The 450,535-nt window shown below is 40.0% G+C and overlaps 3 protein-coding genes across 18 annotated transcripts; 2 read left to right on the forward strand and 1 right to left on the reverse strand.

Moving 5' to 3' along the window:
* Nucleotides 1-19,858: 19,858 nt before the first annotated feature.
* Nucleotides 19,859-25,839, reverse strand: PLK2 (polo like kinase 2). The gene is made up of 14 exons (XM_032472543.1): nucleotides 25,434-25,839; nucleotides 24,751-24,858; nucleotides 24,487-24,603; nucleotides 24,169-24,298; nucleotides 23,843-23,930; nucleotides 23,271-23,366; nucleotides 22,965-23,163; nucleotides 22,728-22,875; nucleotides 22,277-22,374; nucleotides 21,842-21,971; nucleotides 21,374-21,614; nucleotides 21,118-21,247; nucleotides 20,770-20,880; nucleotides 19,859-20,638 (listed from the first exon to the last, which is right to left on the reverse strand). The coding sequence occupies exons 1-14, from the start codon at nucleotides 25,701-25,703 to the stop codon at nucleotides 20,447-20,449; spliced, it is 2,058 nt and encodes a 685-aa protein (XP_032328434.1). The 5' UTR covers nucleotides 25,704-25,839; the 3' UTR covers nucleotides 19,859-20,446.
* An 82-nt stretch (nucleotides 25,840-25,921) lies between these two features.
* Nucleotides 25,922-56,494, forward strand: GAPT (GRB2 binding adaptor protein, transmembrane). Of its 15 annotated transcripts, none has more exons than XM_032472551.1 (6): nucleotides 25,964-26,140; nucleotides 37,824-37,966; nucleotides 38,974-39,102; nucleotides 40,321-40,449; nucleotides 54,223-54,290; nucleotides 54,763-56,494. In XM_032472551.1, the coding sequence occupies exon 6, from the start codon at nucleotides 54,774-54,776 to the stop codon at nucleotides 55,593-55,595; it is 822 nt and encodes a 273-aa protein (XP_032328442.1). In that variant the 5' UTR covers nucleotides 25,964-26,140; nucleotides 37,824-37,966; nucleotides 38,974-39,102; nucleotides 40,321-40,449; nucleotides 54,223-54,290; nucleotides 54,763-54,773; the 3' UTR covers nucleotides 55,596-56,494. The 15 variants fall into 15 exon arrangements, 14 of the variants coding, with proteins under 14 accessions (XP_032328442.1, XP_032328461.1, XP_032328493.1 ...); XM_032472570.1 differs by having other exon boundaries at nucleotides 54,766-56,494; XM_032472602.1 differs by having other exon boundaries at nucleotides 54,999-56,494.
* Nucleotides 56,495-106,738: 50,244 nt separating this feature from the next.
* RAB3C (RAB3C, member RAS oncogene family) lies at nucleotides 106,739-362,383 on the forward strand. Of its 2 annotated transcripts, none has more exons than XM_014555580.2 (5): nucleotides 106,739-107,072; nucleotides 127,339-127,566; nucleotides 220,564-220,682; nucleotides 308,936-309,060; nucleotides 354,419-362,383. In XM_014555580.2, the coding sequence occupies exons 1-5, from the start codon at nucleotides 107,055-107,057 to the stop codon at nucleotides 354,604-354,606; spliced, it is 678 nt and encodes a 225-aa protein (XP_014411066.1). In that variant the 5' UTR covers nucleotides 106,739-107,054; the 3' UTR covers nucleotides 354,607-362,383. The 2 variants fall into 2 exon arrangements, with proteins under 2 accessions (XP_014411066.1, XP_006180420.1); XM_006180358.3 differs by lacking the exon at nucleotides 106,739-107,072 and adding an exon at nucleotides 107,699-107,889.
* Nucleotides 362,384-450,535: the final 88,152 nt, after the last annotated feature.

Consider the following 450,535-nt stretch of genomic DNA (forward strand, 5'->3'; position numbering starts at 1 on the left):
ACCCATATCCCTGTATTAAATCCTTGCCTACCTAAACTTCCTGCAGGCGGCACACTAGCTGAACCAATCTCAGTCAGGAGGATTGGGTACGGGGGGGCAGAGTGGGAGGTGATCTGGAGCCAGGATTGTCTAGTGATCAGCATGAGCACAGGTACATCATCTTATCATCACTAGCATCACCATCATTATTGCCAGTATTTATAGATGTTTACTATGTGCCAGGTACAGTTCTAGGCACATGTCAACTCAATCCTTAAAATGAGTAACATTGGTGCTCTTACAGTAAAAATGAGAAAATGAGCATCAAGAGGGGTTAATTAAACTTGCACAAAGTCACAGAACTACCAGGTAGTGAAACCAGAATTCATCATGTTTGGACACTGAAAAATGGAAGATATGGCCAGGACTGAGCTGACACATCAATGAGTTGCCTTAAACATCATAAATGTATAGTTTTTTTTTAAACTTTTTATTTAAAAATATTAACCAACTTACAGGAACTTGCAAAAAGAAAAAAAGCAATAGAGAGATTCTGTATATCCTTCCCCCAGTTTCCCTCAAATGATTACATCTTACATAATTATAGTACAATGTCAAAAGCAGGAAATTGACATTAGTACGATGGTATTAACTAGGCTATAGATCTTACTCAGATTTCACCAGTTTGTACATTTACTTGCATGTACGTGTATATGTGTGTTGTTTATAGTGTGATAGAATAAGTTACTGTTTTTAAGCTCAAAAACTTAACTCTATAATTTAAATATGTCTTAACATATTTTCAAGAAGAAAAAGCTATACTTGGTGTAAACTCAGTATAAGTGAATAATACAGCATGGTGGTTGAAAACGGTCTCAGGCTGCCTTGATAGAAACATGGTGCCCAGCCCCTCAGTAATAAAAGGTCAACTGCAGTACACACTGCTTAGACCCCAGCTGGCACCCACCCAGTTGTGTTCACCTAGACCAGGAGAGGCAAGACAAACTGGAGGACTCTCAGAGAAAGGCAAATGAATATTGACGGGTGACAGTCAAGGGTCTGAAATCCCTGCCACACAAAGAAGAGTTAAGAGAATAGCCACTGCTGATTCATAAGAAGAGATGATCTAAGTGGTGTGATGTCAAGTTGCTCATCTAACCCCATGGCTCACTTTTACATATGACAGTTAAGCCAAGCACACACTAATGCATGACCATCCGTATTTTCTCACTTGGAAAGCCCTATTTTCAGAAGACATTCATGATTCTTATTAGTCCTTTCTTGGAAAAAAAATTCATTTACCAAATGCCCCACATAATTTAGCCTAGTGATTCTCAAAGTGTGAGCCAGGATCAGCAGCCCCTCAGTAACCCGTGGGGATTTGTTAGACATGTAAATTCTTGAACCCCACCTCAGACTTATTGAATCAGAAACTCTGGGGGTGAAATCTGTATTATAACATGTCATCAGATAAGCTAATATATGAAACAGTCTTTTTAAAAATATGTGTAGACATACAACTATGTTAAAAAATAAAGACGACACATAGAAAAAAATAGGAAACACATACTGAAACTGTTTTGAGCTCTGAATTTTGTGATTACTGGTGATTTCTATTTTTCCTTTGTACTTCTCTGCATTTTCCAAACTGTTTATAGCAAACTTATATTCTCTTTGTACCATAAAAAATATTAGAAATAATCTAGGGCAGACTCTACAATGAAAGTGAAAAGCATTCATATAAAGCAATCATGAAAAACTGTATTGAGCCAAAATACATTTATTAAGCATCTCCTATACGGATACTAAAATTCCTAGAACTGTAGTCTGTAGATCTTCCACTTATCACCTATGTAATGTTGGACGAATTACTATCTCCGTGCCTCAGTTTATTCATCTGGAAAGCAATTCAACTGTATCCTTTGGTCATTGTGAGAATTAAATTAATTTATGCATATTAAGTGCTTAGAGCAGAACTTAACACTTGATAGCTCCCAAATGTTATTACTGTTAGTCTCTAAAGAATTATTAACTCCCCCACTTGTGAGTCACCAGACTCTGCCAGAATATGATCAGAGACCAGGATCTCATTAGTTCTTAAGATAGCCTTTCAGATTTTTGAACAGCTCTACTTACTGAAAAGCTCTGCTGTATGCTAAGCTGAAATATGCTTTCCTGGAATTTCCATCCACTAGGCATGCTTATTTCCATTATAGCGCTATATAAAACGGTCGCCTCTCTTCTACGCAAAATTCCTTTGTATATGCAGATGACTGCCATGTCTTCTCTCAGGCTTCTCTTTCTGCTTGGTGAACAGTTCCTCAAATGATATAACAAGAGCAGTAACACCTGCCTTCTGTTTTAAAGAACTCTACCACATATCTTATGTGAGCATCTCGGCACGTAGAATAAATACTACCCCCGCCACCATTTTATAGGTCAATAAATTCAGGCTTGGAGAAGTAACTGACTCATGCAAGATCACAACTAGAAGGTGGTGATGTTGAGAATGAAACACAGGATGTCTCTTAAACACAAGATGTCCAAGCCACTCCTCTATACCACGTCTATTTTAAAACGTCGTGATTTAATACTTGCACACTGAAGGATTCTCCCTTGCCTCAATTGCCTCTTTTTATTACTGTAACATGAGTTTGTTATCAGTCAGAATTCAGCCAGGAAAAAAGAAACCACCCTACAACTTCCAACATGGGGAACTACAATAGGAGGAATTGGTTTCACAAGTGATGGAAGAGTTGAGAAGCCAGAGAGTATGGGGGCATCCAAGAGATTAGCCAAAGCAGGAAGCCATTACCACCCCTAAAAATGGAGTCCAGAGCCAGGTCTGCACAACAGAAGCTGGGAATTAAGACCTAGTGTGGTCTGCAGGATCGAGAGCCACAAGACACAGGGAATGGGGGAAAAGAAATTCTTTTGTTCCTCTCTTCTCATCCTCCATTTGTCAGTCAGAGTCTGGCATCGGCTAAACATAACCAGAAACCAGGGTCCAGGGGAGCCTGGGAAATACAGATCCAGAATTACAGATCAGACGTGGGGAAGGGCAAGGAGTGGGTCCGAGAACAATCTGGCTATTAGAGGCACACATCACACTTCTAATTCATTTTAAGCATACTGTTAAGATAGAACCAGGTCATTTTTTACATGAACTGTTAGTAAATTAGTTCTTTTTTTGTTTGTTTGTTTGTATTTGGCAATTGGCTTTTTGAATGTAAGTAAGATCTTTCCTCTTACCTTGCTTAATCTCATTTTTTTGACTTTCAGTCATCCTTTTCCATGCTGTAAACCTCTCTTATCCCCTCTAGCCTTGTGTTATTTAGAAATCAGTCAATATGCTTTATATACCTATATTCAAATTATCATGAAATATTTTGAATGTGGCAGGGCTAAAGCTTGAGATCACAACCACAAAGGGGCCAGGGTGGGGCAGGTGAACTACCCACCTCAGGCACAAAATTGAGGGGATGTCAAAAAACTCAGTGATCAAGAGAAACAATATTTTAATGCAGTATTTTTAAAAATCAGAATTAATGCAAAGTTCCAGGGTAAACCAAATATTAAAATTTTAAATAAAGTCAGAATCCACAGTGATTAACATTCATCAATTTCTCAGCCAGCTGTAAATTCTCCTTTTTATGCTCTAACCTACCCCACACTTTTCACCTATTACCAAAGGGTAAAATACTTTGTCAAGTATCTTTCAAAGAGATTGACACATTATGTTCTAAAATCTAAAACACTAATTCACTAAGTGTAGAGAAAGAGAAAGTAGTCAAGATCAGGTCTGAAGCTTATATAAATTGGTAGAATATCACCCTCTAAAACCATTTTATACTAAATGTATTTCCAATTCGACATGACTTTGTACCAAAACCCCCAAATGTGGCCACACCAACACTACCTGACAAGAGGGAGAATACGAAAAGTGGAAGAGGAAAGAGACCATGGTCTTAACTGATTGTGGTTAAAATATTTTCCAAACTTTACAAAATGCATGTTCTTATGAACACACTGTGCTGCTTCCAAGGCTGTGAAAGGGGTCCCTGCAGCAAAGTTTTATTAATTTTTTAAGAAGAATTTAGACAAAACTTTCAGTAAAATTTCACTCATGGAAAATAAATCCCAGTAGCCACTCCAATTGCACATTACTAAACGGATCTGATTTCTTCCTAGATCAAATCACATCTTCTAAACAAAATCTCTTCTCTATGGATGAGTAGATTGGAGCATATGGTTTCGAAGGTGCCGTCTAATTTGAAATACACACTCCATTTTGTAAAACAAAAGCCAGCTATTTCAGAAATAGTCCAGAACAAAGGTGACAGTCAGTTTCCCCAGCATAGGGTTCATAAAAGGAAATCTGAGTACAAAGTACCTTTCTTTTATGAAATGCCTCATTTACAAAATTATTGTCTCAATTAGAAAGAAGAGCAGTAAGTTTAAAAAAAAAAAAAAAAAGACAAATATCCTGGTGTTGTTTAATCAAGAAACCAGCCATAAAAGAGAAAAGTCACTCAGCATTAAATCTCCAAAAGGTGGCCTAACCTTTGGTAGTTGCGAAAGAGAAGCTTGTCTAAAACTAAGCCCAAGTGTCCAGATGAGATTGGAGATTTTAAAGAAATGATTCAAAAATGCTAATGCATGAATGCTACAACTCAAATAGTTTAAAATCAATTGCCTTCTGGAAATAGCATCATTGCTTTTCAAACAGGTTGTGCACAGAAAATGGCAAATCCCCACAATGAGCATCCTAGTCATTGTGTTAAGAGATATGGTAGAGTGGTAAGAAAATCTGAATAAAATGATTGATGTGTAAGAGATATTTTAGGCCTTTAATCTTGGTGATGGTAAATACCCATTTTAGAACAAGAGGCACAGGCTGACTCAGCTAATCTAAGTACATTTTTTAATCACTCTGTTAAAACCAGCCCACAAACAAGAGACAGCTCTTCTTTGCTCTCATCATAATAACTTCTCAAATCTCTTTGCGTTTGTAAAACTGCCAGTTGACTGTAATAACATGCAATCAGCATGATTCTCTATGACTTGATATTTAAATGCTGAATTTGATTATTTAATTCATGCTGATTTTTGAACTTCGATCTTTAGAAGACCATATGAAGTATTAAGACTTGATCGTTTAGAAGCAAGGACTGCATCTAAAACCTATAGAAAAAAATAAAATAATATAAAACCAATGTATTATCAAGAGTGTAGTGTTATTTTGACAATGATCTAATTTTTTTCTGTAGCTTATAAACAATATTTCCTTAGTTGTTATTTATTCTAATAAATGTTATCTATTTTTAGATACCTTGTACAATTCTTGGCTTGGTAGTAGTATGTCCATTATTCAATCTTCTTAATTGTTTACAAAAACATCTCTTAATCTTATCAAAGTAAGTATAAATAAAATAGTTCTTCTCCATAGAACTATATCATCCAACCAGTAAATATCAGTGATTGTTTTATAGCTAATGACTTCATATCTTAAAATCTTAGAATCACCACTGTAGCAAAAGATGAGAAAGATAAAAAAAAATAATATGTTTGGGCATTAGCAAATAATATCCAATGGCTTGAGCTGACCCAAATGAAGGGAAAATGGACATTGTACAAATTTATTTGTAGCAACTTGATTCCATGTGGTCTTTTTTATGCAAAAGAGGTCAAGAAAACCCTTCATAACCCTCACAGTTCAGCTTTCACATTGTGATAATGAACCAGTTCTTGTCTGTAAGATATCCAATTATTTGTGGATAGAACAAAATTTATATTAGCATATTCATCATTATACTTTGAAATAAGTTTTGGCACTCATTACTCATGAATAAAAGAATGTCAATGCAATGAAATCCTCTGGGGCAATTATCATAGCACACAGTTTATTCCTTCAACCAAAACCTTCCACCACTAAGGCCCTTCTTGGAAATTGAACTTAATGCTTCAAAGTACCTATGTGAAAAGAAGATGAAATTTAATTTTTGAAGCTTGATTTTTTTGTTGTTTTGTAGGTTTCCCCTAGAGAAGATATAGCAGATGCAATTCAAAAATTACAAAATAACTCTGCTTTTTTTATTTTGATAAAAATGTCTAGATTCTCATTCTGACCACAATTCATATTTTCTCCTGTGTACATGAAGAAAGATCAGGAGTCCAACCTAAATTCAACATATGGTAATTTGCCATCTCCTATGATGTTAATTTAATAGAAATCCTTGGTTTTAGGGATAAAACAGGGTCCTCAATGTTGTACCTACAATGTGTCATTATTGTTTACAAAGCACTTTGCATTTCAGTGCATTTTGATGAGTTTTACTAGTCATTTCTCATGGTATTCCTTACAGTTGCATGATTACTCTCATTTGACACATAAAGAAAATCACAAATAGAAACATTAAAACTATGGTTTACACTGTGCCAAAAATATCCATTTCATTCCATCAGCGCAGCTAATCCAGTCATGGAGGAAAGAATAGCAGCTCAATCAAGATATTTGGTGCTCTCTGGACAATAAAGAAAATCAAACAAAAATAATTACACACATTTGTAGAGATGTCCTAAATGAAACGGTCACCCAAGATACAAGTTTGTTACATAACTCCAGACATAGTTCCTACCCACTGTATGAATTAACTCATGGGGATGAGAGAAGATGAGAAGGCTACTCTTTTCCTTCTGAAGATATAAAATATTTCTACCCTACCCATACAAAAAGCTCTTATAAAATAAATTTTCCCTATGTTTATCTGAAATTAGTTTAATCTCATGTTTTTCACATTAAGAATTAGATTTCCCCAAACTGTGAGTATTTTGGAAAAAAGTGATAGCTGATATCTATTGAGTCTGTGCCAGCCACTATCATGGATTATTTTAACAATCCTCTGAAGGTTCTGACTCCTTTGACATGGATTTTATGCCTAATTTACAATGGATGTGATAAAAGTCCAGAGAAGTCAAGGAACTTGCCCAAAGTCACAAAACTAGTTTTGCACAGAGCTGGGACTTGGAGTTAGGTCTGACCTTAGGACCTACATGATTTGCCACTTCATCAGATGAAAGAAAAAAATCCAGAGTTCCGCATGACATCATGTCACTAAGATTTGGCCTCACCCTTTTGTTTTTTTAATTGAAGTATAGTTGGTTTACAATGTTGTGTTAATTTCAAGTGTACAGCCTAGGTGATTCAGTTATGCATATACATATACAGTATATATATTCCTTTCATATTCTTTTTCATTATTATAAGTATTACAAGATATTGAATATCACTCTCTGTGCTATACAGTAGGACCTTGTAATTCATCTATTTCGTCTATAGTCATTAGTATCTACAAATTCCAGACTCCCAATTTATCTCTGCCCCCATCTCCCCCAGGTAACTATAAGTTTATTTTCTATGTCTATGAATCTATCTCTGTTTTTTAAATGTTTATTTGAATCCTTTTTTGAAGATTCCACATATAAGTGATATTATATGGTATTTTTCTTTCTCTTTCTGGCTCACTTCACTTAGTCAGAATGGCCATCATTAGAAAATCCACAAACAATAAATGCTGGAGAGGATGTGGAGAAAAAGGAACCTTCCTACACTGTTAGTTTGGTGCAGCCGTTACGGAAAACAGTATGGAGATTCCTTAAAAAACTAGACTTACCATATGATCCAGCAACCCCACTCCTGGGCATGTATCCGAAGGGAACTCTAATTTGAATAGACATGCATCCCCATGTTCATGGCAGCACCATTTACAATAGCCAAGATGTGGAAACAACCTAAATTGTCCTCACTTGACTCCATAACCTATGACTTGTTCCCAGGTAGAGAGAGCACTGTGAGTGCAACCTGAAGTCTTTGTTTTCACTAAAACCTCACAAAACAGCAAGACTTAGATATTCACATGGCAGAGTGCCACACAGAATGGGGGCGGGTGGAAGTTTCTTCCCGCTTCTGCACACACATGCCATGTGCTCCATGTATCCAACCACTGAGGTTTCTGGATTCCACACTTTCATTTTGGCATCTGGAAGGTTTCAGGGCAAGAGCAGAACATTGCTAATAGCGGTACCTCAGAGCACTGGGTGGATGGGCCTGTGGAAGCCTCTGGATTTTTCACAGGGGTTAGAAGAGCAGAAGAAACAAAATGGCCAGTGGCTAAAGCAGCTCGAAGAACCCACAGGAGAAGGCCAGTGGCATAGCGCCTGCAGACTCCATAAATAGTGGGAGAGAAGCGTTTTACTGGAAGTTGAAGGTTCTGCAGTAACAAGGGGGAGTGAGATTCCAAAAAGCCAACATCATAACTGCTCATCTCATTCCATTTTTTCCCACCACCCCCACCCAAAGGCTGGGGCAGCCTAAGAAAATACATATGGTGAATTTAGTCCTGTGACAATGTCCTTTGTACACTTACTCTCTGGTAAATAGTCTTAAATATGTCTTGCTACACTTTTGATTCTTCGATTCTCATGTTTTCATTACAGGTGGGCTCACTGCCCATGATCGGTAGTATGTCACACTGTGATTAGCAAGGCTTGAGTTTATCTCCTTCATGCAGCATGTAATTGTCTTTGGCTGAAAAAGTAAATTGACATTGTAATTATATTCAAAGTTAATACATAGGTTTAGGAAGTGATCCAAAGAAAACAAATCAACACAATAGCAGCCACATAGGTGCCAGAACAGGGCTCCACAAGGCTGTTACCCAAGCCTACTCATTGGCTTTTGTTTGTTTGCTTTGTTTCATGCTTCTAACATTTTTAAGGACCTAGAGATGAGTGACCTTTATTGTTGCTTTTCATGGCTATGACCATTTCCCAAAGATTCTTAATAGAGAGAAGAAAATACAGTTATGGTCTAAAAGATTTTATATTCAAGGCCAAAAAAGGAGGTAGATAGTGGCAGGACATTTTGAAGGAAAAGATTACAGCATACACGCACACGCATGTGACTGTATGAGTCTGCAGGGTGTTGGTTCCAGGATCTCCTCAGATACCAAAATCCACAGATGCTCAAGTCTCATAAAATGGCGATCAATGGTTGGTTGAATCCACGGATGCGGAACCTGCAGACACAAAGGACCAACTGTATATGTCTCTTAGAAGAGGGACAGGCAGCTCGGTGCCGGCAATATCAAGAGTGGCATGCTGGTCATGGTAGGCAGCTGAAACAAAGAAATCAAAAAGAATAAAAAAAGAAGAGAGCCTTCTGAGTTTCCAGGAAAGGCTAGGTTAAAACCTGAAGATCAGGAGTCTCCTAACAAGTGGAAAGTCAGAATCTGGGATTCACTTTAGATGCCACACAAGTGCTTCCCTTGAATTTGGCGTGGGCAATTAAGAGTGGCCCAGCCTCGCTTTGCCCCTAACAGAAGCAGGAACTCTGGGTCCCTCATAGCTCCAAATAGATGTTCTCACAATATTCTTCTTGGGTCCCTCCATAGCAGAGCTTCTACCTATCATGGCTTTGCTTATGGTACCCATAATAATGATTAGTAATAATACCTCATTTTGGTAGAGTACTTTGCATCCTACTTTTGTACATTTCAAACCTGTTACTCGGTGTGATTCTCACAATAGCTCTGATGTAGGGTTAAGGTGGTGTTAGCCTTGATTTGCAGTTGAAGACAGACTCAGAGAAGGACATGGTCTAGGTCCAACAGCTTGTGACGGGCAAAGCCAGCGCTGTTGACTTCAGGCTATTTCCCTTGCCCCAGCCCCGAACCACCACTCCAGCTGTGCCCAAGCTTCAAACGAAGTGAACCTCAAAACTTCTGGGAAGATTCATCTTTAAGTTTTGCTTCTCCCAATGGATTCAGGGGCAGTATGGCCTCTTTACAATGTTGGATTAAGTGAACAAAGAGATGAACTTTTATTTTATTTGTGCTCTTTGCTTTCAGGTTCTATTTACCACTGACGCTGCAACAGTGAACCAGTCAACTTCTCTGACAATTGATTTCTCTGTCTTTAAAATGGCAAAGGTAGTATCTGCTAGAATTAAGGAACCAGTGCCTCCCTCTAAAATACTATGAAAGAGATGATTTCAAAGAGATGGTCTAGAAATAGAAATGTGAGATTTCTATTCAATACATTTAAATGTGTTTTTTAAATGGAAATTAAGTTTTCACCGAAGGTCCTGGCCACATTGAACTCATCATAATTTGTGTTGTTGTTGTCATCATTATTACTACAGTTTCTTTCTTTTTCACTTTAAATGCCTCAGCAGTAAATGGGCTTTTCAGTTTTACAGATTCTGCCATTTTCTGGCCCAGTGCTGAAGGCCGAAATTGCATTATCTTGTACACTCCACCTGAGACTTCATTTTGCTTGGCTTGTACCAGCTAAGGATATAAACATTGCCCTTTTTGCTGTACACAAGTAATCATGTGTTCTTTAAGCACTGGCTCAAAATAAAAAGCATAAGATGATGAATCAGGCTTTACTTCAATACTGAAAGTGCCGCTTTGCACCATAATCTAGCAATGACACAATAGTGTTGCTGGCCCTGGTCGCATCATGGTGACAGCCTTCATTAGTCAGGCTGGCATGCCTCCCACTCTGGGGAGATATAGGATGTGTAATCTCTCCAAAGAGAGCTGAGGTATAGCAATCAGACAGCTGAAGTCTTCTTAATGAATGGCTGTAACAGTCCAGAGTTCCTAGGGATAAAACTGTTAAGCCAGAGAGACATCAGTGGCTTGCACATTTGATCTGGTATGTTTATTCTTGGGAAGCCATTTTTAGATAAGAAGTGCAAACTTTCACACTGGTTTGGGTTGTTGAAAGCACCTGAACCAACAAAATGTTTTCCATAAACGTGCTATGGGTTGTCAAAGTTGACCTTGAAATGATACAGAAGCATTTTTCTGAAAGAACCTGAAATTCACAAATCAGGATTGTCATGAATGACATTGTACATTATCAACTATTTTATAGGAACTAATTGCTTTTTCTGAATAGGGCTAGTGTCATTTAGCTTTTCTGTCTTTTTCTTGTTTTCAGCAAGACAGTGAGTTAATATACTGCTCAAAGTCTTCTAAGAAATAGTTAAATACCTGTCTTTTAAAGACCTGTCTTTTAAACATCTAAGTGCTTCACTTTGTCCTAATGAGTAGGGTCTACCACCAAGAAAGCAAAAGGAAAGCAAACAAAACAAGCTAACAAAATGGTTCGTTTCTCAAAAGGTTTTATTTTATTTTCTTAACTACAGGGAATCCTAGCTCAAAGTGCTCAAAAATGTTCATCTCTCTCATGACATCTGCCTTATATTTTGGAGACTTTTGTTAGGCTTGTGCTTTTTGTGTTGGTTTGCTTTATTTTCTAAAGTGAACAATGATCTTCCATTAGCTTGTCAGGAAGCTGGCCTTTCATTCATCTCACACCCACTTAAAACAAGCACTCAGTGTTTGGAAAACAATCCACAGTAACTTCAACAGTGTCGGTAGATTGGAATATGACCAAATGTTGAGATTCTGTCTACTTTATTGATCTAAAATTCCTTCGAGTTGACAAGATACTTGCCCCTGCAGATGCTTGTCATGTAACTTCAGACTGATACTGTGGCAATGGCGCTGGGTAAATAACATCAATATGCCTCCTACGTTTTCTGAAAAGCTCATAGTGCTTCACTGAGGAAAAGTCATCAAAACACATAGAGAAATTAAGACCATGTCTGTGGAACTGAAATAAATGATAGTTTGGTCATTTTGATGCTGCACTAACAGAGTGGAAGAACAAGAGCCCACACTGACTTTCTTTACAAGAATTTGGAGTATTGTGATAGGATCTGTAATACCCCTATTTTTTAAAACACAGAGTTTTAGGTTTTCAATAAAAGCACTCATATAGTTCAAAGATTTTTCAAAAATACAGTTTCTTTTGAGTATTAATTCTCGACATCTTTAAATACGTGTAATGAAAGTCTCATTTTTGTTGTTGTCATGACTCCCAATCTTAATTCCTGTTACTGTTCTTTCCATTAAAATAAAAAAAAAAAATCATGGTGTCACTCTGACACCATGAATACTAAGAGAAAAGTCAGTTAGAATCTGGGTAGCCATAATGAAATATTTTAATTGCTACGCAGTCCATTTCCAGTGTAGTATCTACGTCACTAAAGCAAACCAGCTGTTATATGCCTGATATGAAGTGCATTCTCAGTTTTAATTCTTAGATAAGACCATAAAATGTACCAATGCAATTCGCAATGCTAAATGAGTCAGGCAATTAACAATGTTACTAAGTTCAAGGTGAAATTCTTTTGATGTATCTAGGAACTCAGAAGAATATTATTTTATAACTTCCTTTCCTAAATAAATAATTATGACATCTTGGTATGTTTAGTTAGTATCGGCATTTCAGTTAATATTCACCAAAGAAGCTAGTGTGTCTTTACTTAAATTCTTATTTCCTTAAGAGTGTCACTAAACGCCACAGAATATTTTAAATCTTTTTAAATCAGTGAGATCTCTTATTCTCACAGTACATTCCAAATTCATTCAGTTTTCCTGTCAGTATTTTTCCATTCGTATCCACCTGAAGTGAAGGAAATCACTTTTATTTGAAACAAGGACTCCATATTTCTATTTCAGTCCTTCCTCTTTAAAGCCAGGATGAAATCACATCACTGTTTGATATAACCATATATTTCCAAGTTGAAATGACAAATAATTTATTATGAGTCAGAATCTGTAAAATACTAGTGATTAGAAAAACCATTTCTTTCCCTAATATGTTTTTTTCCATTCTCATTTACCAGATGGGACCTGTGTCATTGACTGTCCATCATTGTCATAGTGGTCTTAACAAGCAGATAAAGTTAAAAAGTCTACACTGTGTAATAGGATCCAAATAAGTTTGTGTATCCTAGATTCATTTTTATGCTGCTCTGTTTAATGAAACAGAAAAATAAGATTGCAGACACTAACAGTACTGAAAAATTCTAGCCTAACTTTCATAGAAGGAATGGAAATCAAAGGTGCAGTAACATGGGAGTGGGTTGTGCTAGATACATCTTAGCTACATTAAACTCATGTGGGATAGCAATGAATATTTCATAGAGTAACCATATAATTCATCTTCCAAATCCAGACACACATTTGACTGGGTCAAGGCATGGGTAAGACTTTCCCAGGTAAACTGAGATCTGAGATGTGTGGTCACCCTCCACATACATGCATCATATCTTTGGCAGTGCCTGGCTATTCAATACTAATGAGAAAAAAACCAAATTGGACAATTAATCAGTAGCTAGCACAACATGTTCCAAACTGTGTGGTGGACATTGAAGAATCTTCTTCAATTGGACTGGAACAATAAAATTATGTTTCAGGAACATGTGTGAGATTTATTCAATTCAGTTTGCCTAACTTTTTTTTTTTAACTGAACTGAGTTTCTATATCCCTTCTGAATACATAACTCCTTTCCTCTTCATGCCATTAAAATAAGTCAATTAAAGCTTGCCCTACTACAATAATTTCACAATTAAAAAGTTTAAGTAATACATCTTGGGCTAATATATTCAGTATGGTGGGTCCACATGCTTTGTTAGGTAGATTCTTCTCAGGAGGAGGAGGCTTTTACACCTTTTCCAACTTTACATCTTTTACAATTTTACTGTTCAGTGTAAAGAACTCCTAACACGCTATCTTCCAAACCCAAAATGTCTTTCTCAAACCATAATGAAGATGACTAAAATTTATCTTAAAGCATCTCAATGATATTATTATAAAGAAATAGAAATGTGCAAGTCAACTGAAGGTCACTCATTATCTAAGGATGGAATGTCTGCATTGCAAAGTAAAATTAGTCACCTGGCCATCCAGTTGATTTCTGGGCCATAAATTCCTCCCTCTAGAGGGAAAATGTTCTTAACTGACGAAGACCGTGGATAAGACACCCAGGGGCTGTGGAACTGTGATGTCAGAGGCAGCACTAAATGCCCTGTCACCTAGATAGCGTCCTACCACCATAAAGGTCTGGGCTCCCAGCCCAATCCATCTGACAGGTTCAAGACTTTTTAAAAGTAAATGTAGGTTATAAAAGATGATGACTGCATCCATTGGCAAACTACATTCCGTAGAACACTGCCTGCAATCTTAAAAGCTCATCCGAGGAAAATAGTGAACTGGGGAAAATAAGATTGGAGATGCCTTCACGCTCTCTTCCTCCCTTGGAGATTCACAAATCAGGATAGAGCCTATTCAAGCTCCTGTGGAGTTCTGACTTAAAAAAAAAAAGTTTACATTTATTCAGCCCATATTTCCCAAAATATTGCATGAATATGTTTTTCAAGGAATAATTTATGGTATCAAAGAAATCTGGTACTTCTTACAACACAGGAGGGGAAAGTTTTTGGAAGAGAGCTGAGAAAAGGACTTCAACAAGAAAAAACCAAAAAGGAGGACTCACGTGTGGCAAATGTCTGTGGGACTGGCTTTCAGTTTTGTCAGTTATAAGAAAGTAAATTGCTCTCACTTCAGGGCTTTCCTTACTTGACCTTCACGAGCATGGTGAATGAAGCAATTAATATTTGGAAGTCTCTAGTAATATTTAATTAAGCACAAGACATCCTTTTTGCTGAAGTGCATGTCACATATTATATTGTGATTTACCCTCAGTTACTCTTATTTACTCTGCAGGAGATATTCTTTACTGAAGAGTTGTCACAATTTAATACAACAGAGAATATAGATAACAACTGATGTCAATGTAAAACAAAAGGAAATGTGAATAAATACAATACTAAAATGGGGGAGAAAACGTAACATTTTTTTATTTCCTCTCTTTGTTATTTTTTTAAATGAAAAGAAATGGCTTTGTGGTAGGTCAAAATGGTCAAATATTGTCAGTGTCACATGATTCAACCTAACAGATTCCAACACAATTTTTATTATTATCCTTATTTTACAGCAGAAAAAAATGATAATTGAGCAATGTCACATTCATGACACTCAGCATGCCATTGGCCCAGTTGTGTCAAGCTTGATGAATCTGATTAAAACTCCAAGCTTTTCCTACTAGAGCATATGTATTTTTCTAATTGTTTTATGTTTGGTTCTGTTTGAGCCACAAATGTTTCTTATTTGGGGGACTGATTTTTTTGCCACAAGTTGTTTACTTTAAACAAAAAATATAACTTGCATATTTTCTTTGAGATTAATGTTTTACACAGTAGGGCTTTAAATGGTATTAATGTACACACATACTTCCTTTCCATTTGGTTCTCACCGCCACTTATGAATGCATTTGTCAAAGTCCACTTGCGAAGATATTTTTAAATTCAGTTTAAAAATTCTTTTGGTATGTTCGACATGATCCCAACTTTAAAGGTCATTCTGCTGCCACTGATTCCAAAGCAGTGCCAAAGAAAGGCATTACTGATTTTATTTCATTTAAATGGTCCTGCTGTCTGGATTCTAACTAATTTGTTATGGGCCTTAAAAAAGAGAAGTTGTTCTAACTTGCATGGTTGAGTTAAAATGTCTAATCATTTAGTATTTCACTGCAGAGGTATCTCAGTACATTTATTATTTTTATCTTGGAAGTGAAGATATTGCACCTCATTCATTAAAATCAATTTTTTTTACATATAATTATATTATAAAGCTAATCCCAGGAGCAAAATCCATACACTCTATTCAATTGAATTCCAAACATTGATGAACCATGATATTAAATTCCAACACTGCATATGGGAGTTTAACTTTTTAGTTTGAATTCACTAACATAATTAAATCGTGGCAATTCAAACAGAGATACTTTCCATTACTAAAGTTAATAAGGCATAAAGAAGTGTTAGAACAAAGCATGAATCTAAGCATATGTAGACTAGAATCTCTGACAAGTCAAAGAAAAACAAAATGTAATCTCCAGGTTTCTGTTTATAGAAGAGTTTACTCCAAGCCTTAGAAATATACTGACTCTCCCCTGCATGGAATTTGTTATAAAATACCAACATTGATTTCTCTATGAACCTTATGAAAATGTGCCTTACTCATTTTTAGTTGCACCTATTTTCATTAGAGTAAAGTCACTGCAGTGTAAAAAAGTCTGATGATGTTTCAAATCACAGAGGCCCTGGAGCAAGAATGACTCCAGTCTTAATGGTCCTCAGTCTGCCTTGTCCCTCCTCTAACCCTCCACTGCCTGGCATTCTCCTGCCTAGTGAACTAGAGCTCTGAGCACTTGTGTCACTTTGGGATTCAAGAGGAAGAGAAGACAGAGGTGGTACAAAACTGATGGAAGAAAAAAGTTAAGGAAGAAGGAAGGTACTTGCCAGTTAAAGCTCAGATCCATCCCTGCCCTTCTCCTTCTTCGTTCTATAAGATTGACTCCTGCAACTACATTCCTTGGTTTTCTTTCCCACTGGCTTCCAATCCACTTGGTCAATGGGAGACTGACTGTAGGGCAAAAGGAAGAAAGAGTCCAGATGATTTCATCTCCTTTTTTTCTCAACCGGTTATGTACTAGGGTCATCTCAAGCAGTAACTACATTTGCTCCGTAATTTCAAACTCTTGATAGGCAGTGACCACCATAATCCTACTTTCTGGTACAGAACCCCTGTTCTGGAGTATTTCCACTTTCTCTCTGGGTCTCTCCAACCAAAGGGGCAGTAGTGGCTTCCTGCTGCTGCTAACTTCTTGGTTGTCTCACCGTCTTCTGTTTGACTTCTGAGCTCTTCCATCATCTGTACAACCAATAGCCTCCAAGAAATTCCTTCTCTCTGAAAGTCCTAAAGTGACTTTTGTATTCCTGACTGGACCATGACTAGAGAGGGGAGAATGAGTCATTTTTTAATTTATTTTTTCTGGGTAACCAGGGTTACTGCCATCATGGGTGTGGAAGGAGACAGGGGAAACAGAACAAGAAAAGGAGCAAATATTTGTTGAGCACCTTTGGTGTACACGTGCTTTATTATCATTTAATCTTCACAGATGAGGGAACTGGACCTTAGAGAGGTTAGGTATTTACTGAGATCATATTGGTAATACATGATTGAACAGGAATTTGAACTCAGGATGGATTCCAAAGCTTTTCCACTGGAGGATGTTTCCTCTCTAGCAAACATAAGGTTACATTAAATTCAAGAATAGTTCTTGAAGGGTTGAAGGGACTTTATCTGTAATACTCTTTTTTACTACTTTTAAAAATAGTAAATGTCAAATAACCCAAGGTCTGAGTTACTGCCATGGTCACAGCAGATTTAGATGTGGTTAGCAGTTACTGTGCACCAAAACTAAAGTTTTACGTCTTTAAAGATTGCCTTGTGTCTCAACCTACAGACTGCCAGGCTTTGGGATGGCTGAGAAACATTCTTGAAGACCAAAGGTGTTCATTGTGCACATCTGTTATCTTGGAGTTGTTTTTATGGAATTCGGGGGCCTTGGTTTGGAAAAATAGAATTTATTCAGGACTTTTTAATGCTCCTTCAAAGGTTTATCAACACTTATGTTTTACATAGATGTCCCCAGTACCAAAAAAAATGCTGCTGGGTAGAAAGGATGACAGGGATTCATTTTTCTGTGCTCTCATCCACTTACACGATGGTACCCAAAATGTGTTTACTCCCAAATCTTCCTCGCTTTTGAGATATAGACATGTATATCCTACTGTTTTCTGGATCTATTTGAATATCCTCATCCAAGTTTGATTCAACATGTCCTAAACTCACTGTATTTCCCTGAATATCAGGCTCTCCCTTCTATATTCCTGATTTATTTCAGTACACAGCCACCTGTCCCCAACTGACTGCCCCAGCCAATCATCCTAAGCCCCACCTCCTTCCTCAGGCTCCACATCCAATCAGGTGCCAAATCCTATTAAAATCAACTTTCTAAGTCTCTCCCAAATCTATTGTTATTTATTCATTTATTCAATATTTGATTGCCAGATGCCACAGTACTGGGGATACTGAAATGAACCAGACGGGCCAAAGGAGACGCTACCTGTCTAACTCTTTATATGTTCCTTTTCATAAAGGCCTTTCTCACTTGGATCACAACAGTAATCTCTTTACTGTTTGGGTCATCTTTCTCCATCTTGTTCCCCACCCATCTTTACTACACCCCCCCCCCCCAGAATTAATTTTATAAAACTGAAATACTAGGTCACCTGCTTCCTTAAAATCTTTCAGTAACTACACATAGCCTTCAATGCAGCCTAAATGCCTTGTGAGGGCATATGGGGCACATCACGTCTGGTTCTTCCAGCCTTTACCGATGATGCTTCAGACTTACACACCCACTTCTCCCATGAACTCTTTCACCCTCCAGCATCTATGTAAGTTATTCTCACTGCTTATCATACCCTTCCCCATCTCATACCTTTATTTAAACTCACTCATCTTTCAAAACCCAATAAAGAAGAAATTCCTTCTCTGGAATCTGTTCTCTGAGTCCAACCCATGGCTCCTTCCTCGTGATTCCTGTTCTCAGTTCCCACAACACCCAGCACATACTTTTATCATAGTATCACAGCACTTATCAGACTACTAGGTAAATGCACTGTCTCTTCCACTCTGCTCTGACTTCCCTGAGGGCAGGGAGAGGCTTGGGTTCACTCTGCATTTCCCATGCCAGGCCCTAGATTTGGCACACAGTAGACCCTCAGTACACACAAGAATGGAAAAGTATGTATTGTGCAACTGTGAAGTAATACACAATCTAACATCGTGACTCTCAAAATGAAAGCACATTTTTTACTATTTGCAAACTCCTATTTTTACTTCTCCATTCATAAGGATAAAAATAGATTCTGCTTTTGCACACCCAGCTATTAGTGAGATTATCCCGTTTTCTTCAGCTCGTACTATTTTCTTCAGCTATGTCTATAAACCACGTGACAAAGACTGAAGTTTTGCACATGGCCAGAGGACTCCAGTCAGCAGGAGTTAATCTAGTGACTGAGATCTCCAAAAGCAATTCTCCAGATTTGACTTTTATGAATAAAATATATCAAGTGTGGTCTGTAATACTTTTACAAAACTGTAGACGTACAACCACCATCTCTACACTACACTGTACAGGACCCCAGTGCAAACAGAGACTTAATTGATGAAAGGGTCCTGCTTTTCTCAGAATAGGGTTTTCCTTACAGTAGGATTACAATTGAACAAAAAAAGTATTTGCATTTTATACAGGTCACTGGAAGTTCAGAGTTAACGAATGAGCAACTCTGTACACCTGTCAAAGAGGAGATCCCACTGAAGGAGACAAACTTCTTGGATTTGCCTCTTGGATAATTTGATAGTTTAAAGCTGGGCTTAAAACCACAGCTTGGGAACCATACCATTCATCTTCCATGCACCAGGATGAAAATAAAGCAATTTGTTCACAAAGTACTTCTTACTGCTGGAATTCTGTGTTAGTCCCGCTAGCAGCACTGGAAGCATTTAGGCAGCTTTAAGCTGAGAAATACATTGAGGTGGTGCAAATATTATAAAGCCTAGAGTTTTGCCCATACTAAGATAAATTTCCTGTTATCTATTGACATGTAATAACAGAAGTTGCTTACACGGGATCACTCTAGCTTGCAGCTCCAAGCTAAATGAGTTTTGGGGAAATACTTCAGAGACATTGGTTTGGGATTTCGTAGGAGGCCTCTATTCCAGTGGTGATAAGAGTGGTATTTTTGGCATACTCTTCTCCAGCTAGATCTGCCCAGAGGGTATTAAATACTCAGGGTATTTTAATACCTAAAAGTATTAAAGACTGACTCCCTAGAAACTCTTATTAGAAAAATTAAAGACCTAACTTTCTAGTACGCTTCTATGCTCAGTGTCATGTCAAAGAGTGCCAAGAGTGCATGACCACCATGCACTGCCGGGCTGCAGTGCTGGTGTCATACCAGAAACAGGAGACCGCTGCTTCTGCTTTTTCAGACTCTTTATTGCCAACAGTTTAAAGTGGTCAACATAAAAAAAATTGATAATAAATACTGCTCTTTGGGCTGTAATAAATAAAAAGTTTATTAACAAGGAATGCACTTCTCCAGCCACAAGTGTCTTCAAAAATTAACAAAAAAAAATTATATATGGCCATAGTTCACAGTTAAGCAGCCAAAAGCTGCTCTGATTACAGCCTTTAAACAACATGGGAGTGTCCTCCCTTCTCCCTCCCCTTCAGGAAGTATATTCACAGCTCCAAGTCCTCTGTCTGAAAAACTCTCAACAGAGAGAAGTTAAGAGTCAATGCACCTTTCTGTGAAATTATCTGAAAACCTTTTAAAACAGGTACGTCAAGGAAAACTGAATTCGGGTTCACTCTCAGATTGTCCGAAGTCAAGAACTGTAGGCCTCGGCCTGCTCTGGTCCCACCAAGTCCAGCAGGCCACAGAGGGACTGTTTTCGTACCACCACCTGTCCGTCTGCTTCAACGTGCTGTAGATCATTCTACTGGCTTCCCTGTAGATCTCACAGTGGAAAAGAGGAGTCCCATAGGGTCCATTCAAATAGTCTTTCAGTTACATCTCTGTAAGAGCATGTTCAGAGCATATTCCATTCGATTTTTTAATTCTGATGAACAGCCAGACATCAACAGAGTTGTCAGTCTGAACGTTGTAGATATTCTGTCTTCATTGATGTAAGTGAGAAGGTATTCTTCATTTTGGCTACAGATGATGATTTTCGTATGATCGTGGTAGAAATTCACCTTTAAAAAGGAGACATAGATATTAGATCCCTCTAAATAGTCAAGAATTAGAAGAGTTTTGTCGATAATTAAATTGGCTAGGTAAAAATCGTTTTTTAGGACCATATGCTTTTCCTAAAGGGTTCATTTACCTGAAACGTGCCATCATTGAAGAGCATCATTAAGGCCTTATCAGACTTTAGCCACTGAAGGAGGTAGAGCCGAGGTCTTCGAATATCAGTAACACTAGGCAGATCGCCACCCTAGAAGAGATTGGGAGAGTTAGCGCCTATAACCACTCTGTGGCGTGCACTCAGTTCTTCTAAGCAAGCACCAGCATGGCCTAGAGATTCCTGGCCCAACTGCCCAGAGATTCTGATTCGGTAGATCAAGGGTAGGACATGAGAGGCTGCACTTGTAACAAGCTTCGAGGCTACCCAGATGCTACTGGTCTGTGGACTACACTTCAAACATCACTGCTTAAGATTCATGGTACTTACATCCATGAGGTTCTCCTCCATGTAATGAGAGAAGTATTTCAGCACCGTCACTTGACTAATGAATTGTTCAGGGGCATCTGTTGCCGAGAAAACAGAGCATTGGCCAAGCTCCGCGTAGTAGTGAACTGTTCTAAAAAACAAAAACAGTAGGGAGAGAAGAAAAAAAAAAAAAGCAGTTAGTCACTGTTTTCAGATTTCCTTAGGGCAAGACTAAAGAACTGATGGGGCTGGGGCTTCCTTAATTGAATACACTTACTTTTTGTCTGGAAGGAGGCTCATGTGAGCACCGTTGTTGAACAGGACACCTACGGTGTGGTCTGAGAGCTGGTACCCAAAGCCGTATTTGTTAGAGTAATCGACCCATTTGGTGACCCACTGAAAGGAGGTGCTCAGCTGCTCTCTGGGAATGCAGTCAGCTTCTGGCATGTTTTCTAGACATCCTCGAAGGACTCTTGCCACTGTGTCCGCGACACTTCCCATGGTACTGTCCTCAAGGCCTGAAAAGTCAGATAAAGTTATTAAATAATTAACAACAAAACCTTAGGCTATAGTAGATGCTAAGTCTCCTTCCACCACTTTTAAGGACACAGGACTTAAAGTTACTCTGATTGTCTAATTTTGCTTCTATTAAGTTAGGCCACAAAACAAACTGACTTCGGTTACCTAGTATTGAGCACTGGCATTTAGAGTGTCATTATTTAAAATGCGATTGACAGCAACTTACATTCACTGCTACTGCTGCAGCTGCCAAGAGTTCCTCTGACTATCATCCGAATAGCATCTCCAATCTGCTGCTTGTTTTCTACTGCGGGTGTTCCAGACCTGGCAACTGTAGTGGTAGGTGGCTGGGGTTCCTAGAAAACAGAAGAGCCAGGCAATAGTTAAGCATTAACGTAATAGTTAACAGTTACGCATGAGGTTGAGAATTCTAGTTTAAGATGAGATTCTGGCTATTACTAGGAAAGCTTATGACACATGCCAGGTAAAAGATATTTTGGTAACTCAACTGCATGTGTGGTTAAACTAAGAGATAAAAACCTTTTCCTTTTCAAGGGTTGGAAGAAAAGCTTTAAGTAAATACTTCATGATCTGAGTGATAATTAACAAAGAATGGAAATGATATAAAGTGTTTATAACTATTTTCTTTTTTCCAGCATACCTCATCTGTCCTGTGTTTGCTGGGTTGCTGAGTTATTGAAGTCTTTTTCAGATCATGCCTGAGCTTGTAAATGTCTTCATCTTCTTTAGACACTCTATCTGTAAATCAAGGAGAGAATTATGAGCATTTTTCTATCCTAACAAGGTAGGAACAGAGCTAGCCATATTTCCTCCTTTTGCATTAATAACTAACTTAAGAGCATCCAAAGCAAAATGAGCATTTTTATCTTTGCCATCAGCTGCAATTATGCAAGAAGCACACACTTTAATGTATGGAAAGCAAAAAGCTATCAACCATGATTTGCAGTGTGGGTTTATCACACTATAAAAAGCTTAATAGCATACAAACATACAGGGCAAATTATATTACTTTGAAAGCCTCTTTTAACTAACGTATCCACTTTACATATAGTATTAGATAAAGAAGAGCAGACAAAGTCTTAACAACTTACTATGTGTGTCAATATATCTTGCTTTGTCTTTTTTGCCACCAAAAAGAGCAGCAGCCGCTTTCTTAAAGAAATTCTTAGCTGGACTTGACAAGTGGAAATCTGGAACCGTATGACAACAGCTAGAAGAGAGTCTGTCTGGAGTGAAGCCCTGTGAAGTATAAGAAAAGACTTTCAGCAACCTGCTGAGTAATTGGGATCAAGAGCATGTAATAAAAAGATGCAAAAAATTGTACCAACCTGCAAAAAAAATTCATGTCGAATGATGTCATCCAAACTGGGACGATCCTCTGGATTTTTGGACAACATGCTGGCTATTAAGTGCTTAGCAGGAGCCACCAATGAGGAGGGCATTGTATACCTTGCTTCTCTTATGCACCTGTACGTTTCCTTCAGATTTGTAGTTTCAAATGGTGGTCTTCCTAGTAACATTGTATACCTGTGTGCAAGGAATTGCTTCTTTAGTAATTGGTCAGAAAGCAACCCTTTCTGAGTGTTAAAATCTACATCCAAATTTGCTTTTAATATTTTGGTGCATTTACTTACATTACACAGCCTAAGGCCCAAATGTCTGATTCACAGCCGTGTCCTTGTTTGTTGAGGACTTCCGGAGAAAGATAATTTGGGGTACCACATATCGTTCTGGAAAAACAAAATATGAAGATCTCATTAGGAATTATTCTACTGCTTAAACTTAGCTCTCTGGATAAACCCTTAAAGGCACTATGTTGAATTTCTCTTTGAAAGCATTTGACTTTTGATTTTGGGCATGTGAACAACTGGCTTTTGACCAAATGACTTGGTAATTTTTTTTAATGCACGTACAGTTTTTTTTTCAGCCACATGACAAAGTGTTTTAAGCCAACTGAGACCAGGTACAGCATGAAATTTTTATACATTTCAGGCAAATGTAAGACAGATCTGTTTCATAATCAACTTACAGGCATAAGGGACTCTGCTTGGTCCACAGTGGCACTGAATAAGTGTTTCCTTAAATTAATACTGTAGCAGTTCATAGATTTTAGTGTCAACTGATCTCTGAAACATTAATTGGGAAATAAAAAAGGCATATTTGAGCTCCACTAAACCCTAGTGGAGTGTATCTTTCTGACTCTTACCTCCTTCTGTGTTCCAGGGGTTCCAGCCGAGCTGCCAAACCAAAGTCCCCGACTTTTAGTTCCATGGCTTCATTAATGAAGAAGTTCCCTAGTGGTAAGCAAAACAAAATCTGAGTTCCCTCGAAAAGGTACTCTAACCAAGTACACACACATCCACTCAAGAGGCAGGGATTCAGTCACTTAATATGAAAGCCACTCATTCCAAAGCAAGGTTGCATTGGCTAGATCCCAATTAAGAACATCAAATACTTAAAAAAGGGAGAGAGAGAGAAGACAAGAACATCCCTCTCTGACACAAAAGCCAGGGTTTGGAATAAAAGGCTTACCTAGTTTGAGATCTCTGTGCAAGATTTCTTGTTCATGAAGGTACTTCAGTCCAGACACAATCTGCCTGAGGTAGTATCGGACTTCTGGTTCTGTCAACACCTTCCTCGCTTTCAAGATATGAGCCATGGACTGGGAAGAGGAGGAGGAAAAAAGAGAATCTGTCAAACAAAGTTACCAAAATCAGTGGTTTCCTTGTCATGAAAGTTAATGCTGCGCTATAATCATTACCTCCGAACTCAATCCCCAGATAAAGTGCAATCTGAATGCCATGTCAGTCTAGGGGAAGTAAGCTCACTCAAATAGGAGTTAACACTTACCCTTCTACTGCAGTATTCCAAGAGAATGTAAATGTTTTCTTTGTCCTCAAAGTAGTGGTAAAACTGCACTACGTGCTTATGATGCAGAATTCTGTGAAGCTCGATTTCTTTGTCAATCTAAGAGAAAAAGCAAGCAAGATCAGTCTTATTAGCCTCCCTCACCTCTGAAAAGCCAGTTGCTTACACATGCAGAAGACATTTTCCTAACAGGGAAGGGCCATCCCTGCACACAAAGGAAATACTTTACTCAACAGTCATACACACCTTTTCCCTTTGATGAGGTTTAGCTACTCTGCTGTGAGGAATAATTTTTGCAGCATAGACTTTGTTGTTCGTCAAATCTGTCATCTCGTAACATTTTGCAAAGCCACCCTGAAAGGAAACAAAGCCGAGGTGGAATTGAGTATGGCAAGAACATGGACGGCAGATTTTTTTTTAATGTGAAAGAAAAGCAAAACTATGGGAGAGGAAGGGTGGACGGAAGGATGCGGTCTACTTTTTAAAAGCTCCTTCACGAAGGGAAAAACATTCCTGAAAACAGTAGGTTGTAACAGTGCCCCTTCTCTCTTTACAAAGGGGAGCTTTCTGGAGGGGGTCGGGAGTGGGGAGATGAGAAATAAGGTCCGAAGAGACTTGTCAAGAAAATTCTCCGGGGGGAGGCAGACAGCCAGGTCTGGTGTAGAAAGCCCTCGCTTCTGGCTTCAAGATCAATGTCTTTGCGCTGCGGGAGGCAGGCAGAGCCGCGGTTAAGGATGTGAAGCCGATCCCGGCGCTGTCAGCGCACAAAAGCCAGAGGAGGGCAGGTGAGCAGCCCACGTCGGGCGGCGGGATCGGATCCCCGAGAAACCGAGAAGCAGCGGGCCCGGGGACTCGGGGTCCGGCCCGGCCCGGGGGACGCCCGGGCAGACCTCCCTCCCGCCTGGCAACCGGCGCCCGCCGCTCGTCACCTTTCCCAGCACTTTGCCGCGGCAGTAGCGCTTCCCCGTCGTGGGGTCGACGATAATCCGCGAGATCTCGGTCCCCGAGTGCGAGTGGTGGTGATGGTGGTGCGGGGCCGCCGGCTGCACCTGCCCCTGGGGCTGCGGCGGCTGCGGCTCCTCGAGGGGCGGCTGTGGCCGCTTCTTCTTCGAGTCCCCGCCGCAACCCTTGCCCAGCGCCTGCTCGCACATCTTGGTGCCGGCGGCCGGCTGGTAGGTGATAGTCCGCAAGAGCTCCATGGTCTCCTCGCCGCCCGGCACCGCCAGCTGCCACCTCCGAGACGCGGACACACGTCCGAGCCGGCCCTTGCCTTTGAGTCCCCGCCGCCGCCAACCTCCCGCTCCCGACGCCTTCGTCCACTTGTGCGAGTGCGAAGGCCAGCCCAAGTCTTATATACGGGCTGGGAGCGGGCGGAGAATCCGAACGGGATACGACGTCACGGCGACGCCCCGCCCCCCGGCCGCCCGAGCGCGGGGCCCAGTGGGAGGTCGCGTTAGGCGTTCGGCGTCCCGTCTCCGAGCGGCGCGCTGACGGGGGCGGCTGAGTCCGCGCGCCGGCTGTGGGGAGCGCTCACCGCGACCGCAGTCTTCGAACCCTCAGAGCTTCTGGGTTTAAAATAGAAACTCGAGGGCCCGCGCCGGGCGCCTCCCCAGCCGCCCGGTGGCCGGGCGCTTCGGTAATCGCAGGTCCCCTCCCCCGCACCGCCCTGCGCGACCGCCCACCACCTGACGCCTCGGGTGTCAGGGTGTGAGTGTGCCCGGAGTCCGCGGCACTGGCTCCTGAAGCCTCCGATCCCAGGGCCTCTGGAGGGCTTGCGTGCTGCCCCCGCGCTCTTACCGCGCTAGCTCTCGTCTGGAGCGGGCACCGCGAGGAGGCCGTGCGGGTAAAAGGCAGGGTTTGCAGAGCAGGGTGTTCGAACTCACCGCCGCTTTCCAGTGAGGCGGACTGTAGCCACGGCCGAGCGGCCGGCGGTGGCTGAGTCCCACTGAGGCCCGGGTAACCTCTGCCCATCACCGTAGAGCGGGCCTTTGTCGGAGGCAGGCCCTTAACCTTGGAGAGGGAGGCCGGTGCCCTGCGAAGGCTTAGCCTTCGGGTTGCCTGGAAACTGGGAGGCAAAGGCGCCATCTCTTGGAATGTTCTGGAAGCGCAAGTAGCCGTCCTAGTGGGCAGCGGTTAAGGACTAGATGGGCTTTCTTTGACAGTAAGTGGTGTTAAAAGCGCTCCTGGTGCTTATTATGGTTTTACACTCAGAGTCATCTATCACTTTGCTGGTCAGTCCTTTGAAGTGGAGGTTATTGGTAGCACTAGGGAGGAGCATAGCCAAGTAAGCTGAAACATGGCTTTGTTTCCTATTTCCACATTTTACAATTAAGATTTATTAACCTAGAAATACTATTTTTTTTTACTCCAATGACAATAGTGCACTTGTGTGCGCAGCACCATTTTGAAATACCTTATTTTATTCTACATCAGTTCTGAGTGGGAAATAGTTATTCTCATTCTACAGATGAGGAAACTGGGGTTGAAAGAATGTAATACTTAGTAGATCGTCCAGGTTATGTTAATTAGCAATAGACAGATTTTTTAATCTAAGATGTGGTAAACAGTTTTTTGATGCTAATTTCCAACGCCATTTAAAATACCAGATTAATAATCTTCTCGAAGGTACTTAGAAAAAGGGTTGACTCCAGTCCGCCATTAAGTTTAGATATGCATAGTTTCAATTACATATTTTCAAAGACATTCTGTCTCAAATAATTCCAAGGCAATGTAGTAGGGAGTTTTGTTGTCATTACAAAGTGAAAAGGGAAAGTCTTCTGTGTCTCTTCCTTTTTGATTCTGTAAACAGTTCAGGGCAAGCCCAGGCATGCTTCTCGTAAGTGAAAATAGAGTTTACCCCAGGCTTATCAGGGCTGGAATAAAGGATGGGCCTAGGGGTGGAAATGAAGAATTACCTAATCCTACTCTTCATAAACCTAGGAGTGACCTTTGCTCCCCAGATTTATGCAAACTTATTTACTAGCCTATAGTAGACTTGCTGGTTAAGAAAATATCTAAATTTCCAGAGCTAATTTTGCACCATGTCTTAGTTGATAGTGAACTTTTAAAACTACATTTGTTAATGACTTTCTGAGATAAAAGGGCCATGAATAGTCATGGTATTTTTCATTATTTCCATTCTTTATCATTATTATTGTACATCTCTTTACTGCAGCATTTGATAGACTGTTGAACATGCCATGGGAAATTCAGGTCTATCCTCCAAAACATTTGAGCATTTGGTAAAACATTAACATGTATATGTGTTACAGGGTCTTCTGTCCAACTGTGAGAATCTGATTTTTTGGATTTTGGTGCCATCATGTGGACGATAACCAAAATTATTGTTCCTAGAACAAAAAAAAGGCAACAGATGTACTTTCCAATGGGGATAAATATTTAATTACAAAATATTTGTTTGTAGTTCTGTAGATTTAATGGAATTACAAGTCCCAATAGGATTTTTAGTGAAACTTGACAAGCTGGTTGTAAAGTTTATACGAAAGTGTAAGTGATCGAACATAACAAAGTCACTTTCAAGAAGAATTAGGAAGTCTTTCTCTACTAGCTACCATGACTTGTAAGGAAGGTATAGCAATTAGGAAAGTTGGGTCCTCTCACAGGGATGGAATGACCAATGGAATAGAATAAAGAGCATAGGAATAGATCCTCATATGTAGGGAACTTTGACATATGGCAGAGGAAGGGGGTGATAGATCAGTGAGGAAAGGAAGAGACTTAAGTAAGTGGAACTAGAAACAAATGGTTTTACCATATTAAAAAATGAAATTTATATCTCTCACTGTTAGTTTTCTAGGGCTGCTCTAACAGAATACTATAGATCGGGACTTAAACAACAGAAATTAATTTTCTCACAGTTGCGGACGCTGGAAGTCGAGGACCAAGGTTGGGCAGGCTTGGTTTCTCCTGCGACATCTGTCTTTGACTTGCAGATCATGGGAGGACACAGAAGATGGTGTTCCTTCCCTCTGTGAGAGAGCAGCCCTGGTGTCCCCTTGTATGGCCAAATCTCCTATTATAAGGACAGCAGTTAGATTGGCCTGGAACTCACCCAAATGACTGCATTTAACCTCTTTAAAGGCCTTGTCTCTAAATACAGTCACATGCTGAAGTACTGGGGCTAGGGCTTAAAGATACGAATTTTGAGGGGAAACAATTCGGTCCATAGCACACACCATGTACATAAAATCTACTTCAGATGAAATAAGGACTTAAAGAATAATAACAAGACAACATATCAGTAGGAAATATAGGCAACCAATGTTCTGAGCATAGGCTAGGGAAAGATTTTTTTTATTGCAATAGAGTTGACATATAACATTGTATTAGTTTTACAGGTACAGTATAATGATTTGATATTCACATATATCATGGAATGGCTAACACAGTTTACATTACCACACATAGTTGTGAATTTTTTCTGGTGATAAGAAATTTTAAGGTCTGCTTGCTCAGCAATATTCAGATATAAATATTGTATTTTTAACTAGAGTCATTATGCTGTACGTTACATCCCTAGAACTCACTTATCTTACAATAGGAAGTTTGTACCTTTTGACCCCCTTTACCCATTTTGCCTACCTCCCCTCACTTCTGTCAACCGCCAGTCTGTTCTCTGTATCTATGAGTTCTTTTTTTTTTCAGATTCCACATACAAATGGGAATATATAGTATTTGTCTTTTTCTGTCTGACTTACTTCACTTAACATAATTGCCTCAAGGTCCATCCATGTTGTTTGGAATGGCAGAATTTCCTTCTGTTTTATGGATGAATTATATTCCACTGTGTACATGTGTATATGTATATATATGTACATACACACACACATAGATATATGTATGTATGTATGTATGTATGTATATCACATTTTCTTTATCCATTCCTCTGTTGGTGGACTGTTAGGTTGTTTGCATACCTTGGCTGTCATGAATAATGCTTCCATGAACGTGAGAATACAAATAGCTCTTCAAGATTATGAGTTTATTTCCTTTGGATATATACCCAGAAGTGGAATTACTGGATCATTTGGTAGTTCTATTTTTAATTTTTGGAGGAACCTTCATTCTGTTTTCCATAGTGATTGTGAAAATTTATATTCCCGCCAACAGTGCATAAAGTTTCCCTTTTCCCCACATCCTCGCTAACACTTGTTTGTCTTTTTGATAATAGCCATTCTAAACAGATGTGAGACGATAACTCACTGTGGTTTGGGTTTGACTTTCCCTAGTGATTAGTGATGTTGAGCATCTTTTCATGTACCTATTGTTCATTTGTATGTCTTCTGTGGGAGATGTCTATTCAAGTATTCTGCTCATTTTTAATTGGATTGTCTCTTTACTGTTGAGTTGTATGAGTTCTTTATATATTTTGCACACTAATCTCTTTTTAGATATATGATTTGAAAATATTATCTCTCATTCTGTAGGTTGCCTTTTCATTTTGCTGATGATTTCCTTTATTGTGCAGAAGCTTTTTAGTTTGGTGTGGTCCCACTTGTTTATTTTTGCTTTTGTTGACTTTGCTTCTGTTGTCAAATCCAAAAAAATCACTGCCTAGACCAACATCAGGGAGCTTATTCCCATGTTTTATTCTAGGATTTTTATGGTTTCTGATCTTACATTAATTAACTGTCTATCTTTAATCGGTTTTGAGTTGATTTTTGTATATGGTATAAGTGTATCGTGTATTGTGTATGGTCCAGTTTAATTGTTTTGCATGTGGTTGTTCAGTTTTCCAGCAGCATTTATTGGAGAGACCATCCTTTATACATATCCAAAAATATATTCTGGGGAAAGGATAGTCTCTTTAAAAAAAGAACAGATTTCTTAACATGGGAAACCCATTAACTCTATAAAAAGATTGATAAATTTTGCTAAATTAAAATTAAGAAATTTTATTCATCAGAAGACACTTTAAAGTAAAAAGACAGGTTATAAATTGTTAGAGATATTTGCATACTTATGACCAACAACGAATTAGCACAAGAATATATAGAGCTCTTACAAATTGGTAAGAAAAATGACCCCACAGAAAAATGAGTGAAAGACATAAATAAGCATTTCATAGAAAAGGAAATACTGATAGTCAATAAATAAGATGAGAGTCTCATTAATGATCAGGGAAATACAAATCAAGGCCATGTAAATTCATTCAATAGGTAAAAATTAGGAAGCCTAAAACTATTAAGTGATGGGAAGGATTTCAATCAACAACTTGCTCAGACAGTTTTGCTGGGAGAGGAAGTTGATCGTTTGTACACCTTGCAACCTAGCAAGAGACGTGCTTGCACGTATGCACCAGGAGACATAAACAAGCATAGCCATGGCAGCACTTGTAGTGATAGCGAAAAAAACTGAACACAAAACAAATCCCCATAAGATAGAAGGATGGATAAGCAAATCGTGGTACATACACGTGATGGATGTTATGTGAAAATCAGTGAATTACGAATATCCACATCAGTATGAATAAATTTTAATGTTGAGTTTTTAAAAAGGCAAATTAAAGGTTACTCTTTTTATAAAATTCAAGAACTAAATATCTTGTTTACAGATAATTATGTATTGGTTTAAAATACTATTTTTTAAAAAACTTGGAAACGTTAAACACAACATTTAAGATAATTGTTACCTTGTATGAGTGAGGTGAGGGATATAAGAGAGGGAAGGAATATGCAGGTCTAGAAAAGTTATTGTTAATGACTCAGTTTTTAAATTGGATTGTGGGAACACTCAAAGGGGCATGCATGCCTGGGGAAACCAATGAGAATTGTGTCATGAGCCAAGGTGTATGGTTAGTCCAATCATGAGTACCTTAAATCCAGGTTAAAAAAAATAAACTTTTCTGACCAGCGTGATGACTTAGACTTCATAATGAAGTGAGACAATGAGAAGAACATTTTGATACCTGAGTACATTGCCAAGAGTCTGCAGGGCTAGGCTGGGCATGTTAAGTCTGCAGTGAAGTATCCTGGGCATCTAAGGTTTCAGTCTAAGAAGGTGAAAAGAACCCCAACCTCATTTTATATTCATCACAACATATTTAATTGGATATTTAAATTTAATATCTAACTTTTTGAAAAACAACTTAATGAACATAAAAGAAAAAGTTATATTAGGATTTAAATCTAAATATTAAGTATGTTAAATATCTTTTACGTTACTTTCATTTTGACATACTGGCATTTTGTAAGTGGACAAAACTGTGGCAAATCGTGCCAGTAATCTTTGATGAAGGTTAACATTGTACATTTATCAAAATATTTTACCAAAACTTTTATTTATTTGCCTATCGACTTACCTACCTACCTATCCATCTATCTATTTTCTGGATATGGTGATAACAGTATTTGAGAGCAACTCTCCTTCCCCCTCCATTTACTGTTGCACAAATCAAAACGACTGATTGATTCCAGTGGACTTACATCTCCCTCTACTGGTACAAGATGATAATGCTAATCAGTGTTAACAAAGTTTTTAAGGTTGTTTGAAAGCTGTTCCTGTAAGTTATACCCACCATGTCATTGCGTTGTGTAGGAGCAACATAAGAAGTAATTTCACTTTTGAATCTATCTTAAATGGAACAATTATTTTCTAAAGTCAGTTTATTTAAAATTTTATAAGTAAAAAACAAGTTACTATGTGAGTATAACACAAAAGCAAGCAAAAGATGTTTTAGCTTTTCCTCATTCTTGGAAGTGAAAACCTTTTGTCTCATTGACATCTTGAAAATAATTTTTTTAAAGAACATCTTTCTCTCTTCCCTTTTTGAATTCTTACAGTTTGTTTATCTTCTACACATATACTTCTGAATTTCTTGCTCATTTAAAACATTTTTTTCTTCTGGTTCTGTTGCGATATCATTGACATATAGTACTGTATAGGTTTAAGGTGTGCAGTGTGATGATTTCACTTACATGCATCATGAAATGATTATTTCAGTAAGTTTAGTGAATATCCATCATCTTATACAGATACAAAATTAAAGAAATAGAAAAAAATATTTTTCCTTGTGATGAGAACTCTTGGGACTTACTCTTTAACAACTTTCAATATAACTTACAGCAGTGTTAATTATATATATTATGTTGTGCATTACATCCCTACTAATTTATCTCATTACTGGAAGTTTGAACCTTTTGACTGCCTTTGTGCAATTCCCTTCGCCCCACGTGCTACCTCTGGTAACCACAAATCTGATCACTTTTTCTGAGTTTGTTTGCATATTTGTTTTATTTTTGAAGTAAAATTAACTCACAACACTATATTAGTTCTTATTATACAACATAGTGTTTACACACCTGTTACACAACATATTTCCTTACATTTCAAAATGATCGCCACCATAATCTAGTTACAATCTGTCACCATACAAAGATATTACCTAGTGATTGACTATATTTTCCACACGGTACATTTTGTACCCATAATTCATTTACTTTGCAAATGAAAGTTTGTACTTCTTAAGCTCAATCATCTATTTCTTTCTGACCCTCATCCCCAGTCTGGCAACCATGTGTTTGTTCTCTGTATCTATAACTCTGTTTCTGTTTAGTTACGTTTGTTCATTTGTTTTGTTGTTTAGATTCCACATAGAAGTGAAATCATACAGTATTTGTCTTTCTCTGTCTGACTTCTTTCACTTAGCATAACACCTTCTAGGTGCATCCATGTTGTGACAAATGGCAAGATTTCATTCTTTTTTATTCCATTGAGTATATATGTATATGTCTCTATATATGTATATCAATGTAGTGTATATCTGTATGTATATGTATACAGACATGCACACACACCCCACATCTTTCTTTATCCATTCATCTATTGATGGGCACTTAGGTTGCTTCCATATCTTGGCTAATGTAAACAATGCTGCAGTGACATAGGGGTGCATAAATCTTTTCTAGTTGGTGTTTTCATTTTCTTTGGATAAGTACCTAGGAGTGGAATTGCTCGATTGTATGGTAGTTCTATCTTTAATTTTTTGAGGAACCTCCATACTGTTTTCCATCATGACTGCATCAGTTTACATTCCCAACAGTGCAAGAAGGTTCCCTTTTCTCCATATCCTTGCCAACATTTGTTACTTTTCTTTTTGATCTGGCAGATGTGAAGTGGCATCTCATTGTGGTTTTGATTTGCATTTCCCTGATGATTAGTAATGTTGAGCATCTTTTCATGTGCCTGTTGGCCATCTGTTTGTCTTTGGGAAAATGTCTGTTCAGATCTGTCCATTTTTTAATCGTTGTTTTTTTTTTTTTTTTGATGTTGAGTTGTGTGAGTTCTTTGTATATTTTGGATATTAACTCCTTATCAAATACTTTATTGCAAATATCTTCTCTCATTCAGTAATTGATCTTTTTGTTTTGTCAATAGTTTCCTTCTCTGTGCAAAAGTTTTTAGTTTCATGTATTTCTGTTTATTTTGCTTTTTTTCCCTTGCCTGAAGAGACATATCCAAAAAATATTACTAAGACCAATGTCAGAGAGCATACTGCCTTTGTTTTCTTCTGGAAGTTTAATGGTTCCAGGTCTTAAATTTAAGTCTTTAACCCAGCTTGAGTTTATTTTTGTGCATGTTGTGAGAGTGGTCCAGTTTTATTCTTTTGTATGTGGCAGTCCAGTTTTCCCAAAACCATTTATGGAAGAAGCTGTCTTTTCCCCATTGTATATTCTTGCCTCCTCTGTCATAGATTAATTGTCCATATAAGCATGGGTCAATTTCTGGGCTCTCTATTCTGTTCCATTGATATATGTGTGTGTGTTTGTGCCAGTACCATCCTGTTCTGATGACTGTAGCTTTGTAGTGTAGCTTGAAATTAAGGAGTATAATACCTCCAGCTTTGTTCCTCTTTCTCAAGGTTGTTTTGTCTATTCGAGGCCTTTGTGTTCCTATACAAATTTTAGAGTTATTTATTCTAGTTCCATGGAAAAATGCGCTTGGTATTTTGATAGAGATTGCATTGAATCTGTATATTGCCTTGGGGAGTATGGTCATTCTAACAATATTAATTCTTCCAGTCCATGAACACAGTATATCTTTCCATCTGTTTGTGTCTTCTTCATTTTCTTTCATCAATGTCTTATAGTTTTCGGAGTACAGGTCTTTTACCTCCATAGGTAGATTTATTCCTAGGTATTTTATTCTTTTTGATGCAATTGTAAATGGAATTGTTTTCTTAATTTCTCTTTCTGATAGTTCATTTTTAGTGTATAGAAATGCAGCATACTTCTGTATATTAATTTTGTATCCTGCAACTTTACCAAATTCATTGATGACTTCTAGTAGTTTTTTGGTGGTGTCTTTAGGAGATTTTCTATATATGGTATCACATTGTCTGCAATGATCCATCATTGGACAGATTATCCAGGCAGAAAGTCAATAAGGAAACACTGGCCTTAAATGACATGCTAGACCAAATATACTTAATAGATATATAGAATATTCCATCCAAAAGGAGAATACACATTATTTTCAAATACACATGGAACCTTCTCCATGATAGACTGCATGCTAGGCCATAAAATAAGTCAATAAGTTTAAGAAAATTGAAATCACACGAAGCATCTTTTGCGCCCGTGATACTATAAGACCAGAACTCAACTACCAAAAAAAAAACCTTCAAAAAACCCCCACAAACCCATGGAGGCTAAACAGTATGCTACTAAACAACCAATGGATTAGTGAAGTGATCAAAGAAGATATCAAAAAAATACCTGGATGAAAATGAAAACACAGTTATCCAAAATCCATGGGACACAGCAAAAGCAGTCCTAAGAGAGAAGTTTATAATGATACAATTCCTCAGGAAACAAGAAAAATCTTGAATAAACTATCTAATCTTACACCTAAAGGAATTAGACTCCTAACTCAGTGAATCTGCAAGAGTCACTACTTCTTTTGGTTTTTCCAAGAGACCAGGCTGATGTCTTGTAAAATGTCTGTTTTCTGAACTTGTTTTATTTTGTACTGGTGGTTTCATTTGATTTATTCCTTTGTCTGAATTTCCTTTAAACTTGAAGTTAGAGATGCAGACTGATTTAGATTGGTGTTGAGCATGTTTTAGTAAGAATACATCCTAGAGAACACTGTATACCCACTACTGCGTCCCATTAGGAGACACGCAGCGTCCCACTATTCCTAATTGTCACTTTCCTCTCTGGTTAGGGTGGTGGCAGCTAGATCTTACCGTTATAAAGATACAGGGAATCTGCAGGCAATATTGGAAAATTTGTCCATCAGCCATTTTCCTAATGAATTGATCCCACTTTGATGATTCTTGATAGGACCAGTTATATCATTTTTAGTTGCAGAATGGCAATTTTCTGGTACTGTCCATTCTTTCTACATTTATTCATTGATATTCTATACAAAAATTTTTTTTGCTTGTCACCAGAGGTGCAGGGATGGAGACAGGGGGAATTGGATGAAGGTGTTCAAAAGGTACAAACTTCCAGTGATAAGATAAATAAGTAGGGATGTAATATACAACATGATAACTATAGTTAACCCTGCTGCATGATATACAGGAAAGTTAAGAGAGTAGATCCTAAGAATTCACATCTCAAGGAAATTTTTTTTCTCTTGTATCCATATGAGGTGATGAATATTAATTTAACTTATTGTGGTAATCATTTCACAATATATATAAATCAGAGCATTATGCTGTGCACCTTAAGCAAGCTTGCACTGTGCTGTATGTCAGTTACATTCCAATAAAACTGTAAAAAAAAAACTTATTAACTGGGGTCATATTGTTATTCTCAACTACAAGAAGAATAAATTAATGCATCCACTCTTACTATCAATTTTCAGAATAAGGATTTGGTGTAATAGTCACCTCCAGTGTGGGCAGGAAAGTTTCTGTTTCTATGTTTACTTTTTTTAAAATATTGTAGTCTTGTGAATTTTTATATGTTTCAAGTGTATTAATCAATTATATTCACTTTCTTTTAATGCTGGCCCATTCAGAAAACAGAGGTAGGAAATAACATTTTAAAATCAGGAGTTTAAATTGGCATTTGTCAATTCAAGTTTGGATTATTTGGACTATCGAGTTTTATTTAATTTTTTTTTATTTTATACTCATCTCTTAAAATGAAAATTTTATAGTGACATAACTGTTTATTTGTTTCAGGTGTATAATACACATAAAATGACTTCCAAATAATATCAATGTTACCATTAATAATAAAACCACTGAATTTGAAGCTCTTTTTGACCTTAGAATATAACCTTCCAAAGGTTTTCAGCAAGAATATGATATTCTAGAATGATCTAAAGTAATTCTTTTCACTGTCTGATTATGTTAAGTTTTAATAGATAGTATCTTTCCTTTTAAAATATTTTCAATTTTAGGGCTACTTTTTTTTGAACGTGTAAAACATTTACATGATTCAAAAATCAAAATTACATAAAAGTAAGCTCCAAAAATCCATACTTTCATTTCTGTTCACTTAATACTGTTTATGCCACAGCCCCCATCCCTACCTGGTTGGTATTTTCATTAGAGTCGGGTTTACCTTCCAGAATTTCCTTCTGAAAATATAAGCAGATATGTTTGTCTATCTGTATCTACCTACCTACTTATCTATCTGTATGCACACATGTTATATTCAAAAGTAAATACTTCTGTCTCTTCCTCTTTCTCACACAGAATGTAACATATGCAGTCATCACTCTGAATCTGCACGAGGTTCATTGAATCACCAGAGGTTGGGCAGACAGAAGAGCCTACTAGAAGATTCTGGTTTTGCCTTTCTTTTTATCTCAGGCTGAAACTAGTTGAAGAAATACCTACACACAAAAAATTTATAGATTTTATTGTCATGCTGACTGTGAAGTGAAAATTTCTAGTTAGATGTGAGATCTTCCTGTTGAGACATCTGCTTGGTGAAAACACTAAAAGAGGTGAACAGGTTTCTGAGTCATCCACCTGGATGTGATAATTGGATTTGTGAGAATGTGTCAGTTCTTCAAGAAAAAATATAGAGAAAGTAACCAGTAACTTATTTTGTAGACTACTCAATTCAAACGAGGTTATGCACATACTGGAATGTTTCAAAGGGTACTGAGGAGACATTGATAGTTTCAAGGAAATCAGTTTATAAGTTCCCAGCTGCTACGTGGACTCTTCCCTAGAACATCTGTCTGCGAATACCCACCCCGTTGCTTCTCCTCTCCCAGCTTCTCTTTCAGAACTGCCCTTCTCCTGTTCACAGTAGGAGGCATGCCTCTCATCTGTGCATCTGGACTTCTATCCATCTAGCCAGAATTTTACTCTTGGGCATTTCTTCCAGGTGTAAATGTTACTGAACCACATTCGTTTGCCTGACGTGCAGTGACCCAAGTGCGGAGACACCAAGATTTGAAGCCGGAAAGTATTCATGAGGCTGCCAAGTGAGAAGACAGGAGAACGAGTCTGAGGTCCTCCTCCCCAAAGGTGAGAGGCTTGGGATAATTATAGGATAGAGAAGCAGAGTGGTCTTGGGCATGGAGAAATGTGATTGGAGGTAGGGAAAAGGTGAGGTAATGAGTGTTCTGTGCCAGCGTATCTGAGTTACGTGCTGCTTCTTGGAACTCATGATCAGAAAATGGTGGTGTTAGCATGATCTGAGGGTGGAGTTTTTGGCCCTCTAACAGCAAAAGATTATTTATGGGACACTCGTGCAGGTCCAGTTGGAGGGTTGGTGGGCCCAACCAGCCTTAACCCGTTAGATCTCGAACTGGACCAGAGCTGACTCCAAGTTCCTGAAAAACATTTTAAGCAATCATTACCACAGTGATCCATGCATCAGAGGTGTTATCCATGAAGAGCTGTTAAAGGAGTCTTGTGATATATTGTCTGTATTGTCTACGTGAAGCTCGGAGGATATGCGATTTGCAGGAACGATTAAAGTGAGCTTCATCAGTGAAAGCAGGTTTATTAAGCAAGTTATAGTCTAAGGGATGTAATTGATGACTGCCCTCAGTTTCATTAAACACCTCTGGAACCCCTGAAACAAAGGGGAAATCTGAGGCTGCAGAGCTTCTGCAGGAAGCTTCCTCCCAGAGGCAAAGCTGCAGCAAGGCTTCATTCTTCATCATTTCTCTTCTGTTCTTTCCCTTTTTTCTTTGTTTCTTTTTTCTCTCCCAAGACTTAGAATTTACAAACGAGATGATTGTCACAGAACAGTTATTAACACACTTATTTGAGTTTGAACGCAAAGTCAGTTTTCTGATTGATTGGTTTGGCAGTGAAGACTGTTTGGCAATTAAATTACATAGTGAAGTTTTCCACAAACTGAAGGTGTAGCTCCATAGTTTTGGCAAAAATGTATTTAAGCTGCACATATAATATTCACTGTTGTAGATATTTTATTCCTTGTGACCCTTAATCTTATGAAAAATTTACATATCAACTTAAAAATGTGTGAGGTGGTACATAATTTTCAGAATTCTTTTATTAAGGACTACATGGATCAAAACATCTGAAGTGCTGGGAGTTAGAGGACCTGAAGAGACAGAAAAAGACCACAGAAAATCAGGAGCTAAGGAGGAGAACCAAAAGAGAAGATTGAGGAGACTCCAATCCAGGAGGTAAGTATGATGGCAAAAAAAGAGGGGTAATGAGAAGTGCCAGACGTCGCAGAAAAATCAAGGAGAATAATAATGAGAGATGAGTCTTTGTGAGGGCAGTTTCTACAGATGGGCAGAGTTAACAGTCTGTTTAGATCATTCAAAAAGTTGGGCAGTGATGATGAGGAAAATGGGATATTATTTATAATACTATTTGCCAGATCATTTGGGTTAATACAGCTTTTGTAACTGAAAGAGCAATTTAGGATGTTGGATGGTGAAGCCTGTTTGAAGGAATATAACGCAGGGCGCAGGGGGCACAGGGGAAGGAACTTGGTTTCAGGACAAAGAAGACAGCTCTTCCTCTGAAACTAGCAGGAACGAGTGGAGAGCTCTGGAGACAGCTAGGGAGGAGGTCAGAGCCTCCACCTCCAGGCAATGGTCTCAGTAAAGTAGGAAGTGAAGACCTGTGCTGAAAGTAGCTGTCTGGGTGGAGAGCAGAGGAGTCAAAAGATTGCTTGCAAGATATGCCAAGAAATCCGTGATAGAGGAGGAGGAGAGAGGTCCATTTTAGGGTTGTTGCCCACTGTATTTTTCTTACGAGTTTTTAACATGTAATTTTATCAATACTGCCCCCTTTAAGGTTTCTTTATTTTTCAAATTTCCTACAATGAACAAACAGTAAATATTTGTTTTTCAAAATAAAATATTAAAAATTAAAGATCAAGGAAGGTGCAGATAAACAGTGTCATCTTATATCAAACTAGAAAGCTTCTCTGCACAGCAAAGGAAATCATAAACAAAATAAGGGAACATATGGAAACGAAGATAATATTTGCCCACCATTTGTCTAATAAGGCATTGATATCCAAAATATACAAGGAACTCATATAACTCAATAGCAAATAATAATAACCCAATTAAAAATGGCAAAGTGCTTGAATAGATGTTTTTTCCAGAGACAACATACAGATGGCCAACGGGTACATGAAAAGGTGCTAAACATCATCTGATCATCAGGGAAATCCAAATCACAACCACAGTGAGATATCACCTCACACCTATTAGGATGTCTGTTGTAAGAAAGACAAGAGATACCAAATGCTGGGAAAGATGTGGAGAAAAAGGAATCCTTGTATACTCTTGGTGGGAATGTCTGGTACAGTCACTATGGAAAACAGTATAGAGGTTCCTCAAGAAATTAAAAATAGAACTTTTTTTTTTTACCTTACAATCCAGCAATCCCACTTCAGGGCGTATATCCAAAGGAAACACAATCAGAATCTCGAAGTGATATGTGTATTCCTATGTTCATTGCAACATTATTCATAACAGGCAAGATATGGAAACCACCTGTGTCCATCAATGATAAGTGAAGGAAATGTGATACATGTAGGCAATGGAATATTATTCAAATGTCTTAAAATAAGAAGGAAATCCTGTTATTTTCGACAACATGGATGAACCTGAAGGGCATTATGCTAATTTAAATGTCAGACAAAGACAAATACTGCTTGGTATCACTTATATGTGAAATCTAACAAGAACGACAAACTCATGGAATAAAATGTTGGTTACCAGGGGATAGGGGGTGGTGGAGGAAATGCAGACAGGTTGGTAGAAGGGTACAAACTTTAGGATATGTGATGAATAAGGTCTGAGGGTCTAGTGTATAGTATGGTGACTATAGTTGACAGTACTGTATTATATACTTGAAATTTTGTAAGAGAGTAGATCTTGTGTTCTCACCAATAGAAAAAGTAAATATGTGAGCAGATGAGTATGTTAACTCAATTGGAGAATCCTTTCACAATGTATCCATACATCAAATCTTTACATTGTATACTTTAAATATATTACAAGTTGTCAGTTACACCTTAATAAAGCTAAAAAATTTTTTAAACAATGTCGTCAGCAAATTCTCTTGGTACTATAATGAAAAGGATGAATTATTGAATTTATGTGAAGTAGCTCAGTGTTTCTGAGTTTGTCAAGCTGAAGTCGGCTTATAAAGACGCCTTCTGAAATTGTCAGTGAGCACTTTCAAGCTGTCTCCCCACAGCTGGGCCGACTGGCTGAAATAGTCACACATACTACCTGCTCCAGTTTTGCTGGCCCTGAGTATGGTGGTCTCTAATGATCAGTTGCAAAGAAGTCATATTTATAACAAAGATGATGATGATAACTTGGCATACATAAAAGAATTGGGGGTGGTTAAGTGGAAAAAAATGTTCATTGCCAAATCCAGATTTTCAGCCAGTAGAGGGCAGTGTTTTTTTGGTTTTTGATTCTACAGCTTTTGCTCCGGGAACATACTGGCTCTTAACCTCTGGTACTTTTTCACTAGGGGTGATACAGGGACCAAGGATAGATAAAGCCAGACACCCGGTAAAGTGATAGGACTGATTATAATCAGTAATCTACTGCAGTAGGGAAAGGAGTTCAGCATGAACTGAACTCAACTTCAGTTTATACAGAGGTGACTGGGTGTTTTAGAGGGAGAGTGAGAACAGGAGTGTTGGTGAGGGAGGCTCAGCAGAGTCAGTAAGGCAAAAGCTTACAAAAAGCAAGAAGAGGTAGGGAGCTGATCCTTGTGACATCCATCTGGGCTTGCTGACTGGCCCTTATCAAAGTTGGGTACCTATCCTCCCACAGAGACTGGGAGATGGGCTCTATCTCCAAGCATTGGCTGAAACAAACAGTAAATTCTTTTGGCAGGAAGGAGTTTTCTCAGACAGGTACTTTCAGGGGGTGTGAGAGTCATCCTAGGGGTGCAGTCTTGAGCTGCTAGAAACTATGTTGGTGTCTGTTCAAGTCTTTATAGGCCAAGGTTGAGGCCTACATGAGAAAGGGCTTGAGAGGAGCCTAGCTAGAGTTCAGTCAAGGAGAGAACCTTTGCCATAGATACTCTGACAAAATACTAGTCTTATTGACAAAAATATAATTCTATTACCTCCTTCTGCCAATGGGACAATGTTGGTTCTTCTTGACTTATTGGCAATAATTCTGCTTTGGAACTGCCTTAGGAGCTCAAAGGAATTTGGGAGACAACTCGAGAAATAACTGTCTCTGTCCTGAGAGAACTGTTGTCTTGTCCCTGTCCTTTTTCATTTAAAGAATCTTTAAGAAAAGAAACACTCACTTGTGTTTCTCCTGCCCCTCATCCATCCCCCTTCTTCTAGTCAAAACTCCGCAATATCGTTTTGTAAACTGCATCAGCAAAGGAAGAGAAGTGGTTAGCCTCCTCCATCAGCTCAAGGAGGACACACGAGCCTGGCTTCACATCAGAGCCCATCAGAGCATCATACACCCTAAGCCAAGCAGTTTGTCCAAGAATTGGCTTGAAATCTGACTCAGGCCAGTGGTCAGTTCTGGGACCTCTGGAATTATTGAGAAGTCAAGCACCCTTGCCACTATACTGCCCACTGTAAATATAGCAAGCCTGGAGCTGCAGGGAATTCCAGCTTTAGAGGGCCTGCAGAGGAAAGGGAGCCAGCCCAGAGAAGGAGGGTCCAGGGCTGATGACATTTCTTGAGCTACTGGATCCAACTACTTCTTGTTTGTTTATTTCATTTTGTTGTAATTTATTTTGAGGTATTTCAGATATTCAGGAGGGTATAAAATTATTATAATAGGCATCCATGTACCCATTAGGCAGTTTGAGAAATAAAAGATTACCAGTGAAATTGAACTCATAGACTTTCCTGTTATATAGCTCCGTAAATCTGCTTTGTGTAAGCATTTGAGTTGTGATTGTGTCCCTTACAACAGAATAGTTCCAACATGTATCCAATAAAACATGTCGTAAGATCATCTAAAAACATAAGGCAAAAACAAATATAAAAAATATAAATTTACAGTGCATCAGTCACAGTTTTAGTTGAAAGTAATAGATCCTATTGAAGCTGATATTTTACCTTTTTAAAAAGTTAAGGTTCTTTATTTTTTAGAACAGTTTAAGGTTCATAGCAAAATTGAGGAGAAGATACAGAGATTTCCAGTATACTCCCTACCCCAATACATGCAGGGCCTCCTCAATTACCAACATCCCACACCAGACTGGTACATTTGTTACAGCTGACCTACATATAGACATCATAATCACCCAAAGTGCATGGTTTTCATTACAGTTCAGTCTTGGTGTTGTACCATTTATGAGTTGGACAAATGTATAATGTCATCATTAGGGTATCATGCAGAGTATTTTCACTGCCCTAAAAATCCTTTGTGCTCTGCCTATTTGTATCTTCCCCCTTTCCCAACCACAAACAACAACTGATCTTTCTACTGCCTCCATAATTTTGCTTCTCCAGAATGTTGTATAGTTGGAATCATACAGTATGTAGTCTTACCAGATTGGCTTCTTTCACTAAGTTATATGCATGAAAGTTTCCTTCATGTCTTTCCATGGCTTGATAGCTCATTTCTTTTTCACCCTGGATAATATTCCATTGTCTAGATATTTATTTATCTCTTCAGCTAGTAAAAGACATCTTGGTTGCATCTAAGTTTTGGCAATTAAGAATAAAGCTGCTGTAAACATCCCTGTGCAGGTTTTTGTGTAAACATAAGTTTTTAACTCCTTTGGGTAAATACTAAGGAATGTGATAGTGTGGTAATCATATGTTGAAGGTATGTTTAGTTTTATAAGAAACTACAAGATTTTGCACCCTTTTAAGCCGAAGGACAGAAGGTCCCAGTGGGCCTGGCGCTGAGACTTTCCTGCACTTGGCTTGCCTTGACGGTATGCTGCCAGGGTACTTGAAGCCCCTTTGACTCACAGAAATGCTCTTCTCTGACCTACCCCTAAAAGCCATACTCAGAAGCAGAAAATACAAAGCACCCTCTCTCTCCTGACTTTGCCTCCACTGGACATCCATGTCTGGTCCATGCTAGAGCCCTACCAGCTGCCTGGCAACAAGCTGTATGTTCACATGTCACTTTCTGGGCCGGTCCCACTGACACCCCAGCCCACCAGAAGGGGCTTTATAGGCACTTAGGGAGGCTGCCACAGCCGGTGGTCTTGTGGCTCAGCGTGGCTTCTCTCCCCCTGGAGCCTATCTGTAGTGGAGGTCTTGCCGTGCCTACATTAGCTGAGTCTGTGCTTGCTCTCTAGTTTTCCAGACTATTTAGAGATATATACAGAGGTTGTAAAACTATAAAGAAAAGCAAGGAATGATTAACAGAAAAACCTGGATGGTTGTTACTTTGGAGATGAGGGAAGATAATGTCATGGTGTGGGGTAAATTGGGGGTCCCAAAGCAGTGGTGATTTTCAGTTTCTTTACCTGAGTATTGATGCACAGGTGTAACATCATGCTGAAGGGAACAGCTAACACAGGGCCTAAAGGCAGGAACGAACTGCGTGCATTGGAGAATTAGAGATGGCAGAAGTGCCTGGATCTAATGAGAGAGGGAGGAGGCAGGGGCCAGATCATGAAAATCCTTGTCAGTAAGGGTTGGGGTTTAATTCCAAGACTCTAGGAAGCCACTCAGGGGTCTTAAGTATGAGGCAGACGTGGACTAATTGATGTTTGAGAGATATCACTCTTGTCAGCTTAAAGCACACAGTATGGTAGGATGCCCAGGGCAGGATAAAGAAGACCAGTAAGAGGCTATTGCATTTGTTCAGGCAAGAGATGATGTGGACTGGAGTAAGGGCACGTCCCTGTACATGCAGAGAAGTGGGAAGACTCTTATTTGGAGCAGCTCACTGACCCCAGTGGGAGCTGAGCCTGCGGTCATCCCCATCATCCTCCATGGTAGTAACAAGGGCCACCAGACTCAGGCCCCATTTTGAACATGTCACTCTTCTGTGAATTGTATAGAAGAAAGATTCTTAATCATGTGCTTCATCTTACACCTCAGTCTCTTATTTTTATACCTCCTTTATCACTTACTTACTGAAACCCCTCAGACTTCATCAAAACCCAGGCAACAGCTTTGCTTCAGCCAGTCAAACCCACCAAACCTCCTACAGTCAGGGTCACCATCTCTGGCTCAGGTCAGGTGTTCTGAAACAAATAGAGGTTCAACTCTACACCATTTGGGATAAAGCAGATTTTAATCTGGGACATCATAAGCATTTGGTCGCACCAAAAGTAAGAGGACAGTCTGTAAATACTGTATAGGTTAAAAGCATTTGCTCTAGACTCAAGTCGCATGGTGTGAGTGTGAGTTCAAGGTCCGGAAAGAGCTATCTGACCTTCAGAGGGTAATTCGGTCTCTCCATATCTCAGTTTTTTCATGTTCAAACTAGTAAATAATACCCATCCCTATCCTTATAGTAATAAAAGGGAAAATCCACGTAAAGGAATCAGAGAATGGTCTGACACATGATCAAGTATGCAGTCAATGTGAACTGTTAGTGTCATTTTAGCGAGCATGTACATTCCTGAGAATTTTTAATAACGTATTTCTGGGATGAACTTTGAGCACTTTGCAGATTTTTTTTACAACACTGTATTTCAAGTTCTCTTTTCGTAGTGAAGAAAACTGAAGTGAGGAGTTAAGTGGTTCTCAAGATCAGACAGCACAGAGTCACGGAATATTAGTTCAAAAGAGGCCTGACTGTTCAATACTGGCTCGCTGAGGACTTCATAAACACCTGAGGAGCTTTTAGAAACTAGTAATTCTTGAATTTCACCCTCGGGGATTTTGCTTTAATTTTTGTGGACTGGAACCCAAGCATCAGTATTTTTAAATGTTCCTTAAGGAGAGTCCAGTGAACAGCTAGGGTTAAGAACCATTAACCCACTAAAATTCATTGTAGATAAGAAATTGAGGTTCTCTGTGACTGCGTGTCTGGCTCCAGCTAGTTAATGTTAAAGATAGGATAGATTCTGAAAAGGGAGGTGGTCTGAAAATTCTGATAAGTTAACTAATAAAAGGAACATTTCATGGTGAGATATGTCTCTTAAGAAAGAACATGACTTAGCCTGGTCTTCAAAAGAGAAGCCAGTGGTCTACAAGGAAGCCTGAATGTGGGATTCAGAGAAGCTGGCTTAGCCGGGGCATAACACTGCCCTATCTGAGACCTTTAACAATGTATGCCTCACGCACTAAATGCCCTCCTGTTCTGGGTAAATATCCACCAATGTTTACCTGATGATGATTCCCACATGAGAGAAAGAGGGCCTCATTATCAGGACCCTTTTAGACAGGTCCCCTGCCTCACCCACTCTGTTAGTGTTTGTTGTTTTCTTCACCCTCTACTCCTCCTGCACCACCTCAGTTTGGGAAAAAAAGTGACTCTAAAATAGATACTGGTCTCTACCCCTCCCTAATTTCCTGCTCAGAATCAGTGTACAAATAAGATCATTCAAGGTCTTCAAACAGAGTGCTCTGAAGACTCATTCCTCTGACAAGTGATCACCCCTGAGGACCCCCTCCCTGCCAGGTGTGAAATGGTGATAGTAATCAACACTGTCTGTGGGAGAAAGGTGTCTACTACCCAATAGTTCTCACATCCAGCCTCACTACAGTGTAAAGTTTCAAAATACGTCCAGTTATTTTAAAAGAATGCTATGCAATGCCTTGCAACGTTTGCTGAAGAAGTTGGCAGAATCAAACAGTGACGGACCTGGTGTCTATTATTAATCCTAGTTTACAGGACTCTCCTTCTCAAATGAACAAAAGAAAAATCTGTTGGACTTGTTTACTAATTATCTGACTTGTACAGTTATATACACAGTCTAAGATGAATGGTGTTTCTGATATAGGACTGCTAAATTATGCAGCTTTCAGTTTTTTCATGACAAAGTAAAATATTTTCAATTTTTTCATATTGAATGATTATTCAGCTTTCTAATGTCCATGTATTTTAATCTGAAGCAATAATAGGGGAAAGGATGGGGGAAGGAGAAAGAAGTGTTGTTCAACTGAAGTTGAAGCAAGTTTCAAGACATGTTATCTGATCTGTGTTAACAATTAGGAAAGACTTATGATGAAAAAGGGGAGTTGGAGTAAAAGGAAGTGTATACCAAGCATGAAAACCACTTTTAAACATCCTGTTCTGAATGTCAGGACCATTTTTATGATGTTCATTTCTACCTAGTAGAATTTGAAGGAACCTTGGGGATTATTGAATCCATTGTTGTTTTATGGATGAAGAAAGCAAGATGGGGAAGTTGTGTTTCTTGCCCAAGATCCCAGAATTATTCTTTTTTAGGTAAAATTGCTTTCAACCTGTGTTTTCAGATTGGATATAATTTTTCAGCAACACATCCCTCAAGTAAGTCAAGGTGTGCCAATGAAAGACCATATTCATAATCTCAGAAAGTAGAAATTTCCTGCTTTGACTTGGTGGAAGTTCAAGATTCATTAATAACTCCCATCAACCTTTGCCAACTTCCAGACTCAGGAAGCTTCAGATAAAGTTATAATTCATCCAGCTCAAAGTGTACCTGCAATTTAACAAAATTTTCCCCTACTCATATTAGTAGACCAGCTTACCAAAAAAGACAGTAATCTGAATGAATAGAAAACATATATCTAGTTATCTCAATTTTTCATGACATTTGAAAGAGCTGTCTTACTATTTATTACCAATTTCTTTTTTTAAATTACTATACAATTTACATAATATGGTGCACAAATATTAAGTGGACAGCTTGATGAATAGTTATATATATATACATCTTTTAGCCACCACAAAGATCAAGATATAGAACTTTTCTAGCATCTGAGAAGGCTAACTTATGTACCTCCCAGTCTATAGTAATTACCACTCTTCTGACCTCTGTCATTATATGTTCATAGGTAAGCTGTACATGATTTCAGGAATGGAATCAGACATATGTCTTCTTTTGTGTATAGCTTCTTTAATTCTATCTTAAGTTTGAGATTGATCCATGTTGTTGTGCATATCAGTACCTTGGTTTTTTCATTGTTGTGCTGTACTCCGTTGTGTGGATTTACCATGATCCATTACCCATTGTATTGTTGATGGACATCTGAAATGTTTCTAGAGCTTTGGGATATCATGAAGGAAGTGGTCATAAACACAGATGGCTTTCATTTCTATTGAGTATATACCTAGGAGTGGAATTCTTGGGTCTTTTTACTTTGTTTTTCTTTGTGTCTTCTTTTTTAGCCCTTGACCATAACCTCACCTTTCTTAGTTGTCACATGAGTCATAACCATGTACCTCTCTTTAGTCATGACAGGTATTTCAGGTGGCAGATTTCACAACTTAAAGTGGCTCACCAGCAGAGTAACATCTTTCATGGTTCACTACCTGTGGCATCCCTGACGGGTCTTTCTCGTTTTCTTGTCTCTAACTTCCTGTCATATATATTCTGACAGACATCTAGGAACTGACTTTGTATCTACTCCTCATGGAGATAGTGTGGTATATTAGAAAAGTACTGGGTCAGAGTCAGGAGACTGTTTTGATATCTGGGCTAGATTTCTGCTTTCTAGGCTGGAGGCTATGGAGTAAATCACATCACTTCTCTCACCCTCACAGGGTTCATTTGTATCAATAGTTTCCAACCCTGGCCATAAGTCAAAACCATCTGGGTGATTTCAGTGTTCATTTTTGTTATAAAAGTGATACATGTTAATGAAAAAAGATAAAATAATGTTAAAGAGTGTAAAATCAAAAGTAAAATTCCTCCCCCCACAGTTTGTACAATCACTTATTCCTCTAACTTAGAAATTCCTTGGAATTGTTCTTAACTTTCAAAATAAAGATCCCTGAGCCCTAGACATAATGAAGCAGAATCCCCAGAGTCCTAGGAATTTGCATTTTTTAAAAAGCTTCATAATTGATCTAGATAGAATTTCAGGTTTGGGAATGAATTCCTTGTCTAAATAATGCCTCAGATCTCTTCCAGTAAAATCCATTCCCACCTCCTCAGAATTGTATGATTTAAGTTTGCCAGCTGCTGACTGGATTGGCCCAAAGCATAACTGCAGTGGTTTCATTTTGACCCCTTCTTATTCATGCCTTCTCTCCTCACTTTCAACTGCTCAACGTCCTCACTTTAAAATTTTCTTAACTCTTTGGCCCTCACAGTGAAACTTTAGTAGTTGGAAGGCAGTGACTTATTCCATTAAAGCTCTAGTTGATTTTTGGTTAATCTCATAAACCAATCAGTATTAATGAATTTGCTAGCTAGTAAGTGTATTACCTTTCCCAGGCGACATAATGCCTTATGCTAAAATGTACATTTCCGTAAAGTCTTTCACCAGTAGCATGGAGTTTGGGGGCTCCTTACAGAATATCCAGGGAGTTGTTTTTAATCAGGCAAGCTTTCAAATAAAATCCATATACATAAACGTTTGTCCATGTCTATCATCACTAATATTACTCTGCTCAAGTATCTGAAAAAGCACATGGTTAAAATCTATAGATATTAACTGACACAAAAGAAATTGCTAGGAATTTAAATCACAGTTAAGTAAAGTGGTTGCTAGCCATTAGTTAGTAGGAGAAAAAGGTCTATTTGGATAAACTGTCCAGTCCAAATTACACTATAGAACAACTGACCTCCCAGGCCTTCTGCTACCCAAACCACATGATGGAAGGAACAGCAGGAGAAGAAACCCTAGATATAAGCACTGTGATTAAAAAGGAAACTGTGAGAAGTCAATAAAAATGTGTCTTGCTAGTCCAAAGACAGAGAAGTAGGAAAACATAGAACTCAAGTCATAGTACCTGATCCCTCAAATAATGAGTACACAATAATTCTATTTTGAGTGTATATATAGAGCATTTCTTCTGTAAAGTCAAAGAATGGTTATATCTTATATCTGTTACTCAAAAATAAATCCTATCTAGAGAAAAGGGCCATATCCCTTCATTTTATTTGTCTTTGAAAAACTAAAATGATAAAGGGTTAAATACTTTTTCTAAGTTTAAACGGCAAAATCTGGATGAATATCCAACTGTCCTGAGTTCTAAAGTAGACCGTGTGATTTACATAAATATTGTATTTATTACATTATTTGTGGATTGTGTGCCCATGTGAGTGTGTATTACTTGGAGGGGTGGCTAGTATTGCAGTGAAATATACTGGTGGGCCTGGAGAGCACGTACACATTCGTAGGTTCACAACTTCATAATCTCCTTCACTTGGGGATCCTTGCCTTGAACACTCCTGTTCTGCCTTGATTATCTCCATCTTATTCTGTGAGGCTTTGCTCAGGTCTTCCTTTTCCTGACAACTCTGAGCTGGATATCTCTTTTCCTTTCTCCCACGGTTCCCTGTGCATAATGGGCTCCTTTCTGGGCTCCTACCACCTTGATCTGAAATGATCTGTGGTTACAGCAGCCTCTTGACTAGGCTTTAGGTGGTGCAGGGAGTTTGTTCACTGTTGCACCCCTGTTGCGTAGCACAATGCCTGGCACAGTGGCGACGTCCAGTCAGTACTGACAGTACTGTTCTTTGAATGTCCCATTGGTATCCCAGTAACTAAATCTTCATTTAAACCACCCATATACAAAGTTCATGCTCTGTGGTTGAAAAAGTTCCAGTACAACTTAAGTTAGCAAAATTTCCATTACTTTATCATCTCATCTAATTCAGCATTTCCCATTTTGGCATTCCACGGAGTTGTTTTCTGAGAGATGCTATTAAGTAAGAGTTCTGTGTTGGAAACGTGTCTTTCAGCCTAGAGAGACAGCTAGGTTAGTGGCAGTAGCACACAGGTGCCAGAGGCCAGCTGCCAGCCCCACGGGGGGTGATTATCTCACCACTCTGTTTTCATCCCCTCTTCCTCCGTTAGAGAGGATGCATAGAGTCCTCTCTCATCAGGTTGCTGTCGGGATTTACTTAGTAGTAAGTACACAAAGGGTTTAGAATACATAGGAAGTGCTCAGAAAATGGTGGCTACTATTATTAAATGAAGTTACATAATTTTTCTTTCTTTTTTTTTTTTTTTTGTTTGCTGTAGGACAGCTCATGGCCTTTAATATGATAAATGTCATTAATATGCTTACCTGAATCTCCAGATAAGCAATATTTCCCTAATTTATTTGAAAGACCTACTAGAAAATCCCAGAAGTAATTCACCTTGGAATATACTTTAGGAAATTCCTATTTTATCAATTTAAATTCATAATAACACCTTCTGAACCAAAATTGGGATACAGGTTTGACAAGTGTAAGATGTAGCCTGGGGCATTGGGACATAGTATTTGGAACAAGGACTGTTCTAGCAGACAAGCAGACAAGTAAATAAGACCTATGTATTACTGCATTTAAAAGTATTTCTTTTTAAAAACTTTGAAGTGCAAATTAAATGACTTTTATTGATTCTAAAGTGAGGACTGCAAATATTGTTCAAATAAAAAACCAACCAGGCTTCATGCATCACTTTTGAATATAGTTGGAGAATATTACTGGATTATGACAAAGAGCTGGACTTCCTTATTCAAAAACTCATACAATTTATCTTACTTGTGAGGCATCTGATAAGAACTTCCTCTAGGGCCAGGAAACTTTTCAAGTATGAAATATTTGAAAGGCGGGGTTAAAGAAGGAAGTAACTGACTTACACAAAAAAGAGGAACGAGTTCTAAGCCAGAGCGAGTTTAAAACATAACCAAAAGAGCAAAACGGTGCTTGGCATTCAAATCTCAAGGTGAGTAAGAACCTGATTTAAGCTGTTTGGGTAATAAAAACTGTATTTTAAAAAAAAAAACCTAGCTCATTTTAAATAATTAATGACTTTATTTTATCAAACAGTGTAGAAAAATTGCCATAGGTGGCCATTGGGTGAAAAACCAATTTACAAACTGAGAGTGACATTCCTGTTTCTTTACCAGTATGTAGGCTCACAAGTATAAGATTATGCTTCATTGTTGCCTTGTTTTCCAAACAGAAGGGCAATATCTGATTTGAAAATTTCAGAAGTTTGTCAACAATTTGTGATTTTAAGACAAATGAATAATTGTCAGATAACCTGTTGGAATTATTTTCCAAAACAAAAGCAAATAGTCTTCTTTCAAATTGGGCAAAGTGAAACTTGTAAGTTATATTTGTCGGACTCTTGTTTAACATATGTCTTCATTCTAGTAGGTCTTTGCTTATTTCCCGCAGGTTTTTTCCTAATAAGTTATTCTGAAGAAAGGGAAAGGATGCATTTATTTTCCTGTATAACGTCTCCTTGTCTTTATCTCAGTGAACACTTTTTTTTGACAATTTTAATATTGAGAATGTACTAGAATGTCTACTCTACATAGAACAACACTGATTATAAAAATTAATCCTCCTCTTAGAAAACCAGAGAACAATTTATTACCTTATCCTTAGGAGATTATAGTTAGCTTTCCCCACTTCTGTTGTAGTCCCAGCACCTTTTAAAAAGCTGATTAGTTTTGATCAATATTTGAATTAGTTCATATATGTTGGCAAATATTTGCTTAACTGAGTAATCATTTATACTGTAAAATATCTTACATATGGTCAGTTCTCATCTGTTACAAAAAGGAATTGGGGTCCTCATGGTTAAAGTCACTTGCCAAACCTTTGCCCTTGAACACAAGCAGTGTCTGGCCTTAGAGAAGGAGGGAACCTACAGACCTTCCAAAGAGGTTAAAAGATGTCACGATCTGGGATGTCTGTCCTATAGTTTCATCAAATACATTTTACAAGTTAATTACATGTCATATTTCATTTGTATTTCCTTTGAAATGCCAAGTTGAAAAGTTGTACATGTGATGTATTCCAACCTTGAACAAATTCAGAAAAGTTCACTGTTGTACATGAATATTCACTGGGAGTAAGGCACAATTTCCTGTATTCTCTTTTTTCCTATTATCATTACGGTTGTTATCTTAATGCAGGTTGCTCTATTCATTAACAAATATTTAATAAATTAGCTATTCTGTGTCTAGTACTGCTGCTAGTAATATAGATAAATAAGATGTGCTTCCCAGCCCTCGAGAACCTCAGAGCTAATCAAGCTATAAAAATTTAGTGATGGATGTGCTTGATAAACATTTATAAAAACTTAGGTAAGAATAATATTGGGGGGAAAGTTTTATTTGAGTCCAGAATTAATCACTTCTTAGTTGTTAAAGAAGTTATTTAACTTTTTTAATCCTCTCTTCTCATACATAAAATAGGTTTAACAGTAGTATGTATTTCACATGACAGCTGTGCATGGTAGGGTTAAATGAGATAATGCATGTGTAAGTGTTTAGAAGATGACCCCAAATACCTAAATATTATTGATGTTGACATTCAATAGATGATGCTAATCACCCCATATGCACTATTAACAATAGTGGATGACTATAGTTAACAATACTTATTGTATACTAAAAGTTGCTAAGAGCATAGATCATAAAAGTTCTCATCACAAGAAAAAAATTATAACTGTGAGTAATGGATGTTAATTAAATTTAGTGTGATAATCAATTCACAATATATACATATATCAAATCATCATGTTTTATACCTTAAACAGATACAATGTTTTATGTCAATTATATCAATAAAACTGGAAGTGGACATTGAGATTTGCAGATACTACTACTATATATAAAATAAATAAACAACAAGTTTATACTGGACAGCACAGGGAACTATATTCAATATCATGTAGTAACATATAATGAAAAGGAATATGAAAATAAATATATGTATGTATATGTATGACTGAAACTTTGTGCTGTACACCAGAAATTGACACAACACTGTAAACTGACTATACTTCAATAAAAAAAGAAAAATAAATTAAAAAAATAGAAAGCTAAAAAACTGGAAGAAAACAACGACAAGAACAATACTGGATGTAACTATTTCTGTGTCTAGGCTAAAATGATACAGTAATAATGTTTTGATAAAAATCATAATAGAACACTTGGTCTTGTTGAACACTGCCAGTTCCTCTCCTCTTTGCCATTTTAAAACATCGACAGATAACACTCTAAAATTATCTTAATTGAATGAAAGTTAAATGCTGAAAGTTGTGAGAAGACTAGTGACAGGAAGGCTTTCCAATTTTGTTTTAAATATTTTGGTTTCAGGTATTTTGTGTTACATCAAAGAGCTCTTTTCTTCTAAGTACATACTATACCTTTTATGTCTTGAATTTTAAACTATCAACTTAAACTAATGACTCCAAATCTCAGCATCTAAGTTTATTTAATCATTCATTCAATAAATATTGATTGTCTCTTCTGTAGTAGGTGTCATGCTGTTCTCTAGGAGTGTACAGAGGAAAAGACCCGATCTCTGTCCACAATTTAACCAGGTAGGGAGACACACAATTTCCTATAATTGAGGTTGTCATGCTGTAACAGAGAATTGACTCATTAATATGGGAATACAGAGTAAGGCATGATTAAGGAAAAGACATGGTGCCTGACCATACAAAGAGGGACAGGCAAGGCTTCACAGGAGGGGATGATGGTGATGGAAATGACTGCACATGTATACTCTGGTCCCTTTCCTCCCATTGCATTCAAAGCATTATCTTTCTCTTGAAATTATCAGCCTTATTGTCAAAAACTATGTTGCAATCTAAGTGATAAAACTACTCAGGCTGCTGCAGGGACAGGCTCTTAATTTTAACTCTTTTTCCCTCCTCACAACAGCTAGTGCTGTATTCTATACTGAAGGAAGAACTCACTAAATGTTTATACTTAATGTAGTAATAGAAATTGGTGGATCTTTTTATTATGCTAGTGTAATAAATATGGAATTAAAATGTTTTCAATTTATAGCAGGCAGCTGGATGGCAAATCGTTCAACCTTCCCCTTCTTGAGTTTTCTACTCTGCTGTTATCTTCTGCCCATTTGTGCTTCATTGATAGAAAAGGAAGTGAAGCTGAACAAAATTCCCCCTGACACAGTGCAGTTATACAATAATAATTATATAATCATCAGATACAAGAACTATCTTCTCTCCTCTGATGACATCAGGACTTCATCAAATGATTTTCTTTCATATCTGAAACAGAAATGCCTAAGCGAGCTTCCGGCTCTTTTGAACCATACCCTGCAAAGAGTTACATCGGTCTGCACCTGTGAATTCAGTAAGGGCTACACCATACTATCAAACGACACCATTAGTGCGAAAATGCTGGAAAGCTGTGGAAATGCTTCCGTGGCCATTCCTATAGGAATTTCCCTCCTTTTACTGTTGGTGATCTGTGGAATTGGGTGTGTTTGGCACTGGAAACACCATAATACAATGCAAGGTTTCTTACCGAGGTTTTTGCAGAGGAGAAAAAGCAGGAGAAAAGACTATTCTAAAACACTCCCTTTGAGTCCCCAGGTTATCAGCTCAAGGTATAAAATCTCAGTTCAAACTCAAGACCACAGCTCTGCTGGGGTGGACGCTAACATAGATGACGACTATGAAAATGTGGAAAGGGGTCCTCCTAAATCAAAAGAAGACACCAATAAGGAACTATATGAAAACACTTGGCAGACCAATTTCGAGGAGCATATCTATGGAAATGAGACACCATGTGCCTATTATAACTTCCAGAAGCCTAGCACTTCTGAAGCCCCACAAGAAGAAGACGTATATATTCTTCCAGATTCATATTAAATTTTCCACATGGGGGTTTAGTTATTAGAGGATAAATATTCACTGGGACTTGTGCTGATATCATTATTAGTCAAGTTCTTCTGATGGAATTTAATCTCCACCCTTCTGAGTCTTCTCTGTGTATCACCGGGGATTAATTCCAGAGATCTTCTCCGCCCTCCTTGCCCTGGATCAATTCCACATTATGTTACATTGATTCTTTCTTCTAAATGTGACTTGTTATCTTTCTCTTCTTTTTCTGTCTCCACAGTCTTTGTCTGTCACAGTCTGCCAACTAGCCTTTCTGGCTCAAGTTTCTACACACTCAGTAATGCTGCTCCAGCCCCAGGATGCTGCCAGATTTATCTTCAGAAAATATTCCCAATGACCACATCACTCCTTTGTTCCAAACCTCTTAATGTCTCCTCTTTGTAAAAGATAGAACACTCATAATTCTAACTCCAGAATTCATGATTTTCCACAGTTGGTTCAAATTTACTTTTCCAATGACTTCTACTAATCCCTCAAATTCTCTGCTCTCATCAGAATCATCTCAAAACCTGCCAAATGCATCCCTCCTCCACAGCTTTGCGTAGGCCTGCCTTGGCCATAACTTCTTACACAAGTCTTCTGAATCATTCCAGACCTGAATTTACCTTTTTCTGATGTCCTATAGATTTTGTTGCCTGTGCATTTCTTTGGGAAACATGAATGTTTGCAATGACATTTTATTACTTAATGTCATATGAGAATGTCCTAAATTATCTCCTTAAATAGTAAGAAACTGCCTAATCACATTTTGGCCCCAATGCCTAGACCATCTTATGAGGCACTCAATACTGTTCATTTGACAAGAATTGGATTGTACGTTTTGCTAAGTTGTTTTGAAAAAAAATGAATAAATTCATCCATCCAAGGAATATTTATTGAGTACCTTCTATTTTCTTCTTACTGTGCTCTGCATCTGGAGGCGTAAAATAATAAAAAGAAAGACATGGGTCCCGAACATGTACTGTCAAATAGGAAAGAAAAGACAATAAATAAATACTATACCATTTATTAAGCTATGATACATCCTCTCTAAACCCACCCTTGCATGTGCTGCTGTAAATTGCTCAGACTGGAACTCTGCAAGCTATATTTTCTCTTTGCCGGGTGGATCTGTGTTAAGGTCTGTCAATAGGAGGCAGTAAGGAAGACTGGTAGGCAGTAGGAAGCAAAAGGGGCTTGGTCCTTCTTGTTCTCCTTTTGTCCTGAGACGTTACTGTTGTCACTTAATTTACTCCAGCATCACTGGTTGGTTGCAGTTTCTAGTTCCTTCTAGCACTCCCAGAACCAGCTCCTTTGCACCTTGTCAGAGATGCCAGCACCAGCCAGGCAGCACCCTTTCCTGGTATCTGAGAATCAGCTCTCCAGGCCCTCCTCCAAGCTCCCAAGGGACTGGCAGGAAACAAACAAGCTCTGGGTCCCATCCCTGTAGGGCACCTCCTCCTAATTTCTGATAATCCCTGGTCTAGGTAGGGTGGCTGTTTCCTGCACCTCTGGGGTACCTCAGTGTCCTCTTTTTGTCTTGTCAGTCTACCAATATTTTTTAGCTAATGCTTTATATTCAGTTCTCTCTTTTAAAACAAACTCGTATGGTTTGTTTTCCCAAGTTGACCCTGAATAATACAAATAAAAATGGCATAGTAGGTGTTGTGAAGGAAAAAAAAAGCTTTCTGGTTTTGAGAACAATGGAGTGGGGGAAGGGAGAGGATTTGGATTTTAATAAGATGGCTCAAAGGGGCCTCTTTAAGGACACACTTAAGCTGAGGCCTCAGGGTAAAGGGGTTATCCGAGTAAACGTGGCAGGGGACAGGGATGGGACCAGCATGTGAAAAGAATCTGAGGCATGGGGGAGTTTATGGTACTCTGGGAACTCAAAGGAAGCCATGATGGCTGGAGCTTAGTTGAGGGTGCACTGAAATGACACCTGCTACGTTGGTAAAGGAGGGAATCATAGACGATGCATTTCCTTTGGGTCTTGGTCAGTGGCTTAGACTCAAATATGGGTGCAAATGGAATCTAGTAAACGTTTTAAGCAGAGGAGTGATGTGATAACATTTACTTTACTTTGTAAAGAGCTACTGGGTTGAGAAATGACTCGAAAGGGTCCAGGTGGAAGTGGGTAGGACAGTGAAGAATATTGTTCTCTTGACCTCTAGATTGGTCCTGGAGCAGATGGTCATTTTTGAAGTCTCAAAGAGGAAATTTTTTGCTAGAATAATCAATATTCATGCCTACCTAGTGCTCAATCATAGGAGCTGTAAATAGCCTGACAGAAAGACCACCAGAGCATATCTATGTCTTGGTAGGACCCTGGGGATCAGGCAGGAATGAGTGGGGCAGGTAATCCAGAACAGCTGAAGTGCTGTTATTTTAAGGGAGGTGTGAGCCGCAGCACTGAGGTGACAAGCCACAGGTGGGTGCTGGAGAAGCCACCTTAAGTGTCTGGTCTAAGCAGTAACTGGGAGGCGGTAAAGCAAGGTTTTCAATGGGTTAAGCGAAAGCCCATTTGCCATGGAGGTCACTAATAGACTGGGATAGATTACTCTACCCCAGTATTGGCGTATATTAATATTACCTTTATGTTGAATTGTAAGTCAGATTGAAGTGAAATGTTGCAGGTTGCAGCCTGAAAGCAAGGTCAAGAAGCCAGGTGCGTGCTGTTGCTGGATGCTGGCCATGAAGTTTAACAGAGACTAACTGCAAGTCACAGGATGTGAACGCGCCTGCGTTTCTGTGAGTACCTACCAAAGCCACCATCATTATACCGATGCTACTGTGTCCCCTACCCCCAACATCCTTCCTCTTTTAATTGTGGTACATGCGGTTTGTTTTGCTAATAATATAACACAAATTGCTGCTCTCAACTGACGTAGACAAACCTTGTTCTCTTTAGTTCTCGAGGACAATTTTCACTTTTGAGATTTTTAAGAAAACAGAGGAATATTGTAACAAAGGCTGCAGACAGTGGGTAGAAAGTTGAAAGGGGAGGTGGGGAAGGAGAAGAAGGAAGAGGAGGCAGAGAGGGGAAATGAAAGAAGGAGGGAGAGAAGAGAAAATGGGAAGTAGGAGAGGGGATGGGGAACAGAGAGTGTGTAGTAAAGAGGGAAGGTGAGTGTCCTCGTACTTTACTCCCTCCCTTGTCCTGTCACCCCCAAGAATTGCTAGGAAGGTAAGTAGACATAGAAAGAAGGCAGAAGTTGCCTGCCTTTACTACCTGATTACCTTGTTGGGTGTAGATGATAACTGGCTACTAGCAAACACAGGGGTAATTGACATATCTTTGTGGGGGGAAGTTTACTTATATGCTCACTAGCCTTCTTGCCTGTCCTCAAAGTTGTCTGAATTTAGGGACCTTACATTCTCTCCACCTTGAATGCTCTTCCCTCAGACATTCACATTGGGACCTCCTCATTTCTTTTGTTTCTTTGGTCCAAAGACAGCTACTCAGAGCTGATAACCCAACCTGAAATGACCCCCTACCATTTATCTCAGACCCTTTACCTTGTTTTAGTGTCCTTCACAGCACTTACCACCACCTGGCACGTGTTTGTATGTGTTTATAATCCTTTGTCTTTCCCTAGAATGTAAGCTCCCTGAAGGCAGAAACATTTTCTGTCTTACTTCCTGCTTGATTGCCAGGACTTTGCTTATAGGAAATTCTCAGTTATGTTTGCTAATCAAATCACTAAGGTTTGTTCCTTGAAGACTAACATTTTTAGTGAAATTGCTGAAGTATTTTGGAAAACAGTATAATAGGAAGAGTTGTGTATGTTATTTTGAACATCACTAATATGCAAGGCTCTATTAAGCCAGGTTTGTATATAAATTCAGTGCCATACAACTTCTTTGCCATTTCAGTCCACAGGAGCTTTGTTCCTGAGACCCCAGTCAGTGGGGCCAGGTGGTGCCACGTCTGGCAGCACGGGGGCAGAGCTCATCAGGCACTTAGCCAGTGGGGAGATTGGACATGGGGCTCTGAGGAGAAGAGGGAAAGGAAAGAAACCAAGAAGGGGGAAGACGATGCCTGTTTCCATGTGTTTAACTGCTCTTCTAAGCCACAATAACCAGTTTTTACAATTTAGGGAGTGGTCAGTCAGTCCAGCATTCCCTTTTGAGTGCTTATGTGATGTGAGCGTGTGCAGCCTGGTATGTATTCTTGCTCCCTCTTTCCCTTTCTCAGCTTCTTCACAAGTTCGGTTTCTCTTGTGGACACATTCAGTGCAGGGTTCTTTAATGAGGCTTCCCTTGGCTTCTGGCTCCTTCTCCTCATACTCCTTCCCTAGGAGACTTAAATATTTATGCACAAACTCTCCTGCCCCATTGTCCTTTTGAAGCATTTCACCCACATAGCTCACCTTCTGATGCTTATTTCCCTATGTCCTTCAGACATCTGAAATTCAGCATGGGCCAAACTGATGGCTAGGGATGAAGGTTTGGATGTCACTCAGAAATCGAGATAGAATTAGTGATGGAATCAGAGAAGGCTGGGAGATGAAGGGAAGGTATCCATTGTACAGGTTGCTTGCTAGTGATTTCAAAAGCTAACAGTTGAGAATGTCCCAGTGTCAAAAACAATGGTCTCAAAATATCATGGTATCAGTGTACCACGTACTGAGTAGCTACATCTTCAACATCCATGCCTGGCTCAAACAAACAAGGTTTGTCCTGTGATTCTCAGTCACTGAATTCAGGTGGTGTCACATATGGAAAACTGTGTATCTTTCTGCTCTTCCCCTGACTTCTGAGTGATGAGCTCTGAAACATAACACTGTGTGTTTAGTAGCAAGAAGGGACCCAGGGCTTGCTGGCGTCAGGCTAGGGGGCTTGTCAGATCACTACAAGTGAACGGCTCAGTAGTAATACTTACTTCATTTATTTCAACATTTTTGTTTGTTACTTATTTATTTTTAAATCTTTTTAGGATCACTACATTGAGCTGGACCTAAAACTCAATGGTTAATGGACTAAATCAAAAAAGCACAGACTGGGGATTTTAGAATTTGTCCACTTTGAATGAATGGATATCTACCGATATCCCTGCAATGGATAGGAAGATTGCAGATAGATCTTGAATAAAAGCACCTTCTGGTTGATGCTTATAGTTGGGTAGACAGGAAGTTGCAGAACATCAATATCATGAAATTGTAACAAGTGATTCTAATGATCTAGTCATAAATACTTATCAAGTGACTGAAAGAACACTGGAAATTCAGCAGAGGGGTTTGTGGTTAGGTGTGGGGCAGACCCTGTTTCTGCATTCAGTGGGCATATGCATACTAAGGAGTTCTGATGCTTACACAGGCTTCTAGAATGTATTAGGATAATGGTGTGATAGGGAAACACCTGGTGTATTGGACAACTAACTAGGCTTGGGGTTAAGAAACAGACCTGGAGGACAGTTAGGAGCTAGCCAGACAAAGAGGCTGAGGGAATGATGTTTCAAAAAAAAGGGACAACTTATGTGAGGACCCAGAGTAAAGAGTGTGTTCAAGAGTCAAAGGAAGATAAATACCACTTAAGTGTAGAGGGTTGGTGGAAAAGGGCAAGAGGAGGGTAGTACCTATAAGTAAAGGTCAGCCAATACAGGACAAGTTGAGAAGTTTGGGCTTTATCCTGACCAAGCTGAGATATGCAGCTATGATAGCAGAATATGGCCATGGAGGGCACAAATGACATTGATTTTTCCAAAAACCATAGGGTATTACAAGTGAAGAATTTCCAGGCTACAACAGAATATGAGAAGCAAGAGTCTGAGGTTCAGGATATAGGAATTAATTTCAAGAAGCACATGTCTATGATACATGATATATGCTACAATAAGCAGTGCTCTCCAGTGTTTTTTTTAAGGCTCTCATAGCTTTTAATTTAAATTCAGCTCCTGTAGTTTTGCATTTTGTAATTCTCCCAATTGAGATGGGAATTAAGCAAATGAGAGAGGCTCAAACAAAAGGAAGCACAGAAGATGGTAAATTGCCAGATGCAATCAAGGCTGGTGAAGGTGTGACGGCAGCTATTGACCTATGCTGTTGCCATGGAAACAAGCGCTCTGTGGTTCTGGAGTGCTTTCCTTTTTAAGGACAGATTGGCTGGAGTGAATGGTTAAGACTACAAATTATGGGAGTCGGATCATCCACTGCCACATGTAGTCTAAATTCTTGTCAGTGACAGAGACAATATCTAGCTGAGTCTGAGGTGAACTCCCCAGAAGTCCAGAAGCTGTCAAAGGCACAAGCTCAATGCTCAGCAAAAAGCAGAGTTTAGCTGTTGCCTCAGGCTCAATTCCCTGGCCCCACTCTATACTAGACCGACATATTAACTGTGATACTCAGAATTTAGGAAGGAGAATATAATTAACTAGGCTTTATCTATTGGCATATGATTTTGTAAATATCAAATCAGGAGATCTAGAACTTATCTACCTACAAATGTACATTTTATTTTTCTTCTGAGGTGTTTCTGAGAAGTACAGTCTAGTATCAGTGTGGCTTCTGAGCACCAAGTACCAGGATAAGGCTTTAAGTGAATTACCTTTCTTCATTCACCAACAACCTTACTGCATAGGCACTGCTGTTATCCCCACTTAACAGATGAGAAGATTGAGACTTAGGGAAGTTAAAATCTGCCCAAAGATCTTGGTGTCAATAAAAAAAAAGTGGTGGCAGGATTTGGACCCAGTAATTCTGATGCCAGAGACTTGATTAGGTTGTTTTGTTGCACTGTTGTTAGTAGATGATATCTTCTATCTTAGCATCATGGAATTTTAGATCTAGAAAATAACTTGGAAATTGTCTAAACTGACTTGCTCATTTGGAAAAATGAGAACAGTGAACCCCAGAAAGTAAATGTGAATTCCCTAAGGTAACAGTGATGCATGACTAACCTGGAACAGAACTCAGGGCTTTTCAACATATCTTGCTGCCTCTTTTATTGACCCAAAATAGAAAGTTTTTGTTGGTTTGCTTTTTAATCCCAGTACTTTTCATAGCATCCTTTCGAGTCTCATTTCCTAAGGTCTTTGCTTTTCTCTATTCTGTTTTAGCTGGGCCTTCTCTTCTCTGCATCTAGAAATGATGCTGATTTTTCTAAATGTTAAGCAGAGATAGTCCTAAGAGAGGAGAGGATACAGATTTCTTAATGCATGTGGCTCTTATGTGGCCGGAGCTGAGTAATGAAGGCAATCAATCAGGAGCAGAGTAGTGCACAACGCGTCCTCTTCTGGTCATTATTTCTTAAAATGTACTGTTTTGTCATCTTGTCTCATCTGGCAGAATTTGTCTAGACTATATACACTTTTAACTCAATTATCTGAAAAGAGAAACCTACAACCAACAGAAGAGGAACATTCAGGGGAAGGGGGAGGACATGGGGAAATGTCTGTGACAACTGCACTGCAGTGAGAGGGCTGGTGAGCACATTTGAAGGAACAGCTAATGACAAAGTAAATATCCTCTCTGGGCTCGTGTGGCAAGGACTAGAGGCTATTTTCAGTCTGTTTGTTCCAGGAGAAGATCAAGGAGAATATTATGACGCACCTGAGCAAGGGAGCGTCTCCTTTTAAAATCAAAAGATGGAAAAGCAAAAGCAAAGCAAGAATTATTTTGAATTTGCTAGATCAACTAATTCAATATAAGAGCAAAAGTTTGGGAGAGGAAACATTTTTAAAAAAGGAGGAATGACAGGATGCACAATAAAGGAATCCTTGATAGAGTTGTACAACCCCCTTGATGGTAATCAAAAGACAAAGTTCTATTGAGAGTTGAAAACTCAGACATCTACAAGGGCTAGGCAGGGACATAAAGTTATGAATTAGGCTGCTGAAAGGCAGTGTAGGTGCTAAGAGTCTTGTATGTTGAGCAAGTAAAACCACTGCCTGGGTTGTATTGCCTTTCCTGACACTGCAGAACAAACAACAAACAAACGTGTCCCTTAGCTCTAAATCAAAACGCAGTTGTACATTTCTATTTCTAGTGCATCATGCAGATCTGCATACCTGATTTAATTTTCCCTTTTGATGAAAATCCTTTCTAATAAGACATTTTATAGTTCAAGGATAGATAGTGGTAGAGGAAACCAGAGGGGAAGTGGGACTCTCTTCATTTAAGAATGATTTTCATTTCCTCTTTTAAATTAGCTGTGTTGCTTAATATAACAATACCTTCTTCACCCACATGTGTTGAAAAAAAAGCTGTGAGGCTTAATTTAGGCTGCATCTCCTCAATTGCACTTGATGAAAAAAAAAGCTATAATAAAGAGCATATATATTTTTAACATGTGGCTTGGCATGTTGAACATCTTGCCCTCTTTTCAAAGCCCAGATTAAATCCTAGGTCATGTCATATAATCCTAGGTCATGTCATGAAGCCTTCAGTCCAAATGCCAGCAGTCCAAAATGATCTGGCTACATGCTGATTTCCTTCCTCTGTCCATCCACCCATCCATCTAGCCATACTCATCCAACAAATCCTTATTGAGGGTCTATTGGCTGTTAGGCATTGTGATAGGAACTCAGTGGTGAGTGAAAAAATACAATACCAGCAGTCTAGATGAAATACCAAAGGAAAAAACCCCTACAAACAAAACAATAATTAGAAATATAAATAAATGCTATGAAGGAAAGAAACATGTTGATGTTAAAACTTATCATAGAAGATCCTGAGCTTGACTTATTCAAGCAGTCAGAGCAGGCTACTTACACTGGATTACTAATGTACTAATTATATAAGCAGAATTTACTTAGAAAGAAAACAAGAATTAATGACTGCCATTCTACAAAAGAGGCCCATTATTATAGAACATTATCATTGTGTTGGCTGTTTTTTTTTTTAAAGAAAGGGCAAAATCTCCAGTTGCTTTGAAGGGCTTGTAAACTGCTATTAAAAATAATTAGAAAGAAACACGAAAATATTGGTTGAGAAAATTTCATACAGATTAGCTTTCTACACAGGTCTGGCATGAATGTAAATATTTCTAGGCAGTGTAACAGAGTAGAAAAATAAGTGCTAAAACATGTAGTAGACCTGTATTAATATCACAGTTCTAGTGAATGTTAGCTGTGTGGCCTTGCCAAAGTTATTTATCCTCTCTGAGCCAGAAGATCCACAGCTGAGAAGAAGTTCTAATAAGGATCCTGTAAGGTTATTTGTGAAAGTTGAATAAGATAATATGGGAAGATGCCTCAGACATTAAGATTATTCAATGTGTGAGATGCTTGTAAAATATTAATCTGTTGTATTACTTGTCTTAGTTACAATATCTACATGTTACTGGACTTTTCATCACTAAGGACTACTTTTTATGATTTTCTTTTTCAAAGACTATGCTTTGAAATATTTTGTGAAATAAAATAAACTTAATTTATTATATGATGATTCATTTTGAAATTTTCAACAATCATGCATTTGTAACTACCAGTCAGAACTTCTGATCAGCATGATCACAACTGAATTTATAGATTTTCAAATTAAAATAAATTCTTACACCATTTCCACTATCTTATTAAATTCAAAATAGCTACTTCTCGGGTGAATAGTTAAGCCTCTCTTGTCTAAATTCCTTTCCAGGAAAAACAAGGAACAAGAATGTTAAGCCAAGAGCAAGGTTAAGGGAGGCTGGACTGGAAATAGACAAGGTCTCTCCTCCTGCCACCAGCTCTGAGGGTGTTGGTTAGACTCTGATACACTAGAAAGATCTGGCTGAATCTCTAATTTCAATATGTGTTAATTAAAATTTGTATTGATTCTAGTGTTAAGTCATTGACTCAAATGTTTGGTATGATTTTATTGTTCCAGTGAGATCTCATCTTCTGAAAGTTGTCACACCTGTTTTTTTGGTGATTTCTAAACCAAAGTGTATTAAAATATGTCCAGTTCAGTCCACATTTCTGCCCAAACTCATCAGCTTTTTGTGTCCCTTACTGCCTCTCTTTGGCTGCTACATTTTACACGCTGCCCTCCTTGGAGCATTATGGAGTGCCTTGAGAAATTCTCATGATGGATGGAGAAGTATTACCTAAAGAGAAAATGTTCAGAAAAATTATACTCACCCCCATTTGAGCCATGCCCTGATGACATGAGGCACCTTCTTTTCAATTACCAAGATTGTTGATACACCCTGGAATTATTTCCCCCATGTTGACTGCTAATTGAGTGTGTGCACTTGCCTATTAGTAAGGATGGTGTAGGACATTGTTGTTCGGGTCAGGGTAATCTAAGGATGTCCACTTACACTCCCTCCTGCCAGTCACGGAGTTTGAAACTCACACTGATATACAGTTCTCCCCTGCTCCACAAAGTCTCTAGAGTTACCTTGTCTAGATATGCAGAGATGTACAAAAATGTATAAAACCCTTACAGGATGAGTTCTTAAACCATTGCCTACTACTTAATACCTTCAAGAGTTAATGTTTCAGATCAGTGACAGGGATCTGGACAAGACCCACCATATATCTGAACAACAAATTGACTGCTTTCTTCTAAGACAAGTGAACTCAGTGCAGAGGTTCTGGGAGTCTGAGCTGGCTTCAGCAGGACAATACCATGGAGGTTCAGATGGTTTTCAGTAAAAAGATGCTATTGAGGGAATAAGCAAAATTGTCCTCATATTGCTTCTGTGTTCCTGCCTCCTGGTCCTCAATGGTCCTTTTTAATTCATGACTTCCAGGGCCATGTCTGCTTAATTCCCAGCGTCTCTTACAGTCCTCCAGGCATTAGCCCATGTAACACCTCGGCACAACATTGAAGTGAGGATACAGGTATGTGAAAGGTTAGTCTCGACCCTTGAAGAGTTTATAGTCTGCTTAAACTTATGACCATTTTTCCCCTCAAATCATGGACTAATATTGCCACTCACTTGTTAATTTGCATTATTAGGTCTGCAAACCTTTGGACTTCAGTCATTCTAGATGCAACATGCATTGCTTTATTCTTTAAAAAAAAAAATGTGTCCATATGCCAGGACTACTGTAGACTGTGACACAGGGATCATATCAAATAACTCTTAGGCTATTAGTGAAAGCCATAGAAATAAACCAACAATTTTGGTACAACGTAGTAAGTTCTGTCTTTAGTAGAAGAGCAGGTTCTTAGCTATGTGAGCAGAGATGAGGAATTCTAATTCTATCTGAGAGGGTAGCGTGTGTCTTCAGAAAGAAGTGGTAAGCTAAGACTGGGAGGCAGTACAAGTTTTCATTACTTTGGAAGTCCCTCCTGGAAATATGAGATACAAGGTAATACGAGTTGGTATGAGAGGTCATCTGAACATGGTCGCTATGGGGACCCAGTAGAATCATCACGGGAAAACCAGAAGCGTCAGGATAAATTCTGGGCAGCTGGAGGTCACAGAAAACACTGAAAGTAGGAGAGAGACTAAAGAAGGAGAGATGGAAACCTTGTAAAATAAGTATAAGTTTTCTCATTATTTTGTAGAAAATGTGTGTGTGAGTATGTATAGGCATTTCAAATAGAGGGGATCTGATAAAGGAATTGGTTGCAAAGGTGTTGCAGGACTGTGAGAACAAAAAGAAGTAGGTGATTTTACTCAAAAGACCAGTAACTACAGGAATCCATACCCTCCCCTACCTCGGGAAAAGCTAAAGCAAAAGGGAACAGGCTAGAGGCCAGTTTCTGCGCCCCTGAGACTGTTGCTTGGGGATCAGGCTGTGTGAGCAGAAACCCAGGAAGCAGTGCTCATCAGCCACTCTTACTGCTGCCCTCACTGCAGGAAGCACCACCAGAAGGCAGAACTAAGAGCTTCTCCCTTCATCCCACCTTCTAATCCAACAAAAAGCCAACTGACAAGGGAGTTTGGGAGTTTGAGAAATAGAGGCGCAGGTTCCCATCTGCAGTGGTATAGAGGAGACCATAGAAAAATGATGGTGGAGTCGAGAGAGGAGACACTATCTAGCAACTGCATGTCCTGACTGTAGAATCTATTGCCTTTACCTCCACCTTCCTCCCTACCCTCCATTCTCCATCAACAAAGAACAACATGGGGGACACTCATGTGCTTCTTTTCCTTTTCTTCACCAATACTCATATACATGGTCATGTCTACTCTGAGGAAATAGGAAATTATTCCAACTATGCACTGGTAATACATGAGGGAAAGTTGCAACAAATAGGAGAGAGCCTTTAAAATAACAAGCAGAGAAGATTAGTAGTAATTGTCTAGAAAAGCAATAGTCTCCTCTAGTCCCAATCTATTCTTTACCAGCACAAAGAAAAAAAATATCTATTTATTTTATAAATTTATTTTTCCTTTTGATTTTTTGAAGTCACTATATCTGCTTCACTCCCACTATTGAAGATTTAAGTAGAAAATAACCTGTATTTTTCCCAACCCAGCAGTTTCTAATAATGAAATATGATAAAGCTAACTCTATTAAGCAGCTATTCAGGTTGTTCAAATATGCTGTATTGTACATATTTGGATAAGAAAATAAGATGTATCTCTTTCAAAAGGAGATTAAATAGCTAAAGATTAGAGAACAATGATAACTGGAAAACTCAATTGGGGAACAAAAATAGATACAGAGCCAAAGAGAGAAGCTTAGGTTTTTCAATTTAATTTATGGAAGAGTTCTGTTTTTAATAAAGAATAATTGCATTTGCTGATCTTTAAAAGATTAATATAAAAATTGAAATGAAGTTAAAGTAAAATCAGTAAAAAAATATTTTATGCTTTAGCTTTTACTTTTTTAGTTCCTTTGTATAACATTTACATTTTAAAGGAAATGCACACTAGTGACCCATGAATATACAATATTCTTTAGGGTATATTTAAAATGGTAGTCTGTGTCACTTGATTGAAAATTTAGGCTGAGAAATCAGGAGATGTCAGAACTTATGATTATAAAGCAAAATTCTGATCCTTCAATCAATTTGCAAGGTTACAAAAGCATCCTGTAACCACAGTTTGGGGAGCAATTTGCATGGCATTGGCTCTTAATAGATATATTGATGGAGCAGTAAGAATTTCACCATAATCTCATCTCCAAGGTGATTTCACACACTCAAGAATAGGATCCTTCAGACCATATCCTAGCTGTTTCCTCCTCCTCCTCCTCCTAGAATGCTCTTCCCCTAGATACCTATCTAGACAATTTTATCACTTTCTTCAACGCCCATTGCCAGAAGTGCCTCATTCACTCTTTAATAGTAGCTAACACTTTCCTAACACAGCAAGCATTGTAAGATGTCGATTAACCAGAAAGGGCAACTTCAACAGATTGTTTTAAATGTAATGGTAATATATTTACATGGTTCAAAATTTTAAAAATAGAAGAGGCTATACAGTGAAGTTTTCCTTCTAGCCCCATTCTATACTTCCCACTCTCACCTCTTGATGCCAGCGAGAGCAGTGAGATCTAGGGGTATAACCTGGACATGAGTGATGGATCACGCCACAGGATGAAGCTCACAGGTTGTTTCTCTGTTAATAAAAATACGGGGAGTTTATACTCTTATAGGACACGTGTCCCTGAGACATGTTACACAATTTAATGAGCTATGATATTTCATCTTCTATCTCATGTGGATAATTACTTTAAAGAAACTGGAGCACCAAGATATTTTGTTGTGATGTGGAGTAAGTGTTACTCTTTGGAGAGCAGTGATCAGTCTTTAACCGTCTGCGGGGAACACCTCATGGAGAAGAACATCCATGACCATTTGTATTTTGTTTAATGGCAATTTTAGTCACGATTATCCAGAGGAACAGAACCAATAGGATATGTCATCTAATATCTGGAGACCCAGGAAACCAGGTGGTGTGGTTCAATCCTGAGAGCCAGGGACCTGATGGTATAGATTCCAGTCTGGGTGTGAAGACTTGAGAACCAGGAGTGCTAAGGGACATTCATGTTCAGGTCAAGTAGTGAGCCAGTGAGAACAGGAATCCAACCTACTTCTGCCCGTTGTTCCATTCATGCCCTTAAGGGCTTGGATGATGCCCACCCATGCTGGGGAGGGCCATCTGCTTTAACCAGTCTACCAATTCAAATAATAATAATATTTTCTGGAAACATCTTCACAGACACATGCAGAAAAATTTTTAACCAGCCATATGGGCATCCTGTGTTTCAGTCAAATTGACACATAAAATTAACCATCACATTGATCAATTTATTAAATTTATTAAATGTGTATATTTAATAAATAAAATTTTGAAAGTAATTTTCATAAATATTTAAATATAAGTAACACATGAATAATTATACATCCTTTCAATTTAAATGGGAAATACAAACTTACTCTGACTGATTCTTTTGAATACCCCAAACCCCCTAAAAAGACAAAAGTTAAACACATACAAACTCAGCAAATTTATTATTCTACTAACTCAATGCTATTCTACACTTCCAATACCATGGGTTTAATTCATTCCTTTGTTGTTTCCCACTTGGTGTTAATACCTTCTTAGGGGGGATAGCTATACTAATTTTGGCATATACCTAGAGCTGTAGTAATATTATTTTGATAACCTTTGGGGGTTGGAGTAATCTTACCAGATGCAGTAGTAAAATAATACCTTCTCACCCCAGCCAAGGATTTTTATTATCAACAGATGGGACAAAGAATCTGGCTACTATTCCCAAAGTGAACTTTCTTTTAGGGGGCACATTTTATTTGTCATTTCAGTAACTCTAAGTCCTTACTTTTTATGTGGATATTATTAATGTCTTTTTTTTTTTTTTTTGGCTTCTGGTGTCTTCCCTCAAATATAATGTGCTTTTAAATAATCACTTAGCGAGCATTTCATAACCCACTGTCTTGTCATTATGATATATTGACCTAGTCTGTTAACATTGTTACAAATTGATATAGTCCTTGTTAGAATTTTATTATTATCAATAATGCTATATAGGAGCTTCACCCTCTAGACAATAAGGGATAAACTCTAGGTAGTTAGCTCTCCTCACTAAGGACATTGGTTTATTATTTATTATTCTGGAACAATGTTGATTTCCTTCTCTACTTGGGTTTGTCTGTGGCCATTGACACTGACTACCTGTTGAATGCTGATTTTTATATTGGGTCACCTGTTAAATCTCATACCTTCCAAGTTTTGGTATAGATTCCATGTTTTTTTCTAGAACTTCTTGGCTTTCTCTAGGCGTCTATCTTTATTCTTCCCACTCTACACAGATGGAAGCAACAGCATGTCTATTCTTTATTAACAGACATATAGCAGAGATATAAAGATATAAGAAACTGAACACTTTTATATATTGTAGTAACTTTCCTGTATTTGTTAAAATCATTATAAATTTAAACATATTGTATTCACCTTTCCTTTGTGGTATATTTTTAAAATAAGGTTTATACTAACTGTCCTCTTTGGAATGGCTTTAGGAACTCATTGAATTTCATGGCAAACCTTATGTCAAATTAACACAACAACAGCTATTATTATTATTGTGGTGGTGGTGGTTTAAGTTCAAATTATCAACACTTGACCAATGAAACCCTTTTGTGCAGGTTCTTTGTCCTCTCAGCACTGCCCATTTGTTGGTAAGAATTAGACATATTCTGATATTTCTCTTCCTTAAGATATGGAATCCATTACTTTCCTGTAACACTCCTTTCCTCTTAGTTGGGAACAGTATTAAAATAGAATATCTGGGTACTAGGATTGCACAAGAGGGTTGGTGGTGACCAAAAATGTTTCTTGTGCATTTGATCCATTTTCATTAGTAACAGAGGTAAAATATATGTGTACGTATGTATGTGTGTGTAAATATGTATGTGTGTGTATATATGTACATTTTTACATATACATGTGTATTTCTTTTTATTGAAACATAATTGACGTACAATATTATGTTAGTTTCAGGTGTACTACATAGTGATTTGACACTTGCGTAATTATGAAATGATCGTCACAAGTCTAGTAACCATCTATCCCATACAAAGTTATTACCATATTATTGAATATACGTATTTCTTTTTAAGGCATAAGTTCACACAGATTTTTCTAGGTTAAACATATGAAGTTTCGTCTACTAAGACTTCCTTCTACATGAACAGAGAGGACATTTTGATGTTCCCTCCCTGACAGATACTACATTACTAGAGAATAAAATGCTTAGCTAGTGATAACATTCAGTATTTTACACTATCTCTGCTAAAATGATTATCTGACATTAATCCTGACTGCAGTTTCATTTTTGAAGCTGAGGACTTCATTTGCAGAAGGCATCTTACCAGAGTCTTAATCCCATCACCAGATGCTGCATGGGTGTAGCACCCCTGCAGTCACACAGGGCCTCAGGCTTAGAAGGGCCCCATACTTGGTTTAACACTCTGCCTTTGCTGCCTTAAAATTCTCAATCATTTTTGACCCAGAGTGTCTGCGTTTTCATTTTGCCCTAGACCCTGCAAATGATATCCCCAGTCCCGCCCATAATGTTTGAGCTGCTAGATTAGAATTCAATGTCCTGGTTCCTTTGCCCTTTCATTCATACAAAGTAAGGAGCAAATTTTTAGCGTGTGCCCTTCCAATGAATAACATATTAAATCCAAGAGACTCATCATTTCCTACATGCAATTCAAACCCTATATGAAAAGTCTTATCACAGACAGAGGAAAATCAGGCTAAATGTTCGACTGATCACTAAAAGATCCAGGAGACTTTAAACACAGATTTCTGGGAAGCTCTGCAAACTGAATCCAAACCTTATGGAAAGGAAGAGAGAAATCTGCATTTTTATAAATCTCTAGGCTTCTTTTTTAACTGGTTGGGAGTGAGGTATGAAAGCCAGAGGCTTCGTTCCATTAGGTTGTTGAAATTCACGAGGCTTCTGTTACCAAACTCAGTTCCGGTAGGGTATTCATCTGAGATGGTTTCTGCCTGTTTCCAGCCCCCCAGCAGGCACCCACCGGGAGGGAACTAACAGCCACTACTCACAACCACTGGGGACATGAGAGCTCTTAGCTCTTATAATCATGCTCAGCTAACGCTTCCAGGAAAACATAGGCAGAGTAAGTCTGTTCTAATTTCTAATTTTATCACCCCTCTCCCCACTTTTCCTTTCCCATGGTAACTATATGGGCTCATTTCATTATAACTTATTCCCCCTCCTCTTTCCTGAGTCTGATCTTAATTACAGCTGTTACTTTCTTCTGCTCAGCCTTGCCCCTTTGTGGGAAGGAGAGAGAAGAAGACAGGAGCAAAGCAGAAGCTAAAGTACCATCTTAACTTAGACACCTGGGGAGTTAGTTACTGGTGCTACCCTGACGTTTGTTCTGCATAATCCTCACCCAGGGGGTGGATTCTTTTCTCCTACACACTTTTCTTAAGGTACACAGAATAGGGCACATGAGCTCTTAAAGGAACCAGGACCTTAGACAAACAACCAAAAAAGAAGTATTGACTCTAAAGTTCACAAATAAAACTGCCAAATCGAAATGAATCATTACTGACTAAATGTATATTACATTTACTTAATTGTTACTATTAATAATCACAAAAATTTCATTATACTTGAAAATAATTTGCAAGTTAGCTCTTCCTCGCTTTACAAGAACTCCTGAGTATATATGATAATTGCTGAGAATTATAGCCAAGTGTTAATGAAATGCATTACCCATAACCAAATAATTTCATAAACAAAATTGTAAAATTCATTTCAATTTTTTAAATTAAAAAGTTATGTCTAGGGACACAGGAGCAAACTTAAAGAACACCAAGTGGCCAAAACTTGGAACGATTTGAATAATAAAATAAATGAATATTATTCAATTATTATCTAAAGTGTAAAATAAGCATCTGTGAATTCATACGGACATAAGTAATTGAATTTAAAATTTTTAATATATTTAATGTGGAGTGTAGGTAATTTTTAAATGTTTAAAATACTATAGGGAAACCATCAAACTTAAGGATGTCAAAAGTCCTCTAAGGTCTTAAGACACCCCCAATAGAGTAAACTGCCATTGGGTTCATATCAGTGTTTTAATAATAGTTTGGAAAATCAGATCATAGTTGACCTAGCAAACAGTTACCACAACCTGCTATGTTGTAGTGCTAATTTCAAATGTTTTGCTAAAGCAAAATCTTTTGTAGTAACCTAATATTAAAAATATATAAATAGAGGGACAGGCAGACAGATAGACAGCAAAACTATTCTGCCCCTTCACCACCTCAGTAGCCCCAGGCAACTCTGCATAATTCTGATTATTTGTAGAACTCAGTTTGTTAAATTTTTTTATACCATGGTAGAAGCTGAGTCTTTGAAGGTAAGCCACAGAGTTGGAGAAAATAATTGGAATGTACCTGTCTTATGTTGGGCATGTATCCAGAATATATAAAGAACTCTTAGAACTCAATAAGAAGATGATAAAAATCCCACAAATAAAAATGACAAAAAAATGAAAAGAAACACTTTAGTAGAGAAAATATATGAATGACTAATAAGCATATAAAGGTTTCTCAACATTATTAGTCACTGGGGAAACACAAATTAAAACAACAAGGTACCACTACATGCCTACTAGAATGTATACAATATAAGAACTCCATAGCAAGTACTGAGAAGCTGTGGAGCAACTGAAACACTCACACATCACAAGGATGCAGAATGGTACAGCTCCTGTTGAAAATAGTTTGGCAGTTTCTTATAATGTTAAACATCTATTTACTGTAAGACTCACCACTCTCCCTCCTAAGTGTTTGCTTAAGATAGCAGAAAGCATATGTCCATACAAAGACCTGTATGTGAGTGTCTATAGCAGCTTTATTAACATCTGCATATTTATTTACTTCCTGAGGAGAATGTGAATTCAAAAGTAAACAGAAATTCTCACAAGTTCTCTTTGCTATAGTTAGTGATTCACAAATCTCAATTACTACAGGATGTTGTTTAAAAGTCAAATACTTCATTCAGAACAAAATATCATAGGATAACATTTTAACACACAACATAGGCTTTAAAAATGTGTTTATTGAAGTATAGTCAGTTTCCAATGTGTCAATTTCTGGTGTACAGCATAATAGTTCAGTCATACATATACATGCATATATTCATTTTCATATTCTTTTTCATTATAGGTTACAGCAAGAAATTGAATATAGTTCCCTGGGCTTTACAGCAGGACTCGTTTTTTATCTATTTTATATACAGTAGTTATTATTATCTTCAAATCTCAAACTCCCAATTTATCCATTCCCAAATCGTGGACTGGTGACCATAAGTTTGTGTTCTATGTCTATGAGTCTGTTTCTGTTTTGGAAATAAGTCCATTTGTCTTTTTTTTTTTTTTTTTCAGATTCCACATATAAGTAATATCATATGGTATTTTTGTTTCTCTTTCTGGCTTACTTCTCTTAGAATGACAATCTCCAGGTCCATCCATGTTGCTGCAAATGGCATTATTTTATTATTTTTAATGACTGAGTAGTATTCCATTGTGTAAATATACCACAGCTTCTTTATCCAGTCCTCTATCTTGGCTGTATGAACATTGGGGTGCATGTATCTTTTTGAATTAAAGTTCCCTCTGGATATATGCAGGAGTGGGATTGCTGGTTCATATGGTAAATCTGTTTTTAGTCTTTTGAGGAATCTCCATACTGTTTTCCATAATGGCTGCACCAAAGTGCATTCCCACCAACAGTGTAGGAGGGTTCCCTTTTCTCTACAACATAGGCTTTTAAACATCACAAACTCATTATTTAATGTGTCCAGAGTAGGGTGTGTAGTGCCAGCTGATTCAATGCATGCTTTCTTAAAAACAGATGCTGTAACTTATTAATAGTATTCTTCCACTTAACTTTAACATTTAGCTATGGGTTCATCACCAGTTGTGGGTTCTGGCCAGCAGAAGTCCCACCAAGACGGAATGAATTACTCAAGACTCTGTGGAAAAGTCAAGAGAGCGAGAGGGAGTCGGGAGCCAACTCCACGAACCTCTCAAATGCCCCCATATTTATTGTGTACAATCAAAGGAGAAATCACTGACAGTTGTGTGATGGAATGCAGGAATTTAGAGAAAGACAGGGTGGGATCGAGATTGTAGAGTCTGGCTCAAGGTCAGAAGACCCTTTATCTTTTGGTAAGTCATGTTCGTGTTGACATCAGCGAGCCTTACAGCTTATCAGGGCAGAACGTCTGAGAAGAAGCTGCTTACCATTCTTCTTGGACTCAGGTGGCTGTGCCTGTCTTAGGTTGCCCCACTCTGGGGGTCTCGCCCGTCATTGGCTAACCAGCTTTCTCACCTCTGAGTCTGCAGCTTTTTATAACTTGTTTACCATTCCAGCACAAGACTCGTTCCTTTGGGGGCCTACCTTTAGGGAAGTCATGGGAAGAGGGGAGCAAGATACATCCTTATAGATATGTTAAAGCAGACCACCAGCCCAGCCAGTTCCTTGCTTTGGGGATAGAAGACTATTTAACAGCAGGCACGCCCAGCGCTTATAGGCAAGGGCCTGGGTCATTGCTTTGCAAGGAGCAGAGTGCTATCTGAAACCTCAACTATGCAAGCAAGGCAGTCACTAAGCACATTTGCTCTTCTTTAAGGAGACAAGCAGCTGGGGTCTGTTACAATTTGTTAACCCAATCATGGGCTCCCACACTTAGCCAAAGTTACAGTGTTCCTCTTTTACAAGTTCTGATCACTAGTTTTAGATTAGCACATTGATGTGGATATCACAATGTGAGCTGACACGTTAAGTGATCAGGGGTTTTTTACCTTCCACAATTCAGAATATTTTCTCTTACACTTCAGACACCAAGAAAGAAATGATAGTACAAAGTCCTCAGGAGGAAGTTTTTTAAAAGGAATTTTAAAAATCTTCACTGATAGAGATGCTCTATTAGCATCTTCTCTGAATGAAATGGTTAAATCATATCTTAAGCACCCGTTTTTTCTGCTTTCTGTGTCCTCCGCTGGAACTAGGATTTTTCCACAGTTCCTTAGAGACAGATTCTCAAAATTCTCTGCATTTATTTTTAAGTGAGATAGTGGCATCATTTAACTATGAAAGTTGTCTAATTTTCCTCTGGGAGTCCTAATTCACCCACCATATATCTTAGAAATGCTGCAGCCCAGGGTTTGCTGCACCTTCCTTCCTTGCTGTGTTCTCCCTGCTAACTTTGTTCTGATTAATATTTCTTATTTCCTACCTTAAAAGTTACCCACAGTAGCTTTAAGAGTTGAAAACAGGAAGTGTGCTATTTTATCACCATGGTCAAATATCTTAGGCAAAATTATGAAATGAAGCAGGCAATTTTATATTCCCATTCACAGGGCTTGCCTCTCTCCTCCCCTCTCCCTGCCTTTGTGCCTTTTCCCACAGCTTTTCTACCTCTAACTCCTAGACCCCCCTAGGCCAAACATCTTCTGTGTTAATTACTGTGTTTGCTTGCCACCAAGAGACAGAATTTGTATTCAAGAGCAACTCCAACAACCAATTGTGGAACTGGAACATCTCTAGCAAGTTGATAGGGAGCTAATTGGGAAAGGAAGTAAAGGAGTGGAAAAGGGAAAAGGAGTTTTGGTTTTCTTGCCCCAGTTAAAATGTAGAGATTATTAACTACATCAATGCATTAGACTGAGTCTAAACCTTGCCAGAATCTTTGGAGAATGGATTGAGATCATGACTGTAATGAAAATGTGGTTAGAACTCACCATTTAGATATCTAATGTAAAAGCCCACAATTGAATGTATATAATGTAAAAAAAAAAAAATCCCTGCAACTGTATAGCACAGGGAAATATATACAAGATCTTGTGGTAGCTCACAGAGAAAAAAAAGTGACAATGAATATATGTATGTTCATGTATAACTGAAAAATTGTGCTCTACACTGGAATTTGACACAACATTGTAAAATGGCTATAACTCAATAAAAAAAAGTTAAAAAAAATACTTTGGTTAAATAGATATAGTATGCTAATGCTACAATAAAACACTTCCTGTATTTTATTTGTCCTTTAATAAACCCTCAAACACACACACACACACACACACACACACACACACACACACACCCCTGCAAAAAGTTGATGAGGCTGTTTTATTTTTCTGATTAGTTTCTGGTGTTTGTTTCAAGTTTCCAAAGAAATCAAAATTCAGTGTTTCTCCTCTCCACCTGCATTTGGTTAGTCCCTCTTCCGCATTTACTACAGGGTCCCATCAGGAGGGCAGGGCTTGTGTCTTCTGCCACTGCCTGTTCTAATCCACCTTGCTTTTTAAAATCATATCATCCACTAATAAAAAAAATCACACGAACAAACCCCTCTTGGTATAATGAGAGAAAATAATTTTAGTAGTTAAAAGCATGAGCTTTGAAGTCAAACAGGCCCGAATTTAAGTGCTAGCCCTGCTCTTTCTTGATTGTTTAATCTTGCTTAGCCTCCACTTTCTTATCTCTATATAGTAGGGTTAGTAATACTGTCTCCTCACAGGGCTGTCAACGGTGCTATAAACGTTCTCTAACAATTTCAAGACAGTTCCAAATCATTAGGAAAATCTCCAAAATCTATCTAAAAACCTAAAGTGATGCAGGACTAAACGTTGTTGGTGATAAGAGATACCCTTTATACTGTCCTTCAAATTTCTTAACGCCCTTTCATTCTATGGTGTAAGCCTCCTGAGGGCAGGGAGCATTGTCTTTTTGGTTCAGCCAGTTTCTAGTCATGTCCAAATCACCAGACTCATCCTTCTCAACTTTCTGACTTCTCTATTTTCTGTCAGTGGTTCTGGAGGTCACAGAGAGGCAAGGGGGTGGGGTAGGGGGGTGAGCAGTGTGATGGCAGGGAGGGTGGGGTCAAACAGTGGTTTAAATGAGACTGGCCATTTGTTTAAATCATTTTAATTGTGGAAGCTGAGTGATGGGTTCATGGATTTCATTTTACTATTTTCTCTTCTTTTATACAGACTTGAAGTTTTCCATTATACAGAAAATATGTGTGTATATATGCATACACGTATATAGGCGTGCATCTGTGTGTGTGTATATGTATGTGTAGATGTGTGTGTGTGTGTGTGTGTGTGTGTGTGTGTGTGTATATGAAGGACGGAAAGAAGAGTGTGTGTACATGTCCACAACAAAGGCAGGGGAGGAATAGGAAAAACTGGGTGACCTCTTACTATGTAATTAACTAGACTAGTAGCTCTGATTGTATCTTTAGTGTAGCACAGATGCTAATCTTACTGCTGTGCCCTGTGCACACTTGGTGAGAGATCCTTGTTGGGTTTTAAGGGGACCCAATAAATGTCAATCCCTTTCCATGTCCAAGTTTCATATTGATTAAGAAAGTCAGAAGACTAAGGAAGAAGGGGAGCAAAGTCCATCCTTTATGACTGATACTGGTCAGTTTGGAGATGTGGTTTTGGATCTACTAGCCAAGTGGGCTTGCTAATGCTGCACCCATAAACTGGAAGATTTATACACCCAGTCACCAGCATACCTGAATATTTATATCCCTTCCTTGTGGGAGTTTGTCCCTAAAAAACAATGGGCTTGGAGCAAATAAAATGTGTGGGTCTCTGTGGGTAACTGGATCTTAAAGGAAGAAATAGAAGAAAATGTCTAATTCATGCCTAGTTCTTCTTTCCTGGCTTACCAATATCCCTGAAAGAGTGAGAGGGTAGTATGGGAGAGCTAAGGAATGTCCATCGCACATAAGGGAATATTGTGAGTGGGGTATGAGTGCCTTTTAAAATGACCAATGGAAGCTTTTACTTGGGAAGTCAATCAAAGAGCTGCTACAACAGTTCTCGCCATCAGCCTTGTCAATGTTAGATTTGATACTCTGTTTATTATGACTCTATTTGAAGACTTTTCTGTTGACTCCATTAAAGGTACCTTGAGTCTTAAGGTTTTGCTTAACACCATGACTCTACCTCTGTGGAATATGGAAGCTCTATGGTCTTAAAAGAGAAAATATCCCAGAAGTATATATATTTTTCTTGGCCTGGTTAAAAGCTGGATTTAATTATTGGCTCAGGCAGTCTCATTTGAAGCTTCAGAGGAGGATTGTTCTATTATATGGATAGAAGAGTGTTTAATATTCTAATAGGTATTTTGGGCATGGGGACTTTGCTGTCTATCATTATTTGAGCATACATTTTCAAAATGATTGATCATTTTGATATTTGCCTTGAAAATGCCCCCAAATAGCCTGCAGTTATGAATAAGAATTGAGGACTACACTCTTTTTCACAGAAATACTTGGCCATTATATGGCTATCTTGACCTGTGATGGCTCTTTGACTTTTAGTATTCACCATTGTCACATCAACATATTATCTTTCTTCGAACTCCTGGGCATTCTACTTGTCCCTTTTGTGATATTTATTCCATGGCTTACCTTGTGCTTCCTGAGGACTGTTCTTACCAGTCTTGCAAAATGATACGTTCCTAAAGGGCTGGGACCATAGCTAGGTCATTTCTTTATTATCACAGTGCCTGGCACAGAGTAAGTATTACTAAATGTTTCCTGAATGCATGAATAATCACATGGCAAAAAATTGGAATTTCGTATCTTTTATTATCCAGATTATTTGCTGTGTTTTTCTCTTATTATTATTCTTTCCTACACAAATTTTTCTGCTGCCAAAGGTCCTCTGCCTTTGCGTATTTTTCTGATATAACTTTTATTGACTTATATGTGATCCTGTTCCATTTACTTCTATATCCCCTAATCTCCAGATTTTCTAGGCTTAAAATATATAAATATGGATGCCCAGTCAGCCATCTTTAATGACATGTTAGAGATATATTTTATTTTATTATTACTATTTTATATATATTTTTTTCTTGAAGTATAGTCAGTTTACAATGTTTTGTCAATTTCTGGTGTACAGCATAATGCTTCATAATGCTACATGAACTTACACATATTTGTTTTCATATTCTTTTTCAACATAAGTTAGTACAAGATATTGAGTACGCTGTGCTATATAGTATGAAGTTGTTGTTTATCTATTTTGTATATATTAGTTAGTATCTGCAAAAGAGAACCCCTCGGTTTACTTCAGCTCATTTTGACACACTGTGGTTTTAATTAGTTAACCTCACTTTATTTTGAAGTATAAAGTATGACATGAAAAGAGGACTATTTAACTGTAAAGGCATTTGTCCTGAGTTTGTAAATAGTAAGACATGTAGAGGCCCCTCCCTCATGTCTTCTGGGTCTCAGGAAGCCCTTTCATACTGGCTTCACACCATATTCAGTCTCCTTTCGATTATTGTCGTACTCCCAAGAATATGTAATTTGGGGGATTTTGGTAATATGCACATTTTTATTGCTAATCAGCTTTCCTCCTCTTCCCTCCCACAGCCCTGTGTTGACTCTTGCCCTGGTGATATGGGCTAGACAATAAAAAACTTTCTGGGAGCACCATCTCATGCAGCCTAGAAGAGATCCAGCCCTAAGAAATTCACCTGATACTTAAAAAGTTTTTTTAATTGGGAAAAGAGTGTTTGAGATCTTTTCTATGTGTGATCCGTAGGGGATAAGAGTGGAGAACAGGATGATGTGGTTCTGCTCATTGTGCAGCTTCGCTCTGTAGGATTCTTGGTAGTCCAGGCCCATGAGTTCTCAGCAGAATGCATTTCCAGGCCCTCTGACTATGCTGAAGGGAAAAAGGAGTCAGGGAGAGTCACACAGAGCGAGCCTTGGATGCACTTTGCTGCTCCTACTAAAGGCTGTGCTACTTCATTCTCATCTGTTTCCTTTGGGGCTCTCTGAGCAGGGGAGTGGGTCAGGGAGGGGCTTGATGAGAGAGAAGAAAAGTGTGCAGCCAGATGTACTCAAAAGCTTTTTTTACACCTGCTCCACATTTTAAGCTGGACAAGAGAGGACAGTGGAATGACATTTCTGAGTGAAGTATCCATTGAGTATCTCTTGTTTCTATCAGGGAACAGCTTGTGGGACTCACTCACTAACACATACAAACAAAATAAAAAATTACCAGTGTCTCTGTTTCTCTCTTATGGACTCCACCCACCTTTTAGTCACTCCCAAACTCCCTAACTGTCACAAAAAGAGGGCAGCCTTAGAACTGTCACATTTTAAATTCTGGGCATAAAACACTTTAGATGACAGAGCAGTTGTGCTTTTTTTTTTCCCCTAATGAGGCTGACAGCCACTAGAGGCCCTCCAAGCCCAGGGCTCCACCGTGGAACTGGAATGCCCAACAGCTCTCAGGGCAGTGCCAGCCCAGAGCTAACCGTGGGGGCAACATGTCCACAGGCATGTCCACAACAGGCACATCAAACACCTGCAGTCTGTTACGTAGCCTAGTTAGGTTTCTGTGCTGAAGAGTCCTATCTAAAACCAACCATCATTTCTGGGTTCAACCATTTGCTTTGTATTCCTTTCCAGAAAAATTTTTTCTTAACAGTCTTCGGCTTCAAAACAAATTCTCAATGCTTGCCATCTCTTGTGAGAGAGTTTACAAACTGGCAAAGATGATTCTGCTTTCCCAGTGCTGAAAATGCTCGTCGTTATTCAGCAGAGGGCCCACAGAAGATGCTTCCTTTTATCCCATGAAGAGTGGTGCTGAGACTTTGATTCACTGAGTCGGATAGGCAAATGGGGTTGAGTGGCCTATCTTACACTTACACAGTTCATCTTGCCCTTGCTGGTATCTGGATACCGAGAGGCTTGGTTATGGGGTAGTCCAGGCAGAACTTAATGGTTTGTCTTTTTCTCCACACAGGCTCCAATTGCAGAAGGAGATAGTGTTGCATACACTTGATCCTTTCAGGGTTAGAAGCCAAACAACTGGATGAGGGTGCCAATGCTTCATAGCTGTGAACCAGAGGAACACCTTGAACCCAGATCTTTCAGGCCAGGAATAAGGAGGGCTAAGGACCTCCCTACTATCTACCACCTCAACCCTGAGTATCTGTAATGACAATTCACTCTTTTCTAAAATCCATCCCAGCTCCAGAATGGCCCAGAGCAGGCATATCTCTCAGCTGGTAGTCAACTCCCCTTTCAACCTATCTTCATCATGACACCATATTAACCTCCTTAAATATTTATTACATCACTCCTCTGCCATGTCCCCCACCAGTACTTGGATGACTCTGCATTACCATTTGGATAAGTCCAATCTCCTTTGTCCTCTGACTAAAGGTTCCCCATTGTTTTATCTTCTAGTGTATTTTCCATGTCTCTTCTTTTTATGACCTTTTTATCCACATGCTCATCTCTGCTGATGGCTCACCTGCTTGAAATTCTCTGATAGGTTTCTGCAACAAAGGCTCAAGTCAGTTACAGGAAGTCCAGTGTTAACCAAGTCCTATGCTTGGGAATGAGCCTGAACCATAAAAGGAAATTTCTGGTCTTTGGGAAGGGAAAAAAATCTTAATCTCCTTCCCTAGGGAAGCTCTAAGAGCCCCAGAACATGGAAAATACACTTGCCTTCTAGGGACTGGGCTGCCATATTTAGTTAAGGTTATTTGTCCTTTGAAGATATCTTAGAGTTTTAATGAGTCTGGAAATGTTCCATCTTGTCTGCCACAGTGGGAATGAAGAGTATAGCACATAAATTTTAGTGTTGAGAAATTCCATGTTTAGCAGTTTATTTTACCTTCCCCCAAAACAGTGTATAATTTTATGTATCTCAAGAAAGAAGAACATGATAGATAAATAACTCTTCTTTGTCATTAATTAGAGATATTGATTCCACAGTTAAATGTGTTGTTCATGTTGTGTTTCAGATTTGTCCAACTGTCTAAGTCACTTGAAAGAATAATCTGTTCAGAACTCTTCAAGAGAAGAGAATTTTAGACTTTTTAATTATTTTAGTCTGGTTCATAAAAAAAATACTATAATATCAAGATTCTGATCTCAACCAAATGATCTCTTTACTTCATCCTAGGGAGAGAATATGGAAGTACCTAGTTCAGCATCTTTTCTTAAACCTTCTTCTTCTGGAATGATGCTTTCTCAGCATCCAGGGGAATCATTTGTTTTCAGGATTTTGATCTTGATTTGTGTAGAATCAATCTAGTCTCTTTGCCTTCCCAAATCTTAAAGAAAGGGTCTTTCACATTAACTTTGACACACTGCTCCTATAATTGGTTCTTTGTACCTTGCTCCAATGGACCACTTGCTTCCTAAACATCTTTATTTTTGACGACTTGCTTTCTGAGAATCTTTATTTTTATTGTAGAAGTCAAGGACTAAAATGAGCCATTGTCTACCACATTCAGACATTGTGATCCTAACAGAATGTCGTAGTTTGTATTGTCACAAACCTTGATGCTGCATATTGAAGAAAAGCAGAATATGCCACCCCAAAATGTGCCTCTTTGACATAAGGATTGTTTTGAGAAGCTATACACACAGGGGAAGCTCTGAAAACAGAGTAGAGATTATCCTTTTGTCAGGGGAATCTATATTTATAATGGAAATTTACATTAGAAAGGGGGCCTGCCCCAGGAAGGGAGCTATTACTAAAGATGATTTTTACCTGAGAGATTTATCTGTATGTCAGGGCAACCTTTATCAAACATTTCCTCCTCTCTCCTTCCCTGTGAATTACCCACCCCCATTTCCCAACATCTTTTTTTTGTCTTTACCTGAAGATGGTATTTAAGGTGGAGGCTTGGGACATTTCAGGGAGTTACTCATTTTTCCTATGTATCTTTCATGTATACGTGAGGTAGACATGTTAATAGGTTTATTTCTCACTTCTTGTTAATCTGTCTTTTATTACAGGGGGGTCTCAGCCAAGAACTAAGAAGTGTAGAGGCAAAATTCTTTTTCCTCCTCTGTAATATTTAATAACCACTGAAAAAAAATTCTAAACAAAATTTATAATGATTAACACTAGCTGCTGCTTTTGTGAAGTGGTAGATGCTGTTGCTGGGAAACTGGAAAGAAACTAGAGAAAAACAAAGCTTTTAGATAGGCAGATTTAGCATATGTGGAGGTGAGAATTGTTTCAAGAGTTCAACTTTTTTTAGCTTGATATAATTTCATTGGTTGTGAGATAAGTTATCTGCATACTCACTTTTAATAATTGTAGAAACATTTAGTGATAATTTAGGTGATGATTTATATTAGAAGTTCATAATCTGAGGAATTATTTAAATGTCTAGTCTCAGGAAAAGCACACATTTGTGTACACACATACACACACACACACTCAAACACACACACACAGGGTGTGAGATCTAAAATGTGTAGCATTTGCCCGAAAACAGGGCTATAACTCAGTAAAATGTGAGCTTCAAACATTGGCTGCCCAGCATCAAAGGGCCTCATTACTGAATCTGGGATACACTGATAAATCAAAAGAAGCCCTGAGGTAGACAAGTAATTTATGTAAAAATTTTGCCTTTGCCTCCCTAAGTGATTGCTCATTCACTACTTCTTTAGCCTCAATAACTCAAATGTTTTATTATTTAGTGAGAGTCACCATGAATTTATCAGATGATTAGCTAAAAATCACAGATGTTGTCAATTAACTTACATTTAAGGGTAAGCTGCATTGTATCAGAAGCTTCTAATTTGCCCAATATGTAGACCTTCCCCTGTCTCCTTATCTAGAACACATTGAGAGTCTAGATGAACATCACCTGGAAATTGCACATTTAAAAATGGTTAAAATTGTAATTTTGTATTACATGTATTTTAGCACAGCAATAAGGAAGTCATTTTAAAACATACTTGGAAAGCATTAAAACAAACAGAAGAGAAACAAAACCTCAGCCCCACATTTTAAAACATACTTGGAAAGCATTAAAACAAACAGAAGAGAAACAAAACCCCAGCCCAACACCCAGTCATTGGGCTATAGTTGTTTCTGTGTATAGGGGCATAGGTGTTTATTACACCCCACACAGATGATGCTGATTTGCCTCTGGGGTTCCTAACCTCTGATCCAGGTGATTCCTTTCCCCTCCAGCCTCTTTCCTGGGAGGTTATCCTGCACACTGATGTCGTATCAGTGCCCCAAACACTGTTTCACCACATCCCTCCTCTGTTCCAGTTCCTCACTTGCTCCCCAGTGCTGGAACATTTTCAACTGTTTAGACTGTAACTTCTTCAAATGGGAAAGGCTCCATTGTGCATAGTGGTCAACACTTAGTATTTTTTTTTATTGAGTTATAGTCAGTTTACAATGTTGTGTCAATTTCTGGTGTACAGCACAATTTTTCAGTCACACATAAATATACATATATTCATTTTCATATTCTTTTTCACCATGAGCTACTACAAGATTTTGAATATATTTTCCTGTGCTATACAGTATAAGCCTGTCTATCCATTCTATATATACCTGTCAGTATCTATAAATCTCAAATTCCTAGTCTGTCACTTCTCACCCCCCTCCCCCCTGACAACCACAAGTTTGTATTCTATTTCTGTGAGCTTGTTTCTGTTTTATATTTAAGTTCATTTGTCTTCCTTTTTTTCCCCTTAGATTCCACATATGAGTGATATCATGTGGTGTTTTTCTTTCTCTTTCTGGCTAACTTCACTTAGAATGACATTCTCCAGGGACATCGATGTTGCTGCAACTGGCATTATGTTGTCGCTTTTTTATGGCTGAATAGCTTCTTTATCCAGTCATCTGTCAATGGACATTTAGGTTGCTTCCATGTCTTGGCTATTGTAAATAGTGCTGCTATGAACATTGGGGTGCAGGTGTCTTTTTGAGGTAGGGTTCCTTCTGGATGTATGCCCAGGAGTGGGATTGCTGGGTCATATGGTAAGTCTATTTTTAGTCTTTTGAGGAATCTCCATACTGTTTTCCACAATGGCTGCTCCAAACTGCATTCCCACCAACAGCATAGGGGGGTTCCCTTTTCTCCACAGCCTCTCCAGCATTTATCATTTGTGGACTTTCAAATGATGGCCATTCTGGCTGTTGTGATGTGATACCTCCTTGTAGTTTTGATTTGCATTTCTCTGATAATTAGTGATAATGAGCATTTTCTCATGTGTCTATTGGTCATTTGTATTTCTTCTTTGGAGAATTGCTTGTTTAGGTCTTCTGCCCATTTTTGGATTGGGTTGTTTGCTTTTTTCCTATTAAGTCATATGAGCTGTTTATATATTCTCAAGATTCAACACTTAGTATTAATTTTAATGCTGGGGAATTATTTTAAACCTTAAAAGACGATAGTATGATATAGGAGTCTGTAGTTCCAGGGTCAGAACTAGGTATCTCATTTATAAAATATGTGGTTACCCATTGGGATGAAAAATTTCTTGCTCAGTGGAGAAAACTCTAGCATTAGGGCTTCATTTTTGTGGGCTAAAGAAGTGGATCATTTAAAAATGCAAATACTTATAAGAAGGAGGCTTGACATGGGATTGTTCCTTTCTAATGGGACCACTAACTGAAAAGAAGATTTGATGGGGAATTGGTAGAGACACCCTGAGAACACCAGGCATCTCCAGAGACTCCAGGAATGAGAAGAAGCTTATGTAAGGGAAAGAATGAGAACAGTGAAAATCAACTGTCTTTACTTCACCATTTTCCTATAATAGTTCTACTATAAGGTGTGTGTGTGTGCGTGCACAAATGAGAGAGTGCGTGCACTTGTGAAATATGCATAATAAATTGGGGAAATGTCATTTAAATCACAACCGTCTTCTAAGATTAGACAGTGTCGTTAGTATAGCACCAAGCCTTTACTTCAAATTTTTAAAAATGAGTGATGAGGAACAACTTGCTCAATTAAATATTTAAAAAGTACTATAAAGTAACAAAAACTAAACTGTCCTGAGATACTTTAGCATCAGAATATACAGAAAGATAAAAGAATGAAGAAAAAGTCAGTAAAGAGACACACCTATACATGCATGTACATGCTCATATTACTTAGTGCATGATAGAGATGGCATAAATTCATGAAGCTATTAAAACAATAAATAATGTACATTAAATAAAGTAATGTATAAATGTACTTATTGGCATCGAAGGAAAGTATGAGGCTCTTGTTTTATACATAGATAAGGTAGATTGATAATGCTGGAAAAACTCCATTAAAAAAAAGAGGTTCTCTCGAGGTGGTGATACTTTGAGTAATTTTTATTGTCTCCTTTTTATCTGAATTTTTAAAATCTGTTATGCTCATACAACTTGTATAAAAATACGTTATCATTTAAGAAGGGCTAAAACTGAACCAAGGTTTTCTTTTTATATCAGAAGCTTATAACTCTGTGATAATTTATTCTGATACCATTTTATAATTACTGCAGGGTTTGCAGGAGCTTAGATTGCTTATAAAAATAGAAGCCCAAGAAATATAGAGCCACATCTGAAAAAAAAAGTGGGTCCCTAAAATCCCAGTGGAAGATCATATAAATGAAGTAAATACCAGGTTTATTGAATAATATGAACAGAGGAATTATCCTCTAGCAGAGCAGACACAGAAGGTGAAAGTCACAAACCTTTTACTGAGGCATGGGAACTATGAACTAGATTGGAAGAGCTCATTGTATCAATATTTCAAGGTGAAAGAAGTAAGAATAAAGGGAAAATGAAATTATTTTTTGCCTGTAGTTCTTTCTTTGCCCTTTTCCAGGGACAAGCCAGCAAAGAATGAGAATGTGCACAGAATAACATAGAGGGTGGCAGCAGGATATCCACAGGGGTGACATGACCCATGAGCCTGCACAAGGATTGAGGCAGCAGTATTTCCAAGCAGCCTGTGCTTCTATTGCTAAGGGAACTGTGTAAATCAGATAAATGCCAAACTAGTAATTCACCCAGACACAGCGTTTATGCCAGCTCAGTCAATCTCAGTGCAGGGACAATGGGAAGAGTGCGTGAAGATGTGTTAGGCAGCTTTCTGCTGGCAAAAAGAGGTAAAGAAATGCAGAAATGCCCATAGGTAGCCTTCATAACGTAGAGCTGAACAGAGAGCTTCAAGCTCCCCTCCGTCAGCCCAAACTCACCTTCCCAAAGACATGGGTCCACTCTCCTTTAGAGCGAAAGTAAACTTTTCATTAACTTTTGTCCATGCTGCATCTTTACTCAAAATAAACACCCTTTCATATCTTGAAATGGCTCTACTCCCATATTGTCCCTCCCCCATTTCCTCTCCCCACTGGTAACCACTAGTTTGTTCTCTATATCTATGAGTCTGTGTCTTTTTTGTTATAGTCATAAGTTTGTTGTATTTTTTAGCTTCCATATCTAAGTGATATCATACAGTATTTGTCTTTCTCTGTCTGACTTATTTCCCTTAGCATAATGCCCTCCAAGTCCATCAATGTTGCAAGTGGCAAAATTTTATTCTTTTTTTGGCTGAGTAGTATTCCTAAACATATATGTATATACACATATATCTCACATCTTCTTTATCCATTTATCTGTTGATGGACACTTAAGTTGCTTCCATATCTTGACAATTGTAAATAATGCTTTCAAAGGTAACAAAAAAATCCGAACAGATTTTAATAAATATGAAACATAAATAACATAATAATGCTGATGTACTTAGTACAAAGTGGAACACCTTGGATGTACCCCAGGGGTGCCCTTACTGAACAAAAGTGTTTATGTATCCATTCATTTCACAAATATTTATTGAGTTCTTACCTTATATTAGATGTTGAGGTGTGATGGTTAGTTTTATCAACTTGGCTAGGAGCCCAAGTTGTTCAAACAAGCACTAATCTAGGTGTTGCTATGAAGGTATTTTGTAGGCGTGATTGAAGTCCATTATTAGTTGACTTTAAGTAAAGGAGATTATCTTCAATAATCTGGGTGAGCTGGGCCTGATTTCGATCAGCTGAAAGGCTTTACTAGCAGAGCTGAGGCTTCCCTGAAGACAAAATTCTACGTGTAGTCAACAGCTTCAGCTTATTACTAAGAGTTCCAGCCTGTCCTAACCTGCTGACAAGCCCTACAGATTTCAGACGTCTGTCCAGCTCCCACAATCACAAAGGCCAATTCCTTGCAAAAAAATCTCTTGATATAGCTCTCCTACCAATTCTGTGATGCTGGTTGAATTCTGGCATACTCAAGGAGAGAGGGATATAAAAGATAGACACAGATCTGGTCCTTACCAATTGTGTGGTTTAGTGGAGATAACAAGGGAGTAATCTGGTGATTACAATATAAATTTTGATGGTAGAAGCACAGGGAATATATTGGGTGATAGCCTAGACTTCAGGGTGGAGTGGGTAAAGAACGTTTCCTCAATGATGGAAAGTTTAATTTGAGAGTTAAAAAATTGGCTATGAATTAAGAAAGTAAAGTGTGTGTGTGTGTGTGTGTGTGTGTGTGTGTGCATGTGTGTTTTACAAGGAAGATGGTGACAAGGCCTTCCAAGCAGAAGACCTAGCCTGTGCTAAAGACTGGAGGTAAGAGGGAGCACAGCACAATGGAACAGTGGAAGAGACTCAATAAAGCTGGTGTGTAGAGTGTGGAGGTGATAAAGGAAGGCTGTGGGAACAAGCAGAAGCTAGATGATGAAGGTCTTGTGAGTTATGTTAAGTTTCTGGGCACAGAGAAGCCATTAGGGAGTTTCAAGCATAGAGAACACTTGACCAATTTTGGATTTCAGAAAGATCATTCAGGACATGATATGGAGAATAGATTGGGAGAAAATGGAGGTTGGGGACTAGAATAAAAAATTCAAATAACTGATGGAGGTGACCTAGTCAGAAGGGAAGCAGTGGAAATGGAGAGAGGGATTTAATTGGAGAGATTTAGATAATACAAAGGACAATATTTGGTGACTGATTGGATTTGAAGAATGATGAAGATTGAAAAGTCAGTATCAAGCCAAGGCTTCTGACCTGAGCAACAAACTAGGTGGTCAGTGGAACCACTTGCAAAGATGGGGAACACAGAGAAAGGTACGAATGTGAAGCGAGGAAGGACTCTTGGACCTGCCATGGCTGAGCTACCCATGGACATACAGGTGGAGAGACCCAGAAGGCAATTGGCTGTACCAGCCTAAAGAGCAGAAGATCTGGGCTCAAAATATGGCTCTAGGAGCATCATTATATCAATGAAATCGGAAGCTGTGCGTGTGGCTGAGCTTGTCTAGGAAGATGGTCGAGGGAAAGCAGGAGAGAGACCAAGTCATAATCTGGAACAACACTCACATATCCAACAGGGGGAGAGAAGGAGAGCCTTCAGAATAGCAGACACTGGATTTTAAATCAGGTTAAAAACATGACATAGCATGACCTTCCATAGGATTTTTTTTTACCTCAATTCATATGTGGTTGCCAAAAGCAGTTGGGATCCAGAGATATCAAAATGTCTTTCAGTTGTAGGTGTGCTCCTTTTCTATACTAACGTGGTTTGGCTAGCACATGCTTTGTAATTTAAAAAGCATTTTCACAGGCATACCTCCTATCATTTAATCCTGGGGGAAAAAAAAGGCCTCTAGCAATAATCCTATTTTACAGACCAGGACACTGAAGCTCAGTTCAATAACTGGTCCAAGCGCACCCGTGTCCATCCTGGTGCCTCTGATGCCAGCCCCATCAGCATAGCTCTTCATGGTGGACATAGTCAAAAACTGAGCTTATATTACAGATAGGAAAATAAAGGCTCACAGAAGCCAGGAAGCTAGTCAATGTTTCTTACTGTGAAGATGGAGTAGCTGAACTTGCATTCAGATATTTTGATACTATAAAATCAGCTTTTAATACCTGCCAACTCATCTAGTAAACAGCAACTTAGAAAAACTTTATGGTTCATAACTTCAGTGAAGTTTCTGTTTCTTTATATTGGTTTGTCTGAGTATGAAATTGAGCCTCTAACTATACATAGCAAGCATCATGATTTTTCTAGAAACTCACTAAGATTTAGCTAGAAGGTATATAGTTCTTTTCTGAAAACAAAGTAATAAATGATTGTGAACCCTAGTGATTACTTTTCTGTTTTAGTTTCAGACTCTCCTGGTGCCATAAAGTAAAATTAAAATATGGGATATTATTTTGTAACCTTTAAGTTTCTACAAACACCAAATTTTGTCATCAGGATTATAACCATCAGTTATAAGGGAATTAATGAGAAACAGCAATATAAGTCAGTGGTTAATACAACAATACTGAAAGGCACTTGCAATTTCTTCAGTATAAGTTTATGAATCATTATAGGAAGGATCATCTATAAATGTTTCCATAGTCTATCCTCAACCATAGAAATATATAACATGATTAAAAACAGCATATCTTTCACCGACGTAATTGTCTTGAGAATCTATAACTTACCCAATATGAAAGTGATTTGTAAATGACAGATACCCCATGAAAATGGGGGTGTTCTTATTTTATTAATGATAGCAATCAGAGATCTATTTCAGTTCAATAGAGCCATCTTACCACAAATTAAATCACCCTGCTTAAAAATCCTTGCATGAATAATATTTTCTTTTTCAACTAGATGAATTCAAACACTCCAGAAGAATCCAACATCAACAAAAAAAATATGCAGTTTTAGAATTGGATATAGAAGGCTGATGTTACTGGGTAAAGAGCCTAAGGGCCTTGGTGAGTGTGGTTATGTGAGTGACTCTCTTTTTTAATTGAAGTTTAGTTGATTTTCAGTGTTGTGTCAGTTTCTGGTATACAGCATAGTGATTCAGTTATATATATATTCTTTTATTTTTTTTCATTATAGGTTATTACAAGATATTGAATGTAGTTCTCTGTGCTATACAGTAGGACCTTGTTGTTTATCTGTTTTATATATAGTAGTTTGTATCTGTTAATTCCAAACTCCTAATTTATCTCTCCCTCCCTTTCCCCTTTAGTAACTTTCCCCTTAAGTTTGCTTTCTATGTCAGTGAGTATCTTTCGGTTTTGTAAATAAGTTCATTTGCATTCCACATATAAGTGATATCGTGTGATACTTGTTTTTCTCTGTCTGACTTACTTCACTTAGTATGATCATTTCTAGGTCCATCCATGTTGCTGTAAATGGTATTATTTCATTCTTTTTCATGGCTGCGTAGTACATGTATGTATATGTGTGTGTATATATATATATATACCACAACTTCTTTAATCTAGTCATCTGTTAATAGATATTTAGTTTGCTTCCATGACTTGGCTATTGTAAAGAGTGCTGATATGAACAATGGGGTGTGTGTATATCTTTTCTAATTAGTTTCCTCTGGATATGTAACCTGGAGTAGGATTACTGGATCATATGGTAAATCTATTTTTAGTCTTTTGAGGAATCTCCATAGTTTTCCATAATGGCTGCACCAAAGTACATTTCCCACCAACAGTGTAGGAGGGTTCCCTTTTCTCTACACTTCTCCAGCATTTATCATTTGTGGACTTTTTAATGTTGGCCATTTTGTCTGATGTGAGGTGATGCCTCATTGTAGTTTTGGTTGGCATTTCTCTGATAATTAGTGATATTGAGCATTTTTTCATGTGCCTATTGGCCATTTGTGTATCTTCATTGGAGAAATGTTTGTTTAGGTCTTTTGCTCATTTTTTTTTAATTGGGTTATTTGTTTTTATTGTTATTGAGTTGTATGAGCTGTTTGTATATTCTGGAAATTAAGCCCTTGTTAGTTGCATCAAGTGCAAATATTTTCTCCCAGTCTGTAGATTGTCTTTTCATTTTGTTTATGGCTTCCTTTGCTATGCAAAAGCTTAGAAGCCACCATTATTTATGTTTGATTAGGTTCCATTTGTTTATTTTTACTTTTATTTCTATTGCTTTGGGAGACTGAACTAGGAAAACATTGCTATGATTTATGATGAGTGACTCCTTTTTTAATGGTACATTTATTTCTACAAGGATCTAACTGCTCGGTTCCCATAGCAACTCAACTGCTGGAGTGACGACCCGGGGAATGACCTTGTACTTTCTGGGGTAGCTATAAGCCCCAGGATAAATCATCGCTTCTTTTGCAAAACTGCTTTCCAATCTAGGGTCTTCCATTTGCTTGACATTCATTCTAAGTAATTCACTCTACCTTCAGTTTTGTTTCCTCATCTATAAAATGAGAATCATAATAATAATGCTTATATCATAGTTGATACAAAGATATAAGAAATTGTTACTTTATAAATTTACTTTTTCTTCTAAAGTTTTATGATACCATAATTTCACTTTGAAAGGACTTCAATCAATGTTACAGAATTATAAAATGGAAGGTATTTTATTTGTACATAAAAAACATAATGTAAAAAATGAACATCTGCATTCTGCATATAATACTATGGGCCTAATAAATCTCAGAAAATATTAACTTTTTAAATAAATAAATGCATGTTTTCCTCCTTTAAAATTCATATCCAACATTATATTTCTATTATCATTATCTTTTTCATTGATAATTTTCTTAATCCAAAATTTGTGCTGTGGAAGTTAGGAAGAAGATTCTCAGACAGGAAAATTTGGCAAGACTCAGTTTCTGAATATGCACCTAAAGGGACAACTCGCAATTTGTGTGGTAGTTTGGGAGTAATTATTTTTTTAAATCAAGGAGCTTAAATTCTGTAGTTACAAAACCAAATACCAAAGCTATCTCTTTGATTTTATAGACAATGACTCAAGAACTCCAGACACTATCCTGTGGAACATTTCTCGCTGGACAGGGACGGGGCTCCTCCTTCACTCATGTGAAAGACCCGTGGCAGAGTGGAGGTGCATGGAGCTCTAGGGCCATACCACCAGCACTGGAAGCCCTTACATTTTTGCTTACAAAAAAGCAAGCTTCTTAAATTTCCCATTAGGCAAGGATCATCACAATATCTACCTTGTGGGCTTTATGTGAGGAGAAAATGATAAAATGGCATGTGTGAAAAGCTTAGTAAACTCTCTTGAAAAGCCAGCTATTAAATGTACTAGCAGATTTTTGCCTCAGAGGAATACTTTGGTTACCTTTGATTTGTGCCCGCGAGCCATAAGAACAAGACAGCAAATAGGCCAGTAGTTGCGGCCACCATCATTCACCAGCATATAAAACATAAAACTCACAGGGAAAAAAGCTTTTTCTTATGTGTTCATATTCCTGACATTGCAAAAAAATCATTTAAGTTGCATGAGTTAAACTTACCATTCCGTGGATTCCAAGTTAAAGAAAGTGCTAAGAAGCGGCCACTCTCCCGGTTTCGAGTGTTAGGCTGGAGAGCACTTTCCGCCACTGTAGTGTGCTCCATCCACCTCACTTCCTGAAAAAGAAAAATAGTTCCTCCAAACCTTGTATAATTTTTATCCTTGTCCTCGCACCCACTCATCCCTTTCTCTTCAGGCAAAGGCAAGGAACCCAATAAAGATATAATGGAGTGAATGGAACTGAAATTCGATTCACTGGGTTTACATTCCAATAGTGCTGAAGTGCTTGGGTGTGAATGTTATGTTCCAATCCAGTGTCTCCTCTGAGGGATGAAAGCAATTTCTCCCTCAAGTAGCTTCTGAGAGTTAAAGACAACAAACCAACAACCACAAAAACACTTCCTATGAATCCATCTGTAATGAAGCATCTGAAGGAAAACTTCCTCCTTGGAAGTCCTGACAGTTACATCAGGAGGCTTACCTGGGGACCTGGACAGAACCAATGACTGTGGAGTGCTAATAGCAACATAATGGAAGAGCCTAAAAATTCTCAGCCTCAACTAGCTACTCTTCACAGGGTAAGTGCTTTTCTACTAAGACATAATGTTCCATTAGCTAAGAGATGAAAAAGCGAGATCAGAAATTACGTTTTAGCACTAACATAACCTTAACTAGAGTTCACAGACTTAGCACAGTTTATAAAAGAAGCTTATTATTATTTGTTTTTCATTTCCCAGTCGGGTGGGACCAACTTACCTCAGTTTGCCTGGGACTTTTGGAGATTTTTAGCACTGAAAATCCAATATCCCAACAAAGCCTTCAGTCCTGGGAAAACCTAAATGGTTGATCACCCTATATTTCAAACCAAGTTAGCCCTTCTTCTAGCCACATCACAGGGTAATTTTCAGGGTTCCAAAAATGCCTTCACCAAGAAAAGCGTCTTCATCAGCTTGAACTACAGCATTTGAGAAAAGATAAGTAGAATCATATTCATAAAATAGCTTAAAATCCTCCCCATGGCTTATTGGTAACACAGTCATTCATACGTTACATGGCAACAGGAAGACAGTCTCAGACCTCCTGCCACTTGCTGCGCAGAAGTAGGCCATAATACAAGCCACTTCAATACACCCCTGAAAGTGCTACGGTGGCCAAAGCTCTGGCCTCTGTAGGAGCACAGGGTAAATATACCTGCAGCCCCCAAGAATGGAGGAAATCTTCCCAAAGTGTGATAGCTGAGATCTTTTTTCCCTTTAACATTTTTACACAATTTTTAAAGGTTACTTTGCATTTACAGTTACTACAGAATATTGGCTATATTCCTTATGTTGCATGACACATCCTTGAGCTTCTCATACACCCAGGAGTTTGTGCCTCCCTCTCCCTGACCCCTCTACTGACTCTCTCCCCTCCCCACTGATAACCACTAGTTTGTTCTCTATATCTGTGAGTCTGCTTCTTTTTTGTTTTATTCACTAATTTGTTGTATTTTTTGGATTCCACATATAATTGATATCATACAGGATTTTTCTTTCTCTGTCTCACTTATTTTACATAGTATAATGCCTTTCAAGTCCATCCATCTTGCTGCAAATGGCAAAAGTTCATTTTTTCATGGCTGAGTAGTATTTCATTGCATACATGAACCACATCGTCTTTATCCATTTATCTGTTGATGGACACTTAGTTTTCGTCCATATCTTGGCAATTGTAAATAATGCTTCTGTGAACATTGGGGTGCATGTATCTTTTCAAATTAGTTTTTTGTTTTTTTGTGGATATACACCCAGGAGTGGAATTGCTGGGTCATATGGCAGTTCTGTTTTTGGTTTTTTGAGAAACTTCCAACTGTTTTCCACAGTGGCTGCACCATTTTGTATTCCCACCAACAGTGCATGAGGGTTCCCTTTTTCTCCACATCCTCGCTAACTTTTGTTATTTGTGTTCTTTTTGATAATGGCCATTCTGACTGGTCTGGGGTGATATCATTGTGGTTCTGATTTTCATCTCCCTGATGATTAGTGATGTTGAGCATCTTTTCATGTGCCTACTGGCCATCTGTACTTCCTCTTTGGAAAAATGTCTGTTTAGCAATTCTGCCCATTTTTTAACCAAGATGTTTGTTTTTTCAGTGTTGAATTGTATGAGCTGTTTATATATGTTGGATATTAATCTCTGATCGATCATCTCATTTGTAAATATTTTTTCCTATTTAGTATGTTGTTTTTTTCATTTTGTCAATGGTTTCCTTTGCTATGCAAAAGGTTTAAACTTAATTTGGTCCCATTTGCTTATTTTTGCTTTTATTTCCTTTAAGAGACATCAAAAAAAATATTGCTGCAATTTATGTCAAAGAGTGTTCTGTCTCTTGTTTTCCTCTAGGAAGTTTTATAGTATCTGGTGTTACATTTAACTCTTTAATCAATTTTGAGTTTATTCTTGTATATGGTATTAGAGAATGTTCTAATTTTATTCCTTTACATGTAGCTGTCCAGGGTTCCAGGTACTTTTCTCCATTGTATATTCTTGCCTCCTTTGTCATAGATTAAATGACTGTAAGTACATGGGTTTATTTCTGGGCTTTCTATACTATTCTATTGATCTGTGTGTCTGTTTCTGTGACAAAACTTTAATTTAGTGCTTGAAATCACTAAACAAAGCCTAATGCTAAGAAGGGAAGCTAGATAAGCAGGTTTTCCTGAACATCATGCAATCTAAAACAGCCAACATTGTTGGGGAAATGAGATGTTCCAGAGTGGAAGGAGGGTAGGAAATGAGGACGAGGAAGATCCGTGAAGGCACCAGAAAGGGGAGAGTGGGTTCCTTCAGAGCATACTTCTTCCTTTTAGTATGTTTGCCTTCATTTTCTGTAGGAAAAACCTGTGGGAGTCTGGAACCCACAAAAACCTAGTTCTCTGAACCATTTCCCCTCTCAAGAACCCAAACGTCTTTCACATTTGTATCTATTAAACCTTGTTCATCTTTTCAAGTTCCTCTGAACATCCCCATTTTCAACAAAGCTTCCTCGGTCTTCAGTCATCCTCCCCGAACTTCATCCTCCCAAGCCTCCTAACCCTTTACTACGTGTGCCACACAGTAATGAGCTTCATTATATTTGATTTCCAGTATTTTACATTTTCTGTTGTTCATTAATTCATCAAAATTTGTTCAGCAGGTACTGTGTGCCAGATACTCTTTCAGGTATTGATCAAAAAGTAGTGAACAAGTTAAACAGGACCTCTGGTCTCCTGGAGCACATATCACTTTTTTATTTTAAGCAAGATTATAAGCACTGAAAAGTATGAACCATGTCAGATACATCAGTTGTACCCTTTACATTGTCAAAAACAAATACGGTGTGTAGTGGGCAACTCATAAATATTTGTTGACTTGAGTAATTTAAAAATTCACTAGTGGAATTATTCATATTAAGAAACAGTAATCAAAGCAGCTGAAAGAGAGATAGTACATAGAGATTACTCCAGGGTCAAGGTGAAATGTGTTGATACATGTATACATTTGACTGCAGTTCTGGGGATGTTAAGGATGTGACAGTTAAATGAGGAAAATGGATGGAATTTTGGAAAAACTCTCTATGATGAAATTATAAATTATTTTTCTCTTAACCAAGCTCAATAGTATAGTTAGTACATATAATGAATGCAAAGAGAACTAGAACAATCTGAGTTTAAATTTTGTTTGGCCTCTGTGACCTACAAAAGTTATTATTTTCTTTGAATCTCAATTTGCTCATCTTTACAATGGGACAGTGTGCTAGTATCTCCTATTTGCCCTCCTTCTCTTCGCTGCTCTACCATTCTCCTCCCTGCTCTGTGTCTTAGGAGGCTGAATAAAGGGACTGCATCAACAGATTCCACAGCTCAGGATTCTGATTGGGTTCAACAGGGAGCTGGTGGTTGGTTATTTTCTTCCACTGCAGGCTCCGTCTTCCACAGCAAGTTCTCTTCTCTTCAAATGCTCCCTTTCTGGCCCTTGGCCATCCAACTGTAACTTCTCCCCTGTGCTCTGTTGCTGCTAGTCCTCGAGTATGCTACTCTCCCTTGTTGGGTTCCATTAACACTGCCCACGGCTCTGTAAATAGCCCCTTTATTAAATTTTCCACCAATTACCCAGTTAGACTGTGCCATCTTTTCCTGTTTATACAGACAACAATCATATTTGCCTCTTGCTAGTGTAAACATTAAGTTAAACTATGTGAAATGTCTAGCACAATCCCTAGTATAAAGTAAGTCTTAGTAAATCCGACCCTCTCACCCTCCTTCTCCTTCCTATAGAATACTCTGGCCATCTTAAAGACAAGGTACTAATCTATGCTCATACGGAATCTGTGCTTAATCTGATTTTAATTGTTTAATAAGCTTCTCCTTCAAGAGGTCTTTGTTATTACAAAGCAAAACTATTGTTTATATCAGGGCCATGCAAATAAAATCAAGAAAATGCATCATTCAGGGAGTCATGGCTATGTAAAGAAAAGTGTACTTCAACTATAATCGCTTCAATGGGAGCTAAATGCATGCTTTGTAACGATGTAATATTCCTCCTTTCAGGAACACATGCGTACTCAGACTATGGAAGAGCTAATGGATCAGATAGAAGAAAAAGATTTATTTGACATAGATAACACCTTTGGGGACAAAATGTTGCTCATAAAAATTTGTCTTAGAGATGATTGATAATATTTCTAGCTCAAGTTTCCTATAGACTTTGTGGCAGGGAGAGTAAATGAGAATTAAATGTGACCAAATAGCTGTTGAGAAATGACTGAGTCACCTTTTTCTCTATAGAATGATCACAGATGAAAGGTGTTTCTTCCCTTGCAGTAGGGGTGACGGGGCTTGTGAGTTCTTCTGTCTAGGAACCTTGACCTTCCTTACCTCCTGGAGTTAACAGTCAGAATAAGAATTAGTCAGCTGTTGAAGGGGTACTGGAAGGCATTTTTTGGAACACATCTTTGTTACTAAAGGTTTGGGTCCATGTAAGTAATTCAACTGGATTACTCAAAGAGAAAATTAATCAGCAGAAGTACTGTGATTGAGGACAGAAGAGGGGCCCTGTGAGGCTGGCAGAGCCCCTGAAACCAGGAAGGTGGTGGGAGTTCGGGTGCCAAGAGCAGCGGGGAGCCAGGCACTCCCAGAAATGCAGAGCCTTTGAGGTGGCAGAGCCTTGATGCGATGCTGGTCTGTGTGTAGCAGATTGTAGCAGTGGCCACATTTTCCACACCTTCCTGTATCTGAGTCCTTTTGAAATGTGATTGTGCAGCTCCTGTCACCAAGAAGTAGAGTTTATTTCTCCATCTCTTCAATCTGAGCTGAACTGTGACACCTTCTGGTCAAAACACTGCAGTGGAAGGGATGCTATGCCAGTTGCAGATCTAGGTGTTAAGAGGTTTGTGTGTTTCTGCTCTTCCTCTTAGAACCCTGAAAACCATCACGGGTCCAGATTGGAGTTAGCCTACTCTATAAGAGACACATAGTCCCTCTCCCATTCCCCATGCAATAGCCAAACAACCCCAAGAAGCCACTTTGCTGACTTGTAGCCAACCACAGAGGTATGTGTGAACTCAGATGAGACAGAAAGAACCACTCAACAAAGCCCACACCTAATTGGCAACTCATACAGTGTCATGAACTAGGAATGTTTATATCACTGAGTTTTGAGGTTGTTACACAACCCCTAACTCATACCCTATGTACCTGTGACTTTGGGATTTTGATCAGGATCTCTGTGGCCTAGCTTGCCATGGGGAGAATGGTGCTATCTACCTACAAATGGGCCATGTTGACCTGAAAAAAAAGCCACATCAGTGACCATGGAAGATGTCCAGCATCTACCATTTTGCTATCCTGCCCATTCTCTAGAGTTCTTGTGCAATCCAAGGAGGAAGTAAGGAGGGAGAAACCTTTATCCCTATTTCTGTCAGATCAGTTGATACTAAACTTTATAACCATCTTAATATGTGGGGATGTGGGTCACACTTAATTTTTAATTAGAAAAATACTAAAACTTTGGATCTGTAGCTTATGTCACATTTGAAAAATAACAGAATTTATAATGTTTAATAAGCCCTTATTTGAAAAAGACAGTATAATACTTCAACTCTCCTCAGACCTTATACCCAGTTTCTCAACCAGCAGAGGAGAGCTAACCATCAGATCACACATCTTTCTGGAGGAGGTGTTTCAGTTCTGATTTAATGTGTGGTAACATCATGACTCTTGAGCAAAAGTTTGGTTAAGTTATGAGATAGCAAATAAGTGTTCAAGTCCAAAGTAATGATTGTTGAACTGTTGTATATTTACAAAAACTCTGGTCTTGATGTCATGTAAAATGCTTATTAGTCCCGGCTCTGTTATTAATTAGTGTGAAGCTAGGTGAGTCATGACTCATATTTGAGCCTGATTTCTTTATCTGCAAATTCAGAAAAAAGACCTAAATCATCTTTAAGTTCCTTGGAAGTTCTCTTAGTCTTTGTCTCTCCTTCTACATTTACAATTGGATGACCTTCTTATCCAGAGTCATAATTTAACTTCTCTGTAGAATATCCTTGAACTAATTACTCTTTCCTATAAATCTTTAAAGCAGTTACTACTGATAACAATGGGCAGACAGCTGATCAGGCCCTGCTTTGTGTTATCCCTGTCACTGATGTCCTGTTATCTGTTACCTATATCTGGTCTTCTAAACTAGTTTGGAGCCCCTTTGAGGATGAGGATAGTGTCTTTTCCTTTTTTAACTCTCCATTTTAAATTATAATATGTATACCTAAAAATAACTCAAAGAAAATGATTGATACACACAAAATTGATTATATTATTAAATTGTAACATACTTTCAAAATAGCCTCTTTTCCCCTAATATTTGTTGGATCACATTCAACAGCATAGGTTGACCTGTAGGGCTTTAGACAGGTTATTTCTCTTTTCTGGGATATAATTTGTAACCCATAAAATGGGGGGATTGAGCCAGATTATCTATGAGATCCCTTCTTTGTGTACCAGTCTGTCATTTTTTAAATGCTATAGAAGTCCAGGAATAGATGTTTGTTGTGAGCCTCATTTTTCTTCTTAGCTGGACTTAGCTCTGTGATGTAAGCTCAGCTCAGAGCTACGAGAGAATAACTCTAGACACCCAGCTTTGAAGGCACATAGGCTGATTGTCACAGGTACTCTGGCTGAATGCCACAGCATGCTCTTCCATCTCCCTGCCCCCAACTTCCACCCTCACCCTGGAAACACACACACACACACACACACACACACACACACACACACACACACACACACACTCCACACTGTTGCAAGTCTCCTAAGAGATTCTGCTTAGGGCCCTGCTCTGTTCTCAGAGTCAGTTTGTTAGATTGGCTCTTCTTTTGCCTGGACAGAAGCCTAGAGGTAGAAAGCTTAGTCTCTAAACTACACATAGTTAAGTTGGGTCTTGATTATAAAATTGGTTTCAAATTTTGTAATAGCTTTACCAGGTAATGATTTTTTAAAAAAAGATAATAGTATCTATCTCTTTGGAAGTACACCATAGCTTCCTAAAGATGTAGGTCAGATAACCATGACTCAAGATTACCAATCTGAAACCTGTATAATTACTTTGAATGAATTGTGGGGATTGTTGCTAAGAATTCCTCTTTCTCCTAATTTGCATAACTATAATCTGTTTATTCTAAAACTGCCTTTTAAGAGCTTAAAATATATAACCTATACGCTTCACCAAAAGATCTGACAATGATGCAAAGCCCCTTAATATTTCTAGTGCATCAGATGAATCAGTACCTGAAAGTGTTGACAGTTTTCAAATTAAAAAGTGTTGTATGGAAAGATATCAGTAACCCAGTCATTCCATGAGAGGACTGTACGTAGTACCATCGTTCCAGGTAAGGTCAACAACAACAACAAAGTCTAGTAAAGCTTCTTTGTAAGACATTTTAAACATTATTTTGGAGCAACATTACCTTTTGTGAGAAAAACTATGGGCAGGAGTCTGGGCTTTTCAATTAGATAACCCTGAGCTTTAAGTCCTGGCCCAACATCTTGGTAGCTAGGTGTTAATCTTTCTACTACTATTCTTCTTTGTAAAATAAGGTTAATAATACTGTCTTGCAATATTATTGAGGATTAAATGGAATCATGTAGACAAAGTACCTACCAGAGAGTAGATATTGAAGAAAGGGGATCTATCACTAGTAGTATCATATCACATTATAGAAAGAAAGCATCATTTTCTTTTCATTCAGTTGCAGTGTATTTCTCTATTTTTACAAAGCACCTTACTCATATTGATTAACTGTGGGTTCAAAACATCATGAGCAAGAATGAGTTAAGATGATTTTTTCCTTTTAATTAAAAAGAAATCAATAACATCATGGGGATATTTAATTTCTTCCAAAGGGAACATGAGACAATCAATAGCATTTATTGCTACAGATGTTGCACAAAGTTGAAATCAAAGCCAGCCCTAACACAGAGAGTCAGACAAAGGTAACAGGGCTCAGTCCAGAAAAGCCTCCTGCTTGTTTGGGAAATCCTTCTGGAAACATCTAGGATTAGACACCCAGCCATATCCTTGCACTGTGGATTTGAATAAGGCTTGCATGAGGGAGTAAGTGAATTCTCACAGTCACACTAATCTCTTATTCCAACCCTCAGTCACTTTATTTTTCAGTGTTAAGTCCTAACAGAGCGATGGTACCAACGGTGGAAACAAAATATCTATTGCTAATTTTTATTTAACCAACATCATCATTACTAATTAATACTTAATTAGTTATCCTTGCTCTTGGCTCTGTTTTAGCCAAATACAGTATCCCCTTTCAACCCTACCTGATAGAATTTTATTGTTTAAAGAGCTGATACAGACAGGGGCTGATAACAGCAAAGTGAATAATAGATAAACTAGATAGATACAAAAAGCAGAGTGAATGCTAGTCAATATCAGATAAACATGGAACAGCAAAAAGCCAGTCGATAATGAATAGTCATATTGGACAAGAAAAAGAAAACTGAACCCAGAGACAAAGATTTAAGAGTTTTTATCCCAGCTATTCCTCCAATAATCCATGAGACCCTGGGTAAGTCACCCTCTCTGGACTTCAGGACCTTACAGCCTGCTCTACTTTCTAACATGGGAAGTGCACATCTTACATACTTGGTGACATTCACTGGTAGCCTCTTTGCATATTAATTCTATTTTGCCTTTAAAAAAATTTTAATATCAACTCACCCAAGATTCATAAATAAGTGGAGGCTTCCCACTTTCACTGTTTCCTCAACAAGAGCCAGGCTGTTCTAATTTGGGGGTAATTCCTGGATTTTAAGGCTTTGATTGCTGTTAAATTACAGCGATCCCCAGGAATGGGTAAGCTTTAATATAATTAGACATTTACATTTCAGTAAAATTGCAAAGGGAAAAAAGCAGCAAACTTTATCTTATAGTCCCCCTTATGCTCCATAGTGGAGACCACTAGCTGTCTCCCAGTACCCATTCTTCCCTTCTTTTGTAACAGAATTCCTGATTTTCAGCTGGGTGCATGTTCACCCAGAATAGGGACTATACCTCCCAGCCTCCCTTGCAAGTAGGTATGACCATAAGATTAAGTTCTAGGCACTGTAATATATGTGCACTAGTGTACTTAAGGGGATGTGGGAATGCCCTTCATCATTTCTTCCTTCTTGCCAGCTGGTATGTGGATGTAAGAGCTGACACTCCTGCGGTCATTTGGTAACCTTGGGAATGACACCCATAGACAGTGGCCTAATTTCAAGCAAAGGTAACATGGTCTTCTGTCTTTAGAGAGATAATCAGTTCCAGTCCACTTTTATTTGTTTAGTTGACCCCTGGCTAGTTTTATTTTGTTTTGTTTTTGTACTCCCTCTACCCTGTAAATATCTAAGGCAGGAGAAACAGGACAGAACTAATTTCCCCCAAACCTTTTGCAACTCTAGTTTTTTTTTTTCACAACTCTATTTTCATAGGTTCTTCCAAATAAGAGACATACTAGAAAACTGAGGAAGTATATCACTGTAGTAAAATCTGTAGTAAGATTTTAACAAGGAGTAAACTTAAATAACAGTAAATCCATAACAATTCAATATTTGTAATATTTCAACATGTTCTGTGGTATCAGACTCTGATTTCTGAGAATTTCAGAAGGTGATGATAGTACAAAAATCATAGGAAATTATTCTGAAGAAAGTCATGCTGTAAGTAACTGTGCAAATTTTTATTATTAACTGCCAATAACTATATACATCTAAGTGTCGATATTATTTTGTTGGTACTTCTCTTGGAAAAAAATTACAAAGTAGTGCACCTTTACATAGATCTAAAAAAATTGCAGAAGTCTTACTTTAATGTGCTACCATGAAACATATTGATATTGGATTCCTTTTTACCTTTCAGTTTTATTTGTTATTAGCTAATTTAAATGAAATTGCTCTAACCATCACATAACCTCACCTATGAGGGGATCATTTTAAAATATGTTTTCTGAGTAATTATGAAAATGATTTACCTAGATGATACTGCATTATGTTCTCAGTGATTGCAAGCTTAGAAGATAGATCTTAGATTTCTTAAAAAAAAAAAACAACAACAAAACAGCAACAACAAAAGCAAAACCAAAAATACAACCTAAAATTAATGGGATATTTTGAGTATGGTAGGTTCCCAATACATTGTTGTTGCAATACTGAGTCAACCTGTGAAAATTTTGAGGTTTGTATCTTTGAAAAATTCTTACATATAAATTTTTTTGAGGATGTGTACTTTTTTTTAGTGATTCTTTTTAATTTTTTTAATTGAAGTATAATCATTTTACAATGTGTCAATTTCTGGCTAGAGCATAATGTTTCAGTCATATATATACACACACATACATACATACATACATACCTGTATTCCTTGTCATATTCTTTTTCATTATAGGTTACTACAAGATATTGAATATAGTTCCCAGTGCTATAAAGTATAAACTTGTTGCTTATCTATTTTATATACAACAGTTAGTATGTGCAAATCTCAAACTCCCAATTTATCCCTTCCCACCCCCTTTTCCCCTTGGTAACCGTAAGTTTGTTTTCTATGTCTATGAGTCTGTCTCTGTTTTGTAAATAAGTTCATTTTTGTTATTTATTTAGATTCCACATATAAAGAATATCATATGGTGTTTTTCTTTCTGTTTCTGGCTTACTTAGAATGACAAACTCCAGCCCATCCATGTTGCTGCAAATGACATTATTTTAGTCTTTTTTAAGGCTGAGTAGTATTCCAGTGTGTGTGTGTGTGTGTGTGTGTGTGTGTGTATGTCACAACTTCTTTATCCATTCATCTGTGGATGGACATTTAGGTTGTTTCCATATCTTGGCTATTGTAAATAGTGCTGCTATGAACATTGGGGTGCATGTGTCTTTTTGAATTAGAGCTTCCTCTTAATATTACATATAAAAAATTTTAAGGCAGGGTTTCTCAAATTATGGAAAAGGACCACTTGCATCAGAATTGCTGGAGTGTTTGTTTAAATGCTAATTCCCAGACACCTCATCACATCTAGTGAATCAGAATTTCTACATATGCCTGACAATATGAATTTTAACACCCTCAATAGATTTTCAAGCACATTTAAGAACCTTCGTTCTACTGCTTTGTCTAATACAATGAAATTTCAAGCTGATTTAAATGATTACTTCCATGTCTCTGTCAGTATCAAGTTCATTCCTTTTCCATTCTGCCTCCAATAATCATTTTGACCACATGTGAGAGGCAGGGATCATTACTGGATTGATTAACGTTTATTCATAAGGGGAGAAGGGTGTTTTTATCGGTACAGAGAACATGGATAGTCACACATATTAGTCAACTAAGGGGAGAAGATAAGTGTAATAAAAGTACAGTTTCGAGATTTCAAAAACATTTTTGAGCTAGTCTGAGAGGAGTACGATTGTAATGTAAGGAATGACTCTGTGTTAAAGGACCGGGTAACTTAATAGAGGTCTCCTATATTATTCTGTGATTGTGCTTCTGGGCTCTGGTGATGAATGTGTTCATTTCATGTGACTTGCTTTGGGTAAATAACCAAGTACCCTATCAGCTCTCCAACCCGCAGCGCAGCGGCTGTGTGTGCGCACTAATGTCGGTGGAAGGTGCCTGGGGGAGGGCCTGGGGAGGGGCTGCCCAGCGCGCTCGCGCCCCAGGCACTTCCTAAGAGACTCAGCTCTTTCTCTGCAGCTGCTACTTGAAGACTCCACGCGTTCCCTCCAGAGGAAAGAAACCATCTATCTAAATCAGCTGTGCTCTCCACGTCCCTCGTTTCTTCCTCCGCCAGCCGCCACCCCCACCCCTTCCATTGTGTTGTGCGTTGAGCTCCGCTTCCTGCGTAAGACCCTAACCTCATTTGTAGCAGGAGGGATAACTGAGACTTTTGGAACCTCGAGTTGCAATGGAGCTGTACGGAAAGGTAAGCAGAAGGGAGTTCCTCTGCATGCTTTGCGCGAAATCTCGCTTTGACCGACTTTGGGGTGTGTGTGTGTGTGTGTGTGTGTGTGTTTTCGCGCGTAGGAGCGCCTTCTCAGTGCAATTGTGCGAGTAAACCACCGTCTTTATGTGTGTGCCATTTGTCGTCGTTCTCCCCCGCGTTTGTTGAATGAGATTGCAAAACTACCCTACTTTGCCTATGTAATTGTATAAACTTTCCTGATTCGGGATGGAGAGGTGTAGGGCGGAGAGTCCCAGAACGCAGCGCAGGTTTCGTTCGTTTTGGGAATTAGCACAAGGTAGTACATTTCCTAACCAGAAAAACCACAGTCTAGCTTCAGAAGGCGATAGGTAGCAAAGAAAAATCTCCAGCTGAAATGAGCTGGGGTCGCTTTCGCCTGCACCTTGTGAGGAAATAGTCTAGGAGACAGCCGTCACAACCAGAAGCGAGTCCAAGGCTGGAGAAGGGAGGCTCCGTGGCGGAGGCAAGCTGGAGGAGCAGCCTGTTTCGTGCTGGCTTGCCGGGAACTGTAGTTTATGGCTCACCGGTTTACGGGAAAGCTCAGCTGGACCAGACTACAACTCCCAGAAGCGCCTGGGGCTCCCAGCCAGTGCGCGTGTGCGGCGCCAGGAAGGGATAGCTCCGGTCCTGATGTTGGAGCCGGTTAGCGAACCCCGGGAGTGCAGTGTGGAGCGTGAAGCGCGGGCTGTGCACGCTTGACCCGGCGCCCGGGCCAGCGCTGTCTTAGCCAGGGAGAAAGGACACTTTGCGAACAATGAGACACGAAGCTCCCATGCAGGTGGGTCTATACAAAAAGTGTGGCCTCGGGAGGAAATGAGAGAGTGCTTTCTCCCTCGCTCCATGCACAAATTGTGCCCAACCTAAAGGCAGGTCTAGGCGGCCACCCGCGGGGATGCGGCTGACTTGGTCCTGGGCACAGAACTGGGGTCTTCTGCGCTCCTCAGGACTATGATTGGGGCTGTTTTGATAAGGGATAGGAATGTACATTATCTTCCCAGGATTTTCAAGGAAGATGAGTGTCTAAAACGTAAACCTGAGCAAACAAAAGTCAGAGGAACAGGCAGTCTTGTACTGACATTGATTGCCCCTCCAGGCTTCCTTGGTTTGTGATCGCGGTTTAAACGCACGAACTTAAGGCCGGGTTGGGGGTTGCGAGCTCTCTACTGGAGTCCGAACAGAGAGCATACCAATTGGCTAAGTGCGCGTTAAGAGAGGAGAAGCCAATGTTAGGGTCCGCAAAGTTCCCTTTCTTCAATTAGCGTCCTATTAGCATCAGCAGAAAATAGCAAACACGTTGGGGCTTGACTCATCCCAGTAAGATGCAAGCCCTTTATTGCTGTAAACCACACAACTGGTTTACTCCTGCGTTTCGGAGACTCTCTGAGCTTTCCTGGGTGATGTGCCCATTTGTTGTACGTTCCCTGTTCCCTATTTCAGTCACATTATTATGTTTGCTTCCTTTGACTCTGGTGCAACGGTGCCTCTGCTTAAGCATCTTGCTTAAGGTTTGTTTTTAAGTAAGGATGAGTGATGCTTTCTTGTTTGTGTGTACAACCAGTTAACGCTAAAAATCAGCTTGTGTTCATTACCAAGCAGAGTGCTCCCATTGCATAACAGAAAGGCACTTTATGAATGAGATTGAGAGGAGAGTGGAACACACCATTTGGAAGGTGTTGTCTCTCTTGAGAATCCACCTGTGCTGCCCAATCCAACAATATAAATGTTTGACTTTAATTCGTGCTTAAATGTTTCAAACTATTTTTCCTCAAAAATTGGGCTTTAAACCTATGCTTCAGTTTACTTCTCGCTTATAGTATGGGCTGTGTATGTTAAGATATATACTGACTGGACTGTTCAGTGAAAAAAAATCTGTCGAATTTAATTGTTTGTTGAAGGATTATATAATGGAAGCCCTCAAATTACTATATCAGTTATTGAAAATTTAATTTGTACCAGAGAACAGTGGCCCCATTGTGTATCTTCTGATATACCTCTATTTGTGACTTAGTTTTTCATTATAGACTTGATGTGAAAAGAATCTGGATAGACAATAAAGGTACAGGCTGTTGCAATTAAGATATATTGGCTTATGATAATTTCCCATTACTGGAGGTACTGCCAGAAGCCAACTGGCTAAATTCATCATATTTGATTATAAGTAAACATTGACAGTAGACTTTAAAAGTAGATTGTTAGCATTTAATGTCAACCCCTTATATGCACTGAAGTCTTTATGTCAAAATAATTTACTAAAAAATCAACCACACTGCATCTTGATTTTTATTTTCTTACGATAATTGCTTAGGATGTTCAGAAAGGTCATTAAAATGTTACAAAACTGTATGAAATTCCTGCCTTAAGAAATATTTTAAATATTTCTTACTAACTTTGCTGTTGTAAGCATTGTAATTCCGTATTTTAGTCAGAAGTTTAATGCATAATTAATATAAAAATAGGTAACAAAACTAATTTGCTTGTAGATGGAGTTTATGATGTATTTTATTCACTGAACTTGATTTTTGAAGTTTAAAAATTAAAATGTCCAAATGCTATCGTGAAAAAATATGTACATATAAAAAACTCAAAGACTGTTTTCTGTAGTATGTTTTGTTAAAGCACATTTATTGATTTAATTTAACAAGTATTTGTTGTTAAGGTGACCCTTTCTCAATTACTGTTTTTCAAACATACATAATAACAGGAAGAATGCAAACTATAAACATACTTTATATATATTTTTAAGTGGCCAGTAATGTCTCAGCACCCATGCTTCTGAATCATAATCACATTTCAGATGACTTTAATATATGAAAATGCAAACAAATAGTTGTTTCTCCCCCCCTTCCCCGATTTAAAGACTGAACCACATCATCATTTTAAATATATGCTTCTAAGTTTTTACTTAGGTTTCTGGAAATGAGTCACAAGCAAAACCTCATTCTGTAGTTTCATTATCCTAAAAGATTCTTTTCCCCATTTAAAAATAGTTCATTGATTCATATGAAACAAAATGAACTCTTTAATTCTTGATTTCCTAATTTACTTATTTTTTCTTAAATCAAAGATGCCTTTAAAAGTTATTTAATGTCCTTTAAAAAGTATTTCATGTGCCTATATAAGTAGCTTGGTGTTCTGTTCAAGATAGTTGTCTTTGATATGTGCAAATTTTCTCAAGAGTATTTCTCTCTGAGTTGATATAAAATGAGGGATAATAATTGTTGTTTTATAGTGGCTATTAAAGTAAAAACAGTAATAGTCTTTGCTGTCTATATTTCCTTTGCAATTAAATAACCAGAATAGCATTTGGTGAGTGTTGCAAGTCATGGGCTAGAATTTTAATGCCCGAGATGGTCATTTTGTGTTTTCTCATTCAGTGCATCCATAAATACTGAGGGCCAAATGAAATGGGGATTAGCAATGCTCATGACTTCAGGGCAGGACTCTCATGAACAAATTGCCATTTGATTCAGGAGTCAGATTGAGCAAATTCCAGTTTATCTAGTGCTTTGTCTGTGCCAAGCACTGTGTCTTGCGTTCAGATCTCAGTGTGTGTATTAAATATAAAACAGTCCTAGAGATCATCATTACCCTAAATACAGGCAGATGACCAGACCTTATTGAGATTAAATAACTTTCCCAACACGGTAAATTCAAAATTTTCCAGATTTCTAGAAAGCCTGTGTTCTTTCCTTTATTATTTTTGGTTCCTCTAGAAGACACAAAATGGTGATGTAAAGAATAGGGGCACTATTGATATAATTTGATTCATTCATTTAGTTCAGAAGAAAAAAATTGACTCTTCTGTTTATAAAAATATCTTATGTAAGCCAAACCACATATTTGAGAAGGGCGAATATTTTAAAAATGGCTTGCTTTCTGCCTACTGGATTTGAATTTCTTGCAGATTTACTTACTCTCTTGTAGGACCAAAGTGGAATTCATTGTCTTTTTAAATGCTTCAACTTCAGTTTTGTCATCCACAAGCTTTCTAGGGTCATCTCATAAATGCAGAACCTTCTAACTAGGAAGGGTCTTCAAAGAAAAACAACTACCCAAAGCACAGAGCAGAGTGCCAAAAAAAAAGTTATTTGGCTAAAAATGAGGAGACTGAAGAAAGAATATAGGTGTAGGCTGAAAATGAAGTTGAGGTGAAAACCACGATACATACTAAATACAGCTATGCTGTATAACAAAAACAACTTACAAAGAGTCAAAGTCTAAATATCATTCTTTCATTTGGCGATGGAGGGTCCATGGCATTCTTGCCTTTTATTGTTGAATTTCTAACCACATCCAGCCTCCATGATGATCCCTTTATCTTTATAAGAAATGGAAGTTTAGTCCTCATCACTTAAAGAAACAGAAAATTTCCATTGACATTGGAGAAAAAAGAACAACTTTCTTACTCCATTTGAGCAAATTTTCGAAGTATCCACTTTTCTGTAAAGGAAAATGGAGGATAGGGAGGGTAATTATAGTAAAAAATAAATTTCTGCAGTGTAGAAATGATTTTCCATTTTCACTTTTTCAGTCCAAGAAGTTGTGGATTTATTACTGGACATAACCACAATTTTCCTCTGCCATTCTGAGCTTATATTGGAACTGTAGACTCCTTTCCTGACCATCATATTCCAAGAAGGAAATATATTTTTATGCTAAGGATTAGATTTTCCTGAGATTATTCTTATACCAAGGACACTCAGTTTACTAAGCATAAACAGTTGTGACACCTGAAAAAAAATGCTGTGTAGGTTAAAGGTTGTCCAATCATTTCCCCCATTTTTCACTTATTGATCGTGCCCAGGGGTTCTGGAGGAACCCTCTTAATAGGTCATAGTTTATTAACTTATGTACTATGATCTGTGAAGATTACATCTTTTAGATTTACTTGGAATTATATAGATTTATTTTTAGCATTTTCATTTGTTTATTTACAGTTTTGGAGCTATTTCTATACATTGAAATGTATAAATCTTAAGTGAACAATTGGACGAATTTTGTTAAGTAGATACAGCTGTGTAACACATACCACTGTAAAGATATAGAACATTTCCAATCAGCCTCCAAAATTCCTTCATTCCTTTCTTTTTCCAGTTAATCTACCAACACAGTAAAGTCTTGACTTTTTAATTATAAATTAGTCCTGTTTATTCTAGAACTCCATATAGTTCTGTGTAACTTACAATATGAACATATTGCAGAACATACAGTATGTACTATTGAGTCTGGCTTATTTTGCTCAGTTTAATGTGTACAGGATTCATTCATGTTGCATATATCAGTAATTCACTTTGTTTTATTGATGCATATGCTACTGTGGTGCCAATCTACTACAATTTGAAATCCATCCTCCTGTTGATGGACTTTGAAGTTTTTTCATTTGGGTCCACTAGTAACGAAGGCTATAAACATTATCATATTGGTCTTTTCATAATAGTATGTTTTCGTTTCTCTTGGGTAAATACCTAGAAGTAGAATTGCTTGGGAAAAGCTAAGTGTATGTTTAACTTTATAAGATATAGTCAAATCTTTAGCCAAAATGGTAGTACCATTTCACATTCTCACCAGCCATGAATGAACATTGTAGTGGCTTCACATCTTCAACAGTGTATGGTGTTAGTGGCCTTTTAAATTCCTACCCCTTTAATGGGTGTTTATGGTATCTCATGATTGAATTTGCATTTTTCTGATGATCGTGCTGTTTAGCATGTTTTAATCTGTTTACTGGCCATTTGTTTATCTTCCTTTTATTGTCTCTTTAGCTTTTTGTCCATTATTGGGGAGGGGGGAGGTTGTCTTTTTATCATTTACTGCAGGAGATCTTTATGTAGTTTTGAAACTGGTTCTTTAAATATACTAAAAATATTTTCTGCCAGTCTGTGCCTTGAATTCTCGTATCGTAATAGTGTCTTTTGATGAGAATTTTTATTTTGATGAAATCTAGGTTATCATTACAGGTGGGATCTATATCTGGACTCTATACTTAACGACCTGTGTGTCTTAACTGTGTCCAGAGACCTTACTACATTTATTTCTTATTTCTTATTCTTTTTCTTTTTTTAGATTCCTTAAGGATTTTTACATAAATATTTGTATCATCTGCTAATAGAGGCAGTTTACATCTTTCTTTCCAATGACCTCTTTTTTTTTTTCTTTCCTGTGTCTTATTCTGCAGGCTAGGACAGCTAGTACAATGTTGAGTAGAAGTGATGGCAGACATTCTTATCTTATTCTCAATCTTGGGGGGAAAGCCTTCCATCTTTCACCATTAGTTATGAGGTTAGCTGTAATTGTTTTGTTGTTGTTGTTGTTGTTTTTGGTATAGATACCCTCATCCTATAGAGGAAATTTCTTCTGATTCTTAGTTTGCTGAGAGTATTTGTTTTTAACATAAATGGGTGCTGACTTGTATCAGATACCTTTTCTGCAGTTACTGGGGTGATCACATGGTTTATTTCCTTATTCTGTTGTATTATACTGGTTGATTCTTTAAGTTAATCTGACATCCCTTAGATAAATCCCAGTTGCTCATGATGTATTGCCTTATATGCGTTGCTAGATTCAGTTTGATTATATTTTGTTGAAGACTTTTGCATTTAAATTCATAATGAATATTGGTATATGATTTTTTAATGTCTTTATGGGATTATCATATTGGAATTATGCAACTTTATAAAACAAGTGAGAAGTGTTCATTTCCCTTCTGTTTTCTGAATGATTTCGGTGTATAAGATCAATATATTTTGGTCCTTAAAGTGTTTGAGAAGAGTTTATCAGTGAAGCCATTGGAACCTGGAGTTTCTTTGTGGAAATTATTTTAAAACAAATTCAACTTTTTTGATATACAAATATCTCTATCATCCATCTATTCTATCCATCTGTCTATGTATCTTTCCATCTATCTGTTTATCTATTTATCACCTATCCATCTCCCTTTAATATATTGTGTTAAGCAGAATAGCTTCCCCCTACCACCTGCAGAGATGTCTGTGGCTTAATCCCTGGAACATATGAATAAATTATATTGCATAGAAAAAGGGCCTTTGCAGATGTAACTGATGTTATGGACTTTAAAATAAGATTAATCTGGACTCTCAGGTGGGCCCAGTTAATCACCATGAGCCATTAAAAGCAGAGAATTTTCCCTTGCTGGAGTCAAAGAGACTGACAGAAAGGGAAATAAAAAATTTGAAGCATGAGGATTGTTGGCATAAAGATGAAGAAGGCTACATGTCAAGGAAATAGAGACTTCAGTCCTATAACCACAAGCAACTAAATTCTACCAACAACTTGAAAGAGCTTTGAAGTAGAATCTTCTCTAGAACCTCCAGGTAGGAATCCAGCCCAGCTGACACATTGATTTTGGCCTTGTAAGTCCTAAGCAGTGTGAGCAGAAGACCAAGTTGAGTCATACTGTGTCCAGACTTCTGGCTCAGTGAATAATGATTGGGTATTGTTTTAAACATCCATTATGACAGCAATAGAAAATTAATTGTATCTATATAAAATTTTCTATTTCATCTTGGGTCAGTTTTGGTAAATTATGTTTTTCACCTGATTTTTCAAATTTATTGCCATAAAATTGTTTAAAGTATTTTTCTTTACATTTCTCTAAGATCTGTAAAGATATCCTCTTTTTCATTCCTATTACTGATAATATGAATCCTCCCTCTCTCACCAGTCTTACTAGATATTTATCAATATTATCAATGTCCTCAAATAACCAACTTTTGCCTTTGTTAACTTTTCTGTTGTATATTTTATATTTTACTGACTTGGGCTTTTAAAAGCAACTGTGTTCCTTGTAGTTAGTAGAAGCTTTTTGTTTATCAAGCTTCTAAGAGAAATTTAATCACTGAGTTTAAATATTTCTTTTTAAAATATAAATATAACATTTACAATGATAAATCTCTAAGTACTACTTTAGTTGACTCCCACAAATTTCTGAGTGTAGTCTATGTTAATCCAGATACTCTTGCTTTCTTAATAGTGTTCTCATGCACATATATAAAATAAGTATATATTCATATTTTCATTTTCAGCTTATGTGTGTCTTTATGTTTAAAGTGTGAATCTTGTGGTCAGAATATAGCTGGGTCTTGCATATCATCCAGTCTGGAAAATCTCTGCCTTTTAATTGGAATTTTTATCCATTTTTGTATGTTGCAGTTATCAATATGGTTGGATTGAAAGCTACCTTGTTGCTATTTGTTTTATTAACCTGTTTTTTTTTTGTTATTGTTGTTGTTCCTCTGTTTCTTCTTTCCTGCCTTCTTTTGCTTAAATACTTTTAAATATTTTATTTTAATTCTTCTATTGGCTATTCAACTATACATTTTTGCATTTTTTAGTGTTTATTCTAAGGGTTATAATATGCCTCTTCAGCTTGCTATATAATCTACTTAGTATTGTATTACTTTCCAATAATATAATTTTATTTACCTCGTTCTTTGTGAAATTGTTGTCACATATATTACATCTGCATTTGTTATAAACCCCAATACAGTTTTATTTTAGTTTTAAACATTGATGTATATATTATAATCCTTAGAATAAATGTAGAATAAAATTTTTATTTTGCCTTTATTTTTGAATAATTTTGCTGCATGTAAAATTTTTGGTTGATCTTTTTTTTTCTTTCAGTACTTTAGGTTGTTTCAGTGTCTCCTGCCCTCCAGCAGATAATGTGAATATCTGTTCTTCGTATTACTGTAACCTGTATATAATACATCACCTTTCCTCTGTTTCCAAGATTTAATGTTTAACTTTGAATTTGAACAGTTGACTATGATGTGCCCAGAGGTAATTTTCTCCATATTTAGTCAACGTAGGGCTTTGAATTAGCTTCTGATATGTAAATTTATGCTTTTCACCAAATTTGAAGACTATTTAGCCATTATGTCTTTAACTATTTTTCAATCCCATTCCATTCTTTTTTCTTCTGAGACTCCAATTACACATATGTTAGATTTCAGATATTGTTCCACAAATCACTGTGGCTCTATTCCTTTTTCTTTCTTTTTTTCTTCCTTTTTGTCAGTTGTATAATTTCTGTTGATTTATCTTCAAGTTCATTGACCCTCTCTTCTGCCATCTGCAGCCTTTTTTAAACCTATTGAGGAATTATTCATTTCAGATATTGTACTTTTGCTTTTAGGCTCAATGTTGGCTTTCTTTACCCTAGAAGCATGTTATGTTGCTGAGAGAAAGATAAATACACTCTCTTGAGATGAGATATTTGAGTACTAGAAGAGTCTATAATAGGATTCATTTACAGAATTGTGCAGAACCAAGAAAGCACAGTGACTTCTTATAGAAAAGCTGATGTTGAAATGTAAATAATCATATTAGTACTTTGATTATTCCTTATAGGTTTCTGGGGTAAATATTTATGTTCCCATTACAATTTCTATCATTTAATGTTTCTGTGATCATTGTTTTTGTGATGCTATATTTTTTCTTTGTGTTTTTCAAATAAAATTGTGGGCTTCATGACACTTTCAAAACTTTGGACAAGGTTCAAAATTGTAAAAATAAAATTATTTAAACAACTGCTTTATTTTGCCAATTAATATATTCCTTAACAGCTTCAACTCTGCGGAAACAAAATGCCTTTTCCAGCGGCAACATGTTTCAGATTGGTTTGAAAAGTTATGTCCCTTTTGTTGAGGTCATGAAATATTCTTCTGTCCACTAAACAGTGAAGCCATCAGGGTGAATGTTCTGGGCCTTCAGTTGCCTAATGACTGGTAAAAAGACAAGTTCTGTGGGTCCCTGATAAACTTTTCTGTAAGCTGATTGGATTGGATCTAGCATTAGGAATTTAGCTCATACAAGCCTAAAAGAGTTTCATTTTGTGCCTACTCGGGCTCCTAACTGAGAAAACCCTGGAACCATAGTCATTTTACTCCTGCACACTCAGCTTTTCATGGTCTGGGAACCCAAATCATAATGTAACTTTAAGAGGTGAAGCACTGAGCCTCTCATCATTAGTCTACCTGCTTTCAGTTGAATTATTTGTTAGTTTTCCAGAGTGACTCAGATGCATGTCTGAGTCTCATCAACTAAAGAATCTTGCTTGTCAACATGGAAGAACAATTTCTGCTAAAACGACCATAGCTTTAGGAGCCTTAAAGAGCTTTAGGAAAGCACATGTTAAGTATCACTTAGCAAGCCATAACACCCACGTGACACACATCTGTGGTGTTTGTAATAAAAGATGGTTTTTCTTTTGAATGTTTGATTCACTGAACACCTGTCTGAGTAGTAGGACTGATGAAAAGGGACAATGGAAACCCAGCACACCTGTGCATGTGAACGCTGTTTTGTAAGTGTGCTTGGGCTAGCTTGTTCTTTGTATAAATAATAGTAGCAGTAGCTTTTGAATGAAAAGCAGGGATGATTATAACTAGAAAAGTGGCACTGTAGATCATTTCAATTGCACAGTCTGGATACTACACAACTAAGTAGACTGCTAACCCACCAGGTTCCTCCAGAATGGTCCAGGTTGCCCCTTTGTCTCATAAATGCGTGGACCACGTGGTGTTTGCTCCTATATCTGACCTACCTGGATGAATGGAATAAGGGAAGAGAAATGTTGAGATTTAGAAGTAATCCATAGCAAATCCCTGGAGGCATTTTTCAAGGACTTAAATGTTTAAAACTAACATTAAACTATTTTAAAATGTTTAATCATGAAATTTTGACGGGAAACACATATTAAAATTAAAATTTAGTTTTTTTGTCCCCCAGTGGGGATTGTTAGAGTATTTTAGTATGTGTTTTTAAGAGAGGTTTCCCCTTATACCACTGGGCATTCTTTCTTCTCAAGAAGAGGTATTCTTGCAAGAGATTTTCTTCATTTTGTGGTTTCAGTTTGGACACTGGCCTCCTGTCGCTGACGGGTACTTTCTTATGCAGTGGAGGGAAGTAAAGTCTTACTGTTGTTACCTGTAAAAATGACTGATGAGGAAAGTCAAGGCTACGTTCCACAGAGCTGAGCAGAGCAGAGCTGCATGTGCTCTAAGAACAGGATTACTACCTCCTATGAGGCTGTGCCTCCGCAGAGCCTGGCAGGGAGCTCACAGTCAGTTGTATCACTGGCCCTCAGAATGTTCTGGCTCCTACCAGGGCAGAGATAATTAACACATTTCTCAGAATTCAGCTTGTTGGGGCAGGCTGGGCATTCTAGGGTAGAGACCCTCTCTGCAGAGTCAACATTATGGGGAGAATGCTAGGATCCTGTTTCTACATCCCATGGATCTGGACCTACCTGTCGGGTTCCTCACTCTCCTCTTACATACATCACTGAGGACATGACAGTGGACACCTGCCCTCGCTTCCATGTGGGCACTGGTCAGTCCAAATCTGACTGACTAAAAGAATCACATGGGGTGATTTAAAAAATTAGATACCTGGTCCCACCTTAAATATTTTAATTTTGCATGTCCCAGGTTTAGAAGTCTTGAATCTAGTGAAGATTTAATTTTGTGTTCTTGAATAGAAATATATCCTACTCTAGAGAGCAGGTATTTGAGAACACAATGTCTGGTATTTCTTGTTACCAAGAAATGATGAGAAAGTGCATATATATTTTATCCATATCCAGGAGGAAAGTTTTAAAGGAGTCTTTACATCTTGCTAAGAGGGAGGCCCTTTCATTTTTATAAATTGGCATCTGCACATAGGATGTATGAATGTCCAGAATGTTTGATGACTTTTTTATTTTTAAACTTCATTTTGTTCTAAAGAAATTGTATGTGGGAAAGATGGCTGCTTGGCTCTGCAAGGTCAAGGAGAGATGCAGGGCCTTGGATTTTCAACCAGTCTTCCTGTTTATATGCCCTTGACACACCTGGTATGACCAGCCATCGCAGCTTGCTGGTCTTAACACTGAAAGTTCTGCTGGGTACCACGAAACCCCTCAGTCCCGGCAGATCAGGAGAGCCACACCCTACGATCAAGACACATGTTGTCTCCAGTCCTAAGGCCATTCCAGACTCTGCAGGGTGTGGCTCTTGGGGAACTTCGCTAGCAGGCCTAGGGTTTCTTTCTCTCTAGTCTTGCTCTTCCAAATCCCAAGCTTTTGTTGACCTTACTTCTCTTTGCATGGAATTTTACTTTTGTGAATACCTTTGGCCATTATTTTAGAGAGGTTTTGACAAATGATGGAATAACCATCATGTATGCAAGATACAATTGATTGATTGTGGACTTAAAATTTTTTTTTATTTCTATTAAGATAGAATTGACATATTACTTTGTGTAAGTCTAAAGTGTACAGCATTTTGATTTGATACATTTTTATATTATAATATGGTCACCACCGTCATTTTATGTTAGCTAACATCTCTGTCACTTCACATAATTATCATTTCTTTTACATGGTGGGAGCAGTTAAGATCTAGTCTCTTAGAGACGTTGAAGTTTATAATATGGTATTGTTGTCTATGATGATACCGTGGACTTGGATGATTTACCAAATTCCATATTAGGAATTAGGTTAAACTTCACCTAAAACCAACTCCAAGGCCCCATAAGAGGACAATTTCCCCATAGTTACTGTGAGTCAGTTCCTGGAACTCCCTTTCTTGTGATTTTTTTTTTAAAGCCATTTATTACTTGGATTTTGTCCCCTTATTAGCCCTCTCCCAATTTGCACGAAAGTCCAGTCACACCCAAAGCTTTCATGAGTTTACTAAACTGGGTGGCAGGCAGTGTCATAGGACAGGTCACATCACAGGGTATATGACTGTTGGCCACATTCCCCTCCCCACAGCCTCTCCGGATCACAAAAGACTTCTGTCTGCACACCAGTCTCTCAGGGTCTCAGGTTCTGTCCCGAGAGGTGTTTTGATGAATGCTCTTTGCTCCGTATCATAATTTTTGAAATGAGAGAGTAAATATAAAGTGCTTATTTTGGTAATTGTGAAACTGCAGAGTGGAAGTATTGGGTATCAAAACCCCTTGCCCTTTAAAGTGAGGGAATGAGAGGGAGCGTGTCCTGTAAGATCAATCACTTCTGTTTCAGAGAGTCGCGCCTGCGGGAGTGGGGAGGAAAGTGGGTGGCTTGTGCATCACTGCAGTGCGGCGAGAGGGATAGCAAAGGTGCTGATGGATGCTTTATTCAAGGGCTTAACGCGTGCCAGGCGATTTTACTTTCATGACCTCACTATTGTTCCTATTTTCTAGATGAGAAAGTTGAGGCTTAGACTAGTTAAAAACAAAACAAAAACCTTGCCCAAGTTTACACAACTGGTAGACTTAGGATTCCTTCTCAGCCTGCCTGGCCACAGATCATGTGCTCTTTACCTGTATTCGCATCACACCAAGAATGTGAAATGCTCTTTTGCACAGATATGTCTGCTGCACATAATTTCAGAGCTGGTAGAAAAGAAGTGGAGGGTGTTTCCCTACCTCTTTTCACGCTGTGGTTGTAAAACCTGGATTACCAGCAGCTCGGTGCTCACCACCACCCCAGGATGGCACTCGCGACCCTCTGGTGTCAGCATCCACAAGGATGTGCAGAGCTGTTGGGCAGGGCTCTGCTTCACTGCAGCTGTCAGGATCACATCCCTGGAGTTTGGCGAGCTCTGTGGTCTGCTTCATGGCAGACCTTGCTCACACTCGTCTCTCTGTGGTCTGGGTGGCCCCTTCCCCACAGCCCTGTATAGGCCCTCCCTTGCTGGGAACCCTCTGTAACCACACCAGGAGTGAACTATAGTGTGGGCTGAGAACACTGGTTTGATACTAATAGGAACCATTTTTACATCATTTAATAAACTTTATTTCCTTCTTCTTGACACTGGTAACAAACATCTGTAGATTTCAAAGGAGATGCAAAAATGATTATAATGAATTTTAAAATATATCAAATTTAGGTCATGCCTCTCTTCAACAAAGGAATGGATTTTTTCCTAGAAGCAAAGAGAAGAAGGACACTTTCCTCGTCCACTATTCTCTGTGATTGAAGGCTGAGGCTTGCTAGTTTGGTGAAGGCAAGAATGAATTAGCTGGGCCTTCGTGTCTGTCATTCTTGAAGAATCCATTTGGTCCAGGTCACAAGGGTATAGTCAGTACCCAGACTGAGGGAAGTCAGGATAAACTGTTGAAAATTAAGGACCCCTCTAACTTTAGCTTCCTCTCAGATATCTTAATTTCATCTTTAAAATGGGGATAATGGCTTTGTGTTTCCTGTGCAGTATGGAGGGAGCTTGGAAGTGGTCACTCCCATCCTCACACAAGAAAAAAGCTGAGCAGACTGAAAATTAACAACTCTTTTTAGATTCATCAGAGAATCGAGGCCATGGGGAAGACTACTGCCCCCTAAATTGGAGAGACAGGCAGGTGGATACAGAGAATCACACTTTACTGGCATAGAAAGCTCCAGGGAGATCAGTACTAGGGAGATCAGTACTAGGGTAGGAAAAGCTAAATGTAATTGATGAAGAAAATCTAGACTGAAACTGATGAATCGCTGGAGGCTCAGTGTGGACAAGTCTAAGAGCTAAAAACTCCAGGCGGTCCAGTTTTAGAGTGGGGGGGGGTCTCAGAGTTTTATGAATTTTACCTTCAGGAGCTGATCAAGTTCTCGCAGTGAAGGTTAGAGAAGAATCCCCTCATGCTTCTGGTCAGGGGAGGAGGATGGGGGATGGGAAAGTAGGGGTGGGGAGGGGGAGACAGCCATTTAGGAAATGCACTCAGAGCATTCTGTTCCTCTAACCTGGGGTGGGGCTAATAGTTAGATACTGATTTCTGGGGACAAGGAAAGGATGCAGCGCGGTGATGTATGTAAAAGCACAGGGGACAGCGCCGGCAAGAGCTGTTGGTGCAGTTATTTTACAGTCTCCCTGTACATCGTCTGAGCATTATCCACATGCACTGAAGAAGCTGTGCGTACAGTGGGGTCCAGCGGCAGACTGCAAGGAGTTCTGTGAAACTGAGCTGGAGGAAAACCTTAAAACCTAGAGCAACTAGCATCTTGGAAGTATTACCGTAATTTGGCATACCATCACACACATTCTCTGGCGAGTCCCATGAAATAGTAATTCTTTCCCTGCTAACATGAAAAAAAAAAAAAGAGAGAGAGAGAGAGACAAAGATGATTTCCAAATGCTGCCCTACTTTCCCAGGTCTTTCCTCCAGAAGCCAGGTTTAAGTTTTCTAGTGCCCTGACTGCTTCCACTTCCCTGGACAGCATCCTTTCAGCTCAATGGTGATGTGTCCACAGTGACACAAGTGGTATTTATTGCTTCTTGGCTGGCTCTTGCCAGAACAAATGGTAGCAGACATGCAGAGTAATTGCTAGCTGGAGCCCACAAAGAGCATCACAATGCCAGTCCATTCTGAGAGACAAAAAGGGGAGGCAGGTGAACTGCACAGATGAAACCTTCACCAGGAGAAACCACTGGGGGCCAGATGACAGGTGTTTGGAATTCCTATGTTTTAATATTGTCTTTCTTGTCATTAAAATTTAGTCTTTACTTTGGAGCTCTCAGGAATAATTCTTATTACCATTTTCTTTTCTTTTCCCCTAGGTATCAACAATTGAGATTTGAAACTACTTTATGTATTTCCACACTTCCCATATGTATGCCCCATCCTTACTTTTACCCTTCCAATTTCAAAGAATTGCATTTTGTTTTCTGGATAATTTACCCTCGTTCTTCTTCCCACTGTCCCTCGGGCAATAGTTATCTAGTAGTAGATGGAACACAGTACATTTAAAATGACTTTGTTTTTCTCATCAGATCCACAGAATGGCTCAGTATAGTGCAGATTCTCAAGTGCCTAAGGGAATTCCTGAAAATAATTTGCTTTTCCCATTTATTTTGAAAAACTAACATCAAAAATTCTGAAGTAGGCTGTGGTTGCATGTGTTAGTCAAAGGTAATCAACTTGGCCCCTGGTCAGTAAGACTTCTGGGGAAACTAGAATTGAAATTAAAAATGACACATCAATTAAATCTATGATCTGTTCACCTACTAACCAGGGCACCCCTAGAGGGACAACATCATGTCTTCACAAAGCACCAACTCCCAGGGTTAAGGATTTGCTTCAAACTTGTCGAATTCCTTAATGACATATTGTAGAGGTTTCATATGTAGATTTATATATTCAGCAGTGGAAAAAGTTCTCTGTTATCTGTCTACAAATGCTTAGCATTTTGATCAGTATCTCAAATGAGTATGTAAAATGCATACTGATCAAATTTAGGAGTGACACAAATCTGGAAGGGATAACTGTTATTTTTGATGGAAGGACAAAATGATCAGAACAGTCCGGAATTGTAAATCACAACAAACAAAAGGAAATGTAGTAAGGTACATATGAAGGCCGACACTTCCATTAAAAAAATAAATTGCCCAAGCATAGGATCGGGAGAGGGGAGACCTATGTTTATAACAGCAAATGTGAAAAACGTGCTGAGCATTTGAGGAGACTTTCTTGTTGCGCTGAGTGTGATAAGAGTCTCATTTTACTCTGTGTTGGCCAGATAAAAATCTGGAGTATTGTGACCAATTGTGGGAGCCACACATGGGACTTGGGCATCTGGAGAGATGTCCGTTTCAGTCTAGAAGGTGTGTAGGGGTTTTTGGATGGGTCTGGGGTGCAGAGAGGGGTTAAAGTAGTTGAGATCACCCAAGCAGGAGGAGAGAAAGCTTATGGTGCTGTGATTGGTTCCTTCAGACACAGGAAGTTCTTTCAGATGGAGAGGAATCAACTCTCAATTCATAAGGCAGAATCTACGTCACCATGGCAGAAGCCACAGGGAGGTAGATTTTAACTCAGATCTAGGGAAGAAATATAACAACTGCAGTTGTTCAGCCATGAATTAGGTGCTTCACAGCCTAGCTCTCTCACTCAGGTGAAGGGCCAGGCAAGAATACCACCCTGATTCTGAGGTGCTGGCAAGGGGACACGTAGGATAAGTGGGAAGCTGGGCTACACTGAAGGGTCTTTCCAACCCTCTGCTTCTTTTTTAATTAAATCAAGATTAATGTAATTTAAAGAGAGATCTTTTATATATCTTACAAAATCCAATTTGTTCTCTGAGAAGTGCCTTCATGCTTACTTCTGTTTTTATATTTTCCTATGAAAATTTTGGAAATGGTCACATGACTTAGAATTTAGAAGTGTTATTAAATTTACACTGTGACTATCTCTATGACCCTTTGACATTCATATGCTGTCAGATTGCTTCACTTCTGTTTTCAGTGAGATTAGGGCAGTCAGCTTCTCCATTCTGTGAGCCAGGATTTATTTCATTATTCCAAAGTTTAATGATATGTGTACACATTCTTAATGCACATCTTTGGGGCTCTCTGTGAATCTTATTGGAGGTATAAATCAGGAAATAGTAAAAATAAAAGCAAAAACAACCACACACACCATCTTTAAGGACAGCAAGTTAGTAAACTGTTCTAATGAATCCTTTGGAGAACCTGGCCACATACAGCCACCTGTCTCATCCTCCCTCATCCTACACACCCTCTGGGCTTCCACCACCGTTGCTGCCAATGCAGCTGGTATAATCCATCCTTAAAATAGAACATCTTCTATTTCTCACGCTGGACAAAAACCCAGTATGGTTTCCTCTACCTAAATCTCTGCAATTCCATTTAAAAAGTCTATTTTAGTGACAATGTCTATATTTCTGCAGGTTTCAGAATCAGTCTAATTCTGAAATAAGACTTAGGGTTGATAGCAGCTGTCTTTATCACATTTTCTTTCAGGGCAGCCTAGAAATCCACAGGCCTCAGTTGGAATCCCACCTCAGGGTCATGGGAGGCCATCAGGCTGAGAAAACGAGCAACTCTAGGAAATTTATAGTCTGTTTTCTGACTGTGGTTTAACAGAACATGCATAATCCAGACCCTACTATCTGGGCTGGTTCATACAAAAGATGGTAAAAAGATCATCTTCACAAAGGCCATTTGCAGGCCTGGTTGAACTTAGCACCTCCATAAGGGGGAGGTGTTCATATATGCTTATGTCTGCAGGAGTAACAAACGAAAACAGTGACCTGGCTCTAAGGGGCGTCAGGAGTCATCAGAGCAAGACATCATTGTTCAAACTGAGAGTCAAGAATCAGCATCCTCTTTTTGTCCTTGGTGGGCTGCTTGTGTTGGGGGAAGTTCACCTTAATGTGTGGACTCCTGGGTCAGAAAGGAAAATGATGTATCTGCCTGTTTTATTGGCTGAGTTTTGCCCACTGGCAAACCATCATTCCGAGTTGTATTAAGTGAAGACAGCAATGTGGTTACGTGGGCTTAAAAAGAGAAATGCTGAGGCTTATATTTACTGAGCAAGTATGAAATGCAATCAGAATTTGTATTGCTTCTAAATTTCATAATATATGCAAGTTTTCTTTTTGTCTTTATTCTTGTTCATATAATTGTGTTCTCCTGCTGGCAGTAAGCATTTGTAGAAAGGGAATATGTTATCGCACTATCTCCGTTTTTCCTTTTCCCTCAGTTGTCTTACACACACACACACACACACACACACACACACACACTCACACACATACCTGACTTGAGCAACCAATGTTGTCTTAGATGAGACTGAATACTGTAGACTGTTTCTAGCATCCCACTGTCTTCTGGGGCTTTTCTCTTTGCCACATCCCCAAGAGAAAGATGTAATTATTAATCAGATTTTATGGGAAGTGAAAAAAGACCATCTAGCCTAGCGCTGAGCAGTAGAACTTCCTGCATTTATGACAGTGCCCTGAACCAGTGTGGTCCAGTGCAGTAGCCACTGGCCCCATGTGGGTGTTGTGTACTTGAAACGTGGCTAGTTTGACTGAGGAACTGAATTTCAAATTTTTATTAAATTTAAGTATAAACAGGCATATGTGACTAGTTGGCTACTGTACTGGACAGCACAGCAATTGTTGAAGAATTCATAGCATCAGAAAGGGTGATGGGAGGAGTAGGGGTAACTAGTGGTAGAGCACATGCTTAACATGCACGAGGTCCTGGGTTCAGTCCCCAGTGCCTCCGTTATAAAAAAGAAAAAGAAGAAGTGATAGAGTAAATGCACTAATCAGTGGGAGTCATCATTCTAACTGCCTCTTTTCAATATGGAGCCAAATGGTACTTAGAGTAATGCAGCAGTGTTTTTGATAGATGTTAAAATGATCACCAAAAATATGAGAAAAAATCCCCTAGAGCATTCATATTTAATAATAAGGATTATTCTCTTTTCTATGCTAGGTGCTTTACATAATCCTGTACAGATATATCATCTATTATTTTCACAAGTGTTCTGAGTTAGATAATGACTTTTTTCCATTTTATGGAGGAGAGGAAACCAAGGTCCACCAGTTTAAAATAATGAACCCAAGGTCATACAGGCAGCAAGTGGTAGAGCCGAGGTTTGAACCCAGGTAGGGTTCTGCATTGATGGATCTCACAATGAATATTTCCCACACTGTCTTTAGAGCACTTGTATTTATCACCCTGGTCCTCACTGGGAAATGGGTTGAGGGGGTGGGTACATTAAGGAATGAGCCCTGGCACGACACCGCCAGATTTGAATCCTGCCTCTGCTACTTACCAAGTGTGTGAAATTGAGCAAATTTCTTAGTACCTGGGAGCCTCAATTTTCTCCTTTGATATGGAAATGATAAAGGTACCCACCTCATAGGGTTGTGGTGAGGGTTAAGTTAACAGTTCCTGGCACCTTGTTTGAACCATATGTATTTGTCATCACCATTATTTTCAATTTGAAAGACTGTCACATGTGTTAGAATGTGGATTTAATGTGGTGTTAATAGATGGACTAGAGCTATGCTTTGGGTGCCCTTCCCCAGAAAATAAGAGACTCTAATAATTCAGATAATTCAGGGAGAAACACCCTGCTGTGCAGCCACTTTGATGTTCCCATCACTGGAATTACAAAGTTTCAGAGTGCACACGCCGCGGCTAGCTCCTCATATCTTTGCTTTTCATGTCTGTCTCCCTTGGTGTCTTTGATTCGTTCTGAATGCTGAGCAGTGACAAACACCAACACAGCTGGAAAGAGCTGTAAGATTTGCTCTTCTGTCTTCCAGCGGGGAATTATTGCCATGGATACCAGCATCAGAGGAGGACTGGGGAGCTCTCTCAACGTGTCTCCTGAGCGGTCTGACATCTGTTTCTGGCAAGGCCAATAATGAGCATGCCGCTAGCTTCGTATCAAATGGGAGACTGATCCACACCTCTTTTGTTTTTCACCACAGATGGCCTCCGCCCAGGATGCCAGGTATGGCCAGAAGGACTCCTCTGATCAGAACTTTGACTACATGTTCAAACTGCTCATCATTGGCAATAGCAGTGTGGGGAAAACATCTTTCCTCTTCCGTTACGCCGATGACTCCTTTACATCTGCATTCGTCAGCACCGTTGGGATCGATTTCAAAGTGAAAACTGTATTCAAAAATGAAAAGAGAATCAAGCTTCAGATTTGGGTAAGTGACTTTGAACTGACTGTTCTTCAGTCTAGGCCGCTGAACATGTAAATGTGAAGGGTAACATTTTCTTCCTTATTCTGCCCCATGGGATCCGTAAGCCTCTGTTTCCAGATTCTTTGACACAGAACATTCTGTTTCAAAGGCTGTGGAGGGATGCCTCTTTGAGGTATGGAGATTGAATTAGGCCTTGTCATTTGATGCCCCTAAGAGTCTTCAGAAGGAAGAAAATCCAAATATCTGTTTGTCGTGGTAGAAAGAACACTCAACAGAAAGTCTGGCTCTTCTATGGTTGATGTGACCTGGAACATGTCTCTGAGTCCTTCTCTGACATTTCTAATCCACAAAATAGGCAAAGTGAATCTAGCCTTTTTTTAAGTCCCAGGAAGCAGCCTGCCCCGGGCATTTTTAAAAAGAAGGTAAACCACCAAATATAGAGAAACCTTAGGTTTTATCCCTTCATAAGGCCCCAGATAAAATTTGAAAAGGGTCTATTTAATCTTCACTTTGTGATTTCAGTTCTGCAAGTTATGTTTATCCACACAGTCAAATAAAAGGAAACAAATGAAATAAAATACTGATTTTAAACAGGATTTTCCCCTAAGCAGAAGGCTCTTTAATAAGTTTTGAGACCATGTGGCTAGCTTTCTGCCTCTCCCCACCCTCTGCAGGAGATCAGAGATTCCTTAAACGGTTGGGGTAAATTTAGGAGACTAGCAAGTGAAAAACAGAGGGAAAAATGTGTGTGGGTAGCAGGTTCAAGGTGATATAAGAGATGAAGTAACCAAAAAATTGGTTATACCAGGAGAGAATTATGTAATTTGCATTTTTTTGTACATCGTACAGTGAGTGGGTATAATGGTAGAAGTTTTTACAGTTGGTTTGGCCCCCTTTTCCTGTTCATTTGTACCTCTGCCACTCAAGTTGATTTAAGCTATAAACAGGCATTTGCCAAGAGGTGAGGTTTTACCTTCTGAGATGATTCTGATACCTACTGCCACGTGGTGCCGGCGCCAGGGTTGATCTGTAAGACTGATGATAAGCCTACCTCCTCAAATATGGAAAGCTGAAAGACAGACAACTCTCAGAGTAAAGCATTTAACCTTTCTTTTTTTTTTTAAATAAAAGAGCCCTTTATCAAGATATCCATATAAATATACCAGATGCCCTTTAAATATCTTCAAGCTCCTAGGTGTAAAATTTAAAGATACAGGTTATATACACAAATAGGTATCCTCTTAGGTAACTTGCCATAGATTATTACTGATTCTTCAGCCTTCCAAGTCTAATGAGAGCTCAAGGTAAGAACTTGGAAAAGTAGGGCCATTCCCCTTCACTGTTCTGCTGGTCCCCGAAGCCGTTTTTGTTGGGAGGGAACCTCTTTAGAAACACACAGCCCTGTTTTTAGAAAGAGCTGTGTTTATTGTTCATTTTCTCCCAATTGTCATATTGGGATAACTTTCGTATTCAGGCTTAAGAAAGGTCCCTTAACTCTCAGGGGCTTTGACAAATTGAAAATTAAATTAACTTGGTAACTATACATCTCTTAACTCAGTGACCGTGGTCTTTCTGCTAATTTCAAAGAACTGTCATTCCTCTGGCTGACAGCTCCTGGTTTCTGCCCCTCCCTGCTTTATGGGATGTTTAAAGGGATGTTTAAAGATGGTTGTTGTGATCATTTAGGTAAACAACCAACATTGTGCATAAATTCAATCCTATAATCTCTGGCAGTTTCTCAATCTAGGTTTTTGAAATGCTTTATAGAGGTACACAATCATCTGTCCTTAATATAAAACAGCTATAGTTCAAATAATATCCTTTTTTTGAGAATTCTATTCTCATACTTGGAAAAACATTTTCTCAAAACACTCAGTGCTAGTACCAGGCCAGAGCTAACTCCTGAACTTTTCTTGGACACTGAAGTCAAGCTACTTCTGTCCAGGTCTTATTTCTGCATGAAAGTTTCTCTTCTCTGAGCCAAACAAAGCCCAACTCAGATCTCTGAGCTGCTTCTATTCTAATACCTCCTCATGCTTCTCAGTTTCTGTAACTTCCCTCAGAAGCCTCTGACATACAAATCTGTTCAAATTTGTCTCTAATCTTCCATGACCCACCATTTCCCCAAAACCTCCAACTCCTTTCATGCCCCAGTCCAGCCCGGGGCCTCATTCCAGGGCTTTCATTCTGCCATTGTGGGAACACCCACATTCCCTTCAGGGGCCAGCCACTCAGGACCCCTTCACCTAGCCCTCTCCTGAGTCACAGCGGCAGTCTGATGGCCACTGTTCTCTTTGCCAGCAAAACAATCTTATTTCTTCCTCTCAGAGACATTGGGAACTCCTAATGCACCTATGATTCTAGGAGTGTGAAAATGGATTTTTCACTACCATATCCCAACTGGTCTTCTAGAGTGTGAACCATTCAGAAGCAGTGCTATACAAAGATTTGGTGCTCACTGGACTTGTGATATAGTTGGAAAAATAAATGAATACTCATGGGTAACTATGTACTTCTATAAGCAAATACCAGGTTGTATAAATATTATCCGTAGCTAGCGTTTATTGAGCATAAACCTGTGCCAGGCATGATCTGTGCTTTATCGCTAATTCCCACAGCAACCCAACTTCGTATTTGTTATTATTCCTATTTTACCAAAGAAACCTGAAGATGGGACAAATGAAATTACTTGTCCAGGATTATACATGGTGAGAGGCTGGTTCCAGGCCAGGTCTATCAGATTTTAGTACGTTGGCTTGTTCTCTGTCACCATGCTGCCCTAATTAACAAGTCTTCTTGAATGGGGTGCTGGTTTTGTGAAAATGACTATCTTAGACAACGTATCCTGGGATGCTGAAGAGGATGGTTTTGAAAGAGTCTGACCATCTCAATGAATTGAGTCATGCAGGGAAGGGCAGATATGGTAAGGAGTAACAGGGCGCATGCCTGAGGCTAGGCATTCCTGCAGTAATTCTAGGGATGCTTGCTTTTTGCTATCGTGTAAGTATACTGGAAAATATTTAGTTGTGTACAGCTTTTATTGGTTATGAATTAAACAAATTATTTATGACTATATCTGGCCCTGATGTTTTGCCAGCTCATATTTTAATAATCAAATAGCAGTTTTGTTTCAGCTTATAGTATTTTTATGCACTTATATTAATGTGTAATGAATCATTAAGGTGCCCACAATGATCTTAGTCTATACTACACTCTGTTTCTACTTAACACTTCTGACACCAAAGGTGGATTCCCAGATCAGCAATTTTTCATTTCTCTGCAGATACCAACTGGGTGTCCTATAATTTAGTTCCATTCTGATACTAACTATCCAGAGTTAGCACATATCCAACAGGGAAAGGGCTCGGGTCCACAAGCCTACCCCTTCCTCCCCACTCACTTCAGACACCAGTCACAAATCTGGGCCATCTGTACTCCTGACCTACAGGCTATACATTGGCAGGTCCCGCAATCGTATATTTCAGGGTTGACAAGCTGTTAGAACAGCTCACAGAACTCGGGAAAACAGTTGGCTTACTATTCCTAGTTTATTAGAAAGGCTACAACTCAGGAACAGCCAGATAGAAGAGATACATGGGGCACATTTTTGTAGAGAAGGATGGCCACAGCTTTCATGTACTCTCTGATGTGTCGTCATCCTGCCCAGCACCTTGATGTGTTCACCAACCCAGAGGCTCTCCAAACCTCATCCTTTAGGGTTTTTATGGAGCTCCGATTACATAGGCATGATTGGCCATTGGTGTTGAACTCGATCTTCAGCCTGTCTCCCCTCTGGAGGTCCCTGGGGGGTGGGACTGAAGGGTCTCACCTTTTGATCACATGGTTTGTTCTTCTGACAACCAGCCCCCATTCTGAAGCCATCTAGGTGCCCACCAAGAGTCACCTCATTAGCATAAGCTCTGGTACAGGTGAAAGGGGCTTATTACGACTGAAAAAAGATGCTCCTTTTGCCCCATCACTCAAGAAATTCCAGGGGTTTTAGGGGCTCTGTGTCAGGGACCTGGAGGAAGACCAAATATATGTTTTTCATTCTATCACAATATCACAACCTATTGTATATTTCAGAGGAAGAGAAGCCAAGTTCTTCCATTGTAATGAAAACCATCATGGATTAGTCCAATGCATTATTACCAAGACAGGCTACAGATATTTTAAATTGCCCATAAATAGAACTGTTTCCAGGGTAGGAGATGAAGATACATAGAGAAGTTAAGTGATTTGACCTTACCTTACAGTTAGTGCCAGAGCAGAGTTTAAAGCCCAGGTCTCATGCTAGTTGAGCCAACCTGATTGCTCCTACACCAAGTTCTCTCTCAAGGTTAGTGTGGTGTTAGGACAATTGTGATAATTCTCATACCTGGTTGCCAGTGTTGCCATCAGGCATAGGAACCATCCAACTTGAGGCCAGATTTCAAGTAGTAGTATTTCTGAAATGTCAAGAGGGAAGAGCCTGGGTGGGAAGACTTCCCTGTTTTTCCACTTGATGAATTGCTTTTTGCATGTGCTGTGTAGCGGTTTTATGAGACTACAAACTGGAGTACTGGATTTTCAACAGTCCACTTTCAAAGAGAGCATTTTAACAACTAGTAGAAATATTGACATTTCTTCCTTGACGTGTTACACCACCTCTCTGTGGAAGTTCGTTGTTGCCTTGGAATAAACTTGTTTAGAGAAATATCATCGTTTGTTTGTACTTAGGTACAAACTCTGTATTTGTTTAGTATGTTTATGAATCTTTCTATTCTTTACTATGTTAATATTTCTTATTGCACTTTTATTATCATTTTTGTGATTTTCAAGTCAAAATTTTTCAAAATTTTTGAGATTTCAAGTATTAGAGCTGGTTCTTTGATTTTATATGTCTATTTAATCCTATTAAGAATATATTGGAGAAAAATGTAATGTAGTTTTTCACTTTAATTATAGAAAAATATTTCACAACTGGGGTCTATCTTACTTTACTTCTAATTTAGAAGTAGTTTAGCCTTGGGAAGGACTCTGTAGAGTGGGTATCTTCCCAGTGATTGGACTGAAAAATGACTGTGACGCCCGCTGCTAAGAACACCTCCGTGTTCACTCCCGGTGGCTAGGCTACCACTATGAGAGCTTTGAGGTCTGCAGCAACCTGCAAAGCAAGGAGTGCTGGCAATTATTAAAACTAGACTGTGTAGAGAGCCAGGTTGGTCAGTGCGGTTCCCTTGAATAAATGACAACTTCCTTTGCTTCAAGAAAGCACATGGCTCTCCTTTTTCAGTTGGGTCTACGTTGTTCAAGTCCAAAAATCAAGGTTGACTTTAACTAATGAAAGACTTAGCTTGAAAAATCCATAGCTTAATTAGAGATTAAAGGTTTAAAATGGCAGGGGACAGGTAGGCAGAGGGGATTACTTAAGATTTAGAACAAGCATTTTAGCATTTTTGCATTCTCTTTTCCCCCACCTTCACCGCTCTTTGTCTTGCCTCTCCCTCCTTCCCTTTTCCTCCTCCTCTTCCCTTTTTCACTTCTGAGCTCTTTCCAGGCTGAGTTAATAGGAAACTCACCCCCATCGTGTTCAGAGATCAGGGCTGCTACATTCAGAGGCACATGTTGTGCACTGGACAAGGACACCAGCCAGGGGTCAAGTGGGGCCACTCTCCAGCCAGAGCACCACTTACTGAGCTGTGCTTGGCTCCAGGAAGGGATGCCTTTTCCTTTCCACAAAGGTGCCACCTGCTTATCAAGCATGTGCTACTGGTCCACATGCAGCCAAAGGGGATTCTGATTCCTGTACAGCAGCCAGACACTCAGGCAGTAGCTACATCGGAGTCTGATGCAGGAGATGGATGAACAAACTGAGAGAGTTCAAGCCCTGCTTCCCCGGCTGAGTCCTGGAGGAAGAAGGCATTTTTAAATATATGTTTTATTGTTATTTGGGTGTGGCAAGGTTAACAGATCGGAAGGTAACTGCCATTGAAATGGTAGTTTGTTATGCTCGCAGATTTGAAGAGAAGGACACATGGGCTTGGGGTGGTGGGCACCCTGGGAATGAGGGGAACCCCTGGGTGGGCCAGGAGGTAGAGGGGGATCTGTGACCAGAGCTTCTATGGTGGTTTCTCAGTAAGGACTGGGCCAGGCAGGGTAAGCAGGTTTGGAATTAGCTAGTTTGAATAACTTCATCTGGCCTTGGGGTGGACAGGCTTCCCTAAGTTGTCCGGTGCCTGGCCCTGGGCTGATGAGGGCAGGGGCTAGTGGCCCAGAGCGTGAGAGCACCAGAAGGGGAGCTCGGGATCGGTTGGTTTGCCCTTGAAAAGTAAGCTCCGTGTGTTGTTTACTTTCTGGGAGAATTGACTCACTGTAGGCGGGTCCATCCCTCCAGGGTCACCAAAGTCATGGATGTCAAAGTGTCTGAATAGGGAAGTAAAAGATATGCTTAATACAGAAGGCAGATTCTGGGAACCCCAGGGGTAGCTTCTGTCCCTGATTCCACTCTGACAGTTGTTCATGATCTCAGCCACTCTCACCGCAGGCTCAGTGCGTTTTTGGGTCTCAGTATTTAGAGACCCTGAACACTGGGGTCAGGAAAAGATCTTTCAGATTTTCTGGTCCAAGCCTTCATCTGATGATAACACTGAGGAGAGCATCACTTACTGAACCCAGTGTTGACCCTTAAGTAAGCACTTTATGTTTATATGCATTTTAGAATTAATTTTTCTGCCACAATCTCATGAAAGAAGGTTGTGTTATTCACCCCATTTTATAGATGAGGAAACAGAGAATCAGAAAGATAAAGGGATTTGCCCAAAGTCACAGCTGGGAGGTTATGGACATTGCCCAAGTTCAGAAGCAGGATTCCAACCAGCACATGGACTCCAAAGCCAGTGCACTTGACATTGTGTATAAATGAGGGCCAGGAAGGCCAAGTGATTTGTTGGATGTCTGCAGGGAATCCGATCTGCAATCCTACCTATTTTAATCCCTAGCAACTACTTTTTCCACAGCATGTAATTGCCCAGTATCTTTCTATAATTCTCTCATTACCTGTTTCAAGAAATTATTTATAGTTACAGAAAGGAATCATTTATTTTGCTTGATACTTGTATCTGCCAGCATGAGCGGATTGTGTATCATCTGTCTTGTGTTTAAAACACATAGAAATGCACAGTAGGAGGGACTGGAACACCGTCGGCTCACTTCTTGCACGTAGTGGGGGCTGCCTGTCTCCGCTGTCGGGAAGCTTGCATATGAAGAAGAGTGTGTGGAGGGAAGCACTTGAATGCAGGGATGCGTACCTGCGGGAACGCCTGTAATCTGTGCATTTGGTGCTCACTTAGCCTAGTCACCCTGCCCACTGATTTGAGGATGGTGTTCATTTCCTCTAGTCTGTGAATAAGGCGCCATCATTTTCTGTGCAGGCGAGTTCCTTAAGAGAACCACCAAAGCTGGTGACAGCTGCCAAGACCAGTCCTGGTGCCGTCATTTGCATGCTCTTTTCCCTCCATCACAGTTCTTCTAACTTAGCATCTGCTTCTCCGTAGAGATTGAGAAAGGCAAGATTTATTTTCCCTCCTGAGAGGAAGCTGGTACTGTCTATGAAATGTCAAGATGCATGAAAACATTCACTCTGTCAGACAGCCACAAGCATCAGGTCCCACATCCCGCTGTGTTCAAACCACTCTTCACAGCATTGACAAAAGCAAAGGATGGTACCGCCCTTGTTCCTGGCCCAGTAGGGCTTACCAGCCCTGTGGGAAGACAGGAAAACAAACATGGGAGAAAAGATCACCCTGTGGTTCAGTTAAGTGTGGGCCATCCAGGGGCAGGTTGGGTGACCCAGTGTCAGGGACAGGAACCCTGGAGTCTGGCCATCGGGATTCAAATACTGACCCTGGTCTCACTAGCTGTGTGTCCTCAAGCCCTAACTTCCCTGAGCCTCCATTGACTTCTTTGTGAAACGAGACAAAATGACACCTACCCCTTGCTGCTAAGTATTTGCTAGAATAAATACTATACCTAGTTCAATGCTAGGTGTAAAACTAACAATAAACGTTAGTTTTCTTCTTTTCTGAAGAGTGCACCAACTTGCAAACTTTTGTACTCAATCAAGTGATTTAATTGAACCAAGTATTTGTTGGGTGCCTACTACGTGCCAGGCACTGTGCTGGGTGCTGGGGATACAGTTGTGGAGCAGGCACAGGGTTGGCCATTGGGAGCCAACCATCGAATGGAGGGGTGGATGAGAGAAGTCGTAATTCATCTTCTGTGTTGAATGCCCAGAAGCCAGAGCACAGGACACCTGGGGAAGATGCCTAACTCGGTCCTGAGGACTCTGGGAAGGCTTCCTGAGAGCAGCTGTATCTGAGCCAAGAACTGACAAATGAAAAGAAATTATTCATTCATTCACTTCATCAACATCTATTGAGTTTTTACTATGTACCAGACATAGTGAATGAATTTGGGATTGAAAGTAAATAGCACCAAAAACAGAAATTGTGTTAGTGCTGGGGAGAAATAATCAGAACGATCTGATAAATGAAAAACAATATCGGAAGAGGGAAAGGGTACCTTCGTTAGATGATCAAGGCAGGTTTATATGAGATAATTGAGCTGAGACATGGAAGATAAGGAGCCAGCTATTTGAAGAACAGGGTGAGCTTTTCTCTCACTGTCTCTCTGCCTCTGTCTCTCAAAAAGACAGGTTTTCAAAAGTGAGAGTGTATGTTTTCTGATATTCTTCCACCATAGGTTCACAGAGAGCATTTATTGCCTACTGTTTATTTACCAAATCCTGACTCTCCTCCCACTTTACCCTCCATTTGAGCAAGAGTGGATCTAGATTATTAGGCCCTGAGGCTTTTACAGTTTGATGATCCTCTTTAAGGAACAAGATAGAAAAATACCTAACTTTTGCAAAAGTAGCAAAGATCAGAGGAACGCATTGCTGGGGCCCCTTGGAAGAAGCCTAAAATTTAATCTTCCATCAGCTTCGTGGCCATTCATCTCTGCACTTGCAGAAAGTTTACCTGCTTGTCTGTAGGGACTGAAGGACACATGGCTGAAGAGAAGCTGTTACAACTGGTGTAAAAGAGGAATGTACGGTGGGCGCGTGCAGGCGAAGGTGTGCTGGGACAGTGGGAGAGAGAAGAGGGGCGTTGGGGCAGGAGCCTGGATTCCTGCGGCAAATGTCTTAACCTTTCTTTCAATGCATCACTTATCTGATCTTGAAAAGGAAAGACATGGACCCCACTAAAACAGAAACAGAATCGACATTCCACGATCCCTAATGTGCCAGGTACTGTTGTATGTGCTTATAGGTGTCAAGTCGTCTACTCCTCACAAAACCTGTGAGATAGATGTTCTCATCTTCAGTTCCCAGAGAAGGAAACTGAGGTGCAGAGAATGTGAATAACTTGCCCAGGGTCACGTAGCTGATGAGTAGTTAGCAGATTTGAGTGTGAGCCATGCAGCTTTGGAGCCTTTTCTCTTAATGCCCTTTCTCTAGAAATGCCACTTTTGAGTAATTGCTCCGGACCAGCCACTGTGCATATTTTATTTTTAATACTTACTACAGCCTTGAAGTATTGGTATTAATATAGCTCTTTTTAAAGGTGTGAGGAAGCCAAGACTCAGGGAGGTTAAATAATTTTCTCCTACTCACATAGCTCTTTCTACTGCTTTTAGAGTAACTTTGAACTTTGTAAGTCTGCGGTTAAAGAAAAAATCAGAAAGTAGCCAACAATCAATGGAATAAATATTTTTTCAGAAATATATCGTGACATATATTTCATCCAGACTGATATCTTTCATGGTCCTCTTGTCATCCTAGTAGTTCCAGAAGTAGTTCCTACTTGTAGCCCGAGAGTGCTGCTCTCAAATCTTCTGAATAAGGGACTACCACCTTTGGAAGCAGAGAATGGGAATTCTGCACAAGTGAAGTTCCAGATAACTGAACACTTAAATTGCCAAAACTTTAAACAAACTAAATATTTTAATGAAAATCTTTCTAATGTGGGTTGCCTGTTTACTTCCCTTAGGAGGACACGAAACTAAGAACATGAAAGATGAGTGAACTTGTCTTGGACTCTCAGGGTTCTCAGTACGAGTCCGTTGGGGATGATGGCTTCACTCTGTAGTCACCAAATGATATTTTCTGTAGTCTTAGATCTATTTATATATTTCTTCTCTTTCTTTGATATCACCCTACCCCCCGCCCCCTTCATGTTTCTGGCTGTTTTCCTCTCCCATTCTCATTTTTCACTTCCATTGTATTGCTTTGTAAATCAAGTTCTCTGTCCTTAGCCAAATTGAGAGCAAAGTAACTCAGGGTGAGAGTAAGAGGGTTTTTTTTTAATTACTATGCATGAGCTTTGGTGTATGGATGCTGGAAAGTCTAATTTGACTTCACAGAAGCCTCCCTTTGTTATTGTATTGTTATCTTTACAAATTTATCAATAAAAATGTTAAATCTGCTGGAACACATCGGTGTTCTTTTGACATTAGGCCTCTTCTAGACTTCTTTGGATTTAAATTCCCCTAAGATGTCAATATCACATAGTGGTTTTTGTGCTTGAAAATGGAACTCAAAGCAATGCTGTCTGGGTTTAAATCTTAGTTCTAAGGCTTATGGCTGTGTGACCTTGGGCCAATTAATTAACTTCTCTGTGCCTTAGGTTTTCCTTCTGTAAACTGGGGATAATAATAATAACACTTTGCTTATACTTTTTGTAAAGACTAAATAAAATGCTATTTATAAAGTTTCTAGCATAGTGTCTGACACATAGTAAGTGCTCAATAAATAAATCATTTTTGTTTCTCAGTCTCCTGCATTTTGCCAATATTGACCTCACCTACCTAACTCCATACTTTCTGGGACCGTACATATACTTTTGGGGTCATAAATTGCCAGCTCTAATGTAGGCAGACATTTATATGAGGAATTTCCTTTTGGTGTCCTGGCATGGTAGTGAAATATACAGGCATATTGACAAGGTGGAATAGCTTCTGGATACCTGGATTCCTCTCAGTGGCCAATGGTAAATTTTAATCTGCCCAAGTGCAGTCAGCTGTGTTGTTGAGATGTTTCTTGGTGTTTTGGAGCCATCTGTGCATTTAGATAGAGCCATCAGCTGCACAGGGAAGGCAGACCCATAAGCCTATTTATTAAATGCTCATAAAAGTGATGTCCTGCCCTGTAACAAAACAATTATCCATCATTAGTTCCATGGAGAGCTGCTATTAAAATACTGGGATATAATTTCCTCAGGATATTGCTGAGTGATACTGGCAGCTTCTGATCTAAGATGTGGGCTGTGTCTGTCACCAAGTCACTCATTATTATTTCTCTATTAAGTTGTTTAAAGTGATACTGAACTGACTGCTTGTTCTGACATTATATAAACACAGCTTACATCTGGGTACAAATGAAGCATTTTATTACTTCATATTTGTTTCTTCAGTCAGATTTAAGGAGAAAGCACAGCATTTCCAAGCTAGATAGTACTTATTTTCGGTGTTATGAATATTTTCCCCTTCCTGTCTTTGCTCTCAGAACACTGATTTTGCTAGCCCTGAACATTGCCACTGTGACAACTCGACCACGCTAGGTAATGGCAAAAGCAAGAGTGAGCATCATTGACAGAAATCACATGACCCAACCCACTGATGTATAAAAAGAAATGGAAGGCAAAGTTTCCACCTTCAAGAAGTTTATAGTCTTTGAAAACAACTTAATCAATCCTAGAATGTCTATAAAGTATCATATGCAAAACAATGGAGTATCAACTGAAAGTTCAAGGGAGACAGAAAATTACAAAGAATTGAAGTGGGTGAAAGTATTAACAGAGTCTGCGGAAGAAACACACCAGGTGATTTAGGAGAGTTTAATGGTGTTACAGAGGTGTGTGCAGGGTTTAGGGAAGCAGTAAGGGATGGTGCAGACCCCAGAGCCATTCCACCCCTTGGAATGAAAGAAACAGGGACCAGGAGAGAGCTGCTGCCCGTCATTGGCTCCACAGGGAAGGGGCCAGGGAAAGAAATGCCCAGGTGTGTCATTCCTCCTGCCCCCTGACCTTTCACCTGTTCCTCTCACTGGCCAAGCCCCCCTGCCAGGGAGCTGCCAGCAAGGGAGCTCTGTTGGAGCAATTCACAGGAGTCAGCCCCCTGGGGCACAGAGCTGGTTGGAATTGGGTACAGGGGATCAAAAGGCGCAGGCACACATCCGGCACAATGAAGAAGGTAGGATCAGATTTATATTTTCTATATAAAACTTCAGTTATCAGGTAAGAAGGCATACAGCCCAAATACACATTTTGGAGAATCTGGATCATAGATATTATATGGCTTGCTCTTCATATATTCATACCCCTGATAGTTTGAATAATATGATACATTTTACAACTTTTGTCTTGTTTTACTTTGGCTTACCACAGGGTCCTCCCTAACTGTTTCAAGGGGACATTCACTGGATAATTCTGTCAGGGGCTAATGAGTTGGCCCTTTGAACACATACCTACCTGGCTATTAATGTTTTGCTTCAGAAGAATTTTCACTCAAATCTGGGGGAATATCTGCATAGAAAAAAAAAATACTAGTGCACCCAGGTCTTCTATCTCATCCTCTCTTAAGTGCTCCAGCATCCTCAGAAAAGGGAAAACAAATGGTCTGAGAACTTTGGCAACAACAGCCAGTGAGGGGTGGGGTTTAGTCATGGAGAACTCAGGAAAGCCAGGCACTACAGGGGTGCAGAAGGTCAGAAGGCCCTGCTCTGCCCAGGATCGCGCCCTGCTGCCAGCCCCCCACAAGTGTGTCCCCAGAGGAAGAGCAAGGCAATGCATTTCTTCATAAGACTAAGTTTTTATTTCAATTTAAAGCATTTAACATTAAAATAATAGTATTTAATTAATTTCTTCCCAGTCTTTTGGTAATCTGGTGGATCTAGTTTTTTTTTTTTTTTTAAATCTTTCTTGGGAAAAAACATGGCCGTTCTGTCAATGACCCATTTGTATGTGTGTATTATATCGACCTAAGTAAAGAGGCAAACTGAGGCAAACTCTACATCATGCAAGGTGAGTTTATTCAGGAATAACAGAGGAGTTGTGCTTCAGGACTAGTAAACTGTAGCAAGCTCCTTTGAGGCTTTGGAGTCAGCTGTCTTTATGGGCAGAGATGGCCAAGAGGGGAGGGTTCAGTTAGAGTCTGTTAAAATAAAACACAAATGAAGAGCAGCTTTGAAAATCCCCTGAGCAGACAAAATCAGTCGTCATACAGCCAAAGCTCACATTAGTTTATTTTGCAAGACCAACCCAACTTGGGTCATTTCTTGTCCATGCCTCTGGAAACCATAAGCAGAACTTCCCAGGGTTGCTATCAGGCAGCTCCTGGACCAATTTTTTTTTTTTTATCATTTAACAAATTCCAGTATTATTGGTTTTCTGTGAATCAGGCATTTACCAGAAATTGGTCTCTCAGTGCTTAAGTTAGTTTTCCTGAGGACACATGCATATGATTTTTCCATTTTATATCCTTTGGTTCCATTTCAAGTTGAAATTATTTTCTCAAAATTATTACTATTATTTTGGTCTTGGGAGCCCAGAAGTGTGGGAATCAGTGATGCCGGTGGGTGTGGTACAACTCTCTGGGCTGTCACTGTGTTTTAGTCAGACAGACCCCAGCATGGCTTTGTCTAAAGGACCAGACATTTATGAGTGATCGCTCTGTGCCGTACAAAGTGCTAGACTCTGGAAGCAAGGGAACCAAGGGTTTTGAAGCTTCCTGTCTTCTGGCGACTCACAGGATAATGGCACAGAAACAAGTGTGGAAATAAATGAAGAACAATCAAAGGAGAGAAGCAAAGGCTCCTTATGCTGAGCTTGGCAGAGCAAGGGCGTCAGCCACCATCACATGTATTTTGGCAGAGAGTGAAGGGCAGGCAGAGGAGTGGAAAGCTTTCTAGAGGAGAAAAGGGAAGGCTCTAGGTAATGTCCTGAGTGATTGGATGCTGCTGGCAGGGGAGGTTGTAGGCAGGGCAATTAGAAGTGTACATCCTTTATGATTAGTTAGGGGTGCGTAGTTGGCTTTCTCTGATTGGTCCTGAGTCGGAAGTGGGGACAACAATTAGAAGAAGCTGTCAGTTATTAAGGACGTCCAGACCCTTTGGGTCCAGTTGTTTACAGATCTTATTATTTAGCTTCTTGAATTGCCACTAGAGATAGCAGTCTGATATCTCTCCGTGCAAGTCTGATACAGGAGGCTGGAGTCCTGGGTTGTTTATTGGAGATAAGGGGGTTGGTTTCCCAGGCAGGTTGCTGCAGGTTGTGGATCAAAGTTTTATTTCTATGTATGGTCTGCTCATTGTCCATTTGTATATTCAGTCTCACAAGTAAGCCAAACACAAGGCTAGCCTTAATAAGAGCAGCAAGAGAGATAGCACAAGGAGAAATAATGAGTTTTGGTGTCTGGTGATTTGATTCTGAGCAAATTATGTAACCGTTATGTCTTAAAAGAATATTTGCCTTATAGGGTGTGAAGAATACCGTAATGTGTAATGTGCCTCATATGGTGTTCTTGCATCTTTTGGGCCCATTTGTACTGTTAAAATTTATTGAGGACTCCAGTGTGTATGTGGGTTATATCTGTTGATACTCACTGTGTTAGAAATTAAAACTGAACAAAATTTACTAATTCATGTAAAATAGCAACAGTCAATACATTGCACATAAACATGAATTCCACACTTTTAATGAAAAGAAGTACATTTTGAAAAACAAAAAATAGTGAGAAAAGTGATAAGGTTTTATGTTTTTGCAAATCTCTTTAATGTCTGGCATCATGCAGGACAGCTGGATTCTTCTATCTGCTTTATCGTGCAATCTGTTGCTGCATCACATGTCATGTAACCTGTAACTTCTGGAAAGCTCTGCTGTACACTGTGAGAGAATGAAAAAGGCAAATGACAGCATAGTATTATTTTAAAGTAATTTTGACCTCAGAGACCTTCTGAAAGGGTTTGGGGGCCCCCAACCCATATTTTGAGTACAACTGCTGTAGCTCTCAAATAAATTATTAATAACATTAGCAGAAGATTATAGCACTGTTGACACATATCTGAAAGGGCACATTTTCTGGAGAGGTACTGCCAGCTTTAATAAGAGCAGCAAGCAGCAACTCCCATATACTGGTAGATGAAAGAAAGAGATCTTCTGTCAGGTGGCTTTCCTAGAAGCCAGGTCTGAGGCTCAGAGCAAAGAGTGCGAGTTTTTGCAAATAGAGGCTGAACCAGAAGGAAGTTTTTGTTTTTCAGTAGCATCTGAATGAGAATGAGTAAATGAAAGCATGTACCCGTGCCTTTTATACCCAGCTGTCATACACAATATGGCAACAGGAAGTCCACAGGATGGAAAGTAGGTCCTACTCGAATCAGGCTCACTGGAGCAAGAGTCTCTCCCCATTCTGGGAAGGGAGGCAGGTGACAAGTGTGGTGAATCCTCTCCCAGCCCCTACTTAGCTTACAAACTGGGCAACTGAGTAGAGAATCCATCTGATCTCCTGGACTATTTCTCAGAGAGAGCACTGTTGGTGAAAGCAACCTCCCGGATTCTGGAATCCTAATATTTCAAGTTTATCAGAAGCTAAATGTTAATTTACATGAAGTTCTGCATGACTGATAGACTAACATCTCAAATATCCTAAGGGTAGTAGCTTTTTAACCAAAGGAATGAAGGAGCTTCCAGCAGTGAGTTCATGGTGGGGCCACCTTCCTGGACTCATCAGCTTAGACCACCTGTGTGAAAGGCTGAGCCAGACTCTTAAGGTATATTGTTAACCCTTTATGATAACTGAGGTTGAATAATGTGCTGATATAAATCATTTAGTTTTATTTTAGCCAGTAAAAAGATCCATCCTCCTCTTGTAAGAAAAAAGTACAGTAGAGATTTTTTTCCCCCTTAAAATTTTGCAAAGCAATTAACCTCTGGGCTAAGACAAACTCAGATTTTATCTCTCCTGTTTAATTCTTCACAAATTTATAATCAGTTGGAAATAAGAGAGTGAGAATTGGAAGTGTTTTTCTACCTTGCTCTATGGCTCGCTTCTGTGAACGTGGTAACGAAGTCTCTAGGTCTGATTTTGAGAGTAAAATTCTAAACTGAGTTGTGTAGGAACATTGCTACCAAGGACTGAGAGCAGAGATGGGTGGGCAGAGGCCCCTCACTTGAGGACTTGTGAACACGTAGACCTACTGAGACCAGCCTTGTTGACGACGCTACTCAAACAGCATTAAGGCGATTCTCTAGTTGGGAGGCTCTCAAGTTCACAGTTGGGCTAATCTCAGAATGTGAGAGAAGAGCACGTATGAAAGTCAGCACAGAGGCCGAATGAGGCCGGGGCCGGGTGTCTGTCAGCATCATTGCTTCCAAGAGGGGTGTCTAGTCAATGATTTTAGCTCAGAACATGGTCTTTCCAGAGAGGTAGTCCTCCAAGTGTGGTCCTAGAGGCAGGCCTTTGTCAGAATCATTTGGAGAATTTGTTAAAAAGCTCGATCCCAAGACCACTGAATCCAAATCTCTCTGTAGGCAGAACCAGGGAGTCCGGATTTCTAACAGGTTTCCCAGGTGTCTGATGCTGTAAAGTTTGATAACTGCTGTTCTAGGGAACAGGTTCCAAGTGGACTAACGTACTCCTGTCACATGGTGTCCGCTCACGTCGAGTGGAGGTAAGGCTACTGTCGCTGTTAAGGTCAAGGGTAGATGTGGGGAAGGGCAGACTTGGGTACTCTTCTCAGATCTGATTTCCTCCTGATTTCCTGTGTCAGAGAACAGTCCTAGATTGACCCAAATGTGGCTTCTGGCTGGAGGGTGTATGTGCTTGGGAGAACAGCTTGGGAGTACAGCGTGGAAGTTTCAGGGCCTCCAGCGGGCCCACCATCCTCTTCCTCCCCTTCTCTCTCCCTGCCTGCCCAAATCCTCTCTCTTAGACCAAATGCAGTCCCACTCCCCACTGGTGGCCGACTTTGCTCCTGACTCCTCCCTTTCCCTGCTGTTCTTAGATACGAAGATCTGCACATATTCTCTCCCCAGTCCCCGTCAGCTCGGTTTTCTATTCTTTGTCTCGGAATATGTCATGATTAAAATGGGAAGATTCCAGTACTCTCTGGGTCTCAAGCAAAGAGAGTTTTCGTACCTCAAACTTGTTAACTTTTGCCACAGTAATGTTCAAATATTTTTAAAGCTATAAAGTTGTATCTTCAAAGGCAGGTATATGCAAAGTCCCAATGACTAGAGGAAACTGACCTGTTTTAAGCGAGTGGGGAGCCCAGAGTCCATTCCTTCAACTTCCTAACCCACTACTGGGATGAGGGCAGGGAGAGCTCAGTGTGGAAAATCACTGCTCTATAATATCATTTAGAATGTGTGCCTGGGGAACACACAGACATGTCTCTCACTAGCTCTGTCCATGAGGCATGCCCCCGGGAGATGGGAGCTCTTACAGAGAGAGCCCAGGGGCCCCTAGAACCAGGCAATGGGAAGGAAACTGGAGGGGAGGGCAAGGCTTCGGACATCTCACCTTCAGGGGTACCTACCAGGACTCTAATCTTTTAATTTGTGTATTTGTGATGAAGATTCAGCAGTGCGAGGAAAAACGTTTTGATAGACATTCTTTCCAGATAGAGAAAAGGAACAAATTAAGATGAGCGTGAGAGATAAAACTTGCCATATCTGATTAAAAGTCGTATTATTGACTGATAGTTACATGAACAATCTGTCATTTAGTTTTTGACTTCCTTTTTCTTCCACTAAATTTTAAGCTTCTACGGAGGAGTCATGGACTACATTATTCAACTTGTAAGTCTCAGCACTGGTGATGACTGGCCCACAGGAGACATCAGCACATACTTTGTGCCTCAATGAGTGTGTTTTTGTCTAAAAGAGATCTAATCATGCTCCTTTACTCAATAGATACTTGGTTGTCAAGTCTATTTGATTGTACTCCTAAATTTTACCCACGTATTTTCAGTTCTCATAGTCATCACCATTCTTCGTTCCTATTATTTCAGTTGTCCAGGTTGAGGGGTATTTATTCACACCTTTTAAAAGTTGGAGGAAATATTACCCAGGGAAAGCAGATTCCCTGGAAAAGTCCATGCTTCACAGGAGCCAGTACAGCATCCTGGTTAGGGACGCAGCCCTGGTGTCAGACTGCCTTCCTGAATCATGCCTTCCTGACCTCTCTCAGCCGCAGTGACTTCATCTGTAAAATGGGCACTATTAGAGCATCTCCCTCACGATATGCTGATGAGTACTAAGAAGCGTGTACATCACTTAACATAGCGCCTGGTAGACAGTAAGACAGTCAAGGTTAGTTCTCACCACTCTGTGGCTTGGACGCAGTAAAAAGCTCCACATCCAATCTCAGAAAGTTGTGCTTTGTCATTTTGAGATTTTTGTCCTGTTAATATAAGAAAACCAATACAAAATGCCTCGCCATCACCACTGAGGGACATACCTCGGTGACCCCCTATCTGAGAGATTCTGTACATTCTGTAAGGTGCTAGGGGATCACAAATTGTATGAACCTCAGGCCTCACAAAACCTGGGTTCACCCATGTTTAGACTTCTTTCCGGAGCAGTGGGAAGAAACTCAAAGGTAGTAACAATGTGTCAGAGATTGCTGATCCTCACTGCAGAAGGGAAAGTCATTTAAGAACAACACTTGTAGTTGGACTAAAATATCAGTGATAGAGATAGGAAAGGAGAGCATGTATGCAAAAGGGCAGCACATTTTGGTAAAAGTGCATTGTCAAATTGAATTCAGTTCAATTTGGGTGCCTGTAGTAGAGGGGGAGGTACTTGATGTAAGAACATTCCAAGAGGTGGCAAGGAACTCTGTTGTCCCTGTGTTTATGCATTGAATGGATGAGACATCCTGGAGACACAATGCTGGAATACTGATGTGTATGTAAACTCTTCTCTAGTTTCCTCGAGGACAAAGTAGGAAAAGTGGTACTAAAATGGCCAAATGAAAAGCTTATGGTCAAACGCAGGAGGAAGAATATCGTGTTTCATCAAACATGGACTCTGTTACATGTATTTGTTTGCAGTCCATCCTTAACAGAAGCTTTCTAAATGATTACATCTTAATCTGGGTGCAGTAGTATAAAGAAAGTGAGTACTGAATTGATGAATTAGAAGGGCTGCTCCTGCCTCTAAGATTTTTTTTTTTAAAGTTGTGTCATTTGGTGTGCAGAGTAGATCTCTGCATTTACAGGAATGGTTTCACAGAGTTGGATATTTTTTCAGCCAGACTCAGAATTGTCATCCTAGGAATCAAAATTAAACTAATTGTGTGTGGACCCAGAAAGCCCTGCTGGTACATGTACGTGTCAGGACCAGGGTTTGTCCATCTTCAGATTCTCTCTGACTTCCTCCCACAGCCCCTGAGGCTGCAGGCTAGAGCACACTGTACCTCTTGAATGACTGTCTCTTAGCTTTTGCTACCTATCCTGACACAGAAAGGAAAATGAACTAACCTTTCTGTTACAGTTTCAGGAGGTGGTCCGTGATCACAGCAGAGCTAACAGGGAGCTCCGGGGAGTGCAGTTCACTAGCTGGTGGGTGGCACCTGGGGCTTGATAATGGGAACAGCAGGAAGTAATAGGAAGGGGCATGTGTTACATCTACGTTAACATGTTATTTAATTCTGGTTATGTAGTTTATCATTATGTTTGGGGAATCGATTATAAGAAGACACTGGAAGTCTTTGAGTATATGAAACAGAAAATCTAAAAAAAAGGAAAGTTAGAGAGAGGACCACAGAGAATAGGGCATTATGTTAATTATCTGCTAGACTTATTGCTCCTGGAGCTGTCAAACCTGCAGACTTGGGACAGCTGAAATAATTACTTATTATTTTGCCTCCACCCTTACTCTGAGACCAATCCTTCTTGGATGAAGGGACTGTATAAAATCCAAACATACTTGTTCACCTGCTTAGTTTCAAGTAGATCATCTACCTGGTCTTCCTGGGATCCCCATTTCCTAGAGATTGAAAATTTCTGGGCACCTCTAGCCTCCATTCCAGTTGCTCTTGTAGGTGGATTCCTGCCTAGACCTCCTTCCCTAACATCACAGTACTCCTGCCCCTGAACGCTGGTGTCTGTACAGATTCTGGGCAAGTGAACTTTGAGTCCTGTCTTTGGACATGCGTCCTGTGTGCGTGCCGCTTAGTCAACCATCACTTTGCTTTTGTGCTCTTGTTCCTTTCTTTACTTCTGCTTCACCTTATTGATCTGCCTGCACTCATGCTCTTGGGTTTTATGATTTGACCCCCTGTATCCCAGCCCATTATTTGGACTTGACATTCAGCAAATGCTTCCTCCAGCCTATTTTCAATTAAGATCATTTTCTCAGCTGTCTCTAATGAGGCAAGATAAAACAAAGAGGGAAAAAATGTGCCAGACCAGGATGACGAATGATTCACCCACAAGTGGTGAAATATAATCCTTGGAGTTGTCTCCTTTGCAATCCTCAGGGGAGCAATGTTGCCATGAGAAGGTAGTGACGGATCACCAAAAAGAAAGGGCAAATAATAAAAAAAAATTAAAAATAAACATGCATACATATGAAATTTTTTAAAAGGGCATATGAGAATTTCAACTTTCTTATTTTTGATTATATCAAAACGTTTTACATGCTTTTCTTAATTTTATACTTTTGCATAACTTTTGTATATTTAATACACCACCTTAGAATGTTGTAAAAACTGCTAAGGGGCATATGGGAATCAGAAATAGGATTAGGAAAGAAACTTTGGGTAAGGCATCAGGTTGCTTTTCCTGTCAGATTTACAGTTATTGGACAGTACTCATGGAAGGGACCCGGACATGGGGAGAAAGCATTATCCTTTAATTTCTTTTATTCACAAAATATTCTTTTCCATTTTCACTTTTTAGTTTGAGTTGATTTAAAAGCTTTTCTTCCAGTTCCCCAGTCCTGCTGTTTGCTTATGCATAGGAGTATCATATTTGGGAAACCAACATGTTGAATAATCTTTTAATGGTCTTTCTGATTTGTATGACTCAAGGAAGAAAACCAAACCAAATCATTTTCTGTAATTCTGTACCTACTCCTCTGTCTCTTCATTTGGACTTCTTTCTTCCTCTTCTTCTTTCTCTCCTGCTCTCATCCTCTCTTGACATGACTAGATAATTCATTGTCCTTTTATATTCTGGTGCTAGAACTGTAAAAAAAAAAAAAAAAATCCAGTATCTCTATCCCTGATGCCTTCAAATTCTTTCTGGAATTTTCCTGTAAAAAGACTTAACTGAAGAAAAATAGATGTAGATTTAGAGTAATTTTAAATTTTGGATGTACTGTATTTTCCTTTAGAAGATAAAAACTTCTAAAAGAAAAGGAGGGGAGACAGAAAAAGCAGTTGGAGCCACCCACTCAAAGCTTAGTCATAATTAATTTTAACACTGAAGTAGATTTTTTTGAAAAACAATTAGTTTTGCTTGGTCTTTTAAAAGTATATGTGGGCATTGTAAAAAAAAAAATATGTAAATATAGAAAAGTAGAAAGGAAATCATAAGAAATGTTACTACCCAAAGATAGCTATTAATAGTTTGGTGTATGGCTTTCCAGTTTGTTCTATATGTATAGTCCATATTTAAAAAACAAAGTACATGCTATATCACCAACTGTTTTCACTTCTCTGTTATGAACCTTTTCTAAAATGTTTAAATACATTTTGAAAGCCTGATTTTAAGTACCAACATAAGAAAAATGTATTTATTGCTTATCGTTAGTTTTCTTTTTTCTTCTGAGTTTTCTTTTTGCCATTGTAAATAATAGGAATTTGCACTGATACCTCCTTACCGAATTTACCTCTTTGTGTGATTGGATAAATCCTAGGAAATATAATTTTTCTGTTTTTAAATTTATGTTGCCGAGTTGATGGAACAGAGGTACTCCGAGACTCTACACGCCAAAAAACAGGACACAGAGGCCCATTTGGTTGGACCCTGCAATAGACAGCGTGATTGTTCTTTTGATTGCCAATTTTACATTGAAGTTTTGATCTTCATCCCTTGGAGTGTCTTTTCCAAATATTTATTTGCCATTTACATTTTCTTCTTACCTAAGTTACTAGCTTTTCTGCTATTCATCTTTAATCTTATTGACTTGTGACACTTTTTTTTTCCTGCAAATAAACTTTTTTTTCTTTTTTTGCAAATAAGTTTTTTTCTAATTGTTTGCCTTTAATTTTGTTGATAGCATGTTTTGGGCAAACCTTTTTTTTTTTTTTCCTTTCATTTTTATGGAGTCATATCTATCAATTATTTCCTTTAAAATGAGTGTTTCAAAAGATAAGCCATACTATTGTCAAAACAATTCTGAAATAATAATCCACTTCTTCTGAAATTATAATTCACTTTACAACTCAGACAGATGTGTTAGGTGTCAAGTATAATGTAAACTTCAGCAAAGACTAAAAACCTGTAGAGGAGACACATCAGAACAGACACAAAGTTCAGAATTGAAAATAGCAGGAAACATATTCTATGTCACCTGGGGCATTAGATGTGGACACACCTTTAAAAAGAAGAATAGGGAACACTGTTAGCAGCTCTCCATGCAATTGACATCATCACTCTAAAATGATCTTTCCTTATTCAGTGGATGTGATTAGCAGATGCTCTTAAACGCCCGCCCTTTCCTTGGCTTGCTTCTGATTTTCACCTGCAGTGGACAAACCTGTGCACACTTAGTGTCCGCCTCAAGCATATCGCTCTCAGCTTTCTGTGTTCTGCCCTGGGGCTTTCTCTTGCAGCACAGCTCACTAGGTCCAGGCTTGCAAGCACAGCCAGCAAGTGCAAAGCCGAGACTCATCCCCCAACCGCACAACAACCCTCAGTTAATAAGAGGACCAGAGCCAGGCGATGAATCCTCCAGCCTATTGTCTTTTAGATGGACAACTCTGAAAAGCTTTCTGTATGCTATTCAGAAGATTATAGCAGTATTGACAGCCCATTATCAATCCCAGTGACCCCAATAATCTATCTTTACTTTCATCTTTTCTTCCCAGTCTGTTTCTCCCTGTCCCCTTCTCTCTCTTACTTCACTCCTGTTTCCCAGGATCACCTCCCAAATACACCACCTGCTCCAAGTTCTCTCAGGCTCTGCTTTTAGAGAAACTCAAATTCGAATATCTTCTTTAAAACATCCAGTGAATTGCACTTGGGTAAAATAAAATATTTTCTCAAAGATCTCCTTTATAATTATAAAGCTGTTTTCTCTTCCTTTCCCAACAATGTTTGACCATCAGGGATCCCAAACCTTTCCAATCTCTGTGTCCCCAGACTCTGTCAAATAATCAGTAATTTTTGAAGGTACTAGAGAAGTTCACTACATAAGTGGAATCTACTGTATACACAGGTGCAGTGTAAAAATCCACTTGTGCTTATCATTCTTTTTGCAAAGACACATTCTATTCTTGGTGTCTTTGTAACATATGGTTGATTTCTCTCTCACCCCCTTTCTAGCTAATAGTGACTCCAGAGGAGGGAAGGGAGAGAAACCTGTCCTAATTCCTTTCCTGGAGTCAAGCCCTTTCCTGGCTCTTGGAAAGAATTGAGCTTCCTTCTGCTGGCAGTAAATTTGTCTGCCTGCCCAGGAACTGTTTTGCACCGACCTACATCTCTGCCAGGAAGACGATTACCAGGAGTCAGTGTATGGACTTCACAACTCCCAAAGTAGGATAACCATCACCTTCCACCCCTCAAACGCTATGCATTTAAGGTAACCTCTAGGGAGACTGAGGGAAGGGAACATTCAGTCTGACTATGAAATTACTCGACCACATTATTTCTATTTGGATAAACATTTATCTCACAAATGCCAGGAAGGTTGGCAATCACTACTGCGGAAAGAGCTCCATTAAAATTTATGAGCCAACCTACCGCGAGGAAGTGATTAAAAATAGTAATTACTGTGATGCTCAGTGCTGTTGTTATTTGGAGCTGCCCTGCTTCAGGTGGTATATAAGATGCGGCTGAAATGTATGGCTCTAGAAATACTCTCATTAGCATGGTCTAAGAACTCCTGAGATGGAAGAGCAGAATAAAATACCAGGTGTCTTTCAGGGATGGTGTTGTCAGGGAGGGTGCCTCTTCCAGTAGGATGCTAGCTGCACTTACATTATAAAATGGGAATGGCAGTTCTTTTGTTATAAACTAGGAATCAGGTGCAATATTGTAGGTATACTAACTTTTCAGTCATGTAACAGGGAGACTTCCAGAAATTAATTTTAATTGAGTTATGTTGCTCATATTTTGCTCTAAGGCTTTAAGAACAAGGAAGTAAATCTGTTCATCAGATCTTTCCGTGGATTGTGGTTTATCCTATCAGACCAAGCATCCTGGAGTCATGTGAGTGAATAAATTGCTTCTGCTGCTTTTGATCTCCCTTGAAGGCTGGCTGTCAACACTTGTAATCAACTTCATCTAAGAGGATCAAGTGTGCTTTGTCAATTTTTCTCAGAGCAAGATTAATTGTATGAGCAGAACATGCCTTGATTCTCAAGCAAATGAAGGAGGGGATTGTGCTGCTGGAGTAGCTGTGCTCAGTGGTCAGTGGGACTTAGAGCTGGAGGGCTGCTTCTGCCCTGTCCTATGCATTAAACTCGCTCCTGTCGTCACTCTCTCACCTGAGAAAGTGTCAGAATGAGCCCTCCAATTATAGTGCAAGTAAGCCCAAGGCGGGGAAAGTCATTAAGAGAAACAGGAATCCGTCTGGAAATAACAAGAGAAGAGATTATGGAATTGTGTCCTGATTGATCACCCCCTCATTATAAGCATCTGTTATTCTCGGCACCCCAGGTAGACTAGAACCACCAGTAGCCTCATTGTGTTATATTCCAAACATTTCAAAACAAGTCCCAGACATTTATCTTATATACAATCTCTATCTTAAACATGTGCAGACCTCCAGATATTAATTGTTACATCAGCATTTGGAATTTAGGACAAATTTCTTATTTTAAAATGTTACAGAAACGGTTAGTTTCCTGGTTGAGCTACAAAGTGTATATAATTCCTAAGGTAGCCAAAAAAAAAAAAAGCCTGTCATAAAGCATTCTTGAGAACTATGTCAAAGGACAAACTTTGGACTTGACTGCATACAAAAAGATTAGAAGCCTCTTTAGGTTTTGAGGAAATTATACTACTCTCTCTATATATACGTATACATATATATGTATAAAATCAGGACCCTGGCAAAAATAAGTCTGTGACTTTTTTTTTTTTAAAAACAAGCCTTGATACTAATAGAAAGTAGGTTGCAAAGACTATGGGTTTCCCCAGGAGGGCATCCTGCCTGGTGCCAACATCAGATGAGACTGTGGAGTTAACAAGCACAAAGAGGCCCCTAGGGTGTGGAGCTGGGGCTCGTGAATCGTGAGGCAAGGCTGCTTCCGGAGTCCTGGAAGAAGACACACCTGCTTACTAAAAATACTGGCTTCAAATCCATATATATTTTCAACCTACATTCCTTTGACAAGAATTAGCTAAATGGAGGCACGTAACCATGAGAGGCTGGGAAACAGAGACTAGCTGTACACTTAGCAGGAAACAAGGCAGATGTCAGTGAACAGTTAATAGACTGGCCATGCCCACCCATCACCCTCTCCGCTCATTTCCCTCCCAAGCTAACTGCCCTTGCTTCCTTCTCCCCTCCCCTGCCAGCCTTCTTGAAACTGCCCACCATTCTGTCCCCTCTTCCTGGGGTGCATTCATTCTTCCTGTCTGTTCAGTTTGGCTTCCATCCCCAGAGGTCAGTGAAGTTGTTCACACTAAGGCTGGAAATTAGATCCTAAGTATCAACTACAAAGACCTGTTTCCAGGTCACATCCTCTTTATACTCAACTACTTTTTCTTTGGATCTGCCTTGGGGTCCATGCTCTCAGCCTTTCCTAGTTCTTTCAGCTCTCTGACCATTTCTTCCAGCTGTCTTTATTAGTTTTTCCTCTCTGCTCATCCCATAAATGTTGGCACTTCCTGGATTTTTCCTTTGACCTTTTCCTTTTTCACCTCTACTTAGTCTTCCTAGACAATCCGTTTGACCTGTTTATATCTCCAAAATGTAATTATCTGTTCTTGACCCCTGTACCATGCATGAGACCCACTGGACACTCAAGATTAATAATCTAAAACGGGAACTAAGTTTCCTTAAAAACTGAGATCTCCCAGCTCCTTGGTGTCCTCTGATGTCATAATGAGGACTAATGTTTAGGGACTGTCTTCCACCTGTCATGCCAGCACTGGGTGAGGCATCTGACATGAAATGACTATGAAATCTTCACTCTGTAAAGTCAGTATCACTATTCCCGTAAGGGATGATTGAGGCTCAGAGGAGTTAAGTGATTCCCTTACAGTCATCAGCTAGGTAGTGGCAGAGCTAGGTTTTGAATCCACTTCACAGATCTCATACTCTTATCAATTAGGCTACTGTCTGGCTCAATTTCTCATAAAATTATTAATAAAATCTTTTTTGCCTATATATTCTACATATATTACTTCATAAAAGCCAGTAATTTGTAGAAAAGAAAAACAGCATTGCTTTGTCAATTTAGACACGCTTTGATAGAGATGAAAATTGATGCTCATTGTCTTAATTTCATAATCTGCATCCAGTTGGCTCTATGACTTGGTAACATTGTGGCCAACTTAACTTGGATTCCAATTTCCATAAATAATGAAATAGAAGGATAATTCCTGAAGATAGGTAGAAAGAGTAACAAAAAAGTTATTCTTTACTTGGTTTCTAAAAATAGCCACAGGCGTCACCAGTAGCAGAATAATTGAACATACCTAAAAATAATCTGGCTAATTGTTATTGATCCATTGTGTCATTTATCCTATATTGACCAAAAAGGATTATTCCATATTGGAACTAATATTGAAATTTTAAAGGAACTAATATTGAAACTTTTAGCTGTTATGACTGAAATTATCTGCTAGTGTACCTGACCACCTGTCCTGTACTTGAGGATTCTAAGGTTCCCACATGACAGGTATCAGATTCTCAGTGGGATATAATTGAGAATTAGCTCTTCAGACAGATTATTGGCAAATATGCCACATTTTCATTTTGGAAATTTAGGCAAACTGCACTCAGTTGAAAACATACATTAAAACGCCTGATCTAGCATCCACGTCAATACAAGATTGAAAGTAATCATTTTCTACCTTTCAGGCCATCCTATGTGACCTTTTAAATGTCCTGTTGTAAATTGCCTGTTTCTGAAATCGTGTCTTTGTGAGGCCACATCCAATTAATTGCAACACCACCCCTGAGAAGGTTTCCTGCCTCAATCTCCATAAAATAGTTCATTAGCTTCGCAGAGGTTTTATTTCAATACTATATTTAGTTTGCACTCCCTGGGATGTTGCAAACAGCAGAGTGAGTTCCATAACGGGGGAAGCAGTGGGGTTAGAGAAACAATCAAGAAGGAAATATCTGGCTTTAAAAATGATCTGGGTTTTAAAGAACAAAGCAGTACAAGGATGCGAGTAAATCAAGAACACTGCTTTTGTAATGGGCTTTCTTGTACATGGATTATCCTGGGCAAGTCAGGCTTGAGCTTTCCCTAACAGAGGCTCAGGGAGCAATATCTGTTCTTGTGGTTGTTATTGTAATGCTCAAAACTTTATTGAGGCCTGGTACTATGTTCTCTTAGGTGCAATGTAGTTGGTGACTAGATTTCACAACTGCATTAAATGGGCAAGTAGAGTGAATGTGACGAGTGCAGGTAACAGAAATCACAATTGTGAGACAAGCCGCTAAGGGAGAGGGAGAATCAGTGGGCCAGGTGTCCAGACAGGCCTGGGACCTGCCATGTGCAACCTTGGGTGAGTTACTTCAGATCTCTGGGCCTCTGTCTCATCTTCCACTGAGCTCAGGCCTAAAGGTAAGATTTCTCGGATCCCTTTTGGTTCTAGTAGTCTATGATTTAGTAATGGTTCAAGCCAAACAGTTCACCATGTATAGAATCGATGTTAAGTCAACAGCCAAGGTATCCCCATCAGGCAAATGGCATGGCTTAATGATAACAGAAATAGCTCATAGAAGCATGTGTTAGGCTAGACCGGGTGGCGTGTACTCACAGTAACACTATGAGTGGGCATTATTATTGCCCCCATTTGTAAAGGGGAAACTGAGGTACAGAGGTGTTATGTGCACAAGGACTTAGAGCTCACAGCTGATAAACGGCAGAGCTGGGAGATGAACCTAGGAAGCCTGTGTTCTTAATTCTTAATTACCACACTCTGCAAACCAACCATTGGTCAGATATTTTCCAAACATAAACGGTTGGCTGAATTTTGAGGGGAAAATGAGAAAAAAGGATAAAATAGTTAACAGATAGAGGTAATTTTAAAAAATCACTTTTATTATATACAAGGCAGATATTGGAGACCATGGCTTAGGAGTGAAGGTCCCAGAGTTAGACTTACCTGCCAGTCATAGAAGGTAATGGTCCACTTAGACCCCTCCCTGAGGAACAGAGCAGAGAGAGAACCTGCTTTAAGAAGCTTTTTCATTTGTTGGCTTTTGTTTTCCCCAAACCCACTAATCAGGTAAGTCACTGGGCCGAGGTGAGTGAGGGAAAGAGAGGCCAGGCATGTTCCACTCGCTGATGCTCCCTGGGTGAAAGGATACAGGACGAAGGGAGAAGAAATGTTTCCATCCTGACCATCTCTCCTGCTTCATTTACAATTGAGTTCCTCATTTTCCTACTATTTCTAAAGTTAACATTATTTAAAATATTTGATCAGAATGAGAAGACATTGTTACCATCAACACTAGCCGAGCTCCCACTGCTGCAGGCTCTCATCACGTTGGAAAGTGGGCCGCAGGAGGGCTGGGAAAATCAGACCGGAGAGCACGGTGATGCAAGGCTGTGCCTCAGCGTCACATTTACAGATGAAGGGCGGACTTGGCTATTTGTTGGTTAATAACCAAATTGAGTGGTTCAAGAATCAAGTAATGGTAACAAGAGAGTGATTGATGATCAAAAGCAATTGTCACTTGGGGGACGTTATTCCCAAGACAGTGTCAAAGGGAAAAGAGATGTGATTGGGAGGGAGGCTCTTGAACATGGCTGCAAGGCCCTCAGTAGACGTCCTAGGATCACTCAGGCTCCAGGAGACCGAGCGGGCCTCCCTCTGAAACGTTTATTAGGCTTTAGCACGTCAGCGAGCGCCACCGGCTGATTAAAAACGCCACAGAATACAAATTGAGAGATCACTGGCTTCTAATTTTCTCTTGTTGCTCTCCTAAATGAATGTGCAGAGTGTGTATTTCCATGACCAATCATGTGTCTCGCTTCTAATAGGAAAAATATGCTTCAGATTTACACAGATGCCTGAAGTACAGCTAGCTGGAGGAGGAAATGCGGCTCACATTACTCTGAGGGGGTGGCTGAGGGAGTCCTGGGGGTCCTTTAAAGGCAACACAGAAGTAAGGGCACAACATTCTTCCTTTCATGCACGCACCCACCCATCAGTGGTGTTGGGAACACCCGCTGTCTGCCAGGTGCTGTGTGTGGATCTGTCTTCTTCAAGCAGACAAGAGTGAAAATATAAGACAGGGTCATTAGTGTGGCTTGTGACAGACTAGAAGTAACTGAGAAGTGGGTCTCACGGGAGCATGGAAAATGAGAATCTCACATTTACGGGAGAGATGTGGGAATGTTTTCTGGAATAAGAAGCAGTAACTTCTCTGATCCCTGAGAGCAGAGAGGAATGGTTTGGGGAGGGGGGTTCCAGGCAGAGGGAACAGAATGGGGCCGAGGCGGGCCTGGGGCTGCAGGCGGCAGACGCCATGGACCTCGCTGGTCGGGCAGGGCCTGAGGTAAGGAACGGTCTTCTCTCCTCCCGGGGAGTGGCTCCAGACAGGGACGTCAGGTGCCTTTGCTTTGCCTGTTGTGATCTGGGCAGGACAGGAGCTGGTCTCCGGAGGCTGAAGGACACTCTGCCGGCACAGAGTCTCATGAGGAACCCTTTGTACAGGTGAAGCCTGATGGCTTGTTCCCCTGGTGGCAGGCTGGATGACTTGTTTGGCTGTTTTCTTTGAGGTATAGGTGGCCTCTGGAGCAGCACCCATGCCCATCCCAAGGTGGAGTCAGGGACTGTCTCTGTTCTAGCACCTTCTGTCCCTGCACCTAGTGTGTCATGTGGTAACTGATACTGAAAAAACAGCTTCTGTCTCCATTTCTTGAAGGGCAGTGGACAATGCATTTATTTAGTAATTTTGTATCCTGAACACCCGGCAGTCCCTGACACATACTAGCTCTCCATAAAGCTTCTTTAAAAGAATGAAGTTGTGTACACATGAGTTGGCTCTTCTGATGAGTTTTTAAGGTTACCTGTTATACATGAGATTTCCTGGGAAAAAGCCCTGCCAACGGGACAAGCTTCACACCAGAAAGCCATCCAGCAAAGCCGAGGCAACGTTCTCTTGTGGGTGACTGGCGGACTTCCAGGCCTGCTGTGGGTTTATAGGGAGAGGAAAGAGCAAACCTTTTTTGGTGGGGAGGGGGAGGGTATTTATTTTACTAGAGGTACTGGGGATGGACCGGGGAACCTTGTGCATGCTAAACGCCGCACTCTGCCACCGAGCTATGCCCTCCCCCTTCAAGAGCAGACCTTTTCCTGATGGACACCAGGCTCATTCAGCTGGATGGGGAGCTCTGTGAGTGGGGAACAGAGCATGCAGTGGGAATAGAAGGCAGCAAAGTCAATTTTGCCTGCATCTCAGTTTTGCCTCCAGCCCTCCGAGGTCTCCCTTACCACTGGCACGGACAGGGAAAGCCAGCCCCATGCCTCCCTAGCCTGGGTTTTAGTGCGTCCATTAAACAGTGAGTCCAGCGATCACTCACTGCTGACGTGTTCAATTAGGAGCCACACAAATAATTTTCCTCAAGCTGCCCCTTGGCACCTTCTGCTCTATCGTTTCCAAGTGTGCTGAATCAGCCACAGAGAACAATGATCACCTCTGTTGCTCACCTCCTCTTGCAGGCAGAGATTACTGGCTCTCTAGATCCACCCAGAAGAACCCCGATGTGAAAGAGGAGCCGGCTATACTTGATTTGGTGTTCCTCTTTAGAAGCTGGATTGCAAATCAAATCCAGATCCTCTATTTTGAGGAGCTAGTAGATAAGGCACTGAAGCCAATTAAAAGAAAAGTCCATACTCAGGATGATAAAAAAATCCCTACAGTCAGCTTTTTAGCTAATAAGATACTTCAGCTCTTTCCTGATGAACTGAATAATAGCTTCCTTACCCCTAAACTTTGAGTTATTCATTTAGCTGATAATTTATGTCTCATAAGACTGAGAGTCGATGGTATTTTGATGAGTCCAGGAGAAATAAGTACTATAGGATTTTTTTTTTAATGATACACTGACGTTAAAGATAATCCCAATCCTTAGGTTTCATGCTGCACACAGTCTCATGTGGACCCGAGTTGACCAAATAGGTCTAGAGGTGGACAGGTCGCCACATCTTTGATACTGAGCGCAATACAACAGCTCTTTGATACTGCCTCATGGTCTCTTCACAGGAACTGTGTGAGGTGAAATGAATGTTATCTATGTTTTACAGATGAAAAACAACTGAGAGTCAAAAACAATAGGTGCCACAGTAAGGGAAAATACTACTACTCTTGGGTTATGAAAGTCAGAGTTTTCATCCAAGTTTTGATACAAAATAGTTCTCTGGGTATGAGCTGATCACTCCTTCCCGGGGCCACACAGCTCTCTCGCTGGAATTGAGAAGCTAAAACTGAAAAGTCACCATAGTCTTTCAAAGAAATAAAGACTAGTGGTTCCTGGGGAATTCTGCATCATACAGGTAATTAGCAGAAGACCCCAGGTTGGTCTGCATAGCTGCCTTCTAATTTACTTTTCCTGAGCACATGGCTTTTCTAGTAGCAATGAGTTCATTCATTCATTCAAAAACACTCATTGGGTGAGCTCTGTAGGCCCCTGCTGTGAGTACAGAGCCGAACAAGACTTTTCCCTGAGCATCTCGCCTTAGAGAAATCAGTTCACTGTGTGATTGTGTGGGTTTATGTGCTTTTCAGTGTAAAATGGGAATCCCTCATAGTTTTCTGTAACAGAAAGAGAAATCATACTCCAAAATATAAGAAAAACAGAAAATAACAAACCTCTCGTTTCTTGGAAGGATGTTACCACAAGATCCAGAAACTTATCTTTCTAATTGTTACCTAAAAGTCTTTGTAGAATGTTCCACAGCCTCTCAAGGAGGAAAAGTTAACTGAGAAAGTTGCTCGTATTTATCACTGTGAAATGAATGCATTAAAATGCTGAAGTATTTTTATGCCATGTTTTGTTCAGAGTTAACTAATTGCTATAAAAATCCTAAAACCTGAGTAGGTTTATAGAATAAAACTTAACTTTCCCAGTCATGCAGAGTTCAATTCTGGTTTTCCCTTTGGGCAGTTCTCTTGAAAAGGCCTCCTTCAAGAAGTGACTTCAGGATCCAGGGGGCTTCCATCTTACAGCACCATCTTCCTATAGCTTCAAGATCTCCCTGTCATCATTGGGAAAATGATCTTACTCCCAATGCTTAATCACCTTGACTGTGAACCAAACATCACTTTCCTTCATATTCCTCTGGCAAGTACTAGTCATATGGTCCCACCTTGCTGAAAAGGGAGCCCAGAAATGCTCTGGCTAGACAGTCACTTCCTCGCCTATGTCTTAGCTGCTTGCCTGGATTTCTCCAGTAAATACATAGCTTCAGTCTCAAGTTCCCAAGTGCTCTACCACCAGCTGGTCTCCTGGGAGCCCCTGAACCTCCCTATAGTCCAGCAACTAAAGGATTTATACCCAAAGGGCATTGGGCTCCAGGAAGCATTCCACTGCTTTCCCTGGCATCTCTTCTGATTGGTGGTGCCCATTTGGTAAATATTTTGTGGATCACACGTGCAATCCAAGTCTCTTTTCAGGCTCCATTTTCTAAATTCACTGGCTCTGACTTGCTCATTGTAGTCACTGACCTCTAATTTCAGATTTCATCCTCCCTTTTGGAGCTTCTTTGGACTTGATGACTGGTACCTTCCTAGAAGTCTCCATCTTCACTTCCACTTTGACTTAACAGCCATAGCCCATCCCCAACTTAATCCATGGCACTCCCCTCCCGAGCGTCCTAACCACCCAAGTGGGGAGTCTGACATTCCAGGGCACACAGAGTCTTCATAACCCCCTGGGCTTTCTGGTTCCATCTCTGTCACTAGCTATACTACACGTCACACAGACTCCTGGCCTCTCCTTCCTGTCTCTCAACCTCCCTCCAAAAAAGAGATATTTCCATCCCTCCTCATCAAAATCCGGCTGGCCAATATTACTTTTCTTGGGAACTCTGAATTCTATTAGCTGAAGTAATGAACACATCTCTGCTAAAATGTTTTAATGATCTGCCTATCCCAGACAGCACATTTGCCTGCCACCTGGAGACAGCTGAAGATAAAACCTTAGCTCAAAAAGCAGCACTTTCTTGTTCTTTCAGGCACTACAGCAGCATCAAAGTATACTCTCCTCCTCTGTCTATGACAGCCCTTGATTTATTCCTTCTTTCCAGCATTCCCGACCCCTTGCCTTTCTGTTTATAATTTACAATTTATATGCAAAGAATTTTCAGCATCTGACCATTAGAAACTGAAAAAAGTTGCATAATCTCATTCTTGGAACCCTGATTACATGCATTGAAAGCCTCAACTCATGTAACTAGAGACATTTGAAAAGTGAACAAGTATAAAATGCTGGCTTTGCACCAGTTCACGTTTTTTTATATGTGACATGAGGATTTCTAACTCTGGTCTCCATTCAGATCTAAGTTGCAAGATAGATCTTGTGCTAGTGATTTAGAAAAAGGATAATTCTTATTACATCTTTAGTAATATCAGGTAAGGGGGCAGAGATCAGAGTCTAGGAAGACAGAAAGGAAACAAAATGAGGGGAATATAGTGGGAGGACAAGAGAGAGGAAGTGGGGAGAGAAGTCTGGTACAGCTAGACAGCAGAATAGCAGTCAGAACAAGTTAAGAGAAGCAAATGTAAAACTCCGGGTTTTGAATGAAGGATGAGGAATAATGAAGGATGGATTTAGCAAGTAATATAGTAACTCTAGTTACATCAGAAGAAACCCTGGGAGTTTCTGGAACGTGTGATAATTGGCATAAGGATGCTAAACAGCATCAACTCTGTATTCACATATGATGAAGCCTTTCATACCTCAGTTTATCAACTTTCGTAATTAGGGTTGTAAATTAGAACTCGGGATGCTACTCCTGGAAAAAGAAATATGGTCACATTTGTTAAGCTTCCGTTTATCATCTCTGAATTTCTTGTAGCTGTGTTTCTGCAGATGGTTTGAGTATAGACGTTAACGACTGTGATTCCCCTATGAATTCCTGTGAATGGCTAGGAAATCCCTGAGACCCATTTTGAAAATAGCTGCCACAGAATTCTTGTACCTTCTAGTCTAGAAAAGACTAATATCCAAGACAAAGAAAAAGGGAAAACTCAGAGCTAAAATTGAGAACAGCTTTGAATGTTTGGATTAAGCTGGATTACTCATGATCCGGAGGGATCACTTTTTCTGAGCCTAAATGAAATTGGGCATTTGGTGCCACCAGAGCTGAGTAATGTCTTTGCATTGTAGCTTGCATCAACGCAAAGTCACTGACATGGGGATGTGGAACTTAGGCAAATCAAAGCCTCCTTAAACCAGGCTGTTTCCTGTGACCGTGTAATCTACAGGATCTGCCATAGTAGCAGCGATTCCAATGCACTGGCAGGAACTATGTCACCTCATAGAGTTTTGAGACTCAAATTTTGGTTCCTACTAGCTTTGGTCTCAGTACCATTGACCAATTGCTTCATTATGACTGACCTGGACTGTGTTTTTCTAGATTCCTGTTTATCTTGTGTGCTTTCTGTCACTATTAAATGAGTCAGTATATGAGACTGTTAGTAATTCTTTAGGTCAGTGGTCCTCAGAGTGACAGTGGTGATGGGAGATGGTAGAGGTGATATTCATTCCAGGGGTTGTACAAGATAATACATTAGCAGTAAATATTAGAAAATATATTTATGCCTTTAAAATGTAGTGTATATATGTTTCCATATGCATAATGCACAGGTACAATAGTACACATGCATGTAATTTACTATATGCATTTGTATGTGTGTGAAACAAAAAATTATGCATTATGAAGAATCTTGATTTTAATCACAGTGCTTTTATTTAATTATTCATGATTTTCGTGAACAGTTTTTAGCATGTGCCCTGCACTAAGGACACAGTTACAAACAAACATAAGCCTTCCATTCAAAGCTACAGTCTACTTGGAATAGTAATTTTTAATATGATGAATGCAGTGTAATCTTATAATGGAGGAGCTTGGCTTAGTCTTGGGGTGGGAGTGATCAAGAAAGCCTTTTGACTTATTCTTTTATAGTTTTCCTTTGAAATTGAAGTCTATTTTATAGTATTCTAATGAATTCTAATTCTAATGAATTGTGCCATAAAGTATAGCTTCCTCAGTCAGTTTATATTCCCTAAAAAGTGGGAAAGTGATTTTTTTCTCATAAAACTTAATTTTATATGTTTTCTTTTCTCTGTATTCTACTGTAGAGGTGAAATCATTATGATATGAGCTGCTGAGCTGGAAGTAGTATCATCTCTAGTCTCTAGTATCATACCTGAGGTTAGAGCATGACCCAGAGCTGCCCTCGTTCCACTGGGAAATAACAGGAAAGATGCAGTTAATGATACCTTGTGACTTGCATTTCCAAACCTCTTGACCCGGTGAGTGCACATACATACCCCTACAGAGCTATATATATAGAAGAATTAAGGGGTTTTTTTTCCTTGCTAAAGAAGAAAAACAAAGAGAAAAGATGAGATAAGTTTGCTGAAATTTATATGAGCTTTTGAATATTAAACATCTAAGTCAGATTAAAAAAATAATTAAAATTTTAAATGAGAACAACTTTTAATAAAATACATGCCCTTCAAAAATCAAGTGATAGTTTAAAATTACTATAATAAAAGGATTATTAATCATGATTCTGTGCTTAAAATACGGTTCCTTATATTTCTTTTCATCAGTCACAAACAGATAAAGTGAGTCAGAAATATCTTAAATGATTATTCTATTTGAATGGCAAACCAGAGGATGAACTGAGAATGAAATATAATAAATAAAGAATAAATAATGAACTTTTTTCTGAATACCAATTTGCAGTTTCTCTCTTCATTTATATGTAAATTATATTCTCTTTTAAAAATATGAAATAATAGCTTTTTATTTTTCTTTTGCAGTACACTCTTGGCAGTTTTACTGTGTTTACTATTCCATATAAATTTTATTTTGCTTAAAATAACTTTATTATTTTATAATTATTATAAATGTTTATTGTAAGTAGTTGAAACAAATGCAAGAGGAATAAATTAGCAAAAATCTTACCCCCCACCTGTGAGAATATAATTATTATTTTGTAGCATATTCTTCTAGACCTCTCTCTGTACATTCACAGATTTGTAGGAACAGATAGACAGTCTTATGTGAATGGCATGATGTTATACATTACTCTTTAATCTGCCATTGTACTCATTAATATTTTATATGTAGAAAACCTATTTCATATACAAAAGGATTTTAATTTTTTGTCATATGTCCTGCAATTTTTTTCCCCAGTATCTCCTTTATCATTTAATTTTCTACAAATAATTAATATGTTTAGAAAGTACTAAATTCCTATGCTTCCTTTTAGTGATTTTATTTTTGCTTTGTATATTTAAATCTTTGATTCGTATAGTATCTATTCTGGGAAAGAATATAGGGATCCAGGTTTAGTTTTCTTCAAAGTTACTAACTTGTCCATTTGACTGAATAATCATTTTTCCCCTGTTGTTTTGGAATGCTGTCTTTACTTTTCCTTCATATATTTGGCTAGATTTCTGCACACTGCTTACATTGATCTGTTTAAGCCTGTGCCAGTACATTGGTTTTAATTACTCCAGCTTTATAATATGTTTTAATATCTGGAAAAATACTTTTTCTCTTTATTCTTTATGGTTAGAAATTTTCCTTTATTATGCTACCAGAAAAATTCTGATAACTTATAAAATAAAATACTATTGGGGTTTTATTTCGATCACATTGAATTTATAGACTGATTTAGGGAAAATTGATCATTTAACAATATTGAGTTCTTATAGAAAGAAAAAAATGTTGATTCTTCATTTATTCAGTTTTTACATTGGACTCTTCAGTAGTGTTACATGATATTCCCTACAGAATATCTTCACATTTCTCATCAAATTCATTCCGAGATATTTCAAAATTTTTATTGTTAGAGTAAATTGGAACTTTTTATTTCTAAATTTGTTTCTTTAGAAAAGTTGATTTTTATTGGTTTTTCTAAGGATCTTCTTTTTTGCTGTTGTCATTTAAAATTGATACAGGTGAGCTTTTACTATAAATCTGGAAGAAAAATTGCAGAGCATTATTTAGGCATTGTAAGTGTTCTTAATATATTCATAAAATAAGTATGCTTAACTAACAAATGTATGAAACCAAACAGAGTTTCTCTAAAAAGTAAATTAAGTTTTAAGTATATATAAAATTATACAACCCCCAAATGCAAAAATAATATTACATATATTTACAATTTTAATGATATGAGGAAATATTTCTTGTTAACAAATGAACATCCTTCCAAGAAGCATGATCTTCAGCAGCCTGAAGGGATGAAGGGAAAATGCAGGGATGTGATTTGGGGAGGTGGTGTGAGGCCAGATTGTGAAGGATGGTCAGAAGTTCTGCCTTTGAAGGTAGAAACAACAGGTTCTGGTGATTGATTAAAGCGAAAATGAGAGTTGGAAAGGAAAACTGTTAGAGTTTTGCTTGGGGAGCCTGGTGGATGATAGTGGCGTGGGACGAGATAAATAAAACAGGAGATAACTGAGTTTTGTTTGTGTTGCTTTAACATGGTGGTCATTGATGAGGTGGTGATAGGACATTTACTTGGTGATGACCATTGGAACACTTGACAGAGGTGGGAATTGGTGACAGGGATTTGGACATCATTCGCCTTTAGATGGTAGTTGAAGTCATGGAAAGATAAACTGTATCCTAATTGAAAGAAAAGTTATGGTAGAATTTTGCGTATATCAAGTCCACAGTCTTCCATTTACATGTAATCTATTTAGGGCGCCCATTATTCATATCATGCCAGCAGCCTGAAGAATAGACAAAGCATTTTAGATGAAATGACCTGAAAGTGAAACTCAAACTATAAAAATTCATATTTTCTGACTTTCTAATTTAATGTTTTCTGCATTTGCTTCTCCCTCGTTTTCTGACCTGATTTCTTCTGCTTGTTAGATGAGCTGGCTTAGTTTAAGCATTTGATTTTAAAGCTTAGGGCAATTTAAGGGTTTCCAAAGCATTCTTAGATCCACTACCGGACTATTACAGGTCATGTAGGTAATGAAGTATTGCTTGGAGAATGCAGTTTACCCGAAGGAAATCATTTTTAACAGCAGATAATAAAAGGGCTTTTCATGGTCAAGGATTTATGGGTTCTTTCTGGGGAGCTCAGCAAGCTGTATATTTTTTAAATTGAGAAATAAGAAGAGTCCCCAGAAGAGTTCAATTTACCCTTACAAGATTCAAATCCAACTTTTCAAATAGGTTTTATGACAGACTATATATGACTGACTATACTGTTCGTAGTTATAATTTAACTGATTTAAGTCATAGAAACAAGTTCTGCTCCAGAGAGAGTACTTACATAATTAATTAGTTAATGCTCTAAATTCCAAATAAAATCTTCAAACTTAAATGAGAGAGTATTTTCGGAAATTCCTACTGAGATGAAAAACGTTAAAAGGCAAACTGCATAAAGCAAGCCATAGAGAAACCCTTCATGTCATGTTGCCTCTGTCTCTCTCTCTCTGATGTCTTTCAAAATGGCATTAAAAAACAATCTCTGAACTAAGTGTCTTTCCAAGAATGCATAAATTTGTTTTATAATAATGATTAAGAAGCATGTCTTCATTTATTCTTCCATTCTACAAATACTTATTGAGTGTCTACTGTGTCCCAAGTGCCATCCCAGGTCAGGGTGGGAGGAATATGAAACAAAAATACCTCAGAAAGCTTATCTGCTTGTAGGTGAGGCAAATAATAATAAGTAATCAAATATGTAAATATAGAAATATACACATAATTTCAGGGAGCGATCAGCAAATCACATATAAATGCCCACAAAATATATATAACATAAGTATAAATTATTTTGATATTATGTATAATATACATTCATATGATATGTTATATAAATATATCATGTAAATGTATATTATATAAATATATGTAACACAAATATAACAAATTTATATTATATATAATTTCTTGAATGATAGGTGTTATATGTGTAATAAGCCTAGTTTGTGAAAAAACCCATGGGAAAAAAAAGTCTTCAGCAAGGGAGAGTCCACTAGACTGAAAGTTAGTTAACTTTATCTCAGAGTAATAGTTCCAGAATAGTGAGTGACAGAAGGGGATACTGGATATCACGAGTCACCCGAAAATAGAAAGAAAAAGAAAGTTTGGGAAGAATAAGAACTGTTTTATGTGCATCTGTTATGTTGCAGGTATAATAATGGACAATTTACCCGTGTCAGTTTATTTAATCCTCCCAACAAAACTCTTCATAGCACTATCTCCATCTTAATGTAGGACAAACTGAAACCTGAGAGGCCAAGTGACTTCCCCAAGGCTTACTTAGTAAATAAGTGTGAATTTGAGATTTAAACTCCAGGCTGCTTCTGCATTCACCAAGGTGAGCCCCTGGAGGAAAGGAGGATTGTGGTTCAGGAATGAGAATCTTACTTTTAAAAATAAGTAGGATGTTATTTAGCAACCTGCTGAAACTTACCCCACAGGTAATGCGAAGATTAAAAGGTCCTTTATTGGTTGTGTCACTTACCTCTTGCTGCCTAGCAAACCATGCTGAAGTGTAACGGCCCAAAATGACAGACATTTGTTTATTTAACCTACTGGTCTGTGAGTCAGCAATCTGACTCAGGTGGGTGGCTCCTCTGAGAGTTGAGTTGGGATCAGGTTTTCTCAGGCATCTGTGGTCAGGAGCAGAGTGGCTCTACTTCTGAGAGTTGATTGGCCGTTTGCTGGGCAGTGGGGCGATGGGGTTATTGGGCCCTGTATCTCTTCAGCCAGCAGGCTAGTCTGGGTTTGCTCACTTGTTAACAAGAGAGGGAGGAAGCATGCCAGACCTCTTGAGACCTAGACTCGGAACTGGCATATCATTGCTTCAGTCGTATCTATTGGCCAAAGCAAGTAGAAGGCCAGCCCAAATTCAAAGGGGAGGAAAAGTTGCTGCTGTATTTTGATGGGAGAAGCTGCAAAGTAACATCATAAAAAGGGCCTGCAGATGGGTAGGTTTGAAGAATTGTGGCTCTTTAATCGATCTACTCACTTTCCTCTAGAGTGAGTTAATCACATAGGAAAAGAATTTTCAGTATTGCTTTTTTAAGTACATGTATTTATATGACTACATGTGAATGCATAATGCACATACAGATATTACATGTTATAGTTCCAGATAATATATTTTTACTTCAAATGAATATAGATATACTGAATTGAAAGTATGTCTCTTCCTTTGGAAGGGGTGATGTGGTCACTATTTATATTTTCTTTGGTCTCTTTTGAGAATTAATGCCTCTCCCATAGTCACCTTTCAAAGATATTGAGTAAATAATCCTTTGCAAATTTTATGTAATCTTTTCATTCTTTAGTCTCAGAGAGAAAGAAGCAATCACCTATTCTTATATCACTCATGTTTGCCAGTGAGGGAGATGACATGGCTTTTTTCCTAGATAACAGGTAGATTACCCATCAGAGTCTATGGTAAGCAGGCACATTTAGTCATACCATGGGTGCTCGTAGTGGAAAACAATCCGTCTACTATTTACTCGGCCAGAACCAAGCCTCATTTCCCCAGCTGGCTTTTTTATTGGAGAAAAAAAAAAAAAAAGACTTTTAAAACTTGCCAATATTAGACTTTCAAATTAAACTAATAAAATTAATTCTTTCTCAAGCAGCTGAAAATGGGTTCTAATTCACTGGCCACTGATTTCATGACAATTCCCTCTGTCGTTAAGGTCTTAAAAATTTTTTTTTTTTGTATTGAAGTATAGTCAGTTACAGTGTGTCAGTTCCTGGTGTACAGCATAATATCCCAGTCATGTATGTGTATCTATATCTATATATATGTATATCTCCACACACATATATTCATTTTCATATTCTTTTCCATTAAAGTTTACTACAAGATATTGAACATAGTTCCCTGTGTTATACAGAAGAAATTTGTTTTTTATCTATTTTTATATATAGTGGTTAACACTTGCAAATCTCAAACTCCCAAATTTATCCCTCTTTAAGTTCTTAATATAGTAATTGCCTTGGGATGCAAAAAACAAAAGGAAACAAATAAAAAATATAATATTCTGTCTCTATCTATGCAAGGTAGATTAAGTGTGAAACATAAGGTTTCCTTAAACCCATAAGATTTTAGTAGTCCATTATGGAAATTCTAATTGTTGTGCCTTGCCTGGGATTTGAAAAGTAAGAGATGATGTAGTCCCTGAGACTGACTGTTACTAAGGGTATATCTATCCCTCCTCCCACCCACGTCCACCCCATCCCATACAGAAACAACAATAAAATAAGGAAGTAAATGGATCTGCAAAGACATCTGCCTGTGTCTTCCTGAAGTTGAATCTGTGAATACCAACCCCATTTCATCACATAAATCAGATATGGGAAGGAAACTATGTTAGCCAGGGTAATTAGTAACACTAGAGACCAACCATCATATCTTAGTGACAGTGTAACACTTAGTGACACTTTTTTTCTTGTGGTTATTTCTTTCTTATGTCATGGTCTGAAGCAGATTGGGCAGCTCTTCTGTGTGGCCCTCCCTGAAGCACAAAGCCTAGACTTCTTCCATCTTTTCAGTCTGTCGTCTTGGATTCCTTTGTGTTTAACACTAAGGCAAGGAAAGAGTGTGTGGAGAAGCCACTCACACTCTTACCTGCCATGCATAGGACTCACTTCCCTAAAGTTCCTCTGGTAGGACTGAATCATAGTTCCTATCTAGAATGGATGTTGGGGTTAGGGAGGTGTAGAGGTACAACCACAACCTCTGACACTGAGAGGTATTCAGAGAAACTTGATTAACACGATTATCAAAATTAAAACAGGATAATGTTCATGCCCCCTAAAATTCACCTCTTATTTCAACGTCCCATTAAAGTCTTGATTGTGAGTATTTCATTTTTCTTATGAAATGAACGATAGGATATTTGTTAGCATGTGAAAGAACAGAAGCTAAAGCATACCTTAAAAGAAAGTCATTTCTCAAGGGGTTTTCATTAGAATTTTGCTACCTGTAGCAAATATCATTATATATCCAGAGAAATAAGCAAGTTCAATAATTGTAAACGAATGCATCCAAATATCATTTGGAATTCTGTGTCCATCTTACTGTTCTTTTTCCTGCCATGTTATTTCTAATACACACATTCGTGTTAATTAGACATGCACTTTCCGTCCACAGCAAACCGGTTTGTATCAACTCCCAGGAATTATTAATTTCTTGGGACCAAACACTGTCTGCTTAAAACCAATTTTGTACACTCTTTTTCTTACTTACCATAGCACACCTGACTAAGACACTCTAATAATTCAAGTGTTAAAGACCCATCTGAGTAAATGGGGCGGCAGCTGACTTATTGGAGAAGCCCTGGATGAGACAGGTCTAACTTTTTCTTTAAACTGATGGATGAAGTTTTATTTGGATATATTCAGTATAATTTTTTTTAATGAAGTAGAGTTGATTTATAATGTTGTGTTAGTTTCAGGTATACAGCAAGGTGATTCAGTTATATATATATATATAATTATATATATATATATAATTCAGTTATATAATATATATATATTCTTTTTTTTAAGGTTCTTTTCCATTATAGGTTATTGAATATATAGTTCCCTATGCTATATGGTAGGTCCTTGTTGTTTATCTGTTTTATATATAGCAATATGTAGAGACAGATGTAACTTTGATCAAATGCGTAAGAGTTGTCTTTGGTTGGTGACCTGACTATACCCAGCGGGTGGCAATGCTTGAGCAGCCAGGGGCAGTGCCAAAAGGGAGGTTTTTTAGGAGGTTAAGGAATGCTAGTTAAATCCATTAACCCTATTCTTGACAGTTGTTAATTGCCAGAACTATCATACCTCCTGTCACCCCAGCTTCCTCTGAATGAATGTTCATATTATAATATCATGGATGCACCACAGAGGAAGAGATGTGCAAAAGAGTAAGGGAACAAAATGGGATGAAGAGTGGTGAAAGCAAAAAGAAACTAGAGTATCAATCATTTTCTAGGGTGAGCAGGAAGAGATTTGGAGGTGGGCAATCAGGGAGGAAATACTGAGCTCTCCTGCTGCTCTTCCTCTCCCCATCCCAGTTCCCCACTTGATAGAACCAGGGATGATGAGATCTTTGTTAGGAGGAGGGACAGGCTCTTGTGTTTCGTCTTTTACATTGGCCCTTTATGAGAAGATCCCTGGAGGCCATTGGTTCATCTCCCTCGTTCTATCTTTTTCTGGGTGGAGAGGGAAAAGTACATTGTGCTCTTTTCTTGGAAGTCATTTGACTCTGGAAGGAGCAGAATGCAGCCCAGGGCAGAGAAGACAGAGCTGTTTGCTGCCAATTTGCTTAAGGCCAAAAGTGACACGGAAGAAGAAGGCAGAAATTTAGGGGAGTGTCTTTGTCTAATAATCAAAGTTATGATCACAGAGTTCTCTTTGTGCTGGTTTCTCTCATAGGACGTGTTGAACTTGAACATGAGCTGCTTATGGCAGCTTCAGAATTATTCTCTTCTTCCTTTAGTAGGAGGAAAAATATACAGTGATATAAATTATATTTATATCCATACTGATATAATTATTGAGCACCAAGCCAGGCACCTTGATATTAATTCTCACAACAACTCCATCAGAAAGGTATAAATAAGACTATTTCTCAGCTGAGAAAACAGAAGTTAAGTAATTGGTCCAATTGTCATATAGCTCATAAAAAGAGCTGGGAATCAAATCCAATAACTGGATGAATCTCAAAAACATTATGCAGAGCAAACAAAGCCAGATACAAAAGGGAACATACTGCATAGATCCATTTCAATGAAATCCTAGAACAGATGAAAACTAAGCTGTGATAGAAATCAGATGCGGGGTTGCCTGGGGGAGGGGCAGGAGTGGACTGACTTTAGAGCAGGCACGAGAGAACTTTCTTGGGTTGTTGGAGATGCTCTATTTCTTGATTGTGACCATCATTAAAGAAGCATATGTTTGTCAAAACTCATTGGACTTTATGCAAAAATGGATGTATTTTAATGTATGTAAATTTTTACCTGATAAAGTTGATTTTTTTTTTTTTAAAGGCAGTGATCCTGCAAATATAGCACACTCTTCCCTCAAGGAAACACTGCCACAAAGAAAAAAAATCTGTATGTGTCTACATAAAAACAGGATGGAGAATATAACCACAGAATTGCTTGCTCTTAAAGAAAGAGCTGTTTCTGTTTCTTTTGTCTGAATCATCCAAATAGTACTTCTGCATTTTTCTAGTTAACAACTGAATGTTTCATTGTGTTTAATTAATAGACACTTATTAAAGTTATGTCTAAACATGCATACTATGCTGAGTATAGCATCTAGACATTTTGGTTAATTATTTGCCTTCTTCAGATTAAAAAGACAGCACATTTGGGGGAATTAAAATACTCAAATGATTGCTTTAATTTGTACTTATATCTGTAGACACTGTTATGCAAAATAAGACACTGTTGATTAATGCCTGGCTTGACCTCAATAGGAAATGTGGGCTATAAAATTAATATTAGTTCAGATCAAAGGGACAGTATTAGTAGACCCACCCTTAGCACAGATATTATGCCTTGTAAATATATTTTACTAAGAGGTTTGAATAAAATCTCATTCTTGTTCATTAGAAAATTAATTTTTCAGAGAAATTAGTCATCTTTTCCCTAAGAACTTTAAGTTTCAAATATTAAAATGTAACTCAGTTTACTTGGGTGAAATACAAAGGGGAAGATGAACCCAGAAGTGACTGTTACCTGAAGGTAAATGTTACTTGGGCAAAAAAAAGATCTGAACAGATATTTTGTCAAAGAAGATGTTCAGATGGCCAATAAGAATAAAAGGTGGTTCACATCATTAGTCATTAGGGCAGTTCACACTAAAACCACAATGGGATACCACTATATACTTATTAGAATGCTAAAGTGAAAAACGAAAATTAAAAAAAAAAAACCAGCAAGAAACTGACAGTGCCAAGTGCTGACAGGGTTGCTGAGCAATGGAAGCTGCCCTGCCATGATGGTGGGCTATAAAACGGTACAGCCCTCTGGAAAACAGCTTAATAGTTTCTTATAAAACTAAACATAAGACCCAGCAACAGCATTTCTGAGCATTTTTACCCAAGGAACAAAAATGTATGTTCACACAGAAAACTGTGCATGAATGTTCATAAAACTGGAAACAACCCAGATGTCCTCCAGTGGGTAATGGCTAAACAAAGTGTCATTCACCCCTACCAAGGGGTACTTACGGGTTCTGGCCGGCAGAAGTCCCACCAAGACGGAATGAATCACTCTCTGTGGAAAAGGTCAAGAGAGTGAGAGGGAGTTGGGAGCCAACTCCAGGAGCCTCTAAAATGCTCCCGTATTTATTGTGTATGGTCGAAGGAGGAATGCAGAAATTTAGGGAAAGGACAGGGTGGGATCACATTGAGTACAAAGGCTTTGCTTATTGTTGGTGTTTGGCTCAAGGTCAGAAGACCCTTTTTGGTAAATCATATTCGTGTTGAGCCTTTCAGCTTATCAGGGCAGAACATATGAGAATCAGCTGTTTAACAACATTTTTCTTGGACTCAGGTGGCTGTGCCTGTCTTAGGTCGCCCCCCTCAGGTGATCTTACCGGTCATTGGCTAACCAGCCTTCTCATCTCTGAGTCTGCAGCTTTTTATAACTTGTTTACCATTCCAGCCCAAGGCTGTTTTGGGGATAGAAGACTATCTAACAGCAGGCACACCCAGCGTTTATAGCCGAGGGCCTGGGTCCTTGCTAAAACCTCAACTATGCAAGCAAGGTGGTTACTAAGCACATTTGCTCTTCTTTAAAGAGATAAGTGGCTGGGGTCTGTTACAATTTGTTAACCCAATCATGGGCTCCCACAGGTACTGCTCTGCAGTAAGGAGGAGTGAACTATTGATACGCATACCAACCTGGGTGAATCTCCAGGGACTTATGCTGAGTGAAAAGTCTATCCCAAAAGGTCATATCCTGTATGATTCCACTCATATAACACTCTTACAATGACAAAATTATAGAAATGGAGAACAGATTAGTGGTTGCTAGTGGTCAGGGACAGAGGAGGGGGTTGGGAACTGGACATGAATTTAAAAGGGCAACAGGGGGCATCCTTGAAGTGGTGGAAATGTTCTGTGACTTGTGATGTTTTATGCCAGTTCTTTAAATGACATTTGATTATGCAGATGAGCAAATCTCTGCGATAGTTCATCCTGTTCCGTGGAAATAACACTTGCCCCAACAGAACCTGTCTGACCTTGTGGTAGTTCCATATTGAGATCAAGGCCAGCTTCACCTGCCATTTCTTGAAGCAGCATGTTCGCTTGGTTTTGCGGGGTTGTGAGGGTTGTAGTGCTACTCGTTGTATCTTCTATGTGTTGTGTTTGAACATCCAGCATTTCAAATTGCTGTTCAAATTTGCCCATCAGGGAAGAAATCTTTTCAAGGTTCATACTCCTCAATATAGTATCTGTAGACTTAACTACCCCTGCCAGGGACTTGGGTACCTTGCCCATTGGTACTACCATTGGACTCTGGCTGCCACAGCATCACTTTAGCACTCATTGTCAAGAAATTAATTGCTCAGTTCTTTGGGCAGATTGCATATTCAGCATGATGTTGTTCATCACATTTTCAGCAAGTTTTTGTAAGATGTTACCAAGACACTGGATAAAGGTGTTTTTATATTATTTCTTATAGCTGCATGTGAATCTACAATTACTCAAAATTAAAAGTTTGATTTTCAAAAAGTACATCAAATCATATTACTCCTCTCCAAAATCATTCATTACCTTCCCATCACATTCAAAATCCAAAAATGCCTCAGAATTACCCAATGGGATTTGCAGGATCTGGCCTCTGGCACTCCCTCCCAACTCATTTCTTACCCTTATTCCTCTAGCTGACTTTGCACCTGACCACACTTGACTTATTTCCATTTCTCAAATACTCTAAGGCCCTTCCACCTCAGGACCTTTGCACATCAGCCCTGAATACTCTTCTCCCAGATTTAAGCATGGCTTACTTCCTCCCTTAATACACTTGCTCATACATCATGCCCGTAATCTCGCTTGCTCACTTAATGTCATTTGGTAAAATATCACCTCCTGAAAGAGGACTTTTCTGACTGCTGTCTCTACAATAAGACACATCCCTTCTCCACCTCATTCTCTGTTCTCTGATGCTGCCTACTTTCCGTTTTGGTTATTTGTTCTTACCTGACACTCCAGGGTCATTTTTCACCTCTTTCTGATGATAAAATATACATAACATAAAATTGACCATTATGGTGTCACCTTTATTTATTTATTTACCATAATGCATAGTAGTTAAGTCCCAAGGGAGGGGCCACATCTTCTTTACTCACTACTAAATCCCCTGGACCTAGAACTAATATTTATTAAATAAATAGTTACTAAATTCATGAATGAGTGAGTGAACAAAAGCAGGCTGGGAAAGTATACATACCTCTCTGAGAGCATTTGTGGGTAAAATTTGACACAAAATCGTGGTATATTATTTAGTCCTGCCAGGCTGGTAATGGATATTGCTGATAAGGGTGTGGACACCACATCGTGAGTGAGAGAAGAGAGAAACAGGCCCTTATGGGCATTACTGTTTGGCAGAAGATATGGGAATAGGACCTAAGGAAAAATCTTTGTGTACAAACTTGGTAGCAACACTTTTCAGTTGCAATAGTTTTTCTAGTTACTCCTTTTAAAAATTACTGGTCTTCTTGAGGAACTAGCTGCTATGGGCCTGTCTTTGTTAGAATACACCAAGGCTTAGGCTCTGCCAGGAAGCAATAGGCAGTTTATGATCACCAAGGAAGAGTACCAGGGATTTCAAGTTGGAGCAGTATAATAGTTGGTCATCCAAATGCTGTTTAGTCTTTGGGTACTCATTTCATTGTTGTCATTTGATTAATTCCTTGATGGACTCTCATTCTGGAAAAATCATCTTCTCGATTCAAATCCTGGGACTGCTTCTCCTTAAGGTTATTCAAACTCTGAATGACCCATTTTCTGTCTCCCTGGTATTGCCAGGGTGCCTTGCATGCTACGGGCTTTCTAGAAATGTCTATTCGAATAGAGAAATGAATAAGCAAAGGACATTTGATTCTATTTCACAGGTTTAGGAATAGGGACCTTTGGTGGGCTTATTTCCTCTGCAACCCCATGAAGTCACAGAATGCTAACTTCTAGGAACTCTTAAGTGAAGTTGATGAGGAATCTACACGTCCACTGAGGACTGTGGAGGCCAACACCCCTCACTAAATTCCTGAGGGACACACAAAACCCTTTTTGTTGCCTGCTTTGCAGACTCATCTGGGTTTGCAGCATTAGAATTTTATGAATAGATAATGGGCTGTACTCTATTTTAATTCAGTGCTTCTGGCAGGTTCCAACACACACGTGTGAGAGAGTGAACCACGAAGTAGGCAGCTATGTTTACTCGGTTAGAGATTGCACAGGGCGACATTCATTGTCCTTCGGGAAATCAGCACAGCCTAGTATAATTGGACCACGTTTTATTATGTTTGCAATGTTCATGTTTCCCCAAGCCAGCTATGCTCTATCTGACTATAATTAAACCAAAAATATTCAAGGCATTTTCTCCTTGTAAATGGTGGCTGACAGAGAAGGCGAATACGCTAGGGCTCTGTCTGAGAGGGTAGCCTGAAGTGTCAGCAGCTCTACCGCTGCTGAGGGTTTAGGTTATGAGGTGCTGAAACCTGCCAGGAGGACAAGGACAGTGGTTCTCAAACTTAAGCATGAATAAGAATTTATATGGAGAGTTTGTTAAAAGCACCAGGTTCCTGGACCAATTATACCTTAATAAAGCTGAAAAAAAAGAAGATTCCTTTGCCCTACACCCAGAGATTCTGATGCCAGAGATCCCAGGAGGGCACAAAAAAATTGCATTTCTTACAAGCTCCAGGTGATGCTGGTCTGCACACCACACACTTTGGAGCGCCCCGCCGAGCCAGCCAGGTTGAGCCGTGTACCTAGAACTAGAGACGGGGCTGCTGGTGACCCACTTGGCTGCAATTCAGTTGCGAATCAGCCAGAGGCCTCAGCTGAGATAGGAGCAGAAAGGCCAGTGTCTTCCCCAGGAAGAAACGGCAGTATTTCTGAAGACAGATGATGAAAGTGAAGCTAATTACATGGGAGCTGACTCACAGGATAGTGGAGGTGATTCATGAAAAGTGCTGATGCAAAGCTGACCGAAGACATGGAAACAACAGTGCAGTGGTGACGTGTGTGGGACGTCAGACCAAAGCCAGAGATTTCTTTTGTTGCTTCTGAACCTTTGGGCATTTTGTCCTAAGGAGACAGCCAATTGCCATAGAATTGGAAAACAAATTTATGTGATGCCCTTAGATAGATTCTGTGGTGTGTCAGTGCGTCGTGATAATAGCTCTGTCAGACCCTTCTGGTTGCTCTCCCAGTATCTTTTCACACCTCTTCCATGCCAGCAGCACCAGAGTATAGTGTTAACTGGGGACAAATGGGATTGGTTTTATACACTATTGATGGTCCTCAGAATAGGAGCAGATTTTATCGAGTGTTGCAATGTGTCTAGTTATAAAATTCGATTTCTCAGCCTCCTTTACAGCCATGTGGTTCCACGTAACTGAGTTCTAGCAAGAGGGATATGACCAGAAGTCTTCTAGGCCAGCTTCCTATTGTTTTCCTGATTTAAAGAAAAGGACAGACATGGTGGCAACAGTGCTCTCTGCTGTTTCTTCTCCCTCTTTTCTGAGAATGTGGTTGTGAGGCTTGGAGGTGTAGGGGCCATCTTTGCATGCCTTAGGGCAAAAGCCGAATGGCCAGATGAAAGGACCTGGGACCTCGATGGCATCCTGGAACTTCCATACCAGCGCTGGGCTGTCTACCCCAGGTTTCTGTTGCCTAAGGAAAGTGTACTCATTTGGTTAAGCAGCTGCTTTTATGTACCTGTTACGTGGAGCCAAACAAAATCCCTAACAGATGAAATGGGTATTATTCATGGAGCGTTTGCTATATTTATGTGCCAGTTACTTTTCTAAGAATTGTATATGTATTGTATTTTTTAACCTTCATGGCAGCCCCATGAGGTAAGTTGTTCCATTTTACCAGAAGCTTCTAAGGAGAATCAATAGCATTAAGAAAAACGCATCTTTAATAATGCCAGTGTAAATCTACTTGGGTAAATTTGAGTTTTATTTATTTTAACTTGGCTTAACTCCTAAAATAATCTCTTGATACCTATTTTATTGTGGTACAGTCCTATGCATATTATATTGACGTGTAATTATCAATGTCTACCTCCCACCGGGCTCAAGTCAGGGTTTCTCGTGAGTGAAACCGTTTGGATTCTTGTAACATGGACACAGACTATGGAGAGACGTTGGCTTGAGTAGAAATAACTCGATTGCAGGTGCTGCCAGCATGTAACTTACATTACCCATGCACATCCTGAAATTGATATGATATCCCTGTGGTACAGACAGTTCATTAATTTTTTTTTATTACAGTTGCCTACCTTAAAAGCCTGTCTGTGCTAGTGCTAAGTCATATTCCTTCCTTTCCTCTTTAGAGAAACGTGATTAGAACACGAAGTGGAGCAAATTGACCTGAACCTCAGAGATAAAGGGAGAAATTAGCTTGCAAAAAAATGGTTCGCACTATCTAGAATTTATTTGCAGCTTGGATGTGGGGGTGGGAGGTTGGGAGCCTGGGAGACAAATTGAGAATCTAGTTTTAAATTAGATTTTAATATCAGCCTGGAATTCTAGTTAACCTCAAAAATGACTGAAATTTCCTTGGCACTTGAAACATTTCACAAAGTCATTATTAAAACTCAACTAATAGTTTTAATGACTCCCACAGCCTAGTCTCCTCTGTGGAGAAGATCACACTAGTTTACAAAATCATTTCTTCTGAATCTACATGAAGTATAAGTTATGACACATAATCAGGATCAAATCATAGAATCATCCAATCTTAAAGACCTCAGGGCATCTAGTTTAATATACCAGTTCATAAATAAGAACACTGTAGCTGAGAGGTGGAAGTCATTCCTGCTTAAGCTTACAGTTAAAAAATTATATACATCTACTGAGACTTAGAATGTGAAAAAATTCTAGGGGAACATTTCATGGGAGACCATGGGGGACTAGAAATGATCTTAAACTGAGAATTAGGAGCCTCTAATTCTCATCGTGCTTTAGACACTAGCAGGAATGACTTCTGTCATTCCAAATGTGGCCACACACGGTATCATTTCCCCTTGTCAGAAATAGAGAAAATCCTACTCTTGAGATGCAACCCCCTGTTTCAAGAGCTTGCTCCCCAAGTCACAGCAGACCACACCCAGAGACTGCTAGAGCATGGAGGGGAGTTGGCTCAGGGCGGTGGGCTCAGCTCACATCCAGCCTCCTTCCTGACAGCCTCCCTCGGCCACAAATCCGACGCACAGCTAACTGTGATGGTATAAATCCAGGTTCCTGGGTTGGCTGGGGCCTCCCTGGAGGCAGGAAGACCTACATGTTAGATGCACTGGCTCAGGAGTCCGAATGCCTGGGGTCCAGGCCAGCTCCGCAGATAACTGGTTTTCTTTTTGTTCTTTTTAAAAAATTAATTCTTATCTTTTTTGAGGTGTGGTCAACTTACAATGTTAATTTCAGGTGTACAGCAAAGTAATTTGGTTATATATATACATACATGTATATATATATTCTTTTTTTCAGATTCTTTTCCATTACAGTTCATTACAAGTAATTGAATATAGTTCCCTGTGCTATACAGTAGGTCCTATATATAGATAATTGGTTCTTAGATCTTGAGCAAGTCACTTGTCCTCTCTGTGCTTTGATTTCTCACCTACAAAATGGACCTAACAGTATTAACTCCACCATGTTAAAAAGATCAGATGAATGAATTGTGTGTGATCCTTGCTTGATACTAGCACTGGAGTCTGTCAACGATCCTAAATGTTGCTCACACAGGCCAGACCAAGGTGAGAGTCAACCAAAACCTGGTCCTTCAGTTCTCATAAAGAACTCTTCACATTTCCTTTCATAACCAACATTTTTTTCCATGGGATGATTTAGAGATTTCTGAAATGGTTTAATCTTTTTTTGCCCTCATCCTCTTTTGTTTTGAAAATTTGGAGAAAAGGCAACATGCAGCCATTTATACCGTCTGTTGAATATCCCGTTAATGTACGTATCCACTGATCATTTTTCTATCTGCCTTGGTATTCTCAGGACTGGTTTATTATTTGAGGGGTGAGGGGAGGAATCATAAAGGCTTTTGAGAATCTAATGGAAGCTATTATCCTCTCTTCTTCCTCCAGCACTCTATCACAGGCTCATCCAAACAATTAACATACAATTTCAGAGCCAGGACACCCCCTGGTGCCTATTCATTGCCCTTTGGGAAGGCCAGTGATACAGCCCTCTATTCTAAGCCTACGGACACTCTTTAAAGTAAAAATGTTTCCAAAGGATGGGTTTAAAAAATTCTTTTTAAAAAACTTTGGCTCAGATATAACTTGAGGAAAAAAATTGCTAAACAACAGAAGTGATTTGTTCTCAGAATCTATGGAAAAGACACATTTCTCTTCTACTATCTTTCCCTTTTTGGTGATTTTGGACTTGTTGGGCTATGCTGAATGTGATAATGTTCTCAGCCAAATTTCTCTTAAGGATCTGCCAAATTTCAAAGCAAAGTTATGTAATTATGCATTTGCAACATAAAAAAAGTTAAGGTGCACATAAAAACATGCCCCAAAATGTGGAAATGTTATCAAAGACAAATCATGTATTTATCACCTTAAAATCTATATATTATAGAATTGCAGTTCTTATTTGTTTTAACTATATGCCTGATATGTAACTATGTGAAAGTAAGTTAAGCAGAAGCCTTATGCCTGCTTGGTTTGACAGCTGGGGCATTTTTTATTTTACTGACTACATGAAGAACCTCGCCAACTTCATGGTCAAAGTCAGATCCTGGTCTCATTTCCACTACTGACTTGGCCCGGCTTTGCCCTGGTGAGGCACAGTGTGCACTCCGAGTGCCATATCTGGTCGATATAGAATGACATCTATGAAATCAAACTCATGCAGAAGCATCTGGCCAGCTTTCAGGTGGACTTCTGAGCAGGGGCGAGCTGGACTCTTATTTGTTTCAGCAAGCCACAACCTCACCAGGCCCCCATTTCTTCTACCAAGTGACAGGTTGCATCACTTACCCCTAAGGTCCTGTTCAGTGATCCTCCTCCTCTTCCTCGTGATTGGTCACCGTGGACTGCTGCTGATTGTGTGCTGTTTCCTTTCCTGAAGATAATAATAATAATAATCACAAAAAGCCTGACACTTACTCATGCCAGGCACTGTTCCAAAAGCTTAATAAAAGAATTTAATTCTCACAACCACCTTATGTTGTAGGTACTCCTATTATCTCCAATTGAAAGCTGAATAAACTACATATTGGGAAAGTTAACTTGCTCAAGGTCACATAGTTAGCAAGAGACAGAGCACAGGCTGTCTGTTTCCAGAACCAGCATGTGTGACGACTCCACTGTTGAAGTAAAGCAACAGAGTATTTCTAGTTAGAATTCCTAGAGCATGTTGCTTATTTTCCAGTATATTTTCCTGGATTTTAGACATTTAACCAAAATTTACATAGTTTGGAATTGGAACCATTTAAAAAAATGTACCCCTAAAACGGCTGATATAATTTATTCTCTTCTTGAGCACGTGCTTTTAATTAAGTCCTTCTCATCTCGTCATATCAGCTCTCTGATTATGAACTTAAGAGACTACCAGCTGGATAGAATTTCAAAATAAAATGTGACTTACCCTGAAGAGTTTTGGTTGTAGTCTATGTGACTCAAATTTAATTGAGGTTTCACTTTTCATCTGCTTTTGCTCCGTGTGTGCTGATGTCCAAAATAAACTTTGCAAGCTTATTTCCATAAGGAGTAGGCTACTGGTGAACTACAACTGTTATTCAGAAATACTGAGAATATACCACCTGCACCAGGAGATTGGCTGAGGAATTAACTGAAATTAAAATACACTTAAAAATGGCATGATACAAATAAGAAAGGTCCTAGAAATAACTTTTATGTTAAGTAAGGATTATTTACATGCTTGCCCTTTACTCATCCTTTCCGCTTGGTAGATGATGAACTAGCTGCGATAATGCCAGAACTTTACAGTAATGATACTTTTAATATGTATTACTATGGAACTTTCAAGTGGGGCTACAAATGAAAGCAAAATGTATTAAAAGTACAATGTCCCAGTGTTTCTGCGATAATGAGATAGAGTAAAAACAGCATTTGGGTTGGAGTCAGGGGTTCTGTGTTCTCTAAGCGCACCTGTAATTTGCCAAGTTGCTCCTTGAGTCTCAGTTTTCTCACCTGTAAAACAGGAGATTGGAATGGATGGTTCTTGAAGGTCATGTCCTTCTCCAACATTCCATGGTCTTGAGACTGAAAATGTGTAAGGAATCAACCTCTGGGAAATTTGATCCTCCAGTGTATCATTCTTCCTTCTTCTTGGGGAACTTCTTTTTGGGCCAGCAGTTCTCTTGTAAGTCGATGGATACTCTGAGAAAACACAATCCACTTTAGTTTCTGGTACAGCCTGCGGTTCTTCTGTCCCTCACTGGCCACATCCGATTATCCAATTGTTCCAGTCTTTGCTATTCTAAGTAATATCTCTCAGGATTTTCCAGGACTGTATTATTTTAGTATTTCATTTTAGTAAGCATATTAGGTTCTTGGTGCGAGGACAAGTTGGAGGTGGGCAGTATGATATATTAAAATAGAAAACTTTTAAAAGTGTTTTCTTGTATTCTAGGCATTAGGCGAGGTGCTTTGCATTGAGAAATCTATTTAGTGAATAGGCTGGACTCACAGAACCCACAACCCTTAAAACATGTTCTATTAATGAATCTTTTCCATGGATGTTTTGTCAGCTCCCACAAATTCTGATTAGTTTTAGGTATTAGAGTAATATCACTTTCAGATATTAAAAAGTCCAACCTGATTCAAAACAAAATGTTCATCTGAAGTCCAACTCAGAGTTTCTCCTCCCGTCAAGCCTGATCCAATTTGGAAAATTGTACTGGGGAAGTGAGTTTGGTTCCTGTCTTCTCAACAAACCAATTGCATATAAATTATCTCCAGTCTTCTTGACAATCCCACAAAGTAGGCCTATTTCCATTTTATAGAGACTAAAACTCAAAACACATTTCATAGGATTTGACTCAGGGATGCCTCATCTGAAAGCAGATTCTTTCCACTGCCCTATGCTGCTTCTCAAAATCTCAGTTACCCGCGTAGTTGGGGTGTGTGTCAGTAGGGAGGGGGCTTTGGATTTGGATTTGATTCTTACATTATGTTTCCAAACCAAGGGGATCAACATTTTCAGTTATGTTCAGATACTTTTTGTTTATCTGCATCTGTTTGGTAAGGTACAAGGGTTCCACAAGCTGATCGTATCTGTAATAACTCAGAGGCATTCAGAGTAACTGCAATGAGGGGTCATGATTCCTACCATAAAACCTACATACTTTCTCCAGCCCTGGCAAACACACACAGGAAATATTTAATCAGAGAAAGATATACTATCTATAGAAATTATTCCATAGACATAAATGACATCAATCAGTGAATTATTAAAATGTATTTAGTGGATTAACGAACAGGTCACTGATCGTACAGGCAAATTACAGACTAGTTAATAGATTAGTAATTTTGAGAAGGTGCAGAGTGTTCGCATTTTTCAGAATAAAATCTCACTCAATAAATATTTGAGGAATCTAGACAGGGAATTTAGAAATGGTCCCTCAGGATCAGAATTGAGGTGATTTCATGTGATGCGATATATGTTATTGATAAGAACAATGAGAATATATAATTCTATGTGAATCATCCCCATGTGTTTAGACCTCAGGACGTAATTTCTCTCATTCTTCAGAAAACATCTTTAGAGGCTGAATTGTTGCTTTGTCTCTTTAAAATGAGCAATAATGTGTTTTTCAGTAAATCTGGTGAATCCTAGGTTTTTAGTTGAATGCTCTTTAAGGAATGCGGTTGAATATAAACCAACCAGTATCTGATGGATACTACTTGGAAAGTTTTTTTCTTTCTCCTACACAAGAGAAAACAGTGGGAAATGGTACCTAATGCCAGAAAATCATGTTTTCTGCTCAATCCACATGAAAATTTTGTGGATGACAGTCAAAAAGATCTGCCAAACTACCAGTGGAGATGGTACAGGAGCTTGTGCGATCAGTGCAATACAATAATGAAATACTTAACACTGCAGATCTGTTTGCAATAGCATGAAGTTCAACATGCATGTGAAGACGCTTTACATTGAATCTCATAGTGTATTTAAAATGCACAGATCTTTTCAATAGGTTACAATATATTGGAAGATGTGAAAGTATGCTGAAAACCTAAGACCCAAAGACGGTAAAGATATAAAGTATAAGACTTCTTTTATTTGTCTTTAGAAATTTGAATTCTCTTTGAAGTTAGGACAGGTTGAGATGAAACATCTGCATACAAATATAAACTTTTCCAAATCTGAAGTCTAGCTCACTCCTGAATCACATGATAAACAACCAAAGCACCATGGCTTTATGAACCTACATTTACTTAACTAGGGCTCAGAGACCCCTGAGTAAATTTCTCAGACCTCTTGGTGAATCTAACACCTTCAGCATCATATTGAGCCCTTTGAGTTGAGCCTCAAAACCCTACCAGCTATTCCTCATGCATGTCTCTCATTTGGAGTAACTTCTTCCTATTCACCTCAATCAGGGTTTACTTCTACTGCAAACTTGTCTCAGTCTCAGTATATACCTTTCTACAGACTTCTCCATGAGAATGGTTACCAAAGGGGAAAGGTGGGGAGAGGGATAAATTAGGGGTTTGGGATCAGCAGATACAAACTATTGTATGCAGAATAAACAACATGGTCCTACCATATAGCACAGGGAACTTTATTCAATACCCAACAATGGCCTATAATGAATATGAAAAGGAATATATACGTATGTATGTATATGTCTAGCTGAAACACTATGCTGTACACCAGAAACTAACACAACATTGTAAATCAGCTATACTTCAGTTAAAAAAATGGCTTTGTGTCCATTCAGTACCCCATTAATTTCAGCTCTTTGAGACTATATTTCAGATGACATTAAATAGCTCTTAAAAAGAGAAGCTGTTTTTTTTCCCAAACCTAATTTTCTTCATTTCTATCCTACCTCCTTGGCTATACTCTGACTGGCTTCCTATCTCTGTAATAACCATTTTCATTAAATGCTTTTAAGATTCTTTTGTGAAGATACAATTTAAACTTTCCCCATATCGTAATTTCAGCTTTCTGTGTCTTTCTCCCATCTGCTGTTTAAATTTTCTTCTCAGCAGAAAACCTTGCCGTTGCTTCATTTCCACACATGGCAGGCGTTCAAGCATAGCAAATTGGAGTCACAGCTACACTGAGATGGGAAGGAAATGTGCTTCCCAACACCCCGTCAGCATCTCCCACCAGAGGCCATTTGTCTTTTCTGCCTTTTTTTTTTTTTTTTTTTGGCCTTTCAAGCAAATAACTGCCAAAAGAAAGTATCAAAACCCAAATCAGTGGCGCCTACAACCAGTGTTACACAAATCACTGGATTTGATCATGTCAAGTTTAGGATTCCTGTTAAGAATATTCCTCATGGTGATCTGAGATGAACATATCTTCTGAGCTCTCATGGACCCTTCCTCAGCCTTCCAGTTTCCTGCTTTGGCAATCCCTCTACTGGCATCAACTTTCTCCTTCAGGTGTCCTCTTGGGCTGGGTGCCTTCCCATGCAGCTTAAGCCTTGCTCTTTTTGCAGGTCCCCAATCTGGCCCAAGGGATTGCCCCTATATCCTCCCCCTGTGGGGCTGTGAAAGGACACCCTTTCCTGACACAGCTTGGCTCTTGGCTCTGCTAGGAAGCTGGCTCCCATCCACCATTTACCTTTAGGGTCATTTCAAAGAAAAAGTCCCAGTGTTCCCCCAACCCCAGGAGACCAACGTTGCTCTTTCTCAGGTGTCCTCTGAGGCCTTCCTCATTCCAGCTCTGTTAAGGACCAAGGAAATTCCATAGCACTCTGACGCCCTTCTCTCTAACCTCCGAAGAAACCATGGCCACTCTGAATTCTCTCTCATTCTTTACTTTTATTGACTGTTGGTGGGGGATGGGCTTATCTTGGGAGCCCCTTTGATCACCCCCTTTTCAGGTCCTGCACTGATAACCCAGAACCTGATTAGTATGTGAGGATACTTGCTATTTATTCTCCTCTGTTTGGGTCCCTCACTTGAAATTCCAAAACAGGAGCTTTTTGTTTTATATTCTGCTTTGTTTTGTTTTCCTTCACCATACAGATTTAAAAAAAAATTTCTATTTAAACTTATCAATGATTTTTATGGCTTCTAGTTTTTATATTTGCTTAGAATGGCTTTTCCCACTCTGTATTAGTTTATTAGGAGTGACATAATCAATTTCCACAAACTAGGTGGTTTGAACAACAGAAATGTATTTTGTTTCACAGTTCTGGAGGCCAGAAGTCCAAAACTAAGGTGTCCTCAGGCCCACACACCCTCTGAGGCTCCAGGGAAGGGTCTGTTGCAGGCCTATCTCCTAGGTTCTCGTAGTTCCTTGCACTGTAGCAGCATCTCCAGTCTACATGTGGTGTTCTCCTTGTGTGCATTCTATTTCTAAGTTTCCCCTTCTTAGAAGGATGCCGGTCATACAGGATTGGGGCCAGTCCTACTGGTATGACCTCATCCTAGCTTAATGAATTATATGTGCAATGACCTTATTTCCAAATAAGGTCATAGTCTGAGGTGCTGGGGGTTAGGATGTCAACATATGAATTTGGAAAGGGGCGTAATTCAACCCATAACATGTTCCAAAATTTATTAAAACTATGTTAAAACTTATCTTTCCTATAGAGCTTTCAGATGGCCAGCAAGCCAGATTGATAGTTTTTATTAATTTTTTTGTTTTATTTTTGCTTTTTTTTACCCTATTTGTGGTCCTCAAGTTTATTTTGCTATAAAGAGTAAGACATGGGTAGGGACACACCTTGATATTTTACTGAAGAGTTAGTGCTAATGTGTCGTATCCATTAGATTAATCCTCTCTAGAACCTAGCAAAGCTTTGGAATCATAACCAGGTTCTCAGTGTCTTTTAAATTGAATCAAATCATGGGCCAGAGAACTGAATTGTTAACTTTCTAACTGGATGATACCTTATCTAACTGTTCAGCCTCAGAGTGTGAAGAAGCCCTAGAGAGACGACAAAGCCCACAGCGGTGGTCCAAAGGATACTGAGTTAAAGAAATACTAACATTTTCTACTTATTTAAGGAAGTAAACAGTGTTTCTGTGAGATACCTTTTACACTAGCTTAGTGGAGAGGGTAATGAGCTAGAATTGAAGACTGATTTGTAAAACAGATGTCCTCTACTTTTACTGGTTTACTGAAAAATAGCTAGATTATTATGTGTCTATCTGTGCTTGTGTGTGTGTGTTCAGTGTACATATGTGGGGGGTGGGCATCGAGGAAAGAGGGAGCCATGTAAGCTCTTGAAAATAATTATAAGCAACTTTTTAGAGAAATGATAAAAATGATTATTAATCCATTCCAAATTTTAAAGCTTAGAGAATCGTAATTTATGGTGCTAAATTCGTAACTATTTATTTTTCATGTAAGACGAAAGTTATGGAGACTATTCCATAGTTTCAGCTGCTAAATTCATAACTATTTATTTTTCATGTAAGACGAAAGTTATGGAGACTATTCCATAGTTTCAGCTACTTAATTCAAACTAACTTTTGATGACTAGTAATGAGACTTATATGATATTTGATAACAAAAAGATACATACTCAGAACATTATACTGCAAATAGCTGAAACTGATACAGTATAATGTGTATTCATGTTCAAAGTGATTACAGTTACTAATTTGTAATTTGAGGAGGATACATGGAGTCAACCAGACTTTTTAAAGTAAAGAAGCTTCATGTTATGACTATGTAAGTCACTGACTTTGGGAAAATGGTTAGGAAAAAATTATTGTCAAGAGGTCATCTCTCAGCAAAGCAGCCTTTTGTTTTGTTTTGCTTGTTTGTTTGTTTTTTGTATTTTAACAGTCTTCCATGCATGTCTCAGAAAAGAGCATTAATGTGTTAACTCTTAGAAACAAATATTTCTTATGTTACTAACAATTTTTTTCTAACTCTGCCTGAGAGATTTATTTTAAACTGAGTAAAAATCTAAATGCAACGATTCTGTTTTAACAATAATCAAACTGTAAGTCATTCCAATTCCAATTTAATCATGATTTTTTAAAAACTTAGAATAATGTAAATAATGCTATAAGCTCCTTTATTGTTGACTCAAAAGGATTATTCTGATTTTTAAAAATCTCCTTTTATTGTCTTGGTTGGATGTGGGTATAAATAGAAAAACCCTGTGCTACCGGGAAGAGGCCTTATGTATCCAAAGAAGACTTTCTTTTTCTGCTTAAGGAATATTATCATTTTAGATTCTGGCTAATATGTGCTTCCTAACCGGATGGACTCCAAGCTGGTTACATGTGGCCCCTGTCATACTCTGCTACTGCAATCATCTAGGCCAGAACAAGGAGACAAAGTGCTGGCTGCTGTGAGCAAGGCAGGACAGTATAGGATGAGTGAAGGAGAGGCCACAGTGTGGGGTGGGTGCTACAATTAAGGGAAGACAGTGAGGGATGCTGTCAGTGCCATGGTCTAGGACTTGGGACATGGCTCACTTTCTTTGTGGCTTTCATTGGGTTCAGTGATCGCTCTGAGTCTCACCTGCACAGTTTGAACTAGATACTCTCTATAGCCCCTTTCATCTCTCAGATGCTAGGTTTCTCTTACTCTTAACAGGGTCTTCCATGAAAGGGGAATCTGTCCTGATTGAGGACATGACATTTGGCGCATTTAAATCTTAATATTGGGGGGCAGACAACTCTGTTACACATTGAGCTTGTGGTCTTATCTAGACACGTTAGTTATCCGGTTAAAGCCTTTCATCTGATGGTTTTTCCACATGGAAGGACATATTCTGTTCTTGACAGTCTCATAGCCTTCTGTTTCTCTGACCAAAGGCAACTTTTCCAGTTAACATTTTCAGTAGCTGTCTTCTGAAAAGAATGCCTTCAGGTGATCTTTACTTTATTTGAATGCTGTTAACCTCAGATTAAGCTATTCACTGCTGCTCCCTGGCTCAAAAACCAGAATCAGAACCAGCAAATCCAAATTAGCCAGTAAACTCATGCAGCCATTTCTTTGCACAGTGAAATAAGCAGAGGCAATGTTTTCTTCTGAGTCCGTGGGTGGCAAACATACCCTTTAGGTAACGGAATGTTTGTTTTTCAATAAGAAATGTGTGCTGAGCTCAGGCTTTCAGAGATTCAGTTTGTCAGCAGATTTTCGTGTCATTCAAATTTTTGCTTATTTCTTTTGGAATATAAAAATTCCTTCAACTGCGTATTTTAAATGACTGATGGCCATAATCTTATAAACTGAAATAAACAGGGAACTTGGCTTTGTTTACAAGGGATAGTCAGGGAAATGTGGCTCAAAATTCTAGAACCTTAAAAAAAAAAAAGTAATTTTTCCAGGCTGTCTAACCAAAGAGAAAAACTTACAATGCCCAGAAACCAGATGAAGAATGATTCAGAAAGATCTTATGTTTTGAATGCAGCATTATTGAAGTGAACTGTGAGAAGAAAATGACCCATAAGCTTGTATGTTGTACACACAGACACATATGTAAACACATATACACACACAATGCCAAGCAACTATTTAGGAAAAAAAATATCAGAATATTACTCTGCATTCGTTTCCTGTTGCCTCTGTAACAAATTTCCACAGACTTACGCTTCTCCTTGCCTGGAGACATGGTTTATCTACCTTGCTGGCCTCTCATTTCCCTGACCTTTGTATCTCCATGACCTTCACCTTTCATTCCAGGTCATTTGACTACCTTTAGGGTCACATCCTGGGCATCTCTTTTTAGTTCTTGAAGTCTGACCTCCCTCTCTGACTAAAACCACTTATTCACCCAGTTTTCTCACACAGGAGCTGCACTACACAGATAATTTGTTTAACAGTAGGGAACACAGAAAGGTATAGGAAAGGAGACTTCTGGATAAACAGAGATGCTTGAACACAGATATTTCCCTCTGCCCTCTAAACTCCCCATAAAATGACAGAGATAAAGAGGGCAGGAGAGGGGGGCGTGAAGGCTGTTCACAATTTTGGAACAGGGAAAGCCACTGGAGAGGGGAACTGACTTATCCATGGTAGGAGATTCATCCTGCTGAACCTCGTCAAATCTCAGAACTTGGAAACATCAGGCACCACCAAAAGTGGAAATGGAGGAGACAATCTGATAGATTATCTGATGTGTTTGACCAGATGATAGTAGTAGTAAGAGACTCATGGAGCTATTGGGAAGAATCACACATCCATAGACTATGAAGCAAATGAAACACAAGGTAATTATTAACTTCCCAAAAGTCTGAAAGATGAACAAGAGAGAGACAGTACTTCTCTCAACAGTGAAGAACAGTCGCAGGGTTATAAAGTAGACCATTTGATGAACTGAGACCTTGTGCTCCTTTTCTGTGATTTCATTGAGAGTTTGGAGGGAAAGGAGATTGGGGTAAGGGTATCACTGAGCTCAACGCTCCTCTATTATAATAGGAAGGCAATGAGTAATGTCTAAAATTGACCAATACGAAAAAGCAGGAAAAACATACTATTGAGAAATATGAGCACCAGGATTAAGGTTACATGGAATGTTGGGGCCTTGGACTGCTGCTTTTCATAATATTCTTAAATGATGTGTACATGTTAGTATGATTAAAATTAACATTTATTAAGGCTCAAAGAAAGCAGAGGTTTGAGAGGATCAGAGGAGAGAACACAGAGCAGAGGAAGTACAGATGTCTAAAGGACATTACATTCTATTTGCTTACACTTTATTTGTATATGAAAGCATAGATTCACCATTAAGATCTCTTGAAGCAATTATTAACCCTACCCATCACTAACTTCCTCTCAGTAATAGCAAGTTGAAGAAATTTATCTTGGTTATTTACTGTCTTATCCATTAGGTCAACCATGTAACTGAGCAAACAGTAACATAATGGGCCAACCTAATACCAGGGAGGAGTTGAGTTTACACCCCTAGGAGCAGAACACCCTCCAGACCCCCAGCCCATTGCAGGGAGAGACCAGAGAGTGCAGGCTAAGAGGGAATTAGAGGCTGGCCTGGGACCTCATGAAATTCTTGGTAGTGCTGAGGCTACAAATGTCTAATTTTCAGTTTTTGCACTGACGTATCACAGTGCCTCTCTGGACTAAAAGAATCAACGCTTTATGATAGGAGAAGGAAGGGGAGTGGTAATTTGTGGAAAGAAATGTCAGGAAAGAAAGAAGAAAAGAGCTTGAAGGAGTTACATAAACAATGGAGCAAGAAGAGGAGTGAATGCAGTGTTCATAGCAGCACTGTTTACAACAGCCAAGATGTGGAAACAGCCTAAATATCTATTGACAGATGACTGGATAAAGAAGATATGGTGTATATACACAATGAATATTACTCAGCCATAAAAAATGAAGCAATGCCATTTGCAGCAACACAGATGGACCTGGAGAGTATGATGTTAAGTGAAGTAAGTCAGACAGAGAAAGAAAAATACCATATGATATCCTGGTATGTGGAATTTAAAAAAAAAAGGACACAAATGAACTTACTTACAAAACAGACTGACTCACAGATGTAAAAAACAAACTTATGGTTACCAGGGGGGAAAGGGGTAGGGAGGGATAAGTTGGGAGTTTGGGATTTGCAGATACGAACTACTATATATAAAATAGATAACAACAAGGTCCTACTGTATATAGCACAGGGAACTCTATTCAATGCTTTGTAATGGTCTATAATGAAAAATAATATGAAAAGGAATGTGTGTGTAAATAAATCACTATACTGTATACCAGAAATTAACACAACATTGTAAGTCAACTACACTTCAATTAAAAGAAAAAAAGGTGTGAATTAGGGTGGTGGGAAAGCTTGATCAGCATCTTCGTTAATTTTTATTATATAATCAATAAAAATTTTCTCATAAAACCATGCACAAGGTCCTAATTGAACTTGCTTATATCCAATGGATTTGGTTCGTTTTTGACACTGAAGTTAAATGTTCTTCAGGCAGATGGGGAAGAGGAAACTTAATGAAATGAATACTGAAAAAAGTGAAACGTTTTTTAAAAAAGTTTAAAAAGTGCTTATGAGGACAAGGACAGGGAAGAAGATGGAATCAGCTTCTACCAAATTTCTGTCAGATAATTTGATTCCCTGTCTCATTCAGGGAATTGGTCCAGCTCTCCCTGTAGCCCCTCATCTATGAATTCCATCAAGGCAGGGGTGTATTGTATGCATCTCTCTATCCTCTGGACTTAACGAGGTGCTTGACAAGTTGTAGGTTATCAATGAATGTTGCTTGAACAGAATTAAATGTCATTTCTTCCTTCACTCTAAAGTTGGGTACTACACTAGGTTATTTCTGCTTAAAGGAATTAATCTTAACTACTTATTCACTAGGATTTTTATCTAGATGTGAAAGATATAGGGGAAACTGAGCCAATCATTTGTATAATTAAAACTGAAAAAATTAAATTGCCCAAATCCTCTAATTTTTCTATCTATTCTATGTAAATTACATGTATATTGTATACACAATATCCAAGACAAACACTCAAACAACAGTATAGTAATCACCTACAGCTGTCCCTAAATGTCTTCCTTTTTAAGTCCAATTAACAAAAATATCAACAATTAATCCTATTATGACCTGGGAGTTCTATCACAGTTGGTGTTCCTCTTTTCTTTGTTCTACATGTCTCTGATTCTCTCTCTCACACACACGCCTACACACATGTGCGCACACATAAATACAAATTTCTTAGGACCAGCGTTCCTATTCAAATGGGAGAGGAGAGGATAGACTCTTATCAGTGCTTTTCATCTTGAAATAAATGTGTAAATAACAGGGTCAACTCTTGACCCATCCAGTTGTCCAATCTGGGTACCTAGTCCTAAAAGAGTCAATTGGAGGACAGTAGAAGCTTTAACCTATTAAACAAGATCTTCCAACTTGATTTAAGCCCAATAACTCTTAGAGTTAAAAAAAAAATCCTTAAGTTTTAAATCTGCAAGTGATTTCAACAAGTGCCCTTTTTTCAGTCGCTAACAACCTCAACCACCCAGCTCCCCAGTGAATAATAATGACAACATAGACATCTTTGTTTTTGTTCATGGTTTATTGGGAACAGGATAATTCTGTCAACCTTCAGGAGCTGAAGCCCCTCTGGAAATGACTGCGGTTCATTTTGTCCACCCACTCAATCCCCAAATAACCTGCTGTCTTCGCAAAATGTGCAGTCACTCACCAAATCATATTTTATGCTAGTTAGAAGAGAGGGAACCATGCCAGAATTCATTTTAAAATCAAGTTCTGTTTTCTATTTCTAGTGCTGGTGTATGGTAGACAGCTGGAGGGTAGTTTCATTTAAGTTGATTTCTTCCTTGACACTTTCTTTTCAGATATGAATTAGCTAGAGTCCTACTAAAAGTGAAGTTAACTAACTCAGTACTAAAACAACAGCAACAACAAAAGTAATTGCAAGTAAATAAAACTCAGTAAACATTTCAGTAATAATATGCTTGGTGAAGCAGTTAACAGTTTTTTCCTGCATTTAGGAAATATTAAGTATGTGAATGTTAGGAAACTCTACCTGCATTTAGGAAATATTAATTATGTGAATGTTAGGAAACTCTGCCTAATAACTCCTGGTCTCTATGAATGTGCTGTAAATTGAGATATAGGGCAAAAAATAAGAAGACCTAATCTAGCTAGAGACAATAAGGCACGTATTATGCTTAGTATAATGACTCTAATCCAAATGTTAATGCAGCTAAATTAAGGTAAATTCAAAATATACTTAAGAAAGAACATGGCAGGGCATTTAGATGTACTGGTATACATTCTAGTCACTAATTTATTGTTTTATATTCTTGAGTTGATGAAATCTTAGACTTTTACTATTGAAAACATTTCTAATCTAAGATTCTGGATGGAATTGCTAAGGTTCTGTTTGGCTGAAATCTCTGTTTATTTCACCTTTCCTCACCTATCAACTGTCTTTGACACTTTGATTGAATATGCTATTCCCAACATATCAACTATTTTAATTAATTCTTGCAAATGTTTTGCAAAGGCCAGAGTGTTTGTTTCTATAGCAATGCCCCCAATCCTTTTTTCTTGGTGCCAAGAACTATGGATTTTTAATAACCCGTTTGCTCTCTGGTAGAAGCTGGAATTTTCTTTGACTCTGGAGCCGTGCATTCTCATAGTCTCTGCAGAGCTCCTGTAAGGAAGGAATCCCATTTAAAAATGTTAACAATTTTGTTGACACTTCCTCATTTACTTCCTCTTTTAAACTTAACATGCCCCTTATAGCTTTGAGCCTGGCCAGCTGAAGGTTTTTACCCACCAGCATATTTTTTTATGGCAGCCATGCGTACCATGAAACAACCCTACCTCCCCTGCCTTTCTCTTTAAGGTAAATAGAAGGATTTCCAATACCCAGAATAGGTCAAGGACAACTCTAAATTGCAGGCGTCAATATTTGGCAGTGTGTTTACATCTATCAAGTCTATAGGCATGGTCTTATTTGATTGTATTCAGAATGTAGTCTATTCCATTTTTAAAGGCAACCTTTTTATGCCACTAAATTATAAAGCCCCTAACTAATGTACTGCTCTACACGAAAGAGTTAGCTTCTCAACTCTCATAAGAACATGTCAATTCTACTGTCTTCCCAGGCCAAAAGTTCAATAGGGAGATAAGGAAATCTTCTTCTTCTTCGTCTTCTTCTTTTTAAAATCATTTTGCAATCCATTTTAATTTCCATGAGTGTTTTATTGATATTTCTTTGACCTTTGATTCTGTGGACAGGAATTGATTATAGATGGAGCTCTCTGAACATCTTGTGCATCTTTGGTTGTTAATGAGGATAACTTCATACCACTCAGAAAATTGGTAAAAGTGGTCTCTCAATGAATCCAGTAGTGATTTCAGTGAAGTCAAACATATATTTGATTTGGTTTCATCTCCTTTTAATTTTTATGTTAATAGTTTGTTAGTCCTCCTTTTAAGCTGGATACATGTCCTCCACCATAGGGAATAGAGACAGCTGACTTTTACTGACCTTTTTCTGTATGCCAGGCATTATGCTAAGCATTCTATGTAGTTTATTGTCATTTAATCTCCACAGAAGCTGAGTGGCACTGAGGCTACTTTTGGTCCTATTTTTACAAATAAGAAAACTGAAGCTCAGAAATATTGATGTAATGTGTCCAAGGTAACATGGCTACTATGAGGTTAGAACAGAATTCAAGTTAGAAAGTCTGCCTCCAGAACCTGAATTCCCAATCATTACTATATACTACCTCTCATATGAAGATAATAGCATTTTCTGAACACAGATTTGATATGAACAACTTATCCTGCTCCCCAGTGCCAAAATAATATTCCACAACAGACATCTAAAACTAAATGTAGTTTTGGTAATCAGTTCCTACCGTTTAACCAGCTTTGGGTTGAGATCCTTTAGCAGCTTACATCTTTCAGTTACATAGGTGTCTGTTTCATAACCAGTTAATTTAGAGGGAACTCCACGAAGTAATGCTGCTCAAGATATTTTCAGAGATGTTTTATTAAAGAAAAAATATTTTATGGCTCAGGTGACTTTCTGATTATGTGGTTATAGCTGATCTACAATTTGTGTTGTGTGAGCAGATAAAATCAATGTAGCTATGTAGCCTCATGGTGAAAGATAAAACTTTGATCACCCGTTTATCTGTGATGCAGCAGATGCAAAATTATTCCTTAAGGAGAATGGTGCTCCTGTCTCCTTGTATTCCCTTGGCACACTTTAAGTGGCTACCACAGCTGATATGTTTGTGGAGAGTAGACTGGCATGTTCAAAATAATTGGTGAAGTGTTTGGGACACAGGTTACCAAGTGAAATGATGATAAATTTTTACTTTTTATTTTATAAAGTAACTGTAATCTTTATACTGTTCAAAGCCAATAGAACTATGAGTTAGGGCTTAATATTTACGTGCCTTATTCTTTTACTTTTCACAGATGTATCACATTTCATTTCTTACAGTTGTATTTATCCTTCCCTGACACTACCCCAGGAAACTGGATAGTCACGCAGCCCCATCCATATCCTCTCCCCTTCCCTGCCCTATGCTGTTGACTCTGAGTGGATTTTTCTACAGTTTCTGTAGCTCCAGCAGGAGGTTCCAGCTCATTCATTCAATCATTTACAAGTATTTCCTGAGCACCTTCTATGTGCCAGGCTCTCTTCTGTGTATGAAAAGGGGAGATAGTGGTTCACAGGACAAACAGAGTACCTGCTTTCATTAAATTTGCCCTCTAGCAGAGAGACAGATCATTCCTCGGAAGTAAATAAATATACCAATTCAGATAGTACTATGAATCAGGGCACCACGATAGTGTGGGCTCAGGGAGGGAATGGGAGTTCGCTTTAGACAGGTTATCTTTGAGGAGGGGTATAAGGTGGAATCTAAACTGTGAGAAGGAACCAGCCTGTGAGGTTCTAGAAGAAGAGAGTGTCAGGCGTACAAAACCGAAAGAGCTGACCTGGAGCTCTGCTCAAGACAAGGCTGGGTTGTTCAAGGAGAGAGAAGAAAGTCAATGCGGCAGGAGTGAAGGAGGGAGGGGAAGGACAGAAGGAAGGGTAGATAAGAAACAGTTTACATAGGTTCTTACAGGTCATGCTAGAGAGTCTGGGTTGTATGTCAAGTGCAGTGGGAAGGCGCTGGAGAGCTTTACATTTTAGAAGATGGCTGTGGGTGAGTGTGCAGTGGGATAGGGTCTACGTTTTTTCATAAATGCACTGAGGTTTCTTCATAAATGCACTGAGGTTTCTTCCTCCAAACAGAGAAGAGTTTCAACAATAAGAGAGTATTAGGGACACATAGATGAGGCGTCTGCTTGATGAGTACTGGCAAAGTCCACAGGATGTGGGAAGCCGAGGAAAGAAGCAAAGAAGAGAGGAAGGGATGTTTGTGTTTGTTCGCTGTCTGCAGAAGCTCCGCATTGACGTAGGTGTAGGGGCGAAACTGGCCAAAACACTTCTGCAGTCTGTAAATGCACTGATTAAAAGGTCGAGCTGGAGGGGGAAATTAGGGATAATTACCAGACAGAATGGACTGTCTAAGAGATCTTGACTGGCATTCAGGAGGAGCTGTCTTGGTACAAAATGTCTTCTCAGAGAAATGAAAGCTTCTTCATATACGAGGATCATGGCTTATGCTTCCTTCATTGTTCATTGGGCCTAGACACACACACCCAGACACTCAGTGAACACTAAGTGGGTGTTTGATTTTTTTAAAAATGTATATATACATATATTTTGCATAATGTAGTTTTAGATGAGATTTTATCTATTGTCTGCTTACCTATGATGTCACTGAAAAAAATACATCAGATAAATCCCATTTACACCATGATTTGATTAGTGTGTGGAACTGGTCTCCTTGTTCTTTAAGCATAAATGAATCATTCCACTCTTCTTTTCACAAAATGTGATTGTGTTCTGAAGATTGATGGATCCAGGCACATTTTGGACTAGGGGAATCACAGTCTAGACTTCAGCTAAAGTAATAAAGTGATGCTTTTTCTTCAAGGTCAGAACACTCAAGGACAACTAGGCCTGCAGCACAATGACCATGTATTTTGACTCATGTGTTGCATCTGGCGTCACAATAGTTCCACATGGTTGGATACTTAGAAACTCAAAGTATGTGTAATATAGAAATGAGAGAACAAGATTGTATATATAATTTGAATACATCCCACAATAAAGATTATTTGCCTCTTTATTGCAAAGTTTTATAAACTCAAAGTTTAGCTAGGAGAATATTCAATGGGTGTTTAAATGTTTTAGATAATGCATTCTTCAAAAAATGATGAATTGATGTATCATTTACCAGAAATAAAAATATATATATTTGCTCATAAGAAAATAATATTCAAGGATGAAAAAGACTAGGCTGATCTCATATTTGTAAATGAATAGTAAGCCCCAGTAATGATACCTTTTGCTAGTAGCTGAGATTTCATTTTGATGTTAAGTATAAAGATTAGTCAACTGCCAGGGAGATTCATGAAACTGAAGCAGGGAAACAGAACACGTTACATTTGTTCTTGAGTTTTGATGCACATGTGTCATTTTTATCGTAAACAGCGAGGTGACAGTGTCATTCTATTCAGACGTAAGTAAGCATAAACAACCCCCCCATAGGCCATCCTCTGATTTTCACCATGTGTTTGATGAGGCGCTCCTTGGACCAACTTTTCTGCATTACTTTTCCATTTCTACTCCTTTTTCAACTACTTTCCCCCAAATAAAGTACTCAGACAATGGTTGTGATTACTTAAATCACCTGTCCTTTTATAGCCCCTTTAAACTCAAAATATAATTTCTTAAAATCATGCAGTCTACCTGGGCCAGGAGTTAAAATTTTGATGTCAATTGGGAATGAACATTTTTGGTTTCAAACTGAGAGAGAGTGGAGAGTACATCTTGCTTAATATAGGCCATCAAGTTTTTCTCCTTTTTACTCAAATTTACTAAAAGCCCACCATATTGTGTTCACTGTTTTTGATTAAAATAGATGTTAATTCAGCTAAACAGTGGGACTAAGAAATTGAGAGGGGAATCCTGAAAACTGCTACTTAGCAAAAGCTAGTCTACACGATCTACCATTAAGTGCTCCAGGAATTCCTCCATTAGATGCTAAGCCCTGGAGTGTGGGGTCCTGTCATACATGTCCCTGTAACAGTGCCAACCCAGTGACCCAACATGGAGGGCTCAGTAAATGTTTGCCTGATGACATGGCCGCTCCAAGTGATACACAGGTCAGGGCTTCTTGATGAGAAGCTGGGGTCACAGGCATCTGGAGGCTTTCCTGAATGTGATCAACACCCCATCTCCCCAACTACACCATAAGCTCCTTGAAAGAAGGGCCTCTTCTGTTCATCTTTGTTTTTATCCCTTGAGTCAACACAGTGCATAGACATGTTTTATCAATATCTTTTTTTAATTAATGGATATACTTTGGAAGACAACAGCAGTGACTTTACATATATTTCATATAATTTGGTTTTCTAAAACTTCCAATATTAAAATCCAAAAGATTCCAATTTTCTACATTTTTATCTTCTGTGATATGGAGGATGGAGGGAAGCAAAATAATGCATTTGTGTGTGTGTCTGTGTGTGAGAGAAGTTAATTCTATGAATGGAATGTAATCTATTCAGAGGACTTTGGGAACAGAGAATTAACTTGGTGGTCCACTGGGTAACCTTGAGAATGTCCCCCCAACTCTCTGAGCCCCAACTTGCTTATCTGCAAAGCAGGCTTGGCATTTATTGTGCATCCCTTCACAAAGTTGGTCTAAGATGAAGTAAGATGATGTATATAATTACAAGGTGCTTTACATTTTGCTAGGCTCACCAAACTAAGTTCTCTTAACCTTTCCTCAGTGGCATGATTTTGAAATATTTTGCTATATCAAGTTGATTTCCTAGCCAACTGGAACAGATAAGAATGTCTGTAGATATATATTTCTGTATTATATAATATATTTTTATATAAAATAATGTTATATTACATTATGTGTAATTATATAATATTTACGTGTAAACTAATCATATTAAAAATTTTACAAAAGAGTAATGATGATGTGTAGCAAAGTATGAAGCACTGTCGTTATCCTGCATGGGGTACTCATGACTTTCCAGGTCTCAGGAGTAGCTTCAAAACTTTTCTGACCACAGTCCACAGTGAAAAATGCATTTTGCATCATGATTCCGTTTACATGGATCATGATGTAAAAGATTATGCACTAAGACATTTATTGTGTATGATGTTCAGATGTTTACTGTTATATTCTATGAATTTTTAAAATGCTGTCCATGACCCACCGCACTGACTTTCTGGCCCACTAGTGGGTAGCGAGCCACAGTTTGAATGTCACTTCCACATAGACCGTGTGCTGTGTTCATGCAAACCATTTGTAGATCCCAGTCAGGTCATTTCCTCCCATAATCCTATGCACTTGAGGCCATCCATCTTCCTTCAAAGCTTATGTATCATTATCTGTTGACATACTTGGCTCAAAGCATTAACTCCTTTAGGAAGCCTTCCTTGATTTCCTCCAAGCAGTTAGGTGACCACACCTATTACAACTATACACCTGTGTGTTCCAGACTCCCATCTTGTCTCTCTTACTGCACTTGCCAGGTTGTGTCTCTCTTTTTCTCAATCTCAGCCTCCCCCTCCCTCCCCCTCTCTGTTTCTTCCTCCTACACACATGTACCATCTCCTCTACTCTTCACTTCCTCATTCTTCTCTTTCTTCCATCTCCCTCCTTCCCTCCCTCCTTCTTCCTTTTTTTCCTTTCTTTGTTTCTTTCTAAAGAAAGATTATAAAACATATAATAGCCTTTGTAAGAAAATTTAAGAAAGTTTACAGTACAGAAGGCTACACAGAAAATAACCACTAATATTTATACATTTTCAATGAATCTTTTTTTAGTATCTACATCTATATGCTTTATTAAACAAAACTAGGATACTACTATAGAATTGTGTAACCTGCTAAGAATAGACTTGGCTTTGACCTGGATAGTAAGTGTGGGTTTGAATCAGAACTTTTTGACAGAAAAATCCAGGGCAAACTATATGTTGAGTTAGCTAATACTCAGGGTATATAGTAATTAAAAGTGACTTCCATGAGGAAGAGAAATGTAAAGAACTTTTAATAAAAGAAGAAAAGGATGATTCAGAAATTGCATGTGGCAGCCAAATCTGAATTTCCCTGATGAATAACATCAAATTTATTCTTTTACAATCCTATTTCTGAGGGCAAAAGAAGTTTTTATTTGGAATGATTGTGCATTACATTCCTTTAAAAAGGGTTAACCATAAGAGTCCTTAGGATTGAAAGAGACCTTAAAAACTATGTAATTCAATCACATCCCTACACAAATAAGGAAGCTCAAAAGGTGAAGTGACCTTCCCAAAATCTCAGAGCCAGTTTGTGAAATAGAATGACTGAACCTGTTACCCAGAAACAACATCTGACTCCAAGTCCAAAGCCCTTCCCTTCTTCAGGCTGGAGTGTGCTTTTTTACAGCTGCTGGATTATTTATTTCGAGCCACTGTTTCATCACAGTAAATGCTATTTTAGACCTTGCTTATTTACTTTCTAATGACAAATCCTGAAACCAATTTCTTTATAAAAACACATTTTGGTGTTTAAAGAGAAACATGGCCTGGCTTTAATGTAATTATGAAAACTGCAGAGCCATGAAATCTCCTTTGTTAACTGCAAACTGCTGGAGTTTGCATGTAATTTGTGGTCCATGATTCTTCTGTTTGCCTGCTGGTGTACTGTGATAAGAAGAGGCAGCGAGAGCTCCAAATTAAAGGACTCTGAGAGAATAAACTGCATAGATATCTCTATTTCCAGAAAAGGAAAAATCCTCCTTATTTAGTGAGGCAAAAAGTAATCTAAACAGCTGAATATAATCTCAAACACAGAATTCTAGAAAGCACTGAGAATCTTATAAGATACACAAAAACAGTTCTGTCTAGATACTGTATGATAACTCTTACATGTGGAATCTAAAACAGCCAAACTCATAAAAATGGAATGAAGTAGTGGTTACTGGGGGCTGGGGGAAAGGGGTGGATATGAGAGAAGTTGTTTAAGGGTGTAAACTTGAAACTAGTAAATAAATAAGTCCTGGAAATCTAATGCACAGTACAGTGATTATAGACAACAATATTTGTTAAAAGCATTAAACTTGCTAACAGACTAGATAAAAAAAAAACAAAAACAAAACAAATGAAAATGCTATATAAATGAACTGTGCTGAATGTTTCTGATGCTGAAATTCGATTGCATTCCAGAACTGTAGTTAAAAAAAAAAAAGGACATAATGAATAGATAAAATGGCTTTTATTTTGTCTGAGTTATTTTGTTTGTTGTATTTTCAGAAGTCTAAAGGGGAGCTAGCCCTTCCTCTTTTTCATTGCTGTAACCTTCAGTCACTCTCTAGTTGGGCATTTAGCTCCAGTTTGAATTCAGACTAGTGGTCCCCTTGCTCATAAAACTCTTGCTTAGTACCAGAAAGGTTGGTCTGTTGGACACCACTGTGCTCACCATTAATTAAAACCATAAGAAGCCCATGTTACCAAATTAGAGAGAATTCCAGGCAAGTAGCTAACAGTATGCATTTCTTTTTGCTCTGTTTCATGGATGGTAGGTCCAAAGCTAGTGACAGTGCAATGTTATATTCAGAACCAATTTCATCCATGCAAAGGAGAACATAATTTATTATTTTTGACAGTCACTGTGATCCTTTGCTTTTTTCCCCTCCATTTTTAATCATCTTTTCTAACCATCTGGTTATTTATGACAACATGTTATATGTTAGAAAGATATTCCTTCAGGAAATCTCTACTCTCAAAGTACTTTTAGATAAATAACTAACCAATGAAATAACTGTACATCACATAGGGTATTTTTTCAGTTCTCATTTTGTAAATAGGCAAAGCAACCTTGACCTTCAGAAAGAAAATAGCTTCTCAAAAGTGAATTCTATTTTTTTAAAAATGAATTTTATTTCAGCACTTGGAGATAAGTATCTGGTCCAAATGTGAACTTGATTTTTCTGTCTTATGATCAGGAGTTTTGCAGTATCATGTTAGATGGAGTTACTGGAAATCTACAAAGAGATGGCTTTCTTTTATAAACTCTTGAAAAATTTGAATGATGAGTTTGACATTGTAACATTTGGATTTGTTATTTATTAGGAAAGGAAACAAGAGGTAGTTGAATTCAGAATCCAAGATAAAACAAATTTGTGTTCCAGTGAATATTATAAAGTTAAAGAGAAGTCTTGTTTTGGAGGGAGTATAAGTCTCTTGGAACTGGATTTGTGGAGTAGAGCTAGATGACACCCAAACTTACTATTGAAAAGACCCCTTGAATAAAATAACTTGTTCCCAAGCACTTTTGTCCCCCTCTCCCCACTTGCCCTGATTCTGTCTTTCCATCCTCCCTCTCTTCCTCTCTCTTTGGAAAGAGGCCCTCTGGTTCTTAACCTAATTTAACCTGTTTCTGGAAATGGAGCAAATTAAATCTTACATATTAATGTGCTTATGCCTGAAGTATCCATCTTCCTAAGATCAGGAGATTAGGCTGCATTTGGTTTTTCATTGGCTAGTCCACCTCCTCCTATTTTCACATTGCTCATAGTCACCTTGTAGTTCATGTAATCACAGGAGATGCTGGATAGTACATTGTTGGAATATAAAATTATGATTTTTTTTTATCTCTTACAATGTCTCTCTGATGGTTTGGGGAAATAGTTGGGACACTTTTTAAAAAGTACAAATTAATCTAGTGCCAGCAACCACTGAGTGATCTAGTAATGAGGAAATACCAAGAATAGAAACTTTTTTTTTTTTTTTTTTTTTTTTGCTTAAGAAGTAGCTTATTGTGCCCACATTGAATGATAAGCCTTACTCTCTCACTCACTAAGAAGAGAGATCAGTCAGTTCCAGCTACAAGTTGTGGGACAGTGGTCTCGGAAGAAGAGAGTTTGAGCACCTTATAAACATAAACATATTTTTTACCTTTTGCTTTGGGCATCTATCCCAAGTTTTTACCTTTAATTACGGATAAGGGGCTCATCTCCCTTATTGAATCACTGAAACTTGTATGATAAGAAAAGCAGAGAATCAATCATCAAAAAGAGTTATTAGAAGAAAAAGTAGATTTGTAACATAATAGGGACATACCTACTTATAGATTGTTTGGTTTTAGAGCATCTCTGCTTAGGAGTTTCTATCAAAAGCTAAAATAAAGTATGTTCAACATCTGAGCTCCTGTCTTTCCACAGATATTTAGAAGCTTCTCTACTTTGTAGTTACCAAAAACATGAAACATCTGATACCCAATTGTCACAACGTTGACAGATTCTATAGTTTTCCTTTTGGAATCTTGTGGTTGGGTAGTCTGGCGCCTTAGAGAGTGCAGAACTCTCTTCTATAGCATCCTTAACATTGCTGTCCAGTGCTCACCAGTTCATGAGGCAACGCATTTCTTTATTCATAAGTTTCTCTATTTTGATCAAAACCTATAACATCTCCAATCAGTTTTACCACTGAGGTCAAGGGTATTCACACCTTTGCAAAAACCAGCTTGGATAAAGGCCCAGTGTGACATTTCAGTCATTATTTGTTTGCTTTTCTTTCTGTGGCAGTCTCCAATTTTTATTTGCTTGTCTCTGTTTGGTTTTTAATGGCCTTGGACACTTCATATTGAAATAGATCTTCAAAGCTCAGAGATTTTTACTTGTTCACTTCAAACAAATTGGAAGACTGTAGTAATTACATTTCCATTTGAGAAAAAATCATATTTTAGCAAAGAATGACAATGTATAAGACATATTTACTCGTTGGCCACTCACTATTTCATTTAAATAAGAATGATTAACAGTGGTTTGTAGTCACATATTTGAAAAAAATTACATCCAAAATTAGATCTGTCACACTAATAATATATATGTATATAATATTATCCACATAATATATGGCATATACGTTATTTATATTCTACAATGACTTAAGAAACCAAAACTATAAACATGAAACATAGCAATATATAAGAATTGCACATAAGGAAGACAATTTAAAAATTGGAAGAGCCTCTGGGGGTTATAATAGCTGACATGTATTGCTCTCTTCCTAGTCTGAGCTCCTGTGCTAAACAGAGTGCCTGTGTTAACTCATTTAATCTTCATAACAACCTTGAGAGAGAATCTATCATGATCCCCATTTTATAACTGAGGAAACTGAGGTATAGAGAGATTAGTTGATTTTTCTAAGGTCACACAACTAGTAAGTGATGGATCCACAATGAGAGCACGTCACCTAACCCCAGAGTCCCTGCTCCTCAATCATTCAGCGTTTGTCAAACCACCAGCATCAGAATGAGCAAAGGTGCTAGGAGAGCACCCAGCCCACTGCCAGATCTACTAATGCAGAACTTCTGAGGGTGTGGCACTGTGTTAAATGACCAAATGTAATTTCTAAATAAGCCAAAGAGAAGGAATAATTCTCCTGAAACTTCCCTGAAGATGAGAGATAATGCTCCACTGTTATTGGTCCTCCCGCTCCAACCCTGGGCTACATCAGGATTTTTGCTATTCGCTCTAAAAGGGGAGAAACTCTGACCCATGTGGTCAAGTTCTGCAGCAGCAGCTTATAGTTGTCTTTGGGTAGATATAAAGAATCATCCATTGGCCTTTTAATGTAGGATGATGGATCTGTGCAAGTCCAGTCTTATACCCTTGCCTACCCGCCTGCCTGCCTGCCTCTCACATTTGTGAAATAACTTGCCGGGTTGTGCATGTAGTCGGGCAGAATGAAGAACACACTGGGATCAGACCCTGACCTTATTAGCACAGCGTGATCCTCAGGTCTGGCATACTCCAGCTGGGTGGTACCCAGCTGGAGAAGTTTCTTTCTTTCCTGTAGGAGAAGGACGGGTAGATGTCAGTGCTTCTGCTCTCTGACTCTGTCAAACTATTCAAGCAGTAGAATCTGTTGACATGGTAAGAAAAATATATTTTTCTGGCACACAAGCCATAAAGGAACTTTTTGCATTGGACGTAGAAATGTGAATTATGGTTGGAACAGGATGCCCTTTTAGGCTTCTCTTGCCAGCAGCCATCTTGTCCGTGAAATTTAAATGTGGGAAAAATGTTTTTATGGGTTGCCAGATTGTTTGGCATATGATTTAGGTCTATTTGGTCTATTTGTAATGCAGTGATTTTGGTAACTTTTTACTATGAAAAATAAAAAACTCAGTGTTGCTTTATGCATGGGTTTTATTTCCCATCAATAGATGATTTTCTTCAGCCTAGCTCATCTTGCTTCCTAAATTTAAAATGCTAATGTTTGAATGTTTTATATACTACGTAGTGTGAATCTGCCTCTCAGCGTCCTCTTTCACACAGTTCAATACAGGTTCTTTTTTATTTGATCTGGAAATAATGTGGCTGATTTGTGTGTAATGACTCCTGGAAATTTGCTTTTTCTGACTTTGTAGAAGATTTAGCCCCTCGATAGAATTCAGGTTGAATAAATTCTATAGATGTTATTCTAGGCTTAGGGTGTATCATGTTTTAGTGCAAATTTGGCCTCTCTTTTGGATTTTGTTTTCTTCTCATTCTATGGTCAGGTTTTCTCTCTTTGAAAAGCAGCGTCTGTAATAATAATGTTAAAGGGGCCTCAGTCCCCAAGAGGCTCTTCCCCTCCTGGCTCTGGCCCCACTGCCTCCCCAGAGGAGAGACTACAGCTCACACAGCCCAGCCCTCAAAACAGGACGTCTGCTTTTCTAGCTTCCCCAATCCTTGCAGCCAATGTCCAGGCCCCATTTACCCCGATAAGTTTAGTCCTGTCTTGAATGAAGATTCATACAAAGAAAAGAATTACTTACCATGCTCCACCAGAAAGACGTTTAAATACTTAAGGTTCATAGGAAGTCACTCTTCAGACTTCTGAGGCTTAATAAAGCCTCCTTGAATTGTTTCCCACAGGCACATCTCTCATTAACCCCATAATCATCTTTGTAGGCTGACCTCTGACCTTTGCCTCCAATTTCAGTTCTTCCAATTATGAAGCCGAGCACCAGACTCAGCTCTACATGGGTGTTGGATCAGAACTGAACAGAAAAGAGAGAATTGCTTAAATAGGGATTGAAGCCATCTTTTGATGGTTTCAACATAATCCAAAATGTAGGCAAAAAGCCAGGGTTTGTCATCTACTTAGCTATGTGATCTAGCTCGCAGGCTTATGTAGAATTACCATTGATCTTAGGAGGCCCTGGATGGCTTTGTGCCTTATGCAGTTTGATACCAGATAATCTCGTACAGAAATGTGAGGTCACAAAGACAACACGTGAAAGTGCCCCATGCTGGGCGAGGCCTGAACCTGAGTGGCCCTGTTTCCCAAATGCTTGGCAATGGGCTTGATATTGTCTGCGGACTTCACAACTCATACAATAGTACTCAACAATTCAGAGTTGCCTTTGATGTTTAGGTATTTCATTCTGATGTAATATCTTCTCGCTGTATTTTTTTAATTATTTAAGATGAAGGTTATTTATAAAGAAACACATAAATGTATCAGACCCACTACTGATAGTTGTACAATTTCTGACCAAGTCAAGAAGTGTTTCCAGAGTAAACTCCTCTTCTCCCTGGGCTTCCCAGGGCCCCTCCCAGAGCCAATCATTTTATCCTCTCTTTGCCCAGTCTGCTGCACAACCAGCCGCCTGCTGTGAGCTTCCTCTGTCTCCATTTGGAGCACCTAGTGAGATGATTCGGTGACTCCTGTTTCTCTAGCATCTATTTTCCACATTTTCATTCCCCTTTGCCTCTCCATATATATTCAAGACTTCATTCATTGGACGTAATACTTACCATTCAGTGATTCTTCTCCCCTACAGGGAGCAGTAGTTGAGATGTGGGGATGGCTCCTTTAACCGTGAAACACCCTTGTTATTCATTAGGCCTCTCGTCTCAGTGAGGGTCCAAACAATCACAAAAATAAGAATGTGCAGAGGACCTTAAAGAAATCCATAAGCATAATCAAGCCATCATCCTGGTAAGGATTTAATTGTGTATTTCATCTTTGAATTCTGTTCCCTTTGTATGTCAGGGGGCATAGAGAGAGAAAATGAGGATATGTAGATTCCAGGTGATTCTGAAGGACAAATACCTTTATTTTTTTCTCCTCTCTGGCGGATGGGAGAAATAAGGAACAGCATTCTACTGAGGAATCCAGTTGTATTTTAACGGACACTTTCTATTGGGATTTGACATGCTAGCTTCAATTCTTTACTCACTTTAATACAATAATAATGATGTTACCTATAGCATTTTCTAGCTTACATAGAACTTTTATCACTTGCAGCTTACAGTTCAACTCAGTATTAGGTATTGATTTCATTTTGGAAATCAGGAAGCTGATGCTCAGAGAGGTTAGGTGATATTTCTAAAGCCATTCAGCATGTGAGTCTCAGAGCCAGAGTACAAACCCAGCTGTTCTAACACGAAGTCCTTGTTCTTTCCTCCACACATTGCTGCTGGGATTGGGGGGGAGTTGGGGGGAGAGGAAGTTCCCATTTATTGAGCACCTAGTATGTACAAGAAGCCTTTCAGTATGTTCATTTATTTAATCCTTATAACATACCTTGAGAAGATAATATTTTTCTATTTTAGCTAGAAAGTGAAAATTCAGAGAGGTTTAATTACTTGACCCAGCTAGTACTGGGTCATAGATTACATTTTCTCTCTTTCATTTCAGATTATGGATTCTGCTCTAGAAGAAATAGAATCAGTTCTTAGTTCTTACCCCCAGATACTGTGTTTTAAAGGGAAGTAGGGAATTAAACTATTTGAAGAGCCTGGTGAATTTTCAGATGCTCAACAAGAGCCTCTGTAATACCTAGAGATAAACATTATTTCAGGCCCTGCAGGAGGGTCAAGGCAGGTAAATACAAAGGATAAACATCAGTGCCAGTCTCTTCACTCCCTGACTCACTTCCGTTGTCTTTCCCATGATCCTGATTGTGGTTATGTCTACTAACCACCTCCCCTCTGACCTTCAAAACTGGCTCGTCCCTGGGGGCCTGCCTTGCCTTTCCTGGAGCTGTTTCCGGCTCCCTTCAATCAGCCCCCTTCGTTGATTCCTCTAGCACTTACTGCACACATTATAAAATACGGCTTTGTGTGCTTTATTTTGCCAGTTTGTAAGAGAAGTAAATTCTTTGATTTAGAGATTACATCTCCTAGATGCTTATTTTGTGTTTTTCTCAGTACCCAGCACAATGTTAGGAATAGAGATTTCCAATGTTTGATTAGTTTTTAACCAGAAGTTAAACCCAGACAGAATATTGACTTGTTAAAGACAGCCTGACATTTCCTTGTCTAAATTTTGACCCCCAAATGTAAATTTCACTTAAACACTAAATTGCTTAGGCTAAGTTAAGGACTAGTTTTATTCTTTGGTTAAGACAGTCCAGAAGAATAAGAAGAAAAGCCATTTGATAGAACATATGTTTTTGAAGATATGCTTGGGTTCTACTGAGCGAGATAACACAAGACCAAGAGGATGAGTGTGGAGACCCGTAGGCACCAACACACATGAAGAAGACACGGAAATCAGAGAACGTAGGGAGGGGCCGAGAAACACGGTCCGATTCTGATACAAAGCGATCAAAAATGAGAATAAACACATATTATAAATACAAATGTAAAGAAAGGGATGAGAAAGGAATGTTGGGGCCAAATGACAAAGAGCCTGAGGAACTGGGACTTTATCCTCAGGCTGATAGGACAAAGGATGGTTCTGAACAGAGAATAAATAGAAGTACTCGTGGTGGTAGTGGTGGGGGGTGATCTCCAAAGCAGGACCTTAGGGGACAGGCAACAACAGAAAGGAGAGAAGGTCAGTTGAGGGTGTGAAAGAGGCAGCTGCTACCCAGCCTCAGCCCTGGGTGGCCATACAGCAATACAGACACCATCTGTAACCATCTCTTAAATTTTTGAAAAGAAATTGGAAATCTGGGCTCTAGTGTAACTATCTCCACATTCTTAAATGTTGACTTAAAAATGTTTAATAAATTTGTTAATCAAATGAAACACTTCTGTGAGTCAGATGCCAGCCTGTGATTTTGACCTGCAGTGAATGATACAGTCACTTTTCAGTGTGACTTTTTATTTCACAATCACTTTTTTAGAAGAAAGCCAACAAGAGAGAAAAATGAGCTGGAGTGGTTAACGTGATGATGTAACAGGGCAGAGACCCCACAAGGCACAGAAACACTCCTCTTCTAGGGGCAAACTCTTGCCACAGCCATATATTTTACACTCAGTTCTGCTTCCATTTTAAAACTAACAAGTTTTACAGTGTGTGACTCAGCTGATCTTTAGAACTTTTCCAAACCTTTTTGCAAACTTTAGAACTCACAGAATCCATGTCAGAAACTATGAACTTATTTCATAGATCTAGACCTGATTTCAAATATGAATTAAATTGAAAAAGTGCCAGGAAACTTTTGAGTCCATAAATTGATTAAGTAAGGGTTCATTGATCTACCACAGGGCATAACCTGGGACATCCCTGGGCAACCCAGGCTGTGTGGTCACCCTGCTTTCCTGATACCTAATTGTAATCCAAAATAAAGGGGGAAAAATAAGAGAAAAGAAATTTGACTAGATAGTGACTAGATTTTTTTTCTAGAAGTGAGAGACAAGAATCTTCAAAATAGAGAATCAGAACAATAAGTTCATACTGTACAGCACAGGGAAATATATTCCATATCTTGCGGTAACTTGTAGTGAAAGAGAGTGTGAGGACAAATCTCTGTATGTTCATGTATGACTGAAGCATTGTGTTGTACACCAGAAATTAACACAGCATTGTAAACGACTATATACTTCAATTTTATGTGCACACACACACACTAGGGAATCACAGTGAGCCCCAAGCAACACAAATAAAAGAATTTTAAGTATAGCCACATTATGGAAAAACTAAAGACTACCAAAGATGAAGAGAAACTCTTAGCAGTAGCTTCAGGGAAAAGCGTTTACCTAAAATAGGACAATATTAGAAGGACAGCATGTTTTTGAATGTATCAACTGAAGCCTACAAACCAGGGCATGTAGCTGTAAAGAACAGATAGGATAGAACTAGAACTTAAAACCAGGTGAACATTGTTCGGGAATAATGGTGGCATAAACATCTGAAGAATGCACTTCAGAAATAGGGGAGGGTAGTTTAAGATGTAAGAAGCTATGAGCAGGGAAACTGGAAAATGTAAGGATAAATATCAATGAATAATGTGTGTGTAAACAAATAATAATGTCTAATATAGTGGGTAACAAGTTAAGACATTATTAAAATATGGAACATTGTATAACATTATTATATAGAATAGGAAGGAGGGCCTGGCAGATTATTCTAAGTATTTTCACTTGGGGAAGTAAAAATAAAGATATAATTAAATTTTATTTTAAACATAAATTTTGAAATTATAATAATTACTTTATATATATGAGGTATAACTTCCAAACTAATAAAGAGAAGAATTCAACCAAAGAGAAAGCAACCCACTATCATAAAATAAGATAGGAAAGGTATATGCAAAGATAGGGGTGATTAGGGTAAATATTAATGGACCAATTTCACCAGTAAAAAGATTCTGATGCACTAGATCAAAAATCCTATGAGGGAGGAAAATGTATTTAAAGGCATTCCGTGAATGTAGAGCTGAAACAGATTTGGAAAATTTACTTTCTCACTTACAAATGAGGAAATCAAAACCCACTGAGGCAAGTGAAATAACCAAGTTCACACAGCTAAAAAGTGCCAGATATTCAGCCAGAACCTGATTCTCAGTGTGATACTCTGTTAAATTACACTTTCTTCTTCTTTTTGACAAAAATATATGTAATCTTTACAGACTAAATTCTGTAGGGAAAATTTGTAAATTTGATGATGTGATTAAAGGATTTAAAATGCTAGTGACACAATAAGTGTAAGAGAATTGCACTGATTTGAGTTATCTGTGTGAGTTAAATTTGAGACATCTGTGTTACGATGATGGCAATGTGGTCTGGAACACAGGAATGTGGTCAGGGTTTCCTAGGAAGGTGGAGCTATTTTTAGATCACTTTTGAAACTGTGAAGATTGTGTGATACAGGAGGATGAGAGAGGATGACGATCAGAAGCCTGTGCAAAGCCTTTGAGAGGTGGGCAGAGAAGAAGGAGCTTGCAGAGGTGGGCTGAGGAATCAGGAGAGAACCATACCCTGGAGGATTGGATTTAAAGAAATCAGGGCTTGTCATCTGTACCAGATGTCTCAGAAAGGACAACTAGGATGAGGACCAAAAATTAACCCATTGGATTTGGTGGTCAGGATGGCACTGATGATGTTAGCATGAACGCTTTCAATAGAGTTTTGGGACTAGACCCAGCACAGTTGCTTGAAGAATGAATGGAGTTTGAGAAAGTGAAATTGACAAATGCTAAATTGCCAAATGATAGCATCCAACATAGACCTAGAGTGAAAAAATACACCCTAAATTCTTCAATATTCAGCAAAATCTTTAGAAAGAGAACTGGACTTTGTGTGAGGAAAGCTGGGTTTCAGTATGACCTGTCATTTTTCACTGCTTTGAACCTCGAACAGGTGCCTAACCTCTTTATTTCTCAGTTCCATCATCTATAAAATGATCTACTCCAAGAGAATAATTCAGTGGAATGATATATGTGAATATGCTTTAAAATATGTAAAGCCTTGCTTAAGTCTAAATTCTTCATGTTGTTGTTATATTTCATTGGTAGGTAGTTTGGTGAAGAGTCTAAACCCACTGGTGTAAAAATGCCATGCCTTGGTATTGCTTTTATCCAAACCTGTTTTCATTCATACCCTGCCCAATGCCCTGTGCTTACCCCTAGACCACAACTTGAACGGATCCTATTTCCAGTCGTTGTTCTTTTATTTGAAAAAAGAAGCATCAGCAGAGCACAGATTTTTTTAGGGCAGTGAAACTACTCTTTATGTTTCTATAATGGTGGATACATGTCATTGTAAAACTGTCCAAACCCAGAGACTGTACACCACCAAGAGTGAACCCTAACGTAAACTATGGACGGTAAGTGGTAATGATGTGTCAATGTAGGTTCATCTACTGCAACAAATGTACCTCTCTGGTGAGGGTGCTAATAACAGGGGAGGCTACACATGTGTGGGGCAGAGGGTATATGGGAATTCTCCGTGCCTTCTGTTCAGTTTTGCTGTGAACCTAAAACTCCTCTGAAAAATACATAAAGTCTATTAAAAAAAAAACAACAAAACTCAGCATTGTTGAATCTAGTTTAAAATGCCCTTGTCATATCCAATTTAACACTCGTATTCTTCCCTCCAATCTGGCCATATTCCCAGAGATCGGTAGTTACCAGGAAGAGGAGTTTGAGCCACCCTTTCACCTTTTCTGTTCCTCCTTTTACTAGTTCTTACTCTTCAGAGACAAAAATAGTTCTGGGAGACAAAGAGTTAGGCAGATGACTCTACCTAAACTGGTCCTGAATTACAGTTCTCTCCTGGCTTCTCCTGCGAAGCCTGTCTAACCTCTTGTGTGGCTCATATCTGAATGCTGATTCCCTTGTGTGGGATGTTCAGGGCATCCCGCAGGGATCTCCCACTGCTTGGTGCCCTGACAAGGAAGATTTGTTCAAGTTCCTTCCCTTTCTGCATTCCTTCAGATCGCCCGAGTCCCTTTGGTATTCCTCACCGCCTCCCACACCTCCTCCTGGAGCAGCCCTCTGAGAGGTGGGTTAATGGCAAAATGTCTCAAGAGCAGCTGCCTGCTGTGCTGTTTATTGATGCGTGGGAAACTCACATAACATCGCCATGCTAACCTGTGGGCAGTCAGGCTTCTCTACCGCCTCCCACTCCTCAACCCTGCCATCTCTCTCCAGGTCTTAGATAGCCCTATAAGCTCAGCTCAGCAATTCCATTGCCTAAGCAGACATCCATCCAGCCAACCAGCTGGCATGTGGCTGTGTGAGTGAGAGCTCCATCCCTTTGTAAGGCGCCTGGTTTGAGTGTTAGTTGCCAATTTTAGGGCCACAATAATGGTCCCACTCAAAAGCCTATTAAACTTTAAAACATAGAACGTTTGATTTGATGCAAGCATTTTCAGTTGCATTCTGTAAAGAAAAACAATCACCAATTTTGACTAAAATCTCTGAGCTGCCTGCATTTAAATATTTATGGCCAACGTTTTGACAAAGTTGAGCATAATCAAAATCCCACTGGGGAGAAGGATGTCAAAAAGATTAATTAGAAAGCAAAAAGGGCGTCCTTTCTCTGCCTTTGTGTTAATCGTTCTTCGATAACAAGCTCTTAAAATGAATGAAGATGCCTTTGCATGGTTTTGATTGTAAATTTTATTAAGATCTTGGAAAGGGTTTCTTTAAGCTTGAAATAGCATTTACTAAAAAGTGTCTCCAACTTCCATAAGTAGAAACATACAATTGGTAGATGTGTTAGGGTCTCGCTGACAGTAGAGTCTAAGGCCTCCTGTAAAAAGAGCTATATACGACTGCTCCTCTCTTCCAGGAAAGACGAATTTCCATGGTAACACTGCCAAGAAATAATAGGTCAAGTTTTATCCTTCTGCCTCAGGCTTATTTTATTCGGCTTTACTTGGAAGTAGATACTGCTGTAAAATGAAGGTTTGAGTATTTCAAAGCTAAACATCATGCCAAGAAAATCTGATCAATAAAATCTGCATGGGGGAAGAGGATGAATAAAGGACAATAGGTGGGAAGAACACCTAAATTGATTGAACCATTATTTATAAAGGCTAGTGTATTAGAACCTCTTCTAAAATGTGGGCTTGATTTACAGGTGCTTGTATAACTAAGTATGTGTAAATGAATTCAAACTGAGTGCACAAGATCAGTAGGGAAAAGTGGTTTGTAAATTTCACTTTAATGGAAGATTAACTACAGTAAGGGAAAAAGTTCTTATTTCATTCCAAAAATAAATGTGCAACAAGAGAGCATAAAATACTTAAGCTTCCTGTTTTGCTTACCATTTTTGTAAGACTATATTCAGTACTGCTTTATGCCTGCTTATTTATGGAAATGAAAAAATAAATACAGCTTGGGGCAAAGTAACATCATACAAAAGAAGTGATGTATGATAACATTTAGATATTTCTTTTGTTTTGGAGGATTGTGTCTCAGTGTATGTTATGACTTTGGATTTTTCTGTAACAACATCTCAGTCATATGGGGATGAAATTCTGACACAAGGCAATATGTAATTGTATCTCTCTTCAAGCAATGGTGTTCTGTCCTTCTAATAACCATGTATGTATGTATATGTGTGTGTGTGTGTATACTTTTTTAAAGCAGTAAGATATACCAACTCACCTTTTTGTATAGAATTAATTTTGCATAAATGAAATATAGTTATGCATTTTAGCATAACATCTTGATGAGACCACTTTAGGCTTCTCCATAAGACTACCATTAATCTTCTGTATTTTCTCTTCGGTAAAGTAGTAAAGGGGTATGAGGATAGCTGTGGAATTTATATTGCTTTTGCCCTGATCATGAAGATTGCAAACTGGGGTCAGTGACTGTGTTAGTTTCCTGGGGCTGCTGTAATGAAGTTCGACAACCTGGTGGCTTAAAACAGCAGAAATTTATTGTCTCACGGTCCTGGAGGCTAGAAGTCCTAAATTAAGGTATCAGCAGGGCCATGCTCTCTTTCAGGCTCTAGGGGGAGAATTCATTTCATGCCTCTCTCCTAGCTTCCAGTGGTTGCCGCCAGTCTTGACATTCCATGGCTTGTTGATATATCACTCCGATCTCTGCTTCTGCCTTCATGTGGCCCTCTCTGTGTCTCTCTTTTCTCTTTTTTAAAGGACACTAGTCGTAGGATGAAAGTCTACCATAATCTAGTATGAACTCATCTTAACTTGATTATATCTGCCAAGACACTATTTCCAAATAAGGTCACATTCACAGGGGTTAGGAATTCACACATCTTTTGGGGGGAACACAATACAGCCTATAACTGTGACTGTGAACTGGAGAACCTCATCGCTGAACAGGAGGTCTCAATTACAATTTTAAATTGCTATGCTGTCTGGGTTTTTAGAAATGATATTACATGTCTAATATTTTGCAGACATATAAGGAATATGATATTCTGATTAATGAAATGCTTTTATTATGTAGAATTTTTAAATATACAAAAATATATCTAGAATAGGTAAAATAAATTTAATAAATACCTCTCACAGTCCCTAACTGGTACTAGGTTTTCACTTACGGTTTATTGAATGAATGAATGAATGAATGAATGAATCAGCATTAACACTAAGTTACATTGAGCATAACTAAAGCTTTCTCTGATGATTCAAATTAACTTCTCCAGGCAAAAGGCAGCAAGGTGCAAATTAAGCAATGACTACTTGTTTGAATGCTAAATGAGTGTTTATTCCGCTTCACATCTTTGTGTCTGTTTGGAAATTCACTAGCTAAAGTGTGTCTTCTATTTTATGTTGCAGTGTTCTCATCCTCCATTTCTGTTGATTTCTTTCCTGAGTTATTACGTATTATTTCCTTTAACTTAAGTTACTTTTGTTGATCAGTTAACATCAATGTGTTCTGGTTTGGTTTTTCCAGCTACTTTATCATATGTCAGGATTGTCTGTCCTTCAATCTATTTTTCTCTGTCTGGACTTTCAATAAATGTATTTTGATGGTGGCGATATTATTTGAGTTATGTTTCTTTACAAATGGTTACTTCCATTTTCCCTTTGATCCAATACAGAGAGAAGTAACCACCAAAACAAACAAAAAACCAAATTACAGTATAACCCAGATCTTACAGATGAAAGCTATTTCCTCAATCCTAAAACTGCACATTATCTCTGTGTGACCTCAGAAGGGTTTGAGAATGCACTACATCCAGTTAAAAAAAATAAGATGTTTCACCAGAGAAAGAAGATGTAAGGCAAAAACAGACAAAAATGCCAAAATTCAAACTGAATATGTTCCTTGCTGCTGCTTATCATGCTGCTAATGTTTTCCATTTTACAGCTCTTTTCTTGACAGATATTCAAGTATTTGCTAATCAAACCTATCATTAAAGCCAAAAATTCCTCCTAAAAACCTGACTGAGAAATCAAAATATTTAAATCAACTAAAATGATTTTATTTTTTTCTTAAAAGAGAAAAATGAAAGCTGACTCTTACAGAAGAAAGTTTCCATTTTTTAATCATATTTTTATCCCTCTTTTTTTCTGGGAGAGATTTCCATTTGTGTTTTTCAATCACCAGAAGCCTACGTTTATAGAAAACCAGCAGGTATCTCCAGTCATTAGAATCAACTGAGCAGAGGAACAAGGCAACACCAGGGTCTGGAGCAAGTTGAGAAGAGGTACCATTTTAGTCAGTTACCTTTTGAAACTCTCACATTTAATTACATTAGTAGCACTTGACATTATAAATGTTCTTTTCTTTCCAATGTAACCTTTTATCATCATTAGTAAATGTCCAATGTAATGAAGTGTTTTTTTTTTTTTCCCCTGGCTTGTTTTTCTTCCTAATATAATGGGAGAGAAAATGCTTATGAGTTTATAATCCTGAAATTGTTTTCAATACTCAAAACCAATGCAGAGCCATCTTAGTTGTACTCTTTGTTATTTTCTTCGCATTTTGAAAGGAAGTTTCCTCTTTGTATTTCTTACTGCACTTCCCCCGCTTGGTGCAATTTCTTATTTTCCCTGAGAGCTTTTAGGTGACGACTACCTCCAATTAGGTTGTGTTTCTGGCTTCCAGTCAGAGTACGATGGGGGATCCTGCCCCTTGCTGTGACTTAAATGCTGTCTGAAAGCTTCTCTGTTTTTTCTCTCTCTTCAAAGATGCTTTTGTCCCTCTCTCTCTCTTTTTAAATTTTGATACATAATGGCTCTCCAACCCTGTGGTTTCCTATAACATCTCCATGTAACAGGGCCTTGATTTCTGTTCTTTCACTCACAGTGTGAAATTGATGTGTTTTATAACACTAGACCTCGTTTCTTTACTGTCAGAATAAAATTAACATCTTAGGAAAAGGGAAGCCATCACTGGAAGAGGTCGAGAAGAAAGAGATAATGTCTTAGTTTTCCAGCACAACATTATTCAGTGTCTGTGTTGTGGACATGCTTGACAGGGAGGGTCTGGGTCACCTTTTAGCAGTGCCTCGGGCATATTGGCTGTTTTCTCCTATTGTGTAGAGAAGGCAGCAGCATTGTGTTCCCAACCTGTAAGAAGGCTCCTTAATCAATGCCAAAAAGATACTTCATGAAGAGATAAAGCTATTTAAAGTTACTTCACAAAAGGCAAAAAGGTAATTTTGTAGATAATGTATTCTGAAAAATACGAACCCAAGACAAAAGTGCCTAAGTTTTAAAAGAGAATGACTAGTTATAAGGGGTTCTGTCCCCCAGAGAGCCAAAGTATGTTACACCATCTCCGGTTGTACCTTGCTTTTTCAGTACAGGTCTTTGGGAAGTTGGTTCTCTTTCTTCTGATTTCACAGTTGGATAGACTGTTACTTGAATTCGATCCAGTGAATATCCAAGAATATCCAAATAAGCTCAAGACTGGCTTCTTTCCGTCTAATAAATTTGTAAATTTGTCCCAATTACATGCAGTTTTTGATACCCTTGTTTCTCTCTAACATCTACACTTTCATATTTATAAAGTACTAAGCAAAATACAATAAAACATTCCAATATTCTTTGATTATATATCATTTCAATTTATGTATAGCATTTCCCCCCTATATTCAAAGAATTGTCAACTTTTCATGTGGTGAAATCTAGACTTTTCTTTTTGTTTTCTGCCAATTAATGGTATGTTCTGAAAGACCTTCCCCACTTGTTTTGCTTCACTTTTGCTATTTGGGGTCCCATACTCTCTTTTCACCTTACCTTTGGAAACTTATTTCAATAGTATTACCTAATAAACACCTCTAATCAGGCCGGCCTTATCCCTGCTCCTAAAGTAGAACGTAATTATTGCTGGCTTCATGGAAAGTCACACCCTTGGCTAATTTTCCAGTGTTCTTTCACACCCCCACATTCTCCTGGAGTCATTCACTGATTCCCTCAGCCTTCTTTGGTCACCCTTCTCTGAACTTTCAGGAGCCAAACAGAATAAACCTCACAAACTAGGAGGAGATTATGAGCTGTCTTCAGCTTCTGACCGTTAGTCCAGGGTGGCGTGGAAGCATCTTAGAAGGAAGACACCTATGGATGAGGAACAGCATATCCAGCACGAGTCCCATCCAGCAGGGAGATGTTTGCTTCACTCTGATGCTAAAGGGAACCTCTTTTTGTGTCACCCAACACATTAGCTTTCCCTCCAAGACCTATTAATATTAAGTCTTAGGGGGAGCTGGGAGGCACTGGGTGTACAACGGAGGCATCTCTGAGAGAAGGGGAGAAAGAGGATCCAGACTGAAGTCAGAAAGAAAGGAACATTTCTGTCCAAAATGCTATGCACCTAGAATACTAGGACAGAGAAATCAAAGCCCAATCTCTATGGAAAGAGGCAGAGAGGGAAACCAAGGGGCTCTGGGTTGTAAGTGATAACCCCAGATCCTGAGACAACAAAGGGGCAAACGTTAGTTGAATTGAGGAATCATTTCTTCAGCTGCACTATGCAGTATACGTGATATACAGGGATCATTTCAGTGATGGAGCTGCCTCTGACTCTCAGATTTCACTACTGCATGTGGCTCTTTTGGAGGCCCTGAACTTGCATTTGTGAGATGCAGTCTTCCATCTTGTGTTAGCCTTGCCTCCCCAAATTTCAGGAATAACAGCCAATTCTTCCCGTTTATTGCACATTTTTCATGTGCTGAGCTCTGTGAAGCACTTTCCATGCGTTATTTCGTGTCACCCTAACAAGCATGCTGGACTTTAGAGGGTTTAAGTTTTTAGAGGTGCAGTGGCTCATGTGCCTTCCCCCATCTGTCTGATGGGAGAGCAGGAATCCCAGATCTGTCTGACCCAAACATCCACACGAAGCAGGCATTTTTATTCTCACTTTACAATTGAGTCAACTGAAGCTATACTGCATGCTTTTAAATGCAGGGACCGTTTCACAAACTTCTTTTTTCCCCTCACAGAGGATTGTACTTAGATAGTAAATATCTCATGATGGAACAAATATACTCTTCTGGTTTTAAACTATACAAAAGCCACAGAGTTTGATATGTGTAATCTTTTTATTTTCTATAATTAGATGCTGCTTTATGGGAATGATCCTGTGTGGAAGACACTTTTAGCTAGCTCTTTCCCCAGAACAGAATTTTTCATAATATTGCAGAGTCGCCATATAAAAATCATTAGGAAAAACAAGACTGTACAATATAAAGTGCTATACACTACAGATACCATTGAGGGTCTCTGTTATGACTGTTTTTGAAATAATTAATCACTTCCCACAAGACGCATTGCCTTAGTTTTTAAGAGATTTTTCTTGCTGTGTTTTAGGACACGGCAGGCCAGGAGAGATACAGGACGATCACCACAGCCTACTATCGCGGGGCCATGGGCTTCATTCTGATGTACGACATCACAAATGAAGAGTCCTTCAATGCAGTACAGGACTGGTAAGTAAGAGCAAATGTTCCCGTTAATGTCATTCAACTGTGTCTCCCTCCTTAAAGCAGTGAGCACATCACAATATAATATGTGTGTTTTATATACTGTGATCTCACTTATGTTTCACAAAGCAAGTAAGTGCTAGCTATGCTCAGACTCATTATTTAAGGATTCATAAGAAATCACGTTGGTGATTTTTCTATATTCACTCTGTTACTGAAGGTAAGTTTGTGTGCCTGACGCACCGTGAGGCCAAAGAAACTGAAACGTTGGAGTTTGGAGCAGAGAAATGTTTATTGCAGAGCCGAGCAAGAAGGACAGAGTGGCTCATGCCCAAGAAAACCCCCAACTCCCCGAAAGGTTTCAGGAAAGCATATTATAAGGCCAGATAAGGGAGGAGGGTCCTAGGTACATGATCAGCTCATGCACAATTCTCTGATTGGTTGATGTGGAGGTAACAAGGCGGTCAGCACTGTCAACCGCTGGGCACCAGAAGGTCTGGGGGCCCTATGCGCTCGATCATCAAGTAGTTTATTTCTTCCTCTGGTGGTGGTTTTTAGCATCTGAAAACCTCAGGAGATATACCTGAGATCCAGTTATCTGGGTACCTCAGAAAGGAGCTACAGCACAGGGTATGAGGGAGGGGTCTGACCCTGGAAGGGTCCTTAAAACTCTGGTGCTTTGCGTCCTGTCATCTTTAGTTCTGTGGAGACTAGTGCATGGCTTTTGATTTTATAAAAGTATAAATAATAAGCAGTTTAGAAGTGTACTGGTCTAAAATAGGGGTCTGGAAACTGAACCGTAACCCGAATCTGGCCTACGAGTCACATCTGACCCACCACTTGTTTTGTAAATGAAGCTTTATTGGAACCCAGCCAGGTGCATTTACTTATTGTCTGTAGCTATTTTCACGCTGCAACAGCAGAGCTAAGTCACTGCAACAGAGACCCCATAGCTCCCAAGCCTAAAACATCTTCCATCCGGCTGTTTACAGTAAAAATTTCCTGAGCCCTTCTCTGGATTTGTTAGATAGTTTTCAGTGTTTCAGATTGGCCTTACCGAGGGAAGGTGTGGAGGAGGGCATGAGGATGCTGGACTTTTCCATTGCATTTCTGATGCAAGAACCAAGGATCCTGCTAGGATGGCCGTTACCATTTTTTTTAATTGAAGTATAGTTGATTTACAGTGTTGTGTTAGTTTCTGGTGTACAGCATAGTGATTCAGTTATACATATAAATAGATATATTCTTTTTCATATTCTTTTACATTAAAGGTTATTACAAGCTATTGAATATAGTTCCCTGTGTTATACAGTAGGACCTGGAGTTTGGGATTAGCAGATACAAACTACTGTTTACAAAATAGACAAATCATTTGGTTTTAATGAGCTCAGCGGATCCCTCATCTGTTCTCAGTAGTTGTATAATTTTCGTTGGAACAACAGGCCAGAATTATGGGCACCCAGTGTCCCTCACCTGTCAACAGACCATCTGCCCTATCTCAGTCCCCATCCTCCTCCAATTCAGTAACTGTTGGACTCTCTTTACCCGCTCTTTCCTTTGGGGCTCTGTTTCCTGTCTTCTTAGAGGTGCATTTCCCAGATTATTCTCATCTCTCTCTGACCTCTCCTCATTCTGCCTCCTAGCATTCACTCCCTCCTTCACCCAGCCAAGGGTAAGCATCCTGTCATGGCTTTTTTCTTGGGCTTATTCTGTTTCCTTGGCCATCTTATCCACTCTCACACATCATTTATCACTTATACCAGATGGCTCCCAAGTTTAAATATCAGGGCCCCAGTCTGTCTTCTGAACTGAGGTGTTGCATTTCCAGGTAGCCAAATATTTCTCCACCTGGACATCCTGCTGGTGTCTCAGAATCAGGTATCTTCACCTGAAACTGCTCACCCTCCTGACTTCAGTTCTGCTATTCATTGAGGCCAGAGTGCTTTGTTACCCAGGTCCACCCTGAACCCACTCTAACTTCCATCCATCCAAATCTGGGACCTGATCTTGCATATTAAATTTTTTTGAATATCCTTTGAATCTGTTCCTGCCTGGAAAACCATGTGACCATCATTGCTCAGCTTTTTAATGTTCTCTTTTGCATCTTCCTTCATAACAGCCTTCTAACTGGTCTTTCTCCCCTTAGATTTCGTCCCATCCCAACCCATCCTATCCCACTGCTGCTCTATTACCCCAAAAGAACATGATCCTAAAGATCATGGAAGACCCCTGCCTAAAAGGCAAGACTTACCATCCCCTCCTTAATTTATTAAAACTTCCTCAGCCTGACTTTCAGATGCATGACATTGTGGAACCACTGTATTTTTCCTGTCTCATCTCTCACTTTCTAAGGAGGCAGCGCTGTGTTGCATTAGTCTGAGGTGAGCTGCTTTAGGTCATGTCTGTTATCATGACTGATAACCAAGGTGAGAGTTGAGCAGAGCCCTTTCAGGAGAGGTTGGCAGGAGGAATGGAATGAGTGACTAGCCAGGAGCCCTTCAGACAGGAGGATTTGAGAGGGACATAAATTTGAGGGTGTCTGATAGAGAATTTCAAAGCTTATGGAAATATAAAGGGTAAAGTGGCTATTGGGTTTAAAACAAAATTTGGTTCTGAAACTCTTTGAAACCAAAGTGAAAACCATCGCTGAAAAAAAAAAAAATTAAACATGATGTGTTCTACAGCTTTCAATATAGGAAGGGGTAAAAATTGTAGTACCAATCCCTGAGGGCAAAGAAAGTTTTTTTTTTTAAATTAAATTCTGCTGGAAATGTCTTTAATTTGGGGCACATTGGGTTTATGTCAACAATGACTTTCATAACTAGTACTAAAAAGACCTCATGAGACTTCTTTGTTATAGTGCCTTCAAAACATAGAAGACAAACATTAGAACATATTCAGTGAAGACCCCCATGAGAGGCTCAGACTTCCTTTTTGAAATATAATCCAAGCACATAGACTTCTTGTGATCGCAAATGATCCAAGAATTGAATGGAACCACTCAAGGGAATACATCGATTCTGTGCTACCCAGATTATCCTCCCTGAATACCATCTTTCTACATTATACCTTAGATAGAAAGCAGTTTGTGCTTATCTTCTCTGAAGATGGCCTCAGGTGCTTGTATTACATCCAATATCTTGGAGGCCAGATGCTGACTTTGTATTATTATGCTTGTTAAAGTCTCCAGTTTTTGAACTTCTTTTAGTCCCTTGAACTTCTTATACTTTTGGATTTTTCTTTCTCTGGGCCTTTGCACATGCTCTGCTTTCTACAAGAAACCACATTCATACCTCCCTGACACAGATCAAGCTGATTTCCTCTTATCCTTCAGATTTCAGCTTGACCATCATTTCCTCTGATAAGTCTTTTCTAACTCCAGATTCATTTACTTGCTTTTATGGTAGGCTCTTGAAACACCATTAATATATCTTACAACATACTGTAAATGCCTATTTTGTTTTCTGTTTTCTGCTGGATTCCAGGTTCCTTGAAGACAAGGGCTGCCTGTTTTTTTCACCTTTACACCTCAGTGTAAAGTGCTCAAAAAATAGTTATTGAATTAGTGAAGTGAAAGAAATTTGCATGGGAAGTACGTATCTACTGAGGTTACCTGAACTGATTGGCATGTTTTGTAAAAACAACAACAACAACAAAAAAAACCCGCAAGGAAGTAAACAATCACATTGTAGCTCTAAACAATCCCATTGGATGCTGCAACGAGGTCTACAGTGTTCTTCAGCTTGGTCCATGTGGTGAAACTGTGTGTAATCATGGTCAGTAACTGGACTAATTTGCCAGATCCCTGTTTGCTTAAACCTGCAGTTTACTAAGGAGATAACTGTGTGGAGTTCAAACTCAAGAGCAGCAATTTAGTGGCTCTACACTTTTGAGAAAATAGAGGTTACCTTTTTTTTTGAAAACAGAGCATTCTGTGCTTTGACTCCTCCAATGGGCTTCGATTTAAGAAATAAATTAAATGAGTGATTTATTAGAGAGACAAGTCCCAAGTAGATTTAGATAGTTGTAGAAACACAAGATTACCACTGGGAATTTTGTTGCCTTTGAAATGTTTCTCACAGGAGCTGTGGCAAGTAGAGTTTTCTGCATCTCACTTGGAGCGTGACCCTGAGTATATAGAACTCAGATCTGCTGTCCAGGCTCTTTCTGAACATCTAGTATTAAGACTCTAATGTCTATACATAATGCAGTACATGTTCACTTGACTTCAAATCTTCCCCATTCCTGGCTCTAAATGCATTTCTGTTCTAAGTATGGCATGGCCACAGGCTGCTGTATTTCCTGTAGGAAATTGTCATTGGCTTATCTGCCCGACCTTATTTACATTCTGCTTTTTATGACACAACGAAAAACTATAAATATAAGGATGTTTTTAAAGGCAGGAAATCTGGGGAGCAGATTGATATTTTTAAAAAGCCTCCAGACTGAGGATCAAAGTCTGACACCATAATCCCACCAGTTTTAAATAATTCATTTCCATGACATTCAGGGTACCATGGCAGATGTGCTAGAACTGGAGTGAAATTTCACCTTCACATATTCTCTTCCTCTGCAATTTTCTCTCGCTTTCTTTTTCTCCCAAAATCTGTAATGGCCTTAAATTAAGGTGACCTCATGTTAAATATGAAAGAATTGTATCCTGATAATAACAACTATGTTATGACGAGCAATTGCTAAGCCTTTGTTCAGAGCTTCCTAATATGGACTCCACGGATAATGTGGACCAATCGCATATCTAGAATCCCACCACACCTCCCATTTCCGCTGTGTTTTAGTTTGCTAGGGACGCTGTAACAAAGTATCCCAAGCTGCATGCTTACTGAACAGAAAGGGGCTCACAGTTCTGGGGCCAGAAGTCCCAGATCAAAACGTCCATGGCGGAACTATACTCAGTAGCTTGTAGTAACCTATAATGAAATGGAATATGCAAAAGAATATATATGCATGTGTATAAATATATATCTATAACTGAATCGCTGTGCTGTACACCAGAAACTAACACACTATTGTAAAACGACTATACTTCAATTTAAAGAAAAAGTGTCCAGTAGGTTGGCTCCTTCTGAGGGCTATGAGAGAATCTGTTTGTCACCTCTGTCCCTTCTGGTGGCCTCAGGCATTCCTTCGCCAGTAGATAACATTCTCCCTGTGTTTTTACATATCTCCCCTTTATATGTGTCTCTCTCTGTGCTCAAGTTTCTCCTTCTTATGAGGACACTGTCATATTGGATCAGGGCCACCCCCAATGACCTTGTCTTAATCTGATCATCTGCAAAACCTTATTTTCAAATATAGTCACACTCAGAGGTACTAGGGATTGGAATTTCAACATTTTGAGGAGGGGATACAACTCAAGCCGTAACATACTGCTCCCAGCTTGGTTATGTCACCATCATCTCTTACCTGGTTTATTACGTGAGTCTAATTGGTCTCCCTGCTTCTAGCACTGCCCCAGCCCCCAGAATCTTCCCAGCACAACAGATGGAGTGAGCTTTTCAAACTGTAAATCAGATCATGTCATTCCTGCTCCAGACAGTCACAGCATCTCCACCTCTCCTGAATTAAAACCAAAGCCTTTACAGGCACCCGTAAGACCCTGCACAGTTTTACCCACTACCTCTCCGACCTCACTTTCTCCTATGCTCCATCTCTCACACCAGTCTAGCCACACCAACCTCTTTGCCATCCCTAGAACCTATCTGGCATGCTTCCACCTCAGGGCACTTTCTCCTGCTCTTCCCGCTGCCTGGAAGTCACTTCCCAGTTATCCTTTTGGTTCTCCCCTCACCTCCTTCCATTCTTCACTGTACCATCACCTTTTCAGCAAGGCCTTTTCCCACCCACCCTATTTTACACTGCAGCCCTCTTCCACACTCCCTATCCCTTTCTCTGCTTTATGTTGTTTCCATAGCATTTATCACCCTCTGATATGTTTTCCAGTTTACTCGTTTATCATGTCTGTCTCCCAAACAAGAATGCAAGCTTCATAGACTAGCAAATCTCTGTCCCATTTCTGCAGTATTTTTTATACATGCCTAGAATAGTCCCTGGCACATACTAGATGTTCAATAAATATTTGTTGAATGAATGAATGTGTGAATGACAGAAAGAGAGGTATACAGGACTAGATCTTATTCATTTTGTGTCTTCATAGTCTAGCACAGTCCCAGGCACATGTCAATTATGTGTCCAACAAACAATTGATAACTGAGGGCTGGAATAGTATTAGACCATTATGATGAAAATAAATCAATGCTCTCAATCAACTCTTATAAGGAGGTACTGCCTATTTTACCAAAATTTTGCCTATATATACAAAATAAGACCCTCCAACTTCTCAGGAAGATGGGGAGATATGTGGGCAGAATTGATAAAGAGAGATCAGAATGTGCCTCATCTTCCGTATTGGGCAAAGTGACTCGAAGTTACCAGGTTAGTTCCTGTAGCACATTCCAGTTCTAAAATGGTCTTTTGAAATTTTTTTTTGGAAAGGAGAATATATTTGAGGCATGAGTTAGTACAATAAATGTACAGCACATATTTGGGGACACCTAAAAAGGGGCCCAAAGTGTGATCTAACCCAATGGGAAATATTTTCTCATCTCTTATGTACTCAAAGTTCCATCGACCAACTTTCTGCCTCTGGATTTTTTCATTTGTTTGTTTCCACTCACCTTTTCATTTGCTGGACTTGGTTCCAGCCCCATATTAGCTGCATGAAGAATGCAGACATGTTAAAAAATGTAAAGCCTTGAATTAAAGATATCTTAATTCAGCATTTTTTTTTTTTTTTTTTTGGTGATCTGGGAAATAGCCAAAGGCTTGAAGACTGAAGCAGGAAGCACATATTAGCAGTTAATGTGTTGATTATGTACAGAGAAGGAGCTAAGGGAATAGAAGTGCCCATCCTATCTGACTTTGTGTCTTGGTGCCAAGCTAACCTAAACTGCACTTGGGGATGACAATTACTATTCCATAAATATGGACACTAAAGTCAAGGCTAAAAGCTAAATTCTGGTTGCTGCAGCCATCCCTCAGTCAGGCTACATAGGGAATATAAAGGTTAAATAAAAGGCTTGGACTTCTGGATAAAAGGCATTATATAAACATGATTGCTGTTTGTTCTGCTCTACCTGCACTCTGAAAATAGGCTCCTCGGCAGCTCCTCATGTGCAATTCTGTGTCACAATATTTATTGCAAATATCGTTACTTCCTCACAGGATCTCCTTGGCTTCTCTCTGTTTGATTATACCTTCTTTTCTTTGAAATTAGTTGCCTGTCTTTGGGGAGTAGATTTGCCTTGAAGGACACTAATTATACCTGTCACATAACTCCTCAGAGAGGAGATTGTGATAAGAGCTCATTTTCCAGGTCTAGATGCTCAGCTTGGCTTCTGGGTAACACTGTTAATGAAAAAAGCTAATCTGTGGGATGGTTGATGATCCTATTTGGAAAACAGAGCTTTAGGCTTTTAAACATGAACAGTTACGCTGACGTTTGTGAAAAGTTCAAATCAATTATTCTTACGCTGTCTTTAAATTTGGATTTGTCCAATTCTGTGATTAGATCCAAGCTAAACATTTTGGCAGGAACTTGTGTGAGTCTCCTGTATCCTTGTCAGTGTATCATCTAGGAAGCACACATTCATGTCTCATAATATTGGAGATGTTAAGTTTGATCATTTGATTTGATCAGATGATTTCTCCCTTGAAATCCTTTAGTAACAAATAAATGATTTACAGAGTAAAAAACAAAACAAAAAACAAAGATGAACAGTTATACTCGTGGCTTACTTGAACCTTACTGGTATTTTCAGGTCCACCATGAATATGATCTCCATCAGGCCTGCTTTCCAGCCTCAGTGAATATGTTGAGTATTTCATGATACCTACTGTAGGCCCTTATTTTCTAATTACCCAGTAAGCAAAAAATATGCACTCAGCCACTGCATTGTGAAACGAGTAGAAAGGCGGCATCTTCTAAGTCTACAACCTCCGTCTAATCTCTGCCTTTTTCTAAATCTATGACATTATTTGCCCCATATGGGGCTCCTAGCTGCAGCTGGAAGGTTCTGAAGCCCCCATTTATTCATTTAATGTTGGGGTGGGCTTGGTCATTTGTCTTTGCAGTTCAGTTCGTTGAGAAAATTATCCTTATTTATTATCAGTTGTAAACCAACCCCCCCTATACACCTACTCCTTAAAAACTAGTAGATATTACAGGAACCTATTCTAAAGAGAAAATTAGAAAAATAGCACAACATGAATCATGAAAGGATTATTTTGTCACCGGAAAACACAGGTCATTGTCATTGTGTATGATATCTGACTCCATTAAATTTAGACAGAGCCCATAGCAAGTGTTTTCCTGTAACTTTTTCTTACCATACCATCAAATTCCAAAGCAAGAGCAAGAGTCATGGTGTGAAAGAAGAATGTATAAGCAGCCCAACCATGTCACAGTCTCCACGTCCTCCATCTCATGTTCTTTACTCACAAATAACACTTAGAACAGTCCTCATTTAAAGTCTACTGTACCCTGTGACCTAATTTTAATTTTTTTATATTGAATGTTTTTTTGTTTGTAGTTTTCCTTCCCATAGCACACTGAGAGCCACAGCTGGCAGATGGCAGGTGAGGGAAGGGATGTCACAAGGCCTGAGTGCTGTCTTAGGTAGTTCCCTAACTTTTTTTGAACCAAATACTCATAGCCACTAAAACTTTTTGAGTAGTCCTTCCAATTTATGTCTACCCAGAGTTAGTCAAGGTTAAGGGCACAGTCCTCCAGGAGACTGGCCTCATTTCAGATACTAAGTATCAGTTTGGCATCCACTGAGCTACCTTTACTTCTGACCAGTGGGCTACAAATTCACGGTCTCCCATGACCACTTTTAGGTGTGATAATTCACTAGAATGACTTACAGAATTCAGGAAAGTGCTGTACTTACAATTATAGTTTTACTATAACAAAAGGATACAAAGTCAGAACCAGCCAAACAGAGATGCATAGAGCAAGATCTGGGAGAGTTTCAAGTGCAAAGCTTCTGTTGTCTTCAGGGACATGCCACCTTTCAGGCTCACTGATATGTCACAACAGGCAGGGCATTGCCAGCCAGGGAAGTTCACCCAAGCTCTGGTGTCCAGAGTTTTTATTGGGGTTTCTTTACATCAGCATGATTCATGGAATCATTGCCGAGATGGTTGAACTCATTTCCAACCCACCTCCCCTCCTCAGAGGATGGCCTGATATCATGTGACTAAAAGTGCCAACCATCTAATCACAGAGTTGGTCTTTTTGGTGTGGCCACCCGCTCATCCTGAGCCATGTCATTAGCATTAACTATTGGGTTTGCTTTAAGGGACCCACCATGAATAACAAAGGCACTTCAGTAACTGGGAAATACCAAGGATTTAGAGGTTACCTCCCAGGAACTAGAGACAAAAGCCCAGCCAAATTATTTTATTACACAATATGCATTTATTTATTCTTAGATAATCACATACCATTGTGCCAATCTATAATGCACGTTACAAAATAAACACAGAAAACTAGATGCTAAAAAGGAATGAGTTAGAGGGAGGGTATATCTCAAGTGGTAGAGCACATACTTAGCATGCATGAGGTCCTGGGTTCAATCCCGAATACCTCCTCCAAGAATATATACATAAATAATTACCTCCCCCTACAAATAAATAAATAAAAAAGGAATGAGTTATATATAAATAGAGTTTCTGTTATTGTCTTCGACACCCTTGTGGAAAACCACTTTGCAGAAAATTGCCCTAAACAAGCCCACCAAGGAGCCCCGTGAGGCTCATGAAAGTGGTGCACACCTGCTTCAACAGCACCAGCGGTCCTTCCGCCCCCCACCAAACATGCTGATTTACATCTTACTCTCTCCTTGTCATTCCTTCCTCCTCTCGCCTTTGTTGACTCCCCAGATCTTGCTATTCACATCAGTTTCCTTGCCACTGAAGCGAAACGTGGTGATAAGGCCAGTATGACAGGGTCGTGTTGATACAGCCCTCATCAAAATGCCTGTGTCTAAGTGTCAGAACATTCTTTTTTTTTTTATTGAAGTATAGTCAGTTTACAATGTGTCAATTTTTGGTGTACAGCATCATGTTTCAATCTTACGTATACATACATATGTTCGTTTTCATATTCTTTTTCACCTTAAGTTGCTACAAGGTATTGAATATAGTTCCCTGTGCTGTACAGTATAAACTTGTTGTTTATCTGTTTTATATATAGTAATTAGTATCTGCAAATCTTGAACTCCCAGTTCATCCTTTCCCATCTCTTTCCCCCCTGGTAACCATATGTTTGTTTTCTATGTCTGTGAGTCTGTTTCTGTTTTGTAAATAAATTTGTCCCTTTTTTTTTTTAGATTCCACGTATAAGTGATATCATATAGGTATTTTTCTTTCTCTTTCTGGCTTACTTCACTTAGAATGACAGTCTCTAGGTCTATCCATGTTGCTATAAATGGCGTATTTTACTACTTTTTATGGCTGAGTAGTATTCCATTGTGTAAATATACCAAAACTTCTTTATCTAGTCATCTGTTGATGGACATTTAGGTTGTTTCCATGTCTTGGCTGTTGTAAATAGTGCTGCTATGAACACTGGGTGCATGTATCTTTTCGAATTAAAGTTTCCTCTGGATATATGCCCAGGAGTGGGATTGCTGGATCATATAGTAAGTCTATTTTTAGTCTTTTGAGGACTCTCCATACAGTTTTCCATAATGGCTGCACCAAAGTACATTCCCACCAACAGTGTAGGAGGGTTCCCTTTTCTCCACACTCTCTCCAGCATTTATTGTTTGTAGACTTTTTAATGATGGCTCTTGTGACTGGTGTGAGGTGATACTTCATTGTAGTTTTGATTTGTATTTCTTCTTTTTATAAGCAGATAGTAGAACCACGAATATTTTTACCTCTTGGTCCAAATTGGTCCATTCCTAACCCCACTTCTGATCAAACTCCTTCCCCCAACCTCGTGCCTTCTCTGAATCCCCCTGGGCTTGACTTTAAACATGGCATTTTTTGATAGATTTGTTTTGTGGCATTCAAGGAGTTAAGTATAGTAAAAACTAGCTATGCCCTACCGCTACCCAGCACTTCCTAATTACATAGCAAATATTTAAGCAACGTGGAAAAATGGATGCTCTGCTACAATTGAAATTATTTCCTTATCTTTCTGTTTCTGATAAACTCTTAACTTTAAATATGAATATTAATATGGTAATTTATGTAAATCTTTGCCTTCATAGTTTATATTCTGGAGATGAGTCTTTTCTGAATTGCTTGAGCACAGAATTTTATATCCTATGACCTTCTGATATGAATTGAAAAGTACCAAAGATGACTTCATTTATATAGCTGGATAAAACAGCTTATTTTAGGAGAAATTTCCTGCAGCTGAGAGGAAAAGTTGCCTTTTTAAAAAATGTCCTCAATTTAAAACCAACAGAGATAGGGATCTGGGAGGCAATGAGAAAGGCAGGAAGAAGGGAGCAGGATTATAGGTTAAAACTCCATTTAGAAAAAGGCAAGGCATACCAAGCAGAGAATTCTGAGGCTGCTGAGGGGAGCTGCGAGCGAAGGCCTTGCAGGCTGTTAATTGGAGTCCCTTGTCTCAAATGAGACAAACCCAACAAACCAGAGACTGTATAACCTTGGACACTCGACAGTATTTAACCTTTCTCAGCCTTACTTGTCTGTAAAAGAAATCAAGAAATCCTGACTTACAAGGGGATTGTGAGGAACAGAGAAGATCTAATGACCTGGCATGCTGTACACACTGAAGGGCAAGATAAAGCCCTTTAGTCTATGTCAGACTGTAGGCCTCAGTCCAGATTCCTCATTAGAATCACTCGGACATCTTTTCAGGACATATAGTTGTCCCTCAGTATCTGAGGGAAATCGGTTCCAGGAGCCCTCTTTGGATACTAAAATCTGTGGAATCTTAAGTCCCTTATATAAAATGGCATAGTATTTGCACACGCACGTCCTCCCGTAAACTTTAAATCATCTCTAGATCACTTTTAACACCTAATACAATGTAAATGCGAGTTACCATGCGGAAAATTCAAGTTTCGCTTTTTGGAACTTTCTGGAAATTTTTTGCAACATTCTCAATCCATGGTTGGTTGAATTTGAGGTTGGCTGAATCCAAGGATGTAGAATGCCCCTATGGAGGGCCGACTATTTTGTGTTCTGTACTAATTCAATCAAAATCTCTGTCATTGTGACCCCAGCATCAGGATTTCTTTAAAAATTTCTCCAATGTAAAGTGAAGTTACATTGAAAGATGAGAGCTTTTCCCAAGGAAATTTTAAATCACATATTATTGGAACTGGACTTATATATTGATAATAACATTCTGGGGAAATACATAAATATATCTTATATATAAAAGCTTCTTAAACTCTTATTTATTTAGATTTTACAGAACGATTTTTTTTTTATACCCTTACCTCTACAACCAGTCCTTCCAAATTGACGACTCTATCTTAAATATTTCCACTTGGAACTGGACCCCAATGTTACATTCTTTGCCAGTTTTTTTTTTTTTTTTTTTCAGGAATTCTAGAGTTCACCTAGAGATGCAGTATGGGGTCTAGGCACAGATCAGGAATTCAAAGCAAAGGGTTTAGACCAGCAAGATTCAGATCATGAGTCCTGAGCCAGCCAGATGCTGTCTGAGGCAGGTGCTCCTTCTAGACTCCCTCCCAGTGTGGGAAATGTAAGCTTGAACCCAGGGGCTGAATCAAGTAATTTCCCCTCGAGGAGATAAAGAGATGCAGTTACGAGAAGTAAGCGATTCCTATCAGATTTATCATCAGTGCTGCCTCTGCCAAAGTTCCCAGGACCCACTGAGTGTCTTATTGATGGAAGTGACTAGGAAAGGATTGAAATGGAAAAGGCTTCTGTAGGCCCGGGGTACATAGATCACCAGGCATGCAGCATTCCATGGCTTACAAGCCATGTGTGGCATGTCCAGCTGGCTCAGGCTGGGACAGGATGCTCCACGTCAGGAGCAGCAGCAGCACCTGGGAGGTGTTTTCAAATGAGTGCCTTCTCTGTGGTTTCGTTGTTCTCTCCGATAAGATGGCTGCTTAGAAAACAGGCAAGGCCAGAGTCTCTGAGATTTAGCGCCTCTTGAATTGGCAGAATAGGGAGATGATCATCTTTGTGGCTTTCCAAACATTTGTGTGTGTGTGTGTATTTTTTTAATTGAAGAATCGTCAGTTTATAGTGTTGCTGTCAATTTCCAGTGTACAGCACAATGTTTCAGTCATATGTGAACATACATATATTTGTTTTCATATTCTTTTTCACCTTAAGTTACTACAAGATATTGAATATAATTCCCTGTGCTATACAGTATAAACTTGTTTATCTATTTTATATATATCAGTTAGTATCTGCAAATCTCTAACTCCCAATTTATCCCTTCCCATTCCTGGTAACTCCCTCCCTGGTAACTACATGTTTGTTCTCTATGTCTGAGAGTCTGTTTCTGTTTTGTAAATAAGTTTGTTTGCCTTTTTTCTTTTTTTTTGATTCCACATAAAGGTGATATTATATGGTATTTTTCTTTCTCTTTCTGGCTTACTTCAGTTAGAACGACAGTCTCCAGTTCCATCCATGTTGCTGCAAATGGCGTTATTGTGTTATTTTTATGGCTGAGTAGTATTCCATTGTGTAAATATACCAAAACTTCTTTATCCAGTCATCTGTCAGTGGACATTCAGGGTTGTTTCCATGTCTTGGCTATTGTAAATAGTGCTATGAATATTGGGGTGCGTGTATCTCTTTGAATTAAGATTCCTCAGGATATATGCCCAGGAGTGGGATTGCTGGATCATATAGTAAGTCTATTTTTAGTCTTTTGAGGAATCTCCGTACTGTTTTCCATAATGGCTGCACCAAACCACATTCCCACCAACAATGTAGGAGGGTTCCCTTTTCTCCACACCCTCTCCAGCATTTATCGTTTGTGGACTTCTGAATGATGGCTATTGTGACTGGTGTGAGGTGATACTTCATTGTAGTTTTGATTTGCATTTCTCTGATAATTAACAATACTGAGCATTTTTCATGTGTCTATTGGCCACTTGTATGTCTTCACTGGAGAATTGCTTCTTCAGGTCTTCTGCCCATTTTTTGGATTGGGTTGTTTGTTTTTTTGTTATTAAGTTGTATGAGCTGTGTATATATTCTGGAAATTAAGCCCTTGTCATTCTCATCTTTTGCAAATATTTTCTCCCATTCTGTAGGTTGTCTTTTTGTTTTGCTTATGATTTCCTTTGCTGTGCAAAACCTTGTAAGTTTAATTAGGTCCCATTTGTTTATTTTTGCTCTTATTTCTATTGCCTGGGTAGCTGCCCTTGAAGAACAAATCTTCGACAAAGGAGGCAAGAGCATACAATGGAATAAAGATAGTCTCTTCAGCAAATTGTGTTGGGAAAACTGGACAGCTGCATGTAAATCAAGCATTTTATATATATATATATATATTTAAAACTTGGATATGAAGCCCACAGTATGCTGGATATAGCTTATAAGATTCAATTCAGGGGTTTGGCAGGGGGCAATCAAGTTTTTGTGTGGCAGTCACTGTGAAAGTCACCAGACCGGTATTGCAGAATCAGCCTTTGTCTCTAAGATTGCCTTTTGGGTCAGTCTCTCAGCCCTTGCCTCCCCTCTCTCTCTTCCATGTACAGGGCTTTTCTGCATGCAACCTTTAATTTCCAAAGCCTCCATTCGCCCAGGCCTACTGCGGCAGAAGTAGATGGGGTGTAATAATTGCAGGTGTCTTTCTTCACTCCAGCCACACCAAACCACGGGCCATAGTTGACATGTGCGGTGCTTCCTGCTCCTCCATTGTTCTGCAGAACAAGGGGCCCCTGTCCTGACTTGGGAGACCTCTGGAGCCCTCCTTTCCTTCTAAAGCCCACTGTGAATATTCCCCTCCTTGATGGTGCAGGTAATGTCCTAACTGAGGGCACTCTGATGCTGGCCAGGGAGCAGGACTTCATTAAGTGTGAGTTACCGTCCCTTCCTCCTATCAGGTTCGGTTGTTTCTCAGGGGCTCCCTCTGCCCTGCCCCTTATCCATCTCGTAAGCACTTATTTCATCCTGCCTTGTGTTATCATCTTTACCTGCTTACTTCCTCCACTATGCTCTAAAGGTCTTAAATATGAGTTAGAGTGATACCTATCCCAGCATCTCTCAAAGAACTTTACAGTTAGTAGGCACTCAATTCACATGCAATTGATGAATAAATAAATGAGAAAACAAATGCCCAGGCTCAACCTTCACCTATATAACTCCCTTTCCACAGGCTTTTCTCCCCGTTTAAACAACTTCTATTAGCTGATTGCTTTGGTGCTTTCCAGGGACAAATCAGATTAGAACAATTTACAGGATGTATATAAATTGATAACTGACTTGCTCAGGTAGATGGGAACATTTGTACTTTAGAAGGAGAGTTTTATATCCCTAAACCAATCCCCAATTTATGAAGAATTTATGATGAATATAAATAGGAAGGGTTTTTTTGTTCCTTGCTGAGGCTAGGAAAAAACAAAAAACAAAAAATAACCTTCCATTCTAGGCAGTCACCATCCACCCTGTAATTAGTTTATCAGGGAGTCAGCCCAAGGAGCCAGCATCATCCTATTGTGTTTTTAGGCAGCTCACTGCCTGCCCCTTCTCACTACCCTTGCAGAGATCTATGGGATTTACAGGAAACAAAGACATCACAAAGGGGAGAGTGAGAGAGAGGATGGGTTATATGCTAAATATTTAAACTGGGCATCAGGAAGCAGCTAACTTCCTGAGAGTCAGAGAGTCATTGCCCGTATATGCACACACACGTAGCCTTCCTTGTGATATTTCAAGAGAACTGCACGTTGCAGCTTGGGTTTAACATTAAGGACTTTGATTTATGACTTCTCATTAGCAGCCACTACACACCAATGTGAGTCAGTCCCCTCTTGCATAGTAATTAACTCATCCATAAAGTAGATGTTTGACAGCTAGAATGAAAAGCAATATTTGTTTCATGCTGTTTCCGTAGCTGCAGGGGAATGCACATAATTTCACAGAAATCAGGAATCTTGAGTAGATCTGCCTGAAATAGAAAAGTATTTCACAAAGTTGGTTTGCAGATCAAATGCATTTCCAGATTCTGAAAAGGTGATAGAACTGTGACATTCTGCAAATGTAAAGATACTATTTGAATAATTACTGTTGATATTTATTTCATTGACTCCTGTTTCTAGATCAGAAAACTGCCTGATTGGGTCTTTGAGCTTGATACTTAATTGTCTCTCAGGACACATATACAAAAGCTAGCAAGAGGACGATGGAAGCTGAAACTGAACCAGTGAACTGGAACCTTCTGGTTACGCTGACAGAAGCTTCAGGTCCTCCCCTTTCCCTCAGAAATGAAGACATATTAAGTAGATACAACTCGTGTTGATCCAGCACCTACAAGGAAACCTCTATATTTTTTCTAATATTATTTCTGACCAGCTTTGTTTTAAATGAGATTTTTAGGTAGCATATATTACTATAACATTGGAAGGATCCTTACTGGAACCTTTAATAGGGTTGCCAGATGTACCAATAAAAGCAAAATTTGAATTTCAGATAAATAATGCATACATTTTAACATAAGTATTCCTATGCTATATTTGGAACATACCTACACTGAGAAATTTTTAATCGTTCATCTGAAATTAACACCTAACGGGGTATCCTCTATTTTATCTGGGTACCCTATTCTTTAGAGATTTACAGACAACCTGAGTATAGTAGATGCAATCTTTAAAACACTCACATTCTAACATTTCTCTAGTAAACTTCTCTTTCACTGCTTCCTGCCATCTGCCTCTCCCATTTTTCTGGAGGTCACAGCTGGTAACCAAATGCGTGCTATTATTTAGTCAAAATATTTATTATTTTTGAGCTTCCAAAGGCTGAGGTGAGAAATGGTCACAAAGAAAACAGCATAATGTGTGTTCATTGGTACTGATTCCATGGCACCCAACCAACCGAGTTTCCATGTTATTTTGTATATATATTTTTATCATCTTATTGCTTAAATCTTCTTTTTGTTCATCAGTAGAATTATAAAATTCTTTAGCTTGGGCAGCATAAAGTAAAATTCCATAGGTCTAACAGTATTCAGCACCAAGTCATTTACTTTGTAAATACTCAGCAAATATTTATTTTTGATCACAGCAATTATTAGAATCAAGAACTTAAAATTTTTTTCTAGGGCTTAAATGGCTATAAATGAGATTTGATATTGCCTATGTCCAACTCTCTTCCTTATTAAATAAACTTTTAAAATCTTTCAAACATTTAAATAATACACTTAGAATCATCTTTGAACAACAACAAAAACGAGCTTTTACTGTTACTACGTGGCCATAATGATAACTGCCTTATAAATAAATGACAGACCAACAATAACAAAACATGTGTGAAGAAGGTAGAGAACTTTCCCCCTGCCTTTCCTATCCCAGCCCTTACTCTTGTTTATAGAGTGGAGATTAGGAAATTCTTCAAAAGGCACGTAAGCTATTCCACAATATCTAGAGAGAACTTATTAGGGAAATGATCTATTAATCCTGACAGATTGCTGGGAAAACATTAAAAATATGAAAGATAACTGACCCTTTTAAGTATTAAAATCAGCACTGATTTTGTCATTGTTTATCCTTGACATTATAATTACCTGCTTTTGTCTCTTTTTTTCCCCCTAGGCTGATTATTCCTTTGAGGCGATAAGAACTTTGCCTCATTTTTCAGTTGACATAGTGCTTGATTCATAGTGTGTGCAGTAATTATTTCAAAAAGTCTGAGAATCATTGCTGTAGGATGTAGAATGTAGTTGAAGAAAGAGAGTTAAACAAAACTCAACATTCTGATTTGGGGAAGAATCTTACCTCTAACTGCATTGGCTTACTTGTAGCCCCAACCTTGTATTTCTCAAAGATCTGTAAGTCCTGTGTGAGAGTGTGTGTGTGTGTGTTTGTATCTTTCAGAAGTTAAATGTACGTAGATAGATAAAGAAATATATGTATATGTACGTGTATGTGTTTATGTAGATATAATCCATTTACAAAAAATTTAAAAGAAGGTGTAGGAAATCTTTATGAAGTAGAGATGTCTAATTCTCCATCAAATGTATGCACACTCTTCTGTAACACTACTTACTGGGACATGGTTGCAGTCAGGGACTACATTTCCCAGCTTCCCTTGCACCTAGGTGAGCTATGTGATTAGTTCTCACCAACAGAATGGCAGCCAAAGTAATGTATGCTGCTAGCAGATCATGGTGGTTAAGAGATGTGCATTTGCTTTCTCCATCCCTGTTTTCCGTTTTTTGATGGGCTCCATATAGAATCTTGGAGACCACACGGTGAAGATGGTAGAGCTAGAAGATGGGAGGAGCCTGGGTTTCTAGAAATCACTATTTGAAAGAGAGTTTCCTCCACTAAATCATTTATTTTATTTATTATGTACACAAGGAATAAACTTCTATCATATTTGGGCTATAGGTGGATTTGCTACAGAAAATAGCCTCCCTACTAACTAATGTAATTTATTAGTAGGATTTTACTTAACACATCTTCAGGTGCTTTTTCTTCTATTCTGTCCTCTCCAGAAGTAGTTGTTGAGACTGTGCATTCTTATAGTTTGTCCTTCTGCATCTTTCCTTCATAGTGCTTAGAAAAGTCCTAGTATTGAGGAATTAGCATTCTTAAAGAATTCCAAAGTGATCGGTTCTGTGTGAATTTTCTTTTCACTTAACTAGCATTTATCTAACACTCATTATGTGGAACATTCATCCTGCTAAGCCTTGGGAATAAAAAGATAAGTAGCTGATGAATTATCTAAAAAAAAAAAAGACATGTAAAGAATAAATGACAAGGGAATGCAATTTTTTTTAAAAGTTACAGCATTATGAGTAAGTCTCTTGGCACCAGTAGAGTTACTTGGAAGGCTTCACAGAGAAGGTGACATTGAGTTAAGTCTTGAAGGATGAATATAAGGTCTGTCAAAGGATGTGAGGCACTTTTTACATCTTTTCACCATCCTTACAATGAAAGGAGAGTATTGCTTTTTATGGAACTGTATTGGTTTGTCATATCAAAGTTAGTCATCTTCATCAGGATTAACTATTCCTTGTCTTTAGCTTTTTGCTAAAGAAAAGTTTTCAGTTATTTACTTTACCATTAATAATTTATTCTTTGATTTTAATCAGCATAATGTTATTCACAATTTTTTTAAGCTTGAGGGTTTTTTAAAATTAAATTCTTTAGTCCTTCTGGAATTTATAGTTGTATATGATAACTTTTTTCTCTATTATTAATCCGTGTTTGTTAGTCATTACTTACTTGTCCATTATTTTATTTCACATGGTATTATAATTTATTAAACTTAGAGGCTTAGCTCCATTCCAGGCATCCCTATTCTGTTCCATCATTCTAGTCTTCTATTTTTAATTTGTACCACACACTTTGAACACCTGGTGCTTTATAACACATTTTTATATGGTGGAGCAAACTCCCCAGTGTTAGTCTTCCCTCTCACTCTTCTCAACTTAATGCAGTTTTCAAGCTGGCAAGGGACTGATTTCCAAAGGCCAGAAGTTTGATTTCAATTTCTTCTTATTCACCAACAAAATGAATGAGAAGAATTGAAAGGTTAGAAAAAAAAAGAAATAGTAAGCTACATGTATAGTTGATGCTTCTTACTTCTTGCTATTGTGAGTGCTTCAGATTTCTTTATTCTTTATAACCTTATTTAAGACCTTGGAAAATAGATGCAGCACATAGTTGAGTCATTGCTTGGCCTTGGCTTGTGTCTGCATGTCAGTAACTTGATTCAAAGATGAGCAGGGAAAGAGTTGCATTCAGCAATTATTTGTAATAGATACAAAACCCCAAGAAATATTTGTAAGAAAACATTGAAACTTTTTAGTTAAAAAGGCCTTGAAAAAGAAGCAGCAAAGAAATTGGGTCTCTGCCTCGCGAAAGCAATTAACTGAGTCTCATATTTCACTCTGAGTTCTTTTAATATATATGGAAATTATTTCCTCAGTCAGTAGAATCTTCATAATCAGATTGCAAAACTCACTTTTTGCCTTATGTGGCTCATTATAATTCATATCTTCATTTTAAAGCCAAGATTTAAAACTAGGTTAGATTTGGAAAGGGTGCTTTCTTTATAAAAAATAAAAACTGGTGCCATTATATGTAGGTCTTGTGGGTCTGCTAAAAGGTCCAGATCATAGTTGAGATAGGAAGCCAACTGAGGAGCATCTGTTTTGTTCACCATCATATCTCCAGTTACCAGAGCTGTGCTTGAAGACACATAGTCAGTAAACATTTTTTGCATTGATTGAAGTGGTATCAAACATATCACAGGCAGCAAAGCAGCTCACTGAAGGAGTAATTACAGGCTAAGTCAGGGCGGCTGAGATGGGGTCAGGAAGCAGAACACGAGATAGATTAAGGCAGGAGGTCTGGACAGAAGCCGCAAATAGGGGGATGTGGGGGAGAGGGAGGTAGACCTTCTGGTATTAGGCATCGTCTGTGAATTAACAGCTCATTTCACTGACCTGACCTTGTATTTGTGAAATATTTCATTGTTTTTTGGAATTCTGAGTTAAATCTGCTGTTTCAGTATTTTTAAATAGAACTGTGAATTAATGATTTAAATGTAGGTCAGAGTGTAATTATTGATTTTCTTTAATTTGAAGCCTCTCAAGCATTGCCTTTTCAGCTAAACATCAAAAAAAAAAAAAAAAAGTAGCAGAGTTAAGCATAATAAAGTGTGAAAGTTAAGTATGGAAATCAGCTTTCAAACTCAGTATGATTACTTTGATTACTTTCTAACTCAGGGAAATGTGAAAGGTATTTAGAACTCTAGACTTTTCTTAAACTGGTAATAAAATTATTTCAGAGATTTAAAAAGCTCCAGATTTCTTTAACTCAAACTGTGGCTTGTAAGCAAAATTCAAGATAACTGCGTACTGAAATCATTTCTTGAGCCTACCTAATAACTTTCTATTTCCCAAATTCTGTAAATATTTAGCAACAAATCTGTCAACTAAGCAGTCTCCCCTGCCAGGAGAAATAATGGCCCAGGTCACAGAATACTACTGCTCTAACTTAATAATAGAACTGGGGTGCAGTTCTGGGAAGAGACCAACATATCAGTCCCTAATGATCTATAAGAGATTTATTTGAGAACTCAGCCAACAGTGAAAACCCCCAAGAGGGCTGTGTCCCACAGGAAGATCCTGGAAAAGATCTAGGATTGCTTTGGGTTGAGTAGGTCAAGAATCACAGTGCGGAAGACTCATTGAATCAACTGCAGAAAAAGATTTTTGCCAAAGATAAGACATAAATTCTGTGGCAAACGTTTGCATATGTTCATCTTAAACTCTTAATCTGTAAGGGTTTCTGAGGTACCAGCAGTGATTCCAGTCAATGAGAATTCTCATTAATTGTCTCTTGTGCTTGATTCCAAATGAAAACCAATTGCTGATGAGCTTTTTCCAGTTATTAAGTGAAGTACCAAACAAAGAGACATTACTGCTTTGGGGGAAAGTGTAGAGCTCTGAAATTCCTTTACTCTACTTTGCTCAATTTTGTTACTTCTCGACTACCCAAAATGCAGATTTATTCATCAGTTCAAAATATAGTATGTTATTTGAATAATGCAATCATAATACCAGCTTCCCTGAAGATTAAATTATGGAAATTGACTCCCAATCTGAAAATAGTTGTTGATGACTTAGCTGCGTGTAAGGACGTAGGCTCAGTGCTTTATGGCGGCTGAAATGACAGACTCATCATTTCAGGATTCCAGGCAGGGTCCGTTTTAACATTAAAGAGTAAAAAAGGATCATTAAAAAAAAATTACATTCCTATTAGAAAATTGGCTAATACGATATTTTGAGCCTGTTTAAACTTCCTCCAAGATTCATAAATATTCATTGAATCAATTAGTTTTTTGAAGCTTGATGTTTTGCTGCTGAACAAAAATAATTATCTGCTAAGGTGGGTGTCCTGTCTGGAGCCTGCATTTATTTTGAAATGTGTGAAGGAAACTAGTGGGGATTATCAGTTTGATCTTTCTCTATGTAGAGACATCTTTTAACTGAACTATAGAATTAAATTTCTCTGACCCAATAGAAACAAGAATTAAAAAAAAAAAAAAGGACAGAGATCTTACATGCTTTTCCTGGTTCCTGAATTGTAAGAAGCAGTCCTTTCTTAAAAATAATGTTTTCATCCATTTATAAATAGAGCAAACCCTCAACTACCCAATTGTCCAGTTTCCCAAAACTTCTATAATAATTCAAAATAATTCAAAAATTATTCAGACCCAGAAATAATCCTACACCCTAAACTGTCCTCACCTCCAATAGGCTGATAAGGCAGGAAGGAACTCCTGAGCATCTAGAAAAGGCAGCATTTGGGAAAACTGAGGCTGATTAGAGAGATGCTAGCAATTATTTCAGTATCTGGTCTACCCGGGAAGAGAGGCAGAAGGCTGGGAATGAGGGGAGCACCCTCACTGACTGACCCTGTCCAGAGAAGGCAGCAGGGCAAGAAGCAGGGGGGACGTGGTAAGAGACAAAAATTAAAGCAACAGAACAAAGACAAGCAGTGATGTTGGTGGTGTCAGGGCTGAACTGGCTATCCTGCAGCTGCTGGACAGATGGATGACTAGAGAGGGAGGACAGACCCCTCTGCTCACTGGCGGGACCCTTGGCTCCCTCCCCACCTGCCCAAACTGTAACCCTGTAATATTTCACCATTGAAAGGTTTTATTTTCTTTGTTGAAGAAAGGGGAAGAATCATTGCTTGCCAACAGTTGTGGGCCAAAATTTGTTAGATGCTGGCTTTCAGCTTGCAGGGGAGGGAGAGGGGAGGACTAGAGGTTGGGGGTGGGGGTATGTACTGCTGGGATGGATAGATTCTTCAGTTTGAGGGAGGGAGATGTACCTGATATTTGGTGGGGAAGCTTTCTGTCACAAAAGAGTAAAATCTGGCACTTACAGGGTTAACCCTCATCTCTGTGTTACGCGGAGTGGACTGTACAGTATCCTTTATTTCTCCCTGGTTGAGACTTGCACTTTACAACACAATTATTATCCTGTCCGTGTCATTAACAAAGGTCCTGTAGAAACACACTACATAATTTATGTAACCAAAACCATTTAGCAGTCGCCATCTAGATAACCTTGTCAGGGAGGCAAGCTTTTTATTGTAGGGCCGAGTCTTATGTCTTATTGTGATTTCTAGTTCAACCTTTCCCGACTCAGGTACCTTCCACACGTCAGATGTTAAAAAAATGCTTGCCAAAGTGAAAGCAGGTCAGGGTCGATGTCATACTCAGCATGAATATGTGTACAGCCCAGAGCCAATTTAATAAGGAAGGCACGAAGCAGGGGTAATCTTCGTCCTTGTGGGAGCAACATACACTCCCCAACACACTGACTGCGGTAATTACCCCAGGCCCAGGATAAATAGGGCAGACATTCACACACCTGTACCAGTCACAAAGAGGGACAACAACAGAGAGGAACCAGAAACAAATGTTTATATGACATTCCATATATTGACACTGTGCTCCTTCTTGAAAGACAAGAAACTGAGGCACAAAATCCAGAATAGTAAATTGCATGTATACAAGTGTCCTACCTGGTGTTTGTCATACTGAGCACTCCCTGTGACTGCCTCCATCTTGGGTCACCCAGCATCATGCAGAATGCTAAATCTAAATCTTGTGTAATTTCTTGGTCTCTCTCTCTCTGGCTCCCACACAAATCAGTACAACCTTTTCTGTCAGCCCAAGTTAAATTCCAAGTAACATAGGCAAGAATACCAAAAAGGGGGAAAAAAAAGTGAGAAAAAAAATCAGATTGGCTTTAACATGCTGAATATAAGGTATACAATTGGAGCTGACAGCTGACATGTTATCGGCTGGAAATCTTTCTCTGATCACTTACACAACAACCCCCAAAGACTGGCAGCCACACAAGGCTGTGACAAAGAGGGCTATATTCCTGAGGATAACAGAATGGCACAGGCAGATAATTTCCAGAGAAACTGAGTGACAGTGCTGGTTTATAACATTATTCCAGGGCAATCCTTTTGATGTCCTGCTTTAATGTGGTTGTAAGCCTGCACTAATCTGACGTCATAAAAGCTTAATTGGCTACTTCCAATTAACATTTCCCTTTAATCTGGCTATTTGTTTTAATCTGACGCAGATTGCTGTTCCTCAGGGCAGGATTCACTTTGTGGGTTGTGCATTGTGAAATGATGTTCGTGTTTGGGGTACAATTATCAACTGTAAGTCACTCCTGGTAATTGCGTATCTGCTCATTGAAGTAGCTGTATCTCTGTGGCTGCTGCCAGGCTGGACGGGACTGGACATCAGGGTTGGGAACAGGCAGGACCAGTGGGGGGAGCTGAGAGCATCTGGATGATTGCAGTGTTCCGAGAGGGGAATGCCTACTGCCAGGGCTTCTGCTTCTCCTTGGTGATGGTCTTGTCCTGGTGTGGGTGCAGCTGGGAAGCTCCTGTTTTGAAAATTCCCAGTGGGCAGCATTTTCAGAATCCAAAGAGCTGCAAGTACGGGCACGGCTGAGTCCTATGCATTAGGATGCAAACTTTTATGTTTCACTGACTTCATTATAATTTCCCTTTTGAATTTAAACCATTTTTAGCACGCAAAATAAGATGATTTGACAATTTATCTTTCGAGACAATGTGGTATTCATCAACCGATGAAATACTAAAACCCACACAAGTATTTAATGAAATCATTTGTATTTATTGTGATTATTGATACATTGTGACACTTCCACTTCCTTTACTTACTTTGTTTTGCTTTTTATTTGGAAATAACTTCAATCTTATGGATAAATTGTAAATATAAAAACAGTACAAGAACATCCATATACCCGAATACATTTTACCCAGAATCACTTACTGTTAGCATTTTACACAGTTGGCTTTGTGATTGGTGTGCACTCTTTTTCTCTCTGGCTCTTCCTCTCCATATATATTATATACATATCATTATTTGCATAATTTTTTTCCTGAAGGAATTGGGGAAAAGTCACATGCCTCATGGCCCTTTACCCCAAACTTCAATGCGTATTTCCTAAGAATGCAGGTGTTCTCTTTCCCAGTGGAGCAAGCAACTTCAGTATATTTAACATTGACAGAATTCTTTTATCTCATCTACCTTTTATATTATAGTTTTATCAATTGATCCACTAACGTGATTTATGTCATTGCCCCCTCTGGTGGAAGATCCAGTCTAGGGGCAGGTATCGCATCCAGGTGCCATGTCTCTTTAACCTCTTTCAATATGGACCATTTCTAAGGCCTCCCTTTGTCTTTTCTCACATTGACATTTTGGAGGTAGAGAGTACTGCCACCTCTCCTTTTAAAATAGAACATCCCTCACTTGGGGATTGACTCCTAGCTCCTGGATTCTGCTAAGTTTGCGCATTCTCATTTGGAATACCGCACAGGTGATGTTACCTCCCTCTCAGTGCATCACATCTGGAGGTGCACAGTGTCCATCTGTCCCTCTGTGGTGATGTTAACTTTAATCACCCAGTCAAGTGTTTTCTCATTTCTCCATTAGGTAATTACTGTTTAATTTTCTCCCCTATAACTAATAAGCAGTCTGCCAGGAGACACTTTAAAGCCATGCTAATAGCTCATTCCTCATCAAGATTTCCCTCTAGATTTAGCCTCCATTGGTGACTCTTGCCTGATCCAACCTTTAATAAAATGGTTACAGAATTTAGATTGTCCAATTTCAGCATGCTGTCCATATCTGCCCCCAGCCCCCGGCATTCTACTTTAAGCAAAATTCTCCCATTTATTTATTTACTTGTCTGTTTATCATCAGTGGGACCTATGAATTCCATTCCCCACCTAAACAGTTTAAAACTTGAAATAAAATCTTAATTGATTGGCTTATTTATGTATTTATTCAGTGAATATTTATTGAGTGCCTATGATATGCCAGGAACTGATACATCCTGGGCATACAACTGAGCAAAACAGATAGATACAACCTGTGCTTTCCCATTTTTACAGATATATTGTTTCTCTGTGTCTGTGCAGAGGTTTGAGGACAGTCATGGTCCAGAGAACTTTATGATAAAACACCTATGTGTTGAGAACTGTCCTAGGAGCTGAGGGTACTAATTGGGTCCCTACCTTCAGGGAGTTATAATCAAGTGAGGAAGAAGTCAGCAAACAAGTACATAATAAATGAGGTATCAAAAGAGTTACTGTTTTGAAAAGGGCTGTAAGAGAAAAAGGAAAACAGAAGAACAGGAGCTGGGATAGAGGATGGTTACCAAGGTAATGGAGAGGCCAGCCATGATTAAACAGAAATGTGAGAGGGCAGTTTCATTGTGATTTCTCATGAATGTCTGAGTGGTGCTTCTCTGGGTTGATGTTCAGGGCATTATTTTCCTCTTTCGGTACTTTTCCATGATCCTCTTCCAGCTGATGTACAGCAGCCTTCCGAGCAGGACCAGGGCAGACCTCTGCTGTAGCCACCTTCGTGGGTCCAGCCTTTAGATTAGAAATTTCCCTGCTGGTGACTGCGTGCTGATAACTTTTATACCATGACACACAAATAACCCAATAACCAAAACAACACAGTTTATACTAAAGACCACCTGCCTCAGACCTTCAACAGATATTTAATAAGAGTACAGTGTGTGCCAGGCCGTGGAAAACAGTGGTGGCCCAGATAGACAGTGCCTCTTCTCAGTGGGATGGAGATTTTAGTGGAGGATACAGACAAGGAGGCAAGGTGCTGTGAGAAGTGTAACCACAGTACTAAGCACACGGTCCTGGGGGAGGTTATAAAAGGGAATTCTAGCCCAGACATGGTGTGGACAGGGCAAGTAGGCAGAAAATGCTGCTTAGAGGAAGGAAAGCCCATACTTAAAGAATGATACAAGTTGGCCAGAGACTACAAGCTGTTCCCTGCATCCAGGTGGCAGGAGAAGCATTGGCAAGATCACAAAGGAAGTGGGCACATGCCCCGATTCCCTAGTTCCCCACTCCACCCCCAGTGTCTGGCACATGGGACATACTCAGTAAGTATTTTTCACAGAGTGAGTAGGTACCTGGATAAGAGATATTTTGTCCTCAGAAGTAAAGGTAACCTTGATACAATTCAACATAAAATTCTTTATAATTTTTAGCATACGAAAGTCTACTTTCTATGCTGTCAACTTTACATCCGTGCTGTGGCTTTAACTATATATTGAAGAGGAGGATAGAACAGTTTTAGAATCTGCTGATATTAAAATATTTTTGCTGATGCCTTTAAATAGATGTGTTATAAAGCACATTATTTATACCTAGAAGAACTTGGCTTCTCTCATCCATTTAATTTTTCCAATTAACTGAAAGCTAGGTTGACTTGGCTTTGGTCCACTCTTGTGGCCAAAATTTAGCATCATTGTACTGATTAATTAGTGATGAGTCATTTAGTTTATAAGAGCATAAAGTACACGATGGCAAATTTAGAGGATGAAAATTAGGCCACAGAGTAGCAAGGCATTCAAGTGCTGCTCTTTGCTATTAAAAATGTCACTGCCAGCTGGAACTCATAGAAGCAGCAAAGGGAATCCAAGGCCAGGGTTTCTTCCTCCCTCTTCTGTGTCTCTGACCTAGATAAGAGACCTTATCCAGTCCTGACTCCCATGACCCTCCCGCTTAGCCTCCTTGCTTTTATTCTCCTGTGATGAGTGGTACCTAGCGAATGGCATCATGATAAGTAAGATACATGTGCAATGGATTTATGTGTCAATAAGATTTTGGTGTTTATTTTTATGAAAAATTTAGCCAGTTGCTTGTTGTCTACCATGACCAAATGAAAAAGTCATGAAAGTTTTGGAATATAAGCTCCCTGGTATAACATAGGGGTTGAGAGTATGAGTTCTGAAGTTAGAAACTTGGGTTCAGTTTCCAGTGTCACTTTTTAATACTTTGCATTAGATTCCTCATTATAAAATGGGAATTTTAAAAGTGCCAACACTGCAGCGTTGTTGTAAGGATTCAGTGAATTACTCTGTGTAAGACACACTAGTGTGGTGCTCCACTGGTGCTCTCCAAGGCTCCGGTAAGTGTTATGAGACTCAAGAATGGAATTGCCAAAAGCCTAGAATATCACCCCTGCTGGGGTGTGAGCAGTTACTATAAACCAAGCAATGTGCCTCTTCTCCCTTCTTGTCTGGTGTTCAGGATCTTGTATGATCAGTTAATATTCACAAGAAATAATCTATTATTGAGAAAGTATTTCTAAGAGGCCACCGTGGACATAGCTCTGTGCTAGATGCCATGGTGTATTTAGATACAACTTGATTTCTGCCCTCAGGGAGCTTCCAATTTAGTTCATAGAGACATGGCATGCACACACATCTCACAACATCAGCACAGCAAGGCCAATAAGTAGCACTATAGGCAGTGAGGCTGTCAGTGAAAAGACCCCTGCATAGATATGAGTATTACTTACAAATCTTAATTTTCCAAAGAAGGACATTATTTACGATTTTAAAAAGCAGTTTATATAACATGAGTTATATGATCCCATTCCCTCTCTCTTTCTCTCTCTCTCTCTCTCTCTCTCTCTCACACACACACACACACACGCAAACAGCAAGAACACATTTAGGAAAACAGTTACCAAACTGCTACCTGTAGACATCTCTGACAATGGGATTGGGTCTGGGAGTGGAGGCTACTTCCTACTTTTTTTAATTCCTTATATATTGATTGGTTTTTTTTTTTTTGCAATAAGCAATTTATATCTTTAAATCAGAAAAAAACAGTACAGTATTTTATTTTAGTAAAAATATATCAAAGATAATTCCCCCAGAAAGTTCAATTTGTCTCTCACATGACTTTTAACTTGATAGTTATATAATTTGTTATTTCTTTACAAATGAAAATTATGCAATTAATGTGTGCATTTGCAGTACCCACAAACAATGTTGAATTTCATTTTGCAGTGATAAACACCTTAAATCCATATGCTGCTTGCTCTAAAAAAAAAAAGGTCGATTTCAGGATTTTGTTTGATGTAAGAATTTAAACTGTTTCCAAGGTAACCAGTCATCTCTCTAGAAAGTGTAACCATGTTCATACCTCCTTCATCTTGAATGCTCAGCTCTTTTCACTTCTTCATGGAAACCTTGAACTTTCACTCACACACACACACACACACACACACACAATGGACTTCACCTTCCACCAAGGACAAAAGGTACAACAAAACTAAATGTACACTTACTGATCTTCAAACTGTTTGATTCAGGCAGCTCTTTCATGATCTTTTTTGTCTTTCCGTATTGTAACTGATGACAGCCGAATGTTCTATGACTGTTCACAGAGAAAACATATTTATTTAGTTGAACTCCAGGAAACTGCTCTTCAATGTATGATTTTTCTTCTTGTTTTGTTTTTCTCCAGAATAAGTATTGAAACCCAAGATTATGTCAATAATGCCTCATAATATGTATCAAAATTTTGGTTTAATTCTTTATACCAGAATTATCCAAAATCACAAATGTAATTTTAATGCTCTAGTAGTCACATTTAAATTGCAAAAAGAAATGGGTAAAATTAATTTTTAAGGTATTTTATGTAGCCCAAGTTATCTAAAATATTATCACTTCAACATGTAATCAATATAAAGATTATTAATATGATATTTTACATTCTTTTTTTGTACTAAATCTTCCAAATCTGGAGTTCATTTTACACGTATAGTACATGTCAACTCGGAGGAAGCACGGTGCAAACCCTCAGCAGCCATATGTGGCTGAAGGCTGCATGTTAAGCAGCAGAGATCCGCACAGTGGTTGTTACTTTCTTAAAACTGCTCTTATCATCTTATTACTGTGTTACTTAAGGTTATAAGTTATTTTGTAGGATTTTCTTTCCTTCCTGAAATTTAGTTCATAAACATGTCAAATTTTCATCCTTAATGGAAGATATTTTATTTTCATTTTTTATAATTATTTATTTATCCTCTTGATGGATTTTTTCTACCAGTAACTAGCCTTCTGAGGAAACTACAATATAGATATTTCTTATTTAATATCAGTGAAAAGATAATTTTCAGGAAAACTTTAAATCATGAGTCTCAGACAGATATAAAATGAACATACATTGAAATGTTTATTTTCCTCCTATGATATGAGGGAACCAGGCAGGTGTTAGTGACAACCACTGCAAATGAAAAGTCAAAACAGTACAAATTTATATGGAGGTAAGCTGAGGTTGGTTTCCTCCATCTGTGGAACATCTTGAGCTAAGAGTTGAAAGGGGTGGGAGTGCGGAATAACAAGGAGAAAGAGAGGAAACAGTAGACCCAGAGAACCGACATTATAAAATATTGTAAGTAAACAGGACCTATATTTATGCTTTTGAATCTGATACTCCATTTAAAGCCACCTAAGCATCAAGACCCAGCTCTGCCCCCAAATTGTAGAGTAACCTTAGGCAAGTCAGAAAGATGATGCTTCGTTTTTCTCGTTGATAAATCAAGGAGTGATATTAGATGTTTGTTAACCTTCCTTCCAGTAGTGCGATTCTTTGAAAGGAAGACTTCCAAAATGTACATTTTTTACCCCAACACCTCCCCCCATAGGTACTAAAACAATGGGAAACAGAAGCAGGCCCCATCCTGAAACCAGTCTTCTAACACTTAGATAATTAGGTTTGGTTCTTTCCAAGCAGTCTCCTTGTTCTCCTGGTGACATCATCCAGTCCATATTGTAAGAGTTTGCAGGCTGTCACAAAGGAACAGATAACCAAGCTTCTCACACATGGTAGGTGCTTACCAGGCTGTTTCCACTTCCACTGAGGAAGAAGCTCCCACCTTTCTGTCTTACAACATAGATATTTAATAAAAATTTGCCTTGCTATAACTTAGAAAAGAGCACAGTGATTCAGAGAAGAAAGCCATTTGCTTTTACCTAGCAAGAGGAAATGACAATAGAGGAAAATGGATATGCTAATGTAGAGAGAAATGTCCATCGGCATCCTAGTAGGACGCATGGGAGTGCTGGGAAATTCCTTGTAGGGCAGGGTGATGTAGTGGAAGAGCAATGGATTGGAAGTCAGGAGCCTCAGCATCCGCGCCCAGCTCTGCTGATTCTCACTCATCCTTGGGAACCCTCACTCAGCTTACTCTAAGTGTGGTCGTGTCCCTCTGATTGGATAAGCTTTTATTTTTAATTATTTCCTATAAAAGTAATGAAAAAAAAAACATTGGGTGGCGTTAGAATAAGCAGCCTTTTTTTGAGGGGGGGCCTTACTTCAAACTTTTGGGTCCCTTTGTAGAATTCAACCCATAAATCTGTGCCGTAAGGATACAGAAATATATGTCAAACTTCAGAGAGGCAGACAATCCCCTTCAGGCACTTCTTCACCCTGAGGACTAGGAATCTCCCCTCCATGTAAATCTACAAAGGACTAACTTCCTGAGGGTGTTTCTGAATCTACCTCCTCCCTGTGTGGCCATGCTCAAGGCCTGCAGGCCATAGTGTGGGATGGTACGCGCAGCTGGGCCCTGACATTTAGAAAGCAGCTGCTCTGTCTGGGCGGAACCTTGTGCTGGAGGCAAGGAAGCAAGTGGGCCACTTGTGTAACCCCTAGCCCTCCCCGTGGGAGAGAACACTGCCGGAGGCTAGTTCTGAGAGCTCCATCACTGCCAGCCCAGGAGCCACTTGCAGGGTCTTGGTTATTTATTGCCTAGAAGAGGGCCTGGCACGCATGAGCCACTTTCAATTAAACAGATGGTTAAAGTGATATCTAGAATGTTACTGAGTCCAAGTTTGTTAGATGGTTTTTCTTACCACCATTGATATTTCTTCATCAAAATTCCATGCTTCTCTTTATATGGATATATATAAATATAAATATAAATATATAAAATTTGATGCAAGTGAAATGATACTGAACATATTATTTTGCCACCCTATATTGATATTCAAAAATGTATTCTAGAGATATTTCTACCTCAACATAGTCATGCATCATCCTTCTGATAATCCTAAAATATTTCACTGTGTAGACACAACATCTAGCATTTATCTTATCAGCCACTTATTGATGATTGTGGCATCAAGAGATAAAACTGAAATAAAATGCAGAAATAAGACTGTTGGTCCAAGGCAAGAGTCCAGAGAAAAAGCTGCCTCATAGCGCCAGATGGAAATATGAGAAGATTAATGCTAAGTCCAAGGCAGCAAATGACCAGCTGAGGGGATGGAATGTCCAGAGTTTTTTCTGGCATTTTTCAAAGAAGGATTATTGTCATGAATATGATACTGAAGCTCCAGTATGAACCAGGGATTACTGGTGGGGTTCAGAGTCTAGGAGGTAGACATAGCTCAGCTAAAGGTGTAGTCAGAGACTTCACACTTGGTAAAGGCTTGGTGCAAAGCATAGGACATACCTGTTAGGGTGCACACACTAATACAGGCCAGGATGTACAAGCTAATCTACTGAAGGCCACAGCAGCCAGGAGATGTAGGCAGGAGCTGATTCCAGACACCCAGGTGAGGGCCTAGGTACCACAGGGTTTGAGGAAGAGGTAGAAAGTAAACTTCAAGGTACTGAAGACAGCATCTCTGAATCTGAAGCACGAACTTAGGTCTACAAAACCATATAGCCCAGGAGGGGACCTAGGACAGATGCTGTCAGAACTTTACCTTGGAAATTGGACAGGCGAGGCAATACATGTGCTCTGGCTTTCAGGGAAAGTGAAATTCTGCTGGTGCTACTAATTTAAGAGAAAACCAAGTTATCTGTGATGTCTTCACAGATTTCACCATAGGCCAACACTTCGTAAAAAGGATAAGCAGTTTTCTAATGAATTCCAGGGATGCAGGCAGCCAAATCTCAGAAATCAAGCCCGAACAATTCACTTGATAATTCCTAGCTCTGAAAGGTGGTCTGAGATGTTGCCAAGCGATCTATCTTTACTCCATTATGCAGTGCGGGCAGGCACCCAGCCAGCAGAGTCTTAGCTTCATTCTAGACTCTTCTTTCATTCATTCATTCTTTCAGTAAATATTGACTGAGCACCTGCTGTGTAGCAGACCCTCTGCTCTGTGCTGCAAACAGATAAACAAAGCACAGACCTTGCTCATTTCAGATAAGAAGAGAAATAATATTGAGCCATAACTGCGAGAAAGAGTCTGTAGAAAAGTTTGGGTTCAAAGAGGAAGTTTATGCAAAAAAAAAAAAAAAAAAAAAGAATAACACCACTTTACAAATCAGTAGGGGACTTGGGGAGGGGATGGGGGAGATAAGCATGCTGCTAATATTTCAACTAGCACTTCTTATGTACTCAGTGGATTCAAAGCACCAAGCTAGATAGGGTCATATTCATATTTATCAAATGTTTACTGATCACCTACCATATACCAGGCATTGTTCCAGGCCCTGGGGATATGGTAGGAACAAAAGGATCATTGGAATTTATAGCCTGGTGATAGGGGGATAAAATAAACAAGAAAAAAACCAGCAATAAAGGCTATGCAGAGAATTAAATTATAATGATGTAATAGGAGCACTATTTATAAAAGCCAAGACATGGAAGCAGCCTAAATATCCATCATTAGATGACTGGATAAAAAGTTGTGGGGTATATATATGTATCTATCTATCTATCTATCTATCTATATATGCATATATATAGATACACACACACATACACACACACACACATTTATATTTATATACACAGTGGAATACTACTCAGCCATAAAAAAGAATAAAATAATGCCATTTGCAGCAACTTGGATGGATCTAGAGATCACCATACTGAGTGAAGTAAGTCATACAGAGAAAGACAAATATAATATCACTTACATGTGAAATCTAAAAAAAATGACACAAATGAACTTATTTATGAAACAGGAACATACTCACAGATATAGAAAACAAACTTATGGTTACCAAAGGGGAAAGGCGGGAAGGGATAAATTAGGAGTTTGGGATTTACAGATATGAACTACTATAAATAGAATAGATAAACAGCAAGTTCCTAATGTATAGCACAGGGAACTATATTCAATATTGTGTAATAACCTATAACAAAAAAGAATATGGAAAAGAATACATATATATATTTATAACTAAATCACTGTGCTGTATACCTGAAACTAACACAACAAACTATACTTTAATAAATATATATATATATATATATATATATATATATATATATATATATATATATATATATAAAATTTTTAAAATTATAATGATGTGGGAGGGTGCTTTAGGTCATCGATGGCTCTTTGAGGAGTTGACATTGAAGGTGAACTCTGAATGCAAGAAGGAGCCAGCCCCTGGGACAGAGGATTCCAGCACACAGTGCAAGACCTCCAAGGCTGGAACATACCTAGTGAGCCTGCGAGGACAGCAAGAAGGGGGTGTGCCTGGAGTAGAGGGGGCAGAGGGTGGGGTGGTTGGAGGAGAGGTCATTGTGGAGGCAGGGGCTTGTCATGCGCATGCTGACTTTGAACTCTGTAGGGCATGCAGGGTGGAGCTACGGATGGAGCAGGCAGCACCTCCAGTCACCCAGGTACTCATAGCAAATGTAGGAAGACCCTTGATCCCAGTACTTCTTACCCAAGAACAGTTATGATGGCATAACCAAGAGAAGTTGAAATTCCCCTCTGTCTGAACCTGATTTCATAAATTATGCATTTGCTATATTTCCATGCAATAGGGTAGATTGGTTAGCCACTCGTTTAACACAAAATTGTTCAGTGCCTACTAGGCGCCAGTCACAGACAGGTCTAGCTGGGGTGATAGATGACAAATAAATAAGGATACAGATAAAAAACAAATGAATAATAAGGTATCAGTTTGTGATGCATTGCTGTGGAGAAAAAGCTGAGTCAAGGGCTGTGGCCCAGGGACTTTGAGCTCAGGTGCTCTAGGAGTGGAAGTTGAGGAGAGATGTTGGAGGTTGAGCAGAGATGTGAGTGACGAGAAGAAACTGACCATGTGAAGAGCGTAGGGGCTGGGGGAGCATTCCAGGCACAGGAGGGAACAGCAAGTGTGAAAATGGCAGCCAAGAGTCCAGGAGGGGCCGGAAGGCCTGTGTGTCTGGGGCACAGAGAGCCAGGGTTAGTGTCAGGGGCAACCAGACCTGGATCACAGGGCTCCTTAGGCAGTGGCTGTTCTGTGTGTGGTGGGAAGCAGAGGCAGTGTCCTAATGCTGGTGTGTTGAAAAGATACTCCCTGTCCATCAACAGACGACTGGATAAACCGGTTGTGGTATATTTATACAGTGGAATACTACTTAGCCATAAAAAGAATAAAATAATGCCATTTGCAGCAACATGGATGGCCTTGGAGAATGTCATTCTAAGTGAAGTAAGCCAAAAAGAGAAAGAAAAATACCATATAATATCACTTATATGTGGAATCTAAAAAAAAGAAAAGACACTAATAAACTCATCTATAAAATAGAAACAGACTCACAGACATAGAAAACAAACTTGTGGTTACCAGAGGGGGATGGGGGTGGGAAGGGATAAATTGAGAGTTTGAGATTTGCAGATACTAACTACTATATATAAAATAGATACACAACAGGTTTCTTCTGTACAGCACAGGGAACTATATTCAATATCTTGTAGTAACCTTTCATGAAAAAGAATGAAAGTGAATATATGTATGTATATGTATGACTGAAATATGCTGTATACTAGGAATAATTGACACATTATAAACTGACTATACTTCAATAAAGAAAAAGAGAGAGAGAAAATATACTCTCACTGCTGTGTAGAGATTATACTGTGAGAATCCAAGAAAGGAAACCTGGAGACCCAGGAAGAAGCTGTGACAAGTCTGTGCAAGGTGTGATGTCCGCAGGGGCCAAGGCAGCAGCAGCACTGGAGGAAGGGAGAGGAGCAGACTCAGAATAGATATTGAAAGGAAGCCAGGCAGGGCTTAGTGATGGCAGGAGAGAGCAAGAGGGATCACGGGTGGCTCCTGGGTTGGGTCCTGAGCTCCTGGGTGGATGATGGAGGCAGTCACTTTGGGGAAGACAGAGAGGTCGGTGTTAGGCAGCTGTGGGGATCAGGGTGAGGGCTGACGTAGCAGAGTCTGGAGTATATCTTGGATCGCTCATATTTGCAATTTCTACCAGACGACCAGGCAGAAATGTTGAGTTGACAGTTAGATGTGCGAGTGTGTGGTTCAGGAATGAGGTCGGGGTTAGAGACGTGTGCAAGGAGTCCCCCACAGTCAAATGTTAAAGTCTGTGCACACTGGTCCTTCCTTCCCAGCACAGACTTGGGTGGGGAATGCTGAACACATGCTGTTCTTTTCCTCATGCCCTTTCTCCTCTGGGAGAGTAAATGGTATTGGGAAACTACATCTGCTTAAAAAAATAAAAAGAATCAGGACAACCATATCTTTAACAAAAGAAGAAAAGAAGCGTTGTCAGAGTTTGAATGGATTTAAGAAAGCTTCTGAAATTCTGACTTAATTTTCCAGTGCATAATGTTATAGATTGGGACCTTTTAGTTCTCTCTGCTTTTATGAACTTGCTATTCAGCTGCATCCTCATATATAACTTCTGCCAAGACGTGAAACAGTGTATGCATGTTTCTTTGAGAGAAAGTTAATCACCCGCAAGATTCTTCAAGATAGAATTTACATTTAATATTCTCCACCAAGGGATACTAGTAATATAAAACATCTCGACCAGATTATTTCTGATAAAATATGAAGCTCCAAAGGGTATTAATGAAGAACAGTAGCTAAGTCACATGTGAAATGTTCTAAGACCTTAAAATCACATTCTGTGTAAATGAATGTAGGCACATCTAGTTTAGAAAAGTATAATGTGTGGACAACGATACTGCTATTCATTCCGTAACGATAATTATAATTATCTTTGCTAGGTTGTTTCTATGTAATTTAATTATTCACTTCAATATAGAATAATATTATTAAAGAATAAAGCTGGTAATTATTAATATGGTCTGCCCTGGGGTGAGAGCAGGATGTTTAATTAATGAGCCATCCTCTCTCTTACCTTATGGATGACTCACTGATAAGATATGTGCAGCGTAGCAGGCTGTTCGGCCTTCTCTCCTGTTGATGGATTATTCAGATCATTTTCTCAACCAAAGTGGAAAAGAAGTCACTGTCTGTAACCCAGAAATGATATTGGTAAAGAAGCTGAATAATCAGCAGAACATCTTGGAATAGTGTTTGTTCTGGACGACTGACAAAATACAAAGAGGAAATCTTCTCCAGGGTTTGGAAGCAAGGCTGAATCCAGTTCAGGTTTTCTTGGAAATGGCTGACTTCTTTCCTTCAGATGCTTCTGATTTTGAAGGTTTCTGAAAGACAGAGTTTCCTGAACCTACGATAAGAAAAGGTCTTTAATAAGTGGTGTTTTATTACAGTTTTCCTTCTTTAAAGACCATGAATCTTTTCAAACCTTCAGCAGGAAGAGGTAAAATTTGAAAAGCTACTACAGTTTTATCCGACTCCACAGCCTAGCCCAAATGTGGATTCATAATTAAGACTAATCATGATAATTCTTTTTTATCTTAAATATGTTATTGTATACCTTCTTAGTATTCATATAAAATTCATACGAAGTATTCCCAAATAGTTTGGGAATAGATTGGATTCTGAAAAACACACACATATATACTCACACACACAAAAGCATGCCTATCACAAGATAATTAATAGGTCCACATTTTAAATTAAAGAATGATCTAAAATATTTATGAATACTCTAAGTGTTTTATAAAAGGCTAAAAATGTTTTACTACATATGTAATCTGGCCCATAAAGCAATGAAAATGTTTCCCTGTTATATGGTCTGACATACAGGGGCCAAATTCCCAACTTTGGTATCAACAGCTCCTGCTTTGATAGATCAATTAGACAGCATGCATATGTCTTTATAAAGACCAAAATCATGAGTAAGCTACTAAAAAAAAAAATCACTCAGTAATTAGTTGCTTTTGTAAAAAGGATAATGCTAGATACTGGATAAATAATTATGATAAAGTATGAATATATATTTAGTAATTTATATAAATATAGATACACAATGTGATTAGTCCTGCTTTAAAAGAAATTCCAATTTGTCAAGGGAGAGATAAATATTTAACTAAATACTAGTGATTTAAATGAGACAAAATCTCTCAAAACTCTTGGTTTGATTAAATAATCTGTCAGAATCATAGGCTTATTATACTTGAATGAATGTAAAGAGAAATGAAAAATTCAAAAAGCTCCTTTTCTTGGTTGCTTAAAAAGTTTACAAGTATCTATACCTTTTTAAAAGTATTATCTAGCAACAAATTTATAGATAAGGGAAACAATTAGACATTCAAAGTTTCAGAAGGTAAAGGTTAGAATTCTCAGCACATAGCAACCATTTCTGGAGTCCAGGTGTCCTCAGTAACTCTACTTATAAACAAAACTTTGAAGGACAGGTTTTAAAGTAGCAAAGAAATCGGAAAAGAACACTTATAGTTACACAAGTCTCCCTGGTGGACCAGAGATTAAGATTGATATTCTTGGGAATGTTCTCAAGTTCAGAATTCTTTTTTTTAATGAAGCAAAGTAGTGTCTGAATATCTGTGTCTGCAAGGGAAGTGGAAACATCTTCTTGTTTTTCTGAGATTCTTTTTACTGGAGGATATTAACGGAAGAGTCAGTATCTCAAGGCTAAAGCACTGTAATATTATTTGTTAGCACCAAGAGAAAAGAGAAGCTTTAAGAAACTCAAATAATACGGAACTAGAAAAGTGCAATCATGGAATACTAGTTGAGTAGAGCAGAGACGGGGGGAGGATACTGTTGCGTTGGTAACACCTGGTAAACAGCGCCTCCTGATGTTCACGCCTTTCTATAGTGCCCTCACACTGACTCTGGCCACAGGAACATACTGGGTAATGGAACATTAGGGGGCATGATGCGAGTTTAGGCTTGATAAGTGCAGCCTTGAATGGCAAGATCAGGCGAATTCACTATTTGGTCAACAATGGGGAATTAGTGAAGGTTTTTAAACAGGACTGACAGGTTCAAAGTAGTGCTTCAAGAATATGCGCTTGATTGTGATGTGTAAAATACAGTCACATGGGGAAGCTTGGCTGGTGATCAGGGGAGGGAGAACATTTGAAAGGTTACATTATCTAAGTTGGCCTCCATTAGCATAGAAGAGCAGACAACACTGAGATAGTCTCTGTTTAAGAAAGGACAGCATGAAGGGACTGAAGTGCCACAGTGATGCAGTAGCTCTCTCCGACCGCTAGGGGTAGGAGTAGACAGCTCTAGCCAGTCCCTGCAGAATGTTCTGCAGGAAAATCCGTCCTTTCATTGTCGTGAGAACAAACAAGACAAGACGGCAAGCTTGTGCTGTTTGTCTTTTGTTTCTCTCTCCTTTACTGCCATCCCATGAAGGCACACTCCAACTCACTCCCATGGACTCTAGACATGTCTGACTGTTCTGGATGGCTCACTTCCAACATAACGATCTAAATTTGCATTCTTCTAATTTCCAGAGTTCATAGACCAAAAATCCTAAATTGCTCACATTTTACAAATAGGGGACGGAAATCATAGTTCTATTGTACAGAAAGCCATGAAAAGATTAGAGAGTAAAATATTTTTAAGCGACAAAGTAAAACCATGATGCGTTCACATGACTATGAAGCCAAGGGTGAGAGTGTCAAGTTCCAGGTAGGAAAGAGGGACAGCCCGAGGAAGAAGGCATTTAATGCTTTGCCTGCATCCTTTGACCAATAGGGGTGTTACATGAAGAGGTTCTCCCAAGAGAGCAGCAGATTCACACTGTGTGTGTACCTGGGGAAGTGAGTGGTCATAAAGATTTCAGATAAAGCCCTAGAAGGGACAGGCCAACAGTGGGATGATCCCTCCTCAGGTTTAACAGAATAAACCTGTCAAAGTAGAGAGGTGAAGGCAAGGTGAGCCTGAGATCAAGGGACTAACCAGCTATAGGTTTGGCAGAGTAGACTGCATACTGGGACCAATTAGTGTCCAAAAGTTACGGCAGATGGAGGCTTATAGTGAGGAAGATGCCCAAGAAGTTCTCTTCCATTAGTAGAAGCATGTCCTTGGGAACTTACAGAAGGGACTCTTCTAAGTGGACTTGGAATCAGATTAAAGTCATCCTCCCTCGAAGGACTACAACTGCCTGTATGTATCAGAAGCTAAATAAGTAAGGACTCCCACAGAGTGGGCCAGAAGTGTCTGTCGGATGCTGAAGGACCAGCTTTCAAAGCATCACTGTGTGGAAGTCAGATGGATCCCCTTTTGGTAATTCATGGGGAGTGAGGAGAGAGGAGCCCCCAGGGGTAAATATCAACATTTCCATTGTTCAAAGTTTGTGGAGCAGTTCATACTGGGTACTCTTGTTTGAGGCCAGTGGTGATTCCTAGGGGGAAGAGGGCACAGCTGTCTGTCGATCAGTGTCATTCTTCCAAATCAGGTGAGCAGCCCCAGGTGAGTGGAGAGGCAGTGGGGAGTCAGGTTTCCGGGCTGATTCACAGCACCCTCTCCTAGCAATCCCCAGGACCAATTTATTCCAACCATCTGCTTTTGTCAGCTTCTGCTCTCAGGCCGCAAATGATGTTAGAGAAATCAGATACCTGTGCCAGTTGGCACCAAACAGCCTCAGCTGGGCCTTCTGCATGACTCGGCAGTCCTTTCATGTGTCCTACCCACTTTCTGTTGACAGTGCCCCAAACAGCTCTTCCAAACCCTTTCCTTCTCAAACATCCTACAACTCTCCCCTCTCCTCATTCTCAACTACTAACCCTGCTCCTACCTGACAGAGAAAATAGAGGGCATCACCTCTGCACCTCTAGTCCCTAGCATGTACCCCAAATGCAGTAGGGGTACAGTAAATGAGTGAGTGAGTTCATTAGCAAATGGTAATTGATGTGTGTCAATTTCTCTTCCTTCCATGCTTGGTATCAGGACCTATCCTTGCTTCCTTCATGCCTACCTGAGAGGGAAAATTCTCTTCCTGCCTTTTCAAGGCCAGTCCCTCCCGTGAGGCTTCTAATTCTATCTGCCCCCAGCTCTCCTAGGATTAGGCTCTATCGTTTATGTCCTCCACCTTTTGTATCTCTTTCCATCCTCCACCCTTCAGCCCAGTCAGTCTCTGGCTCAGTCTCATCCAGCTACTGTGTACAGGGTACCTGTTGTATGTGAGGCGCTACCCTTAGCACTAGAGAGAGAGTAGTGGAGAAGAAAAAAGAAAAAATATCTTCTGCCTTTTAACGAAGGGAAGGCAGATCATAGCCTAATGAAGGAAACAAACAAATTTAAAATGTGTATAAATGCCTGGGGGGAAAATAAACTGGAATGGGCAGAGAGTACTAGGGAGGGTGTGTGGCTGCTCCTTTCAATAAAGCAGTCAGGGTAGGTGAGCTGAAGGCAGTAAAGGAGTAAGCCATGTGGAAAATCTGCATTTGAAGCCGAGGGAATGCCAGGTGAGGGTCCTGTGGCACGATGGGCGTGTGCTTAGTGTAAGTCAGGGAGCAGCACGGAAGACCGTGGCTGGAGCAGAGTGGGGAGGGGACTGTAGTGGGATATGAGGCCGGGGGACCAGATCCTGAGGGCCTTGGGGGGCATTGCAGGTCAGGACTCTGGCTTTTACTCTGGGTAAATTAGGAAGCTCATGGGAATGTTCTGAGTAGAGGAATGACATGAGCTCACATATTCGAGAGGCTCCTTTTGGCTGCTGTGTTGCAAATTGAAAGGGCAATGGTTAAACAGGAAGCCTGGTCATGTTCACCCAGGACCATTATCCCCTCAGCCTTCATTCACTCCCATCTGTTTTCTGCCCCCAGTGCCCTTCTGAAAATACTCTTGGCCAAGGTTGCAAATAACCTAAAGTACCAAAAGCCAGACCCTGGAGCTTCTGTCGAGTGTCTCTGTTCCTTAATGAAACCTCACGGCCAAAGCAAGCCCAGCTGTGTCCTTACCGATTACAAGTACCCTCGAGTCAGAAGACCCCTCCCGGCCAGTGTAGCAGCATCATGACCGCCACTGAGGCCTGAGGTCCCTTTTCCTATCTCTTCAAGCAGTGTTTGCAGACTGAAATCCTACAAAGGCTGGCAGGTCATGGGAATCAGTGACCCCGCCAAGGTGGCAGACTTCTTACCTATCCACAAGAGGCATCATGGGGACAGGTGGTTCAGAGCTGCTGACCATCTAAGTTTTCAAAAGAATCCTGAAATCTGAAGTTTGATGTCCATTGTCTTCATTTTTAAATGATGAGAATGAACTTTAATTTAAAAAAAAAAAAACCCATTTTATGGACCAAACAGAATACATTTGTAAGTCATCTGCAAACAGCAGGACACCAGTTGGCAAATCTTCTTAGAGGAATGGTTCAGTGGGGCAGGGGAGCATACAGGCCTGGCCCTCTGTAAGTGCCAAGGACTTAAGTGCCAACTGTAAGCGTCATTTATTGTTTCCTCAGTTCTCAACCTTAAACTCTTGCGTGTAACTCTAGTTTTGGGCATTTCCCTTATTCAAGTCTTGTTTTCTCTCTGAGTTCCTGGAGCCCCTCTGCCTGCCTGAGCACCTTGCATCTTGCATCAGACACTGACCTCATTTCTGCTCCTTGCTTCCTGGCTGTGACTGCACCCTGCCTCTGTTCTGCTCACCTCACCTCCCACTCAGACACATCAGAATCTTTCTTGGTTCTTTCAGTGGCAGCTCACTCCCCCAGCCACCATTTAGGTATGTTCTACTTTTCTGGAGCAGAGTGGTCTAGAATCAAATCCCTGCTCTCTAGCTGATGAGTTGTAGAAGCTTAAGGATGGATGTCATGTAACCTCTCTACACCTCTGTTTTTTTTTTTTTAAATTTTTATTTTATTGAGTTATAGTCAGTTTACAATGTTGTGTCAATATGCCTCCATTTTCTTAATTCATACATTGGGAAGTGTCCGTCTCCCTGGATTTTTACGGAATGTGTCCAGTAAATTATATTTTTTAAAAAGCCTAAAATGCTATATTGCAGGAAGTAACTAAAACAAAGGAGAAAATGTCTCTCCCTTTTTCTCCCCACTTGGTCACTCTTTCCCTAAACTCTTCTGATGAATCCTCTTCTTTCTACACCATAAATACTAGTGTTGCCCCCAGAGTTCTGCTCCTCATCTCAACCTATATGCATCAAGACTGGTTCTTCATACTTCTTGGACTTCAAAGAATATCCAGATATAACAGGGCTAGCCTGAGCCTCTTTTCTAAGCTTTAAACCCGTTTTTCTTCTGATCTCTTGAGCACCCAGATGCCCCTACACTTCCCTCAAATTCAGCCTAGGTGCAACTAAGCCCACTGTTTGTTTTTTTTCTCAATCTTCTGCTTTATTCATATCACTCCCCCTTCTTCTCCTCAGTATTACTCAAGGTAGTAACACTAGCTTCTGAAAGAGACAAACCACAAAATCTTAATGCCTTGCCACAATAAAACTCGTTTGCTTGCTCCCAGCCCATTGGATATCACACCCCACTGCAGTCTTGCAGAGAGGTAGGATGCTGGGGAAGTTCTGCTCCAAACACTTTTTAGGGCCACTTTTTAGTCCACAGACATGGCCTCATCTGTCATGTCTGTGGACTGACTCCCACACATATGTCTTGAGTTTAGACTTACCTTCCAAGTTCCCTATATCTGGGTGACTCTGGGTGTTTCCACTCCCATTTTTTACCAGGATGATGATCACACTCCTCCTGAGATGTGGCATCTCTACCACCTTACACGGAAGGTTACTGCAGATGGACAAGAGAGAGAATGAATCCACAGGTCTTGAAGTAGTGTGTATCTCACTTCTGTCCACACCCTACTGTGCGAAATGCAGATACATCACCCCAACTATGTGCAGAAGTTCTGGGAAACGAACTTAGCTCTGTGCCCAGGAAGAAGAGGGGAAAGAAGAATACTGGGGCATTGCTAGGATCCTCAGCCATGCTCTCCAGGCTTCCAGGAAAGGAACCTGAGACTTAGCCTCTATTCCGTGTGTTGAGTCTTAGTAGTTCTACCTCAGAAGACTCTCACATCCTCAGCTCTTTGCAGTCCTCGGCCTCGTCACTTCTCACTGCAGCTTTTGACACAGCCCCCTCTCTTCACTGACTTACTATCAAGCTCATCAGGATAAAAACCAATCTTGCTCAAGCTGGCCCCAACCTATCTTTTCGGTTCTCTCCTTCAGTCCTTTCTGCAGCTCACTCTATGCCCTGCACCAGACTTTCTTACTTCTTGCTTCAGTTAGCTGCCAAGGCTCTGTGTAGGGGTGCCAGGGCTGTTCTTTTTTTCTAGAATGCCCAGCCCTGCCTTCACCACCTCAGAAATCTTTGAGCATCAAGACCCATCTCAAATATCACTTTTTCTTAGAAGCCTTCCCAGATTCCGCAGTCAGAAATAATTTGTCTATATACCCAAAACAATTCGTATTGCACTATAGCATTTTAGCACATTTACTTGTAACAGTTTTTGTGTGTCTGTGTCTCCCATGAGACTGGGGAGGTCTTGAAGAGAAGGACTGTGTGTTATGTATAATTCCTTCAGCCAGGTTTGTAATCCCTAAATCTTGTTCAAAGCTGGCACATTGTGGATTCTCAGCTGATGTTTGATGAATAAATTAATCTTTTTGTAATTGTATCATAATATGAATTAGAACTCTATATTTGTATTTTTAGACTAATCCAGTCCAATATTTTTCTTCACTTCCGAGTTTTATTATTTATGCTCTGGGAGCTCTTAGCTATCTAAATCTCATAGGATTTAGGACGAAAACTTAGTAAAAGCATCATCCTTCACAAGCCAAGTTAGCAGACTTTTCTCTGAAGATTGTCTAGAGTCTTGTAGTAAGTTCTTGGCTAGATCTCAGCAAGAGGTAAGGGCTTTCCAGGATTTTACCCTCTTCATCTAACTGATTTACAAATTGCAAATCTTAGAATCATTAACAAGTAGGGAAAGGAGAGGAGGCATTTGTTGGTTTTATGGGAGCTGATTATTTCTTCCACTTCCACTTAGATTCATTTCCAATTTAAAAAAAAGGGAATGCAGGCAAGGCAAAGGTGTGAATCCGAATCGAGTTCTGTCTGACTCTAATGCCTGGATAAAGGCTAAGACGGACTTGATATGCCTAGTAATTTCAGATATCCTTGTTTTTCTTGTCTAATCATAAATAAGTAGGAGTGAACCTCATTAAATGAGATACGCCAAGAACGCTAACTTGCTTGCCCACATCTCTGCCTCTCATACCCAACCTGAATGTCAAAGTGGTGAATTAAAATTATTCATACTCCTGGCCTCATCTGTCATGTCTGTGGACTGACTCCCACACATATGTCTTGAGTTTAGACTTGCCTTCCAAGTTCCCTATATCTGGGTGACTCTGGGTGTTTCCACTCAAATGATCCACGAGAATCTCCAATTCAGCGTGTCGAACACTGAATTAATCACCTTCACTCCCAAGCCTCCTGCAGCTTCTGTCTTCTCTTGATCAATTAATAATGTCATTCTCCCAGACAGGATTGAGAACTCAGAACTCATCTTTGAGAGCCCAGGCACCCCATCAACAATCATTTATTAAGCCACATTCATTCTGTCTCTGCTAAACCATTATGATAAGATCTCATTCTGTTCTTTCTGTTTTCAAATACAGGCAACCCAGTGCTGAACGCTCATAATGTTAGTCTCAAAAAGGGGAGTACGAGCCAGTGCTAACAGATCAGAGTCCCAAAGACAAACTGACTTCATCCTCGTTCTTACCCTGGCTCTTAAATCCTGACTGTCTTCACCATCAGGTCCAAGTATTTATATTAAAAAACCTGGAAGCTGCTCCTTAACCCAGAATTTTGTGGAGTCAACAACTACAAAAAAAAATGAATTTGTTGACTTGTCAAGAATGAACCCATGACAGATAGCTGGAAAGATAGATCCATGACTTAAAAAGGATATTTTCGATTTCAGCTGGAACTGAATCACTGGTCGATTGTCTGTGTGTGCTGGGCCATCCAGTTCCCAATTATTACTAGTGCGTTCCAGGAGAGTTTAAGGGTACGGAATATTTAGGAAACACAAAATAGGTGCTTATCCACGTTTCTTAAAGTGCATAGTACCCAACAGGCCATGAAGAAAATACTTGAACCTGGCCCACAGTCAGCTTCAGATAAAGAGAGATACCTGTCTGGTGGCACTTTGCACAGCGGAAGGGGGACACTGTGGGAAGACGATGACAACTCTAGGAACCCAAAAGCTCTGGTGGGGAAACCTCCTCTCCAGTAAGTGGTCGTGGACCTCAGAAAGGCATCTGCTACTGGCCTAGGGCTCAAGAGCACTGAAGGGCAGAGAGAAGTAGAGAGGGTCAGCAGTGTCGTGGACGTACTATTGGGAACAAATTGGGGGCAGCAGAGCAAGAGTGATCAGATGACAAAATGATAGTAAGGTCAGTGGATTCCAAAAAGATGGGACTACAGATCTGGAGGTAGCAGCCCTGATTAAATGGGACAACCCACCTTCCTGGAGGGAGACTGAATAATTTAGAGAGAGCTTTTGAATTTGGTTTCCTGAGAATCTAAGCATTGGTATTGGAAAGAACTCTAAAAGGTAGTACTTTGTACTCACTGATATGAGAGACCTGGGGCTTAACAGTTCATGTATTTAAGTTTGGCAAATTATTAAAAATGTTCCTTGGGTACCAATATCTCACCAAATCCTTTTCTCTAAGAAAATAATGTTGGTCTGGTCTGGATCCTTCTTTTAACTTACCTTTAGTCTCTGTCTCCAAATCATCCAAGTCTGGATATCTTGTTTCTTATTCCAGGGTCCTTAGTAACTAGATTTTGCTCTTTGCTTATGTTCTTGCTCAGAGTATTACCTTTGGGAACTGAGTGCTTGTCAATTGATTTTTAAATTTTTGAAGTCAGTGAAAATCTTTGCTTCCTTCCAATATAGTCAGCAAAATGCAGACAGTGGCTGTGTAATGCTGCAGCTCTCTGTCTCCCTGGCCAGAATAAGCCTGTGTCTTTTTGGTGGACAGGTTGAGGTGGGTGTAATTAGTGTTGTGGAACCTTCTGGGGTCTTAGGTAGAGCTTTTGATATACTCATTTGAAAGGTAGTAATGCTTGTTGTTTAATAGTCATTAACAAAAACAGGTGCCCTACCCAAGGAAATGTGACTAACATGATAGATCTAATATTTCATTATTAATCATCTATTTCATAGTTTTCAACTGTATACTGGCTATAATTTAATTCAGGTATTCTTTATTTTTCTCTAGAATTACAAATTTTTTTTTTCTAAATTACACTCCAGCCCTATCTTTGAATGGTAACTATCTTCTCCAGGCAAGGAGAAACCCCTCTAAAAGTCAGTCAATCAAATAAAAAATTTTGAAACCTCCAGCCAAAAGTACTCATGGCTGTTCACCAAATTCACATTCAACTCCACACAAGTATGACTTTCTAGTATTTACTGTTAACACGTAACCATTTGGCCAGGAGTATGGTCTTCTACTGGGTAGATATGACTTGATTAAAATCAATACTTAAATATTTCTCTCTTTGCTATCATCTTAGTTTCTTTCTTTCTCTTGGACTTGTAAGAGTTGCTTAATTTGGTCTCTGTATTTTCAATCACTTCCTTTCTTAACCAGGGTTCTTAATCCAAATATGATTTGAGAAACTACTTTCTCAGTTCCTCCAAGCATGGTCCTTAACTAGCACCATTCTAGATCCACAGGAAAAAAGTTAATTCATTGCATACTATATATACTTTAAAGGCAATGGGGCTCAATTTTTAGTTGCCAAAATGGTGAGTAGGAACTCTTAGTGGGTTAGGCTTAAAACTTGTTCTTCTGCTCATGTCATCACCCTTCTCAGAATCTTTCAGTGGCCTTTAGACCTATAAAAATGAAGTTTAAATCCCTTAGCATATGGGGCCTCCTATAATCTGGTCCCAACCTACAGCCAGGCTATCGCCTGGCCCCTGGTTTCTCTCCAGTTCTCCAGCCCAACCTGGGCTGCATTCAACGGTGCTCATCCAACTTTCCCCTCTGTTTCCACCACCCCTGTCTCCGACTCCCATCTCTGCAGGTCTCTATTCTTTCATTTTTCACAGCCAAGCTCAGATGTTTCCTTCTACATGAGACTTTTCCTGACTCTCACTTCCGGCTAACCTCTGCTAGAATTTACTTTTTTACTTTGCGGCACTTACTACTGTCTGCCTTGTAATTGTGTGCTTCTCCTATCAACCCCGTTTGGCCTGAAAGCTTCCCAAGGGAGAAACACTGCACCCTCTTTCCCCGTTATCCTCATGACTGAAAGGTGTGATGTCTGTAAAGCTTTGGTGAAAGTGTGAGTGAATGAGTGGGAATTGGAGTACTTTATTAGAGCACCACAGGGGTAAATTTCAACTGGTTAAGTGGGCGAGCCTTGGAAGAAAGCATCCCAGGAGTGAGTGAGGCTCCTCTCTCTACCTGCTTGTGTGTCCCATTCCGTGGCATGATGCATTCAACTCACATGAAAAATCTGCACGCCCTCTGCCTTCTCTAACACCCCAGCCCAAACCTTCTATCTTAGGTTGTCCCCAGAATTTCTCGGGGCACACTTTAATGTCTCACTGCAAATAAGTAACAACTCCAAATGCGAACAGTCACTATGTCCACTGTTATTCTGTGTACAACTGCTAGTCTTTGACTGTGGCCATCAAAGCAAATGTTTACTCCAGTAATTAAACATAAAATATTCCTTTGTAGTGACTGTTACTTACTACTTTTTTTGAAATCAGCCCAAACATGAAAACGAGCCTTTTTTTTTGTCCTGCTCAGAAATCATCTCCACAATAATAACAATTTTTCAAACTTCGCATTTCTGAAATAGGTTAGATTTGAGAATCCTAACATACTATTGGAATGTAAGTCATCCAAAGGTCTTAATCCATCAGTACTTCATTAGGAATGTCAGTCTTACACCCAGAAAGCTTTCATTGCCTTCGAAACCTGAACAGAACATAGAAGGATAAGAATTATTTCTTAAGAGCTAGGTTCTAGGGCCACACTTGCCTTTCAGATTTGTAACATGAAGGTTTTTTTCTTTGTAGCAGCCTTCAATTGTATTATGTCCTATACTGATATTTATTTCAATTGTCTCACTTCTTCCCTGGTAGGAAACTACTGATAATTCCCCTTGCTTCCCAACGCATATTCATAGCTATTCCTTTTGGCTTCAGTTACTTTTCTCATCAGTGTGGTGCTGGCATTGTCAGGATACATATTCTGACACTTACTCAGTCTTCTCCTTTTTAGAAACTAATTGAGAGCCCAACACACATGCATAGATGTTTATAAAGCACAAATATCCCCCAAATTGTATCTGTCACAGAGATAAGATTTTTAAGAAATTGACATTTGATGTGCTCATCCAGAGAACTTATTTCAGTTGAAAGTTTAAAAAATATGTCCACCTCCAGCTTGGCAGAGCTAAAAGTATGTTAGTTTGTATAGTGAAAAAAATCCAAGCTGATACTTGAATCTTTTCAAAAGACTGAATATCTGAAGTGCAGGAATAAAGAAACATGTGTGAGCCATTTAGAACAGAAAGATTTTCTCCAGTGACTGTCACACCAAGATGAATTTGTATTTTCTTCCAAAGAAGCATAATCTTTATATTAGGATATTTCAGATAAATAATTGTTTGTTTTTACCGAAGCTCTTAGGAGAACCCAGAAAACCATTATTTGTATATTAAGTAGTCCTCCCACAAATGACTGAGAAAGCAAAGAGGCCATGTGCTTTCCACATAGCGCTTGCTTTAGGTGAAAGAAAAGCAAATGCAGTAATAGGTCTGCTGTGTTTTCATGAAGGTGCTTAGCTGATGGGCATGTTTGGGCATGTGGCCAGGCATAACCTGGTCATGAACCAGGGGATTAAAGGTGCAGAATTTTTCTTTCTCCTTTCCTCCCTCTTTATCTTCAAACAACAAATTCCTTCAGGTTTCTAAAACAAACCAGGAGCCCGGAGAAGCTATTGTTTTTGACTTAAATTTTGGCTGAGTTCAATCCTTCTGTCACTGAATTGGTCAGGTCCTAGGACAGGCCAAGACCCCCTGTCCTGGCCAGGGAGCTTCTTTCTCTGATGGAATTTGCACAGCCAGTAACAAACGTGATGCTTAGACTGGAACAGCACTGGTTTTATTCAGTGGCCAAAGAGTGGAGAAAGCAGAAACGTAGTTTGCAAATCAACTTCTCAACACAATTTGAGTGGAGACACCAAATATATAGGAGGGTCAAGGTAAAGGGAGGGAATTGGAAAGAGTGGGAGGAACATTCATGAGTTATCCGAGAACAGGGGTATGGTTTACACTCGTAACTGATACAACTCCTTTCCAATCCTTGTATGGGCTTTTTTGGTGGTGGTTTTGACAGTCATCAACTGTCATGGTGCCGGTGGGTAGGTGTGTCATTTAGTGTGCTAATAAGTTACCGTGAGCTTATAATGAGGCTCAAGGTCACCTGGAAGTCAAATCCTCTGCCGTCTTGGGTCTAGTTGGTTCTAACCAGTTCTTTTTTTCAGTCTTTGCAGCTTCCTCCTGAAACTTAGATAAGAGTAGTTTGTTTCTATTTGAGGGAGGGGCAGGGGTATGATTCTTGGGCAACAGCCCTGGCAGCACTTTCATAGTAAACAGAGCACTTTTGTGTCACTTCGAAGACTAGAAATAGGAACTAGATTCTGTTGTGAGTGAGGAGTCTGTGGGGGAACATGTGAGGAGGCATCCTTTGGAGGTGCCTGGTTCTTATCTCAAGATGAGGGATGTGCAGGGTCCAGAGTGACAAGCAGGCCTGTGTCCAGCCATCCTTAACTGGGCAAAGGTCTGCCTTTCCCTCCCTTGTTTGAAAAACTGTCTTAAAAATTAATGGGTGAGAACGCCTGCCTCTTCCAATTCAAATATGAAGAATATGCTGTATAATGTTCTTATTTTCACTTCAGAGAGACTGGGTTTACATGTATGGCTGCATTTCATTAAAGGAAAAAAAAACCACCTGTATTACAAGCCAACTAAAATAAAAGGCCTTATTCTTATTACCAGCTATTCTAAATATGTTCCTTAAGTAGAGAGTGCTGGAAAGGAGGGAGTCAAAAAGACTAAAAAGGGTGTATGTAGAGAAGGGATGTCTACCTTTGCCCTTCATCCCCATTACCTCATTACAGTGCTTGAAAAGGGTCAGTGAGCCTTTAAGGACCATTAGCAAGCTTTCATAGGCTGTGTGAGATGCAGATGAACATATTTAAGAATGTGTCTCAGTTCTAAAGGAGAGCAGTGTTATCTGCCTCACCCACACCTTCTAAGATGCCTCCTAATGGCTAATCTGTGCCCGCTGTGTCATCCCACAGGGAACCAGGGGACTGTGTAAGGGTGAAAAACTAGACCCAGCTTTTTTCCTGCAGCAGCTTGAGGTGGTCTGGATTTTGTATCTATAAACAAAGATAACTACTGTCTCAGTTTGCCCAGGACTGAGGGGAATTCGTGGGACATGAGACTTTCAGTTTTAAAAACAAAACAGTCCTGGGTTTAGACTCTCTTCGCCATTGAAAGTCTTTTAAATTGCAGGCGTTCAAAGCTGGCTGCACACTGGAAACATCCCAGGAGTTTTAAAAGCCACTGATGTTGGTGTCCTGCCCTCTAGAGAATCTGATTTCTTTGGTCTGGGATGCCGCCTGACCTTGGGATCTTCTAAAGCTCAGGTGATGCTAATGCATTGGGACAGTTTGGAAATTCCTGTAGGAAATGATTTTGCCAAGTTATTTAACCTCTCTTGAGCTTGAGTTTTTCTTTTGGTAGAAAACTTGCCGTGCTTTTTTTTTTTTTTTTTTTGCATTCTTACCTTTACAGTAAGGCTCAAGCTTCCACAATTTGGAATGTTCTGAATCAGTGCATAGGAATCACCTGGGGATCTTGATAAAGTGCAGATTCTGATTCAGTAGGTCTGGCAAGAGGCTGAAGAGTTTGCATTTCTCACAAGCTCCCAGGTGATACCAATGCTGTTGATCCACGGATCATACTTTGAGTAGCAGCATATAGGGCATCAAAGTGTGAGAAGAATTAGTCAAAATAACTTTCTTTCCTTTGAAGATCAGTGCAAGTCATCAAGGCGTTTGTTATTAAGGGAAACAGGAAGGGGCATATGGAAAAGGTGACTACAGTGGGCAGAAACTCAGGCATAAATATTTGGGTACGTGCTAGGCATGGTGCCCCACCTCCAAGATGTCCGCATCCTAATCCCTGGAACCTGTGAGTATGTTACTTTACACGCAAAGGTTCAGATGGAATTAAGATTGCTAATCGGCTGACTTCAAGTTAGGGAGGTTACCAGGTGGACCTAATACCATCACAGCAGTCCTTAAAAGAGGGAGAAGGGAGCGGAAGGAGTCAGTGTCAGGGTGCTGTGCTGTGAGGAGGGCTGTACTGGCTGCTCCTGGTGTTGAAGCTGGAAGGGGGCCGTGAGTCAGGGAATGCAGCCGTCTTCTAGATGCTGGAAAAAGGGCAGAGAAACAGACTATCTGAGAGAGATTCCAGAAGAGAACTGACCCCTGTGGGTGTCACGTTGATTTTAGCCTAGGGAGACTTGCCGCCGACTTCTGACCTTCAGAAATGTAAGATATGAGCTTGTGTTCTTTTAAGTCTTTGTTGTGATTTGCTATGGCAGCAAACAAAAAGTAAGACAAGTATGGTATTAATTAACAACTTGAGTGGGTAATAAACAGTTTCACTTCCCATTAAGTCTGAGTCCCCTTGTCCCAGACCTGAACCTCAGCCCTCTGGGGTTTCGAGCACCCCTCCAACCCGCCCCCCTCCTTGGGCAGAAGTCTGGAGTCCAGAGTTTAGAGCTGTGTTGGGAGGAGCAGGCTGGCTGGTCATACTTTCCCCCCGTTGGTAGGTAGAGTCTTCGCAGGACTGCCCTCGGTGGGCCCACCTGTGCGGGTCCTGGTATCTCCCAGCTGTGCTGAGGAGAGGGGTGCACCCCGTTCTCTCCATCCCTCCCCGCCAGCCCAGGAACATCTCAGCTCTTACCTCTCCACTCTTCTTCAAGCTGCCCTGTATATATCTCTGTGAAGTCCCTACATTCTCCCAGAGGTCTGGGCTTTGGAAAACAGAGTTCAGAAAAAACCAAAAAACAAACAAAAAAAACCCCGAGCAGGTTATATTTATTTTCCTCCAAACCACATAGCTCCTCTAAGGCTCTGAGCCCAGCTGGCTCCACAGCACAGGGGGCGGGGCAAGGGGAGCATAAAGGGAACAGAGCCCATCTGGGGAGAAAAGGACACAAGTCCATTTATCAAAATATTAACCTTCTATTTGTGTGTTAGAAGAAAGCACCATGAGGGTGATTTTATGGTTCCCCAACAAATAGGAAAGACTGCTGTAGATGTGCCACATCTGCGTGGCACTTACAGAGGTGGAAAGGTCAGGGGGCTTTTGAGGATGTTAGAGGTGAGCTGAAAGGAAGGGCAAGTTGTCGGCTTTAGAGATAAAGCGGCCAGCGTCAGGAAGTTCACTGCATCCTTGCAAGATCTGAAGTTCCGGAAACTAGACTGCTTCTGAGGTGACGGGGGTGACATGAGTGGCCACTGCTGCCAGCCCCTCACCCCAGCTCACATCCCTTAGTGGACCTGAGCTCTGCAGGCCCGTGGGTGCCCCACACCTGCCCCAGGGGAAATCCTGGGAGCTCAGAGTTCAAAACTTTTCCTCCTTGCGTTGCAGCCAGGCTGGTGTCGGCGTCTTTTTTTTTTTCTTCTTCTTTTTTGAAACTTACAACTTAAGAGTTATTTACCATTTCCACAGCAAAGAAATAGCCTCTGTGTAAATCGTCAGCATTTTCCATACAGACTTCAGTTATCACCGTGCCTTTGTAGGTGACAACTAGTAGATGATAATAAATTCCAGTTTCATCAGAAGGAGGCTGAGACTTGGGGACTGCCTAAAAAGTCCCTCGAACAGGATAGACAGAAAAATGGTAATGGTGACGGATTTGGGAGTATGGTAGACAGTAATTTGTTTTTTCTTCTATGTTTATCTGTATGTTCTAGAAGAATGTTGTGTTTGCATAACTTTTAAAATAGGCTTTTTGATTTCTTAAAAAATAAATTGAACTCTCCAGGGTGCTTCTCAAACTCCAGGGCTGGCCAAGGAACGATGTGTAGAACCAGGCAGAGGCTCTCATGCTGAGCTGCCCAGGCTTACCTGCTCAGTCCTGCAGCCGCAGGGCCAGGGTGGCTGTGCTGGGAGGTGTGGCACTGAGAGCTGCAGCGCTACAGCTTAAAGGGCTCTGGCCCCGTTGCATCCCACTGCTGATGAACGTCCTACAGAACAGCCAGTAGTGTCTTCAGACCCTCTGTCATGGCCTGACCTTGGGCTTGCCTCTGTCTAGGAGCCACCAGCGTCCAGTTGATAGAAATAGCAGAGACCTGAAGGCAAAGTCGAATGTGTGTTGATCAATTTGATACATGTCGCTTTGTACCAAATGGGGGCCAAAAAAAGGGGGAGCCCCCTCTTCATTTGAGCTTGGGATTTGAGTTGACTAAGCAAGGACAAGGTTAGGGTAGGGGTGGGGTGGCTCTGGAGAGTGGAGGCCCTTGGGAGAGGAGGCTGTGGTGGGGGGACCTCCATGGTGGGGAAGCACAGTTCACAGCCGATGCACGTGGGCAGGAATGGGCATGCTGCTCCTGCCTCGAGCTCCTCCCCCCACTTCCCACAGCTCCCTGTGGAGTAAGGAGAAGGATGCTGGGCAGAGAAGGGGCCTTGTGGGTGACCGCACTCGGGAAAGGACTGTGATGGGGTGGAGGGGTGGTAAGAAGCCTAGAGAGGTTGTTTGAGGGGCCTTTCCCCCGCAGCCATAGCCTTAACCTCAGGCCCTGCTGCATCCACGGCTGCCGCATCTTCCCGGCCAGCCACCTCCCTCCCAAGAGGCAGCTCCCAGCTTTGCTGCCTGGCCCTTTACAAAGGTGTGAATAAAACCTGTGTCACAAGGACAGGTGTGACCTGGGCTGGGTTGGGTGAGACCTGCCCCTGCAGTGACCCTGAATGAGCCAGCACCTTTCAGTGAATCTTGAATCCTCGGCAAGAGAGAAGAAGTGTGGTGAATTGCAGGGGGTGACGCTTGGGGAAAGACTGTTCCCTGAATATAGAACTCCAAGGGGACATCTGCCAACCTCACTGGGACAAGACTCGCCCTCAGATATTGTGAACAATCATCACAATGGTAGTAAGTCTAATGATGCCGGACAGTCGACGTGCATGGCCACACTTGCATCTAACGATTGATTGTCAAGAGTTCTGTGGCTGGGCAGGCAGGGACTGCTCCGTGTTCTTCAGATGATGAGGACAGTCACAGCCAGTGCTGGAAAGTCCTCCCTGTTTAGACCCCTTTGCCAGGGTGCTGAACACGCCCTCTGCTGTGGTCAGTCAGGGACTCCTGGCCAAATAGAGATCAAGCCTTTTCTTTCCCGCACAAGAATAGGTACTGGAGATAAATCTGCACATAAAGATAAAAAGGCAAGAGAAATGAAGGTGGAGGAGGAGAGAGCCAGAGGGCGAGGCCACTCTTGCCTGCCTTCTGCCAGGAACCCAGGCCACCCAGGTCACTGTTTATTTCTTCCCCAAGACTGCTATTAGCAGTCGGCCAGAAAGCTTTGAACTTAACTGATGTACATAAAGCAAGCTGTTCATTTAATCTGCACATTTAATTCAGCTGCTCTGTGTGCTGCTCCAGGCTGGCTCCTTTCCATATAAGGCGTTCACAGTAGCTTTCTGCAGCACCCCTGCCTCTGTCTTGAAAAACAGCCAAAGATGGCTTTGTGTTTGCTGCATGGGCTGTAGGCCGAAAACCTTGGGCACTGTCACCACCTTGCCTGCCAGGTAAGCGCTGTGTGGTCCACTTCTGTTTCCCCTTCAAACGAGAACATGCTGAATTCCAGTGTGTGGGTCTTTTTGAGGTGAATGAGTGGAAATAAAATCGGTTTTAATTTTGTTTGTTGATCAGATTATATCAGGGACAAATGCATGCATGTGTATTTAATTTCCTGTTGGTGAAAATGTTGCTGGCCTCTGCTTTAGTGTCTTAAGACAGGTTGGATAAAAGCTTCAAACAGACATTTAGTGAAATGTGCATTGCCAATGCAGGAATGAGGTTCCTAGGGATGAATCGTCTGTGGTAGGCAAAGGAGGGACGTTTTCTCCTCTAATGTTCTCTTCTGAATACTATGAAAAAATGTGTATAATTAGAGTTGTATTGAAATGTGTTAAGAGATTAACTAGATGGTTGCATTTCGGTATTATCCCAAATAAGCAATATTTGCTATAGAAATCTCCCATTTGGGGTAATGGCATGCAAATGTGTCCTATTCTCATTTCCCTAAGTGGTTTCCGTGGTTTAATGACTGTCACATTTGTGAAGTATTTGCAAAACCAGATGATGCCACCAGTGTGCGGGCGATTAGTTAGGAGATGAAAAAATAGAGGGGAGCTTTAGGAACAGGGGTGCAGGCACAGAGGGGTGGGGTATGGAAGAGGATGGCTGGGAAACACAAATAGTAAGGAAAAGGCATGAGAGAAAAAATGCGTTATAATTATGAGACTGGAATGGAGGGAAAATGAAATTGAGATGATAAGCCAGACCTTGGTGGGTGGGAGAAAAACAAGGGACCACTGCCTTACTTGGTCAGCTCTGTCATCACGGCTCTGCTCTGAGCACCAGCTGCCTCATTTAGGACCCGTTCTCCCCACGACATTAACCAAGGTGAACCTATTACAAAACCCTAGCAGTGAATGACAGGAGGTTGAGATATAGCATGTGGATCTAAAGGATGGCTGCTCTTAAATCTATTACCTGCAGGATAACAGAAATTTGCTTCTGCCATTCTGCAAGGGAGCTGTGTGCCTTATTTCAGCTATTGTCATCAGTATTTCCAACAGCTGCAAAGTAGCTGGCCCTTGGGTGTCATTTTTGAATTCTCTTGTTTATTACCAATACTGTTCTGGAAGTTCGTACTATGCCCATTTTTACAAGTGAGAAAAATTAAGGCTCAGGGAAGTCAAATGTCTCAGTCAAGTTCACACCAGGCTAATAAGTACAGGAGATCAAATTTGGACCTAGATCTGCCAACATGGGGAAATTCGTGTTGTTTCCTTTTTTGTGCAGCCACTCAATTTAATTTCCAATTGTTATAGAAAAATAGGAGTAAGTGGGTAAAGGGGCATACAAATAAAATTATTCTCTTGAGAAAATTGGAACTACGGCCTAAATCAATAATTAAATCTACAAGTGTTTTTATTTGTTGCCTGAATTTTCCAGTAATTCAAATGTTGCTGGAGATTAGGTTCTTGTCTCTCACAGGGAAGAATTCAAGGGCAAGTCATAGTAAAGTGAAAGCAAGTTTATTTAGAGAGAGACATAGTCCTTAGACAGAATGCAAACCATCTCAGAAGGGAGAGCAGCCCCAGAACATGGGGTCATCTTGGAAAGCCAGAGCAGCCCTGAGATAGACACTCCATAGAGTGCAGATCATCTCGGAAGTCAAGAGAGGCAGCCCCAGGTTGGGGTGTTCGTCTTTATGGGCTGGGTAGTTTCATATGTTAAGGAGTGGGAGGATTATTCTAACTATTTTGGGGAAGGAGTGGGGATTTCCAGGAACTGGGCCTTGCCCACATTTTGGCCTTTTATAGTCTGCCTAGAAACTGTCATGGCGCCAGTGTGTGTCATTTACCATGCTAATGTATTACAATGAGTGTATAATAAGGCTCAAGGTCTATTGGAAGTTGAATCTTATGCCATTGTGGGCTTAGTTGGTTCTAACCAGTTTATGTCATATCCTCAATTGCTGTGTCATTCTTTTAATGGTTGTGCCCTGCCCCCTTCCCTCCTGTCACACAAATATATTGCCAGACACAGTGGGGCATTGTTTTCTATAATTGGTTATACATTGTAATAACCTGGACAGCTTTACAAATTGTAATGTCTGGTTTACACTCCTAGAGATTCTGATTTAATTGGTCTGAGATGCAGCGTGGACAACCTGGGTTTTAAAAGCTCTCTGATGTTTCTATTGTAAGGCCAAATAGGTATTTCCCCCTTGGACTTCTCCTGAAGTCTAGACTCATTAATGCAACTGACTCTTAGCTATTTTTGCTTTGGTATCACACAGGCATCTCAAACTCACCATGTCCAAAACAACTTTGTCTTTTCACTTAAACCTGACCAACCTCTTCCTACATCGTTTTTTTAAACACTTGTTACCGTAGTGAGTAGAACAGATTTCTTATTCTAAGCGACTCATATCTTTTGGTAAACACAATCTTGAGATTAAAATAGGGATGCCAGACCACTGGGTGGCTGCTGTATACATTCATAGTGCTTCCATGGAATTTAGCAAAGTTCTAGCAAATTCAGGCATTGACTACTGTTGGACATGCTGTGATAGTTCCCTCCTGAATGCCAAAGAAGAATAATGCTCAAATGTCTTCTACCAGAAAGTTAATTGAAACGAACATGTGGGTCTTACTGTCCATAAGAAAGTCACCTGTCAAATTTCAAGTGGCTAAGGGGATTTGGTTGGCTAGGCTATTACATTACCATGGGCTCACCCTGGAATCAAGGGAGACTTAGTCCACTCAAACCACATGGGATTCACAGTGGAAGACTGGTGAATCCACAGGGGAAAAGTGGGTCCTGTTACAAGAAGAGAAGTCAGACATTGGGCTGGGACAAAGAAATCCCCAGTGCAATCTCTGCAGGTGTAAAGAGAAAGACATCTCCACCTGGGGAGACAGGAGGAAGTTGAAAGAGAAGGTACAATTCGGGATAAGTCTGGGAAGATGGGCAGAGTGGGAGGAGATATAAAAGAAATTTGATTACACTTTTGTTGAAACAGTTCACATTACCCAATATCTTCCACATAATCTGTCTGCTTAAATCAAATGTTTAGGTTCCTTAAATAAAGAGTCTATTTATAAGGAAAGAGACTGTATCATTTAGGTACTAGAAGTAGGTCTATAATGTCATATATTATGAAGTCTTTTAAAGTGAGAGCCTTCTAAATTTGAGTTATTTTTTCTTTATAAGACAAATATTTTCATGAAACTATAAAAAGTGAGAATTAATGAGGCTTAAACTCTTCATTTTGTATAAAGTGCTTGAGCTACTCCTACTAGATGATAAACTTCCCCAGTGCACAGACCATCCCTGCCCTGTGAATTCCTCTTTGTATCTGTCTCCAACTACAAAATCAGAATGAAAATGAATATTCACTTCATTCTGCTTACCTGAGAGCTAGACCTGTCTTGCTATAATGTAATGAAAAGGTGGCAGTGATACCTAGAAGCAGTAGGAAATTTTTTCTTCTTGCCTCTGGCCTCCCGCGTAACTTTAGGCAAGCCATTGAAGTGACTTATTTATAAAACTTAGATGATATTGGCTGATAATAACACTGACTGATTATAAGACTTTTAAATATCAGATGGAAGAATGTAAATGAAATAGCTTTGTAAATAGCAAGCACTATACAAATGAGAGATGGTGGTGCTGTGCATCTTTGGTTTTGGGGAGAGGGAGACTGGAGGGAAGCAGCAACATACCTGGTATATCTGACACCAGAGCAGACCCATTTCCCATTGTCAGACCCGCAGTCAATCCATTACCTTGAGCCCTCGGAACCCTACTGGTATGACACCAAAAGAGATTTCTCCTAGAACTCAATTATAGGAAAGTTTTCTCTTGTGTTTCCACTATAAATATTCTATTAGGAGAATTACAGACTTCATCTTTGTCATGTTTTGCTTGGGCAGACAGAATTCAGAATAAATATCTATACCCATGTGCCCCCACACTCCGGCCACCCCCGGCTTCTGTGCACCCCCTGCCCCTGGCCTCTCTCCTTTGCCCTAACACTCTCTCCCTGCTTCCTTTTTTTCTCTCAAATACACACATCTATAACACTATAGTGTACATTCGTTATTCTCAAATGTGAGAGGAGCTGTTAAAATCCAATTTCTGGGCCTCATCCCTGGAGAGGCTGAATCAGTCAGTATGTCTGGGATGAACCCCCAGATTCTTTAGATTTTAAAAGCATCCTGTGTGTCTTCTGTGGTCACTCAAGTGAGGGGATCCCTCACTGGTGACTGGACTTGTCTTTTTCTAATTCTGTGCTCACAATAGTCTACAGTTCACTATGGTCGTAAGTTTACACTTCTTTTTTATCATTTTACTGTCTGTCCTTATTTCATCTTGGAGATCACCTCATTATAGAGCTGGAATTTAATTGTTAAAAGTGAAAGAAATCTTCGCTTTTTCCCCTTTCCTGAAACCACGAAGTCTTACAATTGTGGTGTAGAATGCAGAACTGCGTGTTTGAAGGTTCATAAATCGGCTGCCAGTTTCTCAGCAGGATATATATTAAAATGTATGACCTTCTGTTGTTAGAGCAGATCACTGAAGAGCTCTCCATACCATCAAATGCAGTGAAAAGCACAGTGCTTTTCGGATCCCCATATGTGATACATTACTCGAGTCTCCCTTAGAAACGTATAAAACTGTTTCCTCTACTTAATACCATTATTTGGTCCTTCAGACAAAATTCACAATTGCAAAAGAAAGAGGAAAAAAACCAGGCAAAATACAACAAAGCACAGAAGCTTTTGGGAAGCACGGTCACTCATTACTTGGTTTTTCTACCTGTAAGATTGTATGAAACAGAAAAAACCAATGTTAGAAGCAGTAACTTCTAATGCTTTCTCAATTGATAAGTGTGAGCCAGCTTGTAGTCCAGGTGGTTTCGCTGGTTATGCTTTTAAATTATTCTTTTGTTGTTGGTGTCTACTAAAAGTTGAATGCCAGTCAATGTGACTATTAACTGATCCATTCAGTTTTTTCATAAGATAAATCATCAGTTTTAATAAATCATCAGTGTTAATAAAAAAAAACAACCATTTATTAAGTGTTGGTATATTCCATACAGAACTAAATAATGCTTTAATTTTTATAGCGTCCCTGTGAAAGAGGTGTCTCCTCAGATGAGGAAAGTGAGGTTCAGAGAAGTTCAGTAATTTTCTCAAGTGATTCGGCTAGGAAGTTACAGAGCTGAAATTAAAACCCAGATGTATAAGCTCTGAAGTCTAGATTTGTAGCCATAATGCTGATGGTTCTTGTACCTGGGTGGACATAGTAATAATCTCCTGTGAACTTGTTTGAAATGCTGATTTCTCCCCAGAGATTCCCCTTCAGAAGGCTTCAGTCCAGAAGTCTGCATTTAAGCAAGCAATCAGGTGGTCCTGACCACTCTCAGGAAAGGCATGCCCTGTGGCTGCCCCGCTCTGGAAGACATCTCAGAATTAGGGAGATGAAGGAACCCCCAGCCCTGTGCTCTTTACATCACCTAGGTTTTGTCCCTTCAAAGCTCAGGCCCCAGGAAGCCACACCCCAGCCTACCCACCTTGGTCTGCTGGATATTTTTCAACCAGAAAATTTTGTAACTATTTTATCTTAGAAAGGGAATACTGAAAATGTATGTTAAACATGATTGAAGATAAAAAACCAAAAGATCCTTGTAAAAATGATTGAGAAAGTGAGGGTTAAGGGAAAAGACTCAGGAGGAGAGGACATGGGGGCAGCCTTTCTAGCATTTTGGGCCTCCCAACCTGCAGGCCTCCATTCCCTGCTGACGAGGGTTGTCAGGACAGAACTGCACACTGACCAGGAGCTGAGGTGGCCTAGGGACCAAAAGAAATACTCCATAGCAGTGGTGGAAAGAAAGAAGATAAGGATAGAAATGTGGGCATAGGATGACTGGATAAAGAAGTTGTGGTGTGTGTGTATACATACACACACACACACACACACACACACAATGAAATACTACTCAGCCATAAAAAAGAATGAAATAATACCATTTGCAACAACATGGATGGACCTGGAGATCATCATTCTAAGTGAAGTAAGCCAGAAAGAGTGAGAAAAAATGCCATATAATATCACTTATGTGGAATCTAAAAAAAAAAAAAAAAAAAAGGCAAATGAACTTATTTACAAAACAGGAACAGACTCACAGACATAGAAAACAAACATGGTTACCAGTGTAGGAAAGGGGGTGGGAAGGAGTAAATTGGGAATTAGAAAATTGCACCTCTTGGGGAGTGATGGAAATGTTAGCTATCTTGATTGTGGTGGTGGTTTCATGGGTGTATACATCTATCAAAATTCATCAGATTATACATCTGAAATATGTGTAGTTTACTATACAGGAACCATACCACAATAAGGGTGTTTAAAAAATGGGCATAAGATGTAAAGAAAAATAAAAGACAGGAGAAGAGGAAGAGGAAAAAGAAGAGGAAGACTACAGAAGTGGGGGGACCTTAAAACCAGAACAAACCATGGTTAAGCTTAACAGCGCACAAGTCACTCTACCTAGTGTTTGATTGCCTTCTCTTTGCAGTTCCTAGGACAACTGCAAATTACTAGCTGCAGTGAAGTTACTCCCCTCACATCCATGTCTTTACCAGTCAGGTTCACTTATAGAAAGGGTTTGCCCAGCAGATGACCTCTCGTATGATTCTGAGGTAAAATGATTGGAAGGAGAGAAATAAAAATCTGACAGGGTCCAGGAACTCCAAAGCTGTCCATTTTAGTTCCTGTTCACTTCAAGTGGCCATAAATACCCTTAGGCAGCTCCTCACCTACATAATTAAAAACTTTATGGGCCATCTTTGAAGGACACTCTATGTAGTACTGGAGAAATGGTAACTCAGGCTTGGCTCCGACACCCACACCTGGTAGATGTATGATGCTTGGCATGTAATGTAATTTCTGTGAGCATCAACCTACCAGCTAAAACACGGTGCTTATAATTCCACTGCACAGGATGGTTGCGTGGGGTAAGTGAATAATCGTTTAGTACAGAACCTGGCAGATAAGTTAGTAACAGGGGCCTGCCAGGAAACAGAATCTATCCAGGATGGTTCAAAGCAAACTTTTGGGAAGAGATCATTTACAGGGGTGCTGGCAGGGATAGGAAAGGGGATGGTAAGGCACCTGGAGACTGTCATGGCAGGAAGCCATTACTAACTTAGAGCTGAAGACATGGGGGATGGAGTGTTAGCTATACTGCAGTGAGAGCAGGAGCTGTGGAGAAGTCTGTAAGAACTACAGTGTGGAGAGACCTGCTGCTGCCAAGAAGCAGGGAGGGCTGGATTCTTTCTCCTCCTGCCATCTGAGCTCCTGCTGGAGCCTCCCATTGCCAGATCCAATGGGAAGCAGCAAGGGAAGGGTGCCCAGGTGACGTAGTTCACAGAGGTCAGCCTCCCTGGGCTCAGAGCAAGGCACAGATAGGCCTAGAGTGGATGGGGAAGGACGAGGTGTACAGGAGTTTTCCAGTAGAGTTATTTCTATGTCTCAACCTTAATCCACTACGTACACACACCCTGCCTTGAATTTGCAAACAGAACTCCTTGTATAGGATTGAGAGAAGCAGTTTTTATTTAGCTAGTAATCCCATTAATGATGATTTGCCCAGTCCAGCAATGAATTGATGCTAAACATTGCTCTTTTCCCAAAACCTCAGGACCACTAGTGGCTGTGGACTTGGAAAAGACCTCAACTCCTGGACCTAAATCCTAAGATACATAAGTATTCTTTCTCTCCCTGAGAGAGTTAATGTGCTTCCCTAAAGAACTTACTTACTGCTAATGGGTGTTTGGTACCAAGGGTATCAAACTCCCTAGAAGACTGAATTAAAACAGTAAGCAACTCACATAGAAATGCTGCCTCCATTTCCCACTCATAGTTCTTCCCAAAGACTGCTTGTTGAGAAACTGCAAACTTCTTGACAAACTATAGCTGTCTCCCATTTGAAAATAGAAATCTTCCCCTGCCCTCCATAGAGGTAGAGAATAGTCAGGTGGGTGGAGATCGCCGGGCCTATTTGCCTATAGCAGGCATCAGAGAATATGGTAGCCATGCAATGAGTAAGGTGGAAGCAGAGATGTGGCTGGGACATGGGCAGCTGTAAATCATCTGGCCAGTCTGGAGGTACCGTTTAGATCTCTAGGAGAGAAGAATATCTTTTAACCACAGGCCTAGAGGACTTCTGGAAATTCCTTGGTCAGGTAGCCCCATCGTCATTTCTCCCATAGACAAGATTTGGTGACTAAGTTGTACTCTACTACAGTATTAAGTTGACATTTTAGCTACTGCACATAGAATAAAATTATCTATTTTGAAAGCTACTACTTGTCAAATGCCCACTATGGCTCAGTTACGTACCAAGCGTGTTAGATACCTTTGTTCCAATCATCACTACTCTTTAAGTATCATTAGATTGTAGCACATTAAGTTTAAAATAGTAATTCATAATGATACTGAAAAGAAGGGGGGGGTCTCTTCTCGATAGAAGAATGTCAGCTAATGTAAGGAAAAAGAAAAACAATTGGAAAATAGGTTTTTCAATCATGAATATAATAGCTGATTCAAGCTAAAGTCATCAATGGATGCTAAGAGATTAAGAGGAGAGAATATGCATAGTCTCAGAGCTTCTTGCACCAGCTTAGTTGTTAATCACAAAGGGATAAAAGATACCCTTACTATAGAAATATTTGGCTGGCAATACATTAACCACATGAGTGAAGTTATGGGACAAGCTTACTTGATGTGTCTTGCGTAGGCCTGTAACGGGAAGTGCTCAACCTTGCACACAAAGCCTCATTGAAACGTTTAACCTGAATCTAGTCACAAGGAAATGAACAAATTCAGATTTAGGAACATTCTACTATTGGCCACAAATGGCTTGAACTCTTCAAAAACATCAATGCCATGAAGAAAGTTAAGAAGAGTGGTCGAAACTAAAACAGACTACCGAGATGATAGCTAAATGCAACGTGTGATCTTTTGGGATCTTAGGTGGGGGAAAATATCAGGGACAAAGTTACTACTGGAATAACTGGGGAAAGTTGAATATGATCTATGTACTAGATAATAATGATAGTATTGGGTCAGTATTGAGTTTCTTGGTTAACTCGATGGAGCTGTGGTTATGGAGGAAACTGTCTTCTAGTCTTAGATCTGTGAAGTGTTTAAGTATCATCAAGTTTTCAGTTTACTTTTAAATAATTCAACAACAACTAAACTGTTATAGAGAGGAGACAAATGTGGCAAAATGTCAACAATTCATGAACTTTTGTGAAAACTAGGTGGATGACAACTTTTAATTTTAAGCTTGAACTTTTTTAAAAAGAGAGTTGGGAGGGAAAAAACAGTATTGTTGATCCTACTTTTTCAAAAATGGAAACGAAGGATGAGGCCACCCAGCTAGTGCATGCTAGAGCTACTACTCAACCTAGGTCTTTCTGACTCTACAAACTCCTTCAATGTATTTTGGCCCTGGGATAATCAGCGTGACCATGATCAATGTGAAATGGTCTTGAAAAAGAATGTCGTTTATTTCCTTAAGTTTCTCATGACCAGAACACATAAGGGTCTCCCCCTGAGAGATGAGGACCTGGATTTGGTTTGCAAGTGTGCTGCCCTCCACCCCTAAACCCCACTAAAGAGGCAGGCATTTCCTTCTCCCATGAATATTACAAAAAGTGGTTTTGAGTTCACACAACATCTGTTATTAAAGCCCAGTGCAGACTCTTGTGGAATGCTGGGATCTAAATGAATTCTGACTTTTCATCATCTCAGAACACAAAGCCTAGCAGAGATCAGAAGATAACTTTGAAGACAGCTCTAATAGAGGTCATAATACAGTTCTTGTGGACTCATTTTACCCTGCTAGCACCTGAACGAAGGAAGGACGCAGGGAAGGGCATTTCTTCAACTCCATTGGCCTCTTTTCTTCAAAGAGTTATCAACTATTTATGAAAACTATGATCTGATCTATCTGGTTTGTGTGAGGTGATTAATCATGTAATGGATTCAACTGAATATGAAAACATCCATCTTAGGGAATGGCTGTGCCGTGTTGGTGAATTTAGATAAATTGGCTCAGGCTCCCTAGTGAATGGTGTTTAGAAGTTTAAATTTTCTTTTAATACTTTGTGTTGCCACAATAATAATATATTCTATGGCATGTGAGTAAATCCTCATGAAATGTCTTCAGTTAAGACAATTAGGCAGGAAGCAAACTCATTCTGTGCTGGTTTATGGGCAGCAGCCTGGCTTTTCCCTTACATGGGCGCCCTCTGTTGTTGCCCTCCATTTAGCTTTTGGATTTTGTGAATTGCTGACAGGAGCCAGATCTTTTTTTGGAAAGTGTTTCTTGCAGACAGGAGGGAAAATCTCACAGTAGGTTAGTGGTGTTGTTAGCAATTTTGTTCTCTAAGAGCAGAAAAATACAATCCAAGGGTTTTAAGCTATTAATTCTATATAGGCTGGTGCTTCCCTCCCACTAGCAAATGCTTAGTTTCTCCACCCCTCTAAATGGGTGTTTTTTAATGTTTAAGCAAATCCCCCGCGGTGTCTTTGTGTAATGAAGGGACTGTGTTTCAGGGCCTCCCGTGGAGACGGCATTAGGTACAGCCTGGTGCTTGTTTCAGCTGCCACACAAGAAGAGAGCAGGGAAAATCACGTTTTGTGGGGGCCCTCCCACATTTTTTGAGTGGAATTCTTTAGTAAGTTTGCAGAAAAGGAAATAAAGAGAATGTGGGAGCCCGGATCTTTAACTAAGTATTGACTTAGCTCTAAGAGATCTTTGATAACTCCTTTCACCTTCTTGTATAACTAAATGCAATGAAATATTTTTTCAGGCCCTGTCTAGTCATTCCTAGTGAGAATATGGCTTTACCACATGAATTTGGAGTCACTTCCTTCCCACTTGGAATGATTGTCACTTTTCTCACAGTTGGTATATTTAGCAGCAGGAATACATTTGCCCTGGGTCCTTACCTAAGGGTCTAGATGGACAATGGAGTATCAACAGAGCTGCAGGTGCCCCTGACAGAGGCTTGAGACAGTGGCGCCCCCATGAGGAATTTGGCTGTATGTCTCTTCACCACCGCCCTGTCTGGTCTCACGCTGGGGTGCATTCTCTCTTTCTTGGACTCTAAAGGGTTTCTAGCAAACAAATATACAAACTCATGCTTGAAATAAGAAGCAGCAAGACTAGGATCAAACATCTCAATTAAGATTTTCCAGGGTCAGTTCTACAGACCTGGGCAAGACTAAGATGGCATGAAGGGGTGAACAATGGGATAAGGAATTAGGGCAACATGAAGAGAATTCCGAAATGGTGTAATCTGTGAGACTGGTGGTGATGCGTGAGAGAGTGGGCCATGTGGTTCCAGCCTGACGTGAGAACCTCTGGGAGTCAGGAACATGTGAGTGTCTGGGGTACTTCAGATGCTAGTTGAAAATCCGAATCCAGCTAATCACTAAAGATTGGGTTCCTACAAGGATTTTGGAATTCTAAACTCTTGATCTTCTTTCTCACTGAGCTACAGCGTAGCATCTCCTGATACTCATTGTAGGGATGATTATGCAAATTAGGAAAGTTGACATTAATATCTCAGTCCTAGAAAGGAGATCTGTTTTCTGACCAGAGGTCAACCCTGTGGAGATGTAATAAGACCAGCAGATCATGGGACTTCCCATTGCTTTGCCCAAAGCTGACTCTTTAAATGGTGCTCTGTGAAGACTTGTCACAGTACCAGGACCACTTCGCGGGAGTCCGCAAAAACTGGCTGGGGATAGAGAGAATCTGCTCCTTACGTAAATCCTGGAAAGTTTAGTGGCCTTTGAGCTCTTAGCTTTCTAGCTATAACCACTTTAGCGACTGTTACTGGAATCATGCCACAGTAGAGAAAATATGGAGCTGCATTCTTTTCTATTCCCCATAAGACCATGCATTAATATGGGATGTGTGAAAATCCACCTGTTGAGTAAAGCATTAGACACATTTTTTTCCCCTGTGAATCATTAGTAGTATATAACCAAGGGAAATATAAATTTGGAAGATTTTCTAAACCTAAGGTATGAAAGCTGTTTTTGAAAGTAAAAATTTGCATTTAGTTATAATGAATCAATCCACATTCAAAAACTCCTTTCACTCATAATATGTCCCAATTTTTTTCAATTGGCAAAAGATGTGGATACTTCTCAGAAGACATACAAATAGTCAATAAGTATATGAAAAGGTACTCAAATTCACTGATTATGAAGGAAATGCAAATCAAAACAGTGAGCTATCTCCTCAAACCCATTAGAATGTCAGTTATCAACAAGGTGAAAGATAACAAATGTTGGCAAGGATGTGGAGAAAAGGGAACCCTGGTATACTGTTGGTGGGAATGTAGTTACGGAAAACAATAGTTTCTTCAAAAAATTAAAAATAGAACTACCATATGATCCAACTGTTTCACTCCTGGCCATATATACAAAGGAAATGAAATCATTATCATTACCAAAAGAAAAAAGATGATATGATATGAAAAAAAAAAAAGAAAGAACTTTGTGGGGTAATATGTTAATTAGCTTGATTGTGGTGAATATTTCAGAATGTATATGTATATCAAATCACCAAGTTGTATGCCTCAAATATATACAGTTTTTGTCACTTTACCTCAACAAAGCTGGAAAAATATTCATAATTAGAGAGCTTCTTGCTTATTTAGAATGGAACCCATATTCCTTACTAATAGACTGGCACACGTTAATTTCAGGTTCAAAGGGATGACAAATAGCCACTCTGCCAGGTTTCTTTAGTGTTTGCACTTAGGAGAAAATGCAGTTACAGTGCAAGGTTGTGTGTGCACACTCCCAAAGGACAGAGAAATTTTGCAGAAACATCACATGCAGAGTTTACAGGAAGAAAGGTTAGCTCATACCTAATGGCCATGGTTGCTGACATTGGAAAGATGATAACTAGACTGGTGCACTTTAGAAATGGCAACCTTTCTTATAACTAAGTAATGAATCAATGACTTGATTCTATAAGCTACCCCAAAATAGGCCCTGAAAAGGTTTCCAGCTTTCTGTGAGGGGCTAAGAATCTCTACAGAGGGATTGATTGTTCCAGATGAAAGGGATACAGCAATAGCTGGGTGCACATGAGGGTATGTGCTGAATTTACACAAGTGTAGACAAAGCTCTGGGTATTGGAAATGGGTATTACAAAGGCTAAGCTGCTGTCACACACACACACACACACAACCCTCAAAATACCAGGCTAAGTTTTACAAGACACTGCTTTCTGTTTCACTTAAGAAACACAACTGGACTAAGCTCGAAGGACAGCCAGGTTGCACAAGGTCATTTAGGGATGCAGGGTTCTTCCAACTTGCTGCCACCGTCTTCATTAGGGTCTTAACCTTATCTGCATGGCGGAAGCTGGATCATAGCCTCAGCGATACTCCTACGAATGGAATATGTGGGATGGTCCAGGGCTTATCTGTCTTTTGAGGGAGCAAGGCAAAAGTTGCTCCCATCCATTGTGCTCTCATTTCAGTGACCAGAACTTCATCATTGAATTAGTGTTCTCCAGGGAAACATAACCAATAGGGTATGTATATTTTATCTATATAGATACATATCTAGAGATAAATACATTATAAGGAATCAGCTCATACAATTATGGGGACTGAGAAATCCCATGATGTGCTGTCTGTAAGCTGGAGGCCCAGGAAAGCCTGAATGCCATAGAGCAGAGGGTGTAGAGTTCAGCCTGGATCTGAACGCCGAAAACCAGGAGGGCTGAGGGCAAGTGAAGATCTATGTCCCAGCTCAGCAGTCAGGCAGACAGCCTTCCTCTGCCCTTTGGTTCTGTTCAGGTCCTCAACTTTTGGATGATGCCCAGCAACATCGGGGAGGGCCCTCTGCTTTGCTCAGTCCACCAATTCAAATGCGAATCTCTTCTGGAAACACCCAGGAGTAATGTCTAACCAGCTATCTGGGCATCCTTTGGCCAAGTCAAGGTGACACATAAAGTTAACCATCTCAGGCATTTCTGTCTGTGAGGAAGCTGGGAAATGGTGTCTCTCACTGGAGGCACTGTCCTAAGGAGAAAAAAGCTGATTTGAAAGTGACGAAGAGCAATTGACTGCCTGACTTGCACTTCTCACTATTAAGAGTGTTATTCTCCGTAACCAAGACCTGTTTCTAAGAAGATCGGGTTAACACATAATTGAACTTTCAGAGAAAAATTCCAGTGGATTTTTGTCAATTGAATAAAGTGCTATGACAAAGTCTTGGTACCATAGTGAAGTATCAACTCTCAAACATAGTTTTCTGGTGTTAACTGCCTGCCCAGAGTATACTAGTTACTGAGTGGTGCCTTGTCCTCTCCCACCTCTTAATATTGTTTCCAACTGGGCTCCTGATGCCAGAGGCATAAGGCAAGCCAGCTCCATCTCTGGTAAAAGTTGTAAATAAAGAAAGACAAATACACTGCATTAGACTGAGGGTTTAGGTTTCTGGTTTTCTCCGATGAGATTGTACATGCTTTTTCTTTTTCTTTTTTTTTTTAATTGAAGTATAGTCAGTTTACAGTTTGTGTCAATTTCTGGTACCATATGATCCAGCAGTACCACTCAAGGGCACATATCTCGAGGAAGCTCTAATTTGAAAAGACACATGGACCCCCACTGTTTATAGCAGCACTATTTACAATAGCCAAGACATGGAAACAGCCTAAATGCCTTCTCACTTTTCAGAGATGATCACAAGTCCAAGGTGGCTTTTGGTATCCTAGAATCACCGTACTAGGATACCAAACTTCCAGGGTTCACAAGAGTTACCATATAAACCTCTGCTGGTCACTCTCAGAAGCAAATTAATTTTCTTACAAAACCAGCTCTCTGTTTGTAAAAATAAGAACCAATTTTGATTGTCTATGTCAGCCTATTTTCTCATGACCAACTGGCCTTCTGCAAATGATCCAGAACCTTGTGAGTGTCACATCTGCACAGTGTCAGGGGGCAGGAGTGGGGGTGATTGGTTGTGCAGTCCGGTTGAAAGGCTTAGTAAATCCTCTAGAGAAGATGGCTAGGAGGCCAAGAAAATGAAGGCATTCAGAACAATAAGCTTTAAAGGAATTCAGCTTGTTCCCTGGGCTTTGTAAAAATAGGAAATCCTGATAAAATGTTGAGATCTTTAGTTAATTGTTCTTTCTCTGAATCCGGTTATCTGACAGTGAATTTCTTCAATAGAAATTAGTGGTGACAAGTCATCACGCCACCACCAATTTTTTTCCTTTTGTTTCTAAAACAGCTGGTAAAAAGCAATAGACCAGCCGTTTTCTTATCTTCCTCTGCATTCAGTGCCAAGAGCCCCATGGATTTCAATCAGGGTCTTCAATCAAAAGACCCTTTCCTTTTGTGTGGGCTTTTACATTCCCGTTACCTCCCCATAGCCTCTGACCTCGAAGGGCCCTCAGGAATTGCTCCTGTTCTGTCCTGGTTTCCTCCTCCCCAGGCCAACCTCCAGCCAGGGAAGGGATGAGCAAGGTCCTCAGGCTGCACGTGAGATCATGTGGCTCTGTGGTTGCTTTCTTACTCCCAGCGAAGGATGGGTCTGGGTTAACACCATTGCTAGCACATTTTTAGCACTTCATTTGCAATAAAAGCAAATATAGGAAAGAATGTTACTCAAAAGTAACATTTGGACTACCTGGTTTGGCCTGCCTGCCACAGGAGGACAAAAAAAATAAATTAAAATCACTGTGCACAGTGGTGTGTGTTTGCGGCATACACCAGTAACGTGCCAGTGCTGTGTCTTCAGAGGAGGGTTCACACACAGGAATTCAGTTAAACCAACATTGCCTTCTCACAGAAGGTACTAAAAAGAACACCTGCAGTATGACTTCTCTACTGAAAGATTTTAAATCAGGATAGAGTTTTCATCTTTTGGTGCTAATAAAGGCCTAGGGATAGTGGTTTTGTTGGCTGTTTTGCTATTTTATCACAACATCCATTGCCCTGCACTGGGTGTCTTACATGATTTGTATGTACTGGAGACTGCAATAATAAAAGCAGTCAGAACTGAGGAAGGATAAAGATATGTTTTAATCTCCTGATATTTAGACCCAGTGTCAGAACTAGAATGGTCCATTTTCACCAAACTGCAGCCAGGTACTCAGTCATTTATTCAGTCATGTACTAGATATGTATTGGGCACTGTTAAATCCTTCAGAGAATAGACAGTGGTCTAAGGTTCTGTTTTGAAGAATCCAACTCTACAGCTCATAAGAAAAATACTCATATATAGTGCTTTTAAAACAACTCAAAATAATAGTGTATGGAATTAAGAGCCAAATGAGCAGTATAAAAGTACCATACGAACCAAGAAAACGGAAAATAGCTGGAAGGTAGAACCTGACCTGGGGGTTAGGATGGACAGACATAGAGTATACAGAAAGGAAAGAGATGGTATTCCAGGCAGAGAACACAGAAAAGTGTGCTCAGATGATGAGTTGGGCTTGGTTTGAGGAAGTGTGAGTAACTTGTGAGAGTAGAGGAGTAGCTAGAAATATTCCTGGAAAGATACCAGGAGCACTCAGCCGGGGCGGGCGAAGGTGCGGAGGGGGCGAAGGTGCGGAGGGCAGGCGTGGAGTGCTGCCAAGCCTATCACCCTGAGAAACGAGTCCATGAGAGTGTGGGGAAAGGGGTACGGTGTGGGTGGAGGTGGTGTCTAAATATGAATTCCGTACGTGACCAGGGGCTGAACTTTTTCCATTTAATTTCAAAAACGTGAGAGTTTGAGTTTTTGTAAAATAGGTTATCCAGCTCCCTTGTTATTTTTTCCTTCCACTTTAAGCAACCTAATTGTAGATGGATTCATATCCATCAGAAATAGTGCAAGAGGAGGAAGGAAAATCCTGATACAATCAGGAGAGAGAGAGAATAATCTCCTGGACTGAATGTTTACATAGGTGTGAGGAGTGCCAACTCTAGAGCCTAACCCCCTAGGTTTGTTTCCCATACCTCCATTTATTAGCTGTGCAATTCTAGGCAAGATGCTTCAACTCCCTCTGCCTCATTTTACTAACCTGTACAATGGGGATAGCATTAGTCCTGTCCCATGGGGTCCTTTTGAGTATTAAATCAGACCAAACATGTAAAATCCTTTTAAAAGCTCACAGCACATGGTAAGTGCTTTTATAAAAAAAAAAAAAAAGCTAGCCATTGTGGTCAGTCTAAGGAGAAAGAAAAAGCACAGGCAACCATTGCCTCAGTTTTGGAGGGGGAGGGAGATAAAGAGACTGAGTGAGGATCTGATTGTTTTGGATATGCTGAGTGATAAAAGGGTATTGAAAACTCTGGTCAACCCCAAGAAGGAGATTGAAGGTTTAAAATTGTTCTAACTAGTCACAGGTCTTGCGGTCCCAGAAAAATCCAAGGTTAGCATGTTGCTGTTGAATCTGAAAAATGCCACCCCATCAAAAAGAATCATTCTATTGAAAAAGTCAATTCCCAATGGCATTTTGAATATGTGTCCTTTTCACTTTTTCAGTAAAGCAATAGCTATAAGCGTTCAGGTGTTGGCTTGTTGCTTGTGCTTCTTCAGCTTCTTCAAAGCAACCTGAGTAGCTAGCTTGGGGTCATTTGGAATCAGACTCCACTACTCTGGCTCCATACTCAGGTAAAGCACAAACTCCCTAGTGGGGTGGTTATTTAAGAAGATAAATCCCTTGGTCTGTTCAAGCAGGGTTTCTCCGCCATGATACTATTGACATTTTGGGTCCAATAATTCTCTGTTGGAGAAGGGGGCAGATGTCCTGTGCATTGAAGGATATTTAGCAACATCTCTGGCCTCTATTTGCTAGTTGCTGTAGCACCTCCTTCCACTAGCCATGACAGTCAAAAAATGCGCCCAGATAGTGCCACACATCACCACGGGGACATCACCCCTAGTCAACAACCACTGTTAGAATCATTGGATGGAAGCCCATTGCTTGTGTTTTTCAAACAGGAGTGAGGCTACAGTGGATCCCTGTACTTTTGGCCAATGTCTATTCAAATAAACCAAGGCTTTCATCTCAGTGGACTCACTGGGCAGAAATCAACTACTTCATGTGCCAGTATTAATGGCAGGTGGGTAGTGGGGTGACGAGGCACCAGTAGAGAGGATGAATTGGAGTTATATAGATGCTGTAGCAAGATTTGAATAGTAGCATCTTCGAACCAACCGGAACAGCTTAGTGGTGATGTTAGCACCTCACTTCTGCAGGATGGGAAAATGAAGTACTTGGCTGTGAGCCATTTTTCTTTTAGAAAGGATTACTTTCATTTGCATCTCAAATTTTCCTGGGTAATAAGACTGTGTATCTATTAGATACTTTTCGCTTCTTGCTTTTTCTGGTATAATGTGCTTTTTAAGATGGCATGTCAGGCCAAAAGGGTGTCGTTGGATGGTCACTGCAGTTGGGAAGCAGGACTTTTCTGACTGATGGCGACTGTCTTCCCCTTGAGAGCTCACAGCCACAAGGTGATACTCATGTTCGAGGTTCAGTTCAGTTTGGGGGCAAATATGGATTTGGGGCTTTTATATAGTGTCTGCAATTCTTACATTGCTCATCCCTGCCCATAACTAACTTTGAAAAATGCTAAGATTCAAGGGTCATATAGTTCTAACTTTTTAACTTGTTTCTACTATGCTTTTATTCTAACAAAAAGAGCTTCTCAAACTAGAGACTTCTTTTTATCAAAGTTCTGCCTCCAAGGACACTTCAGGCACAAATTCTTCAGTGATATTTTGAAGTCAAAAGTCCCTTTTTCAGGGGAATCCACAGTTCTCAAAGGATAGCCTTCAATTCTTATCAGAGAAGAAACAATTTTTTGGTAAAAATGAAATATTTCAAACTCAAAAAGAAATCATTCTACCCCACAGAATTTAATATTCCCTTCCATTCATACAGTGTTCCAGTGACACTGGGTTATTAACATTCCTTGGGCACATCACATGCTTTGATTTTTCTGGCCTTTTGCCCCTACTATTTTTCCTGCCAGAATGCCATTTGCTAGAGAAGCTGGTAACATTATCTTGTAGAAAAACAAATGCATTGAGGATACAGGAAAGCCGTGATCGTCAAATATGGTACATGAAATTGGAGATGTTTGCTCTTGTAGAATATTTAAGAACCTGATTGCTGAAATGCTGAGTCTAGAAAGCAGGAAAATTAATGATGTTGGTATTATCAAAGGAAACTCGAGAACTCTCTGGTTACGGCTATCATATGGCTATAATATTTTAAAATAATAGTCCAAATAAAAGCAGACCACAGTGAGGAAGTAGAGAGTCCCTCGTGTAGCCAAAAATAATTCAGTGAACAAAATGCTTTTTTAAATGATTAAAGTCTGAATCTAATACAAACTAAATATGAGTAGCCACACTTCAATGTAATTCTATCATTTGTTTCATTATAAATTACTGAATTGTGTTACAAGTCAAAGAAATTGCACATTGGAAAGAACTCTTGGGCCACTTACTTTGCTATCTAACTGCAGAAGATTTGCCTCATAGGTTTTCTTACCAGATCAACCTAAAATAATGAGGGGAGACAAACCCTTCAGTCACCCGATTCAAAGTATTAGTTTTATTTGCTGAGACAGAGATCCAGTTCCCTTGTAATTAATTTCACCTTTGAGCACCTTATTTTCTCCCTTGGAGTTGGGCAAGAATGCTTATTCTGTCCGCAGCTTTCCTCTGTGCACTGGGATGTCAGATTCTCAAGAAATGCTATACCATGTTTTGTTATTTACAAGTCTTGTGGTTTTGCCAGAGGCCAGCTGAAGTTATTTCAGATAGCTCAGGAAGCCCTAGGGTTTTAGAATTTTGACGACACTGCTTTTGTTCAACATAGCCTGTATCTTTCTACATGTACTATTATTTCTCCTTATAGATGATTTTATTTTTCTCTTCTTTCATTTATTTTACTGGATAACGCCCACTGCATAGTAAGTAAATCCTAGTACATAGGCTTCCGTGTTCTCGCAGCTGACAGCATATATCCATTTAGCTCAATCTGGTCTTTCTGGAGTTGATAAATTACGATGGGAGAATCTAGCTATGTTAACTTTATTATTTACCAAAGTGTGTGTGGCAGAGGACACCTCTACAGTAGTGGGAGAAATGAGGCAGCCTAGACTTCTGAACCACAAAGTAGCATCCAGTTTTGTTTCCTGAATGAAAAATAATTCCAATGTTAACACAATGTGTTACTGAGGATTCAGCCCAGAAAACAGACCTTGGCCAGGTTGTTCAACAGAGTCTAATCCCAGATAACGAGGGGCACTGAGACTGTCCAGAGATGATCAACTACTGGGGTTTGAGGTGGTGTTTCTGAAGCCCACAAACTGGGACCACCACCTACTAAGAGCTACAACTGCGCATAGAGCTGCCGCCTCTTGTAGAGAGGCTGTGTTCCAGGCAGGGCAGAGGGACCCTGGGCTCTGCCCTCCTCCCTCTCCAGTCTCCCGATGGAGACTCCTATTGGAAACCAGCTGCAGGACAGCCTGGGAAACACTCATGTGAGGGTCAGCCTCCTGCCATACAGAGCACAGCGTGGGAAGGGCAAGAAATGTATGGGAGAACAAATAAGCAAGTGACTGATGCTTCTAGAAATTACTGGTCAAGAAACAGAAGTGCGTTTGTTGATACCCAAGTCCGCTTTGTGTGTGCATTCTCTGTGTATGTGTGTGAATGTATGTGTTAGAGTTCATCAATGTTTTGCTTTAATTTGAGATGTAATGAATATGGCCTAAAATGAGCTTCTCAAGAAGCATTGTGCTGTTGGGCAGTTTCCTCCTAAAGCGGGAGTTGAAGGCAGATGTGAACTTCCAGAACACGTGTAACGTGCACGAGATGTATCTTCCTTTAGTTGATGTATTGCTCTTACACATCAGTTGTAGTCTGCCCTCCTCGCTTGCTTGAATGGTGGACTTCTGGAATTTGACCCCACCAACATGGCGCCACCAAGGCCTTGTCTGCCCTTCCCCCTCCCCCAGACTCAAGGCTATCTGGGATGGCCCCTTACCCACACCCCTGCTGTCTCACCATCCAGGAGGGCAGTCTGAGCTCAACTCCCATAAGGGAACACTGATGTCAGGCCCAAGGGTCAGTCCTCAACCACCCTCCCTGCACTGTGTCCCCACCACCTCTGCCAGCCTGGAGGCCCCAGCCAGCCTCAGCTCCTCAGCCCCCTTGAAAGCCTCCTCCAACTCTTCACCCCGGAGACCCCGACCCCATTCTAGCACTGTGATCCTCTGTGTCAGTCTATGCATTTCTCTGACATGGAGATTAAATTCTTAGACTTCAAAATATTGAAGGACCCACCATCATCCTTATGAAAGCCCAGCATGCTGTCCTCTATCCTGCACCTGCCACACCCCCTCTACTTCCCAGAAGTCTGGCCTTTGGTCCTTATCCCTTCCCAGTTCCGTCAGCCCCCATGCAGCTGGAACCGCCACCACAACCTTCCCTTTGGAGGGGCCCTCACTTAGCTTGCTTATCTTACCATTAACTTTGGCCTGTTCTCTCTAGTGAATGTAGCAGCCTGAGGACAGTGGCCAGGTCCTACTTCTTTCTCCCCACCCCCCCACCACTGAAGTGCTGCTCACAGTGTGGTCTGAAAACCAGCAGCATTAACATCACCTGCGCGCCTCTTAGAAATGCCCAATCTCAGGCCCTGCCTCAGCCCTCTCGGATCAACATGTGTTGGTGTGGGACTCAGGACGCAGGGGATTCTGACGAGCGCTCAGCTTCAAAAAGCAGCACTGCGTGCTGCAGCCATGGGAGTCCTGGGCACAGTAGTCATTGGATAAACACCTGCTGACTTGGGTCTGTTTGCAGGTCAGCCCACAGTTTCCTGAGAGCAGAGGCTGTACCTTTCCTCCTGCCGTGTCCCCAGCCCCTCGCAAAACTGCTGATACCTTTGTTAGGCTGAAAAAGAATCAGTCGGACTGTGTTTTATTTTTGTTTGTTTTTCTTGCACTTTCACTTTTTCTAATGAGAGGTGACAAAACAGCAAAGGAAAATCACGGTGAGGATTGTTTAGAGAATGATTTTGAGCTAACACATCAATGTCATGTGGATACTTAATAATATCTGTTTGCCGGTAATAATGATACCTTTCACTCATATATCACTCTGTGGTCTCCCAAACTCTTTCATGGACATTTCCCTACTGATCTTCATGAAAATCTGGTGAAAATATTAGTAGGCTTTGTTCTCCTCTCTCAGCAGAGATTGAAGGAAGCTGAGAGAATTGCTCTGGGTTTTCTGAATTAGGTTCAAAAGCTAGAATTTGGGACTTTGAGCTCCTTCTCCAGTGGAAAGGTTTGCATTCCAATTGCTGTGTATTAGCTTAGTGTTTCTGGTAATTTACCCTTAACAGGTGTTCATTTTGTAATTTCTTCATCTGCAAAATGAGGAAAACGATGGTATCCACCTTTACAGTGTTGCAGGGATTAAATGAGATAATAAATGTAGAAGACTTAGCACCATTGCCTGACATAAAGGGTTAAATAAATGAAGCCACTGTTTTATTATTGTTAATTTATTGTTTTCTGTTTACATTTTACGTGTAGTATTATCCACTTTTTTATTATACCGTCAGAGAGATCAGTACATCACATGTGGGGTAGCAAGGACCAGAGTTTTCTCTATCTCAGAAGGTGTCCTTGCTAACTTTAGGGGACATTGAAGGCATTTAGTCTGACTCACGTGACTGGGATATTTCTCACTGCTGCCTCCGTTGGGTCTCTGCTCTTGCTGGTTCCTGTGCTCGTTACACCTAATGACGCATTAGATGGTTAAGTATCCACTGTGGTCACCATGGTTACTTCCCTTTCTCAAGTCCAGATTGCCTAGTCATTCTAGACACAAGCCTTCCTTCCATCAGTTAAGTTGTTGTGGTTAACTTCTTTTTAAAATAAGATAAAATCACAAGTCTTATCCAAATATAAGATGAAAATGTCAAAGATTTTGCTTGACTCAGCAATTAATGATGGAACCAGTAAGTGCTGCCAGGGTTCAAGGGTATGTAGAGGCAATCAGGGATGCTGGAACCAATTTACCGGTAGTTGCAAAAGAGGTGAATATCCATGGGGCAATGATCAGTTACATTCCACCAGGCACAAGTCATTTATATGTCTATTTTCTCTTGGCAGGAACTCATCTATAGTATTTATTCATTTTCTTCCACTTACAGAGTTGTAAAATAGCTCAAAGCTGATAAAAAGCAAGAGATGACCTGGAGAGGTGTGCTAGGCAGGATTCCCAGTCATCTTTTTTTGCTCACTTCAAAGTGTTTCACGATTTTCCTGCCAGTGGGGTCTCGGAAGAGTAGGCTAGCGTTAGAGGAATAGAGGATATGATTGTATCCAGTTTTATTTTCCTGCCTGGAACGGAGGTTTCACGGTCCTAGGCTTCAGACAGGCTTAGAGGGTATTTCTCCTTTTCTTTATCTTCTCTTAATACCCACTTCTCCTTTCTCTGTAGCTCCCACTTGCAAAGTCCCACAGACTTGTGGTCTCCCCCCCCATCGTGGAAACCCACCTTCCCCACAGGAGGAGACGTTCCCCACTCCTTGGTTTTGTCTTAATGTCTTGTTCACCTTAGTGCCCAGGCTTTGGTTCGCCTCTGTTCAGCACCCTGCGTGACCAAGGGGAAAGAGAAGGTTCTGGTGACTGAGTGAGGGCAGAGCAGATGTTAGAGTCTAAGTTCAGCTCGTCGTTCAGCTAAGAAGCAAGAAATCTTATCAAAGACCATACATTTCCCCAGGGACAATGCAGTCTTGTCTTTGAGAAAAGGATATTTCGATTAGTATGACATTGGCCTTGGCAGTTGTGGAAGAATGATCCAGGCATCCTAGAGCCTAGGAATGTCTGCGCCTTTCCTGGGTCAGACTTCATTCCTGCCCATGGAAGAGGGCAGAATGGGAGTCTGTCTGTTTTCCCAGAGAGTGGTGCTTTCTCCACCCAGTTGTTGTTGTTCTTTCCTGCATAGACGAGAGATGCCCAATTGTTCCTACACACATATGGATTCAAAAAATAGAATTTGACATTTTGTAAAATCAAAGATGAGAAATGATAAACAGAGGCATGATGGAAAAGGGCCTAAGGTTGATTTTAGACTAACAGTGCAGAATCTGAACAGTTCCAGAACCCCGCTGATCAAGATGGCTGCTTCTTGAGTTCTTGGAATACGTGCTTACTCTTGGCTCTCAGCAACAGACAGCCTGCAGAGAGGAGGGTCAGACAGATTCTTCAGACCCATACATTTCTGCTCATGGCCACACATAGCCTAATGATACTCATATATATGGAGATTTTGGGCATTTCAGTTTCCCCAGGAGACATATTTTTATTTTTGAAAAACAAAATCAACTGTTCAGCAGATGAATTTCTTACCACCTTTCACATTCAGTAGAAGGTGGCCACTTCTCCTCCCTGTGGAGCAGACAGCATGTTGTAGACCATCAGGCAGGGGGAGCATCAGGATATAGGCCCACAGCAGCCACTAGGTAATTGCATCGTCTCCATTAAGATGCTACTGCACATCTTGAGTCTCAGCTTTGTTGTCTACAAAATGAAGGAGTTGGACAAGGGCCCTCCAGAGAAACTATTCCATGATGTCAGGTGCTAAGTTACTCCCCAAGTAGCCTCATCCTGATCGTTGGTGCTGGAGCAGGAAGGAAAACATGCCTCCTACAGGCTGGAATGAATAACTCATCACACAGATGGCTTTTGCAGGCTGCCGAGGAACCAACACTTGCCCTTCTGTACCAAGGACATGGTCAGGATGCCAAAGGCCATGGAAGAACTCTGCCATCACGTCCTGAAAGGGATGTGGTAGGGCGCTGGCTGGTATCACATACGATGGTGATTCTCCTTTATGCTGTTTTATTTGATGCTTATATTCTCTACCCACTAGACTTCTTAGGAATTTTTGCCACATTCAGTCACATTCAACCTTCCCTGGTGGGCAAAGGGACCTTCCATTGCTTCAAAGAAGACTTTAAAGCCAAGAGCTGCAGATACTGGCTGTTGGAAGTCATCCAGCCAGTGCAGAGGTGGCAAGGCTGGGTGATATGGGCAGAGCACCACCAGCATCTGCTACCAATTGCCCTATACCTAACTCTGTATTTCTAATTTGCATTTTCCCCTTAAATTAAGCCCTCATGTTTTTATTAGTTTTAGGCCTTTAAAACCTAGAACCACCCATAGTGATAACTCCTACTTGTTGAAAAAATGCAGCATGTTTGAGAAATTCAAAGAAATTAGTAAGGTTATACCAGAGTTGGGAGGAGGAAGGGTAGTGTTATTGGCGAATAGGTTCATGTCTCATCACAGAAAGGATTCAAAGACAAGTCTCAGAGGTCAAGAAAGCAAAGTGAGGATTTATTATTAGGTGATAGTATATTCTCAAGGAGTGAGCAGGCAGACTCAGGTGAGTAGCTGCACTGAGTTTTTGGCAAGCTGGTTATATGGAGTGTAAAAATAAATGGATGAAGTAGTCGTTGGAGAGGTAGGGGTTTGGAGTCATAGTCCCTGATTTCTGTCCCAGTTCCACATTCCCAAGGGGAGGAGGGAATTTTGTCCTTATTTAATCTTGTTCAGAAGTGTCATGGCATTGGTACATGATGGGTAATTCTAATCTGCAAGGCTAATTTTATTGTAATGAGGGCATAATGAGCAAATGAGGTTACATTCATTACATTCAGACACTGGAGATTCCTGTGTTTACCTCTCTTATCTTTGTCTGCCTCCAGGACACTTGTCAAACCAAAAGGTGTAATTTCTTAGCAGTCTGGAGTTTCTTGTTTTTCTCTGTCTGCCCAAGGACCCCTGTTTTTCACAAGATGTGTGGTTTCCTGCCGTCTGGCCTGTGCCCCTCTTTCTCTGCTCATATCTAGCTCTCTGCCTGCTCTAACAGTAGCAAGAGATGAAGTGAGAAAGGAATGCCAAACTATATGAAGGGTGTTATGTTAAACTGGGCTCTTCTAGGTTTGGCTGAGATTTGCTGAACTCTGTGGAACTCAGCTGGGCTCCTCCTGGCTTCTCATTAATAGGACAGGCTGGCAGTTTGTGGGATGGGCTCTTCCCATGATGAAGAGCAAGAATGCTAAAGGGCTGATGAAACTCACAACACCTCTGATGCCTATTGCTCACCAGTGGCTCATATCAAATCTCCCCATGTTCCATTGGCCAAAGCAATTCACTTGGCCCAGTCCAAAGCCAGGAGGGTGGGGAAATATAATCCACTTACAGGGCAGAAGGTGATGTTAGTGAGGTCAGTAATACAGTCTGCTGTAGGATTTTCACCAAGATGTTAATGGTGGTTATCTGGAGGGAATGAGATTTCTGATTTTGACTTTTCACATTAGCTTTTTCTCTTATTAGAATTTCTAATGAGAATGTAACAATTTTACCCAAAATTGTAAACCTATTTCTTTAAATAATGAAAGGTATGAAATACTGGAGAACATTTATTTGAGGATAGTTTTTTAACTCCTTTATTAAGTGAATTAATGTACGTATGAAAAGCTTAGCTCCTCAACTTCCTAAGTTACCTATTAGCATTTATAGCATATGTAAATCTTTGGGTTTCATTATGTTTTTATTTTACTCTCCTTATTACTACTCTCTCATTTTAAAAAATATTTGGTATATACGTTTTATTTTATATGTATCTCTGTAAACCATCCGCAAACACTTTGAGCGTTAGATGGGAAATAAACAGTATTTCAAAACTGGAAAAGAAAGCTATGGGGAGAGAGCCAACCAAGGGATACATACAAACTCAGCCCCAGTGGTGCATACAAATCACTGGGAGAGATTATTTTTTAAATGCCGGTGATGACATCCCTAGAGGTTCTTATTTAATTGTCTTAAGTTGAAGTAATTTTTAAAAGATCTCTAAGGATTGAGAAAAATTGAATAAATAAATGATTAAATGAGTGGAAAAGTAACAGAAGGGCCAATCCTATGTGATGAGCAGTAGCAGATTGGGGAATTTCCTTAACAATGTGAAGTCTGCTGAGATGCTGGAAGCTGAGGCTCCTGAATGTTGAGGAGAATAAGGGAAATGGATGCTGAGGAGAACTCTGAGCTTCCAGAACTGAGAACAGGACTGCCAGTAAGATCTGTCTGAGATTCACTGGGTGGGGAAGAGCTAGTCATTCTCTCTGATGCCTCATTTTTCCTGTATATAGCCCAGATCAGGTCCCAGGAGATAACTGCTTTTTTGGGTTACTGAAGTACATTTGTGGGCTGCTTTTCAGAACATTAAGACTAACAAGAGTCTATTCTCTTTGAAAACAGGTTGAACTCATAGGAAATTACTTATATACCCAGAACAAGGGAAAAGAAATAGAGATATTGCAGGATTTGGTTTAGTTGTTCATAGCTCTCCTAACTTAAATAATTTTATTCTGTGCAGAGGTCAGTCATGTATGTATTAAATATGGAAAACTCTTCATCTTCCTCTGCCTCATAATATAAAACAAAAACAAAGCAAAAACAACAAAATCCTCTCTCCACGTATATATTTATAGAGGAAACATATAAAATATGTAAATAATATTATTCCTTTGATAACTAAGGAATAGCTAAACTTTTTAAAAAGCTACAGATTAATCTGTTCTTAGAAACAATAATTAGTACCTATATGTGAACTAAAAGAAATGTGCCATATACTGTACATATATATGTATTTACATGCAATATAATGTGTATATGCAGTCAAACTGTAATAATTCTACCTAATAAAACTGAAAAAGGAGAAAATATATATATATATAAATATAGAAAGAGAGGGGTGTTGTTTCATCTTTGTTTTTAACTAAAAGGCAAATAACAGATTTTTTTTTTTTTTTTTTTAGTAACCATGATCTGGTACTGATAAGGTCTGAGTTAATTGCCATTTGTAGAGTAACCATGGTGACCAGCATATTGCTTCTGAGTCCATTAATCTTGTTGAGATTAACAGTAAATCCCAAAGGATCTTTTGCAGTGATTCAGAAATAAATCATCTTTTCACATGTATATTACTTGGCAACAGCCACTTTCTTGAAATATGTCTCTCTAACAGGCAAAGAAATGACAGTCCCTAATGAGGTGATGAAAACCCATTCCCAAATAAGAAATTTTATAAAATCCAGCAAATGATTGAAAAGGTTTATGCAGAAATATTACACGAAAGGAGGATTTATTCAATAAACATGTGTCATACTCCTAATAGACATACCAAAGGAAGGCCGTTTACTCTCAGTTAGGAATGTATCTGGGTAGGACCTCAGCCTTGAGATATGAACTAGAAACAAAATTTGAGATTCTTAATTTAAAAAAGAAATTCAAATTTATTTAGGTTATAGAAATTAGAAAGGAACAGTTGAGTTGGGTTTAGGAAGAACTGCTGGCTACCCAAGCTGGGACTAATAATGTATTGTATTTGTAAAAAGATGTTTGCAACTTAGACAGTAGAGCATGACCCTACCTAAAACCGTATTTGTCCTACAACAGCCCCAGAGATTAAGTACAAAATGTGGCAGCCTCATTTTACAGATGAAGATCCTGAGGCCAAAGAATGCAAAATGACTTTTCCATAGTCACTTAGTATTAATGCTTTCTTTTAAATGAGCGGAATACCTTGTTAGGATTCTGAATTGGAAGGGATAGGAACTGGGTTGTTATCCCAACATTCTTCTGACCTTAATTTATATTGCACTCTAGATGAAATACGCACAACTCTGGGTCTTTCTGAACTCACGGGGCTTATATTTTCTCATCTCCAAGCTTTCCTGAGTTAAGGGAATAATCTGAGGTCGTATTTCAACCTTTGTCTTCAAACATCAAATAAATACCAAGAAAACAATAGCATATTACAGAATCTAAGATGCACAATTATTCATATTTTAATATCTCTGAAACTAGATGTGCCTTAGAGTCAATAGTTTATTATAATCACTGTGCAGCAGTATGAAAACTGGATTTCGTTGCCTGTGCGTGCACTAACTTGGTCATAGCTGCATATATTGTCACCAACTCAACTGGGTGGTAAAACCATTAGTATGTGGGTAGAAAGTTACTATGTACAGAGAAAGAGGTATCAATTTGATACTAGTGATATGAATACTCATTCTGGAGTAATGACCATGATTTCATATTTTCCTGCAAAGCAACAACGTAGTGCTCTCCAGGACTTAAGGAAAGATACCCACAAGCAGAGGGGTATGTTGACTTTTATTACCGAGATAGTCATGGGATGATGACTTGTCACATACAAAGCAACTGAAGGCAGGAAAAAATTGCTAAATCCTTCAGAATACATGAAAAAAAAAATTCAAAGTAACAAGAAGCTGATGTGAGAAATGTGTGTCTTGCAGGACAATTGGTAAAGCATTGTACCATAGTTTCATTGGCTGCTTCTTTTTGTTCTTGGCCATTCATAAAATAATTTTCATCATACAATCCATACCATCTTAGATTCTATGATATGTGGTAATTCATGAATCAGTCGGCCTGGTTCTGACCCCCTGTAGCTGGTGATTGGACTTTGCCTGAAGCTGCACTGCTGATAGTGGACAGCATCAGAAAGTCCAGAGTAGTCAAAACCAAATCTTATTTGATTAACCAACTCTGAAGGCAAACTGACCTTTTGCTTACCTCAGCACCAATGCCCTAGAACACAGTTCTTACCTGATTAAAAAGAGAAATGGTCTCCAATGGCTCTAAGATAATGGTTCTTTATAATTCCCTGGTAATTAGAAAATACTCATTTTACATTATTTCCTTGGCAATTTAGGACATTGAGGAGATTACAGGAAAATATTTCTTATATAGGAGCAAATAGAAAGGGAGATGGTTCTGATATAATCATGGCCCCCCAAGTTTTATATGTATAAAATATAAATACAGTATAAACAAGGAATGTTGTGTATGCGTGGATGTATGATCTATCACTGTGGCCTCCTAGGACCCCAAGAGATATTATGTTAGCAGAACTGAGAGGCTCAGACATGTTTAATGGCAGAAGAAAGCATTCCATTAGCTTAGCTGAAGAGTACAAATCAGCTAGCTGAGTTGCTTTTTCCTTATCTTCCCAAAGGTGCACCCTGGGTTAAGTTTATACAGTCAGGGCTGCAGCAGGATGAGTTTGCCTAGGTCAGAGGAGGGCTAAATATTTTCAGGCAAGCCTTTGTCCTTGGTAAATCCAGTAAGCCATGTCATTTACATACTAGCCCCACACCCTTCCTTACACAAGTATGACACTCTGTGACTCCCGTCTCCCTAAACCCACCCAGCATATTTGATTTCTAGCTGTTTGTTAGAACTTTCTCCAATAACATGGTGGCTGTCAACCCAGGGCTTTTTCAGGCATAGACCAGGCTGTGGCTTACAAGACTGTAGAAGCAAAGGGACATTTTTTTTTAAATTACTTAAGGAAGTCTGATTAGATTTCATTTCCTTTAATTAATTCATCATTTTCATATACCCCACACATAAGATGAGTGAAAAGTATAGATTTTGAATGTCTGCCTTTATTTCCCCCACTTCATGAATAGAGGCTGAATTGCACTGTTTCGAGAGAAATCAATTGTTAACTTAAGTATCAGAATTAGGTCACATCCCTAAATTTTTCTGATAAAAACATGCTGCACTTTGAGGTGTTCACATGGAACCAAAGGTATATTTCACCAGATATTTTAATCTCTTTTGAAAACTTGTTCTATGTTCAGGGACGTGCTCTGAAATAAGACCCTGTCTGCCTCTTAGCTCTCTCCTTTCTTCTTGTAAGGGAGAAATGGTGATCACATCTCATTGAAAGCTCTCCTGCTGCAGTTTAAAGCTATTTGCTTTTATTCTCCCTTCAGGTTGAAAATAGCTCATCACTATTTTCTATTTTAAAACCCTGAAGGGTTTGACAGTTGCTAGTAAGAACGTGCCAAGCTTCTCTTTTTGACACTTTACAAATCCCTTCCTTTCAACTTGCATTAACTGGTTAGCTTTCATCTCTCTCTCGACCACCCACTGGGCAGTGTGTCTTTCCCACCTATCTTGGATTGTTCTCCAATAAGAATGTGACCAAGAAAAAGGGAGGGTTAAAGAACATGGCTTCCTTTCAGCTTCCTCTCCGAAATGACAGCAGACGCACTAGAACTCCACTTCTCAAACTTTCAGTGAGTAGTACGAACACGTGTGGAGGAGCTCAGGCTTGAGAGCTGTGCTGCCTGGGTCTGATTCCCAGATCCACCACTTCATTGAGTGATCTTGGGCAGATTGTCTAGCCTCTCTGTGCCGCATGTTCCTCAGCTGTAAAACGGGGCTGGTAGTAATTTCCGCCTTGAGTTACCCTAAGGGTTAAGTTAATGTCATATGTATAAAGGGTTTAGAACCTGCAAATATAACTATTATAATTATCATCTAGTTTCAAAATCAGAAGTTGGTTATGTGCATCATGATCAATACCAGAAGCTTATTCTGAATCCTAGATCCCTGTTTATAGTAACTTAAGCCCATTGTGCTGCAATTTTGACATTAATCAAGCTGATGCTTTTCCCTTTAAAATGTAAAGTGTGAGTATATCAGTTCTTATAATCTGTTTTTAAAAATTATTATTACCCCCAGATTTCCTAACCCAATTGTCTTAGATCTTTGAGTTGTGACTATAGCTTGGTACAATGACGTTTTTGTGTGATGGGTAGTAACAGTGATCAACCATCTCAGGTTTCTTGGAACTGAGGGGTTTCTTGGGACATAGGACTTTTACTGCTAAAACTGAGAACATTGGGATGGTTGAACACTCCAGCTCTAAAGGGACTGCATGAGGTGGAGTAGAAGGGGAGAGAAATAAGCAGTAGTATTCTTAATCTCATCAAATACAAAGGAATTCTTAATACAACACTGCTATTCCCCTGATTTTTGACTCATATGATCCCTGATGAGCATCTAAAAGATAGAATTGTACTGAACTCATTAATTCTAAATGTCAGAAATTTGGGCTTCATTTTTGCTGTTGTCATCATCTCTGAGATGTATTTCTTCTACATTGTACGCTATTGCGCTTTCCTCTAATCATTTTTTGCCTGTTCTTTTTCTTTTAGGTCAACTCAAATCAAAACATACTCATGGGATAATGCCCAGGTTATCCTGGTTGGGAACAAATGTGACATGGAAGATGAGCGGGTCATCTCAACCGAGAGAGGCAAGCATTTAGGAGAACAACTCGGTAAGAAATGGATTAACAAATTAATAAGAAAGAGCTTGATAATTATTTGCAACACTGTACAGGGTCCCAGGTAATTGCTAGCATGGGTTTAATGAAAAGACTGTCAACCCGACAGTGGAAACCAACATATCCTTGGTAAGTAGTAAGTGGATTTCCCACTTTCTGTGGCATCCTTAGAATCCAAGCACAATTACAGAAGCAAGATGGACAGCCAGCATTTTGATCTAGTACAAGGTGTTCAAATTCTCATTTCATAAGAAAGGCAGCATATGTCTTGCTGCTATTCCTTTGGGTTTTTTTTTTTTCTCTATACATGACATTTTGCACTGAGTGAGCACTTTATTATATTGTGTGACTGTTGTTTTCAAGTTTCCATTAGAGGAGAGTGGGTAATTGGCACAGAATAGGTCATGTTATAGATTCTGCTTCTATAATGTGTGTTACTGTTACAAACCTCTTTGAAACTCAATCTCCTCATCTCTTATGAATAAGTATCTTAACCCGCGCCTACTTTACGAAGTCCTTGTAGAGCATCAACTGAGGTAAGAGATAGATATTCATGAGCTTTAGAAATGGCAAAGCAATTTCAAGCACAAAACATTGTATCTAGACAGAAAAATGATGGAGTTTGTAAAGGTACAAAGGAGGGGATCATGACTGATTTATTAATTCAGGGTGTTTTTACTAAGCACCTGCTTTATATCCTGCCCTGTACCAGACATCACAGGGGATGAAAGAAAAAAAAAAAAAAAGAGCCCAGTCCCTGGGCTCAAGTTGCTTTCAGTCAAGTGGGGAGACCAGAGATATACACAAAGAAAGCAGAAATAACAAGATAACAACAAAAACAGGATAATGAGGAGGTAATAAGCTTGGAGGCAGATGCCAAGAGGAAAGCAATAAGGATGAGGGCAGGAGAGAGGTGTTGGAAGGAGGGGTAGGCGTGAAATGGGACAGGAGGCAGATGAAGAGCAATGCAGAGGGGACACCTGGGGAGAAAATGAATGGAAATGAGCAGAACAGCTAGGAAGAGGTGAGTGATGAGAAGAACTAGAGGTCATATGGGTTAAATGGCAGGGTAAGTCTTGAATGGTCCCGAAAGGACAGTAGACAATGAAAACCATGAAGAGAAGAAATGTTATAAATAAAGGGCACAGTGGAGCCAGGGACATGGGAACATTGAGAGGACAGTGAGTGGAAAAGTTGGAACCTAGTGTAATATGGAAGTTGAGTGGATTTGGGGACCAATTCCAGCCCTGGAGCAAAGGAGCTGGAACTTTTTCTTTCTTCCTTTTCTTTCTTTCTTCCTTTTCCCCATTCTTTCTTTCTTTCTTTTTCTTCTCTTTCTCACTCCTCCTTTTCCTTTTCCTTCCTTCCTCCCTCCCTCCCTTCGTTCCTTCCTTCTTTCCTTCCTTCCTTCCTTCCCTCCCTGTAGACAGGAGAGAACATTGAGAGATTCTTAGCAAGGGCAAGTCTGACTTTCTAAACTTTTTGGCCAGGACCTACAATGAGAAATACATTCAGTCTACCAACTCAATGCATACATACCTAGAGAGAAAGAGAATGAAACAAAAATTTCACAAAAGACATTTACCCGTGTTAGATGGGATTTGTTCTGATCCTATTCTCTTTCTTCTTTCTCTTCTTTTAATAATGATTTCACTCACTAAATAAGTCCTAGGATCCAATAATGTGCCTCAACCTACTAAAATTTGAAAAACACCACTCTGCAGGGGGCACTGTGGGACTAACCTGCTGGAGGTGAGCAGCACAGATTAGAGAAGCAGAGATCCTCTGAATGGGTCACTCTATCACTTGGTCATCTCATAAATGAACCCTGCACAGTCCAGTTGGAGAGCATGACCATTTCCTCATGAAATTAGTGAGTTCATTAGACTAAAGGCTATCACTCAATGGCAAGAACACTCCCACCAAATGTCCTTGCAGCCGCCCGTGAGAAAGTCATGCAGCTGACATCTGGCCTCTCTGTATCAGCTCTTGAGCTTTTATCATCTCGTTCACAGGGCCTCCCTTCATTCCATCAGTTTAACAGCCTTTTCTATTAAAAAAAAAAAAAAGTCTGAAAAACATGGCAATCTTTCTTAGCCCTCTTAATGCCTTAGGAAGTTAGGAATGAAGAATAAAATATTCCCCACGAGAAAAGAGAAAGGAAGTCTGGGAGAGGGTTGGCAGGGTGGCTTCCTGCATCCATCTTTTCCCTCCCTGTATTTTCTTGACTAGTCAGGCATATGCCATGTGGGGGGAGAAACTGCTACACAGATGCGTGTGGCTTCTATATATAAACCAGAAAATTGTTTGGTTCAAAGAAAAATACATTTAGAGCCAAGAATTGTTGAATGACATTGGTACAAAGGAGTGAGGTAACTGGCTACTTTTTTTTTTTTTTTTTTTACCACTGTAATAATTACTCTGGTGTTGAGAAGGTCAGGTTGTGGAAGAGGACATTAGAATGGTGGAAATGCATCAAGAGGGTGACTTTCCTGAGAATTCCACTGACTGACACACACACAAACCCTTTTTATGTGGTACATAGATGTAGGAAATTTCCTGAAATTGTGAGGCAGAAATGTTTCTGTTCCCAGGCAGGTTCTTCCAATGATTGCTAATTGATTTTTTTGCTCTCTGTTCAATAAACTCTAACAGTAGTCATAGCAACCAACCCTTGTGCATTCTTAGGGAGTCATTTACCTCCTTTAATATGGTTTGATCTTCTCATGACTACACACACTTATATAAATGATCATGAAAGATCATTTGTATGGGGAAAAAAAACCCTCACAGTATAAATTTAAATGTTTTAAAGGTCTTAGCTTAATTTTTAAAAATTACTGGTAAAATTCCATCCTCTAGAACACCATGACATACACACGGAGATTGAGCACTGCTTTTTAAATGTCATTACCACATTTTGGCAGATGGCTCCAAATAACTGCTTTATTGATCTGGTTACAATTAATTCTCCATTGTGGATGGTTACATCCATAGAACATTTGCTCATCCTAATGAGGGTGCTTGATGGAACTGAGCTGTAACTGAGGTCTTTAAAACACTTGCAATGGCAGCTGCCCTTGACAATCCAATTTAGTTCACCCAACATTTACAATACGTCAGGTGCTTGGGAGTACATGATAACCCTGTCTTTCAGGAACGACCATTGCAGTGCCTGAAATAGACAATAGACAATGAACACTTTCTGGCCTTCCCTTTCCTGGTTGGTTTGTTTCATTTGGCCTTTGGCATACCCTCTTTGAACCTTCCATCTTGTCTTCCATACCGTGGTTTCTTTCTCTCCAGCCATATCTTGGCTGTTTTCTTGGGAGCCTCCTCCTCTTTCTCCCTATTGCACTTTGCCTTTCCATCCTTGGCCCACCACTCCTCTCTCTTTCACCCTCACTCAGATATTCCCAACCACTTCTGAGGCATGAACTCTGCCTATAGACTAAGGACAGCCAAGTCCTGTCTAGCCCTGACCCTTTCACTTTCATTTCTGTCTCCTCTACTCACTTGCCAGCTGCGCATAGTCAGTACTTCCGACTTAGGGGGGCCCTCTAAATCATCCGCAGCTGAATCCTCCAGGGTCCTTTTTCAGGTGCATGTTTGTCAACCCTAACTTGGACATGCTATATCAAAGCTTCTGAAGTTGAAGCCTGGAAATCTACGTGTTTAGCCAACACCCTTTTGACTTTTCTACACCAGATTTTTAGAACACTGGCTTAGTTGGCTATGAGTGTTTGGATAAAGTAGGGAATTGCCCCCAGAGCTGAACACCATCCTGTAACTGATATTATCCTTCCCAGTTGTGTTTTTGACGTTTACTATAGGTGCACATACCTATAACAATACGTAGGAATGTTTTGAATTTTTATTTTTATCCAAATGCCAAATGTATAACATGGCAATCATCTATATATATGTATAATCTCACAATTTAAGTTTTAAATATAAAAATATTAAAGTAGAAAAAATAGAAATGATTAGAGATAGAAGTTTTCCTAAAATAGAAGTAATGTAACTGGGAATAAGAGCAAAGAAATTTATGGAGGAGAAGGGATTTGTATTGCCTTGAAACTATAGATGAAAGAATACTTGAACTATTTTTACCAGCTCTGAATGGGCAGAAAGTGCAGAAATTCTGAGGTTTCCCAAAAATGTAGTCAGAAAAAGAAAAATTACAGATAAATTAAATTTGCCTCTGGAGAGAAGTGATTATTTTTAATCAATAATTTGTAAGGATCCAATTTTGTTTTTAATTTGCATTCATGTTTCTTCCTAAAACAAATATCAGATCCTCTTCCTCTTACTCTCCATTCAAATAATTACATATCATGTGCATGTTTACTAAATCCAGACCTGTCCTCTCCATCCTTCCCCCTTGTCCAGTTCAGGGACCCCATGAGGATTTCCGACAACTGTGAAATATTCTTATACTTTGCTGTCTTTCCAAGCTGTAAAATTACCTCCCCTTCTTTTCACATGTAATGACTTTTTGTTTTGATTATTCATCTGACAAATGTTTATTAAACACCTATAATGATACCAAGGAGTCATGAAATATGTATCTTCCTTCTCACGGAGCTTAATTTGTGGTCTAGTTAATATCCATCACCATACATAATTACAAACTTTTCCTTGTGTTGAGAACTTAAGATTCTCTTAGAAACTTTCAAATGTGTAATACAGTATTAAGTGTAGTATTGTGCTGTACATTACGTTTCCATGATTTATTTATTTTATGACTGGACATTAGTACCTTTTGCCCCCTTTCATCCATTTTGCCCACTCTCCCGACCCCCCACCTCTGATAACCACCAATTTATTCTCTGTGTCTACAAGCTGAGGTGTTTTTTGTTGTTGTTTTTTGTAGTTGTTGTTGTTGTTGTTGTTTTGGGATTTGTTTAGTTGCTTTGAGATTCTGCATATAAATAAGATCATGTGGTATTTGTCTTTCTCTCTCTGACTTATTCCCTCAAGATTCACTCGTGTTGTCATAAGAGGCATGATTTCCTTCTTTTTTATGGCTGAATAATATTCCTCTGTGTGTGTGTGTCCATTCATCCAGTGATAGACACTTAGGTTATTTACATACTTTGGCTTTTGTAAATAACGATGCACTAAACATAAGGGTGTCTGTATCTTTCTGAGTTAGTGTTTTTGTTTTTATGGGATAAATGCCCAGAAGTGGAATTGCTGGATCATATGGTAGTTCTATTTTTAATTACTTGAGGAACATCCATACTGTTTTCCGTATGGCTATACTAACTTACATTCCCACGAACAGTGCACAAGGGTTCTCTTTTATTCACACCCTCACAAACACTTGGTAATCTTTTTGATAATAGCCATTGTAACAGGTGTGAGGTGATACCTCATTGTGGTTGTAATTTGCATTTTGCTGATGATTAGTAATGTTAAACATCTTTTCATGTACCTGTTGGCCATCTCTATCTATCTCTTTGGAAAAAAGTCTATTCAGATCCTCTGCCCAATTTTTAATCAGATTTTTTGTTTATTGATTTTGAGTTGTATTAGCTCTTTATATATTTTGGATATTGACCCCTTATCCTGATACATGATTTACAAGATTTTTCTCCCATTCTGTAGGTGGTCTTTTCATTTTGTTGATAGTGTCTTTGCTGTGCAAAAGCTTTTAAGGTTGATGTCCCACTTGTTGACTTTTGCTTTTGTTGTTTGCCCTCTGGGTGTCATATCCAAAAAATTATTGTTGAGACCAGTGTTGAGGAGCTTCTTCCCTATGTTTTCTTCTAGGAGTTTTATTTATAGTATCAGGTATTGTGTTTATTTCTTTGAATCATTTTGAGTTGTCTTTTGTTGAGTGGTGTAAGATAGGGATCCAATTTCATTGTTCTGCATGTGTTCATCCAGTTTTCCCAACTCCGTTTGCTGAAGAGAGTATGTTTCTTTATTGAGTGCTCTTGGCTCCCTCGCTGAATATTAGTTGATCTCAGCAGGGGTTTAATTCTGTGCTCTCTAATCCTGTTCCATTGGTCTGTGTGTCTATACTGGATTTTTAAATTATTATTATTATTACTGTAGTTTTTGTAGTATAGTTTGAATTGTGATACCTCCAGCTTTGGTTTTCTTCCTCAGGATTCCTTTGGATATCCAGAGTCTTTGGTGGTTCCATACAAGTTTTAGAATTGTTTTTTCTATTTCTGTGAAGAATGCCCTTGCAATTTTGAATGGGGATTGCATTAAATCTATAGATGGCTTTGTTCATTACAGAGATTTTAATAATATTAATTCTTTTAATCCATGACCACAGGCTGTATTTCCATTTGTTTGTGTCTTCAGTTTCTTTCAGCGAAGTCTTGCAGTTGTCTTATTTAGATCTTTTACTTCTCGGGTTCAATTTATTCCTAAGTATTTTACTGTTTTTGATGCTATTGTGAATGGGATCTTTTTCAGATAGTTCAACCTTAGTGTAAAGAAATGTGGCTGATTTCTGTATGTTGATTTTGTATCCTATAACTTTATTGAAATTTTTGATTAGTTCCAAAAGTTTTAGGTTGAGATTTTGGAATTTTCTATATAGTGAATCATAATTATCTACAAATAGCAAGTTTTACTTCTTCATTCCTGATTTGGATGCCTTTTATTTATCTTGCATCCCTCTAGCTAGGACTTCCAGTACTGTATTCAATGGGAGTGGTAAAAGCAGGCATTCTTGTCTTATTCCTGATCTCAGAGGAAAAGCTGTCAATGCTCCTCCATTGAGTATAATGTTAGCTGTGGATATGTCGTATATAATGAGGTATATCCCTTCTATACCCAGTCTGCCAAGAGTTTTTATCATGGAAGGATATTGTATTTTATCTAATGCTCTTCTGCATCTGTTGAGATGATCATGTGATTTTTATATTTTATTAATATGATGTATTGCACTTACTGATTTGCGTATATTGAACCAGTCTTACATTGCAGAGATAAAAGTCCATTTGGTCATGGTGTAGAATCCTTTATATGTTCTCTTGAATTTGGTTTGCTGATATATTGTTGAGAGTATTTTCATACATATTCATCATAGATCTGTAGTTTTCCTGTGGTGTCCTTAATCTGGTTTGATATCAGGGTGGTACTAGGCATCATAGAATGAGTTTGGAAGTTTTTCCTTTTCTTCAGTTTTATGGAAAGTTTGAAAGGAATTGGTGTTAATTCTTTGAATGTTCGGTAGAATTCACCAGTGAAGCCATCTGATCCTGGGGATTTATGTGTTGGGAGGTTTTTGATTGCTGATTCAGTCTCTACTCATTATTGGTCTGTTCAGATTTTCTTTTTCTTGCTAATTCAGTCTTGTTAGGTGTGTGTTTCTATAAATGTATCCATTTCTTCTAGGTTATTTAATTTATTGGCATGTAATTATTCATAATAGTCTCTTAAGATCTTTTGAATTTTTGTAGTATCAGTTGTAATGTTTCCTTTACTTCTAATTTTACTTCTTTGGATATTCTGTCATTTTTTCTTAGTCTAGCTAAATGTTTTTCAATTTTATCTTTTCAAAGAAGCAGCTCTTAGTTTCAATGATCCTTTGTGTTTTTCTAGCCTCCTTGTCATTTATTTCTGCTCTGATCTTTTATTATTTCCTTCTTTCTGCTCAATTTGGGCTTAATGTATCTTCTTTTTCTAGTTCCTTGAGGTGTAAATTTAGTTTGTTTATTTAAAATCTTTCTAATTTCTTAATATATTTGTTCCACTATAATTGTTCCTCTCAGAACTGTTTTGGCTGCATCCCATAAGTTTTGATATGCTGTATTTCCATTTTGGTTTGTTTCCAGATAATTTTTTATTTCTGTCTTGATTTCTTCATTGACCCTTTGGTTTTCAGAATAGTGTTGTTTAGTTTCCACATATTTGTAGATTTTCCAACTTTCCTCTCTTTGTTGATTTCTAGTTCATGCCACTGTGATAAGGTAGTTGGTGTAATTTCAATCTTCTTAAATTTGCCAAGATTTTTTTTGTGTGTCTTATCATATGATCTATCTTGGAAAATGTTTCATATGTACTTGAGAAAAGTGTATATTCTGCTGTTGGATAGAATGTTCTGTACATGTCTGTTAAGTCCATTTTTTTTTTCTAGTGTATGGTTCAATTCCAACATTATCGTGTTAATTTTCTGTCTGGATGACCTATCCATTACTGACAGTGGGGTATTGAAATCCCTTAATATTATTGTACTGTTGTCTATTTCTCTCTTTTAGATAATTTATTTGCTTAATATATTTTGGTGCTCTGATGTTGGATACATATACATTTATCACTGTTACATCTTTTTGATTCTTTCATCATTATATAGTGATCTTCTTTGTTTTCTTCTGTTGTTTTGGGCCTGAAATTTATTTTGTGTGATGTAAGAATGGCTACAACATACTTTTGGTTTTCACTTACATGGAGTAGCTTTTTTCATTCCTTTACTTTGAGCCTTTGTGTGTCTTTAGAGCTGAAATGAGTTGCCTGTAAGCAGCATATATTTGGGTCATTTTTTTTTTTTTTGATCCACCCAATCCTTTGGATTGGTAAACTCAATCCATTTACTTTTAGAGTGATTTTAAATATGTATATATATGTATACACACATATAGTTTTTATTAAAGTATAGTCAGTTTACAATGTTGTGTCAATTTCTGGTGTACAGCATAATGCTTTAGTGATACATAACATACATATATTCATTTTCACATTATTTTTCACCGTAAGCTACTACAAGATAACTGATTATAGCTCCCTGTGCTATATAGTATGAACTTGTTTATCTATTTTATATATATCAGTCAGTATCTGCAAATCTTGGACTCCAAATTTATCCCTTCCCACCCTCTTCCCCCACTGGTAACTGTAGGTTTGTTTTCTATGTCTGTGAGTCTGTTTCTGTTTTGTAAATAAGTTCATCTTTTTTTTTTTTTAAGATTCCTCATATAAGTGATATCATATCATAGTTTTCTTTCTCTTTTTGGCTTACTTCACTTAGAATGACAATCTCCAGGTCCATCCATGTTGCTACAAATGGCATTATTTTATTATTTTTTAATGGCTGAGTAGTATTCCATTGTATTTGTACACTGCAACTTCTTTACCCAGTTATCTGTCAGTGGACATTTAGGTTGTTTCTATGTCTTGGCTGTTGTGAATAGTGCTGCTATGAACACTGGGGTGCATGTATCTTTTTGAATTAAGGTACCCTCTGGATATATGCCCAGGAGTGGGATTACTGGATATGGTCAGTCTATTTTTAGTCTTTTGAGGAATCTCCATACTGTTTTCCATAACGGCTGCACCAAAGTACATTCCTACCAACAGTATAGAAGAGTTTCCTTTTCTCCACACGCTCTCTAGCATTTTTTGTTTGTGGACTTTTGAATGATAGCCATTGTGACTGGTGTGAGTTGATACCTCATTGTAGTTTTGATTTGCATTTCTCTAATAATTAACAATATTGAGCATTTTGTCATGTGCCTATTGGCTGTTTGTATGTCTTCACTGGAGAATTGCCTGTTTAAGTCTCCTGTCCATTAGAGTGATTATTGAGATATAAGGACTTACTTGCCATTTTTTTGTCTGCCTTTGGTTGTTTTGTATCTCCATTATTTCTGTTTCCCTCTATTAATGTCTACCTTTTTAAAGTGGTGATTTTCCATAGTGATTTGATCAGTCTCCCTTTTAAGTTTCATGACTGTAGCCAAGCTTTTTGCTTTGTGGTTGCCATGTGGCTTACATAAAACTTCTCATGGAAAAAACAGTCCTTTTTATGCTGATAGCACCTCATCTTCATTCATCTGTACAGGTTCCACTTTTTATGCCTCTTTTATATTTTAGATGTCAAAATTTACCTTTTTATGCTGTGGATTCATTGAGAAATTATAGTAACTATAGTTATTTAATGCACTTTTCCTTTGCCTTTATACTATAATTAAGTGGTTAACACACCATAATAATATAGAGTTACAGTTTTCTAATTCTTACTGTTTATTTTTTTACTGTCAACAGGATACTATGTACTTTAATATGCTGTTATGTTACTAATTAGCATCTTTTCTTTTTAGCTTGAAGAACTCCTTTTAGCATTTCTTGTAAGGAATGTCTAGTGGTGGTAAACTCCCTGAGCTTTTGTTTTTTTAGGAAAGCTTTATTTCTCCTTCACATTTGAAAGATAACTTTGCGGGATAAAGTATTCTTGGCTGATAATTTTTATTTTACAACACTGAATGTGTCATCCCACTCTGTCCTGTCGAGTTTCTCCTGAGAAATCTTCTGAGAGCCTAATGGGAGTTCCTTTATAGGTTACGTTCTTTCTTTCCTTGGCTGCCTGTAAGATTCTTTTTTTAATCACTGAGTTTTGACAGTTTCATTATAATGTGTCTTGGAGAAGGTTGTTTTTGATTGAGATAATATAGGGTGTTCTATTAGTTTCTTGGAGTTGTATGTCCAATTCCTTCCCTAGGTTTGGGAAGTTCTCAGTTATTTTTTCTCTAAACAACTCTCTCCTTTCTCCTTTTGGTATGCCAATTATTTTTATATTTATTTTTCTGATCACATCTGATAGCACTCCTATGGTTTTTTCACTTTTTAAAAATCTTTTTTTTTCTCTTCTGAGTTATTCCTAAAGTCCTGTCTTCCAAGTAACATATTCTTTCTTCCATCTCATTTGCTCTATTGCCTAAGCTCTCTAATGCATTCTTTATCTCATTCATTGAATTCTTCAACTCCAGAATTTTTGTTTGGCTTTTAATTTCAATTATTTGGTTAAAGAACTCCTGTTCATTAGTTTTATTTCTGAATTCATTAAACTGTCTTTCTTAGTTTTTCTATAGCTTATTGAATCTCTTCATAGATACTGTTTTGAATTGTTTATCAGTTATATTACAATATTTCATAACTTTCAGTGCGGTTTGTGAAGAATTATTTTCTTTTTGTGATACCACATTACCATGATTTTTCATAGTGCTTAATGAAATGCGTCTCTGCCATCACATTTGAAGTAACAAATACCTTCCTTCATTAAGGAAGACCTTGTTTACTTTGACTCTTATAGTTCAACAGGCTGGCAATTAGAAACCTTTCTTTTGTTTTCCAGAAGTGTCACTATAGCTCAGATTTTTGGTTTCTTTATACCAGAGCTGATTCTTATGGTTTCACTTGAGATTACATAAAAAGAACTGGTGGTAAAGTAGGGGGAAGCGTGGGGTTAGCACCTGGGGCTTTGTGGCTGCCCCTGGCCCAGTAGGGGGATCCTCAAGTGCGAGGACCCCCAGAGGTCCATGGGCAGACCTCTTGCCTGATATCCCAAAACAGACAACAAGAAGTGTGTTTCTTCAATGCCCTTTGTTATTCATATCTGCTTCTTTCCTTTCCTCTCGTTTCCCCTAAGCCCCAGAGGTCCCTCCTCAGAAATCTAGGTGCTGCTGGAGAGAAATAAGCCATAGAGCCAGGAACTCAGTCCTGCACCCCTAACTCTTTTCCCTCCTCTGCAAGGGATGTGGCTGTTGTTGCATGTTGCACTGTCGCCCGGGAAGGGAGACTAACTCCTCAAATTCCTTCTTCTCTGCCTCTAAACTCATCTCTGTCCCCCTCTGATAGCATACCTAGTTCTCCTGTCAGGCTTAGTAAGGATCAATTCTTTGTTTCCCGTGAATGCCACCCTGTTTATCACTCTCCAGTTTTGCTTTTTCCCCCAGATAGTGACAAATGGGAGCGGGGCAGGCTCACTGACTCCCCTGCAGCCTCAGCTCCCTCAGAGATCCTGTCCACCTACTTTCCTAGTACACAGGTGGACAAAAATGTCCTGGGTGTCCTGGTGTCACGTGCAGAGGCAGCTTTGTTTGGTTATGAGTGTCCAACTAGTTGTAAATAAAAAGAGAGGAAAAAAAGAATTACTAATACTGCCATGATGCTGACATTACTTCATTCAAAACTTTTTTTGTTTGTACAATCCTTACAGTTAAAGAAATAATCAAAAATATTTGGACATCCCTGATTAGATGATGGACTATAGGGGGAGAACAGGAAGCACACATGTGCATATACTTGTGTATGTCACGCGAATCAAAATCTCTAAAGCTAAGGTACAAACATTGGTGTTTTTAGCTCCTCAGATGATTCTAATGTACAGACAGGGTTGAGAATCTCTGATTTAAATTCTCCCATGTGTCACCTGATTGTGTCGAAATTGAGGACCACAGGCCTAAGTTAAGCAGTGGCGGTGGGGACAAAAATGAGGAGAGAGCTTTCTTTAATGTTTAGGCAGTAGAATTAACAACACTTGGTAAATGTCTGGACCCTGGGGGCTGAGGGGATGAAGGGGTCAAAGATGACCCCACGTGTCTGGCTTGAATAACTACTTGAAGTCATTAAAGAGGGAAAATTTGGGAGTAAAATCAGCATGTTGACATGGAGAAGGGAAGGAACTTGAAGAGGCAGAGGGTGGAGAGAGTAGAATGGAGCTACTTGGTGGAAAGCCATAGGGTGAACGGGACAAGGTGTAGTGAGAGCAAGTGGAAAGAATCAGCATTAAACCTTGGCACTGGAAACCAGAAATCCAGTTTCAAGGATGATAGGTTTTTTTTTAAATGCACATAGCCACCCTTTCTTTTCTATGACTTTATATTGAGTTTTTAAGAGTTGTCTCCACCAAATGTGTTTTTGTATAACACAAGAAACTGGTAGGAAAAAGTAAAGCAAATCATGAGAACTGGCCATTGTGGCTATGTCTGCATTATTAACCTTCTATTTAGCAACCGACCGTATCTGATGTAATGGCTGGTGGAGTGCACATTTTTATAGCTAATCTCAAGTCATGTGCCTCTGCCTGTCATTATAGTGTCAGTGTAGCTTGCCAAGGGCACTTAGTTGGGGTACAAAAGTCAGAGAAGCATGAGCAGTTCTGGGGGTGAACACCCTCCCACCTTGGCTATTTTAAAGCTTTCTTCTCAAGCTCAGACCTGCAGTATTGCCTCCAGCCACCTCACTTTAATAAAAGATGATTTTTTCCTTCAATTTTTTAATCTTTTTCCCTGTCCCTACAAAAACAATTCTGTAATAAAGCCGGGTAGAGAAGCCACAAACTCTAATAAGAAAAGCATTACCCTGAAGATATTTTTAAAACTCAAGCCTATTGACTCTGTTCTTCAGCAGCTTTTAAAGATTTTTCCAATCATAATTGTAGTGTTTATGAAAGGGCAGGAATTTCCAACTTCTGGATTCATCACAGAGCCCCAGCAATGCTATTTAAACGCTCCTGTCTGCACAGAAACACTGCCACTCAACCATTATTTCCACTGGCTCGCTTTCTCCTTGGCTAAGGATTCCCAGGAGATATAAAGCAGCCCAACAGGGTCTATTTCAGTGTGTTTGAACTAGTTTAGGTGTGGCCATACTTGTGGGTAGGAAGGGAAGTGACCCCTACTTCCTCCTGATCCTCGTCTCCTTGTGCTCCCCAATTCCTATGAACTTTTTTTAAAAATACATTTTATACTTATTGCGCATTTCCAAGCAGGAAATAAAAACAGATTTGAGCTAATTTATTTCACATTTTTGTTCTATGACAAGCATTCAGTTAAAAAATTCTTTCCTGCATATTAAATATTGATTTGATTCTTTCATACTATTGATCCAAAGCACATGGAAAAAGTAGAAATACTCATACCTGAGATGGTGATTGTAGGTTAGGGATTGTTCTCTGACTTTTCTTTTCTCTATATACTCAATTTTAATTTTATTTATTCTTTATTCTTACTTTTATTGACATGTAGTCAGTTTACAATGTTAGTTTCAGGTGTACAGCAAAGCGATTCAGTTATACATATACATACATACATACATATATATATTTTTTTCTGTTTCTTTTCCATGATGGCTCATTACCAGAAATTGAATATAGTTCCTTGTCCTATACAGTAGGTCCTTGTTTATCTATTTTACCTACAGTAGTGTGTATCTGTTAATCCCAAACTCCTAATCTATCCCTCCCCACCTTCCCCCTGGTAACCACAGTTTGTTTTCTGTGTTCATGAGTCTGTTTCTGGTTTGTAAATAAAATTTGTATCTTTTTAAAGATTAGATTCCACATATAAGCAGCATCATATATTTGTCTTTCTCTGTCTGACTTACTTCACTTAATATGATCATCTCTAGGTTCATCCATGTTGTTGCAAATGGCATTATTTCATTCTTTTTATGGCTGAGTAATATTCCACTGTGTGTGTGTGTGTGTGTGTGTGTGTGTGTGTGTGTGTGTCTCACATCTTCTTTATCCATTCATCTTTCAGTGGAAATTTAGGTTGTTTCCATGTCTTGGCTATTGTAAATAGTGCCACTGTGAACATTGGAGTGCATGTGTCTTTTCAAATTATAGTTTTCTTTGGATGTATGCCTAGGAGTGGGATTGCTGGATCATATGGTAACTCTATTTTTAGCTTTTTAAGGAACCTAATACTGTCCTCCATAGTGGCTGCAGCAATTTACATTTCCACCAACAGTGTAGGAGGGTTCCTTCTTCTCCACACTCTCTCCAGCATTTACTATTTGTAGACTGTTTAATGACGACCATTCTTAGTGGTATGAGGTGAAACTTCATTGTAGTTTTGATTTGCATTTCTCTAATAATTAGTTAAATTGAGCATCTTTTCATGTGCCTGTTGGCCATCTGAATGTCTTCTTTAGAGAAATGTCTATTTAGGTCTTTGCCCATTTTTGACTGGGTTGTTTGTTTTTTTGTTTTTTGATATCAAGCTGCATGAGCTGTTTGTGTATTTTGGAAATTAGTCCCTTCTCTTTCACTTTATTTGCAAGTATTTTCTCCCATTCTGTAAGCTGTGTTTTCATTTTGTTTATGGTTTCCTTAGCTTTGCAAAAGTTTTTAAGGTTAATTAGGTCCCATTTATTTATTTTTGCTTTTATTTCCATTACTTTAGGAGCTGGTTCAAAAAAAAATACTGCGATTTTTGTCAGAGAGTGTTCTGCCTATGCTTTTCTCTAGGAGTTTTAGCATATCTGGTCTTACATTTAGGTCTTTAATCCATTTTGAGTTTATGTTTGTATATGGTGTTAGAGAATGTTCTAATTTCAGTCTTTTACATGTAGCCATCCAGTTACCCAGCACCATTTATTGAAGAGACTGTCTTTTCTCCATTGTATATTCTTGCCTCCTTTGTTGTAGATTAATTGACCATAAGTGTATGGGTTTATTTCTGGACTTTCTATCCTGTTCCATTGATCCATGTGTAAAACCCAAATCCTATTAACTCTTGATCTCTATTATCTAATCACCTTATGAATATCCACTGTCTTTACTGGCAGCTGAAATTCACTCCCCAGCAAGTGTCTGTTCCTTATGAATAAAGTGACCACGCATCCCGATTGGCCAGGACAGTTCCAATTTATGCTCATTTCTCAGTATGAGTATTAGTAGCACCCCCTTTCCATCTCAAAAATGACTCAGTTTAAATGGTAAAGCTTATGGTCATCCAGCACATGCAACCCCACCCATGCAGCACCTTTGAGTGGTAAACTGACCTCCCTCACTTATCTCGGGGTTCTGCATGCTGCTCCTCTTCTAAACCTCCACTTACTTAAATGTCCTCACATTCTCCAGTGAATGAAGACCCTAGAAGATGCTTCTTTTACTCATTGCTTTCTTTGGTCAACCCCACTAACCTAGGTGGTCTTTCCCATATTTCTCCTCACTGATCCAAATCTCTACCAGCAGTTGACGTCTGGTGATACTCCCCACTCCCATGAGTCCAGCTGCTCCGAGGGCTGCCGACATGCTAAATATGTTCTTGCTAAAGAGCCTCCGAACTACCATTGCCCTTCCACCATTTGTGACTCAAAGCTTATCCTCTAAGCAGCCTCAGATTTACGTGTCACCTGCCCCATCTTACAAAATAATCCATCCCTCACTGTTCTTACCTGGATTTGTCCCAGAACCCTACCTCTGCTCTTCTCTTACAATGATCTTCCAAGCTGTGACCTCTTCCCATGTTGTGAAATGCTTAAAAGTGAACCAAACTCCATATAGCAGAGGTCTATATAAACTGGTGGCTTTGTTTTTTATTTGGTTTGTAAAACAACAAAAGATGCTACTATCAATGTTACTTAATGAAATTTAAATCGGATGTAAGGAATACAAACTGCAGCATCAAGATAGAGTTTAATATGCTGAATGTTGAGAATTGGAAGAGCTCAAATCATTGAAGACTGTTTGATCACACTGACTTGTGAAATAAATTCTTGGTGGGTGCAGCTGGTGGAGGTCCAGTTCTGTTCATCAGCTTTGCACATTTACCAGTGTTATTTCCTTTCCTTCAACTTAAAATCATCAGAACTGGGGAAAGTGAGGGAACAAATCACTAACCAAACTGGCAAGAGACTAATTTACAATTTAAAATGCCTTTTATTATTGAGAAATATAAATGCAACATGATAATATTTCTGTGAGATAATCAGTGTATCCTTTTTGTCAATAGACAAAATAACCTTAGAAAAGGAAATCAATTTCATAAGGTTTCTCAGTGGCCCCAGAGTGAAGAAAAGGGAACCCAACAATATTCACTCAGTTATTCCTTATTCTGTTGAGAGCTTACTGTGTGCCAGGCCTGTGATGTTAAGGGAATACCTGTGTGCAAGGACAGTTCTCTCTTTTCCAATGAAAACGGGCAGACAGGCAAACCAGAAAACCCACACAACTTGGTACAGGCACCCTCTCCTTTCCCCTTCATCATGCTGGAGAGTAATTACTCTCAATCCTTGACTCTTCTTTATCTTGACTCCATGCAGACCAACTCCATTCTCTCTTGAGAGTCTCACCTTGGAAATTTTAAAATCCATTAGGCCATGGCTAGGAGAGAGATCCTGCCCTGTATGTTTGTTAGAAATTTGGAGGATACCCTAGTCCCTCAATGGATTTTGGGAAGTATCATGCATGTTCTCACCACAGTCAGCTGTTAATCCTGTCTTGCAGTGAGTTACGTCTGCAGATGGCTAATCTCATGTATTTTGTAGCACTAATTTAGCGACTTCATTCTCAGTAGGTTTCTTTTTCTTGTCTCAATCCCAAATTCCAAGGATACACTCTATTTGGTGCCTATAGGCAACTCTTCCTTATCCATGTACATGATATCTAAACTATGAGATTTCATTCATGAATGTCATCAGAATAGACATTTTCCCCATCAAGTCTAAATACTACACCTTTGTTCTTTTTGCCTTTATTTTTTTATTGAGGTATAACTGACATATAACATTATATTCATTTCAGGTATACAACATAATGATTCAATATCTGTATATATTGTTAAATGATAACCACCATAAGTCTAGTTAACATCTGCCCCATTTATAGGTACTTTTTTTCTTTGTGTTAAGGACTTTTAAGATCTCAGCAACTTTCAAATATGCAACACAATGTTATTAACTATACTCACCATGCTGTACATTGTATCCCCATGACTCAGTACCTTTTGACCTCCTTCACCCATTTCATTCACCCCTCCCAACCCCCGCCTGTGGAAACCAACAATCTGTTCTCTGTATATATGAGCTTGTTTTTTATTTTGTTCTGTTTTCCTGGTCTTTTAGATCCACATATAAGTGAGATCATACAGTACTTGTCTTTCTCTCTCTGACTTATTTCACTTAGCGTAATGCCTTCAAAGTCCTTCCAAGTAGTTGTAAATGGCAAGATTTCATAATTTGATATGATTGAATAGTATTCTATTGTATATATGCACCACATTGTGTTTATCCATTCATCCACTGATGGGCACTTTGGCTGTTTCCATATCTTGACTCTTGGAGCTAATGCTGCTATAAACATAGACGTTTATATATCTCTTCAAATTAGTGTTTTCATTTTCTTCACATAAATACTAAGAAGAGTAGAGTTGCTGGATCATGTGACAGTTCTATTTTTAATTTTTTTGAAGAACCTCCATACTGTTTTCCACAGTAGCTGCAAAATTTTCATTCCCACCAACAATGCACAAGGGTTCCCTTTTCTCCACATTTTTGCCAACACTTGTTATTTCATGCCTTTTTGATAATAGCCATTCTAATAATAATAGCCAGGTGTAAGGTGATGTCTCACTGTGGTTTTGATTTGCACTTCCTTAATGATTAGTGATACTGAGCATCTTTTCATGTGCCTGTTGGACATCTGTATTTTTTCTTTGGAAAAATGTTTGTTCAGATCTTCTGCCCATTTTAAAATCAGATCTCTTTTTCTCTTGAGTTTTATGAGTTCTTTATATACTTTGTATATTAACCCCTTATTAGTATATGATATGTAAATATTTTCTCTCATTCAGGAGGTTGCCTTTTCATTCTGTTGATGGTTTCTTTTCTTCTGCAGAATCTTTTTAGTTTGAGGTAGTCTTGCTTGTTTAATTTTGCTTTTATTTATTGCCTTTACTTTTAGAATCAGATCCAAAAATCATCACTGAGACCAATGTCAAATAGCTTACTGGCTATTTCTATCTAGAATGGTTTCAGGTGTTACATTCAAGTATTCAATCGATTGTGAGTTAATTTTTATGTATAATATAAGATAGGAGTCCAGTTTTATTCTTTTGCATTTGACTGTCTAGTTTTCCCAATACCATTTATTGAAAAGACTACCCTTTCCCCATTGTATATTCCTGGCTCCTTTGTTGTAAATTAACTGACCACATATGCATGGGTTTTTTGCTGAGCTATCTGTTCTGTTTCATTGAGCTATGTGTCTTGTTTTTAAGCCAATACCATACTGTTTTGATTACTATAGCTTTGTAATCTAGTTTGAAAACAGGGAGCATGATGCCTCCAGCTTTGTTCTTGTTCCAGATTGCTTTGGCTATTCAGTCTTTTGTGATTCAATACAAAATTTAGGATTGTTCTGTTTCTGTGAAAAATGCCATTAGAATTTCGATAGGGATTACATTGAATCTGTAGACGGCTTTGGATAGTATGGACATTTTAACAATATTAATCCTTTCAATCCATGAGCATGGAATATCTTTCCATTTCATTTGCGTTTTCAATTTCTTTCATCAATGTCTTACAGAGTTTTTAGTGTATACATCTTTCACCTCCTTGGTTAAATTTACTCCTAGGTGTTTTATTCTTTTTGATGCAGTAGTAAAGGAGAATGTTTTCTTAGTTTCTCTGCATGCTTGCTTGTATACAAATGCATGGTTAGTGTATAGAAATGCAAATGATTTTTGTATATTGGTTTTGTCATCAACTTTGCTGACTTTATTAGTTCTAAAAGTTTTTTGGTGAATTTGTTGTGGTTTTTATATATAATATGTAATTTGTAAATAACAGCTTTACTTCCTTTCTGATTTGGATGCCTTTTTTCCCTTTTCTTGACTGATTTCTATGGCTAAGGCTTCCAATACTATGAATAAAAGTAGTGAGAGTGGGCATCCTTGTCTTGTTTCTGCTCTTATTAGATAAATAGCTGAAAGCTTCTTCTAATGAAAGTAATAAAAATAGAAGTTTTAGCCTCTAAGTCTATATACTCCACACTTGATCTGTCTTGTCTCTTTTGCCTTTAATTAACTGAGATTCCCCTGTATTGGCTTTAATTGACAAAGAAATTGCCATCTGGGATAGAGGTGTAAAGACTTTAGAATTCATAGCCATCTTAAGAAAGAAGTTTATTCAGAGCACATAAAGAACTCATACAACTCAACAGCAAAATGTACATAACCCAATTAAAAAATGGGTAAAGGACCTTTAGAGATATTTCTTCAAGGAAGGTATAAATGAAAGGCCAACAGGCACATGAAAAGATGCTTACTGTCAGTGGTCATTAGGGAAATGCAAATTAAAACCACAGTGAGATTTCCCTTCATGCCTGTAAGAATGGCCATCCTCAAAAAGACAAGAGATAACAAATGCTAGAGTGGATGTGGTGAAAAGGGAACCCTTGTACATTGTTAGTAGGAATGTAAATTGATATAGCCACTATGGAAAACACTATGGAGAAGTCTCAAAAAATTAAAAGTATAACTACCATATGATCCAGCAATTCCACTTCTGGGAATATATCCTAAGTTAACAAAAACACTAACTTGAAAAGAGCTTTACACTCCAGTGTTCATAGCAGCGTTATTTACAATAGACAAGATGTGGAAACAACCTAAGTGTTGATCAGTGGATGAATGGATAGATACATACATACTCTCACACAATGAGTATTTTCAGCCATGAAAAACAAGGAAATCCTACCATTTGCAGCAACATGGATGGACCTTGAAGACAATATGCTAAGTGAAATAAGTTAGAACAGGACAAATACTGTATGATCTCACTTATATATGGAATCTTAAAAAAAAAAAAATCATAGAAAAAGATATCAGATTTGTGGTTACCAGAGATGGGGAAGGGAGGAAGGGGAAGTGGATGGAAGTGGTCAAAAGGCACAAACTTCCATTTATAAGATAAGTATCACAAGGAGAAGCTTATTCCCATTATTCTTCTCTTTTTTTATCTTATCAATATGAGAAGACAGATGTTAGCTGAACCTAATGTGGTAATCATTTCACAGTATATGTAAATCAAACCATCGTTCCATATGCCTTAAGCTTATACAGAGATGTATGTCAATTATTTCTCAATAAAACTGGAGAGGGAAAAAACTTTAGGATTCAGCATCATTTCATCCTCTGCCTTGATGGCTCAATGAACAACCCAGCTGCTGCTGGAGAGGTGGTTCCTTTTCTAGATTGGCGATTTATCAAGAGAAGGGATGGCTTAATTACACCCTTCAGCATCTATCACTATATGTAGGAGAATCCTTTGCGTGAAGTTTCATATGCTTCCTGTGTCTCCTCTAGGCAGAACGACTGGACTGTGTTATCATAGAAAGGAACTAGATTCAGGCTTTGAGAAGAACTTCCTGACTTTAAGAATGGGTAAATATTAAAATATGTTACTCAGGGTGGATAAGAATCCTCAAGAACATTTTTCTGAAACTGACAGCTATCATTCCATGTTTGAGTGGGGCACTGCCAGAATTAAGAAGCTGGACACTAAGGGATATGTAGATGTTAAGAGTGTAGGAATTTGAGTCAGACTTCGGTTCTTGTCCTGGTGTGCCAAACATGGGACTCAGTCCCCTTTCTCAACTGTAAAAATGGGCAGTGTGAAAATGCCACATGGAGCTTGTCCCAGGATTGGGAAATAAATGTGAAATGCCTGGCACAGTATCTGTACATAGTATGTGCTCATTAAATGTTAGCTATACTTTAGATTCCATGTCCTTGGCTATCACAATGAAGTCTCTTTATTTAGGCCCTGCTAATTGAAAGTCTCTTACACTCTTTGCTCTAAATAGAGCATCCATCACAGCAAAAATAAGCTGCTAATTGATAATGCATACAAATGCACTTGTAAACAGGAATCCTACACAAATAAAAATTATTGATATTTTTGTTAGCACTTCATAAATCAGCTGTCTGGAAATTGTCTCCTTTGTCATTGAAAGCCTATTAAAATGTTAAGCAGGTACAAAGGGAATATTTAACCAATTTAAGAGAACTCTTTTTAAACACTAGCAGCTACTGGCATATCCACAGTTACTCTGCCAATCATAAATGACCCTTATTTCTTTGCTAAAACCAATCTGACAGGACCTCCACTTCAACACCTAAATTAACAACCACTGAAGTATTTAAGTGTAAACAACTCTGCATTTCTTCAGTAATTTCAGACATGTGTCTTTCCTTACAGTTGAATAGAGCTGGTATAATTTGTTTGACATCATACATTTTTCCAAAGGGCAAAAACAAAATGATATTACATAGAATTCTGTGCTCAATAAACCCCACCTAGAAATACTCTGGCTGACAAAACTGCTCACAGTTCTATTCACTTTATAACTATAAACCAAAGAATAACTGATTCTCTTTCAGTTCTTCCATTCCCTCTTTGCCCCTTCTCCCAGCGATCAATCTTTTAATTAGCAGAAATCTACTAGACACCTGCTGGTGCCAGGCACTGTCTGAAATATTGTGTGAGATGCAGAGACGCCCTTATGGGATGTACAAGCTACTGGGGAACAAAAATACACCTCGTATGTGGAGGTGAGAGGAGGCTGAGAATAGTGAGCAACTACTTAATGGGTACAGAGATTTTTTTTTGGTGAGGGGTGATGAAGATGTTCTGGAATTAGATAGTGGTGGTCATTGCACAACATTGTGAATGTACTAAAACCTACTGAATTGTACACTTTAAAATAGCTAAAGTGGTGAATTTATGTTATACCAATTTTAAAGCTAATATGAAATGCAACTAGTAAGTTCCAAATGCAAGGTTGAGAAAGAATTGGTAGGGAGCAGGTGATGTTCAGTGAGTGCTGGAGTCATCGAGCAAGAACTTTGAGCTCAGTGGGGACTCAGCAAGGTCTTGAAAGTTCCCAGATCAAACACCTACAGGGGGATGGAGGTGATGCAAACAATTGAACAAGTAACGCTGCCAAGTGTAAGATTAAGACAGTTTGTTTCACGGAAGTAAAGCGTGCTCTCCTTTCTCTTGAGACAAGAGGCTCTTCTCTGTGCAGCTTCCATTTCCTCACTGTGAATAGAGATTTGGTTGTCAGGAAGTTCCAGTGCAAAAGGAACCAACAATCGAGACATGGATTTCATGCCAAAGTGTCAGGAGTGACAGAGATTGTGTCAGCCAAAGAGAGCATGCCCGTCTGAAGTAGACCAGCCATAGATCCCAGCATATGCCACCACAGACCCTCTGAGCATTCCAAAGTTTAAAGATAAGCCAGAAATCTGAATTTTTTCTAGTTTGGTTGAGATATAATTGACGACAGCATTGTATAAGTTTAAGGTGTACGACATAATGCTTTGACATACACGTATCGTGAAATGATTACCACACATGGTTAACATTGATCACCTCATAGATACAAAAAAAAACAGAAAAATTTTTTCCTTGTGATGAGACCTCATAAGATTTACTCTCAACAACTTTTATATACATCATGAAACAGTGCTAACTATAGTAGTCATGTTGTAATTTACATCCCTACTACTTACTTATTTTATAATCTTTACAGATGGAAGTTGGTGCCTTTTGACCACCTTCATCCAATCCCCCACCACCCCTGGTTACCATAAATCTGAGTATCTTTTCCTGTGAGTTTAGGTCAGGGGGGGTGTTTTGTTTTTTTAGATTCTACATGTAAGTGTGATCATACGATATTTGTCTTGCTCTGTCTGACTTACTCCAAGTAGTGTAGCGGCCTCAATGTCCACCTGTGTTGTCGCAAATAGCCGACATTCCTTGGCTTTTATTTCTGAATAATACTCCACTGTGTATATATATTCCACCACTTCTTTATCTGTTCAGTAATGCTGCTATGAACACGGAGGTTCAGATATTTCTTTGACAGTGTTTGTTTCCTTTATGATATTCCCAGAAGTGGAACTGCTGGATCATATGGTAGTTCTATTTCTAATTTTTTGAGGAATCTCCACAGTGGCCGTACCAATTTATAGTCCCACCAACAGTGCATAAGGGTTCTCTTTTCTTCATGTCCTTGTTATCTCTTGTCTTTCTGATGATGGCCATTCTAACAGGCAGAAAGTGATACCTCATTATGGTTTTGATTTGCATTTCTTTAATGACTATGTTGAGCATCTTTTCATATGCCTGTTAGTCATCTGTATATATTCTTAAGACAAATGTCTACTTGTATCCTCCACTCACTCTTGAATTAGATTATTTGGGGGGTTTTCTGCTATTGTATGAGTCTATGTTTATTTTGGATATTAACCCCTTACCAGATATATGGTTTGCAAATATTTTTCCCATTCCATAAGTTGTCATTTGTTTTATTGATTGTTTCTTTTGCTGTTTAAAAGCTTTTTAGTTTGATATGGTCACACTTGTTTAGTTATTTTGTTGCCTGTGCTTTAGGTGTCATATCCAAAAAAAAGTCTGCCAAGATCTATGTCAAGAAGCTTTTTTTCTGTGTTTTCTTCTGGGAGTTTCGTGGTATCAGATCTTACAGTTAAGTCTTCAATCTATTTCATGTTAATTTTTATGAGTGGTGTAAGATAGAGATCTATCTAGTTTTATTCTTTTACATGTGGAGATTCAATTTTCCCAGAACCAAAACCAACTATCTTTTTTCCATTGAGTATTCTTGGCTCCCTTGTCAAATTATATTTGGGTTTATTTCTGGGATATTGATTCTGTTCCATTGGTCTACATGTCTGTTTTTATGCCAATGCCATACTGTTTTGATTACTCTGACTTTATAGTACAGCTTGAAATTAGGAAGTAGGAGACACCTAGCTTTCTTGTTTTTTGTTAGGATTGCTTTGACTGTTCAGGATCTTGTGGTTTCATGTAAATTTTAGGATTTATTTTTTACTTCTGATAAGAATTGGATGGAAATATGAGATGGCTTTGGGTAGTAATGACATTTTTAAACAATATTAATTCTTTCAATTCATGAACATGGGATGTTGTTTCATCTATTTGTAACTTCTTTGATTTTCTTCATCAGCATCTTGTAGTTTTCAAAGTAGGGACTTTTCACCTTCTTGGTTAAATTTATTCCTATGTATTTTATTGTTTTTGATACTCTTAAAAATGGGGTTATTTTCTTTTTCTGACAACTTATTGTTATGGTATAAAAACACTACTGACTTTATATGTTAATTTTGTACCCTGCACCTTTACTCAATTTGTTGATTAGATTCAACACTTTTTTGCTGAAGTCTCTAGGTTTATGTATGTAGAAAATTACAGCATATGCCAATAGAGGCAGTTTTTCTTCTTCCTTTCTATATCTGATGCTTTTAAAAAAAATTTTCTTGCCTGACTGCTCTGGCTAGGACTTCCAGTACTATGTTGAATAGGAGTGCTTAGAGTTGACACCCCTGTCTTGTTCCTGGTTTTAGAGAACAAGCTTTCATACTTTGCCATTGAATATGATGTTTGCTGTGGGCCTGTCATATGTGGCCTTTATTTTTATGTTGAGGCACATTCCTTCCATACCTAATTCACTAAGAATTTTTCTTTTATTTTTGTTATGAACAGATGTTGAATATTTTCAGTGTTTTTCTGTGCCTATTGAGATTAATATGATTTTTTCCCTATTATTCTGTTAATATGATATATCACTTCGATTGATTTGTCTGTTGAACCATTCCCAGGAATAAATCCTTCTTGATCATGGTGAGTGATCCTCTTAATGTGCTGCTAAATTCAGTTTGCTAGTATTTTTATGAGAATTTTTGCATCTATATTCATCAGGAATATTGACCTGTAGTTCCTTTCTTACAGTGCTCTTTTCTGACTTTTGTAACAGAGTAATGCTGTCTTCATAAAATAATTCTGGAAATGTTTCCTCCTTTTCAGTTTTTTGGAAGTACATGAGAACTAATTCTTAAAGTTTTGATAAAATTCAGTAGTGAAGCCATCCAGTCCTGGGTTTGTCCTTGTTGAGAGATTTGGATTACTGATTCAATTTCCGTACTAGTAATTCATCTGTTCAGATTTTCTATTTATTCCTGATTCATTCTTGGTACATTGTATATTTCTAAGAATTTTTCCCATTTCTTCTAGGTTGTCCAGCTTGTTGGCATATAGTTGTTCATGGTTGCCATTTATGATCCTTTGTATTTCTGTGATATCAGTTGCAATGTCTCCTTTTTCTTTTGTAATTTTGTTGATTTGAGTCCTCTTTTTTCCTTGGTTAGTCTAGGTAAAGGTTTGTTAATTTTATTTATCTTTACAAAAAATCAACTCTTAGTTTTGTTCATTTTTTCTATTGTTTTCCTGTTCTCTGTTTCATTTGTTTCTGCTCTAATCTATTATTTCTTTCCCTCTGGTAAGTTTGGGCTTGATCTGTTCTTTTTTTCCTAGTTCCTTAAGGGCATAGAGTTACATCATTTGAGACTTTTTTTTTTAATTTCTTTTTTTTTTTTAATTTCTTAATTTTTTTGGTAAATTTCTTAATGTAATTCTGTGAACTTCCCTCTTAGAACTGTTTTTGCTGCATCCTGTAAGTTTTGGTAAGTAGTGTTTCCATTTACATTTATCTCAAGATACTTTATTCCCCCTTTAATTTCTTCTCTGATTCACTGCTGATTGCAGAAGTATTTAAATTCCATGAATTTGTGAAGTTTTTAATTTTCCTTGTTATTGATTTCTAGTTTCATAGCATTGTGGTCTGAGAAGATACATGCTATGATTTCAGTCTTCTTGAATTTCCTAAGACTTGTTTTGTGGCCTATCATATGGTCTATCCTATAAAATATTCCATGTGCATTTGAAAAGAATGTACCGCTGACTCTTGAACAACATGGCTTTGAACTGCACGGTTCCACTTATATGTGGATTCTTTTCAATAAATATGTTGAAAAAAATTTTCAATTTGAAAAACTCACAAACCACGTACCCTAGAAATACGGAAAAATATTTTTTAAAGTTTGGTATGTCATGAATGCATAAAATATATCTAAATACTAGGCTGTCCTTACATAGGCTTAGGGTGAGGGATATTAAAATCAATGATATCTTAGTTTCTTCATGTTTATAACTTTGCTTTCAAAGAATTACATTACCATACAGAATACGCCTCTCTCTCATAATTGGAGAAACTTTCATCATAGATAAGTGGGTCTCTTAAAAGTGTAACAGTATTTCTAATACTGTATTAAGAATATGACCATAATATTGTATGCCATAAAAAAATCTCATAATTTTATTAGTGTACAGGCTAGGACTACCATGAAATAATCACACTGCTTCTTCATTATTAGTGCATTTATTTTTTCATAGTATCTTTTCATTTTGATTCCTACTGTTAGTAATAAGTATTAACATCTACAGTGTTTTGTATCATGTAAGACAATATTGATGTAGGTAGTGATAGATGATTTATCTTGTAAACTGATGACAAGCTTATGGTATTGAGAAGCATGGTACTATAAATCTATTTTCTCTTATAATTCTCTTAATAATATTTTTCCTAACTTATTTTATCATAAGAATATGGTATATAATAAACATAACATGCAAAATATGTGTTACTCAGTTGTTTGTCATCAGTAAGGCTTCTTGTCAACAGTAGGCTACTAGTAGTTCACTTTTTGTGGACTCAAAATTTATACATGAATTTTTGACTGCATGGAGGGTTGATGTCCCAAATCCCCATGTTGTTCAAGCGTCAGCTATATTTCGTTGTTGGATAGAATATTCTGTATATGTCTGTTAGGTCTATTTTGTCTGTAGTGTTGTTCATATCCCATTTCTTTTTTTTATTCTATCTGGATGATCTATCCATTGTTGAGAGTGGGGTATTAAAGTTTCCAACTATTATTGTATTGCTGTTTATTTCTCCTTTTAGCTCTGTTAGGTTTTGCTTTTATATGTTTAGGTGCTCCAATGTTGGGTGCATAAATAGTTAACAATTGTTCTATATCATGCTAGAGCGACACCTTTATCACATAATGACCTTGTATCTTTGCACCATTTTTAGTTTAAAGTCTATTGTCTGATTTGAGTATAACTACATCTGCCTTTTTGGTTACTATTTGCTTGAAATACAATTTTCCATCCCTTCACTCTCAGTCTGTGTTATCTTTAAAGCTAAAGGCAATCTCTTGTAGGTAGCATATCTTTGGGTCCTATTTTTTTTTTTTTAATCCAAGCCATTCTATGTCTTTGGTTTTGAAAATTTAATCCACTTACCTTTAAGATAATTATTTGGCAGGTAAGCAATTACTATTGGCATTTTGTTAATTGTTTTCTGGATATTTTGTAGATTAATTTTTCCTTGTTTCTTATCCTGCTGTCTTTTTTATGTTTTGATATATTTTGTCAGTTGGCTTTGATTTTTTAAATCATACTCTTTTGTGTAATTACTATGGGTTTTTGTCTGAGGGTTACATACAGTATTTTAAAATTATTACACCCTATTTAAAGCAGGTAACTTTAATTGTACTCCTAAACTTTACACTTTTACTTCCCCTTCCCCTCACAACTTAAGTTATTAATGTTCAGTTTACATATATTTATATTGTGTAACCAATAACAGGTTATAATATTTATTTTTACTATATTTAACTTTTAAACTCAAGTTGTAAATGAACTACACACCATGATTACCATATTACAGAATTCAATTTTGACTATACATTTGTTATTTCCAGTGAGTTTTTACCCTATCCTTTTATGTTTTATGATGTAATTAGAATTTTTTACTTCCACTCAGAGAATTCCCTTCAGCATTTCTTGTAAAACAGGTCGAGTGGTAATAAACTTTCTCAGCTTTTGTTTGTTTGGTAAAGTCTTTGTCTCTTCATTTCTGAAAGATAGCTTTTCTTTGTGTGGAATTCTTGGTTGACAGTTTTTTTTTTCTTTCAGTATTTTGAATATTATAATCTAATTTTCTCCTGACCTGAAAAGTTTCTATTGAGAAATCCACCAATAATCTTGTGTTTCCTTGTCACTTTCTTTCTTTTCTCTTGCTGCTTTCAGAATTCTTTGACATTTGACAATTTGATTATAATGTGTCTCAATGTAGTTCTCTTCAAGTTAACCTATTTGGGGTCCTTTGGGATTCATGGGTCTGGATGTCCATTGCTCTCCTCAAATGTGGGAAATTTTCTGTCATTATTGCTTTAAATATACTTTCTGCTCCTTTCTCTTGCCATGATGTGGATATTGGGGGGGGGGGTGTGTTGTTTTTATTGTGTTCCATAAGTCCTGTAGGCTTTCTTTACTCTCTTTTCATTCTTTCTCCCTTTTGCTCTTCTGGCTGGATAATTGTAGATGTTCTGTCTTCTACATTACTGATTTTTTCTTTTGCCTGGTTGAGTCTGCTTTTGAAGCTCTCTATTGAATTCTTTAGTTCATGGCATTTTTCTGCTCTAGGTTTTGGGGTTTTTTTGGGGGGTGGTGAGGTTTACTATTTCTTAGTTGAACTCCACATCTTGTTCATGCATTGTTTTCCTAATTTTGTTTAGTTGTGTGTTCCTGTAGTTCACCAAGCTTCAAGAGGACTGCTCTGATTTCTTTGTCCAACAGTTCATAGATTTCCACGTCTTTAATGTCAGTTATTGGAGCCTTATTAGTTTCAGTTGGTGGTGTCATGTTTACCTGATTTTTCATAATTCTTAATTCTTTACTGTGGTATCTGCAAAGTTGAGTAAGCAGTTTCCTCATCCAAACTTTATAGGTTCACTTCAGCACAGAGAGTTCACCAGCTAGCTCGATTTGAGTTTCTGGTTGTGTCTGCTAGGCAAAATCCTTGGGCAGCTGGGGCTTGTTATTAGGGTCTATTTTTGTGTGAAGCCATTGCCCAAGCTCTGAGGTTAGAGGGTGAGGGTGTCCTGCTGGCTTGATTCCCTGCTCAAGCTTATTAGATGGCTGGAAATAGGTACTATACTCAGAAGTAGATGGTGCTATGAATTAGCTTCCCTGCTAATTCATGGCAAGGCACAGGACTTATCCCAGGGGTGTTACAGCTTGTTGTGTGGAAACCTTAATCAGTCAAGTGTGTGTAGTGAATTCTCTGGCCAGATGGGGCCCCTAGTTTTGCTCTCTGCTTAAGTGCCACTGTAGGTAGGGCCTCTGGATAGACTACACAGCATCCCAGGTGCTCTGGTTAGGTTCCCTGGGCAAGTGGACTAAAGGCTATAGTCAGCAATGGGTGGGGCTGTGAATTAGTTTCCCTCCCCACATAGAAAAGACCAGACTTGGATCTGTTTCTCCTTATCTCAAGCCGCCCCACACCCTAAGTTCCCGAGCCATGTAAGGCCACTGGCTTTGCTCTGCAGAAAAACAGCTCTGCCTGCCATACTCTCTGCTCAAGTATGGTTGTGCTCTGCAGCCCAGGTGTTCTTGCCAGCCTTTTTAATCAGGCATTGCCAGAAGCTACATTCAGGAGTGAGCCACGCTGTGACTCAGCTACCCTGCCTGGGTAGGGGGAAGGCTAGGCTGCAGGGCAGGAAAGCTCTTTGAGGACCTGTGCCAGGCAGATTCGTGCCCTGCTGTGTTCCCTGGTCAGACTGCACCACCATTTTGGCCCCAATGATGAGCCAAGCCACTGGTTGTTACTGTTACTTGGGTGCTGAAGGTAGGAACTCAGTGTGCCAAGATCCAAGAGCTGGTGGGTGTCAGCCTGTCCCTGCTTCTACATTAGAATCAGATTCCCACTGGGCAAGCCTTATAGGTTCCCTCTCCATTCCTGTAGAGAGAGATGGGAATGGAGCCTCCCAAGAAGGAACCCACAATGCTGGGGGAGCGGCATGTCCACCCAGGGCTCTTTTCCCACTGGATAAACTGTAAGCTCTCGGTGTGGAGCTGCACCAGCTCGGGGGAGGCGCAACCCAATCAGCATGTAGCTGCTCCCTTACCCTGCTAATGCAGTCTCTATTGACTCTCTGGGTTGCAGGGAGGGTGCTTCAGCCTCTCCCATGTGCTCTAGGATTTTCTCAGTGCTGTCTTGTACCTGCAGAGTTGTTCTTGGGAAGGATTGAAGTCGAGAATGACCTGTGTTGCTATGTTGGTGACATCACCCCAGAAATCTGGATTTTTGGCTCCAAAATAAAATGTTTAGAAGTCTGGGCACCAGATGTAACAACACACAGCAGTTTCAGTCTTGAAGAGTAGGTTGAATTGGGAAGGGGGAAAGATGAGGGACAGTGCTTCAGGAAATAACTCACACGGGCAAAGCTGCAAGAGGCTTGTGTTCAGTCTCTTCAACAGATGGAGAGTAGACAAGCTTGGCTGAGTGCAGGGTTTTGGGGAGTCGCTGGGACTGAGAATGATGAACCGGAGCATGGGCAGCTGCTCCACCAGCAAGCTCAGACAGCATCCTTTCCTCTGTATCGTTGATCTGAACTTTTCCCATGTAAGCTCATGTCTGGAGAAAAAAGGATGGGGAGGAAACCTCTACACTGAGCAGGATTTGTCAACCCTTAGAATGATCCTTGCATAGTTGCAGAATACTGACAAAGCAGGAGAGAGCTGCCATCCGCTCAGGCCTGGCTAAGGGCAAGGGTTCAAAGACTAAAATATTTGACCTTTTATTTTAGCAACACAAACCTTTGGCTAAACTCCCATTCTCCCTTTCCTCCAGCTTTGGTCTGTGTTCTGTGGCCCTTCTTCAGGCAAGTGGGTCAAAACCCTTATCCATTCCTCCTCCTGAAGTCTGTCTCCAGGCTGGGGCTCAGCAGGGAACAAGCTAATACGATAGCTTGTCCTGCTGCTCAGCAATCCCAGATCCTGGCCTAAATGTCACCCCCCTGGCAACAGAATGGCCTTTATTTGCTGCTCTGGTTCAGCCAATTGCACAGGAAAGGGAAGGTAAGACATTGGAACTGCAACTAGAATCTGGAAATAGACTCTTCCCATTTTCTAGTTTGGGAATAGAAACCCCAGGACACAGCATAGATTTTTAACAATTAGAGATGAAAATCATTTACTGCACTATTATTTTTATAGAAAGAAAGAACAGTCATAATTTTTTTCTCTCTCCAAATGGTGTTTAGGGTTTTCCCTAAATAACTCCCCAGAACATTTTATGCAAACAAACAGTATTGCACATGGCAGAGCCATTGATATGTGGGAATAAATTGTTGCCTGTAAGTGTTTTCAATGCACTGGACAAAAGGCTGAGAAGGTAGTAAGTGCTCAATACCTGGGTTGTAATTACTACCACTAACGCAGTGCAAATGAAAGGAGAATAGAGTGTTGTGTTGGATGCTGTGATATTTCGGTACTCTTCAAGTGCCAGACGGGACCCTGCCACCTTGATGAGCAGAAGTGCCACACTTCTCTGGGACCCGGCACTCACTGGACCTTCAGGGAGCTGAGCAGAGAGAGTAGGGGGCAGCAGCCAAGCCGAGTGCGGTCGGGGTTCCTCATGTTCACCAGAATGTATTCAAATGCCCTCCCCAGTAAGCAGCTGACCTGGCATCTAATACTGGACTTGAATTCCTGTTTGAAAGGTTTGTGTTGGGCATGAGGTGCATTTTCTGATTGACAGAATCCTCTATCAGTGGAATGGTTTCCCCAGTAGGGCATGGGGATTCCTTCTGGAGAGATCTCTTAGGACAACATACATTCTCATTATTTAGAACACTGATTCTTTTTTTAAAAAAAATATAACCACCTATTGAGGTATAATTCACATACTATGCAATTCACTCATTTAGCACAATCAATTTTCACAGAACTATGCAACCTTTACCATAATCAGTTTTCATCACCCCAGAAAGAAACCTCATGCTCATTAGGAATCGCTCTCTGTTCTCCTGACTAGATAGATTTGCCTGTTTTGGACATTTCATACAAATGGAACCATACACTGTGTAGTCCTTTGTGTCTGACTTCTTTCACTTAGCACAATGTTTTCAAGGTTTACAAGGTTTATCTACATTGTAGCCTGTATCAGTGCATCTTATAGCAGAATGATATTCCATTATTTGGATTGCATATACCACATTTTATTTACCCTTTCATTAGTTGATGGACACTCAGGCCATTTCCACTTGTTGGTTATTATAACTCCTGCACAGAAATTGCTATTTAGCAAGAGTTGTGTGGACTTATGTTTTCATTTCTCTTGGTAATGTACCTAGAAGTGCAATTGCTGGGTCATACAGTAGCTATTTTTAACCATTTGGGGAACTGCCAGCATGTTTTCCAGAGGCTACATCATTTTACACTCAGCAGTGTGTAAGGATAGTCAGTATCTTATAACCTAAAGTATATACCCTTTGACCTTCACCGTTTTTGCCTACATCCCCCATCCCTGCCTCCAGCAACCACCAATCTGTTCTGTCTCTTTCAACTATATCTTTTTTATTCCACATATAAATGAGATCATACAGTATTTGTCATTCTGTTTGACTTATTTCACTTAGCATAATGCCCTCCAGGTCCATCCATGTTGTTGTAAATGGCAAGATTTCATCTTTTTGTGGCTGCATAATATTCCATAATCTGTGTGTATCACATCTTCTTTATTTATTCACCCATGTGTGTGCTCTTAGGTTGTTTCTGCATCTTGGCTACTGTGAATTATGCTGCTGTGAACATGAGGGTGCATGTTTTTTTCTAGTTAGTGCTTGTTTTCTTCAGATGAGTACCCAGCAGTGGAACTGCTGGATCATACAGTACTTCTACTTTTGAGGAACCTCATACTGTTTTCCATAGTGGATGCAAAATTTACATTCTCACCCACAGTACACAAGTGTTCCCTTTTCTCCTGACTCAACAGACTCCACATTCTCACCAATACTTGCTATTTCTTATATGTTTCATAATAGCCATTCTGAAAGGTATGAGGTGATGGCTCACTGTGGCTTTGATTTGCATTTCCCTGGTGATTAGTGATGTTGAGCATCTTTTCATGTACCTATTGACCAGCGGTATGTCTATTGGAAAAACATCTGTTTAGATCCTCTGCTCATTAGGTGTTTTTTTTTTTTTTTTTTTTTTGCTATTGTTACCTTTTCATTTTGTTGGTTTTTTTTAGAAGCTGTTTAGTTTTAGTCCCACTTGTTTATTTTTGCTTTATTTGCCTTTGCTTTTGGAGTCAGATCTAAAATATCATCACCAGGACTGATGTCAAGGAGTTTACTGCTCATGTTTTTTTCTAGGAGTTTAATAGCTTTAGGTCTTATGTTCAAATCTTTGATCATTTGAGTTACTTTTTGTATATAGTGTAAGTTAATGGTCCAGTTTTCTCAGCACCACTTATTAAAAAGACTGTCCTTTCCCAATTGTATATTCTTGACTCCTTTGTTGTAAATTAATTGACCACATGTGCACAGTTTTATTCTTGGACTCTTTTCCATTGATCTGGGTCTGTTTTCATGCCACAAAATACTGTTTTGATTACTCTAGCTTTGTTCTTGCTCATGATTGCTTTGGCTATTTTAAGGGGTTTTTTGTGGTTTCACATAAATTTGAGGATTATTTATTATATTTCTGTGAAAAATGCCATTGGAATTTTGATAGGGATTGCATTGAATCTGTAGATTGCTTTGGGTAGTATGGACATTATAACAATATTAATTCTTTGAACCTGTAAGCATAAAATACCTTTCCATTTGTGTCTTCAACTTTTTCCAGTAATGTCTGCATTACATTAACATTACAGTTCAGTGTACACATTTTTTACCTCCTTGATTAAATTTATTCCTAGGTATTTTATTCTTTTCTGATGTAATTGTAAATGGGATTTTTAAAAATTTCTCTGATAATTTGTTGTTAGTATATGCAAACACAACATATTTTTGTATATTTTGTGTCCTTAAACTACTCAATTTGTTTATTAGTCCTACCATTTTGTGGAGTCTTTAGTGTCATCTTCAGGTAGTGGCCGTTTTACCTTTTCCTTTCCAATTTGGATGCCTATCATTCCCTTTTTCTTGTCTAATGTCTCTGGTGAATACTTCCAGTACCATATTGAATCAGAGTGGCAATAAATGGTATTTCTCTGTTATTCCTGATCTTAGAGGAAAAGCTTTCAGTTTTTCACCTTGGAGTATGATGTTAGCTGTGGGCTTGTCACATATGGCCTTTATTATGCTGAACTACAGTCTTTCTATAACCACTTTGTAAGAGTTTTTTTTAAATCATAAATGGATGTTGAATTTTGTCAGATGATTTTCATCCTTCATTTTGTTCATGTTGACTGATAGGCAGATGTTGAATCATCCTTGCATCCCTAGAGTAAATCTCACTTGATCATGTTGCATAATTCTTTTAATGTATTGTTGAATTCAGTTTGATAATATTTTGTTGAGTATTTTTACATCCATATTCTTCAGGGATGTTGGCCTTAATTTTCTTGTGTCCTTGTCTGGTTTTGGTATCAGGGGAATGCTGGCCTCATGAAATGAACTGTTAAAAGTGTTAGTATTAATTCTTCTTCAAATGTTTGGTAGAATTCACCAGTGAAGCCATCTGGTCCTGACCTTTTGTTGGGAGGTTTTTGATGACTGATCCAATTTCCTTACTAGTAATTGGTCTGTTCAGACTATTTATTCACGAGTCAGCCTTGGTAGATTACGTGTTTCTAGAAATTTATTTCCACTGTGATCTTTAATTCCTTCCTTCTGCTAATAATATTAAGCTTGGTAAACTTTATGTTAGGCATACAGTTCAGCATGTATTCACTTTGTTATGCAACATAAACTTTACCATCTTAGCATATTTTACCAAAATTTAAAAAAATCTTAGTGATAAATGCCTATATCAAGATACTAAAAAAAAGAAGTCAAACTTTACACCTCAAGAAACTAGAAAAATAAGAAAGAACAAAGTCCAATATTAGCAGGAAGAAAGAATTAACAAATAGCAGAGTGGAAATAAATGTAGTGACTAAAAAAATGGAAAAGATGAAAAAGTAAGAGATGATTCTTGGAAATCAACAAACCTATTTAGACTCTGTAAGAGAAAAAAGCAGAAATACAAAGGATTGTAAGAGACTGCCATGAGCAATTATATGCCAACAAATTAAACAACCTAGGGGAAATGGATAAATTTCGGAATTCATTTCATTTTGCAAAAGTAAACCTCTATACTTGTTAAACAATGACTGTTTTCCCCTCCCTTCAGCACTGGCTACCACCATTCCACTTTCAGTCACTTTGAATTTGACTCATGTAAGTGAAATCATACAATATTTGGGGGGTTTCTTGTGACTGGTTTATTTCACATGGATTAATTCCCGAGTACATCTGTGTGGTATGTCAGAATTTCCATTTTAAGGCTGAGTAATGTAGTCCAGTGTATGTCTATACCACATCTTGTTCATCCATTCATCAGTTGATGGATACTTGGGTTAGCGTCCACCTCTGGGCTACTGTGAATGATGCTGTAATGAACATGGGTGTACAGAGGCTAGTGAATCTCAGCCTTCCACGTACATAAGAAACCTAGGGAGCCTTTTAAAATACTTATTCAAGGCTTTTCTCCTCAAGAGAGAAGTGGGAAAGGATGGTTATCAATTGAAAGTGTTCACTGACGTGTGTATGCTGAAATTATTAATACCGGGTGATGCCGTCAGAGGGACAGGTGTCCAAGTCTGGAGGCTAAATCAGTAACCTATTCATTAGGGGAATCTCTGTCAGCCTTCACAGTCAGCTTGCTGTGTGACCTTGGGCTACTTATTTGAACTGCTGAACCTTACTGCCCTGTCTGGTAAATTGGAAGTTGGAAGTGATCCTTAAAGTTCTATGAAAGACTGCTTCCTACACATTACTGATTGACATGCTGGCTTTCTACTCACATTCCTGTGTATGGATGAGAGGTTACATATTTCCAAGAACAAAGTCATGTTGCTATAGTGGAAGTTCGTATGTTCTATTGGGAGCTAATAGTAACCATAAAATCCAACCATGACTCAGTGGAAGAATAAAGACTAAAGTATTTGAATTTGGGGTTAGGATTTAGTCCATGAGCTTTAAATACCATGGACACATATAGGTGTGGGGTGTGGTCTTATACAGAATTGCTCGGATGAAGATACTGAGTTCCCTGGGTGGAGAATCACTTATTGTATAGTCAACTCGCTTTGCCCTGAATCCAAACAATTAGATGCTAAAATACTGATGTTGATTTCAATCCTGAATATCTCATTTATGATGAACAGAACCGAGGTCAATGAAAGGAAGGCTAATTTCCAGAACCTTTTATATAATTCTCTCTAGAGATAGAGCTGCCCTGATGGCCACCTTGATGATCTAAAGCAGCACAAAATATCAGGGTACCTTTGGAATCACTAAGAAGAAAAAAGGTTTCGTTAGGTTCACTGGCAGTGTTAAATCTAGTTAATGGCTTTCTAATTATTTAAATTGATGAAAGTTTGTTACATTAATTGACACTGGTTCCAGTTGAATTGGAAATTCTAACAGGAGCTTCTGCAGAGTATCTGAGGGAGCAAGAGTGTCCATGTTAATAGATCAAATGCCAGCTTTGCCACTGTGACAGGCTGATTAAGTAAACATTTGAGCAAAGTACTCGGCCATTTGGTGCCTGTTTCCTTAGCAGGAAATTGTAGAAAATACAGTGTATAGTGTTTTAAATAGTACCTGTTATATATGTTGCTTTGTTACCAGTATTGCTGTTTTCATGGTCAAGTCGCCTAGTCATTATTTTTTCAGAGGCTCAGTCACACATTTGGCAATGCAAGAAACAATAATTTTGTAAAATAAGCAAAATACAAATAATATAGTTAACAATATTAGTAAAGTCATAAGTAAGAATTTAAGGCAGGAACATCCATTAGGTGTGGCCCAGTGTATCCCCAGGTCATCTGATTTAGTCTGTTCTGTACCAGCCTTTATCTTTAAGGGAGCTGTTACACGGGCACTGTTCATAAGATGCCCAGATTTCCTAGTGTTATTAGAGTGGGTGTCCTTAGTAGAGTTTAATTTTTCCCAGCGTAAACTTAAGTTTAAACTTAAATGACCATAGCCTGGTATTAACCATATAGGTCCTTCCCATAATTGAGGGAGGTTATATTCTTTGGCTGAAATTTGCTTGTTGCTTTGAATGGCTTTTGAGTGACCTTATGAATTTTCTTATATTTATGGCCAGGCTTAGAGCAGGTATTATTAATTAGCCAGGTGAGGGGATCCCACCTATAATTTCTTTCTGCTAGAATACATTTTCTAAGGGCTATCTAGTTAGAGCCTTGGAGTGGGGGAAACCCAAGGTAACCCAGAAGTACTAGATGTAGGTAACTGACCATAAACCTAACAATTGGATGAAGTTTAACTGTGCATAAGATTGTGAAATACATTTAGTTCATAAGTGAAGGTGTGAGCAATTATCAAGGTAATTGGTGTACAGGCCTGGTCTGGTAGATTCTCCTTTTGTTTGAGCATTGTTTTGGGGTGATTTTCAAGGTCAGCACTCCTCTCTGTAGGCCAGTCCAGTGCAGAGGCCTTTTGTAAGTGGAGATATTAATCCAAGAGTCAATTCCCTTCAGTTGCACTGTGCATGAGCTAGTTAAGAGTACCTGATAAAGGTCCTTTTGTCTAGGCTGGAGATAGTCCTTAAATTGTGTCTTTTCCAGTATGCATAGTCTCCTGGTTGCAGGTCCTGGGGCATCAGATCTTCACCTAAAGATAGATTTTAGAGACAAACTTAAGAGTGTGCTTTTAATAATTTAATTAAACTTTACAGTAATATAACAAACAAAAAGGAACTATCTGGGAAGTGACTCTTAGGCCATAAATACAGACCTCCATTAACAAAGCTAGAATTTAATATTCACTGAATCATAATCTTTTTCTCTCTAAATTTACCCTCATTTTTAGCAACTATAGTCAAATCAAGATTAATTTATCCACAAATTAAGTCTTATTATTTGATCATATAGGCTGTTTCAAACTGGCTATGCTGGAACTTTTCATAAGTAAGGTCGCCTAGGGCCAGGAAAGCCGCGTCTAGGGCTTGTCACAGATTTTGCCTTACAGATTTAGGTGAATTCTTTTATTTTCGAGGTCCCCAAATACCTTGAGATTCCTATACCTATTAGAAGGTGGTGTTCCTAATTTATCTGATAAAGCCACTGGGAACCTGAGAGTTTTCTCTCTGTCTGATCCCTCCAGAGATTGGAACGATGTCTGCTTACATAGGTATAATTTACCAAATTGCTGAGTCATAATTAGCTTAACTTTATATTTGCAAAACACAGATTAAAAGCCAGTAATGTTTCAGACAGGAACCATAAAAATTATAACCATTATTCACCGGTCCACTCAGTCCTATGTCACTAATCCTTTTGTTAAGTTTTATGAAGCCATCAGGTTTTCCATTAGAATTCTTTTATTTCTTACCCAGTTCAACATTATGGTATCAGAAACCTGTACTTATCAAAACAGTCTTTTCTGTAAACCTTCTTGAAGAGGAGGCATTTTGCAAAGGCATCGGAGTAAACATAACTATCTACGAATGGTAAAATACTTAAGGCATAAAAACTTGATTACAATGCAATTGACAAGAAACTTGAGTACTACGGTGACATATAACATTTTAAGATAATAACTAGAATTATGACTGATAGCATTTTACCAGGATATATCAGATTTTTAATAGTTCTGTATTTCTAGAATATCTATATTAAAATTTTTTCCTAATATAACCTAAGAAGAGTACTTATTTGCCAATACTTCCCATGCAATTTAACATACCAAATGAACCTAATTAGTTTAATATCTCTTTTGGGGATGTTTCAGGGGCCCTTTGAAGCATCCTGAAGTTAGTTAGCCAGACGTCAAAGCAACTTCACTAAAATTTGATTTGGGAAGTTTGTCAAAAAAAATATCAAAAAGGTTTTAAAACACTTGGTCAGATAGGATCATAGGTCACTGTGAAACAATACTTACTCCCTTTGAAATGTCTTATTACCACGTTGGCAAGGGCAAATATGGAAAGTTATAACAGCTTGGCAATTAAAAATAAAAGAAACTTTATACTCTGTTGTCAAAAACAGATCAACATTTTTAAGTCTTTTCAAGTTTTGCACCAGCTTACTTTTAACAACCAAATCGTTTTAATTTTTAAATTAAATCTAAATTTAACCAATCCTGATCATGCACAAAGCTCTCTTCTTAGGGTTCCTTTTCCACAAACCTTTTATCACTTTGTGTATCCATATAATTTGCCCCTATTTTTCTCCATCCAGAAACAACCAGCTATAGAACAAACCTACCTTTAATTAAATTTTTAAAATAGAATCCTCAACTCTTAAAAATGTCAATTTTAGTGAAAACTTAAGAAATAAGCAATTACTAAAGACATGTCTGTTAATTAAATCAGCAAACCTTAACACCAGGTATTAATTTAATTTTCAGTATTTCCCATGAACCTAAAATTCATTCTGGCCAGTTTCCTTTTATATTTCTGAGAATTTATATAAATGCTTAAATTCCTTTAAGTCAATTAAGTAGAGTTCATTTACAAATTAATTTTAATACTACCATTCAAAGGTAAGGACATATGTAATATATGCGTAGACATACAGACACAAAGATGTCAGTTTCATTTTCTAAACTTGGTCATGGATCAGGTATTACAATATGAAAGTCACTAGTTTCAGTTGGAATACGTTAAATCTTAAAAGCTTCTTTCCTGTACTCTCAGGAATTAGAGATGGTTTAGATGAGATAAAAATTCCTGAGAGCCCTGGTCTTAAGGCACAGAGAGAGAAAAGCAAGTTTCCTAGGACTTGTTCCCTCAGTGTCAGAATTCTGATAAGATTTTCTAGGTCTGCTTTTAGTATCTGGGAGAAGAAAGTGGGGCTTTCAGTATAGCCCTGTGGCATTACAGTCCATGTATATTGCCTCTCATTCCAAGTAGTGGCAAAAAAACGATACTGATCATCTGGCTCTACAGGAATACTAAAAAGTGCTACAGAGATCTATCACAGAAAAGAAGTCTCTGCTTTTAGGAATATGAGTAAGGTAGGGGGGTGTGGCAGTACAGAATGAGGAGTATTTTAATGGGTGATGCAGACTGTATTCTTCCAATGTCGCTGGAATCGAGTGCCCATAATTCTTAAGGTACTAGGCCTAGTAATTTGTCTTGCTCAGTGGCATCCTCGTCATGGGTCACAAACACTGTATGATGATGGAAGTCTGATTGGTCCTTTAGATCTAGAAACATTTCTCCCTGAAGAGTAAAGGAAAGATGGGCTTCATAGTTTCTAAGAAATCTCTGCCTATCAGGTGAATGGGAGCACTTTCTACTAGAAAAAAAGGAGAGACTTCCCTTAAGGAGAATTCTAAAGGTAACTGCATCTATCAGGGCTTTGTTTCTCCTTGTATAATCATTTCTACTTCTAGAGTGTTGAGAGGAGAAGGGAAAAGACTCCCCATGTTCCCTTGGAGCAGCCCTATTCTGGTTTAACTCGAAATTCCAGTGTAAAATCCAGTTTTCCTTCTAGGCTTCTCCTTAACTTACAATTTATTTTCTGATGCCCTGGTTTTCTGCAGTAAAAGCAACCTTTGGTTTTCTCTATTGAACAGGGATCGGTTAACTGTCTACTGGCATTGAGTACTTAACTGGCACAATTGAAGGTTCATGATTTTTGTAAATATCCCCTTTTCTTTCTTTTTAATGGTCTTGAAAAGTTGGTAAGCCAGTGTAACAAGGGTGTTCATAGGCAATACAGACCAACCTAGATTGTGTCCTTTGACTAAAGTAGTCAATTCCTCATCCAAGCCTTCTAAAAGATAAAGGATCATTTTGGTGATTAGAGAATGATTCAGCCGTCAAGCCAGAATATTGCTTAAAACCTTTTGTGACAGTCCAAAATTGGTTCATCAGGTCTTTGCTTGCACTGCCCAATCTCTGTCTAGTCTGCAGTTGTTTGGAAAAGCTCTGGAGTAAGTTTGAGTAATTTTTGAGCTAATTCCTTGCAGTCAGTGCGAGCCTGTGGACTATGTAATTCAAAGTCCATTAGAGGTTGCTTACAACCTGCTTTCTCTGTCCATTCCTTTGCTTTGCTTTCAAAAACTAATTGACATAGATCTGAAAACCCAAGCTCATAGGTCCAGGTGGTTAACTCAACCTCCTTAGCAAATCCCAATGGATCCTACCTTGGACTGAAATTCCTTAGCCAAGGCTGTAAGTCCTGCTCAGGTCCAGGGTGTATACGTAAGCACCGAAGACAGTTGACCTCTCCCTGTAATAGGTTTCTCCTTAAAGGGAGCTATAATCACCTCTGATTTTTTCATCCTCCTTCACAGGGGAAGAGGGAAAAGCAGGAGGTGGAAGAGGCAGCGTCTGCACTAGGCAATTCAGATAGAAAAGGATACGGCGGAGGAGCAGAGGGAGAGAGTGTCAGTGCTAGTGGCCTCTTTAAATTCCAATATAGTGTCAAGCAATTTACTTTACTTTATGATTTCCTCTTTCAGAAGCTTCTAACTTACCAATCACATAAGCATTCCATTCAGTATGTTTGATCTTACAGCCAGCTTTTTCTAACTATGCACACAAAAATATCAATTTTAGAATATTAAAGGAACCCTAATTTGGCCATTTTAGATTGAGATCTCCTTTAGTATAATTTCCCCAGTTAAGTAGGTACTTGCAAGTACTATATGAATCTGGCTGGGGTGTTAGTGGGAGGTTGTTTTCTGACACCCCTCATTTCTCTGAAAGACTCTAGTTCCCATTTTAAAGTTGAATTTATCAGGGATAAAAGTGAAATTTTGTCCCTGACAAATTCAGTTGAGGTAGCCAAGTTGAGGAAAAGTGTCACCTTAGCCTCTTAACTACTCAGTACAGACCCTGGCATCTTTCAACCAGGCCCCATCCAGCACCTCTCCAATGGGTGGGGATTTCCCTCTAGTGTCTCTCAACTGGAGGGCCAGGTACCTGGATACACCACCAACGAAAACTCAGGCTCATCAACCAATATGGGAGATTCAAGAACCAGGAGCAACTCACCCGACTTCATCTGGACTTCCCGAGGAGGTGGATGGGTGCAAAGGGGAGAAGTCTGCTCTGGGTCCCTTCGACAAAACTGTCAACTGAAAAATCACACAACGTGAGAATTGTGGGTTAAGTTTTATTTGGGACAAAAAGTCTATAGCCCTGGAGACAGCATCTCAGAAAGCTCTGAGAAACTGTTCCAAGGAGGCAGGGGGAACACTCAGTATTATGTTCGATTTCAGTGAAGGGAGGGTGCGTGCAGTCAAGCATGTATTTAGGTGGAGGCTTGCTGCTAGTCACGAGGAGCAGCTGTCACCAGTAATTTTAGTGCCTTTCTAGATAAGAGGAGACACAAGAACTGGGTTCATAAAATCTTGTCCTGTACATATCTAGCTATCTGAAGGCCTGTTTGGCCAGTTTTCCCAGAGCACAGAGTGCCTTATTTCTGACCTCCATCCTGAACTCCTTTCAGGATGTGTCAGAACTCAGGGGCTGCAGCGGCTCGTGATTTAATCCAGAGTTAGCTGGCCAACGTGTGCAAATTTTTAGTTCGCAGCACTGTGACACACATTTTCTCATTTGAGCCTAACGATCACCCTATAAGCTAAGGAAGACAAATGTCATAAATAAGGAACATGAGAATAAAAACATCTCCCATGGTCATAAGGCCAGTAATTAGTGCTAGTGTGTCTAGAGCTGCCATCCTCCTGCTGCTTCATCCCCCTCACCGCAGTCTGGCATCTCTTTCTCCAGGTCTTCTGGAGGGCTGTTCTAATATGATGTTCTCTCCCAGGCACACTCTCTCCTTAGTGGCCATATCTTCCTGGGGTTCCAGGTTAAGGTCAAGAGGGTGGAAGCATTCTGGCTCTTGGCATCAAAGATCATTTTACTGACCTCAAGTTGTACACCAGCAGCATTTTGTGTCTCAAAGCCCAGATTAAAGGAATCACATTTGACAAATGTTTGTATGAATTACTTTTTTGTTTGTTTTTACAATGACCAGATCTTTACTGATACCCTTCAAGTTCAGTGCTCTCCCCAGATTATGCTAATTAGACGTGTCAGCATAAGAGGTGAGAGAATTGAACTTGTAAGTGAAATCTTTGTGCCAAATTACGGAATGCTTTTCCCTAAAGTCTCATCTTGGTATCTTGACCTCAGTGGGGTTTGGTCCTCTCATGGCTTAAAGCACCCTCCTGTTACCACCGAGAAAAGCCCCACAAGGATACAAGTAGTTCCGACTTCTAGGCAAGAATGGATCTAAGCTATTGCTCTTTCCAAAAACTGGATCGAATCGCTGAAAGGTGAATGATCCAGCCCTACAGACTGCAAACATTAGGAAAGAGAATTCTGCTAATGCCAGATCGCCTTTTCTGTAAAGAAATGCAGAATTTAAGAGTGCTCTACATACAAGCATTGTCCAGAGACAAATGAAAGAGAAATACAAGCCACAGAGGCCTTGAAATAATATGTCCACTGCTTTTTTATAGAACTTGGCTCCACTCATTCTTGCTCCTTCAGCTCAAATCCTGTGGGTTATTCACTTGGATTTTGACAACAGAATACACAATAGCTAGTAACGAATGAAATTCAAGCTCAGCTACAGTCATCTATCTTAATTAAGAAATTTTAATTCCCCAAAAATGCTTTTCATTGTTCCTCTCTCCAGTACTGCTTAAGAAAATAAGTATTTCTGGGTATAAGTGCATTTTTGACATGCATGCAAAATATTAAGCCTTTTTTTTTTTCTTCTTTGGCCCCAGGAGCTGGGATGAAATCACGTGATTTCATCATTCTGAATCCATGTGGCTCCTCACAGATAGGGCCAGATGTAAACGGAAGGATTTATAGGGTGTAAAATTCAGAATGGATTAGGAAAGCATTTCTGTGTTTTAGCCCAATACCTCCTAAATCAACATCCCTGGAACGGACCAGAGCAATCTCTGGCCTAGTGGGGAGGTTGTCATGGCAACTGTCAGGCAAGCTCAGCTCGTGGCATGTGAATGCAAACAATAGAGAGTGATAAGATTGGGTACAGAGTAGCTCCTAAGGCTGCTTCTGCCCAGGTACAGTGACACATCAGGAGAAGCATGCATCTGTCACTGACTTCTTTTGTACCTTCTTGCACTTGTGGCAGTTCATTTGAAATCTATCATTGTCCTTTTCCAGATGTTGATTAAAAACATTGCTGCTGACAGATAACAGAAGCTATGGCAAACTCAGCACCAGTAGCTAGATGCAATGGTATATACAAAGCCCTGGAGGACTGTTAGGCTAATACCACTCAAAAATTTCTTTAAGGAGGCTGAAGCACACTTAAAGTAAATCCAGTGATTCTTTAGTGCCACCTTGTGTCCAGTTAGTGTCCAGCTAAATATTGGAAATTTACCAGAGGCTTACCTGCAAACACTTCCCGAGGCAGCAGTAGGACAGACAGGGAAAAAGCTGGAGCTGGATTATGCTGGAGTTCAGGAGCATAGTGATTTTGGTACAACCTTTCTTAATGATTTTGGTACAACCTGAAATAGACAGAAAACAAAAAATGCTAAGTAACACTAGTCCTAGAAAAGACTGGAAGAGGCTACATGGTGAGCCAGGTCATGGGGGAAGAGATGGCAGAGACAGACTCGGTAATTACTAACTCCTGCCAAGGTTGTTTTTTTGTTTGTTTGTTTGTTTGTTGTCTAAAGAGAATAAGATGGGACTGTCAGTAATTCTACTTTATAACTCTCATTCTTGATTAATGGCTCACAAGATTGTAGCCTTTGTCCAAATGGCATCTCATGCCTGCCTCTCATTTCTCACCCAAACCAAACCCACCAGCCACTACTGCCCCACCGTCACCGAGTCCCGTTTAATTTCAGCAACAGTATGAAATAACTAAGCTGTGGTTTCCCTATGTTTCTTCCAGGTTTTGAGTTTTTTGAAACAAGTGCCAAGGATAACATTAACGTCAAGCAGACATTTGAGCGCCTCGTGGATATCATCTGCGACAAAATGTCAGAGAGTTTGGAGACTGACCCAGCCCTCACTGCGGCGAAGCAGAACACGAGACTCAAGGACACCCCACCTCCACCGCAGCCCAGCTGTGGCTGTTAATGTCCCCACACAGGCAGCTCCGGAGGGTTGGTTGCTAAAAACAGCATTTATAAATGGTCGATTAGCCTTCACTTATACTGCCTAATAATTATTGGAGGGAAATCGATGTCAGTGGCTCATACATGCATTCAATTCTGGGGAGATTTCCTCTGTTAATATGTGGCGAATATGTGATCTTAAATTTGTAAGGACTATCCATTTACAAACATCTGGTATTTGCATGTGATTTGTTACCTGTCTTCTAGGCTCTTTGTGTTTCAGATTTCTTAGATTAAGCAACTGCTGGGACCTCCAATTATAATTTCAGTGCAACTGACTTCTGTGCCATGGGTTCAAATTCTGCTTTTCACCTGTAGGGATGAGAACCAAGGAATTGGTTATGTGTGTGGTATGGGCTGGCGGAGATCTCAGAGACCTTATTTGCTCTATTCTTAATTGAAAATCAAGTGGAAATTTTATTTATGACTAGGGATACTGTCATGGCTCTGGTCAATCTACAGTTCAGGAAATAAATCTACTTTTCAGTGTTATTAAGAAGACCATTGACTATAAAGAAATGGAAATGTTGTTTAATGCCCTTGCAAATTTCCTGAGAGATTAATATTTACCTGACTAGAAGTGAATAGTCATCTTAGTTTAGATGCTTAAGGAGGGAATTCCTAAGCCAGGACTGCTCCTCCCAACTTTTTGCAAATCTGAGGGCTCTGATGGACTGAGGTATCTGCTGAATGTGTTATGTGACAAGCATCTGAACCAAGAAGGGGATAAGTAACTGTAGAATTTCCAAAGCCTGACCTCCCCCCATAACACAGACCCCCCCCCAACTTTCTAGAACCATCACCAACTCTTGGAACAGAGGTCAAGCTGAAGCCCCTCTTCCCATAGGATGTAGACTTACTTCACAGACCACTGCCTTCTCACACCTCCCTAGGTTATTCCTAGTTACAAGTTACTTAAACAGTATCTTGATGGTTCTCAGGTTGAGGAAAAGATAATTTTCATCTCTAATATTTTTCAGTCCAAGTGTTTATACTTCTTTTAAGACATATCCACATTCTGTAAGGCTATTAATGTTAAACATGCTTAAATTACTCAGAATACTCTTTAGAGCTGAGAGTTCCAGAAATACTTTAAGACACCATAAGCAATTGGAGAGGAAAAAGGAAACCATAGGAACACTCAGATTTCCTGAAGACCATTTGAATAACAAGCAAACCAATCCCATCAGTTATCTAACTGAGCACTGAGGAGAAACATGGCATCCACACCACTAGCCAGCACCGTTGACAGCTAGGACTCTCAGAAGGCAGCAGGCACGGATGGCAGATTTGGAAGAACAGTTTTAATAGGTGAACTTTCCCCTTTTTTGGTGATCATGATAAAGATTTTTTTTCTCTTTTCAAAAACAGATACTTCCTATGAAAGAATGGAGTCCAATTTTATTGAACAAGGCTATTGAGAGAGAAAGATGCATACATCCAAAGTGATCTCTGGAAGATAAATGCCTGCAAGTCAGGGAACTAGGTCACATACATGATTAGTAAGTTAGAAGATGAACATTAGAGGAGAGAGTATGTGGGGTATCTCAAGCACACCCACATTCTTACTTCTCATCTTCTTAGTTTGTGATCCACTAATTGGCAATAAATTTTCACTTTGGCACTCTGCAGGACAGGCTTCATGAAGACAAGAAAACATTAATGCTTTATTGGATTTTAATGGGGCAACCAGCTTCCAGAAACCACAGAAATTAAGTGAAGGGAAAGAGAAGTTGGGGGCTGTGCAAAGCAGAAGCCTGTCTGCATGATATTGTAGTATTTCTGTATCTTAGACTAGAAAGCGGCCATGTTAAAAGATAGTTGTTAAGCTAACTTTTATAATCTAATATGCAGTAATAAAGTCAGGAAGACCTTCCCCTCCTCTCTCAGCCCCAATCTCACATACATACATACAGATGTCAAGGACCTAAGTGTGATGTTTCAGATGGCTTCTTCAGAAGGACCTTGATGGGTGCAGTATCGTAAAATGCAAAGCAAAATGAGAGAGAGTAGAAAAGTGGGAAGAGTTGAGTTTGCCCTCTTGTAAAGTCCTCCGCTGAAGAACTCATCGCTATTGAAATTAGTCGGCCCTAGAACCGGAAGACCAAAGCCCAGTGCCCTCTTACACCCCGTCAGACACACCCAGGTTGAACCGCGTGGTGCCGGTCAGAGGAGCACGATACAGCAACAGCCCGGGTGTCATGGCCAAGAACATTCGATAACTTCTACTTTACAAACCTCACTGGAAGTGAAGCCTACCTAATTGATGCTAAGTTCTGAAGCTCGCACCCTGGTGTGAATTTCACTAAGTGAGAAGTTTCCAGAAAGGATTGTCACAGAGCTCAAGTGAATTAAGCACCTGTACTCCTGCTGTCAAACACATGGAAAGAGAGAAAATCCTCTATTCCTAATCTCATCAAGAGATCCTTGTTTTAACGTCAAATTTGGCAAAAGAGGAAACAGCCCAGGGTTAACTAAGCAAACTTGTATTGGCATCAAGCTCTATCACTTGTAAATTATAACATGGCCGCGCCAAGGTTTTTCTGCCTTTTGGTCAGCATGCACACAGTACCTCCTACATTCTCTCCATCTGCCAACAGCTTAAATAACCCAGACCATTTATACTAATGGCTTAACTAAATTTGTATTCAGAAGAACAAGACACCTTACAAAGTATGTGCTCGTATTAGTTTATAAATTGTAGACATCCACCTTTTGTCTTTGATGCAACTGAATTAACTGTTTCACGTCTGAACTTCTCTTATCTGCCACCCACTTCCTCACCACCCGAACCCTCCAATTACTTTTACAAACAAACCTTGCTTGTTTTGAGCAGATACTTCCAAGAGCTTTGGTTTGGGGGCCTTCCTTTCTGTTCTTAAGTAAATAAAAGCTTGGACTGGAAATTGTTTCCTCTATACAGCCATCTGTGGAGTGGATCCTCATTTCAGCTTTTGGGGATGTGAGTGGAGGTCGTAGGTACATGAAATTCCTTAAGTTTTAAGATGGCAATTTACAATTTAGCATTATATTCATGGCTTCTAAGAAGAATTGCTTTCAGACAGTGAATTAGTTCATTGCCACTGCCCCCACAGAACAGCTTCCACTGCCTTGATAAACTTTTAACCTCCTCCTTAGACCCACTTAAAATCAGTATCCCTTTGCTGCCTGGTAAATAAGTGCTAAGATTTTTATTTGGAAAGGGATCTCTGATGATGCCTTGGGTTATAGCAGAAAGCTGCAGCATTGTTATGTTAAATGTGAACTATAAATTCTACAAAACTACACCCCACATCATATGACGTCTATATACTCAACAAACAAATCTATTTCCCCTATTTAACTCATATCCAGATTAATCATAGTTCTTTTGCTTAGCTCATCAGTTACTTTTTGGAAACCAATTTAAACTTCCAATTTTACCTACATCTATGCTGAGAATAGACTTTCAGGGATGCAGTATTCTTTTTGAAAAAGTAAAATACAGTTTACTAGTAACTGAACTTCCATGAAGCAACATTGCTTTTTGGAGCGTGACAGTCAGTAATCAGTGGCTCACTGTAACGTGCTTTTATCCAACGTGTCTCTTCGTGCATGGCGAGGATGTACAATGCCATCTTTCAGTCAACCATGGGGCGTTTGTGGGACTATATTAAGAACATACCCAGATTCTACCAAGTTATCCCACGGCTGAAGCAGCAGCTGCATGTGAAAAACTAAAACTAATCTTAAAATCATGATTAAAAACCTTCTTGGCCAAAAAGGGTTTAATAATTTTCATATACTACTGTAATGCTCCATCAGGAGTTTTTGGTGCAGCTTCCTTGGGAGGTAGCCTTGTCTTTCTGTCTGAAGAATCTCCTCTCTCTCTAAAGTCAAGATCGCATGCCTGGGAACTGGAAGTCTTTGTCCCTTGGTGTGTCTACTCAGTGCGCTGTGGCAGGGTGCCATGTGAGCAACTAGACCCACGTGGCTTTTCTAATCACCCCCTGGGAGATGCAGCCTCTGCGGCTCTGTGTGGCTTGTATGTGCGCTACCTGTGCTTTAGTGGCCTGACCGTAAAATGCTGAAGTCCTTCTGATGAGCTGAACCATTAGGGTCGGCTTTTTAGAATCCTCATAGGTAAATTTTTGCTCAAAGCCAGTTAAAGTCATAAACCTATTTTATATTCTGAAATTGGAACAAACTGGGTAAAAGATGAAATTTATAACCAGAAAAAAAGCCTCTCTGTTATCTCTGCAGTGTATGTAAAGGGCTTTGGGTCCTAAAAATACGATATTCCCTAAGGGGGCAAATACAGGTCTGGAGAATTTATTTTAAATATATCTACCTAATGTTATTTCACAAATAAATGTTTTTTTTTCCTTAAACACCTTTACAGAAATGCTTGACACACAGTCAAATATTTCCCTTCAGTATATTAAAAAGATTTACACTCACCCACAGTGTTGCCGCTCCCAGCACAGACTCAGTGTGTATAAAAGACAAATACCTTTTCTATGAAGGGAAATGTCCACATATGGTGCTTTCTTAGTGCTAGAGAAAAGGGAGCTTTTACTAGGCTCCAACTGTAACTGGGATTTGCTGAAAAAGGTCTACAAAATAGATTCCTCACACTGATTTGATTTGTGTATCTGTTCACATAACTAATTCCCATTAAAAAGAGAGGATAGAGAGAATATATTTTGCAGATGTTCCAGAGAAAAGAAATTATTTCCAAGCCTCTGTCAGAGCTTGAGTATTAAGGGCAAATCAACTGGCTAGTGGGCCCACTGGGCTTTCTATTTACAGTTCTCTTTTCTGCTTCTTGATTTTTGATCATTTCACTTTTTAAAGCACTATCCTCACAGAATGACAGGACCCAGAATAGGAAATGAGACTCAAGTTTCACCATTTACCTCCCACCAGCACTGTTATTGGTAGAGTTTCAACCAGCCCTTACTACTGACATGAGGTGGGGGGAAGGCGGTTACCTGTGTATTTCATTCACCTGTGTTCATACTTCATCGTGGACAACTGAGAGTTGGCTGTGGCTTTATTCCTTAGTGGAAATGCTTCATATTCATGTTGTTTGGGGCTGGAGGTTGCTTAGGCTCATGAATGCTGTTCTTAAAGACTCAGATGGTACATGAGCCGCAGACACCTGGCCTTTCAGGGACGTGAGGGTAACTTACATCTGTCTAGTGGTTCCATGCGCCTCAGAAGAGTGAAGTCTGGGGGTTGTTTCCTGTATCAGTATGATGGTTCTCCATGCATTGTCTCATCACTCCTAGGATATGTCCTGAATGAAAACTTCCTGTAATTCCTGTTAATATATTGTTAATGTCAAGATGTGATGTGATACCGTTGAACTGTCCAAATGTACAACTATTTAATGGTGTTTGTGGAACTGAAGTGTCTTAAATGTTGCATGAAATATGTTATAAAAATAGATTTGTTTTCTATTTTTCAACACCTCAGAATTGAGGGTTCATGGGCCAATAAGTGCAATATTTAATGACTTACTCAGTGTATATACAATAGTGTGAAAGAGTGAATTGTAATGAATGTGTGGGATGCTTCGATGGCTGTTTGACTTACTCAAATTATTTCTTGTAGCTGTATTGTCTAGTGGTGCAGTTTATACAGTAAATACCTACTGGTGTCATGTGAAATTCCTCTGTGCCTACTTCAAAGTATGTCTTTCCCTGTAAGACCGAACATTTAGGATCTGCAAGTATATGTCAATTTTGCCTTTTAGAATTGTGGATTTTATTTTCAAGACAGAATGGCTGTTCGTTTATTTATGTAGGCATTCCCTTCTTTAATTCAGAGTTCTCCTTAAGCCATTTATAAGGGGCTAATTTAGAAACCTAAGAAAAAATATGCACATAAGGAAAAGTCATTTTTATTTTTCTCTGAAATGTTGATCATGTTTTCATCTAAGAATTTTTACTCATATTTTATATGTCTATTTTATTGTTACTCTGTATTTTGTTTGGAAATTTAAGTGTCAATCCTGGGAATCCTAAAATATTGATGTCTTTTTAGGTGGTGGCTAATGTTATATTCACTTTCAAGTCTCAATTGTCCACACTAGTGATAAACAGGTCAGAATCCTTAAATCACATTAGTAAGTCATCATAAACTCATATGTTCATCCTCAAACCCCTTGGTTAATATCATTGGTGGCCTAGAACTTCACTGAGATGCAGAAAACCAAGAAATGAGGCCTGGTAGCTGGATTATCAAAAACTCTTAGGTGTTTATGTCTATGAAGTTTAAAGTAGGCCAACTACTTTAAACTCCTATTTGCCATTTCAATTTTTGAGGCAAAGCACTCATTTTAATATTGTGCTTTGCCTTTTCATTTAGAGTAAATCATGATATCTTTAGGAAGAAAAGTTGACTTTTTCCCTAAAAATGATGAAGAGCCATTGGTTTTAGATGACCATGGCCATCTGGACATCATATCAACCCTTCAGGCCTCTCTATAGCAGTTGCCTGAAACTGAAATGTGAGGACGTGCCAGTCGCATTAAATGGCTCTGGGCTACCACCAGCGATGGGTGGCCCTGTTTTACATGCGATAGCCTGAAATTCTGTACTCAGCTCTCAGACCCACTGAAGAAGTCAAGTGAAGGTGGGTGAAACGGAGATTGGTGACAACTTTGTGCCAAATTTAAAAAAAGAAACAAATGTAAGCAGGTAGCCAACATTAGAATGATAATTTAAGGGTGTGTTTAAATGTTTAGTTACTCATCAACAGTTACTGAATACTGTGTGCTCAGTGCTGTGGGACTGAAACATGAAAGAGGTGATGGCTCTGGCCCCTGATAGGCTTGCTGACGGAAGGACAAGGAACGAAATTCCAGGATATAGTCTAAATGCTAAGTTATGTCAGGACATAGGAGCAAGAAGAATGGAGGACCTATAAGATCTGGAAGAGTCAAGAATGGCTCCATGGAGGAGGATATTAGATAGAGGAGACTGTACCAGGCAAGTATGTGGGAAAGACTGCAGTTTGTTCCCTTGAATGGAAGGGTGACAGAGCTGGCAGCTATTGGTCATTGTTTTTTTTTTCCAGAGAGCCATACTGGCCCTTGGAAACGCAAGAAATTACCCCAGTTTGGCTCTGTTTTTGTCCCAATGAGGAAGACAAGGTGCTACCTTGCCATATTCCTCTGTGCTGAGCAGCCCCAGACTCAGCCCCAAAACACAAATCAATCTGAAATCACATTGGAACAGCTGATGTAGACATTTTGCCCGTGCACCAAACCACAAGACATTGTCTAATGCAATGTCAACCAGTCAGATGTGTGCCCAGAGATTTTTCTGCAGTTGTGTTTCCCATAAAGGGCGTTGGGAAGTGCACTGATGAAGACCTTCCTTTGTAACCAGGCACTTTTGGCTCCTTCTCAGTGACTGCACTGTGGAACTCTTCTTGAGAAAAAATTGAGTAACAGCTTAATGCTTTCATGTAGTGATTGTGACGTTGATTTGAAAACTGCTGCACAGCAAATCCTGTGACCCTTCGTGTGTCCACAGGAGCGCCTGACTGGGTTTAAAGCTATTGAGTGTATTCACATTATGAAGTTTTCATTCTCTTTACTGAAATTAATTGTGTAAGAACTGTATGTGCTCTACTAGGTATTAAGTTTGTATGTGAGTTCTGTATAGAAACTGGTTTTTGTTCTTTGGGTTTATCTTGTTTTATTTTTTGGAGATTACAATAAATATCTAAGAGACTATATTCCTGAATTTCTCAGTCTTGGTCTGAGAAGTTTTTTCATCTCCATTCTATTGATATTAGTTTTGGTCCTAGGATGTCTGTTTCCATTTCTGTTTCCTTCCTTTTCCACAATCCTAGGCACAGTGCTGAGCTTGAACTAGAGACAGGAGATATATTTTCACTTAGGGCTATGGGTTTCCAACATATGATTCTGGACTTCGGTTAAGGAGTTAACTCCAACAATATTGGTAACCTTTTAAGGTAAGTGACTTTATACCTGACTGCATTCCAGAGTCAAAGCTCTTAGTTGTATTAAAAAATCGCCTCTGTTACCTGAAGATCATGTGTCCCTGTATCTAAAGTTGGGGGTCCAGTGACCACTGTGGCACTGTACTGACACAGCCTGGGAAAGGAGCATTCATCAGGGCGATGTGTGGGTGAGATGTGTGTGGTGTACAGTGCGTGGTGCAGTGATGTTCCAGGTGAGGTACCAGCTTGCCTTGGTCCTGGACCTCAGGGCATGGGGAAGCACCCAGTTATCAATCTGTTTGCATCACAGAAGATCACTACTAATTTTAAGACCCCTTAGTGTTCTAATTGTGCCACCAGCTCTATCCCTATATATTTTCTTCCAAATATACATCTAAGGCCATTGCCTGAACTCTGGGCTAAAAATAAGCTAAGCAAGAAGTTCCAGGAGTATCCACACTGGGTCCATGAGTGTCAAAGTAGCTGCCTGACAGAACTCAGGGACAGGAGGGTCACCTGCCGGTCTAGACAAAGCAGGTACCATGCAAAGAATCCAAATTAAAGGGAAAGTAATAAATTAAGGGACTTCCAGTTAGACTGACATTTATAGAATGTCTTATTTGTGCTAATTTCTTGGTATATATGAAAATAAATACAGTAGGAAGCTGACCATAGTGAACTCAGACAATTGTGAAAGAGGAAAATATATGTGTATATTAATAAATGACAGTTTTTAATTTAATATATCCTAATATTTGTGTCTAATAATTAAAATGAACATTAGAAATTTGTTTCATTCCAAAAGAACTCAAAAAAGTCTTCTCTGAAATGCTATAAAATACATTTTTTTAGACAATAGTCCTCTAACCCCTGGACAAACTGATAAAAATCTCCTCAGTCGCAAGACCTCCAAACAACTACACATGCTTTGCGGCTGTTCTGAGGCTCCTTTGGCTAGGCCAGTTTGAACCGGTTTTAGCAGGAATCCCCCTCTATGCTCACCCCTCAGAAATAACTACCCTGACTTTAGTTTAGAAAACAAATTTACAGCATGGCTATTTCTTCCTCAATAGCATTGAAAAGGTAGACCTGAAAAGAACACATCTGGCACCCTCAGGAGACGCTACCATTTTCCTCTAGGTTTCCTGCTAGACTTGAAAAAGACCCCTTCCAAATAAAAGGCCACCTAGCAGAGCTCTGTGCCTGGACGCTTCTCAGGGACACCAAAGCTTCTTGGTCCTCCTACTTCGCCTTTCAGTTTCTTCTCACCTCAGCCCATGCCCACCAAGTCCAAAGAGTCTTTAATCCGGTGGAGAGAGGTCTGGCTAACTTTCCTTCCCAATTTACTGTTTATGCCCCAAGCCCTTTAGCACTAGAACTTCTTGTTTATTAATTCTAAATCTCAGGCAATTTCAACTAGAAATCATATTCTCTTTTTATACTGTATAGACAGTATCAGGAAAGCAGGTATTGATAGAAAACCTAGATTAATATGTTCAGAACAAGATCCTACCAAGCAGACAATTACAATACAATTTGATTAGTGCCACTATTTACATATAAACTTTCACGAAAGCACAGAAGAGAGGCAATTAACCCTGATTGGAGACGAGGATCGGGATGTTCCAAGAAGGCTAACTAGAAGAAATGAGGCCTGAGCTAAAACACAGGAGATGTAAGGGTTACACAAGAGCAGAAGTGGAAGAAGATGGTTCATGGTTCCAAACAAAGGGAGATGCACAGGCGACCCACAGAGGTGTGGCAGAGCACAGGGTATTTCTAGAACTCCAGCGCCATTCATATCGCTGATCAGAGTGAAAGAGAAAGAGAAGAGGCCCAGGGCAGAGATCATCACACTTGTGGGAAAAAAATTAGAAGTCTGGATTTTGTCTTCCAGCTTTGAAAAACTCTTGAAGGAACTTAAGCAAGAAGGTCGTTTGATCAGATTTGAATTTTGAAAGATCACTCAAACGGCAGTATGGGAAATGGACAAACAGGAGGCGATGGTGGAAAGAGAACAAGTATTAGAAAGTGGTTAGGTTATCTCCATGCCTGAAACAAAGGGGGCTCAGGTGTGGTGAAGAGTAGGGAACACACAATAATTCCATTAGAAGGTGGGTAATGGGGACCAATAAGATTTTAAGGGTTATAACTAGAAATTACAAGGGACCCTGGCATTTCTGGCTCAGTATATTAAGTAAATATTAGTGCCATTAACTAAAAGATAAGTACAAGTTCTGGTTCAAGGTGGTGACACAGGGAGATCCTGAACTCACCTCATCCCAGGAACACACTGAATCTGCAGCTACATATGAAACAACTTCCTCTAGGGAGAGAAAAATCCTAAAAAATACCTGAGCAACCCATATACACTGGGCAAATTTTTAAAAAATCAAAGAGGCCGAGACACAATCACACCACAAACCCCACCCCGAGTGCGGCGGCCCACCATCAAGAAGAAACACAAAGCCCAGAGCTCCTCCCTGTGAAGCAAAGTATTTGAGCCGCACATCACTCACCCCAACTTTTAAAGCCCGCATCTGAGAGATAAACCCCAAAGCATCTAGCTTTTAAAACCAGTGGCGCTCACATCCATGAGACCCTCAAATTAATGCCAAACTGAGAAACAGCCAGAAAGGGTGTGTGGGCTTAGACTCACTTGCCTCAGGGACCAGCACAGAGGCAGCCCGCCGAGAGGAGCCCAGGCTTTAAGGTAAGCAAGTAAGCCTCTTTGGCATCAAGTGCCAGCCTGAGGGGCAGGCATCTAACTTAACACACATCTGGAGATCTGATGGGGTACCCTCCGGGGAGGGAGGCTGGCTGGCACCATCACTGTGCTCTCTCTCCTCCGTGCTCCAGCTCACCAGAATCTCCTAGAAAGGAGTTTTTGCCCTCATCTGGCACCCTGTTTTGGGTTCCTGCCCAGGTAACATCTCTAACTCACCTGGCTCTGGTGGAGTTCAAGCTTGAGAGTCCTGAAACGCTGTAACCAATGGAGAAGGAGTTCTTACATGGCTCCACCCCCAGAGCACAGCAGGAAGCAACAGACTGCAGCACCGAGTCTTCCTATGAAAGAGGCCCATTAGCTTACCTTCATAGCTACGGCCTGAGGGGCAGTTTTCAAACTAAACATACATCTAAGCACCCACTAATCCTCTCCAGAAACCTGAGGACAGGCATCATCTTTGAGCTCTCCCTCTGCCACACCCCAAGAAGAGGGCTCTTACATGTGTCTGGTACCCAGTTTTTCTATCTGGCACCTTGGTTTTTGTGGTTGCCATCCAGGGAAAGCCCCTTGACTGCCTAGCTCTGATGGCCGGTCGGTCTTGCTTGCCTGGGTTCCATGGGGTCATAATAAACAGAGATGGTTCTCAGCAGGCTACCACCTCCAGGGCACTATGCAGACAGCTCACCCCTAGTCTTTATGTAATAGAAGCCTATTTGCTTCCCCCTGGACCTTTAACCTGGGGAACAAGCTTCTTCTTTGTCAAATGTCTAGGGTGCAAAAGAGCTGCAGTCCAATGAAATAGGCTGCTGGATGCCACCTTTACACTCTCCCTATGCCTTGCTTTAGGCCACCGGTATCTTTTCTAAAGGGCCTTGTATACTCAACTGGCACCCCAACTTTTGCAACTGCCATCCACGGGGTGCCCCCAGATTGAATGGATCTGTGGCCAATGCTTATGCTCATAATGTTATGCTTACAAGCAATGTAAGTTATGCTTACAGTCACACAAGACTATATATATCTGAATACTTAAAAAGCTGCTGCCTGAGGGTTTGGCTTCCAATCAGCTTAAATCTATGTGCTGAGATATTTCCCTTTAGGACACTGACAACTTCAACTACTGAGAGCCACTAAAAATACAATATTCTGCTTGAACAATCACAAAGGTTTGAGATACAACTAAAACCTAGGGCAGGGTTTGAATAATAAGGTTCCTGTCTTACAAGAAGACATCCTTCAAGACTGGGAGAGGTGGGTGTTTTATCTAATGCATAGAAACAAACAGAGAGTCAAGGAAAAGGAAATAACAGAAAAAATATGTTCTAAAAGGCATAACATACCTAGTAAGTTCTTAACAAAAAAGACATAACTGACTTGCTTGATAAAGAATTTTAAATAATGGTCATAAAGAAAATGCTGGAGAGGCTGTGGAGAAAAGGGAACCCCCCTACACTGCTGGTGGGAATGCAGGTTGGTGCAGCCACTGTGGAAAACAGTATGGAGATTCCTCAAAAGACTAGGAATAGACTTACCATATGACCCAGGAATCCCGCTCCTGGGCATATATCCAGAAGGAACCCTACTTCAAAATGACACCTGCACCCCAGTGTTCATAGCAGCACTATTTACAATAGCCAAGACATGGAAACAGTCTAAATGTCCATCAACAGATGACTGGATAAAGAAGATGTGGTATATTTATACAATGGAATACTATTCAGCCATAAATACTGACAACATAAGTGAAGTAAGCCAGAAAGAGAAAGAAAAATACCATATGAGACTGCTCATATGTGGAATCTAAAAAAAAAAAAAACAGAAGCAGATTCATAGACATAGAATACAAACTTGTGGTTGCCCAAGGGGGTGGGGGGTGGGAAGGGACAGACTGGAATTTCAAAATGTAGAATAGATAAACAAGATTATACTGTATAGCGTAGGGAAAAATATACAGGATCTCGTGGTGGCTCACAGCAAAAGAGAATGTGACAATGAATATATGTATGTTCATGTATAACTGAAAAATTGTGCTCTACACTGGAATTTGACACAATATTGTAAAATGACTATAACTCAATAAAAAAATGTTTAAAAAAACTAATGGTCATAAAGACGTTCAACAAACTTGGAAGAATTAACACTGTGAGAATTTCAACAAAGGGATAGAAAATATAAGAAAGTACCTAACAGAAGTCATCGAACTGAAGAATCTAATAACTGAACTAAAAAAATACACAAACCAGGTTCAATAGCAGACCAGATAAAGAAAAGAAAGGGTTAGTAAACTTGAAGACAAGGCATGGAACTCATCAGAACAGTGAAAGGAAATGATGAAAAAAAGTAAAGATAGCTTAAGGGACTTAAAGAACAACACCTAGCATACCAATATTCATATTACAGGGCCCCAGAAGAGAAGAAAGAAATAAAGATGTCAAAAACATATCAACATATCTGAAGAAATATTGGCCCCAAACAGCCTATCCTGGGGAAAGAAATAGACATCCAGATAAAGGAATCCAGAAAATTCCAAGTAAAGATAACCCAAAACAGCCCTTCACCAATATACATAATTAAAATGTCAAAGTTAAAGACAAGGAGAGAATCTTAAAAGCAGCAAGAGAAAATCAACTTGTTACATACAAAGAAACCCCCATAAGACTATCAGATTTTTCAGCAGATAACTTTGCAGGCTAGAACAAAGTGGTATGATGTATTCAATGTACTGAAAGAAAAATTCCAACCAAGGATCTACACAGCAAAGTTATCATTCAGAATTGAAGGAGAGAGAGTTTTTCAGACAAGCAAAAGTTTAAAAAAATCATCACAACTAAACAGTCCTTACAGGAAATATTAAAGGGACATTTTATGCTGAAAAGAAAGGGAACTAATTAGTAACAGGAACACATGTATAGCATAAATTTCACTGGTAAAAGTAAATATATAGAAAAGTTACAATAATATAATGTAAAAATGGTGGATTAATCACCTGTAAAGCAAGTATGAAGGTTAGAAGGCAAAAATAATAAAATAACTGTAACTACAATAATTGGGAAAGGGATACACAAGATAAAAATATGTAAAATATGACATTAAGAACATAAACTGTGATAGGGGAGATTAAAATGTAGAGCTTTAGATACATTTGAACTTAAGTTGTAAAGAATTTACATTGGACCATTATAAATAAGTTGTTTTATTAAAGCCTCATGGTAACCACAAGGCAAAAACCTTAGTAGATACACAAAAGAGAAAGAGAGAGAAACCTAAGCATGCCACTACAGAAAGTCATATCACAAAGGAAGAGAGCAAAAGAATTAAAAAACAAAAACAAAAAAACCAAAGAAATACAAACAGCCAGAAAACAATAAAATAGCCATAAATACATACTTTTCAATCGTTACTTTAAAATAAATCTACTAAATTCTCCAGTCAAAAGACACTGAGCATCTAAATGAATAAAATAAAAATTTAAAAGAACCATCTATATGCTGTGTACAAAAGACATAAGTATACACACAGACTGAAAGTGAAGGGATGAAAAAAAATATTCCATGCAAATGGAAACTAAAAGAAAGCTAATGTAGGTATACTTATATCAGACAAAATAGACTTTAAAACAAAGACTGTAATAAGAGACAAAGAAGGGCACTACATAATGAAAAGAGTTCAGTCCAACAAGGTAATATAATATTTGTAAATATTCATGCATCAGCACAGGAAACACCTAAATATGTAAAGCAAAAATGTACAGACCAAAATGGAGAAATGAATGGCAATATAATAGTAGTATTGGACTTTAATACCCCACTTTCATCAAAGGATAAATTATCTCAGATGATCAACAAGAAGCATCAACCAAAAATGATACATTAGACGAGACTGACTTAACAGGTATGTACAGAAAATTTGACCCAAGAGGTTATAGATTATTTTCAAGTGCACATGGAACATTCTCTAGGATGGATCATATGTTGTGCCACAAAACAAGTCTTAATAAATTTAAGAAGACTGAAATCATATCAAGCATCTTTTCAACCAGAATGTTATGAAACTAGAAACCAATTACAGAAGAAAACTGGAAAATTCACAAATAAACAGAGATTCAACAACATGCTACTGAATAATCAATAGATCAATAAAAGAAATTTAAACATACCTTGAACAAGTGAAAATGAAAATACAACAAACCAAAACTTATGTGATTCAGCAAAGGAAGTTCTAAGAGGGAAGTTCATAGGCATTAATGCCTACATCAAGAATCAAATATCTCAAATTAAAAAATTTAACTTACCCCTCAAAGAACTAGAAAAAAGAACAAATAAAACCCAACTTTATCAGAAGAAAGGAAATAACAAAGATCAGAATGGAAACAAATGGAGACTGAAAGATAATAGAAAACATCAGTGAAACTAAGAACTGGTTCTTTGAAAGTATAAAACAAAATTGACAACGTTTAGCTAGACTCACAAGGGAAAAAAAAGGACTCAAATAAAATCAGAAATGAAAGACATTATAATACATACCGCAGAAATAAAAAGGATTGTAAGAGATTACTATGAAGAATTGCATGCCAACAAATTGACAACTTAGGAGTAATGATAAATTCCTTGAAACACACAACCTAGGAAGATTGAATCATGAAGAAATAGGAAATCTGAACAGAACAATTACTAGTTAGGAGATTGAATTAATAATCCAAAAAAAAAAAAAAAAATCCCAACAAACAAAAGTTAAAGACCAGATGGCTTCACTGGTGAATTCTACCGAATATTTAAAGAATTGATACCAATCTTTCTCAAACCCTTCCCCCCAAAATAGAAAATGAAACACTTCCAAAATCATTTTATAAGACTAGCATTACCCTGATAACAAAACCAAACAAGGAAACCACAAGAAAAGAAAATTTCAGGCCAGTATCAATGATGAGCATAGATGAAAAAAAATCCTCAAAATATCAGCAAATTGAATTCACCAATACATTATAAGAATCATTCACCGTGATCAAGCACAGTTTATTCCAGAGATGCAAAAGTGACTGAACATTCACAAATCAATGTGCTACATCATATTAACAAAATGAAGTATAAAAACCTCTTATCTCAATAGATGTAGAAAAAGCATTTGACAAAATTTACTATCTATTTATGATAAAAACTCTTAATAATGTGTGTATAAAGGGAACATACCACAATATAAAAGGCCGTATATGTACATAGCAATAAGTCCATACAAGCCCAAAGCTAACATCAGTTACAAGCCCAAAGCTAACATCACACTCACTGATAAAAACCTAAAACCTTTTCCTCCAAGATCAGGAACAAGACAAAGATGACCACTCTCACCCCTCTTATTCAGCGTAGTACTGGAAGTCCTAGCCAGAAAAATTAGACAAGGAAAAAAAGGCATACAAATTAGACAGGAAGAAGCAAAGCTGTCACAATTTGCTCATCTTATATACAGAAAATCCAAAAGATTCCACAAGAAAAAAATGTAAGAACTAAATAAATTTCAGGAAGTTCCAGGATACAAAATTCAGTATATAAAAATCTGTTGCATTTCTGCATGGTAACAATGAACTATCAGAAAAATATTAAGGAAAAAATCCCATTTAAAATAGCATCAAAAAGAAAAAAAAACAGTATAAATTTAACCAAGAAAGTGAAATACTTTTATGCTGAAAACTGCAAAACATTGATTAAAAAATTGAAGAAGATACAAATAAATCATAAGATATTCTGACTCATGGATTGGAAGAATTAATATGGTTAAAATGTTCATACTACCCAGAGCAATCTATAGAGTCAATACAATCCTTATAAAAATTCCAGTGGCATTTTCCCCAGAAACAGAACAAACAATCATAAAATTTGTATGAAACCACAGAAGACCCACAAGCAGCCAAAGCAATCTTGAGCAAGAACAAAGCTTGAGTATGAAGCTCCTTGATTTCAAACCAGATTGCAAAGCTAGTAGGATGTTAGCATAAAAACAAGTATATAGCTCAATGGAAAAGAAGAGCTAGTCTAACAGTAAGTGCACACGTATATGGTCAATTAATTTACGACAAAAGAAATAAGAAGCCATAATTGGGAGGAAACAGTCTCTTCATTAAATGATGTTGGGAAAATTGGATGGCCACACGCAAAAGAATAAAACTGGACTTCTGTCTTACAGTATTTAAAAAATTTACTCACATTGTATTACAGACTTGAATGTAAGACCTGAAACTATAAAACTCCTAGAAGAAAACTTGAGTGGCAAGCTCCTTAACATCAGTCTTTGTGATTATTTTTTTGGGATTTGATTCTCAAAACAAAGGCAACTGATGCAAAAATAAACAAATGGGACTATGTCAAACTAAAAAGCTTCTGCACAGCAAAGGAAATCATTAACAAGATGAAAAAATAATCTACTTACTGGGAGAAAATATTTACAAATCATGTATCTGTCAAGGGGTTAAAATGCAAAATATATAAAGAGCTTATACAACTCAATAGCAAAAAAAAAGTCTGATTTTTAAAAATGGGCAGAGGATCTGAATATACAGTTTTCCAAAGACACACAGATGGCCAACAGATACATGAAAAGATGCTCAGCATCGCTAATCATCAGAGAATTGCAAATCAAGACCACGATGAGATGTCACCTCATATCTGTTAGGATGGTTATTATCAAAAAGACAAGAAATAACAGGTGCTGGTGAGGATGTGGAGAAAAGGAAACCTCTGTGCACTGTTGACGGGAATGTAAGTTCATGTAGCCATTATGGAAAATAATATGAAGGTTCCTCAAAAAATCAGAACCACCATATGATCCAGCAATTCTACTTCAGGATATTTATGCAAAGAAAATAAAAACACTAATTTGAAAAAGGCAAACGTACCCCTGTGTTCACTGCAGCATTATTTAGCCAAGAAATGGAAACAACCTAAGTGTCCATCGATAGATAAATAAAGATGAGATATGTGTGCATGTGTATACTGGAATATTATTCAGCCTTAAAAGAGATGGAAAGCTTGCCATTTGTGACAACACAGATGGACCTTAAGGTAATCATGCCAAGTGAAATAAGTCAGAGAAACACAATTAATCTATGATCTTCCGCAATGGTGGCACCGGTGGCAGTGGTGGTGGTCTCTTTAGTAGAAGAGGTGAAAATTAAAAGTGACCAGTGGAAGTCTGCTTTGACACACAAGTTGTAGGTGGAGGGTCCTGCTGCTCTTTAACACATGGGTCTAACTAAGGCGAGACCTCCATGACTCAAGGGAGGGAAAAGAAAGGGAAGACGACAAATAAAGAGACTGAAGGAACATGTTTCCTGCATCTGCTTCAGGATTTTAGCAAGAGGTCTGCCCACGGACACGTGGGACTCCTCAACTCAAGGACTCCCCTTCTGAGCCATGGGCACACGTCAAACGCCAGGTGCTAGGCACACACCTCCCCCTGCCCTGCTGCCAGCTCTTTTCTTTTTTTTTTTTAAGTGTCATTTAATGGCATTTTCTTTTAAATACACTCTAAACTTTAGCAGTGAGTCAGTGCCTATAAAAAAAAGTCAAAAACTTTTGTTCTATCACCACCTCCTGGAAAACAAAAGAAAATCTTCTAATTGCCAATCCATTGACTGTTAGAATCAAGTAAACAAAACCTTCCTAAATCAGAAGGAGCACTCTGCCCAGTAAAGCTGTCCTTTGGATATGAAGGAGAAATAAAGTCTTTCCTTGACAAAAGCTGAGAGAGTTCGACCTGCCTTACAAGAAATGCTGAAGACAGCTTTTCAGACAAAAAGACAAAAGTACAGAAAATTCTGATCCAGGTGACAGAATTATATTTTAGAATAGTGTGCTAAACACATAATTATAGCATAAAGGTTAAAGAAAAAAGCATTTAAAATAACTATAGCTACTACAATTTTGTAATAAATTCACAGCATAAAAAGAGGTAAATTATGACATCAAAACTATAAAAGGAGAGAAGTAAAATGATAGAAATTTTATAGACAAGTGAAGATAAATTGCTTTCAGCAGAAGAATAATTATTTAATATTGGTATGTTCTCTGTAAACCTTATGGTAATCACAAAGCAAAAATCTAGAGCAAAGACATGAAATTTTAAAAAAAATGGGGAGACTCAACAAATCACTATGGAAACCATCAGCTTATAAAGGTAAACAGAAACAAGAAACAAACCATGAGGATCCAAAATAACCAAAAAGCAAAAGATAAAATGGCAGCAGTAAGCAATTACATATTAATGATGTCAATGATCACCCTAAATGCAAATTAATTGAATTCACTAATAAAAATGCACAAAGCAGCTAGATGGATTAAAAAAAAAACAGGACCCATTTATGTGGTGTCTACAGGAGACTCACTTCAGTTATAAAGGTATACATAGGTTCAAAGTGAAAGGATGGAAGATGATCATCTAAGGAAGCAGAAAACAGGTATAGCCATACTCAGGCAAAACAGACTACAAACCAAAAATGGTAACAAGAGAGAAAGAAGGTCATTATGTAATGGTTAAAGGTCAATAGATCAAGATAAAACAATTGTAAATATATATGCTCCCAATATCTGAGCTAAATATATTAAGCAAATACTAATAGATCTTAAGGGAGAAATAGACAACAATACAACAATAGTGGGATATTGAAGCCCCTACTATTAGCAATGAATATATCATCCAGATAGACAATCATCAAGAAAACATTGGAATCCAGAAATAAACCCACAGACCTATGGTCAATTAATCTTCAACAAAGGAGGCAAGAATATACAATGGAGAAAAGACAGTCTCTTCAGCAAGTGGTGTTGGGAAAACTGGACAGCAGCATGTAAATCAATGAAGTTAGAACACTCTGTCATTCCATACACAAAAATAAACCCAAAATGGCTTAAAGACTTAAATATAAGACAAGACACGATAAATCTCCTGGAAAAAAACATAGGCAAAACATTCTCTGACATAAATCTTAACAATGTTCTCCTAGGGCAGTCTACCCAGGTAACAGAAATAAGAGCAAAAATAAACAAATGGGACCTAATTAAATTTATAAGATTTTGCATGGCAAAGAAAACCAATAAGCAAAGCAAAATGACAACATACAGTATGGGAGAAAATATTTACAAATGATGTGACTGACAAAGGCTTAATTTCCAGAATATATAAACAGCTCATACAATTTAACAATAACAACAGCAACAAAACCCAATCCAAAAATGGTCAGAAGACCTAAACAAGCAGTTTTCCAATGAAGACATACAAATGGCCAATAGGCACATGAAAAAAAATGCTCAATATCACTAATTATCAGAGAAATGTAAATCAAAACTATAATGAGGTATCACTTCACAGCAGTCAGAATGGCCACCATTCAAAAGTCCATGAACAATAAATGCTGGAGGTGTACAGAAAAGGGAACCCTCCTGCACTGCTGGTGGGAATGTAGTTTGGTGAAGCCATTATGGAAAACAGTATGGAGATTCCTCAAAAAACTAAAAATGGACTTACCATATGATCCAGCAATCTCACTTCTGGGTATATATCTGGAGGGAACTGTAATTTGAAAAGATACACGCACCCCAATGTTCATAGAGGCACTATATACAATAGCCAAGACATGGAAACAACCTAAATGTCCATCGACAGATGACTGAATAAGAAAAATTGTGGTATATTTCCACAATGGAATACTACTCAGCCATAAAAAAGAAAATAATGTCAATTGCAGCAATATGGATGGAACTAGAGATCATCATTCTATGTGAAGTAAGCCATAAAGAGAAAGAAAAATACTGTATGGTATCACTCATATGTGGAATCTAAAAAAAAGAAAAAAGGAAAAGAAAGAAAGAAAAAACAACCACTATAAACTCATCTACAAAACAGAAACAGACTTGCAGACATAGTAAACAATCTTATGGTTACTGGGGAAAGGGAGTGGGAAGGAATAAATTTGGGAATTTGAGATTTACAAATGTTAGCCACTATATATAAAAATAGCTTTTAAAAAAGTTTCTTCTGTATGGCACAGGGAACTCTTAGATATCTTGTAATTACCTTTAATGAAAAATAATATGAAAATGAATATATGTATGTATATGCATGACTAGGACATTGTGCTGTACACCAGAAATTGACACATTGTAAACTGATTGTACTTCAATAAAAAAAATAAATAAAAAATAAATTGAACTGAAAAATTGTGCTCTACACTGGAATTTGACACAACATTGTAAAATCACTATAACTCAATAAAAAATGTTTTAAAAAATTAATTAATAAAACATTGGAATTGAACAATACTTTAGAACAAAAGAACTTAACAGACATATACAGAACATTACATCCACTTGCAGAAGAATACACATTCTTCTCAGGTGCACATGGAACACTCTGCATGATATATATATGATAAGACACAAAACAAATCTTAGCAAATTTAATATTACAATAACATCAACTATCTTTTCTTACCACAATGGTATGAAACTAGAACAAGAGGAAAGTGAGAAGATCTACAAATATGTGGAAACTAAATAGCAAGCTTCTAAACAACAAATGACTCAAAGAATTCAAAAGAGAAATAAATAATCTCAAGCAAATGAAAATACAATATATTAAATCTTGTAGGATGCCACAAAAGCCATTCTGAGAAGCAAGTTTATAGAAATAAATGCATGTAAGAAATTAGAAAAATCTCAAACCACCTAACTTTACATCTCAAAAAACTAGAAATAGATGAACAAATTAAGCCCAAAGTTAGCAGAAGGAAGGAAGTAAGATCAGTGTGGAAATAAATAAAATGGAGACCAGAAATATAGAATCAATGAAAGTTAAGAGCTGGTTCTTCAAAAGGAACAAAATTGACAAACCTTTAACTAGATTAAGAAAAAAGACAACACAAAATGCAGAATGAAAAAGAATACATTATAATTGATACTACAGAAATACACAGGATCTTAAGAGACAACTATGAACAATTATATCCCAATGAATTAGATAACCTAGAAAAAATGGATACATTTCACGAAGCAACCTAAAGACTGAATCATGAAGAAATAGAAAATCTGAACAGACCAAGAATGTGTTAAGAGATTGAATCAGTAATTTAAAACCTCCCCAAACAGAAATTCTAGGACTACACAGCTTCACTGGTGAATCCTACCAAACGTTTCAGGAATTAATACCAATCTCCAAACTTGTCCAAAATATCAGGGAGGAGAAATTACTTCCAAACTCGTTGTACAAAGCCAGCATTACCCAGATACCAAACCAGAAAAGGATACCACAAGAAAACCCCACAGTCCCTAAATGCACAGCCACTGACTTACAATGCTTTGACTGAGTGAATAGACTTTACAATAGTGGGAAAGTGATATGTATTCCATAGAAACCATCCTTTGAATTTTGATCTCTTTCCAGGCTAGCGATGGGCAAGATGACACTCTCTCTGAAGCTGGCCAGAGCAGTGAGCGGCAGCTCCCAGTCAGCCACACAGTCATGGGGGCAAACCACTGATACAACCATTCTGTATTCATACAGTCATTCTGTTTGTTTGGGTTTGTTTGTTTGTTTACTTTCAATACAGTACTCAATAAATTATATGAGGTATTTAATACTTTATTATAAAACAGTCCTTGTGTTAAATGATTTTGCCCAAACGTAGGCTGATGTAAATGTTCTCAGCATGTTTAAGGTAGGCTAGGCTAAGCTATGATGTTCTTAATACACCTAAGGTAGGTTAGGTGTATTAAACGCATTTTTGACTTACAGTATTTTCAATTTACAATGGGTTTATTGGGATATAAGCTTGTCGTAAGTTGAGAAAAATCTGTATAGACCAACATCTCTGACGAACATAGATGCAAATATTCTCAACAGAATGTTAGCAAACACATTAAAAAAAATGACCAAGTTGTATTTGTCCCTGAGATGAAAGGATGGTTTAACATATGAAAATCGATAAATCTAATACATCACCACAATAAAATGAAAGATGAAGGTCACAGAATCATCTCAATAAATGCAGAAAAAGCTTTGGATAAAATACAATATCCTTTCAGATTGTGTACATAAGGAACATATCCTAACATAATAAAGGCCATATACAATTAACACAGCTAACACACTCAGTGGAGAAAAATTGAGATCTTTTCCTCTAAAATCAGGAAGAAGACAAAGATGCCCATTCTCACCACTCCTATTTAATATAGTACTAGAAGTCCTAGCTAGAGCAGTAAGAAAGACAAAGAAATAAAAGGTTCCCAGTCTTACATTAAGGTCTTTAATCTATTTTTTGTGTATGGTGTTAGAGAAGATTCTAATTTTTTTCACAGGTAGCCGTCCAGTTTACCCAACACCACTTACTGAAGAGACTGCCCTTTCTCCATTGTGTATTCTTGCCTCCTTCGTCATAAATTCATTGACCATAAGTGCATGAGTTTACTTGAGCTCTCTATTCTGTTCCATTGATCTCAGTGTCTATTTTTGTGCCAGGCCCATAATGTTTTGATTACTGTAGCTTTGTAGTATTCAGCTTTTCATGTTTCTCATTGTGTTCTTTTCTTTTTCACTCCAAGAAGTTTCTTTTAATATTTCTTGTAAAGGTGGTTTGGTGATGCTGAACGTAGCTCTTGCTTGTATGTGAGGCTTTTGATCTCTCCAAGGCTGAACAAGAGCCTCGCCTGGTGGAGGATTCCTAGTTGTAGGTTTCTTCCTTTCGTCACCTGAAATACAGCACGCCCCTCCCTTGTGGCCTGCAGCGCTGCTTCTGAAAAGCCACCTGCTAACCTTATGGGCATTCGATTGAATGTTACTTGTTGCCTTTCCTTGCTGCTTTTAATATTCTCTATCTTTAATTTTTGCTATTTTAATTACAGTGTGTCTCGGTGTGTTCCTCTCTGGGTTAATTCTATATGGGTCTCTGTTCTTCCTAGACTTGAATGTTCATATTCTTCCCCAGAGAAGAAACTTTGCCTTTTTAGGGAAGTTTTCAGCTGTTCTGTCTTCAATTATATTCTCAGCCCCTTCATCTCTTCTCCTTCTAGGACCCCTAAAATGCGAAAATTAGTGCTTGAAGCTGTTCCAGAGGTCTCAAACTTCCCTCATTTCATTTTTCCTTTTCTCTGCTCAGCATCAGTGAGTTCCACTGCTTTCTTCCAGCTCCCCCTCCCTGCTCTCTCCCTCCGTACCGTTTAGTCCACTGCTGATCCCTGCTAATGTATTTTTCAGTTAAGTTACTGTATTCCTCAGCTGTTTGCTTGTTCTTTGTATTTTCTAATTCTGCTAAAAACTACTAACTTCTCACTCTGCACATCCATTCTTCTCCCAAATTCTCTAATCATCTTTATGATCACCACCCTGAATTCTTTCTCAGGTAGATCATCTATCTCATGTCATTTAATTCTTCTGGGGTTTTATCTTGTTCCTTTGTTTGGAACATGTTCCTCTACACCTTTTTGCCTAACTTGCTGTTTCGATTCTTATGTGTCTGCGAGGTTGTTTACATTTCCTGACCTGAAGAGGTGGTCTTTTGTAGATGTCTTATGCATCTCAGCACTGCACTAGCCTCTCATCACCAGTTATATGCTCTAGGGGTTCTCCCATGAGGGCTGCATGGGTCTTCCTGCTGTGACGGGCTATGTGGGTGGTCTGGTAGGCTTGGTGGGCCCCCAGCCTGGTTGCCAGGCCCTGCCTTGTGTGGAGGCTGCTGGCTGTTGGTTAGTGGGACTGGGTCATAAGGTAGCTGATTGGGGAACCCTGGGGCCCATGCTGATTTACCAGTGAGATAGTCAGGGTCTAGGAGAGCTCAGGGCTGTTGCCTACCTATTAGTGGGTGAGGCCAGGTCCTGCGGCTAGTGCCCACCTATGGGCAGGCAGAGGTGTGTCCTGGAGTCTGGCCGCAGAGCTCAGGGGTCCTAGAGCAGGTGTTGCGTTGCTGCTGGATGAGGTCAGTCCCTGACACATTTAGCTATGGTTCTGCGATGTCCTGAAGCTTGTGTTGGCCTGCTAGTGGACAGACCCCGCCCCAGGAGGCCCCAGGGCTAGATCTGGCCTGCTCAGGAGCGGGTGGGCCACACCCACAGACTGCAGTGCTATGGTTTTCTTGCAGTTAGTGTCCGCCGGCTAGTGGGTAGAGCTCCACCAAGGCCAAAGCATGCTCGCTGGTGTCAAGTCTAGGGCCCCAGGATCCTGAGGCTGGTGCCTGCCCACTGGGGTATGGAGCTGGGTCCCATGGACTCTGGCCGGAGGGCCCCGGGGGTCTCAAGTCTAGTGCCTACGCACTGGTGAGGGGCGGGTTCTGGGCCCTGGTATGCGGGGCCCTGTCCAGCGGTGGCTATATGCGCAGGGAGCCCGGAGGCGGCCTGTCTGTAGAGGGGGGAGGCTTCCATGCCTGGTTACTGCTTAGCCTGAGGAGGGCCGGCACTGGGGGCTGCAGAAGGCTGGGCCAAGGTGGGGCTGGGTCCTGGGTCTACGAAACTAGTGGGAAGACTCCAAAATGGCATTTGCCAGCACCAGGGTCCACGTCACAGAATGAACTCCCCAAGATGGGTGCCTCCAGTGTCTGTGTCCCCAGGCTGAGCTGCAGTTGCCCCCTCCCTCTCTGGGAGACTCTCCAAGGTCAGCAAGCAGCTCTGACGCAGGCCCCTACCCAGTCACTGCTTCTGCCCGGGTCCTGGAGCGCTGGAGCTTGCGTGCGCGCCTTTTAAGGGCAAAGTCTCTCTCAGCACAGCCCCCTGGCCTTCCTGTGAGTAAGCCCCACCAGCCAAGTGCTCCGGGGCTCGTCTCCCTGGTGCAGGACGCCCAGGCTCTGGAGCCCAGTGTGGGGCTTGGCCCTCTCACTCCTTTGGGAGAACCTCTACAGTTATAATTATTCTCCTGTTTGAGAGTTGCCCACCCAGAGGTAAGAAATTTAACTACAGCATGACCCTGCCCCTCCTACTCATCTCTTTCTGCTTCCTTCTTGAGGTCTTTGTTTGCAGACAATCTTTTCGTAGGTTCTGATTTTTTCACCAGCGGCTGTTCTGCACATAGTTGTGATTTTGCTCAGCCTGTGAGGTGAGCTCAGGGTTTTTCTACACTGCCATCCAGCACAGTCTCCTGAACTCCTAAACTCTTGCAAATTTTTAAGTGATAAAAGCACTAGAGGCATCATTTGTTCTCCTGAGGTAAGCCTGGGTCAGTGCTGGATGGCTCCTGGGGAGGGGCTGGTAACCAGAAAGACTAAGGCCAAGATTAGAAGCTTGGAATTTTTGGCCCCACCCCTCATCCTCCAGAGAGGGGAGAAGAGCTAGAAACGATGTCAACAATTGATCACGCCTAGGTGATGAAGCCTCCATAAAATCCACAAACTAAAGGGCTTGGAGAACTTCCAGGCTGGTGAACACATCACTGAGGTGCCCCAGAGAGGGCACGGAAGCTCTGCATCCCTTCCCACAGACCTTGCCTAACCGTGTCTTTCATATGGATGTTCAGCTACATCCTTCTGCACATGCTGGTAAAAAGTAAGTAAAATGTGTCTGAGTTCTGTGAGCTTCCCTAGCAAACTAATCAAGCCTGAGGAGGGGCCACTGCAACCTCCAGCCGACAGCCACTCGGTCCAAAGCTCAGGTGACAACCTGAGTTTGCGACTGGAGTCTGAAGTGCAGGGAGGGATGGTCTAGTAGGACTGAGCCCTTAACCCCTGCAACCTGACACTATCCAGGTAGACAGTGTTAGAATTAAGTTATATTATAGGACACCCAGCTGGTGCCATAGAGAATCGCTCGGTGTGGGGTAAAGCTTTTTCACACATTTGGTGACCAGAAGTAAAGTGTTATGTTCGAGTAGCAGAGGAGGCTCACAAGGAGGAAATTCAGTGAGGAGGAGCCGGGTTTTTCTCTACACAGGAAGGAGGAAAACGGGTTTCCCATTACATCCCCAAAGGAAACAAAAAGATGACTTTGAAGAGACATATGCACTCCCATATTTATTGCAGCATTATTCCCAATAGCCAAGATGGGGAAACAACCTAAATATTCATCAGTGGATGAATGGATAAAAACGACACAGAGTATTATTCAGCCCTGAGGAAAACGGATATCCTGCCATTTGCAACAACACAGATGGACCTTGAGTACATTATGCTAAGTGAGATAAGTTGGAGAAGCTCAAATCTGTCTGTTATCACTTATATGTGAAAGCTAAAAGGTCAAACTCATAAAACAGTAAAATGATGGTTACCAGGGAATGGGGTGGGGGGATGACTGATCTCATTCAAGGGTACAGGTGTACAAATGAGTAGTAAACAAACTATAGAGATCTAGCACACAGTGCAGTGAATTTAGACAATATCGTAATGTGATAAATGTAAATACAGTGGCAATTTCATTACAATATGTAAGTATGAAAGTAACACACTGCACACCTTAAATTCACATAATGTTATATATGTCAAATATATTCAAGAAATAGAGATGATAACCAAAACTCTGGGATTGGAGAAAGTGCGAGAGAAAGTGTCGTATCAGAGAAGAGTGGATTGGGAGCGAGGGAACACTGCATCTACAGGCAACTGAGGAAGGAACCTTATGAAAGACTTAAAAAATGAGGGGCTAAAGAGATGGATGGAGAATGGGGTGAGAGTGAATGTGTGAAGGAAAAGCCGGGCTGGGCTAACTCGTAAATCTAAGTTAATAAGTGTTGGTTTGCTTATTCCCCGCTCATGTATTTTTTTTGCTAGCCAGCTGGATTTTCAGAGACATATCTAGCCTTGGAATGTCGGTTTGCTGCCTCCCTGCCTGTGCTTTTGTGATAATGATGCTGCTAAAGCTGTTCCATGCCTATTGGCTGAATCCCCAAGCTTGTAATTAACCCTATAAAACCTCATGCACACGTTTTGGAGGTGCTCAGAGCTTCAGAGCAGGAACCCCTCTGAGCCCGCTGGCGTAATAATCTGAGTACTCTAGCCCTCTGAGTGGTGCTTGTTTCTTGGCTGGCCTATCATTCCCATACCAAATGAATACAAGAAACCACCAGAGGGGGTTTTGAGATAGGAGTGATCCATGTTTTCAAATAATGCAAAGAAAAATCAGGATTGCTGGTCACTTTGACAGGGGCAGTTTTAGAATAGCTGTGGGAGGGAAAGATCATATTCTGTAGAGAAGCAAATGGTGACTGTGAAGACAAAACACTCTACTTCCAGGTACTTCGAAAGGAGAACACAAGAGAGGGTTATTGAATGTGGGTAGCCTAAGAAGAGTTTTATTTTCCAAAATGAGAGGCTTACTTATCTTTCTATTTTAAAGAGAACAGTCTGAAAATACAAGCAAAACCCGATATTCTCCCCATCCAAGTCTTATTCTTCCATTTCTGCTCCCGTTTCTATCTCCTGTCCTTCTCTATGCACTTGATTTTCTGTACAACTACCTCAAGCTAATTGTCTTTTCCTAATATTTTTACTGATCTGTAGGACACAGAGCCTCCAACAACTATTTATGATGAAATCAACAACAGCTATCTTTAAGGGCCATAATGAAACAGACATTTAAAGTTCTTTTCTTATAATTTCAAACTAACCAAGAAAAGCACTACCTCACCTTAACAGTGACGGATACACTGTTAATGTAATAGAAGCCAGAAGTCATTTGTTAATGGGTGACAACCCCAAATGATCTAAGGCTTTAAATTGCTGCTTCCACCAAATCACAAAACCATTTGCAAGAGAACGGAAGGCTACTGTATTTCTGAGAAGTTGGCAGCTGCTTGTTTATACTTTTTCCTTGTTGGGATATACCAGGTGTGAGAATTCCCTGCGGCTGACATCACTTCAGACCAAGTATAAATTAGCACATCCCTCGGCATCTTTTTGTCCTTGCCTCTATTCACAGAACAGAAAAGTCAAAAGACAGGGGTAGGCTAACAGAGAGCAAGTCAAAATTAAAAGGACATTTTAAGATAGAACTTTGGAGGGAGGAGTGGTGTTGGTAATGAAAATCCTGGAAACTGACACGTAAACATAGGCTTAGCAAGGGAAACGCTGGCATTCACAAAAGACCGTTTGTTGATACTTACGCTAAAGTCAAGTCAGGTTTTGCAGTGGAAGTAGAAAGGGAGGGAGAGAATTTCTTATGGAGATTTGACATTCTAAGCAAGAAATCAAAAGCTGGCTTGAAAAAAGTTCTTGGAAAATAGATTAGATTCTCAAGTGCCATAAACTCCAACCCTAGAGCTGAAGATAGGGTTTTGACAAAAGAACTCAAGATTTTTAAGTATTATCAAAGACAAAATGGGACTTTAAGACAACATCCAGAAAAGTCTCTCCTTCCTTTTTTACAGTTTGAAACATGGTTACTATTAAGGCATATAGCTGGTGCTTTAACAGTCCTCTTACTATAACGCTATATAAAAGACATTTCAGTATTTGTCTTACTATCTGTCTGCCCTTAAATGGTAAAGATCTAGAATATTTTCCTTGCATTGTCAGTAGAAAAGCAAAAAAAACCCAAAAAACACCCAAAAAACAAAAAAACCCCAACAACTCTTCAAAGGGCATTATGATATTGAAAGATATAATAGCTTTTAGGAATTTTATCATTTCCATTTGGTCCCCAGGCCATCCCTATGAATACAAGAGTTTAATCTGAAAGAACCAAATCTTGGATTTTAAATGTAAATGATTCATTAAGACAACTCTAAACTCTCTCCACTACCTGATCATTAAAACTAAGTACAGTTTTGTGGTGTGAACAAAAAATACTGCAAACCATATTAGTAAACAAAGAATGCTGAAACTATTAAGTCATCAGCGGCTGCCGCCACCCCCCAGAGAAGACAAGCCTGCAGCTCAGTCTCTGCAGCCACTCACCATGGTGCACCCTGAGGGCACTCAGAATAAGAAAGGACAAGATAATGGCCCTAGATAGTTAGGTGCTTGTCAGAGGAATGAATTCAATGAGCCCAAATGTTTGCTTCCTCCCACACATAGAAAAGCACTAAATTCTTTAACTTGAGATGCCTGGTTCTTCAGTTAACAAGTAATCTTTTAATGTTCCAACTACCTAGTCTTTGTTGTAAAACTCATGTATCCTAGCTCCTCCCCTACCTCTTTGGAGCAGTCCCTCAGAGCCATCTGAGACGCTGTCATCCCGGGTTCAAAGGGGTTCGAGTCCTCAGAAATTTCCGCCAAATAAAACATAACTCTCAACTTTTAGGCTGTGCATTTATTTCAGTTGAAAGTGGTATTTTCAATCTTTTTTTCTGGAACATGAGTGTGTATTATTTTATGAATCTACACATTCAACAATGTTATTTGAGACCCTTTGTGTGTCAGGCACATAAATTGAATTTCTTATTATCCTCTGAGTGTCTTTACCATGGAAACAGCAAGTTGGCCAGTGGTCAGCTGCATCCCTGATGTGGCAAGAAGGATCCAACCTGAACCAGTTCTGGAGGAAATATCCCACAAAGACTTTTCAACTTGATCCTTGACCTCCACCTCTGTAACTGAGCAGGGCCCCCCGGGGCCTTCCCAGAACAGACCCCCACCCCTCCATGTCCTTGCCTGCCTGTGGTCTGCAGAAAAACTTTAGTCTCCTAGATTCCCCCCCAGTTCCAAAGAGTACATTTAATCAGAGAAGTGAGAAAATGTAAAAAGAAAACAATCAAGCAAGACAAAATAATAATTGTTTAGCCATTAAACAAAGTCAAAGACCTTTAGTTCCTCCTCAAGGGCTACAGACAATACCCCTGAGCCATAAGCTTCGAGCTGTTTTGTAGATACTGAAACCCCCAGCAGGAGGGAGACATCAGCTGTATGCTGTCCTTCAGCATGCAGACCTCAGGCTGGTTGGAACCAGAAGGCTGATGATGTTGAATCCCAACTGCCTCACCACCAACTAATCAGAGAATGTCCACGAGCTGATCATGCACCATGCAAGCCCCACCCTGCACCCAGTCTTTAAAAACTTTCCCCTGATAGCCTTTGAGGAGCTCCAGTCTTTTAAGCACTAGCTGCCCTGGACTGCTTGCTTGGCGCCCCACAATCAACGCTGCACTTTGCTCCACCACAACCCGGCGTCAGGAGGTTAGCTTTACTGTGAGCAGGCAAGCAGACCCAAGTTTGGTTTGGTAACCCCTCGACTAATCAGATTTTCTGGTGCTGAGGCCCAGGGTTAAGTATTTTTTTAAAAAGCTTTTAGGGTGTTTTCATGTGGTCCAGTTTTGTGAACCACAAAAAACTTTCCCAGATACAGAGCAAATTTCAGCTTTCTTTGCCATCAAGGGTCATCCAGCTCTTCAAGAGCCATTACCGGTTCCCTTCCACCTGTTCCGTATTCATCCAACCAGGAATTATTAAGGGCGGGAGCAGCAGCTGCCTTTTTTTTTTTTACTTCAGGGTCAACATCTAAGGATGCAAACTGAGCCCTCGGCTGTGCTATTGAAGCCACGGTAACATCACGAGAAACAACCCACCAAACAAATGCACCAACAAAGATTGGCCCCTGAAGAATTCATTCCCCTTTAGCTCTGTGAAGGAAAAGCCCAGATGGGCTAACGAGCTAAGTCACAAATCTAAGTGTGATAAGTGTCGGTTTACTGATCTAAGTTCTGCCAGGCTAACTCGTAAATCTGAAGTTTAGTGTCAGTTTACTGGGCTAACAAGCTAACTCGTAAATCCAAGCTCAACAAGTGTCAGTAACGTGATCTGTTCTGAATTGATAAGCTCCAGTGTACTGATTCCTTGCTTTCTATTGTTTGAACCTTATTGGCTAATAGCCCCATACTTGTAATTAACCCTATAAAACCTCATGCGCACGTCTTGGAGGTGCTCAGAGCTTTGGAGCAGAAGCCCCTCTGAGCCCGCCGGCGTAATAAATCTGAGTACTCCAACCCTCCGAGTGGTGCTTGTTTCTTGGCTGGCCTGTCATTTCCGTAACATTTCTGGAGGCCCCAGCGAGATACAACCACGCCGGCCCCTTGAGCCGCTGGACTGGTGGCTCCGGCCGACCGGGGGATGGGACTCCGGCAGCGAACGAAGTGGCACCACCCGACAGTATTCCAGGTTCTCTTTCATGACGGCAACTCGGCCCCCGGGTGGCTGGGCTACAACCAGAGCCAGACTCCATGGAGGGACGGACAGACTCACCAGGTGGCCGTCCGGACAAGGTAGGAACCCCCGGGAGGTATCAGGTCCTGTCCCATTGGACAGAAGAGGAGGCTGATCCCCTCCTACAGGCTCTCCGTCTGATGGTATTTCAGACGGGGAAATCAGGTCAGGTATCAGGTCCTGTCCCAGTGGACAGAAGAGGAGGCGGATCCCCTCCTACAGGAAACAGGATATTGGTATTGGTGGGAGGAATGTTGTTAACCTCTGTGTGTGTGTATGTGAGTGAATGAGTGGCCTGTGAAGCACGCGATCAGGCTCGAGTTTGTAGCTCCACGGCATTCTGCTACGGAGTTCGAGTGAGTCCCAACCTGCGGTTCCATGGTGACCTCATACGGCTCAGGGTGGTATCGGTCCCTCAGGGTCCCTGATCAGGAGTCAGCGGCTTATACTGACCCGCCAAAGCTAAGAGGCACCTTCGTCCCCACAAGGGGAGCGGCCAGGCGGACACAACGAAAACCCTCCCTTGTCTTGTCTGCGATACCGGCACAGGGTGGCTACACTGGGAGGGAAAAGGACATAGACAGCCAATGAGTCATCGCCCCGTGCCCTCGGAGGCTAAGATGCTATTTCTTTGAAAAAGTCTCCTACCTGATTCTGTCACAGAACACCCGAGACTTATAGTTCCCCTACAGAACAGACCCAAGTAGTGCCCCTTTTGCCTAGCCTCAGACCCCCAGGACTCAAATTTAGAAGATGAATTCCTTCAGGACCGGGCTCACCCGGCGTCGGAGGTCCCTTTTCTAGTCCATTTGTTTTACCATCTGTCGTCAGTCCCACGCCCCTGATATGTTAGTTCAGGATATAGAGAGGATTTAATGAAGAAAGTCCCTGGAACTGCTTGAGGCCTTGAGCTCCAGAGACATCAGCTGTGACTGGAACCCAGAGTCCCTGACCAAGTTAGCCTTCAAACAACTCATAGACCCAGCAAGAGAGCAGTCTCTCTGGGAACTCCGGTGTTTTAAAGAGTAAAGAAAAAAGATATAAAGGCTACCTTCCTAAACATCTAAAGCAACAGATCTATTATCCTTAAACATCTAAAAAGAATGGGAGGCTCTAAGTCAAAACCCACCACTCTAGACTGCATGATTAAGAATTTCAAAAAGGGGTTCTTAGGAGACTGTGAAATTCAAATGATCCCCGGCAGGCTCCGCACTTTGTGCGAGCTTGAATGGCCAGCCTTTGGAGTCGGGTGGCCCTCAGGAGAAACTCTGGACCTAGCAACAGTGCGAGCAGTCTATCAAATAATCACTGGAACCCCAGGCCACCCAGATCAATTCCCTTACATTGACTCCTGGCTAAATATCGCCCAGACTCTACCCCCATGGATTCAGTTTTGCTCAAATGGACCTGGGCAATACAAGATATTAGCAGCTCAGCTGGTCCAGGCCAAAAAGACAGTCAAATACTTGGGATTTATTTTCTCAGAGGGACACCAAGCCCTAGGACCAGAACAAAAACAAGTTATTTGCGCCATACCCAGACCGGAAACAAAAAGAAAACTGCGAGAGTTCCTGGGCACAGCTGGGTTTTGCCGGATCTGGATCCCCGGGTTTTCAAAAATAGCCAAGCCCCTCTACGAAGCAACTGCTGGATCAGGAAAAGAAACCCTCAAATGGGAAACTAAACAAGAAAATGCCTTTAGGCAATTAAAGGAACTGCTAACCCAAGCCCCAGCACTAGGCTTACCAGATGTAACACGAGAGATTAATCTGTTTGTACATGAAAGAGACCAAACCGCTCTTGGAGTCCTGACTCAGAACGTGGGGCCATGGCAGCGACCTGTGGCCTATTTGTCTAAAAGACTGGGCCCTGTAACATCAGGATGGCCACCCTGTTTATGGGCCCTCGCTGCCACAGCCCTCCTGGTCAACGAGGCAGACAAACTCACACTGGGACAGACTTTAAATGTAAAAGTGCCCCATTCCGTGGTGGTTCTGATGAATGGCCCAGGTTACAAATGGAGAACTAACACAAGGATGACCCACTACCAGGGGCTTCTATGTGAAAATCCAAGAGTCCGTCTAGAGACTGTGCGAACCTTAAACCCAGCCACATATTTGCCTGAGGGGGAAGGGCAGCCTGACCACGACTGCGAAAAAATCATCAAAGAGGTGTATGCAAGCAGGCCTGATCTAACCGACAAGCCCTTGCAAAACCCAGACCTGGAACTTTTCACAGACGGCAGCAGTTACATGCAAGATGGACAACAGCGAGCAGGTTACGCTGTAACAACAACCCGAGAGGTAATAAAGGCAGAGTCCCTTCCCCCAGGATGGTCTGCTCAGCGAGCAGAGATCTGGGCACTGGTCCAGGCACTAAGGGAAGGGAAAGGAAAACGAGTCAATATACACACCAATTCCAAATATGCATTTGCAACCTTGCATGTACATGGAGCCATCTATAAGGAGAAAGGACTTTTGACTGCTGGAAAAAAAAAATTTACAGTTACTGGAGACAGTATGGGATCCAAAAAAAGTGGCCGTTATTCACTGTAAGGGACACCAAAGAGGAAATGACCCTGTGAGCCAGGAGAACAGGCTAACTGATCAAAAGGCAAGAGAAGCAGCTGCCTGGGAACACTCAGTAATTAAAGTTATGGCAGCGCCAGAGCTACCCACTGCCCCAGAATATAGCCACGACAAAAACAAGTGGGCACAGGCTAAACGAGGAAAACAAGGAAAGGACGGATGGTGGATCATGACGGATGGAAGGGTTTTCATCCCAAAACGACTAGCTTATCGTCTAGTCCAACAACAACACGAGGCCACACATATGGGAAAAACGGCTTTGGAGGCCCTCTTAAAGCAATATTTCCTAATTTCTCGTCTCCCTACTCTGTGTGCATCAGTTTCCCAACGCTGCTTGCTCTGTGCACAAAACAATCCAAAACAAGGGCTAACTGGGCCAATGGAAATACAACGATGCAGATTGGCTCCCTTTGAAGATTTAGAAGTGGATTTTACTAAACTTGGGCCCAGTAAGGGATATAAGTACCTGCTGGTTTTCGTCTGCACCTTCACAGAGTGGATAGAGGCCTACCCCACCAGGACAGAGAAAGCAAGGAAAATGACAAAGGCTCTCCTCAGGAATGTTATCCCTCGATTTGGAATGCCTACCTCCATCGGGTCTGACAATGGACCTGCCTTCGTGGCAGAAATCGTACAGCAAGTGGCAAAGGCACTGAGCATCCGCTGGAACCTGCACACAGCATACCGGCCTCAAAGCTCAGGGAAGGTAGAACGAATGAACAGAACTCTAAAACAAATGATAGCTAAAATCAGCCAAGAAACCCAGCTCCCCTGGGTGGACATTACACCCCTGGCTCTGTTGCAAATTAAATGCACCCCAAGATTTAATATAGGGTACTCTCCCTTTAAAATCCTCTATGGGCAATCGCCACCTTTAGTCAGGATGAGAAATCCCACCCCAGAAATAGCAAATTTAGGGCTCCACCAACAACTGTTGGGACTAAGAAAAGTACTACGAGAAGTTTGGGGTTGGGTGATAGAAAAAAAAAAAAACCCATTTCATTAGGGGTCCAAGTGCATCCCCATAAACCAGGTGACCAGGTATGGGTAAAGGATTGGAAAAAGGAACCTCTCAAACCAACATGGAAGGGACCATATTTAGTGGTGTTAACTACTTCTACAGCTGTTAAAGTTGCAGGAATCATCCCTTGGATCCACCACTCCAGGGTCAAGAGAGCGACTGCACCTCAGACGGAGGGTCCCTGGAAAATTGGGAGTGTCCCGGGAGACCCGCTCAAGATCAAGAGGGACCAGAAAAGGATCGACAAGCCCTGCTCTAGCCACACCCGGAAGCTGGCTAGTCAACGCATGGCCGAAGCTTGAGGAAAGCTCAACACAGCTGTTAAATGTATTTCTTTTGTGCTCCCTTGCCTCTTTCCTTGTTTGCTATACCAGTCTGCGTACTAGCAGTGGGGCTAGCTAGTGCCGCCTCACCTGACTGGAACATAGGCCATAAAATCCTGATAGCTATTTTATATCTTGTTATAATTAATGCCATCACCACAGCATCATGTCTAAGATAATCATAAGGCTGATGCTACTGACGCTAATGCCCTCACTCCCCTTAGCTTTACAATGAACCTGCATGGAACCGGGTGACAAATGGTCCATGTACCAACCTGTATTTTCAGCTTACAGGTAAATTCAGCCACAATCTCCAACAAATAGCAGAAACCCTGGAAACTCTGCAAAATCAGATTGATTCTCTGGCCGAGGTGGTCTTACAAAACAGAAGGGGTCTGGACTTACTCACGGCCAAAGAGGGGGGACTATGCCTCTTCCTAAACAAAGAGTGTTGTTTTTATGCCAATTAATCAGGAATTGTCAGAGAAATGGTTCAAGAGTTACAAGACCGAGTGAAAAAGAAAAAACATATTTTAGATAAGAGCCCATGGACAGGCTCCCGGGGCTGGATCTCCTGGCTGACACCATTCATAGGTCCCTTACTTCTGATTTTTGCAGTTCTGCTAATTGGGTCCTGTGTCCTAAACTTCCTGACCCGCTTTGTCAGTGAGCAAATAGAGGCTATAAAACTTCAGATGTTAGCCTCCAATTATGAGCCCCTGCAACAGGTAAATGATGATGCTTACTCCAACAAGGGTTGTGAAAGCATCAAGAGGGGGGAATGTGAAGGAAAAGCCCAGCTGGGCTAACGAGCTAAGTCACAAATCTAAGTGTGATAAGTGTCGGTTTACTGATCTAAGTTCTGCCGGGCTAACTCGTAAATCTGAAGTTTAGTGTCAGTTTACTGGGCTAACAAGCTAACTCGTAAATCCAAGCTCAACAAGTGTCAGTAACGTGATCTGTTCTGAATTGATAAGCTCCAGTGTACTGATTCCTTGCTTTCTGTTGTTTGAACCTTATTGGCTAATAGCCCCATACTTGTAATTAACCCTATAAAACCTCATGCGCACGTCTTGGAGGTGCTCAGAGCTTTGGAGCAGAAGCCCCTCTGAGCCCGCTGGCGTAATAAATCTGAGTACTCCAACCCTCCGAGTGGTGCTTGTTTCTTGGCTGGCCTGTCATTTCCGTAACAGCTCCTTTTCTTTTCAAGCCACTTCTAGTTTCTAGTGGTGGCCCATGAAATTGATTTTGCCCATTCCTCTCGTAACAGTGCCTTTGCCATTGGCGGTACTGGCGGAGGGAGCTCTTTATGCCCAGGTAGACGAGCCCAGGCACCGCGGAGCGCACTCGCTCTGCTTCTATATGAAACTCATTCTCTGCACAGCCCGAGTGAGGTGGGCAGCCCCCTCATGATCCCATCTCCTGGTGGTATCTTACTTTGTTGCATGGCCGGAACAAATGACAGCAAACTTAGCAGCTTTAAACACCTCAATATTATCTCACAGTTCTGTAGGCAAAAGTCCCACTGGCTTCACCAGCCTAAAAATCAATGTGTTGGCAGGGACACACTCCTTACCGGAGGCTCTGGGGATGAATCTGCTTCCACTCTCTTCTAGGTTACGGGCCAAATTCAGTTCCTTTTAGTTGTTGGATTGAGGTCCTCAGTTCCTTGTCTGCTGTCACCCAGGACCAGTCTCTGCTCCTGGGGCCTCGTGTCTTTCCTGCTTTGTATGAGCTCCTAGAAGCCTCTCTCTCAGAGCCTGCATCTCAGACACCTTTCACGCTTGGAATCTCTCTGACTTCTGTCTCTGCCTCATCCCTTCATGTTCCGCTTCTCCTTTTAAGGGCTCATGTGATTACATTGGCCCCACCTGGTTACCCAGAATACTCTTCACCTTAACACCCGTAACCTTAATCACACCTGCTGACTCCCCTTTGCCACGTACTGTAGCATCTCCACAGGTTCCAGGGATTAAGGAGTGACCATCTTTAGGAGGAGCCATTGTTGCTATAATTTCCTCCCCCTAATTGTGAAATGGATTTAGCAAACAGAATGCAACAGAGGTTATGAGACACACTTCCAAAATTAAGTTATGAAAACACTGCAGCTTCCATCTTGGGGCTCTCTCTCTCTCACTTTTGCTCAACCGCTCAGCCTGGGGAAGCCAGCTGCTGTGCTGTGAGGCCGACCCACGGTGGAAAGGTCCGCGGGGCTCAGCGCGGCAGCAGAAGCAGATCTTCTTAGGTCTGGCAACAGCAGATGAGCAAGTTTGAAAGCACATCTGACCTGAGTGGAGCCTAGAGATATCTGCAGGTCTGTCCATCTTCTGGATCACATCCTTGAGAGAACCCGGGCCTGAAATACCCAGCTAAGCCACTCCCGGGTTCCTGACCTACAGAAACTAAGATAATGCTTGTTTTAAGCTGCTAAATTCTGGAATAATTTATTACGCAGTGATAGATAATGAATGCGCACAGGGACCCTCTTCCTGACCTTTTCTAAAACTGGGGATACTTTATTCCTCACCATTTGTAGGAAGAGGTCTGTAGCTAGAAGTCCCTAAGCTCTATTACTGTGGACAAGGAGAAAACACGTTTGTTAACAATGTGGAAACTGGGTATATTTAGATGTGGAACAAAAAACAAATCTGTATTTCAATCATGCTTTTAACCCTGGTTTAACCCTTACAGTTTGCTTAGAGCAATTTATTTCCAAAATGGAGAAGTAGAATCCAGATAAGAGAAAATGACATTATTATGAGTTTGGGACGTTAAACCCTGAATTCAAGGAGACTGGTTTATATAGTCTATAAATAGGGAGAGGAAGTACTGAGGATGTGATACAATTGGGCACGATGAGGAAAAGTGTGCCGCCGCCCCCCCCCCTTTGGTGGTTGTAGCAGCGTACCTGAAGCAGTGTTTCTCAAAGTGTGGTCCACGGACCACTTATATTAGAACCACTTATGATGGTTGATTAAATTGCAGATTCTTGGGCCTCTGAATTAAAATCTCCATGGAGTAAATATACCTTAAAAAGAAGCTTCTCAGGTGATATTTATTCCCGTAAAAGTATGAGAACCACTGATATGGTGGTTAGAAAGGCAGACTTTGAATAATCTGTGTTAAAATCTCACCTCTGTCCCGTAATTCTGAAGGTAGAGAATTTTAGCTGTTTTGTTCCTTCAGAATCCCCAGCACCTAAAACAGTACTAGACACATAGCTAGTGCTCAAAAAAGTATTTGTTGAACAAAGGGGGAAGAAATAGCTGAATGGATGACCACAGGCAATTGTCTTAATTTCACCAGTTTTCTTAACATAAAAAAATAAAATGAGGACCGTACCTACCCCTCTCTTACAGGGCTACCACTGTAAGAATTCAGTGAGCTGATGTGTGTGCAACAGACAGCCCAGGGCCTGACGCACACACAGAGCGCACGCCACACGGAGGGTGGTGAGCGAGCTTGTGCTGCTGTGGTCATCACACGGCGGCCTGTGACAGCAGCAGTGAAAGAGAAAACCCTCTGCTCTCAGGAAAATAGAGGAGCTAGAAAACGTGTTCTCCATGTGCTTGGGAAGCACGCTAGAAGGACACGTTTTCAGTATTTGTCAGAAAAATATCTTGCTTTAGAAAGTCCAAATAATCTTTTCCAGGGAGGAAGGACATGAGGAGGTCAAAGGCCTGACGTAAGGAAATACAATGTATGTACATGTTCTTATTTATCCTCTGCCGCATCCTTTCCCCTTCCTTATCCCCCAAATAAGGAATTTTTACCTCTCTTGCCAGAAATGTTCACTGGCTTCATGCATAAAAGATGTGCCAACTGCTCTAAGAACAATTTGGAAAAACTAAAAATAAATCAGACTGAAAGGTGCTCTGGGAATACAAGGTAACAATGGTATTTGGAAAAATACTTTGCAAAATTTAGTAGCTTCACTAGAATTGAAATATGATTAAACACAGTAACAGTTAATTTGACTTGGAGTCTGATTAATATGGGATATATTCATTATCTTGATCATGTTTCTAGTTTCATGGCTGTGCTGGTTCTAAAATTCACAGATTCTCTGATGCTCCTCCCTTCAAGGAGTGGACCCTAATCTTCCTTCCGTTGAATGTGGGCTGCACTTCGTGACTTGATTCTAACAAATAGAGAAAAAGAGGCAGTGATGACAGCCTTCAGAGGCCAGGTCACAAAACACTGCAGTTTCCTCTTGCTTGCTTTGTCTTGCATCACTCACTCTGGGGGAAGCTAGCTGCCACTGTGAGGACACTCAGGTAACCTAAGCAGCCTGTCAACAGCAAGCAAAAACCTGAGGCCTCTTGCCAACAGCCAGGAGGGTGAGCCGTCTTGCAAGCAGATCCGCTGGCCTCAGTCAAACCTTTGGATGTGTGTAGCCATTAGAACATCCTGGCTGGAACCACATGAGAGGTCCTGAGCCACTCAGCTAAGCTGCTCCCAAATTCCTGACCCACAGAAACTGTGGGATAACAAATGCTTGTTGTTTCAAGTCACTAATTTGGGAGTAACCTGTTACACAACAATAGATAACTGATACTGCAGGTGTGTACCTATGCCAAAGTTTATCAAATCACACACTGTAAGCATGTGCAGTTTATCACTTGAATTATAATTGTAATTCACTAAAGCTGAAAGCGCAAAAGATATATAATAGAATTAAAACACTATGATTTATTATTGAAGGGATATTTGGCTCTTTTTAAAATGACTAATGTGCAGATTAAAGCCAGGTATAGAACTAGCTGTTTTGGTAAAACAAACAAACAAAAATTTCCAGAAAACAATGATGTTACTACACAACTGCACCTTAGAAAGGGTCAACCACGATTTCTGAATCCGTACCCCTGCTGGTTGTCAAGATCTTTTCCTTATTCAGCCCAACAACCCGTGGGGGAACAAAAATGGGAACACAACAATTTCTAACAGTAGTGGAGATGCTTTGGTTAAGTACAATCTATTCTTGATTATGGGACCCACTGGAGGCAAGAAACAGCTCTGGAGTGCCACAGGAAACTCTGTTAGGTTATGGAGAAGGAGGAAGGTCTAGAAAGGAAAGAGTCCATCTATAATGTGATGTTATGTACATAATTTGAAGATAGATGGACAGTTCATAGTATCGCTAGCTCAGTATTTTGGTTTTTTTTCTACCTATCACTGTGTATTATGAGTATTTTCCCAAGCCATCTCCCATACCAACATTTTTAATGGCTATCTGGTAATTCATTTTACTATAAATACAATGTTTTATACAAGCAATCCTCCATTATTCACACTTTGCTCATTTCCAGCTTTTTGGTTATCAGTAATGCTATGATAAGCATCTCTTTAGGTAAAGCTTTGCTTACTTCTCTGTTTAGGGCAGATTTCTGAAAGTGAAAGTTCAGTGTGCACAAACATCTTTCAAGCTGTTACTACAAATTATCAAATTGCTTTCCAAAACACCATGCCAATTTACCTACTCACTGACGTAATAGAAAACTTCTGGCCTTACCACATTCTTCCAAGCATTGTGGACTTTTAAAAATTGTACCATTTATTTTTCATGAGTTTCTGGGGCATTTTAAAAGAGCTTTACCACCCTAACAACCACACCCCAACACCATTCTGTTTCCTTCATTGCAAACAAGTTCATTTGATGGTGACTCCTTTCTCAAGCACGATGAGCCTGTTTAGTCAGCGAGCTTTGGCGCCAGATAGAAATTAGTGACCAAATCACAAATGAACCATTAAATTAATAAATTCATACAGTTTTCTTATTAAGAGATGAATTTCTAAAAGACTTTGAATAGAAAAATATACCAGAAACAGAAGTCCTGGTACCGTATTCTCATTTGAGCCTGAGTACCTGCCCATTCCTTTGAAAACAAAAGCAACCCTTTCACATACTAGAGCCACGGAGGGAAAAAAAGTCAGTTCCCAGGGCTAGCTGCACAAGATGCCAAAAGACTGAAAGTCCCTTTTTACTAGGGAAATTGCATTTAAAATTTACTGGGAAGTCATAGAAAAGACAAGAACCAAAAGAAAAGGTGCCCGACAAACTTGAGCTTGCACAGTATTTTTCAACAAGATTATGGTCATCACATTAACCATGCTTTGGTTGCTTGCCTGTGTGCTTCGGATGACTTCTTCTAATTCTCACCAAAGACCTCTGAAATGTGGCCACTATCCTCACAGAGAACTGTAGATGAGAATACAGAGGTTTAATGATGTTAAATAATGTGACCAACGTGACAGAGACAGAAAGGTGCAGGGATGGATCTTAAAGCCAGGTCTTTCTGACACCGAATCCTACAGTCTAATCTGCACAGAGCTCTCAAGAGACCAAGTGCATAGTTCTGTTAGGGTGTTTGCTTTGCTGAAGGTGTTGGATGGGAGGCAGCATGACAAGAGAATGAGCATAGGATTTGGATTTGGACATCCTTGGATTTGAATTTTGTCTCCAAATGCTAGTTTCTGACTTCTGTGATCATCAGTTTCCTTACAACAGCATCCCCAGTTGTTGTGAGACTGAGATGAAACGATGCCCATCAAAACGCTCAACGCAGTGTTTAACATACGTTAGTTACGATGCTACATGCTACGGGCAGACAGGCTAGAGAGGAGATGTATTCTCAAATGCCTCCACCAGAGGGCGGAGTGAGAATTACTGTCTTTTTTTATGTCATTGACAAAGGGAAATGAGAATGTAATGTGAGACCATAATTTAAATATCACTTACTAACCCTTTAACCCTGAAAGGAGGCTATAATGTAAAATAATATAAAAAGGAAATACATGAAGAATAATAAACTAAATTTCTTTGCATTCCATAAATTCAATTTGCATTCCGTATGTATTCTATTATATAAATATGAAGCAGGAAATTTTGGTAGTAAGGACAAGCATAATTATGAGGATTTTTTTTAAGTTGGAAAAATAATCAGCAATATCCTTAAAATTATTTGAGAATATGATGTACGGGTAAAGAGAAGAAATGAGAAATACAATTGATACAGCTTTTCCTGTTGAACAGTGCAAGTGGCAAATGATTTCTAAAAATTTAAAAATATTAAAAATCACAGAATTAAGAATATGGAGGGGTGGATGCAGGCAAAACTACGTTACAGACTGAAAATGATTCCTTAAACATAGCCGTTCCTGAGTTCTCCAGGACTGCCCTGGGAATACGATTCCCAAAGAGAAGAAGATCAGTCCCCTCTGACTTCTTGTCACTGTCTAACTCAGTGGCAACGACTTGACATCACTGCATACATTTCCCCAGCAAGGCAGGGCGGGCTGTGGGACGTAGCAGCAGCCGGCTCACGGCTGCAGCTCTCCTTCAGAAACAGCAAGTCCGTCACTGGACGAGAGGACTCAGGGCTTGTCTGAATGATGCTTGACATGTGAACTGTTCCTCTGCAAAGTAGTGTTTTGCTCCTTGACTGTTTGTCCTTTCAAACAAAAATTAAGTCCTGGGTAATTTTCATACTTTATTAGCTAGAAATGACTTTCCCTCATCGATACTGTAGATAAACCCTCTCACGCACTAAACCCAGGGCAGCGATGAGGCTAACAGACTTCCTTGCAGACAGACCTTTCATTAGGCAGTCTCCCTTCCCAGGTGCGCAAACATTCTGACACCCTCTGACGCCTGCAGATTTGCGGGGGGAGCTCCCCCAATGGTCTGTTATGAAGCAGAACTGCACCCCACGGACTCCACTGCCCAAGAGGCCAGCTCCCTAGGGATCTCCTGGGTAGAAATGCCCACCTTGGATGGATCCGACGCCTCAGAATCACCCGGGCAGGGGCAGTGCACGGTCCCAGATCCAGCCTCACCTGGGCAGGGGCAGTGCATAGTTCCAGATCCAGCCTTGGACCCACTGAGTAAAATCTCCCAAACGCCATGTCAAGAAATCTCATCAGCACGATTTCAGAACTTCTCAGCTAGGTGAGAGCTAGAAAACTGGGCATCGTAACGACAGCGCCAGATTCCCCACAGGGTCCACAGCGTGCAAGATGGCTTAGCCTGGACTGTGCCGCTGAACCATCACGGCAGCTGGCCCCACAAGGGAGCTGTAACATGAGGAGCCCGCCCGTACTGCTGACCAACGGGCAGCCTCTTGTACCCGCCAGGAGGAAGGTTCTGTCAGGGCCCTTACTCTCGACTCTAGATGAAGAACAAAGGTTTTAAAAAATGATGTGGTTATTCAAGACAAGATGTGGGCAGTGTGTCAAAGTTTCCTTCTAAACTCTCTTAACTCCCAGTCTTTCCACTGCACAACACTGTCTTGCAAATTTCTGAGATGGACAGAGCCAGGCCTTACTTTTCCAAGTGAGGAAATTTAAATCCAGAAGGTCTAAGACAACCTCAGGGTCCAGCTCATCTCTGAGTATCTGATGCTTAATTATCTTGACAACAATATTCTTTAGAGGCAGACTGAATGACATTTTCATTGTTTTTAAAGATATTCCTGAAGGGTCTACATTTGAAATTACTTTTCAAGGACCGGAAATAGGTTTGGACTGATCCATTCATATTCTTATTAGGTTTCTATTAAAACAACTTTTCAGCTGACTGAGATACAAAGTGAGGGATGTCTCTCCAGCCATTGAGGATAGGCTGAAAAGAAGATGAGATCCCTGTGACCACAGTAAGCTAACTGTGGCAGATTTTATTTTTTCAAAAAGCTACAGTGGTGTTTCCAGTCCCACTTGCTTTCCTAGGACCTTGCCACTTACCCAGAAGGTGGGGTCTGTGTCCCCTCCCCTTGATGCTGGGCAGACTTTTGACGGCTCCAGTCAACAGACTATGGAAGAAGTGATGCTAAGTGACTTCCGAGGCTGGGTCATCAGAAAAGGGTATAGCTTCTGCCTGGCTCTGTCTTCTAGGACACTTGTGTGGACACAGGCAGGAAGCCCAAGTCAGCCCATGTGAGAAGACTGGTGCTCCCGGCAACAGCCACGTGCACCCCCCAGTGGGTCAGTGAACACGCCTTCCAGCCTTCAAGCTTGAGAGGCAGCTTTCCAGATAAGGCCCCAGGCTTGCTGCGCTCTGTCCGAATTCCTGTCCCACAAAATCCATGATCATAACAATTTGTTGTCTGACATCACTAAGTTTTGATTTAATTTGGTACACAATCATAGTAAGTGGAACTCTGACCATAGTCAGCTCCATTTTTAGGCTCAGCTTAACATTCAGTGAATAGTCTAGAGAAAAAAAATTCATCCAAACTGAATGTCACGTCATGGCCACAGAAGAAAAAGCACATAGAAATCTTAATTCCACTCTGAAATCAAGGACAGACTTCTAGAAAGTCAAACGTCAGCAATGTTCTGCCCACAACACTCTATTTTAACTTATTTCAACTCCTGTTAGTTACCTTACCTTGATACGGGCATAGGTTTAAAATATCGAAAAGAAAGGGAATATTATTCTCTTCACATGAAAGTGTAAAGTGCTAAACCAAACTGAACGGAAAAATGCAAGTAACACAGAAACAAGCTGGGACAAAGAGATGCTACTTCGCCCTTCTAGAAACTACACCAAGCCAAGAACCCCATCCACGAGCAGAAGTTGTAAAGGAGAGGACAAACTGCCTCTCACTCAGTCTCACCCAAACCAAGGCGGGAGGAAACAGCGCACTTAAGCAAAAAGCCTGCTAAATATTTAATGAACCACGTTTATAAAACCTTTTCTATCTTTACAGTTTGGATTGCTTCCTGCCTCTCACTTTTCTCGCTTCCTTTCCTCCCTCAAGAAAAGGCTCCCGCTCACACACGCAGCGTTGACTCTCATTCTCCTGGAGCCGCTGGTCCCCAGGTCTACAACTGCCCGCTTGACCTTTCTTCGGCCCCTCAAACACAACTTTTCTTATTAGCCAACTCCTCAATCCAGCTCTTTCTCCTGATTTTTAAAATTTCTCCCTGGGGTAACCGTAGCCTCTGGTCACCGAGACTTGAAGCCATGAAGTCCCCCACGCCCACGTCTTCCGCAGCCCTAACGCCTGGTTCTCGTCGCTTCCGCCAGTGCCCTGTGCGTGGAGCAGGGACAGAACAGGAACGCTGGGCACAGGTCTGCTGGAGCTGAGCCGGGCTGCGTTCCTAGCCAGTGCCCCCAGTTCCCAGACTGACCACCAGCGTGAAGCTTTTTAACTTCTCTGTGTCTCAGTTTCCTCATTTGCAAAAGACAGTTGGTAACAATAATCCTTTCCTCGATGGATTGTTGGGAGGATGAAATTAGACACCACACAGAGCACTAGAAGAATCAACAATTAGGATTTGCTACATTTTAAATGCAGACCTGATCATTATACACCTGTACCTCTGTGCTGTTTTCCTAGCTGAGTTGTCGCCTTAATTCTCCTCCAATGCAACTTCCACATATTCCAAAGATTAACCCTGCTAAGCTAATCCCACTCCGTGGCCCTCAGTGGATGAAGCAGTTCGATGCTCCCTGCATCAGCAGCATCCTCACTAGGTCCGCAGTCCACCCTTCCAGCCACATGTCCCTCACAGCACCCACTCACCCTGCGCTCCAGCTCCATTCTGACCACTGCCCGCTCCTCCTCGGGCTACAGGAAACTCCTGTCTGCTTTTCTCACACTCTTCCCTCCACAGGGCATTCTTCTCTACCCACCCCAAATCCTTTGACTGAAATAGTTCAAATAAAAAAGAACAGTACAGAAGATAACATAACAAACTTACTCTCCATCCCAAGCTATCAATTCTAAACATTTTGTCGCACATCTCTTCAAGGGATCAAACATGACAGACGCTTCTGAAGCACGTGGGTATCCTCTCCTGCTCCTGTGTCCCTCTCAACCACCCCAGAGGTAACTGATGTCCTGGATCTGATGATTTCCTTGCGCTTTTAAAAGCACTATCATTGATCAAGTATGAGGGAAGTCCTAGATGCTGTCAGAGCTAAGGAGATATGACTAAACTGTCATGTGAGGTCCTAGATGGATCCTGAAGCAGGAAAAGGACATTAGGTAATAACAAAGAAATCTCAATAAACTGCAGACTTTAGTTAATAACAATGCATCACTAGCCATTCATTATTTGTGACAAATGTTCCATATTATGTAAGATGTTAATAACAGGGGAAACTGGATATCTGTTTATGGGAACTAACTGTACCATTCTCATAATTTTTTGGTAAATCTAATTTTATTCTACCATGAAAAGATTATCTTAAAAATATTATTACCACCTATGTATATGACCATTGACAGCAAGTAGCATTGTTTTAATGTTCTATAGGTTTTCCAATTTGTATAAGTGATATCATTCTATACATTCCACTAAATTACTAGGTTTTTTCTCTGTACTTAGTCACCAATGCCCCACCCCCAGTCTATTCTCTGTCCTTCTCCATGATGGTGACCAGAAAAGTGACGGCCATGGATTGCATCCCCAGGCTTCCTTGCCCTTTGCTGCTGGTTGGATTTGTCCATTGGGAAGCAACAACAGGAGACTGCAGAGTGGCAGAAGAGAAAGTATGAAATGTTGGGCAGAATAATCACCCCAAAGGTGTCCTCCGGACCTGTGAATATGTTACTTTATATGGCAAAGGGGACAAATGTGATTATTTAAGGATCTTGAGATAGGAAGATTATTTTGGATTCCCTGGGTGAGCGCAATGAAACCTCAAAGGTCCTTATAATAGGAAGGCAAAGGGGTCAGATTTAGAGAGAGAGTGAGAGCAAGAGACTGGAAGATGCCACACGGGTGGCTTTGGGGATGGAAGAAAGGACCACAAGCCAAGGAATGCAGGCAGCTTCTAGAACCTGAAAAAGGCAAGAGAATATAGTGTCCTCTACAACTTCTAAAGGGAGTGCAGTCTTGCTGATGCCTGGATTGCAGCCTAGTAAAACCCAACCTGGACTTCCAAACTCCAGCATCATTACTGTAATAAATTTTAAGTTTTAAGCCATTAGGTTTCTGGAACTTTGTTACAGCAGCTATAGGACCCTCATACATACAAGATATCTCTCCCCTCTGCTATCTCCCTGTCTGGCTGCTTATCTGGCAGAGCCCTCCCAGCAGGCTCTCTTCTATGGCTAACCAGGCTCCATAAACTCCCTTCATCACTTCAAGTCTAGAAGTGGTAAAAACTTCCTTTGTTACGACTTCCCGAGTGTTTTACCAACCCTCTGATTCCATTTACCCATCCACACCTCTGAATACAGTCTCTTCATTGAATTATCTTCAGTTAAATTCCATCAGACATCAGAATCTCACGTTTTCTGATGGGATCTTGGCAAATCTACTCTATTCTCTCATTATTAATATGTTTATGATATACCCATGTTAACACATGTGGTGCTACTTAATTTAATTTAATAGGTATATAGCATTCTATTGTGTGAAACACCATGTTTTATCAATTCTCCTGTAGATGGACATTTACAGAGATTTCAGTTTTGCTCATTACATTTTCTTGTATATGTATCCATATATACATAAAAGTGATTTTTCTCTAAAGCGTAAAAGTATAAGTGAGATTGCAGGTTGTTGACTATATGTAACTTTCAGTTTTATTACATATGACCAATTGGCTCCCTATGTCAGCCTTCCTTGACTCTCCCTGAAGTAAAGCATTTCATCTCCTCTAGATTTCCATAGCATCTCTTTGGGTACCACTCAGATGGCACTTACCATCTCCAAATTCTTTGCCCAGTTATGTATGTGTGTACCCTACCTTTCCTAGAAGCAGGAACTATGCATCTTTCTGCAGAAGATTACATTTGTAACCTCAACAATAACTATCAGCACACCTTTTTCCTAACAGTTTTCTTCTTGACCTCTTTCTATTAATGACATCAAAATTCTCCTAGCTACAAAGTGCTGAGGCCTTAGACATCTCAAATTTTTTCTGACCCTTTCCCTGCTAAGTCACTATTCACTAAGGAGGTGGCACCTATGACTGGTGGCCACGAATCCACAGCTTTTAAAATCCAGCCTTTCAGTCCATTTTCATTGCTGCTTCCTTGATCTAGGCCCCATTCACTTGTCATTAGGACATTTGGAATGACTCTGGACTGACGTCCAGCTCCACTCAAGATGATGAGTTCTTCTTTCAGAGCATCTTATGGTAGCATCCCTTTCCAACTCATGCATCCTCAGGGCTTAGAATGACTCTGGAGCTCTCTACCAGACATCCAAAGTCAACAGATCTGAAAGCAGAAAGCAAAGCAATAAGAGTAGGGAACATCAGTACCCCCCTTTCAACAATGGGTAGATCATCCAGACAGAAAATCAACAAGGAAATAATGGACTTGAACTACACTTTATACTAAATGGACCTAACAGACATGTACAGAGCATTCCACCCAACAGTACTATATACATTCATCTCAAATGCCACACAGAACATTCTCCAGGATAGATAAGATGTTAGTTCACAAAATACATTTTAACAAATTTAAGAAAATAGAAGCAATATCAAGTATCTTTTCCAAACACAATGGTATGAAACCAGAACTCAATAATAGGAGGAAAGCTGGAAAATTCACCAAAATGTGGAAATTAAACAGCACATTCTTGAACAACCAATGGGGTCAAAGAGGTCCTTAAAAAGGAAATTAAAAGAACTAGAGACAATCAAAAATGGAAATACAACATACTAAACTTATGGGATGCTGCAAAGGCAGTTCTAAGAGAAAAGTTTATAATGATAAATGCCTACATTAAGAAAGAAAAATCTCAGATAAACAACCTAACTTTAAGCCTTAAGGAATCAGAAAAAAAGAACAAACTAAGCCCAAAGTTAGCAGAAGGAAAGAAATAATTGATTAGAGCAGAAAGAAATTAACTAGAGGCTGGAAAGACAACAGAAAAGATAAAAAAAAAAAAATTGAGTTGGCTTTTTGAAAAGATAAACAAAATGGATAAACCTTTATCTAGATTAAATAAGGAAAAAGGGAGAAGACTCATTAACTTATAAATGAAAGAGGAGACATTACAACTGATACCACAAAATACATAAGATCATAAGAGACTCATTAAACAATTATACAAATTAGATAACTTAGAAGAAATGGATAATTTCCTAGAAACATGCCACATACCAAGACTGAATCATGAAGTAATATAAAATCTGAACAGATCAATAATGAGCAATGAGATTTAATCAGTAATAAAAAATCTCTCCCAAAATAAAAGTTCAGGACCAGATGGCTTCACTGGTGAACTCTACCAAACATTTAAAGAATGAACACCGATAATTCTCAAACATTACCAAAAAGCCTAAGAGGAAATCTAAACTCAAGTCAATGCAGCCAGAATTACCCTGATCCCAAAGCTAGACAAGGACATTACAAGAAAAGAAAATTATGGGCCAATATCCCTGATGAACATAGATACAAAAATCCTCAACAAAATACAAGCAAACTGAAATCAAGAGCACATTAAAAGGATCACGGAGCATAATCAAGTGAGATTTATCCCTGGGATGCAAGGATGTTTCAACATATGCAAATCACTAAATGTGATGTACTGTTTCAACAGAATGAAGGATAAACATCATATTATCATTTCAGTAGATGCATAAAAATTATTTGTCAAAATTCAGTATCTTTCATGATGAAACCTCTCAACAAATTAGATATAGAAGGAATGTACCTCAACATAATAAAGGTCATATGTGAGAAGCTCACAGTTAATATCATACTCAATGGTGAAAAGTAAAAAGCATTTCCTCTAAGATCGAGAACAAGACAAGGCTGTCCACTCTCCCCACTTCTATTCAGCACAGTACTGGAAGTCCTAGCCACAGGAATCAGGCAAGAAAGAAATAAAAGGCATCCATATTGGGAAGGAAGAGGTAAAATCAGGTCTGCTTGCTGGCATTAGCACCATGTGAGTTTCTATTTGCGCCCCTTTCCCTCAACTTTGTAGGGAACACTTTTTTTTCTTTTTTTTTTTTTTTTTTAATGACATGAGGCGGCCTCCTCCTTTGACTTCCCTTCCTAAGTGTTGGATAGTCTCCATTTGCTCCTCCCATCCAATCTACCTCTCTTCACCTGGCTCTGTGCTTGAAAGGCAGACCTCCAAGGACTGCATCATGGGTTCTCTGGACTGCTAGCTTCCTGGTGTGTTCAGTCAATGGGAGGCGCCAACGGAAGACTGAAAAATGGAGACGAATCAGGGTATGTATTGCCCCAGCTCCCCAGATGCCAGGACACAAGCTGATCATGGCTGCCTTCCTCGTCATGAAGCCACAACTCCTGCAGCTACAGATTTACCACATTGCACTGGTAGCTCCCTGTCCTTTCAGGTCTGAGGGTGATAATGGCTTCTGACTGTTGAGGCCCCGGAGAATTTGTTGGTTTTCCCTATTGTTCTCCACATCTTTATAATTAAAGTAGTTTTTCATGAAATTCTTGAATCATCTCAGCTGAGCATGCCAAGAACCTAATACATTTGGTTTGGAGAATCCCTCACCCCTTAGGAGAAAGACAGCTTTCTTTACAGAGGCCCAGTGCTCACTTTCCCAGATTCCCTTGCAACTAGGGTACAGGCTTGGGACCTGGACTCCACCGTCTGGGGGCATCCACAAGAGAGTTTGAATCTGAAGATGGGAAAGCAAAAGCAAAAGCAAAGTGATGAGCCAGGTGGAATCATCCTGGGGAGGGAGCCTGCAGGCATGGCCAGTTCCCGGTTGTCTAGGCTCAAAGCCTGCATTTTCAGCCCTTGCAAGAATTCTAAGCCAAGGCTGGGTTCTAGTGTTGGCAACAGAAAACCCTGAGTGATGCCACCCTCTCCTGGACACCTGAACATTTGACTTCTGGCTGAGTCTCCCCCATCTTCCAACCACAGGTTAAGCCTGACTTTATGCTTCCTGTTCCTGCACCAGAAAATGCTTCCTTTGATTCCAGTCATTAAAATTGATCTGATGTAACTCAACTTAAAAAATAATCCTTGTAGAAACGGATCACTTGGGAATCAGGAAAATAGAATTGCTTACTACATGGTCTCCAGGAGGCCCAGATCCAAATATCCTCCTCTTCTTCCCTTCGGCCCTGGCCTGACCCCGTTCTCTAGTGGTTTCAGGAGCAGCTCTATTCCTGACTTCTCGTGCTCACCCACACTCTACCGAGGTGGATCACAGACAGCACACAGCTCTGAGCCTGGGCTTTGGTGCTTTTCAGAGGAGGCTGACTGTGACTCAAATTAAGAAAAAGGAGAAAACTCCTTTTAAATAGCTTGGTCACCTACATTATTACCCACATGCTATGGGTTTCTATGATACACAAATAACAGAAGAAAGTGTGTGACCATGTGCATATCAGAGTTTTAGCCAAAGAATGGAAATGTATCCTAATTTATCTGTGTTCATGTGAACTGCTCAGAGACCGGATGGGGGGTTTCATCTTCACCTTGAGATCCCTTACTGAGGACCCCAAGCCAACCAGCCCATTTCACACAGGGAGCTAGATAACAAGTTTATCTTACCCAGCTCTAGGAAAACAGGTGGTGCTCAACTGCACGAAACAAGTTATCAACACTTTTTCATCATTATGGTATTTTTTAATATCTTTACTCTCATAACCCACCAACACCTAATATTTCAGCTAACAGGAAGGTTCAAATTCACCTGGTTGAGTTCATTTTATAGATAAGGAAACTGGAATCCAGGACTGTTAAGTGCCTGCCCAGGTCAGACGGCTGCTAACAAACAGTCAGATGCAAGCCTGATTCTTTGTGGCTTCCAAACAGCGCCCTTTCAGGTCTCAGGAATCTAACTCTCCAAATAACAGAGGGAAAAGTAGCTTCTGGTTTTTATTTAATAGAAGGTCTTTCAAAAACCAAAAGATCCATTAAGTTTGTCTACAGAACTTATGATCTGTAGGGGGGAAAAGTAGGGATAATGTGCTATTTACATATTAGACCTGAGGAAACTGAAGAATACAAGATACTTTAAGTGTAAAGTGATTTTGCTACAGTAGCAAAATCCAGCGCAGAACCTTGCCCAGGGAGCTTTCCTTGTAAAGTAAACCATCTTTTAACAGCCAATGAGGCTACAAGTTTGTTTAAAGCGATGATTCACAAAGAAATCCAAGTACTAATTACAGAATCTGTTGAGTGTCCCTCTGCTTAAGGCCAAGTCATGGATGTGGCAACACTGGCATTCTGGGCCTTACACGGCTGAGGAAGGGAGGAGAGGGCAGGGCTGGGCTTCGGAATATGGCTGTTCATTGTCATCCTGCTCCACGACTCCTCTGCATGATCTTGAGACAACAGTAACTTCTCTGTGCCTCCATTTCCTCATTTGTAAAACGGGAGACCGTTGTGAGAATTAATACATCTAGGATCTGGTAGGTGTCAAGTGTTCAAAAAAGTCAGCAACTATCATTATCAACAAAAGAATTAAAAGAGATCTAGGAACTCCTTCAGTTGTCTTTGGAATTACCCGTTTCTAACTTTGGTGGGCTGGAAATGAAAAGAACCTGCTCAGGATAGCCACTAGAGGGAGCTCCCTGGCCGGACGGGACTGGTGGAGGCGGGCAGCCCAGCAGGGTTCTAGGGCACGTTTAACCAGCTCTGAAAAAGACAAAGCCATCAACATTGGACTTTATCATTTTTGTCTCTACTAGTAGTTTATTGACCTGGATTTCAGGGAAACCAGAATATATAATTGTGTCAGCCCTTTAACCATAGTTTTAGTAAAATGAGATTAAATTGAGCACAGTTTAAAAAAAAAGTATGTTAGATTCTCCTAGGCAGTTCTGACGTCCAGTGTTCCCTTTTGCCTTCTCAGAAAAGCTATGACAACTCACTTCTGTACTCAAATCAACACTGTTTTTGTGTCCACTCCCATCCACAACAAAGGAGGACCAGCCGAGAGCCTGGAAAGTGGCAGGGAACCGGGGAGGATGTCTGCTCCCACACTCTGCGCAGAACACAGTGGCTAAGCCTGGCTGCAGGCAGCTCTTGCTAACCCTGAGGCACTGCATGACGGGCTCCTGAAGCCGAGGCCTGGAGGCAACCTCAGGGGACAGACAGTCAAGCACCTCCTTCCTGCAGATGAAATGACCAGCCTGTGATTACCTCGAAGCAGAGCAGAGGGTGGGAGCTTGGACTCTGGTGCCGGCTGCTGGGTTTGAACCCAGACTCTCCCATTCCTGGCCACTGTGTGCCCCTGGCATGGCATTTAACCACCTGCTCAGCTTCTTCACCTGTTAAATAGAGGTGATGATAACACGACTGCTGAGGGCTGTGGTGGTGGGTGATACGTTTAAAGTGCGTGATGCCGGGGGAGCACTGGACACAGGGCAGGGCCGATTCACTTTACAGCCAGAGTGTGGAGCAGTGATGGGCATTTGGTTGCTGCTCTATAAATCCATCAGGAACGAATGAGTGTGAAACCAGGACTTGTATACCCACTTTGCAGATAAAGAAATCAGGCAAATCAGGCTAGAGAAGATATGCAACACATATGGGGTTACGAAGCTAATGAGAGGTGGTCCCCCAGATCCAGATCCTGCCTCCTTCCCCCCACATCACTGTCTCCCGTTAAAGGCGACTATGGTAAAGCTCAGTGAGCAGACCCTTGGGGTACCTTGACCTCGTCTTGCCTCCCACCCACACTCAGCAGAGCCAGTAACCCTCCGTCACGTGACACCCAGGAGGCTATGTTAGCACATTTCAGCCAGCTTTAACCCACCCCCTTTGGTGACTCCCAAAAGGTGAGTCACTGAAGAATCTTATCTGGACACTCTGGGTAGGAACCCCCAGCACCTGCTCCTGACCAGCTCCTCTTTTTTTTTTAAGACCAAATTGCCAACCTGCTGCCTCTGTTCGCCTGCAGACTCCCACGGGACCACCACAGAAGCCTGACATCCTAAGATCTTTGTTCTCTCTTTGTTCTGAAGGTGACTGTTTCTGCTGGGCCCTCCCCACCCCTACTTGTTATTCTGATGAAATTCTCTGCCTCTGAAAACAGGGAACTCCTGCTGTGCGGATCCCTCCTGCCTGCCCTTCCTCCCTCAGACATAACTTCCCTTCTTTCCCTGCCTGCATTCCTTCGCCTGTTCTTTGTGGCTTATTTTATCCCTCTGTGCTATAAAGAGGAGGGGACACTTGTAGTGAGAAGCCATCCGCTCTTGGTTCCCCAGTGCATCCTCATCAAAACCAGACAGTCCTGACACCTCATCCCAGGACAATTCAAATGTCATCTTTGCTGTTTCCCTCCACAGCGGGCAGATGAAGGACACGGGCATCTGTGGGGAAGTAATTGTCATTGTTCGGTCCCATTTTCCCAAGGAGCAGCCTCCTCTGACGTTACAGCCAGTGACCTTGCGCTGCCAGGAAAAACGCTGTCTGTTCTAACGTTCTCGCGGCCAGAACTCCCCCAGAGGGGTGGTGGGTCAAGGAGGAGGAGGATCAAGAGCAGGAAACAGCACGTCATTCCTCAGGCAGAGGAGAGGATTTCAGGCTCTGCTCTCTGTGGATAGGCTACCAAGTGTTTGTTTTTGGAAGATAATTTTTTTTTAATCAGGGAGTTGATAAAAACGTTTAGCTTTAAGGTCTCTCTATTCTGTGATGACATCTGGTCCCAGAGAAAGAGCGCTCAGGCGCCCTCCATCCTGGCCTCTTGGTGTTTGATGATGAACCTGGGTAAGTAGAACCCAGGGGGCATGATCCTTATGGCAACATGTTTCTGTCTTAGTCACATTGTGTCTTTTAAGTACAGATTTTTATTGTAGTCTTTCTGTATCCACCTGCCTCCCTCTTCTCTCTGTCCTCTCTCCTGTGTGTCTATGCCTCCTCCACACTTTTGTTTCCTTGGCCCAGACGGGTTTCACCTGCTCCTTCCTTGGAACCCTCTCCTCAGACTGCAAGGGAGACCTGCCTACAGCCGACATACGAGAGCCCCAGGACAATGCGACTGACACTGCAGTTTGAAGGAGTTACCACCAGATGGCACTCTAATAAGCTCTCTGCCCATCTCTTAGCTCTGATGAGAAATCTGGTTTAAAAAAAATCACTGGAAAGCATCATGAGAGGTCACTTAGCCCAGTGGACTCCAAATAAAAAAAAAATTCTCACCCATATAAATAATAAGCTTTTGATCATGCACACCCACATCCCTTCATCAAAATACATGTACTACTATCAATCTCTATTAAACATCAGTTAAACCATAAAAATTATGTTTAGATAAAATTTATACTATCTATTCTAATATCTTCTTCCTGCATGACAATGGAGGCATAACCTAGACATTACATGCCTCACTTCCTCTCATATCCAGTTGGCCAGAAAGTGATTACCTGGCCACACCAAGCTGCAAGGGAAGCTGACCTATATGGCCTTCACTGGCCATGTGACCAGCTAGGGCCTCTGTTTCTATGTAAGAAGAGATGAAAGGACATTGCAGGAGAGTGAGCACCCTGTGCCCAATTTCGTGCGCCCCCCCCCGTGACCAGGCTGTGGGGGAAGTTCTCAGGGAAAGATGGCAACTGTCTTGCTGGATGAGGTTGACCAAGGTGGATGGTATTCCCTGGAGTTTGGGCCAACTGACAGTCAATGCCTTCTTAGAAAACATCGTAGTTACTGGCGTACACCATCCTGTCCTATGGGATTAGGTAAAGACCGATGAAAAATGCAAGGTAATCTTACACCACCGCACTGCACCAACCCAACCTCCACCCAGCCCACAGCCTGCGGTGAGAGCCTGGGGGCCCCTCGGAGCACTGTGCATCGAGCAGTCTGGGCTCAAACCGCTCTCCCTTCAGCCACCTGTGCGATCTGGGCGGCTTCCTCTTTCTGTCTCCATTTCCTCCTCTGTAAAAGGGACAGTGACAGTACTACCTCATACAGTTGTTCTGAGGATTAAACGAACTAATGCATTTTCATTGCACTAGATACATAGTAAAGACTCATCGATTTTTGGCCATTATTATATTACAGGCCATAAACACACAAACCCACCCTCACCCCCACCTCATACATGTACACAGTTCTTCCTGACTCTGATTTAGCAAAGAAATCACAACAAAAATAATATTTGATGACTGTCATGGGAGGGCTAAGTATAGGATGCTAAGGGGGCACTTAGACGTGGTCAGGGAAGGCGTCCTAGGAGAAGCGCTCACACCTGCCTCCGAAGTAGGTGTTCTCCAGGTATCAAGGACGTGAGAAAGCTTGCCGATGAGAAAACAGATTTCAACAAGAGGGCCAGAATGAGGAAAGTTGCTAGGCTTTTGAAGAGGTGGAGGAAGTCCTCCATGGCCAGAAGGTAGGATGGTTGCGCCCTGTCTAAGAGAAGAGACAAAAGTGCCGCGTGGAGGTGAGGTGGGCCCTGCGGCAGAAGGATGTGTTGCCTAGGTGCAGCATAAAATTTCTGCACCCACCCAGGAAAGGGCCTTTTTGTAACTCAGCCTCTCCCCGTATACCTTTATGCAATGTGCACAAAGTCTCTGTCTTTCAGTGGCCATCAGCGGGCTATCTGGCTCAGGGGGAAGAGCTTTATTTAGAACTTCGGACAATGAGTAGCTGTTTAGGGGTTTTAAAAAGGGAGTGACACGGCTGGATTCGGGTGTTTGGCTGTGAGAGTCAAGTGTGTCTACAGAGCGCGCCGTCTGTGATCTCAGTGGCGGTAGATAGGACTCCGTGGTGAAGTCGCCACTATGACTCCTCCAGTCCTATGAGACTGCAGCAGAAAGAGAATTTGAAGTCAAGTATTCTTTGTTCCAAAAGCTATTGCTTTTACCACTGCTTTCAACTGCTCACAAGTCTGTGTAAACAGGGCAAAGCCAGACTCTCCTAGGGTTCCTACGTGATTAACCCACGTGGGAAATTCAGAAGCACCCCGTTTCCTCCTTAACTTTCCATGCCATGGATAGTTAAGAATGAATCAAAGCTACTTATATCAGACAGGACTAGTTCAGCTCACAGCGACAGGAATACAAACTGGCTTACGCTAGGAATTTCAATCTCTCAGGTAACGAAAAACTGATTTTGAGCCTAGTGGGTCATAAGGCCTTAGTCACTCCCAGTCCATCTCAGCGTTGCCTCTCTCTCTATGGCTTCATCCAAAGGTGAGCTCTCCCCTGGTGACCAGGACAGACAGTAGCAGTTCCAGCTTACGTCTTACTGGCTTAGCCACCTGAGCTGGAGAAACTCCTTGCACATGGGTGCAGAGAGAGCTCTGGCTGGGGGCCTCACTGGCCAGGTCTGGGCCATGCGCCAACCTCTAGAGAGGGGAGGAGGTCAGGCCCACCTGATCACATAGCCTGAGAGAGGGAGAGGGGCCACCGCAAAGGAAAGTGAGGCACTGTTACCAATGGAAGAGTAAGACAGCAGGCAGGAGATAAAACAGGTTTCTAGAGCCCCAAAGAATGTTCTAATCCTTTCTTTTTGACTCAGTAGGGTCACACTGGCTTCATTTTTTCCCCCTACAAATTTCTAGGCCTCTCCAATGACATGCATAATGTGAAGCACTTCTTGGTAAGAACTGTCAGCAAACAAAGGTCTAAAATCCTCTTTTCAGGGTCATGTACTTTAACAGAAGAGACAAATTGAAGAAAGTCCAAAGGGGCAGTGAAGTCACTGATGTCACGGGAAGTATTAAATAATACACTTAAAGAGTTGGAAATCTAATAAGAAAATAACAAACGTGAACGATGAGAAGATGATTTCATTTAACAAAGATCTGAGGCCAGAGAGAACGAGCAAAGTTGGAGGATGGAAAGGAAAGGAAAGACAAATTATTTTGAAAATTGTGATGTCAGAGAAAGAAGGGCTAGTCAATGACAGATGTTTTCAAGAAAGCAAAAATCCATCAACTTAAGATTTCTGTGTTAAAACTGCTGAGCTGTCAACTTGCTGCTTCTCCCAACATGACAGGTGACAGAATAAGCCAAGCAAGCTAGAAAAAGGTTTTGCTCTGCTGACTGGTTCCTCCATCACCAAGGCAGTATCACTAGTGGAAAACTGGTGATGTTGATAACGTCATAACTGAGTTATTTTCCCCCTCTACCTTCAGTATTTGTCAGTGTTCAGGATAACAATAAATTTTCTATATTTACTTTATTCCACATGGCTCTTTCTTACTTTTAAGTAGCTGGAAACTATAGGTGCTATTCTGTGTACAATTTGATTTAAAGATAATAAATTATTCAAGGGAATTTATATATGGTGTGAGAGAAAAGAAGAGGAAAAATATTTTTCTATGACTGAGTCAATGGGGAAAACTCTATCCAACTGCACGTAAGAAGCGCCTCATGTGGGCTCAGATCTGTCCACTACTATATGCCATGTGTTCTTTTTTTGTGTGTGGATTTTTTGTTTTTTTTTTTCTTAGGGGGTAGGTAATTAGTTTTATTTGTTTATTTTAGAGGAGGTACTAGGGATTGAACCCAGGACCTTGTGGATGCTAAGCATGCACTCTACCACTTGAGCTATGCCCTCCCCCTACTATGTTCCATAGAAGACAAGCATTGAACACTGCAAGTTAGGTATCATCTTAAGATCTTAGAATAATAAAATAGATGGTCCTATTAATTCAATCACAATTTTCATGATTATTTTTGAAATTATCAGAATAGTTACTGTTTATTAAGTGTTTTCTGTGTACTAGGCACCATGATAAATGTCCTGTGTCCCATTTTATTATGTGAAAAATTGAGGCTTAGAGAGTTCAAATTACCTGCTCAAGGGGATAAATCCTGAGTATTTTATTTTTTTATGCAATTTTAAAAGGGGTTATTTTTCACTTTTCTTTTCTGATAGTTCATTGTTAATGTATAGAAATGCAACAGATTTCTATATGTCACTCTCGTAACCTGCCAGCTTGCTGAATTTGTTTATCAGCTCTAGTAGTTCTCCTGTGGAATCTTTAGCGCTTTCTATATATAGTATAATGTCCTCTGCATGTAGTAACAATTTTACCTCTTCCCTTCCGATTTGGATCCCTTTGTTTATTTTCCTATCTGATTGCTGTGGCCAGGACTTCCAATTCTATGTTGAATAGAAGCTGTGAGAGGGGGTGTACCTGTCTTGTTCCAGATTAACAGGAAGTATTCAACTTTTCACCTATGGGTATTATGTTGGTTGTGGGTTTGTCATAAATAGCTTTTATGATGTTGAGAAATGTTCCCTCTATACCCACGTTAGCATAAGATAGGACACCATAAATCTCCTAGGAAAGAACATGGGTAAAACATTCTGACACAACTCATAGCAATGTTTTCCTAGGTCAGTCTGCCATGGCAACAGAGATAAAAGCAAAAATAAACAAGTGGGACCTAATTAAACTTACAAGCTTTTGCACAGCATAGAAACCATACACAAAATGAAAAGACAATCTATGGAGTAGGAGAAAATATTTACAAACGATGTGACTGGCAAGGGCTTAACTTACAGAAATACAAATAGTTCATACAACTCAGAAACAGTACCACCACCAAAAAATCCCCAAACAACCTAATCAAAAGTTGGGGAGAAGACCTAAACAGACATTTCTCCAACGAAGGAAAGACAGTTATGAGTTAAGATGTGGTCACCGTTACAAAGATCTTACAATATGGAGCAGGGCTGGGAGAGGAAGAAACAGCTCAGATGAGCATTCTGTGAGTAAAACAAAACATGATTAGAAGACCATAAAAGAGCTATAAACCAAGTGTTACAGGAGTTCAAAGAGAGAGAGGAACCCCGTCTGTTTGTGGAAAGGCTTCACAAAGGATAGACGGTTTCATACGGCCCTTGTAGACTTAACAGGACGTTGGCACACACAGAGGAAAGGAAAAGAGCAGCGTTAGAAAAGGCACGTCACATGTGAGTGTGGCCAGGCACACACGTTCACTGCTGGAGGCAGTATCCTAGTCTGGTTGGAGGTAATGTGTATACAAAGGAGCAATGAGAGGCAAGGTTTGAAACACAGGTGGTAGATACTGTGCCCAGCCTTTGTGGCCACGCTGAAAACTTGGGCTCAAGTTGCCAGGCAACAGGGGAGACCTGCAGACCACTGAGCAGGGAGCAACTGGATTGGATTAAAAAATGATTCAATTAGAATGAAAGCGACCAGGTTGTTGTGACAATGACAAAGTACTGAGGCCAGTGCTTCTCAAACTTTAAAGTGCCTAAGAATCACCTGGGAAACTTGTGAAAATGCAGACTTGGACCTGAGACTCTGCACTGTAAGATGCTTCTACCTCATGCAGATGATGGTGACTTTTAAACCAGAACTCAGAAACAGAAGTCAATATAAAATGATTCAGAAGATGTTCTCAGGCATTTGGCCATCATGTGTTTCTCCCAGTCAGTTCTCTGCCCAGATGCTTTTACACTGTTTTGTGTTTTCAACTGCAGATCTGAAATTTCCACCTGCATCTCCTCCTGTCCCAATTTTTTTTTAACTCTTTAAATACAATCTTGAAGGAGAGGAAGAAGCAAGCAATTTAAATGAGGTCATTTACGCAACTTGTGGCTTTAGCTGCAGGTTTCTGTTATCTTAAAGGGAAGCAAAAAACATGTGGATGTATAAATAGAGGTGTAGAACACAAGTTCACAGAAATCTACCCTCTCTCTCACTGTATAAAGATGAGCTCACATTTAAAATGCAGGGCTCCAAGCTGGCTGCCTTAGTGACAAGTGGTCTACTGGTTACACTCAGGCCAGCTTGAGCCATTGAGGTCTGTCACTTGCCGTGGACTAGATGCTGGGATGTTGGTCTCTGGAGCAAATTAAACTGAAGGCCTGTAATAGCAACCTAAATCTTAACGGCTGAACTTGGCAACACAGCAGAGGACTTGAAACTAGGTCAAGGAGGAAACTCTGCTAAGTCTCTCAAAATGGCTGACTTTTCAAATATTATAATTCCCCCTATCAGTCATTTTCCAAAGGAAAGCATGTTTTCCCAAATGGTATCCTTCCCAATCCCGAGCAAGCCATGGAAGCCGTCATGCCTGGAGAAGTACAGAAACAAGACCCAAGCCAGCCATGCACTCCTCACCTGCCTGCTCTGCCTGCTCTGCCTCTTCCGTGCTGCGCTGCCTCCCGGCCAGGGGTGCAAGGAAGGTGGGAGCAAACTGACTTGGGATGAGAAACACCTGTAAGGAAAGAGCTTCATCCACAGTTGGAGGTCATTATAATTTAATCCATTTTGGATGGATTGTTTGGCGGACCTGATTGACTGAACAGAGAGTGGTGGTGTCCATGCATAAGCTCGTCAGTCTCTTGTCCAATGTCCATTCACACACCGAGGAAGAGACCAGCTAAATGCAACTGGCAATCTAGGGCGAGATTAGCGGAAGTTTCACCGACACTTTCTAAAATCCATTGACATTCTCTTACTTGTAATAGCTTTCCTTTGTGAGTAAAGAAATAGTCTTGCCTAACCCACTTGAATATTTCCTTCAAGGGAGTGTCACAAAGTAAATGAGCGATCATTCTTATGTCAGATTAAAACATGTGGGAGAAGACACGGTGGAAACCATGGGTGTTTCATTTGAAAAGAGTGTTCATGGCAGAGAGTAATTACATGAGACCTCCCGGTCCCACTGGGGAAAAAACCACCCCACTGAGGAAAGGAGCCGCCAGGCAATAATTCCAGGAGGATCGGCAGCATTCTGGCCCCGTGACCCTCTCTGACACAGAAATGACCAGTTCCCAGATTGGCTGGGACCTGTGATGTGATCGTACACCAAGAGCTCTGTGAAAAGAGAGATGATGATAATTAGGTGGCCGATTAGACCTGGCCTCAGAATGGAAGTGGAACATGTTGGGAGAGTCAGCAGTGAGGGGAAAAGCAAGGAGACACAAAGATAACCAGAAGCCAAGGGTGGCAGAATCATAGGGAAGGAGGGGCGCCAGCGGAGAGATGTTGCGTCCTGCCGCTGGGGTGCTGGCAGGTGTGGGGTAGGGGGTTCCAGCAGCATCCTGCCCCCCTGAGGGCTTTGTGAGGTCAGGCTTTACCAGCCTCTTGGTAAAGAGGAGCCTGATGATTCAGATCTCCGTGAGTTTCCCCAAAACCCAGCTATCAGCTGAGAGTCCCGTTGGCAACACGGTCTCCACTTCCTGATCCATATCATCCAAAGAGCTCAAAGGCTTCATGAACCACAACACAGGAAGAAAGGAAGAAAAGACTGGAGGGAGGGGAGAAGGAAAGCAGGCAGGAATGCTCGCCCTGAAAGAAAAATTCAAGTCCTTTCAAGAACTTATTCCTGAGTAGAAGTTCTATTAACATCTCTTTGAGGCAAGACCCTTGCATTCCAGAGACCCCTCACTAAAAATGGTCAGCAGTTACTGAAAACAAAGAATAAAAAGGTAAGGGTATATTATTACTTTTAAGCAATCCAAAATATTTTATTTTATTTTAAATAATTTCATCATTAATTTCAAGGTATCCAGAATCATTCTTTGGCCTTTTCAGTCTCCTTTTTTGAACTTACAGATCAATTTGATTCTGTATTGCTATGCCTTAGCATGCAGAGAGAAGGAAGGACCTCTCAGATAAAAGACACCATCTCCAGCCACCCCATCCCACCCTCCCTGGTTACAATTCTGAGAAACAGAAAAAGAAAGAAATATTCATTTAGTTCATGCCTCAGCCCTCTTTTCCACTCAATCCATCCCCAACCTGGAAGCTCAGGGCCGATTTCTTCCGGAACCTCAGAGGTAAGATTACAGTGAAGACAGAAAGAAAGGATAGAACGTTCTCTCAACTCCATGTTCAGAAAAAAAGAATTTCTTTATAAAATTCCTTTTTTGTTGTTGTTTCTGGTCACTCCATGACAGCTCCTGCTGACGTTCAAAGGCTTTAGTGCCATAATCTGAATGCAGCCTGCATCATTGGTGAGCACTGTCATTGAAATCTCTCTAGAGGTTTATCAAGAGGAGAGCGTCTTCGGTGAGTCTCAACACAATTGTCTCAGGCTGTGAGTGTGGAGATCACCATGGCAACAAAGCAGGGTAAAGAAGAACAGAGCTATTGTTCCCTGATGGGGTGATGCTACAGAAAGGGCCTTGAGTTCTCAAACTCATCCTCTTCTACATCCTGTTAGACCTCTCACCACCTCATGAGGGAACCTTGAGGCGACACACCTAACTAATCAATGCCTAGATTCCTGACCCTCAGAAGCTCTGAGATCATAAATGGGTATTGTTTTAAGCCACTAAGTTTGGGGATAATTTGTCATGTGCAGCAATAGATAACTAATAACCAATATGGTCAGAAATCATGATAGAGAGTATTGGAATTAAAGTGGTATTTTCCAAATATCTGTCTTAATCCACTGTAATGACTATGATTTAATTGAAGATTTAATTTAGTGAGCTAGTGAGATTTAACCAGCATTTTTTAACAAAATAGAATGTAATGAAATGGAAGGAATAGAACAGAACAGTATAAAAAATTGGAACTCATTGTAAGAACTAAATACTGTCTTATGAAACTTTATTTCATAAATACATTCTATATACTAGGTCATGATTTAAAATGTATTTCTTAATATGAGCTGGGCCAAAAATGTTGGAAAGACACAATCTTAAAAGGAAATTGTAAAAACCTAATGAGAAAATAAGTTGAACTCTTGCTTTGGGCTGAATGTTTGTCTCTCTCCAAAATTCACATGTTAGAACACTAATGCCCAATATGATGGTTAGAGGGTCATCACACCGGGCATGAGAGTCGCGCCCCCGTGCACGGGATTACTGCTCTAGTAAAAGAGACTCCACAGGGCTCCCCAGCCCCTTCTACCCATGTGGGGATACGGTAAGTCTGCAGTCTGAACAATAACCCTCACCCAACTGTGCTGGTGCCATGATCTTGCACTTCCCAGCCTCCAGAACCGTGAGAAATAAATTTTTGTTGTTTATAAGCCACCCAGTCTGTGGTATTTTGTCATAGCAGCCTGAACAAATGGAGACAACCCTCTTCCCCTCTGCCTGGCCAAATTCAACAAAAGGTTAAGACTTGGCTCAAGTCTTACTCCTCTCAAAAGCCTCCCTTCACCACTGCAGCCCCCCAGCTTCCTCTACCTCTTCTTGGAATATAAGGCCTACAAGGAACCAGTGTCTGTGGTCAGATATCACGTTACTTTGAGCATAGGGTACTTCTCCTGAAACAGATGGCCAGATCCTTGAGAGCAAGGGCTGTGATTTCACGTCTCTGTATTCTCCATAGTATGTATTGTGGTGAGTACAAAACATGTGAAGAAGAGGCTTTGGGACCCCCTTTGGTGATGGAGGCTTATTGTGAAGGAGCACAGGGTGCAGAGTAGCGCTGCAATTGTCTCCTTGGGTTAGGAAGGAAAACAGTGCGCCTCTAAGATACCATATTCCAACCCCTGGACTCTGTGAATGTGACTTTATATGGAAACAAGATCATGCCACATGAGACAAAGTTAAGGGTTTGAGATGAGGAGATGATCCTGGTTTATCGGGTGGGCCCTAAATGCAACACATACATCCTTGTAACTGGGAGGCGGACAGAGATCCGGCACAGATGGAAGAGAAGACAGCCTGACCACAGCGGCAGAGATCAAGGTGATGCAGCCACAAACCAAGAAATGTTGGCTGTTCCCAGAAGCTGGGAGAAGTAAGGAACAGACTCTCCCCTGGAGCCTCCGGGGGAACGTCGCCCTCCTGCAGATGTCTTGATTTCACCCTAGTGGTACTGGGTTTGGACATCTGGACTCCAAAACTGAGACAGAATGCATTTATTTTATGCTACAAAGTTTGTGGTCACTGATCCCAGTAGCACAGGAAATGTATACCCTCTTCAGTACCATTCTTACCTTTGTGTCCCCAAATATCCAGCATTACAATGTGCAGTGTGCTTTACTGAATCTCAACAATGTTTCTTCCCATCTTTCAGAAATAGAACCAGGAATGCTGTGGCCAGCTTTCTCCCCAGTAAGAAGATGAGGCTGGCTTGGTTTGTTGCCACGCAAACAAGAAAAAAAAAAACCCACTGGAGTACCCCTAGTGGGCGGTGTTCTTGACAAATGACCTTGAAGGCAGCTGGACGTTCCCGTATCCATACTGTTTGTGGCAATGCTGGGGTCAGGCCAGTCTTGACTGGGTTTCCTAGAAGCAGAGCCTGAGAAAGAGATTCTTGCTCAAATCACTGACTGGGGGATGCTGCCAGGATAAGGAGAGTGAGAGAAGCAGAATAGTCTGGGGGAAAACTCAGCCAGATATGGTTTCAGCCGGAGATAAACTTGAGTCTGATCCTTTGCAAAGTCTTTGCACCACAAAGTTAGTCTCACCTCAAGGCAAGGAGGCCAGCCTTTTATCTCCACGCCATGACTCAAAGATTGGGAGACAAGAAGATGGGAGAAGGGAGAGGAAATTATGGCCTCCCAGGCAAAGAACCACTGGTTTTATGGGCTTATTATGAGGAATGGTTAATAAAAATATCAGCCAAGAAAACCACATATGCAAAGCATTGTATAAACGCTTAATGAGTGTAAGGTATTCTAATGTGTCAGGACAAATTTAGATTGATCCTAAAATGCTGGCCAAAGGGCAGTCAGTGAGCGTTGCTTACCACCTCTGAGTCTGGGTGCTGGGCTCCCGGAGCCTGCTGCACAAAACGGTAGCCTGGGAAATCTCAGTCGGGTTGCAAAAACAAACGGGGCCATGAGTGGAATCACTGGAAGGCTACTCAGCTCAGAGAATGCCTTTAAAAGGCATGTTCTTACAGGCTCCCGGAAGAACCTCTCCATGGCAGATGACGTCTACAAACCGAGGGCAGCGGCATCTGTGGGAGTACTGACCACAGTGGGAAGCCGCCTGAGCCCCGGGGCAAAGGCCTGATCCAAACGCAGCCCGGATGGAACCAGGACCGTCGTGTTTGTTCTCCAGGCAGACAGGGTGAGACAGCAAAGCAAACGAAGAGCTGTGAATTCCGCCCTTCACATGGGGAAACGTGTGACCCGCCCAGCCTAGATTTTGCTCATTTAAATCCAACACTTCTGAGCAAGTCCTTAGAACTTAGAAAATGCCTCCTGAATTTTTGAAACATTTCTGAGACGCAGTAGGCTGCTGCCTTTGCTGAGGTTGGCTGAGCACAAGAGCCTGGGCAGAGACAGGGGACAGTGAGGAATGGAAGCCAGGGCCACAGGCAGGCTAGTTGGGCATGGCCAGGTTCAAGACCCCGCACACAACACCCTCAACTCTGATCTCAACCGGTATTTACCAGACAGATTCTTGGATTTCACTGACTGGTAAAGATAGATGAGAAAGACAGAAAGAGAGACAGAGACAAAGAAATAGAGAGAGAAAGAAGAATGATTGAAATATCATTGCAGACTCTTTTATGATGTTTAAAGGCAACAAAATGTTAAAAAAATTATCCCCCCCAGCCACTGTTTTATAAATAAAAGTCATGCGAGTACCAGAAAAAGAAGAAAGCCCGTGAAGTCAGAATAAAGGCCTGTCTTTCGAGTTGAACAGATCTAGTTTTGGGGAAAACTCATTACTTTATTTTCACCTTTTCACTTTTCCTCAAATCGGTATTCAAAGTGCTCTGTCAGCCACAGTTTGGGACTTAAGCCCCTTTAAGCATCGTCCTTCCCACACAAATTGAGAAGAGCTGGACTCCTTCCAGGCTCAACATAAATCAAGGGCAAATTAAATACCTGCCCCAAATGAAGGCTGTCCAAAGGTCACGGAGACTTTAAATCAACCATTCCCAACTTTATTTTTTTAAACGCCCTGGAAGAGCTAGCATCATCTCAATTGGGCTGCTAGGAAAAGTGTCAGTAACCTACCCAAAATGAAAGCTGAGCTTCCTGTTTCAGATGTTCATGTCATTTAACCCTTTAAAAAATAAAGATGCTGTTCAACATTTACTGAGTACCCGACTACGTCAGATGCTGTGTCAAGACAGATACGTGTACATACTTTCCCCATTTAAAAAATTAAGATATTTACCTACAATAAAATTTAGACTTTTTTTTTTACCGTGCAATTCTAGGAGTTTTGACAAACACCTAAGTTGTGTAACTATCACCACAGTGAATATACAGAAAAATTTCATTTGTTCCAAAATCCTCCCTCACCTCTTTGTAGTCAACCCCTACCTTTACCCTCAGGCCCTGGAAACCACTGGTCTGTTTTCTGTCCCAACAGTTCTGCCTTTACCAGAATGTCTGTACACGAATTCTCCAGATTTCCACATAAATGGAATCATACGGTATGTCACCTTTTGAGTCTGGTTTCTTACACTTGGCACAGTGCATCTGACGGTCTTCTGTTTAGGGGGTTATCCCATTGTCCCTTTCTTGTTACTGACAAGCGAAACACAGGTAAGTGAACGTTTCTCCATTCATCGATTGATTTGATATTTTTCATTATGGGACACCCTCCAATACAAAATCCAGAGGAGTGTGACTGAGAACAAATATCTGGGCCAGAAGGCGAAGAAAATGTGAAAGGAAGGCACTTTCTTAATTCCAGCAAACAATTTGAGAAAGGAGGGGACTAGCCTGAGAAGCAGAGTCAACTGTTAGAGGTTAATTAAACCTTCCCCAAAGAAGAGGAGCAGCAGGGAAGGGAAGGTAAGACACTAGAGGCACAGCCAGGACTGAGGCAAAACTGCCGCAGAGGAAAAGCTCTCCAAGGTCTAGAACCCCCAAAAGCAGAGAGGGATGGTGTCTGGAGGTGCAGCCAGCAGAGGCGTGGCTGGTCTCTGAGCCTCCGGGACACACACTTTAGAAGCATCAATAGCAGCTTTGTTCAGGAGTCTGCTGAATGTGATTCCTCAAAAACAACAAATATGGGGAGAAGGAAGACTCCCTAACAGGGGCAGGTGTTCAGACCTAAGCAATTTCGCAGTAAGACGGCATGGAAAAAAGACAGTCTTCCCTCGGTATCTGCAAGGGATTGGTTTCAGGAACCCTCACGGGTACCAAAATTCCCAGATGCTCAGGCCCCTTACAGGGGGTCCCCCCTGCCTGCGGTTTCCACCTCTGTGGACTCAGCCAACTGCGGATGCAGAACCTGCCGAGAGGAAGCATTAACTATATTTAGCGAAGCATAGAAAGTGTCTGTTCTACAAGAGATAGTAAAGGCCAGGAAACTAGACAAAGTCCTCATCTCGTTCCACACAGGGTGGGAGTTGGAGGATCAGAGAGGAAATAGGGACATGTGACTCACAGGCAAAAATGACAATTAAGAGATTCTTTTTACGCTGAATGGGCAAGGGCAAGTCAAATGAGAAGCGGTGGTTGGGGACTGCCTCTACTGCATATTTCTAAACTCTGAAAGAAGACAGCGATGTCTCACATGCCACCTTCAGAGTGGATGGTATACACAGACAGATTTTCTCTCTAACACAGGCAACACCTAATGCCAAAAACATTTCTCCTCTGTGCATTTAAGTTCACAGGTCATGGATTCTGTACAACTAGCAGTGACTGACCAACAACCTAACAAGACTAAAATTACAGAGCCTTTCTCTTTTTTCTCCATCACTCAGAAAGCACTGGAGTTTTGACAAAACTAAGCAGAATAAGAAATTTTGAAGCTGGTTTTTGGACATTACCTTAAGAACTTTGGACTTTAGACTTCCAACTCATTAAAAGGAGATCTGAGTTTGAATTTTGAGACTTTTTAGAATTGGTTTTTACCAAGTAATATTTAGACTTTACCTCTCTTAAGGATTTGACCATGTAGACATATCATAACTAGACTTATGTGGTGAACAGTTTGAAATGTATAGAAATAATAAATTACTACGTTGTGTACTAGAAGGTAACATAGTGTGGTAGGTCAATTATACTTCAAAAACAGAGAAACAAACTCATCAAAAAAGAAGTCAGATTTGTGGTTACCAGAGGTGTGGGGAGGGGAAATTGGAGGAAGGCAGTCAAAAGGTACAAATTTGCAGCTGTAAGACAAAAAAGTACTAGGGATGTGCTGTACAACATGATAAATATAATTACCACTGCTGTATGTTATATATGAAAGTTGTTAAAAGAGTCAATCCTAGGAGCTCTCATCAGGAGGAAAATTTTTTTCTTCTATTTCTTTAATTTTGTGTCTTTATGAGATGATGGATGTTCACTAAACTTATTGTGGTACTCACTTTATTATGTATGTAAATCAAATCATTATGCTTAAATTTATACCGGGCTGTATGTCAACTGTAGTTCAATAAAACTAGAAGAAGAAAAAAAAGAACATGACCATGTGATGAGATCTGTATTCCAATGGGGCAAGTCTGCATGGCCAGCACATTAGTGTTAGAGCTGATTTATGCTTTGGATAGCAGTATTTCCATTTACTTTCTTGGCAGATCATTTGAGGCTACGATGGAGAAAGCAGCCAGACATAACGGGTTGAGAAAAGAAGAGCAGGTGAATTCCAGCCTTGGTAGAGAGTGGCCTCAGATGTGATTAATGTACTGATCTATTTTAGCACCTTCTATAGGTGAATCCATTACAATGCACTGGATCTGTAAATCTAGCAAAGCCCAAAGGGGAAATGGGATTGGATGGGAGGGAGGGAATGAGATGGTAAAGACAGTAGAGAAGGTACTGAATGTAGCCAAAAAACGCATAGCCTGTGAATTCAGATGTGAAAGACAGAAGATTAAATTCACAGATAACAGAAAGGATCCTTAATAGTCAAGAACTGAAGTCCTACTATTTGTGAAGATGCAAAGCTCAAAAGAAAAATTAAGTAAGTAGGAGTTCCTTGACAGGTTGTATTAGTCAAGTCTTCCCAAAGTAACTGAACCAACTGGTTAGAGGTAGATATACACAAGAGGAGATTTACCCAGAGCCAGGGATGCCAGTGTCTGAGGGCAGGAGATGGATGCCCCAGCTCAAACAGAGAGAAACTTCATCCTTCCTCCCATTTTTGTTCTATTAGGGCCACCAGGAAATTGGCCGATGCCCACTCACAGTGGGGAGGGCCATCTGCTTTCCTCAGTTCCCCAACTTACACAATAATCTCTTCCAGAAACAACCTCACAGACACACCCAGATGCAATATTTTTCAGGTATCTGGACATCCCTTAGCCCAGCCAAGTTGACACAAAAAATTAACCATCACAGGGGTATCCAGAAACTCATGGCAAGCAATTTACAACACAGTTTATGTTAATCTTATTCCTATTATTTAATAAACTTATTTACATATTGCCCTTCTACCAAAGATTAAAATGGAAGAAAGCAGTCCAAAGTTTATCTTCTTCTTCCTCTTCCTAGACATGTAAATGTAAAACAGAAAAATCTCTCACACACACACGTAGAAAAGCCCTTTTGCTAAAAGGAGTAAAACTGAACAGAAAGTCAAAGGGTCTCTTTGATCAGAGCAACGTGGCGCCAATGTTGAGCACAACCACAAGACTCACTAGATAAAGTCTTGCTGATAAAATGAATTACTACAAGAAAAAGGATCAGATATTAGGTGTTCAAAATACTAGCCACATATTCAAAATTAATGAAATAAGATTAAAAAGCAATTTCTGACTTCAGGACTCTGTATGATAGGGCCACTACCCCAGCAACAGGGACCTCAAATGGGAAACAACCTGCTGGTCAATGCCGGAGGTACCATGGCTTTTGCCAAGTGCTGCTTCAGTGTGGCCCCTGGACTTTCACCAAGACCTTCACTACCTCCTGGAAATTACCATTGCTCTCTCATAAGAGAATCCATTTGCTGCTTTGTTCCCCTTGCAATTAGAAAGGACTCAAATTAGATGGGGTTATCTGAGCACTCTGATGAGACAATAATCCTCTTAAGAGATTATAAACCTAAAACATTTGCCAAACCAGAAGCAGTTACTTCCATGGATCACAGGAACAGATTTTAATATCTGAGTTTGTCAGGGATGAAAACCAGAATAGGGTAACCCTGTTCTCTCCCTTTTTTAATTTATCCACAGCCTGACTGTTTCGGGGCCAGCTATATTTCATCTTGAACCATGCCCAGGTGCATTGACAGCTAAAGGAGATTCTTGGGGACAAAGAAAGTTCCTCTTCTTTGTATCTGAAGTCCTCCCTCTGGTAAGGTCAACTTTCTTCATCAAAATTTAGTTGTCCACTTTGTATCCTCTGGCTCAGGTGACCATATAATTTATTGTCAAACTGGGACATTGGACGGGAAAGGGGAGCAGCTGTGTCAACCAAGACTTCCAGGCAAACCTGGGCACAATACGTATGACATTTCCTCAATGACCTTCTGTGTTTATGGCTTGTTTTATGAGTATCACGCATTAAAAATTATTCTGTCAAGTATAAGTTCTGAGTTAATTTTTTCTGGTTAGAAATAACTGAAACACCTTAAATTAGCTTAAACCAAAAAACAAAGCGGGGGTGGGGAGGAGATTTATTTTAAGGCTGTGGACATGCCTATGGAATTCAAGAGGAGAAAGTCCAGAAGGTCTTGTGAGACGTTTGTGGAGCCAGGGACACACCCCAGTCTCTGGTCTGAATGTTCTCGTATCTCCACCTCTCTCTGCTCATCCTCTTGAGTCTTTTTTTCTCTGAGACCACAAATAAGATCATTTGTGGGAAACTATGGAATGCAAAACTCCTGGGCTTGGAATAATGCCTCTTTGGAAGATGCTCACGTGCAGAATGATCACATGGTGTCCTAGCTCTTCAACTCTTCATACTGAGCTACGTAAGAGACTTGAGTTTCTATTACTCACTTACTTCTTTTTACATAGAGTTTCTTAACCGCATTGCTCTTTCCCAAGGGGCCATCTGGAAATATGTACTGGGGAAGGATTCGCTGGCATTGAATGTGGAGGAGGGGGACAGACATACTACTCATTCTTCATTGCAAGAGACAGCCCTCTGCAAGCCCAACCCCAGCTCTCCCCTCCCCTGCTTCTCCCTCCCCCAAAATGCCAACAGCGTTCCCATTGAGAGACGCTGAAACGTACCTGCCGCCTGCAGAAGCCTGGATGGCTGAGTGTGCAGTATGTAGGTCATTGGGTCGGGGTGAAGCACAGAGCTCTGGTGTTCAGACCCCATCAGCAGGATGTGATGGAAGAGAAGTAGTCCTGGACGGGAAAAAGATTTCTGTTCTTGTTGTTTTGTGCCTTATTTATACAGCAGCTCAATGTCATTAAGAAATGTTTGTGGTTTTAGATACGTTAAATGTGGACCACAGTAACGAAACCTCACATAACAGTGCTGAAACAGACGTCACTCACACACCCTCAGGACCCTCTGACCTTCTTCGGAAAGAAAACTGTAAAAATCCCCGACTAAGGTGAGTGTCCTGCTGTGTGCTGACAAGGCACTGGGCTGTTAAGAATATTTTGGCCTCTGGGATATTTCAAGCAATTTACCAAAGCATTTTAACATGCCAGAGGCTTCTATCACCTGGTTTTCATCAGCTTCCCAATCTGCAGTTCCTCATGCTGATTTTAGGGGACAGTTATTCTGTAAATTACAAGGCTTTAAATCACAGAATCTAGAATGCATATGGATGAGGGGGTCTGCACTGACTTTCAAAATGGGATTTAGGCTTTTCGCAGTCGCAGATCCATGAGCTGCGGAGCTGCTAAGCTAGAGTCCTAATGGGAGCTCATTTCTCTGCTCCCAGCACCCCCTCCCCCGCTGCAGGCACACTGCCCCCTCCTCTCCTCTGCACTGCCCCCCGGCCATCACATGGTTATGGGTGGAAACTTGGCCCCCTGCCCGGGGTTGATCCCTTGGAGCCTATTTCAAACTGCCCATATCTAGTATCAGGAGACAGGGAGGAGGTTTGCGTTGACATCTTCCGGAGTTATCTAATAGCTTTCCTGAATGACGGAGGAAAAAGAAATCCTGAAGTGTAAAAATAAAACTCATCAGCACCATCCAGCTTCTCAGCAGAACAGCCTCTCTTTCCCTCTTCATTATTAATGAGGCCAAAAGACTCTGAGGTTTCGATCCAGGAAGCACCAAGGGTAAATGTGAGAAGCCATCTTTGCCTGTCAGGCTCAGGCTGACTATTTCCGCTCAGGCAGCTCCGCGTGTGAGCATCTGGCCTGCAGTCCCGGTGTGGGCTTGCTGTGGGCTCACGCAAGCCCTAGGGCCAGGCCTGACGTGGAAGGATGGCAGCTCCCTGGCACGTTTCCTTAGGAAGAGTTCAGGCAAGAATCACAGACATTTCCCTGATGATTAGCGCTGTTGAGCATCTTTTCATATGCCTGTTGGCCATCTGTATGTCCTCTTTGGAAAAATGTCTACTTAGCTTTTCTGCCCATTTTTAATAGGGTTTTGGTTTTGGTTTTTTTTTTGATATTGACCTTTATTAGCTGTTTGTACATTTTGGAAATTAGTCCCGAGTCGGTCGCATTGTTTGCAAATACTTTCTCCCGTTCTATAGGTTGTCTTTTCCTTTTGGTTATGGTTTCCTTTGCTATGCAAAAAACTTTTTAGTTTAATTAGGTCCCATTTGTTTATTTTTGCTTTTATTTCAATGACTCCAGGAGACTGATCCAAGAAAAGAGTGCTGCGATTTATGTCAAATAGTGTTCTGCCTATGTTTTCCTCTAGGAAGTTTTATAGTATCTGGTTTTACATTTAGGTCTTTAATCCATTTTGAGTTTATTTTTGTATATGGTGTTAGAGAATGTTCTAATTTCAGTCTTTTATGTGTAGTTGTCCAGTGTTCCCAGTACCACTTATTGAAAGGACTCTTTTCTTCATTGTATGCTCTTGTCTCCTTTGTTGTAGATTAATTGACTGTAAGTGTATGGGTTTATTTCTGGACTTTCTGTCCTGTTCCATTGATCTATGTGTCTGTTTTTGTGCCAATACCATACTCTTTTGATAACTCTAGTTTTGTGATATAGTCTGAAGTCAGGGAGCATGATTCCTCTTTCTCTATTCTTTTTCAGGATGTTTTGGCTATTCAGGATCATTTGTGTTTCCATGCAAATTTTTAAATTATTTGTTCTAGTTCTGTGAAAAATGCCATTGGAATTTTGATAGGGATTGCACTGAATCTGTAGATTGCCTTGGGTAGTATGTTCATTTTAACAATATTAATTCTTTCCAGTCTAAGAACACAGTATCTTTCCATCTGTTTGTCAGCTTCAACTTCTTTCATCAGTGTCATAGTTTTTCAAATATAGATCTTTTACCTCCTCAGACAGGTTTACTTCTAGGTATTTTATTCTGTTTGATGCAATGGTAAATGAGATTGTTTCTGTTATTTCTCTTTCTGATACTTCATTGTTAGTGTACAGAAATGCAACAGATTTCTGTATATTAATTTTGTATCCTGCAACTTTACTGAATTCACTGATGAGCTCTAGTAGTTTTCAGGCAGTGTCTTTAGGATTTTCTATGTATAGTATCATGACACCTGTAAACAATGACAGCTTTACTTCTTCCTTTCCAGTTTGGATTCCTTATTTCTCCTCTGATTGTTGTGGCTAGGACTTCCAAAACTGTGTTGAGTAAAAGTGGTGAGAGTGGACATCCTTGTCTTATTCCTGGTCTTAGAGGAAATACTTTCAGTTTTTCACCATTGAATATGAGGTTAGCTGTGGGTTTGTCATATATGACCTTTATTATGTTGAGGTGTATTTCATATATATATATATGTGTACACACACATACACACCCCAACACAACGGAATGTTACTCAGCCATAAAAAGAATGTAATTCTGCCATTTGCAGCAACATGGATGAACTTGGGGGGTATTATGCTAAGTGAAATAAATCAGAGAGAGAAAGACAAATACTGTATGATATTACTTACACGTGGAATCTAAAAAATACAACAAACTAGTGAATAAAACAGAAAAGAAGCAGTCTCAAAGATACAGAGAACAAACCAGTGGTTACCTGTGGGGAAAGAAAAGGAGGGAAGGGCAATTGAAGGGTATAGGGGGGAAAGGGGTTATTAAGGGATTATATGAAATCATCTGGGTGAACCTTTTGAAAATTGTAGTGCACTATAGAATGTAAAGAATCTTTCTTTCAATAAAAAATAAATTTTAAAAAGAACATCACAGATAGATGTTCATGGCCATAGAACTTTCTAGAATGTAATTGTTAGTGTCTTCCTCCTCTCAACCAGATGAGCACTCTCATTTTCCTGGAACAGTGAATTAGACCGCTTTTGTCTTTATCTTGTGAACTCATGTCACCTGGACAGCAATTGCAGTCGATAGTACTACTCGGTTCATTGAACAGCAGAGAGCTTTCAGCCTGGTTTCAGACATGAAGGTGGAGAAGAAAAAGCACGGAGGGTATTCAGATTTCTTTCAGCTGGAGCTGTGTCTTATTCTTAGCTTTCCATTCTTTTTCTCTGAGTCAGACGTCAGCAAAGTTGTTTTTTTTTCATTGCTTCAATTAAAAATATCTAACATTAAATGAATGGTGTGTGAAATGCCAGCCCATAAAAGGAGATGTGGTGATGGCTGCTCAGCCAGTTCATGAGGTACTAGTTAGAGGTGGAACTGACCTGACTGCATCTGTGAGACCTAACACACAATTTCTATGCACAAATGCTGTGTTCTAGACATGGCACCCCTACTTAGAGACGATTCCCCAGTCACTCCTCAGTTAATCCTGTCTTCCCAGGCTTGAGGGCGTGTTGGGTGAACCTCCCACATTTTGCTGTCCGCACCTTCTCCTGACCACAAGTTAGTGGGAGGACTTGGTGATGTTAGGGTAGTATCTAGCTATAGAATACAGCTTTCCTCTGACTGAAGCTTGGAAGTCTAAAAGAGCTTTTTATTTACAAGCCAGGCATCTAACTGATGCAGAGGCTGAACTTACTCTATATGGGACCCTCCCCTCCTTACTTTTAGAGGTGACCATACAAAGGCAATGATTCAGCGTCTCCTCTTTGATGGCATCTAAAATTGACCAGCTAGATTATTTTGGGCCAAGGCGGTACAATTTAGGGGATCATAATCTAAATGATGTTGTCTGTATTCCCTTAAATCTTTTTAGAAATATAATATTTTAAGCAGGCTGTGAAAAGAATGATTTGGGCAATCTTATGGGTTATAAAAAAATACAAGAAAGGTTGCATTTGGAGCAAAAGTTTTTTGTTTTCAGTTATACTCTCTTTACTCTCTGTCTTCAGAGTTACTGGTCTTCCAAGTGCGGGTCTGGAGGTAAACCCAGCGAGGGTTCGATCTGCACTAACTGGCCTTGAGGGTGGCAGACCAGCCCCAGTGCTATTAGGAAAGCCAAAGTGCGGGGGGACACGGTGATGGGCGCACTGACGTCGCAGAGCCAGGGCGGCCTTGGCTGCGTGTCTAGAGGGCTGCCTAGGAGACCCTGGCTATGGTTGCCGCAGCCTGGAGAGATCTGTAGCTGTAACTGCTTCTAAGCTCCAGGGACTGCTTGTCCAGCCCTTCTCTGGCTGACTAGCCCATCTAGGCGTGAAAGGTCTTTTAACTGGTCGCTGGCCAGCTCACCTCAGTATTAACATCTGCTTTCAGGAAAGCCTTTCGGAGACAAACGAAGGAGGCTGGAGGTTATGGATGTGAACACAAATCAGCAATTTAGGATAAGATCCTCCTGTGAGATCTCATCACTGAGACAGGAACAAAAGCTTTCCCAACTGAAATGAGTTAGGATGAAAAGAAAAGGGCACGATATAGAAATAACTTCTGTGAATAGGAAGAACCACTGGCAAACTGCATTCTTTGCCCCATTTTATAACTGTTTCCCCTGACCCCATACTCTCACCGGAGGGCCAGGCTGCCTTTCCCAAGCTTGCTAGTCAAGTATAAACTCGTAAGTATGTCTCGGAGGAAGGCTCAGTGTCCTGGGTGTGAACCCTTCCAGCTTTGAGTTGAGACTTCACAGTGCTGAGGTGAGTTTGGGGGCTGGTGACACCCCGTACTCACGACTACGAACCTGTCTCCCATCTTCCCCACCCACTTAACCCCCCCTTTTACCCCCAGCCCAGCCCACTATCTCAAAGCAGAAAATCAGAACCAAGGACACTGAGCCTTTTGAACAATTTGAGGATTTGCAAACTCATGGCAGGACGCGTAGGAAGTGGAAATGTCTTGAAATTCTGTGGCCACTTTGACTTCTAAGTAAGTAGAGAAAATTCGCTTTCGGGGATTTACCCCCTCGGGGCTGTAACAATGAGCTACAAGTGTAACTTTTCAGTGATTCACTTGTGTCGCCTGCAACTGAAATTAAACACAATTAAAATAGGATATTTGGGGGAGATGTTGACCTATGGTGACAGCCTAGCCTGATGGCGCCGTCACAGCAGTTACAGCTAACGCCAGCTTGGGTCTCTCCAGGCACACAGCCCAGCCTGAAGCTGGGTGCTTGGAGTCAGCCCTGTGTCCAGGGTGGAGGAAGGCAGGGAGCTAGGGCAGAAACTTCCATAAAGGGCAGAGCCATCGCCACGCATGCACCACAGCTATCCTGGAAGGAGACGGGTAACCCTCTTCTCTACCAAACTCTCCACTTGCTCCCTCCCCGCACTGCTGGCCCTGCCCCCTCCCCCACCTTAGTACCTAGAATTTCAGTGTTAAAGATTCACTTTTTAGTGTATTAAGGAATAAAAGATTTCCAGGTTCTGGAGGGAGTGTGATATAGACCCAAATCATTGCTGGTTCAGTATTTCCCCCGCCAGCCTTGTATGGGAAGACCTTTTGCTCCTGATGCCCTGCTGCATTTGCTTTGATGATAAAAAGACAAAAGGCCCAGAAGAAGAATTAAGAAAGGCAGAGCCAAGATCAGTTTAGATGTGAAGAAACACTGGACTAGAATCCTAGAGGAGGAGGAGAGAGAGGAGAGATAGCATGGGGTAATCGTGTTGGGGGGGGGACCTTTAAGATTGGGTTTTACAGAAACAGACTCACAGACCTAATAAACAAACTTATGGTTACGGGGAGGCGGGAAGGAGGTGGGAAGGGGTAAATTGGGAGTTTGGGATTTGCAGATACTAACTACTATATATAAAATAGATAAACAACAAATTTCTTCTGTATAGCACAGGAAACTGTATTCAATATTTTGTAGTAACCTATAATGAAAAAGAATATGAAAAGGAATATATGTATGTATATGTATGACTGAAACATTGTGCTGTACACCAGAAATTGACACATTGTAACTGACTATAATTAAAAAAAAGATTGAGTTTTAGATATTTTATTATCTTATGACCAAATATTTCCTGTTACCCATTTTGCCACCTTATTTAAGATTTCAGGAAACACTGTTTTTTGAGGCTTTCTTGTTGGATTTTTATTTCTTTTGAGACATTAAGGATGGAGCGAAAAGGCCCAGGTTGACTTTGGGTCTGTCTGAATCTTAGCATCAAAAGCAGGAAAAAGCCAAAAAAGAGGAAGGTTTTTGCTGAATTGGCTGAGATCTGAAATGGGTGGAGGGGCTAGAAGGGAGCCAGGCCTCCTGACACACTGTGCCTCTCATAGCTGTGTCCTGGGCCAGCCCCATGGAGCCCAGGGCACAGTGTCCTTGCTGCGTCAAAGGAGTACCCGAGGCAGCTGCCACCAGGGAGCAGAGCAGTGGCAGCTGGGGGACTGGGCAGGAGTCCAACCGCTCTAGCAGCTGCCAATACTCTCGCCTGCCTACCCCTCAGCCCACTAGCTCCTCATTAGGAAGTCAAGGGCAGACCTGAGCCTCCCCGGTGCCCTCCACTGTCTCCCCACCCCATCCATGTCCCAAGGATGACCTTGCATTGTATCCCAACACATTCCCAGCTTCTCCCTTGACACCTGCCTCGAGGCCAGTTCTATGAGGGACAAACAGAGGAAACCTGGGTAGAGGAAGTTGGCACTGGATCTGACTCCCTACAGAGATTTATAACCAGGGAAGTCACTGCCTCTGTGGTGCTTTTAGAAAATAGTTCCTGGCTTGATTGAGGAAGAGAAACTTTTGTGGAAAATGTCTGTCATTCGTGTTCCTGCCAGATCTGTGAGCATTTTCACAGGGCAGATGTAACTGATTGCTCGCTCCACAAATGCAGATGGCACCTTTGTCAGGGCTCTGGCGATGGGGTGTGCCAACCGGCAGACAGACATGGAGGGACTCAGAAGGGCAACGGGGGATTTCTTCCTCCTGATGCTGGGAGGGGAGGGCGTGTGCTTCCCGCAACATCCCCCATCCCACCCCAGCAGGTACCTTAAGGACAAGGGCTTTCCCCAAGGATCTAAAGGCATCTGGGAGGCATTAAGCCAAATTTATCCCAAATGTTATAGGTTGAGTCATGTCCCCCCGAAAAGATACACCAAAGTCCTAACCCCTAGTTCTTCAGAATGTGATCTTTTATTTGGAAATATATCTTTGCAGATGTAAGCAGTCAAGATAAAGCCGTCTTGGAGTAGGATGGACCCTAAACCTAATATGACCGGTGTCCTTAGAGGGGAGATAACAATGTGAAATGACAGAAACATTCAGGGAGAAGATGGCTGCTGGCTGGGCAAAGGCAGAGGCTGGAGTGATGCGTCTGCAAACCAAGGAATGCCAAGGACTGCTGAGAGCTGCCAGAAGCTAGAAAGATCAAGGAAAAATTCCCCTCTGAAGCCTCAGAGAGCCTGAATGTCAGATTTCTAGACTCCAGAACTCTGAGAGAATAAAGTCATGTTGTTGGAAGCCACAACCCAGCAAGGAGCACAGTAAACCAGGTCGGCTTGAGGACTGTCACCCCAAGCTGGCCAGGGCACAGAGGTAAGCTAGTGCAGACCCCAGGGAAGTTCCCGTCAGGAGCCCCAGGCGCAGGGCGTGGGCTGCACGGAGATGCCCTTGCCCAGCTCTAGCTGAAGATGCTTCTCCTTCATCGGTCCTCGGGGGAGTCTGTAATCCCTTTTTCGCGCCAAACAGACCAGAGATGTTGGGGGTTGTCCCCTTGTCCAAGAATAAATGTGCTAACTCCTGGAGCCTTCGCCCTGTGAGTCAGACTTGTGGGACAGGAAAACAATCCTTGGGAGTAAAAACTCAATCATCTCTACTTGATCTCAAAAGGAAAAGTCTTGATTATTCCAGAAAATAACAACCTAGTCCCCTGGTTAGGCATAAGGGTCTGGGGAGCTGGTCACAAGGTGCTTGAGCCTCAGTCGCTCACTGATGATTAAAGTTTGGGGCTGAGTGGACACAGTGTCATGCTTTCAGCCACAGCAGAGAGTGACCACGGAGACCTTGAGCTATCTGTAAAGGCGGTTAACTTGGCATCACTTTGGGGATTAAATGGAGGGGAAAATTGGCTGGAGAGGATGACAGGGCGCAGACTGTGTAATCTAGACACAATAAAGCCACTCCTTGAGCCGGGACAGAATGGTGAAGGTTAAGGGGACAAAGGAGCTTGCAGAGAAAGAAGCAACTTTAATGTAAAGAGAACAAGAGAGGTTCTAAAGATTGTGGCAGAATTCTGAGTCTGGCCAGGGAATATTTAAGGGAATTTATCTCCTTCCATTCAGGGAAAGGAGGGTTTATTCAACTGATCTGAAAACATCTAGCTTTCCAGAAATATTCCAGGCATCTCATAAAATTAAACATTATATAAAATAGGATAATTAAGGATTAAAGAACCAAGAAGAGATTCTATAAAAGAGACAAAGAAGTAGATGTTAAGAAGACACTGTATAAAAGGAATGTTGCAATTAAAAGCAAAGGCAAAAAGAGAAGTAATCTACTTGAATTTTCATTACATACATGTACAAACTCACCTAAAGGTAAACCTTTTTCCTAGAAGTGAGCTGGAGAAGTTTTTATCCCATTAATCTATGAGGATTCTTTTTGAGAAAATGATAATTATATATTTCGTCCTTTAGGAGTATATATGTGTGGCTCTGTGTGTGATTTCTTCAAAACTTACTGGGCTAAAATGAATGAGGTTCAGTTTAAAGTTTGAAAATGGATTCTCTGATTTCTATAATTATTATCTTATCCTTAAAAAATACAAGGGATGTGATAACAAGCAGATAAAACATAGGCATGATTTTACACACAAATATATTCTCCCTTCTCTCCTGCTAAGTCTGGGAGCCAGAGACTTAGCAGTGGGTGGGAACGGACAGACAATCAGTTTCATAGGCTTCCACAGCAAGAAACGAAAATGATACCTTTAACCCTCCAGGGCTGTAATTATCTCATGAAAACTCCAGCTAGTGGGGGAGTCTCTGTGCTATTATTAGATTTCTTTCAGTTTAGGATGTAAGTATATGCTGCAAGTCATTCACTGAAAATTGCTCATTCCTCCACCAATGTGTTTGAAATCCGAGCTCCATGGTGATTAATTCAGTCCTTAAGCCAGGTGAAGCTTCATTCTGGCTCCCCCTCAGTGTGAAGCCGGATTCTGAATGACCTGGCACGTGGCCCTACTTCTGTGTGTGTTCTCAGAAAACAGCACGGCTGTTCTCATGGACAGCTAAGATTTCTCCGAGTTCAAGACTTTGTTCCATTGGCTGTTCTCCCTTCAACGGTTTCAAAAGTTCTTCGTGGCATTTCTTTTTTAATGTCATAACCAAAGATGTGAATGCTGCCCAATTTCTGGTCAAAAGAAAGCCCTCTCATCATGTCACTTGATCTCATGTGTCCCCACCATGCTTTTTGTGGGAGACGTGTCCCAGAATCAACTGTTTCAACAATGGGCAAAATGACTGACCTGTAGGTCCAAAAGGATTAACAACAATAAAGATGAGAATTTTATACGTAAATAATCTATGTTGAGCAGTGTTAATGTTCTTGCTTTTTCTCTACATCCGCATACATGCACTTACTGTAGTAAACTTCTTCATTAACCAAGTGACCCACTAAAGATAAATTGGGAAAGACTTATCCTGATATTCCGTGGATAATGTTAACATTTGACGGACATCTCTGCTACAGGCATTGCAGACACTTTATGTGTGTTATCTACAGTATCCTAAGAACTCTGCTAGGTGACTACCATTACGTTCATTTTACCAACTTGGAAAGGGAGGCTTGGAAAGGTTAAATGACCTTCCCAAGACTGCAGATCTATAAGTACTAATGCAAGAATGTGAGCTTGCACCAAAAATCACCTCTAAGCTATTTTCTTTCTATTCAACCGTGGATACTGACAGCAGTTGACTAACTACAAAGTAACTGACTTCTATAATGCATGTATAAATGGCCAACAGGCACATGAAAAAATGCTCAATATTGCTAATTGTCAGAGAGATGCAAACCCAAACTATAATGAGGTATCACCTCACACCAGTCAGAATGGCCATCATTCAAAAGTCCACAAATGACAAATGCTGGAGAGGCTGTGGAGAAGAGGGAACCCTCCTACACTGCTGGTGGGAATGAAGTTTGGTGCAGCCACTGTGGAAAACAGTATGGAGATTCCTCAAAAAACTAAAAATAAAATTACCATATGATCCAGAAATCCCACTTCTGGGTATATATCCGGAGGGAACTCTAACTTGAAAAGATACAAGCACCCCAATGTTCATAGCAGCATTATATACAATAGCCAAGACATGGAAGCAACCTAAATGTCCATCGACAGAGGGCTGGATAAGTTGTGGTGTATTTATACAATGCAATACTACTCAGCCATAAAAAAGAATAAAACAATGCCATTTGCAGCAACATGGATGGACCTAGAGATCGTCATTCTAAGTGAAGTAAACCAGAAAGAGAAATACCACATAATACATGTATATTAGCCAGTAAGTTAAAGATACTCAGAATTAACTACAGCATAATCATAATTGAAACTTTGTTCTCTTTTGTGCAAGTCACATGAGACTTGCTAAACCCTGAACCCAAGTCAACGTTTTCCAACAGTCTTCAGACTGGTAAGCCTGCTTCATCCTCCTCTTTCTTTCCTCCCCAGAGCATGACAGCTTGAAACCCTGCCCTTGAGCTTCCCATGTAATTGGCTGTGCACTTGAGCAGTTAGTTAGAATTTCTGTGTGATCAGCTTAGTGAACCAGATGGAAACCAGTAACCAAGCTGACCTATGACATCAGAGGCTAACTCGACTTCTTTTTGGTGGTTTCAGGAGACCCCTGGGAAAATTTCCCTCCAGTCCTGGCACAGCTCACACTCACCTACATGTGTTCTTCCCCACACTGCTCTCCTGAGAACTCGCATGTCATTGGAACCTCTGCCATCTTTCTTTCCTTTCTTCCCTCCATTTTTTTTTTTTTAATGGAGGTACTGGGGATTGAACCCAGGACTTCTGAATGCTAAGCATATACTTTACAACTGAGCTACACCCACCCTTCCTTCTTTCCTTTCTTCTTTCTTTCTCTTTCCTTCTTTTCTTTTCACTTTCTCTCTTTCTTGATAACACTATCACAAATATCAAAAGGACTCTTTCTTATTTTGTATCAATGTCATTCTCCCCCTTCCATCCTGATCCCCACTCCTTCCCCCTCAGACCCTCACCCTAATGTGTGTGTGTTACTTGCATATGAACATGCTGGCGGTGAGCACCGCTCCTTGTCTGCCTTACACACTAACAGATTTTGTAGCTGGCTGCTAGGCATGACTACGCTGTTTAATTTTAGCCAGTGGGATATGAGCAAAAGGGAAGTGTTAATTTCTAGGTTGCCCTGTGGGCAGAAACGTGTTCTTCCCTTCCCTTTTCCCCCTGGGCAGATTCTGATCGTGCACTAGGAGATCACGTAGCTACATAGGACCCTGACATAAAAGTCATGAGTTGAAGGTGGTAAAGCAAAATGCCAGGAACAGCTGGGTCCCTCATGCTGTTGAATCATGATACCCCTCTGGATTGCCTACCTGAATTTTTACAGGAGAAAAAAAATCTATCCAGTTTAATCCATTATGATTTTGAGTACTTCTGTTATAGCCACTGATCCAATTTCCTAAATAAATATAGCATCTCTGCAAACTATGGAGGGCATTTAATATGCCTGCATGTGTTTCCTATTTTATACAGTATTGTTCCATTTCTTAGGTTTCTCACTCAGCACTATTTTTAAAAATCTATCCCTGCTGCAAGAGCACATCTAGTTCTTGCTTCTAAGTGCTGCAGAGGAGAGCAGTGCGTACCTCTACCAGACTGCTCCTACACCGCCCCACCCCCGGTGACAGACACCTAGCTGGCCTCCCACTTCCCACCACCAGGATGATACCGCCGGTGACGTTCCTCATGGACCTTTGAAAGAATCTCTCCTGGGCACAGGTAGACAAGAACAATGAGCGGCCATGGAGTGCTCTCATGTTTATTTCCACTAAGTGCTGCCGAATCACTTTCCAGAACGGCTCCAACAGTCTGCACTTCCATTAGCAACTCCTGAGGACTCCTGTTCCCCTGCATCCTTGCCAATGCTTTGTTATTTAAGTTTCCTTTTTTGCCAATCTCAAGGGACTCATTTTTAGCTGCACTTCTGTGATTATTAGTATGTGTGTAATTGTTCATATCATGTGTGTAATTGTTAGCCATTTGGTTTTCCCTTCTGTGAATTGCCTCTTCATACCCTTTTCTTACTTCCTGGTATATACTTAACATTAGTTCGTGTTGGTTTTGGTCACTTCTATACATGATCTTTCAGGGCAGATATCCTCAGCACCTTATTCACTGAGACCTTAAAGAATTTTATGCCAGCTTCTACACTGAGCCTGCCACCCATGACCAATTGCCACATGAGTGCGCACCCCCCCCCCCCAAGGCCAGTCACGCCCCTGACATTCCCAGTGTCTCCAGGCTGCCAAGTGTCCCCAGCCTCCAACATCTCCAGTGGTAAACCAACACGCCCCTCACTCCCTCTCTATATTTCAGTCCCCAGATCTGAACGTGGCCATCAGAGGGTGACCCTGTTCCTTTCCTGTTGCCGTTTTTGCTTCCACTGCAGTTAAGGAGAAGGAGGGGGCGGACAAGAGGGGATTTGGATTATGCAGCCAAAGGCCACCACTCAAGATGCTGACATTTGGATGAAAATTTAAATGAGAAACTTGTAAGGTCTCTCCTGATGCTATAAAGCCTGACCCTTCAGAGGACATGTGGGAATTTACAGAGCTTTTCTTTTCTTTCAAACAAAGAGCTTTCCACCTGCTATACCTCCTATTTTCAGCTTAGTTCTTACTTTCTCCTTTAAAAGCCACCCTCCCTCTGGATTTGCTAACAGTCACCTTCACCTTAGCAAAGGCTGCCCCGACTTACATCAGGAGGCCAGGAAGCTGCACTTTGTCTTTACAGAGTCTGGGGAGGATGTCAGCTAATGTAAGTCAGTGCCAAAAAATTTCATGCAGCTTAACAGAGGAAGATCTTTTAAAAGAGCTTCCCCAACTAATAAATCAGCTAGGGAATAAAGCTGGTTGCATTTCTGGAATAGAAAAAGGAAGAATGTGCTACCACTGAGGGCCCCTGGGGTTGGCCGGGGGCCTTTATGATATAATAGTCGCTGGGCTAAAGATTCTGGCCCCAATCATGGTTCACTGCTAAGCTGCTCAGCCCAGTAGTCAATGTTCTCCATGTCTTGGCCTTTTATTCTTCTGCTAGAAAAACTCCAACCCTGGATTAATCCAGCTACCCTTCTCTGCTCCCGTACCACCTCTCTCAGTGGAGGGCATCTCCACCCACCAGGGTGTCCAATCAGAAACCAGGGAGTCACCCCAACCCTCACCCTCCAGCTCCAGCCGGCCGTCAACTTCTGTTGCTTCTTCTTCCTTAACCTCTCTCAACTCTTTTCTCTTTTCTCCATCTCTGCTAGGCCTCTGTCTCTCACCTGGATTGTTACATACCCTTTCTCTTCCTTGTCCATTTTGTACTATGCATAGATTCTGGCCCTGCTTTGAAAACAAAACAAAACAAAACAAAACAAACAAAACTTTTGATAGCTATTTGATAGCTTCAGGACAAAATCTAAACCTTCAAGTGCAGCAGAAGCAAGCCCTTCAGAGCCTGGTATCAGTGCCACTCGTCCAGCTTCATCGCTCACCACACACCCCCGCAAAGTGAGCCAGCCGCCGTGAGTGACTGACTCGCTCTCCAGCTCACCGGCCTCTCTAAAGCTCCCTGGCACCTGCACATGCTCCTTCTGCTTGAATTGCTACCCCAACTTCATCTGCTTCTTCTGCTCAAACTTCAAGGTGTAACTCAGACTTCCCCTTCTCCAGAAAAGACTTCCTAACCTACCTGCCCCCAGACTGCAGTAAAGTGGGGTGAGTAGCCTTTGGTCCTGTGATCAGCCCATCAGAGCACTCTGCTCACTGCACGGTCCGAGTTTAGAGGGCAGCTCCCCTCGACCAGAGAGTCAGTCTCTCCCGTTTCTTATCGCCGCAATCCTGGTGTCTAGCCAGTGAGTGGTACTCGATAAAAGTTTGTGAAGTGAATAAATAAACAAACGAAGAAGCAAATCAGTGGAGGAAGAGACATGCAGACATGGCCGAGGTGCTTACAGTAACCTAAAGACCAGTCCAGTAGCCCGCTTGCTGAAAAGAAAAACCAGTAGAGACAAAAGAAATCCCTCTGTGTGTGTCAGCATGGGCTTCTCCACATATCCTGGTCAGTCCCCAGAAGCAGCAGTGGTGGGTCGGATGTTCAGCAGAACAGACTTTCACATCAAGCCCACGTGTACAGCTTCCCTACTTCAAAGCACGGTGCCCACCATCTTGCCTGGTAAGCCAAGAAGGACCTTGTGTAAAGTCAGGAAAGGGATCAGCTAACCCAGCCGAGAGACCCTAGGAAGTGCGCCTTTTGTGACTGTACAGCACGTGGTGCAGGGGGCAGAAGGTCAGTCACGTCTCAGGCAGGGCCGACATTAACACTGGCATGTTTCCCCAAAAGCAAGGACCTTGTTTGTTCGTCTCCGAATTTGAAGCAACTGATGTAATGCATGGCATATTGTAAGCACTCAATAAATATTCAGTGTATTATTAAATAAACCCTTGATCTGTAATACCATGAAGCGTTAAGAGTAGTTGGCTCTGGGAGTCGTATTCCAAGTGGTTTATTTTGGGCTTGTTTTCTGCCCTTGTATGCTGTTTGGTGCTCTCCAAGTTTTCAACAATGAGCACGTATTCCTTTTCCAATTCCTTTTATAGTCAGAAGTGTTTCATGGAAACAAAAGGAATCAACTGTGTAATGCAGTCATATGGCCAGGTGGGTGGTGACACTAGTGGAGAATAAAGCTTCTGCCCACTCCTTATTTCTTTACGCCGCCCAGAGAAGGAATATGCCTTATACAGAACAGTTAAGAATGAAAGGTCATCAGAGAGCACAGAGCATCATCTGTGACCTCTCTCTCCCTCCCTCCCTCCATCCCTCTGTCTCTCCCACATAGAGCAGAGAACTGTGTGGGCTGCGTGTGAAGAGGGTGTCAAGACAGGAAAATGATAGGGGTTTTCCAGGCATTTGAAAAACTGTGTGGGAATCTATTCTTTCAAACCAAATGGAAAGCAATTTAAAAGGCATGCTCTATTGTGAATGGTGCACTGGGGCGGGTCTCTCAGGGCGTTCCTAGTACGTACAAACGAAACGCTCCCGCGAGTCCCTGTGCGCCCCCAGCGCACTGGCACTAAACGAGACTTAAAGGCCACTGAGTTCTGATGGTAACACCTCCCCCACTCCCCGAGCTTCCCCCAAACAGCATCACCAAACACTTCACACAACTGCCAGCGAGGAAACCATCACTAATACTAAGCAAAAGCCAATGAAGCCTCAAATTAAGGGGTGTGGGTAACAGAGAAAAAGAAAAGCTTTCAGCTGGCATTTGGGAGGAACTGGAGCTAATGGACAAATGAGTCAGAGAGGTTCTGGGGGGTAGGGCGCCAAATTTCCAAGGGGAAATTATCGGGTAAGCAAGCTGACTGCAAATGGGCTGTCCACATTCGGGTACAAGCTCAGAGTCATTCCAGCCCAATAGGATCCTTTGGTTTTTTTCCATCCAAAAAGGCAACAGTAATGCCACCCTTTCCAAGGTGAAGTCTCCCAGGAGGGTGGAAAGGAGAATCCCTTCATTTCTATCTCTCTTGGTGCTTTCCCCAAATCTAAGCAGCTTGCCTAACTGTTCAAGAAACCCAGTTCATGTGTCACTTTCTTAGGTCACCACTGTTGTCACTTTCTGCCACCGGCTTTGAGGTGTGCTTGTTATTAACCATCTGTTTGTAAATCTCCTAACAGCAGATTTGGGGCGCATCTCTCCCATCTGATTCCATTTCAGAATCACTGCATTTCCCCACACCCCCGACCGTGACCAAATGCAAATCCCATTGCCCCACTGTTGTTCCTCTGCACTTCTGCCTAGATTTGTCGTGTATAAAATGCTAACTCGTTATCCAACCAACATGGGATTCCTGGGTACGCTGCCCTCCTTTTTATCTCTTCCTAATCTCTCTGGCCACTTCTTCAGGGCCCTGACACAAAAGATGCTCAAGAAATATTCTGCTGTGCTTCAATTAAAATTATATATATTGTGGGTTGATTAACTGAAGATTTCCCTTTTGCTGATTCTTTCTCATTAACATCAGCATCTTCCCCTTTATTCCTTACTTTCTTTTAGTACAGCAACTCCTAGATATTACAGAACTCTCAGTTTTCATGATCAATTCTGAGGAATGTGGATGGCAAACCGATTTGTCTAGCTTTGCATTTTGATCTTCACCAGCGGCACCTCCTCTGCATGTCCTTTGAGAAGGTAAACCGATTTTCGGAATCTTTCTATAGCCCTCGTTAGGTGCAACTTTCCTCTCACGCTCCACTCTCCTCTGCTGTAGTTTTCACCTCTGAAGTAGGATTTGAAAGACAGTGTAGAGCTATTAACAGTATCTTTAACTGCATGCCTTGTTTATGTATCTGATGTTGTTACACAGACTTGATGTGTAACCTTGTTAGAGCAGGCAGGTAGCTAGATACGAGCAGAGGAAGGGGGACACTGCCCCATCATACTGCCCTAAAACCATCACTTACTCCCTATTATGTTTCTCATTAGGCCTCCCTTTTGGATCAATTTTTATTTCTCTTTAGAAATCATTCTGGAGTTGTGATAGGAAAGTAAATTTGTAACTGAGCAGGACCCTGTGGGGCCTTCCCAGGACAGACCCCTCCCCGCTAGGTCCCCTGCTTTAGTTCCTCTCCAGAGCATCTACATACCAGTATCTGATGCACATTTTCTGAGTTGTCTTACAGATACTTCAATCCCCACCAAATGGAAGACATTAACTGTGCAATGACCATGAGCACATGACCCCCAGACCTACTGGTGCCTGAGGAATGATGTTAACCGGTGTGACATCACCCTGTTCCCTCCCCATCAGCCAGAGAATTGTGCATGAGCTGGTCACATACGCTGCCACTCCCCTCCCTCACCTGGCCTTTAAAAATGCCTCCCTGAAACCCATTGGAGGGTCTGGGTTTTTTAAAATTAGCTGCTGATCTGGTGCCTTACAATAAACATTGCACTCTCTGTCACCACAAGCTGGTGTCAGTAGATTGGTTTTACTGTGTGCGGCAAGTGGCCCCAAGTTTGGCTCCTCAGACAGGGGTGGGAGTAGGTGGGAGACCCAGGGTCCTCTGGCCATCTCAGGCGTTGAGTGTTTTCTAATCCATGCTTCATAAACCTTTTGTGCGCGACCTAAAGCAGAAAGCATCTTTCACCAGGGTAGCAGTGCACACAAACGCGCACGCGTCATTTCAGAAGACTACACTCACCCTTACTCTGTGCGGTACACAGCAGTGTTTCCTGCTCCATTTTAGTTCCTTTTAATTTTTAGTGCTCACTGCAATCATCTTTTAACTTTACAATCCATTAATGGCTCACAAGCTGCTGCTTGAAAATATATTGCCTAAAGTTTACTGTGAGAGTAACATTTATTAATTCATGTGCTCTCGTAACACAGTAAAGAATGTAGAGTAGATTCTAATACCATAATTCTCATATTTAAGGTGAAAAAAGTAGGATTCGGGGATTAACACACCTACAGTCACTCAGTTAATTTGGGGTCAAAGCCCCAAGCTTTCAAATATGCCAGGCATGCCTCGCCTTGCCCAGATTTCCTGGCACATTGTTGGAACAGACAGTGGGTGTGTTTCTTAGCATTATTTTGGGCCTAAGTAACAGAAGGTCCAACTGAAATGGCTTAAATTATAAAACCTGCCCATCATCTTGCATGATTGGCTCGGGAGTCGAGTTGATTACGTCAGCAGCTCAGAACCATCTTTGAAGACTCAGGTTCCATCATCTACTCTGCCATCCTTAGCATGTGGCCTGTGTCTTCAGACAGTCCCTTTCATGGTCTCAGGATAACAGCCCAACCATGGCCGCCTCAGGAACACTTTCCAAAGCCCAGTCTCTTCCTTTTCTCCCTTTGCAAGCATGAGGGATGCTTTCCCAGGAGCCACCTGTATCTCACTGCCTAGAAATGCAGCCCTGCAAGCCTGTCCCAACCTAATCACAGGCCAGGGCAGAGGAACTCCATCAAAGGCTCAGAGTCAGCCTCGGGGACTAAAGAGAGGCCTGTCTCTCCAGAAACCCCTGACTTCACAAGATCCAAACAATTCCAACCTCCATTCACCAGGGGGCAGGAGGTAACCACTGAGTAGGCAGGCGGGAGTGTCCCTCTACAGTGGGTACGGGTGCAAGTCCAGAAGGTGAAGGATGCCACAGACCTCTCTTACTTGTCCCCATATATTTTGTTTCTACTTAGAAGGAATGAGCTCTTCACCCTCTACTTTGGTTGCTTCCATATTCTCCTCCAGCTGCCTTTGGCCTCTTGTCCCAGTTCCTGCTTATCCAGTCTCTAATCCATTCTAAGGCAGTTCCCACCCCCTCCTTCCATTCATCATCATCAACCTCATTCAGGCAATTACTCACCCATTTGTCATTCTTTCCATGTTTAATGAATACCTGCCCTGTGACAGACACGGAACTAAGCTGTGGGAAGACAAAGACGAATAAGGCACAGTCTCTGTCTAGAATATGCCAAGGCCCTATTTTAAACACAATGTGTACACACACACACACACACACACTCAAATTTGGCATCTGCTGTCCTGAATGTAAAGGACAGCATGGAGCTCAGGGTCTCCAGGAACGGAGCTGGAGGCAGAGGCAAAGTGATGGGAGTTTATGGGGGAGGTGCAAACTTTTGGGCAGTGGGGTGAGAAAAAAGGGGTTGAGGCTAAAAGAGGCAAGTGAAGTAAGGAAGAAAGGAAGGGAAGCAGGAAGGACAGGAAGCAGTGTGCTGTGATGTTTCCACGCTGGCTACTGCCTCGCAAGATGCAGACAAGGGACACTGCAGGCGGCTGGGGAGGGGCTTTCCCTGGATGGGGATGCAGGGACTGTCCCCATGGAGAGTAGTCAGTGGAGAGAGGAGGAGAAGAGATTAACTCACCCAGCTCCTTCCCATCTGTGGATTCCCAGTGGTCAAAGTTAACCCCCTGCATTTCTGCATGTGTCACTTGGCCCATTTGGTGGCCACTTGTGATGCCAGATTCCGAGCCCTGTGTTGTGTGGTTTCACCCAATTATGAAAGCTGAGGGGCAGCCACTGTGTGCCTGGAGAGCTGGGATGGGGCCATGGAAGACCGAGTGAGGGTGCTCAGTCCCTGTCTGTCCCACTGATGGTCTTGCAGGGAGAATATGGATGGGATTTTCTCTTAGTCTCTTCTCTCCTTTGAATGACATGTCAGTCTTTCCACCCTTTAGTCCATGCCGACTGGTGATATGTGTAACTTCTAAGAACATATCTTTGATCTTCCCAGCTTCTGGTATAAAGCTTCTAGCACCCTCAGAATTTCCTAAGTGCTGAGAGTGAGAAAGGTGTCTTTTATTACGTTAATGGTGACTTGGAAAACACCTAAGGATGGGGGCTGGTTGTCAGGGCGACCAACCTTGTGACTAGAGGGTTGGAAATTTCAGTCTCACCCACTGACCTCCAGGGAGAGAGGCTGAAGGTGGACTCATTCTCGGCTGGCCAATGATTTAATCAATCATACCTATGTCATGAAATCTTCATAAAAAAAACCAAATGGATGGGGTTTGAAGAGATTCCACCTTGATAAACACTGTAGATTTGGGGAGAGTGGTGTGTTTGGAGAGGGCATGGAAGCTTCTGCCCATTCCTCATACCTTGCCATGTGTGTCTCTTCCATCTGGCTGTTCCTGAGTTATATCTGTTTATAAAAAACCAGGCATACTAGTAAATAAAATATTTCTCTGAGGTCTGTACTCCACCCTTGCAAATTAATGGAACCCAAGACAAGGGCATCACTGGAACCCCCAGTCTATAGGCAGTAGGTCAGAAGTGCAGAAAAACAACCTCAGTTTGCCACTGGTGCCTGAAGTGGAGGAGATGGGGGGGGGGGGTGGATGGGTGTCATAGTCCTGAGTCTGGCAGCCCTAAACCTGTGGACTCTGATGCTCTCTTCAGGTGGACAGTGTCAGAATTCAGTTGAAGTGTAGGACCTCTAGCTGGTGTCAGAGAACTGCTTGTTGGCATGAATAACTCGTCCCCACCCTCACACTGAAATTGGGTCCAGAATCCATATGATGTCAACAAATGCCATGATGGGAACTGACAAAGCGAGTTTCCTCTGCCGCTGAGGACAGCCAACAGTCGGCTCCCCCATTCCTTTCCTGCTCGGTGGAACTTGGCTGGGCAAACATGTGTTTCTATTGGTCCTCCAATTGTAGCCCTCCCCACATCACCTGTTGATACTCCTGTAGTAACAAGCAGCCCTTCGAGTAAATGCAACGAATTACAAAGGGGGTTGAGGTGATTACTTTTGCTTTTTTGCAAAACCAGAAGAGGGATAAACTCATGAGGTCTCGAAAGGCGTTTCCCAGACTTTATGGCGCATGAGGATAACAGGACAACTCGTTAAAAGCAGATTCTGGGACCCACCCCTAGAGATTCTTGTTTCAGAGACCTGAGTTGGAGCCTGATAATTTGTGTTTCTAACAGGAACCTAGTTGATGCTGATGTCAGTTCAAGAACCTGCACTTTGAGGAGTGCTGGAGTTAGAGGCGAAAGACTAGGCGAGCATCAGTAGCTTGACTTAAATATTAACTAGCCAGGCCAACAGGAGTATATTGCCTTCAAAAATCTCACAGTCTGGTGAGGGGTTTGTAAATATCCCACCTAGGACATGTACAAAGTACTGCTGAAATACATTTCTAGGCCCACGATGGAGTGGCTCCAGCCTGAGATGCCACGGCGACAACAACCTAATACTTAAAAAACTCAAATGCCTTGCTTGACCAGAGACGCAGTACCGCCAGTCAGCCGACCCCCAAACACCAAGCCACCTCTGGCTTCTTACCCCAAACCAAGTTGATTACGGAGCTGCAGCCAGGCAGGTGTTTTCTGTCTCTTCCTTGTTCTTTACTCTTTATCCCATAAAAGCTTCTTGCTTTCTGCTCCATTTGGTAGTTCTCCAAAAGGAGACGGTTCACTTCATGAAGTATTAAAGTTTGTACCAGCTAAATTGTCTTCTTTCATCATTTTTTAATAGTTTCCGGCGACAAGGTACACTGTAAACCACCACAAAAGCCCCAACCCAGTGGCACATCCCCCTTAGGTATTAATTTGTCTCTGAGAGACCCAAGGTTTAGCTAAAGTCATGGGATTCTCAAGTTTCAAAGAATTGAGCGCGCCTCCTCCCGGCACACCTGCTTATTTTCTGTCTAAGAACTGTCCTGGCAGCTGGAGACAACTACAAAAATGACAAAATATTACTGAGACAACCTAGAATTACGAGGCCGTCATGGGGAACTTTCCAGTTAGACAAGATCATTCTTTTAAAAAGTGCATCTGAAAGCAAGTGTTCCCAAATCAACAAACAGGATGGGAGACCTACTGGCACACAGAAGCCTCCAAAAGCTTCAAGACGCCAAAAAAGCTTCATTGAAAGATTTATTGTAAGAAGTAATGAAAAATTAAAAACCAAAGAGGTGCCTAAACCCAAAGACTAAAATAGCGACGTGACTTCTACGACCTCCTTCTATCCTGTTACCTGAGCACTAAGCCTCTACTGAATTGCCTTTCCACGAGAACCGCAAATGAAAGCCCGCTATGTTAGTTACCTTCAGCTGCAACAGCTCCAAAGTCAGAAACCTGCAACACCTGGGCCTCCCGCACTACACCCTCCTAGGGGCTCATCTTCAAAACACCTGCCCAGAAATGGGCTCACCCGCATTCATCAGGACACTCGGGGAAAGGTTTTGCCAAGTCCTACCACACCAACTCCAACGCCCCCATAGCTACCCTTGAAGAGGCCTCTCCCAGGGTTGACTGGACTCCCAGGGCCCCTCCGGTACATTGCTATCAGTTATTCCCTTTAACAGCCCAGGGGGAGCTGAAATTAAAAACAATGAAAAACCTTACCAAATTCTGGTAGCGACAGGGCTACATTCTGTACTTAAAACCCCACTCAGTCTGGAGCCCGCATTTGGGATCCTCGGAAAACCGGCAGAAGCCAAGAAAAGCTGAGAATTCTTACCAGAGTCAGCTCTCTCCAGTTTCTGTAGTGCCGCGCTGCGAAAGGTAAAATTTTGAGTTTTCCCTTCCTTTCCAAATCCTGGTCGTCGACCTTCGCCTCCCAGGAACAGCTACTGCCTTCTTGTTTGTCTCATTTTGCGTCCCGGCAAGTGGACGCGGCTTTCCGCCCGCCGGGGCCTGCAGCTTGCCAGCTCCTGCGTGTGCAGGCAGCTCAGCGGTCAGGCGGAGGCTCCGAGGCCTGGCCGGACCGAAATGTGGGACGCACTCCGCTTGCAGCTTAAGTACGGCCGGACAGGAAGATGGGTTGCACTTCCTCTGCGGTCAGGGTCCTGCTGACTGTTACCAGCTCTCAGAGGAAGTAAGGCTGTCTTTCTGTGGGCTACCTTTGGGAGTGGCTCTGGATCTCGGGAGGGTGGTATCCTTTGCACCTGTGGCGGGTGGGCTTAAAGACGCAGGCGCCCCAAACTGGGGTTCCTAGTCTCAGCGTCTACTAGATGCAGGACCAGGAAGCAAAGAGTCCAGGAACTGCAAAGAACCACTGCAGCTTGGACAACACAGAGGTGGGGTGCTTATGCTCGGCAGGAGATGAGGAAATTTTCTGTTGGGAGGGAGAGGGGATGTGTTAATAAAGACAGAGACGGAAATTCCCAAGCCTGTAGTAGGGAAAGCACAGGTAGGATTTCATTAGAAGGAGGCTCTGTGGGTAAGTACGTCCTTGCTGGGGGCGGTGCTCTCTGGCCAAAGGGAAGATGGGATGTTTTTCTGTTGTGGGTTCAAAGGTGTGTGCCTGAGGACGTGTTTCCAGGGCAAAGACCTAAACTCAGGTGGACTCAGCACACCCAGTTTGGCCTAAATCAGCATGGGGAACAAGTAGGGCAAAG

This window comes from Camelus ferus, chromosome 3, assembly GCF_009834535.1.
Source record: "Camelus ferus isolate YT-003-E chromosome 3, BCGSAC_Cfer_1.0, whole genome shotgun sequence".
Classification (NCBI taxonomy): Eukaryota; Metazoa; Chordata; class Mammalia; order Artiodactyla; family Camelidae; genus Camelus; species Camelus ferus.

Coding starts and splice junctions, on each gene's coding strand:
- RAB3C (XM_006180358.3), top strand. CDS start 107,866: ATGAGACACGAAGCTCCCATGCAG. Junction 107,890..127,338: donor GACACGAAGCTCCCATGCAG/GTGGGTCTATAC, acceptor TTTTCACCACAG/ATGGCCTCCGCCCAGGATGC. Junction 220,683..308,935: donor TTCAATGCAGTACAGGACTG/GTAAGTAAGAGC, acceptor TTTTTCTTTTAG/GTCAACTCAAATCAAAACAT.
- GAPT (XM_032472551.1), top strand. CDS start 54,774: ATGGCAAATCGTTCAACCTTCCCCTTCTTGAGTTTTCTACTCTGCTGT.
- PLK2 (XM_032472543.1), bottom strand. CDS start 25,703: ATGGAGCTCTTGCGGACTATCACCTACCAGCCGGCCGCCGGCACCAAG. Junction 23,931..24,168: donor GCACAGAGATCTCAAACTAG/GTAAGCCTTTTA, acceptor GCTTACCACTAG/GGAACTTCTTCATTAATGAA. Junction 23,164..23,270: donor TGGGCCTTAGGCTGTGTAAT/GTAAGTAAATGC, acceptor CCTTGCACACAG/GTATACAATGTTACTAGGAA.